The following is a 576,716-nucleotide window of genomic DNA, read 5'->3' on the forward strand; positions in this document are numbered from 1 at the left end:
TTCTTAATCCTTCCATATTTTGGCATTTAGCTATGATTCTTAAGTGAACAGCTTTCTTATCAGGTCAACCTGGCATGTAAGGAAGTCAGGGTAAGTACTTCATTTTTTCAATTAGCAATCTTCAAATAAGGTGTTAGTGCCCCACTAATTTCCAAAGGCAACATTACACACACACACACACACACACACACGCACACATCATATTCTTTTAACTGTCATTATGACCTCATGGATTTTTATAAAATGTTTCAATGCACTGTTATTTTTGAGGCTCAAATTGTTCCATTTTTGGCAAACGAGTGCCTCTTCAAGTTGGGTCCTGGGTCTTTTTAACATACCCTGCATCCTTGCTTCAGATATAAGACAGCCCGGCTTCATTTTGTCCTTTCCCTGTTGCTGTCAGTGGGACAGTCTGGGTGCAAGGGTTGGCCTCACTACTGGGTTGTGATTAGCTCTAGGTCTTTTCAGTGAACAAAGCTATACAATATGTGCTTTTAAGAGAAAAATAAATCACAGTATTTTGTTTGTATTGCCAAGTGAAATATACAATTACAAGGCTTTAAGCTTGATTTTATTCTTGTATCTCTTTTCTCTCATGCTGAAAATCTTGACATTATTGTCATATTGATGTAATAAATATTTGCTCTATCGTGTAAAAATACATACAATTGCAAAATGAAACCAGTATCAGTACTACAAATAAAAATACTGAACACAGTTTAAGGTTTCTTTGTGATTCTTCCGTCTGTAGGATGTATGCCATTAGGGAAGTGCAGACAAAATGCTGGGCTCCAATGTCACCTTAAGTAATTCTTCTATGTGTGGTTATATCTCCAACCTGGTAGACAGGTAAGTTTGTTTTAGTTTTAAGAGTTTTTTAATTATAGAAAACACTGATAGGGTCCCAAAGTAAGAAATTATAAAGGAAAATACAGATCCTGTTGCCATCCCTGTCCAGCTCCCCACCGCCACTGCCAAGGGAATTGATTTCTTAGTTATTAGTGTAACTAATCCTTCCATTGCATTTTTTAAAAAAAGCAAATGCGTCTTTGTTTTTTCCTTTTGTCTCCTTTCTTACACAATAGGTAGCACACCATACAGTCTGTTTTTCACTTCCTCTACCCTGGAGATAACTCCAGAATTGTATAAATAGTCCTCCTGTCTTTTCACAGCTGTGCAGTATTCCATCATATGGACATACCATCACTTGTTCTGTCAATCCCCTCTCAATGGAGATTTGGGTGGCTTCCAATCTTTAGCTGTTACAAATAGTGCTATACCGAAGATCTTTGTGCATACATCATTTCATATTTTGCCAGTGCATCTCAGATAGAACCTTAGAAGTGAGACTGTCTGGTTAAAGGATGAACTCTTAATTTTGCTAGTTATTAACAAATTGTCCAACCTTAAAATTTTTCACTTTTCAGAGTGCCTGTTTCTTCAGTCTCACCAACAAGAGTGCATTGTATGACTTAGGGCCATTTGCATTTTGTTTTCTATGAACTGCCTGTTCATATCCTGTGGCCCATTCTTTCAGGTTCTTCTCAAAATTTAGAAATTCTTCATATTTTGGGACTATAGTTGCCTTTTGTGATAAATGTTGCAAATATTTTTGCCAGTTTATTTTTATTTTTTTATTTGTTATGGCCATCCAAAATTCTTATTTTCAGTTTAAGACATAAACTTATTCTTTTATTACTTCTGGATTTTCACTCATAAGAAAAGTTTTTCCCATTCTCAGATTTTAAAGGAATTCACCTATCTTTTCTTTTTGTTATTTAAAAGGTTTCATTTTTACAATTGGGTCTCTGATCCATTTGGATTTTATCTATGCCTGTATACAGTGTGAAAAATCGATTCAATTTCATTTTCTTCCATATAGTTAACCATATTTTCTCAACAGTTTTTAAGGTCTTTTCCTCCATTAATAAGATGATTCCTTTACCGTATACTAAATTCCTGGACTATCTTTCATACTGTTTGTAGTATGTTATAATATCTAATAGGATTATCCCTCCTTGCCCACCACTCTTTTCTAGGGTTCTTCTAGCTATTATTGTTTCTTCTTTCCAATACCATTATATAGGAAAATGCTTCTTATTTTATTGGGATCTAGTATATGCCCTTCAGATATAAAAAAATACATATATAAATAGAGATATTTCAAAAGTTTTTCTAAATAATATTCTGAAAATAACTCTAGGCAAACTTTTTTTAGAAGAAAACAGAAATCGTACTCAGGGATGGGTGGACACAGGTAAAGACACATCTGGAGGCCACAGCACTGCAGAGCAGCCATCCCTCAGAATGCCGAGCACTCCTGAACACTCACTGGACCCATGGTCCTACAGTAACCAGTAGAGACAGGCTAGGCCATGCTAAAGGGAAGTATACAGCAGCTGTCTTGTGGTGACTATTACAGTAAAATTTAATCTGTAAAATAAAGTTAAATCATATAGTGCATAATTTAGCAAAGATCAAATACTGTAAGATAATTTTTTTAAAGAAAACACTGAACACCTACTGTATTTTCAGAAATTTGAGGATTGTGACCTTCTCTGCTAGGTAATTCCATTTTCACAGAATTATGTATACTATAGGCCAAGTTAAAATTTATCTTTTAAAAAGAAATATGATGATATTTTTCAAATGAAGCAAAGTCAGTGGTAGGAAAATAAGTTCCACTTGACACTGGGATACATCTTTTTCCTAAATCACTTGGCACATCTATGGCCAGAAACCCCATTTCCTAAGTGAATCTAGCAACTTCCCTCCAAGGGATGAGACCAAGTATCCTGCACAGAAACCCTCCTGCACAATGAAAATGGTCATTCATCCAGCAAAGAATAATTAAGAAAGACGAGACTGTGTTAAACAGAAGTACAAAAATATTAATAAATCATCTGTGATGCATAAGTTTGAATATGGACACCCAAGACACTAACTCAGAAGTAAAGGCCGCTTCTGTCCCTGAGGCAGGGAAACCTGATGACAGGTATTGGCTTTCATGTTGCCTTTGCGCTGACCTAGTTGATCTGACAATTGAGACAAATTCTTGGGAAGCTATTTGTTGTACTTTAGCATAATTTGCCTATTCCTTTGTAGGGAAAAAAAAAAGTTAAAAATAGAGCATTCAGTCTTTCTGGCAGTTAATCAATAGTGATAGAACCTTACATTTCCTAACAACTACAAATTTCCTAATAAACCATCTAAAAAAATGTAACAGTCAAAACCATTAAACCATTATCTGTTCTAAGTTCACTTTTTATTTATATAACCACCTTTCTCCTAGACAAGCAATGTTAGCAAAACATAAGGCAAGGATGCCTTGATAGTGATGATTCTATTCAATTTTCTTTTTCAGAGGGTCTTCTCAGCAGCCAGTTACCACATGGAGCTTTTTCAGTTTCAAAAAGGCTTCCTAGTTTTAAAAAAGCAAGTGCTACACTTGATGGTAGTTACTATCAAATAGTTCAATCAACCTTACAAAATTTTTATAATATATCTTCAAGTATGTAAGTTATTTAATCAACACGAACCCTTCAGAAAAAAAACCAACAAACCCTAGTGCTAGCTCATTTCTGGTGCCCTGAGACGCAGTAGCACTGCCTATTTTTATATTTAAGTGGCAAAAATGTAATCCAGTTTTAGCACCCAGCTACAAGAGTTAGATGTTAATGAGACACATGATTTAGCTTACTAGAAGGTAACAGTCATAATATCTTCTCAGTGAGGAAATCTGTTTCTTTTGCCAGCTCATAGAGAGTAACAGTATTAATTGGTGGGAGGGGGGAGGGGAAGTGCAGAGTCACATCACACAGAGAGGATTCCAAGGCACGATGTTGCTGAAGATACGTCAGGATGAATCACATTTCAGATACTGAATGTGGCTTTGCAGCATTCAATAGAGAACTGAGGAAAATTATTTTAGTGATTGACTCCCATCTTTTCAACCAAAATGCTGTTGCATTGCTCCATTTAAAAATGAAGTATTCTAAACAAATGACAAATTTTTTACACAAAAACACACTGAATTTTGATTAACTATATCAGTTATTAGACATGGCAAATATTTAAGCAAAGAAAATAAAGTGCAACTTTATAGTATATAAAATAATAGACCCAGAAATCACCTTTTAAAATTGGCAATCAATATAGACTACAGTATAAAAAGTGCTTGACATAACAGAATTAGATAGAAATGAAAATACTTTCAGTTGAAAAATTACAATATTTCAGTACAGTAGCAGGACAAACAACATTTTATTAGAGCTGTCAGATTCGGAGCCTCTTGTGTGTTTCTATTTTGTATAGAAGAAAGGAAAGCCATTCTTCTAGAAGGCACTAACTGGTTTGAATGTGCTTCATAAAAAAACATGTGTAATGTACAGGCAAGAAGACCATTTATCACTCTTCACCATAGGCTGTGCACCACTGCTGAGGACACGTATCAGCTAGCATGATATCACCTTCCGTGTGCTCAGTCCACACTGTCACAGATCTCCTTTACTTTCTGGTTGAAGTCATCTGGTTGATCTGCATATACATAATGCCCTGCCCCAAGAATGGCCTGGGAAAGGGAAAGCAGTGAGATGGTCAGGGAGTAAAAATAAAATACAATGACATAAGCAGAGGCACTTAGCAATGAAAAGGAAAACAGCCATATATAAACAAAACATAAGGAATATGCAACACAGATCTGTAGTAACAATTATATGTTTCTATCAAATAAAGGATCTGAGAATAAAGAGAAATATCTATTGACCTTTACTAAAATTGTATATGAAAAAAACATTTTCAATGGACCACTAATGATGGGGCCAGGAGATAAACTGTACAAAATAAGAATGTGCTGCCTTTTGCGATGGGAGTTGGTCAAAGTACTATACCGGACCCTCTCTTTCAGCCTCTCCCACCTCGGAGATACTGTGGCTTTAGGGACAACAAGTTCCCTCAGAGAAGCAATTCTCTATCTGGACATGAAGATTTGTATGGGTCAAACTCTGCTCCCGGCACAAGTGTTATCAGGTCTCTAATGGAGTCTGCAGTATACCTTATAGCTCAGACAGGAAAGCACAAAGATGACCTGACATCTCATCAAAGGCAAAGATAATAGGACAGGCTTCACCTACAACTGAAAACCAAAAATAAACCACACACTTACTATAGTCTTCACATATGAATGTGGTCGCAATGACTGGATGCTGGTGCCAGAACTGCCATCTATGCAGGATCGGGCGCCATAGATCACTGAAACTGGAATGTCAGGCTGCATTTTACCAATTCGCTGCAGCATTGGCCTTTTTGCCCATCCATAAGGAATAGTCATATTTTTGAATGCTGTCTCACCACTTGAAGAAAGAGAAGAGAGTCACGTATAACTTCTGGGGATGAATATGTACCTCGCCCTCCCACTGCTATCAAAACACATTCATATTTAGTTTTCTCCCTCATTTCAGAAAAAAAACTCAGCTTAAACTGAAATAATTTACTAGCAAGTATAAGGAACAAACCCCACAGAAGACATATACTTCTTTATATATCCTACAAAGGTACATACTCTTGTTAAACAAGGATGCCCTAAACTCTTAGTTCATATTTTAAAAGATATTATCTTCTAAATCAAAATACGTAACCCTAACTCCCTATTATTAAATTATTAAATTTCCTGTGGGGATAGTTGAAATGTTTTTTCACTCTTATTTCAAATGCAGAAGGCAACTTTTCAACATGTTCATGGTGCCAGCTTTTAACTTGCAATGGCAAAACTGATACCAAGAGAGGAAGAAATAAAGATTATGTATGCTTTATGTATTATTTATACTTTTTATTTTCTGTGTATTATTATGTTTGACATCTTAAAAAACCTTTCAGGCTGGGGAGAGACTGTGCCTCCAGGAGGCAGAGTTAAATTCATAGGGGTAACAAAGGACTGAACCAGGAACAGGCCTTTGATACGCAAACTAACCAATCAGGAGCCAAGCCACTTCTGTCTGGTCCACAAAACTCAGCAGGCAGCAGTTCTCTGCCTTATCACCCCAGGGCCAGGCACCAGGCAACCAGACACACTCCACTGTTCAGAGCCCACTAAAATCAGGCACCTCACGGATCCTGAATGGCTTGCCCTGCCTGCCCTGCCTTTCCTGAAGAACCCAACAAAGGTTCTGGCCTAGACGCCTGTCTTCCATTGTCTGGAGCTACCTCTGTGACCCTTCGTAGCATTTACTGACCCTCTCTCTAGGTGCTGTGAGTAGAATGAACTGTTTCCTTGAGCCTCTCCTGTGTCTTCTCTTGGGGCCACACCTGACTGCCTCAATGCCTCAAATAAAAGAATGAAGAACTATGAAAACTCCCAGATAGACCCATTTTGCTGTCATTTCTGCTTTCATTGCAGTGTAATTCCAAATGTCTTTTGTAAGAAAGTTAAGTTCCACCACAAGAAAGACCACAAACTAGGACAAATGTAATCATGCAACTGAATATGTGACAAATAGAACACTAAGACCATGCAGGAAAACATGTGTACCTGGGACCAGCCACTAAACGATGTTGGAACACGTCAATAAAGTTTGCAGACCTAATATGCCAGACCTGATCTGCAGACTTAATCTCACTAGGCCCATTGCCTAGTGAGACACAAAATATCAATCTCTGGAGGGTGTCAAACCTCTCCTGCCTCCCTCTCCTTTAACCTGCTTTAAAAAGGCTGAAGCTACAGCTATACCTCACCAGCTTTCAGGCCTCAGTAAATGTACAAATTTTCTGCCAAAAGTGAAGGAGAAAAAAAAAAGTGAGAGAGTTGTTTCTACAACTGCCTCTCAGCCTTTTGCCCAAGTCTCAATCTTAAAAAGGATAAGGTACCACTTCTAGGTTTTAAAGTGGTCCATGGCCCAACTGTATTGGAATGGTCAGAGGCATCTGTTCAAGATGCAGCCCAGAACTGCTGCATCAGAGTCTAAGAGACAGACTCAGGAATCAAGTTTCTACAAGCCCCAACATGGACTGGTACACGAAGAGGCATGAGACCCGGAGCTCACACTCCTACTCCGCTCCTGACGCTCTCCCTGGCAACTCCATGCTCTTACTGTCAGGGCTCCCCAGCTCCCCATTATCTTCAGGTTGTTTTTGCCATTAGCACCCTGCACCCAACATCCGTAAATTATATTTTTAAAAAATAAAGACATCCTTGTTTTGGCCTCTTGCTCCCCCTGGCTACTCGCTCATGCGAGTGCTCTCTCTCTTTCTCCTAATCACTGTCAGAATACATGCAGAACCTCTCTCCCCTCCTCCCAACCCTCACTTACTCCTTTCCCACTGTGCAGTGTTTCTGAGGCTGGTCCAGAGACATTAAATTGCTCTGTAAAAGGGGGGAGCAATCATTAACGTAACTAAAAAATGCTGTGCAGCATCTCCCATGGACTGGGGAGATTTAATACCCTTTGGCATAGTAAAAGATTCTAAGAAGATCCATGGTACAGAAAACCATTTACTTTTGCTTAATCCAGAACCCCTTTTTCTTTTATAAAACCATGAACACTCAGTTTTGGAATGGTGCTTTATTTGAAATTCTTCTTTATCTCTCAACTCCAGCCACCTCCTAGAGATATCTAAGACCATGACTTCCTTAACTCATCCACAAGCATTTCAGGGGAAGAAAGAATGTCTTGTTTTTTAATCCCTCCTCAGAATCCAGTACAATGTTTTACATGGTACTTACTCCATGAAAAGATGAGTAAATTAAGAAACGTTAGTCATTTGACTACTTGTCCTTTTAAATTGAGTCATTTACTTATTGATAAAAATTTACTAGACTATTCACATATTTTCAAAAAAGATAAGTCTACAACATAAACACTGTAGATTTAGAGTAATAATCCTTACCTCGGAGTCTGTACATTACAGTGGTAGATGTATTCTGTCACAGTATCATCTTCAAACATTGAAGAATACTTCCGTTTGAAGTCCGGCCTTAAACGCTGCACTAGACTTAAACCTATTTAATAGGAAAAGAATGTTTTAAATTATACATATGTTTTAATTATAATTAACTTACACACCACTATTAGAAAGTTTTAGTGTTTGCTTCTACAATGAGTGTTATGTGCATACACATATAGATTATTCAAATATATATTTTAGATGGAAAAAAGCAAATTCTGGAAGTGCTCTCCTCAAGATCCCTAAGGGAAGATTAAAGTAAGAATTAAAGAATGTCATATACTGACCCCTAAGAGTTCAAAAACCTGTAAGTTAGTTTTCTAAGACTTGTTTTTGTGGGAAAATAATTATATTAAACATGGCAGGTAAACAGAGCAACTCATACATAAAATTAACTTACTAACTTGCATTTCTCCCACAATTACAATACACTGACATTCAAATGAAGTATATTGGGATATATACAAATGAATTATATTTGTGTGGGAAATAAATCCAGAGTTTCTGCTTGGGATACTAGCACTACTCCCTGCTACCACTACCCAGGGTGGCTCCCACAGCCTCTTCCTGAGGCAGAGCAGGGCCACAGGAGGAGGAGCAGGAGGAGCAGGAGCCTTTGTCTGGTCACTGTTTTCCCTTCTGTGGACCCAGGGACCAGCCAATTTCCCTTTCTGATATCACTGTCCTTTATCCTAACGTGGTCTTAGTTCTTCACCTGCCCTCCTTCCTATCCCAGAAGGAATTATACAGCTCTGTTAAGAATTTCTGTGATGCAGTTGATACTCTCCATCCCCCTCTACCACCACCATCACCACGACATGCAGGCAATTATGCAGACAGAGGGCATGGCTTGACAGGTTCCCTGCTAGGCTTCCTTCTTCCTCCATCATTGTCTCCTAATTTCTTTGCATACTTCACTTTTCCCATAATGGCCACTTGCATAACTGATCGAGCAAAATACATTTATATTTCAGGACTATACAGACTAAAAAAATGCTCTTAAGGAGTTCATCAAAAGGGGACCAGGCACCTAAGGAGTGACTCTACGAGGGAGGGGTGAAAAGACTGGGAGCAGGGAGAAGGGCTATCTAACAAAGCACTATGGAGTAGTGTGTGGTCACAGATTCCATTCCTGTGTCCTCTTCTGACTCTTGCAGTACCTCTGCTCTCCTTATCCCAAAGGAATGGCACTAGGGTAGGAGGGGCCAGGCCTGCGCAGAGGGATGCAGAATATGTCCACCTACACAGCAGTTATTCCCACTCCCATGTTTCTTCATTTCTTCCTAACAGAACCTGACTTTGGTACATCCACCTAGCAGTAATGTGTGCAGGAAAACAAGCCCCTTACGCCAGCTCCTGGGAACAAATCAGGACTGATCAGTCACAGAAACTTTCTCTTTTTTGGTAAAAGAACTAGGGCAGGCGGAGACATAAGGAAGGACTATTGGGGTCTTCCAAGGAAGGCTTTCTTCTCCAACAAAGAGCATTGCGGAAAGAAGACCACTTTCCGTGCTATCCTTTCTTCTTGCTTAGATGCTGCTTTGTGAGATGCTGCTTCATGTCATAGCAGCCTTCAAACAACAGGAAGAAAAGGGTCCTGAGAGTCACAGTCACAGGCCCAAACCCTAGCACCAATGAGCTAGCTATCAGAACAAATGTTAGAAGCACCTTCTTCCAGACTGCTTGTTAAGGAAGTAATAAAAGCCTTACGGTTTAAACCACTTAGGTATTCAGTTACTAGCAGCTAAAAGCATTCCTAAATGATACAAGTTACAAGAAGGAAAGAAAGAGGTCCAGATCCATCACTATTAGGGGCAATGAGGGAAGGAAAGTGCTTTGGATTTGGTGCTACGACAGAGCTAATAAGAGTCGAATGAACTTAAATCAGCGACTAATATTCTGGTATTCCAAAATATGACTGGAAAGAGAAAACAGGCATCCCCAGATCTTTGTGACATTATGGGGCAAGAAAGTTATCTGAAAGTGCGATGGTACCTGTTATCCCCATGGCTGATCATGTCAGCTTTGTGATCTGCAAGCTGGTTATCATCAACCGGCCAAATACCTCTAATGCTCACCAACAGGGCAACATGCTACACTTCTGCCCACGTTGTGGGCTGACTAACCCCATCCTCAGAACTTCCTGCCTTCTTGGCTCTGCTAATACAGGTAATGTTTACAAAATAAAAACCCTTCTTTGAGGAGAAGAGACTGCTCTCATTCTTCCTTATGTACAGACTGGTACTTTACAGAGAAAGAGGAGAAAAGGCAAGGTTTAGTTTTTTGTTGTTGTTTTTAAGATTTTGATTAACAATGGTGATTAGTAAATACTTCTCTACTGCAAATCTATAAGCACTTTGCTCTCCTAGAATACAGACACAAGCACTCACCAAAGGGCCCTGCAATCCTGAGGCCAGCTAGAGGGTTAAAGGGAGTCAGTGCTGCTCCCAAGACTCTGATCCAGACTGGAATCGGTCTTTCTTGATCAGCAAGGTCTGGTCGCTCAGGAAAACCCCAAGGCTCCACTAAAATGAGATGATTAACCCTGTTGAGGAAAAAACATATTTAAGCTCTTTTGGCAAATTCAACCAAGAACTCTAAATAATTAACACAACTTACAAAACAAAGGTAGAACAAACCACCTTCAAAAACCTTCCCATTAAAGAGAAGACTAAAAGACTAATGGCTGAACAGCTTATACCGGGCTCTTACTATGTGTAAACTTCTGAGATTTAGTAGGGTTTGAGAGGTTTATCATAGAAAGAGGGCTTCATTTTATATCTAAATGTGGATAATAAAGATGTGTGAAACAACTGCATCAAAAAGAATAAAATACCTAGGAATAAACCTAACCAAGGAAGTGAAAGACCTATACCCTGAAAACTATAAGACGCTGAAGAGAGAAATTAAAGAAGATACCAATAAATGGAAACACATCCTGTGCTCATGGATAGGAAGAATTAATATTGTCAAAACGGCCATCCTGCCTAAAGCAATCAACAGATTCAATCCAATCCCTACCAAAATACTAACAGCATTCTTAAAGAACTAGAACAAATAGTTCTAAAATTCATATGGAACCCCAAAAGACCCCAAATAGCCAAAGCAATCCTGAGAAGGAAGAATAAAGCTGGGGGGATTATGCTCCCTGACTTCAAGCTCTACTACAAAGCCACAGTAATCAAGACAATTTGGTACTGGCACAAGAGCAGACCCACAGACCAATGGAACAGACTAGAGAGCCCAGATATAAACCCAAGCATATATGTTCAATTAATATACGATAAAGGAGCCATGGACATACAATGGGGAAATGACAGCCTCTTCAACAGCTGGTGTTGGCAAAACTGGACATCTACATGCAGGAGAATGAAACTGAATTATTGTCTAACCCTATATACACAAAAGTAAACTCGAAATGGATCAAAGACCTGAATGTAAGTCATGAAACCATAAAACTCTTAGAAGAAAACACAGGCAAAAATCTCTTGAATATAAACATGAGCAACTCTTTCCTGAAAGCATCTCCTTGGGCAAGGGAAACAACAGCAAAAATGAACACATGGACTACATCAAGCTAAAAAGCTTCTGTACAGCAAAGGACACCACAGTAGAACAAAAAGGCATCCTACAGTATAGGGGAATATATTTGTAAATGAGGTATCCGACAAGGGGTGAACATCCAAAGATATAAAGAACTCACATGCCTCAACATCCAAAAAGCAAATAACCTGATTAAAAAATGGGTGGAGGATATGAACAGACAATTCTCCAAAGAAGAAATTCATATGGCCAACAGGCATATGAAAAGATGCTCCACATCACTAATTATCAGGGAAATGCAAATTAAAACCACAATGAGATATCACCTCACACCAGTTAGGATGGAGAACATCCAAAAGACAAGCAACAACAAATGCTGGTGAGGATGCAAAGAAAGGGGAACCCTCCTACACTGCTGGAGGGAATGTAAATTAGTTCAACCATTGTAGAAAGCAATATGGAGGTTCCTCCAAAAACTAAAAACAGAAATACCATTTGACCCGGGAATTCCACTCCTAGGAATTTACCCAAAGAAAGCAAGATCTCAGATTCAAAAAGACATATGTACCCCTATGCTTATTGCAGCACCATTTACAATAGCCAAGATACAGAAACAACCTAGGTGTCCATCAGTAAATGAATGGATAAAGAAGATGTGGTACATATACACAATGGAATACTATTCAGCCATAAGAAAGAAACAAATCCTATCATTTGCAGCAACATGGATGGAGCTGGAGGGTATTATGCTCAGTGAAATAAGTCAGGCAGAGAAAGACAAATACCAAATGATTTTCCTCATTTGTGGAGTATAACAATGAAGTGGAAGTAAAGGAACAAAATAGCAGCGGACTCACAGAACCCAAGAAGGGACAAGCGGTTACCAAAAGGGAGGGGTGGGAGAGGGTGGATAGGGAGGGAGGGAGAGGGGATTGAGAGGCATTATGATTAGTTCACATGGTGTTGGGGTAGGTTATGGGGTGTTGCGCAGAGAAGACAAGTAGTGACTCTGTGGCATCTAACTACACTGATGGACAGTGACTGTAATGGGGTATGGAGGGGGGACTTGATAATATGGGTAAATGTGGTAACCACATTGTTTTTCTTGTGAAACCTTCGTAAGAGGGTTTATTAAGGTATCAATGATACCTTAATAAAAAAATTATTAAATAAATAAATAAATAAAAAAATAAAGATGTGTGAAAGTGTTCATAACTGTGTGACTACTTTTTCTATGTAATTCACCAAGTTCAGATTTCCCCACTTTACATGCACTTGTGCGTGTGCGTGTGTGTGTGTGTGTGTGTGTGTATGTGTATTTAGCTCTTTGTAATTTAAATCATCTGTGCAGATTCATGTGACCACTCTACAGTCAAGGTTCACTTGAGATTGATTTTCACAGTCAAGTTTCATACTCCTTAAGTCTCCTTTTACAAAGAAAAATCACCTCATTACTCTAACTAGACACTGCAGCTTGGAAGTGACTTATGGGGCAGTAACCACTGTCCAGCCTCATGGCAGGTGCCCTGTGGAAGTTTTGCTCTTATTTCAATTACCTGCTAGAAGTTCCTGGATGGAACTGCTTTGAAGACACAGCTCTTCACCAACCTCCAGCTACTTAACAGCTGCACCTTGGCCTCCTGGGGGGAGGGCTGATGTGCTGGGATCCTTTCGGCCACACAGTACTCACACAGGGACCCCACTGACCAACCTCCACCTATGGGGTTTCCCCATACACATTCCCATGCCCCCTTTGTGTGACTGTTCTTAAGAAATAGCATTTGTTGGTGGTGGTGGTAAAGCTACACTCTGGCAGATGACACAGATCACTGACCACACAGAAAAATCCAATAGTTCCCTGTATCTCGAGGCTGACAAATGACTGAAGATTAATATTACACTCATAAAATGCACTCAGGCACCAACGACACTTATCTCCTATGATCCATTCATTCTAAAAGTTATCAATAGGACATTAGGTGGGTTCAAAAGGACTTTAAATGAACTTTTCACAAGCATAAGGATAACGTAATAATATGGGCTGAAAATATACCTGCATGATATACAGGCATTAGATTCTGCTGCCAATCCTTTTCCTAATTTTCTTCCTCACAAAGAAGACAGGAAATCTTCAGTACAACTGAAATTATTTCCTATCACTAACAGTTGTAATTTTTCCATCTCATGAAACCTCTTCCTGCTGAAGAAAAACACAACTCTCAGCAGTGGTCCCACGAGGCTGCGCTGCAGCATTATACATCATAAAGATCCTAAACAAAGCACAAAGAGCCTCCTGACACTAGACAATACTCATCTGTAACCAGAAGAGCAAACAAATGCCAGCAAAAATCTCCCAAAGATGAACTGACAATGATTCTGAAGTCCCTTTCCTAAGTCACTACTGAAAGCGAAAGGTAAAGAAACATAGGCACAGAAAGCTATTATTCCTGGTGTAAAATGTTTTATTATTTTTGCCAGCACAAATAAGGATGAGTTAGTAATGAATCCTTTGCTTTGACTGCATTTTCGCAAACAGAAAGCTTCAGAGCACAGAGCACCAAGGGCCCTTAGAGAACACTCACAGATGAGAAGGAAGCTGAGATGCAGTATGTGACCTGCTCCAGGAAATAAAGCTAGAGAATGTAGAACTAGGGCTAAACCCATATTTCCTGACTCCAGTATACTAACAGATGCCAACAGGCCATTTGGCAGTCTAAGAACAGACCAAGCAACATAAGATAAACATGTTAGTAAAGGTTAAGCTTACCTTTTATCAATACTAGGCCTGCCAACTCTATACACTAGATTTCACAGCACTGAAAAGATATGTTGAATGTAACTTGGTATAAAGATATAATATGTGAGGTTTCCATATACTAGAGTGCCTTCACTGCTTAAAAGTTTTGAGATATTTTCTAGGAAATGTATGAGAAGAGGATTAGAAATGAGTTCATTTTGTTTTGTTTTTTAATGGCAGAGACTATCGCTGACATTCTGACTTCCTCCTGAATTCCTCCTATCCCAGCCAGTGAGATTGGAGGGAGGTGGGGAGTGCCAGAAGAGTGCCAGGGTACAAGTAACAGAACAGTCACCTAGTTGAAAACAGCAAAGATTCACGTTTGGAAATACCTAGTATTATTCACTACTGACTTACCTCCTAAACAGAAAAAAATGAAGTCTTTATTAAAACACACTCTACCCTAAAAGACGATTAAATTTTGGTACAGATTTGTTACAGGATCTTGCCCAGGTTGCTAGAGGCTCTTGCTGACCAACCAACCCAAGAAGGGGCAGGACAAAGGAAAGCTTGAGGGAGAGATTCTCATCTATCTCTAGCCAAGATACTCTAGGTTTTGCCTTAGTTTTGCTTGCCTTGTTCAACATCCATCTTTAAAATATCACCCCCAGGTAAAAGTGTCAGTTTAACAAATTATGGCAAATATACATACTAGAGCAGATGACTTTTCTTAGGGGAGTGAGGTGCCCCAACAGTTGTTCAATCGTGTCTTCAGCCTAGCATGGTACTTAGCATGTGATAGATGCTCAGTAAATGTTTGGAGTGTTATGTTTCCCCACATTTCCTTTTAGTCCTTTTTTATAAGGATATACAAATCTTACAAAGTATAATCAGAGAATAAGCACAGGTGTTAGTCCAGTCTGGACTATTTCTGGTCTCCTATATGACATTTGAATCTTGTAAGTCATTACTCATTAGTGAGTAGTAAAATCCATTTAGAGGATCAGCCAGCCTGATTTTTAATAAAATTGTTAATTTGGAATAGAAAAATATATGACACATTATCATTTCACACAACTTTTGTTTCAGACACACACATATATAATTCTTACTTAGGGTTATAGTCAAAAATGTTTGAAAACAATTTTTTAAAAGCTATGCAACAATGTCTAAATTGGAGTTATATATCATCTGCTTCCACTACATGTAAAAGACCTTATAAGATAACTGTTGCTTATTTTTGGTTGTCAAGATTTTAAACGAAATGGATGGAGCAAAGCACTTAGGCTAGTGGCTATCAAATAATAAACATCCAGCAAATGTTAGCTAATTATAGTAGCAAAAATAAGACGACTACTAGAGAAGAATTTACTACAGGGAGCATGGGAAGACAGTGGCTAGAATCACGTGAGCAGTAATTTAAAGTCTATTCTTCAGGAAAGCCTGATCACAGATTATAACCTTGCACCAGACTAAGCTCCCAGGCTATCTTCTCACCTCCTTTTTTAGAGAAAATATTATTTCCTCATTTGATAGCAGTTATTTGGTTTTAATGCCTATCTAAACTATTACAGCAATCCAGACCCCATCTGTAACATTCTACAGCGGCTGGCATGATGGGACTGTTAACTCACATCTAGGATTAAGGAGTGGGTGTAGCCAGACAGCACATGTGAGCCATCCTATCAGACATCTTTTGTCATGAATCAGAAAGTGACTCAAACTAAAGGAAAAACAAAGAACCAGTAGAGCAGGAACACCCACCCCCATGAAGAATGAAACATGATGAAGCATTCTTCTCCATGATAGTCACCTGAGTAGGTCCTGAGTTTGAAGATGGTGAGGAGGGTACAGAGTAAAGAGCAAAGCAGTGGGTGACACCTGCTCCAACACATTGGAATAGCTGAGTCTCAGTGCTAACGAGGGTATGTAAACCTGACTTTCACAAGTTTTAAAGTCAGCTACCTGCCAGAAATAATAGAAAATGATTAGACCCAGAACCAAAATGCACAAGGGAATCTACAGGACCTGCTTATGGAACAAAGGAGGAGCAAGGAAAAGGACGAGAAAGAACTCTAGTCAATGCACAATAAGGCATTCTCAAGATAAAGTTAGCCCCAGGTATTTCTCCCTGGATCCAAGCCACTGTGGGAAAATAGGGCATGTCCAAAAAACAACAAAATTAATACCTCTCACTTCATGGCAAGTACAACAGTCTTTCCTTTCAAGAGGGACTGATAAAAACACTCAGCCCAGCTGTGTATGGTCAGGAACCAGAGCCAGGCAAGGCCGAAAGGTCAAATCTGAAAATCTTTTAGTGACCTATTCTATTATAATTTGGAAAGGATTTCTTTGCTAAAAAACTTCTGAGTTAATAAAAGTTTCCATAGTGTCTTTTTCCTTACTTTACAGGAAAAACCTATAAAACACAGATAGCATAGGGTCCTGAGCAGCAAGGGCCAGAAGGAAAGAAAAATTAAGAGAGAAAGCAAAGCATACAGAGATGACAGAAGAGAGACGGCATCTTTGGCTGTCAGTGCTGTTTACTCTACTTGCCCTGCATTCCCACCTTAAGGAGATCAGATACTGCCCAATGAAGGTTTCACAGAATGGCAGCCCTAGACACCTCACAGAGTGGGTGACCTTACTGTTTGTGACACAGCACATTAATCAACAAGTGAAATTACAGATGGCATCTCTATTATTATACATTGTAGTATGAGAAGTGAGATGAACTAAGGTCATTTTGGAGGAAGAAATAAAGGGGTTGTGTTCCTACTTGGTGAAATGTACGATTACAACTTCTCTGCGCACCAGCCACGTGGCCTTTCCAGAATGGCTCAGGTGTCCACATAGCAATTTCTGTCCCCGCTGCCTAGAATCCTCTCCTGCTACTTCCCTTTGAGACCTCAATCTCAGGTCAAATTGTACTTCTTTAGGGTACTATATTGGGCCCCAAGACTGAGTCCAGTTCTCATCAAGAGTTGGCACAGAACTGTCCATCTCCCCTTCACAGCCCTCATCACAGCTGTCATGCTACTTGTATAGTAATTTAATTTGTGTCTCTTCTCTGAATACACTGTAAACCTTACAGTCACACAAAGTCACTCAACATTATTTACACAACCTGCTGGAACATGTTAGAGTATTCCATTTATCACCAATATTTCAATGGAGGAATCATCCAGGTACTTTCATATAATGTAACACAATTGCTGAATATGCAGTTTTTAATCAGTATCAAGAATCTGGGGAAAACATGGGATTATTGCTACCAGTTAGGTTATAAAGCAACTTGTACGGACAGGGGCATTCTGGTGCACATAGAGATGAAGAACCCAGGCTGACTTAACATATCTAAAATATGAAAAAAATCGATCAGTTTTTCTTTTTTCTCTATTATAAGAATCCTTCCTAAACTAGCCTCAAAGTGTCCTATAAGAATAAACAAAGAATAGAAGGAATGGAGCTGCCCACTAAGGGTAAGGACAAACATGGCTATGGACTGGGACACTAAGTCCCAACAAGTAAAAAAATGCCATTTTGTTTTTTCCCTCCATGCATAGAAACAATAGAAATTAAGGAACTATTATTTTACTTAGGAGAGAAAAAAAGAAAGACTGTATTTGTTATACCTGAGGAGGTAAAGAAAAAAGTAACATCCTCAAAGTCCACCAGGAGAAAAAATGAGAGAAGAAAAGATGCAGAGTGAGGAAAGGAGATGAACTGAATCCCACCTGGTCTCTACTGGCCCATTTTCCCTCCTCTCACCCCTCCCCCTGCAAAATCAAATGCAAAGGTTTAATTTCATGACAGTAAAATAAAAATGGTATTTGTGGGGGAGGCTATGAAAGTGAAGGGGCAGAGATTACATGGCAAATGTAGTTTCCTCTCAATTTTGTTGTAAACCTAAAACTGTTCTAAAAAATAGCCATAAAAAACAGGTCATCAGATTAAGTGCAAGTTGGGTAAGAGACATTTAGAGTAGGCAGTTCCATACTTGCACAGTTGATACTGTTGAAAGATGAACTAAAACATTTTAAACATTTAAAAAGTTTAGTTGAGCAGAAAGTGGTTTGAAACTGGCACCACCCAATGAATGGCAAGTGGCTAGTAGCACTCCACCAACAGGAGCCAGGGGAAGACATACAGAGGAGGTGTGGGAAAAAAGAAAGAAAATTATTACACTGGCTATAGCTTAAAGCCTAGCTGGCCGTTTGTGACCGGTTGTCCATAGGTTTCAATTTCGTAACTATGAGGCATTTACAGGCTTAGATTTTGGTTTGTTTATGTAAGCTGCCATATCAGTCTACTGGCCTGCTTGTTTCATTCATTTAACACTGGGCACCTATTATGTGCCAAGCACAGTGTTTCAACTGAATTTCATTCATGATTTGAGATATCTGAATATCCAAAGAACTTCATTATTTGTAAATTAACTTGAGCTCAGTAACTTGTTACACAGAAGAACATAGGCTTGAATAATCTAATACATTCTGTAGAGTTCCACTCAATATCTGGTAGGGATCAACCAATTTAAACATGATAATTATTTCATGTGTTCTTATACTCATCTGCTACTTAGTGGTTCTTGGTCCTGACATAGTACTTTAGTTTTATTTCTAACATTAGGCACAAACATTCAAAAATCATTTTCTAAAATTTAGTCAGTCCAATGCAGGGATCACTGGCTTTGTTTTAGATAGTTGTTCTGCCTACCATGTCATTCAAAATATGTTGCTATTCTCTTTTGTAGATGGCTTTAAAGTGGCCATTCCCTTCTAAATTACTGAAGCCCTTATTCTTGAGAATATTTCACACCTGCAAAGGAAAATCTCAACAACTCAACTGTTGGAGCAGATGGCCATGAAGGGTCCGGGTTCTAAGATTCAGGGGTTTCATGACCAGAGTCTAGCCCACAGAGTTCAATGTCACATCTCCAAGGGATAAACACCACAGACAGACCTAATAAACACCTGATAAGAAACAAAGGAAGCCCAACCCCATTAATAGCCCTGTTATCTCATGCTAAAAAGTATCTACTTCTTTCTCTTACTTTCCCCACAAATACAACTAGCACACATACAACTATGAAGGCACCAGAAGAAACAAGTATAAATGGCAAAGTTTAAAGAATCTATAGAGAAAAAGTTGGCTGCTCCAGAGGAAGAAAACTCAGGTACCCAGGGCTGGGTTCTGCACATCCAGTGCCTACAGCACACCTGGAGTTATGCAATGGGGCAGCTTCACAGGTACATGCATGCACTCTGAAAACGAACATCATCCTAGATCTCATTCACAGACCTCAATGTCCAAGCTGGTTGCGATTTTTTATTTAAAAATTAGTCCAGTGGAAAAATACACTGGCGACACAAACATGCTGATCTTTTTTCTCTCCAAAAGATAAACAAAACAGGTATGAGCCTTCTGTTTTCTTAGCACTCAAATGTGATCTCCCCTCAGAGCAGAAACATAAATAATAGGAAACAACACAAGAAAATAAAGTAAAGTAAGGATGAGATACTACAAAGATTCTGAAGTAAACACTCATTAATCAATGACTGAAAAATAATTCTACAACATAAAGGTTAGCACACAGTATAATCAAAAACCCTGTAAAATGCACTATGCAGATATATTTTCTGTAGTCTGAAATGAGGAAACTAAAGCTTAGAGAGAGGTTCAGTTGATTTGCTCCAAGTCAAAGATAAAGACAGCACTAGCACCTAGGTCTTCTACTTTCTAACCTTCTGGTTTCTCATTACAGCCTGGAAAAGACTAGGAGAAGCATGCCAGAGCCACAGGTCTTACAATACTAACAACAATAAACACTACCACAACACTCTTTACTTGTGGCTTAAATTGTATACATTCTAATTTTAACAAATACAAAGTCTTTCCTCAAGCCTTCTACCAATGTCTATCATGTGAATAGGATAATCTGACATCATTATTTCAGCTACTAAATTGGCCAACAGTTGTGGTTTTTTGATCTATAGGTTCCTTTAAGGGAATCTGTCTTGTAAGGTTCAGACACCAACACCACCAACGATGGGACTAGAGATTAGCACTTGAGTACCTCTCTCTGTCACCTCACTTACCTTGATGGGTATTTCAGTGAGTATGCAGCAGCCAAGAACCCACCTAGGTTGTGGCCAAGTAAGATCATTTTGTCCAATCCTAGGGCATATCTCCACTCTTCAATGGATTCCACAAACTGATTCTCCACTTCTTCTGCATCACTGTCAAACCTCGGTCTACTACTTCGCCCAAAGCCCAACAGGTCAAAAGCATAGACAGGTCTATTGGTGCAAAGATCTCCAAAATTCAGTGCCCAAAGTCCAAGACCTCCTCCAAAGCCATGGAGGAGAACAAGAGGAGTCTTATTTGCAAAATTATGAGAGAACTTCAGTGTCCATATTTTATTTCCATTAGATATACGAACAGGTTCTTTTTTGTATGTGCAGGGGACACCTAATGAAAACATAAAAGAGAAGATCCACTTAGCTTCACTGCTTCCGAAAAGGGGAATATTCTCAGAGCAATTAGAAATTAATAATCCAAAAACCATCTGATATCCACTCTTATGATTTTAGCCTTTATTATGTCATCCCTAAAAAAAGTATGTATTTTATTGAAGCAATTAATTCTTAATTACCATCTTTTACATCTAAGAGGAAGATCTATCCCAGACAAGCCTTAAGTATCTGTGACCATGGTGTTGTGGCAAGTCCCGTCAGCTCTTTGGACTTCTTTCTATATTCTATATCTATTAAATGAGGGCTTCCACTCCTAGAGCTGGAGAGGAGCTTTTTCACAGAGTTCATTGGAGGTCTTTAACTTTGCAGACAGTAATATAAGAATACCTTGAATCTGTCTAATACTTGAAGATTAAGCATTGAAGATTGAAGACTCAAAAGAAACATTTTCCCTTAAAAGTAATAATGAATTATTTAGGGAAGGACTTACAGTATCTATATTAAACATATAACTGAAATTTCAAATCAGTTAGAAAAAAGGTGACAGGTTATAGTAGGAACTCCTCAGCAAGAGGCATCAGGTAATGTGAATTCAAGTCCAAAATAATCTCCCTAAAAAATGCAAATAATCACAATTTTGTAGGTAAAAACTCTTAATTGCCCTCAGTTATGTGGGACTAAGTACTTTAAATCACCACCCAAATTGACTAAAGATGAAGCTGATTTGAAATCCACTTACATTAAATTATCAACTGAATGGCTACATTTTAGATATACCCCTTAATTATTTGTGCATATTCATCTGCAGTGGGCAAACACCATAGTGCCAGAGGTTTCTGCCCTTTAACTGAAGAAGTATCTCAGATTTTCTACTTACAGATAGTGGCAGCAAAGAGGAAACACAGCATTCATTCAAAATATTAATAGAGTCTGTGCTTCCAGGTCCAGGGAAATGCCACCAGTTTAGGAAGGGAGATAACTCCACATTAGTGCCAAACCAAACCACATCAGCATTTTGATCTAAAGGTTCTTTTCTTTTTCTCCTCCTTTTTCTACTTTCTTTACTATGGTTTTATTACCTCTGGTGACAGCTATTAATCCTTAGGAACACTTCCATCTATAGCAGTCCCTCCAAAATAGACTGTAGAGATGATTTGTGGGAGATAAATTCTCTCAGCTTTTGCTTATCTGGAAATGTTTAATCCCTCCTTCAAATTTAAATGATAATCTTGCCGGATACAGTAATCTTGGTTCCAGGCCCCTCTGCTTCATGGCATTAAATACATCATGCCACTCCCTTCTGGCATGTAAGGTTTCTGCTGAGAAGTCTGATGTTAGCCTGATGGGCTTTCCTTTGTATGTGATCTTATTTCTCTCTCTGGCTGCTTTTAATAGTCTGTCTTTATCCTTGATCTTTGCCATTTTAACTACTATATGTCTTGGTGGTGTCCTCCTTGGGTCCCTTGTGTTGGGAGATCTGTGGATCTCTGTGGCCTGAGAGACCATCTCCTTCTCCAGATTGGGGAAGTTTTCAGTGATTACCTCCTCAAAGACACTTTCTATCCCTTTCTCTTCTTCTTCTGGTATCCCTATAATGCAAATATTGTTCCGTTTGGATTGGTCACACAGTTCTCTCAATATTCTTTCATTCTTAGAGATCCTTTTTTCTCTCTGTGCTGAGGCTTCTTTGTATTGCTCTTCTCTGGTTTCTATTTCATTTATCATCTCCTCCACCACATCCAACCTGCTTTTAATACCCTCCATTGTGTTCTTCAACAATTGGATCTCCAACCAGAATTCATTCCTGAGTTCTTGGATATCTTTCCGTACCTCCATTAGCATGTTAATGATTTTTACTTTGAACTCCCTTTCAGGAAGAGTCACGAGGTCCATGTCATTTAAATCTTTCTTGGGAGTTGTATTAATAATTTTACTCTAGACCAGGTTCCTTCGGCGTTCCATATTTGTATATGGCGCCCTCTAGTGTCCAGAAACTCTACTCTCTGGAGCTGCTCAGCCCCTGAAGCAATGTCAGAGTTCGCAGGGGAGTGATATTGGTGCCTGGAGGGGAGGAAAGAGTCCTGCTTCCTGGATGCTATGCCTGCCTCCACTGCCTGAACCAGTGGGCCAAGCACACAGGTATAAGCTTTTGTCCCAGAGCAGCCAGATATGGATCCCTGCTTTCCACAAGCAGTCAGAATCCCAGTCTCCCCAGGAACTCCACCTGTCCCAGCTTCCAAACCCTGTAATCACGAGAATATGATGAAAGCATGATGAAATGTAGACTTGTGCTCCCAGAGCAGATCTCCAGAGCTAGGTATTCAGCAGTCCCAGACTTCCGCTCCCTCCCTGCTCAGTTTCTCTTCCTCCCACCAGTGAGCTGGGGTGGGAGAGGGGCTTGGGTCCCGCCGGGCCACCACTTTGGTATGTTACCCTGTTCCGTGAGGTCTGCTCTTATCTCCAGGTGTATGCAGTCTGGTGCAGTCCTCTTTCCTGTTGCTCTCTCAGGGTTAGTTGTATTAATTACATTTTCGTATTATATGCCTTTTTAGGAAGAAGCCTGTGTCTCACCTCTCAATGCCGCCATCTTTAATCCCACATCAGCATTTTGAATACATGTTTGTGTATTCCCATAAAAACTATCTGTAACCTCTATCAGAGGTCACCCTACTGAATCAGTCACTTGCTTTCATATCTGATATTGGACCAGAGGCCAATTCTCACTTCTATTTGAATCCCTAGAACCTAGAAGTAGGGAATCATTATGTTTGTTAAATTCATAAATTGAGTATCTAGCAACCATTTTTATCTCCTAACAAATTTTTTTTTAATTTTAGAAAATTACAGTAACTTTCCCAGCATTGTAGAGAAGAAGATGACCCAAGTATAGAGTGAGTAGAAATTTATTTTTCTGCTAAAAATCCACTTTAGATAGCTAACTGTCCCTTCCTATGGATATAACCTGTTACGGTCACTTACTCCTGAATCACTGAAATGCACAGGCAAGAAAATTCATTGTTGGTAAAGAGATGAAAAACAGGCATAGGCAGAACATGTCCACACATATGCACAGTAACCATGTATGGGAAGTGCACCCCATAATCCACTCCTCTAAATGTTATCAGCAGAACAAAATTGCATAATAAACACTATTGCTTAAAAGTGTACCCACAGACACCTGGGAATACCCTTACAGAACAAGTTTGGGTAAATTTTAGTGCTCATAGGAAACAGGAAAAGGTTTCCACACCGCTATAAATGCAGAACTAGGAATTCTCAGGATCATCCCACCCCTCATTTTACAGGAAAGAAATGGGTAACTAAGAAAAGTGCCTTGCCCAAGATTCTGTAACCACCTAATTGCAGATCTGGGCCTAGATCAGGTCACCCTGTTCTAGTCCAATACTTATTCCACCATATAAGACTACCTATTCTGGAACACCTAGAGCCTGTTCTCAAAGTGTAGTCTGAGGACCCCTGGGGAGTCCCTGAGACATTTTTAGGAGATCTATGAGGCTAATACTATTTTCTTAACAACACTAAGTCTTTATTTGCCTTTTTTAATCTGATTGTTTGATGAGTATACAGCAGTTTTTTCTGGATATCACATAATATGCGACTAGCAACAGTCTGATACAGAATCAGATAAGAGAATCCAACTGCCTTATATTAGGCCAGATATTAAAGAGATATGCAAATGTAAAAAATGCTACTCTTCTCACTACATTTCTGTTTGAAAAGTAGTTATTTTTAGAAAACATGTTATTTATTTTAACCTGTAATGGGTTTATTACTATCATTTTAAATAAATTAATGCATTTTAAAGTATGCAGTTTTAGTTTCTAATATGGTAAATATTGATAGCTATAACCTATAAACAAAGCTCCTTTGGGTCCTTAATAATTTAAGAGTACAACAGAGACCCAAGAAGTTTGAGAACCCTGTGTCCCCACATTTATGTACTTGCTGATGATGTGGAAAAGGAAAAAAGTTCTTTGCCAACAATTAACACACCACAGAATCTTATCTCCAGTTTCAGAGCAATGCAATATATTGGACCCACTTTAGCGAATAGCTCAGTTAACTTATAAGAAGAATATCTTACATTTTAATATTTTCTCTTCAGCTTCTTTAAGGTGTGATGTAGATGTAGGGCACCATGTGGGAAGCCAACTAGTTAGCCATCCTGACCTAGAACATCAAAACAAAATATAAATATGTGAGTTAGCGCTCTTCTCAACTACTGTTATACACAGAGAAGAAAAGCAGAATAGGAAACTTAATGTCTCTGTGATGGTGGAGCTCTCTATGTATGACAAAATTCACCTAAGAGTACAAAGCATTGTGGTAAGGTATTGCGATAGATATTCAACTTCAGCCTGTGAGTTTACAAGCAGATACCAAAATCTATCCTATCTTCATGGATAGTCAGATTTCAAATAATCAAGCAGAGATTAAAAATATGCAGAACAAGAAAAGACAAAAAAGGCATTCCCACAACCCCATAGCAAGACAGCGTCTTAGGAAGGTGGACATGAAATAAGTTAAAGACCCATGAGTAGGTTCAGCTGAATGATAGGTTCACAACAAGTATAAAATGCACCTGCTATGAGGGTTGAAAAAAATCTTTTTAAAATATGAGATTGTTATTTGAAAAAGACTTCAACTCTCATGGTTAAGAGTTGTAACATATCCCTAATACAAAAGCTGGTCTGTGTACAATCTGCCTAGGGTGAACTGGTTAACCATTAATGGAAAAGCTTCAGGTTCCAACAAATGGTAGACAAAAAGAATGACCCAGGCATCTGGCAGAAGACAGTGGAACAAAGAGAACAAGGAAGCAGGCCTGCACTAACAGGTAAGGAAAGGCAAGGGGAGGCTGGCACTGACATCCTTGCTATTAGCTAATCAAGGAAAGGGTGAGCCTTCACCTTCTGGCCTGGCAGCAGCAGACCTTATTGTAACAATCTGAGGTAAGGCAGAGCTTCAGCAGTCATCGGACAGTGAGCAAGGGCTCAGCACATGACCAGTACTATCTAAAATGAGGACTTTCTGATGAATGAGAAAATGGATTCAGAGACTTAAGTTCAATACCTAGCGACTCCAAAACCCTTTTTTCTCAGGTGACTACTTTCCTTAAAATGTATGAGTTGTCATTACCTGCAGGATAAAGTTACAGAAGAAGAGAAGATATATAATGGCCTGCATTATAATGAGGCTCTACTCTTATGTACTCTTCTGCCAGTTTCAAGCCTTCTACTTTAACAAGATAGGATGATAAGACTTCTAGGCATCCCAAATGTTACATTTAACTTGTTATCAAGGTGTAACATAATAGAAAACATTATTAATATGAATCTATTTGTGAATATATAAACCTATTTACAAATTATCAAAGACAAACAATTCAGAGATTCTGCAATTAATTTTTGAATTCATTCAACAATTTTTCAGTTGCTAAAAAAAAAAGCAGTTAACAAGAAATTAAAAGAATCTTATGATCTCTAGAGATTAAAATTTAAAAAGTAAAACATTATTAAGCTGATGCTCTTTTGTCCTTGACCAGGAATGGTCATCAAAGTCTATGTCTGGCAATAAAAATGGGAGCTAGTACCAAGAGGAAGTTCCTTATAACTCAGTCATCAATTTCTTAAAATCCCTCAAATCATAGCAGTTCTTTGCCAGAGAGAATCAGAGGTCAGTACAAAATAAAAAATAAAATTAAAGTGAAATGAACTATAATCTACTCTTACTCCAACTGACATCATAGACATGTTGAAGGAAGGAAAACACAAATGCAATCTTTGTGTTCCAGTCTCTAAAGAATTACATTCTCTGAATACCTACTATGTACAAAGCACTAGAATTTTTTTTATTAAGGTATGATTGATATACACTCTTATGAAAGTTTCACATGAAAAAACAATGTGGTTACTACATTTACCCATATTATCAAGTCCCCACCCATGCCCCAATGCAGTCACTGTCCATCAATGCAGCAAGATGCCACAGATTCACTATGTGCCTTCTCTGTGCTACATTGTTCTCCCCGTGATCCCCCACACTATGCAAAGCACTAGAATTTAAAATGTTATACACCAGCCTGTAATATAAAAATTATGCCTACTTCTCATCACAAAACCAACTTTCAAAGGACAAGATGTCTTGTCCACGCAGTTTGCCTCCTAGTAGACTTAACTCCAAGAGGAGGCAAAATAATGTTTTTATATTTGCAAGTCTAGTGCGTTACATTACAAATTAGGCTCTTCAACCCCAAGAGTTGCTAACATCTTCAGGCTTTCACAGCAACCTTTACATCAAAGCAAATGATTTCTTTAAGTGGAGTTTTTCTAAAATATATTTAACTGGAAAGTCTATATTTAAAATAGTAAAAGATTTTTTCATTTTTAATGAAACTGTGAAGAACAGCTCTTTTCCCCTAACCCTAATAATGTTTCTGTCCTATCAGTTTTGCTTTAGCCAGATGATAAACTATTCTTTAGAAACTTTTCTACTTCTTTCTTATATGCTACAGGATTGAGTGCTACGCACATAATAGGCTTAAAGGAACATTACTAAAGAGTCAAAAGCAGGAAACTGGACAGCTACATGGAAGAGAATGAAACTGGATTATTGTCTAACCCATACACAAAAGTAAACTCGAAATGGATCAAAGACCTGAATGTAAGTCATGAAACCATAAAACTCTTGGAAAAAAACATAGGCAAAAATCTCGTGGACATAAACATAAGCAACTTCTTCATGAACATATCTCCCTGTTAAAGGGAAACAAAAGCAAAAATGGACAAGTGGGACTATATCAAACTAAAAAGCTTCAACAAAAAGACATCCTACAGTATGGGAGAATATATTCATAAATGACATATCCGATAAGGGGTTGACATGCAAAATATGTAAAGTGCTCACGCACCTCAACAAAAAGCAAATAAGCCGATTAAAAAATGGGCAGAGGAGTTGAACAGACACTTCTCAAAGAAGAAATTCAGATGACCAACAGGCACATGAAAAGATGCTCCACATCCCTAAGCATCAGAGAAATGCAAATTAAAACCCACAATGAGATAGCACCTCACAGAGAAATGCAAATTAAAACCCACAATGAGATAGCACCTCACACTAGTTAGGATGGCCAACATCCAAAAGACAAACAACAACAAATGTTGGCGAGCATATGGAGAAAGGGGAACCCTCCTACACTGCTGGTGGGAATGTAAATTAGTTCCACCATTGTGGAAAGCAGTATGGAGGTTCCTCAAAAAACTGAATATAGAAATACCATTTGACCCAGGAATTCCACTCCTAGGAATTAACCCTAAGAATACAGGAGCCCAGTTTGAAAAAGACATATGCACCCCTATGTTTATCACAGCACTATTTACAGTAGCCAAGAAATGGAAGCAACCTAAGTGTCCATCAGTAGATAAATGGACAAAGATGTGGTACATGTGCACAATGGAATATTACTCAGCCATAAGATGAAAACAAATCCTACCATTTGCAGCAACATGGATGGAGCTAGAGGGTACTATGCTCAGTGAAACAAGTATCAAATGATTTCACTCGTCTGTGGAGTATAACAACAAAGAAAAAACTGAAGGAACAAAACAGCAGCAGACTCACAGAACCCAAGAACAGACTAATGGTTACCAAAGGGAAAGGCCTGGGGAGGATGGGTGGGAAGGGAGGGATAAGGGGGGGAAAAGGGGCATTACGATTAGCACGCATAATGTCGGGGGGGGGGACATGGGGAAGGCAGTATAACACAGAGAAGACAAGTAGTGATTCTACAGCACCTTACTACGCTGATGGACAGTGACTGTAATGGGGTATGTGGTGGGGACTTGATAATAGGGGGAGTCTAGTAACCATAATATTGCTCATGTAATTGTACATTAATGACACCAAAAAAAAAAAAGAGTCAAAAGCAGGGATCTATCTTCTCCATCCTTTAGTTAATCACCCTTTGTTCACAAATTACCATGTCTTACTTACCCTGCCCCGTCTAATGCTTCAACACTCTAAAACATTCATCCAACCTCACCTCCTGTCTGTGGGGTAAATTAACCTCTTTTTCAAAGAGATCTTCTACACTTTCCACAAGATCTCCTATGTCAAGAGTGTTGCTCTGCATTTCTAAGCTTAGTATGTGGAAGACTGGAACAAAGGACATGAGATCGGAACTAAGGACACAAGACTGAAGCTTGTCAGATATCCAGCCATTCTTCCAAGGTCACAAAATCTAAAGTAAAAATTAAATTCATGTGGCCCAGATATAAAACAGTAAACAAGATATACAGTTGTCTACTCAAAGTTTTGGAAAATAAATAGAAAAGCAAAATTTAACTTGTTTTAAGCAGATAATCAATAAACATCATCCAGTGAGTAACTTCAGAAGTGACTCAAGTATCAACAGCAATAATAAAGAGAAGCCATTCACCACAGGGACTATACCTATGTGCCACATAGAAGGCTTACCAATATGCACCTAAAGGTTTTCTAAACCACCCCATCAGCTGAGCACTGACATTATTAGCAAGGCTGATAATACAAATTCTAAAGCATCTAACAACAACAAAACAAAAGGAATTCTGCTTTATAATTTCTGTAATTAATAGAATCTTTTCAGTGAGCAGACTTCTGAGTAAGGAAGCTTTAAAAGACTACACTAGAGGTGGCAATTCTAAGAAAGCCAAATAAGACATGCTTAACATATTAATAGAGCTTACTAACTTAAGAACCTGATTTTAAATATCCTGAGTTTGAGAGAGAAAACACTGAAATTTTTCCCTTACCTTTCCACCTAATTTTTTAAAAATATCATTAACATTGTACTTGTATCTTATGCCATCAACATTTAAGTTTCCTGTAATCTCTGTTTTGTTCTCTAAGACATTTGACTATCTATAGTATTGCTAAACCTGAATTGCACAATCTATAATATTGTGAAACAGTGAAAGAGGTTTCAAAGTACTCTGAAGGAAATATACAGAAGTTTGGACAATTTCCACACACTCTTGGCCACTTAAATAATATTTCTAATTAGGTTATAAGTAAAGAGGATTTCATTATTCTACAATTTTGTTTAAAATGGCCTCCATCCCTATACTGCTACTGTTAAGAAAGAAAAGTTATTACTGCTCTCAATAATCTACTTTAAGCACAATATTCTGTTATAAATATCCATTTAGCAAAACTATGAGGTTTTTATTTTTACATTAAATAATTAATTAGAGGTATGAATATTTACATTCATCTGAAATAATTCCTTAACCAATGAGTGAATGAAAACTTCCAAACTGGAAATGATAACACTTGGGCAAATAAAGCCTTCTTTCCCGGGAAGTGACTTCCTAAATCCTATTGTTGGAAAAGAGAGAAAAAAAAAAAAAGAATATGACTCATAAAACTATAATTTAAGTACTAACACGCCACTTTATTTTAAATAAATAATTTAAATGATTTAGATTATCACTAACCATTAGATCAGTGACAACACAGGTCCTCTAATATATTTTAACTTGCTTTTAAGAAATTAATTAGCTTGCTTGCCTTCTGTTTTTTTTTCTTTTCATTTCATTTTTAACCTGTAAGTTTTAAACACCCAGAGATGGAGAATCAGTGTTCTAGACATAGCCATGTCCTAGTAATATTGTTGCCCCATTTGTTTCCTACCTTCTTTCACACAGTAAACAAACTACTCCGAAATCAGACACAGCATCAAACATACTTAAAGAAAGCTACATGTGTACTTCTAGATTTACATTTCTTAACATATCCAAGTGACACTTCATGTTAGTTCTAAAGTAAGTTCATCCACTAGATAAAGAAAAGAAAAAGAAAAAAATCCCAGGTCTCAAACTAAATAATTTTTAATAAAAATCATCTTTACACATAATTTTTTATGATTCATAATCAGCACTGGGGAATTACAGAACCATGCAAGAAGTTAGATTAAAAACCTAACAATATACTGCTTCTATTACAAATAATATAAATAAAATCTTCAGGGAGTAGCTCAGAGACGTCTGTAATTCTTTAACGTATTATCCAGTGCTGTTTCTGGGATCCCCAGGACTTTACAATCTTTTGTTAAGTTCTTTATCACAGGACTGAAATCTGCATTTGCTGATCTATGATTGGCATTTTGGAGAACAGGCAAAACAGCGAAGCATGGTTGGTTCATCCAAGGTCAAGAAATAGAAACATAACACCCTACCCAATGTAATTTAAGTTCAAGATTCAAACTGTTGTCCTAGTCTAATTCAAACTTTTCATTTTTCAAAAGATTAAAGAACATCTTTTGATGTTCCTTATCTTAACACGAAAATACTTAAGTCACACAGCTGCAAAATATATAATCAACTATGAGGTTTTGATCTTAACGTTTGTGTCAGGATAAATTTACAATATTAAAGTGTTTAATTCAATAAACATATATTGAAGTTACTATTTATAAAGCCCCTTTAGTCTCTACCGAGGCATTTGAGTAAGACAAAAGCTTTGTCCTCAAGGAACTGATAAAACAAATATACAAAGAACTATGCAAAATATGGTGTAAGTGCCAAAAGAAAGTTTAGGAAACTACTGTAGACCTTTAGAAAAGGGAGATCACAATCTGTTTTAGGTCAGAGTAAACAATGTGAACCAAGCCATAGGAAATGGAGATGATGAGCAAGTAAGGTGTTTAGGAAACAATGAGAGAGATATAGCTTGGCCAGAACCCAGTGCACAGGGGTGGAAATAAGACTCCAAAGATAGATAGGAGCCACACTGTTGCAAAGGGCTTTGAAGTCAGGCTAAGGACACATAATAAGGCCACTATGTGTGGCTGTGCTACAAACAAAAAGCCACGCCTTTTGGAGATATAAACATAATTAATGAAATAAGCCATGATGAGAGCATAGAAACAGAATGTGTTACTAAAGCCTAAAATAATCCAGAAAACGGCATAAGGAGGGTCTGAACCAGGTGACAGTGGGAAAGTAGATGTACCTAGAATCTACTGGAGTTGGTGACAGATTTGGTATTCAGGGCAATGAAGAGGGGAGAAGAGAATTGAAAGATCAAGACACTGTTCTGAATCTGAATGACCAGAAGAATATAAAGCGCCCTAATAAAAATAGGGAAGTCCAGAGGAAGAACTGAGCTTTTTGTATTGTTGAGTCCAGGGGAAGGAAAGTGCAAATAAGACCCTGGCTTGGATGTTACATCTGAAGAATCTGGTGCAAACATTTGGCACATTACAAACATCACTAGGGTCCTCAAGAGGGCTCCAAAATGGGGATGAGATTTCGGTCCTCTCCACAGACAAGACAGTTGAAGGAATGTGAGTAAACAAGGCAAAAAATGAAAACAAAGATGAAGATAGAATCTTGGAGAATAACTACATTTAGAGAATGGGAAAAAGAAGAGAACCTAATAAAAGTGTCTATTGGTCTGAGGTAAGACAAGCAAAATATCCTAAGATCTAGAATGTCTGATAAGAGTTGTAAAAAAGGTGCAGCTACCTTTACAGTATCAAACACTGAAGTGGAGCTGAGAAAGATATGTACTGAGAGAAATAAAAGCCTATGGGGATGTAACACTGAAGAGTTTTGTGATTTTTTAAGTGGCAGGGAGGAGTCATTGACCTTAGCAGTTTTTTGAAAGAGAAATATCCACCTCTCCTCTCTCCAAAGCAAAGAACTACAGACAAATTCTAATGTAAATCCAGTAGGGGACTGGAAGGGGAAAGGGAGAAAAAAAAATAAGTCCCTTCTTTATAGCTTGATTTCCATAGTGTAAATACTATCATGTTGCCAATGGTTGGCAAAATTTCTGAACAATTTAGCAATGGCTGCCAGTACAAGCTAACTCCAGTACAACATTGCAAACCACCTATTTTACTGTCTACTCTGCAACTAAACAATTCTGTGACAGCTTTCTTTGGAACTGATACTTAATCATTCTCTGAGACAACCTTGCAGCAATTGACATAGTACTCCTTGGAACTTTTCTTGGAACTGATCATTAATTATTACCTGCAACAACCTTGCAGCAATTCACACAGTAACCCACTCTTGTCACATTTAGCTTTCTCAACTGTATTGCAACTGAAAAGGGTTGAAAGCCAAATTGCCTCCATGCATGCCTGTCTTCACTAAGAGTCACAAAAGAAAACACAAGAATCATTATGCCTCCAAAAGCCCTCCTAGGACCAGTTTATAATTGTTTCCTTTGTTAATGTCATCTCCCCATCCAAACCTGAAATGTTTTATGGATAGGAAACTTGTGCCAAGACTTCAGTTTTATCACAATCCACTTGGCTCTTAGGATAGTTACACTGTTTTACCATATTTTTTGAAAAGTGAGCTCTGTGTAAAGGCAATGGTAAAATAAAGTGTCAGTAGAGTAAGCAAAAGAAACAAGAACCAAACATCCCACATGCATCTCAATCCCAGTGAGAGGTAGCTGAGATAGGGAAAGAGCCTTAGATTAATCCCAGACATTTGAGGGGGCTCCAATCCAACCCTGCTACTTGTTAGTGGGGTGTTCAAAGCCCTTCCAGTTGCAGTTTCAACTGAAACACGGGAACAGTAATACCAAACCACAGGGTTGACCTCAGGTTTACTATGAGCACGTTTAGGCAACACCCAGCAGAAACACATGCTTGCTCACCTGCTTGGTACAGTTCTGAAGGCCACACTAATGTAGACACTGGACATTGCTCAAGTGTATTGCCAAGACTACCAAGGAGGCCTACCTCTGTCATGGGACTATGGCTGGTCAGCTGCTAAGGATTTTTTAGTCTGCCCCCAGTGACCTCCAGCTATCACCTAAAGCCACAAATTCCTTTTGCCACTGTGCCCTGGACTCCCAAGCCCCAAGACAACATGTAGACCAGAGTTCACCTAAAAACAGTGTCAGAAAGAGCCAAACATGTTGCCACAAACTAGATGGGTAAAAGATACCAGTCAGGTTCCTATTTGTGTACACGTGACACTGAGCATCTCACCTCAACAAGGAAGTTCATCAACAAAACAAAGGACCCATTAATGACACAAACAAAATTCAGTAGAAGAACCTGGTTTCTAATATTTTGCAACTTTTACCCCAACATCTTTCCAAATACGCTGTTCTTCATGGTACTCCCTATTATCTTCTATCCTTTAGGCTGTTTCATATGCAAATTTCTCCAGACATCTTAAGTAGGACAGTTATTAAATACTAAATATACATAAGGAAGCACAGAACTTATTTACTTTCCAATATAAATGACTAGCCTTGAAAAATAAGGCAATAATTTTATGGCAATTTCATTTTCCTACTATCTGTCTACTGACAAGTTCATGTAGTTAGATAGAAAATAATTTAAACTTAGTGTATATACGTATATCAAGAAGTCTCAACTTCCATAGTTTCTGAAGCATAAACATACATACACTTCTCCAGTAACACTAGAACACTTGTAAGCAAAGGAAGCTCTCCTTTTGAAAGATCATTAATTCTGAACTTGCTATCCATATCGTGTTAACTTGCTATCAAGTATCCGAAATTACACTTTTTCTGAGACCCAAAGCCTTACATCCGCTCCGCCAACCCCGTCTCCCTCACGCTGGGCTCCTCCTGCCCCCGACACCCCCTCTCTCCCACGTCTTCAGGGGGTGAATTTGGACTCTCGGTCTCAGACGGCCTCGAGGCAGCGCCGCCCCTTCCTCCGGGCTGTGGAGAGGCTTGGCCCAGGCGGCACTTTCGTTCCGGTCCCGGGCTGCACAGAGCACAGCGCGGACCTGAAGGCAGAAGCCGTCGGAAGGGGACGGCGACTCGGCCGTTCCCCCTGCCTGGAGGCTGGTGCTGGGACGGCGGTCACGGCCCGGGGCGCGGGGGCAGGGCGAGGGTCCGAGGCCGCCGACGTCCCGAAGGACACCCTTGGCTGGCGACGAGGCCCGTCTGGGGGCCCGGCCACCCTCTCCGCCAGCCCCGCGGACCAGCTTACACAGCAAGGCGGCCGCCCCTCCGCGCGTTAGTCAGACTCAGGCTCCCTCCACCGCCGGCGCCCGCCCGGGGCAGAGCGGGCCCGGGGCTCCTTACCTGGGCGCCGCGCGGACTCCGGCCGGGGCTGGGCGAGGGACCGGCCGGGCTGGTTACGGGTCCTCGGCGCTGCCCTCCTGCCCGCCGGGTCGGCTCTGGCCTTCGTGGGGGGCGCGCGCCGGATACCCACGCAGACCGGGCCGCACTCACCTCTCGCAGGTGTCCGCCGAGTCCACCTCCTCCTCCTCCGCCGCCATGACCGCCGCCGCCGCGGGAGCGACCAACCCTCCCACTAAGCCGGCTGACAGGCCGACTGCACCGCCCCGGCCGCCGCCGCCCTTAAGGCTGCCGCCGCCCGCGCATGCGTTGCCCGCCCAGTCGCACGCCCGGGCGGTGCGAACGCGCGCCTGCGCGTGCCGGGTCATCCCCCACCCACCCACGCATGCGTCATCCCGCCGGAATCGCTCGGGGGTGGGCGCTGGGCGGGGCAGCCAACCTGGATAGGTTGTTGAGACTCACCAGTAAAGTCAGGTGGTATCTAATTTCAATGTCTGTGTTAATGCATCATCGCAGGTGTTGACTGTCAGGTGCCGGGCACTGAGCTGGTACCTGGTAGAACGCTGGGAACCTTGCCCGGGCAGAGACAAGAGAATGTCCGATAGGTGCTGCAATGACGGAGGAAATGTAATGCAGGTGATATAGGACCTCCCGCCAGCCCTTCCCTTTAGGTGGGTATCCTAGGGGACATGGCGACTCACAGGACCCTTCAGCCAATCAGTATTCACTGACCTGAGGGTCACTGCTGTATGCGCTGCGGTTACAGTAGTGGCCCAAACCAGCAACTCCCATTCACCCCGCATTCAGTATGCACGGGAGACGGGTAAAGTGTCCCTGTGGAAGTATTAGTTCTTGACAGGGAAGAACTAATTCAAATAATTGACATCTCTTGACCTGTTTTGCAAGTTTTGCTAGCCCTCAGATACTGCCTGTTTTTGTAATTGTAACACTTCCGTTATTGTGTAATTATACAACTACCATTCATTCATTCGTATTTACTGTGTGCCTATGATGTGCCTACTCTGTCCTAAAAGCTGAGAAACAATAGATTGAAAGAGAGTTAGTAGTACCTTTATGGGGGCTATGCTAAATATACTACCCTTTATTTTTAAATGCATTTCGTAGCTCCTTGCAGTTCATGAGCCTCCATAACCCATCTGGCACTCAGATTCTCAGCCTTGTATAATTGTGACAGCTTTTTAATGGACATAATTAAATATCCTTCCAACTACACTGGAAGTTCCTTGAGGGTAGAAATGGTGTCTTCTATGATGTAGGGGAAAAAAGCCATTCATACTACCTTGAGCATAGTAATAATTAATATTTTTGTTGTATTTGATCCAGATCAGAAATATCTTTAGGAAGACTCGGACATATAAAAACACTTCCAGGAATTCATGGTGTTTCCAGATACTCATACTGTGTCTGCAGAAACTGACCCTCTCTTGTTACAGAAAACCGGAAAACCTGGACTGCATCATTGATGGAAGAACCAAGCGGCACTCAGAGGTTGGAAGACAGAGGTTTATTTTATGCCAGCGGGCTCAGAGGAGAGTGATCTCCAAAGGCTGAGCCCCGAGTACAGCAGGGCCATGCCTTTTATACATTTACTACAAAGCTAAGGGAGGAGTCGGCACCCAGAAACTGTTGCAGTAGGAGCTGTTAGGTCACTATAGGTGTATTCAGGATGCTAGTTATATTTTAATCTGTTTCTGTAAAGGTTACCCGGATACCTTATTATAAACTAATGGGCTTCCATGACTATGATTAACAAGCTGTTCCATACCACTGAGTCCCGGTGGGGGCAGAGAATACATTGCTATATGGTTTTAAATCTCAAGCACCCAATCACCTTGTGATTCCTTTATATTCTTGAAGCCTTAACAGAAACGTTGTCTCCTTGGCTTCCTTGGCTTCCTACCAATCCTGGAGAGGGGGAGGGACTTGAGAAGTTTCTATTTCTTCATCACTATAATCACCTCTCAGACCATATCTGTATTGGGCACCTGTTTCTTTATTGGCCAGGCTGGTTGTGGGGGACTCTACTGTCTGGAGTACGGTCCCAGCCCAGTGGTACTGAGTCCAGTCACAAAGCCCAAGGATGTGGCAACAACTCCTGTGGCACCTTTGGAAAGTTGGACTGGCATGCATGTACCCTCACAGGTCTTTGTGGACCTGGAGCCTGCTCTCATAGATGCCTATGGCTGCTGCACAGTTTAAAAAAAAAGAGAGAGGGAAAAGAGAGACAGATCATTGATTCAAGGCTGCAGTTTTTCCAGAAGCTGACAGAGCAGTGATTAGGCCTATATGACTTAATGATCATCCCCACAGCTGGAGGTTGCTCTGGCCCACGCATCACCCTGCTGCTGGCAGAGGAGCTATTCTTGATTATGGCAAGAAGTCGAAGCTAGAATCAGCCAGCCAGCCAGCCCCAGGATGCTGCCAGCATTGAAGAAACCCTGCAGCTCCATCCTAAGTGCCACAGCACCCTGGAGCCCTTGGACATTGCATCTCACTGGGGGACAGTGAGGCCATGCTCTGTTACTGCAACTGTTCCTCAAGGGCACCACCTACACCAGCCTCAACTACTGCTTGAGCCAGACTTTTGTTTCATCATTACCCTTTTTGGATTTTAGTGGTGCCCTGAAAGCAGATTTCCCAGGGTTCCAGGACAATCTGGTGCCCTATTTCCAAATGCACTTCCTTTTGGACCTGCTAACCTATTACTTTGAGTGACCAAATGTCAGTTGTGACATTTTGCAAGACAAATATGACTGCTCTGCAAGCTCTACCCAAGGGCGTGGAGTCCAGAGAACTGAAGGCTGAGATTATATAACCAAGACCAGGGGTACTATGTAAGGTAAAATCGAGCCAAAATAACCAGGCAAGGAGGCTACAAAGAAGCCAAAAGTTTAATAGGGTGCAATCCCGGGTGATGTTTGCCGGTCTGGTTAGTCACAGGCCGGAGAAGTCACGCCCAGCAGGGCAGAGAGCGAGTTTTTAAAGAAGGTAGGGGGAGGCAGAGCATAGATTTATAGCAGCGCGAGGATTGGCTAACCTAAGGCACCTTTTCCAGGTTGGGAGGGGGCAGCAGCTGGGGATTTTGACACGTCATCAGGCCCGCGTACGACGTGCTCACTCCTCCCTCTGGTGCCTCCAGCCTTACATACTAGACAGGCTGATGACCAGCACCTCACTGCTTTCAAAGTTGGCTTTAATTTCTAGTCCCCCAATAGTGATTCCACAGGAGAAATGCTGAACAACAACACAGTCATCACAGAGCTGAGATTTTATCATTAAGTCTGTCAATTAATCACCAGTCTGTTCAAGCACATACTTGCAAACCGAATGAGGTGAGAGCATGGAGGATTTTCTGAGGGTTTCAATGGCCTGCCTGCTCTGTAAATGCATTTAAAGTGCTATAATTCAACAGAGTGAGAAGGCAAGTGTGGCAAGGACTTCAGGAAATTGGTAGTTGGGTAAAGAGAAGGGCCTGGTCACCGATCAGCTGTATGACCTTGGGGGGAAAAATTGGATTAGATTAGGGCTTCTCCAACTGTAATCTGCATGCAGACTTCCTGGGGATCTTGCTAAATCACATATTCCAGCTCTCTAGTTCTAGTTTGAGGCCTGATTCTCTATTCATTGAGATTCTCTGTTTCTAACCTTCTCCCAGTGATGCCTGAGCTCCTGCTGCCACCCTTTAGGTAATGAAGCTCTACAGCATGCTTGTCCACTAGAACTTTTTGCAATAATGGAAATGTTCTAAGTCCCCACTTGCAGTATAGGAACCATATATAACTATAGAGCATTTGAAATTTAGCTAATGTGACAGAATTTTTTCATTTTAAAACTTAAATTTAAAACTCACATGTGGCTAATGGCTGCCATATTGGACAGCAAAGTCTAGATCTTATACTCCTCATCTATGAAAATGAGAGTTTGAAACCAGATGACTCCCAACATTCCTTCTGATGTTCTGTGGTTCCATGTTGTTTTCAAGGTATATGGGGGGTGGGGATGGAGGATTGATGAGGGGACAGATGTTAAAGTCTGGAGTAAAGCGTGAGGAATTGAGAGTTCCACGATGGTGGGGTGGGGGGAAAGGAGCATGGTCCCCTAGGGGCTGGACGCTAGAATTCAGTGGGAAAGCTGCCATCCAGAGTCAAGAGAATGACTAGCCAATGAGTGTCAATCAAACTTTCAGAACCAGATAAAGGCCTTTCTTTGGCAAGATAGAAATGCCAAGCCACAAAAGAAAAAAGTGACTAGTTTAACCACATCAAAATTTAAAATACGTGAAAATATGGAGCACACCAAGGTTTAATATCTTCACTATATTAAGAAAAAGTTGAATAACAAAAATAGATAAAAAGAATCCTAATAAGAAGAGAAAACTCTCAAGCCATAAACAGCCACAAGATGCTTACACTCTTCTGTGATTAAAGGCATGCAAATTCAAACCAAACATAAATGAAAAATATTCATAATACTAACTATTGGCAAGAACCTGGATCAACAGAGAGTGATTCCACTCAGTTGATGGGTTTGCCAACTGATACAGCCATTTGGAAAAGTTAGGGAGTGATGTGTTTAAAAATGTACAAACAATACACCGTCTTGTCCAGCAACTTAACTTTTGGGAGTCTCGCCTTTCTCATGTGTACTTAAAGACATATAAAAGGATATTTCCTTCAGTACTCTAATAGCAAAAAAGAAAAATTAGTAAGAATGTCCATAACTAAATAAATTCTGGTACCTTCATAATATGAAATACTATGGCATCAATTAAGAAAAATAAGGTAAGTCTATAGGTACTAATATGGAAAGCTCTCCAGACACTGATACATAGAAAAAGCAAAATCCATGAGAAATAAGCCAAAAGTTGGTTGAGATGAATAAAACTGATAAACTCGAAGCTAACTGATCAAGGAAAAGAAAAGGAAGTACAAATGAACAATATAAGGTTTGGAAAAGTGGGTATCACTACAGATATACCAGCATTACAATGGTAATGATAATTAGTATTACAAATGGCTTTAGGCCAATAAATTTGGCAACTTAGATGAAATAGACAACCTGTTTAGAGACCATAACTTGTCAAAACTGACTAGATAAAATAGAAAACCTGAACAGCTCAATATCTTTATAATTGAATATGTAATTTTTTTAAACCCTCAAAGGAGAGAATTTTTCCAAATAGTTAATTAATGGGCCCCTCTGTTAAGGAGGCCACAAACCCTTTGCCTCTTCTAATAGTGAGAATTGGAGTCTTTTCCCCCTCCTCTTCAGTTTGAGCTGTGATTTGCTTTGACCAATAGAATGTGACAGAAGCGAAGCTATGTAATTTCCAAGGCTAGAAATTAAAAGATCAGTGTTTACCAATTCATATACTTCCTCTTGGAAGTCAGCGATTATAACCAAAGTCCGACTTTCCTGAGACCACCATGATGTGAGGAAGCTCAGCCAGTCCTGTGGAGAGCACCAAGGCACCAGGCTTGGGAGTGAAGCCTTAGAATTTCTAGCCCACCCTACACCTTAATGCAGCTGAGTGAATGACACCAACTGACACCACATGAATTAAATTACCTGCCCAGATGAGCTTAAATTCCTGACCCACAGAATTGTGAAAAAAATAAAGTGGTTATTGGTTAAACCACTATATTCTGAGGTAGTTTGTTATGTAGCAATAGATAATTGAATCACCATCACATCAAATAGTGGTAACTCAAATAGTAAACCCACCAATGTGTAATGTTGCTATTTCATACAGTAAATTATGTAGTTGGTTTACTGAGTTTGAAATCTTTTCACAAAATTTTAACTTTTTATTTTGAGTTAATTGCAGATCCACATGCAGTTCTAAGAATAATCAGGAGAGATCCCATGTATCCTTTACCAGTTAGTAACATGCAGTAACACTGTGCAAACTTACAGTGCAGGGTCACAACCAGAATACTAACATTGATGTAATAAAGATACAGAATATTTCTGTCACCAAAAGACTCCCTGGTGTTGCCCTTTTACAGCCACAGCCACTTTTCTCTGGGACATATAACTCCTCCATCCATAACATCTAATCTGCCTCCAAATTTTGTCATTTTAAGGAAGTTATATAAATGGAATCATACAAAATGGCTTTTTCTCTGAGCATAATTCCCTGGAGAGTTCTTATGGTATTTATCAATAGTTCATTTCTTTTTACAGCTGAGTAATACCCATGGTTGGATGTACCACAGTTTGTGTAACCATTCAACTGTTGAACGACACCTAGGTTGCTGTCAGGTTAGGCATGTTACAAATAAAGCTGCCATAAACATTCATGTACAGGTTTTTGTGTGAATCTAAGTTGTAAGTTTTCTGAAATAAATAACAAGGAGTGCAGTTGTTGAGTCACATGGTAGTTGCATATTTAGTTTTTTAAGAAATTGCCAGGCAGTTTTCCAGAATGGCTGTACCAATTTTTCTTCTCACCAGCAAAGTGTAATTGATCTTGTTTCTCCACATCCTGGCCAGCATTTGGTGATGTTTCTATTTTTTTGTTTTAGTCATTCGGATAGGTGTATAGTGATGTACTACTGTGGTTTGATTTGCATTTCTCTGATGACTAATGATGTTGAGCATCCCTTCATGTGCTTATTTACTATCTGTATATCCTTTTCAGTGAAATGTCTTTTCATGTCTTTTGACCATTTTCTAACTTTTGATTTTGAGAACTTTTTATGTTACCTAAATACTAGTCCTTTGTCAGATATGTGGTTTGCAAATATTTTCTCCCATCTACAGCTTGTCTTATCCTCTTCACATGAGTTTTTGCAGAACAAGGTTTTTAATTTAATAAAGTCCAATGTATTGATTTTTTTTAATGGCTTATTATTTTGATGTTGTCTAAGAACTCTTTGCCTGACCTGAAGTCCCAAACATTTCCTCCTTTGTCTTTTTCTAAAAGTTATATGGTTTTACATGTTACATTTAAGTCTATGATCCATTGTGAGTTAATATTTGTATAAAGTGAGAGATTTTGGTCAAGGGTGTTTATTGCCTATGGGTATCTAATTGTAGCAGCACCATTTGTTGAATTCACAAATAGTTTTTAACATAATACTAGGTAGCCTCTTTGCTGTTATAAAGAATGTATGATTTGTGAATGGCAGATGTTTTCCAGGGTAAGGAGATTGATGCTGGTGGACATGGAGATGTGGTGCTCAGTCCCTCTTCAGGAAGGGACTTAACTACCCCAGTTGCTGTGGATGTTTCAGTGGAACAGCTTCCAGCTTTCAGTCCCTGCAGGGAACATCTCAGCTATAAGGAGCCACTTTAACAAGGTCATGTCCTTCTGAGGAAGGCTCCCATATAATGATGGATGGAGGTAGAGATACAAAGGACCAACAATTTCCACCCAAACTGGGACGATTCTGGTGAGCTGTTCCAGCTCTGGAACTTCCTGCAGCTGAAGCCTTCCAGCCTGCATCAGCTCCGACTCCTGTCACATCCTGCTGTGTTCTCAAGGGCACTCCCTGAGCATTGAACTCAGACCCAGAGACTGCCTTCTGCAGGATCCAAACTGTGACCCTTGTTTTCATTTTTATTTAATGATAAACATGACTTTTGACTTAGATACTGAGAACTGTGAAAACATAATAACTTGATGGGTCTTATACTATCATTGGAATCAGTCATCACAGGAAAACTTTGTTCAGAACGTCTGCTCTCACAACACACCACTGCAAAAGGGGGAAGAAAGCTGAAAGGTAGGGAAAGGGTAGATGTGAGCAGTAGGATCAGCACAGGCATGCAGGTAACAGAAAGAGAAGGATCACAAGTGAGACAGAGTGAGAGTTGCATGGTGCTGCCTGCTCCTCCTCACCATGGTCCGTGGTGGCTCAGATCCTAGGAAGGGAGATGTGTGGGTGATGCCAAATCTCCCCGTCAATATTTGATCAAAAATCAGCAGTTATGAACCTTGAAATAATCCCCAGACTGTATCAGCTTCCCTTCTGATGTCCTTGTAGTACTTTTCATGACTCCTTAGGAAACCCAGAGGTAGATAGAGAAGGAAGTCGTAGTGGTGATTGTCCAGTTTCAAGCTCTAGTGGCATTGAAGGTGGGGGCAGGAAAGAGAGAAGAAAGAAAAACACCAGAGGAGCTAGCATTCAGCTTCCAGTCATGTCCCCTGGACCCAGGAAATTTAAAGTCATGATTTGGGGAGAGAATTTTAACAGTGTTCCTTTCCTCCACCTTCCATTTTATTTGAGTACAATGAAGAGGCCTGGATTTTTATTTTCACTATAATCAATGTTTTTTAAAAGGTTTTTTTCCCCATCGTGTTTCAGGTCTTTTAACTTTTATTTTTCTTCTGTTTTTTTTTTTTTTTCATCAGTCTGTGTTGAAATAATAGACATCCTTGTAAATCAGGAAAAATGTTGCCCTCCAAAGTGTTAACATTGAAAATGTCAGTTGCCTTTCAGTGTTTGAACTTCCAAGAGCAAAATACATCTGTGTGGTCATTATTTATGCCACTGAACATTTATAGCGGGCCAGGTTTATACAGTAACAGAGAGTGTTCATACCCATAATTCCCTCTGACATTAATGTTGCCTCCTTATTCATCCCTTCACTATTTTGAAAATGCACCCTTCAGTTTAATACAGCTTATTGAATGTCCATTCCATTTCGTTTGCACTGGTGGCAAAAACAAACAGCAATTGGTGTCTTGGCTCTATTACATTTTCTGACAAGTGGGAAATATCTGTTTGTGATGCAGTAAATTCTTGGCTCTAAGTAATTCAGCAAATTGGTTTATTTAGCTTTAGCTCTGCAGGGATGCACAAAGGGTACAATTTTCACCCATCATTGATTCCACACTGAAATATGTTATGATTGTCTATTCCTGCAGCTGGAGGAACTTTGTGGTGGTATGAGTGAATGAGCAGTTAGTGAAAAATGCTGTTCTACGTCAGCTGCAAAACTAGCACCTTTAAGGAATTAAAAATGATCATATTACTTACCTACATGGTTTGTCAGTTCACCAGAGTCTATTGTTAAATAATCAGGAATTTTGTGAGTTGGATGTCACACCTTAGAAATTTAAAATTGAGGGTATTTACACCACAGAAATTGGCAATCACTTTAAATCAGAGCCTTTTTCTTTTTGAGAGCTGGTTTACCAACGCAGCATTGCCTACTCTACCACAATGTAGGGGAGTTACAAAGGGGATGGCAGGCAAAGAGATTAAGGTTTCACAGGGAATGTGTATAAACCCTAGTGTACTAAAAATACATAATGCAACAGATGACAAAGGTATAACAGCTTTCTATAAAGGTACAAAGGTATAGATAAGCATATTTAAGCATTTAAAAAATAGAAATCTGTTAATTAGATCAAGCAAGTGTGGTAATGATTCATGAAAGTGAGTCTTAATCAAGGTTTGTTTTCTTTTAAGTTGAATTATACCACACAAACCATAATGACCACCACAAATTGAACACACCCTCATAAGTGCAATCCAGATTATTAAGCAAATTTTGTAGGAGAACAAGTGACATGGGAGAAAGTAACGCAGCAGGCAATTTGAGCAGGCATGCAACAGAAAAGATGACTTGCAGCTCCTTAACAGAGAGTTGAGCCTCAAGAATTTCACTGCTACACAATTTAAAAAAAATAGATACTGCAAGTCAATATGAAGGTTACTTTAGCTGTGCTGATGAATATACATTTAATAGCTTAACTTAGGCTTTTTTTTGGTACCTTTTTTTTTGAGATTTGAAGGTGTGGTTTAGCTATCCTCCTCTTTCTTACTGTAGTCTCTGATTTAATGTTAATTTCTTCAACTGCAGTGGAGGAAATGCAGTGTTACTAAATATCTTTCAAGTTCAGTAGCAGGTGCAGTATGTATATTGCTATATGCTACTTCTGTATTAGTAACTTACCAGTCTCCCAAAACTAGACACTTAAACCATCATTTATGTACATATGTGCATTCTTTTCTTGGATGTCATTGTATGTAAACAAACATGGTAATTAATAAATGTAGTTATACTGGATTGAATATCATTTTTTAACATAAAAATGTATTTTCAGTACAATAAAATCTTTCAAACAAAAATTACATAGTAGCATGAGATTATGCTAAAAGGATGTACCAAAATAAAAACCCCCATTGTAGTGAACCCATCCAATAAAGCTAATTCTCCCTCCTTGAGTCCAGCAGAGCCTCCAGTTTATACCATCTGAATCTGGTCACACACTGTTGGAGGAGCATCAGAGTCCTTGTCAGTGGCTACAACTGGTTGTTTTCATTAATGTGCTTATCACCTTTCCCTGGGATTGGGCCTATCTCACCAGAAGTATAATAATTCCTTGAGAACAGAGATATGTTCTTTTCTTCCTTTATAATTCCCCGAAGTCCTTAGAACTATATTGTAATCTATATATTGCAGGGACCAAATAAACCCTATTTATTGACTGAATTAGAGCTTGGGTTCAAATAACACCTTCAAGGAATTAAAAATGCTACCTGATTAACCCAATTGTTCTTTCCATCATTCTGAACAGTTAATATTATTTCCATCAACAAATGGGAAATCAGGAATGGAGAGGTTCTATTACTTACCAACAGTTATACAGAGAGATGGTAGCAAAACTAAGAAGGCTTTTCTCTCTTTGTATTGTGCACATAGGGTGGTGGCTGTCCCCTGGGGTGGTGGTGGGTTGTTAAAAGCTATCCCACCACATACCCCTCTTTGCTTACACACTCTCTTGGAGTTAGTTCTAGCATTGGAGACAGATTTGTATCTGTTGCAGGACAGTTGAAAAAACGTAATGTGCTGTCACTAAACCTGACAAGACTAGTTTTGCGGGTTTTCTTAGTGTAGAGCAATAACCACTGAGCTACCAGCCAAAGATAAACTTCAGAGCCATAATGCAATTGTCACCAACCATAGCTCTGTTCCCACTGCCAGTCAGACCATCCAAGAGATGCTGTAACCAGTAAATTAGAACTGAGACCTCAGCTGTCAACTAAATCTGTAAATCAGCTAAATGCTTGGGTCATTTAATTAAGAATGCTGAATATACTCTTTTTGCCCAGTTTTACTTCTGAAGATTGGATTTCATGGATTATGTTTCACCCTAACTGGAAAATGGGAAATCAGGTTGGCCCAGTCATAGAAATATTCTGTAAAAATACCCCCAAAGTCTGCTTTAAAAAGTTAGGCTCTTAACCATAAATCTCCCAATCTATTGGGAGATTAGGAATGATCTCCAGATTTAGGCCCCAGAATTTCATTTAAAAATGAACTAAAAATTTGCCTTGATTATGCTAGATGATATGTTAATATGACAGATAAAGAGATATAGAGTTATAGCCTTTCTTTTTTTCTCCTCTTAAGTATCTTGTCAGCATAACTAGGAAATGGGAAATTATCTTCATTTGGTTGAAAAAAAATGAAAAGAAAGTAATGATCATTCTAGGTCAAATATATAGAATCCTGGTTGAATTCCAAAGCAAGAGAGAATGGAGGTCTCGCCTATGAATTTTTAACCATTTTAACAATTTACAGAGAAGTTATTGTGAGGTTTAGTTAACAATTCAATCCCCCAATCCAGAAAGAGATATTTCATTCTCCATTTAACAGCAATTCTTAATCTTTTCCTTTCCAGTTGTTTCTTTCACTGCAATTTAGCCTTTACTCAAGTGGAAGATGTTGTTTTCTCTTGAGAGAAAGAAGACAAAGAGACATTAAATACTTCCTTTTGAATTATTGTTTAGCACTTGGAATATAAGTTTAATTCCAAAACCAATGTTTTCATTTCGAATAGCATACAAATCAGTATTTGAATTAGAAACCCTGAAGTTTTTATGACAATATTGTTTTGAATTAAAATGTTTTTAACATGTAAATTACTTAAAATTACATTAATATAATTTTTTGTCACCTATGTTGTTCTTTCTTGGTGTTATTAGAGTAAAAAATGTATTGAAACAAAAAAACAGTAAAAATCTAACACTAAAATTACATGCTAGAAACTCTTTATAATTTTATAATTAATGATCCCCAAGTTGGAAAATATAAAATGGAATGGATAGGTTATCAAAGCACAAGAAGGGTAATTCTTCATTTAGCAATCAGTTCCCTATGTTGCTAATAGCACATTAACCAACTTTACCATAATGATTTAATTATTCACCTTTAAACTAGTTTAATTCTCAGAGTTGGAGCTATGGCCATTTAGTAAATCTTGAGGATTTCACTAGTTATTCACACTCTATCCTTGAGCATGTACATTTTTAGAAGAGATATTGATAGAGGGGTAGGTAAATGAAAGGGAGATAGAACATTAAATAAAAGGAAACTTAACTGACTTTTCTGTAATAAGCTGCCTTAAGCATCACCATGCTAGAAGGCCAAGATTTTTCTTTAAAACAAATTTAAAAATTGCTTTTCATTTTAAAACTATTTTTCCCATTTAAATACATATACAGAAAAGTACACAAAAGAAATATCCAGCCCAATGCTTTATTATAAAGTGAACATTCATGTAACCACCACTCTGGTCAAGAAATGGCACATTCCAACATTCCAGAAACTTTCTCCTTAATGCCACTCAATCTCCACTTGTCCTCTCTAAAGGTAACTCCTCTCTTAATATCTAATACCATAGTTTAGTTTTGCCTCATCTTGAATGTTGCATAAACAGAATCATAAAGAATGTGAGCTCTGGTGCCTGGTATCTTACACACAACATTCATCCACGTGATTGCAATTTCCTGTAGACATCTGTGTCCTTTGTCCAAAGACACCATAATCTATTGATCCATGCTAATGCTCTTTCTTCAATGATTTGTTTTGTGACCTTAGATCTCTTTGAATGGTTTTTTATATTAGTTTATTACCATTCTTGTGTTTCAATGATCTGTCTGTTCCATTCTTTAAAAATATGCCTGTATTTAAGATATGTTAATCTTGATTGTTCAGTTCCTATAAAGAGGCCATTTTTAAAGCTAATACTTCCAATATAACCTGTGCTATTATAATTATTTCATATTATTTCTAAGCACTGTTTAAATGACAGCAGTTGTGTGCTCTTATAGTGTGTTTTACCTGGGTAGAAGGGGGATTAACAGGCAAAAGAGAAAGATGAAACTCAAAATAGAAATACTAAATAGTATTTATAAACCCAAGAAGAAACATCAAGCTATCAAGATTGAATATACATCTGACAGGAAAGAACTAAGGGCTGTGTAATTTTTTGAGAACTTTGAATTTTCCCACACAAAAAAATAAAGCAGCTGCTCTCTAAGATACAATTTGAGAGTGAGAAGCACTGACACCTACTGTATCAGTTTGGTTCTTTGAATTATAGTGACCCCCTTGGGCCACCTTAAGCAAGAAGAAAGGTATGTGGAGGATACCAGGGGTGATACAATGCATAAGAGGCTGGATGATGACCTGAGAATAAAGGCTATCCTGGATCCTAGAAAGACAGATCCTGTGTAGCCATCTCATAGCAAGAATATGGGCAAGTGCTACCAGTCAGGTGGAATTAAACTAGTTTTCAGTCTCTTTATGCCTCAGCACAGGATCCATATTCCAAAGAGAAAGCAAAAAAATTGCTTTGCCTTGGGTCAAATACCTTACCTTTAGCTGAGCAGAGGGGGTGGTGGGAAGGGGAGAATGTCAGTAGCAGTCCCACAAGGCCCCGTGCACTGATTAAAGGTAGTCCTACTAAAGGAAACTGAGGGGAAGAGAGGAAAGGGAAGTGAATGCAAGGAAGCCCCAAACCAAAAGTATCTACCACATCCTCCCACAACACGCTTCCATGTGGGATCTCACATGGGTCAATGGAAACCGAAGTCCCTACTTTATGGGTGGAGTTTGGGAAATGCCTGATTTATGTCATTATTGCCCCTGCCTTCCTCAGGCCTGCATACTATCCCAGTACTATTCTGGGATTATTGCTATTCCCAGACTATTCTGATACAAACAACGGTAGCAACAGCAAGAAAGAAATAAAACCAAAAGTTGCAAAACACAAGTGGAGATCCTTGGAGAAGAGCAGCTTAACCCATAATGGTTACAGTCACACTTCTGTGAGTTGCATCCAATCATCCTTCAAGTAGAAAGACTCATTATTTTTGGATGAAGAGTATATTCTCATCTAAGGTTTTGTTTCCAGAAATACGGGTAAAAAAATGGAAAGGAATTCTTTGCATTTTAGGTTTTAACTGTTACCTGTAAAGAGTGAAAGCCCCTTCCTTTTACTGAAATCATTGTATAACATTAAAAAAACACCTCTCTCTGATCTCACTATTATGTACAGGTCAATGGAAAATGATTGTTAGAAAATTTTCTAATTTGAATAGAGCATTACAGAGTCTGTGATCACTATGTCTCATGGAATTAATCAAGCCTGTATTTTCCTCCCTGAAAAAGATACAAAAGTCAGTGACCAAAGTAACATCCTTCATCTCTGGTGCTTTAGGCTGCTTAGAGAAAATTGGTATTTGTGAACATGTAAACATAAGGAAGAAGATCCAGGGGCTGTGGCCCATGAAGAGAAGTCAGGGGTAAGGCCAGTTCTTCCACCAGCCCAATGCACTGGTCATGCCTCCACCCAGTTGGACTAGCCTGGCCTAGCAGTGGGAATCCAGTGAGCATGAACCTCTTTCCTCCCCAGCCCTTCTTCTGGCTCTTCCAAACTGTAGGGGAAGGTAAGAGTATAAGGAAGAGAGCGAGGAGATTTTCACCTAGCTGGTACCATTTGTGTCACTACTTCTCACACGACTGACACTGGCTAGCTATCATGCTTTCCATCCAGGCAAGCATCCGATGCTGGCTCTTTCATGAGAAGTGTTTGCAGTTTGTTGGAGGCATCAACCCACAGGACCCAGTGGGCTTCAATATTCCTGATATAGGCAATGCTGACTTTCAGTTAGAGGTCAGTGAAAATAAAAACGCGACTTTTCCCATTCAAGCTCACGCACTTCTGAATTCTATCCCCATCCATAAAACTACAGTGTCTGCCTGAGCTGTTGTCCAGGAGTGGGGAAAGGAGACCCAATAGAGCATTTTAAAGACAGAGGAACAAAACTAAAGCCATTTCCTATTTGTACTTTCCTTTTCTGGTGGGGAAGAGGGGGAGATAGAGTAAACATACATGCGGCCTATGGTGGAAAATTCCATCCAACCCCTCTCATCAGATTAAGTGATAAAGAAATTAATAAGGCTCATAGCCTTCAGTCCAGAAAAGGAGCAGCTTCAGGGCTGCTTAAATCTGGTAGCTGTGGCTCCATTTCCTGTAATTCTCTCTTCTCTGTTCTTCTCTGTGTGGACTTCATCTTCTGTCACATTGGAGATGGATGGGGAGGTCTGGGCCTCCTGTCCAGGCATGACAAAGGCCAGAGAAAAGAGGTGATAATCTAGAATATGCACAAAACCCCAAAGCAAAGTGTCTTTGTATTTAATTGACTATATTAGGTGTGGTGCTAACACATGAACTACTTACAGGTTCAGCCAACTTTCATCTGAGGGGATGTTGGATCAGTTTATTCTGAGTCCTGGGATTGCCTGGAATTCCAGGAATGAAAAGACAGTAGATGTTGGGTAGGCAACCAGCAATGTCAACTTTAAGATGCTCCAAACAATTTTAAAAGCTAAATCTAATTTCCTACTGTTAGGCATTTAGGTTGTTTCTAATTTTAATTTTTCATAAGATTATGTAACCCTGTACATACACTTTTGAATACTTCTTGCATTACTTCTTGGAATATTCTATAAAGGGAATTGCTCACAGTATTTAGGTATTTTTTAAGCACTTGATTTATATAGTTATACACCTACCAGAAGTGTATGAGAGGCCTATTTTCCCATGCATTCAACTAACCATGGGCATTATACTTATTTTAAATCTTACCCAATCTAATGGGTAGGAAAAGGCCTTTCTTTGTGCTTTAATTAGTATTTCTCTACCAATGAATATAAATATTTTACATATTAGCCAGTTAGGTAATTTTCTGAGCTGTCTTTTCATGTCCTTTATCTATTTCTTTATCAGGGTGTTGATAATTTTCTCAATGCAATTAACTACTCTTTACAGATTAAGGGTACTATTAACACTGCTTTTTGTATGTTACAAAATTTTGTTAATGGTATTTTTTCTTTATTCTTTTGGTATATTTAATGTACAATCACATGAGCAACATTATGGTTACTAGACTCCCCCCATCACCAACTCCCCCCCAACAAACCTCATTACAGTCACTGTCCATCTGTGTAGTAAGATGCTGTAAAATCACTACTTGTCTTCTCTGTGTTTTACAGCTCTCCCCGTGCCCCCCCACATTATACATGCTAATCGTAAGGCCCCCTTTCTTTCCCCCCCATCCCTCCCTTCCCACCCATCCTCCCCAGTCCCTTTCCCTTTGGTAGCTGTTAGTCCATTCTTGGGTTCTGTGAGTCTGCTGCTGTTTTGCTCCTAAAATTTTTTCTTTGTTCTTATACCCCACAGATGAGTGAAATCATTTGATACTTGTCTTTTTCTGCCTGGCTTATTTCACTGAGCATAATACCCTCTAGCTCCATCCATGTTGCTGCAAATGGTAGGATTTGTTTTCTTCTTATGGCTGAATAATATTCCATTGTGTATATGTACCACACCTTCTTTATCCATTCATCTACTGATGGACACTTAGGTAGCTTCCATTTCTTGGCTATTGTAAATAGGGTTGCGATAAACATAGGGGTGCATCTGTCTTTTTCAAACTGGAGTGTTGCATCCGTAGGGTAAATTCCTAGAAGTGGAATTCCTGGGTCAGATGGTATTTCTATTTTGAATTTTTTGAGGAACCTCCATATTGCTTTCCACAATGGTTGAACTGATTTACATTCCCACCAGCAGTGTAGGAGGGTTCCCCTTTCTCCACATCTCCACATTTGTTGTTGTTTGTCTTTTGGATGGTGGCCATCCTGACTGGTGTGAGGTGTTATCTCATTGTGGTTTTAATTTGCATTTCTCTGATGATGAGTGATGTGGAACATCTTTTCCTGTGCCTGTTGTCCATCTGAATTTCTTCTTTGGAGAAGTGTCTGTTTAGGTCCTCTGCCCATTTTTTAAATTGGCTTATTTGCTTTTTGTTTGTTGAGGTGTGTGAGCTCTTTACATATTATGGATGTCAACCCTTTATTGGATATATCATTTATGAATGTATTCTCCCATGCTGTAGGATGCCTTTTTGTTCTGCTGATGGTGTCCTTTGTTGTACAGAAGCTTTTCAGCTTGATATAGTCCCACTTGTTCATTTTTGCTTTTGTTTCCCTTGCCCAGGGATATATGTTCATGAAGAAGTTGCTCATGTTTATGTCCAAGAGATTTCTGCGTAATTTTTTTCTAAGAGTTTTATGGTTTCATGACTTACATTCAGGTCTTTGATCCATTTTCAGTTTACTTTTGTGTATGGGGTCAGACAATGATCCAGTTTTACTCTCTTCCATGTAGGTGTCCAGTTTTGCCAACACCAGCTGTTGAAGAGGCTGTCATTTCCCCATTGAATATCCATGGCTCCTTTATCGTATATTAATTGACCATATATGTTTGGGTTAATATCTGGACTCTCTATTCTTTTCCACTGGACTGTGGATCTGTTCTTGTGCCAGTACCAAATTGTCTTGATTACTGTGGCTTTGTAGTAGAGCTTGAAGTTGGGGAGCAAGATGCCCCCAGCTTTATTCTTCCTTCTCAGGATTGCTTTGACTATTCGGGGTCTTTTGTGGTTCCATATGAATTTTAGTACTATTTGATTATTTTACTTTTTTAAAACTTTTATAACAATTGGTTTAAACTCTTTGTCTAGTAAGTCCTATATCTGGGCCTCCTCAGGCACAGTTTCTACAGATGTTTTTTTTCCCCCTGTGTATGGATCATACTATCCTGCAGTTTTTTCTAATAGCATAATTAATTGTTAGAAACTGGAAACTTTATATACTAAAACACGACATCTCTGGAGATCAGATGCCCCTCTTCCCCAGGGTTGCTATGGTTCTTGCTGTTACTGATGCTCCTGCTGCTGCTATTTGTTTGGTTTCAACACATTCATGATTTAATTCTGTAAAGTTTGTATTTCTTGTCATGTGTGGCTACCAAAGTACCTGGTCTGTTAGCTTAGTTGTAAAGTTATAATAAATAGTCATTTCCTTATTTCCCTGATCCAATAAGTCTCCCAGCCTTTCCTAAGTGCTCTGTGTCTGTGTTGGGGTAGACAGCTTATATGTTGGTCTTAGTTTTTACTTCCTTCTTGCCCAGAATCTCAAGCTCAGTCAGAGGTGAGAGATGCACACTGCTCTGTACAAGCATGTGACTTCTAGATTCCCTGGAGTATGTTGGAGCTTTACAAAACTCCCAGGGGCATCTCATTCCAGAGGTTTTTCCTTTTAAGTTTTTTGGTCAGTCTCTTGTTAGCTGTAAATAACCTCAGGCAGGTTTAAATTTGGACAATTACCACTATTCATGTATTAAGATTATTTAATGTCTCTATAAACCTATGAGTCTTGAACTGTTGGTATCTCCATTTACAAATGAAGAAACCAAGAATTAGAAAAGTTAAGTCTATGTGTATATCACTACTGGCCAGTGACTGCATCAGAACCCAAACTGTGCAGTCTGTCTCCTTCCAGAGCCCAAAGGGATATGGCTGAAAAGTAATTTGGAATTAGATAGTAAAAGGATTTGAGTACCTGGAATATTGAGTGGTCTAGTGTCCTGGACTGAACCCAATAATTGAAGGATGATGATTTAATGGTAGAATCGTAGACATCATTTGGAAGGTGGAAGAGAATTTTTCCCTTTAGGAAGGGAAGTTGCTTTCTCTCTTCACCACCTCTCACAACAAGTTAGTCTCCAACTTCAGAAACTGTACCCACAGGAGTGACTCTGCAATACTTGAAAGGAAGGGCTTTGTGTGACTAGCATCGATTTCCCCTTTCAGAGCTGAACTGGATGTAAAAGCTCATACTGGTCCATGTAAAGTAAGTGGAGACCTCAGCCTGACCATGGTTCTTTGAACATTCTTTTAGGGCTATAGTTTCTACCCTATAAAATATGTAGGCTGGATTAGCTGACTTCTAAGGTCCTTTGTACCTAAGGTTATATTAATCCTTTACCTTGAAGGTGAATCCAGAATCAGAGTGACACCAGCTGTACGATGGGCATATAGAAGGAGCAGGACAGACACCAGGCAGGAGTACACAGTCTGCTAACTCCTGCTCTCAGGAGACTGGGCAGTTTCCCTTTTACAAGCATGGGAAAAAGAACTCATAGAGCCTTTTGTTTCTACATTATATCATAGTGACCAGAATTTACTTTCAATGTAAGTATTCACTGACAAAGCTAAATCATAACTTTGAACATGACTCAACAGTAGAATCCTATGAAGTTTCACATTGGTCAACTAAACAACTTACAACAGGCAGACACTTTAAAACCTTTGCTACTGCCTTTTAAAAGCTAAATACAGAAATGTCAGAGTAAAGAAATGTACCCAGGAAGTAGCACTTGGGGCTTGGCTATAAGTAAGGGGAATAAGCATTTTGTTTTTTTAAGCAAGCATACCAGAGCCTGCACATGCTAATGACTGATGTTGAAGCAATCATCCCAAAGAGAATAGCTGCTCAAAAAATTCTAGGAATTATTTTAGTGAAACAGTCTTCAGATGTAGGGAACAGTATCTTTAATGTCCTAGGAAGAGTTCAATTTTAAACATTTGAGGATGGGTTTGTTTTGTGAAACCAATCACAAATTAGACCAGAAGCTTACATAGTAAATACAGAAGATAATCAAGATAAACAGTATCATTCTAGATTTCTAACCGACATGTAACCTCATTAACTGTTCTTTGGCTTCACTTTGTAAACTCTCTAATTTGGGGATGGTGGAGCAGAGCCACACTATCTACCTTTTGGCTGATAGATCAGTATGTATTTGTGATGTTGTTACTTTCAGTCAGGGTCTGGCAGGACATACATGGCACACTCAGAGAGTGAAAAGGGCTTAGGAGGGCCTTTTTACAGTGGTATGGATAGGACAGAGCAAGGAGCTGCATAGCCCAGTGGAGGACAATGCATATCTACTGTTGTATTGGTCCTCTCTCTTCTGAATAGTGAGGGAGCAGTTCTATTCCACAGAAGAGTAAATGTGTCTATTCGTGGAGCTCATTTCTTCCCAGGTATTTGTTCCTTAGTCTCTGTTGCATTATATCAAGTTAATATCTAAAAACAAATCAAATTATTCCTGTCTGAGGAAAAGATAGACTTCTTAAAAATGGTGTTGGAATAAACATAAAGTCACTTGGGAAAGAATGAAATTGAATCTAAACCTTACACCAAAGCAAACTCCAAATGGATCACAGATCCAAATGTAAAACATGAAACCAGAGAAGTATGGCAGGGGTGAATTACTTTAGAACCTGGAAGTGAGGAAAGCCTTTCAAAATCCAGAAACAAATTCAGGGAATGGATGATAAATTTTAGTAACTAAAAACAAAGCAACAAAATAAAACACCATAAGCAAAGTCAAAAGGCAATGGCAAACTGGGAGAGGACATTTGCAAATCATCTCACAGATGAGGTCAAGTATAAAACGAGCTCTCAAATATGGAGAAGCCCCAAAACTGCATAGAAATATGGACAAGACCATCAGTAGATGAATGGATAAAGAAGATGTGGTACATATACACAATGGAATATTATGCAGCCATAAGAAAAAAACAAATCCTACCATTCGCAACAACATGGATGGAGCTAGAGGGTATTATGCTCAGTGAAATAAGCCAAGCGGAGAAGGACAAGTACCAAATGATTTCACTCATATGTGGAGTATAAGAACAAAGGAAAACTGAAGGAACAAAACAGCAGCAGAATCACAGAACCCAAGAATGGACTAACAGCTACCAAAGGGAAAGGGACTGGGGATGATGGGTGGGAAGGGAGGGATAAGGGCAGGGAAAGAAAGGGGGCATTACGATTAGCATGTATAGTGCGTGGGGGACTCGGGGAGGGCTGTGCAACACAGAGAAGACAAGTAGTGATTTTACAGCATCTTACTATGCAGATGGACAGTGACTGTGAAGGGGTATGTGGGGGGTACTTGGTGAAGGGGGGAACCTAGTAAACATAATGTTCTTTCTGTAATTGTCGATTAATAATACCAAAATAAAAAAAATTAAAAAAAAGAAATATGGACAAGAGTCATGAACAGAGAGAAATGTGAGAATAGGGAGAAAAGGAAATGTTAAGCTGTCCCTGACACATATGAAATGATGCTTACTTTCCCTTATATGAGAAATGCAAATTAAAATTCTCCTGAATCTGAAAGTTGAATACTCTATTGAAAATAGAAGATAAAATGGACAGATCCTATCAAAGGGGATCTGGCAAAGTTTAGCAAAATGACGTATGCATTAACCTTTCACTCAGAAATCCCATTTTTAGAAATCTACCCTTAAAGTACATTCCCATAAATGTGCACTGGGTTATGCAACTCACATAGTTTTTGTAACAAACATTTGGAAACAACTTAAATGTCCACCAACAGGAAAGTGGGCAAATAAACTGGTACATCCCTGAACTGGAGACCAGACAGTCATAAAAAGAGAATGGAAAATGTGTGTGAACTGCAATAATCTTTAGAATATACTTTAAGCTTTAAAAAGCTACTAAAGAGCCATGCATAGAGTATGCTATATTTCATGTTTAGGAAATAAGGAATAAGGATGTATTTAGACATTTGCTTATATTTTCAAAAAGAAGCAATAAAAATGGTTACCATTAGGAGGTAGGGGAAATGAAGTAATGAGAGGTGGTTGGAACTGAAACTTCCACGAGGTTACTGGTTACCTTCTCATACAGTTTTTACTTTGGGATCATATTTTTTACATACATTTTACCTATTCAGAAAATTAAAATTAAAAAGAGAAAAATCAACTCCAAAGTGGGAAACAAATTGGGACAAATGAGCTTAACTTTATTTCAAATGTGGCAACATAGCTACAAAGAGAACAGAATTTTTTCAGTCATCTGATCACCACCCTTTGTGGGATATAAGCTAAAGATAGATGAATGGAAAGAGATCTTAAACTTCACTCAGAAATTTATTGTTAATCTAATATTATGTAATTCAGAATTAAGAGAAAACGAATATGATCACAAGCCAAGATTTTCAGTGTAAGAGAAAAGAAATGCAAAACAAATATTGAATCAAAGAAGTTAAAGTAAAACACGGTAAGGCTAAATTTGAATTGAGAATATCCAGATGAAATCATCTTTAAAAGTATGTATATGTTGTTCCTAGATCTGTCCACAGAAAGGCCCTAAAAGCAGTAACACTCTAGTGTCAGTAAGTACACCTTATTTACTCCAGATCTTGGTTTCTAAATAACATTTCTCACCCATAAGCAGAATGTCCTTATTCTTAGGAGATGCATGTTGACATATTTAGGAGTTAAATGGCATAAGTCTACAATTTATTTTCAAATGCTTTAGCTATGTGTATTTTATGTTGGTGAGTGAGTGCTTGGTAAGGATCTAATAATTGTGCCAAGTAGCCCACTTTCCTGCACCTGGAATAACCTCGAAGAACTAGCTGCAGCTGCCCAAACTCTCTGGTGGACAAGGCCTCCATTGCGAAGAACCAAAGTCTGAAAAAATCTAAATTACTCAGCTGCATGTCTCTGAGACTCAGTGATCCTAAAGATAGTCAAAACCATGTGTGCTCTAATTTTTTGCTTAAAACTACTTAAATCCTTTCAACCCAGATATTTAAAATAGAACAAATAGGTACTTCAACCTTAGTAGTCAAATGCTTTTATTAAAATATCATTTTCCATTTGGCTTATTTGGTTTCTTTGGCTGTGATAGGTGAGAGACTTCATTAGAATTACTGGCTTTGATGTGGATTTAATCTTTCCTTGGAAAATGGGAAGTGTGGGTTCTTACTGGGGCTCTAGAGCTAAGCTGTCAGATAGCTTGCGGCAAGTCACATCACCTTTGGGATCTTAGTTTTTCAACTGCCAAATGTAGGGGGTTGGACTTGATATCTTTCCTACTGTAAATTTGTGTGATTTTTAATTTTCTCCAAATAGGGTGATGCATATGCAAATAGCAGGAAAGCAGGAGAGAAATGGGGTAAGGCTTCACTGTGGTATGAGGTACCACCTGGAGTTGGATCAAATTTTCCCTCTAATTTTGGCTACCAGTCCTGTGTCAAATTCTTTAAATATGTTAAAATGGATAAGAGCAACAAATAGTTCTTCGATTATAGTAATAATACTTTGGCATAGGAATTTACTTATAATTATCCTTAATTCCAACCAATTTTTCTTTTTTTAGTCTAGATGGAAAAGGTTGGGTTCTGAGTGGCTCCAGCTGTCCAGCACATCCCTATGGCTCTGACTCATGTGATAGCCTGCACAACTATGCCGGAGTTGGCTGAGGACTTGTAATACACCGCAGATTTTGGTTTAATGTGCTCTCAAATAATTCACCATGGCAGTACCATTGAAACATAGCAAATCCTCTGTGTACTTAACATGATGAGGGAATTAGTCATCAGTGACCATCTATCAAAAGTGGTAGAATACAAAGTGCACTAAGCATGAAATCCTACTGAAAGCCATTTCACTTTTTAAATTATTCATTAGGTTCCTCAGAGTCTGACAGACATCCAAGGTCATTAGTATGAACATTAATTATCACTGTAATGTGGTAATGGAAAATTGTATTTTAAGAGAGCTTTGTTTAGTAGAATACTGCAAGTAAAAGAAATCACCATATTATCTGGGTGTGTGTGAGTCCACCTTTCTGCTATATGTCGAGAAAATGGGAATACTGGAAGAAAACCTCCCAGAGTCATTTTGGAACATCACCGTAACAGAGCAGGTTGAGTGGAGCAGCTTTAAGGAAACACCACAGAATAAGCTGGGGATGTACTTTTCAACCATTTCTTTCCCCTTCCCTGAAAACACACAACCTGAAGCAAGAGATACTATGAATTTAAATCCAATGAATATAAATGTGTCTAAAGACTCCTATGTTTAAATATCAGCTCTTCGAGCAAAGCGTTGTAAAGTGGTTCACTTTGGAATGACTGTCCAGAAACACTGTTTTCAGGCCCTCCTAAGTGTCCTCCCTTCCTTGCCACTCCAATATATACTTCTATAGCCCCAACTCAAGACGTGGTTTCCTTTGGCTGGGAAATGCCCATGAGTTCAACTGGTAATGTTGCTATGACAAAATAAGCTTGGAGTTCTCTTAATGAACTGGGCTGCCATCCAGAAAAGCTTGTATTTGACAATGTACTGACATTTCAGATTCTACTTTCTGGGAAAGCAAAATTGTCCATATTTCCATCACAAATGGATTCCTTAGCTTATTTTAGATGTGCGGCATTAGGGTCTATGTCTTAAACACTAGCACTAGGCATGCACCATAAACACCTGGAAAGGTGTGGATGTGCGTGCTCTGGTGTGTGAGGACAAGCTGCTGAGTCATCTGATCCCTGGACATAACTGCACTGTGGTGATTTAAAATGTCCAGTTATTTGACCCTTTCTTCAAAAGATGGAGGCTAGTTCCTCTCCCCTTGACTACTGGCTGGACTTAATGACTTGTTTCTAACTTATGGAACAAAGTGGCAATGATGGTGTGTGACTTTGGGGATCAGAGGATTAAAAGGTATTACAGCTTTCTGTCTACAGTTTCTCTGATCCCTCCCTCTGCAGGAAGCCAGCTGCCATGGCACAAGGACAGGGAAGGAGTCCTGTGAAGAGGTCCATGTGTGAGGAACTGAGGCATTCCCTGACAACGCATGTGAGAGAGCCGCCTGGGCAGGGGATCCTGCAGCCTGGTCAACCCTCGGACGATGGCAGCCCCCGCTGACGTGTCGACTACAATCCCAGGAAAGTGCCTGAACCAGAACCGCCAGCTAAGCCACTCCCACATTCTTGACTCTCAGAAACTGTGAGACAATAAATATTTGTTGTTTTATGTTGCTGTGTGTCTGGGGTAGTTTTTGTTAAACTGCAGTAGGAACTTGAAATGTTGTCAAGAGTTGCCTTTCTTCTCTGTCCATTTGATGGCCCTCTTGTCAGACACAATTCTGTGAAGAAAACTGTCTTTGCAGCTCCTGCCCGGTGCACCTTGGGAAACAGGTCCATGACCACCACCGTCTCACACTGTGTGCCAAGCAGCTACTCTCTGGATATTTGCGAGTTAAGTATTTTTACCGTTTAAATACAATTTTATTCAATTTTAATAAGCATTTCATTTTTCAGAAATACTTAGGTAGGAAGAAAGGATTTGTTACCATATCCCATCCATATCCCATCGAGCAGAATGAATATTCAGTAGTACATGCATTTATTGTTTTGATTTTGACAGTTAAAAATCCCCTTAAAATGACAAATGCTTTAATATGGAATCCAAATTTTCCAATTTGTACTATCTTTAATATTCTATAAAAATACCTTGAAGAAGCTTCTCTTCTTAATTTTTTTGTAAACTGTGATCAAAGAAGATTAATACAAATTGCATAACTTCAATAAATAAAATCTACTTCTTGCACATGCAAAGTTTTTATTTCTCAGTTATTCATCTCCTGAATTGTAGTGCATGGTGGAAGATTATCCTTATAAATAAAGAGTTTATAGTCAATGATTATTGCAATATTTCATTTTGGGGAAAGCACATTTTCACCATGAATAATTTAAAAGAAGACCACATTAATAATTTTTGTCTATAACTAAATTAGAAAAGTAAGATGCCTCTTGTTTTAATCAGCTTGTTTTTGAGAAAAAAAAAGATAAATATAGCACATTCTTTATCTTTCTTGAGGTCCCCAGAAAAATGTGATTGATTCTACTTTGGGGGACTTCTTGGCTATTCATTTATTGCTGCCCTTGATATTCTTATACTGTATTCAGAACATGTATTAAGTCCCTCTAGTTCTATTAGGCAAATGGCAACTTTCTGATTTCTCATCCAATCATGGTTACTTTTTTTGCTTCTAATTTGTTTTCTGTTAGGAGTTAAAAAGCAAGGTATGAAGGAAGTCCATGGATCAGTTGGAACCATCAGTTGAGTTCTACAAAGTGGAGTTTCTGAGAGTCACTCTGCATCGCTGACCCACCAGGTGCCTGAAAGCTAAAGAAGTACCTTCTCAGTGTAGGTACGATTCATGCTGCCCTGCCACCTCCCTCATAGATCAGGTGAGAGCAAAGTGCCCTGACACTTTATCCCTTGGGTTCTTAATTTTACCCATAATTTCTCCATGATATTATTGTTTTCAGTTGGGGTCTTTCCAATAGTGACAGAAGCTTAGGTCATTTTCAGTTTTTGAAGCTCCCAATATATTAAAAGATAAAGAAATGTTAAAGCAGAGTTATAAAACATTTTAATTGTTAAGTAAACACTTCAAATATCTCTACTTAACAAAGTATGTCTTTTAATACAAAAATACAAAAGAATATAACCATATTAATTATAATGAAAGGATTTATGGAAAATATTAAATTCACTGTATATATAGCCATTACTGCTGTTAATGCGACCCAAGTTGAAAATTACTTGATACGCATCTTCTTTCAATCCTGTGTGTATATCTCTATCCCTACTTCTGTACCCTCAGAGATGATGTTTTAACTCAAATTTGGGGGCATTTGTGAATGTGGAATATAAGCCAAAGGACGCCCTCAGCCTTGTAATGACCATTGCACTAGACACAGACAGATCCCACTTGTATCACCTCATGACTGCACACCTAACTTGACTTCCAAAGGCCAACGTCTCATCTCTTTGCCCCAGGGCACCTCTGGTGGCAGGAACCCTACCTCCCTGCAGAAACAGTGGCCCAAAGCGTCAGAGCATCATCTCTTCTAGCCAGCAGTCCTTACCATGGTCACCCATCAGATGAGCAGCTCTGAGGTGAGGTCTTCACTGGCTCCAGAGTTGCCAGTGGGGTTCAGCCCCAGCCACCTGCAGGAGTGACCTGCTTGACAACATACCCTTCATTTTAGGGCTCCCTTCTCCACTCCCCTGCTTGGGTTCCTGGCTCTCTTCCCAAATAATCCGTTTGCCCTCCAATCCTTGTCTCAGGGTTTGCTTCTAGGGAAACCCACACTCAGACAGCCCTGGTTTGGGCTTATGTTTGTTATTTATTTGTTAAGGATTCACCATAAAAACATTTACTTCTCCTCAGTATCAGAGCTTACTGAATTATGGGAACAAAATAAACCAAAACTGTAATGTTAGATAAAGTCAAAGACTGTTAAATCATTGCCATTTTCTACTTGATCATATAGATTAAAGGACTAGATTTGTTTTCTAAAGTCACATTTCATTTTTTATCTGTAGACTTAGGTTTACTGGACAGTACTTAAATAGCAGGGTAATATCTGTAGGTAAATAGGAAGAAGTCAAATTGAGGGATTTTTAATTATGTCCAGGACACATGAAAGAAGAGTTAAAATGATGCTCAGGGCCTTTGAGGGTCCAAAACACTAACATCTGCCATAAGTGGTGACAGTAATTAGACACAGGGGCTTGGAGGCTCAGGATGTTTTGCTTGCTCTGAGGGAAGGAAGCAGAGGCTAGCGGCACAGTGTCCTGAATGATGTGTGAGTTGTTCTGTGAAGGTCCAGTTCCATCAGTGGTGGAACCAAGGAGATCACAGTGCTGCGCGCATCCCCAGGGGAACCGTAGTCGGTGGCAGCAGCGTTATTTGAGGCCCTTGCCACAGAAGACTCCTCGTTCTCTCCCTTCCTTCCTCAGGACCGTCCGCCCCAGTTCCACGGACTGCGCCTTGTTTCCCTGGTGCCTGCTTTGCCCTCCTGCACCTGTACATGTGCTCTTGCCTCCCTTCTTCCCGAAAGCCCATCTCCTCCTCACATCCCACCCCCAACTCAACTCACATGTGCCCGCAGGACCACATCTTCTCCTCTCACCAAGACCAGCTCAGACGTCATGTCTACTGTCAGCCCTCTCGGGATCCCTCTAGCTCCAAGTAATTATCCCTCCTCTGATCTCCCTTGGTAGATTTATTTTTCCTTTTCTAATTATTCTTTATCTTATGATTATGTGTGTAAATGCCTTGGTCTCCTACAAATGTGTGAGCTCAGTGTGTGGCCACCAGTGGGGAATGTGTGAATAAAGGAATGCAGGAATGTTGAGTCACTGGATAAAACTGGTTGTTGTAGTTTTAGATTTTTCATCTGTCTTAATTTTGATTGTTTCTGGTGTGTGGGAATGTGTGGAGGAGTAGGGACAAGGATTTTAGGTAGAGGAAGGACATGAGTAAACATACACATACAATCCTTGTGTGTATGTATGTACAGATAGACAGATGGGAGGAAGGAAGGAAGGAAGGGAGGGAGAGAGGGAGGAAGGAAAGGAAAGGAAAGGAAAGGGAAAGGACTAGATTCTTACTTTTGTCCTAAGTGACTGTGTTATCTATTTTAACTTTTTCTTTTTAATTAAAAGACATGTAAAAAAGAAATCCAGTAATCTTTTGTCTTCTCAGAAAGTCTGTGTAACTCTGAAGGGTGGGCTGTAGAGTATACCTCTGTGGGAAAACTTGTGAGTTGTGCTAGTAGCAAGACTACTCCTAATGGTTGGGAGACAATTCTACTTGGGTTTTGGCTGCACATCTTCTGAGTAAAGGCACTGACATCCTTTATTCCGAACTATCTTTTGAAGGATGTTTGTAAAACAAATAGCCTGGAAGATAGAGCTGGTCTCTCCCTATGGAACAGAGAGCAGACTTGAAATTCAGACTTTTCTGTCCAGGATGGTACAGATAATGTCTCCCTCAGAGATAAAGTTTGAGCAGGCTTGCTAACAGCCCCTTTAAAAGATCAAGATTATACCTAAACTCTGAGTTTCTTAGCTGTGATGCAAACCCAGGGAGTATGCAGAACCCAGACGGGTCGTTCCGCATTGCCCCCACAGGACCTAGGAGCCCAGAGGACGGACACAGACACGGAGCCCTCACTGACTCCTTTGCAATGAGGAATAAGGTCCTCTGTCTCTGATCCAGGGGTTTCTTGTCTTCTGTTGGAAACCATGTAACTGAGACAAATTAACTTATTAGCTCACAAGTGTGGTAAAATGTCATACCCTTTGTAGTTCCTGACACCAATGATACAGATTTTCATAGTTGAAGATACCCATCTTCATCAAAATCTAATATTTAGGATGAACAGTTCTCCTCAGGTGAGCAATTTCATAGACGAATTCTATTACTTCAGTGGCTTTATTCCACAAATGTATTCAATACCCAGAAGACATGGAAAAGACCCATTAGCCATTTAGCTTGTTCCCTGCTAAGACAATAAATTGAAATAACAGTGAGAGCTAAATTATATCCTTGGTTATTTGGCAGATGTCAAATGGTCACTACTCTATGTTATAGGTTTCCAGTAAAAACACAGTGGAAATAAAACAAGTAGATATTAAAAATACTTACATGACATTTCATCTACTCTAGCAAATAGGTGTTTGTATTCAGCACTTACAGGGAGGGTGTAAACAGTTTACATATTTCTTTCTAGAAGTATGAGATTAGTCTTTTGACATATGATAAATTTCTGTTTTTCATTCCTAGATATCAAAATGGAAAACATCAAAAGTGGTTTTTCTGTTTGTTTGTTTAAGTCATCAGTCTATGGTATTTTTGTTGTAGCAGTCCAAACTGACTAAAACACTCATCTTTGACAAAATAAGGAAACACCTGAACAAACAGATAGGAGTGGTGCCCAGGGGAGTGAGTATAAGTAGGGACTGAAGTGGAGAAAGCACACTCACAGTTGCAGATCTCAGATAGGGCCCATGGATACTCAAAGGTGAAGGGCTCAGGGTATGGGGTGGAAAAAGCCAAATTCCAGCTAGAGGAGCAGCATTCAGAGAATGAAGTTAGAATCAAAGGAGGCAGGGCTGAATATGTACACACAGACAAGCCATATATTTGTAGGAAGCAGTCTGCCAGTCTGCTAGAGTGAAAAGAGAAAATGGTTCTGTGACAAACCCTCCAGCTGCCTATTTTTTTGGTTGAGGGGAGGCAAAGCCAAAACAATTCACCCACTCAATACTGATAATACTATTATTATAATATTATACTATACTTCTAATAAAAGAAAACTCCTTCTAGCCAGGAAACTGGACCCTGCCAACATATACCTCCTGTAAGAAGCTCACATGAGAGATAGTGAGACAGAGTAAAATATAAGCTAGTATAGCACTTTGAAAAGGACTGAAAGGAAAAAAAGACATCAAAGAATTGAAGGAAAACTGGGAGCAATCCATAAAAGAAGAGACATTAATGAAAACTCTGTAAGCGCCATGCAGTGCAAGCATGAAAACAGCAAGACAGAGTTTAAAAATATTAGAGGGAGTAGGTTACAATTTTAAGTAGGGGCATCAGTGTAGGCCTCATTGAGAAAATGACATTTTGAGTAGAGTCTTACAGGAGTGAAGGAGACAGCTGTGCTAGTGGGAAGTGTTCCAGGTAGAGGGAATGGAACAAAGCACAAAGGCCTGAGGCAGGACAACAATGTTATTTGGTGCATATATATTCATAAGGGTGTTATCTCATTGTGAATTTACACATAAGCACTCTAAACTACCCTTCTTTGTCTTTTTTAATGCTTTTTGCTCTGTATACAACCTTCTTAATATCGTGATCTTTGCTTTATTTGGGCTTATATTTGTCCAGTGTGCCTTGCCTACCCTTTCATTTAGAACTTCTTAAATTGTTTTAGGTTGTGTCTTACATAGAGTATAGCGCTGTGTTTTAATTCATCCAATTTAAATATCTTCATATATTTACAAGTGATTTAGGCATGTTTACCATAACTGGTAGACCAAATATGTTCATCTTACTGCTTTCATTTCATGTTCTCAGCTCTCATTTTACTTGGCTTATTGTCAGCATGTGGTACAGCTCCTCCTCCTTAATTCGGGTTCTTCCCTTGCTTCTGAGACAGCCCTCCTTCCTGCTTTCTAGGTTTATTTATCCCCCATCTCACTGACCAGTCCTTCCAAAGCTCCTTCCTATTTTTTCCTCTTATTCATATCTCTTACTATTGGAACTAAGGACTGGGGCTCGATCCTTGGTCTTCTTCTTTACCTGCACCCACACCTCCAGTGACCCATCCAGTTCACAGCTTCAAACATTATCTCTGTGCTGATAACTTGCAAACTCATACTTCCAGCTGTGACCTCTCTCTTGAATGCCAGAAGCCTATATTCCGATTCAGATTTACAAAAGACATTTCAAACTCAGTGTGTTCAGCATGAGATTCCTAACTTTCCTCCAAACCTGTCCTTTATCTCAGTTACTGACAATGCTATCACTTGACTCCTGTGTTTCTCTCATACTTTACATCCAAGATGTCATTGATTTCTGAGAACTCTACCTTCAAAATATTTCTAGAAGCCCACTGTTTTCATCACTCTATTGCTACCACCTGGCACAATCCATCTCTTGCCTCAGTTATTGAAATAGTCCATGTCCACCCTTGTGCCCCTGCTATGCATTCTCAAAACAGAAGTCTGAGTGAGCCTGTTAAGATATGAGTCAGATAATGTCACTCATGTCCTCAGAATTCCTCAATGGCTCCCCATTTCTTTCAGAATAAAAGGTAAATAACGAAACCTATTAACAAAGTTCACTATCACTAAAAAAATTACATGAATATCTCCATAATGATGAAGAGTCATATAACAAAATTCAACATTTCATCATAAGTAAAAAAGAAAATTCAGTAAAATAAGAATTCATGGATTCTTACTTAATGATAAAATGTGTTTATCTCAAATCCAAAGTCAACCTCCAACTTACTGAGTAAACAGAAAGAAAGAGGGAAAATTATAATTACTTTCAGATTATGTGACTGTAACTTGGAAATCCTAAGGGAACATGCTACTATAAACCAGAGAAAATTTTATTCAGGGTATAAAATTAATATGTAAAAAGTAATGTTCATATAACAGGCAACAACCAAATAGAAGCTATAATGGAAGAAAAAGTCTCATTTACACTAGCAATGAGAAAGGTAAATTATGTAGGAATAATCTTGATAAGAAATGGGGAAGATTTATATGAAGACATGCTAGCTATAAGGGGTGGAAGCCTAAAAAACATCAGGATCTCTGGTTAGATGTACTCACTGACATTCGGTAGGTGGAAGTTAGGAAACTATCTTCCTACAGTTCCTGGCCCTTCCACTGGACAGGAAGTTTATAATTCCTTTACAGCAATTTCCAGTCTTTTTCAACTTTCTTGGGTGTCAAGAATCAGTAGTGGTTGTAGCAGCTTCTTGACCAAAATCTGAAATCCCTGGGTCACTGGTTGAGGGTCCATTTTCCACATCAAGGCAGTGTTATAGATCAAGAACTGGCATGTACATATTTGGTAATGTAAGTGGTTGTAGAACAGGCCCTTAAGATGGGAATCTGGGTTTAGATCTGACCTGGTTAGGTCTAAAGACAATGGTGACCTTGCCACCAGTGGAAAATAGGACAGTACAAATTGAGGGCATGCAGTGGAAAAAACTTGAGTAAATGATCATGTATGGTCACCTGGAATGAACAGTTTACTGAAGGTGAAGCTTCAGTGGCTGCTACACTGGACAATTATGATGGGAATGAGGGATTCAAGAACTGTCAGGGTGGGTTGGCCTTTTCTGACTGTTTTGGAGAGTTTAAAGAAAGAAAATGATACATTATGGAAGTTTAAAAATGCAGAAGGAAATCTAATATATGATAATGGTGGAATTTAAAATTAGCAGGGAAAAGATGGATTATTAAGTTAATGAAGTTGGACAAATGTGTAGCTACCAAGACATAAGGTAAAGTTGGATCCTTCCACTTAACTCACATCAAAACAAATTTCTGATGGGTCAAAAAAATTTTTTTTTCCGTATCATTAATCTACAATTACATGAGGAACATTATGTTTACTAGACTCCCCCCTTCACCAAGGCCCCCCCCACAAACCCCATTACAGTTACTGTCCATCAGCATAGTAAGATGCTGTAGAATCACTACTTGTCTTCTCTGTGTTGCACAGCCCTCCCTGTGCCACCCCCCACATTATACATGCTATTCATAATACCTCCTTTTTTGTCCCCCCGTTATCCCTCCCTTCCTACCCATCCTCCCCATTCCCTTTCCCTTTGGAAACTGTTAGTCCGTTCTTGGGTTCTGTGATTCTGCTGCTGTTTTGTTCCTTCAGTTTTTTTCTTTGTTCTTATACTCCACATATGAATGAACTCATTTGGTGCTTGTCTTTCTCCGCCTGGCTTATTTTACTGATTTTACTTATTTTACTCCAGCTCCATCCATGTTGTTGCAAACGGTAGGATTTGTTTTCTTCTTATGGCTGAATAATATTCCACTGTGTATATGTACCACATCTTCTTTATCCATTCATCTATTGATGGACACTTAGGTTGCTTCCATTTCTTGGCTTTTGTAAATAGTGCTGCAATAAACATAGGGGTGCATCTGTCTTTTGCAAACTGGGCTGCTGCATTTTTAGGGTAAATTCCTAGAAGTGGAATTCCTGGGTCAAACGGTATTTCTATTTTGAGCTTTTTGGGGAACCTCCATACTGCTTTCCACAATGGTTGAACTAATTTACATTCCCACCAGCAGTGTAAGAGGGTCCCCCTTTCTCCACATCCTCGCCAAAATTTGTTGTTGTTTGTCTTTTGGATGGTAGCGATCCTTACTGGTGTGAGGTGATAGCTCATTGTGGTTTTAATTTGCATTTCTCGATGACTAGCGATGTGGAGCATCTTTTCATGTGTCTGTTGGCCATTGATGGGTCAAATTTTAAAAGGAAAAAAGTAAAATCATGACACATTAAGAAGAAACCATGGAAAGATTTTGAAAGTAATCTAAGAGAGGTGAAGGATTTTATAAGTATGATACAACCTAGCAGTAGTAAGCAGTAAAAAAAAAGCTTAGTAAAATTGACCAATTAGAAATGGAAAATGTCTGCCTGGCACAAAATCAATCCACCAACCAAACAAAAAACAGGACAATGAAACAGCATAAGAAAAGTCAAAAGACATGATTAATTGAGAAAAAGTTTATAAAGAGTTTCTATAGCCAGCAGAAAATTGGACAAAATACATAAATAATTTACAGAAAATGAAATACAAATACCTCTTCCTCATAATAAAAAAATGCAACTGAAACATTTTTTCATCTATTAGATTGATAAATTCTCGTTCTGGCCAAAATGGACTGAGTCCACTGCAGCCAGTGTCCCCTATTGATTACCACCAAAACTTCTGGATGAAAAAGGAAAAAGAGTTGCTGCAAGTTGAATAATGTGGGGAAAACTGATGGGTTTTTCTTCTCCCTTCTCCGTCCTGAGGCCAGTCCAGTCACAGAGCTGCACTGCTATAGCAGTGAAATGCATAATTAAGACCCTGAAAGAAAACCTGTCCCTCTGGACAAAGGATAGGACACGGAATCCTTGTTGTAAGGGTATGAGGAGAACCCCTGCTACTTTTTTCTCTTTTCTTTCAACACTGCCCAGAGGACAGGCCCTGTTGCACAGAGCTGCACAAAAGACAGAAGGCACAGGAACCTCTGAGAGAACTCTATCTTTTTGGGAAGCCGGATGGGAGAAAGGGGTCACATAAAAATCAGAAGATAAAATTATATGTAGGATTAGCCATAAATTCAAAGGGTTAGAAGCTAGAAAGACTACAATTAAAAAACAAAAATCTAATTGTAAGGCTGGAGGCACCGGAGGGAGGGGTGAGCACATCAGACAAGCTCAAGCCCCCACCAAATGGGGAAAGGGGGCAGCACAGCCCCCAACGCTAGCCTGACAAGGGAAAGAGATCAACAGACGCCGTCCTGATGACATGCCGAAATCCCTGGTCAGCCGGATGACATGCCAAGATCCCCGGCTGTTGCCCCCTCCCTACCTGAAAAAAAGGTGCCTTAGGCTAGCCAATCCTCGCGCCCCTGTAAATCTATGCTCCCCCCTCCCCCTACCTTCTTTAAAAAGCTTGCTGCCGGCCCTGCCAAGTGCGACTTCTCCGGCCTGTGATTAACCAGACCGGCGAACATCGCCCAGGATTGCGCCCTGTTAAACTTTTGGCTCCTTTGTAGCCTCCTCGCCTGGTCATTTCGGCTCAATTTTACCTTACACTAGTCATTAATTAGTTCCTAAACCTACTGAAGCTTTGTTTCGATTTTCAGAAGAAAGAGAACCTGTAGACATACCCATGTGGGACTTAACTAAAAGATAGCCACGCGAGAACTGTTCAGTAAGGCTGTGAGCTGCCACAAGAGACCATCAAGGGTCTAGAAAGAAACAACAGCCCCTGTCAAGTTACTAGGTTTCTGCTCCTGTTCCCTAGTCTCCCTGCCTCCGGTCTTGAACCTGGAAGACCCAGAAGACCCAGAGGAAGAGCTGACCTGGCTAATCCAGCAGGACTTTGAGGCACCCCTCCGGGCCAAGCTAGATGTATGGAGGGAGAAAGTTTCAGTATTGCTTGCTTTCATTCTATTAACAGTTATTGCTTGCTTATTGTGGGCTGACGCTGTTCTAGGCACTGGGTATATATCAGTACACTAAACTAATAAAAATGCCTGCCCTTGTGAAGCTTATATCTAGGGAGAGACTGACAGTAAATATAATAGTATAAAACGTTTAGAAGGCAATGAGTGCTGTGGAAAAAAGAAATAGGAGATCAGGTAAGGTAGATGATGGGGTGGGGTGGGCTGGAGTGAGGAGGAAAGCGGGTATTAAATAGGATGGTCAGAAAGGACCTCAGTGAGAAGATGGGATTCCATTCCCTGGAGGGAGGAGAGGAAGTAAACTATCTCTAAAATTAAGCAAGAGCTGTCTAGGTGTGAGTAAAAATGTAATATTCCGTAATATCTCACCTGGCTTTAGTGCATCTCCATGTGGACAGGCGTTCCTATGAGGTGGAGAGAAGTAGTTCGTCTCCATATTAATGGATAATTTCCTGGGCGACTGAAGGCTTACCTGAACCTGAGAGGTTGGGAGGAGTTTCTCGCTTGCTTCTGCGGGAGGAGGGAAGAGACGGCCTCTGGACCGCAGTTTGTGAGCAATGAACAGGTTTTAGACTTTATTTCTCCCTTTGACCGATTTCAATTCGAGGGGTACTTTGCCCCGGGATTTCAATTCCAGAGGTGTTTTGCCCCGAGATTTCCTCCCCCCGGGGTCACACCAGGCCGAGGGAACAGCCGAGGGAAGGCCTGGAGGCAGGAGGATGTCTGGTGAGTCCCAGGAAGAGCAGGGAGACCCGTGTGGCTAGGGCGGACAAGGGGGAGAATGACAGAGGGCCCGAGAAGAGGGTCGGCAGGGCCGGGAGGCACGCAGACTACTGTAAGGGATTTGGCTTTATCCGATGTGAGGTTTAACAAATTGGATTTTGGTTTTTCACTGCCTGAAAGGAGTTACAACTAAAATGAGACTTGTTCTTACATTTGAAGGCAACAAGAAAATTGGATCTTGGACATTAAGATATGGAAAAGAGGAAAATGTGAAGGGGCATAGAAGTCTCCACTCTATCTGAAAGGCAAGTGTCGCTATGAAACCTTTCTTAAAATGAAATGGGAAATGGCACTCTTTCCCAAAGCTTGCCACGCGCCACTTTCATTTGAGGAAAGACCTACTTTAGTACCTGCTTTCGCTAATGGAAACCAGTCTGAAGAGGATTTCAGCTTCTTACAGTAAGAAGGTCCTTGTAAGAGAGAGGTGCGTAAGGTGAACTTCCGGAGAGCAGAACAACGCTGTTCTCGCCCGCCCGTCTACCCTGTCCCGCCCGCCTCGGCCACGGCCCCGGGAGGCCCCGCCTCTCCCCGTGGTCCCGCCCCCTCGGCGTGACAGCCCGTAAGGCACGCCTCTGCCTTCCGGGGCTTTGCTCCTGCTCCGGGCCGAAAGCTGACTGGCCCGGGCCGCGTTTCTCCGGGGCGGCCCCTGACCCCGCCCGGAGTGACACACAGCCATGCTCCGCCCCCCGTGGGGCGGTGCTGCGGCAGGCCCTGCCTCTCCGCCGCGGGCCGGCACCCGCCGGCGCGGGATCGCGCTGGGCTCCGCCACGCCCGCCACGCCCCGCGCTCGGCGGCGCCCGCCGCGCAGGCCCGGCCCACCTCCCGCCCGTACGTCCGCGGGCGTGCCTCCGGGTCGCACCCGTTCTTGGGCCCGCCCTCAGGGACGTGGAGCGCTGCGTGGCCTGTGAGTGGGGGCGGTAACCTCGGACCACCTAGCCCTCGGCTGCGCCGGGCCAGGCTGGTGCGGGTGGCTGAGCCCGGGCCGCACGCCCCCAGGGACTCCTCCCCCCGGTGGCGCCCTTCCTTCCCGGGGCACCGCCCGGTGCTCCAGTCCCGGGAGTGGGGAGGGGGCAGCGGCGTGGGCGCAGAGGCTGAGGGAGGGAGGAGTGACGGTGTCGGAAGGGTGACGGTCGCGGTCTGGCGCTGCGAGAGCCGAGGTCTGCAGGGGTATATGGATCTGGGTAGTGGAAGAGGGTGGGGAGGCCGAGACCTGGGGCTGGTGGAGCCAGGGTGGGGCTCCGGGGGGATTTCACAGCTACGGGGAATGAGCTGGGGTGGAGGAGCCGGCGAAGCATACGAGGGCTCCCAGGGCCACCCAATCCACGCCTTCCCAGACGGTCCGGAGAGCGGACAGTTACGGGCCTCTCAGAACGGGTGTGGCCGTGGCGAGCTTGCAGGGTTCTGCGCTCTCTCACGTGGGGTGATTGGGTCGCCAGGCTCTTGACTTGGGTACATCCTACGGTTTAAATAAGAGAAGCACATCGAGGGCAGTGTCTGAGACACCTGAGAAAAGTCGGTGGAATGGGGTTCTCTTTAGGGAGCTTCTAATTTTCCTGGTGCCTTCACAGGGCCAGCACTGGTGTGTACTCTCTTCTGTAAAACCCTCCTTGGTATGGAGGTCCCGGGCTTAAAAGGTACAGGTGAGGTTCATTCAAACTCAAAAGCAGTTGTATCGCATTTCCTTAAACCTACAGAGTTTTAATTTTTTAAAATCCTGTGGATTAAAAAAAATATATATTTTTCTTATCTGCCTACTTTCGACTTAAAAGCACACTAACCTAGAGGGCTAGATGTTTTCAAAGGGCCCATTCTGTCTGTATGATACTTAGTTTTAAATTAACTACAAAGGAGAGCATACCTATTCTGACCAGCTATTGCTGAAAGAATCCTGGAATTGCAGATGAGGTATGAAATTTAAAAGATCTAAAATAATTGAAAGGGATAGAAAAGGCCTGGTAAATTGGAGTATATGTGCACTTAAAAAAAAACCCAGTGATACCTTTTTTTCACTGTGGAAAACATGGAAAATACAGAAGAGAGTATAAGGGTGAAAATTACCTAATGCAGTTTCATCAACCCTATTAACATTTTGGTGAATGCTAATAAAATTGTGTTTTTTGTGTATGCCTGTTACATAATTGGGGTCATACTGTTATATTACCTTGTAGTTTGCTTTTTTCCCTCTACTTAACATTTCCCAGATCATTAAAAATTCTCCTTAAACATCCTTTAACTGGTTGTATGGTCATCACATGGATTTATTTCTTTATCACATATTAGAGTTTCAGCTCTGTGCCAAGTCCTGTCCTTAGAGGTGAGATCAGGTGTTGCTCCAGGTTTTCAGACATTATTCCAGCCCAAATAAGCAAAATCGTGGCAGTATCTGGAGTAATGAGAGGAGACAGAAAATATGAGTGAAAGGAGAAATATGATTCATGTTTTGCTTCACTGGTCAATCTTTGGCAAGACTCAGGTGGGTGATTCTGTGCAGAGGTGGCCTTCGGTCAGTGCAGCATCCAATGAGGCCTGTGCTGCAGTGGCCAGCTATCTTCAATATGTTGTGCCTCATCTCTTTTGTACCTTCCTGTGGAGTTCTGAGGCTGCAAGGTTCGCAGATACCTTCCTCAGGAAATAGGCTCGTCTATTTCGCTGCACTGGGGTCACTGAGAAACTCTCTAGTGAAGGTGGGTGTGTACCGGGCTGAGTTTCTGCTCTCAAATCTGTTCACATCTTAAGTAACTCTGACAGGCAGCTAGCTGCCTTAAGCCTCAAGGAGGGTGTATTCCCCAGTTGCTGTCCTAATGAACTACCTGATGGAGACTGTAGAGGATGCCTCCAAGTTGTCTTACACCTTGGGGCCTCTGGAGCAGTCCTTCCTTCCTTCTAGGCCTGGCCGTTAAAATCACAGCTTTCCTCCTGAGAAAATCCCTTTCCTTTTCCAACTTGATGAGACTAGCCCTTCATTTTTCTTTCACTGACATATTCCTATTCTGCTTCATGACAGAGTAATTTTGTAATTTTGGTTTGTGTTTATCCTTGAGTCTGAAATAAAGTGATTTCTAAAGGCTTTGTGCATTTCCTTATTATAAGCCTTTGACTTTATGGTAATTCCACTGACTCTTTTTCTCTACCCAAACTCAAAGAAAATAAAGAGTCCACTATTCTTTTCTATATCCTTTATAAAATATGCACATAACTCCCTTTGCCTCCCCCCACCCCCTTACTTGAATTTACAGTGTGTTTCTCTCCCATATGTGCATTTCAACCACCATGGTCAGGATTTACCTGTTAGTGTAGGAAAGGGATTCCAGTAGCTAATGTAAAAGCCACATGAATCCAGTTCCTTTGTAGGTCGTGATTTCTCCCAAAGAAAGGGAAAACCTTTTATGGTGTTGGTGACTCATTTTGTGAGTCCTAAGAATTGATTTGTACTTGTCCTTTGGAGTCATTAAACTCACATCAAGTATAAAGTTAGAATAAGTAAGTCTAAAGTCTGAAAATTGCCCTTGTTGCAAATCGCTGGGTTAGAGGGATTCATGGGAGAAACATTTTAGAGGGAGACGTCAGCCTTAGTGACTGATGCCATCTGTGGGTCTCCAAGTTGACTCCAGTATTTTTCAAGCTTGGTAACAGAGGTGAAGATGACATGCCTGAGAAAGCTGTGGAAACTAGGAAAGGAAGCTGATGCCGGGAGGTCAACTCTACAGAAGCTTGAAATCAGACTGTCAATTCCCTGCTTGGAATGACTTGGTGACTACCTTTGTTAATGGACAGAGCCCCATTCCTTTGTAATTGGGCCCCCAGCTCATTTCCATCTTCCCTTCCTCCCTGCACATAGTTAATGCTTCAGCCATCTGTTGGCTATTTTTCATCATTATTTTGTAGGGGAATACTATCTTCTCAACTGAGAATGCCATCCATGCTGTTTTTCATCATTATTTTGTAGGGGAATACTATCTTCTTGACTTAGAATGCCATCCATACTGGCTGACAAACTCTTACACATTTTGGTAAATCCTGTTCAGACTTCACATCCTTTGTAAATACTTTCTCACTCTTCTTGTGTGAGAGTACATTTTACAGTACTATCTTTCTCTTTCCTAGTGTCCTGGCTGTATTCTGGGCTGCTTGTGGAAAAGGGTGATGTTCCCCTCATGTTTGTACAGGGCCTGGCTCACACATGTCTTTTGAACCATTGGTTCGGCCTGTCATGTGGAATCATGAGAACTTTATCTTGGAAGTCAAAATTAGGTCTAATTAAGGGAAAATACAAATATAGTATGTATATTTCTCTTTTCTATCATAACACGCTTGTTTTTATTTTATCAGCAAGTTTGTCAAAGATGAAAGTGACCTTATCAGTTCTAGATGCTTCTGAGACTTCTTTCACGCCTTTGGTAGTCATAGAACTTGCTCAGGATGTCAAAGAAGAAACTAAAGAATGGCTGAAAAACAGAATCATTGCTGAAAAAAAAGATGGAGGTGAGTAAAATAAGTATTACTAAGACTTAGTTATGTTAGTGACTAAAAATGTATTTTCAAATGTGTTTTACGGTTAATATGTTTCTAAAATTAGTGTCCATTTCTTTGCTCTTTATTATTTGCCTAGACTTGAAAGAAGGTCTTAAATCAACATTAGACTGTAAGCAAGGTGAGTTTTGTTCACAGCTATAAACACTGTGCCCAGTACAATGCATAGTACATAGTAGGTGCCTAATATTTGTCAAATGAATGAACAAGCATCTATTGAGTGTTCTTCGCGTGTCAGTCATGGTGTTAAGGGAGAGGAGAGACATGTCACTGTCAGGGTAAAGAGACTGGACGCCAGTTCCTGGAAATCGAAGCACCCAGAAGGAGAAAGCCCATGAAAGGGCTGTTGCAGAGCGGTGCCTGGTACTGGAGGATGAGCTGTGTGTGTGCTTGGTATAAGAGTCAAGGGCAGCAAGAGGTGGCACTTGGTGATGTTTTTTGAGGTGGTGAAGTGACTTTATAGCAGCAGCCAAAGTTTAGTCTTCTCCTGAAGGGTAAGAGGGGTCGAGGTCTGGGTGAGAAGGTGCAGGACATTTTATATGAGCAGACACTTAAAACTACACAAAACACCTAAAACTTCACCAGGACTCCAACTACAGAACAAAACTAAGCTCTTTTTTTTTATCTGAACAACATTATGTTTACTAGGCTCCCCCCTTCACTGAGTCCCCACCACACACCCCATTACAGTCACTGCCCATCAACCTAGTAAGATGCTATAGAATCAATACTTGTCTTTACTGTGTTGCACAGCCCTCCCCCCACACTACATGCTAATTATAAATGCTAATCGTAATATCCCCTTTCTTTTTTCCCCGCCCTTATCCCTCCCTTCCCACCCATCCTCTCCAGTCCCTTTCCCTTTGGTAACTGTTAGTCCATTCTTGGGTTCTGTGATTCTGCTGCTGTTTTGTTCCTTCAGTTTTTCTTTATTCTTATACTGCACATATGAGCGAAATCTTTTGGTACTTGTCTTTCTTCACCTGGCTTATTTCACTGAACATAATACCCTCTAACTCCATCCATGTTGTTGCAAATGGTAGGATTTGTTTTCTTCTTATGGCTGAATAATATTCCATTATGTATATGTACCACATCTTCTTTATCCATTCATCTACTGACAGACATTTAGGTTGCTTCCATTTCTTGGCTATTGTAAATAGTGCTGCGATAAACATAGGGGTGCATCTGTCTTTTTCAAACTGGGCTCCTGCATTTTTAGGGTAAATTCCTAGAAGTGCAGTTCCTGGGTCAAATGGTATGTCTGTTTTGAGCTTTTTGAGGAACCTCCATACTGCTTTCCACAATGGTTGAACTAATTTACATTCCCACCAGCAGTGTAGGAGGGTTCCCCTTTCTCCACAACCTCGCCAACATTTGTTGTTTGTCTTTTGGATGGTGGTGATCCTTACTGGTGTGAGGTCATAGCTCATTGTGATTTTAATTTGCATTTCTCTGATGACTAGCGATGTGGAGCATCTTTTCATGTGTCTGTTGGCCATCTGAATTTCTTCTTTGGAGAACTGTCTGTTCAGCTACTCTGCCCATTTTTTAATTGGATTATTTGCTTTTTGTTTGTTGAAGTGCATGAGCTCTTTATATATTTTGTTTGTCAACCCTTTATCGAATCTGTCATTTATGAATATGTTCTCCCATTTTGTAGGGTACTTTTTTGTTCTATTGATGGTGTCCTTTGCTGTACAGAAGCTTTTCAGCTTGATATAGCCCCACTTGTTCATTTTTGCTTTTGTTTCCCTTGCCTGGGGAGATATGTTCATGAAGAAGTCACTCATGCTTATGTCCAAGAGATTTTTGCCTATGTTTTTTTCTAGGAGTTTTATGGTTTCATGACTTACATTCAGGTCTTTGATCCATTTCGAATTTATGTTTGTGTATGGGATTAGACAGTGATCCAGTTTCATTCTCTTACAGGTAGCTGTCCAGTTTTGCCAGCACCATGTGTTGAAGAGACTATCATTTCCCCATTGTATGTCCATGGCTCCTTTATCGTATATTAATTGGCCATATATGTTTGGGTTAATGTTTGGAGTCTCTATTCTGTTCCACTGGTCTGTGGCTCTGTTCTTGTGCCAGTACCAAATTGTCTTGATTACTGTGGCTTTGTAGTAGAGCTTGAAGTTGGGGAGCGAGATCCCCCCGACTTTATTCTTCCTTCTCAGGATTGCTTTGGCTATTCAGGGTCTTTGGGGTTTCCATATGAATTTTTGAACTATTTGTTCTAGTTCGTTGAAGAATGTTGTTGGTAATTTGATAAGGATTGCATCAAATCTGTAGATTGCTTTGGGCAGGATGGCCATTTTGATGATATTAATTCTTCCTGCCCAAGAGCATGGGATGAGTTTCCATTTGCTAGTGTCCTCTTTAATTTCTCTTAAGAGTGTCTTATAGTTTTCAGGGTATAGGTCTTTCACTTCCTTGGTTAGGTTTATTCCTAGGTATTTTATTCTTTTTGATGCAATTGTGAATGGAATTGTTTTCCTGATTTCTCTTTTTATTAGTTCATTGTTAGTGTATAGGAAAGCCGCCGATTTCTGTGTGATAATTTTGCATCCTGCAACTTTGCTGTATTCTGATATCAGTTTTAGTAGGTTTGGAGTGGAGTCTTTAGGGTTTTTTATGTACAGTATCATTTCATCTGCAAATAGTGACAGTTTAACTTCTTCTTTACCAATTTGGATTGGTTGTATTTCTTTGTTTTGTCTAATTGTCGTGGGTGGGACCTCCAGTACTATGTTGAATAACAGTGGGGAGAGTGGGCATCCCTATCTTGTTCCCGATCTCAGGAAAAGCTTTCAGCTTCTCGCTGTTCAGTATGATGTTGGTGGTGGGCTTATCATATATGGCCTTTATTATGTTGAGGTACTTGCCCTCTATACCCAATTGCTGAGAGTTTTTATCATGAATGGATTTTGAATTTTGTCAAATGCTTTTTCAACATCTATGGAGATGATCATGTGGTTTTTGTCTTTCTTTTTGTTTATGTGGTGGATGATGTTGATGGATTTTGGAATGTTGTACCATCCTTGCATCCCTGGGGTGAATCCCACTTGGTCATGGTGTATGATCCTTTTGATGTATTTTTGAATTTGGTTTGCTAATATTTTGTTGAGTATTTTTGCATCTACATTCATCAGGGTTATTGGTCTGTAATTTTCTTTTTTGGTGGGGTCTTTGCCTGGTTTTGGTATTAGGGTAATGTTGGCTTTATAGAATGAGTTTGGGAGTATTCCCTCCTCTTCTATTTTTTGGAAAACTTTAAGGAGAATGGGTATTATGTCTTCTCTGTATGTCTGACAAAATTCCAAGGTAAATTCATCTGTCCTTGGGGTTTTGTTCTTGGATAGTTTTTTGATTACCGCTTCAATTTCTTCACTGGTAATTGGTTTCTTTAGATTTTGTGTTTCTTCCTTGGTCAGTCTTGGAAGGTTGTATTTTTCTAGGAAGTTGTCCATTTCTTCTAGGTTTTCCAGCTTGTTAACCTATAGGTTTTCATAATATTCTCAAATAATTCTTTTTATTTCTGTTGGGTCCATTGTGATTTTTCCTTTCTCATTTCTGATTCTGTTGATGTGTGTTGATTCTCTTTTTCTCTTATTAAGTTTGGCTAGAGGCTTATCTGTTTTGTTTATTTTCTCAAAGAACCAGCTCTTGGTTTCATTGATTTTTTTCTATTGTTTTATTCTCCTCAATTTTATTTATTTCTTCTCTGATCTTAATTATGTTCCTCGTTCTGCTGATTTTAGGCCTCACTTGTTCTTCTTTTTCCAATTTTGGTAATTGTGATGTTAAACTGTTCATTTGGGGTTGTTCTTCCTTAAGTATGCCTGGATTGCTATATACTTTCCTCTTATGACTGCTTTTGCTGCATCCCACAGAAGTTCGGGCTTTATGTTGTTGTCATTTGTTTCCATATATTGCTGCATCTCCATTTTAATTTGTTCATTGATCCATTGATTATTTAGGAGCATGTTGTTAAGCCTCCGTGTGTTTGTGAGCCTTTTTGCTTTCCTTGTACAATTTACTTCTAGTTTTATACCTTTGTAGTCTAAAAAGTTGGTTGGTAGAATTTCAGTCTTTTGGAATTTACTGAGGCTCTTATTGTGGCCTAGTATGTGGTCTATTCTGGAGAATGTTCCATGTGCACTTGAGAAGAATGTGTATCCTGTTGCTTTTGGATATAGAGTTCTATAGATGTCTATTAGGTCCATCTGTTCTAGTGTGTTGTTCAGTGCCTCTGTATTCTTACTTATTTTCTGTCTGGTTGATCTATCCTTTGGGGTGAGTGGTGTGTTGAAGTCTCCTAAAATGAATGCATTGCGTTCTATTTCCTCCTTTAATTCTGTTAGTATTTGTTTCACATATGCTGGTGCTCCTGTGTTGGGTGCATATATATTTATAATGGTTACATCCTCTTGTTGGACTGAGCCCTTTATTATCATGTGATGTCCTTCTTTATCTCTTGTTACTTTCTTTGTTTTGATGTCTATTTTGTCTGATAGTAGTACTGCAATACCTGCTTTTTTCTCCCTGTTGTTTGCATGGAATATCTTTTTCCATCCCTTCACTTTTAGTCTGTGTATGTCTTTGAGTTTGAGGTGGGTCTCTTGTAAGCAGCACATAGATGGATCTTGCTTTTTTATCCATTCTGTTACTCTGTGTCTTTTGATTGGTGCATTCAGTGCAATTTCATTTAGGGTGATTATTGAAAGATATGTACTTATTGCCATTGCAGGCTTTAGATTCATGGTTACCAAAGGTTCAAGGTTAGCTTCTTTAGTATCTTACTGTCTACCTTAACTCACTGATTGAGCTATTATAGACACTGTCTGGTGATTATTTCTCTCCTTTTTCCTCCTCCTCCATTCTTTATGTGTTGGTTGTTTTATTCTGTTCTCTTTTGTGTTTCCTTTAACTGTTTTTGTGGGTAGTTGATTTTATTTTTTGCCTTTGGTTAGTATTTGGTTGGTCTGCTTTCTTTGTTGTGATTTTATTTTCTCTGGTGACATCTGTATAGCCTTAGGAGTGCTCCCATCTAGAGTAGTCCCTCTAAAATACCCTGTAGAGGTGGTTTGTGGGAGGCAAATTCCCTCAACTTTTGCTTGTCTGGGAATTGTTTAATCCCTTTTTCATATTTAAATGATAATCATGCTGGATGTAGTATTCTTGGTTCATGGCCCTTCTGTTTCATTGCATTAAATATATCATGCCATTCTCTTCTGGCCTGTAAGGTTTCTGTTGAGAAATCTGATGATAACCTGATGGGTTTTCCTTTATAGGTGACCTTTTTCCTTTCTCTAGCTTCCTTTAAAACTCTGTCCTTGTCCTTGATCTTTGCCATTTTAATTATAATATGTGCCTTGGTGTTTTCCTCCTTGGGTCCCTTCTGTTGGGAGTTCTGTGTACTTTTGTGGTCTGAACGATTATTTTCTCCCCCTGTTTGGGGAAGTTTTCAGCAATTATTTCTTGAAATACACTTTCTATCCCTTTTTCTCTCTCTTCTTCTTCTGGTTCCCCTATAATGCGAATATTGTTCTGTTTGGATTGGTCACACAGTTCTCTTAATATTGATTCATTCCTGGAGTTCCTTTTTTCTCTGCATCAGCTTCTATGCATTCCTGTTCTCTGGTTTCTGTGCCTTCAATGGCCTCCTGTATCTTATCCATTCTTCTTATAAATCCTTCCAGAGATTGTTTCATTTCTGTAATCTCCCTCTGGATGTCATCCCTTAGCTCTTGCGTATTTCTCTACAGCTCCATCAGCATGGTTATCACCTTTATTTTGAATTCTTTTTCAGGGAGATTGGTTGGGTCTGTCTCCCCAGATTCCTTCTCAGGGGTGGATGTCTGGGTTAGTCTGGTCTGTATCAAATTCTTCTGCCTTTCATGGTGCTGGAGGTAGTTGCGGGAATCTGGTGCATGTGTCAGCTGGGAGAACGTCCCTTCTTGCTGGTTCGTGGCCTTCCTCTCCTGGGAGAAAAGCAACCCCTCGCATCTTGTGCTGGGCAGCTGTGCACAGACAGGGTTTCTAGTTCTTGCCCGGCTGCTGTGAAAGAAGCTCTGCCCTGCTGCCTCAGGCTGCTACTCCACTATGGCGGAGCGGCATCCGAGGGGAAACGCGCAGGAGGCTGTTTATCTCTGTGAGGGGCCTCTGAGCTGCGCTGACACCCAGGGGGTTAGGGCGCCCGGATTTCCCCGTGATTCCCAGCTTCTGGGCTAAGTGTCCCAGGATGTTTCCGTCTAGCTGTGGGGTCCCTGTCCCTTTAAGTCTTTCAAAAAGCCCTTGCTTTTCTTTGTCTCAAGGGCGCCGGCTGCAGAGACCCACTCACAGGTTTTACTGTCCCGTTTCCCTAGTATCCAGCTCCCTACGAACTGTGTGTCTGCGCTCCCAGTGCAGATGGCTAGGGCTGGGTGTTTAGCAGTCCTGGGCTCCCTCTCCCTCCCTGCTCTGACTCCTCCTCCCGCCGGTAGCTGGGGTGAGGGGCACTCGGCTCCCGCCGGGCCGCGGCTTGTATCTTACCCCTTCGCAAGGCACTGGGTTCTTGCAGGTGTAGATGTAGCCTGCCTGTTGTCCTGTATCTTCTGGTCTCTCTTTTAGGGATAGTTGTATTTGTTGAATTTTTATAAATATATATGGTTTTGGGAGGAGATTTCCGCTGCTCTACTCATGCCGCCATCTTGGCTCCGCTCCCGCAAAACTAGGCTCTTTTTTTTTTTTTGAGAGGGCATCTCTCATATTTATTGATTGTATGGTTGTTAACAACAATAAAATTCTGTATAGGGGACTCAATGCACAATCATTAATCAACCCCAAGCCTAATTCTCAACAGTCTCCAATCTTCTGAAGCATAACGAACAAGTTTTTACATGGTGAACAAGTTCTTACATAGTGAATAAGTTCTTACATGGTGAACAGTACAAGGGCAGTCATATCATAGAAACTTTTGGTTTTGATCATGCATCATGAACTATAAACAATCAGGTCCAATATGATTATTCGTTTGATTTTTATACTTGATTTATATGTGAATCCCACATTTCTCCCTTATTATTATTATTGTTAGTATTTTTAATAAAATGCTGAAGTGGTAGGTAGATGCAAGATAAAGGTAGAAAACATAGTTTAGTGCTGTAAGAGGGCAAATGTCGATGATCAGGTGTGTGCCTATAGACTAAGTATTAATCCGAGCTAGACAAGGGCAACAAAACATCCATGGATGCAGAAGATTTCTCTCAAAACAGGGGGGGTGAGGTTCTAAGCCTCACCTCTATTGATCCCCAATTTCTCACCTGATGGCCCCCCTGTGACTGTGCCTGTCTTATGTTGTTCCTCCCTTGAGGAATCATACCCGTCTCTGGCTAACCAGTCATCTTCCGGGGCCATACAGGGAAATGTAAAGTTGGTAAGTGAGAGAGAAGCAATATTCTTTGAAAAGGTTAGCTTTTTACTTCTTTGCAGATTTATTCCTTGTGGCTTCTATGCCCAGCATTTGTCTTGAGGTATCTTTACCACTTGGAAGAATTCTGATACTCGGTAATTTCGACATGAGGCACAAATTCTACTTAAGAGTTGTAATTCGGAAGGAAGAAGAAAAGCTATAGAAGTAGCAGACGGAAGAAAACAAGGGAAGGTTGATTATTTCTTTGACATATCTTCTTGTAGTGTAACATAAGCATGTATAGGTTTTAAACTACTAATTAAATTGCGTGCACACATTAACATAATAGGAATACAGCTACATAACCAAAGCCGACCTACAATTACCAGCCATATCCGGTGAAACCAAAAAAACCAGTTAGGCACCCTAGGCATTTGTGAAAACTTATCAATTATATGATGGATATTGTCTAACTGAATTTGAATAGTTTGAGAACAATCAGACAAATTAAAACAACACATTCCTGGGAACTGTTCACAACTCATATGTTCTTTTAACAGTAGATAGTCTATAGTTGCAAGATTTTGGAGTGCTGCAACTTGTACTTCTCCTAATTCTTGGTTGAGTTCCGACAGTATAGATCCAGTCAAATTTGTTGTTTTACTGTATGCACAGGCCAGCTTAGATATCTCCTTCCTCATTCCAATGGCAAGTCCAGGAACCAGTGGGATGAATGCAGCTACAACTGCAACAGCACCAGGATCTTTGTTGAAGTTTTTTCATGATCATCTTCTGGAATGACTCTTCCAGAGAATGTTGATGTTGGAAGTTCTTCTTCATATTGTATCTTAATTCGTTTTCTGGGTAGCCAAATTAGGCTTTGATCCTCTGTATAAACACAAACAAACCCTTTGCCCACACTTTGATATGCCCTTTATACCATTGTGAAGAACTTATTGGAGATCACCACACAGGAACTGCTTTTTTTTTTTTTTTAAGAGAAAGGAATATTATCAGAAAAATGTACTTCCATAGCTGATCATCTGACACCCTTTAAATGATCAAAATTAAGGATATTTAAAGCATGCATTCATCGGTGATTTGCAGGTAGTTTTATCCTATCAGGGAGTAATCCCCCTTTTCTTTCTTTTTTTTTTATCACTAATCTACAATTACATGAAGAATATTATGTTTACTAGGCTCTCCCCTATACTAGGTCCCCCCCACAAACCCCCTTACAGTCACTGTCCATCAGCATAGCAAAATGTTGTAGAATCACTACTTGTCTTCTCTGTGTTGTACAGCCCTCCCCTTTCTCCCACCCCCCCATTATGCACGCTAATCATAATACCCTCTTTCTTCTCCCCCCACCTTATCCCTCCCTACCCACCCATCCTCCCGAGTCCCTTTCCCTTTGGTACCTGTTAGTCCATTCTTGGGTTCTGTGATTCTGCTGCTGTTTTAAAACTAGGCTCTTTTTAAAAAAGATTTTGACTATAAACTGAAATGGTTCTTAAAATTAAAAGTTTGAATTAAAGTGGAATTTAAAATTTTCTCAACCGAACCAGAAGAAAATGTAAGAACAAGAGTACCTTCTTGCTGACGTCTGAGCTGTTCCACTGGACTGGAATCCCTTCTTGCCAGGTCCTGTGACATAAGAACATCTGTAGTGTGCAGGGTGGGAGACACCAGCATATTCCCAGTCTTCTTGCTCATTGTGTGGCTTTAGCAGAGATGCAGGGGTGGGGAGCTGATGGGCCTCTTCCTGCGCTGTGGGGAATATTACAAAAGGACGTTCCAAAACATGATTCTGGACCTTTCAGGTGAATGTAGTGGGTTTAACCCTCACGGTTACTTTAACTGTCCTCCAAATTCTTAGTAAGACCATGATGAAAGGGCTTTCTTTTTTTTAGATCTAGGTCCACATTAACAAGGAAGAAAGGACAAGATGTAACAGCAGCATTTTGGAAATTAGAAAATAGGCAGATGACTAGTAAATAAGCTCTCAGACTTGGGAAGCCAAAGCCTAAGCTGGTGGGGAAGAAAATGAGATGTAATTTGGTTGACACTGTAGAATACTCCTAAAGACTCAGAATTTAGTGATGCCACGGATGTGGAAATAAAAGTGGCAGTGAGAAAAAAAAAAGAATTGGCTGAGATGTGTTTAAGAAATAGTTGGATCCCCCACATGGATTTTGGCCTAGGGGGCTCTATGCACAGTTAAAAACAGATTCTATATGGAAAAGAGGGCAATTAGTGAATACCATTATCCCTATCCTCCACTCTACCAATGTCATATCTGATTTAGCTCCCAAAATGTTAGCAGCTAGATTCAAATTATCTAGGAAGGAGATTGAGTGTTTGTTATTTGGGGAATCTGACCAACTCAAGACAAAATAACTAAAGGTACAAAAATCAGAGAGTTGCCCAAGGAGTATGACCTGGTCAGACTACCTTGTATTAAGGTCCATCTTTGATGAACTCCATCCAAATCTTCAGAACTTCTTTTTATCCTGTTAGAACCCTTTTCTCAAACATGAGCATACAACAAAAGATCACCAATCATCCATGGGAAATCCCCAACATGACAGAGAAAGCTAAAACTAAACGCACAGATAAAAGCAGCTAACTATGAAAAAGAAAAACTAAATTTTCAGAGTTATGAGAAGATAGAACATCTATAAATCAAAACTGGAATGTTATAAAATAATCACTTAAGGAAGAAAGCAGCTCTTTATAAAGTAAAGATATAAAAGCAAAATATAAAAATTCAGTAAATGGGTTAGAAAATAATTTTGACTCCCAGAAACTCCCAGAAAGTGGAGCAAAAAGGTGAAGAATTGGAAAATAATGAGAGAAAAAAAAATAAGGAAATTAGAGTACTAGTGCAGGAGGTACACATCTGAATAAAAGGAGTTCTAGAAAGAGAATAGAGGAAGAAATCAACAAAAACTCAGAGCTGTTGCCCTGCCCTGTCAGATGGAAAGGGTCCACCTAGGGCCCAGCCCTGTGGGTGAGAGTGGCGTATCACTGGAATGTGTCAGCTCTCCGGGGATAGAGGAGAGTCTATAAACTTCCAGAAAAAATAAGGTAGGTCAGTTGTAAAGGATCAGACTTCTTAACAGAAACATTGGAAGCTAAAAGGCATTGCCTCTGGGGAAGGTAGGTTGTGGGGAGGGAGATGGGGACTGCTTTTTTTTAAAACAAGATAATGACAAATGGTTCTCTATGAAGGTTATATTAATTTATACTCCCCTAGGAATGTCTGAGAATGCCTTTCCCACACACTGTGTGTCAGTGTGAGTCTTCCAAGCAAGGGATGCCAAGATGGGATTTGATGCACAAGAGATTGATTGAGGGAAACATTTGTAGAAAGATAAAGGGGAGGGAGCAGGAGTGGACAGAGAGAGCATTCAGACTTTGGTGCAGGTCTGACACTTGAGAAAGGAAAGAGTAGGCTTGAAGAGGAAAAGCCTCAGATCATAACACGGTTCTGAGTAAGCATCAGCCAGGCTCAACATTGCACTTCAAAGGAAATTCATGTTGGGTAGGAATGGCCTCATTCCAGTGAACCCTGCCTGCTCAGCCAGTGACTGGGAGCAGCTGGTGGGGAGTAAGTGTGGTCTAGTGTGAGGGTGCTGTGAAAAAAGGGCAGCAGGGGCTCTCAGTCAACTCTGCCCCTTCCGGAAGATTCTCTGGGTGGAGTGGGGTGCTTCCGAGGCCACTGTTGTTACCAACCTACTTGTTATCAAACTTGTGATCTTTGTAGAGTGAGAAGTGAAAAATAGCATATTGGTGGTATTTTTGCATTTATCATAGTATAAGTGAGGTTAAGGATTTTTTATTTACATTCCCTGTGTATGTTCTGTAAAGTGAATATCTTTTACTGATTTTTTATTAAGTACTTCAATTATAAATTACCTAAAAATAGTTCCATCATAACCTTGGTATATTAATCCATTTGTTAAATGAAATGTAAATTCTGCTTTTTATCTTATTACTATCTGATTAGTGTTTTCATAATTTCTGTCAACCCTCTTTAGAGGGTTAATACCAAAGAACTAAAAATGTACCTTAAAAAGTTTGATGTAGGTAGAAATAAAAAAATGAGAAAAACAACTCTTCATAAACTTTTAGGTAATAACTACATATACAGTATCCAATCATAAAATCTACTTTTAATGTTTTGAGAACCTATTTAAGACAAATATCAAACCTGACTGAATGTAGAAATTTATGGGAAAAATTATATTGAAAAATTGGTGCTTATTATTTAGCATTTAACATTCATAAAGTGTTAATAGTCTAATGAAACTTGTATTTGTGGCATTTTTACCGAGATACTCCATTTCAAATTAAATTTCATACATTTTGGTTTGTTATTTTTATATTAAGAAATGATACTATTTTGCTTCACATTTTTATTCAGTACGATTTTTTACCTAGAGCTAATAAATATTGGATTCTTGTCTCATGTCTACTTCTAATTTGAGTAACTGGCAAGCTGCTTATTACATTTTCTAGTTCTGGCATTTATTTCAAAAAGCTAAAAAGAATTGCTGTCCCCAGCTTACTTACAGTTCTTATTTATTTGGGAGATGGATTTAAATTGTTAATATAATTTTTTTTCCTTCTAACAAATTCAAAACATAACATTTATTTAGAAGGTTTTCATTTTTGAAACTTTGCCCCTTTCTAAGATGGTGTTTATCTTTTGTTTTTTAAGGTGCCCAGCTGTTCTTTAGACCATTGTTAAATAAATATGAGAGAGAAACACTAGAAAATCAGAACTTGTATCTTGTTGGTGCCTCCAAGGTCAGACTGTTACTGGGGGCGGAAGCAGTGGGGCTGGTGAAAGAGTGTAGTGACGACACCATGAGAGCCTTCACATACGGAGCCCGGCATGACTTCAAAGGTTTTGATGGTGAGTCCCAAAATTGCTTCTGTCAGAATCAGTTTATCAAATATAAGTTTTTGGTGAGTACACCAGGGGTCAGCAAACATTTTCAGTAAAGGTCTTGATAATATTCTAGGTTGTGTGGGCCATATGATCTCTCACAGTTACCCAGCACTGCCATTGTAGAGCAGAGGAGCCTCAGAGTGTGAGACATGAGTGGGTGAAGCTGTGTTCCACTGAAATTTTACTTGTGAAACCTAGTGGTGGGCCAGATTTGGTCCACAGGCCTTACTTTGCCACCCCTGGAATAGATTAATATAAATTAGGATGATACATGTGAACTTGTTTATATAATTCTATTCTAATTCTTAGAATTAGAATAATTTGTAACTAGTGTAAATTAGTGAATATTCACTAGCTTGATGTAAAAAAATCTTTTCATAGGAAACACAGTAGTACTTCAGTATCCTTGAGTCCCCCATGTCCTGAAAGGATGGATAACTGCTTCTGTTCTGGCCTCAGATGGGGTTCCAAAAGAGAATGGTTTCTGGAAAGAACTGAGAAGGCCAGAGTGGCTGTGTTACCAGAGTAGGAGTTTGGCTTCAGAATCAAACAGGTTCCTCCCAGGGCTTTCAGAGGTACAAGACGTACTCATTCTGGATTTTTTATATGTTAGTGACTAGATGACCAAGGAAATTCATCCCATTTAAGAGGATTCACCTGTCAAAGAACAACACTGACAACCTGTTAAAAAATCTTATCAGTTTCTCTTCCTCATTTATGAGAGGGCATTCAATTCCAGGAGAAAGTGGCCTGGCCTTGAATGTCTGAAGGAGTAGAATTTGCCGTATGGGCAAACTTCATTTACATTCCTAGTTACAAATTAGTAGAGTAAAAGAACATAATGCCTCTGCTCACTGGTATTAAATGAAATCAAGCAAGTTTTTCTGCCCTTTGGATGTTTGTACTGTATTATGTAATAACTACTACAGTTGTCCCCCTTATTTGCTGGGGATACATTCCAAGACTGCCCTGAAACTTCAGGAATGTATGTATAATGTTTTTTCCTATACATACAGTGCTAAAGTTTAACTTATCAACTAGGCATAGTAAGAGATTAACAACAGTAACTACTAATAAAATAGAACAATTATAACAATATACTATCATAAAAGTTACGTGAATGTGGTCTCTGTCTCTCAAAATATCTTACTGTACTGTACCTGCCCTTCTTGTGGTGGTGTGAATTGATGAAATGCCTATGTAATGAGATGAAGTGTGGTGAATGAGGTCAGCACAGCATCAGGCTGCCATTGACCTGGGCGACTGAAACCATGAAAAGTGGACCACTGGATGAGGGGCTACTGTACCGCGATCAAGGACTTTGTGAAGGCATAGTGGAATGTTTTTATTCTTATAAAACATCTAAGGACCTGTGTCTTGTGTTTAATTTACCAGTTTTATACTCTATATACTTCTTAGGTTAACATTTTATTGCATACATCATTTCTGTACTCCCCAGTTACTTGAATATTATTTTATTTTGGCCATGACTGACAACTGGAAATTTCTGTTTTATTTTAGATAACAATGATGATTTCCTCACAATGGCAGAATGTCAATTCATTATTAAACATGAACTTGAAAATCTTAGAGCCAGAGATGAAAAAACGATCCCTGGTCACCACCAGGCAAAGTTATATCCAGGGAAGTCACTGTGTAAGTCATTATACCAACCAACTTCGTGAACACACAACTAATGCAATGGTTTTTTTCTTAGTGGACATAGATAACAAAAACAGCTTTTATTCTTACTGAAAAACGTACACAACTTTACAATAACAACTTTTCATGAGCATATCTCTTGCCTTCTTCTATTATATTGTAACTTTAGATCAATATGTTCTTTATGGTTTGTTCTTATTTATCAAGGTCTCACAGCATTCAGTTAGCTTAAAATTCAGTGTGAACATATGTACATATTGCTCATTTAAAATCATCAAAGTTTACTCTATGTGTAAACACTGTACTGTAATGAAATCCGTGGGGGAATGAAAATGGAAGCCATTGTCTTTTCCTGGAACACCCTTCCCATCTCCTCCCATCCCATGGGGTGGGAACACCTGAAACTAAGGATATTTACAAAGCGACATAATACCCGGATGGCAGTTAGCTTTGCCACCTTTTGATTTGTGTGATTCCCCTTGAAGGAGAACACTAGTTTGCAGAGTGGCAGTGTTTCCCTCTCTGTGTAATCCACGTTTGCCTCAGCCCAGAGGGCAGCAAGGCCTCAGAGCAGTTGTGCTGCCTGAAGTACACTTTAAACATACAAACTTTTGTGTTCCCTAGCCTGCTTTCCTTTTAATAGTCCATATAAGACTACCTTCCAATATTTACCCAGGAGGACAGATGCCCAAGAATATGCAAAGGCCATATTCAAATTTTCTAGTTGTCAGCAAATATATTTTTGAGCTGGTTTGTTCAAACCAAGATCCAGTCATAAATATCAATTTTGTTTGATTGTTTTATCTCTAAGGTTTCCCTCTTTCTCAGTCTCTCTCCCCTCCTCCTTTTTTCCATCTCTTATTGCGATAAAATACACATAACATAAAATTTACCATCTTAAACATTTTTAAGTGTGCAGTTTAATAGTATTGTATACATTCATAATTTTGTACAACCATCATCACCGTCAACCTTCATAGCTGTTTTCTTCTTGTAAAACTGAATCTCTGTACTTGTTAAACAATCAGTCTCTTTTTCCCCCCTTGCCCCATGTCCAAGCAACCACCATTCTACTTTTGTCTTTAGATTCTGAATACACTAAGTAACTCAAATAAGTGAAATATTCAGTATTTCTCTTTGTGACTGGTTTATTTCACTTGGCGTAATGTCATCAGGTTCATCTAGGTTGTAACTTATGTTGGAATTTCCTTTTTAAGGTTGAGTAATATTCCATTATATATATTTACCACATTTTCTTTACTTATTCAGCTATCAGTGGACACTTGGGTTGCTTTCACCTTTTGGCTATTGTGAGTAATGCTGCTGTGAATGTGGAGGGTACAAATCTCTCTTTGAGCTCCTGCTTTCAGTTCTTTCGGGTATGTACCCAGAAGTGGAATTGCTGGGTGATACGGTGTTTCTGTTTTTAATTTTGCATACTGTTTTCCACAGTGGCTGTGCCATTTTACATTCCCACCGACAGTGTACAAACATCCTAGTTTCTCCACATCCTCACCAACATTTGTAATTTTTTGATATTTTGATGGGTATGAGGTGGTTTTGATTTGTGTTTCCCTAATGAGTGATATTGAGCATCTTTTCATATGCTTATTGGCCATTCATATATCTTCTTTAAAGAAATATCTGTTCAAGTCCTTTGCCCATTTTTGAATCAAGTTGTTTAGTTGTTGTTACTGAATTTTAGGAATTCTCTATATATTCTCAATATTAATCCCTTATCAGATATGTGATTTGCAGATTTTTTCTCCTGTTTTGTGTGTTGTCTTTTTGCTTTGTTGATACTGTCTTTGGATATAAAAATTTTTTAATTTTTATGAAGTCTAACCTACCAATTTTTTATTTTTTGGCCTGTACTTTTGGTATCATATCTAAGAAATCATTGTCAAATCCAGTGACATGAAGCTTTTCCTCTATGTTTTCTTCTAGAAGTTTTATAATTTTGGGTCTTATGTTTAAGCTTTTAATCCATTTTCAGTTAATTTTTATATATGGTATTAGATAAGGATCCAACTTCATTCTTTTGCTTGTGGATATCCAGTTTTCCCAGCACCATTTGTTGAGAAAACTGTCTTTTCCCCATTGAATGGCCTTGTATCCTTGTCAAAAAGCATTTGACTATATGTATGGGGTTTTGTGTCTGGCCTATTTTATTACATAGGTTTGTATGTCTGTTTGTATGTCTGTATGTATGCCAATACCACATTGTTTTGATTACTGTGGGTTTGTGGTAAGTTTGAAATTCAGAAGTTTTGTTATTCTTTTCAAGATTGTTTTGGTTATTTGAGATCCTATGAAATTCCATATGAATTTTAGTATGGTTTTTCTGTTTCTGCAAGAGACATCATTGGAATTTTGATCAGGATTACACTGAATCCATAGATTGCTTTGGGTAAAAGTATGAAGTCCCATAAACATGGGGTGCATTTCCACTTATTCATGTCTTCTTTAATTTCTTTTAGCATTATTTTGTAGTTTTCATGGTATAAGTCTTTAACCTCCTTAGTTAATTTCTCAAGTATTTTATTCTTTATGATGCTGTAAAAAATGGAATGGTTTTCATACCTTTTCATATAGTTCATTAGTAGTGTATAGAAATGCAACTGATTTTTGTGGGCTTACTTTGTATCCTGCTACCTTGCTGAATTCATTTATTAGTTCTGGGAGTGTTTTTGTGGAAAATACAGGTTGTTTTTTTTTCTATGTATAAAATAATCTGTGAACAAAGATAATTTCATGTCTTCCTTTCCAATTTGGATGCTTTTTGTTTCCTTTATTTGACTAATTTCTTAGGTTAGAACTTCCAATACTGTGTTAAATAGAAGTGAAAATGGGCATCTTTGTCTTACTCCTGATCTTAGAGAAAAATCTTTCAATCTTTCACCATTCAGTATGGTCTTTGATGTGGTCTTTTCATAGATGGATTTTATTGTATTGAAGTAGTTTCTTTCTGTTCTTAGTTTGTTGAGTGTTCTTACAATGAAAGAGGGTAGAATTTTGTTAAGTGTTTTTCTGTATCAGTTGAGATGATCATGTGTTTTTTTCACCTCATTCTGTTAATGTGGTATATTACATAGGTTGATTTTTGTACTTTGAACAATTTTGAATTCCAGGAATAAATCTTGTCATGATGTGTAATCCTTTTAATATATTGCTGAATTGAGTCTTTTCCTTTCAGCACTTTGAATATATTGTGTCACTCCCTTCCAACTTGCCAAGTTTCTGCTGAAAATTAGCTTATAGTCTTGTGGGTATTCCCTTTTACTTAACTAGTATCTTTTCTCTTGCTGCTCTTAAGATTCTGTCTCTTATTTTTGACATTTTATTATTATGTCTCTTGGTGTGGACTTCCTTGGTTTATCTTGTTTTGTTGATGTGGTGGATGATGTTGATGGATTTTCTGATATCATAGAATCCTTGCATCCCTGGAATAAATCCTACTTGATCATGATGGATGATCTTTTTGATGTATTTTTGAATACAGTTTGCTAATATTTTGTTGAGGATTTTTGCATCTATGTTCATCTGAGATATTGGTTTGTAATTTTCTTTTTTTATGGTGTCTTTGCCTGGTTTTGGTATTAGAGTGACGCTGGCCTCATAAAATGAGTTTGGGAGTATTTCCTTCTTTTCTACTTTTTGGAAAACTTTAAGAAGGATGGATATTAAGACTTCCCTAAATGTGTGATAAAATTCAGTGGTGAAGCCATCTGGTCCAGGTGTTTTGTTCTTAGGTAGTTTTTGATTACCAGTTCAATTTTGTTGCTGATAATTGGTGAGACGTTCAGATTTCTGTTTCTTCCTGAGTCAGCCTTGGAAGGTTGTATTTTTCTAGAAAGTTGTCCATTTCTTCTAGGTTATCCAGTTTGTTACCATGTAATTTTTTGTAGTATTTTCTCATTATTCTTTGTATTTCTGTGGTGTCCATAATGATTTTTCCTTTCTCATTTCTGATTCTGTTTATATGTGTAGACTCTCTTTTTTTTCTTGATAAGTCTAGCTGGGGGGTTTATCTGTTCTGTTCATTTTCTCAAAGAACCAGTTCCTGCTTTCATTGATTCTTTCTATTATTTTATTCCTGTCAGTTTTATTTATTTCTGCTCTAATCTTTATTATGTCCCTCCTGCTGCTGACTTTGGGCCACGTTTGTACTTCTTTTTCTAGTTTCTAGTGTTCTTTCCTGAGGTAGGCTTGTATTGCAGTATACTTCCCTCTTAGCTTGGCCTTTGCTGAATCCCACAGATTTTGCAGTGTTGAATTATTGTTGTCATTTGTCTCCATATATTGCTAGATCTGTTTTTATTTGGTCATTGATCCATTCGTTATAAGGAGCATGTTGTTAGGCGTCCATGTGTTTGTGGAATTTTTCATTTTCTTTGCATGATTTCTAGTTTCATACCTTTGTGGTCTGAGAGGCTGGTTGATAAAATTTCAATCTTTTTGAATTTATGGAGGCTCTTTTTGTGGCCTAGTATATGATCTATTCTTGAAAATGATCCATGTGCACTTGGGAAGATTGTGTATCCTGCTGATTTTGGTGGAGTGTTCCGTAGATGTCTGTTAGGTCCATCTGTTCTAATGTGTTGTTCAGTGCCTCTGTCTCTACTTATTTTCTGTCTGGTTGATCTGTCCTTTGGAGTGAGTGGTGTGTTGGAGTTTCCTAAAATGAATGCAGTACATTCTATTTCCCCCTTTAATTCTGTTAGTATTTGTTTCACCTATGTAGGTGATCCTGTGTTGGGTGCATAGATATTTATAATGGTTACATCTTCTTGTTGGATTGACCCCTTTATCATTATGTAATGTTCTTCTTCGTCTCCTGGAATTTATTTGTTTTGAAATCGGTTTTGTCTGATACAAGTACTGCAACTCCTGCTTTTTACCCCTATTAGTTACATGAAATGCCTTTTTCCATCTCTTCACTTTTAGTCTGTGTATGTCTTTGGGTTTGAAGTGAGTCTCTTGTAGGCTGCATATAGATGGATCCTGTTTTTTTAACCATTCAGTGACTCTGTATCTTTTGATTGGTGTATTCAGACCATTTACACTTAGGGTGATTATCGATAGGTGTATACTTATTGTCATTGCAGGCTTTAGATTCGTGGTTACCAAAGGTTCAAGGGTAACTTCCTTACTATCTAACAGTCTAACTTAACTCACTTAGTATGCTATTACAAACACAACCTAAAGGTTCTTTTTTTCTTTTCCTTCCTTTTTCTTCCTCCTCCATTCCTTATATATTAGGAGTCATATTCTGTATTCTTTGTCTGTCCCTTGACTGACTTTGGGTGTAGGTGATTTAATTTTGCATCTGCATAGTAATTAATTGTTCTACTTTCTTTGCTGTGGTTTTGTTTCCTCTGGTGACAGCTATTTAACCTTAGGAACACTTTAATCTAGAGCAGTCCCTCCTAAATACACCCTAGAGATGGTTTGTAGGAGGTAAATTCTCTCAGCTTTTGCTTATCTGGAAATTGTTTAATCCCTCCTTCAAATTTAAATGATAAACTTGCCAGGTAGAGTATTCTTGGTCTGAGGCCCTTCTGCTTCATTGCAGTAAGTATAGAATGCCACTCCCTTCTGGTCTGTAAGGTTTCTGTTGAGAAGTCTGATGATAGCCTGATGGGTTTTCCTTTGTATGCAATCTTTTTTTACTCTGTGGCTGCTTTTAATAGTCTGTGCTTGTCCTTGATCTTTGCCATTTTAATTATTATATGTCTTGGTGGTGTCTTACTTGGGTCCCTTGTGTTGGGAGGTGTGTGTACCTCCATGGCCTGAGAGACTGTCTCCTTCCTCACATTGGGGAAGTATTCAGCAATTACCTTCTCAAGGACACTTTCTATCCCTTTTTCCCTCTCTTCTTCTTCTGGTACCCCTATAAGGCGAATATTGTTCCATTTGGATTGGTCACACAGCTCTCTCAATATTCTTTCATTTTTAGAGATCCTTTTTCTCTCTGTGCCTCAGCTTCTTTGTATTCCTCTTCTCTAATTTCTATTCCATTTACTGTCTCCTCCACCGTATCTAGTCTGCTTTTAAATCCCTCCATTGTATGTTTCATTTCAGATATGGAATTTCTCAGTGATTGAATCTCCATCCTAAATTTGTCTGTGAGTTCTTAAATATTATTCCATACCCATGAGCATGTTCATGATTTTTATTTTGAAATCTCTTTCAGGAATATTGATGAGATCAGTTTCACTTGACCCTTTTTCTGGTGTTTGTGGGATTTTTGTTTGAACCAGGTTCCTTTGATGTTTCATATTTGCATATGGCACTCTCTAGTGCCCAGAAGCTCTACTCTCTGTAGCTGCTTAGCCCCTGGAGTGATGTCAGGGGTTGCAGGGGAGTGGCGCTGGTTCCTGAGGGAAGGAAAGAGCTGTTTCTTGCTTCCTGGCTGCTGTGCCTGCCTCCACTGACAGAACCTATGCTTTGCGTTTGTAGCTGCCATAGGTGGAGCTTCCCTCTGGCTGGCCTGATGCCAGGGCAGGGACTGCTGGTTTGTGAGCTAGTGTGGGCTGGCTGGGAGGAAGGCGCAGTAGGCTGCGTTTCACAGTGGGGGGCCTTGGAGCTGTGTAGACTGCCAGGGGTATGGAGTGCCTGAAGCTCCTAAAAGTTCCCAACCTGCTGGGCAGAGTGCACCCAATTTCATCCACCTGTCCTTTTTCCTGAGCAGTAAGCTCTGTGCAATCCTTGCCCCTTTAGGAGTCCTCTTGCTAAGGGCTACCTTGTTAGGAAGTCTCTCAGACTGCCCTCCTTTCTTTTATCCCAGAGCAGCCAGATGTGGATCCCTGTTTTCCATAAGCAGCTGGGATCTCAGTCTCTCCAGGTATTCTGCCTGTCTTAGCTTTGCAATCCCACTAATCTCTAGAGCGTCATGCAATGTAGGTTTGTGCTCCCAGAGCAGATCTCCAGGGTTGGGTGTTCAGCAGTCCCAGGCCTCCTCTCCCTCCCCACTCTGTGTCTCTTCCTCCCACTGGTGAGCTGGGGTGGGGGAAGGGCTTGGGTCCTGCTGGGTCACCCGTTTGGTATGTTACCCTGTTCTGTGAGGTCTGTTCTTTTCTCCAGGTGTATGCAGTCTGGCGCAGCCTTCTTTCCTGTTGCTCTTTCAGGCTTAGTTGTATTAATTATATTTTCATATTATATGTGGTTTTGGGAGGAGGCCTATGTGTCACCTCTCACTCTGCCATATTTTTCTTCTAGTGGATTGTTTCTTTCACTTATTGTATTCTTCAGCTCTGATCGGTTCTCTTTTGTATTTTCTATCTCTTTGTTGAAATTCTTATTGTGTTCATCTGTTCTTCTTCCAAGCATCTTTATGACCATTACTTTGAACTCTTTATCAGGTAAATTGCTTAACTCAGTTTTGTTCTTTCTGTGAGATTTGTTTTATTCTTTCATTTGGAGCATACCCCTTTGTCTCCTCATTTTGCATGCTCTCTGTTTGGTAGATCAGCTGTGTCTCCTGGTCTTGAAAGCAGTGTTCTTAGTACAAGGTGTCCTTTGGGACCCAGAAGTACAATCTCTCCTGGTCACCAGAAGGAGGCACTCTAGGGGTGTCCCCTTTGTGGGCTATGTGCACCCTCTTGTGGCTGGGCTTAGACTGCTACAGCTGTGCCAATAGGCTGGGCTGGCCCCTGTTTCAGCTGGCTGAGAAGCCCAGCTATAGCCATGCAGGTGCGCTGGTGGGAAGAGCTGGCTCCAGTGTAGCTGACTCTGAGTTACAGCAGCAACTGTTCTGGGCCTGATTTGGGTGAGTGTTGGTGCTAGCTGAGGCTGCCTGCTGGGTACATCAGGGTAGCAGCTACTTTGGGGGCTGTGATCTGGCAAAGTCCACCTGCCAGGTATGGCAGGGCAGGAGCCACTTTAAGGGGTGCCTGCCAGGGTTGGCAGGTCCACATGGAAGCACAGAGGGGTGAGCAGTGCTAACTGAGTAGATGGAGAGTGACAGAAATGGCACCCATCAGTGCCCAGCCAGATAAGTAGAAGGAAGATAAGAAAAATGGTGTCTGCCAAGTGTTTCCATTCCTGGAGAAAATTTCTACAGATCTCTGCCCCTCCAGCGTGGGCCCTAAAATTAGTCAGTGAATCTCCTTAATGTATGGCCGAGGGTTTTTTCACACTGCTGCCTCTGTGCTGGGCCTTGGAACAAGTGAGCCCTTGGAACAATCAGCCCGGTTGATTTTCTTTTTCCCTTCTTTTTTTTTTAATTATGGTATCATTGATATATAATCTTATGAAAGTTTCACATGAGCAACATTGTGGTTTCAGCAGTTCAGTATTCATCCATATTATCAAGGACCCTCACATACCCCATTTCAGTCACTCTCCATCAGCGTAGTAAGATGTTATAGAGTCACTACTTGTCTTCTCCCCTCTATACTGCCTTCCCTGGGACCCCTTACGTTATGTGTGCTAATCATAATGCCCCTTAATCCCTTTCTCCCTCCCTCCCCAACCCTTTCCTTTGGTAACTACTAGTCCCTTCTTGGAGTCTGTGAGTCTGCTGCTGTTTTGTTCTTTCAGTTTTGCTTTGTTTTACTCCAAAAATGAGAATAATCATTTGGTACTTGTCTTCCTCCGCCTGGCTTATTTCACTGAACATAACACCCTCTAGCTCCATCCATATTGTTGCAAATAGTAGGATTTGTTTTTGTCTAATGGCTGAATAATAGTCCATTGTGTATATGTACCATATCTTCTTTATCCATTCATCTACTGATGGACACTAGGTTACTTCCATATCTTGGCTATTGTAAATAGTGCTGTGATAAACATAAGAGTGCATATGTGTTTTTCAAACTGGGCCCCTGCATTCTTAGGGTAAGTTCCTAGGAATGGAATTCCTGGGTCAAATGGTATTTCTATTTTTAGTTTTTTGAGGACCCTCCATATTGCTTTCCACAATGGTTGAACTAATTTACACTCCCACCAGCAGTGTAGGAGGGTTCCCCTTTCTCTGCATCCTCACCAGCATTTGTTGTTCCTAGTCTTTTCAATGTTGGCTATCATCACTGGTGTGAGGTGATATCTTGTTGTGGTTTTAATTTGCATTTCCCTGATAATTAGCGATGTGGAGCATCTTTTCATGTGCCTGTTGGCCATCTGAATTTCTTCTTTGGAGAAGTGTCTGTTGATATCCTGTGCCCATTTTTTAATTGAGTTATTTGCTTTTTGCGTGTTGAGGCATGTGAGTTCTTTATATTTTTTGGATGTTAGCCCCTTATTGGATATGTCATTTATGAATATATTCTCCCATACTATAGGATGCCTTTTTGTTCTGCTGTTGGTGTCCTTTGCTGTACAGAAGCTTTTTAGTTTGATGTAGTCCCATTTGTTTATTTTTACTTTTGTTTCCCTTGCCCGAGGAGATGTGTTCAGGAAAAAGTTGCTCTTGTTTATATTCAAGAGATTTTTCTTCTGTGAGTTTTATTTTTCATAAATTACATTCAGGTCTTGATCCATTCCGAGTTTACATTTGTATATATAGTTAGACAGTAATCTAGTTTCATTCTCTTATGTGTAGCTGTCCAGTTTTGCCAACACCAGTTATTGAAGAGGCTATTATTTCCCTGTTGGGTGTCCATGGCTCCTTAATCATATATTAATTGGCTGTATATGTGTGGGTTTATATATGGGCTCTCTATTTTGTTCCATTGGTCTATGGATCTGTTCTTTTGCCAGTACCAAATTGTTTTGATTACTGTGACTTTGTAGTAGAGCTTGAAGTTGGGGAGCAAGATCCCCCCGCTTTATTCTTCCTTCTCAGGATTGCTTTGTCTATTTGGGGTCTTTTGTGGTTCCATATGAAATTTAGAAGTATTTGTTCTAGTTCATTGAAGAATGCTTTTGGTATTTTGATAGAGATTGCATTAAATCTGTAGATTGTTTTAGGCAGGAGTAGCCCTGGTGATTTTTAAAGCCAGAAGTTACGGGGGCACATCTTCCCAGTGCATATCCCAGATTGGGGTTCCCGACCAGGGCATGAAGCCTTGTTTCTCTGGGAGGACCTCTGGGCCTGTGACATCCTGTCCCACATGGGGGTATTGGTCCTGAACTGACTGCATATCCACTCCTCCTGCCCTTCTTGATGTGGCTTGTGCTTCATATCTTTGGCTGTAGAAGAGCTATTCTGCTAGTTTGCAGGCCTTCTCAGAGAGAGTTGTGCGTGTGGTTTTAGCCTTATTGGGTCTGTCAGAGGAGGTGAGCTCAGGGCCCTCCTCCTCTGCCATCTTGATCCTCCCCTGAAGCAGTTGTTCCCTTCTTTAAATAGGCCTGCACAGCATCATGTTTTCCTTTGAGGGTAATGCTAGTGTTAATTACATTCTTAGCTGACTGAGAAAGTTAAGGGATTAAAAGAAAAACCTCTATTTTTAGAAGCTGAAACTGGAACCCTGCTTTTGGCATCGAAAGTGTGAAGCCCAGTAATTTAGGATTTACAGCTTTATATTGAGTCCCTCAGTTAGCAGGCCTATTTTTAGAAGTATACAAGCTGGTTTTATGCCTGCCTAGAAAGTCTTCTATAGTAGAATGTAGTAAAGTTTTAAAAAAAGATCTTAGAAATAGTAAAATAATAATACCTGCAGTCAGTTCAGAGTTTAAAAACCTGGTGAAGTAATTGAAAAGAACAGTAATAGAAGAAAGAATAAGGTGCAGTTGTGCATTCCCCAGTAAGAGAAGATTCAGGGAGTGGTGGGTGATTGGGGTTTCACAGCCCCAGAAGCAGCAATAACTTAAAATATATACCTTTTTAACCTAGTTCCTGGTATTTCGAATATATACCTTTTTTAGTCATGAAGAAGGAGTTCATCACAACTCTAGCTTTTTAAGACTTTTTCTTTTGTATATCTTCCTTAAGAAATATAGTCATAAGAAGAACCATCTATTAAGAGTCCTTTTTTCTCAGACCCAGGTTTTTTCCTGTTGTATCAGATATCTCCTTTTTTTTTTATTTTTTTATTTTCTCTTTTCTAAGAAGTTAGGTTTACTTTTAAATCATTCTGAAGATTTTATGATAGGGCCTCTGTCCTGAGAATACCATCTCTTTGTTAAATACAGTGATTCTGCAGTGAAAACTTAAATCATGTTTCTCTTCCATGGTGCAACATTCACTTGCCATCCTTGTTAAGGGGCCTTAACATGCTGCCTGACATGCTCATCATCTGTCTGGTGACAAGATAGATAGGAGATAAGGGAGGTAGCCCTTGGAAGGGATGAGCTGATAAACCTTAAGGAGTTCAAAGTGTGTCAGTGGATGACTATAACCAGGCATTCTTTCTTGATGCAAATTCCATCTCATAAGCTGCCTTATTCTTTAGTAAGAGAGTATAATAGGAACTCATGTGGACAAACTCCGTTTGTCTCCCCCAAATAGCACAAGCATTGCATTTGAATTCTCTGTCTGCTGAACACAATTCCTCTTAAAAGACCTGAGACCAAACCACTCAGTGAGTTACACTAAGTAATTATGGATGAGAGAATGCCCCATTTTTATCTATTACTAGGGGATATTGTGTTTAAATTTGTTTATCTGTTTCAGATATGTTCTTGACTTAAAAATCATACCAATCAAATGACTGCTTAAAGTAGGAAGTCTTTAGTTGATTTTGGTATTTGCTGTTTGTGATTGTCTTTGTTATCAGATGAGAAAAGATGAAAATAATTTTGAAAATAATACCAACAAGAATGAAAGGAACTGAATATTCTCTTACCTTCATTGTAGTGGGAGGACAGATAGGTAAAATTTCTCTGGGGCAGTTTTGTAATATGTGTTAATATTTAAAATACATATGCTCTTGGCCATTGCAATTCTACTTACAAGTGTATGTAATAAGGAAGGATAATAACAAGGATATAATAAGGTGGTATAGTGCCAGTGGGTTCTGCTCCAGGCAAGTTCACTCTGGATTTGATGAAACCAAATAACAGCAAAGGAATGTTGGGGGTAAAAGGCCTTTATTCTCCTGGCGGTAGTTGGAGCGCTAGAGTCACCTCCGTATCACAGTCCGTCTGTGCTGCCTCTGCTGTGCAGAGCACTGGGTGGACCTCTTTCTATAGCAACACAGCATGTGTGTAAGCAGGTGCCTGGGTAGGAGGCAATCACATCATTGCACGAGCGCAGTGGGCAAGTAGAGTAGAGTCAGATGAGCAACCGGGCCATGGGAACTTCCATTTTCCCTACAGGTGGGAAAAGGTATATCTACAAGTATTTTAACATAATAGCAAAAAAAAAAGGAATCAAGTATTTTTCAATAGATTATTAAATTATAGCATTTCATATGAGAGAATATTATGACACCATTAAAAAGGACATTTCATGTTCTATTTATATTGACATTGAAAATGTATACTGCTGCATGAGGAAAGATTACAGAACAATATGTGTAGAATGGTTTTAAAAATATATTTGTGGAAAAATGTTTTGAACTCTGGTCATACACTAAATTTCCATTTACAGTGTTTATTTTTGTGGGAGGGAGAGAATAAGTGGAAAAATCTCCACTTCTAATTTGTACATTTTTATATGGTTTAAAATTTTATTGCAACTTGTATTGCTTTCATAGTCAAAGTAAATAGTAAAGATATTTGCATTCTGAAGAGAAAAATAATGTATGTCTTTGGAGTAGGCAGGATAACATTGATCTTTGTGTAGGACTCCTCTCTTACTGCGGTCTCTTCATAATATTTGATGAAGCATACACCATGAACTATCTCAAATCCATTTCATGTAGTTTGGCACATTTTCCATCTGTAGTGAGAAGATTGCTCACGTCTGGCATCGTGGTTCAGGTCTTTCCACTGCATGATAATGAAGCCCTGAAGAAGCTGGAGGATGCCTGGTATACTCGGTTTCCTTTAAAGTACCAGCCTGTAGGTATGTGTCAGTGTCTGTGCTCAGAGAGAAGAAAAAAACTAATGAAAAATCACAGTTCAGTATGGCATTGTCCCTACTGGGTAGGTAGATATTGCACTCTACCAGGCAGGGCCTGCCAACTGTGTGTGGGGAAGAACTGGGGAGGTGGGGGGACAAGATGGGTTACACGACCTATTTATTTAATTAATTTCTCATACTATTTTAGTTGGACTGAATTATATGCTTTTATTAAATTTCACCCAAACACAGGCAATTCTGAGTGGCTTTCATGACTCAATGTCATATATTGGAGTAGAACATCTTTTATAAGAATTCAATTTGACTGTGAATATTTTGTATATGAAAACTTCTATTTCTTTTGAGTTAATAATTTTAAGTGGGTCAAGCTGTGCTTGTTCTTAGGGACAGCCTGGTAGACCTGAACATCTTTTGAGATGGTAAATAAGTATCCCAGTGTATGTTACTGGGTCTGCCCATTTTCTCTGAATATAGTCACAAGAACAACCATTACTTTATTAGGTGTGTGTTGAACATTACTGTGTGTAGTAGACTTATGTGAATATGGATGTTTGAATTTTTGGTTTAGCTATTGTATTTTTTAAGCGTAAGGATTATATTTAAACTAGTAGATTTCACCATAAACATTGTTATCAGTTTATCTTTAAATGACATTTCTGTTTTGATTTTTAAAGGAATCCTTGTAAAATAATTTTCTAACTTGCATTTCTGAAAACATTATAATATTGTAACAATGAATAAAAGTTGTTTTTAGGATAATATTTTGAAATTGCATTTTGAATCATATCTTCTGAAAGGAAAAGTTTTGTTTTTGAGCATTCCAGGTGATACAGTAGTTATTTTATGTCACACTTATGACATTTTTTTTCAATTTGTTAGACAATTAGATGGCAGTAAATTTAAATATTGCCTCTAAGACTTGTAAGGGATGGTATTCAGTGGTTCATTCTCAGAAAGCGAAGGGGAAAGTGAGGTGATGACGTGAAGGCTGAGCCTTGTTGCAGTTGTGCCCTTGAGGCCTATGGGAGTGCTGGGGCTGGCAGTAGGAGCTGGCACACAGGCTTCCCCTTAAGATCAAAAGAGGAAGGTCATCTGATTTGGAGCTCAGGACCATGAGCACTATTATTTTTCTTTTCATTGCTTGGATATCCTTTAATCTGATTCAGATTTGGGGTGACCTCATTATACTGACTTTTATTGTGCTCCTGGGTTTGCTATAGGAATTAAGGGTAGGGGAAAACAACTTAGCCAAGCTTACTTTAACACATCTTCTTAGACTAATCTGACACATTATGCTTTGAAAAACATTTTACATATATATAATTAACCAAGAAATGATAACCCCAACTACTGCACCTCCCCTGCTGCCTGCATCTCCCTGGTCTCAGTGCAGGGGGCTTTAACAGTGCAGGCACTCAACCATGTAGATGTGCTGGAAAAGGGGGAAGTGTCTGTGACCTCTTTTGGGTTAGTTAAGCTTGTGTTGAATTTACAGAAAATTAACAGTGATGTTGCTTGACCCTTCTTCTGTCCAGTGCTTATATAAAAGTATAGATAAATGTGTTTCATAGCTGTTCTAGAAGTTAATGTGTAGAATATTGTTTTGTGTGTTTAGATAAATTTTCTTCTGTGTACTGAAAAACTTGCCATTGACAGACGGATTGATGAAATATCTTTGGGTAGGTAGAGCAGGATCCTATGGGTGGGCAGTCTTCTTTGAAAACAACATCTGTAAATACACATATTATTAAAGTGGGAGGACTGTGGGGAACATAAATTAAACTACCAAATTAAAATATTAAAATGGCTCATTGGCTATGGCTGAATTTAAACTAAGACCTTGGAGATATGCAACAAGCCCAACGGTGAGTTTTTTTTTTTGACGGGGGGTAGAGAAGGGCATCCATTAGATGAAAAAGCAAAGAGGAAAGCAGCCCAGGGGGCTTGGTAGAGCAGCCCTAGCAGTAGTGGTCGCCCCTGGGGTGGGGCAGCATTGGGCTTGGGGGATGGATTGCCCTCCCACACTGATGGGGAAATGAGGATGTTAAGGGATCCTCCTTCACTTAAAAAAATGAATAAGCTTATTTGAAATGATAAAAAAAAAAAAAAAGAAAGTCTTTGATTGTCTGTACTTAAGGTCTTTTTTCCCTTTTCCTTGTAGACCGTATTCGTGGCTACTTTGGGGAGACAATTGCTCTTTACTTTGGATTTTTGGAATATTTCACTTTTGCCTTAATCCCCATGGCAGTCATTGGGTTACCTTACTACGTGTTTGTGTGGGAAGACTATGACAAGTATGTGATCTTCGCCTCATTCAACCTGATCTGGTCCACAGTGATCCTGGAAGTGTGGAAGCGTGGCTGTGCCAGTATGACCTACAGGTGGGGGACACTGGTCATGAAGAGGAAGTTTGAGGAGCCCCGGCCCGGATTTCATGGGGTCCTGGGCATCAATTCCATCACTGGCAAGGAGGAGCCTATCTACCCTAGCTACAAGAGACAGTTACGCATTTACCTGGTCTCTCTGCCATTTGTGTGCCTCTGTCTCTATTTCTCTCTGTATGTCATGATGATTTACTTCGACACGGAGGTCTGGGCCTTGGGTCTGCATGAGAACAGTGGGTCCGAATGGACCAGTGTCTTGCTGTATGTGCCCAGCATCATCTATGCCATCGTGATTGAGATCATGAACCGCCTCTATCGATATGCTGCTGAGTTTTTAACTTCATGGGGTAAGACTTGATGCTTTGTATTTATACCTTATTTGCCTATAAGAAATATTGCTTAGATCATAGGATTCATATAACTGCTACCATGTTAAGCAGGTAAGATTGCTCTGGACTCATGATAGAGACATGAACAGTTCATGGCTTTGTGAGCTCTGATGATCTGCACATTATGGTTTTCATACTCTCATTTATTGAGTGTTGGTTGCTATGTCCTTAGTGCCCTGCTAAGCACTTTATCCATATTATCTCATTTTACCTCCTCAGGACACCATGAAATAGCTATTTCACCATTTTATGGTAAAGATACTGAAAGAGAGTTAACAAGGGTCAGACAGCGAATGGTAGAACCAGGCTAATCCAGACCTCTTTGTGTATGAGACCTGAGCTCCTAATACCGTAATGTTATCTTTTATGCTGAGGATAAAATAGATTGAATTGTCTTCACAATACTTTGGCCAAATGAACTATGTCTAGGAACTGAAAACTGACAGTCTAGTTCTTTGGGGCACTGAGGGCTGCCTGCCACTGGACTCAGTGAAGGGGATATTCTGGCATGTGTCTGTTGTAAAAGAGGAACTTGGTTATAGTTTCAAAACAGTTTTGACAGGACACTTTTTATTTATTCATTCAAACAAATAAGTATGCTATATTATTCCCTTGCAAGATGTCTAGGCCTAGAGGCCTAGATGCAAGATGAAGTTCTAACTTCATGAACCATAAAGATGTTTTAAGTGATTTTTATTAGTTATTTAACAACAGGAGCTACCAGTTATTGAGTGCCTTCCTTGTGCTGATATGGGATGAAGATTTTGGTGGTATTTGTAATCCTGACAGTGACTCTGGGAAGAGGGTGGTGTCAGCTCTGTTTTGTAGGCGAGGAGGCTGAGGATCAGGAAGTTAGGTGACTTGTCCAAGGTCAGTCAGTGGCTGAGTAGCTGAGTTGGCTTCAAATCCAGGCCAGCCTAACATGGCCTCTCCGTGCAGGCGGTACTTCTCTTCAGAATCTTCCCTTTTGTCCTTTGACCCTGCCGTCTTAGGGCCTGAACAATGCCTCCTTTTCCTAGCTGAGGATGGAAATTTCAGGTTTCCCTTTAATATAGTCTTTGTGATTCACATATACAGAAAACTTTATTGCTCTCTTTCGAGGTTGCTATCAGTTCTGTTACTACTTCATCAGGGTCTTTTTCTGGGTGGCTATGGAATTGTTTTGCCAACACTTCCCACATTTCTTTATTGCAGTAATATTTTAAAAATAATTTCAAACTACCATGCTGTTGCAGTACCATGAAAAATGTGTCCTGATCTTGGTTTCTTCCAAAGGGAAAGGGACTGGGGAGGATGGGTGGGAAGGGAGGGATAGCACTGCAGTGCTTTCTGATCTGTGAGAAAGTCACCTCTCCTTTTTAATATTTTAGAGAATCACAGATTGGAATCTGCCTACCAGAACCATCTAATTCTGAAAGTTTTAGTGGTAAGTAGAGTTTTCAGATACAAATCCATTTTAATTATGAAACTTAGGCATATTTTTATTATTTAGGAGCATAAATATGAAGACTTTCTTCTAATTCAAGATATCAGATAGTAATATATATAATTTTTTTTCTACTTTTTTTTTAATATCATTAATGTACAGTTACTTGAACATTATGGTTACTAGACTCCCCCTATTATCAAGTCCCCCCCACATGCCCCATTACAGTCACTGTCCATCAGTGTAGTAAGATGGTATAGAATCACTACTTGTCTTCTCTGTATATACTGCCTTTCCCATATCCCTCCCCGCTACATTATGTGTGCTGATCATAATGCCCCCTTATTCCTCCCTCCCCACCCACCCTCCCCAGTCCCTTTCCCTTTGGTAACTGTTAGTCCATTCTTGGGTTCTGTGAGTCTGCTGCTGTTTTGTTCCTTCAGTTTTTGCTTTGTTCTTATACTCCACAGATGAGTGAAATCATTTGGTACTTGAGATAGTAATATATTTTATACAAATAGGCAAGTATTGATTAATAAATGTTTATATATACAGTAGTCTTACAATGTGCATGTGGTGTAAGACTTCAGGTGTAGAAATTAGTATCATAGCCAATTTCCAGTTATTTACAAAACTAAGCACTTTACAGACATGTTCTGTTTTTGGTAACTTCTTTCTTTCACTCTTCAGTAGTCCTTTCAGTTACTCATAATCTGTTCAGTGATGGACCATCACATTACTATTTTTAAAAAAATTTTCAGAGGAATTTTCAAAGTCTAAGAAGTTCCCAGCATGTTTTGATGGGTAGGAGGAAAGAGATGGAGAGAAGGCATTGAGTAACCTGCTTGTTGTTAGTGTAAAGCTCACACTTCATGCCTCTTTCTACTATTATTATAAATAATACATTGTAATAATAATTTGAAAGCATCTCATTTATCAGGAGGATACCTCAGCCATCTGTAACATAACTGAGAATCAGGGAAGGTGCATCGAGTCCTCTGAACTATTAACTAGATTGATTTAACACAGTCTGTGTACTTTATTTCCTAGAGAGGGATCCAGGGCCTCACCTAGAAGGAGTCTTAGTTCCAGCTGTAGAAATTATTCTAGGAAGCTTATTTATCTGGTTTGTCAGACCTTAAAAGATCAGAAACTACCATTAGGAAGGTATTTAGGTTTCTGGAAGTAGGTAAATTTATAGAGGCAAGAGTGATAAGGAAATAGAAAGCCTGTCAAAAATAGATAATCATTCAACAGTTTTAGCAATTTGGACATTTGAAAGGAGGAAGGTGGCCATGCATATCTAAAAAGGTGCTAAAGGCCTCAGACTAGCACTGTGTAATAATTTCTTTTCATCTTGACTGTGCTGGTGTCTCTCCATGGACAGGAGAGTGTCAGGCCATCCGGCAAGGAGAGCGCTTCCCCTGGCAGCTTATTATGGGGAGTTCTGATGGGCCCCCTGTGCCAGTTCTGCTGGGCCTGCCTGCTGTTGTCAGGACTCTGCTCAGATGAGTGGGTGTGGGGTGGGCAGGGAATGAGCTCCCTAGGTAACCTAGGCTACCTGGGTTACTAGGTTGGGGCTGGAAAATTCTGGGCCTTGGTTATCTGCTGTGAGAACCCAGAAGAGAGGACCCCGTGCTGTGGTGTTCCTTCAGTCCCAGCGTCCCAGGCCAGCTCATCTTTCCGTAGCACCTTGCAGAGTTCTTCTTTGGTTGCTTCGTGCTTTATTCAGAGTTCACAGATGTGCTTTGTGAGGAGAGGCAGAAACCAGTCTGTGCCACCTTGTCTGGACTGGGAAACCCTCATTACATTTCTAATGCTCTATTTACAGTTGTAATAAAGGACTGGAAAGCAGTATTAAATATTGCCCTTTTTTTTGGCAGTTCAACTTTCTGAATTGCTTCGCCTCACTCTTCTACATTGCCTTTGTCCTGAGGGACATGAAACTTTTGCGTCAGGTGAGTATGAGTAACAGAAAGGTATCCGTTTTGTAGGTTTCCAGGTACTTTCCTATATTCATGTGATCATCTTCACATTATTTTTACAAATAAAGTCTTTTACATTTTGTATATTTCTCAGCCAATTCCAAATAAAAAAAATTAGCAGTTGCAGTGTGTTTATCATACTCAACTGAAAACAAGTTAGCTGATGCTAATCTACTTGCAAAATTAATCATACAGGACAGTAAAATCAAATAAACAGTTCATTGAAGTCTTGTAAAAGCAATTCTAACAGCAAAGAATGTATTTTTGTGTGTGTGTGTGCTCAGGGTAGAAAATGATTGGATAACCTTAAGTAGGTCTTACATATTTCATATTTAAATTAGTAAGTTGTTGAACTTTAAAGACCAGCAGATCCTATACACTGTTGTATCTTTTCTGAAATGTTTAAGAAAGCCTGACATCTATTTTGATGTGTTACCGTTTCTGGATCATATCATACTGGTGAATAATGAATTAAGTACAAATTATTGCTTTCTAAATTCTCTTTTTTATATTTGAGCTATCTATCAGTAAGAGCTATTCCTTCCCAGCTTTAATATTTCATAATTGTTAGTGAAAATACTCAAAAGCCTAGGCTTCTTAGTATTTATATGAGAGCTTGGGATCATTTTTCAGGATATTTTAAAAAATCCATCATCAGAGTAAGTTAAAGATTTTATAGTTATTCTTCTAACAGTTTACATACAGGTAAAATTCAATGTTATCCTCTTATGAACCAACTAGATATATTGCTACTTTTTAAAAACTATTTTTGAAAATTGAAAGTTCAGAATAACACATTTGAAATTGATTAGTTGGATGTAAATGCCTTCTCCTATCCCACTATTAGTATATTAGTAGGGTATGGCCTCTCATTTCTTATACTTTAGGGAGTCTCCTTTTTTCACAGGGGTCAAGGGGATGGGAGAGGAATCTTAAAAAAACAGAATTTTAATGCCAGCAATAGTAGTGTGTGATGGAAACATTCATATCCATCTGGGGAAAGTGAACATTGACATAAAACCTCTGGAAACACCACTGGGACAACTTTGCTAGGAACCTTAATCTGTCCCTAGTAAATCGTAAGAGATAGGGCAAAGATTCACAGACATAGATATCCAAGAAGCAGCATTTATAATAGTGAGGTTTGAGAATAACACTTACATTTAGCAATAGTGTATGGGCTAGGTAAAAGGAATTTCTAATGATAAGGGAAAGTGCTCATGATATTTAAGTGAGAGAAGAAATATACAAAGCTGTATACATATAGAGTGATTCTAGTTTTATTTTTCAAATGACTGGAAAGAAATATCCTAAGATGTTAGTAATCTGTTTTCTAAGTTTTCTACAGTGAGGAAGGATGTATTAGTTTTATATATGTATATTTTTTAAGTTTTGGCCAAACTGTTTTTTTTTTTCCAAGTTGGCAAATATCATTGTGCTGAATATGTTGTAGCCAGGATGAGATGACAAAAAGCACAATTTTTCAGGTTACTTCATTCTCCTGCTGACTCATAGCTGGCTTATTTATTGTTATAATCTTACTTGTATTATAACTTTTTTGTATTTTAATCTAAGGCTTTCCTGTGAAAAAACAATACATTAGAAATGTTATTCTGCATGTAGCTTTTCTGGCACTAGTTTTTATAACAGTAGTATACTATTTGTTGAAGTTTCCATTTTACTTACTGTATGATTGTACACATGCTATGGTTTTATTGAGCTACATTGCTAAATATCATTTATGTGCTTCTCTTTAGAGCTTGGCCACTCTCCTGATTACCTCCCAGATCCTTAACCAAATTATGGAATCTCTTCTTCCTTATTGGCTCCAAAGGAAGCACCATGTGCAGGTGAAGAAAAAGGTGCAGGCTTTAAAAGCAGACATCGATGCTACTTTATATGAGCAAGTTGTCCTAGAAAAAGAAATGGGAACCTATTTGGTAAGTTTGAATATTGCTGAATTAAACATGGACTGAAAGTGAGTAGTGTCACGCACTGAGTTCAGCAGCTGTGCACATGCTCACCGTCTCAGGTGAAGCTGTTACAGGAGGACTTTGACTTACATAGCCAGCTTCTCACCACAAACTACTTTGAAGTTAAAAAGATGGCACTGTGCATTGAAATGTTGCTGTCTTGAATCTGGAGTTATGCCTCCCATGGCGAAGGGTGACGTTAGTGAACTGAACGTGACTGCTCTGCTCAGGGTGATGCGAATAGTTGCTCCAAAGATGACTGAGCAGGGAAGAGCGGTGATGGTGGTGGCGGGGCCGCAGCACTGCTCATTCTTGATGCTTTAAACTCAAAGAAAAGATCAAAGTCCATCAGTAAAGATGGAATGCCAATTTGAAGATTAACTCTTAGTTTAAATTACCTAGTACTATTGTAAATATAAAATAGTTTCTTTAAGCCAGAGTATTTCTGAATTATCTTTAGGAACTACAAGTAGATCATTGACAGCTTAGACACTTGTACTGTTTGAAAATCTAGCTCATAAACCCTCACCATGTGTTTGGCAAACTTCCATTGAGCTTTGATGACGTTCACCATTTTTCTGTGTGTGGGGAGGGGTGTTAGGGCCATGTTTGATTCAGGTCACTGTTTGTATAGCCTGCATCTTCCCATATGGTATTCTTCTTAGTGAAGGAGATCCTTTAATGAGCATCCATTATTGTTCCAACAGTCTGTCTTGTTTTTTGTCTTGAATGAATTTGTCTCCTGACTATTGAGTTTTTTGGCTGATTTTCCTAATTAGCTTTTCTCATATGCTTAGTAAGAATTTTAGTTTGTATGTTCATCTTGAGTAGGAGTTTGTTCTCTCTTTGCTCGCTTCTCCCTGCCTTATTTTCTCACTTGGCCTCCAGGCCTCCAAGCCGTTAGTCCAGAACCAAGTGTCTGTAACCAGAGCTCCTATCTTGTGGTGACAGTGGGGATTTTGCAGAGCCAGTAGGCAGCATGCTGTTAATGCAAGCTGTAGTTCCAGGGTAGCAGTTGTGGCTTTTTCTCAGCCTCCTTTCAAGGGCAAGGGACCACTGTCATAGCCTGAGTTTTGTTGAAACATCCTGGTTCCAGATACAGCCCAGAGGAGTAGGGTGCCCTGCCCCACAGGATTCAGGACCTAGCCACCTCTGTTGGCTTACAGACTTGGAGCCTGGCTAGGCTTCTGCTTTCCTTCTTGCATTTTGTTACATTTCTCACCTATGCAGCTGTTTTTCTTGTTTTTGAGTAGTGATATGTCTTTTGGTTAAAATACACATATATGCACTAGCATTTTCTGCCATTGTTGTATTTGGTGGGGAAGATGATTCAGAGTATAACTTTACAGCACATCTTATCTTGAATACTGTCTATGTTTATATGTGAAGTGTCAGAGAAAACCCACACATGTGCACACACATACAGGACCAGGATGAGTTAGGGTACAGTGTGGGGCTGTCTTGCCTGAATTGTTTGAGCGCCAGCTTACATGGGTTAGACACTCAGTCTGATCCACACATGTGAATCCTTGCCTTGCATTTTCTGGGGAGTGCTATTTCTACCATATTTATTTTTCTTCCTTTCCTCTCTAATAGAAATGAAGCCAGCAGTCTTTCTCCAGCAATAGTTCGATCCCCCTCTCTTTTCTAGTGGCCTTATTTCACCAGAGCCCCCTGGTGCCCTCACATCTCCTGCTTCCCCCTCCACCTGCCCCAGCTGTCAGGAACTCTCCTTTTTCAAACCAGACAAACTCCTTACTTGCTTTGTTCTTTGTGTCCTCTTTCTTGTGCTTCACAGCTTCTTGAGATACTTTCCAATGTTGTCTCTGCTCCATCCTCTTCCTGTAATCAGTTCTATTCTGTTTTCACTTCTTCTGTGACTTGTTTGGGCAGATGATGTCATCCTGCCCTAAAAGTGCCCCAGACCAAATTCATAGTCTTCTCCAGACCATTGTCTCTGCCTCCTCCTCTGGCTCAGTGAGTGGTATACAATATTTCACACAATGTGGCCCTCAACCAAGCAATTTTAATTCACCTAAGAACTAATAAGGTGACACTGCCAAAGTCTTCGCTCTTACCTTTTTGGCATTTCATGGTATCTGGTAATACCTTTATGAAGGAACCATTGCTTGTGCCATGCTGATAATAGGCAACTGAAACTCTGTGTTACTAATCACTCAGTGACTACATTGGAACCAAGATTCAAGACTTTACTTTTCCAGTTCAGAGTCTTTCTGTTTTTAGCACAGGCTCTCTGATGTGCTGTAGAGGAAGTGCATGCTGGTCTCTCTGGCAGGCCCTGGGTCTGCAGGCGCACCCAGGAATTAGCAGTGCTGCTCCTCAGCTTGCTGGCAGGGCCCTGCATGATCTGACCTGCTGTTCCTGCCTCATCTCCTGCAAGTTCCCCCTTGACTCCCTCCTTTGTCACTTCACTGTGGAGTGACCGCCGATACTTGGTGCTTGCAACTCTGTAAATTTGGAGAGGGGAGATACCTTTTGGGTCACATTTGTTCTAGATCATTGTTTCCTATACACTGGTCCTTTTCTCTGGGTGTGCTTTTCTTCTCACTGAAGTTAATGAACGTAGAACTGCATTGCTGTCATACCATCCTGACTGCTATATGTGAACCTGAGATACTGATGCCATGCTTTGGGAAGAAACAATTTGCCAAGCTTTGGGAAAATGTAGAACCCATTATAAAGTAATACTTGCTTATTCACTTGGAAAATGTAGGGTAGAGTAAATAAGGAAAAAGAAGTCCTTCATAATGTCCCCACCAGGGGTTATCCACTGGAGTCTCCTGACTGTGCTGTGCCAGCTACAGGGGAAGGCTGAGGTCCTGTCACTAGGCATGACTACTATAAAGAAATAGTCTTGGTGTCCTTGGTGATTTTGGACAGTTTAGGGCTTTGGAGACCAACATGCTTGAAAACTGCAGATCTAGAATATAAGCCCCTTGCCTTTTATTTTTCAAGGTGTTGGCTTTTGTGAGGCCAGTTTGTCCCACTGTTTGCTCATAAGACTGGAGTCAGCAGTCACGGAGGCATGAGGAGGCACAGATATCAGGTCGCCCCCTGTGTGAGGCTGCCTTTTTAATCACTTGAGTGACCTGTTGACAAGCAGATTGCAAAGGTCCTTTTTCACTTTGTAATGAGTAAGTTATCTGTGGGTAGATACTTTGAGACTATCCTATCCCTATGAACAGTAGCTCTTTAAAATGTTTCATAATTGTTTGTTGATGCTATGTGGGAATGCTGTTGAATTTTGTATTTTTTATCTAGCGCTCTGCTGAATTCTCCTATTATTTCCATTTTAAAAATTTTTATTGGATTTTCTATGTAGACAGTTATTTCATAAATAAACCATGGCCATTTTCTTTCTTCAGTTTTACTTTAAAAAAATATCCATGGTCTCACTAATATGTTCAGTACAATTTGGACAGAAGTAGTTAACAGAAATCTTTATCTTGTTCCTGACTTTTTTGTCATTTTACCATCGAGAATTATGTTTGTTCCATATGTTGGTAGATAACTTTTATGAGTTTAAAAATGTCCATTTCCTTGTTTGCTGAGAGTTTTTGTTGTGAATAATGTTAAATTTTATACAGTGCTTTTTTTCCTTTCATTACAGTGTACATTTCCTAGAAGACCATGTTTGCATTTACATGATTAATTCTACTTGTTCAATGTTTTTTAATATACATTGAATATGCCAATATTTAGGGCTTTGTGCCATTTCTTAATAATTTTTCTGTCACTGAGGGCAGGGTCCCCATGTTACTTATCATGGAAACTGTTTCTAACGGAGCCTGGCATTTAGCAGGTGCTTGATATAGTATTGAGTAAAGAAGAGTTTTAGGAAAAGAACAGCCCAGGATGGGGAACTATGAGACATGATGCTGTTTCCCCAGGGATGGTGTGAAGAGCTAGTGGGATAGGTCGCCTGGAATCTGAAGCTTTGCTTCCATTTAATAAAGCATATATGTAAAACTAATAATGATTTCACAGAAATGCTGTAATATTCCTAATAACTGCTTTGTTCTTCAATTTTGTATATACTTATAATTGTCTTAGTCACTTGGTCTTTGCTAATTTGCAGCTAATAGGGTAGACTATGTCTTGGTAGTATCTGATCATTTACTTTGTTATTGCATTTTTTTCCTTCTTGCTGTTGAATTATGTCCCTGGTTTGCTAAATTTACTGACTCAAAAGTGCTCAGAAGTGTAAAAGTACTGATAAACTGTTAACATGTAAATACCACCACTCAGAATGCCCTCGTGAGGTGGGCATAGAGTCTGTGGAGGACATGGTCGCGTGGGGAAGGAGCTCCTTCGGTGATGTACACTTAACACACCAGGAGGCTGCCAGTGGCACATCCGACAGAAATCGTCTACACATCTCTGCAAAGGCTCAACTTTTTAGTTTACGAGTTGAAGTAGCACAATTTTGAAAGCTGAGCATAGGCTATCAGGATTTCATAAGACCGAGTTGTGGTAAAATGGCTTGATTGCTAAGATTACTCTTTCCCAGCTGCTGATTTCCTCATTCTTCAGAGAAATTGATGCTGTATCACCGGGCATATTTGAAAACCACATCTGTATGCTGCAACACACATCAGGAAATACTTTCTAGAGCCAGATACAGCCAAAGAGTGGTTCAGAGACTGTTCACTGCTGAATCCCCAGTGCAGTGTCACCCTGCCAGTTCCTGAGGCACATGTGTTCAGCATAACTCTTTGGCAAGCCATGAAACAGGCAGTGAGACATTCTCAAAATCGCTGGGTTCATACTCGATCCAAACATGTAGAGCATCTGAAGGAAGCACTTCCTGCTGTTCTCAATACTCTATACTTATGTTTGTGTATTTTCTATTTTAATAAAGTATAAGATAAGAAAGAAACTGATTAGAAGTAGAATCTGACTTAAGCTAAAACTCTCAGCCACTGAGCCATATGCATATCTTGTTGAAAGACTGACTCTGGGCTGCAGTAATAATAGTTTTTATTTTTACAATATTAATACTTAATATTTCTTTAAAATATTGTAATTATTTTTATTAAGCTGAAATTCCTACATGTACCTAGATGAACATGAGGAGGCCTGACAATGCCAGAAGTCAGTGATCATGGCCTTAGGTGTCATGAGGGCTGGGTCTGCCCTTCAGTCACTGTACCACAGAGAGCCCTGCTCAGCTTCATTCAGCTCACAATAAATGTGCCGCTGTGAACAGCAGGCCTCTAGTGAGGCATTTGAGTGGCATGTCACTGAGTCCTGTCAAGATGCAGTAATGTCACTCAAGTGACAAGTCAGAGTCACCAGGACCCAGACACCCTACTTCAGTGAAGGCTCCTTTGTCCAATTATTAAAAATTACTAATAACTCACCTTACACTGTTACATTTCTTACCCCCAAACAGAGGGTATATAGTGACCATTTCCTCTTTCTTCTTTTGGACTAAACCTTTTAAGACATGTTAAAAAGGTTTATAGACATAATTTGAGAGGGACTTCATCATGTTTTCCTCATTTTCTGCTGTGGACTCCTTTCTTCGGCTTCTTTGATGTATGTGCTGCTTCTGTTGGGGTGATTCTGGGCAGGTTCCTTGTTATCAGCTTTTTTCCCCATGCTTAAAAAGAAATGGGATACAATACACACACCATAAAATTCACCATTTTGAGATATATAATTTAATGGTTTTAGTAACTTCACAAGGTTTTGCACCATCATCACTATTTAATTCCAGAACATTTTCATCATCCCAAAAAGAAGCCCTATACCCATTAGCAGTCACTTCATACCAGTAATCTACATTCTGTCTCTATAGATTTGCCTTTTTTCATACAAATGGGATCATACAATGTATGGCCTTGTGTGCCTGGCTTCTTTCACTTAGTATAATGCTTTCCAAATTCACCCATGTTATAGCATGTATCAGTACGTCATTCCTTATTATGGTTGAATAATATTCCATTGCATGGATATACTTCATGTTACTTATCTATGCATTAGTTTATAGACATTTGGATTGTTTCCACTTTTTGACTATTATGGATAATATTGCTATGAACATTTGTGTACAAGTTTTTGTGTGGTCATATGTTTTGTATGAACATATATTACCATATGCTGAGTCATATGTTAACTCTATGTTTAACTTTTCAAGGAACTGCCAGACTGTTTTCAAAAGAAGTGGTATCATTTTACATTCCTACTAGCCATACTTGAGGTCCTGTTTTTCCCCTATTCTCACCAACACTTATTTTTTGCTTTTTTCTTTAATGATAGCCATTCTAATACGTGTGTAATGGTATTTCACCATGTGTTTGGTTTATATTTTCTTAATGCTTAAAGTTACTGATCATCTTCTCATGTGCTTTTTGACCATTTATACCTCTTCTTTGGAGAAATATATTTTCATATATTTTATCCATTTTTAAAAGCTGGGTTATCTTTTTATTATTGAATTAGACTCCTTTATTCTGAATATAAATTTCTTGTCACATACATGATTTGCAAGTATTCCTCTTGTGTGGATTATCTTTTATTTTCTCGATAGTGTCTTTTGATGCACAAAATTTCTTAATTTTGATGAAGTCCAATTTCTCTTTTGTTATTTGTGCTTTTGGTGTCATATCTAAGAAATCATTGTCTAATCCAAGGTCAGGAAGATTTACTCCTAAATTTTCTTCTAAGAATTATAGTCATAGCTGTCATGTTTAGGTTTCTGATCCATTTTGAGTTGATTTTTGTAGACAGTGTAAGGAAGGTGTCCAAATTCATTTTTTTGCATGTGGATATCCAGGTGTCTCAGCACCATTTGTTAAGAAGTCCATACTTTGTTTACTGAATGATTTTGGTACTCTTGTTGAAAATCATTGGACTGTAGATAGATGGGTTTATTTCTAGACTGCCAGTGCTATTCCACTGAGCCATATGTCTGTCCTTATGCCAGTACTACACTGTCTCAATTATTGTAGTTTTGTAGTAGGTTTTCAAATCAGGAAGTGTGATTTCTCCAACTTCGTTCTTTTTCAGGATTGTTTTGGCTGTTCTGGGTCTCCTATGATTCCACAGGAATTTTAAGATTAGCTTGTCCACTTTAAAAAATGCAATTGGACTTTTGATTGGGAATGCTTTGAATCTGTCCATCAGTTTGGGGAGTATTGCCATCTTCACAATATTAAGTCTTCTAATCCATTGACATGGAATGTCTTTTCATTTATTTAGGTCTTCTTTAATTTCTTTCAACAATGATTTATAGTTTTCAGTGTATAAGTTTTACACTCTCTTAAATTTTTCCTAAGTATTCTTTTTTTTTTTTTTTTTTTTTTTTTATAATAATTATTTTTTATTGAAGGGTAGTTGACACACAGTATTACATTACATGAGTTTCAACTGTACATCACAGTGGTAGAACATTTATATACATAATTCTAGGTTCCAGCTATCACCCTACCAGGCTGTTACAATATCTTGACTATATTCCTTATGCTATACATTACATCCCGGTTACTAATTTATTTTACCATTGGAAGTCTGTCCTTTTTTTTTTTTTTGTGAGGGCATCTCTCATATTTATTGATCAAATGGTTGTTAACGACAATAAAATTCTGTATAGGGGAATCAATGCTCAATGCACAATCATTATTCCACCCCAAGCCTAATTTTTGTCAGTCTCCAATCTTCTGAGGCATAACAAACAAGTTTTTACATGTAGAACAAATTCTTACATAATGAATAAGTTACATAGTGAACAGTACAAGGGCAGTCATCACAGAAACTTTCGGTTTTGCTCATGCATTATAAGTATTCTTTTTGATGTTGTAAATGAAGTTGTTTTCTTAATTTCATCTTCGGGTTGTTCATTGCTGGTTTATAGAAATACCATTGATTTTTGTATATTGGTATTGTATATTCCAACCTTACTGAGGTCATTTATTACTTCTAATAATAATATTTTTTAGGTTCTTTAGGTTTTTTTTTGTTTATAAGATCATGTCTTCTGCAAATAGAAATTGTTTTACTTCTTTTTTCTTTATTTCTTTATCTGCAGAATTGTACTGGTTAGAACCTTAAGAAGAATGTCGATTTAAAAGAGTTAAGAGTAGGCATCCCTGTCTTGTTCCTGATCTTATGGGGGAAGCTTTCAGTTTTTTATCATTAAGTATGATGTTAGCTGTGGCATTCCACAGATGCTGTTTATAAGGTTAAGGAAATTCCCTTGGATTATATTGAGTGTTTTATCATGAAAGGGTGTTGGATTTTTTTTCTGTGTGAATCGAAATGATTATGGATTCTATAGTTTATTTACTTTATTCTGTTAATGTGGTGTGTTACATTGATATTCATATGTTGAACAAACCTTAGAATCCCAGGATAAATCCCATGTGGTCACTGTGTATAATCCTTTTAATATGCTGTTGAATCCTACTTGCTAGTATTTTGTTGGGTATTTTTGCATCTCTATTCAGGGGTGTTGGTCTATAGCTTTCTTTTCTTGTGATGTCTTTGTCTGGTTTTAGTATTAGGTCTGTACTGACCTCATAGAAATGAGTTTGGAAGTGTTTCCTCCTCTTCTTTTTGAAAGATTTTGTGAAGAATGTTATTAATTCTTCTGTAAGTATTTGATAGAATTCACCAGTGAAGCATTTGGTCCTGGGTTTTTCTTTGTGGGAAGTTTTTGATTGCTAACTCAATCTCTTCACATGTTATAGATCTGCTCAGATGTTCTATTCCTTCTTGAGTCACTTTTGATAGTTTGTGTCATTCTAAGAATTTACCCATCATATCTATGTGACTTAATGTTATTTTTGGCATACAGTCGTTTGTATTCGTTCCTTATAATTCTTCTTTCTCCTTTGTAAGGTCAGTAGTAATGTCCCTTTTTCATTCCTGATTTTGGTAATTTCAGGCTTATCCCTTTTTTCTTGCACAGTCTAGGTAAGTATCTAATTTCAGAAAACCAACTTTTGGTTTCATTGATCTTCTCTGTTTTCTTCTGTTCTCTGTTTTATTTATTCTACTTATTTATTTCCTTCTGCTTGCTTTAGGTTTAGTTTATTCTTCTTTTTCTAGCTTCTTAAGCTGAAGGTTTCAGTTGTTTTGAGATCTTTTGTCTTTTTTTGCAGCCATAAATTTCTCCTTGAGCACTGCTTTCACAACATCCCATAAGTTCTGGTATGTTTTGTTTTCATTTTCATCCATATCAAAGAGTCTTCTAATTTTTCTTGTGATTTCCTCTTTGACTCATTGTTTAAAAAACCAGTGTTGCTCAATTGATTCCACATAATATGAGACTATCCCTAATTTCGTTCTGTTATTGGTTTCCCCTTTGGGAAATGATTTTAGTCTTCTAGAGTACCAGGAAACTGTTGGTGCTTTTCAAACCCCATATAGAGATCTTATTCCTCAGCTTGTGCTTTTGAGCTCTTGGCTAGTCCATTGTTTGTCCCAGCTGCTATTCATTGCCTCATAAAACATTCAGCTGACATTTCTTGGGGAGAAGCCTTTAGCACTGGGAAAGCCTTACTGAGGTTGAGTAAAGACAAGCCTGGGAATGGAGTCTTCTAGGGCACCACTAGCTATGTCATATAATGACTTTTCTTTGGGAATGAGGCTTTCAAATGTCTCCAGTCCTACTCTGCTCCCTCTGGTACTGGGAATGCATGCTGTAATTTTTAGGGCTGCTGTGGAGCTGGGGAGCAGGATATGAGACTAGATAGAGTAAGTTAAAATGACATAAGATTGAGTCAAGAACAATCTTGAATAAATGCTGCCAGAATTTCTGCAAGCCTTTGGTCAATTTCCAGATAACTTAAAAAGTTGATTCTGATCAATATTGCCATTTTTTCCATTGCTTTTAAGGAGGGCAAACTTTTAGAGGTTCTTACTCTGCCATTTTCACTGCCATCAGTTTTTAATGGATTGTCAGGGACTGAGGTTCTGGGTGCCCTTGATGTGAGGTAGTAGTCACCTAACATTTCTAACAGTGATGCAGAACCACTTTTTTACCTGTCAAGAGCAAACATCTCTAGCTTTGCTATTGCTTACCTTAGAAAAAAATATGATAGTTCAATGATTTGACACACTGAGATGAGCAACTAAGTCATTTTTTCACTTTTTATTTCAGGTACTTAAATATAAAGTTGCTTTAGAATTTAAGTAAGTTCTATTCTTGGGAAGAAGGCATTAGGAGAAGCTCTTGGAGAGTGTTTTGGTGAGAGGCCAGTGCCTTGGATAGTGTTGCAAAATGTTATTTCCTATTATATGATACTAAAAAAATGACTGTTTCTTCTTCTGGTTTACATTTTCAGGGCACCTTTGATGACTACTTGGAGTTATTCCTGCAGTTTGGTTATGTGAGCCTTTTCTCCTGTGTTTACCCATTAGCAGCTGCCTTTGCTGTGTTAAATAATTTCACTGAAGTTAATTCAGATGCCTTAAAAATGTGCAGAGTCTTCAAACGTCCATTCTCAGAACCTTCAGCCAATATTGGTGTTTGGCAGGTAATTATTTGAGAAAAACTATTCCTTTAAAAAAAATCAGAAAATGGGGCACTGTGATTTAAAAAAAAGGCCTAAGAGATTTGGAAAAACTGAATTTTATCCTTTCTGCCTCAGACTAATTGTGGCTAGTTCCAGACAGTCATTAACTTTCTCTAGGCCTTGCTTTTTTTGTTTTTAAAATTGGGAGTGGGATGGAGAAAGGAAAGTATAATTTCTATGACCCCTTGCAGATGTAGAATCCTGACAATTTTCAAGCAAAGTGGCCAGCTAGAGCTTTACCCAGTAGATGATAATGAGACCATTCCCATCGCAGTGTCAGTGGAGATCACATGGGAAGCCTGGACTTTATGCCTGCCTGGCAGAAAATGAGGCTTCCTTTCCAGACTCTGATGTGGGGTGGGGGTCTCAGTAAGTCTAGTAGAGAGTCAGGACTTTTATCATCACCCAGTGCAGCAGAGGCCACATGGGAGCACAAACCTCTCCTAGCAAAGGAGTCATCAGTGGAGGTCTAGTGGGAAGCCAGAACTCTGACTCCTGTCCAGCAATAATATGGACCCCATCCCTGACCTTGGGTGTCAGTGATGTCCAGTTGGGAACCTAGACTTCTGCTTCCACCTGATAATAAGAACATATTGTTCCTTCTTGTCCTGCTGGTGTGGTATCAATGAAACCTATTAAAACAAAAGGTTTAAATAAAATCTATAATCTCATAACACTCTAAATGTCCATGTTTCTATACAAAATTCACTCAGGATGATACTAAACTGAAGGAAAAAAGGCAGCTAGTAGCTGCCACAACCAAAATGACAGATGTTAGAAATATTAGAAAAAGATTTCGAAGCAGCCATTTTAAAAATGTGTCAGCAAACAATTTGGAATACACCTAGAACAGATGGAAAAAAGTAGAATTAGAATGCCTCAGCAAAGAAATAGAAGACACAAAAGGAAAGTCAAATGGACATTTTAGAGGCAGAAAATATAGTAACTGAAATAAAAAGCTCAGTGGATGGGTGCAGTAGCAGAATGGAAGAGATAGAGGAAAGACTCAGGAACTGGAAAATAGAATTGAAATTACTCAATACAGAGATAAAATAGACTGAAAAGTAAATATAGCCTCAGAGACCTGTGTGACTATAACCAAAGAGCTAACATTTTCCTGTCATCAGAGTCCCAGAAGGGAAGGAGACAGGAGGGGCTAAAGAATATTTGAAATAATAATAACTAAAACTTTTCAAGTATTGCAAGAGATCTTAAACTATAGATTCAAGAAACCAAGTGAATCCTAAACTCTATAACTCCAAGGAAGTCCATGCCAAATACATTGTAATTAAACATCTGAAAAGCAAGACAAAGGAAAAAATCTTGAAAGCACTAATTGAGAAATGGTTACCTATAGAGGAAAAAGAAATTAGAATGGCAGCAAATATCTTAACAGAAACCATGGAGGCTAGAAAAAAGTGGCACAGTATTTTTCAAGTGCTTGTAAGTATTGTCAATACAGAATCCTATATTCATTCCCTTTGGGAATGAAGGGGAAATCAAGACACTCTCAGATGAAAGAAAACTAAGTGAATTTGTTCTCAGCAGACCTATCCTGAAAGAATGTCTAAAAGAAGTTTTCTGAACTGAAGGAATTAATGTTCCTAGAATCCTCTTAGAAGGACTCTAGGAACATTAGGAAGAAAAAACATGGTAAGCAAAAATATGAGTAAATACAGTAGATTCCTTCTTCTCTTGAGTCTTTAAAGTTATATTTGACAGTTGAAACAAAAAATACAGCATTGTCTAATGATTCTAAATATATTAGAGAAAAAAAGATAATCAGGTTATAAATAGGACAATAAAAGGAGGTATAGTTTCTGTATTTAGCTCAAACTATAAATGATGCAAGTAGACTGAATGTATATATACAGATGTCCCTGGACTTAGGTTGGTTTGACTTAAGATTTTTCAACTTTATAATGGTATGAAAGTGATATGCATATAATAGTAACCATACTTGGAATTTTGAATTTTGGCCTTTCCTTGGGCCAGCCATATGTTGCAGTATGACACTTTCTTGTGATGCTGGGCAGTGGCGGTGAGGTGCACCTCCCAGTCAGCCATGCACCATTCTGTTTGTTACTTTCCATACGCTATTCAATAAAGTACTTGAGATACTTCATTATAAAATAGGATTTGTGTTAGATGATTTTGCCCAACTATAGGCTTACGCAAGTGTTCTGAGCACATTTAAGGTAGGCTAGGCTAAGCTATATATTCATTGGATTAGGTGTACTAGGTGCTTTTTCAGCTTATGGCATTTTCAACTTAACAATGGGTCTGTCACGACTTAACTACATCAAAAGTTGAGGAGAATCTGTGTGCGTGTCTGTGTGTGTATGTGGATTTTATATATATATACTGTATATGTGTGTGTATATATATATATAACAATATATAGTATATATATAACATATAACACAAACTTTATATATGTTATATATATATAATATCAAGAGCAACCACTAACAAGCTATATAAAACACTCAAAACCATAGATAAGTCAAAGTGGAGTTCTAAAAATATTCAAGTAGCCCACAGTAAGGCAGGGAGAAAAAAAAAGAAATTAAAAAAACACAGGGAGTAATAAAAAAACTACCTAAGAACAAAACGCCTGAACCAGATGGTTTCACTGCTGAATTTTATCAAACATTTAGTGAAGACCTAATACCAGTCCTCCTTAAAGTTTTCCAAGAAGAGGACAGAATACTCCCAAACTCATTCTACGAGGCCAACATCACTCTAATACCAAAACCAGGCAAAGACACCAGAAAAAAAGAAAATTACAGACCAATATCCCTGATGAACATACATGCAAAGATACTCAACAAAATATTAGCCAACCAAATTAAAAAATACATCAAAAATATCATCCATCATGATCAAGTGGGAAACATCCCAGGAATGCAAGGATGGTACAACATTCGAAAATCCATCAACATCATCCACTACATCAACAAAAAGGACAAAAACCACATGATCATCTGCATAGAATCTGAAAAAGCATTCGACAAAATTCAACATCCATTCATGACAAAAACTCTCAACAAAATGAGTACAGAGGGCAAGTACCTCAATGTAATAGAGGCCATACATGAGAAACCCACAGCCAACATACTTAAAAGAGAGAAGCTGAAAGCTTTTCCTCTAAGATCGGGAACAAGACAAGGATGCCCAATCTCCCCACTTTTATTCAACATAGTACTGGAGGTCCTAGCCACAGCAATCAGACAACACAAAGAAATAAAAGGCATCCAGATTGGCAAGGAAGAAGTTAAACTGTCCCTGTTTGCAGATGACATGATATTGTACATAAAAAACCCTAAAGAATCCACTCCAAAACTGCTAGATTTAATATCTGAATTCAGCAAAGTTGTGGGATACAAAATTAATACAGAGAAATCTGTTGCATTCATATACACTGATGTGAACTAGCAGAAAGAGAAATCAGGAAAACAATTCCATCCACAATTGCATCAAAAAGAATAAAATACCTAGGGATAAACCTAACCAAGGAAGTGAAAGACCTATACCCTGAAAACTACAAGACACTCTTAAGAGAAATTAAAGGGGATACTAATAAATGGAAATTCATCCCACGCTCTTGCCTAGGAAGAATTAATATTGTCAAAATGGCCATCCTGCCTAAAGCAATCTACAGATTCAATGCAATCCTATCAAAATACCAACAGCATTCTTCAATGAACTAGAGTAAAGAGCTCTACAATTCATATGGAACCACAAAAGATCCCAAATAGCTATCCTGAGAGGGAAGAATAAAGCAGAGGGAATTATGCTCCCTGACTTCAAGCTCTACTACAAAGCCACAGTAATCAAGACAATTTGGCCCTGGCACAAGACCAGACCTGTAGACTAGTGGAACAGACTAGAGACCCCAGATATAAACCCAAGTATATATGGTCAATTAATATACGATAAAGGAGCCATGGATATACATTGGGGAAATGACAGTCTGTTCAACAGCTAGTGTTGGCAGAACTGGACAGCTAAATGTAAGAGAGAGAAACTGGACTACTGTCTAACCCCATACATGAAAGTAAACTCAGAATGGGTCAAAGACCTGAATGTAAGTCATGAAACCATGAAACTCTTAGGAAAAAACAGAGGCAAAAATCTCCTGAGTGTAAACTGACCAACTTCTTCATGAACATATCTCCCTGTGCAAGGGAAACAAAAGCAAAAATGAACAAGTGGGACTATATCAAACTAAAAAGCTTCTGTACAGCAAAGGACACCATCAGTAGAACAAAAAGACATCTTACAGATGGGAGAATATATTCATAAATGACATATCTGATAAGGGGTTAACATTCAGATTATATAAAGAGCTCATGCATCTCAACAAACAAAATCAAATAAGTCAATTAAAAAATGGGCAGAGGAGCTGAACAGACACTTCTCCAAAGAAGAAATTCAGATGGCCAACAGGCACATGAAAAGATGCTCCACATCTCTAATCATCAGAGAAATGCAAATTAAAACCACAGTGAGATATCACCTCACACCTGTTAGGATGGCCAACATCCAAAAGACAAACAACAACAAATGTTGGTGAGGTTGTGGAGAAAGGGGAACCCTCCTACACTGCTGGTGGGAATGTAAACTAGTTCAATCATTGTTGAAAGCAGTATGGAGGTTCTTCAAAATCTAAAAATAGAAATGTCATTTGATCCAGGAATTTCTCTCCTAGGAATTTACCCTAAGAATGCAGGAGCCCAGTTTGAAAAATGCATATGCAACCCTATGCTTATCGCAGCACTATTTACTATAGCCAAGAAATGAAAACAACCTAAGTGTCCATCAGTAGATGAATGGATAAAGAAGATGTGGTACATGTACACAGTGGAATATTATTCAGCCATAAGAAGAAAACAAATCCTACCACTTGCAACAACATGGATGGAGCTAGAGGGTATTATGCTCAGTGAAATAAGCCAGGAGGAGAAAGACAAGTATCAAATGATTTCACTCACCTGTGGAGTAAAAGAATAAAGAAAAAACCGAAGGAACAAAATAGCAGCAGACTCACAGAACCCAAGAATGGACTAACAGTTACCAAAAGGAAAGGGATTGGGGAGGATGCGTGGGAAGGGGAGTATAAGGGGGGAAAAGGGGCATCACGCTTAGCACATATAATGTAGGCAGGGGGAACATGGGGAAGGCAGTATAACACAGAGAAGACAAGTAGTGATTCTGTAGCATCTTGGACAGTGACTATAATGGGGTATGTGGTGGGGACTTGACAATAGGGGAAGTCTAGTAACCATTATGTTGTTCATTTAATTGTACATTAATGATAGCAAAATAAAAAAATTAAGAAAAAACAGAGGGAACAAACAGAAAATAAAGATTGCATACTTTAGGAGTTACCTACCAAAGTTACATTAATATAAAGGGACTAAAGTTACCAGTTAAAGAAAGAGATTGGCAAAGTGGACTGAAACACATAATTGAACTATATGCTGTCTGCAGGAAACTCAGTTCAAACATAATGTTATAAGCAGGTTGAAAGTAAAAGGATAGAAAAAGATACATATAGAAGTATTAATCAAAAGAAAGCAAGAATGGCCATATTAATATCAGATAAAGTAGACTAGATAAATTACCAGAGACGAACATAATAAAAGGGTCAAATCACCAACTGGATGTATCAATTTTAGTGTGTATGCATCAGACAATAAAGTTTTAAAATATGTGAACTGGAAACTTACAAAACTGAAAGGGTAAATAGATAAATCCACAATTACATTTGGAGGCTTCAACATCCTTTTCTCACCAATTGATAGAACACTAGATAGAAAATCAGCAAGAATGTAGAACTCAGAAACACCAAGAAGTAACAATCTAATCAATGTTACAGAACACTCTACTCAACAACAATAAAATACACATTCTTCTCAGTTGCTTACAGAACATTCAACAAGATGGACCATCTCCTAGGACATAAAACAAATTGAAAAGTTGAAATCATACATAATATGTTCTCTGATCAAAGTGGAATCAAATGAGAAATCAGTAACAGAAAGATAAAGGAAAATCTCCAAACACTTGAAAGCTAAATGACACATTTCTTTAATAATCATGTCCAAAGATACACTGGGTCATGTGAACTCAAAAGATACATTGAACTGTATGAAAGTAAAAATATAGCATATCAAAATTCGTGGGATACAGCTAAAACAATGCTGACAGGGAGATTTGTAGCAGTAAATGCATACGCTGGAAAAAAGGAAAAAGTCTCAGTAGTGTAGCCTTCTACTTAAACTAGAAATGAATAAATAAACCTGAAAAAAAGCAGAAAGAAGGAAATAATGAAGATAAGAGTACAAATCAATGAAACTGAAAACAAAAATAATAGAATATTTATCAGTGGGTCTGTGAATTAAACAAAAAGCTGGATATTTGAAAAGATCAATAGAATTGGCAAACCTGTAGCACAACTAAAAGAGAAGACAAATAACCAATATAAAAATACAGCGGCAGATATTACTACTGACCTTGCAGACTTCAAAAATATAAAAAGAGAATATTGCAAACAATTCTACCCATGTAAATTTGACAACTTGGATGAAATTGACCAATTCCTCCAAAAACACAAACTACCATAACTCATCCAATATAAAATAGATAATTTGAGTAGCCCCATAACTATTAGGAAATTGAATTTGTAGTTTCAAATTCCTTAAAAAGAAACATCCTGGCCCAAGTGGTTTCACCAGCAAATTCTACCATTTTAAAGAATTTACACTAGTTTTATACAATTTTCAAGAAAATAACTGGAAGACGAGGAGGGAATATTTCCCAATTCCTTTTATGAAACCAGTATCCATGTGATAGAAAACCAGACAGAGAGTACAAAAAAAGAAAACAACAAACCACCATCCCTTGTGAAAAAACACACCTTATCAGAGTATTAGCAAATAGAATTCAACAGTCTGTAAAAAAGAAGTATATGTGGTGACTATGAGATGAAATCTAAGGATGCCAGCCTTATTCAATATTAGAAAAATTAATCAGTGTAATCCATCATATTAATAGTGTAAAAAAGATAAGTCACATGATTATATCAATATAGATAAAGTATTTGACAAAATCTAACAATCATTTTTAAAACTCAAACATAGGAATTGGGTGTATTAGTCAGCTTGATAAGGAACATCTATAAAAATATCTAAAGCTAACGTATTTATTGGTGAAAGATTAAATGCTTTCCTTCTAAGATAGGAACAATGCAAGGATGTGCACTCTCACACCTCTTACTGAATATAGTACTGGAAGTTCTAACAAGCACAATAAGGCCAGTGATGTCACTAGTTTACTCACTAGCTGGCCACAGCTATGTAACTAAGCCCAGTCAGGGTTAGCTGAGACCAAACTTGCCTGGATGAGCACAGCCCAAATTGTCCACCTGCAGAATCATGAACTAAATAAATGGTGGGGGTTTTAAGCCACGAAGTTTAGAGTGGTTGGTTATGTAACAGTATCTAACTGATACAGGAAGACTCAATTCTCTATATATGTCAGTTCTCCTGTATTTTCAAATTTACATATTAATTCACTACAAATTAATTTACAAATATAGCACTGTCCCAACCGAAGTTTTTTTTCTAACTAGGTAAACTTATTTTCAAGTTGACAAGGAAAAGTAAATGAGGTAGAACAGGAGAGCCTAAAGAAGAAAAGTAGGGACACTCCTTGTGACTTATTAAAACTTGTTACATAACTCCAGCTGTTACAGCAGTGTGGTACTGGTGCATTAGTACACAGTCAGACAAATGGAAAAAAAGGGAGTCCAGCTGTTTGGTGTATGATACAGGTGAAATCTCAGTTCAGTGGGGGAGATAATTGTCCACTAACTAGGCCTCTAGGTGGGAGGATAACTAGGTCTCTAGATAAGAGGAAGGAAGTTTGCTTTTCAAAAATTAAGAGAACAAAAGGCAAGACACAGAACTGGAGAAAATACTCACAATATGTACATCTGCCAGAGGACTTGGATTCAGATTATATAAAGAACTGCAACTCCTAATAAGACAATTAAGCCAATAAAAACACAGACAAAAGATAAGAAGGAAATGCTTCACCAAAGAACATAAGCGAATGGCCAATGACCTCAAGAAAAGGTTTATAATTAGTTTCCAGGAAATGCAAATGATAACCATAAGGTAGCACCAAACACCTGTATTAAAATTAAGTAGACTGACAGTACCAAATGTCAGTAATGATGTATGACAGCCAGAACGCTCATACGTTGCTAATGAGGATGTATAATGGTACAGCCACTTGGGAAAGCTAGATGGCAGTTTGTTAAAAAGTTATGCGTTCACCTGCCATACTCCTAGCACTTCTCTCCTAGGTGTCCAGGAGAAAAGGAAGAATAAGTCCATAGAAAGACTGCACATATGTGTCCATAGTAACTTTATGACACAAAAAGAGTACATACTGTGTATTTCAAATTATATAACATCCTGGAAAATTCAAACTAGTTGGTAATGACAAAAAAGCAGATGAGTGTTTTCTTAGGGCCCGGTGTAGAGAGGGGTGGATTGCAAGGGGTCCTGAGGAATTTTGGGGGGAAATGCAAATATTCTGTGTCTTGTTTGTAATGGTGTTTTCACAGGTCACATCAAGACTTACTGAAGTATATACCTTAAATGAATGTGATTTATTATACATTAATTGTAACTCAATATAGTGATACTTGAAAATCCAAGTTTATATACAAATGTATTAAAGTGCAGGCAGGCAGACAGTTTCATATGCTGCTGATAGGAAGGTGAACTGGTCAACCTCATGTAGTGCTGCTTAGGTATTCTCCATCAAAGTTACAGATGCAAGGCACCTTTGACTCAGTTTCACTTTCAGGAATTTATCATAATTCCACACTTACTAAATGATGTATTTACCAGGTTACTAGTTGTAACATTGTTTGTAATAGCAACTAATGCCTACCAATAAGGAAATGGTTAAATTGATCTGGTACAGTTGTGCAATAAAATACCTAAGCAGTTGGGACAAACAATGAGGAAGTTCTTTGAGTACTGCCACAGAATATCTCCCAAGACACTTAAAGTGACAAAAACATGGGTCTCACAGTGTATATTATGCTAAAAATAGAGTAAGAAAGGGTGTATATATGTGTATATATTTGAGTTTGCTTGTATTTACTTACCAAGTGTCTGGAAAGGTACATAAGAAATTAATACTAGTGATCATATTACAGGGAGAATAGGAGCTGGCAAGGCAGGGAAAAGGATATAAGGGACAAGGAGACTGTTTGCTATATACTCATGATGTTTGAATTTTGAACTGTAAATATAACTATAAAAAAGAATAAATAGAAATTCTAAGTTATTTAAAGAGAAGGTAAACAAAATCCTGAGGAGATTTGTTGGAAAGAAAACTATGGACAAATAATCAGATTATACAAAAATATAAGATAGCAGAAACTCCATGGGACAAAATATTTATTAAGTTTGGAGCCAATCATATTTTCTTTTAAAATTTATATTTCTAATAGTAATTGGATTTCTTAAAATTGGTGGTTTATTAAATAATGATCACCAACTATTATACATTTAAAAAAAGGAAAAAAAAGTGCATTGGTTACAGAAATTCCATAGTCCATACTCAGTATGGACTCTGTCTCTTTCTTGGGATCCTGGGTCAGAGTCTAGTTAGTTGGTCTCAAGAGGACCTGGCATCTGTGTTTTTCTGGGGCTCTCCAGATGACTGGTAAATGCTGCTAGAAAGGGACCACTGCAACTGTGCTTCAGCTGATAGCTGTGCCAGGTGTGGTGTGTCATCTGTCACAGTAGGACAGTTTCACAAGATAAATTCTATTTGAAATTGAAATAGAACTGTAATACATTTGTATTTAAACTTGAATTTTCAAATATCACTATATTGAGTTATAATTAATATATAATAAGCTGCATTCATTCAAAGTATGTATACTTCATTATGAAGTCTTGATGTATTCACCTGTGAAAACACCATTACACAAGACACAGAACCCTTTTTTAAAAACATATAGTTGATATACAGTATTACATTGGTTTCAGGTGTACAGCATAGTGAGTGATTCAACAATTACATATAATATGAAATGCTCACCAAAATAGGTACTGTCACCATGCAAAGTTATTTCAATATTATTGACTATATTCCCAATGCTTTACTTTTCATCTGTGTGACTTATTTTATAGTGAGAAGTTTGTACCTCTTAATCCCCTTCATCTATTTCATGTATCACTCCACCTGCTTCCCCTGTGGTAACTACCAGTTTGTTCTCTGTATTTATGTCTGTTTCTGTTTTTTTTGTTCATTCTTGTGTTTGAATGTGAAACATTTTCTCTGGTGGCCCTATTTTAGATTCCCTTTAGACACCAGTAGAATAACCTTAGTGTATTCTTCTAAGATCTATTCCAAATTCTCAGGTTGTAGAATTTGTCCACCTCCAACTGGGAAGGTAGATAGAACATATTGCTTTGGGATACTCAAGTCAAAAGTATCTAAAACATGTAACAGTATGGCTCTTCTAAGCTAAAGAAAATCCTCTCATTATAGGGAATAAGTTTAAAATGTTCTGGAATGTTTTGAACTAGCGAAAGGCTTTTTCCTTGTTTTTAAATAATACTGGAAAGGGTGAGGAAATATAGAACTGGTCATTGCAGTTTTTAATTTCACATTCTTTTTTTCTCTTAGTTGGCTTTTGAAACAATGAGTGTTATATCTGTGGTCACTAACTGTGCTCTGATTGGAATGTCACCACAAGTGAATGCACTCTTTCCAGAGTCAAAATTGGACCTCGTTTTGATTGTAGTAGCAGTGGAGGTAAGTGAAAATTTAAACCTGTTGTAAATAGTTTCCACATCAGATGCCTCTGTTATTTTAAATCAGTGATGCCCCGGCTGTCAGTGACTGGCAGTTTAGCAACATGCATTTACTGGTAAGAAAGCAAAGCAGTTCAGGAAAAGGGAAGACATGATGATTGAAGCTGTGCATTCCTGGTCATTGCCCAGCTGTGAAAAATAGCACATGCTGCAAATGGTAGAGTAGCTTCTCCAGCCATGTTCCTGACCTGTCTGGGGCTGGGTAGATAAATCCTACCTGAAATAGAATTCTGTGGATTTGATGTGTTTTTTTAGTCTGTGTTGGGATCTATCACTTACACTTTCTTAAGCATAAATCCTGAGAAATACTTTTTGCTAATGATTTGTTTGAGCCTTATTTGCAACAGGTGTTGGAATTCATTGTGAAACTCTTAAGACTCCAAAATGTAATGTGTAGGAAGACTCAGTTTCATGTACAAATACAACTTGGCTGTCTGGGCACTTTTTAGTTTTTCATTTTGTTTATCATGTTTCTGAATATGGATTACTATAACATCTTGAAAATTAAGCACTAACCAATTGCAAATGGAACTTGCAGGAATTGTTTTTTTTGTTGCTATTGATTATAGTTAGGAATATTGTGACCTTTCATTTTTGGATATTTAGAAAATGGAGCAGTTGTGGAAATTTATTAAAGCAGAGTTTAGCAGGATCGTAGAGTGCGGATTCATATACCTAAAGCCTCAGGACTTAGAGCTGAACAGAAGAAACGAAATTGTGAACTTGTACATTTCCAGTAGTGACTAAAGAAATACATCCTGCCTTGCCTTATTTACTCTTTTAGTGTATTTAGTAGGAATCTGTGTTCATGATGGACAGTTTATATAGAATAAGTGTTTTGGAGAATGATTTTAGACAGCAGTGAGGAGGAAGGGAAAGAGAAGGGCTCTGGTCAATACAAGTAGGTCCGTTTTGAATTTTGTGAGTTGAATAGGATTTTGGAGAGCTATTTGCAAGGCTGATTTGTTACCTGTGGAAGTGAGAGAACAAAGTAGGTATCTTAGAGGATGGCCAACTGACTTTGATTAAGGATATGGCCCTTAACTTTGCAGATGTAGGAAATTGCCTTTGCCAGTACATCCAGAGTTAATTAGACTTTGGGACCAACTTACACTTAAAACTAGACTCACAAAGGACTGACCAGAATGCCAGGTAGTTAATTTACTATAAGGAGATATTTTCCCAAAGACTGTAACAGTAGGTGTTAAAGTGAAAGTGGAATTGGTTATTAGAAGATTCTTGGTAAATATAGAACCACAGCAAGAGGAGTGGGATAGTCTTCAGAGACACTGAAAACCTGAAAACCACCCCTGCCTGCAAACTGAGCAGAGCTCTGTCATGAGCCAGATCTGGGAATCCATCTCCAGCTTCTAAACAATGCTTGATATATTGAATACTGGCCACTTCTTGATTTTGCCTTCACTTTCTCTAGATTTCTGGCTGGCCTAGTGTTAAGTATATGCCCTGTCTTGCCAATGGGTTTCAGCCCCGGGCAAGTTCACTGTGGATTCAGTGTTCACTATGGAAAAATGACAGTGGAACATTCTTGGGGTAAAAGGGTTTATACCCAACTTTATTCCCACGGTGGCAGGTCAATCACTAGAATCCCGTCCACTCAGAGAGAGTCTGCATGCAGCAAGCTGGTCTCTGTCTCTGGGCCTCTCTGCGCCTGTAGCGGTCTCAGTCTCTGCTCTCCTGCAGCCTTGCAGCCGTGCCACTGTATCACCTAGGGCGCTGGGCGGAGCTCTTTATATAGAGTCAATAACAACGTATTGCCCACACGTGTGTAGTGAGCTAGCCCACTAGGGCCAAGTAAGAATCCTGGCCACAGGAACCTTCACTTTATCCACATGCCCATTGATTAGGCTACTGCTTTCTTTTGTATTTGGTGATACTAGAATCAGATATCCAGGGCGTGGTTCTTCTCACTTAATTTGGGAGATTCCTGGCCTGCAGGACTGGTCTGCAGGTGTTGCAGGCTAATTTTGCTAGTCCAATCCTCATGGATTCACTTAATCTGCAAGTTTTGTTGGTCCCCCTAAATTCTAACTATTATGCCTCCTTCTAAGTGTTTTGTCTTTTCATACAGTATTTAAACAACTGTTTTACTGTCATTATCTAAACTGGTTCTTTAGAGTGCAATGGAAGTAAGTCTTTATCATCTACAGAAAATTTCAATTGTTAGCCTATAATTGTGACTAATTTTCACTTTTTTACTTTTGTAAGCTTTTTATTTTGAAATAATTATAATTCAAAGGAATCTGGAAAGATAGTCCAGGGGTCCCATGCACCTTTCTGCCAATTTGTCCTGATGATTTCAATTTTATGTAACTATAGTATGATGACAAAACCAAGAAGTTGACATTGATACAATGTGTGTATAGTTGTCATTTTATCACATGTAGAGATTCATTTAACCACCACTACAGTCAAAGTACATCTCCGTCTCTGCAAAGGTCTCCTTCCTGCTTCCTCTTTATGGTCACAGCTGTTCCCTCCTGCACCATCCGTAACCAGGGGCAACTACAAATCTGCCCTCCGTGCTATAATTTTGTCATTTTGAGAATGTTACTTAAATAGAATCACTCAGTATGAAACTTTTCCTTTATAATTTCTATTGTGGATTGTGCCCCCTGAAATGTTACGTTGAAGTCTCAACCTCCTGGGCTTTAGAATGTGACCTTATTTGGAAATGGAGTTGCTGCAGATGTAGTTACAATGAAGGTATACTGGAGTAGAGGAGACTCTTAGTCCGGTATAACTGGCGTCCTTAGAAGAAGAAGGGAAAAACGTCCTATGATGAGGGAGGCAGAAACTGAAACACTAGCTGCAAGCCTGGGAATACCAAGGATTGCCGTCAGCCATCAAACCTTTGGAAGCAAGCACCAGGGAAGTGTTCTCTTTTACAGGATTCAGAGGGAGCATGTCCCTGTCTCCACTTAATTTCAGAGTTCTAATCTCCAGAGTGTGAGACAATAAGCCTTCCAGTTCATACTATGATATGGCAGCCCTACGAAAGTAATGCAGTTTCCTTTCTGTCTGAAGAACTTCTTTAGCCAGTGTTTTAAGGGCAGGTCTGCTAGTGTCAATCTCGTAGCTTTTCCTTATCTGAGAATGTTTTTTCTCTCTCTCATTCTTAAAGGATAGTTCTGCTGGATATAGGATTCACAGATAACAGTTCTTTTCTTTCAGCTTGTGAAAATATTTTGGCACTTCCGTCTGGTCTCTGTGGTTTTAAGATGAGAAACTTGCTCTCGTTCAAACTGGTGTTCTCCATAGGTAATATGTCCTTTTTATCTGGCTGCTTTCCATCTTTAGTTTTCAAAAATTTAATTATGATTGATCTTGGAGTGGATTTTTGGGGTTTATTCTGTTTGGAGTTTGCTCAACTTGTTAGATCTGTAGATTTGTTCTTTCAACAAATTTGGGAAAATTTCAGCTATTTCCTTAAATACTCTTTTTCATCTTTCTTCCTTTTTCTTCTCTCCATTTGGGATTCTGATCATATGAATGTTGAGTCTTTTGTATTTTACCACAATTTCCAAAGGCTCTGTTCAGTTTTTTTTCTGTCTTTTCTCTCTCTGGTTCAGATAAGGTGAATTCTATTGATATATCGTCAAGTTCACTGATTCTGTCTTCTGTCTTTTTCTCTAATACTGAGCCCATCAACTGAATTAAAAATTTTTCTATTAATGCATTTTTTCAGTTCTATTATTTCCATTTCATTCTTTTTTATAACTTCTACTTCTTTGCTGAAATTTTGTTTTCCTATTTGTTTTAAGGGGATTTAATAATTGATTATTGGAGCATTTTTGCAATGTCTCAGCTCAGGTTGCTATAACAAAATTCTACAGACCAGGTGGCCTAAATAACAGACATTTATTTCTCATAGTTCTGAAGTCTGGGAAGTCTAAGATTAAGGTGCTGGCAGATTCAATTCTTAGTAAGAGCCCTTTCCTGGCTTGAAGATGGCTGCCTTCCTACTATGCTTAATGGCAAAGAGAAGAAGCTCTGATGTTTTTATAAGGTCACTAATCCTGTCATGGTTCTGATCTAATCTAATGATTTCATCTAATTCTAAGGTCACTAATCTACTCTCATGTCTTTATCTAAACCTAGTTACTCCCCAAAGTTCCTGCCTCCCAATACATCACATTAGGAGCTACGGCTTCAACATAAGAATTTCAGAGAGACATAACATTTGGTCCTTAATATAACTGCTATAAAATCCTTCTCAAATAATTCCAACATCTGGCTTATCTGAGTGTTGGTGTCTATTGATTGTATCTTCTTAGTGAAGTTGAAATTTTTCTGGTTCTTGTTATCATGAGTGATTTTTGATCGACAGTTGGACATGTTGGGCATTATGTTATGAGATTCTGGATCTTATGTAAATCTTATGTTTTAGCAGGCCGCCTCTAACACTTCAGTGTGAGGGTGAGGTGTGGGGTGTGTCATCTCACTACTGCCGGTTGGTGGTCGAAGTCCAGATTCCCCACTGGGATCCCATTGTCACTTGTGGAGGGTTCTAGTTACTGCTGGACAGGGATCAGTTCTGGCCCCCACTAGGCCTCTAATGACATCTCCTTTGCTAGGAGGAGTGCACACAGCTCATTATTGCTTCCTGCATGGCTTCCTTACTGCTGACTCTCCCTAGGCTTCCTGTGTCACCGCCCAAGGCTTCCTGTGTCACCGCCCAGTGGGGCATGGGAGGGAATCTTGTAGGTCAGGCTCTGCACGTCTCACTGACAAAGTGGGGGAGGGTGCTTCTTACCATTCAGCAGGAATGGAAGGCTAGGTTTCCTCTTGGCCTCCTCTGGTGGAGACAGGCCCCTGTTACAGGATGCTAAGGGCATGAGCCTAGGTGCTTCTCCAGGAATTAGCTGGCCTAGGTGGGGGTGGGCCACAGTATTTCCATGGTCTTTGGCTGGAGTAGAGTGGTTATTGTCTAAAAGATTTCTGTCTTCCTAGGTTGCCCCTTTCCTGATTCTTTGGCTAGAGCGAGCAGGCCATTCTTGGGGCTTGTTTTCCGCCTGTGCCCATTGGCACGTCTGGGTCACTGCTTCCTCAGCATGTAGTTTGGGGTATGTTAGGTAAAGAGAAGCCCCAGGGAACTCACTGCCATGTTCTTCCCTAGGGTCCCTAGTCAGTCGCCTTCTTTCTGCCTTTTGGAGTCTTATGTTTATTGTATATATAATGTCCATGGTTCTCATTTGTACTTAGCAGGATTATTGAAAGGTGCTTTTACTCCATCTTCCTGGAAGCAGAAGTCCACACTGTCCTGTTTATTAACCATTCTTTTTCTCTTTTGCTTAGGACTTTTGCACATGTGAAATCCTTTCTTTGGGCCTGGCTAACACACTTTTATTCCTTGGGTCTCCACTCAGGTACCAGTGGGCTCCCAGGCCTCTCCGATCCCTCCATCTCAGCTAGATCTCTTCTCTTAGCCTCTCATGAAGCCTTGTATTCTTCCCCTTCATGGCATTTATCCTATTGTAAGCCTTGCACTTACTAGTCCACTTACTCATTTCATGTCCATCTCTCCTGGGCACTGTCAGCTTCATGGGAGCAGGACAATGTCTACTTGTCTGTCTCAGTAATAAGATTACTCCCTAGAATAGTGACTAAAACATGGCAGTACACAGTTCAGTGTTTAGATGAATGTTAAATTAATAAACTAAGCTGTTAAAAAAGAAAATAAGCATTTCATTTTTCTCATTTAAAAAGGAAAATGGGTATTATTCTTTTTCATAAATTCAAATTCAGTATTGTAGGACTATTATTTGTTAGTATATATATAATGTTTTCTGAGTTCTACTGACAGAATACAAAATGGCAAGTGCTCATACATTTCATTCCTTAATTAAGTTATATTCAATCAAGATCAAGAGCTGCTAAGTATGTGACCCTGAATTTGGTGCTAAGAAAAGACAAAGCCATCTTTTTATTTTTGTTTTCAAGAACTCTGCTTCTTAGCATAGCTGAGAAGATGTGCACATTTTACACATACACACAAACATACACATGCACATATCCACATATATATATATGGATAAATACACCTACTAGAGATGCAACTGGGCACTGTGAGCAATATGCCAAGTGGCTGGTCTGTGGTAACATGGAAGAAGAGATACCCACAAATTTCATTCAAAGACAGCAGACCCTTTGCTGTCTTTATCTTCTTCCTTTGGTGTCTATCTTCTTCCTTTGGTGAGGTCTGGGGCCTCTAGTGTATTTGGTAGGGCCTGGATGTGACCTAATCCTGATTTCCTGAAGCAATTTAAAAGGCAGTTTCTGCTGTGCTGGTGAAGACTCCTCGTGAATCCCGACCTCACTGTAATCTGCTCCTAGGATGTACGTCGGGAGCACCTAGCAGCCTGGAGGGTGGGAGGCAAGAGGGCACCCTGGGTGGAGTTAGAGGAGCCACGGCCTAGAAGAAAGGTATTTTTCAGCTTGAAATTAATCCACATAGATCAAAACGCTAGCATTGTTTTAGGCTATTTCATTACCTCCTTGACTTATACATCTAAACAGGAAGTACTTCCTTTGGTCACCAAGGCTAAATCCTTATAAAAATGCTTATTTTGATATGTACTTTTTTTATGAGGTGGTGACTCATAAAAATGTCATCAGTATTTATTAATACGGAGATCATTCCTAATATGGAGACCACCCAGAATTAGAGGGTGAGGGTATGTTGAGGAGGTTAAATGTGTTCTGCTCTTTCAGTTTCTTGCTTTTTTAATTGTGGTAAAATATATACATAACATAAATTTACCATTTTAACCTGTTTTTTAATGTTTAGTTGTAGTAAAAATCACACATGAAATTTACCCTCTTAACCATTTTTAAGTGTACAGTCCAGTGGCATTAAGTACAAGCTTATTGTACAGGCATCACAACCATCCATCTCCACGACTTTTTCATCTTCCCCAACTGAAACTCCATGTACATTAAACACTGACTTCCTGCTCCCTGCTTCTGCAGCCCCTGGTAGCCACCTTTCTTTCTGTCTCTCAGGAATTTGATTAGGAACCTCAATAATGGAACCTACAGTATTTGTCCCTTTGGATCTACCTTATTTCACTTAGTGTAGGTTCTTCAAGTTCATTCATCTTGTAGCGTGTCAAAATTTCCCTCCTTTCTAAGATGGAAGGATATTCCATTGTAGATGTGTGCCACATTTTATCTATCCTTTCATTTGTCGATGGACACATGGGCTGCTCCTCCCTTTTGGCTGTTGTAAATAATGCTGCTATGAACATGGGTGTACACACATCTTTTTGAGTCCGTTTCCACTTCTTTTGAGTATATAGCGAGAAACAGAATTGCTGGATTATATGGTAATTCCATGTTTAATTTTTTGAGGGATCACAATACCATTTTCCATAGCGGCTACACCATTTTGCATTCTCATCAGTAATGCACAAGGGATCCAATTTCTCTACATCCTTGTCAACATTTGTTATTTTCTGTTTGCTGATAGTAGTCATTATAATAGATGTGAGGTTGTATATCACTGTAGTTTGATTTCCCTAATAATCAGTAATATAAAGCATCTTTTTGTGTGCTTTTTGGCCATTTGTTTATCTTCTTTGGGAAAATGTCTATTCAAGTCCTTTGCCTGTTTTTTTATTTTGTTTTTTGTTGTTTACTTGCTGATTTGTAGGAGTCTTTATATATTCTGGATGCCAATAGATACATGATTTGCAAAAAATTTTCTCCCATTCTGTGGGTTGCCTTTTCACTCTGTTGATGTTATCCTTTAATGCACAAAAGTCCAATGTAACCTATTGTTTCTTTTTTTTGGCCTGTGCTTTCGATGTCATATCCAAGAGAACATTGCTAATCTAATGTCATGAAGCTTTTGCTATATGCTTTCTTCTAGTTTTACAATTGTACATCTTAAATTTAGGTCTTTGATCCATTTTCAATAACTTTTTATATGTGATGTAAGGTAAGGATCCAAATTAATTCTTTTACACATGGGTGTCCAGTTTTTCCTAGTTCATTTGTTGAAAAGACTGTCCTTTCCCCAGTGAATGGTCTTGGCACCTTTGTTGACAAATGATTTGACAATATACGTAATGGTTTATTTCTGGGTTCTTTATTCTATTCCATTGGTCTGGTTGACATGCAAAAAGCTGTATTATTTAATATATACAGCTTGTTGAGTTTGGAAATAAGTATATATCTATCTTTATGCCAGTATCATACTGCTTTGATTACAATAGCTTTGTAGTAAACTTTCAAATCAGGAAGCACGAGACTTCTAACTTTGTTCTTTCCTAAGGATGTAAAAGGTTGCTTTGGCTGTTCAAGTGTGTGTTTGTTTTAATGTACTTGTAGTAAGTATAGCTATTCATTTTCTGATTTTTTAAAACTATTAATCAAAAGTTGAGTTGTGTTGGCACAGACTGATGTTAACATACATCTTCTCTTTCTACTACAGTAATATATTTGAAGATTTATTTGTTTTATTTTAATGACTTTCTTACCTTTGGGAGAACCCTGGCTTTGGTTTCTCAACTGAGAATTTTGTGTGTCAGAACAAAACCAAGTTCATAGAAAGTGTTAGGAGAAACCCCCAAATTAGTAAGTTAGCTAGTTTTATTCCAGTGTTGCTGAGATCTAAGCTGAATGCCATCTGGTCTTGTAATGAATCCAAGAAGTGGAAAATTTACTAATAAATCAGAAAATACAAGTTTTTAGTTGATTACCATTTAAGTTAATAAAATCATATTGAAATTCTAATTCAGAATGTAACAGAAAGTACATCACAACCATCAGTGGATCAAATTAACATGTTTCAGTTTATAAGACTTTTCTCTTTGATCTGCAGGTATATCTTCAAATAAAGAAGTAAAATACTAAAATTACATTTTATTTTCTATTTTTTCCTGGAGTCTAGATAAAGTGTTAGTATTAATTACTGAGTTTTAAGAATGTTTTGCTAGTAGTGTATTAAATTAACAGCATGCTGTAGTCTCATATACTCATTCATGGCCTCTAGAGGAGTAAAAATTTCACTAATTCAAAAAAAATCATAATAAGCCATAAGCATATATATCATAAAATCTTGTATAAATTTTTAATATCTTGATACAAAAATAAGATATTTTAACTTCTTTTCCTTCAAATTTAGTAACATCCAAAATATATTTATGTGATTAGAATTTGTTAACAAAACAAAGATGTTGACAAATGATTTGACAAAATTTAACAATTTTATAAAGCTGATACAGAGAATTCAGTGTTCTTGTAATTTAAATTGGGAATGAATTGATCATTTTGAAAGCTTTTCTGGTTCACATTTCCAAAGCCAGGTAGCTCTTAACTTTTATTTAGGTTTTTTTTTTTTTAAAGCTTGATGTAGTACAACATGAAATTGAGTAAAATAACAATCTTTACTGTATGCTAGTATCTCAGTGTCATGTCACAGCTTTTGTGTATTTACTGCCATCTAGTGTTGCCATTAAAAACTAGGGACATTTGAACACTACTTTTATTTGTAAAATAGTTACAGAAATTTCTTACAAACTGACCAAGGGAATTAGCCCGTCCATATAGGGAACCATATGATGAAGCCATATGAAAATGCTATTTTCTAGATTAAAAATAGTCAAATATTGCCAATGGCATAAAGTTGAGCACACAGGATTAAATCAATATCTAAATAATTTCTTTTAAATAATTGTCATCCTCACTTTCAAAACAAATTTAGTTTACTTCTTTGATGGAATTCCAAGCTAAGAATCTCTACTTTAAATGCAGAATTACACAAAGATCTTCAATTCCTAGAAAATAGAAATGGCCTAACTCCTCTAAGTACCAAATGTTTGATAATCTTTTACTTTATTATTAAGTACATTCATTTTTAAATTCTAAGCCTTTGTAATTCTAAACTTGGCAAAATGCACCAAACATTTTGAATGCTAACAATCACCTACGAAAAGCTGTTATTTTTCTAAGGTGAGAATGAATCACTCCCCCCAGGAGTTATAATATTCCTAATGTTTAGATCCCGGTGACTTGCAAAAATCTGTCTGTACCATGCATGTTTTAATTGATAATTTAAAAAATATCACTTACCTGACGTTTCTTTAAAAATAAAAAAAGTAACCTATGTGATTTTTTTTTTCTAGAGCTGCCTAGAAACAGAATTGATTCTCATCTGTTTGTAATCTGACTGTGTCTTCTGAAAATTTAGAGAGCTTTTAGGGTTCTTTTATGCCTGACTCACAGGGTTTATTTTCCTATTAAAAAAAAAAAGTTCCAGACTTTAAGAAAAGTTACAAGCATAATACAGATAATTCCTATATACCCTTTATTAGGATTCACTAATTTTGAGCATTTTGCCATATATGTGTTCAGTTTCATGCTCTGTTTACATATGTATGTATGTGTGCACATGTATGTGTTCACACACATACATGTAAATTTCAAATTATAGAGTGTCTATCCCTGTACTTCCTCTCAGTGCATCATTGCCTTGGGCCAGTCACCTTGTCTTATAAACCTGTTTCCTTGACTGCAGATTGAGGCCAGTTCAGCTTCCCTTTCTGGGATGCTTTGAGGAGTAGAAATCACACATGTGTAACCCTAATCACAAGTGGCTGACATTGACTGGGTGCTTAATAAATTGTAGGTCTTGTTACCACTCTTACAAGGCGAAACATAAACAAGATTGTGCAGGTGAAATTCCCGACACAGAGCAGGGCACTTGTTGAGGCACAGGAGATGTGAGCTGCGGTTCTAACTGGCTCAGTTATGAATAATGAAGCTTTCATTATTTTTATTATCATAATCATCATTATTTGTTAAGACAACAGTAGCAGCATGGGAGTAGCATGGAATTCTAATTCAGGGGGTAGCTGAATTAGAATCTCTGCACACGTTGGTTTCCTCAGATGTGAAATAAAAGCATTGGTAATGTGTGCAAGAAGTGATGGGCACCAGGTTTGACAAAGAGTAGGAGAAGAAAAACACTAACAAAGTAATAGAATTGTCCTTGTTAATGGGCTTATCCTTAGACAGCCTGTATGTCCCCATCAGCTTGTTGACACGGTTCTATGAGTTTGGTTCTCATGACAACATTAAATTGGTTTTGTGTTACAGTTTCTTGTTTATATTTTAAACCCCCTCTCGTACTCCCTCTCTTTTGTGCCTGTTCCCATCCTGAGATGTGATTCCGCTTTTCTTCTCTCTTCCTGATCTTGCTCTTGCACTTCAGCCCTCCCTCCAGTCCATCACATAAACAGGTATTGCTGATTCTAATGTTTGAATATTGAATTAGTCTCTTTTCCCTGTTACCACTGGCAGGGTTTGAGTTCAGGCTCTCACCATTTCTTATCTAGACTTATTTTTTAAAATAGTTTTATTGAGATAAAATTCACATACATACAGTTCACTCATTTAGAGTGTATATTGGTGTTCATGGTATACTGGTGTTCATGCTTTCTCTCCACTGCTCCATGCCTCTATTTCTGGAGTGGTTATTCCAAAATGAAATTCTCATTTATTTCTCCTATGCTATAGGCCTTACATGAATCTCCATGGCTTACAGAGGAAATGCCTCAGTCGAATATCAGATTCTTTACAGTCTTCTTTTCCTTTCACCTCCTCTGCTGTTCCGTTTCACCTTGGACATCCCAGAACCTTCCTGCAAATTGCTACTAGCATTTATTAAAACCATAGGATAATCATGTGTCTCTTCCACCGGACTGAGCTTCCTGAGCACATGGGCAAGGACAGGCATGCAGTAAATATTCAGTAACTGAGAAGTGTCCATTGAACAACTGTCTTGCTTGAGGGTTTCAGCCCCGGGCAAGTTCACTATGGATTCGGTGAGACCAAAAATGACAATGGAATGTTGTGGGTAAAAAGGGGCTCATACCAAACTTTATTCTCATGGTGGCAGGTCAAGCACTAGAATCATATCCATCTCTGCCCCCAGCAAGCCCTTCTCAGTCTCTGCCTCTGCTCCAGGTTCTGCCTCTGCTCCAGGCTCTGCCTCTGCTCTTTGCTACCCAGTCTTTGCTGTCTTCTCTAGCCTCCACTCTCCTGCTTCCCTCTGCTGTGCTCCAGGCTCTCTGCTTCTGTTTTGGGCTCTGCCCTAAAACTGGGCAGAGCTCTTTATGTAGCAACACAGCCAATAATGGCTTATCGCCAAAGGTATGCAAGCGTGTGCCTGAGCAGTAGGCTAGGTATTACATCATTGCACGTTCACAGTAGGTGAGATTAGGATCAGGTGAGGATCCTGGCCATGGAACTTCCATTTTCCCTACAATTACTATAACTCTTTGTTTTTATTAATATTCAATAACTAAGAAATGTCTGTTGAATTACATTATCTTTCTTTCCCATTGATTAAGCAATTGCTTGTTAAATGTTTGTCAATGAATGAATGAGTCACAGTTTTGTTTTGTTTTTTTCATAAACATGCAGTCAGTGGCAGTTATTCAAGAATTAATTTCAGCTTTATAATTAAAGACTTTGGTGCACCTTTGGCTAGTATACTAAAAAAACCCTTAGGTAAAATACTAATATTATTTGTTAGACAGTGTAGCACAGTGATTAAGAACATGGGCTGGGTTGAATTCTGGCTCCACCATTGACAAGTTATCTGTCTTTGAATGGATTCAGTACCTGCAATTGTTAGGAGGATTAAATGAGTAGATGCACATGGTATGCTTGCTACAGTGCCTGGCAAGATCAAGTATTCAGTATTTAGTAGTTGTTGTTCAAGAAAAAATATGTTTTCATAGAAGTCTCTTCACTACACTGAAAGGTCTGATTAAACTCTGAGAATCTGATTGAAAAACTTGCCTAGGAAGGGCCCACAGTCAGCTCTTCATCTGGTCACCACTTTCCAGGGCCTGAGCATGTGTTGGGTTCCTAGGAGGGTAAATACAGTTTTTGACTTTTGGATTAGGGTCCTTTTGAATGGAATTATTGAACTGTGTTTTTTTTTCCTTTTTCCTTTTGTTTTCTTTATTCCTGTGATAATCTTGGTAATTTTCTGGTTTTTCTATATGCTGCCCCCTCCTCAGTTTTTATCCAAATGAAACATTGCCCTGTGTGGGAATAATTAAAAACAATCAAGGCAAATTCTTGCATTGAATACATATTTATTATGTGCTTAAAATATGCCAGGCACTATTCAGATATAGCCCTGCTGTAGAAATGCTCATGGACAGGATCCTCCAGGAGATGAACCCAGGGCAGTAGCAGGCCTCTTTTCTAACCTACCCTGGTGGCTCAGCTGTCTCCATCCCCTCTCCTGACAGTGCCTGCAGAAGGATGCAGGCTCTCCTAGCCTGCTGGGTGGGGTCATGGGAAATATGTCCATTCACTTTGTTAAGTGCTCACCAAGAGGCATTTTGTTCCTGAATCTGTTTATATGTGGTATTCTTGTTACTCTATTGGCAAAATTTAATTAAATGGAATGAAAACTAATGAAAATGTGTGCACTAAAACAGAGAGAGCTGTCATTTCTCTGAAAACCTTTGGAAAGACCCCATAAAGACAAATTACTATCAGATTGGATAAAGATCAGGCAATTATGAAAGATTAGGGGAAAAAATCATAAAAATATGGACAGCTTCCAAATTTTGTTTTCACATTGCTTCACATGTGTCTTTAAATTTTCATTCTTCGAAGAAAACAAACCTGGGAATCCTCAACTTTGCCTTATTTATGCAGGGAAGACAGTGAGAAGGTCCATCACTGGATCCTATTCAAAGGAAAGGCCTTGCCCTACATTAAAAGATTTGCAAATAAATGTTTGCTAAAATGAAACATTAAGGATTTACATTTTTCATAATTCATCTTTTTAGCCAGCTTTTTTTATTAACTGAGGAATTATTATTGGTCCCAGGTCTGCCACCTAAATGAGCTGCTTCTGTTCTTGGGGAGTATGGAATTAGGGGCCCAGAATTTAAATTTTGTCAATTAATGGGAAATACTTGTTTTGTTGAAGAACCCAGTGCCCTCCAAATTGATGGTTAGTACATGATCTGTTTAACTATGACTTTGTTTACATCTGTTTGCAAATTACTTTGCATTCTTTTAAGGTATTATAGTGGTTAACCTATCCTGACTCTTGTCCTAGAAAGTTTAGAAAAAGGCAAGTCTCTTACTTTTGAAAAAGATTAGTTAATATTTAGAATGGAGCTGTTTGCAGAAAATAATTATACAAGGATTAAGAATTAGACAACTCGACCCATAGAAAAAAAGATGGTGGCGGCTTGAGAAGTGAGGCAGAAATCTCCTCCCAAAACCACATATAATACCAAAATACAGCAAATACAACTATTCCTAAAAGAGTGACCAGAAATAAGATTGCACCACCTAGTCTACATCTGGGAAAAGAGAATGGAAAATCTACATCACGGAAGAAGGTAAAGTAACAAAGCCATGACCTGGCGGGACCCAAGCACTCCTCCAACCCACACCTCACCAGTGGAAGAGAAACAGAGTGGGGAGGGAGTAGAATCCCAAGACTGCTAAATATCCAGCCCAGAAATCCACTCCAGGGGCACAAACCCACATTGCATGGTGCTCTGGAGATCAGAGGGCTTGAAAAGTAAAGTCAGAGACAGATTCCAGATGCTCGTACAGAAAAGTTTCCCACAACAGGCTGCTCTGGGACAAAAGAAAGGCAGGCACTTTGAAAGACTTCCCAACAGTGAGAGGGCAGCTAAAGAGGCAAGGATTACACAGAGCTTGCTGCTCAGGAGAAGGAACAGGTGGACAAAATCATCCTGGCACACTCAGACCAGCAGGTTGGGAACTTTCAGGAGTTTCAGGCACTCCATCCACCTGGCTGGCAATGCAGCCCCGAGGCCCCCCACCACAATCAGCAGCCTGCTGATCCTTCCCCCCTTCCAGCACCTCCGTGCAAACCTGCAGCCCCCACCATCATGCCAAGCCAGCTGGAGGACAGCCCCGGCTATGGCAACTACAATGGATTAATACAGAGGCTGTTCCTTGCACACACGGCTAACTGACCCTGACAGTGGAGGCAGGCATTGCGGCCGGGAAACAGGAAAGGGCTCTGTCCTCCCAGCAGGCACTGGTGCTGCTTGCCTGTGGCACACACAATCACTCCATGCCAGCAGGAGGGCAGCCCTGCCTATGGCAGCTTAGGAGCTTAACAAAGAGGCTGCTCCCTGTGTGCCGCCCACTGATCCTGACAGTGGAGGCTGCTCTGTGGTCAGGAAGCAGGAAAGAGCTCAGTCTTTAGGGTAGACACTGGCACCACTCACCTGCAACCACTACCATCGCTCCAGGTGCTGGTCAGCTCCAAAGAGCAGAGCTTTTGGGCACTAGAGGATGCTGACTACACAAACCTAATATTTCTCATTAGCCAATAGGATTATAAAAAGGCAGAAGAACCTGTTCAATCCCAAATCCCTCAAACAATAGAAAGAGGGCTCAATAGAACTGGAATAATCAATCTTCCTGAAAAAGAATTCAAAATAAAAGTCATAAGCATGCTAATGGAGCTACAGAAAAATATTCAAGAGCTAAGGGATGAATTCAGGAGGGAGATACACACCTTGAAAAATACAGTAGCTGAAATGAAACATACAATGCAGGGATTTCAAAATAGATTAGGTGAGGTAGAGGAGATGATAAATGGCATATAAATTAGAGAACAGGAATACAAAGAAGCTGAGGCACTGAGAGAAAAAAGATCTCTAGGAATGAAAGAACATTAAGGAAACTGTGTGACCAATGCAAATGGAACAATATTTGCATTATAGGGGTACAAGAAGAAGAGAAAAGAAAGTATCTTGAAAGAAATAATTGCTGAAAACTTCCCCAATCTGGGGAAGGAAATAGTCTCTCAGGCCATGGAAGTCCACACATCTCCCAACAGAAGGGACACAAGGAAGATAACACCAAGACATTAATAATTAAAATAGCAAAGGACAAGGACAAGGACAGAATATTAAAAGCAGCCAGAGAGAGAAAAAACATCACCTACAAAGGAAAACCCATCAGGCTATCATGAGACTCCTCAACAGAAACCTTACAGGCCAGAAGGGAGTGGCATGATATATTCAATGCAATGAAACAGAAGGGCCTTGAACCAAGAATACTGTATGCAGCAAGATTATCATTTAAATTTCAGGGAGGGATTAAACAATTCCCAGATAAGCAAAAGTTGATGGAATTTACCTCCCACAAACCAACTCTACAGTGTATTTTAAAGGGACTGCTCTAGATGGAAGTGCTCCTAAGGCTATATAGATGTCACTAGAGAAAATAAAACCACAGTAAAGGAAGCAGACCAACTAATTATTAATCAAATGCAAAATTAAATTAGCTAACCACACAGTCAGTCAAGGGATACACACAGAGTACAGAATATGATGCCTAACATGAAGAGTGGAAGACGAAGAAAAAGAAGGAAGAAAAAATAGTTATCTTCAAATTGTGTTTATAATAGGGTAATGAGCGAGTTAAGCTAGACTGTTAGATAGTAAAGAAGCTGCCCTTAAACCTTGGTAACCATGATCTAAATTCTGCAATGACAGTAGGTACCTATCTATCGATTATCACCCTAAATGTAAATGGTCTGAATGCACCAATCAAAAAACATAGAGTTACAGATTGGATAAAAAAGCAAGACCCATCAATATGCTGCCTACAAAAGACTCACTTCAAACCCAGACATACACAGACTAAAAGTGAAGGGATGGAAAAAGATATTTCATGCAAATAATAGGGAGAAGAAAGCAAGAGATGTAATACTTGTATCAGATAAAATAGATTTCAAAACAAAGAAAATAATGAGACAAAGAAGGACATTATATAAATGACAAAGGGGTCAGCCCAATATGAGGATTTAAACATTATAAACATCTATGCACCCAATATTGGAGCACTTAAATATGTGCAATAAATACTAACAGAATTAAAGGGGGAAAGGGAATGAATGCATTCATTTTATGAGACTTCAACACACCACTCACACCAAAGGACAGATCAACCATGCAGAAAATAAGTAAGGACACCAAAGCACTGAAAAACACATTAGAAGAAATGGACCTAACAGACATCTATAGACCACTCCACCCAAAAGCCACAAGATACACATTCTTCTCAAGTGCACATAGAACATTTTCAAGAATAGATCATATACTAGGCCACAAAAAGAGCATCAGTAAATTCAAAAAGATGAAAATTCTACCAAATAACTTCTCAGACCACAAAGGTATGAAACTAGAAATTGTGCAAAGAAAACAGTAAGGCCCACAAACACATGGAGACTTAACAACATGCTCCTAAATAATCAATGGATCAATGATGCAATAAAAGCAGAGATCAAGCAATATATGAAGACAAATGAAAACAACAGCTCACTGCCCCACCTTCTGTGGGAGGCAGTGAAGGCAGTTCTAAGAGGAAAGTATATAGAAATTCAGGCCTATTTAAAGCAGAAAGAACAATCCCAGATGAACAGTCTAAATTCACAATTAGTGAAACTGGAAAAAGAAGAAATGAGGCCCAAAGTCAGTAGAAGGAGGGACATGGTAAAGATCAGAGAGGAAATTAAATAAAATTGAGAAGAATAAAACGATAAAAAGAGTCAATGAAAGCAGGAGCTGGTTCTTTGAGAAAAAAAAAATTTAGATAAATCCCTAGCCAGAATTATCAAGAAAAAAAGAATCTACAAACATAAACAGAGTCAGAAATGAGAAAGGAAAAATCACTACAGACACCACAGAAATACAAAGAATTATAGGGAATACTATGAAAAATATGCTAACAGGAGGAGCAGCCAAGATGGTGGCGTGAGTAGAAGAGCAGAAATCTCCTCCCAAAAACATAAATATTTTTGAAAATACAACAAATACAACTATTCCTAAAAGAGAGACCAGATGATACAGGACAATAGCCGGACTACATCTACACCTGCAAGAACCCAGCACCTCCCGAAGGGACTAAGATACAAGCCGTGGCCCAGCGGGAACCGAGCACCCCTCACCCCAGCTACCGGCGGGAGGAGAGGAGTTGGAGCGGGGAGGGAGAGGGAGCCCAGGATTGCTGAATACCCAGCCCTAGCCATCCGCACTGGGAGCGCAGACACACAGTGCATGGTGTTCTGGATACTAGGGAAACAGAACAGTAAAACCTGCAAGCGGGTCCCCACAGCTGGCACCCTGGGACAAAAGAAAAGCAAGTGCTTTTTGAAAGTCTTAAAGGGACAGGGGCCTCACAGCTGGACGGAAGCGTCCCGGCACGCTCAGCCCAGCAGCTGGGAATCCCGGGGAACTCCGGGCGCCCTAACCCCTGGGAGGCAGCGCAGCTTGGAGTCCCCTCAGAGTGATCAACAGCCTCCCACTTGTTCCCCCTCCGGCATGGCCCCTCCATAGCAGAGTAGCAGCCTGAAAGCAGCCACGCCCACAACAACCATGTGGAGCTTAACTCCATAGCAGCCAGGGCAAGAATCAGAGACACCATCTGCGCGCAGCTGCACAGCACAAGCTGCTAAGGGTCGCTGTTCTCCCAGGAAAGGAAGGCCAGGAGCAAGTGGAAAGGGTCTTGATTCTCCCAGCTGACACATGTGCCAACTGCTTACAGCAACCTCTATCGCCATGAAAAGGCAGAAGAACTTGGTAGAGACCAGACTAACCCAGACATCCTCCCCTGAGCGGAAATCTGAGGAGATAGATTTAACCAATCTTCCTGAAAAAGAATTCAAAATAAAGGTCATAACCATGCTGATGGACTTGCAGAGAAATATGCAAGAGCTAAGGAGGGAGAATGCAGAAATAAAACAATCTCTGGAAGGACTTAAAAGCAGAAAGGATGAGATGCAAGAGGCCATTAATGGAATAGAAATCAGAGAACAGGAACGCAGAGAAGCTGATGTAGAGATAGATAAAAGGACCTCCAGGAATGAAAGAATATTAAGAGAACTGTGTGACCAATCGAAATGGAACAATATCCACATTATAGGGGTACCAGAAGAAGAAGAGAGAGAAAAAGGGATAAAAAGTGTCTTTGAAGAAATAATTGCTGTAAAACTCCCCGAAACTGGGGGAGGAAATAGCCTCTCAGAACACGGAAGCCCACAGAACTTCCAACACAAGGGACACAAGGAGGACAACACCAAGACACATAATAATTAAAATGGCAAAGATCAAAGACAAGCACAGAGTATTAAAGGCAGACAGAGAGAGAAAAAAGGTCACTTACAAAGGAAAACCCATCAGGCTGTCATCAGACTTCTCAACAGAAACATTTCAGGCCAGAAGAGAATGGCATGATATATTTAATGCAATGAAACAGAAGGTCCTTGAACCAAGAATACTGTATGCAGCACGATTATCATTTAAATATGAAGGAGGGATTAAACAATTCCCAGACAAGAAAAAGTTGAGGGAATTTGCCTCCCACAAACCACCTCTGCAGGGTATTTTAGAGGGACTGCTCTAGATGGAATCACTCCTAAGGCTAAACAGATGTCACCAGAGAAAATAAAATCACAGCAAAGAAAGCAGAACAGTCAAATACTAACTAAAGGCAAAAAATAAAATCAACTACCCACAAAAGCAGTCAAAGGAAACACAAAAGAGCACACACACACACACACACACACACACACACAAAACACATAACATACAAAGACTGGAGGAGGAGAAAATAAGAAGGGAGAGAAATAAAGAATCATCAGACTGTGTTTATAGTAGCTCAATAAGTGAGTTAAGTTAGACAGTAAGATAATAAAGAAGCGAACCTTGAAGCTTTGGTAACCACAAGCCTAAAGCCTGCAATGGCAATAAGTACATATCTTTCAATAATCACCCTAAATGTAAATGGACTGAATGCAACCAATCAAAAGACACAGAGTAATACAATGGATAAAAAAGCAAGACCCATCTATATGCTGCTTACAAGAGACTCACCTCAAACCCAACGACATGCACAGACTAAAAGTGAAGGCATGGAAAAAGATACTTCATGCAAACAACAGGGAGAAAAAAGCAGGTATTGCAATACTATTATCACACAAAATAGACTTCAAAACAAAAAAAGTCACAAGAGATAAAGGACAGTATATAATGATAAAGGGGTCAGTCCAACAAGAGGATACAACCATTTTAAATATATATGCACCAAATACAGAAGCACCAACATATGTGAAACAAATACTAACAGAATTAAAGGAGGAAATAGAATGCAGTGCATTCATTTTAGGAGACTTCAGCACACCACTCAATCCAAAGGATAGATCCACCAGACAGAAAATAAGTAAGGACACAGAGACACTGAACAACATACTAGAACAGATAGACCTAATAGAAGTCTATAGAACTCTAACCCAAAAGCAACAGGATACACATTCTTCTCAAGTGCACATGGAACATTCTCCAGAATAGACCACATACTAGGTCACAAAAAGAGCCTCAGTAGATTCAAAAACATTGAAACTCTACCAACCAACTTCTCAGACCACAAAGGTATAAAACTAGATATAAATTGTACAAAGAAAACAAAAAGGCTCACAAACACATGGGGGCTTAACAACATGCTCCTAAATAATCAGTGGATCAACGACCAAATCAAAATAGAGATCAAGTAATATATGGAAATGAATGACAACAACAAGATAAAGCCGCAACTTCTGTGGGATGCAGGGAAAGCAGTCTTAAGAGGAAAGTATATAGCAATCCAGGCATATTTAAAGAAGGAAGAACAATCCCAAATGAATAGTCTGAAGACAGAATTATCAAAACTGGAAAAAGAAGAACAAATGAGGCCTAAAGTCAGCAGAAGGAGGAGCATAATAAACATCAGAGAAGAAATAAATAAAATTGAGAAGAATAAAACAATAGAAAAAAAGTAATGCCATACAGCTGGTTCTTTTTTTTTTTTTTTGGTATTATTAATCTACAGTTACAGAAAGAACATTATGTTTACTAGGTTCCCCCTTCACCAAGTCCCCCCCACATACCCCTTCACAGTCACTGTCCATCTGTGTAGTAAGATGCTGTAAAATCACTACTTGTCTTCTCTGTGTTGCACAGCCCTCCCTGTGTCCCCCCCACACTATACTTGCTAATCGTAATGCCCTCTTTCTTTTTACCCGCCCTTATCCCTCCCTTCCCACCCATCATCTCCAGTCCCTTTCCCTTTGGTAACTATTAGTCCATTCTTGGGTTCTGTGATTCTGCTGCTGTTTTGTTCCTTCAGTTTTCCTTTGTTCTTACATTCCACATATGAGTGAAATCATTTGGTACTTGTCCTTCTCTGCCTGGCTTATTTCACTGAGCGTAATGTCCTCCAGCTCCATCCATGTTGTTGCGAATGGTAGGATCTGTTTTTTTTCTTATGGCTGCGTAATATTCCATTGTGCATATGTACCACATCTTCTTTATCCATTCATCTACTGATGGACATTTAGGTTGCTTCCATATCTTGGCTATTGTAAACAGTGCAGTGATAAACATAGGGGTGCATCTGACTTTTTCAAACTGGAGTGCTGCATTCTTAGGGTAAATTCCTAGAAGTGGAATTCCTGGGTCAAATGGTATTTCTATTTTGAGCATTCTGAGGAACCTCCATACTGCTTTCCACAATGGTTGAACTAGTTTACATTCCCACCAGCAGTGTAAGAGGGTTCCCCTTTCTCCACAACCTCGCCAACATTTGTTGTTGTTTGTCTTTTCGATGATGGCGATCCTTACTGGTGTGAGGTGATATCTCATTGTGGTTTTAATTTGCATTTCTCTGATGATTAGCAATGTGGAGCATCTTTTCATGTGCCTGTTGGCCATCTGGATTTCTTCTTTAGAGAACTGTCTATTCAGCTCCTCTGCCCATTTTTTAATTGGATTATTTGCTTTTTGTTTGTTGAGGTGTGTGAGCTCTTTATATATTTTGGATGTCAATCCTTTATTGGATCTGTCACTTATGAATATATTCTCCCATACTGTAGGATACCTTTTTGTTCTATTAATGGTGTCCTTTGCTGTACAGAAGCTTTTTAGCTTGATATAGTCCCACTTGTTCATTTTTGCCTTTGTTTCCCTTTCCCAGGGAGATATGTTCATGAAGAAGTCACTCATGTTTATGTCCATGACATTTTTGCCTATGTTTTCTTCAAGAGTTTTATGGTTTCATGACTTACATTCAGGTCTTTGATCCATGTGGAGTTTACTTTTGTGTATGGGGTTAGACAGTGATCCAGCTTCATTCTCTTACATGTAGCTGTCCAGTTTTACCAGCACCATCTGTTGAAGAGACTGTCATTTCCCCATTGTATGTCCATGGCTCCTTTATCGTATATTAATTGGCCATATATGTTTGGGTTAATGTTTGGAGTCTCTATTCTGTTCCACTGGTCTGTGGCTCTGTTCTTGTGCCAGTACCAAATTGTCTTGATTATTGTGACTTTGTAGTAGAGCTTGAAGTTGGGGAGCAAGATCCCCCTCACTTTATTCTTCCTTCTCAGGATTGCATTGGCTATTTGGGGTCTTTGATGGTTCCATATGAATTTTTGAACTATTTGTTCCTGTTCATTGAAGAATGCTGTTGGTAATTTGATAGGGATTTCATCGAATCTCTATATTGCTTTGGGCAGGATGGCCATTTTGACGATATTAATTCTTCCTAGCCAGGAGCATGGGATGAGTTTCCATTTGTTAGTGACCTCTTTAATTTCTCTTAAGAGTGTCTTGTGGTTTTCAGGATATATGTCATTCACTTCCTTGGTTAGGTTTATTCCTAGGTATTTTATTCTTTTGGATGCTATTGTGAATGGAATTGTTTTCCTGATTTCTCTATTAGTTCATTGTTAGTGTATAGGAAAGCCACAGATTTCTGTGTGTTAATTTTGTATCCTGCAACTTTGCTGAATTCTGATATTAGTTCTAGTAGTTTTGCAGTGGAGTCTTTAGCGTTTTTTATGTACAATGTCATGTCATCTGCAAAGTTCTCTTAATATTGTTTCATACCTGGAGATCCTTTTATCTCTCTCTGCATCAGCTTCTATGCGTTCCTGTTCTCTGGTTTCTATTCCATCAATGGCCTCTTGCATCTTATCCATTCTGCTTATAAATCCTCCCAGAGTTTGTTTCATTTCTGTAATCTCCCTCTGGACATCTGTGATCTCCCTCCGGACGTCTGTAATCTCCCTCTGGACTTCATCCCTTAGCTCTTGCATATTTCTCTGCAGCTCTGTAAGCATGTTTTTTATTTTTATTTTGAATTCTTTTTCAGGGAGACTGGTTAGGTCTGCCTCTGCAGATCCTTTATCAGGTGTAACTATCTTGGACTGGACCAAATTTTTTTGCCTTTTTGTGGTGATAGCAGTGGCTGTAGGCAGGTTGCAGGTGTGTAAGCTGGGAGAAGAAAGTCCTTCCCTGCTTGCTGGATGCCTTGCCCTTCACCGCTGCCTGTGACAGCTACCTGCACTCCTGGAGCAGCCACTGGGTTAATATCCTAAGCTGCTGTGGGCAGGGTGTCCGTCAGAGCAGCGTGGAGCCCTGCGGGGAGTGGCAGGCACGCCAGGTGCACATCTCCGTGCTAGCGGCGACCCTGCCGGGCATCTGTGTGGCAGCAGTGGCCTTTGGGTCTGGCCCAGGCGGCTGTGTGTTGGGCTGAGATTCTGGTCAGCTCCTGGGAGCACGCCTGCTCCCTCTGGCTCTGCTGCCGGTGCGCGTTGGGCTTTTCCACTCAGGTTTCTACCGGGCTCTGGCTTTACTGCTGCCAGTGCACGTGAGCCACGCCCGAGCTGTTCGGTCACGCCACTGCGAGCTAGCACTAGCCTCACCTGTGGCGCCCGGATCTGCTCTGGGGTCCGCACCAGTTGGAGGAACGACTGGCAGGCTGCCTAGTCCTGTGAGGGGCTTCAGAGCTTCCCTGCGTCCGTTTAGGGCACCTAAGTTTTTCCCCAGTATTCCCAGCTGCTGGGACAGCTTCATCCAGCTATGGGGTCCGTTTCTCTTTAAGACTTGCAGAAAGCACTCACTTTTTTTTGTGTCAGGGGCGCTGGTTGCAGGGACCTGCCCACAGGTTTTGCTTTTCTGTTTCTCTAATATCCAGTACCCCATGCACCTTGTGTCTGCATTCCAGGTGCGGATTTGTAGAGCTGGTTGTTTAGTAGTCCTGGGCTTTCACTCCCTCCCCGTTCCGACTCCTTTCTTCCCGCCGGGTTTTGGGGTGGGGGAGCGTTCGGGTCCCGCCTGGCTGCAGCTTGTATCTTACTCCCTGCATGTGATGCTCAGTTCTTGCAGATGTAGATGTATCCTGGCTGTTGTACTCCATCCACTGGTGTCTCTTTTAGGAATAGTTGTATTTATTGTATTTTCATAAATATATATGTTTTGGGGAGGAGATTTCCTCTGAAATACTCACGCCGCCATCTTCCCGTGATTCTTCCATACAACTGGTTCTTTGAGAAATTCAACAAAATAGATAAGCCTCTAGCCAGACTTTTTAAGAGAAAAAGAGACTCAACACACATTAGCAGAATCAGAAATGGAAAGGAAAAATCATGATGGACCCCACAGAAATACAGAGAATTATTAGAGAATACTATGAAAAGCTATATGCTAACAAGCTCGAAAACCTAGAAGAAATGGACAACTTCCTAGAAAAATGCAACCTTCCAAGACTGACCAAGGAAGAAACACAAAATCTAAACAAACCAATTACCAGCAATGAAATGGAAGCACTAATCAAAAAACTACCCAAGAACAAAACCCTGAGGCCAGATGGATTTACCGCCGAGTTTTATGAGACATCCAGAGAAGACATAATTCCCATTTTCCTTAAAATTTTCCAAAAAATAGAAGAGGATGGAATACTCCCAAACTCATTCTATGAAGCCAACATCACCCTAATACCAAAACTAGGCAAAGACCTCACTAAAAAGAAAATTGCAGACCAATATCCCTGGTGAACATGGATGCAAAAATACTCAACTAAATATTAGCAAACCGAATTCAAAAATACATCAAAAGGATCATACACCATGACCAAGTGGGATTCATCCCTAGGATGCAAGGATAGTACACCATTTGAAAATCCATCAACATCATCTAGCACATAAACAAAAAGAAGGACAAAAATCACATATCATATCCATAGATGCTGAAAAAGCATTTAACAAAATTCAACATCCATTCATGATAAAAGCTCTCAACAAAATGGGCATAGAGGGCAAGTACCTCAACATAATAAAGGGCATATATGATAAACCCGCAGCCAACATCATACTGAACAGTGAAGCTGAAAGCTTTTCCTCTGAGATTGGGAACAAGACAGGGATGCCCATTCTCCCCACTGTTATTGAACATAGTAGTGGTGGTCCTAGCCACAGCAATTAGACCAAACAAAGAAATACAGGGAATCCAGATTGGTAAAGAAGAAGTTAAACTGTCGCTATTTGCAGATGACGTGACATTGTACATTAAAAAACCCTAAAGACTCCACTCCAAAACTACTAGAACTGATACCGGAATACAGCAAAGTTGCAGGATACAAAATTAACACACAGAAATCTGTGGCTTTCCTATACACTAACAATGAACCAATAGAAAGAGAAATCAGGAAAACAATTCCATTCACAATTGCATCAAAAAGAATAAAATACCTAGGAATAAACCTAACCAAGGAAGTGAAAGACCTATACCCTGAAAACTATAAGACACTCTTAAGAGAAATTAAAGGGGACACTAACAGATAGAAACTCATCCCATGCTCGTGGCTAGGAAGAATTAATATCGTCAAAATGGCCATCCTGCCCAAAGCAATATACAGATTCAATGCAATCCTTATCAAATTACCAACAGTAGTCTTCAACGAACTGAAACAAATAGTTCAAAAATTCATATGGAACCACCAAAGACCCTGAATAGCCAAAGCAATCCTGAGAAGGAAGAATAAAGTTGGAGGGATCTCACTCCCCAACTTCAAGCTCTACTACAAAGCCACAGTAATCAAGACAATTTGGTACTGGCACAAGAACAGAGCCACAGACCAGTGGAACAGAATAGAGACTCCAAACATTAACCCAAACATATACGGTCAATTAATATTTGATAAAGGAGCCATGGACATACAATGGGGAAATGACATCCTCTTCAACAGTTGGTGCTGGTAAAACTCGATAGCTACATGTAAGAGAATGAAACTGGATCGTTATCTAATGCCATACACAAAAGTAATTTTGAAATGAATCAAAGACCTGAGTGTAAGTCATGAAACCATAAAACTCCTCGAAAAAAAAATAGGCAAAAATCTCTTGGTCATAAACATGAGCACCTTCTTCATGAACATATCTCCTGGGCAAGGGAAGCAAAAGCAAAAATGAACAAGTGGGACTCTATCAAGCTGAAAAGCTTCTGTACAGCAAAGGACACCATCAATAGAATAAAAAGATACCATACAGTATGGGGGAATATATTCATAAATGACAGATCCAATAAAGGGTTGACATCCAAAATATATAAAGAGCTCACGCACCTCAACAAACAAAAAGCAAACAATCCAATTAAAAATGGGCAGAGGAGCTGAACAAACACTTCTCTAAAGAAGAAATTTAGATGACTAAAAGACACATCAAAAGATGCTCCACATCACTTGTCATCAGAGAAATGCAAATTGAAACCCCAATGAGATATGACCTCACATCAGTAAAGATCGCCACCATCCAAAAGTCAAACAACAACAAATGTTGGCGAGGTTGTGGAGAAAGGGGAACCATCCTACACTGCTGGTGGGAATGTAAATTAGTTCAACCATGTGTAAAGCAGTATGGAGGTTCCTCAAAAATCTCAAAATAGATATACCATTTGACCCAGGAGTTCCACTTCTAGGAATTTACCCTAAGAATGTAGCAGCCCAGTTTGAAAAAGACAGACGTATGCCTATGTTTATCGCAGCACAATTCACAATAGCCAAGAAATGGAAGCAACCTAAGTGTCCAGCAGTAGATGAATGGATAAAGAAGATGTGGCTCATATACACAATGGAATATTATTCAGCCATAAGAAGAAAACAAATCCTACCATTTACAACAACATGGATGGAGCTAGAGGGTATTATGCTCAGTAAATTAAGCCAGGCGGAGAAAGGCAAGTACCAAATGATTTCACTCATATGTGGAGTATAAGCACAATGAGAAACTGAAGGAACAAAGCAGCAGCAGAATCACAAAACCCAAGAATGGACTAACAGTTACCAAACGGTAAGGGACTGGGGAGGATGGGTGGGAAGGGAAGGACAAGGTCAGGGGAAAAGAAAGGGGGCTTTACAGTTAGCATGTATAATGTGGGGCAGAGTGCACGGGGAGGGCTGTGCAACAGAGAAGACAAGTAATGATTTTACAGCATGTTACTATGCTGATGGACAGTGACTGTAATGGGGTTTGTGGGGGGGGACTTGTTGAAGGGGGTGCCTAGTAAACATAATGTTCTTCATGTAATTGTAGATTAATGATATCAAAATTTAAAAAATTAAAATAATATAAAATTAAATTAAAAAAGCGTAGGGGTCCATATGTCTTTTTGAATCTGAGAAATTATATTCTTTGGGTAAATTCCTAGAGGCGGAATTCCCGGGTCAAATGGTATTTGTATTTTTAGTTTTTTGAGGAACCTCCATATTGCTTTCCACAATGGTTGAACTAGCTTACATTCCCACCGTCAATGTAGAAATTTTCCCCTTTGTCCACATCCTCGTCAACATTTGTTGTTGTTTGTCTTTTGGATGTTGGCCATCCTAACTGGTGTGAGGTGATATCTCATTGTGGTTTTAATTTACATTTCCCTGGTAAATAGTGATGTGGAGCATCTTTTCATGTGCTTGTTGACTATCTGAATTTCTTCTTTGGAAAATTGTCTGTTCATACCCTCCGCCCACTTTTTAATAGGGTTATTTGCTTTTTGGTTGTTGAAGTGTGAGTTTTTTATATATTTTGGATGCCAACCCCTTGTCAGATGTCATTTACATATACATTCTCCCATACTGTAGGATGCCTTTTTGTTCTGTTGGTGGTGCCCTTTGCTGTATAGGATCTTTTTAGTTTGATATAGACCCATGTGTTCATTTTTGCTTTTGTTTCCCTTTCCTGGTGAGATACATTCATGAAGAAGTTGCTCATATTTACACTCAGGAGATTTTTGCCTATGTTTTTTTCTAAGAGTTTCATGATTTCATGACTGACATTCTGGTCTTTGATCAATTTTTATTACTTTTGTGTATGCGGTTAGACAGTAATCCAGATTCATTCTCTTAAATGTAGATGTCTAGTTTTTCCAACACCAGCTGTTGAAGAGGCTGTCATTTCCCCATTGTATGTCCATAGCTTCTTTATTTTATATTAGTTGATCATATATTGTTGGGTTTATATCAGGGCTCTCTAGTCTGTTCGATTGTTCTATGGGTCTCTTCTTGTGCCAAGACCAAACTGTCTTGATTACTGTGGCTTTGTAGTAGAGCTTGAATTTTGGAGTGTAATGCCCCCAGCTTTTGTCTTTGGTGGTTCCATGTAAATTTTAGAACTATTTTCTCTGGTTTTTTGAAGAATGCTGTTAGTATTTTGATAGGGCTTGCATTGATTCTATAGATTGCTTTAGGCAGGATGGCCATTTTGATAATATTAATTCATCCTATCCATGAGCACGGGATGTGTTTGCATGTATTGGTTTCTTCTTTAATATCTCTCATGAGTGTCTTACAGTTTTTAGAGTATAAGTCTTTCATGTCCGTGATTGGGTTTATGCTTGGGTATGTTATTCTTTTTGATGCAATCATGAATGTAATTGTTTTCCTGATTTCTCTTTCTGCTAGTTCATCATTAGTGTATAGGAATGCAGCAGATTTCTGTGTATTAATTTTGTATCCTGCAACTTTGCTAAATTCAGTTTTTAGGTCTAATAGTTTTGAAGTGGATTCTTTAGGGTTTTTTTTAATGTACAATATCATGTCATCTACTAACAGTGACAGTGTAACTTCTTTACCAATCTGGATGTCTTATATTTCTTTGTGTTGTATGACTGCCAGGGCAACCTCCAGTACTAGGTTGAATAAAAGTGGGGAGAGTGGGTATCCTTGTCTTGTTCCCAATCTCAAAGGAAAAGCTTTCAGCTTCTTGCTGTTAAGTATGATTTTAGCTGTGGCTTTGTCATATATGGAGTTTATTATGTTGAGATACTTACCCTCTATGCTCATTTTGTTGAGGATTTTTATCATAAATGGATGTTGAATTTAGTTGAATACTTTTTCACCATCTGTGGAGATGATCATGTGGTTTTTGTCCTTTTTGTTGATGTGGTGGATGATCTTGATGTATTTTCGAATATTGTACTATCCTTGCATCCCTGGAATAAATCCTACTTGTTCATGATGGACTATCTTTTTGATGTATTTTTGAATTCGGTTTGCTAATGTTTTGTTGAGTATTTTTGCATCTATGTTCATCAGGGATACTGGTCTGTAATTTTCTTTTTTTGTGGTGTCTTTGCCTGGTTTTGGTATTAGGGTGAGGCTGGTCTCATAGAATGAGTGTGGAAGTATTACCTCTTCTACTTTTTGGAAAACTAAGGAGAATGGGTATTAGGTCTTCACTAAATGTTTAATAAAGTTCAGCAGTGAGGCCATCTAGTCCAGGTGTTTTATTCTTAAGTAGTTTTTTGATTACCAATTCAGTTTTATTGCTAGTAATTGGTCTGTTCAGATTTTCTGTTACTTCCTGGGTCAACCTTGGAAGGTTGTATTTTTCTAGAAAGTTGTCCATTTCTTCCAGTTTATCCAGTTTATTAGCATATAATTTTTCATAGTTTTCTCTAATAATTCTTTGTATTTCTATGGTGTCTGTATTGATTATTCCTTTCTCATTTTTTATTCTCTTTATGTATGTAGACTCTTTTTCTCTTGATAAGTCTGGCTAGGCTTTTATCTGTTTTGTTTATTTTCTCAAAGAACCAGCTCTTGCTTTCATTGATTCTTTCTATTGTTTTGTTCTCCTCAATTTTATTTATGTATGCTCCAGTCTTTATTATGTCCCTCCTCCTACTGACTTTGGGCCTCATTTGTTCTTCTTTTTCTAGAGTCATTATTTGTGAGTTTAGACTGTTCATATGGGATTATTCTTCTTTCCTGAGATAGGCCTGTATTGCAGTATACTTCCCACTTAGCACAGCCTTCACTGAATCCCACAGTTTTTGCGATGTTGAATTATTGTCATTTGTCCCCATATATTGCCTAATCTCTGTTTGTACTTGGTCATTGATCCATTGGTTATTTAGGAGTATGTTATTATGCCTCCATTTGTTTGTGGGCTTTTTCATTTTCTTTGTGTAATTTATTTCTAGTTTCATACCTTTGTGGTCTGATAAGCTGGTTGGTAAAATTTCAATGTTTTTGAATTTACTGAGGCTCTTTTTGTGGCCTATTATATGATATATTTTTCAAAATGTTCCATGTGCACTGGAGAATAATGTGTATCCTTCTGCTTTTGGGTGGAGACTTCTGTAGATGTCTCTTAGGTCAATTTGTTCTTCTGTGTTGTTCAGTTTCTCTCCGTACTTACTTATTTTCTGTCCTTTACAGAGAGTAGAGTGTTGAAGTCTCCTAGAATGAATGCATTGCATTTTATTTCCCCTTTTACTTCTGTTAGTATTTGTTTCACATATGTAGGTGCTTCTGTGTTGGATGCATAGATATTTGTAATGTTTATATCTTCCTGTTGTCCCATTTATCATTGTGTAATGTCTTTTGTCTCTTGTTACTTTCTTTGTTTAAAGTCTATATTGTCTGATACAAGTACTGCAACACCTGCTTTTTTCCTCCCTATTAGTTGCATGAAATATCTTTTTCCATTCCTTCACTTTTAGTCTGTGTATGTCTTTGTGTTTGAAGTGAGTCTCTTGTAAGCTGCATATAGTTGAGTCTAGTTTTTTCATCCATTCAGTGATTCTATGTCTTTTGATTGGTGCATTTAGACCATTTACATTTAGGGTGATTAACTACAGGTATGTACTTATCGCCAATGTAGGCTTTAGGTTTGTGGTTACAAAAGGTTCAAGGGTAACTTCCTTACTATCTAAGATTAGTCTACCTTAACTTGGTTTATATGCTATTACAAACACAATCTAAATGTTCTTTTTTTCCTTCCTCCTCTTCTTCCCCATTCTTTATATATGAGGTATCATATTCTCTACTCTTTACCTATCCCTTTTTATTACCTTTGTGACAGCTATTAAACCTTAGGAGCACTTCCATCTATAGCAGACCCTCCAAAATGCACTGTAGAGGTGGTTTTTGGGAGGTAAATTCTCTCAGCTTTTGCTTATCTGGGAATTGTTTAAACCCTCCTTTATATTAAGTGATAATCATGCTGGATACAGTATTCTTGGTTCAAGGATCTTCTGTTTCATTGCATTAAATATATCATGCCATTCTCTTCTGGCCTGTAAGGTTTCTGTTGAGACGTCTTATGATAGCCTGATGGGTTTTCCTTTGTAGGTGATCTTTTTTCTCTCTCTGGCTGCCTTTAATACTCTGTCCTTATCTTTGATCTTTGCCACTTTAATTATTATATGTCTTGGTGTTGTCCTCCTTGGGTCCCTTGTGTTGGGAGATCTGTGGGCTTCCATGGTCTTTGAGACTATTTCCTCCCCCAGCTTGAGGAAATTTTCAGCAATCATTTCTTCAAAGACACTTTCTATCCCTTTCTCTCTTCTTCTGGTACCCCTATAATGTGAATATTGTTCTGTTTGGATTCATCACACAGTTCTCTTAATAATTTTTCATTCCTGGAGATCCTTTTCTCTCTCTGCTGCAGCTTTTCTGTATTCCTGTTCTCTGATTTCTATTCTTTTAACTGTCTCCTGCACCTCATCCAGTCTGCTCTTAAGTCCTTCCAGAGATTGTTTCATTTCTGTAATCTCCCTCCGGACTTCATCCCTTATCTCTTTCATATTTCTCTGCAAGTCCACCAGCATGGTTATGACCTTTATTTTGAATTCTTTTTCAGGAAGATTGATTATATCTATCTTCCCAGGCCCTCTCTTTGGTGTTGTCTGAGTAATTCTTGACTGGAGCGGAATCTTCTGCCTTTTCATGGCGATAGAGGTGGTCGTAGGCAGATGGCGTGTGTTGGCAGGGCGAACAAAGTCCTTTCCTGCTTGCTGTTCACCTTGCCCTTCTCCACTGCCTGTGTCAGTTACCCGCACACAGGGAGCAGTCTCTATGTTATCTCCTGAGCTGCTTTGGGTGGGGCAGCCCTCCCGCTAGCCCAGAGCCCTGCAGGGAGTGGCAGGTGCACCAGGTGTGTTCTCCTGAGAGAATGGCGCCCCTTTGTGCCTTGCTCCAGCTTCCTCTGTGTTGGGCAGCTGTGCGCTGGTGGCAGCCTCTGTGTCTGTCCCGGTTAGCTGCGCCCTGGCAGGAGACTCTGTGTGGATGCTGTGGGTGGAGCTGCTCTCTGGCTGCTCCGCCACTATGGCATGTCTGCCAGTTTGTTTGCAGCGCCGGCCAGGGGGAAGGAATGGCAGGCTGTTTATAGTCATGAGGGGCTTCTGGGCTGCATTACCCCCAGGGGATTAGGGCACTTGAAGTTCCTTAGAATTCCCAGCCTGATGGGCTGAGTGTGCTAAGATAATTCAATCCAGTTGTTAAGCCCTGTCCCTTTAAGACTTTTAAAAAGCACCTGCTTTTCTTTTGTTCCAGGGGAGCTGGCTGTGGGGTCTCACTCACAGTCTCTATCTCAGATTTAACTTTTTTGTTTCTCTAATATCCAGTACACCATGCAGTGTGTATCTGTGTTCCCAGTGCAGATTACTAGGGCTGGTTAATTAGCAGTCCTGTGCTTCCACTCCCTCCCCACTCTGATTCTTTTCCTCCCGCCGGTGAGCTGGGGTGGGGGGAGTGCCTGGATCCCGCTGGGTCTTTGTGTCTTACCCTTTTCGTGAGATGCTGAGTTCCCACAGATGTAGATGTAGCCTGGCTGTTGTACTGGATCTTCTGGTTTCTCTATTAGGCGTAGTTGTATTTGTTGTATTTTCAAAAATATATATGGTTTTGGGAGGAGATTCCTGCTGCCCTACTCACGCTGCCATCTTGAGCTTCCTCTCCTCATTGTATTAAATACATCATGCCACTCCCTTCTGGCCTGTATGGTTTCTCTTGAGAAGTCTGATGATAGCCTGATGGGTTTTCCTTTGTATGTGATCTCATTTCTCTCTCTGGCTGCTTTTAATAGTCTGTCTTTATCCTTGATTTGTACCATTTTAATTATAATATGTCTTGGTGTTGTCTTCCTTGGGTCCCTTGTGCTGGGAGATCTGTGCACCTCCATGGCCTGAGCAACTATCTCCTTCCCCAGACTGGGGAGGTTTTCAGCAATTACTTCCTCAAAGACTCTGTCTATCCCTCTTTCTTCTTCTTCTTCTAGTACCCCTATAATGTGAATATTGTTCCATTTGGATTGGTCATATATTTCTTTCAGTATTCTTCCATTCTTAGAGATCCTTCTCTCTATGCCTCAGCTTCTTTGTATTCCTCTTCTCTAATTTGTTTCATTTATTGTCTCCTCTACTGTAGCTAATTTGGTTTTAATACCCTCCATTGTGTTCCTCAACACCTGGATCTCTGTCCTAAATTTGTTACTGCGTTCTTCAATATTTTTCTGTACCTCCATGAGCATGTTTATGATTTTTATTTTGAAGTCTCTTTCAGGAAAATTTGTTAGTTCAGTCTCACTTGATCCTTTTTCAGGTGTTGAGATTTTGCTTTGAACCAGGTTCTTTTGGCATTTCATATTTGTATGTGGCACCCTCTAGTGCCTGGAAGGTCTACTCTCTGGAGCTGTTCAGCCTTTGGAGTGATTTTGGGGCTTGCAGGGGAGTGGTCCTGGTGCCTGGGAGGAGGAAAGAGCTGTTTCCTGCTTCCTGGCTGCTATGCCTGTCTCCACTGCCAGAACCAGTGGGTTGAGCACACAGGTGTAAGCCTCTATGCTTTGCATTTGTAGTTGCTGTAGTTGAGGCTTTCCTCTGGCTGTCCTGTCACCAGGGCAGGGTTTGCCAGTTTGCAAGCCAGGTGCGGGCTGGCCCAGAGGGAGTGTATCACGGTGGGAGGCCTCGGAGCCTCATAGCCATCCATGGGGGTGGAGCACTTGAAGATCATGAAATTTCCCATCTTGCTGGGCAGATTGCACCTAGACAATTTTGTCTATCTGTCTTTTCTCCTGGTCAGTTGGCTCTGTGCAATCCTTGCCCCTTTAGCAGCCCTCTTGCTTTGAGGATGTCTCTCAGACTGCCCACCCAGATCAGCCGGATATGAATCCCTGTTTTTCACAAGCAATTGGAATCTCAGTCTCTCCAGGTATTCCGCTTGTCTTAGCTTTCCAACCCCACTAATCACTAGAGCATCATGCAATGTAGTTTCATGCTCCCAGAGCAGATCTCCAGGGCTAGGTGTTCAGCAGTCCCAGATCTCCATGCCCTCCCTTCTCTGTCTGTCTTCCTTCTGCCCATGAGCTGTGGTGTGGGAAGGGTTTGGGTCCTGCCAGGTCACGACTTTGGTACGTTACCCTGTTCCGTGAGGTCTGTTCTTTCCTCCAGGTTGATGCAGTCTGGCGCACCCTTCTTTCCTGTTTCCCTTTCAGGCTTAGTTGTATTAATTATATTTTCATATTATATGTGGTTTTAGGAGGAGGTCTCTGTCTCACCTCTCATGCTGCCATCTTTAATCCTCTTTATTTTTATTCTTAATGACTTTGATTTATCTTATGTCTCTAATCTCTTGTTTAAAGCATAGAATTTGATTTCCTTTTGCAAGACAGTTTGAAATATTTTACTTCCAATTGGTCCGTTGAGCCCATTTACATTAATTGAGGTGCCTGATGTGTTTAGTTTCAACTTTGTCCTGTGACTTTACGTTTTATATTCTATGGTATTATGCTATATTTACTGTGTTTGTTTCTCTGTCTGGTCTGTTTCTTTACTCTTTTTTTTGTAGGGAGGTATTTAGGATGGTTTATTTATTTATTTATTTATTTAGGTATTAGTAATCTACAATTACATGAAGAACATTATGTTTACTAGGCTCCCCCCTTCACCAAGTCTCCCCCACAAACCTCATTACAGTCACTGTCCATCAGAGTAGTAAGATGCTGTAGAATCACTACTTGTCTTCTCTGTGTTGCACAGCCCTTCCTATGCCCCCACACACACATTATACATGCTAATTGTAATGCCCCCTTTCTTTTTCCCCCACCCTTCGCCCTCCTTTCCCACCCATCCTCCCCAGTCCCTTACCCTTTGGTAACTGTTAGTCCATTCTTCGGTTCTGTGATTCTGCTGCTGTTTTGTTCCTTCAGTTTTTTCTTTGTTCTTATATTCCACATATGAGTAAAATCATTTGGTACTTCTCTTTCTCTGCCTGGCTTATTTCACTGAGCATAATACCCTCTAGCTCCATCCATGTTGTTGTAAATGGTAGGATTTGTTTTCTTCTTATGGCTGAATAATATTCCATTGTGTATATAAGCCACATCTTCTTTATCCATTCATCTACTGCTGGACACTTAGGTTGCTTCCATTTCTTGGCTATTGTGAATTGTGCTGCAATAAACATAGGCATACGTCTGTCTTTTTCAAACTGGGCTGCTGCATTCTTAGGGTAAATTCCTAGAAGTGGAATTCCTGGGTCAAATGGTATTTCTATTTTGAGCTTTTTGAGGAACCTCAATATTGCTTTCCACAATCGTTGAACTATTTTACATTGCCAACAGCTGTGTAGGAGGGTTCCCCTTTCTCCACTTCACCAACATTTGTTGTTGTTTGTCTTTTGGATGGAGGTGATCCTTACTGGTGTGAGGTGATATCTCATTGTGGTTTTAATTTGCATTTCTCTGATGACAAGCAATGTGGAGCATCTTTTGATGTGTCTGTTGGCCATCTGAATTTCTTCTTTGGAGAACTGTCTGTTCAGCTCCTCTGCCCATTTTTTAATTGGATTATTTGCTTTTTGTTTGTTGAGGTGCGTGAGGTCTTTATATATTTTGGATGTCAACCCTTTATCGGATCTGTCATCTATGAATATTTTCTCCCATACTGTAGGATGCCTTTTTGTTCTATTGATGGTGTAGGATGGTTTATTTTGTATCTTTATATTCTGTACTGTCCTAATTTCCTTTGCCTTATCTCAGATTTCTGTTATTTGGTTTGTCAGTTTTGAGTATCCTTTGATTATATATTATCTATTTGACAATTAATTTATTCCATTTTCTTCTTTCTGTTCTCATTATTTCAGTTATATTATTTCTATATTGTCAGAATGTTCAGCATTTACATATATCTGTTTTTAGTGTTAGGTAAGCAGCTAAATCTCTGCAGTGCTTACCATCAGTTGTCTTGCCAAAGTTCCCCTACTCATCTCTTTTTCCATAAGATTTATTTTCCGGAACAGTGCTTCTCAAACAATAGTCATAATAAGCATGTGGACTTTTTGGATGGGGCCTAGAGTCTCATTCCTTAAATACCACCAGATGATGCCAATGCTGTGAGTAAGTAACTCTACTAAGTATAGCAAAAGATTCCTCAAGAAGAGTTCCTGGACTCTGGAATGTGTAAGACTGCGCTTCTATAACATTTATTATTGAAGGACAACTTCATAATTCTTAAAAAATTCGCTCAGTTTTCTTAGTTTCCTGAAAATGCTACTGCAATATTATCTTGGCTTAGCTGTCATACTCTGATGCCAGTTATATTTTTCTCCTTTTGTGAGTAACTTGGTCATTTTACTTTGAGGCCCAGGGATTTATTACTACTTTTTATGTTTATCTTTATAATGTGGTATTTTTATAGGTATATATCTCAGAGTAGACTTGTCCGGATCTCAGATATACTGTGGACCAATTCAAATGTAGTTTCAGGTCTTCTTTTATTTCTGGGACATTTTCCTGAATTATAGTTTCTAATAATAATTGCAGTCTATTTTGTTTTTCTTCAGGGTCTACAGTTAGGTTTATGCTGGGTCTTCTTTGCCTACCTTCCGTATCACTCACTCTCTCTTATTTTGGCATCTCTATTTTGTTTCTGTCCTCTTGGGTTTTTAGCCCTTCTTTGATGTCCCTCATTATATTTTCATTTCCTTATCTCCTGCCTTGGCCACTTTGTCATTTACTCTTTGTTTCTAGGATGATTTTTGTCTTTTTCTTCCATTCTTTACTGGTTTGTTACTTTTATTTCACATTTCCTGTTTGTTCGTTTGTTTGATAGTTCTGTTCTGAGTTTTAAAATTTCTTATTTGGAGGTTTTCTTTCACATTTGTAAATGCTTAAGATTATTCAAGTTTAGATATTGAGTTATAATTTTCATTTTTTCAAGTTTTGTTTGTTTGAGTGGCTTTTGCTTGAGTCATTGTTTTTTATTTTGTCAGGGAGCAAAACCAAAAGCTGAAATACCTTGATTTTCAGTGTCTATTTTATTCTCATAGTAACTTTGTACAGATGTTATTGCTGGATTTTGTTCATTTTGAATATGTAATTTTCCTGGACTAGCAAAAGTAGTTCTACTTGGCAGGACTGAGGTTTGGGTGGTTTGCTCAGTTCTTTAGTTCATGAATACTCCCTACTCCTGGTAGGTATAATGCCATTTCTTTCTTTTTTTTTTTTTTTATATTTTGCCAAGTATTTTTTAAAATTGAGGTAGAATTGACATATAACATTTATTCATTTCAGATGTACAGCACAATGATTCAGCATTTGTATATATTATAAAATGATCACCATAATAAGTATGACTAACATCCATCTCCACATATAGTTACAAAAATTTTTTTTGTTGTGATGAGCTTTTCAGATCTACTCTCTTAGAAACTTTCAAATATGCAATAGAGTATTATTAACTGTAGTAACCAGGCTGTACATTATATCTCGAGTTATTTATTTTATAACTGGAAGTTTGCACCTGTTGACCCCCTTTCATCCCACCCCTGATTCCCTACCTCTAGCAGCCACCAATCTGTTCTCTGTATCTATGAGCTTAGTTTTGTTTTTGTTTTTTAAGATTCTATATATAAGTAAGATCATATAGTGTTTGTCTTTCTCTGTCTGACTTACTTCACTTAGCATACTGCCCTCGAGGTCCATCCATGTTGTCACAAATGGCAATAGTTCATTCTTTTTTATGGCTGAGTAGTATTCCTGTGTGTGTATATAGATACGTATACATCTACCACATCTTTATCCATTCATTCAACAATCGACATTTAGGTTGTTTCCATATCCTGGCTTTTATAAATAATGCTGCATTGAACATGGGAGTACATGTGTCTTTTCAAATTAGTGTTTTTGTTTTCTTCGGATAAATACGCAGAAGTGGAATTGTTAGACCATATGATAGTTGTATTTTTAATTTTTTGAGGAACCTCCAGACTGCTTTCCACAGTGGCTGCACCATTTTACATTCCCACCAACAGTGCATGAGGGTTCCCTTTCCTCTACATCCTTGTCAACACTTGTTATTTATTGTCTTTTTGATAATGGCCATTCCAACAGGTGTGAGGTGACATCTCATTGTGGTTTTGATTTGCAAAACTGTGCTGTTTCTTTAATGAGTATCTTCTTTTTGGTGAGAAGTGTGAGTATCGCTCTGGTTTCTATAGGACCATAATCTCTACCTTTTATTTTCTCCTTTTCCATAATCACCTGCTTCCAGGAAATACCTGATCCTTCCATGCAATCCTTCTTCCAGAAATGGTGCCTTCCTAAGACTACAATCTCCACTTCTATTTATTTTCAAGCCTCGTCCTTCTGATTTTGCAGGAAACCTCTGCTCCCCTAGATCTCAGACCTGTTTCCATGACTCCTCACTCACAGTGGAAATTTCTCTTGCTGGGGATGATTTTTTCCTCTCTACTTTTTCCAGCGTCTCTGTCCTGACTGTCCAGTAGATGTGGTCTTTGGAGCTGCTCTTCCTGGGTCAGGGTGCTGATTTCCCTGTTTCCACACAGCATGAAGAGCATACCTCTCTCCTACTGGTGTTGCTGGCGTGAGTGCTGGATCATTTCACTTGTTTTCTCCTTGGTGATCTGTTTTGTTTTGGCTTGGTTTTTTTCAGGATGTATGGAGAAATTTGGATTTAGGTGGCTCCATTAACCTGAAAATCCCCAGAAGTATATAGTATTTTTATATCTGGAAAACATTGCATTTGTTTTGGTATTTTCAGGCAATTTTAATATATGGTACTAACTTATAAACTAAAGAGTATGTCATGTTTCTGTTTAGTTTACAGCATATTTTATATTCTTTAGATTATCATTATACTTACTCTGATTTTACTTAGTTCACTACAAAATCTATCTTGTTAACATAATGATAAATCTCTAGTATATCATGTATAAGGTGCATGCTGGGCATGTTGTATTAGTTTAACTGGATTAAGGGAATTTTGAAATTGAATTTTTATAAATATACAGCCATTGAACAAAATGTGAAAACTTTTCTCAGAAATTTATTGCACAGATCAGTCCATAAATCTGTGAGTTAAATCCTTGTAACTTTGCCCCAGGCCACTAAAAAGCAGCTTGGGGTGTGGGTGTGGGTGTGTATTGTGTGTGCCATATATAAACATACACATATATGTACGTATTTTATAAATCTATACTGTTTTTCCACTATTGTTGATGTCAAATAGTAAATTAAAAATTATTTCAGACTCTAAGAGAATTTTAAGGAACCTCTACTATTACTGTTTAAGTAGGGTTGAAATAAGAATATAGGTGCTATATCCTATAATATTTAGGAAATATTCAAAATATTTTAAGGAACTTTTTGTTAAGATGTAACATACCTACAGATACCAGTTATGAGCATTGAGCTCAGTGCCAAGAACATATTTGTAAGACAGAAGATTTTACTAGAAGCCCCTTCTTTCCCTTCCCAGTAACTGCCAACCAGAAATTACCACTGTCCTGACCTCTATTGCCATTTAGTTTTGCCTCTTAAAACTTTGTATAAATTGTTCATACACTTGTGTCCTCTATATTTTTTCAGTTATCCCAGTCTGTTGAAATTGTTTCATAACTGTGGTGCTTTTTTTTTTTTTTAAATAATTATTTTTTATTGAAGGGTAGTTGACGCACAGTATTACATTACATTAGTTTCAAGTGTACAACACAGTGGTACAACATTTATATACATAATTCTAGGTTCCAGCTATCACCCTACCAAGCTGTTACAATATCTTGACTTTATTCCTTATGCTATACATTACATCCCGGTTACTTATTTATTTTACCATTGGAAGTCTGTCCTTTTTTTTTTTTTTTTTTTTTTTGTGAGGGCATCTCTCATATTTACTGATCAAATCGTTGTTAACGACAATAAAATTCTGTATAGGGGAGTCAGTGCTCAATGCACAATCATTAATCCACCCCAAGCCTAATTTTCGTCAGTCTCCAATCTTCTGAGGCATAACAAACAAGTTCTTACATGTAAGACAAATTCTTACATAATGAATAAGTTACATAGTGAACAGTACAAGGGCAGTCATCACAGAAACTTTCGGTTTTGCTCATGCATTATGAACTCTAAACAGTCAGTTCAAATATGAATACTCATTTGATTTTTATACTTGATTTATATGTGGATATCACATTTCTCTCTTTATTATTATTATTTTTAATAAAATGCTGAAGTGGTAGGTAGATACAAGATAAAGGTAGAAAACATAGTTTAGTGTTGTAAGAGAGCAAATGTAGATGATCAGGTGTGTGCCTGTAGACTATGTGTTAATCCAAGCTAGACAAGGGCAATAAAACATCCACGTATGCAGAAGATTTCTCTCAGAACAGGGGGGGTGAGGTTCTAAGCCTCACCTCTGTTGATCCCCAATTTCTCACCTGATGGCCCCCCTGCGACTGTGCCTGTCTTAGGTTGTTCCTCCCTTGAGGAATCTTACCCGTCTCTGGCTAACCAGTCATCTTCCGGGGCCATACAGGGAAATGTGAAGTTGGTAAGTGAGAGGGAAGCCTTATTGTTTGAAAAGGTTAGCTTTTTACTTCTTTGCATATTTATGCCCTGTGGCTTCTATGCCCAGCATTTGTCTTGAGGTATCTTTACCACTTGGAAGAATTATGATACTCGGTAAATTTGATATGAGGCACGAATTCTATTTAAGGGTTGTAATTAGGAAGGAAGAAGAAAAGCTATAGAAGTAGCAGGCAGAAGAAAACATGGGAAGATTGATTATTTCTTTGATATATCTTCTTGTAGAGTACTTCAGCATGTATAGGTTTTAAGCTACTACTTAAATTGCGCACACACATTAACATAATAGGAGTATAGTTACATAACCAAAGCATATCTGTAATTACCAGCCATCTCCAGTGAAACCAAGAAAACCAGTTAGGCACCTTAGGCATTTGTGAAAGCTTATCTATGATATGGTGGATATTGTCCAACTGAACTTGAACAGTCTGAGAGAAATCAGACAAATGAAAACAACCCATTCCTGGGGACTGTTCACATGCCATATGTTCTTTTAACAGTAAATAGTCTGTAGTTGTAAGAGTTTGGAGCGCTACAATTTGCACTTCTCCAAATTCTTGGTTGAGTTCCAACAGTATAGATCCAGTCAAATTTCTTGTTTTACTGTATGCACAGGCCAGCTTAGATATCTCCTTCCTCATTCCCATGGCAAGTCCAGGAACTGGTGGGATGAGTGCATCTACAGCTGTAGCAGTAGCAGTGCGTGGATCTTTGTTGGGGTTTTTTGATGATCATCTTCTGGCATGAGTCTTCCAGAGAGTGCAGATGTTGGAAGTTCTTTTTCATATCGTATCTTAGTACATTTTCGGGGTAGCCAAATTAGGCTTTGATCGTCTGTATAAACACAAACAGACCCTTTGCCTACACTTTTATATGCCCTTTATACCCTTGTGTAGAACTCGTTGGAGGTTACCACACAGGAACTGCCCTTTTTTTTTCTTTTTTCTTTGTTTTTGGTATCACTAATCTACACTTACATGACGAATATTATGTTTACTAGGCTCTCCCCTATACCAGGTCTCCCCTATAAACCCCTTTACAGTCACTGTCCATCAGCATAGCAAAATGTTGTAGAATCACTACTTGCCTTCTCTGTGTTGTACAGCCCTCCCTTTTCTCCTACCCCCCATGCATGTTAATCTTAATACCCCCCTACTTCTCCCAGCCTTATCCCTCCCTACCCACCCATCCTCCCCAGTCCCTTTCCCTTTGGTACCTGTTAGTCCATTCTTGAGTTCTGTGATTCTGCTGCTGTTTTTTTCCTTCAGTTTTTCCTTTGTTCTTATATTCCACAGATAAGTGAAATCATTTGGTATTTCTCTTTCTCTGCTTGGCTTGTTTCACTGAGCATAATACCCTCCAGCTCCATCCATGTTGCTGCAAATGATTGGATTTGCCCTTTTCTTATGGCTGAGTAATATTCCATTGTGTATATGTACCACACCTTCTTTATCCATTCATCTATTGATGGACATTTAGGTTGCTTCCAATTCCTGGCTATTGTAAATAGTGCTGCAATAAACATAGGGGTGCATCTGTCTTTCTCATACTTGATTGCTGCGTTCTTAGGGTAAATTCCTAGGAGTGCAATTCCTGGGTCAAATGGTAAGTCTGTTTTGAGCATTTTGATGTACCTCCATACTGCTTTCCACAATGGTTGAACTAACTTACATTCCCACCAGCAGTGTAGGAGGGTTCCCCTTTCTCCACAGCCTCGCCAACATTTGTTGTTGTTTGTCTTTTGGATGGCAGCCATCCTTACTGGTGTGAGGTGATACCTCATTGTAGTTTTAATTTGCATTTCTCTGATAATTAGCGATGTGGAGCATCTTTTCATGTGTCTGTTGGCCATCTGTATTTCTTTTTTGGAGAACTGTCTGTTCAGTTCCTCTGCCCATTTTTTAATTGGGTTATTTGGTTTTTGTTTGTTGAGGCGTGTGAGCTCTTTATATATTCTGGACGTCAAGCCTTTATCGGATGTGTCATTTTCAAATATATTCTCCCATACTGTAGGGATCCTTCTTGTTCTATTGATGGTGTCTTTTGCTGTACAGAAGCTTTTCAGCTTAATATAGTCCCACTTACTCATTTTTGCTGTTGTTTTCCTTGCCCGGGGAGATAAGTTCAAGAAGAGATCACTCATGTTTATGTCTAAGAGGTTTTTGCCTATGTTTTCTTCCAAGAGTTTAATGGTTTCATGGCTTACATTCAGGTCTTTGATCCATTTTGAGTTTACTTTTGTATATGGGGTTAGACAATGGTCCAGTTTCATTCTCCTACATGTAGCTGTCCAGTTTTGCCAGCACCACCTGTTGAAGAGACTGTCATTTCGCCATTGTATGTCCATGGCTCCTTTATCAAATATTAATTGACCATATATGTCTGGGTTAATGTCTGGATTCTCTAGTCTGTTCCATTGGTCTGTGGCTCTGCTCTTGTGCCAGTACCAAATTGTCTTGATTACTATGGCTTTATAGTAGAGCTTGAAGTTGGGGAGTGAGATCCCCCCTACTTTATTCTTCTTTCTCAGGATTGCTTTGGCTATTCGGGGTCTTTGGTGTTTCCATATGAAGTTTTGAATTATTTGTTCCAGTTCATTGAAGAATGTTGCTGGTAGTTTCATAGGGATTGCATCAAATCTGTATATTGCTTTGGGCAGGATGGCCATTTTGACGATATTAATTCTTCCTAGCCACGAGCATGGGATGAGTTTCCATCTGTTAGTGTCCCCTTTAATTTCTCTTAAGAGTGACTTGTAGTTTTCAGAGTATAAGTCTTTCACTTCTTTGGTTAGATTTATTCCTAGGTATTTTATTTTTTTTTGATGCAATTGTGAATGGAGTTGTTTTCCTGATTTCTCTTTCTGTTGGTTCATTGTTAGTATATAGGAAAGCCACAGATTTCTGTGTGTTGATTTTGTATCCTGCAACTTTGCTGTATTCCGATATCAGTTCTAGTAGTTTTGGAGTGGAGTCTTTAGGGTTTTTTATGTACAGTATCATGTCATCTGCAAATAGTGACAGTTTAACTTCTTCTTTACCAATCTGGATTCCTTGTATTTCTTTATTTTGTCTGATTGCCATGGCTAGGACCTCCAGTACTATGTTAAATAACAGTGGAGAGAGTGGGCATCCCTGTCTAGTTCCCGATCTCAGAGGAAATGCTTTCAGCTTCTCGCTGTTCAATATAATGTTGGCTGTGGGTTTATCATAGATGGCCTTTATTATGTTGAGGTACTTGCCCTCTATTCCCATTTTGCTGAGAGTTTTTAACATGAATGGATGTTGAACTTTGTCAAATGCTTTTTCAGCATCTATGGAGATGATCATGTGGTTTTTGTCTTTCTTTTTGTTGATGTGGTGGATGATGTTGATGGACTTTCGAATGTTGTACCATCCTTGCATCCCTGGGATGAATCCCACTTGGTCATGGTGTACGATGGTTTTGATGTATTTTTGAATTCGGTTTGCTAATATTTTGTTGAGTATTTTTGCATCTACGTTCATCAGGGATATTGGTCTGTAGTTTTCTTTTTTGGTGGGGTCTTTGCCTGGTTTTGGTATTAGGGTGATGTTAGCTTCATAGAATGAGTTTGGGAGTATCCCCTCCTCCTCTATTTTTTGGAAAACTTTAAGGAGAATGGGTATTATGTCTTCCCTATATGTCTGATAAAATTCCGAGGTAAATCCATCTGGCCCGGGGGTTTTGTTCTTTGGTAGTTTTTTGATTACCACTTCAATTTCGTTGCTGGTAATTGGTCTGTTTAGATTTTCTGTTTCTTCCTGGGTCAATCTTGGAAGGTTATATTTTTCTAGGAAGTTGTCCATTTCTCCTAGGTTTCCCAGCTTGTTAGCATATAGGTTTTCATAGTATTCTCCAATAATTCTTTGCATTTCCGTGGGGTCCGTCGTGATTTTTCCTTTCTCCTTTCTGATACTGTTGATTTGTGTTGACTCTCTTTTCTTCTTAATAAGTCTGGCTAGAGGCTTATCTATTTTGTTTATTTTCTCGAAGAACTAGCTCTTGGTTTCATTGATTTTTTCTATTTTTTTATTCTTCTCAATTTTATTTATTTCTTCTCTGATCTTTATTATGTCCCTCCTTCTGCTGACCTTAGGCCTCATCTGTTCTTCTTTTTCCAATTTCGATAATTGTGACATTAGACCATTCATTTGGGATTGCTCTTCCTTTTTTAAATATGCTTGGATTGCTATATACTTTCCTCTTAAGACTGCTTTTGCTGTGTCCCACAGAAGTTGGGGCTTAGTGTTGTTGTTGTCATTTGTTTCCATATATTGCTGGATCTCCATTTTGATTTGGTCATTGATCCATTGATTATTTAGGAGCGTGTTGTTAAGCCTCCATGTGTTTGTAAGCCTCTTTGCTTTCTTTGTACAGTTTATTTCTAGTTTTATGCCTTTGTGGTCTGAAAAGTTGGTTGGTAGGATTTCAGTCTTTTGGAATTTTCTGAGGCTCTTTTTGTGGCCTAGTATGTGGTCTATTCTGGAGAATGTTCCATGTGCACTTGAGAAGAATGTATATCCCGCTGCTTTTGGATGTAGAGTTCTATAGATGTCTATTAGGTCCATCTGCTCTACTGTGTTGTTCAGTGCTTCCGTGTCCTTACTTATTTTCTGCCCGGTGGATCTATCCTTTGGGGTGAGTGGTGTGTTGAAGTCTCCTAGAATGAATGCATTGCAGTCTATATCCCCCTTTAGTTCTGTTAGTATTTGTTTCACATATGCTGGTGCTCCTGTGTTGGGTGCATATATATTTAGAATGGTTATATCCTCTTGTTTGACTGAGCCCTTTATCATTATGTAGTGTCCTTCTTTATCTCTTGTTACTTTCTTTGTTTTGAAGTCTATTTTGTCTGATATTAGTACTGCAACCCCTGCTTTCTTCTCACTGTTGTTTGATTGAAATATGTTTTTCCATCCCTTGACTTTTAGTCTGTACATGTCTTTGGGTTTGAGGTGAGTTTCTTGTAAGCAGCATATAGATGGGTCTTGCTTTTTTATCCATTCTGTTACTCTGTGTCTTTTGATTGGTGCATTCAATCCATTAACATTTAGGGTGACTATTGAAAGATATGTACTTATTGCCATTGCAAGCTTTAAATTCGTGGTTACCAAAGGTTCAAGATTAGCCTCTTTAGTATCTTACTGCCTAACTTAGCTCGCTTATTGAGCTGTTATATACACTGTCTGGAGATTCTTTTCTTCTCTCCCTTCTTGTTCCTCCTCCTCGATTCTTCATATGTTGGGTGTTTTGTGCTGTGCTCTTTCTAGGAGTGCTCCCATCTAGAGCAGTCCCTGTAAGATGTTCTGTAGAGGTGGTTTGTGGAAAGCAAATTCCCTCAGCTTTTGTTTGTCTGGGAATTGTTTAATCCCACCATCATATTTGAATGGTAGTCGTGCTGGATACAGTATCCTTGGTTCAAGGCCCTTCTGTTTCATTGTATTAAATATATCATGCCATTCTCTTCTGGCCTGTAGGGTTTCTGTTGAGAAATCTGACGTTAGCCTGATGGGTTTCCCTTTATAGGTGACCTTTTTCTCTCTAGGTGACTCTTTCCTTGTCCTTGATCTTTGCCATTTTAATTATTATGTGTCTTGGTGTTGCCCTTCTTGGATCCTTTCTGTTGGGGGTTCTGTGTATTTCCGTGGTCTGTTCGATTACTTCCTCCCCCAGTGTGGGGAAGTTTTCAGCAATTATTTCTTCTAAGATACTTTCCATCTCTTTTCCTCTCTCTTCTTCTTCTGGGACCCCTATAATACGGATTTTGTTCCTTTTGGATTGGTCACACAGTTCTCTTAATATTGTTTCATTCCTGGAGATCTTTTTGTCTCTCTCTATGTCAGCTTCTATGCGTTCCTGTTCTCTGATTTCAATTCCATCAGTGGCCTCTTGCATTCTATCCATTCTGCTTATAAACCCTTCCAGAGTTTGTTTCATTTCTGCGATCTCCTTTCTGGCATCTGTGATCTCCTTCCGGACTTCATCCCATCTCTCTTGCGTATTTCTCTGCATCTCTGTCAGCATGTTTATGATTCTTATTTTGAATTCTTTTTCAGGGAGACTGGTTAGGTCTGTCTCCTTCTCTGGTGTTGTCTCTGTGATCTTTGTCTGCCTGTAGCTTTGCCTTTTCATGGTGATAGGAATAGTCTGCAGAACTGGGACGAGTGACGGCTGGAAGGACTTCCTTTCTTGTTGGTTTGTGGCCCTCCTCTCCTGGGAGAACAGCGACCTCTAGTGGCTTGTGCTGCGCAGCTGCACGCAGACAGAGTTTCTGCTTCCTGCCCGGCTGCTATGGAGTTAATCTCCGCTGTTGCTGTGGGCGTGGCCTGGCTCGGGCAGCTACTCCAAAATGGTGGAGTCGCGTTGGAGCAGGAGCTGCTGGGAGGCTATTTATCTCCGTAAGGGGCCTCCCTGCTCCCTGCAGCCCAGGGGTTAGGGTGCCCAGAGATCCCGGATTCCCTACCTCTGGATTAAGTGACCCGCCCTGCTCCTTTAAGACTTCCAAAAAGCACCCGCCAAAACAAAACAACGAACACCAAAAAAAAAAAAAAGAAAAGTTTTTAATTAAAAAAAAAAAAAAAAAAGGTGGTCGTTCGTTTTTCTTTATTCTGCGGTGCCAGCCTCAGGCCTCTGCTCACCGGTCTTTCTGCCCTGTTTCCCTAGTATTGGGGTCCCTATCCCTTTAAGACTTCCAAAAAGCGCTCGCCAAAACAAAACAGCAAAAAATCAAAAAAAAAAAGTGGTCGCGCGCTTTTCTTATGTCCTCTGTCGCCCAGCCTCCAGTGCCTGCTCACTGTTCTTGCTGCCCTGTTTTCCTAGTATTGAGCGCCCTGCACTCTGGCCCGGATGGCTGGGGCTGGGTGTTCGGCAGTCCTGGGCTCCGTCTCCCTCCCGCTCTGCCTGCTCTTCTCCCGCCGGGAGCTGGGGGGAGGGGCGCTCGGCTCCCGCGGGGCCGGGGCTTGTATCTTACCCCCTTCGCGAGGCGCTGGGTTCTCTCAGGTGCGGATGTGGTCTGGATATTGTCCTGTGTCCTCTGGTCTTTATTCTAGGAAGGGTTGTCTTTGTTATATTTTCATAGATATATGTTGTTTTGGGAGGAGATTTCCGCTGCTCTACTCACGCCACCATCTTCCGCCCCTCTGTGGTGCTTTTTAAATAGCTTTTTTCTCTGACTTGTTAATTCATCACTTAGTATCACTGTGTTGATGTGCACACTGGTGCTTCTACATGGCTGGCAGTGAGTTGCAGGACTCCACAGATGCACTGTTTCTGGCATTATAAAAATAATCATAAATGTTACATCTCAGAATGCAGTGAAGGAACTATCAGAATGATGCTAATTAGAGATATTAATGAAAGATGAAGATACTTGAAGGTTTGGTGAACAGGACAAATAGTGTGTTGCTAATTCTGAAAGTGAGTCTAAAATGGGAAAGATAATTTTACAATCCATATGTTAGTCATCTCCCTGACTAAAGAGATAAGTTGGCAGTCTTTTTAAAGCTTCCTGATTTTCATCATTCAATTCATTTTCCCTAAGAATGCTGATTTCAATGACTTTTTCACTTAATGCTTTCTAACTTTATTATGTGAATATTCTAGAGTATATTGAATGTTGTCATTTGGAAGTAGAAGTGATAACTCTGTTACAAAACAAACAATAAATAAATCCAAAGTGAAGAGATGATTGGCATATTATAAGGAATGATTTCCCGAAAACCTGAGGTTTGAAGTGACCAATCTCTATTGGATTCCTCATAAATTGCTGGCATTTTGATATTGAAACAGAAGAAAAATGTGTAAGGGAGAGAAGCAAATTTGAAAACTGGGCCTCTCTCTTCCTAAATGCATCCCTTCCCTGCCACCACCACTTACAGATTTATTTTGGTAACTTGGAAAAAGGAGAGGAGACCTAAAGCATCTTTCCTTGCTTAGTAATTCTTCTCCCGTTATATTCCTTCCTCCTTACCAAATGGGATTTAAGTGCTTTGTGGTGCTGGAGAAGGGCAGTTCAGTGGCCTCTGACCATGGGGTTGACTGTGCCCCCTGAGGGGCAATCACCTAGCAGATATTTGGGGGCTTATCACATCTTGTTCTGGCCCTGGGCAGAAACAGGCTTGGTGCCTGGCCTCTTGGAGATTCGTGTAGTGTGGACATGATGTGCCAGATAGTCACACAAAGAGATAAAAATGGCTAGAGTGCAGAGTAGAGTAACTTGACATGTTCAGGTGTCAGGGAGAAGATATTTTTGAGGAGGAATGATCACATGGAACCCGAAGTGAAAGACGGGGAGGAGGGACCACAGAGGGGAAGCTTTGGGCAGAGAGGAAGATGGTCCTGCTCGAGAGCAATGAGGGAGCCGGGGAAATGTGGGGGAAGGCCAGGGAGGACCCAGAGGCCAGATGACCTGGCTGGTTCAGGATGAATCAAGGATACTTTTCCTCCACTTACAAGCCCTGGACAATCATTGGTCAGAGCAGGGTAAGGGGCAGGAGTGTGCCAGGGTGGTGGCCTGATCACATCTGCAGTTTGGAAAACAAAAACAACCCTCATCTTTAAGATTGGGAACAAGACAGGTATGCCCACTCTCCTCACTTCTTTTCAACATAGTACTGGAGGTCCTAGCCATGGCAATCAGACAACACAAAGAAAGACAAGGCATCCAGACTGGCAAGGAAGAAGTCAAACCATCCCTATTTGCAGGTAACATGATATTGTACATAAAAACCCTGAAGAATCCACTCCAAAACTACTAGATCTAATATCTGAATTCAGCAAAGTTGCGAGATACAAAATTAATACAGAGAAATCTGTTGCATTTCTATACGCTAACAATGAACTAGCAGAAAGAGAAATCAGGAAAACAATTCCATTCACAATGCATCAAAAAGAATTAAATACCTAGGAATAAACCTAACCAAGGAAGTGAAAGACCTATACCCTGAAAAATACAAGACACTTTTAAGAGAAATTAAAGAGGACACTAAGAAATGGAAATTCATCCCATGCTCTTGGCTAGGAAGAATTAATATTGTCAAAATGGCCATCATGCCTAAAGCAATCTACAGATTCAATGCAATCCCTATCAAAATACCTACAGCATTCTTCAATGAACTAGAGCAAATAGTTCTAAAATTCATATGGAACCACAAAAGACCTGAATAGCCAAAGCAATCCTGAGAAGGAAGAATAAAGCAGGAGGAATTATGCTCCCTGACTTCAAGCTGTACTACAAAGCCACAGTAGTCAAGACAATTTGGTACTGGCACAAGAACAGACCCATAGACCAGTGGAACAGAATAGAGAGCCCTGATATAAACCCAAGCATATATTGTCAATTAATATACAATAAAGGAGCCATAGATATACAGTGGGGAAATGACAGCCTCTTCAGCAGCTGGTGTTGGCAAAACTGGACAGCTACATGGAAGAGAATGAAACTGGATCATTGTCTAACCCCATACACAAAAGAAACTCAAAATGGATCAAAGACCTGAATGTAAGTCATGAAACCATAAAACTCTTAGAAAAAGATATACGCAGAAATCTCTTGGACATAAACATGAGCAACTTCTTCATGAACATATCTCTACGGGCAAGGGAAACAAAAGCAAAAATGAACAAGTGGGACCATATCAAACTAAAAAGCTTCTGTACAGCAAAGGACACCATCAGTAGAACAAAGAGACATCCTGCAGTATGGGAGAATATATTCATAAATGATGTATCCGACGGGTTGACATCCAAAATATATAAAGAGCTCACGCACTTCAACAAACAAAAATCAAATAAGCTAACTAAAAAATGGGCAGAGGAGCTGAACAGACAGTTCTCCAGAGAAGAAATTGAGATGACCAACAGGCACATGAAAAGATGCTCCACATCGCTAATCATCAGAGAAATGCAAATTAAAACCACAATGAGATACCACCTCATACCAGTCAGGGTGGCCAACATCCAAAAGACAAACAACAACAAATGTTGGCGAAGATGTGGAGAAAGGGGAATCCTCCTACACTGCTGTTGGGAATGTAAATTAGTTCCACCATTGTGGAAAGCAGTATGGAGGTTCCTCAGAAAAGCTCAAAATAGGAATACCATTGACCCAGGAATTCCACTTCTAGGAATTTACCCTAAGAAAGCAGCATCCCAGTTTGAAAAAGATATGCACCCCTATGTTTATCGCAGCACTATTTGCATTAGCCAAGAAATGGAAGTGACCTAAGTGTCCATCAGTAGATGAATGGATAAAGAAGATGTGGTACATATACACAATGGAATATTACTCAGCCATAAGAAGAAAACAAATCCTACCATTTGCAACAACATGGATGGAACTAGAGGATACTATGCTAAGTGAAATAAGCCGGGTGGAGAAAGACAAGTATCAAATGATTTCATTCATCTGTGGAATATAAGAACAAAGCAAAAATTGAAGGAACAAAACAGCAGCAGACTCACAGAACCCAAGAATGGACTAACAGTTACCAAAGGGAAAGGGACTAGGGAGGATGGGTGGGAAGGGAGGGATAAGGGGGAAAAGGGGGCATTACAATGAGCACACATAATGTGTGTGGTGGGGGAAACACGGGAAAGGCAGTATATACAGAGAAGACAAGTAGTGATTCTATAGCATCTTACTATGCTGATGGACAGTGACCATAATGGGGTATGTGGGGGGCACTTGATAATAGGAGTCTAGTAACCATAATATTGTTCATGTAATTTTACATTAATGATATCAAAATAAAAATAAATAAATAAATAAAGATCCATGTACCAAAAAAAAAAGATAAGTGACTAAGACAGTGTAGTACTTTTATTCCTACCAGTTTAAAGTAAAAAAATAAATAAACAACCCTCATCCCGCTGAGCATGCATAGAGGGTGGTTCTCATATGCATCGTGGAGGATGTTTCCTGAGGAATCAGGAGTGAAAATGAGGTAGGCAGTGATAGCAGTGGTCCAGGAAAGGGACCTCGGTTGCTTGGAACAGAGCAGACAGTGGTTCTTCTAGAGGCAGTATTCAAAGGTCTCAGTGGTGTGAGGTATGTGGAGTGTGTTAGGGGTGCAGGGATGTCATGAGTGACTGTACGTTTCAAGCTTGGGTATTGGATGGAGGGCCTGACAGTGAGAGAGGGAGTGATGGGAGAAGGCTCTGTTCTGGCCATAGATCCTGAATTTACCTCTGCTCCCTCTGAGTCTCAGGTACCTTTGAGCCTGGCAGGAGGAGCCCAGTGGGCAGTGAATGAGCTAGAAACCCATGTCTGTGAATCACTTGCATGAGGAATCCATACCCCTCTTCCTCTCCCCTTTCTGCCCTTTCTCAGCTCTTGCTGCACGTGATCACTGCACAGGCCACCTGGGGAAGGAAGGAGTCATCTTGGGGAAACCTTCCTGGTCTCTAGGGCCCCAGAGAAATTACAGCCAGGCCAGATAAGTGGTTAGGGGTGGGCTGTAAACGCTGGAACTATTGCAGCCACACTAGGGCCACCACCACACAGTCCTGTCTCAGAGTCTCTGTGGGAAGGGATGGGTAACAGGTGTCAGAGGGCTGGCTTAGAGACTGACAACGCTGCTGCTTCACGCTGTCTTTGGATTGTTCCTCCGAGGACCCCAGGTCATCAGAGTAGGTAGAAAATGTATTCTTAATTAGAAACATGTTCACACAGCTGTTACAGAAAGTTGAAATTTTCTCATTCTTAGTTTGAACTGCTTGAATAAAAGCAGGAGAAGATGAATGAACATGATCTACACACAGGGCTTGTTTGAAGTGAATGATTCAGTTCATGCTAGAAGTTAATGCTTTGGCTGCTGTGAGAGATTTGTCTCCTGGTTTTCTTCCTACCTCTTGGGCTAGTCCTTCTTGACCTTCTTCCTGGGCTTCTCCTTCTTAGGACTCATCCCTGTTCCTCTCCTTCCCTCCCTCGACCACTTTCTATGTGACTTGTCTACCCCATGGCTTCTGCTTTATTCCCGGTACCTGCTATGGAGCACCCACCTGTGTATCTATTTACCCAGGTTGTCTCCATCTGAATGTCACCCAGTGATCTGAAAATCAGCTATCCAAAACTGAGTTCATCTAGCCTTAGCCAGAATCTAGTGTTACCGTCAACCTAGTCTTAGCCAGAAATTGGGGGTTAATTGCCTTCCCCCGCCCCCCAAACTCAAACAGCTCCCAGTTCAGGCAGTTGTTTTATCTAGACTCAGTTCCTCTCCACGAGGAACTCATGAGCTCAGAGCAAGCCACATTACTTCTTGCCTGAATTATGTCATGTTCTTAATTGGCATTCAGGCTTGGGGATCTCAGGCCAGTCTACTGCTCAAATGATTGCTCTAAAACACAAATCTAGTCTTCTCTCCTTAAAAGCCTTTACTGGCTCCCCACCATTTTCAGGGTTCGAGTCACGCTTGGTGTTTTGCAGTTCCTTTATGAAATTACGCACCTCTTCCCCACTGCTTTCCTCTCCACACTTTGATAGTATCTAGTTTGTGTGGCTCCTCCAGAGGACTGAGTTCTTGCTTGCTTGGCATTTTATGTGGTGCTGCTTCCTTTACTGAGATTCCTTTTCAAACATTCTAGCGAAAATTGCTAGTTTTGCAAATTGGCTTGCCTGCAGATGTGCTGCAGTGAGCATGAGTCATTCTCCTTGATCACTGAGCTTCTAAACTCCCTTCTCGTGTCCAGAGACTTCTGACCTTATGAGCAGAGCCCCTGCCAGAGCAGGCAATGCCAGACCCTCCCTCCCTAGCCTCCCCTGAGTCTGGGGCGTGGACATGGGCCACGATCTATATTCAGCTAGTTATAACCTTACCACTCCAAACTTTGAACTGGAAGCTAGTGACCCAGGACGGAGGTTCTGTGCAGAATCTGTCCTGGTGAGGGATGCTCCAGTGGTGTTTGTTGTTGGGGGATCATGTCTGTGTCCTGCGCTGTGTCCCTGACATCCTTACTTGATAAACTCTGAGCATGATTTTGGACATTGCTCTGGCTGTGTGACTGCCAAGCCTGGTTCTTTAGACCTTTTACAGGGTGTGTGAGCTGCCTGATACCTGCTTAAACCCCTTATTTGCCCAAATGAAATAGGATTGGTGTTTTTGGCATGCAAGTAAGAATCCAACTTGACTCAAGTAGACTTCCAGCATCGGTGCCTTCAAGGTCAGAGGGCAGAATGTAATTATATATATAACTGCAGTGACATACCACTAATGCAAAAGAATTGAGTAAAGATATAAGCTTGCATATAAATAAGTAGTCACCATACTCAACAAGAGGAGCTTATGCTGTGTATCAGTGATACGATTCAAGCTACCAGGCTTTCCCTAGAAAAGAACATGCATTGTTTTGATAGTAAAGATAGTAAAAGTGTAGGTTTAATAATAGTTGTGGACTTTTATAAATAAAATTTTTATTGTGGTAAAATAAAAACAACAAAATTTGCCATTTTAATCATTTTAAGTGTACAATGTAGTGACATTAATTATATTCATGATGTTGTGCACTCATTACCATTAAGCAATAACTCCCTAGTCCCCTCTCATTCAACCACTCCCAACCTCTACTTTCTGTCTTTATGAAGTTGCCTAGTCTAGATATTTTATAAAAGTGAATCCAGACAATTATTTGTCATTTTGTGGCTGGCTTATTTCACTTAGCATGTTGTTCAGGGTTCATCCATGTTATAGTATATATCAGAAGTCCATTCCATTTTTATGGCTGACTAATATTCCCTTGTATTGACATACTACATTTCATTTATCCATTTATATGTTGATGGACATTTGGTTTTCCACTTTTTGGCTTTTTTTTAATGTAATTGTAATAATACTGCAGTGAACATTGGCATATAAATATCTGAGTCCCTGCTTCAGTTCTTTTGAGTATGTACATAGGAGTTGAATTGCTGATAGTAATTCTATGTTTAATTTTTTGAGCAACTGCCAAACTGTTTTCCACAGCAGCTACACAATTTTACATTCCCACCAATTTACAAAGGTTGTAATTTCTCCATATCCTTGCCATCACTTATTTTCTCTTTTGTTTTGCTTTTTTAACTATAAGCATCCTAGTCGGTATGAGGTGATACCTCGTTGTGGTATGATTTTCATTTCCCTGATGATTAGTGATGTGGAACATATTTTCATTTTTGTGGAGCTTCTGGAATAACTCATCTGTGTCAAGAGCATCTTAAATCAGTTGAGTAAAGTTTCACTAACTGAAATTTTACCTAAAAGTAAGCAGAAATTCTCTACCATGTGTTATTTTATCATTAGGCCTAGCTCTCAAGCATAAGGTTTCCCTGTAAACATTAGTAAAGGCTTGACAGTCAGCAACATTTTAAAAATCATCTCTTTTCCTCAGCCTGATAAAGGGCATCAATGCAAAGCCTAATATACTTGTAAAAGACCAAATGCTTTCCTGCTAAGATCAGGAATAAGGTTAGGATGCCAGCTCTTGATGCTTGCTATTTTCAGTCAACATTGTGAAATTCTAGGCAAGACAGTTAGGCAAGAAAATGAAATAAAAGACATCTAGAATGGAAAGGGAAAAGTAAAACACACCATCTCTATTTGCAGACGCCACATCTAGTATATAGAATATCCTAAGGAATCCATTAAAACCCACTAGAACTGAAAAAGGAGTTCAGCAAAGTTATAAAAGACAAAAGCAATATACAAAAATGAATTGTGTTTCTATGTAGTAGCAATGATCAAATCAAAAATTAAGGACAAAATTCCAATTATAATAGTATCCAAAAGAATTAAATGGAGGACTTAATACTGTTAGGATGGCAGTACTCCCCAAAGTGATCTATAGATTCAGCTAATTTTCTTGCATAAATTAATCCTAAAGTTCATATGGAAATGCATGGGACCAAGAATACCCAAAATAATCTTGAAAATGAAGAATTGTGTATGAGGGACTCATACTTCCCAATTTCAAACCTTTCTACAAAGCTACAGTAATCAAGACTGTGTGTACTGGCATAAGAATGGTCAATGAAAGAGAATTCAAAGTCTAGCAATAAACCCTCACATTTGTGGTCAATTGCTTTTTGACAAGAGTACCAGAACAATTCAATGGGGGAAAGAATAATCTTTTCATCAAATAGTTCCACATACAAAAGAATGAAGTGTGATTCTTGCCTAATACCATATACAAAAATTAACTCAAAATGGATCAGTGACCCTAAAGACCTGGGTTGGGGATGGGAGGGACTTATAGGATGGCAGGAGGGAGGGTTCTGTGGACGAGGCCTGGAAGGAACACATCACTTCCGCTCATGTTTTGCTGGCTGGGGAAATTAGCCATGTCTGTTGGGAAACCATATGGCCACTGTGAGCTGGGAAATGTTCCGGCTGTGTGCCCAAGAGGAAGAGGAAATGATAAACATGAACACTTAGCCATCTCTGCTATGAGGAGGTTGCCATTGGTATTCTTTTGGACCTTTATAGTTCTAAAATTCTGTTCTTTATTAGCACCCCCTTGTATAGTCCTACAGTTACTAGAACTGTAAAGAAGTGAGAACAGTAACACTAAACTCCCTTTTCCTTGGACATAAAAAAAGAGTGAAGCTCAGCCAGCAGAGTTTTTTACAGTAATCCTGTTTGCAAAAAATACGTTCAGTAATTTTGTGAACCTACCTGTTTGCCAAAGCATCATGTTGGCCTGACACCATGATGGTCTCTACTGATCTCTGGCCTGTTACCATGTGAGCTGAAAGGATAAATGTGATTCTCATTTGTGGTATAGTGACTACATGAAGCTTTTGAAAATAAGTAAATACTACATCGTTGGAGAAAATACAACCAACCGAGCAAGCAGTAATAGCTTGCAAGAAAACCAAATATGTGAAGTAGAATCCATCTGAGATCCTCTGGAATGACCATTAGAAAGTTGAACACATCCCTGCACTGGGACCAGAGAGTCCTCACTTGAGTGGCAGGATCATGGGCATTAATTTGCTCATCCATCAAAGTCAGAATCTCTTGAAAGGCATCTGTTTTATGAGTTTGGTATATGTATTACCAATTGAGGAAGAAGTAATACTCCAGCTTTGAGTTTATAATCTAATTGTAATGTGCTCTGTGGATATGATTACAGAGACCGATTGAAGAGCTAAAGAGAAACAGAATACAAGTGGCATTATAAACACGGCACAGAGCTGTTCATTATTTAGAAACTGCATTCTGCAGTGTCCCAAGGGATCTTGTCTAGATATGAGATGATAAAATCCTGACTTTCTCGCTGTTCTTCTTCTCATCCCACAGCATACATTTGGTTTCTAATGTGTTTAAAATTCATGCCTTTGTTTTGCGTTCTATGTTTAAGCCAAATGTTGCAGTTTTTAAAAACAATCACAGAGAGACTATAACCAGAGCTGGTAAAGTTGGTCTGAGACTGGTATTAGTCTAAGTGTTTGAGACTGGTCCACGGTGAGACAAGCAATGGGATATAACAGGCGTAGCTACATTTTGTGTTTTCCTGCTTCTGTGTCTTTTCCTGGAGTTTCCTTTGTCCTTGAATTTTCTCCTGTCCAGTTTCTGCTTGTCAGAGGAGCCCTTACCCTTCAAGGACCTTTCAGACATTCCGTTTACCACAGCCATCCCTGGTGACCCCATGACATGTTGAGTCATCCAATGTTCCCCTCAGAATCTCTCTCCCCAGCTGATGAATTCCCTGAGAGCGGGAGCCATGTGCGTTCCGTGCATTATGTCCAGGTGCTGAGCACACGGTAGGTGCTCAGTTGGGTAGCTGCTCATGTAGAAGCTGTGATCTGTATGTGGAGAAAAGCACAGGACAACCAGATTGGGAAGAGAAGGACAGTGCCACAGCAGCTCATTTGAGGAGCTGAGAAAGCAGAAGAGGTAGCTCTGCACGTGCCCCGAGTCAGCTCAGAAGGCAGGAGTAGGCCCTTTAGGTCATTACTCATTTCATTTCCTGAGGGTAGAGAGTCAGGGGACAGTCAGTAGTCAAAAGGAAATCCTGCCTCAGGCAGGGAACTTACAACTCTGGGTTTAGGAAACTGGCAAATGCTTGGCAAAAAGCCACCAGGTGCTCACGGTGTGTCCCCTGAGCCCAGGGCGAGGTCATAGTCTCAGCCACACCCCTTCAGGTAGGTGTGCCCCCTTTTCCCTGTCGCCAGGATGTCCCTTTGTTCCTGATATTGGTGATCTGTGTCTTCTTGTCCTCATCAGTCTGGCTAGAAATTTATCAATTTTACTGATCTTCTAAGAGACCAGTTTAATTTTAGGCTTCATTGATTTTCTGTTTCTTTGGTTTTGGCTCTTTTCTTTAGCATTTCTTTTCTTCTGTTTACTTTAGGTTTAATTTCTTCTTGTCTTTCGTGTTTCTTAAGATGGACACTGAAATAAATTCCTCCTGAGCTGTGCATTAGTGGCGTTCCCACAAATTCTGGCAAGTGGTTTCATTTTTACTCAGTTTAAAATATTTTTAAACTTCCCTTTTGATATCCTCTTTGATCCACAGGTTGTTTAGAAGTGTGTTATTTAGTTTCCAGATAGTTGAGGATTTTCCAGAAATCTGTTGTTACTGATTTCTAATTTAATTCCATTGTAACCAGGGAAAACACCTTGTCTGATTTGAATCTTTTAAAATTTACTGAGATATATTGAATGTCCGAAGGTATGGTCTCACTTGGTAAATGTTCCATGTGTACCTGAACAGAATGTGTATTCTGCTGCTTTTGGGTAGAATGTTCCATAAATGTCAAGTTGGCTAGTAACATTGTTAAAGTCTATAGCCTCACTGATTTTCTGTCTACTTGTTATATCAGTTATTGAGAACAGTTTTGAAATTTCCTATTATAATTTTGTGCTTGTATATCTCTCTCTCCTTATAGTTCTATCACTTTTTGCTTTTTTTGATTTGAAGCACTATTATTAGGCACATAATTATGTCTTCCCATAAATTGACCGTTTTACTTTTATGATGCAACTCTTTATCCCTAGTGTAATATTCTTTGCTTTGAAATCTATTTTGTCTGATATTAATATAGTAGCTCCAACTTTTCTCTTTTGACTGGTGTTAGCGGCATCATTTTTTTTAGCAACCTTTTACTTTTAACTTATTTGTGTCTATATATTTTATGTGTGTTTCTATAATGATTAGGTTTTGTTTTTACCCAATCTGACAATATCTGCTTTTTAACTGAGATGGTATAGCATTTATATTTAACCTGGTTGTTGATGTAGCTAGATTTTAGTCTACCATCTTGCAACTTATTTGCTGTTTGCCCCATCTGCTATTTGTTTCCTTTTCTGCTTTCTTATGAATTTGTAGAGGTTTTTATGTATGTATGTACGTATGTATGTGTATATATATGTGTGTGTGTGTGTGTGTGTGTGTGTATATATATATATATATATATAGTTCCCTATTGTTTCTCCTTTGTTGGAATCAATAGCTCAACTCTTTGTTTTATTGCATTGGTTACGTCAGGGTTCATAGTATACATCCTGATTTTACCACAGTCTACCCTCAAAAGATATTACACCACTTCATGAACAATATGAGAACTATACAATAGTATGTTGCTGTTTTGCTCCTCCTCCCTAATTATTCCCCAGTGCTCAATCAGGACTCTCTGGTACTCTATCTGATGACCCATGAGTTAGGTTTTCTAGTCTGATGGATGGGAACAGTCACCATCTCAGTCCTATGTGAGCCCAAAGCTCTGTTCCCTCCTGTCTGTTCAGGCGTTGCTTTCCCGGATCTTAGGTAGTGTCCTTACACAGGTATGCTGGTCCCTACTTGACTGAATCTTGATGGTCACCATCTCAGACCTGCCGAGTTATCTGTTTCTGTGGAGTACCTCCTCTTTTGTACTCTGTGCTGCAAACAGCTGGTGCTCTGCTCTCCCTAGACTCAGACCACAGCTCAGGGTGTCTGCTGGGCTCCACCTGCCCTTCTCTCCCCACCCTGAGGCCTGCAAACTCCCTAGGCTGTAAGCTGGAGCAGCCATACGCTCACCTTATCCCATCTCTCAGAGATCACAGTCCTTAATTATCCTATGTACAATGTCTTGAAGACTGTTGTTATGTAAAATTTTGGTGGTTGTTTCAGGTGGGGCACATATTTTATCTTGGTGGAAGTTGAAATTGTCCATTTGGTTATTTTTAATATGTAAGAATGTAATATTTTTTAAATTAAGTTGTGTCTAAGAAGAATGAAAATAAAATCTTTCCCATTTGCACAAATGACAGCTCCATCTTTCTAGTTGTTAATACCAAAAACCTGGGAGGTATCCTTGATTAATTTTTCTCCAATCCCAAATCCAAAGCTCTTGTTTCTTCTACTTAAAATATACCTAGAATCTCCCTACTACTAATCCCCTCTACTGCTAGCATTGTGGTCCAGTCACACTGTGACTTTGGACAGATTACTGAACCTCTTTGGACCTCTGTTCCTGATCTGAAAAATAACACATGATAATAGTACCTTCCCTCATAACATTGTTACGAAGAGAAAATAAGTCAATATGTTTACAGTGCTCAGAACAGTGGCTGGTACACAGTAAGCATTATATGGATGTTTATTAAATGAGAAACAGCAGATCTGGGATTCTCTCCTGTATTTAGCTGCCTCCTGAGATGCTGATCTTCCATCTTAACCTCTGCTTTTCCATGTGCCTATAGCCATGGTCAGTACAGGAAATACAAAATGATGACAGGGTGGACTCCTTCCCAGGAGACACTTGCCGGTAGGTTGTGTGACAGAACCTAGATGCACGAAGTCAGCAGTGAGTGTGGTGAAATCAGGCACTGACAGGTGAGAGATCGTGGCTGCAGCCCGCCTCTTCTGGGACTTGTGCTGGTAAATGTGTCTGGAGCCAGCACTGGAGGGCAGGTGTTCTCCCTGCAGGGGCTCTGATGTTCTCCATGCCTCCACCCCCACAGGTTAGGGCCCCGGCCATCCTGTAGGGAAAGTACAGTTGGTACTTGTGACCCCTGATTTTATGTGACAAGACTGTGATTCTTTACAGTTTAGCCCTTGTACCGTAGACCTCATTGTTATGGGCCTGCACTGCCCAGGAAAACACCCTGGAGGGAGGGTCCCCTGGAGACTGTGAGGAGCCAGTGCCCCAATGCCCACAGGCACAGATTTAACCCCACAGTGAAGAGCCCCCACTTTGAGAGTGGTTTCTAAGTTGAAGAAGGCATTTTCTCCTTCCAGGGAAGCCTGCAGGTCATGTTCTTGTCAGACTGCAGACACAAAACACTCAACTTCTCAGGTACCAGGGCTAGTTCAGGCTGCACATCCTAAAACTAAAAGTGGGGTGCTCAGATGGAGCCCAGAAATGAAGGGCAGTGACACTAACAGATAGACGCAAAAACCAAGCAAATGTCCTCTGCCTAACTCTGTGCATCCACAATCATGATTTACATGTGAAGAAAGTTGCTTAAGTTTATTTTATAAATTATCTTCAGGCAGAAACAGGGATTGGATATTAGGCAGACATTAATTTAATATGGAAGAGTTTGTGCAGACCCCACTCTCAGACTAACTAGAACTGGAAATGTCAGCCTAGAGCCAGGACCTTGTTAAAACAGTTTTCTGAGATTTCGCAGATACTGTCAAATCATAGTAAATTGACATATGGACTATATTTTGTGCATTAAAAAAAAATCTTATTTGCGTTACTAGAGCAGCAGTAAAAAAGCAAAACAACCATAATGTATAAATAAATAATGTTGGAAATATAATAATACTCACTTTATTTTAGGCATATTGCATTCCATTATTTTATTGCCATTAGTTCTTTTTGCATTAACTGTCTTTGTATCACTTACAGCTAAAGTCTTTAAAATTAAGTCATTAAAATAATCATGACATTTTGAATGTTGCTTATAAAAATTCATTGATTGGTACATGAATCAAAATAAACTGTTCTTGCTAAATAACAATTTTAATTACCATGAAATGGGATAAGTATTAGAAAGTTAATTTTTGTCACCTTAAGAACAGTATGATATACTAAAACTAAGTAAGATTGTGTCCTACTTCTTAAAAAGACAGTATTTTTTCCATCTTAGCTGGAGATAGGAATAGCATACAGAATGTAAACTGTGGCTGACTTAGATTACTGGGGAGTTTTTATATAAGTGGTGGGTTTAATTAACCACCTATTGAACCAGATACATTTTCCAACTCTACAGGCTTGCTCTCTTGCACACAGTGACATATTTATTTAGGACCCAGGGACTCTGGAGAAGGTGCCTAACCAGACGTGGCAAGGTAATGACTTCAATTTTTTTCATTGAAGCTTGTATTGAGATCATTGTAGGTTCCCACGAGATCATTGTAGGTTCCCGTGCAGTTGTAAGAAATAATACAGAGATCCTGTGTACCCTTTGCCCAGTTTCTTCCAATGGTAATAACATTTTGTAGAACTGTAGAACCATGTCACCAATCAGGATTTTGACATTGATACAATCCAGTGATCTTGTTCAGATTTCTCCAGTTTTACTTGTACATGTGTGTTTGTGTGTTGCTTACAATTTCATCACATGACTAACTTTGTGTTCTCACCATCACGGTTAAGATATGGAACAGGTCATTGGCTACAAGGAGCCGGCTCCTCCTTTTATAACCACACCTACCTCTTCCCCCTCCACTCCCACCTTCTCCGTGTCTTACTCTTCGCAATCACCAATCTGTTCTCTATTTACAAAATTTTGTCTTTTAAAAACTGTTATATAAATTAAATCATGCAGTATAAATTATTTTAAGAATGGCTTTTTTCACTCAGCACAGTGCCCTGGGGATTCATCCAAGTTATTGTGTATATCAGTAACTTGTTCCTTCTTATTGTTAGTGTTACATTCCATATATGGTATATACGGACCACAGTTTATTTAACCATTTACCTATTGAAGGACATCTGGGTTGATTCCAGTTTGGGGTTATGGTAAATAAAGCTACTATGGACATTTTTGTGCAGGTTTTGTGTGAACATAAGTTTCATTTCTCTAGATAAATGCCCAAGAGTAAAATTGCTTGGCTGTGTGGTAGTTGCATGTTTAGTTTTATAAGAAATGGCCAAAATGTTTTTCAGAGTGCTTATACCATTTTACGTGCTCACCAGCAATGTGCAGGTGACCAGTTTCTCCGCATTCTTGTTGGAATGGTCTCTTCACTAATCTCTATTTTAGCCATGCTTGTGAGTGTGTGCTGATACCTCATTGTCATTTTAATTTGCATTTTTCTCATGACTGATGGTGTTGAGCATCTTTTCAAGTGCTTATTTCTCATCTGTATATCCTCCAGTGAAATGTCTGTTCTTGTCTTTCCCCATTTTCTAACTGCGTTTCTCTTTCAAACAGTTGAGTTTTTAGAGTTCTTTAGGTATCCTATATTGTAGTCTTCTGTTGCATATGTGGTTTGCAGATATTTTCTCCCAGTCTCTAGCTTTACCTAAGTTTTCACAGACTAAAATTTTTTTTTTTTTGACGAGGTCCTCTTCATGACTCTAATATCTGGTCTTTTTTGAAAACCAGGGAAAAGTACTTTCAATAGAATTAAGGCATTTTTCTCCTTTAATTGTGTTCTTTCTTTTTAATTTTCTCCCTCACCCCCCACTTTTGCTCTCTCTTTAGCATCATAAACTTTTTCTTGCATGTGAAAAATATTGTAAATCATTCAAACTATAATTTATCTCCAGTATCCTTAAATAAGTACCTTTACATTTTCCTCCTACCCTTTACTGGCATCTAGCACATTTCTTCTTCATTTGATCATGTTATTTGTAAGCATTTGTTGGTGATTGTTTATTTTTGTCAGTATTCATATGCTAATTGTAGAATCTTCCCTTTCTTTTTAAACCAGACCCATGTACTGGTGGCATTTCATTTTTAGCATAGATAATGGTGACAGATGGCCCCCTAGAGACAGACCTCCCATAGAGGAGATCCTGAGTTTGTCTGTCCATTCTCTGCAGATGAAGAGGCTGATCTACCCATTCGGATTTGCAGAGGTGCATTTCCCGAGTGTCCCCAGTCACTGGGGACTGTGACTTTTCTGCACTCTGGTCACCACCAGAGCTTTGCAATGTTTTCTTTCCCCAGAGGGCGTGACTTTGGTGTGAGGCTGTCCAGGCAGTGCTGGCAGGCTGAGTGCCAGTTGTCTAGGGGCTAAGCATAGCAGGGGCCGTGGGAAGCCCTCTATGTTCAAGAAGAGCAAACTGGCATGTATGGCAGCATTGGAGCAAGCAGGGAAAGAGTAGGAGATGAGGCCAGAAATACAGTGGAGGGAGTGAGAAGGCAGATCACGTTGGGCTTTTCAGGTCATGGCGAGACTGGCTTAACTCGAGGTGACATGGGAGCTGCGAGAGGCTCTGTCAGAGGGTGCGCCGTTTGGACTCACATGCTGGCGGGGTCACTCCGGCTGCTGTGGTGACAGCAAGATTGTAAGAGAGAATGACAGACACCAGCCAAGAGGCCACTGCAGTGATCCAGGACAGAGACAGTGGTATCCTCGGCCAGAGTAGTAAGTGTGGAAGAAGCAGAAGTGGTTGGGTTCTAAGTCTATCTTCAAAGGAAAACAGGAAGGATTTGATAATAGGTTGCAGGTGGGATGTAACAAAAGCTAGGCATTCAAGGATGACCCCCAGGTTTGGCCTGAGCAACTTAGAGAATAGAATTGTCATTTTTGAGATAAGAACATCACAAATGAATTGTGGCAAATAAGGTCTAGATAATACTGTAAGAGCACTGTATTTTTTTAAATAGTTGAGGATTAACAAGTATACACTAAAGTGTACTCAAGTGCACCTGTTTTAAATTGTAGTTTTGCAGTTAACACTGTATCGTCAATGTATTTTATTCATCATAACATTTTTTGGAGGGAATGTTTGGCCTTTTTTGTTTCTTTAGTTGTATGCATTTTAAATTCTTGACTTTTTTAGCTCTTCTGACAAACCAGGTACATCTGTTTCTGCTACAAATTGAAACAAAATACATTCGTTTTGCAAGTGTCTTCATCCTTACTATGCACTCTGGTAATATCCTGGCCCCATGTGGGGAATAAAAAGCATAACCTTCATCCTAAGGGACCATAGTATTTTTTTAAGCATGAATAAAAGATATAAAAACTGCCGAAAAATAACCAGTGTGAAACACACTCCATTGGCTGATGGTTTTAGTTTCTTGTGCATGTGTATGTCACCTGCTCTGGAATATGTGTCACAAAATGACTGTGTTTTGGTTTTGTGATCTGAAAAGTGACTTACTGAGAACCCACGTGGAGAAAACACAACACCTCATTCCTAAAGAGAATGCCCATTGAGTTCTTGAAGCACACCTCAAGAAAGGCCTTTGATGTGACATAATTTGGGGTTTTACTAATACCTGAGCAAACCCCTAGAGATGACATCTTGTGATAAACACCTGCTGTCCAGTGAGTTCACTACTGAAATAATGTTGAGGGAATCCAGTCTGTAGGCAAACCTCACACTAAGCAGGAATAATGCCCTGATAATTAAAACAATTTTAATTTTCATCTGGTTTTCCCATAGAAAAAGTAACATGAGAAAATTTTATTCTGACAAGGGTTCTAATCTTCAACATTTTGTAGAAACTACTGGACACATCGATTTTAGCTATATTTATTTTCAACTATAAATGACATACTATTCAGTATCAAGCTTACACAGTTCTAAGAAACCCAGTTCCAGTCACAGAATTATTTTTTGCAGACACCATCTCATACTGTACCAGAATGCTGCTTCTATCTTTTTTTTGTGTCTTCTATCTTAGTTTTACTAAAGCAAATAAAGAAACTGTCATTGTACTTGGAGAATTCAGGAGAACTTCATTCAAATTTTTACCACCATCTTTGAAAGAGATTTTATACTAGTTGGTAATTTTGAGAAAGACTAATTTTCTAAAACAATGTTTTCTTCTAGGAAAAGTGAACTAAAACTAATTTTTAAAAGACAGTTCCTCCCTTAGCAGTGGGAGAAAATTGCTCACCATCACAGCCACAGCTGTAATCAGTTAGGTGCCAATTACATTTCCTGTCTGTTTCATAATTGTTATTTACATTTCTTAGTGGAGGTTTTTCATGCTTTTCTTCACTTCCTCTGCTTTGGACTTTTTTGTTTGTATTGATTTTTTCACCAGTAGATCTCCCAACACTTTATTGCATTGTTGTATAACAAGACTCACATCTTCAGTGTAAATGGCAAGCTTGCTCACTGTAAAAAAACCCTTCTTTCTCAGCTGCTAGATCTCACTAGAGTGCAGTGTTTAATAGGAAGCATGACTGTGCAGTTTTGAGACATTACTGACAGCACTGAAAAATTAAAAACATATCATAACTGTCACAGCAGCCACAGTAGCTTGCAGACTTAGGCCAGGATTGACCTAAAGTCTGTTTGAATTTCTTTTACATTTCTTTAAAGATGATTTCATAGGCAAATGAGAAAATTAGTTTAATGTTGTGGTTTTATCTCCCTTTCCCTTGCCTAACACTCTTCCTTTTTTCCATTCTCCTCCCATCATGTGGCTTAGCTCTCTCTGTCCTCATCTCTTCAGTCATTGTTGCTTCAGTTTCTTCCTGATTTTGAAGGGAGCACATAAACTTGCTTTCTGACCAGGAAGCCATCATATTTGATCACTAGGCCTACTCCCCTCTCCTCATCTACTGGGATGAATAATTGTAGTGAACTATTTGTAAAATTTGGATTTCCTAAGAGGAAAAGGACTAGGTGATACAAAACTAAAAATCAAAATAAATGATGAAAAGTAAGTAGAAACTGCCTTTAAATATCTTTAAAGGTGTTTTAGACCACTAGAGGGAGCCCACATTGTTCTGATTTCTGAATCCTGTGATGTGTAACAGCTGGATTTTATTGGCTCTAGGAAAGGATACCTTCAACCAATGATTAATACATGCATATTTTTAATGATCTCCAACAGTTTGCTTTTAAGGAGAAAATCGGAGATCACCAGATCCAGACCACTGTCCACACCAGCGCAGGACACCACGTGGGCGAAGCAGTTTTCCAGGACCTTGCAGTGACTAACTCTTTGGTGGGATCCCTGGCTCTCCTCCTTCCCTGCCCCATAACGTGCCCTGTCATCTGCGCTCTTCCTTCCACCAGCTCCCCGGGCAGATCTAGTTCCATTTTGCAGAATATCAGTCATACGTAGACATTGTTCTGGGGTCTGCACAAATTGGAAGGTGAATAATACAACTGTCTTCCTCATCAGGGGAGGCATCTTAGGCTTGGATGCACCCAGGTAGTGTGTTCTGGCCGCTTTCTGTCTTCCCTTCCTTTCCTGGCCTCTGTCTCTCACCTGAGGGGCTGGCTCTGTTCCAGTGGTTTCTCACATCACCTTTGTTCCTCCGGATCAGTCCTCAGTGCTTGATCTTGCAGTACTGAATGCTTAAAAAAAACGAGCAGAGAATTTTATGTTACTAAATTATTTTAAAGTAATTACCAGAGTGTTAATGACTTTATCCACAGCTGAGGATTTATTCTGATTGGGGCAAAACATGAGTCATTCCATATAAATACAGAAATTATGCAACAAAATTAGAAATGAAGCATTAATATTAATATACATACCAGGAATTTCACTTTAGGGCTCTTTCATGATTAGCTCGATTCATATTGTTTTTTTCTTTGAATATATCATAAAAATTCTATTTGGGGTGAACTGTACAGTTCTACCAATACACTTGTTGTGAGGAGCAGCCACACCCATAAACAACAAGCCCATGAAGGGTCTGCAGGGGAGTGGGGGGCTGCTTCCCAGCAAATCTATAGAGAAGTGGTTTCTTCCCTAGCTTGCTGAAGAAACACCTGCCTGAAAGAGGCCTTTCCTCCTTTTCGTGGACTGAGGTTTTCTGTGATCAGGAAAACAACAGGGCTAATTTTGTCTTGATTGCTTGGTGTCTTATTTACATTTAAATGTTTAATTTCTCTTGGAAATTACTTTTGTTTTTGAGGTAGGAGTTTAACTTTGCATAAATGACCATTTATTAAGTGAACCATCTTTTGCAGTAACCTAAAATACAACTTTGTCACACTTATTTTGTGATTCTTTATTGTCTGTTTCACTGATCTTTCTTTCTCCTTGTTTTCATATAGTTGTTATGGTAAATTTTAGTATTTGATAGGGCAAATTTTCCGCTAAAGATTTCCATCCTACATTTTTTCCCCTAAAAATTTGCTGCTACTTCTTACATTTGTTTTTCCATATGGACTTTAAAATTATTTAGTACAATTTCAATAAGATTCACTGAAATTGATTAAAATTCTATTAAATCTGTATGTAAATTTTGGAAAGATTAACACTGTGATGTTTGCTCGTCTAAGAACAGTAGTCAGGGTCTCTGTTTTATCAATGTCTTGTATGTCCTTCAATAAAATGTTATGGTTTTCTTCATGTAAGCTCTTTATCTTTTTTGTTTTTCTTCTTGGTAATTCATTGCTTTTATTAACAGTATTTTTCTAATCAATTTCTGTTTCTAACTAATGTAAAGGAAAGCTTTTAAAAAAAGTATATCCAACACCTACTAAGCTTTCTTGTTAGTTATAACTGATTGTTGTTTCTTAGGTTTATACTTACAGGTACAATACCAATGTCCTTTCTCTGCCAATACCTACACCATTAACTAGGACCTCCAAAAAATATTGAATAGTAAACATCCCTGTTTTAGTCTTAACTTCAATGGTAAAAGCCTTAGCATTTCACCACTTAACAAGTTGTTTGTTGTAGGTTTGTAGTAAATGTCTTTGATCTTATTTGTTTTTTAGATAGTTGTTTTGTTTGCTTGCTTGTGTTAATTAGGAATGACTGCCAAGTGGTTTTTTAGCCTCTGTGCTTTACTGATACAGTATTTTGTCACTTTAAAAAAATGTAAATATAAATTATGTTGACAGCTTCCTTAATGGTGAGCCATCTCAGCATTCCTGTAGTAAATCATGCTTGGTCATGTTATATTATTCCTGCTGGGTTTTATTTTCCACTATGGTATTTAGAAATTTTACATCTATATTTATAAGTGAAATCAGTCTCAGTTTTTATTTATCAGGTTTTGGCATTTAATCTATTCCAGCTTCTTAGAATGAATTGGGGGATGTACATATATATATAATGGAGTATTACTGAGCCATAAACACAGAATGTAATCTTGCCATTTGCACCCTAGGTGGGGGGCATCAGTATTCACTAGGGACCCAAAGAGAGATGTGGGAGCTGTGTGCAGCACCAGGTTTCTCATTCCTACAGTGAACACCTCCTCATCAAGGCCCTGGGCGTCCATATCATAGATGATGTTTATCATAACCAATTCCCGCAGTACCTGTTGGAGCTCTGCATACATTTTCCAACTACTGGGAAAATATGGTAAATCACCCTGATTAGACCAAACTATCCCAATGGTAGCTGTCAGCCATTCCAGGAGTACCTGATTCCCTGAGGCATGACAGGCATTTTCCAACCACTGCTAGAGGGAAGGGTGAGTCATTGGGGAAGCCATTCTACATCTCAGTACCCGACATAACAGTGTCTTACACCCCTATATCCCAGAGACATAAAAGCCATGTAGGCAGAGTTTCCGATGGCCTTTGCCTATACCGGACGCTCATGTCCACCAGCTCATCCTGGGTATAGGGGCAGAGCGAGGAGTGCCCCCCAACCTGGGGAGGGGGCTGCTCCTCCTGCTGAGGAGCCCGCGGTTGTTTCATTTTTATTTTCTTAATTACAGCTGGGCAGACCTTTAAAACAGGAGATGGAACCTCCAGCAGTGGCCTGGGTAGCAGATCCGCCAACAGCTGCATCGCCTCCTCTTCTCCCTCGGGCTCCTCCACCAATAGCTCCAACTCCACCATTTCCAGGGCTGAAGACACTGCTCTTTCCTCCCCCTCCCCCCCAGCCTCCTGCAACGTGGCTTCTCCTGCCGCCTCCCCCATCGCCTCTGCGCTGCTAAGGAATCTTCTAGGAGCGTGACCTGCCTTTTCAGTAACTGCCTCTCTTCTTTAACAGCATCCCATGAGTTATTGCCCAGCTCCTCCAAGCGATGCTGAAGTGTGTCTCTCTCCTGCCTAAGTCCCTCAATAATCCTCTCTTTCTCCTGTATAACATTTTCCACTATCTGGATAAAAAGAGACCCTACAATGGCAGCTGCTACACGGCACCCTAAGGTCTCCAAGCAGTCTTCTAACACACGGAGGGCTAATTCTGCGGCTTCCGGTGTTTCCACCCTTCCCCAGTTCTGGGGAAGGCCCCACCCCTCTAGGAGGTACTTTACCCTAGACCAATTCCCCACTGGGGGTTCCCAAGTTGGAAGCCCCACAGCTGGGGGGATAATAACAGATGGAGGAGAGCACCCTCTGCCCCTGCATCCACTGGGGCCTCCCACCATCCACAGGAGCAGCCCTCCCAAAGGTCACACCCATTATGACAGATTTCAGGTTCAGAGGCACCCTGCGGACTGCACCAGGTGTAAGTCCCGAGAGAGGAAATCCTGGGGCAAAATACCTCTAAAAACCAAAATCAGTCAAAAGGAGAATTAAAGTTGAAAACCCATTTACTGCTTACAAACTGCAGTCCAGGGCCATCTTTCTCCTCTGCTCCTGAAGAAGCAAGCAAGCAAGCCAGGCCCCTTAACCTCTCAGGTTCAGGCACACACTCAGTTGTGCCAGAGTCCAGCTCCTGTGGGGGGTGTGAAGCCCAAAAGGATGAGACGGAGTTGGCGCACGGAGAGACAGGACACAGAGTCAGATGGAGGTGGTCTCTCGACAAAGTGCCAATGACAGCTTTATTAATACCATTTTGCACAAGGATATGATTATTTTTTATTATTCTGATGATTAATTAGTATAGGCAGTTGATTAAGTATAGGCAAGCTTTTTTCTTTCTTCTTCTTTCTAATCTATTCATGGTTGGTCAAGTGTTAGACAGGTGATTGTTTTTCTGTTCCTTGACCGAAACTTTTCCTATCAACATGGACTCTATTGTGTTTTACGTTTCTATGCAATGCAGTTTCTTAGTAGTGCATGTGACCGTAGGAGCGTGCAGTGTGTAGCAGCTACTATGGAGTCTATCAGCTCAGGGTGAAATACAGGTCACCTAGTGCCACAGTTAGCTAGGATTCTTTCCCACAAAAATATTCTTAGCAACTTTAATAAATTTATAATCAATCTAAAATCATAAACTCATATTTTCACCTTATACCCCTTTATAGGGCACAGTAGGCAGCAAATTAAATTTCCCCTTCTTATCTACATTTCTCTTTCTTCTGGGTGGATACCAAAATCTCCCTGACATATGCTACACAGGTCTCCATGACTCCACTACTGCAGGGACTAAACAAGTTCTTACATGGTGAACAATGCAAGGGCATTCATATCATAGAAACTGTTTCTGTTTTAACTACAAACCTTAAACTATAAACAGTCAACTCAAATATGATGTGTGATTATTCATTTGATTTCTATACTTTATATATGAATCTCACATTTTCTCCTTTACGTTTCTAATAAAATGCTGAAGTAGTAGGTAGATGCAAGATATAGATAGAAAGCGTGATTTAGTGCTGTAAGAAGGCAAGTGTAGATGATCAGGTCTGTGCCTATAGACTAGGTATTAATCCAAGCTGAACAGGGGCAACAAAACATCCACGGGTGTAGACAATTTCTCTCAAAACTGGGGGGATGAGGTTCTAAGCCTCACCTCTGTTGACCCCCATTTTCTCACCTGATGGCCCCCCTGTGACTGTGCCTGTCTTAGGTTGTTCCTCCCTTGAGGAATCTTACCCATCTCTGGCTAACCAGCCATCTTACAGGGCCATACAGGGAGATGTAAAGCTGGTAAGTGAGAGAGAAGTAATATTCTTTGAAAAGGTTAGTTTTTCACTTCTTTGCAGGTTTATGCTCCATGGCTTCTATGCCCAGCACTTGTCTTGAGGTATCTTTACTTCCTGGAAAATTATAGTATTTGGTAATCTCACATATAAGGCACAAAGTTTAGTAAATGGCTGTAATTAGGACAGAAGAAAAAAAAACACTATATAAGTAGCAGAGGGAGGAAAACATGAGATGATTAATTAAGTGTCAGACAGGGTTATTCCATTCCACATTCTCTCATAACTCTATTTCTATAAAACTTTCCATCACTAGTTTCACTAGCATTGTAATAATAAAAAAGTGGGGTAATCTCAGTGGAAATGGGGTGGTCAATGTTTGACTAACTAAGTAGGTTTCGGTACTTTATGCCAAGATCGCCATTGGGCCCCTGTGTGTTCCATTCTTCAGGAGCACTGTCCTGAAAAGCTCCTGGGAAACTTATGTTCTCATCCTTTCCACACTGCTCAGCAAAGGTTAGTTAACCCTTAGCAAAAAATGCAGGTAAAAGCAAAACCAATAGTATAATAGAAAAAGCAAAATCAAGGTGGGTAATAGGGGGAGCTAGCTGCAAAAGCCCCTGCTTTGTGGGGGTCTTCTTCCAGCTTGAGCTTCGCTACACAGCTTGAGTAGCATGGCTCCTGGCACAGTTGCCCAGGTATTTACCCACTGACATGGAGATAAAGTTCTCTCCACTCCTGAGGATATGCAAATGCACTAAAGCCTGGAGAGACACTCTGGAAATGTTAGTTTTACCCCAATTAGCTGTGGAAGAACCGTCTCCTACTGACCCTGCCCAGGGTGAAAGTGATCTGCTTCCAGTCCAGAGGCCTCTTCCTCAGTGATTTTGCAACCACATTCTTTTTTTTTTTTTTTTTTTAAATAATTATTTTTTATTGAAGGGTAGTTGATGCACAGTATTACATTACATTAGTTTCAAGTGTACAACACAGTGGTAAAACATTTATATACATAATTCTAGGTTCCAGCTATCACCCTACCAAGCTGTTACAATATCTTGACTATATTCCTTATGCTATACATTACATCCCGGTTACTTATTTATTTTACCATTGGAAGTCTGTCTTTTTTTTTTTTTTTTTTTTTTTGTGAGGGCATCTCTCATATTTATTGATCAAATGGTTGTTAACGACAATAAAATTCTGTATAGGGGAGTCAATGCTCAATGCACAATCATTAATCCACCCCAAGCCTAATTTTCGTCAGTCTCCAATCTTCTGAGGCATAACAAACAAGTTCTTACATGTAGAACAAATTCTTACATAATGAATAAGTTACATAGTGAACAGTACAAGGGCAGTCATCACAGAAACTTTCGGTTTTGCTCATGCATTATGAACTATAAACAGTCAGTTCAAATATGAATACTCATTTGGTTTTTATACTTGATTTATATGTGGATACCACATTTCTCTATTATTATTATTTTTAATAAAATGCTGAAGTGGTAGGTAGATACGAGATAAAGGTAGAAAACATAGTTTAGTGTTGTAAGAGAGCAAATGTAGATGATCAGGTGTGTGCCTGTAGACTATGTGTTAATCCAAGCTAGACAAGGGCAATAAAACATCCACGTATGCAGAAGATTTCTCTCAGAACGGGGGGGTGGGGTTCTAAGCCTCACCTCTGTTGATCCCCAATTTCTCACCTGATGGCCCCCCTGCGACTGTGCCTGTCTTAGGTTGTTCCTCCCTTGAGGAATCTTACCCGTCTCTGGCTAACCAGTCATCTTCCGGGGCCATACAGGGAAATGTGAAGTTGGTAAGTGAGAGGGAAGCCTTATTGTTTGAAAAGGTTAGCTTTTTACTTCTTTGCATATTTATGCCCTGTGGCTTCTATGCCCAGCATTTGTCTTGAGGTATCTTTACCACTTGGAAGAATTATGATACTCGGTAAATTTGATATGAGGCACGAATTCTATTTAAGGGTTGTAATTAGGAAGGAAGAAGAAAAGCTATAGAAGTAGCAGGCGGAAGAAAACATGGGAAGATTGATTATTTCTTTGACATATCTTCTTGTAGAGTAACTTCAGCATGTGTAGGTTTTAAGCTACTACTTAAATTGTGCACACACATTAACATAATAGGAGTATAGTTACATAACCAAAGCATATCTATAATTACCAGCCATCTCCAGTGAAACCAAGAAAACCAGTTAGGCACCTTAGGCATTTGTGAAAGCTTATCTATGATATGGTGGATATTGTCCAACTGAACTTGAACAGTCTGAGAGAAATCAGACAAATTAAAACAACCCATTCCTGGGGACTGTTCACATGCCATATGTTCTTTTAACAGTAAATAGTCTGTAGTTGTAAGACTTTGGAGCGCTACAATTTGCACTTCTCCAAATTCTTGGTTGAGTTCCAACAGTATAGATCCAGTCAAATTTGTTGTTTTACTGTATGCACAGGCCAGCTTAGATATCTCCTTCCTCATTCCCATGGCAAGTCCAGGAACTGGTGGGATGAGTGCATCTACAGCTGTAGCAGTAGCAGTGCGTGGATCTTTGTTGGGGTTTTTTGATGATCATCTTCTGGCATGAGTCTTCCAGAGAGTGCTGATGTTGGAAGTTCTTTTTCATATCGTATCTTAGTTCATTTTCGGGGTAGCCCAATTAGGCTTTGATCCTCTGTATAAACACAAACAGACCCTTTGCCTACACTTTTATATGCCCTTTATACCCTTGTGTAGAACCCGTTGGAGGTTACCACACAGGAACTGCCCTTTTTTTTTTTGCTTTGTTTTTGGTAACCACATTCTTTTATAGTGTTTTAGGGATCTTGCCATTTTTCCTTAGGGTGCCCTTTTTTTTTTTTTTTTTCTTTTCATTTGCACTGTAAAGTGGTATTTTATCAAAGGAGCTACACTTCTCTAAGGAGGTTCCTGAGATTTCTGCGTAATAACCTTTCATGCTGACGCACCCTGGGGCAGCCCTCAACCCGGCCCTACTCCTAAACCATGAGACAGACAGGAATGACTAAAATCAACCACCCCAGCTCTTCATGGTGCTCAGCAGATTCACAGGCCAGTATTCTCCATGACTGATTCCTGGGGGGCGCTGTACTCTTCCGCAGTGGGCGTGACCAATCGGCTAAGTATCGGACTGCACATTTGCAGCTGACCACATTGCTGAGTAGAGGCCTGTGTGAGATAGGGAAACTGATTCCACACTCTTCAGGGTGACCACTGGAGACACAGGGGCAAAAGAGGTGGAGGCGAGTTTTCACTTGTAACACTATGGAGATCCCACAGTCTGGCAGAACAAACTCCTCAATGATTTTAATGTCAGATGCTCAAAACATGCTGTGATTCAATAGACTATAATTACAAGCACATGTTAGAGAAAAATCTTTCTTTTTTTTTTGTGCTTAAGGAGCATTTTGCTACAAAAAAAAAGGTCCTTCTTCCAACTGACTAAATAAAGTGCATATGAAAAGTCTCAATGAGAATAAGAAAAAGGCAGAAAGTCAAGGTAGTGACGCTCACAAAATAAAAGAGCTAGTGTTATGTTCACTTTCTTCATACTGCAGGGTTCACATTCTTTCCCGGATGTCTCCTAAGCCAGTTATATCTTTCCCTTACATTTGTCTTAATTTTTTATTGGTTGGTTTAAAAAACTCAAATCAAACAGGTATAGCCAGGCCCTTACCAATTTCCCCACCCCCACCCCCATGCTCAGCCTGAGCAGCTTCCACCATGTGGCCTTTTGTTAATACCTTACTCTTAAAATGTTTAAACATCCTGGTAGGAATAAATCACATTTAGGTTTTATGCTTTTTCCTAAAATAATGTCTTCCCACCATTTGTGCTCTTCTGTTGCACTAAGCTTTCAGTTTAAAAATCACTGAAAATTTTTCATGTAGACACAAGGAAAATAAAAAGCAAAAAAATAAAATAAAATAATCCAAATTCTGGCAGTTGGGAAGAAGGGTGGAAAAAGCATTATAGAGAACTCCCTTTAAAGTAGTAAAATCATATTTTATTTTTGTTGTTTTAACTGAAGTGTAGTTGATATATATTATTATATTGACTTCAGGCATACACCATAGTGATGCAACAATTAAATGCTCACCACAATAAATGTAGTTGTCATCTGTCAACTTACAAAGATATTGCAGTATTATTAATGCTGTTACTTTCATATCTGTGACTAATTTATATTGTAACTGGAATTACTACTCATACTTTAGCAGATCTGGGGTAGGTTGAAAAAGTAAGGGCACAGAGGGAAGTACGGGCCATGACTGAGAGGAGAGGTGCAAAAGGCCCCGTGAGTACCTCGAGGACCTAGATGTGGTTGATGTGATAAAGGCCGGGGTAGTGAAAGAAAAACTCAATGGGCAGCCCAATAGAATATTGTTAGAACTGTGGCACCAATTAAAGCCGGAGTAGCAGTTCCAGCTGCTGAGGTCCAGGGCACGGGAACCAGAGTCAAGGCCTCATGCCCAGCCTCTGTCCCTGCAGAACTTCCTGGGAGACAGTACTCAGGATTCGCCCGAGACCTCACCCCCACAGGAGGACGATTGGGCATCGTGATTCAACTGCAGGTGGGGGTCAAAGTCCCCACCTTGGGGGACATGGTGGGAACCAGAGGCCACATGTAGAATTAGCAATTCATTGGTCCCCTGTGAATGTACAATGTGAATGTCCTGGCGCTGGTGGACACAGGAGCTGAGTGTTCTCTGATTCCTGGCAACCCTGAGCGTTTGCCTGGCCCCCTGCTGTGATAGATGGCTATGGGGGTAAGATAATTAGAGTGAAGAAAGCCCAAATCCTATTGGGGATAGGGCGTTTGCCCCCAAAGGAGTATACCGGGTACATTTCTCCCATCCTTGAATATATTTTGGGGGTAGATATCCTGCAGGGCCTGTGATTACAGACCACTGCAGGTGAGTTCAGACTGAGGGTACGTGTGGTAAAGGCAGTTCTGAGGGAACATGCTAAGCACCCCACCTGTAGCTCTGCCTGTACCTTGGTGGGTGACAAATAGTAAGCAGTATAAATTTCCTGGGGGGCACAAAGAAATTGGAGAAACTCTATAGGAGATGGAGAGGGTGGGCATCATAAAGCCCACTCATAGTCCTTTTAATTCTCCAGTGTGGCCAGTGAGAAAGCCACATATGGCTTGTGCCATATGACTGTACACCCCCTTTGCATGCTGCTGTCCCCTCCATAGCAGACATTCTGGACACCCTCAGCAATGAACTGGGAGCGTATCATTATGTAGTAGACCTTGCTAATGCTTTCTTCTCTATTGACATGGTGCAGGAAAGCCAGGAACAGTTTCCCTTCACATGGGAAGGCAGCAGTGGACATTCACTGCCCTTCCACAGGGTACCTCCACAGTCCCACCATCTATCATAGACGTGTAGCCCAGCACTTGGCCACATGGAGGAAACCGCAAACAGTGTGGTTGTATCAGTATATTGATATGTTCACATCTGATTCTCTTTCAGATTTAGAAGGGGCAGTTCCTAGACTGTTGCAACCTCTACAGGAGAAAGGATGGGCTGTGAACAGCACCAAGGTTCAGGGACCTGGTTTGTCTGTGAAATTCTTGGGGGTTGTCGGGTCAGATAAAACTAAAGTTATTCCTGAAGCAGTTATAGACAAGGTCCAGGCTTTCCCCACCCCTACCACTGTGGCAGTATTACAAGAGTTTTTGGGTCTTTTGGGCTACTGGAGAGTGTTTATCCCGCACTTGGCACAAATTCTGAAGCCCTTATACCAGTTGGTACAAAAGGGCATCAAGTGGGACTGGGATGAGACATGTGCAGCTGCTTTTACTGCTGCCAAGCGGGCAGTCAAGGCCATATAGGTCTTAAATGTAATGGACTCATCAAGGCCCTGTGAGCTAGATGTTCATGTAACCAAAGATGATTAAGGATGGGGTCTTTGGCAGTGGCTTGAACGGACACATCAACGTATTGGATTCTGGTCACAGCTATGGAACGGAGCAGAGGTCCTGGTCACCTTGATAGAGAAGCAACTGGCTGCTGCTGTGTACCACACCTTGCTGGCTACTGAGCCCATTGGTGGAACAGCTCCAACCAAGGTAATAACCACGTATCCCATCACAGGGTGGGTGCGAGACTGGACCCAAAGGCCATGGAGTGACTTGATACAGACACATTGGCCAAATGGGGCACATATTTACAGCAGTGCAGTGCCCTCTCTACTAGCCCCTTAAGTGGAGAACTCCAAAGGTTACTGAGGCCAGTGACCTATTCCAGTAGAAAGCAGGAAGAACTTGCTTTTCAGCCCTTGTTTGCCAAGACTCCTAATCAGGATGGAAAAACCCCTATACCTGAAGATGCTCCGTACACAAATGGCTCTAGTGGTGGGCAGACCCCAAAGTGGAGGGCTGTGGCTTTCCATCCTAAGACTGAGACAATATGGATGGAGGATGGAGAGGGGAAGGGCTGAGGTGCAGAAAGTATGGCTTGCGATCACCAGGGGTCTTCCCCCATAGTTGTCTGCACTGACAGCTGGGCCATCTATCAGGGCTTGACCCTGTGGCTACCAACATAGTATCATGCCAACTAAATGGTTGGTCACCGGTCCCTTTGGAGACGAGTTGTGGCAAGACCTATGGGCCTCTGGTCAGACTAAGACTGTTACTGTGTATCATGTGACTGGCCATTCGCCTTTAGTGTCCCCAGGGAATGATGAAGCAGACACACTGGCCCAGGTGAGCTGGCTACAAGGAAAGCCTGCCTCTGATGTGGCCCAATGGCTACACCAGTGTTTCTTGCACATGGTGTAAAAGACAATGTGGGCTGTAGCCCGTAGGTGGGGCTTGCCATTGACCTTTGAAGAAGGCAGCAGAGCCTGGAAGGAGTGCCTTGTATGCTCTAAGAGGGACTTATACTGAGTCCCACAGCAACGTGGGACAATAGTAAGAGGGCCAATACCCCTTGTCAGGTGGCAGATAGACTGTATTGGGCCTCTGCCCATATCAGAAGGATATCGGTATGCCATGACTTGTGTGGACATGGCTACTGAACTATTGGTTGCTTTTCCTGCACATTGTGCAGATCAGCAAACCACCAAGAGGGGCCTGGAGCGTCTCTGTGCAGCCTATGGCCCGGCCGCAGGTGATTGAGAGCCATCAAGGCACCCACTTTACTGGACATGTGTTACAAGAATGGGCTCAGCAATTAGGAATAAAGTGCAAATTTCATGTACCATATAATCCTACTGCGGCAGGCATGATAGAGAGGTACAACAGTTTGTTGAAATCCGGCCTGAAGTTGGACACCAATAGTCTGTGGGGTTGGTCAGTTCACCTATGGACGGTGCTGTGGTGTTTGAATGAGAAGCCACGTAAAGGAGCTTTGCGTCCTGTGGATATGCTCACGCACCTTGCTGCCTCTCCTATACAATTGTACGTCCAAACCAAAGGAGCTACTGAAGCCAGGATTTGGCTAGCAGAGCAACATCCTGCTGCCAGCCCTACTGCATTAAGGCCTGGAGACACTGTTGAACGGACCTGGCCCTGGACATTTTGACACATGGACCAGTGATGGCTGGCCCTTCTGGCACCTTGGGGGAAAGGCCTGGAAGCTGGCCTCCTGTGTGTTCCTGGAGTAACAGCTGAATGGCCCCCAAAAGTCATGGTTGTGTACCCAAAATGTCCAGAAGGTAAGAGCATCTTGTGGGGAAGTTTTTTTTATCTTTATGGCCAGTGCATGCACCTCCCGTAGCCCTATATATTGACCCATCTGTAACTCCCACAGGGAGGGGGGTGAACGTCTGGTATACGAGACCAGAACGAGATCCCATTCCTGCCACTGTTTTATCACAAGACCACTCTCTTGCATGTTTCCTACCTGATGGACAAGATTTGCCTATGCTGGTGTCATTAAAACATGTATCTTATCACCCTTGAGGTTATTTTCCCCTACAGTCCTTGTGGCCTGAGTGCGCCCCCTGGCTGCAGCTGCTGCATGATGATTGCTCTGAACCCTCGGCTACTGCCTGCCTGTGGAATGGACGGGCTGTGGACTTAGTCCGCATGGGACTTTGAACCTAGCTGAATCCTCAGGCTTGAGAATTGTCATAAATTCATGCTGTTGCTATTGTTATGTCATTAGTCTGGTTACAATGCTCCAGTTTCTCACCCAGGGACCATTTTGGAAGAAGGGGAACTTGTAGATTCTAAGGCGAGTTTTCTGGAGAGGTGTCCTGTGGGTAAAATTGTAACATTTCCAGAATATCTCGCCTGCCTTTAGTGCATTTGCATATCCTCAGTGGTGGAGAGTTCATCTTCATATCAGTGGGTAATTACTTGGGCAACTGAGGGCGTGTCTGGACCTGAGAGTTTAAAGGGAGGAGCCTGCTTACTTGCTGGCTTCTTCCAGAGCAGAGGAGAAAGACGGTACTGGACTGCAGTTTCTGAGCAATAAACAGGTTTTAAACTTTATTTCTCCCTTTGACCGATTTTGGTTTTTAGAGGTATTTTGCCCTGGGATTTCCTTTCCCCGGACTTACACGAATGAACAAAAACCAAGAAGAAAATGAAATATTTTCTTAAAGGAGTCATCATCTTGTTTGATTTCTGCTCTGTTGTGCTTGGTGCTGACCACTCACCATTGCCCCAAGTACAGGAAGCTTATAGCATAAAACCATTCATTACTAAGAGAGGATATAATTAAATAATTCTTAAACATGACCAACAATTGGATCTCTTAAGAGAGAAATATAGTAAGCAGTCTCTTTGTCTAACATTGATGTCCTGTTGATTGGATAGCATGCCCATTACCCGTTTCTCCTGGAAACTGGCCTCCCGAACTCGGTGACTGCAAGGTGTGCAGCCTAGCATCCTGGTGGGTGCTGTGCCCCCGCCCCTGCCCTGTCCCCTGCCTGATGGGGAGCATGTGAGCACACTTCCCCTGGTGGCCCCTCCTTGGAGGGTTTGGAATTGCCACCAAGAGGAGCGCACCTTGTTCTGGCTCTGCTCCTGGATGGGGGAGTTCAGAACTTAGGAGCTGTTGTTTGTGGCCATTTGGGCCCATAGTTTAGGAAACAGAGCCCCTCAGGAGGTTGAGGGTGGCTGGAAGTAGGAACTCGGGAAGGAGGAGGCTCTGGGGTCCCGAAGGGTAAGCGTGTTCTCGGAGTGTGTCCTGTGTCGTTCTGAACAGCTGGGCTGCACCACGAACAGTTCCTGCAGCTAGTTACCCACAGAGTAGCTGGTTTCACATTGGGGAGCAGGTGGCATAAATTAGGTGATTGTTCAGGCACTTCCAGCCCTGAGACCCAGTTGTACTCTAAAGGCACAAATTGCATATCAGTCGTTACTTTCTGTACTTTAAAAAGTAGATTTTACAGACTTTTTTGCTTATAGTTGACCACGCATTCAGTTTCCTTTTCTAATCATATTTTAATTTTTGAAAGTAATACACAATTTTGAAAAGGTCAAATATTCCTTTAAAAGTAACAGCAGAGAACAGGGCGCTGCCCTTTTCTAATTTCCTAGATTCAGTGACTCTGTATTAACCCCTTCTCCTGCTAGTTATCTCTACATTCCTAAATATGTTTTTCAGTTTTATTGACTCCCTACTACCCTATGAATATTATTATAGCGGGCATATACTTCTATTCCTCCATCCTACTTATATAGCGTTACATCACAACTTTTGGTTAAATTAATCATTAATGATATTATTATACAAATATTATTTACAGATAAGCATGTAGTGTGAGATGATTACAATTACTTAAACATAATTGAGTTGATAATTGCGTTATTTTTATTTGCTTGGTTTTCTATGTACGTGTTACTGATTCTTTCCTAAGCTCAGTGTGCTTAAATATATCAGATAACCTAGTAAGTGTTTTGTTCTGTTTTCCTTGGAGAGGTGATTCGTGTAATCTGTTGTCCTGTTCCAGTCTGGGTGTATTACTCTAAATATTCTGTACAGTTCTCATCCTCAGTTCCAACTTTTTAAGAATTTATTTTGCTTTGCCCCTTTCTTAATCTCCTTCCTTGCTTTTTCAGGTGCAGGAGGAAATTTTTAAACCTTCCTGTTTTCTCTCCAAATTTGGAAGGCATTGCTTTGTTGCCTCTGGTGTTGCTATTGAGAGACCAATGGCAGTTTGATCCCTGATGTTTTACACATGACCTGTTCATTGTCTCTAAAAGTTTTCAATCTTGTCTTTAACCCTGGTGTTTTCAAATTTCAGAGTAATTCATGCCTTTGTGGGTTGGTTTTTTTCTTTCTTTCCTATCAATGGAGGCTGAAAATTGCAACTCCCGTTCTTCAGTTCTGGAAATGCCTTGAATTATTCCATTGAAAGTTATCTTTTCCCCAATTCCTATCTTCTCAATTTCCAAGCTAATCATCTTTTGTTTTCTCTCCGCACCCCATTTTCTCCCTCCTTTTTTTGTTTCTTTTGCTTTGCTTTGCTTTTGTCTATTTTGAGATTTCCTGAACTACATTTTCTAACTCATCTGTTGAATTTTTTTCTGCTATCATATGTCTAGTATCCAAGAGCTCCAGTTTGTTCTCTGAATGTTCCCACCCCCCTTTAAAAATTGTGATCTGTATTTTGTCTCATGAATGCTTTGTCATCTCTCTGAAGTTTTCTTCTGTTCCCCTAATTTCCCTTTCAGTGTAATGGCATTTCCATCTCTGTGCTCACTGGGGAGGAAGTCATTTGTGTTGCTCTGGGCTGGAGAAGGTGTAGGGCCTGGCTCTGAAGGCTGGGGGAGAATGAAGAGGTCCTAGCCCTGTCTCCTGAGCTTTGCCAGGGGCTCTGTCATTTAAGTGAGATTTGGGAGGACAGGAAAGCAAAAATAAGCTCATCCTTTATTCCAGAAGTCTCCATAGCTCAACATTTTGCTTTTAACCATTTAGTGACTAACTTTTCTCCTAGTTAGGCTGTTCAATAGTTATTATTTAGAAATGCCTGCAGCTGTAAACATTTTATTCTTTTTCTTTGTTTTTTGGTTTTTTAGAGCTTCCTCAGGGCAAATGTGCCAATCACATTTCACTAAAGGACATTACTTCTCTGGTTCCTTTTTATCACTGAGTCCTGGGTATTTAATAATTTTTGCTACATATTAAATTTTAGATTAACCAACTTCCAAATTAATTATTACATCACAGGTTAATATTTATTTATTTTTACCTTTACCTACTTGAAGAAGATAGTGACAACAAAAAAAATGTGAATAGGATAATGAGGTTGAGAAACTTTAAGAGAACATCTGGGATAAAAAGGACAATATGTTCTTACCTGCCCACACAGGATAAGATATTTAATACACTTGGGCCTTAAATCTTGCCCTTATGTTCTCCTGTTAGCTGAAGTAAAAAGGAAAAGGTAATGCATACATCTTTTTTGTTATTTTAAAAAAGAAAGCATAAAAATTCTTCAGAGACAAATTTTTTGAATTAAAGATGACCTTATCTAATTTCTTAAATAGGGAACCTTAATTTACATAATGATCAATGTCCTCAAGGATAGTTTTGGAAAATGTGCACAATATGCTATTCGAATGGTTTAATATAGTTTCTGAAGTGCCTTACCTTCGGAGAAACACTTCCATAGGACACTGGAATTATCACCCAGGCACTAACTAAGTAAGCTTTGCTTTTAGATGCTGTAACTTTAAAATAGAGATAGGACTTGGAAGTTTAATAACCTGTTGGACTGTTTTCAACTATTGGATTTCTCAAGCCCTTAACAAATATTATATCACAGTCAATTTATTCTTTAATATTCTACCACATATACATGATACAAGTATTATGTATTGTTTAAAATGAGAAAAATTATGTGAAGTATGAATACTATACAGGGGTGAAAATTAAGTATTTATTAAATTAATAACTAGTGCCTAAAAGCATCTCCCTATCTAGAAGGCCAACGTACATCATCACTGGCATAAGCCATTACAGCAGATACAGCCACTCTGAGGTAGGAACTGATGCTCAGTTTCCTTATCTGTCAAATGAGGATATAGTTCTATATCATAGGATTGTTGTGAGCATTAATGAGTAAATAATACAGAAAGCACTTAGAGGAAAGTGCAGTTTGATCATATGAAGTTCCACAAAGTGATCTAACTCAAAATTTCTTGGGAAGATGGTAAAATAAGAGAAGTCAATGAAAGTTGCAAAGAAAAAGAAAAGTAAGGGGAAAACTACACAGCTACAGAAACAGAGCTGGTAGGGAAGTAGTGCCCACTGCAACCTACAAGCACTGGCAAGATTTTTCGTGATGTAGCAGGTGAAGGAAAGACAGACCAACTCCAGGAAGACACCAAGAACCAACCCATGACTTTACATCCTGAGAGAGTTGGTGCAATGTCGTGAGAATTAAATTTAACACATTCTAGCAGACTGGTATAAATCTGTTCATTGGAGATGCAACAGCATGCCTAGGAAAATCAAGTGCCCATTCTACTCCTGGATTCAGTAAAATTCAGAGACTGCACAAAAGGATATCACCACAATAGACCAGAAGCTTAGGGAAAACCATCAGGTGCACCAAAACTATTTTATGCAGTGTTTTTGTATACTTTGTTTTTTTCTTTTTAAGGTATTATTGACATACACTCTTATAAAGGTTTCACATGAAAAACAATGTGGTTACTACATTCACCTATATTATCAAATCCCCCCCAAACCCAATTGCAGTCACTGTCCATCAGTGTAGTAAGATGCCACAGAGTCACTACTTGTCTTCTCTGTACTGTAGTATCTTCCTCATGACCCCCCTACATTATGTATGCTAATCATAATGCCCCTTAATCTCCCCATCCCCTTCCTTTTGGTAACTGCTAGTCCCTTCCTGGAGTTGTTGAGATTGCTGTTGTTTTGTTCCTTCAGTTTTGCTTCATTGTTATACTCCACAAATGAAGGAAATCATTTGGCACTTGTCTTTCTCTACCTGGCTTATTTCACGCAGCATAATACCCTCTAGCTCCATCCATGTTATTTCAAATGGTATGATTTGTTTCTTTCTTTCTTATTTATTTATTTATTTATTTATTTTTATTTCGTTATCATTAATCTACAATTACATGAAGAACATTATGTTTACTAGGCTCTCCCCTACCCCAAGTCCCCCCGACAAACCCCATTACAGTCACTGTCCATCAGCATAGTAAGATGTTGTAGAATCACTACTTGTCTTCTCTGTGTTGCACAGCCCTCCCCTTTCCCTCACCCCCTACATTACACATGCTAATCATAATATCCCCTTTCTTCCCCCACCCTTATCCTTCCCTACCCTTCCATTCTCCCCAGTCTCTTTCCCTTTGGTAACTTAGTCCATTCTTGGGTTCTGTGATTCTGCTGCTGTTTTGTTCCTTCAGTTTTCCTTTTGTTCTTATACTCCACAGATGAGTGAAATCATTTTGTATTTGTCTTTCTCCACTTGGCTTATTTCACTGAGCATAATACCCTCTAGCTCCATCCATGTTGTTGCAAATTGTAGGATTTGTTTACTTCTTATGGCTGAATAATATTCCATTGTGTATACATACCACATCTTCTTTATCCATTCATCTACTGATGGACACTTAGGTTGCTTCCATTTCTTGGCTATTGTAAATAGTGCTGTGATAAACATCGGGGTGCATCTGTCTTTTTCAAAGTGGAGTGCTGCATCCTTAGGGTAAATTCCTAGAAGTGGAACTCCTGGGTCAAATGGTAAGTCTATTTTGAGCACTTTGAGGAACCTCCATATTGCTTTCCACAATGGTTGAACTAATATACATTCCCACCAGCAGTGTAGGAGGGTTCCCCTTTCTCCACAACCTCGCCAATATTTGTTGTTCTTTGTCTTTTGGATGGTAGCCATCCTTACTGGTGTGAGGTGATAACTCATTGTCATTTTAATTTGCATTTCTCTGATAACTAGCGATGTGGAGCATCTTTTCATGTGTCTGTTGGCCATCTGAATTTCTTCTTTGGAGAACTGTCTGTTCAGCTCCTCTGCCCATTTTTTAATTGGATTATTTGCTTTTTGTTTGTTGAGGTTCATGAGCTCTTTATATATTTTGGATGTCAAGCCTTTATCGGATCTGTCATTTATGAATATATTCTCCCATACTTTAGGGTACGTTTTTGTTCTATTGATAGTGTCCTTTGCTGTACAGAAGCTTTTCAGCTTGATATAGTCCCACTTGTTCATTTTTGCTTTTGTTTTCCTTGCCCGGGGAGATATGTTCATGAAGAAGTCACTCATGTTTATGTCCAAGAGATTTTTGCCTATGTTTTTTTCTAAGAGTTTTATGGTTTCATGACTTACATTCAGGTCTTTGATCCATTTCGAATTTACTATTCTGTATGGGGTTAGACAGTGATCCAGTTTCATTCTCTTACATGTAGCTGTCCAATTTTGCCAGCACCATCTGTTGAAGAGACTGTCATTTCCCCATTGTATGTCCATGGCTCCTTTATCAAATATTAATTGACCATATATGTTTGGGATAATGTCTGGAGTCTCCAATCTGTTCCACTGCTCTGTGGTTCTGTTCTTGTGCCAGTACCAAATTGTCTTGATTACTGTGGCTTTGTAGTAGAGCTTGAAGTTGGGGAGTGAGATCCCCCCTACTTTATTCTTCTTTCTCAGGATTGCTTTGGCTATTTGGGGTCTTTGATGGTTCCATATGAATTTTTGAACTATTTGTTCCAGTTCGTTGAAGAATGTTGTTGGTAATTTGATAGGGATTGCATCAAATCTGTATATTGCTTTAGGCAGGATGGCCATTTTGACAATATTAATTCTTCCTAGCCAAGAGCATGGGATGAGATTCCATTTATTAGTGTCCTCTTTAATTTCACTTAAGAGTGTCTTATAGTTTTCAGGGTATAGGTCTTTCACTTCTTTGGTTAGGATTATTCCTAGGTATTTTACTCTTTTTGATGCAATTGTGAATGCAATTGTTTTCCTGATTTCTCTTTCTATTAGTTCATTGTTAGTGTATAGGAAAGATACAGATTTCTGCATGTTAATTTTTTATCCTGCAACTTTGCTGTATTCTAATATCAGTTCTAGTAGTTTTGGAGTGGAGTCTTTAGGGTTTTTTATGTACAATATCATGTCATCTGCAAATAGTGACAGTTTGACTTCTTCTTTACCAATCTGGATTCCTTGTAATTCTTTGTTTTGTCTAATTGATGTGGCTAGGACCTCCAGTACTATGTTAAATAACAGTGGGGAGAGTGGGCATCCCTGTCTTGTTCCCAATCTCAGAGGAAAAGCTTTCAGCCTCTTGCTGTTCAGTATGGTGTTGGCGGTGGGCTTATCATATATGGCCTTTATTATTTTGAGGTACTTGCCCTGTATACCCATTTTGCTGAGAGTTTTTATCATGAATGGATGTTGAATTTTGTCAAATGCTTTTTCAGCATCTATGGAGATGATCATGTGGTTTTTGTCCTTCTTTTTGTTTATGTGGTGGATGATGTTGATGGATTTTCGAATGTTGTACCATCCTTGCATCCCTGGGATGAATCCCACTTGGTCGTGGGATTTTAATATAATTTTGAATTCAGTTTGAATTCAGTTTGCTAATATTTTATTGAGTATTTTTGCATCTACGTTCATCAGGGATATTGGTCTGTAGTTTTCTTTTTTGGTGGGGTCTTTGCCTGGTTTTGGTATTAGGGTGATGTTAGCTTCATAGAATGAGTTTGGGAGTATCCCCTCCTCCTCTATTTTTTGGAAAACTTTAGGGAGAATGGGTATTATGTCTTCCCTGTATGTCTGATAAAATTCCAAGGTAAATCCATCTGGCCCGGGAGTTTTGTTCTTGGGTAGTTTTTTGATTACCACTTCAATTTCGTTGCTGGTAATTGGTCTGTTTAGATTTTCTGTTTCTTCCTGGGTCAGTCTTGGAAGGTTGTATTTTTCTAGGAAGTTGTCCATTTCTCCTAGGTTTCCCAGCTTGTTAGCATATAGGTTTTCATAGTATTCTCTAATAATTCTTTGTATTTCTGTGGGGTCCGTCGTGATTTTTCCCTTCTCGTTTCTGATACTGTTGATTTGTGTTGACTCTCTTTTCTTCTTAATAAGTCTGGCTAGAGGCTTATCTATTTTGTTTATTTTCTCGAAGAACCAGCTCTTGGTTTCATTGATTTTTGCTATTGTTTTATTCTTCTCAATTTTATTTATTTCTTCTCTGATCTTTATTATATCCCTCCGTCTGCTGACCTTAGGCCTCATTTGTTCTTCTTTTTCCAATTTCTATAATTGTGACATTAGACCATTCATTTGGGCTTGTTCTTCCTTTTTTAAATATGCTTGGATTGCTATATACTTTCCTCTTAAGACTGCTTTTGCTGTGTCCCACAGAAGTTGGGGCTTAGTGTTGTTGTTGTCGTTTGTTTCCATATATTGCTGGATCTCCATTTTGATTTGGTCATTGATCCATTGACTATTTAGAAGCGTTTTGTTAAGCCTCCATGTGTTTGTGAGCCTTTTTGCTTTCTTTGTACAATTTATTTCTAGTTTTACACCTTTGTGGTCTGAAAAGTTGGCTGTTAGGATTTCAATCTTTCGGAATTTACTGAGGCTCTTATTGTGGCCTAGTATGTGGTCTATTCTGGAGAATGTTCCATGTGCACTTGAGAAGAATGTGTATCCTGTTGCTTTTGGATGTGGAGTACTATAGAGGTCTATTAGGTGCATGTGTCCTAGTGTGTTGTTCAGTGCCTCTGTATCCTTACTTATTTTCTGTCTAGTAGATCTGTCCTTTGAAGTGAATTGTGTGTTGAAGTCTCCTAAAATTAATGCATTGCATTCTGTTTACTCCTTTAGTTCTGTTAGTATTTGTTTCACATATCCTGGTGCTCCTGTGTTGGTTGCATATATATTTATAATGGTTATATCCTGTTGTTGGACTGAGCCCTTTATTATTATGTAATGTCTTTCTTTATCTCTTGTTACTTTCTTTGTTTTGAAGTCTATTTTGTCTAATACTGGTACTGCAACACCTGCTTTTTTCTCCCTGTTGTTTGCATGAAATATCTTTTTCCATCCCTTGACTTTTAGTGTGTGCATGTTTTTGGGTTTGAGGTGAGTCTCTTTTAAGCAGCATAAAGATGGGTCTTGTTTTTTTTATCCATTTAGTGAGTCTGTGTCTTTTGATTGGTGCATTCAGTCTATTTACATTTAGGGTGATTATCGATAGGTATGTACTTATTGCCATTTTAGGCTTTAGATTCGTGGTTATCAAAGGTTCCAGGTTACTTTCCTTACTATCCAAGAGTCCAACTCAACTCACTCAGTATGCTGTTAGAAGCACAATCTAAAGGTTCTTTTCTATTTCTCCTCCTTTTTCTTCCTCTTTCATTCTTTATATATTAGGTATCAAGTTCTGTACTTTTTGTCTATCCCTTGATTGACTTTTGGTATAGTCAATTTAATTTTGCATTTGCCTCTCAATCAGCTGCTCCACCCTCCCTACAATGGTTTTACTACCTCTGGTGACAGCTATCCAACCCTAGGAACACTTCCATCTATAGCAGTCCCTTCAAAATAGACTGCAGAGATAGTTTGTGGGAGGTAAACTCTCTCAGCTTTTGCCTATCTGGAAATTGTTTAATCCCTCCTTCAAATTTAAATGATAATCTCACTGGATAAAGTAATCTTCGTTCCAGGCCCTTCTGCTTCATGGCATTAAATACATCATGCCACTCCCTTCTGGCCTGTAAGGTTTCTGCTGAGAAGTCTGATGTTAGCCTGATGGGCTTTCCTTTGTATGTGATCTTATTTCTGCCTCTGGCTGCTTTTAACAGTCTGTCCTTATCCTTAATCTTTTCCACTTTAATTACTATGTGTCTTGGTGTTGTCTTCCTTGGGTCCCTTGTGTTGGGAGATCTGTGCACCTCCATGGCCTGAGAGACTATCTCCTTCCCCAGATTGTGGAAGTTTTCAGCAACTACCTCCTCAAAGACACTTTCTATCCCTTTCTCTCTCTCTTCTTCTTCTGGTATCCCTATAATGCAAATATTGTTCCGCTTGATTGGTCACACAGTTCTCTCAATATTCTTTCATTTTTAGAGATCCTTTTTTCTCTCTGTTCCTCAGCTTCTTTGTATTCCTCTTCTCTAGTTTCTGTTTCACTTATTGTCTCCTCCACCGTATCCAACCTCCTTTCAGTACCCTCCATTGTGCTCTTCAACAATTGGATCTCCAACCTGAATTCATTCCTGAGTACTTGGATGTCTTTCCATACCTCCATTAGAATGTTGATGAGTTTTATTTTGAACTCCCTTTCAGGCAGAGTCACCAGGTCCATATCATTTAAATCTTTCTCGGGAGTTGTATTAACAATTTTACTCTGGACAAGGTTCCTTTGGCGTTTCATGTTTGTATATGGCGCTCTCTAGTGTCCAGATGCTGTAGTCTATGGTGCTGCTCAGACCCTGAAGCAATGTCGGGTGTCACAGGGGAGCAGTACTGGTGCCTGGGGGGGAGGAAAGAGCTGTTCCCCGCCTCCAGCTGCTGTGCCTGTCTTCACTGCCTGATCCAGTGGGCCGGTCACACAGGTATGTTTTTGTCCCAGAGCAGCTGGATATGGATCCCTGCTTTCCACAAGCAGCTGAAATCCCAGTGTCTGTAGGAACTCTGCCTGTGTTAACTTTCCAACCCAGTAGTCATGCAAGTCTCATGAAAGCACCATGAAATGTAGGTTTGTGCTCCCAGCGCAGATCTCCAGAGCTAGGCATTCAGCAGTCCCAAGCCTTCCACTCCCTCCCTGCTCTGTTTCTCTTCCTCCCGCCGGTGAGCTGGGGTCAGGGAAGGGCTCGGGTCCCGCAGAACCACAGCTCTGGTATATTACCCTGTTTGGTGAGGTCTGTTCTTTTCTCCAGGTGTGTGCTGTCTCACGCCATCCTCTTTCCTGTTGCTCTCTCAGGATTACTTGCGCCAATTAAATTTTCTAATTGTATCCAGTTTTAGGAGGAAGTCCCTGTCTCTCCTCTCACACCACCATCTTTTGATTTGTTTCTTTCTTATGGCTGAATAGTATTCCATTGTGTATATGTACCACATCTTTATCCATTCATCTACTGATGTACACTTAGGTTGCTTCCATATATTGGCTATTGTAAATAGTGCTGCAGTAAGCATAGGGGTGCATATGTCTTTTTGAATCTGAGAACTTGTATTCTTTCGGTAAATTCCTAGGAGTGGAATTCCCAGGTAAAATGGCATTTCTATTTTCAGTTTTCTGAGGACCCTCCATACTGCTTTCCACAATGGTTGAACTAGCTTACATTCCCACCAGTAGTGTAGGAGGGTTCTCTTTTCTCCGCATCCTCGCCAGCATTTGTTCTTCTTAGTCTTTTCGATGCTGGCCATCCTAACTGGTGTGAGGTGATATCTCATTGTGATTTTAATTTGCATTTCCCTGATGATTAGAGATGTGGAGAATCTTTTCATGTGTCTGTTGGCCACCTGAATTTCTTCTTTGGAGAATTGTCTCTTCATATCCTCTGCCCATTTTTTACTTGGGCTATTTGCTCATTGGGTGTTTAGGTGTGTGAGTTCTTTATATATTTTGGATGTTAACCCCTTCTCAGATATGTCATTTAAAAATATATTCTTCCATACTGTAGGATGCCTTTTAGTTCTGTTGATGGTGTCCTTTGCTGTATAGAAGCTTTGTAGCTTGATGTAGTCCCATTTATTCATTTTTGCTTTTGTTTCCCTTGCCCAGGGAGATGCGTTCAGGAAAAAGTTGCTCATGTATACATTCAGATTTTTGCCTATGTTTTCTTCTAAGAGTTTTATGGTTTCATGACTTATATTCAGGACTTTGATCCATTTCTAGTTTACTTTTGTGTATGGGGTTGTACAATTATGCAGTTTCATGCTCTTGCATGTAGCTGTCCAGTTTTGCCAACACCAATTGTTGAAGAGGCTGTCATTTCCCCATTGTATGTCCATGGCTCCTTTATCGTATATTACTTGACCATATATACTTGGGTTTTTATCAGGGCTCTCTAGTCTGTTCCATTGGTCTATGGGTCTGTTGTTGTGCCTTTACCAAATTATCTTGATAACTGTGGCTTTGTAGTAGAGCTTGAAGTCAGGGAGCATAATTCCCCCAGTTTTCTTCTTTCTTCTCAGGATTGCTTTGGCTATTTGGGGTCTTTTGTTGTTCCATCTGAATTTTAGAACTATTTTCTCTAGTTCATTGAAGAATGCTCTTGGTATTTTGATAGGGATTACATCGAATCTGTAAATGGCTTTAGGCAAGATGGCCATAATTCTTCCTATCCATGAGCACAAGGTGTGTTTCCATTTATTGGTACCTTTAATTTCTCTTATAAGTGTCTTGTAATTTTCAGGGTATAGGTCTTTCACTTCCTTGGTTAGGTTTATTCCTAGGTGTTTAATTCTTTTTGATTCAGTTGTGAATGGAATTGTTTTCCTGATTTCTCTTTCTGTTAGTTTATCATCAGTGTATAGGAATGCCACAGATTTCTGTGTATTAATTTTGTGTCCTGCAACTTTGCTGAATTCATATATTAGATCTAGTAGTTTAGGAGTGGACTCTTTAGGGTTTTTTTTTATGTTCAATATCATGTCATCTGCAAACAGTAACAGTTTATCTTCTTCTTTACCAATCTGGATGCCTTTTATTTCCTTGCGTTGTCTGATTGCCATGGCTACGACCTCCAAAACTATGTTGAATAAAAGTGGGGAGAGTGGGCATCCCTGTCTTAAAGGAAAAGCTTTCCAGCTTCTCACTGTTAAGTATGATGTTGGCTGTGGGTTTGTCATACATTGCCTTTATTATGTTGAAGTACTTGCTATCTATACCTATTTTGTTGAGTTTTTATCATGACTGGATGTTGAATTTTGTCGAATGCTTTTTTGGCATCTATGGAGATGATCATGTGGTTTTTGTCCTTTTCGTAGATGTGATGTGTTCATCAGGGATATTTGTAATTTTCTTTTTCTGTGGTGTCTGGTTTTGGTATTAGAGTGATGCTGGCCTCATAGAGTGAGTTTGGATGTATTCCCTCATCTTCCACTTTTTGGAAAACTTTAAGGACGGTGGGTATTAGGTCTTCACTAAACATTTAATAAAATTCAGTGGTGGAGCTATCTGACCAGGGATTTTGTTCTTAGGTCGTTTTTTGACTATCAGTTCAATTTTGGTGCTGGTGATTGGTCTGTTCAGATTTTCTGTTTCTTCGTGCCTCAGCCTTGAAAGATTGTATTTTTCTAAAAAGTTGTCCATTTCTTCTAGGTTATCCAGCTTGTTAGCATATAATTTTTCATAGTATTCTGTCATAATTCTTTGTATTTCTGTGGTGTCTGTAGTGATCTTTCTTTTCTCATTTCTGATTCTGTTTATGTGTAAACTCTCTATTTTTCTTGATAAGTCTGGCTAGGGGTTCTATTTTGTTTATTTTCTCAAAGAACCAGCTCCTGATTTCATTGATTCTTCCTGTTTTATTCTCAATTTTATTTATTTATGCTTTAATCTTTATAATGTCCCTCCTACTGACATACGTATGGAGGGTCCTCAGAAAACTGAAAATAGAAATGCCATTTTACCTGGGAATTCCACTTCTAGGAATTTACCGAAAGAATACAAGTTTGCACAGTTCTCTCAATATTCTTTGATTCCTAGAGACTCTTTTTTCTCTCTGTGCCTCAGCTTCTTTGTATTCCTCTTCTTTAATTTCTGTTCCATTCACCATTTCCTCCACTATATCTAATCTGCTTTTAAATCTCTCCATTGTATGTTTCATTTCTGGTATTGGTTTCTGTAATGATTGAATGTTTGTCTAGAATTCATCCCTGAGTTCTTGAATATTTTTCTGTGCTTCCATGAGCATGTTTATGATTTTTGTTTTTGAAATCTCTTCCAGGAATGTTGATGATTTCAGTTTCACTTGACCCTTTTTCTGATGTTTGTGGGGTTTTTGGTTGCACCAGGTTCCTTTGATGTTTCATATTTATATGTTGCGCCCTCTAGTGCCCAGAAGCTCTACTCTCTGGAGCTGCTCAGCTTCTGGAGCAATGTTGGCTGTCACAGGGGAGTGGCACTCATGCCTCAGGGTAGGAAAGATCTGTTTCCTGCTTCCTGGTTGCTTTGCCTGCCTCCTCTGCCAGAACCAGTGGGCCGAGCACACAGGTGTAAACCTCTATGCGTTGGATTTTAGCTGCCGTTGGTGGGGCTTCCCTCTGGCTGGCCTTACACCTAGGCACAGGCTGCTGCTTTGCTAGCCGGTGCCAGCTGGCCGGGAGGAAGGTCCAGCTGCCTGCATATCACATTGGGGGTCTTGGACCTGCATAGCCAACCAAAGGGATGGAGTGCCTGAAACTCCTGAAAGTTCCTAACTTGCTGGGAAGAGTGCACCCAATTTTGTCCACCTGTCCTTTCTCCTGAGCAGTAAGCTCTGTGCACTCCTTGCCCCTTTAGCAGCCTGGTCACTGTTTTAGGAAGTCTCTCAGACTGCCTGCCTTTCTTTTGTCTCAGAACAGCTAGATATGGTTCCTTTTTCCACAAGTGGCTGGAATCTCAGTCCCAGGTATTCCACCTGTCTTTCCTTTCCAACCCCACTAATCTCCAGAGCACCATGAAGTGTAGGTTCGTGCTCCCAGAGCAGATCTTCTGGGCTGCGTGTTCAGCAGTCCTAGGCGTCCATTCCTTTCCTGCTCCATTTCTCTTCCTCCTGCTGGTGAGCTGTGGTTGGGGAAGGGCTTGGGTCCCGCCGGATCACGGCCTTGGTACTTTGCCCTGTTCCTTGAGGTCTGCTCTCTTCTCCAGGTGTATACAGTCTGGTGCAGCCTTCTTTCCTGTTCTTCTTCAGGATTAGTTGTATTAATTATATTTTCATATTATATGTGGTTTTGGGAGGCCTCTGTCTCACCTCTCGTGCCACTATCTTTAATCTCCAATCTCTGCCCTGCAAAAAGGTTTAACTGCTTTAAATAGTAGTCTATAATGTGCCAGATTTCTAAGCCTATACTGCCACTTACTCGCTTTGTGCCCCTTTTTTTAACCTCTTTGTACCTTGATGATTTAAAAGAGATGATAGTACCTGCTTCATAGGATTGTTGTGTAGACCAAATGGATTACATAATCCCCCTGGAATAATTTACACCATAAGGAAGCCCTGTGTACAGCTTTTCTATATTGTATGTAGTTTGTGGCCTAGCTATTTGTACACACCCTTCTGGCTGGCTCAGAGTTTTCCACATGTGTGTTCTTCATGGTGGTCTGATAGGTGTCCCAGCTAAGTGCTCGTGCTCTGGGCATGTTGTAAGAGTCTGTCCACATAAGGTGAACATTGCTGGGGGGAAGCCCACATACATTCTAGATTTTCATAGAGATACTGCATTAGTTTCTTACTATTGTAGCTTCCCACCAACTGTTAATGTGAGAATTCTCGATGTTTTTCAACTTTTTTCCAAGCTTGTAGACAAATAGGAATGGGAATGGATGATGCGCTTTTATCCCTCAGTTAGAGAGCTATTGTAATAGTTAAATAAACAAAATGAGTTTGAATCTAGAATTCCTAGTAATGTGAGGAGTGGAATGAGGACTCCCTGCACCCACAAGGGGTGTTCTCATGCCTCAGGGCAGGCGGAGACTGCAGGGGGCCAGTCAGGACTGATCCCTGGGCCTGAACCTGGTCTCTTCTGTCATGACTGAGCCCTCATCAACCCACTGTCCAGAATCAAGCTTTTCCAAACACAGAAAACAGCCTGTACCTCTGACTGTCGGGATCCCGAGCAGAAGCTTCTGGTAGCACTGGCAGGAAGCGCTCACCAGCCTTGGGGGTCAAGTAGAAACTCCTTCAGGAGGGTCCCACTCAGAATCTGGTGGTTCCCCCACACCCCTCAGCCATATCAGCCACTTGCTGACACACCCCATGCCCTGCTCCAAGCTCTCTGCCAGCATGGCTTCCTTCCGTTGTGGTCACAGGCCCCCCCAGTGTCCCGTGGGAGCCGGGCCAGTCACCAGTGAGCCTCACCCTCATTTCTGCCGATGGCTCTCCCTCTGGAGCTTTTCCTTCTCCTGGTAGTTCCACCCTGTCTGTTACCCACAGACCTGGGTGACACTTATTTGTTACCCTCCCCTTTGTAGTGAAGGACATGGGGTAAAGAATTGGAATCTGCGTGCAGGTCTTGTCCTTTTCACTCAGCAGCACTGACTCCTGCAGGGGAGGGAGTTGAGGCTACCCCAGGGTATAGCTGAAGAGGAAACCAGCACGGAGGCAGGAGGTGGGGAATGGTGACGGTAGAGAGGAGAGAGAGAAAGCAAGTCGGGGAAAGAAGCAGACCAGTGCCACACCGGGTGGGGCGTGACGTGCTCAGCAGCCGTTGCTCTTAGAGCCACCTGCTGGTCTTAGGGCTGCAGCTGGCCCACCTCACACTGACTGGTGCACACAACTCAGGGAGCTCAGAGGCTTTGTCTCCCCCGTGTAGAAACGTGGCTTCAGAAGCTCATGGCAGACAAGAAGTTGTAAGTCCAATGGGACTCTGTATTTCCTGTCCACCGCTTCTTCATTTGGTGTTAATGGGAATTTATGATTCATAAGATAATTCATGTAGACGTTTCTGTATAGGAATATTTTTAGAATGTTTTTTTATTTACCATGGATAAAGGGAAGATGTGGAAGAATTTCGTGGAGCAAATCAAATTATTTCAGCTTAACTTCAGACTTTTCAGGGCTGCCTTACCTTGTGTTAAGAATACCCATCTAAGAAGGGGAAAGCAGGTATCATGGACCCCTTGTTTAACTCCTCAGATCAGATTTGTCTAAAGTGCACCTGTCTCAGACCTGTAAGGAGATTCTCCTGCTGGGTGTTCTTTGGGTCTTGTTGGACAGTCATCTCTGTCATGGGGGGTTTCCTCAAAAGACTCCAGCATGTGTAACAGGTCTCCAGGGTTTTAATGTTACTGTGTTACAAGTAGCAATGGTCAGATGTAGCAGAGTGGGGATACTTGCAATCTCCCCTTAAGCTAATAAGCTGGGAACAAAATGAGGGTTCCCAACCCTCCAATGTTCATTCATCTGCTGTATTTGCTGGCAGGATCCCAATGTCAGTCAATGAAAGGGAGGTAAAGAAAGTTGAGTGATTATTCCAACATCACACAAAAACTCCCATAGGAGTAGGAATGGGGGTTCCTTGAGTCTTGGTCATCAGATCATGAGCCCCTTAGGCTGCCCCATATATATCACTGTATAGCTCTCCCTAAAGCACTGGGCATGTCACGTGGCAGTGTCTCAGAACACATTAGTTAATTTGATTTCCACCAGTCCTGATCTCTTCCTTACAGTTGATTTTATTTTAGAATGTAATTTGTAGTTCAGAGATGGAAAACAAAAAGCATGTTATGCTTTAGGGCCTGTAGGAAAACAGATATTTATTCTGAAGTGAAACCCGAGCACACTTTTGCAAGAAGCCATACCTGTCCGGGTAAGCTCTGATGTGTGTGGTTAGCAGTCTCCTAAGAGGCATTTCGTGTACTAAGTTATTAATCACAGTGTCAAGTTCAATTCTATAAGTCTCTTTTTCTGCTTTTCTCTCTGAAAGTTTCAAAGTCTGATCAAAACTCTACCCTTCACTAGATTCAGCATTAGCTAATTTAGCTTGTGGCCGCCGTTATTCTACTTCCTACTAAATATCATCCATAAATTGAGATGATGATTGTACCAAAACATGTCAGTTTATAGAATGGTGATATACTGTTGAATGCATTACCATGGTACATTATAGAGCAAGATTTACAAGTAATAAACTGTGAGAAGTTTCAAGTATGAAAACTATGTACAGTCTAATTGCATTTTATTTGTAAAAGCCCTGCTATTCCCTCCCCGCCCAGCCACCAGCACTGCAGATATACGAAATCAAGTTGATCCTACTCCTCGATTCATGGCACAGGCATCTTTGCTTGCATTTTGTTTTATTCCTGCTTCTGTGGCCCTCGTGCATAGACACCCATGTTGGCATATTTAATGTATGTCCTTTCCCTTCTACTAATTTATTTAAGTTGTGTTGTGTTGTGTGTGTGTGTGTGTGTGTGTGTGTGTGTGTGTGTTTAATTTATGTGCATGCATTTGGGCTCTGAAACAAATTATTTTTTACTCATTATTGTGGGTTTGATATCAACCTGTGTTGCTATATATAAATCTGATTCATTGCTTTGTGCTGCCACATAGATTTCTATCTTCTTAATATACCAGGACATACATATCCATTCTCCTAGTGATGGATACCTGTTCTGCTTCTAAAACCAGGGCTGCATGAGGATGCACAGCCTGATGTCTGCTCCCTTGTGGATGTTTACAAGAGCTTACATTAAATCACAAGTGGGAAAAATGCCCAGGTTTAGCAAATGTTTAGCATCTTGAAGGTAAAAATTAGTGCCACCAGTGTAATATAGAACTTTTCGAGCTTCAAAATATACATTTTGTATAAAAGATGACATTCAAAAGTGCATTGAGATTACTGTTAATTATAAACTGTGCTGTCTGAAGATTCTATTTTTGTAGTGTCCTTTTCTTTTCTCCTAATGACTCTGCAGGTGTTTAGTGACTGTTGCTCAGCACGCTAGGTTCTCAGGGAGGGAGCCAGCTGGAGTTATCTGAGGAGTGGGCAAAAAGTAGCATATCAATTTCTATTTAAAGAAAGTAATTATTTCATCATGTAACAGGTATCTAAATGTTTTTTTTTTAATGTTAAGTATTCTCTGGCTTTGCTTTATCTCCAAGCATCAGAAATTAGAGTTAACTCTTTGTGCCTATTGAAATTTGAAGTTGCTCTAGAATAGCCATGCCTAGAGTATATTACTGTATGGAATAAATAGAGCCTCATGTACTACAGGATATTATAATTTGCTTTTTATGTCTTATTCTTCTTTGTGCTCTAAGACCTAGTCAGAGTCTGATGCCAAAAAAGGAAAAAATATTTGGAACCAACCTTTGATTGATTCTGTTGTTATGCTTGAAAATTTTGCAAGCACAGCTTATTCAGAGACTTAGGAGAACTCAAACAAGCAACACTCAGGCAAATCAGGGAGGGCCCTCAGATGGTAAAAGGGGAAAAGAATAACTGGCCAGTTGGTTAAATTCAGCTAATCCTAAAGGGAAATTGGTCAAATGAAAGACGCCCCAAAGAGATGGCCTCTTTCTCTGCTGACTCATGAGACCCTAGAGGGTCCTGCCCCATGTTTCTCTCTCTCTCTTTATCGTCAGCTCCTCTCCCCTTCGTTCATTCCACTCTAGACACACCTTCCTTCATGTTCCTTGAACAGCCAGTCAGGCTGCTCCCTCAGGACTTTTACATTTGCTTTTCCCTCTACCTAAAATTGAGGCCTTCCCCACAGATGTCAGTGTGCGGGGTTTCTTTACTCCCTTCAGGTCTTTACTAGAGACTCATGTTGGGAAGGCCTCTCCCTGCTCTCCTGCGTAAATTTTAGCCCTCCCGTCAGTGCTCATACCCTTCTTAGCTTCATAAGTGGTACTTACCATTCTCTGACATGCTATATATTTAAGTATCTGTCTCCTCCGTTCTGAAGCACCTAGAACAGAGCCCAGTACATTGCGGGTGCCCAGTGAGCATTCATGATGAGTGAATGCATATAGCAGCCACCTTAGTTCTGGAATGAGGATGGACTTACAGAACAATAATAGAATGTCCAGAAATATACTTTCACCTATGATTCTCAATAAGGTGTCAAGACAGTTCAGTAGAAAAAAATATTTTTCCAACAAATGTTGCTGGGACAACTGTATATCCACATATAAAAGAATGAAGTTGGACCCTACCTAATGCCACATATAAAAATCAGTTCAAAGTGGACCAGAGACCTAAATATAAGAGCTAAAACTGTAAAACTCTTACAAGAAATATAGGTGTGAATCTTCATGGCCTTGACCACAGAAGAGAAAATAAACTAGATAGCATAAGAATTTAAAGACTTCTGCTTCATAGAGCACATTCAAGAAAGTAAAAAGACACCTATTGAAAGGGAGAAATTTTTTGTAAATCATATATCTCAGAAGAGACATAACATATATATATAACATATGAAGAACTTGGTAGTAACAAAGACAACTCAATTTAAAAAATGGGCAAAGGATCTGAATAGACATTTCTCCCAAGAAGAGAAAAAATGGCCAGTAAGCCCATGGAAAGATGTTTACATCATTAGCCATCAGAGAACTACAGATTAAAAGCAAATTGAGATGCCACTTCACACTCACAAGGATGACTACAGTCAAAAAGGCAGGCAACAACAAGTATTGACAAACCTGTGCAGAAATTGGAACTTGTGGAGAAATGTGAAATGGTACAGCACTGTGGAAAACAGCCATAACAGTTCCTCAAAATATTAACCATCAAGTTACCAAGTTTACCACAGAGATCCAGCAGTTTCACTCCTGTGTATAAACCCAGGAGAAATGAAAACATGTCCGTACAAGAATTTGTACATTAATGTTCATTGCAGCCCCAAATGGAAACAACCCAATGCCTACCAACTGAAGAATGGGTAAATGAAACGTGGATTATCCAATCCAACTGGATATTATTAGACAGTAAAAAGAAATGAATTACTAATACATGCTACAACATGGATGAAACTTATAAACATGCTAAGTGGAAAGCCAGTCATAAAGAACCACATACTGTATGACTCAATTTGTATGAAATGCCCAGAATGGGCAGATATATAGATATAGAAAGTAATTCTGTCTAGAAAGTAATGATTGTCTAGCATTAGGGGAGATGGGGAATTGGTACAGGATAGCTAAGGTGGGTGGTGTGGGTGGTGTAAGGAAATAGTTTAAAAATTGTGGTGATGACTGCACAACTTTGTGAATATACTAAAAGCCATTGAACTATGCACTTTAAATGGGAAAATTATCTATCAATAAGCTATGTTTTTAAAAAGGAGAATGCATTTATAAGGCTAGAGAGTTTTATGGAAGCCTCTTTTAGAATTACCCTGCAGCCTGTTTTATTAGTAATAAATTTCTAGCTTTGGAGGGTGGATTTGATTTTTAGAATAGAAAAAATAACTTTGTGCCACATCTTAGAAGTTTACCGAGTGGTCAAACTGCCTTACACAGTTGGGAATCAAAAACCAACAACAAAAAGCCATTTTAACTCATGCTGTCTGGCTATACATCTAAGAGTTTCAAAAATCTTTTGCTATTTTCCAATTCCAGTTCCCTAGAATAAGCATAAAGACCCATTGCTTTGCTAATGTGAGCAACAGGTATTGGCTGTATACATTCTAGTGTGTTTAAAACTTATCTACATTACTTTATATTTTCATCTAAGCATATTTGAGCTCCTCAACTACATTGCAGGGTCCTTGTGTTGCAAGAATTTGTTTGTATTTCTTTTGCAGCTTGTCCCACCCTTCCACTACCCATCCTCCATCCTTAACCACCATGCTTAGACAAAGTCATAAGAGCGATGTTAAAATCCTCATTATTTAACTGATCGTTGTCACGGATCAGTTTCCCCGGGAAGCAAACTCTGACATGGAGACTAATGTGTAGAATGTTTATTAGGGAAAGCTCTCGAGGACCAACACCTGAAAAGAGTGGGGTAAGAAGCAGGACTGAGCAGGGAGAGAAGTGGGGCAGCAGTGCAGTCTCAACAAGGACTTCAGCTGATTCCACAGGGAGTTCTTAAGCTGGGATGGCCCTGCAGAATTGTCCCAAGTTGAGACAAGGTGGTCAGGGGCTTTTGTTCTAATAAACTAGTCATTGGATGCAGGGGCTGCCTCAGGGGAGGTGGTGGCTGTGTTCAGCTGAGCCTCATCTTCCAGTTGCACTCCCAGCTGCTGGGGGAATGAGTCCTTCAGTCCTGACAGGGCACGCGGGCATTCTCAGCAAGTCCCTCACTGAGGGATCTGAGTAACTATTGTCTGAGTGGTGTTCCTCCCAAGAGTGAACTCCTTGAGTAACTGTTTCTGTGAGAACAGGCTTAGGGGCCACAGTCATAGTAATCTTGACATTATAAACTTTGAACTTGTGCTGTGATATACTTGGAAAATGAGGAAAGTTTTTTCTTACCAGATCAGCATTAACTTTAAGACTATGTAAGCTTTCTACTACCAATATTATATTATAAAGTCTATGCAATAGAAAAAAATGCTTGGGACCGTCAGATACCTAATTCATTCACAGAGGTTCATCTGTGTGTGGATTTGAAGCTTAAAGAATTTATGACTAAAATGCAGTTTTTCAGAACTGTGCCATAGTTTGATAGGTGTGCTTTTGCATAACAAAAGATGACACCGGTATTCTCATCAATATTTTCTAAAGCACAGGGTGTTCTTATTATGGCTTTAATCCAAGTGACCTTGAATATATATGTTCAGGGATTTATTTCAAGTTTATGACTTGATTTTTAAAAATGCATCACAAATGGAAAAGTTATTAGTATCAGATTTCTTTATTATGACCAGAAAACTCTCTAAGATGTCTTATTTCTAGCAGGGGTGAAAAGCCAGATATGTAATTTTCCATGGCCTCAAGAATCAGACTTGCTGTGCTTGAAGTTGAATTCAGAGACTTACATAGACAACTATTTTTCTATTTGACCTCAAAACAATGGGAAAGGCTAGTAAAACAAAATTCAACTGCTTTCCTATATACCAATAATGAAAATTGGAATTTGAAATTTAAAACTCACTACCATTTACATTGTCATTCCCCAAAAAGTCCCCCATGGATATATATCTAACAAAATATCTATAAAATCTTGATAAGGGAAACTAAAAACCTCTAATGAAAGAAATCCAAAAAAAAACTAAATGAATGAAGAGGTAGTCCACATTCATGGATGGAAATATTCACTATTGTTAAGATGTCAGTTCTTCCCAACTGGATCTATAGATTCAGTGCAATCCCAATCAAAATCCCAGCAAGCTATGTGTGAATATCAGCAAACTGGTGTTAAAGTTTATATAGACAGGCAGGAGACCCAGAATGGCCAACCCAACACTGAAGAAGAACCAAGTCAGTGGATTGACACCACCTGATTTCAAGACTTATATAAAACTACAGGAATCAAGAAAGTGTGGTATTGGCAAAAGAACAAATACATAAGTGGAACAGAATAGAGGAACCAGAAATAGACCCCCATAAATATAGTCAACTGATCTTTGACAAAAGAACAAAAGCAAGTCAATGGAGAAAGGATAGTGTTTTCAACAAAGAGTGCTGAAACAATGGGACATCCGCATGCAGAAAAATGAATGTATTACACAGACCTCACACCCTTCACAAAAACTAACCCAAAATGGATCAGAGACCTAAATGTAAAACACAGAACTATACCACTTCTAGAAGATAACATAGGATATGTAGGTGACCTAAGGGTTTGCAATGCCTTTTTAGATACATTCCAAAAGGATGAAATAAATAATTGATAAATTGGACTTTTTTAAAATTAAAAACTCTGCTCTGCAAATGGTAATGTGTGGAAACTGAAAAGACAAGTCATAGACTGAGAGAAAATATTTGCAAAAGACACATCTTTTGAAGATTTGTACCCAGAATATACAAAGAACTCTTAAAACTCAAGATAATAAAATAAACATTTTGTAAGTAAACACTGCAACAGCTCATTCACTGGTGGTGGGAATGCAAATGGTACAGTCACTTGCAGGTTTGGTAGTTTCTTATAAGGCTAAACATACAGCAGTTGCCCACCTAGCTATTTACCCAGCTAAGTTGAAAACTTGTATCCACACAAAAAATCTGCACACCAATGTTTATAGAAGCTTTATTAGTAATTGTCAAAACTTGGAGGCAACCAAGATGTCCTTCAGTGAATGACTGGATAAACCAGTATATTGTACATCCATATAATGGAATGTTTTTCAGTGTTTAGAAGAAATGAGCTATCAAGCCATGAAAAGACAAAGGAAACCTAACTGTATATAACTAAGTGAAAGAATCCAATCTCAAAAGGCTAGATAATATATGATTCCACCTACATGACATTCTAGAAAAGGCAGAACTGTAGAGACAATAAAAAGATCAAAGGTTGCCAGATGTTTGTCAGGGAGGGGAGAAGGGTGTGATAAATAGGTGACCCAAAGATATTTAGGGTGGCAAAGCGATATGATAGAGTAAGGGTGGATGCATGACATTATGCATTTGTAAGAACCCATACAATAAACCCAAATGTGAACTATGGACCTTAGTTAATAATAATGTATCAATACTGGTTCCTCAATTGTAACAAATGTACCACACTAATGCAAAATATCAGTAGCAGGGGAAACTGGAGGAGTGGGGATTATATGGGAGCTCTGTGTACTTTCTGGGCAGTTGTTTGCAAAAAATAAAACTGGTTTAAAATAAAATCTCTTAATAAAAAAATTAATAGAAAACATCATTCAAGTTTAACATGTTCCAAAAAAGGTTAAATGTAAGCCAAAAAAAACGGAAGTATTTGTACTTGTACACAACAGACTCATTGTACTTTCTTCTTCCTCTCCATTTTTCTTTCTTCCCATCCCTCAATCTTCCCAGATGCTTTGCATCATGAACAGAAAGTTCACAAATAAAGTGCAGTTGGTTGTTCAGCAGATGGATGGATGCTCAAAACACTTAGAGTAAGGAAGGCAAATTGAAACTAAACTGAAGCACCACTTGTCACCTGTCAGGCCCCAGAAACCATGAGAGGGATAGCCTGCTCACCAGGCTGTGGGGGAGCAGGAACCCTCAAACTCAGTTGCTAGGAATGCACACTGGCTTAACACCACTTAAGGGGCAATTGCATAAAAATCTAAATTACGACTATGTATATCCTTTGACCGAGCAATTCTATATTTAGGAATTTACCCCACAAATACACTTACATATGTGTAAAATGATAAATGTATGGGGATATTCTTTGCAGCAGTAAAACATTGGAAATAACAATGTTAATAATTATGAACCTTGGTAATAATGTATCAGTATTCGTTCATCAGTTGTAACATTTGTTCCACGCTGATTCAAAATGTTAATGTTTATCAGTATTAATAATAATAAAATACTGATGTTGCTTCTGGAGGAGGAGGTTCCCCGGCTCCAGGAAGGTTCACTATGAATTCACTGAGACTGAATGACGATCAGTGAGTGTTAGGGGTTCAGAGGGGCTCATACCGAGTTTTACTCCCACTGCATTCACCTGGCTTCACACAAGCAGCAAAGACGGTCCCAGTGTCTGCCGCTCCAGCACTGCTCCCTCCTGCATCCCAGCCTGGCCCTCTCTGCTCCCTCCCTAACACTGAGACTCTGGGTCTTCCCTCTCCTGCTTCTTCTCGGGGCTCCCTCAGCTCCCTCCTTCCCCGCCTCTAGCACCGGGAGGAGCTCTGTGGGCAGGTCTCTCTGGTGATGGGGGTCCCCGACCAGGTGAGTCCGGGTGCGGGTCTTCCCCGCCCTTCCCCTGGACCTGTACTTCCCTGACAGTTCACCCCTGGTGACTCAGCCACTGGTAAAAAGTTTTCTACCACGGTGTATGTAAGCAGGTGAAATATGTATACAGCAAGTGATCTTAGAATGAGAGGAGGTGAGAATCCTGGCCACAAAATTTCTGTTTTCTCTACAATTGGAAATAACATAAATGTTCATCACTGATTAATTATGGATGCTTTCTGTGTACCAGTATTGAAAGAGCTTTAATATTAGCACAAAGTCAAAGTGCAAAGCAATATTATTATGTACCCTTTTTATGTTAAAGTGGAGAAAACTAATAATAAAGTCCTATTTATTTGTAAATATGAGCAGAGGGCACATCATTAAACTCAAATTATGTTTTCTATTAATTTTTTTATTAAGAGATTTTATTTTAAAGCAGTTGTGTTGGGACAACATTGTGTATTTTCCTCGGTTCTTGTCTCGCCACGACAGAATTGAAGGGCAGAGACACAGTAGTGAAGCAGAGAAAAAGTTTTACTTAAAGTTACTTAAACAGAGAAAAAGTACAGCAGGCAACCTCAGTGAGGAGAGGTGCCCTCAAAGTTTGGAGAAAGAATTTAAGACTGAAAGGTTGCACACTTACAACATGTGGGCAATCTCAGAGAGAGGAGCCGAAAGGTTGGGGTTTCCCCTGTCTTGCCAATGGGTTTCAGCCCCTGGCAAGTTTGCTGTGGATTCAATGTGACCAAAGAAAATGACAGCAAATGTTCTTTGGGGTGAAAGGGTTTATTGTCCAGCTTTCTCTCCTGGCTGTAGGTCGAGTACCAGCGTCTCTGCCTCCACCCAGAGCACTGGGCCAAGCTCTCCATATAGCACAGTAATAGCTTATTGCCTAAAGGTGTGGAAGCAGTAGCCTAGCAACAGGCCAGTTACATCATCAGGTGGTTTGAGATCAGTGAGGATCCTGGTCATAGGAACCCCAACTTCCCCACCCTCCACCCCTCTAGGACTCTCGCCTTACAATCTACCTGCTTACAATCTTCTGCAATGGTCCCTGTGCGAGAAAGCTGAAGCACTGTAACCAGATTCCACAATAGCAACAGAGGATAACAACGACCTAGAGATGATAACAAGATACAACAAGATTTTGAGAAGGGAGCCAAGATGGCAGCTTGAGTAGAGCAGCGGAAATCTCCTCCCAAAACCACATATATTTTTGAAAATACAACAAATACAACTATCCCTAAAAGAGAGATGAGAAGACACAGGACAACATCCAGACCACATCCACACCATCGAGAACCCAGCGCCTCATGAAGGGGGTAAAATACAAGCCCCAGCCCGGTGGGAACCTAGCGCCCCACACCCCAGCTCCCAGTGGGAGGAGGGGAGTCAAAGCAGGAAGGGAGAAGGAGCCCAGGACTGCTAAACACCCAGCCCTAGCCATCCGCACCAGAGCAGTCACAGGGCGTGCGTGGGGTGCTGGAAACTAGGGAAACAGGACAGTAAGGCCTGTGAGTGGGTCCCCTCACCCAGCCCTAGCCATCCGCACCAGAGCAGTCACAGGGCGTGCGTGGGGTGCTGGAAACTAGGGAAACAGGACAGTAAGGCCTGTGAGTGGGTCCCCTCAGCCAGCGCCCCAGGAGCAAAGAAAAGCGAGTGCTTTTTGAAAGTCGTAAAGGGAAAGGGACCCCACAGCTGGACAGAAGCGTCCAGGGACACTCAGCCCAGCAGCTGGAAATCTCGGGGAACACTGGGCACTCTAACCCCCTGGGCAGCAGGGAGCACGGAGGCCGCTCACGGAGATAAAAAGGCTCACGGCCATTTCACCTCCAATGCAGCTCCGCCATATCGGAGCAACAGCCCGAGGCAGGCCACACCCACAGCAAATGCGGAGGTAAACTCCACAGTGGCCGGCAAAAATCAAAAGTCCCGTCTGCGTGCACCTGCCCAGCACAAGCCGCTAAGGTCGCTGTTTTCCCAGGAGAAGAAGGCCATAAACTAACAAGAAGGGACGTTCTCCCAGCCATCACTTGTGCCAGCTCCGCAAACAATCTCTATTGCCATGAAAAGGCAGAAAAGTTTGATACAGACCAAAATCACAACCCCTGAGAAGGAGATAGACCTAACCAGTCTTTGTGAAAGAGAATTCAAAATAAAAATCATAAACATGCTGACGGAGATGCAGAGAAATATACAACAGCTAAGGGATGAAGTCCGGAGGGAGATTAAAAGACGTCCGGAGGGAGATTACAAAAATGAAACAATCTCTGGAAGGATTTATAAGCAGAATGGATAAGATGCAAGAGGCCATCGATGGAATAGAAACCAGAGAACAGGAACGCATAGAAGCTGTCGCAGAAAGAGATAAAAGGCTCTCCAGGAATGAAACAATATTAAGAGAACTGTGTGACCAAACCAAAAGGAACAATATCCACATTATAGGGGTACCAGAAGAAGAAGAAGAGAGAGAAAGGGATAGAAAGTGTCCTTGAAGAAATAGTTGCTGAGAACTTCCCAAACTGGGGGAGGAAATAGTTGCTCAGACGACAGAGGCACAAAGAACTCCCAACAGACGAGACCCAAAGAGGACAACACCAAGACACATAATAATTAAAATGGCAAAGATCAAGGACAAGGACAGAGTATTAAAGGCAGCCAGAGAGAAAAAAAAGGTCACCTACAAAGGAAAACCCATCAGGCTATCATCAGACTTCTCAACAGAAACCTTACAGGCCAGAAGAGAATGGCATGATATATTCAATGCAATGAAACATAAGCGCCTTGAACCAAGGATACTGTATCCAGCACTATTATCATTTAAATATGAAGGAGGGATTAAACAATTCCCAGACAAGCAAAAGTTGAGGGAATTTGCCTCCCACAAACCACCTGTACAGGGTATCTTAGAGGGACTGCTCTAGATGGGAGCACTCCTAAAAGGAGCACAGAACAAAACACCCAACATATGAAGAATGGAGGAGGAGGTATAAGAAGGGAGAGAAATAAACATCAGACTGTCTTTATAATAGCTCAATAAGCGATTTAAGTTAGACAGTAAGGTAGTAAAGAAGCTAACCTTGAACCTTTGGTAACCACGAATCTAAAGCCTGCAATGGCAATAAGTACATATCTTTCAATAATCACCCTAAATGTAAATGGACTGAATGCACCAATCAAAAGACACAGAGTAATTCAATGGATAAAAAAGCAAGACCCATCTATATACTGCTTACAAGTGACTCACCTCAAACCCAAAGACATGCACATATTAAAAGTCAAGGGATGGAAAAAGATATTTCATGCAAACAACAGAGAGAAAAAAGCAGGTGTTGCAATACTAGTCTCAGACAAAATAGACTTCAAAACAAAGAAAGTTAATAGAGATAAAGAAGGACACTACATAATGATAAAGGGCTCAGTCCAACAAGAGGATATAACCATTATAAACATATATGCACCCAATCCAGGAGCACCAATATATGTGAAATAAATACTAACAAAATTAAAGGAGGAAATAGAATTCAGTGCATTCATTTTAGGAGACTTCAACACACCGCTCACTCCAAAGGACAGATCCACCAGACAGAAAATAAATAAGGACACAGAGGCACTGAACAACACACTAGAACAGATGGACCTAATAGACATCTATAGAACTCTACATCCAAAAGCCACAGGATACACATTCTTCTCAAGTGCACATGGAACATTCGCCAGAATAGACCACATACTAGGCCATAAAAAGAGCCTGAGTAAATTCCAAAAGATTGAAATCCTACCAACCAACTTTGCAGACCACAAAGGTGTAAAACTAGAAATAAATTGAACAAAGAAAGCAAAAAGGCTCACAAACACATGGAGGCTTAACAAAACGCTTCTAAATAGTCAATGGATCAATGACCAAATTAAAATGGACATTCAGCAATATATGGAAATAAATGACAACAACACAAAGCCCCAACTTCTGTGGGACGCAGCGAAAGCAGTCTTAAGAGGAAAGTATATAGCAATCCAGGCATATTTAAAGAAGGAAGAACAATCCCAAATGAATAGTCTAATGTCACAATCATTGAAATTGGAAAAAGAAGAACAAATGAGGCCTAAGGACAGCAGACAGAGGGACATAATAAAGATCAGAGAAGAAATAAATAAACTTGAGAAGAATAAAACAATAGAAAAAATCAGTGAAACCAAGAGCTGGTTCTTCAAGAAAATAAACAAAATAGATAAGCCTCTAGCCAGACTTATTAAGAGAAAAAGAGAGTCAACACACATCAACAGAATCAGAAACGAGAAGGGAAAAATCACGACGGACCCCACAGCAATACAAAGAATTATTAGAGAATACTATGAAAAACTATATGGTAACAAGCTGGAAAACCTAGGAGAAATGGACAACTTCCTAGAAAAATACAACCTTCCAAAACTGACTCAGAAAGAAACAGAAAATCTAAACGTACCAATTACCAGAAACGAAATTGAATCAGTAATCAAAAAACTACCCAAGAACAAAACCCCCGGGCCAGATGGATTTACCTCGGAATTTTATCGGACATACAGAGAAGACATAATACCCATTCTCCTTAAAGTTTTCCAAAAAATAGAAGAGGAGGGAATACTCCTGAACTCATTCTATGCAGCCAACATCACCCTAATACCAAAACCAGGCAAAGATCCCACCAAAAAAGAAAAGTACAGACCAATATCCCTGATTAAAATAGATGCAGAAATACTAAACAAAATATTAGCAAACCGAATTCAAAAATACATCAAAAGGATCATACACCATGACCAAGTGGGATTCATCCCAGGGATGCAAGGATGGTACAACATTCGAAAATCCATCAACATCATCCATCACATCAACAAAAAGAAGGACAAAAACCACATGATCATCTCCTTAGATGCTGAAAAAGCATTCGACAAGATTCAACATCCATTCATGATAAAAACTCTCAACAAAATGGGCATAGAGGGCAAGTACCTCAATATAATAAAAGCCATATATGATAAACCCACAGCCAACATCATACTGAACAGCGAGAGGCTGAAAGCTTTTCCTCTGAGATAGGGAACAAGACAGGGATGCCCACTCTCCCCACTGTTATTCAACACAGTACTGGAGGTCCTAGCCACAGCAATTAGACAAAACAAAGAAATACAAGGAATCCAGATTGGTAAAGAAGAAGTCAAACTGTCACTATTTGCAGATGACATGATATTGTACATAAAAAACCCTAAAGACTCCACTCCAAAACTACTAAAACTAATATTGGAATTCATCAAAGTTGCAAGATACAAAATTAACACACAGAAATCTGTGGCTTTCCTCTACACTAACAATGGACTAATAGAAAGAGAAATCAGGAAAACAATTCCATTCACAATAGCATCAAAAAGAATAAAATACCTAGGAATAAACCTAACCAAGGAAGTGAAAGACTATACCCTGAAAACTACAAGACACTCTTAAGAGAAATTAAGGAGGTCATTTACAAATGGAAACTCATCCCATACTCCTGGCTAGGAAGAATTAATATCGTCAAAATGGCCATCCTGCCCAAAGCAATATAGAGATTTGATGCAATCCCTATCAAATTACCAACAACATTCTTCAACGAACTGGAACAAACAAATAGTTTAAAAATTCATATGGAACAGCTAAAGACCCCAAATAGCCAAAGCAATCCTGAGAAGGAAGAATAAAGTGGGGGGGATCTTGCTCCCCAACTTCAAGCTCTACTACAAAGCCACAGTAATCAAGACAATTTGGTAGTGGCACAAGAACAGAACCACAGATCAGTGGAACAGAATAGACACTCCAGACATTAACCCAAACATATACGGTCAATTAATATATGATAAAGGAGCCATGGACATACAATGGGGAAATGACAGTCTCTTCAACAGATGGTGCTGACAAAACTGGACAGCTACATGTAAGAGAATGAAACTGGACCAATGTCTAACCCCATACACAAAAGTAAATTCGAAATGGATCAAAGACCTGAATGTAAGTCATAAAACCATAAAACTCTTAGAAGAAAACATAGGCAAAAATCTCATGGACATAAACATGAGCGACTTCTTCATGAACATATCTCTCCAGGCAAGGGAAACAAAAGCAAAAATGAACAAGTTGGACTATATCAAGCTGAAAAGCTTCTGTACAGCAAAGGACACCATCAATAGAACAAAAAGGTATGCTACAGTATGGGAGAATATATTCATAAATGACAGATCCGTTAAAGGATTGACATCCAGAATATATAAAGAGCTCACACACCTCAACAAACAAAAAGCAAATAATCCAATTAAAAAATGGGCAGAGGAGCTGAACAGACAGTTCTCTAAAGAAGAAATTCAGATGGCCAACAGACACATGAAAAGATGCTCCACATCGCTTGCATCAGAGAAATGCAAATTAAAACCACAGTGAGATATCACCTCACACCAGTAAGGATCGCCATCATCGAAAAGACAAACAACAACAAATGTTGGCGAGGTTGTGGAGAAAGGGGAACCCTCCTACGCTGCTGGTGGGAATGTCAATTAGTTCAACCATTGTGGAAAGCAGTATGTAGGTTCCTCAAAATGCTCAAAATAGAAATACCATTTGACCCAGGAATTCCACTTCTAGGAATTTACCCTAAGAATGCAGCACTCCAGTTTGGAATAGACAGATGCACCCCTATGTTTATCGCAGCACTATTTACAATAGCTAAGATATGGAAGCAACCTAAATGTCCATCCGTAGATGAATGAATAAAGAAGATGTGGTACATATACCCAATGGAATATTACTCAGCCATAAGAAAAAAACAGATCCTACCATTTGCAACAACATGGATGGAGCTCGAGGGTATTATGCTCAGTGAAATAAGCCAGGCGGAGAAAGACAAGTACCAAATGATTTCATTCATATGTGGATTATAAGAACAAAGGAAAACTGAAGGAACAAAACAGCAGCAGAATCACAGAACCCACGAATGGACTAATAGTTAGCAAAGGGAAAGGGACTGGGGAGGATGGGTGGGAAGGGAGGGACAAGGGTGGGGAAAAAGAAAGGGGGCATTACGATTAGCATGTATAGTGTGGGAGGGGCCATGGGGAAGGGTGTGCAACACAGAGCAAACAAGTAGTGATTTTGCAGCACCTTACTGCGCTGATGGACAGTGACTGCAAAGGGGTATGTGGGGGTGACTTGGTGAAGGGGGGAGCCTAGTAAACATAATGTTCTTCGTGTTAATTGTAGATTAATGATACCTAAATAAATAGATAGATAATCAATCAATCAATAATAATAAGAATAAATAATGAATGAATAAATAAATAAATAGTGAAAGATACAAAAGATTTTGATACAGGTACGAAAAATTACAATAATCCTCAAGGCAGAGAAATTTCCCAATCCACAAAGACTTTAGGGGTGTTAAGACATGTTTTATTGACACCAACATAGGCAAATCTTGTCCATCAGGTAGGATGCATGCAAGAGAGTGGTCCTGTGATAGGACTGTAGCAGGAAGGGGGTCCCTTCCAGGTCTAGTATACCATACTTTTACTCCTTTCCCCATGGAGTTTACTGAAGGGTCTATATATACTGCTATTGGAGGTGCATGCACTAGCCATAATGATAAAACAAAACCCCCTGGTAAGATCCTTATGGCCATTCAGTATATATTACTGTGACCTTTGGGGGCCACTCTGCTGCTATTCTAGGAATACACAGCAGGCCAGCTTCCAAGCCTTGTCCCCAAGGTTCCAGGAGAGCCAGCCATCATTAGTCCATGTGTCACAAGGCCCAACGCCCAAGGCCACATCCACTCAGTGGAGTCTCTGGGGTTCAGTGCAGTTGGTGCTGGCAGGAAGATCAGGAAGATGTTATTCTGGTGGACGAACCTCAGCTTCAGTGATTCTTCCTTGGTTTGTACTTGCAGTTGTGTAGAGGAGGCAGCCATATGTGCTAACATGACTACGGGGCTCAAGGCTCCCTTTCAGGCTCTCATTCAAATGCCATAGCACGGTCCGTAAGTGGACTGACCATCACCGCAGACTATTGGTATCTGACTTTAGTCTGGATTTCAACAAGCCATTGTGCCTCTCTGTCATGCCTGCTGCGGTAGGATTGTATGGCACATGAAACTTCCATTTGATTCCCAGCTGTCACACCCATTCTTGTAGTGTATGTCTAGTAAAATGGGTACCCTGATCACTTTCAATTACCTGTGGTCGGCCATAGGCGGCAAAGAGATGCTGCAGGCCCCTTTTGGTCATCTGCTGGTCTGCACAACAGGTAGGAAAAGCAACCAGAAGTCCAGTAGCTGTGTCCACACAAGTCATGGCATACTAATATCCTTCTGACACAGGTAGAGGCCCAGTATAGTCTATCTGCCACTTGACATGGGGTATAGGCCCCTTAGCTATTGTTCCGTGTTGCTGTGGAACTTGGTGTAAGTCCCTTTTGGAGCACACAACACACTCCTGCCAGGCTCTACTAACTTCTTCAAAGGTCAAAGGCAAACCTCACCAATGGGTTACAGCCCACATTGTCTTTTGCCCCACATGGAACAAACGCTGATGTAACCATTGGGCTACATCCGAGGAAGGCTTTCCTTCTAACCAACGTATCTGGGCCAATTTATCTGCTTCATCATTTCCTGGGGATTTCAGTGGCAAACAACCTGTCACATGGTAGACTGTAATTATGTTAGTCTGACCACAGGCCCATAGTCTTGCCACAATTCTTGCCCCATAAGGGGTCAGTGACCAACCAGCCAGTTGGCATGGTACCAGGTTGGTAGCCACAGGGTCAAGTCCCGATTGACATCCAGCTGTCAGTGCAGACAACTATAGGGGAGGGCTCCTGGCTGATCACAAGCCAGACAGCCCGCAACTCTGCCCACTGGCTGCTCTTCCCCTCACCATCTTCCACCCATATTATCTCAGTCTTAGGATGGAAAGCTATGGCCCTCCATTTTGGGGCTGCCCACAGCTGGAGCCATCTGTGTACCATGCATCTTCAGGTATAGGGACTCTTCTCTCCTGATAGGGATTCTCTGCTACCAATGGTTCAAAAGCAAGTTCTTCCTGCTTTTCACTAGTATATGTCACTGGCCCCAATAAGCGTTGGAGTTCTTCACTCAAGGGGCTACTAGAGAGGGCACTATGCTGCTGTAGGTAAGCACCCCACTTGGCCAGTCTGGGTGTTTGTGCCACACCACTCCTTGGCTTTTGGGTCCAGTCTCGTACCTGCCCCAAGATTAGACATGTGGTTATTACCTTTATTGGGGCCATTCCAGTGATGGGTTCTGTAGCCAGCAAGGCACGATACACGGCACAGCAGCCAGTTGTTTATCAATCGAAGTGTATCGTACCTCTGCCCCATTCCAGAGTTGTGACCAGAATCCAATAGGTTGGTGAGTTCGTTCAAACCACTGCCAGAGACCCCAGCCATAACCGTCTTCAGTCACATGAACATACAGCTCACTGGGCCTTGATGGGTCTATCATACTCAAGGCCTGCACAGCCTTGACTGCCCGTTTTGCTGTTGTAAAGGCAGATGCATATTTCTCATCCCAGTTCCACCTGACGCCCTTTCATACCAACCGGTATAAGGGCTTCAGATTTGTGCCAAGTGCGGGATAAACACTCTCCTGTAGCCTAGAAGACCCCAAAACTCCTGTAGCAATACTACAGTTGTAAGGGTAGGAAAGACCTGGACTTTATCTAAACTGCTTCTGGTATAACTTTGGTCTTACCCGCCAGACGACCCCCAAAAATTTGACAGACCAACCAGGTCCCTGAACCTTGGTACTGTTCACAACCTATCCTTTCTCCTGTAGATGTTGCAGCAGTCTAGGTGCTGCACCTTCTAGATCTGAAAGAGAATTGGACGTGAGCATGACATCATCAATATAATGGTACAGCAGCACCTTTGCCAGTTTCTCCCATGTAGCCAAGTCCTGGGCTACAAGTCTATGGCAGATGGTGGGACTGTGGAGGTATCCCTGTGGAAGGACAATGAAAGTCCATTGCCATTCTTTCCACCTGAATGAAGCTGTTCCTGACTTTCCTGCTCAATGTCAATGGAAAAGAAGGCATTAACAGGATCTACCACATAATGGTATGTTCCTAGTTCATGGCTGAGGGTATCCATCAGACCTGCAATAGAGGGGCAGCAGCATGCATAGGGGGTATGACCTTATTCAGTTCTCCGTATTACTGGCCACACTGGGGAATTGAAAGGACTATGGGTGGGCTTTATAATACCCACCTTTTCCAGCTCCTGGGGAGTTTCTCCAAGCTCTTTCTGCCCTCCAGGCAGTTTGTATTGTTTGGTATTAGTCACCTGCCAAGGCACAGGCAAAGCTATCGGCAGGTGCCTAGCATGTCCCCTCAGAACTGCCTTCACCACACGTACTCTTTTAAGTCTGACATCTGCAGTGGTCTGCAACCATGGACCCTGCAGGATATCAATCCTCAAAATATACTCAGGGATAGGATACATATACACAGGATACTCTTTTCGGGGTAAACACCCTATTCCCAAAGGGATTTGTGTTTGTTTCTGATAGCCTTACCCACGTATCCATTGATGATAGTGGGGGTCCCAGGGAACCACTCAGGGTTACCATGAATCAGTGAACATTCAGCCCCTTGTGTCCACCAGAGGCAGGACATGTTGTATGTTCACTGGGGACCAATGGACAGCTATTTCAACATGTGGCCTCTGGTCCCCCACTGGTCCCTCAGCGCAGATATATTGACCTTCCCCTCAGGCAAACTGTGTTCCCCAATCACCTTCCTGTGTGGGCTTGAGTGAGGTTGGCTCTGAAAGGAAAGGAGCGACACACAGCAGCAATTCACCAGAGAATTCCGTTTTATTAGGGAAAGGTGCTGGGTTATATGGGAAGGGGCATGGGGTGATTGTGGTGTTACTTCTATGGGGCTGGTGGCTATTGGCTAGGTGCTGGGATTAGGGGGGGAAGAGAGGTGATTGGGCTTCAGGTGGTGCCGGCGGGAACCGAGGACCCAGAAGAGAGGCAGGAAGTTCGCCATCTTATGAGTGGGGGTCCTTCATTCCCCCCTTTCTCCTCTATGGGGTTGTGGACGTTGCTTTCTGTCTGACTGCTTCCTGCTGAACGGGGGCAGAGAAGGGAGTGAGGGCTTGAGGACTGGGAGGAAAGGGTTGATAGGACTCCCCACAGTAAGGACGAGTAGATGTGGACTTCTTCAGGTTGGAAATCAATGAAGGTTCCCTGTAACCATAGGTTGAGGACTTGTTGATTCCAATGGTGCCAAGAGGATACGGGTGCCAGAAGCCAGGCGTCTGCGGCCATTGTTTTCAGGAACAGTTTCCAGCGGAGAGAGGGGTCTATCTCAGCGTGTGGTGAGGAGGTTACATGAGGGTGAGGGATCTTCTGTGGCTAAAAGCTGGTAGTTCCTGAGTAAAAGCTGGTTGAAAGTTTGATTAGAGATTTTACCCACTTGGGATTTGATAAACTTTACTGTACAAAGCAAGAAGAGACAGATGAGAAGAATGATTATTATAGGGCCTGCAATGGGCCACAGTCAGGTGAGGAAGGGGTTTGTTAGTATTGAAGAGAATGGGTTGGAATTGGAAGCAGAGAGGAGGCTGGAGGCAAGGTCGGTGAGTTTGGTATTGTCAGTTTCTACAATGCCCGATTCATTGATGTAAGAGCAGCACTCTTCTCGAAGGAAGACACAGGTGCTGCCCTTTTCGGCTGTAAGCAGATCTAAGGCCCACCGGTTTTGAAGGGTGACCTTAGCTAGCAAAGTGACCTGTCTTTGGAGAGAAGCCAGGGAATCGGCAGTGGATGTCAGGGCTCCCTCAAGTTTGGCGTTGAGATCTCTAATTGCCCATAGAGAGTGACCCAAGGCTCCCCCTGAAAATCCTTCCCCAATGGCTGAAGTGGTCAAAGAGATACCGACCATGATGGGAAGGAAAGCAGCCCTTTTTGTGCGCGAGGGCAAGGGAGGTTGGAGCTCAAGGAATTCTGCCATGCTGTAAAGTGTAAGCTGTGGGATTAGGGTGACGAGAATGCAGGGTATATTGGAGTTGGGAGGCAGTGAGTTGAAAAGACTGCCATTACATCAAAAGAAGTGACCTGGTTGCGTAAAAGTCTTAGAGCCGGAGGTAGGGGTGTAGATAGAGTGACAGTGAAGTGTGCTGGAGGGGGGAGGGGTTGGGCCTACACAGTGGTGGATGGTGAGATTATCTGCGTATTCTGGTTCCCATAGGGGTATGTCTGCCAGGGGATGGAAGGGTTGTCCTTCTGCATGGAAGGAGTAGTTGGAAATATTAAGGGGCACGGCGGCCAGCAGTGGGCGCTGTAGTGATGCGCACAAGAAACAATTGGCGGTGTTGAGGGTGTGGTTGAGAAAGATGGTGGTGTCTTGAATGAGCTGTAACCAAGAGTAGGAGCCGGGGTAAGAAGATGAAGATGCGCCGTCAAGAGTTTGGACAATGACTTTTTCGGAATGTCCGATGTCTGATGCAACTTGAGAGATCAAGGAGTGAGAGGGAACATACTTCCGAGAGATATGAAGGGTACCATGGGGGGTCAAGGACCCCACATAGTAAACTGAGGCTGTGACTCCAGTGGCCCATCAAGAGTTCCAGGAATCTGGGATTGATAAGGAGAATGAGCTGTTGGGATATTTTATGAAACGGTTGGAGGAGTAATACTGTGGGTACTGGGAGTTACCCATGTAGTTAATGGCGTAAGACCTGTAGGGACATCCCCTGTAGGTGTCTGGCCATTGCCTGCAATAGGCTTGCTTTTGGTCATAGAGGAAGCAGCGGTAAGGAGAATAAAGGTAGCTGCTAGTGAACACTTCGGTGGAGGGAGGAAAGTGGAGGTATAAAGGCACGGAGCAGCCTTTCAGAGGGCAGTCTGATGTGGCAATGAGGACAGTAATTTCTGTTTGATGCTGTATATAAGTCTGTCTGACTTTGAATCACCATACAAAGGAGGCTGGGTGGCGGGGAAGACAATAGGAATGAGGAAAAAAAGTGAGAAAGACCGAGGGAACAGTAAAGGAGGAAAAAGTCATGATTCGGGTATGGATGGCAAAAGGGGTGAACGAGACTTTGGAGGAAAGAGGACAGTAAGGTCAGGAGTCTGGAGGGAGGGAGAGTCTGTAAACTTTTGTAGGTTAAGAGATCCTTTAGGTGATGTGGGGACAGAATGGTAAGGGGTGCCCCGAATGTCAGTTTATGGGCTTCCTTCTGCAAGAGCTGTCCAGCGGCTAATGCCCGTAGGCAGGGGGCCCATCCCCGAACTGTGGGGTCTAATTGCTTGGAAAGATAAGCTACTGGGGCAAAGGATGGGCCATAATATTGGCCTAAGACTCCTAGAGCTTGACTGGACCTCTCATGAATGTATAATGAGAAGGGCTTCGACAAATCAGGAAGATGGAGAGCTGGGGCTTCCACAAGGGTTCGATGGAACTTAATGAAGGAGTGTCGGGGTGAGGAGGATAATGGTTCTTCAGGGGGGCCCTTGCTGAGGTCGTATAGGGGTCTTGTCAACAGGGAGAAGTTAGGGATCCACGCTCTAAAATACCCAGCGAGGCCTAGAAAGGAAAGGATTTCTGTCTTGGTTTTGGGAATGGGCAGGTCAGAGAGGAGCCGTTTTCTGTCTAAGGTAATGGACTTTCTTTGTTGAGATAGAAGGAATCCGAGGTAAGTGACAGAAGGAGAAGAGATTTGAACTTTGATGGGGGATACCCGTTAACCTCTGGAAGCTAGAAGGTTAAGTAGGGAGGCAGTGTCAAGTTGAGACTGTTCTCACGAGGGACTGCAGAGTAGAAGATCGTCCACGTATTGTAATAAGGTGGACTCGGAGTGATCATGATGAAACTGTTTGAGGTCCTGAGCTAGGACCTGTCCAAAAATATGGGGACTATCTCGGAAGCCTTGTGGCAAAACTGTCCAAGTGAGTTGTTCAGAATGTATTGTGTATGGGTCCATCCAGGTGAAGGCAAAAAAATCTTGGGAGGAGGGGTCCAGAGGGATAGAAAAAAATGCGTCCTTGAGATCTAGGACTGAGAAGTGGGAGGCCGAGGCAGGGATCTGCGATAAATGGGTGTATGGATTTGGGACTAAGGGATGGATAGGGACGATGGCCATGTTGATGAGGCGAAGGTCTTGGATGAGCCAGAAAGATCCGTTGGTTTTTTTAACAGCTAATATGGGGGTATTAAATGGGGAATGAGTGGATCTGAGGTAATTTTTGTTTAAAAGATCTTGAATGATGGGTTGAAGGCCTATGAGGGCTGAAGTGGTTAGGGGGTATTGGGCCTGACAGATATACTGAGAGGGGTCATGTAATTTGATAGAGGCAGGAGGACATAGAGCCACGGAGGGGCTTGTAATGTCCCAAACTTTGGGATTTATAGGATGTATGAGGGTGGAACTGGAGCTTTGATTGGGTAGAGGGGAGTCATCGGCTATGAGGGCCATTAGAAAGGGAGTACTGGGGGCTGTGGGAGTGGATATAGTTATGGAAACATGGAGGAGAGAGAGGATGTCCCGTCCTAGTAAAGGGATGGGACACTGGGGCATAACCAGGAAGGAGTGGGAGAAAGGTATGGGATTGTCCTGGATTATGCATAAAAGGGAGGGGGTTTAATGGGAAAATCTGTTTACCTCCTACCCCGACTATAGGAGTAATGGCAGGCGTGGTAGGGCCCCGGTATTCTTGCAAGACTGAGAAGGTGGCTCCTATATCTAGGAGGAAGGAGATGGGGCGACTGTCTACTGTTAAAGTAACCCTTGTCTCCTGTTTGGTGATGGAAATGGTCAGGCGAGTAGCCCCCAGGCCCTGTCAATCTTCTTCTGCCAGCCCCACTACTGCGGGCTTAGGATGGGGGTTGTTCGTCCAGCCTCCCCTTCGGGTGGCTGGGCAGTCAGACCCCCAGTGGCCCTTTTTGTGGCATCTGGGGCATGGGGTGGGTAGAGATCTGGGGGAGGGGCATGCCCTTGACCAATGTCCTTCTTGTCCGCACTTGAAACGAGCTCCTGGGTGGGGCTTGTTTGTAGAAGGGCACCCAGGTTGTGGTTTTATCAGCTGGGCTAACATTTGGAAATTGGCCTGATCAGCCTTTTGTTTACGGCGTTCTTTCTCCTCTTCCCGGTTATGGAAGACTTTAAAGGCCACTGTTAGGATCTCAGTCTGTGGGGTAGCGAGGCCCTGTTCTAACTTTTTGAGTTTAGCTTTAATGTCGGGGTAGCTTTGAACTAGGAAGTATGTCATAAGGACATGTCTTCCGTCAGGCGTTTCTGGGTCCAGGCTGGTATACTGTAATAGGGCTTGAGTGAGTCTGTCTAAGAACTCGGAGGGAGTTTCCTCCCTCCTTTGAATTATGTCTTGGAGCTTTTGAAAATTGACTACTTTACGAGCTGCCTTTTTCAGACCTGCTATTAAGCAGCAAACGAAGATATCTCGAGAGCAGAGACCGACGGCGGTGGGGGACTGAAGGGTTCTGGCTCAGTCTGTGGGGGAGAAAGAGGTGATGGGGGCAAAGACGGAGGAGGCTCCTGGGACTTAGTTAAAGGGGGGCTGAAAGGCTCAGGCTCAATCCTCGGGGGAGGGGCAGGTGAGGGGGACGAAGGCGGAGGAGGTGAGATAGGGGAGGAGATGGTGGGGGAGGAAGGGGGAAGGGCTGTTGTAGGAGAAGAAGGGGAAGGGAGTGAACGGGAGGCTTCTGCGGGGGTGGAGGCTGCAGCAACGGCAACGGTGGTGAAGGAAGGGGGAGGCGCTGTTGTAGGAGAGGAGGGTGAAGGGAGTGGGCGGGAGGCTTCTGTGGGAGAGACGGCTTGCAGGCTAGGAGAACTTGGGGGAAGGCGGGGGGAGGAGGAGGCGGCGGCAGCGAGGGAGGCGGGAGGAGGAGGAGGCGGCGGCAGTGGCGAGGGGGCGGGAGGAGGAGGCGGAAAGCTTCGGTATAGGGAGTCTCCTTCCAGTTTTTCAGGCGCTGGCAGTAGTTAAAGAGATCACGAGTGATGTTAGGATCAAGAGTTCCCCCTGCGGGCCATTGGTTGTTATTGTCTAGGGGGTATGTCGGCCAATCTTGGGAGCAGTATTTGCGGAGAAGTTGTGGTTTTATATCAGGCGTCAGGGAGAGGGTGGCTAGATACTTGAGCAGGCATTCAAGAGGTGAACTTCCAGGGAGGGATGAGGAGGCTCCCATGGCTAAAGGACAGAGAAGGAGACAAACATGGGAAGACGAACGGAGGTCCTCGGACTGGGAGCAGACGGCAAGGAGACAAAGGGCGTCCCCGGTGATCCCTGGGGGTCTGCGGAAACTCGTATACGAGTCGGTTTCTTAGAAAGTGTGGGTCGTCACCCAGACTTCTCTAAGAAGGCAGAGTGCCGTAGTCCGAGGTACCTAGTACTAGGAGTTTTCGGCGGAAGGAATTTTCGGCGGAAGGAATTTTCGGCGGAAGGAACGGAAGGAGGAGGGGGGGAAAAGAGAGCGTTCTCATCCGCAAAGGAGTCACCTCGTTTATGGCTGTTGGAGGAGGGACCTGAGGGTCCGCCGCAGCCGTGAAGGCCTAAGGCGGGGATAGTTCCCTCCTTGTCCCCCGTCACTGAGTGACAGGGCCTTGCCGGACGATCACAGTCAATGGCACTGCGATAGCTCGGGGAAGAGTGGCCCACTCTGGGGGAAAACTTACCTAAAGGCCAAAGAGGAGTGGTGAGTGTGAGGAGCCAGCGCCGGAAAAAGAGGACGAGGGCAAGCTGCTGCTGGTGTCGGGGGGAAGACAGGTCCCAGTTGGGTGTTCTGTCTCCCGGGTTTCGGCACCAGTGAAAGGAAAGGAGCGACACACAGCAGCAATTCACCGGAGAATTCCGCTTTATTAGGGAAAGGTGCTGGATTATATGGGAAGGGGCGTGGGGTGATTGTGGTGTTACTTCTACGGGGCTGGTGGCTATTGGCTAGGTGCTGGGATTAGGGGGGGAAGAGAGGTGATTGGGCTTCAGGTGGCACCGGCGGGAACCGAGGACCCGGAAGAGAAGCAGGAAGTTCACCATCTTATGAGTGGGGGCCCTTCAGGCTCGCTCTCCTGCAGAAAGTCTTGCAAACGCACAGGCCGGACTCGTGGCTCTGTCTCTGACCTCTTCCTCTTTGGCCTTAATGGCTGGAACTGCTACTCTGGTTTCAGCTGTTACCATAGCTCTAGTAAGATCCTGTTTGACTTCCCATTCAATTTCCTTCCATCTGCTCCTGCTCATATTAAATCAACCCACATCTGGGTCCTCGTAATTGTCATGGGGCCCTGTAAATTCTGCTTGTGAGAAGCAGTCCTTATTTCATTTCGGGTTCTCATTGCTTAAGCCTCTCCTAAGTCTGCTACTGTATGTGTCACCTTGCTTATGGGATGCCCTAAGTGAGAGGAAAGAATGGCCACTAGAGACCCAAAGAGGGATGTGGGAGCCATTTGAAGCACAATATTTCTCATCCCAGAAGTGAAAATCTCTTCATCTGGGCCATAATTCTCTGGACTATAGATGGCATTTCTTATGCCTAGCTCTCGTAGTACCTATTGGAGCTCAGCATATGTCTGCCATCTAACAGGAGAGGATGGCAGATCACACGATTGGGCCACACAGCATGAAGTGCAGCCATAAGCCAGTCAAGGAGTGAGTGACTTCCTGGGGTCTGATGTGCATTTTGCAATCACTGCCTCAAGGCAGGCTGCACTGTCAGGGAAGACAGATTTCCCATCTCTGATCCCGGCAGAACAATTCCATCCACCCTTAAGTCCCAGAAACGCAGGAGCCAAGGTGATACTAACTCCAAGGGCTTCTGCCTAAACTGGGAGCCCAAATCCACCAGCTCAGCCTGAGTATAGGGACGGAGCATAGAGTGCTCCATGACCTGGGGAGGGGGCTCCTTTTCTCCACTGGGAACTTTCAGCTGCTGGGTCTTTATTTTCTTTACAACCAGTGGGTGTGCTTTCAATACAGGAGGGTTCAGTTTCTCTGGCACCACCCCTTCATCCTTCCCCAGCTCCTCCATTTCCGGGGCTGATGGCACCTTTCTCTCCCTTCCCCCGAGTGTCTCCTCCTCTACAACCTTTACCTTTTCTTCCATGCCTCACAGCAATGCCAGCTCAGTCTTCAGCAGCTGTCTTACTTTCACCTCAATGCTTCACAGCTGGCGTTCTTGTGCCAACTCTCCTGTTCTTCCCTCAGGAGTTCGTCTTTTTCCTTGATGGCCTCTTTCTCCTTCAGAGCACCTGGCAGCTCTGCCATCTAGTTCTGTAAGGAATCTTTTACCATTTCAATGGCACCTCGCTACCAGTATGCTTGTGCTGCCTCCTCTTGCCTCAATGCCATTTCCTTCTTCAGGGAATCCACAGCAGTTTGCAGCTCGCATTCTCGTGCTGCCATTTCTTGAGTCTTTTTCTGGAACATGTCCCTCTCTTCTGTAGACTTTTTAATACTGCGAGAAGCAGCCAACCCACAGTCCCCGCTGCCTCACAGTCACTATGTCTCTCAAAAGACCTACTTACTATAACAAGGGCCACACCTACAGCCTCAGGTATCACCTCCACTTGCCTCCAGTCCTGGGGTGGGGCCCAGTCCTCTAGGAGGCAAGGCATCTCAGACCATACACCCATTGGGTGACAGTCCATTGTCTCCCCATTCACAGGGGCAGCCTGCTGAAGCACCCCTCCCATCAGAGCAGCCTATCTTTTTCCTTGGTCAACAATGAAACCTGCTGACTTCACCAGTTGTCTTGCCAGTGAGTTTCAGCCCTGGGCAGGTTCGCTATGGATTCAGTGTGACCAAAGAAAATAACAGCAAGCAGTTCTTTGTAGTGGAAGTGTTTATTGTCCAGCTTCCTCTCCTGGCTGTAGGTCGAGCACTAGCATCTCTGCCTCCGCCCAGAGCACTGGGCCGAGCTTTCTATGTAGTGCAATAATAGCTTATATTCTGAAGGTGTGGAAGCAGTAGCCCAGCAACAGGCAGTTACATTATCAGATGGTTTAAATTCAATGAGGATCCTGGCCATAGGAACCCCAACTTCACCACACTGCTTTTGAGGATTCTTCAGGAATGTGACTAAGGTCTCGGGGGGCCGACCTGTTAAGTGGTCTTTGAATACTTAGAATTAACTTAACACAAGCAATTTCCTGCTCTGATTTCTCTGGTGTCTTGGTCTGGGCGTAGATCAAACAGGCTGCCTGCCCCGCCCCCAAGGTGGGCTGAGTTATTGTCTGTTTGCTAAAGAGTAAGTTAAAAACCTTACTTCTTAATTTCCTGGGTATTAAAATACAATCCTTAAGATGAAGTCATTCCTGTCTTTTACTATGTTGTTTACGGCTCGGCCTGCATGCCTAATTAGTTGCCTAGGTTACAAACTACTTGATTAGGGCGGGAAGAAGAAAAAAACCAGCATTTAGGTAAAGTTAAAAAATATGCTGGGCCTGTATGATTAACATAATAAAGACATAGTCTATTCTGATTTGCTACCTTCCTTTATCTGGGGAGTATTGAAACATTCCAGGCCCAGTTGCTCTTGGCTTTTTCAGCTTTAATTGATTAACTCTGGGTCTTTTTAGTGGACTTTCCTGGCCTTTTTCTCTTTCCACTCTGCTCATATCAATTTTCCTGCGTAACAGTTTGAGTTTTGCAAGACAACTGCACAGAAGGTACGCAGAGCTCCCATATAATCCCCACTCCTCCAGTTTCCCCTGCTAGTAATATTTTGCATTAATGTGATACAATTGTTACAATTAATGAACCAATATCAATATGTAATTACTAAGTAAGGTCCATAGTTCACATTAGGGTTTATTGTATGGGCTTTTACAAATGCATAATGTCATGTATCCACCATTCCTGGGCAGAAAAAAAAATGTGTAGTTATAAAAAATTCTAGCTCTCCTTCTTTGACACAAACTCCCTGTTCAGTTGTACAAAGTTACTTTCTTTTAGAACGCTTAGCAGTTGGCTGTTTTTTACTTGCTCTTTCTTCTATATCCACTGCCTCTATTCAGCTGTTTTCCTCACTTCCCTTTCCCTGGCAAAGATGTAGAATGTTATATCAAGGCAGAAACCGACAAACCCAAGATACTGGAGGTCATTCTACAAGTCTGCATGAGCACTGTGTCCCAGTGAGTCCTGGGAAATGGAAGGTAGGAAGCATTATTTCCTGAAGCCACGTGCACTCGAGCTTTAATGTATAATGAAATGTCGGGACATAATACCCAGATCCCAGGGTGTGTACATGAACTCTGAGTCCTAAAAGCAAATGACAGTGGAGGATGTGGTCTCACTGATCACCTGCTCTTTCTATGAACTCCCCATACCAGTGTTAGGCATACGTTTCTCCCTCTGCCAGGCTTCTTGTCTTACTGTCATCTGTGTTTGGACAGCTTCTGAAAAACTGACAGCCCAAAAATGGTTCATCGACCTTGTTAGGGTCATAGGTTTGGAAAATGTGGGTCATTTGGAAGATTTTCACTGCTACCTGAGGGATGGTTAAGAAGTATTTGGCTGAGTTGTCTTTAAATGGTTTCTTTCAAAGCCCAGTTTAATTGTTTTACCTGAAAATTTTCAGGAAATATAAATGAAAAAGTAAGAGCTTTTCTTTTAATAATTTTTTAGAATACTTTTAGATTTACAGGAAACTTGGCAGAGTAATAAAGAATTCCCTGATACCATGTATTTCCCCTAATTTACATATGTAACAGTATATTTGTTATAATGACTGAACCATATTGATACATTATTATTAACTAAAGTTCATACTTCATTCAGATTTCCTTACTTTTCATCAAATGTCCTTTTTCTGTTCCAGGATCCCATCCAGAATACCACATTACATTAATTGTTGTATCTCCTTAGGTTCCTTTTGGCTGTAGCAGTTTCTGAAAATTACCTTGTGTTTTATTGGTCAAATATTTTGTAGACCCTGCCCTGACTGGGATTTGTCTGAAGTTTTTCTCATGATTTGATTACAGGTTTGGGGGAGGAAAATCACAGAGGTAACGTGCTGTTCTCGTCACTTGTATCAAGGGTACATACTGCCAATGAGAATCACTACTGTTCACCTGACCAGCGATCATCCGGTTTCTCTTGGTGGCTCTTTATCCCCCCTTTTCAAAGAGTTCTCTGTGGAAAGAGGTTCTTGTGTGCAGCACACACTTAAGGAGTAGGGAGCTACACTCCACCTCCTTGAGGGCTGAGGGTCTCTATAATTTATTTGGAATTCTTCCACAAGGGAGATTTCTTTTCTCCCACTTAATTGTTTCTTCAATTATTTATTTGTATCAGTAGCGATTCATAGATATTTATTTTATTTGGGGGGTTATAATGCAGTACACCTTTATTTTGTTGCTCAGATTGCTCCAGCTTTGGCCATCGAGGTCTCTTTTGGTTGACTCCTGTGTCTCCTTGCACATCCTATTGTTTGGTCTGTGTGTGTGTGTGTGTGTGTTACTTTTTTGAACACCCCATTACTTTCTGGGCACAATAAAATGCCCCAGGCCCATCTTGTATATCTTATGCCCCAGATCTAGAATCAGTCAATTTCTCCAAGAAGCTCTGGTTTCTTTTATTGGCAAATGGAAGTAGAAACCAAGACTTATAAGCATTTGTAGTTCCAGGGGGAAGGGTGTTCCTGGCACAGGATGAATCTACTATGAAACCAGTGAAACCAAAATAAGTCAAGGGAAGGAGTAGGTTGGGAGAAACCATTTTTACTGCGCACACCTTGTTGGGATTCGCTATCTACGCCTGCCCTGTCCACCTCTGTCAGTCACCACTCACGCTGTGTCCTCACAACACTCTACCTCCTGCCTACCTCTTCCAGAAGGAACTCCATTGGGTCCTTGCTGAGTGACAGACGCCAGACCAATTACATGCCAGGAATCGAGGGGAGGGGATAATGGCCTTTATCTCTCCAACCCTTGCCCCAGATTAACAGTAAGCTCTGCAGTGGTAAACACCTATTGATATGTAAATTAACAAGGCTAGGTGGGAGACTTTGGAAATTCTACAATTTACCCCACAGCACTTCATCACTTTTTAAACCTACTTGAATTCTTACAATTTAGGGTGGGTGTATTATAGATACATATAATTGAACTTTGCTTTTTATCCACCCTGATAATTTCTCTTAATTAGTATATTCAGACCTCTCACATTAAAAATGACTATTGATATAGTTGGATTAATATCCACCATGTTTTTAACTGTTTTCTACTTGATATATTTGTTTTCTTTTTTTTCCATTTTCTCCTGCCCTAGGAGTTTTACATAATAAGCATTATACATGACTCCCATTTTATCTCTTCTCTTAGCCTATCAATTTTACTTCTTTAAAAGAAAAATTTTAGAGGCCGCCATAGAGTTTAAAATATATGCTTCATCAAAATTATCAGCTTGAAATAACACTCTACCAGTTCACATGTAGTGCAGTATCTTCAAGCAACATATTCCCAGTTGGTGACTGGCAGATGCTGGACCAGTTCTGTACCAGGACTTAGTTAATTTTCATTTCATTTAGCCCTGTGCTGTGATCACCAATTATACTGATACTGTTGTTGCTTTAAACAAGCAATTATGTTTTAGATCAATTATGAAAGATAAAATGTCTTATTTAGAGAGGTGCTCAAGATGGCAGCATGAGTAGAGCAGCAGAAATCTCCTCCCAAAACCATGTATATTTTTGAAAATACAACAAATACAACTATGCCTGAAAGACCAGAAAATACAGTACAACAGCCAGGCTACATCTACATCTGTGAGAATTCAGAATCTCACGAAGGGGGTAAGATAAAAAGCTGTGACCTGGCGGGACCCGAGCACTCCCCCCACCCCAGCTCACTGGAGGGAGGAAAAGAATCAGAGGGGGAGGGAGTGGAAGCACAGGACTGCTAAATAACCAGCCCTAGTTATCTGCACCGTGAGCACAGACACACATCGCATGGTAGACTGGACTGGATATTAGGGAAAAGGAAAAGTTAAATTTGAGATGGAGACTACGGGCAGGTGCCCACAGCTGGCTCTCCTGGGAAAAAAGAAAAGCCAACCCTTTAAAAGTCTTAAAGGGACAAGGGTTTAACAGGTGGACAAAATCGTCCCAGCACATACAGCCCAGAAGGCTGGGAATCTTAAGGAACTTCAGGCACCCAAACACCCTGGGTGGTAATGCAGCTCTGAAGCCCCTCACGGTGATAAGCAGCCTGCCATTCATACCCCCCCACCCCGGCACTGCAAGAAAACTGGGTGATCCGCCACTGCTTCAGAGCAGCCAGGGAGCAGCCCCGCCCACACCAACCACACAGAGTCTTCTCCCAGCATGCAGCTAACCGGGACAGACCAGGAGGCTATGCAGCAGAGGCAGAGGAAGCCAGCTCAAGGTCTGAAAGTCGTGTAGGGGCACCGTTCTCGCAGGAGAAAAAAACCTGGCATGTCTGTGACCCCCCGCAGTGCCATAGGCTATCCCAAGGGCTGACCCACCCACAGCAGCTCAGGAGATTAACCCAGAGACTGCTCTCGGTATGCAGGTGAGCGGCACAGGCAGTGGAGGAGGGCAAGGCAACCAGCAAACAGGAAAGGACTTTGTTCTCCCAGCTGACAAATGTACCACCTGTCAGCAAACACTTCTATTGCCATGAAAAGGCAGAGGAATCTGGTCCAGTAAAAAATCAAACAACCCCAGAGAGAGGGGCTGGTGAGATAGATATAACCAATCTTCCTGAAAAAGAAGTCACAATAAAAATCATAACCATGCTTATAGACCTGCAAATAAATATGCAAGAGCTAAGGGATGAAGTCCAGAGGGAGATAACAGACATGAAACAATCAATAGATGGACTTAAGAGCAGACTGGAAGAGGTGCAAGATACTGTTAATGGAAAAGAAATCAGAGAACAGGAATACAGAGAAGCTGAGGCAGAGAGAGAGATATAAGGATCTCTAGAAATGAAAGAATATTAAGAGACCTGTGTGACCAATCCAAACAGTATTCGCATTATAGGGGTACCAGAAGAAGAAGAAGAAGAGAGAAAAGGGAATGGAAAGTGTCTTTGAAGAAATAATTGCTGAAAACATCCCCAAGCTGGGGAAGGAAATAGTCTCTGAGACTATGGAAGCCCACAGATCTCGCAACACAAGGCACCCAGGGAGGACAACACCAAGACATATAATAATTAAAATGGCAAAGATCAAAGACAAGGGCAGGGTATTAAAGGAAGCCAGAGAGAAAAAAAAGGTCACCTACAAAGGAAAACCCATCAGGCTATCATCAGACTTCTCAACAGAAACCTTACAGGACAGAAGAGAATGGCATGATATATTTAATGCAATGAAACAGAAGGGCCTTGAACCAACAATAGTGTATCCAGCACAATTATCATTTAAATTTGAAGGATGGATTAAACAATTTCCAGAAAAGCAAAAGTTGAGGGAATTTGCCCCCCACAAACCACACTACAGAGTATTTTAAAGGAACTAATCTAGATGAAGTACTCCTAAAGCTAAATAGATGTCACCAGAGAAAATAAAATCACAGCAAAGAAAGCAGACTAACCAAATACTAACTGAAGGCAAAAAATAAAATCAGCAATCAACAAAAGCAGTCACAGGAAACACAAAAGAGTACAGAATAAAACACCTAACATAAAGAGAGGACAAGGAAGAATAAGAAGGGAGAGCAATAAAGAATCATCAGACTGTGTTTATAATAGTGTAATAAGTGAGTTAAAGTTAGACATTTAGATAGTAAAGAAGCTACCCTTGAACCGTTGGTAACCATGAATCCAAAGCCTGCAATGGCAATAAGTACATATATATCGATAATCACCCTAAATGTAAATGGACTGAATGCACCAATCAAAAGACATACAGTAATAGAATGGATAAAACAGCAAGACTCATATATATGCTGCTTACAAGAGACTCACCTCAAACCAAAGACATGCACAGACTAAAAGTGAAGGCATGGAAAATGATATTTCATGCAAACAATAGGGAGAAAAAAGCAGGTGCTGCAGTACTTCTATCAGACAAAACAGACTCAAAGAAAGTAACAAGAAATACAGAAGAACATTACATAATGATAAAGGGGTCAGTCCAATAAGAGGATATAACTACTGTAAATATATATGCACCCAACACAGGAGCACTGACATATGTGAAGCAAATACTAACAGAATTAAAGGAGGATATAGAATGTAATTCATTCATTGTAGCAGACTTCAACACACCACTCACTCCAAAGGACAGATCAACCAGACAGAAAATAAGTAAGGGCACAGAGGCACTGAACAATGCACTAGAACAGATGGACCTAACAGACCTTTACAGAACTCTACACCCAAAAGCAGGGGGATACACATTCTTCTCAAGTGCACATGGAAAATTTTCCAGAGTAGACCATATACTGAGCCACAAAAAGAGTTTCAGTAAATTCAAAAAGATTGAAATTCCACCAACCAACTTCTCAGATCACAAAGGTATAAAACTAGAAATAAATTGTACAAAGAAAACAAAAAAGCTCTCACAAACACATGGAGGCTTAACAACATGCTCCTAAATAATCAATGGATAAATGACCAAATTAAAACAGAGATCAAGCAATATATGGAAACAAATGACAACAGCACAATGCCCCAACTTCTGTGGGAAACAGCGAAGGCCATTCTAAGATGAAAGTATATAGCAGTCCAGGTCAATTTAAAGAAGGAAGAACAATCCCAAATGAATAGTCTAAAGTCACAATTACTGAAACTAGAAAAAGAAGAACAAATGAGGCCCAAAGTCAGCAGAAGGAGGAACATAATAAAGATCAGAAAAGAAATAAATAAATTGAGAAGAATGAAACAATGAAAAAAATCAATGAAACCAAGCGCTAATTCTTTGAGAAAATAAAGTGTCAAACTGTGACTATTTGCAGATGATATGATATTGTATATAAAAAACCCTAATGACTCCACTCTAAAACTACTAGATCTAATATCTGAAGTCAGCAATGTTGCAAGATACAAAATTAATACACAGAAATCTTTTGCATTCCTATACACTAAGGATGAACTAACAGAAAGAGAAATCAGGAAAAAAATTCCATTCACAATTGCATCAAAAAGACTAAAATTCCTAGGAATACACCTAACCAAGGATGTGAAAGACCTATACCCTGAAAAATATAAGACACTCTTAAGAGAAATTAAAGAGGACAGTAACAAATGGAAACTCATCCCATGCTCTTGGCTAGGAACAATTAATATTCTCAAAATGGCCATCCTGCCTTAAGCAATCTACAGATTCAATGCAATCCCTATCAAAATACCAACAGCATTCTTCAACAAACTTGAACAAATAGTTCTAAAATTCACATGGAACCACCAAAGACCCCGAATAGCCAAAGCAATTCTGAGAAGGAAGAATAAAGCAGGGGGGATCTCGCTTCCCAACTTCAAGCTCTACTACAAAGCCACAGTAATCAAGACAATTTGGTACTGGCATAAGAACAGACTCATAGACCAGTGGAACAGAATAGAGAGCCCAGATATAAACCCAAGCACATATGGTCAATTAATATACAATAAAGGAGCCATGGATATACAATGGGGAAATGACAGCCTCTTCAACAGCTGTTGTTGGCAAAACTAGACAGCTACAAAGAAGAGAATGAAACTGGATCATTGTCTAACCCCATACACGAAAGTAAACTCAGAATGGATCAAATATCTGAATGTAAGTCAAGAAACCATAAAACTCTTTAAAAAAAAGATAGGCAAAAATTTCCTGAGTATAAACATGACCAAGTACTTCATGAACATATTTTCCTGTGCAAGGGAAACAAAAGCAAAAACGAACAAGTGGGACCATATCAAACCAAAAAGCTTCTGTACAGCAAAAGATACCATCAGTAGAACAAAGAGACATCCTACAGTATGGGAAAATATATTCATAAATGACACATCTGATAAAGGGTTATCATTCAAAGTATAAAAGTTTTCACGCGCCTCAACAAACAAAAAGCAAATAAATCCATTAAAAAATGGGCAGAGGAGCTGAACAGGCACTTCTCCAAAGAAGAAGTTGAGATGGCCAACAATCACATGAAAAGATGATCCACATTGCTAATCATCAGAGAAATGCACATTAAAACCACAATGAGATATCACCTCACACCTGTTAGGATGGCCAACATCCAAAAGACAAACAACAAATGTTGGCAAGGATGTGGAGAAGGAGGAATCCTCCTACACTGCTGGTGGGAATGTAAACTAGTTCAACCATTGTGGAAAGGAGTATGGATGTTCCTCAAAAAACTAAAAATAGAAAGACCACTTGACTTAGGAATTCCACTTCTAGGTTTACCCTAAGAATGCAGGAGCCCAGTTTGAAAAAGACATATGCACCCCTATGTTTATTGCAGCACTATTTACAATAGCCAAGAAATGGAAACAACCTAAGTGTCCATCAGTAGATGAATGGATAAAGGGGAAGTGGCACATATACACAATGGAATATTATTCAATGATAAGAAGAAAACAAATCCTACCATTTGCAGCAACATGGATGGAGCTAGAGGGTATTTCACTCAGTGAAATAAGCCAGGCAGAGAAAGACAAGTATCAAATGATTTCACTCATCTGTGGAGTATAAGAACAAAGCAAAAACTGAAGGAACCAAACAGCAGCAGACTCACAGAAGCCATGAATGGACTAACAGTTACCAAAGGGAAAGGGACTGGAGTGGATGGGTGAGAAGGGAGGGGTCGGGGAAAAGGGGGCATTACCATTAGCAGACATAATGTGTGGAGGGGGCATAAGGAAAGCAGCACAACACAGAGAAGACAATTAGGGATTCTATAGCATCTTACTACACTGATGGACAGTGAATGTAATGGGGTATGTGTTGAGGACTTGAAAATGGGGGGAGTTAGTAACCATAATGTTGCTCATGAAATTGTAGATTAATGATACCAAAAGAAAAAAAAGAATGAAATGAAAAAAATGTCTTGTTTATCTTTACATATTCCTTTTCTGACAGTCTTTCTGTAGATCTAACTTACTATGTCTGTCTAAAGAATTTTTGACATTTCTTGAAAGGCATATTTTGAAAGGCATGAAGTGCATTGCCATTCATATATATCTGTGTGTGTGTGTGTGTGTGTGTGTGTGTGTGTGTGTGTGTGTGTGTACTCTCTTTTTTCCCTGTCTTTTCTAGAATAACTTCTTCTTACTTTGTAAGATAATTTTACTGAGTGTAAGTTCTAGTTTGGTGGAGATTTCTTTCACACTTCAAATATTTCACTTTGTCCTCTTGCTAGCATGGTTTCTGATAAAATGTCTGCTCTATTCTTATGCTTCCTCTGTAAGCAAGATGTTTTTCTCCCCTTTGGCTTTTCTCTTTGTTGTTAGTTTTCTACAGTTTTAATATGCTATGTCTGGGTGCAGATTTTTTCACATTCATCTAGCTTGGTGTTTTCTGAGCTTCATGGATCTTTGATTTGGTGTTTGTCCTTAATTTGGTAGGTTCTAAGATATCATTTCCTGAAATATTTCTTCTCCATTCTCTCATTCTCCTGTTGTTAGAATTATGCATATGTTACATCTTTCAATATTGTCCCACAGTTGTATATTTTCTTCATCTTCTTTTTTTTCTTAATTCTTTGCATTTGATTCAGTTTGGGAAGTTTCTTTTGACCTGTCTGCAAGATTGCTGATTTTTCCTCAGCTGTGTCCAGTCTATTGATGATCCTATCAAAAGCATTTGTCCACTTCTGTGAGAGGGGTTTTGGTTTCTAGCTTTTCACTTTGAATTTGTCTTTGATTTTCCATCTCTCTGCTTATATTATCCATCTGTTCTTGCATTTTATCTGCTTTTACTATTAGAGCCTTCGTATATTAATCATACTTAAATTCCCTGTCTGGTAATTCCAAAACTTGTTATGTCTGAGTCTGATTCTGAGGATTTCTTCATCCCATCAGAGTTCTTACCTTGTCTTCTGGCATGCCTTGGAATATGTTTTTGAAAGCCAGGTGTGCTGTATCAGGGAACAGCTGCTGAGGTAAATAGGTGTTTCATGTGAGGATTATGTAATCTGGCTAGGCATTGAGCTGTGTTTAGTGTTTGTTTTGGCTTCAGATACCAGAGCTCTATGTCCCTGTAGTGTCCTTGTTTTTGTCTCCCCTCTTTCCACTGGGCTTCACTATGTTCTCCTCTTCAGAGAAAGTCTGTGTCTTGTAGCGTTTTTAACTGTAATCCACATTTGGTACACTGGAGCCCTGCTGGTGTGGATAAGGATGGGGAGGGGATGCATTCTGTAATCCTTATGATCAAATCTTACTCTCTCAGTGGGGGCAGTGTTTCAGGACTGTGACTCCCACAAGTGTTCCTCCAGTGTACGGCTGCCCCCGCTCCCCTCACTGTCTGCAGTGTTCCCACTCTATTGTCTTGAAGCCCTGACCCCTCTTGAGTATGTTTCATTTTTGGTTTTGTTTTTCCCAAGAAAGCTAGAGAGAGCTGGAGCAGGGAGGAATTTCCTTACTCCAGCTGAATGGTTTCAAAATTTGCCCTAGCAAAATCTGTCCCTTGGAGAGGAAGCCTTTTGTTATGCATTAGGCTCTGAAAAGAATTTGATACCTACTCTTCCCATCCCCTTGTAAGACCCATGAGGGTATCCTTCTTGTATCCTCACCATGAGAATTTTGGTAGGATTGGGAAAGCCTACAAAAATGTGGGAGCCACCTAAGACCGAACTTCAATGGCTTCTCACTAGTCACCCAGCCACCAGCAATTCATTAGAATTACCGTTTAAGTGTTCCTACCATTGTATGGCTCCAGCAACTTCTGTTGCAGCTAAGTAGATCTGTGTTGCTATGTCTTTCCAGATTTTGGGATAGTGGTTTGCCCTCAGTTCTCAGATAGGTCTAGGAAAAGTAGTTAATTTTCAGTTTTTCCAGATTTTTTTGTTATATTGACAGGAGTGACAGCTTCCAAGCTCTTTACATGTTGAAGCTGAAACAGGAAGTGTTTACAAGTCTTTTTCGAGATTTTATTTGGTTTTGTATAAATTTATCCGTTACAGAAATAGTCAGTTGAAGCATATGTTCAGTAGTAAAAACTCTCAGCTTTCCTTCAGAGAACCATAGGAAACAGAATATTTCAGTAACTAAGCAAACTATTTGCTCAATGACAGCGGCAGTGAAAGGTCCACAGTTGAGTAGGAAGAACCCAGCACTCTCTACCTGACCCCAATCTTTCAGGCTTTTCTTCTCTGCAGGTTAGATTTTCCCATGATAATGACTCTGAGGCTCCATTTAGGACCTTTCTGTCATCCATCACCCAGGTAACCATCAGTTTAACTGATGCCACTGAAGTTTGCTAGGTGTGATTTGGTACCTGAGATGTAAAGCCCATTATTTCCTGGCACAAGTTTTCAATTTAGAAGCATGTTTGACTACAAACATTTGTTCAGAAGCACTTCTCTTGGAACTGCAGACAGTTAGCAGAACATCTATACATGCAAATGACCAGTATTAATTGTGTCAGAACAAAGACTTAACAAAAGGTAAAAGTAAGAAGAGGTGCTTCTCTTTTCATTTATAAATAGATACCACTTAATTTTTAGGAGGCTCCGATGAAGGACACTAACATTCTCTGCAATAACTTCTTCAAAAAAAAACCTGATTAGCAAAATTGCTGCCACTTAGTTTTAGAGGCCCAAACTGAGTTGAAGGAGGTCAGACAGACCAATCTGAAAAAATAACAACATAGTAACTTTAGAAATGAGCATTTCTGTATCTTGACTACACACCATGCATCAGGGATGTCGCCTGAGGAAAGTGAGGCTCAGACATCTTACCGACTTGCACAGCATCTGCAGAAGGTGTTGAAGAGGCCTACCTGATCCCAAGTTGTGCTCTTCTGTAGCCACCAGTCATCACAGAGCACCCCTGAGAGTGTAGCTTGGATGAGAGGGTAGCTTGGATGACTCATGTAGAATGAAAAACCTAGAATTTCACTTTTGGCCCTGATACATAGTCCCTAAAGGTCATTTTCTTACCCTTGAAGTGATTAACTGTAATTTAAAGGTGCTCTCAGGTTCTTGCAGCTCTAAAATCTCTGCCTTCCTGATGTGGCCCCAGGCATCACTGTCCACCAGTAGCCCTTACATGGAAGCTCTGAGTGCGCTTCCTTCTGCACAGACTCAGGGGGACTTCTGCAGTGTAATAAATAGTAAGAGCGAAGGGGCGACACCCAGAGTGAGGAGGAAGAAGCACAAACCTGGAAGGAACGGGGAAGCAGCACAGCCCCCAGGGAGGACTGACCTCAGAGGCCCCGTCCAGTGATGTAGAACCAAGGAGACAGGATAGAGCTTTTACCAGTAGTGTCAAAGAAATGTCACGTATCTGCTTCGGAGTTGGGATGCAGGGAAGTGTTACTAAATATGACTAGTTAGCAACTCATTTATTTAGATACTAAAATTGTTTCTGTGGCCATAGAATTTAAGTCAAAATGAAAACAAAAAACAAACCTGAAAGAAAACAAAGACTTGGTGGGACAAAGTCTGTGAACAAAGAGCCATCCTGGGGTCACAGCCTGTGCCATAAGCCGTGAATGTATCCTGCCCTCACACAGAGAAGGGGGAAGAGCTCTCTTCCCCTCTTGTCCCTGTGGCTTGGAATCCCCTCTGTTACCAGGCCTTTCAGACTTGTTTTTCAGCTTCAAAGATTGTTCCAGTGTCCCCTGTACATGACACCTTTGAATATAAACAATGTTTTGGGAGGGCAGGAGGTAAGGGCCAGTCCAGTCACTCCTAGACTGCATCTTGGCAGTTACAGCGACTGTTTCCTGTAAGACTTCCTCTCCTGGCGTCTCCTGAGCCCTGCCCTCCTCACCCTCTGTCACTTGTCATTGACCAGGCAGACATTAGGTGGCTGCCTTCAGGAGGTCCTCCTCCTTGAACTGTGATACAGCCACCACCCTCACGTGACCCCTGTAGTGCACTATGGCTGGCCTTTGTCTCAAACGTGTGCTTCTCCTGTGTAACTTAAATTCTCCCTTGATGGTGTTGGTGCTCCACTTAGATGAAATCCGTATATAGTGAAATGAAGCCACAATCTGAGGCTATCACTTTGCTCCTAGACCTTACTTAGAGAACATTTCTGGGTACACAGTTAAGTGTTGCTTGGTTTTATCCTTGTCAAGTGATCAAAATAATTGTTGAAAAAACAAAACAAACTCCAAATAAAACACAACCCTCTTACAGATTGCACTTCCTCTCACAGTCCTCAAATCTGGCCTAGAAACTTCTTTGTGCATGAAATATGGCTCTGAATGGGATGAGTATGAGCTTTACACATGTAAATCTCTATAACTCTGGGTAACATGTTCTTGCGTGACCCCAAAATTGCTAAAGCCTTGAAAGCCAGCTTTCTTACTCCAATGACAAATGATAACCCCACTCAGCATCCTTCATCTCTGAAAAGCCTCATCTGTTCACAAGTCCATACAATGGATACTGTATTTTAAAAGGGGAGAACTGATGAGGCAATCAGTGTATTTGTTTAACCCTTTACATTATTTCCTCCTTTTCATTTGGTCTAATAAGCATTTTTCTCAAACCACTGTTCTGTTAAGTGGTGAGGTAGAGGAAGAGGAAGGAGAAAACTTTCCATGCATTTGTGGTAATCAGTTATCTCTGTTTTAAATGACTGTCCTAACATTTTCCCATTGCTTTTTACCCTGTACGCTTCTTTTAGATTACAAGTTTCTATTAATCTTTTCAGCCCAGCTCCTCATTTATTTTCCTGATCTTGGAAAATAGCCTGTGTGGATAGGCCAGAGGCTCAGGCTCTTTGCATGGCAACTCCCTGTCATGCCATGTGCATCCTCAGTGCCCCAAGCACAGACCTTGGTCAGGAGCATGCTGGGATCACAGGTGCTACCCCACCAAATGTATCTTTCATTGTCCCCCAGGGGTGCCCCAGGGGTTAAGACATGAAGACATCTTGTGAGGAGCCTCCTTTGAAACTGCAGAGAAGATTCCTACTCATTGTGCTGTGAAGACAAAGACAGATTTTGTGATGCTTTGTCATCCATTTGCATAGAATATCTTTTTCCATCCTTTCCCTTTTATCCTGTGTATATCCTTACTTCTAAAGTGAGTCTCATATAGACAGTACATATTTGGATCTTCTTTTCTTATTTATTTGCCACTCTATGTCTTGGTTGGGAGTTTAATCTATTTACATTTCAAGTAATTACTGATAGTAACAAAATTACTATTGCCATTTTATTGTTTTCTATATGTCTTTATACTTATTATGTCCCTCTTTTCTTCTGTTAATGTCTTTCTTTGTGTTTTGTTGGTATTTTTTGTAGTGACTTGCTTTGATTCCTTTCTCATTCTTCTCTTTGTATCTTCAGTAGGTATTGTGATTACCATGAAAAGTAATCTTACAGATGTAACAGTCTGTTTTAAACTGTTGAAAACTTCAGTCACATTACAAAATGTTTACTTCTTAACATCTACCTTCCCCCATTTTTATGTTTCTGATAATATATCTGAATTATATCTTTTTATATATTTATTTCATTTACATGGATGCAGATATTTTTTATGCTTAAATTTTAAATTCTACACCAGAATTAAAAGTGATATACTTACTGTCATTACATTATTACAGGATTCTGTATTTGCCTACATATTTACCTTCACCAGATAGCTTTATATTTTCAGGTGTTTTTACGTTAGTGTGTAGCATCCTTTCAATTTGGTGGACTCCCTTTAGTGTTTCTTGTAAGGTAGATCTAGTGGTGATGAAGTCCTTCAGCTTTTGTTTATCTGGAAAGGTCTTTATTTCTCCTTCACTTTTAAAGAACAGTTTTGCTAAATACAATATTCTTGGTTGGAAGGCTTATTCTTTCAGTACATTGAATATGTCATCTCTTTCCTTTCTAGCCTGTATTATTTCTGCTAAGAAATACTCTGATAATTTTATGGGAACTCCCGTGTACTCATATGATGTGACACATCTTGCTACTTTTAAGATTCTCTCTTTGGCTTTTGACAGGATAATTACAGTGAATCTTGGTGTGGGCCTCTTTGAGTTCATCCTAGTTGGAGTCTTTTGAGCTTCTTGAATTTGAATGTCCATTATTTTCCTCAGATTTAGGAAATTTTTGACCATTATTTCTTCAAGTAAGCTCTCTGCCTCTTTCTTTGATTTCTGAGGCTCCTATAATGCATATATTAGTCTGCTGATTGGTATCCTTTAAGTCCCTTGGGCTTTCATGGTCTTCATTCTTTTCTTTTTGCTCCTCTGACTCAATAATTTCAGATGACCTGTATTCAAGTTCAATGATTTTTTTCTTCTGCTTGATCAAGTCTGCCAGTGAACCCATCTAGTGAATTTTTCAATTCAGTTATTACATTATTCAGCTCCAGAACTTCTATTTGGTACTTTTTATAGTTTCTATCTCTTTGTTGATATTCTCATTCATGAACCATTTTCCTAATTTTGGTCAGTTGTTTGTGCTCTCTTGTAGTTCACTGAGCTTCTTTAAGATGATTATTTTTAATTCTTTGTCAGGTAGTTCATAGATCTGTTTCTTTAGAATCAAAAAAATTTTTTGACTTTTATTATTTTTCTTTTATTATGTAATGTTTCCCTGCTTTTTCTTGTACTTTGTTATTTTTTGCTAAGATTTGGGCATCTGAAAAAATAGCAATCTCTCCCAGTCTTTATGGACTGGCTTGGTATAGGCAGCCCAGCCAAAGATCTGGGGATGTCTCAAACCTTTTCTGGGGATGTCTTTTCTGGGCTTGTGCATATAATTTCCCAATTACACTGATTTATTTTTTAGGAGTTTGTAGTCTCTTACTCTCTCCTGTATCAGTCTGCAATACTGCAGGTTTTCTGGTACTTCAACAAGCCCACAGCTTTTCATAGAAGCTTTGTTCTTAGCAGCAAAAGTATGCCAGATACTGTCTGTCATTGTGTCTGCTGAGATAGAAATCAATCCCTAGGGCAATTCCCCAAAATAGTTGAAAAACTGGACATTCCATCCTTCTCTTTCCCTCCTGAGGGAGAAGGCATGATATGGGGATCTCCCAGTTGAACTGATCTCACCCCACCTAGGGCACCTACAGGGGCATAGCATAGAGGCTTCTCTCTGCGTGCTCATCCCACTGGCCATGGCAGTGGAAGCAGGCACTTCAGCCAGGAAGGTGGAAAGAGATCTTTCCTCCTGGCAGGCATCAGTGCCACTTGCCTGCAACCCCCACCATCGCTCCAGGGACTGAGCAGCTCCAGAGAGTATAGCTGGGCACAAGAGGGTTCCGCCTACACAAAGTTACTATTAGGTATTATTCATTACAAATATGAAACATCAAAAGAACCTGGTGCAAACCAAAACCCACAAATACCACAAAGAGGGCCAAGTGAAACTGAAAACACCAATTCCTGATAAATATTTCAAAATAAAAATTATGAACATGCTTATGGAGCTACAGGAAAAATTTTTATGGCCTCAGGGAGGAATTCAAAAAAGAGATAGAGACTTTGAAAAATATAGTATCTGAAATGAAACATACAATGGAGGGATTTAAAAGCAGATTAGATGAGGTAGAGGAGAAGGTAAATGAAATAGAAATTAGAGAACAGGAATACAAAGAAGCTGAAGCACAGAGAGAAAAAAGGATCTCTAGGAATGAAAGAATATTAAGAGAACTGTGCAATGAATCCAAATGGAACAATATTCACATTATAAGGGTACCAGAAGGAAAATAAGAGGGAAAAAGGAATAAAAGTGTCTTTGAGGAAATAATCTTTAGAAACTTACCCAGTCTGGTGAAGGAAAAAGACTCTCAGGCCATGGAAGTGCACAGGTCTCCCAACACAAGAAACCCAAGGAAGACAACACCAAGACTTATAATAATTAAAATGGTGAAGATCAAGTACACAGACAGAGTACTAAAAGCAGCCAGAGAGAGAATTTCTCAGTAGAAACCTTACAAGCCGAAAGGAACTGGCATGATATATTTAATGCAGTGAAGCAGAAGGGCCTTGAACCAAGAATACTCTATCCAGCAAGATTATCATTTAAATTTGAAACAATTTCCAGAGAGGCAAAAGTTGAGGGAATTTACCTCCCACAAACTGTATCTACAGTGTATTTTGTAGGGACTCCTATAGATGCAAGTATTCCTAAGGCTAAATAGCTGTCACCAGAGAAAATAAAACAACAGTAAAGGAAGTAGACCAATTAATTACAAAGTAAATGCAAAACTAAATCATCTACCCACAAAGTCAGTCAAGGGATACGCAAAGAGAACAGAACAGGACACCTAATATATAATGAGTGGAGGAGGAAAAAAAAGAAGGGGAGGGAAGAACCTTTAGATTGTGTTTGAAATAGCATACTACGTGAGTTAAGTTATACCATTACATATTAAAGGAACTACCCTTGAAACTTTGGTAACCAGAAGTCTAAAGCCCACAGTGGCAATAAGTACATTTCAATTGATAATCACCCTAAATGTCTGAATGCACCAATCAAAAGACATAGAGTCACTGAATGGATTAAAAAACAAGACCCGTCTATATGCTGCCCATAAGAGACTCACCTCAAACCAAAAGACATACAGACTAAAAGTGAAGTGATGGAAAAGATATTTCATGCAAACAATAGGGAGAAAAAAGGAATTCAGTACTTGTATCAGATAAAACAGACTTCAAAACATAGAAAGTAACAAGAGACAAAGAAGGACATTACATAATGATAAAGGTATCCCCCAACAAGAGGATATAACCATTATAAAAATCTGTGCACCCAAGACAAGAGCACCTACATATGTGAAACAAATACTAACAAAATTAGAGGGGGAAATAAAATGCAGTGCATTCATCTTAGCAGACTTCAACACACCACTCACTCCAAAGAACAGATCAACCAGACAGAAAGTAAGTAACAAGACAGAGGCACTGAACAACACATTTGAACAGATGGAACTAACGGACATCTACAGAACACTCCATCCAAAAGCAACAGAAATACATTCTACTCAAATGCACATGGAAAATTTTCAAGGATAGATCATATACTAGACCACAAAAACAGCCTCAGTAAATTAAAAAAGATTGAAATTGTACCAACCAACTTCTCAGACCACAAAGGTATGGAACTAGAAATAAATTACACAAAGAAAATGAAAAAGCCTACAAACACATGGAGGCTTAATAACATGCTCCTAAATAATCAATGGATCGATGACCAAATAAAAACAGAGATCAAGCAATATATGGAGAAAAATGACAACAATGATTCATCACCATAAAATCTGTGGGATGCAACAAAGGCCGTGCTAAGAGGGAAGTATATTGCAATACAGGCCTACCTCAGGACAAAAGAACAATCCCATATGAACAGTATAAACTCACAATTAACGAAACTAGAAAAAGAAGAACAAATGAGGCCCAAAGTCAGTAGAAGGAGGGACATAATAAAGATCATAGCAGAAATAAATAAAACTGAGAAGAATAAAAGAATAGAGAGAATTAATGAAACCAAGAGCTGGTTCTTCAAGAAAATAAACAAAATAGATAAACCCCTAGCCAGACTTATCAAGAAAAAAAGAGTCTGTGCACATGAACAGAATCAGAAACGGGAAAGGAAATATCACTGTGGACACCACATAAATACAAAGAATTATTAAAGAATACTATCAAAAACTATCTGCTAACAAATGGGATAACCTAGAAGAAATGGACAACTTTCTAGAAAAATACAACCTTCCAAGCCTGACCCAGGAAGAAACAGAAAATCTGAATAGACCAATAACCAGCAATGAAATTGAACTGGTAATAAAAAAAACTACCAAAGAACAAAACCCCTGAACCAGATGGCTTCACCTCTGAATTTTATCAAACATTTAGTGAAGAACTAAAACCCATCCTCCTTATAGTTTTCCAAAACATAGACGAGGAGAGAATACTTCCAAACTCATTATATGATGCCAGCATCACTCTAATACCAAAACCAGACAATGACACCACTAAAAAAGAAAATTACAGACTAATATCCCTGATGAACAACATAGATGCAAAAATACTCAACAAAATATTAGCAAACCAAATTGAAAAACACATCAAAAAGACCATCCGTCATGATCAAGTAGGTGTTATTCCAGGTATACAAGTATGGTACAGTATTAGAAAATCCATCAACATCATCCACCACCTCAACCAAAAGAAGGACAAACATCACATGATCATCTCCATAGACAGTGAAAAAGCATGTGACAAAATTCAACATCCATTCATGATAAAAAACTCTCAACAAAATGGGTATAGAGGGCAAGTACCTCAACATAATAAAGGCTGTGTACAATAAACTCACAGCCAACATCATACATAACATCGAAAAGCTGAATGCTTTTCCTTTGAGATCGGAATAAAACAAGGATGCCCACAATCACCACTTTTATTAAGCATTGTACTGGAGGTCCTAGCCATGGCAATCATACGACCCAAAGGAATAAAAAGCATCCAGATTGGTAAGGAAGAATTTAAACTGTCACTGTTTGCAGATGACATGATATTGTACATAAAAAACCCTAAAGAATCTACCCCAAAATTACTAGAACAAATAACTATATTCAGAAAAGTTGCAGGATACAAAATTAATACACAGAAATGTGTGGCATTCCTATATACTAATGATGAACTAGCAGAAAGAGAAATTAGGAAAAAAATTCCATTCACAATTGCATCAAAAAGAATAAAATACCTAGGAATAAACCTAACCAAGGAAGTGAAAGAACTATACTCTGAGAACTACAAGACACTCATGAGAGAAATTAAAGAAGACAACAATAAATGGAAATACATCCCGTGCTCATGGATAGGAAGAATTAATATTGTGAAAATGTCCAATCTGCCTAAAGCAGTCTACAGATTCAGTGCAGTCCCTATCAAAATACCAACAGCATTCTTTAACAATCTAGAACAAATAGTTCTATAATTCATATGGAACCACCAAAGATCCTGAATAGCCAATGCAATCCTGGGAAGGAAGAATAAAGCAGGGAGAATTATGCTCCCTGACTTCAAGCTCTACTACAAAGCCACAGTAATCAAGACAGTTTGTTCTTCGCACAAGAACAGGCCCATAGATCAATGGAACAGAATGGAGAGCCCAGATATAAATCCAGACATATATGTTCAATTAATATACTCTAAAGGAACCATGGATGTACAATGGGGAAATGACAGCCTCTTCAATAACTGATGTTGGCAAAACTGGACAGCTACATGTAAGAGAATGAAACTGGATCATTGTCTAACCCCATACACAAAAGTAAACTTGAAATGAATCAAAGACCTGTATGTAAATAATGAAACATAAAACTCTTAGAAGAAAACATAAGCAAAAATCTCTAGAATATAAACATGTGCAAGTTTTTCTGAACACATCTTCTTGGGTAAACAAATGCAAAAATGAACAAATGGGACTACATTAATCTAAAAAGCTTCTGTACAGCAAAGGACACCATCAGTAGAGCAATAAAAGCATCTTGCAGTAAGGGAGAATATATTCATAAAAGACATATTGACAAGGGTTTACCTTCTAAAATATATGAAGAACTCACACATCTCAACACCCAAAAAGCAAATAACCCAAGTAAAAAATGGGCAGAGAACATGAACAGACACTTCTACAAGAAAGAAATTCAGATGGCCAACAGGCACATGAAAAGATGCTCCACGTCGCCAATTTTCAGGGATATTCAAATTAAAACCACAATGAGATAGCACCTCACACCAGATAGAATGGCCAACATCCAAAAGACAAACAACAACAAATGCTGGTGAGGATGCTAAGGGAGGTTCCTCAAAAAACTAAAAATAGTAATATCATTTGACCCAGGAATTCCACTCCTAGAAATTTACCCAAAGAAAACAAGATCCCAGATTCAAAGGGACATATGCATCCCTATGTTTATTGCCACACTATTTGCGATAGCCAAGAAATGAAAGCAACCTAAGTGTCCCTCAGTAGATGAATGGATAAAGAAGGTGTGGTACATAAACACAATGGAATATTATGCAGCCATAAGAAAAAAACAGATCCTACCATTTGCAACAACATGGATGGAGCTAGAGGGTATTATGCTCAGTGAAATAAGCCAGGCAGAGGAAGACAAACACATGGTTCCATACAAATTTTAGATTTTTTTGTTCTCATTCCATGAAAAAGTTCTTTGGAAATTTGATATGGATTACATTGAATCTGTAGATTGCTTCTGGTAGTATGGACATTTTAGCAATATTAATTCTTCCAATCTATGAGCATGGAGTATCTGTACATTTATTTGCATCGTGTTCAATTTCTTAAATCAGTTCTTTAAAAGTTTTTCAGTGTAGAGGCCTTTCACCTCCTTATTTAAATTTGTTCCTAGGTATTTCATTCCTTTGATTCAATTGTTAAGGAGATTATTTTCTTGATTTCTCTTTCTGATGTGTTATTAGTGTGTAGAAGCAGCAATGTCTACATATTAATTCTGTATCTTCGATTTTATGAATTAATGTATTCTAACGATTTTTTTTGTGGAGTCTTTAGTATTTTCTTTAAAGTGACAATTTTTCTTCTTTCTTTCCAATTTGTATGTCTTTCTTGTCTTTTTTCTTGCCTAATTGCTATGGCTAGGACTTCCAGTACTAAGTTGAATAAAAGCAGGAATAGTGGATATCCTTGTCTTGTTCCTGGTCTTATTGAAAAAATCATTTAGCTTTTCACTGTTGAGTATGATACTAGCTGTGGGTTTGTCATATATGGACTTTATTATGTTTGGGTATGTTCCCTCTGTACCCACTTTGTTGAGAGTTTTGACAATAACTGCATGTTCAGTTTTGTCAAGTGTTTTTTGTGCATCTATTGAGATGATCATGTGGTTTTTATCTTACATTCTGTTGATGTGTACCACTTTGATTGATTTGCTTATATTGAACTATCCTTGCATCCCTGGAATAAATCCTACTTGATCATGGTGTATGATCCTTTTAATGTTTTGTTTGTTTCAGTTTTTTAACATTTTGTTGAAGATTTTTGTATCTATGTTTGTAGGGATATTGGCCTATAATCTTTTTTTATGGTGTCATCTGGTTTTGATATCAAGGTAATGCTGGCCTTGTAAAATAAGTATGGAGGTATTCCCTCTTCTGCAATTCTTTGGAAGAGTTTGAGAAGGATAAGTATTAAATCTTCTAAGTGTTTGCTAGAATTCACCAGTGAAGATGTCTGGTTCTGGGTTTTGTTTGTTGGGAGATGTTTTTATTACTAACTTCATTTCCTCACCAGTAATCAGTTTATTCAGATTTTTTATTTCTTCCTGATTCAGTCTTGAAAAATTGAAATTTTCTAGGTGTTTATTCATTTCCTCTAGTTTGTCCAGTTTGTTGGCATACAACTGTTCATAGTAGTGTCTTGTTCTTTTGTTATTTCTGTGCTATCAGTTGTAACTTCTCTTTTATTTCTGATTTTTTTTTGAGTTCTCTGTTTTCCTTGATGAGTTTAACTAAAGGTTTGTCAATTGTGTGTAACTTTTCAAGTATCTAAGTTTCATTGGTATTTTTTATTTTATTATTTTTATTAGTCTCATTCATTTCCACTCTGATCTTTATTATTTCCTTTCTTTTACTAACTTGGGCCTCATTTCTTCTTTTTGTTGCTCCTTTAAATGTAAAGGTAAATTGCTTATTTGAGATTTCTCTCATTTCTTGAGGTAGGCCTGTTTTGCTATGAACTTCCCTCTCAGAACTATTTTTGGTGCATTTCATGGATTTCTGTGGGGGTTTTTTTGTCATATTGTTTTTTTTCCTTAAAAGGCTAATTCCATAGTATATTTTTCAGTTTTGGCTCTGTTAATATCTTATTAACTGCAGTTTGGCATGTAATTGGTTTGGTAATCAGTAAAGGATGCTTTCTTAAAAGAGTTTCTTTATCCAGTGGTGGCTGGGCTCTGAATGGAAAGAGGTAATGTGGCAGACATTCCACTGTAGAAATCAAACTAGCTTTTTGGAATTCCAAGGATTCAACTCTAATTTGCATTTTCTATTTCAGAAGAGACAGGGTTGGAGACACACTCCTATAAACACAGCTGCTACTGCAGATTACATCATGAGTTTTCTAGTTTTTGTAAAATAGAATGGTTCCACTCACTCTGTGTGCACCTGGCACAAGACTTCCAAGAGTCTGAGAGCCCTGTAGTGGCCAAAGGTGAGCAACACACTGATGGCAGAGTAGGCAGTCCTTTACCACCAGCTCAGGAGAACATGTAGCTTCTGAGCTAATTTTCTCTGGTCCTATTCTTTTTTCCTTTCCTGTGTAAAACGCCCTATAATCATTACTGGAAGCATATTGCTATGTGGAGCCAACTTCTTTGTACTTAGTTTTAAAATTCTACCCATCTCCTCACCCCACCCCACACCATTTTTCTCCTTTATTTTGTTTAGGATATAATTGTGTGAGTTTTACTTTGAAAGAAAATTTATGATAAAGAATCTCAATCATGACCCATAAAATGACTTATCTTTTCATAGGCAGACTAAGAAAAGCCAGTCCAACTATTCATTTTGCATATGTTTTTCTTCAAATCTGAGCAGATTCATATTTCATCTTAGATATTTGTTTACAAAAACAAGTGAAAATAGCTGAAATGCTTTCTACAATTTTTTTCTCAGGTCAGTAGCAAAAAGCAGTTTTCAGCCTTGAGACAGATTTTTCTGTATGGAAAATATAAACGAGATTTTTAAAATTGATCATTTGGAACACAGTGCTGTAAATGTTACTTAGGTTGCTGCTTTGAAGAAAGGATATTTAATGATGATTTAAGATTAGGTCTGTAAAGGAAAAGAGAACACTGTGTAATTCTCAGCTGTCCTTTCTCATTGTAAGTATTGAATTGCATATTCTGAACAATAAATTTCTTTTAAAATTCTTCTCTTCAGTCTCAGATTGGTGCCCCCATATGCTGTTGTTTCCCCCAGTCAGCCCTCCTCCCTGAGTGACGTTGTCAGGCCTCCTGTCTGGCTGAGCCCCTGCCTTGCTCAGAGGCCTGGCCCTGTGCCTTAGAGCTCTCCCAGGATCTGTGCCTCTTACCATTCTTGCAGCTCCCTTGCCAAGGCATTTCAACATTCAAGGCTTACACCTTTAAAGCCAAACCCCTGCTAGACCAGGTCTCCTTCCAGGTACCACCTCCTCCCCTTCCCAGCCAGACTTTCTGAATGCAGATGTTGCCCTGCTGCTCTCCAGCCTTGCCTCCCCTCTTAGCCCACTGTGGTCTTGCTTCTGTGACTGCCACTCAGTCTGCTACTCCCACCAGGGTCACCAAAGGCCTCCTACTGGTTAAGCCAAATATTTCATCTCAGGCTTCATGTACTTGACACCCCACCACAACTGGCTTCTTTCTCTCCCCTTTGCTTTGTAACTCCATGGCCTCCTAGGTTCTGCCTATGCTCACTGCTTCATCTCATGCCTCTCTGCAGCCCCTCCCCTCTGCTCATCATGCTTGCTTCTGTTCCTTCAGTTCCATCCTGCGCTGCCCTCTCACCTCATCTCATCTCTTTCTCTCTGTACACCCCTGTCAATCTGTCTATTCCCGCGGCTTTACTTGCCACTTATACACATACACTGGTGAATCCCAAATCTCTGCCTCCACCCCCTTCATAACTTGGGACCCTCCCCCCTACTGCTGGCTGAATATCTCCACGTATACACCCCACAGACATCTGAACACTGTGTCCCTCTCAGACCGCTCCTCATCCTGTGCCCATTACTCCAGTTGAGTAGTCCTGGAGGCTCATTGAGTCCTCTGCTGACGAGCCGTCCGGTCATTCCTGGCATCATCCCTCTTGCTCTTCCACACACTCAGGCCACCTTGCTGACTTGCATGCACTTCCACAGCCTCCGAACCTGTCCGCTTTCCAAGCCACAAATGAGGACATTTGATCACGTCATTCCTGGGCTGATGCCCTTGGTGCCTTTGCACTCCTCAACCTGGTGGCTTAGCTCCTTGTCATCTGGTGCCTGATTACCTCTGTGGCCCCTCTGTCTTTGATCCTGCTGTCCCTTTGGAATTTGTCCTCTCCCTGGAAATACTCCTCTCCCTTTCCTTACCAGCTCCTCCTAATCCTTCATGTGTCTGCTCAAACTTAATTCCTTTAGGAAGCTCTCTCCAGCCTGCTAAAACCTGGGATAACTGCTGATCTGTATGCTCCCAGCCTTTGTACATGCCCAGGCAGGAACTCTCACATTGGCATTATGATGGATATTATTACTCATCTCCCTATCCTGACTGTAAGACAGGACATCATCTCTTCACTGTAGCACTCTTCAACCCTTAGCCCATGTTCAGTACACTAGTCACTAGTAAGTACTAACACTGGGGAGGGGGTGGACACAATGCTACGTCCCTTCCGGCTCTCAGTGATGCTGGTAGCCAGCAAGAGTGCTCAGCAGTGTGGTTTGTGTACAGCTCTTCTTCAAGGAGCATAACTCTGGAGTTTTTCAGTGGTAAGTTAAAAGCTTGAAAAAAGTAGGTCTGCTAGGAACCTATTTTGCAAATATAGCTCAAAAGAAACTGATTTATCTATACATGGGCTTTTAAAAACATTTACTACAAAATATTTTTAGGAAAATGAGCTAGAGAAAACTACTAATAAAAGCTTGTTACTATGTAAGTGTTCCAACCTGTTAAAATACACCCCTGTTTTAATTAATATTGTCTAATAAATATATTTTTCAGTTCATGAGAGTTTTATGAACACTTAATGTGGAAACTGTGAACACAAAGATCCGTGGCACCCAATAGCTAGTTCTGGTTCCCAAAGAAGAGTTGACACATCTTTCAGGCACCTTATATCCAAGGGAAGACCCTTGGACATAAGTCCTTTGTTAGATATGTGGTTTGCAAATATTTTATCACACCTTTGGTTTCTCTTTTCATCCTCGTAGTAGGACCTTTCACAGAGTATAAGGGTGAGCTTTGTGTTTTGCCTGTGGAGGTACAGTTGCTCCAGCAACATTTGATGAAAGGCTCCATTGAATTGCTTTAGCACCTTTGTGAAAAATTATGTTGGGCATATTATTGTGTATCAATTTCTGGGTTCTCTTATTCTTTTTCTTTTCTCACTAATTCCTACTGAGACTCAAAAGAAGAGAAAAAGGGTACAGATTTGTTAAGAGAGATGGAAAAGGGCCAGTAACTGGGTCACGATGGGGTATGACAGCTTGGATACACAGTTTCTGAAAAATATGAAAGATTTCTTTTCAGCCACTAATTTGTTCATTGATAGTTAATATTTCCACTGAAGAGGTAAGTCTCATATAAAACTATGTCTTAATACTCCAGTGGAATGAAATAATGACACAGTATAGCTTTTCCTGAGTTACTCGCTTCTTTTCTGTAGATTATATCCAGGTTCTTATTAATCAGTTTGGTTAATTCAGAATTACAGTGTAGGTTATCATCTGGTCCATGCTGTTCAGTACTTGTTTTCACACTACATGCACCTCATCAGCATTTTCCAGGTCTGCTCTGCTCATTACAGTTACATTTCTGTGAGGACTGCCTGTCACTGGTCTACTCCAGGTTTCTTGTTAGTACTAGGTAGTGCCTGCCCTGCCCTGGGGTTCTGCCCATTTTCAAGTTTTAGATTGAATTATTCCTTTTTGTCATGATACTGATTCCCTTCATTATTTCAAACTTCTCCCAGGAGATAGACACCTGTTATTATCCTTCATCCTCCTTTTAACAATATCACACTAAGGAATGCATTTAATTTTTTTTAGACGTCTTCTTTTTCTGTCAGTGCAGCATTTCTTAATGCCTAATATTTTTTTATGAATTTTCCACTGATTTTCTTAATGCCTTTTATTTCTTACCTTTAAAATTATTCCATAGTTTTTTAGTATTTAGAAGTAATTCATGCTATCATCAAAAAGGAAGCTTTATTCTTTTAAATGTTCATATTTCTGCGGGTGTTGTTCCTGGATCCCAAGATGGTGCTAGAATTGGAGAAGCATCCATAGGTTGAGGCTGTGCATCAGAAGAGCAGGCTTACCAATAGAAGCAATCCTGGTGGCTTATTTCTGTCCTTCAGAGAAAAGCATAGTTATAAACCTCATATTAGTATATTGTAGAGAACCTCTTCATGATGGTGGTATAGAAGAGAAGCAAAGCAGCCAGGTTCTGAGTTTCCCGTGCTACTATGGAATATACGCTACCTTTCCACGTACCTGCCTATAGTATATGGAGTCAGCAGCAAGAGGCAGTGTATTATGATCAGTTAGTTCATCAATATTTATTGATTATCATTTCATGAAAGAAATTTCACTTGACACTATTGGGGTTGTTGAGGATTCAAGGCACCTGAGATTTAAGACAAGTACATTTCCTACAACTCAGCCTGAGCCATAGCACAGGGACTGTGTTATTAGGCAAAGCATGCAATGACTCTGCAGATGTATGCTAAGATGCGTTGGGAATTATCACATAGGTAGAAAAAGTCATTTTGTGAGAGACATTTTGGAATAAACTTATTTTTCTATAAAACACTGAGAGTAGCATGTAATGTCAATTTGAGGGAACTGATTAAAAAAATTAAAAAGTCAGTAATTATTGAGTGGGCTACAGTGGAGTAGATTAAAAATAATTCATGGGCCTGATTTATCTCTGATACATCACAGGCCAGTAATTAGAAATTACCCAAGACTGATGAGAAGAATTGCAAATTGCTTAAGTGCTAATTTGTTTCCTTGCACTTATGGTCTAATGTGTCATCTCAACACATATTCTTTTTTTTTCATTTTCAGCATGCACTCCTGGCTTTAAAGTTTATACTTGCCTTTGCCATACCTGATAAACCACGACATATCCAGATGAAACTAGCCAGATTGGAATTTGAGTCTTTGGAGGCACTCAAGCAGCAGGTAAGGGCAACTGTGTTAAAAATAAATGTATTTCTTTAGCAAATGCCAGGAGACATTATTCAGAGGACTCACAGCACTTCCTCCATCCTTGAAGTTACCAGTTTAAATAAATACAGAAAACTCCATTTTAGGATGGCATAACAAAATCCTAACAATGTTATCAACAAATAGGTTTACAGAACTAAACTAAACTAAACAAAAGTATTCAAACAATGTTAAAGAATGGAGTGGGGGGATTGCGCTCCCTGACTTCAAGCTCTGCTACAAAGCCACAGTAGTCAAACCAATTTAGGACTGTGCAGGAACAGACCTATATATCAATGGAACAGAATAGAGAGCCCAGATATAAACCCACTCATATATGGTCAATTAATAGATAAAGGAGCCATGGACATACAATGGAGAAATAACAGCCTCTTCAACAACTCGTATTGGTAAAACTGGACAGCTACATGCAAGAGAATGAAACTGGATTATTGTCTAACCCCATACACAAAAGTAAACTGGAAATGGATCAAAGACCTGAATGTAAGTCATGAAACCATAAAAATTTTAGAAGAAAACATAGGCAAGAATCTCTTGAATATAAGCATGAGCAATTTTTTCCTGGACACATCTCCTTGGGCAAGGGAAACAAAATAAAATATGAGTAAGTGGGATTACATCAAACTGAAAAGCTTCTGTATACCAAAGGACACCATCAGCAGAACAAAAAGGCATCCTACAGTATGGGAGAATGTATTCATAAACAACTCATCTGATAAGGGATTAACATCCAAAATAGATACAGAATTCATGCTCCTCAACATCCAAAAACCAAATAACCTGATCAAAATGTGGATGGAGGATCTGAACAGACACTTTTCCAAAGAAGAAATACAAATGGCCAACAGGCACATGAGAAGATGCTCCATATTGCTAATTATCAGGGAAATGCAAATTAAAACCACAGTAAGATACCACCTCAAACCAGTTAGGATGGCCACCATCCAAAAGACAAACAACAACAGATGCTGGCAAGGATGCAGAGACAGGGGAACCTTTCTACACTGTTAGTAGGAATGTAAATTAGTTCAACCATTGTGGAAAGCAATATGGAGGTTCCTCAAAAAACTAAAAATAGGAATACCATTTGACCCGGGAATTCCACTCCTAGGAATTTACCCAAAGAAAACAAGATCTGTGATTCAAAAAGACATATGCACCCCTATGTTTATTGCCACACTATTTACAATAACCAAGATAAGGAAGCAACCTAAGTGTCCATCAGTAGATAAATGAATAAAGAAGATGTGGCACATGTACACAATGGAATATTATTTAGCCATAAAAAGAAAATAAATCCTGCCATTTGCAACAACATAGATGGAGCTAGAGGGTATTACGCTCAGTGAAATAAGCTAGGGGAGAAAGACAAATGCCGTGTGATTTCACTTATTTGTGGAATATAAAAACAAAGCAAAACAGAAGGAATAAAGCAGCATTAGGCTCATAGACACTGAGAAGTGACTAGTGATAAGCAAGGGGGAGGGGGGAACTGTTGAACCACTGCGATAGACATTTGATGATGATGATGATGATAATAAGAACAATAAAAAGAATGGAGCTAGCATCCCGCAAAAGAACAAGACACAAAAATTTCCAAGAATCACTCTGGAGCAGCTCCCCACAGTTACAAAGTCTTCTGTCTGCAGAAACATTAAGAGAGGAAACATGACTAAATAGAGTCCTGAACAATACCTTGCAGAGAGTAAGAGAGAACAATAAAGTGTGGGCAAAAGCAGTAAAACATGCCATGGAAGTACAGACTTCTTCACAGTGACTTCCACATTCTACAAGAGACCAAAAAAAGAGAGAGAGAAGGAGAGGGTGAGGGCGAGGGCAAGAGAACTAAAAACCGTGTTGGAGTTCTTCATTGCAGGTGAGTGAGAGTAGGGAGACAAGATTCCTAGGCGCTCCAGTGACTCATAGGAATTTAACAATGGGAAAATCAATAAAGCAGCATCATCTGAGGGGACAAGCCCTGGATCCAGGACTTCTCCAGCCCTCAAAGTCCTTTAGGCCTCCAAACCACTTTTACAGAAATATTTCTCTTGCAGTTGGGGGGTTGGAAGGAAGAAAATTGTGAGGAGGACCCATCCAAGCTGACACTCTGGTAGAAGCAGGGGCTTCTGTCATATATCAGATGGGGAACCTCACACTGGAGTAGACTGCACCCCTGCTTAGGTGGGTGATCCCAGAATAAGACTCCTGCTACGTGTGTGGAGAACACGGAGAACCTCGGGTCCACCAGCCAGATTTGTGCTCATGCTTGACATGGTAGGTGAAAAGACTAACTTACCTTGTTTTCTAGGTGTGGACCAAGTTCAGTTTTGGCATGCGGGCTAGCCAGTGTGTTCTTATCTTGAAACCCAGCATCATGCTCAGTAATGGAACCCCAGAAGCGTCCCCAGCAATGTCAGGAAACCTGTTATGACCACTGGTGTTTCGTACTGTTCTGGAGAAGCTAACTAGTGCAGTCATGCAAGAGGGTGGAGTTCAAGAAACCTGGAAGGGGTGAATTTATCATTACTTGAAGATTATAAGATTATATATCTAAAAACCACAAGATATTATTAGAAACAATAGGATATTTTGGCAAGGAAGCAGGTTACAGAATTTATCTAAAATAATTTATTTCATAAGAAATAATAACCAGTTTGAAAATATTACCAAAAATTTTCCAATTACAGAAGAAGCCAAAATATAAAACCTTTAGGTAGTACTTATGAAAGCAATATGGGTAATCTATATGAAGAATTTTTTTAAATTCTACTGGGATGAAAAGATTCAATCTTGTGAAAAGGTAATGCCAACTCAAATATGTAGAAATAAATATTTGAGAATAGAAAAGAAACTTCCGGAAAAGAAGAAAATAAGGTCTGTAGCTTTGCCAGCCATTAAAATGTATTAATATATTCTGAATAATAAAAGAGTTATAGTAATTAGGTCCAGTTTGAATTAGGGAAGAAATAGATCAGTAGAATAGAGCAGAGAGTATATAAATGGACCCACATAAAACTGGGACTTTATGGTAGAAGTGACATTTTTATGTCAGTGGAAATGAAGGATTGTTACATGGTTTGATAGCAAAGTTATTTGGGGGAATTATTACACATTGTTTTACCTCATTCTTTACATACTTCTTGCTGCTCCCCTCTACAAAATTCAGATGCTTAAGAGATTAAATATAAAAAACTTAAACCATAAAAGATCCATAAAAAAAGCCTGAGTACATCTTTCAGTGGGAAACGCCTTCTTAATCAGGACACAAACCCCAAAATTATAAAGGAAAATATTAATAAAGTAAATGCATCAGAATTTGAAACTTCTATACAACAGAAAAAGCTCAAACGATAAATTGGACAAACCAGAGAAATACATGCAACATATGAAAAGTGGTTAATATCTTTAATTTGAGATTTTCTTGATAAATCCATTTTTAAAAGTTGTCCAGTAATCAAAGCATAGCATATAAAGAGATGCTCAGTCTCACTCAAAATTAAAGAAATGTAAATTCAAGCAACAGTGAAATACCACATTTTACCCATTCTATTGGCAGCATTGGTTGATAGCCTGCCTCACTGAGTGTGGGGAAGTGGACACTCTTATATACTCTTGACAGAAGTGTAAATTGGTTCAGCCTTTCTAGAATGCAGTTGAATCAAAATTTAAATTATCCTCCAGCCAAAATGACTCTTGCAAGAGTAATGGTTGTATCTGCAAAGTGTATCAACATATAGTCATTGAAACATTTTTATTAGCAAAAACCTAAAGATAGCTAAATGCCTCAGTAGGGGACTGGTTAAATAAATTATGGTATGATATGGTCCCATATGACAAAATGCTATGAACCTGCTTTTTAAAAAGGTCTGTCTGTGCTTCCATGTGTGTGTGTGTGTGTGTGTGTGTGTTTATTCACTACTTTAATAAGTAGAAAAAAGCAAGATACAGAACAATATGATAACCTGTGGGTCAAATTTTAAAGAAAAGGAGGGAAGGGAAGAGAAACGGATGAATGCTGATGCCTGCCTTTGTTTTCTTCGGAAGGCTCCCGGGAGACCCCGAAGAGTGGTTACCTGTGAGAAGGGTTACGATTATCTCTTGTCATGTACAGTTTGAATTTTCTGGCCATGTGCATGTACTACTTTCTTAAGATCAACAGGAATTCTCCGGGAGGGAGATTATTTGCCATTTGGTATCATTGAAGACACATGTAAATAAGAAATAAAGTCCTCCCTGATGGTCATGGTTTGAATCATGCCGTTTTCAGACTCACATGGGCACATCCTCCACAGATTCTTCCTCTTTACAAACATTCATATGTTTTGTTTCATGTAGAAAAAAAATTTTAAACATCAGGTAAAATTTCTGAAGTAAAAATTTTTTTCACATAATACATATTTTACACTTAAGTTTGAGGTCATGAATCAAGTGTGGAAACCAAGATGCAGTTGGAGGCAAAATGGGATTTGTTTGTGAATTCCTCTGTAGACTTCTGGTAAGATCAGAGTGAGAATAGCACTAGAGGGCAGACCTGGAGGCTCTTCGTCTGGCACCCCATTCATAGTTTAACGTGTTTGCTCAGCTGTCTTCTAAAGGAGAGGCTCAGACCAGGGGGTTGAAGGGCAGAGACATAGGATGAACCAGGAGGCATGAGTAGAGCATAATTCCTCCAGACATCAATGTACTTAGACTTTGCAAGGAGCGAACGGGCACAGTTATAAAGGCCTGATGTTCAGATCCTCACTTACACATGCTCTCTTTCCCAAAACGTAATTGCCCGAGGATGCCTAGGTGTGCTGCTGGGTCCTCCTGCAGCCGTGCCATCTCTCCATTCACAGTTGTCCTCCCACTTGGCAGAAGGAAGGCACACCTCTCACATTTTGAACCTTATATGTGCCTCGTCTTCAGTTCATAACCTCCCAGGCCACAGAGAACATTTCAGACTGAAAATGCCAGGAGCTAAGCTGCATTCGGCACACGCACCCTGATCGCCCGCCCACCAAAGTCAAACCCATCTCCTGAAGAGATGCAGTTCCAAAATGTCCAGAAATTTATGTTCAGTAATTGTTTATCAAAATGTGTATTATATTTATATAATTTTTTGTTATTTGTGGACCAATAATAATTGTAGCCACCATGTTCAGTCCAGAACATTTTTAAAACTTATAGTGAGACAGTCACAAGAAATGTTTTAAACTTTGAAATTTCCATTTTTGAGCATATTATTGAAGTAAAGTATGAGAGTGATTGGTAGGTTAAGGCAATAAAATATTTTTATTAGGATACAATTATTTGGGACAAGTGGAAAGAAAATGTGGTTTCAAAGAGGGGAAAAAAAGGAAAAACATTAAATTATTACTAGTGATTAAGAGCATATTCTTATATTTTTTTAATGGGTGATCATAGATATCTCATACTATGATATTTATTAGAATCTCTTGGGTAGTTAAAAAAGTGACCTAATAGTTGAAGTGTCAATATTTACACTATGTTAGAAAATACATTTTTTGCTATTGAATTTATGATCAAAACTTGAGATGTTAACTTAAAATTATGTGGGAGGGCACACAGCATCCAAAAATTTTAGGGATTTTGTAAGCAAAAAAATTTTTAATTGTACATATAGTCTTCAGAAGAGTTTTGGTAAATCAGGTTTCTCCACTGATTACATTTCTGGTAAGATGTTACAGATTTGGCAGGCAACTTCCTGGCATGTACCCCCTAACTCCAGGTCAAGGTGAGATTTTCTTTCCTGTTAGTGAAGCTTTCCACTCACCAGGATTTCACATCATGTATTTGTCTAAAAAGCAAAGGATCTTTACTGATACTGGACATTAACACGTCTCATTTTGCTAACTATCTTTACCTGAGGGTCCTACTACAGAGCTGTTATATTTGTTTTTGGCAGACTCCCAGGCCATAGGCTTTACTCCGGATATGGCTAAATGACCTCTCAAATGATCTCAGCGCCTCGATTCCTATATTTTAGATATGCCCTATCTGACAGTGAAGCAAAGCCCTAATTCAAGGCAAAATTTATTTAACTCACATCATTGAGAAAGGAAACACTAACCAAAATTCTATCTCACTTACTTGAAAAAGAAGAAAAAATCTAAAAGATTTTAAGGCTCTTTGGGCTTTTTTTTCCCCCTGTAGACATAGGTGCAATTATCCGATTAACATCATCCTCTATAAACATGTGATTGTTGATGCTGATTTTGCTATTAAGGTTCCAGAGGGACAGAGATATCCAACAGGTTTTGACTCAGTATATTTATCAGATACCTTCAAAAATATGTTATTAGCTTACACTAAAGGTGACTTTAAATTTGTGCGTGTGCAGCTCAAATGGCTTCAGTGCATCAAGTGGGTGGGAGGCGGCGACGAGCGCTGCAGTCAGGGATTCGAGGGCCTTGACCAAACCAGGTAGAAGTATTCCTCTCTCCACTACTGTTCTGTTAAAATTACAATCTAAGAATAAAAGGTGCCGGGTTGAAGCTGGGCAGGAGACCCTGCGGCAACTGCCCCTCATTCTCTCTTGCTGGAGTGAGGCTTTGTTGCATGGTCAGCACTGCTGCGCAGGCCCCCCACGTTTATGCTGCCCTCAGTCAGGACAAAGCTTTTCATCACATCTCCTGTTTGGGCTCACTGTCCAGAAGTCTCGAAGAATCCAGAAGGCCCTAGATATGAAAGGTCACCCACTTCGTGCTTTCCAAAAACTCAAATTAAATGGTGTGTTTTCAGGTTACCTGCTGAACTATTGACATTTCTAAGATGCAGAAATTTTCCTTTTTCCCTTTAATCTGACATTGAACTATCTGCTTTGTAAATAAGTGGAACCTCGAGTAACTGGGCTCTTCTCATGTATCAAAGGCAGAGAGGGCTTCTGTTGCGACCTCTGGTCGGTTGGTGGCCTCACATCAAAAACGGAGCTATTGAAACATATTTATGACTAAAGCTCATTAATGCCTAGCCTGTCACCAGGGCCAGAAATTACAGTAAGTTTATCAGTAGAAATTGTTACTTAAGAATAGTTATGTTTATGTTTGAATTGCTACTTTTCAATGCAGTTCCCATTTTGTGAAAAAAACATGATTGAGAAATTTAAACCATCGGACAGTTCTTAAATTGGGCTGTGCATCTTGAAGAACTTTTTAAAAACTGCATGTGCCTAGGCCCACAGCCTGCAGATTCTGTTTCCCTAGATCCAAGGTGGGGCCCAGGCACCTGCATTTAAAAACTTTTCCTGTTGCTCCTTACCTCACCCCTAACTCCCAGCCCCCAGCGAAGATAGATCCCAAGCGTGTCAGGTGAGTGCCAAGAATTAAGTAAGTTCTGGGCCAAGATTTGCCTCGGTGAATGAGTCAGGTGGCTTGTGCACCTCAGTGTTCTGTTTTAGGAAATGAAGGGCGGGGCTTCAGGGTCTGTGGGAAGGCCCAGAGGGCTCCGTTGTTAGTCAGTACTTCAAGTGGCTGTAAGGCGGGAGCCCTGCAGCCCGTCTGGAGAAGCCCCTGCGGGCCCTGGCTGCCCCGTCAGCCTGTGGTGGTGAGGTGGGCACGCTGGGACACCAAGGAGAGGGAAGGCGCTGGAAGCAGTTCTTCTCCATGTCAGGCAGGAGGCTCTGTAGCATTTCTAAATATACAGGCAAATTAAATCTACTTGAAGGTGAGAGGCAGACTGGGGAAGGTAAAACTGTTTGCTCTGCAAAGGGCATTTTCAAATGGCTGAGCTTCAGTTGGTTGAGACCTTTATAATTCTAGACAGTAAATATCATCCTCTGTGATGCCCTTTGATTTCTTTTCGAATTGATTTATTTAACTCTCAGTAATTTTAAGGTCTAATTAAAAATAGAAAGGAGTCGTTCTGTGTTCTGGAGCACGAGGACGCAGCATCCTCAGCACAGTCACCACTCCCCCCGCCTCTGGGTGACTGGCTCCCCCCAGGAGCTGGGTGCCCACACAAGCCAGAGGGCAGGGCCCAAATGGAGACTTTGAGAGAGATGACAGCCTCAAAATCAGTTAAAAGAACAAGAAAAACCCTGTAAGAGGACACCACATGCTGATTATAGCCCTCAAGGGCCTCAGGTCAGGTGTGGGACCCCGGACAGGGCAGGCCAGCCCAGCCCAGCCCGCTAGCCTGCATTAAGTGATGTCTTTGTTTTCTAGGGTTAAGTGTATTTAAATCAGTTCCAGCATTTCAAAGAGCCTCTGAACTTTCCTTTGCCTGCATTTTTCCTCTCAAGTTATGGTAGTTACAGGAGCATTTTTAATGTAAAGTGCAAAGTTTCACAGCATACAGTGAGGGCACTGAAGTATTTGTTGAGTATGTAGTCACATGTTATCCACCAACGTGTAGTTCAGAATAATGTTGAATCCAGATAAAGAATTGGCATCTTAAGAAAAGCCAGGGACAGCCAATACTGGAGCCTCAGCCCTTGGGGAGGGGATGGTCCTTTTCCCAGGGCCCTAGTAACTCGTGCTAGTAAGCTAGAGGTCAAGGTAAGCCAGAATTTAGTGTTTGAGATTTGGGGTGTCCCCTCCAAGCTGGCCCCTCTCTTCCTCCTGTGTCAGGAAGTTTGTCTCACAGCGCTGTGCCACTTCAGGGTGGATGACGACCTTCCTGTGCCATAGTCTCCCTGAAATTTAAATGAGATCCGGAAAACAGTGCCTACCACAGCAGGTCCAAGTGAGGCTGGAGCGACAGTGTAAGCAGGGTGCTGGGAGGAGCTATGGGGAAAATGGGTGGTGCTAGAGGGGGAGGGCCACCTCATGCTTGGTGCCATGCAGCACTGGGTGAACCAGGAAGGAGTTCTGGGATAAGTGGAGCCTAAAACCAGACGAGATGGCGAGTATCAGCTCCAGCTTTGCAGCAGCCCTGCCTGGTCTCATGACCTGAGGAAGCACAGCTAGGCAGTAATAATAACAGCCAGTAGCAAGAGCTGGCATGTGGGGGCAGGCACGTGAGCAGGCACTTACTGAGCCTTCCACGTGTGCCCTACTCCTCAGACCATTCTTAGGGTAGGGTCTGTTACCCATGTACACGCGATTTCTCTCCAACTCGTAAATGATCGCTTTCTCCAAGGTAACTAGTGCTCTGACAGTATCGGCTCTGGCGTGTCTCCTCAGCTCCCTCTCCCGCCACTCCTTCCTCTTCCTTTTGGGTCTGGCAGGATTGGCTGTTCATGGATTTCCATGCACACCTGCTACTTCGTACCTCTACGCACCCGTGCACCACCCCCTCTGCCGTCAGCTTCACAAACCCCATCTCCCCAGGGGAGCCTTCCCTCTACTGGGTAACATGGCCTGGTGCCATTTCTGTGCACCTGTCCCACTGCCCTTGGCCAGGTGGTGCCTTATGCCTGTGTCCCCTCATCCAGCATGAGGCCTCATGCCCAGTAGACTCTGAATAAATCTCCATTTAATCAAACTGAGTTTGTTGACTCATATATAGTTCAGAAGCTAATACCTTAAGTAAATGACAAATGATGTCCTTGGACAGAAAGTAATCTTAAAATAGGTACTCTGGCAAAAATGGAAACAGTTGGGTCATATGCCTTTCTGGGATCTCTAGGGAAGAGAGCACATTGTGAGGAATTACATGTAAAGCACTTTGTAAGGACCCCATACCTAGCCTTGTTAAAGCTCAAATCAATTTTTTTTTTAAAGACTGCCTATGGTTGACATCAGTCAGTAATGGGTGGCTCCCAAAAGACCATAGCATAGCCTCAAATCAAACCAGATAGAATTCTAAAGTAGTTTGTACTTTTCACAATTTCAGAGTCTAGAACAACCTTAGCACTGATGTGTAGATATTTTTTTCTTCCATGCATTTTCTGTTCTTACTAGAGAAAAAAATGCTTTAAATTGCATGGAGGCAACAAGATATTAAAATAAGACACTTCACTGAAGCTCCAGAAACCATCCAATCATTTTTGTCTTTCCTTGTAAAAATCTGTATAAATTGCTACTTATGTCATTCCCCTGGTTTTCAAAGCAAAATTTTTAATTTGTAATCTGAATTACTCCCCCAGATGTAAGAAACATGGCCAAATCATAACCAGATTTATTTTTACTTGTAGAAATTACTGAATAGGCCATGAAACAGAGTAAAAGCATTTTCCTAGTCCCCATATGAATAGATCAGAAACAGTGTAGGCAGAAGGGCCTGGAGCATGGATCATTCCATACAGAAGGAAGGGCCTTGGGGCCCCTGTGTCAGAGAAGTGATGCCCCGCCCTTTGGGCTGTGTCACATATGTCATAAAAGTTGTCTGTATTTAGGAAGAAAAAAATTCACCCTATAATAAATTATTTGAGAGGTTTCAGAATGCTTACAGCTATATATTTAAAAAGAAAAAAGGTATATTCTGGTAAGATATTGAGTTGTAAGAGTTCCAATCTCAGGTTCTGTACTATAATAATAATTACATTGCCTCAAGGGCCAACAGGTGAGAGTGTAAATCTTCCTTTTCCAGCCTGGGCTGGTATGTATGCATCTATTTACCTTTTCTTTAAACCTTTTTTTTAAAAGGTTCTAGGATATTAAAGTCTATATTGTTGGCATCAAAGTCAAAGATACCTGTCTGTGACCACCAGACTAGAAGCTTCTTAATGACAGCATAACTCCAGACAAAATTGATATTTGTTGAATGAATGACTTAGTAATTAAATGAACATCACTAGAGTCAAAGCCCCCTGACTTTGTGCCTCTTTCTATTACTAAATTCTAGTCCTTTGACTTTGAAATTAGCCTGTGTTTATTTGGGATTCTGGAAACTAAAATTGAGTACCACTGAGTTTTTTTTTTAGCTTCTGTTTTTAATTAGACATAAGTTGCTAAAGTAGAAAATAAACTTTTATTTAATATAATAAGCAGTGTTCTTTCTCACTGATTATCAGTGCTACAGAACCTCAGTGATATGATTGAATATTATAGCATACAATGAATATAAACCTAAGAGAATGAGCAGAAAATTTATTGATTGAAATTTAGGCTTTAAATCCCCAAGAACAACACATTTAATGATTTGCCCCATATCCTAAGAAAATTAATATTTGGATTTTAAAACTTTTGAAATACTACCTAATTAAAGGACATCACTCACTTTACATTGGTAATGGCTTAAAGAATATAAGTAGTAAATTATACTGAATTCATACCTTAGTCAAAATTAAAATACGGATATTAAAATTCAATGACAAATATTGAGTATTTTCTGTAATCAAAGCACAAAAACACAAATTATCAGAAATTCCCTGCATCATATGATTGTCAAATGTTAGAGTTGAAAACATCTTGATCCTGCTCCAAATCCTGACTTTATAGACTAAGGAAAGGGTCACTAGCTTGTTGTCAGTGCCCACGATAGCCCCAGTGATCCCTGCTGCCTAGTGTTACACGCATGTGGACTCCTGTCCCACCCGGTATGTGGGTTGGTCTGTGTAAGCAATGAAACACAGCAGAAATGTTAGTATGTCTCCTCTGAGGCTAGGCCATGTAAAAAAATAGCAAAGCGTGTTGTGCCTTCTGCCTTCTCCTTTGTTCACCTTCTCCTGGGAGAGCTGCCTGCTGTGCTGGAGGGCTTGTCCTTGTCGGAGGAGGCCGTTGAGAGCGAGAGCGGGCCTGGGAGCTGGGCCTGGCGGCCGAGGCTCCTCCCTACTCCCTTTACATTCTGCTCCTCATTTCCACCAGCTCCCAGGAGCCATTCCAAGGACACAGCCTTGAGAGAGTAAGGTGGTGTTGAGACCATCTGGACTGTGTATATGTAACAGCCCAGTTAAAGCCTCCATACACAAACTTTTAAGATTCTGGTGCTTGGGTGTGGAGATAAACTCATCTTGTGGCCACCCAAGACAAGCCTCATATGGAAGTTCCCTTGCTTGTTAAAACTGCCACCTACCAATCTGGAGCGGTCTGCCTCTTCAGTCTCTCCTTGCCCTTTTGTACTGGGGCTAGTTTCAGATTTTACTAGGGAAACTCCTGAGGTTTTGAACCAACACTCAGAGCAGCCAGTGGAGGGGCTACATGACTAGGAACATGACCTACTGCCGTCAGCCGTGTTAGTGAACCATCTTAGAAGCAGATTCTCTTGTCCAAGGGTTGGTAAACATTTTCTGTAAAGAGATAATAGATATTGTAGGCATGTGGGCCATGCAGTCTCTAATGAAACTACTGAGTTCTGCTGTTGTCTTGCAAAAGCAGCCAAGGACAATATGTAAATGAAAGAGAAAGGTTGTGTTCCAATTAAACTTTATTTACAAAAACCGGCAGTGGGCCAGCTTTGGCCTGTGGACTGTAATTTATCCCCTCCTAGTAGCTTCAGCCAAGTCACAGGTGACTGCAGTTCTGCCTGCATCCTGACTGCAGCTTCTTGGGAGACCCTGGGCCAAAGCCACTCGGGTGCTTGCAAATCCCTGACCCACAGAAAGTGTGAGATAGTAAATGCTTGTTGTTTCAAACCACTGAATTTTGGGGTAATTGTTACACAATAATAGATTAACAAATGCACCAATACTCAGGAAAGGGGGCTAAGTGACAGATGAACCAAGTTTACCTATAAGTTGATAATTGTTGAAGCTAGCTAACAGGTAGATATATGGAGTTTCATTATATTATTCCCTCTACTTTTATGTAATAAGAAGTTAAAAAAAAAAAGAAACTGTTAAGTGAATTTTCTAAAGTTAGACCATCAATAAATCACAAAGCCCATGCTGTATACCAGGTCTCTGCCTCTTCTCCTGTGTTCTTCTGGCTATCTCTGCCTGCATAAATGGCAGCCAATAAATGTGTAGCTATTTGCCTGTTTTTCCCTCAATTCTTTACTGCCTTAGTATCTCCAACTTATCATCCAAGATAGTTCTTTGGACTTTGATACCATTGCTGTGGTTGAACCATTCTGGATGCCATTATACTTGTTTGCACTTCTTTATACTGTAGACTGGAAAACCACGCATCACTGAAAGACAGCCGTTCAGAGCTCTGCAGGGCCTCGTCCCAGTGCGGCCTGGAGTATGATGCTCTTCACGTTCTTACTGAGCATTGCTGTCGGCAGAGCACTGGCAAGTCTACCATCTTAATTAATCTTTGCACAACCTATGGTAGGCCTGGCATCTTTTCAATGTTGTATTTTCCTACCCAAAACATGTGGTTAGGAGGAAATGAATTTTTCCCTCATATATGTTTCTGAGTCTTTTTTTTTTCTTTATTGGTAGCTGTCCTTTTAGATAGAGTCTGTAAGACCATTATTATCTGCCAAGCAACTATGTTATCAGGGCTATACCTTTAAATTCTTGTTTTCCCCTGCAAACCAATTTGGAAAAAATCTCTTACAGTTGACCCTTGAACAACATGAGTTTGAACTGCACAGGTCCACTGACGATGTGGATTTTTTCAATAAATATGACGGAAAATGTTTTGAAGATTTGCAACAATTAAAAAAAAACATTTTCTGTAGCTTACCTTTTTGTAAGAATACAGTAATATAACATAAAACATACAAAATATGTGTTAAACAACCGTTTATGCTGTCAGTAAGGCTTCTCGTCAAGAGTAGGCTTCTGGTCAAGAGTAGGCTATTAGTAGTTAGGTTTGGGGGATCAGAATTTACATACGGATTTTCTCTGCAGGGTTCTGTGCCCATAACCCCTGCATTGTTCAGGGGTCAACTGTAGTAGTTATTTGTAATGTAAATGGATCTCAGGATTGTTTCTGGTTCTTCAAGTTGCTTAAAGCAGTGTTTGTACGGGTAAATTTGCAGTCTCTTTTGTTTGAATTGTCTTGAAAAAAAATGACAGGCATATTTTTAATTTGAATGTCTGGTTTTGGTCACAGGCACAAAAGAAAATGAACTGCCAAATGTCTGAGAAACACAGCTCCCTCCCCCTCTGCTTATGCATGTGATATTGTTTTGATTAGAGACAGAGTAAATTCAGGTTGCTTTTTTTTACTTGGTCTAATAGGTTCACTTTTTTTTTTTTTTTTTACTTATTAAAAATCTTTAATCATTTACTTTTTTCTCAGAATTGAAACCCAAAGAACACATTAGAAACATAGGTGCATTTCTGTCTCATCCAGTCTTACCAAGCACAACCTCACTGGTGCAGCAGCTGAGAGGAGATCCTTAGCATATCAGAAACAGAGGGCAGTGGTTCCTAACACCTACCTTTTAAGTAAATGAATTAGCTTCCCATTAAGTCATTCCCAGTTCCCTCTCAAAGGCTTGGTATTTGTGAGTCACACCTTAGTTCCTTAAAAACCTGTGGCAGGTCAGCACCCAGCCCCTGACATTTCACCCAACTTGAGGAATGAAAGGGAGAAAACTGGCCTTCTGTACAGCAGGTTTCACGCAGTCAGGCCGTCTGACTCCGTGTGCCTTGCCAGGGCTGGCTCAGGGGTTCCTCAGTGGGCGTTTGCTGAACAAATGGCCCTTAGTTCACTGAGGGTCCACTCAGAGAATGAGAGCCTTTCACTAGTTTCAAGTTCTTCAGCAACATACATTGGTGTTTCCCTGTGTCAAAATAAATATGTTTCTTTTTTCTTGATAGAATACACATACGACTCTATACATACATACATACACCTTTACTCATGTTTCCTGAAGCTCAAGTGCACACGGTAGCTCCTGCAAGACTGCTCCCTGACTGGGGCTGTTCACCATGATTGAGGTGTGCTCCCTTACTGATCAAACCAGAGTACACTGACAAGCTGAAGGATGATGGTGGATGGGGAGGGAAGGCCAAAAGCTTTTTTAAAAAGAGAAAAGACAGATTTCTTTGAAAAAACATGTTGCCTGAAGGTGACACTGAAAAACTCCCCTGTGTAGGGATCATTTTTCCCAAAATAGGCATGTACCTGAATTCTGGTTTCCTTCTTATATTTCATTTGACACAGTAATCCTGAGGGCAAACATGGAGAAATGCCTTAATATGTTAATAATATACTCAGCAAAGCAGATCCTATGAATTTGTTTTATAGAATTATTTATGATCAAACCCAAAATATAGCCTCATACTAAAGAATAATTTTAGAATGAAACATCTATGCCCATATTTCCCCCAAACTCTGGAATAAATATATTTAAAAAGTAGATGGGCAGGAAATGACATCAGTTCTAATTTTCCTAGTTTTATAATATTAAAATATCCACATCTACCCTTAGATGTTAGCTAGGCACACCCAAGTTAGGGCTGACCAAAAATCATTCCAATGTCAGGTTTACTTTTTTTAACATATGTTGTAGAAAACCATTTCCAAAAACATCAATCTGGGATATTTAAACTTTATTCAGGATATCTGTGCCTAGATCATTTCTGTGAAAATGATGTGTGATTAAACAATTACAGTCGAAGAAACTTGCTAAGGAGTTGTCATTTTTATTCACTGTCTGTACCAAAACATTGGCCTTAAATGAAGCATTTTGGTTCTTGGAGAACATGAGATTTGCCAGGAGCCAGGCAACCGTTGTGAATGCCTTCGGTGCTTTGGAGTCAAGTGTCTATGTCTTGGGAATCCCAGCTTCACCGTTACTAAGGAAGCCTGAGCGAGTTACCAAGTCTTTCTGGGCCTCAGTTTCTTCCTCTATAAAATGGACATAATGACAAGACCGACCTCACAGTTGAGCAAGTAAGAGTCAGGCCGGCAACTCGTAATCTGTGGCTTATCCACTATAGAGCAGATGGGTATAGATTGAGTGTAATGCAGAACTTCTTGACCATCAGGAGAGAAAGTACTCCTTTTTAATATTTCATTCCTGGAGATCTTGTGGAAGAGAAGTCACTACCTACTTTGGATATTTACCTGCTTCCTGGCAGTGAACAGTCTCAGATCACTCCCAGCCCTGTGATTCCTTAAGATTAGTTACTATACAGCTGTATTTTAAGCAAACAGGTCATTTTGGCATTGTTGGGAAGTATGTGTATTTTCCTCAGTCCTTGTCCCCACCGCGACAAAGAATTGAAGGGCAGAGACACAGTAGTGAAGCAGAGTAAAAAAAAGTTTTATTTAAAGTTACTTAAAGAGAGGAAAAGTGCAGCAAGGCAACCAAAGCAAGGTGAGGTGCCCTGAAGGGTTGGAGAGAGAAAGTTTAAGATTAAAAGGTTACACACTTAGTGCGGGTGACCTCAGAGAGAGGAGCGCCAAGAAAGGCTGGGGGTGCCCCCTTTTAAGGATTCCTTAGGAATGTGACTAAGGGCTGGGGGTGCAGATTATTAAGTGGTCTTTGAATACTCAGAATTAACAACACAAGGAACTTCCTGCTCTGATTTCTTCCTGGGATACCGGCATCTGGGCCTGGGAGCAGATCAAACAGGCTGCCCGCCCAGCCCCCCAAGGTGGGCTGAGCTACCGCCTGTTTGCTAAAGAGTAAATTAAGAATCTTACATTTTTAACTTCTTGGGTATTAAAATACAATCTTTAAGGTGGAGTCCTTCCTGCCTTTCACTATGTTGTTTACGGCTGGGCCTGCATGCTAAATTAGTTGCCTAGGTTACAAACTACTTAATTAGGGCCGGAAGGAGAAAAAAACAGCATATAGGTGAAGGTAAAGAAAGTAAGCTGGGCCTGCATGATTAACACAATAAAGACACGGGCTGTGCTGAGGTACTCTCCTTCATCTGGGGAGTATTCAAACATTCCAGGCCAAGTTGCTCCTGGTTTTTTGGACTCTAATTGATTACTTTTGGGTCTTTTTACTGGGCGTTCTGGCCTTTTTCTCTTCCCATCCCGCTCATACCTATTTTCTAACAGCATGCTGATCAACTAATTCAGATTTCAGATGAATTTCTGGAAATGAAGAGTGGTGTCAGGTCAGTGGACAGCAGCCTCCCCAAACGTTCCAGCGGGGCTCCTACATAGTTCTTGGGCCCAGGGGTGAAACTGTGACATCCCCAGAGTATCTCTCCTGGCTTTAGTACATTTGCATATCCTCAGGGGTGGAGAGAAGTTCATCTCCATGTCAATGGGTAATTACCTGGGCGTGTCTGAACCTGAGAGGTTAAGGGGAGGGGCCTGCTTGCTTGCTGGCTTCTTCCAGAGCAGAGGAGAAAGACGGCCCTGGGCTGCAGTTTGTGAGAAATGAGCAGGTTTTAAACTTCTCCCTTTGACTGACTTCGGTTTTCACAGATATTTTGCCGCGGGATTTCCTCTCCCCGGACTTACGTTCCGGCGGCAGTCGGCAGGGTGCCTCTGAACCCAAAATCTGTCATAATTTGGGAGGGCCGCCCCTGTGGATGGTGCTGAGGCCCCAGTGGATGCAGCGGCAGAGGGTGGTGCTCCATCTGTTATTATCCCCCCAGCTGTGGGGCTTCCTAGTGGGGAATTGGTCTAGGGTAAAGTACCTCCTAGAGGGGTGGGCCTTCCCCAGAATGGGGGGGGAGAGTGGAAACACCGGAAGCTGCGGAATTAGCCTCCCTAGAGTTGGAAGACTGCTTGGAGACCTTAGAGGGCCGTGTAGCGGCTGGCATTGTAGGGTCTCTTTTCATTGAGATAGTGGAAAATGTTATACCGGAGAAAGAGGATTATCGAGAGGGTTAACGAGGGGAGAGGGACTCAGGCAGGAGAGACACACACTTCAGCATCGCTTGGAGGAGCTGGGCAATAACCTATGGGATGCTGTTAAAGAAAGACAGTTACTGAAAAGGCAGGTCACGCTCCTAGAAGATTACTTAGCAGCGGCGAGGGGGGAGGTGGCAGGAGAAGCCACATTCCAGGAGGCCCCTGGGGAGAGGGGGAGAGCAGTGCCTTCAGCCCCGGAAACGGTGGAGGAGGAGCTGAGGGGGTGGAGGAGGAGGAGGCAGGGCCATGGGCTGATCTGCTGCTGAGGCCACTGCCTGAAGTACCATAGTCTTCTGTTTTGAAGGCCTGCCCAGCTGTAATTAAGAAAATAAAAATGAAACAACCGTGGGCCCCTCAGGGGGAGGAGCAGCCCCCTCCCCAAGTTGGGGAGCACTCCATGCTCTGCCCCTATGCCCAGGATAAGCTGGTGGACATGAGCGTCCCGAATAGGCAGAGGCCATCGGAATTTCTGCCTACATGGCTTTTAATACTCTGGGATATGGGGGGGACATAACATTGTTGTGTCGGGTACTGAGATGAGTAGAATGTAGAATGGCTTCCCTGATGACTAACCCTTCCCTCTGGCAGCAGTTTCAAAATGCCCATCCCGCCTCAGGGGCTCAGACACAACTGGAATGGCTGACAGCTGCCATCAGGATAGTTTGGCCTAATCAGGGTGATCTGCCACATTTTCCCAGTAGTTGGAAAATGTACACAGAGCTCCAACAGATACTGTGGGAATTTGGTATGAAAAACATCTATAATATGGCCCCCCAGGGCCCTGATGAGGAGGTGTTCACTGTAGGAATGAGAAACTTGGTGCTACACACAGCTCCCACATCTCTCTTTGGGTCCCTAGTGAACACTCTTGCCACCCACCTAGGGCAGCCCATAAGGGAGGCTACTCGTACTTTAGCAGATCTGGGGGAGGTTGAAACAATAAGGGCACAGAGGGAAGCACGGGCCACGACTGAGAAGAGAGGTGCAAAGGGCCCCGTGAAGGTCTCCAGGACACAGATGTGGTTGATTTTATAAAGGCCGGGGTAGTGAAAGTAAAACTCAGTGGGCAGCCCAGTAGAATCTTGTTAGAACTGTGGCACCAATTAAAGCCAGAGCAGCAGTTCCAGCCGCTGAGGTCTAGGACACGGAAACCAGAGTCAAGGCCTCATGCCCGGCCTGTGTCCCTGCAGAGCTTCATGAGAGACAGTACTCAGGATTCACCCGAGACCTCACCCCATGGGAGGACGATTGGGCATCGCGGTTCGACTGAGGTGGGGGTCAACATCCCCACCTTGGGGAACATGGTGGGGACCAGAGGCCACATGTAGAATTAGCAATTCATTGGTCCCCTGTGAATGTACGTGTCCTGGTGCTGATGGACATAGGAGATGAGTGTTCTCTGATTCATGGCAACCCTGAGCGTTTTCCTGGGACCCCTGCTGTGATAGATGGCCATGGAGGTAAGGCAATTAGAGTGAAGAAAGCCCAAATCCCATTGGGGATAGCGCATTTACCCCCAAAGGAGTATACCGGGTACATTTCTCCCATCCCTGAACATATTTTGGGGGTAGGTATCCTGCAGGGCCTGTGGTTACAGACCACTGCAGGTGAGTTCAGACTGAGGGTACGTGTGGTAAAGGCAATTCTGAGGGGACATGCTAAGCACCCACCTGTAGCTCTGCCTGTACCTATGCGGGTGACAAATACTAAGCAGTATAAATTTCCTGGAGGGCACAAAGAAATTGGAGAAACTCTACAGGAGGTAGAGAGGGTGGGCATCATAAAGCCCACTCATAGTCCTTTTCCCCAGTGTGGCCAGTGAGAAAACCAGACAGCTTGTGGTGTATGACTGTAGACTACAGGGAATTGAATGAAGTCACATCCCCATTGCATGCTGCTCCCTCCATAGCAGAGCAAACATTCTGGACACCCTCAGCCATGAGTTGGGAACGAATCTTTATGTAGTAGACCTTGCTAATGCTTTCTTCTCTATTGACATAACACAGGAAAGCCAGGAACAGTTTGCCTTCACGTGGGAAGGCCGGCAGTGGACATTCACTGCCCTTCCACAGGGATATCTCCACAGTCCCACCATCTGTCATGGGCTTGTAGCCCAGGACCTGGCCACATGGAGGAAATCGCAAACAGTGCGGTTGTATCACTACATTGATGATGATATGCTCACATCTGATTCTCTTTCAGATTTAGAAGGGGCAGTTCCTAGACTGTTGCAACATCTACAGGAGAAAGGATGGGCTGTGAGCAGCACCAAGGTTCAGGGACCTCGTTTGTCTGTGAAATTCTTGGGGGTTGTCTGGTCAGATAAAACTAACGTTGTTCCTGAAGCAGTTATAGACAAGGTCCAGGCTTTCCCCACCCCTACCACTGTGGCAGTATTACAAGAGCATTTGGGTCTTTTTGGGCTACTGGAGAGTGTTTATCCCACACTTGGCACAAATTCTGAAGCCCTTATACCAGTTGGTACGAAAGGGCATCAGGTAGGACTGGGATGAGACATGTGCAGCTGCTTTTACTGCTGCCAAGCGGGCGGTCAAGGCCATGCAGGCCTTAAATGTAATGGACTCATCAAGGCCCTGTGAACTAGATGTTCGTGTAACCGAAGATGGTTATGGATGGGGTCTTTGGCAGCAGCTTAATCGGACATGCCAACCTATTGGATTCTGGTCACAACTATGGAAAGGAGCAGAGGTCCTGGTCACCTTGATAGAGAAGCAACTGGCTGCTGCTGTGTACCACACCTTGCTGGCTACTGAGCCCATTGGTGGAACAGCTCCAACTGAGGTAATAACCACCTATCCCATCACAGGGTGGGTGTGAGACTGGACCCAAAGGCCACAGAGTGACGTGGTTCAGACACCTACATGGGCCAAATGGGCCACATATTTACAGCAGCGCAGAATCCTCTCTACTAGCCCCTTAAGTGGAGAACTCCCACTGCTTATTGGGGCCAGTTACATATACGAGTAGAAAGCAGGAAGATCTTGCTTTTCAGCCCTTGGTAGCAAAGACTCCTCATCAGGAGGGAAAAGCCCCTATACCTGAAGATGCTCCGTACAGATGGCTGCAGTCGTGGGCAGCTCCCAAAGTGGAGGGCTGTGGCTTTCCATCCTAACACTGAGACAGTATGGATGGAAGATGGAGAGGGGAAGGGCTGAGGTGCAGAAAGTATGGCTTGTGATCACCAGGGGCCTTCCCCCATAGTTGTCTGCACTGACAGCTGGGCCATCTATCAGGGCTTGACCCTGTGGCTACCAACATGGTATCATGCCAACTAAATGGTTGGTCACCGGCCCCTTTGGAGACAAGAGTTGTGGCAAGACCTATGGGCCTCTGGTCAGACTAAGACAGTTACCGTATATCGTGTGACTGGCCATTTGCCTTTGGCATCCCCAGAGAATGATGAAGCAGACACATTGGCCCAGGTGTGCTGGCTACAAGGAAAGCCTGCCTCTGATGTGGCCCAATGGCTACACCAGCATTTCTTGCACACAGCATAAAATGTAGCCCGTGGGTGGTGCTTGCCATTGACCTTTGAAGAAGTCAGCAGAGCCTGGAAGGAATGCCTCGTGTGCTCTAAGAGGGACTTACACCGAGTCCCACAGCAATGTGGGACAATAGTAAGGGGGCCAATACCCCTTGTCAGGTGGCAGATAGACTGTATTGGGCCTCTGCCCATATCAGAAGGATATCGGTATGCCATGACTTGTGTGGACACGGCTACTGGACTATTGGTTGCTTTTCCTGCATGTCGTGCAGATCAGCAAACCACCAAGAGGGGCCTTGAGCATCTCTGTGCAGCCTATGGCCCAGCTGCAGGTGATTGAGAGCCATCAAGGCACCTACTTTACTGGACATGTATTACAAGAATGGGCTCAGCAATTAGGAATAAAGTGCAAATTTCATGTACCATATAATCCTACCAGGGCAAGCATGATAGAGAGGTACAACAGTTTATTGAAATCTGGCCTGAAGTCAGACACCAGTAGTCTATGGGGTTGGTCAGTTTGCCTAAGGACAGTGCTGTTGTGTTTGAATGAGAAGCCACGTAAAGGAGCTTTGTGCCCTGTGGATATGCTCACGCACCTTGCTGCCTCTCCTATACAATTGTACGTTCAAACCAAAGGAGCTACTGAAGCCAGGATATGGCCAGCAGAGCAACATCCTGCTGCCAGCCCTACTGCATTAAGGCCTGGAGACACTGTTGAACGGACCTAGCCCTGGACATTTTGACACATGGACCAGTGATGGCTGGCCCTTCTGGCACTTTGGGGGAAAGGCCTGGAAGCTGGCCTCCTGTGTATTCCTGGAGTAACAGCTGAATGGCCCCCAAAGGTCACGGTAGTGTACCCAAAATGTCCAGGAGGTAAGAGCATCTTGCGGGGAAGTTTTGTTTTATCTTTATGGCCAGCACATGTGCCTCCCGTAGCCCTATATATTTCACACTCAGGGATGGGGGTGAAAGTCTGGTATACGAGACCAGAACGAGATCCCATGTATCTTATCGCGCCCCCCTTGAGATTATTTTCCCCTACAGTCCTTGTGGCCTGAGTGCGCCCCCTGGCTGCAGCTGCCACATGATGATTGCTCTGAACCCTCAGCTACTGCCTGTCTGTGGGATGGACGGGCTGTGCACTTAGTCTGCGTGGGACTTTGAACCTCGCTGAATCCTCAGGCTTGAGGATTGTCAAAAATTCATTGCTGTTGCTATTGTTATGTCATTAGTCTGGTCACAGTGGTCCAGTTTTCTCACCCAGGGACCATTGCAGAAGAAGGGGAATGAGTAGATTGTAAGGTGAGATTTCTGGAGGGGTGGCCTGTGGGTAAAATTGTAACATTTCCAGAGTATCTCACCTGGCTTTAGTGCATTTGCATATCCTCGGGGATGGAGAGAAGTTCATCTCCCTGTCAAGGGGTGTCTGGACCTGAGAGGTTAGGGGGAGGGGATGGCTTGCTTGCTGGCTTCTTCCAGAGCAGAGGAGAAAGACAGGCCCGGGGCTGCAGATTGTGAACAATAAACGGGTTTTAAACTTTATTTCTCCCTTTGACTGATTTCAGTTTTTAGAGGTATTTTGCCCCGGAATTTCCTCTCCCCGGACTTACAGTCCCACACTTGAAAAGACAAATATTTTGCTTTTTCAGTGTCAGAATTCACTTATTAGTAGATTGGAAATGAGAGCTTAGAGTTTGTAATAATAATGATGCTAACTCAACATTTTAGAGCTCAGCTCCAAGTATAATATTCTATAGGCTCTGTATGTCAGTCACTGTATTCATTTCTTTAGTCCACCTTATTCCTCGTCCTCAACTCTTTTTTTTTTTGTCTTTCATGAAAGGAAAACGGCTACGTGCACAAAGTGACCATTCTTTAAATTTAATATTATCTGAACACCCTCCCTTTAACCTATGTTATCTGTGCTTGTGTTATTTGCATCCTCATTTTTTTACTTCATTTCCTTTTAGCACATTATCCTGCTTTTACTTCTGTTTATCTTCGCAGATGCTTGTGCATCTCTTTTTTATGCTGCTGATTCTGTCTTAAAGCCTTCAAAGCACTTGGTCTCAAAGTGTTCCCTGGAATAGTCACAGGCCTTGTGATCTGTGCTTTCAGCCGGCATTCCTGCTGGGGAAGCTTCATGTTTAGGATGGCTTCCCTCGTGAAGCCTCTCTCAAAGGTGGGAGCCTTTGCTTGGGGGGCTTCAGAGCTCTTCCCTCTAAGCTGCCAGGTGCCCACTCTGGCCAGGAGTGCTTGGTGAAGCCCTCCAGGGAGCTGGTCCCTGTGGGAGCCTGGGAGACATGTGGGCTACTTGCCTGGTAATAGCAGGTGAGGTGGAAATGGCCCTAATTCGGTTCCTGCTGTCAGGCAAGCAGCCTTGCAGCCAGTTTAACCCGCTGTTTTCTGAAGAAAATGGTCTGCTTCTGTTGATCATAGACTTAATTCACTTTTAAATGTTGCCATACTAGAGGGTAGACAAGGGGCCTATCTTAAATTGAACTGGAACCAAAAAGTACATTCATTCTGGGGGAGAGAAAACTTTTTGTCCATCCTCTCCTGTGGCCTCTTCTATAGATTTAAGTAGAGAAAAGTAAATAGCAAGGCAGGAAGGAACAGAAAACACAAAGTCAAGCATTTGAGAGGTCTAACAGAAGGCGCCTCTGCCAGATCTAGATTGTTTTATTCCCAAGTACAGGCTTTATTTATGGCTCTGCCTTAGTAAAGGGTTTGTTTGGGATCATAGTGCACATAATTTTCATTGTTCAGACAAGGCAGGGAATAGACAGCTGTCTGCCACTTGTTTGGCTTCTTTCTTTGATCAGAAAAGAATGCTCTGACTAGGGCTGAGAGGCCGTCCGGGCAGCCCTAGCCAGAGAGAGAGGCAGTTGATTAAGAAGTGCTGAATGGGAGCAGTAACAGCTTCATGGGGTAGGATAATAAGTGGGATAAGGTTCAGGGGCAACTAGTCAGGTGCCTGGCTGTTGGCCATGTTCTCAGCCATTATCCGCACGCCTGCCTGGGCCAGAAGAAGAAACATCAGGAGTCTGGGCAGTTTTCTCTAGTTTCCTCTTTTTCCACATTTTCTGAAAACCAACTGCACCAGCATTTCAGATCTGCACCAGTTCTAAAACTTTTTGTTGCCCACCACCCCTTAGGCTCACCCAATTCCCTTCCAAGCCCCGTGTACTTGGTTAGAGAGTGGTTAGTGGTAATGAGTTGGTATTGTTGTGGGAGGGCAGAGTGGGCTTGATTTCCATTCATGTTTGGTGGTATGACCTGGTTGTTTGTCTATCCCCTAGCTTCAGGATTCCATCAAATGTCAACTTGTGACAGTACCAATACCCCTATTATTGGGACTTATTAGTTAAAAATAACATACCTACATCTTCCCTCTCTGGTACTTGGGCCTATTCTGACGTCAAACAGCACGCTCAAACCAGTCTAACTGTAGACAGAAAAAGGCTAAGTTATTGTGAGTTAATTACATCAAACACAGTGGCAGTCTCGGAAAGGAATGGCTGGTCAGCACATAGCTAATGCCTTGAAACTAATTTCTGTAAGAAGCAGTAATTCTACAATGCAGGTGTTGCTGAGGCCTGAAATACAGACGGAGGTGTCTTTAAATGGTCCTCCATTAGCCCTGAAACCATCTGCTTGTTTGCAGCCGAAATATAAATTTTCCACTGTACTTAGCACTGTGCCAATGGCATCCTTCGAGACAGGGAAGCAGCATAAGCAGGAGGCCTGTGCAAGCACTCCTGCCAGTCTGCTCTGCAAGGCCCTTCGAGTGCATTTCCACTGATTTGATGAGGGGACAGAGAACCAGAGGGAAATACAGTGTCTTTTCCAAACTAAGCTCCACTTCTGACACTCCCTCGGGCTTCCGAAGGACTGAGTGTCAGTGTGCCCTCAGGGACTGCCTGTTTGCATTTGGACTCAAAAGGATTCGTCCTCAGCTGTAAAACAGTTGCCAAAATCAGTATGATCTGCCTTGGAAGAGATATAAATAAAAAGGGGAGGCAAGTTTCTATTGTAGGAAAATCACTGAACAAAAAAAGGTGGTATTAAGTGTGGAACTAGAGTGGGCTGTGCATCCCTTTTATCCTTAACATAGTTTCCAGTAAATTCTGTATTAAATTCAGTCATACTGTATTTATGTGTGTCTAATTTTCTATAATCAACACCCAGCATCACTACATCTAAGTGTACTGGAGAATCAAAACACTTCCTGCCCAAGACTGTAGACATAACCGTTGAGGTAATAACTTGGTGTTTAATACACACACACAAAATGTTCACATGCCCATTTGCTGAAGGACCTCTTCATGGAACTCTCCTCACAGGTCAACCAGTGAGGACAGCATCGGCTTCCGTTTGCCATGTTACCTGAACTTAAGTCATTTAGTTAAGGCTTATCACAGAAAAGTTACTTCTCAGGCCACTTGGAATCATAGTCTCCACATGGAAACATTCACAGAAAGCATCTTTTTCACAGATAGAGCATTGATGTACTCAAAATATATTTTCTCGTGACTAAACGCAGAGAGCTAGTATGAGTTTCTGAGCGTTGAGCTGAACGAGACTGAGCGGCGTGGTGTGGTCTTGGTCACACTGCCTTCGTACTCCTTGTACGAATGGCGCCCTGGTTGAAAAGGACTTCCATGTTTTCTTATGGTTTTCAAGAGCATAGCTAAATAGTTTACTGTGCTGGCAGGCCTGGGATGTCTTTTATTTATTTTTTTTTAAAGAAAATTTAAATACACAAGGACTCACAGTATTGCAGTCATAAAAGATTCCATTACAATCTAGGTAGTAGGATTCAAATATTCTTGCCCTACAGAATCAGATACGAGGCCAGCAAGAAGATTTTACTATTTTAAAATAAAATTTAAAATGGCAGTACTAGGGCATACTTAAAATTACTTAGAGGAAAAATCTTTTGCAATGACTTCATAGTAAAATGCAATTAAAAGACAAAACTTGTACAACATTTTTATTCCTTTCATTTTACCTTTCTCTTGGCTGATGTTAAATACAGTAAGGTTTTGTGAGGCAGAAAAAAAAGTCACAGAATGTAGTACATTTTATTGTTCATTTTCAAAGCAATTAGCATAGTGGAAACAATCCCAGCCTCTCATTTAACACAAATGAAAGACTCAGACCGCCCTCTTCCTCCTTCCAGTTTTCTTCTTAAAGGATGATCGTCAGGTATAACAATGCTTAAAGATAAAAGAATAGTATTCAAATATAAAAAGTCACAAAAAATCAACTCAACACTTGAGAGACACTTGGCTTTAATAGTGTTTTTAAAATCCAACATTTTAACACATTAACCCCAAGTGTGAAATAAAAATTAGATGAGTTAGGTGGTTTTTTTATCTTACTATTTAGTAATGTAATATGCACATGTTTTTGAATGTTTTTGTTGTAAATTCTTTTATTGTGTATTAAAATTAACTGGTAAGATTCGTTCCAGTTCCCTGAGGTAATTTATTATAAGTAATATGAACTGCATTTCATACCTGGAGAAACAAGATTCCGAGAGAAATCGATGCTTGACTACAGAGGAAGTAAAAGCAGTGCCTCCTTCTCCAACGGCGACAGCCCCGAAGGCCTCTCCGTCAGGGCCGCCGGCCGCCGGGCAGTACCGCCCCGTGTGTCTGTTTGAATCAGTCTCACTGGGGGCTGTTGAATAGTCCCAGTAAAAGCGACTTGAAAGCAAGGGAAGACAGGCGCTGGACAGACACCGTGACTGGTCGGTCTCAAGGCTGCAGGGCTTGGACCGGCGACCGGGATCCCGGGCCGCGGGGGCGCGGAGCTGGCGGGAGAGGGCGCGTCCGAGGCCGTACCCTGAGTGCGCAGAGCTCTGGGGCCGCGGGGACTTCCGTCACGGGTTCAATTCATCCTTCCACAGACGTTGTGCACCTTTTGCGCGTCTTAGGGAATAAGGAAAACAAGAGCAGCATGAAAGGAGCAGATTTGGAAGTGATGTGTGTTTGGTGAAATTGTGAGTGCTGATTATAATTCTTCACTTGCCAGACTCTTAAATTCCACCTTTAACTTCCTCAAAGGACCAAGCACTAAGCTGAAACTCAAACCCATTTTCAAAATGATGATACATACTCCTGGCTTCCTTTCTGTCTCTTCTCATTTGGTCCTTTAACAAATATGGAAATGACAGTTGTAAGGGCTATAATAACAAAACCTAAGACCTCTAAGGTATAATTAATAAATTATGTTAATAAATCAGTTTGTAGAAGAACTAAGATTGTTCTTTTATATCATTTGAGAGCCCAAACCCTCTGTGACTGAGAACTGCCAATTATGAGAAACTGTTTTCAGGTTTCCTTTGCTAGGGTTAGGATCCAAGTCCCTAATTTGTGATTTTTAAATAGTATCTGTACTTTGTCAGTATTTTCAGTGAAACTCTCTTTGTAGTCGGGAGCATGTTGCGGCACCTGGTGGGGGTCGTCGCCCTCAGCAGCGGCTCCGGCCGCCCCCTCCAGCGTCCCTCTTGCTGTTACGGCTTGCTCTCGCGTGCATGCATGCACCCGTGTCGTGCTCCTGCTCGAGTCCTTCCGCCTCTCCGTGCTGTTCAGAAGCCCTGGCCTCTCACCGGCCTGTGCAGGCCCTCCGCTCCAACGTGGGGACTGCTCCTCAGACACCCCCTATTGATTTGCCTTTGATCATTCTCTTCACTGCTGGCTCCCCTTTGTCTGCTCGGTTGCATGGGACGTTCTTCTCTTTTAAGAGGTACCTGATGGGTCACCACCCAGTGAGGCCTTCCTTCGTGGGCACGGGTCGGGCTGCACTTTGATCACGCCCCCGTGTCTGTTGCCTGTTCCAGGAAAAGGCATGGGCCACACCAGAATGTGCATGTGTGTTGTTAATGCCTAGCTTGTGGTGGGTGTGAACTGAAGAGCCCCGTTATAACCTGGGTCCGCTGATCACGTGTTTGTGTGTATGCTCCTGGAGAAGGCGGTGTTTGCGCTGTGCCAGAGGTAGGACCATGGTCCTCGGGAGAGAGCCTCAGAGACAGGCTGTGGGCCTCGGAGTCACACACGTGTGGGGTAGGGAGAAAAACATCCTATTTGGAGTCAGAACAACTGCAGTCATTTTGGCAGTCTCTTTAGGTCAAGGGACCTTAACCAGCATTCTAGCAATTTGGGTCTGCGGGGTGGATTCCAGTCTGAACTCTGGCATGGAGAAGCCGTGCAAGCTCGGGTACATCTCGTGACCTTTGCTTCGGTGTCCTCATCGCTGAACTGAGGCCTCCCTTGAGGTGCCTCCATCATGGGGGCAGCTCTTCTCGTGGAGATTCAGCATGCACACCGTGGGGGGGCTGCTTCCCCAGGTTACAATCATGTGATCACAGGACACCATTATTTAAAATGCCTGTGTCCCAAATGTCCTAAATGAAAATTTGGGATGTTGTATGTTGAATTTACTGTTTGTCTTTCTTGCTATAGACTTGTGTGCTTGCTTTGACTTTTTAAAAGGATACAGACCAGCTCTGTGGGTAACTAGCTATATAAAGAAGCAGTTTGCTTTTGAGAGAGATTTGTAGCACACCTATCTTTACAGTGCATTCTGTGTATTCTGACTGTCATGAGATGGGTGGCATGTGATCCATCAGGTAAGCTCCTCAGAGTCATCACTGGTGTTCTTATCAGCCATGATAGGTGTGCGAGAGACAGTGCTCACGTGCTGAGAACTTGCAAGCATAATGATGTGACTGTTTCAAAATTAGCAATAAACAGGTGATGGCAACTCCTCTTTTGCCTCTGTTATTTCAGTATCAGCTCACATTTAAAAACTTGCCACTAGAAAATGTGGGCGTGATGAGTTTTAAGTAAATATTCTGATGTTTTGTAAATGAGTTGAATATGGTGAGTGAAAGCCTTTGCAAGTCCTGTGCTTTTGGTGTTTTCATCCTGTTTCTGGGCAGTGAAGGCCCCAACTCAGCATGAGCGCACTGCACCCCTGAGCCCCGTGCACCCAGACCCAGACCCAGTCTCGTTCTCAGAGACCTGCTCAGGAGGTGCCAGAAGCTGACACTGAGTGGTTGCTGGGGCAGCTGGGACCCCTCCTGCTCCCCTGGGAGCTGCATTTCTGTGACTGGATGTGCTCCTGTTTGCCACTGCAGCACCTGCCATTAGGCTACTTTAATGCTGGGGGCTCCCTGCCAGGGGGAAGATTTCTTTTTTCCCTCCTTCCCACAATACATTTTCAAGTATGGCTAAAATAATTTCATCTTAACTAACTGTGCCACATGAAGTAGAGGAAGACTGCTCTTTTTAGACCCAAAGATGTAGTAATTACCTTTGGCAAAGCAGCTGATGAAAATCTAACAATATTAGATAAATATATCAATAATAAGGTAATGATAAGTATACATGGTAGAATGAAATTCAGTTCTTTGGAAAAACCCCACAGATTAGGAAGTGTTAAGTAGTTTGCCAGTTTCTCATAAACTAACAGAACGCTTTGAATCTTCACAGAGTCACAGCACAGTGAGTCCACAGAGGTCGGGGGCTCAGAGCAGCTGCTCCTGGGTGGAAGTGGCCATGCTCGCCACCTCTCTGGCCTCCTCTCTGAGAGCTGCTGCGGGGTCCACTGCTCTTTCTTCTGGTTAATATGTGACCCTCCCTTTACCCCAGGATTCCTCCAGGTGGAATTGCTTTGAACTCTAGTGTTCAGAGTTCCCCAAAAGATGGAGTTCGTTAAAAGTTAGAGCCACCAAGTTCCTGAAAAAACAGCAATAGTTTGCCAGAAGAGCCAAGCAACACACAGGAATTTGGATTTACTTTAGATTAAAAGGATGTGTTAGATTAATTTGCAGATGAAAACTGTGGCAGATTTGGAATACTTTCTCAGTCTTCGTTTATTTAAAAACCATAAAAAGTTTGGAGATAATATCTGTCTCACTTTTTCATGTATTCAGTGCATCAAGAATGTAGCATAAATAGTTTCCACTATTTCTGCTCTTGGGCACTGTTTTCTATTGCTCTATAACAAATGACTGCAGACTTAGTGGCTTAAACAACACACATTTACTGTCTCATGATTTCTGTGGGTGAGGAGTTTGGGCGCAGCATAGCGGGGTCCTCTGCTTGGCCTCACCAGGGTGCAGGCAAGACGTGTGACAGGACTTGGGCCTCTCTAGAGGCTCAACTGGAGAAAGGTCTGCTCCAAGCCATCTGTGGTCGGCAGAATTCATCCCTGTGGCAGTAAGACTACAGGCCCCCATGTTCTTGCTGGCCATCTGCCGGGGCGACTCTGAACTCCCGGCAGCCACCCACGGTGCCTTTCCGCCTTCCTCTCCGTGGGCCTCTCTCAACGTGGCAGGTACCACTTGCTCAAAGTCAGCTACACAGAGTCTCTGACATCAGGGACAGCTCTGCCCTCTTTTAAAGGGCTCTTAACCTATTAAGTCGAGCCCACTCAGGATGATCTCCCTTTTAGTTGAAGTCAGATGATTAGGAACATTAATTACATCTGCAAAACCCCTTCATCCTGGTCATCTGATGCGATCTACCGCTGGAGTGACAGCCCATCACCTTTGCCGTATTCTATTGATTAGAAGCAAGTTCCACCTCACACTTACATTCAGGGGGTGGGGATTGTCCGAGGCATAGATTACAGGAGATGGAAATCCGAGTGGCATACCCTGGATGTATGCACCACAGACACTCAGAGGATGCTTACTAAGTTGAAAGAGTCCTTTATAAACCAGTTGTTTGAAATGCAGAACACTTGTTCTAATCGGGAGAGGGTGATCATTTGTAGTTTGTAGGTGAGCTGATCAAGCCTAATTTTTAAAGTGTGGCTAGTCTAAAATATTCCTATGCGATTTACCTTGGGTTTTGGATAAGATCAGGGGGTGTGCAGTACAGGAAAAAGGCTTCTTCACATACTCTAGGACACAGGCACTCCTGTCCACTGGCTCTACACCAGCCCTGCTGCAGCCCTACTTGGTAGGCCACATCTGCTTCTCCCTTTCCCACATGCTTGGAGCAGCCCAGGCCTCTGACCTGCCTTAAGCATCCTGCTGTCCACCCACATGGGCCCCAAGCTCCCCAGGCACCCAGATGGCCTTTCTTCTTCTGCCCCTCAGTGAGGCTCGTCCGTCCCATTGGCTATGAGACTGAGAGGTGTTAGAGTAAAGGCACCAGGTGCGGAGGAAGACTAGCTTCCGTGGGCTTTTGTCTGACGCTGACAGATGCTGAGTGTTGTGTATCTTGTCGTACACTGTGGGTCCATTGCAGTGCTCTGGGGTATCTCTGTGTACCCCAGTTTGAGAAGTGTGGCTCCGCTCTGTGTAGGATCCCACCTGCATTGAGCACTCACTGCTTGCAAGGTCCACTGTTCAGAGCTGGGTTAGTAAGTGGAGGAAGAAATATGCCAACAACTGGCTAGAACACTGAGCAGGATACCTGACAGGCTTAGCAGCTGTTGGGGGAGGATAGAGGAGATGTGTTTGATCCTGGTTGGTGTGGAAGGTGGCAGTTTGCTTTAAGACAGAAAGAGTGTCACCTGTGGCGTGATGCTTCTCGATCAGATGTCCCTCCAGTCTGCCTGGAGCTGAACTGAAATTCTTACTGGGCTGCGGATGAGGTCTTGGTAATCTGGTTCATTGCAGAGTGTTTACTTCCCACGCGAGATGTCAGCTGACTGATTTTCCTCAATGGGGACACCAAGGTGTGTTCGTAAATTAGCTTGAAAAGGAGACCTGTAACTGCAGTCACTTAGCCCACCTTGGGCTGGCTCGTGGTCCCCAGGAGTGCTGGTGGGATGGGTGGGGGCAGCTGTGGGATCAAGAGCTCAGGAGAAGGGAATAGCCTCAGAAAGAAGGGCCCAGGACTCCCTCGGCCTCCCGCAAGGTGGTGCCCTTCCTGCAGTATGCTGGGTGAGTGACCACCTCAGGGAGAGGGATCAGCACTCTGGGGGCCCGGAGCCTCGAGTGGGCAGCTGTGCCGCTGACATAGTCTTTGAACATGCCATGTAATAAGGTGCCTTATGTAGGTAGACTACATCTGGGAGGAAAGAACCACATGGGACTGGCAGATCCCAAACACAGGGAGCAGCCCCCTCCAAGGGAGGAGGGGAAGATGAGATCCAGAGGGCTGCCCAGGCAGAATCCATGGTAATATGGTGCACTTCTTACAGGAGCTGGAGGGTGGGGGGTTCCAGCATCTTCCATCTGTGTTTGTGCTCCTTTTCTTGAAGGAAAACCAGCCAGCAAGTGAGCAGGTCTGCTGGGGCCCATCTTTTGTCACCGAGCTTTGTGGCCTCAGAGCTGAGGGAAAAGCCCTCTCGGGGTGTTGGAGACTGTGCCCCCAAACTGCCTGGCGCACAGCCCGCTTTGCTGGGCACAGCCTCCGCCCTCGCAAAGCCAAGCCTCCTTCCCGGTAATCCGGGCTGGTACTGCCAGATTCTCGCAACGACCGCAAATATGGGGCAGCGGTGCCCCAGTCTGGCTCTTCCTCCACAGAATAAGCATCGGCTAAACCTGCATCTAAAAACGTGATAGTTTCTGTATGCTCCAAAGATAGCAAGGGGAAGGTTAGGTGTAAATACAGGAAGATGTTTGCAGTCCCGGAAGTTTTGCATTGTGGAAAGGACTGCATTCTTAATTAGAACAACAAATGTAGGATTGTTCCAATTTCAATTAATTAATTCTTCCCACCTGAAAATGGCCTGGAATATTTTGTAACAGTCCATTTTGCCTGAAACAAATTGAACCATGAAACTACTGGTCTGTGAAATGATTGAACAAATTAAAAATGTATGTAAACAGCCAGATCAAAATTAACTAGAGAGTCTAACAGCAGAAACAGAAGCACATTAACAAAGAAAGCAAGTCTAAGTGTATTTGTGGCCTATTTTCGTGTTTGTTTTTGTCCCCTCTTTTTAAAAATTTAATGTATCTTTACACAGAATGATTTTAATAGAACTTTCAGCCTAGAAGAGAAGCTGAAATTGTGGAGTTCTTAATTTTTTTAATGAAAACTATGTTGTCCTTTGCATCATGAGTATTATGGTAAGTACATGTTTTACATGTTTGATAATGCAGGTTCCTGGTACATCCCCCTACGTGTTCTTTCATAAGTGCCGTGGCTGGTCTGTCTTACTCAGGAAAAAGACTATGGAAACTAAGCAGTCTGTGGGACCAAGATTGTTGATGCTTTTAAAAATGAAACAAACTCTTAACATGCTTTACAGCATCCCTGCTCCCCATCCAGCCATGCCCATGCTGTGGCCGTCTCCCATACATGGAGCCAGAAGAGCTATCTTGAAGACAGCTGATGTTTTGTAGATGAGGAATGGGGCCACAGAGACTGGGGACTTGCCCACACTTCGCAGCCAGCCAGCTTTCTATACGTAGTAGCACTCGTTGGCCTGGCAATGTCTCCACTTCTGCTTTCTGTCTCTGGGGATGACCTAGTGGACATTGTGTGGCAGGTGAATTCACATGTCCCTAACACTTGCTGCCATCTAATAGGACTTCCTAGCTTGAAAGTATCCCATCTGCTTCTGCCCCTTCCAGAAACTATATTTAAACAAAAGGAAAAATACAAGAAAAGCACAAATCTATTTTTAAGTTGGGGGGGAAAAAGTGTACCATCAGCTAACCAAAAAAGGTTGATAAATTTCTATGATAGAAAGGTTGACAGAGAGAGCAGAGAAAGTATGACCCTTTCAGACAGCAGACTGCTGGGACAGGACAGGGCCCCAAGCTAGGGACCTTCCAAGAAGGAAGGGAACAGGAACAGCCAGCACCGGGCAGCTCTACAAGGGAGTGGGAGATCGGGCCGGGCTCGCAGGAGGAGCTTTGAGGAATCTCCAAGTCCCCCAGACCTCCATGACCCACAAGGAAAGGCCGTGGCACCCAGGGCTGGGAGCCGCTCAGCCTGTACACCTGGGCCCCTCCTGTGGCTCCTGCCTGCTGCCTGCACACGCACCCTAGAGCAGGCAGGGTCATTGGTACATGCAGTCTGCTTCACAGCGGAGGGTGACGTGGAGACCGATGGGCCAAGCAGAGAGGAACCCCTGGAAGCTGCCCATTCTTGTCCCGTAGTCCTTCCTACCTGAATGTGAGTGGGCCACCGACGATCACCTGGTCCTTCTTTCAAAAGTGTGACAAAACCCCTAAGAGCATGAAATACTTGAAGAAAACCAGTCGTTTGAGAAAGAGAGACACTACTGATCTCTGCCAAGGGCACAAAGGCTGTGCAGTAGAGAAAGTAGAGTCTTTTCAACAAATGGTGCTAGACCAATTGGACATCCATATGCAAAAAAATGAACAGGGACCCTCACTTCACACCAAAGTGGCTCATAGACTGAAACATAATACCTTAAACTATAAATGTTCTAGGAAAAAAAATGGGATAAAGTCTTTATGACTTACATTAGGCAATGCTGTCTTAGATACAATGTCTAAAGTACAATCCCTGAAAGACTAGTAAATGGCACCTCATCACAATTAAAAACATGGTTTTCAAAAATCTGTCATTAATATAATGAAAGCTAAAAGAAAAGCAGGAGAATCTGCTGGAAATCCATCCTGGAGTCCAGCCCCTGAGACAGATCAGTGTATCACAGCCACTGCCCAGCCCCTGCCCCCTGCCCCTGCCCCCAGTCTCCTGTCCCCAGCCTCCTGCCCCTAGTCTCCTGCCCCCAGCCTCCTGCCTCCAGCCCCTGCCTCCAGCCTCCTGCCCCCAGCCCCCTGCCCCCAGGCCCCTGCCCCCAGTCTCCTGCCCCCAGCCCCCGCCCACAGCCCCACTGGGAAGAAGCAAAAGCACAGCAGCAAACAAGTCCAGCAAAACTTTAGTTTTCTGAAATCAAAAGGCTACTTTTAGGAAGAGCCACAGAGTATGCTTCCTTTTAAGCATCAGAAAATAAGGATACTGAGAGAAATGGGAAGAACTGTGGTTGGGAGGCAAGCAGCCCTGCATTTATATCCTGAGACCCAGGCTTGTTAGCTGAGGCGTGGCACCTGGCCTTTGTGCAGGTCGGCTCCACCTGTGAAGGGGGAAACATTGTGAGAACTAAAGAAAAGGGACGTCATGTGCCGCCAGCGCCAGCACAGGTGCCGGCACAGCCCTCGCTGCTGTACTCATGTGCCCAGTGGCCGGAAGGCCTGTTGACTTCCTTCTCCAGCGTGGGAAACGATTCTGTCAAATGCGAAAATTGCATGCAAGTGTAAGGGGGTTTTTGTTGTTTCCTGTAAATTCTAGCTGATTTTCTTGCTAGAAGAGGAGGTCTAGGCTCTACCATTTTGGAGGGGATTAAACATTCTTGAGCAGGACAGAAAAAATGCAAGAAGGAAGCCAGGAAAACAAATACCCTGAAGAGGCTTAGAGTCAAGGGGTGAGGGAGGAAGAATCTGACACAGAGGAGAAAAAAAATGCAGAGCTACTTACTACATGATGACAGGGAAGTTTTCCCATAGCACGTAAACCTGCATTTTTCAAGGGGAAGCTGAATGCCAGGCCTTAGGACATGAAGAAAAAATCATAGGTCAAAGGCAGCCTGCTACCCACCACAAGGGGCCATGGTGCCTGAGGACGCAAAACTGGGCCGCTGCCAAGTGGTGAGGATGTTGACACTTCGTGAAAGCAGATCTGCCAACACTTAGCAGACCTGAGTGTGATGCAAGAAATCGGGTCTAACCCCAGTGCGTGTTCACATCTTTCCCTCCCCAGGAGTGTCCCTTGACAGCTCAGCCCCTGGATTTGGGGACAGAGCAAAGTAACCAGGGACCAGTGACTGGTGTGCAGACAAAGCAGACAGGCCTGATTGCCTCACACTGGAGAGGGCAAGTGGGAAGAGACCTGGGAATGGAGGAGGGGGCGAGGCCCAGCCTGGGAGGCCCTGGCTGACGGGAGTTTGGAGGGAGAGCCCGGATTGCTGGGTTCAGGGCTGCAGGGCTCCTCTCACAGCAGGCAGCGCCGGCTGCTCCTCCACTGGTGCTGGAGCGCTGAGCAAGAGAGGGAGACCTGGTGGCAGCTCCTGCTGGAAGTCAAGACTTTGTAACTAAGGAGGACATAAATAGCTGCAAATAAAGAACACGGCTTGGGTTTCTAAATGAGACCTAAAATATCAGGGTATAACAACCCAGAAAAAGTACCTTAAAATATACGAGAGGAATGAACTTGTCAGAAAATTGGCCAGTGTAATTAAGAGAACTGAAAACTAAAATTTAAGGGAAAAACAGAAGCCCAAACAAAGCCTTCAGCCTGTATAGTATTCTAACCAGCACCTACGACATACTCAGTTGAGAAGGTGCCCTGGAGCTTACAGGAATACATAAGATGGGATTTAGGAACTTTTGTAGCCTGCAATATTTCTGTGGTTTTCCTATAAAAAGAATAAAAGTTATTAAATGAAATGTAGTAGAACAATAAATCAATAAGTGGGCCTACCCCAGTGATGTCATTAGGGAAGTAGGAGGTTTTTTCTATTTACCTATCCAGCCATCAGTACGTTGGCCTTCAACATGGTTACAAGGTGGATGCCACAGCTCCAGGCATCATATCTTCACACACATGTCCAAAGGCGAGGGAAGAAAAAGGTGGCTTCTCCTTAGGAGTTTCTCTATATTAGGGAGGAAACCTTGCTCAGAAGTCCCCCAGCAGATTTATCCTCAAGTCCCACTGGCCTGGACTTAGTTATTAGTTCATGCCTGTTGGGGAGACTAAGAAAGCACTTAGCATTTTTGACTTCCAGAGCGAAAAATGGGCTTTTATATAAGAGTAAGGAGGAAGTAGAGACCAGGTTGAAAGGGAAGCCATTAGGTTGCAATAGAAAGAAAAGGATCTTGTTCTGATAGATTAAGTGTTGCAGTAAGCTCTTGAGTGTCAGGAACATGCACCCCCAGTGGGAGAAGCATGAAATTATGAAAAGAAAAGATGGAGGAAAGATGATGGAGTGCACTCAACGAAGGCATTCAAAGACTGTCACAGGGTTCAATGATGAAGGTCAAAAAGGACAAATTAAATTTAATCAAGATAAACTGTAGTTTTATAATTTTTTAAAATCAATCACAGAAGTACAGGCAAAAAGAAAATCTGACCAAAGTACATGTGAAAAAAGCAGGCCCGACTCCTTGGCTGCAAGTTCAAGTGAGCTTTAAGTTAGGCTGCCAAAGAAGCTTATGCAACCAGAGGTTGCAGGAATAGAGTAATTTCCAGAACAAAGGACCCCGAGGCCTCCTGGGCCCAGCCCTGGCCACCTTTCCTGCCCAATCTTTTTCTCTAGATTTTCCCACCACCTTCATTCTTTGGCATCACACTCTGACTGCTCAGAAAGCCCCACTCAGTGACTCAGTGGACACCTTCCCTCAATTAACACTTGGTCAAGTGTCTGCTTCTCCAGCCTTTCCTGACCTTTGGCCCCCAGGCCCCAAGTAGAATCGATCATTCTTGCCTGTGTCCCCACCCGCCTCCTGCCTGGCACTTACTGGTCCCTCACTGCACATCTCACTGCTGTGAGAGTTGTCCCCTCCTCCATTCCCCTGCTGTACTTTGAGGGGCTTGGAGGATCCCTGGTGTCTGCATAGTGCCTGGTGTAAATAAATAGTAGGTGCTAACGCTGTTCATTGGTCTAATGAATTAAGTGAATATTCCAGTTATATTCTGGGCACACTGAGAGTAGTGACTCCCCTGAGTCCTCTGGGATCTTGTTAAAAATGCAGATTCTGATTGAGTAGGTCTGAGGTTGAGCCCAGATCCTGCATTAGGCCTTGTGTTCTTTGAGTTCTGGGGAAAATGTGGACTGGAAATTGAGGTGGTGCATACCCTGCAGGTAGAGGGTGGCCAAGGCCATGGGGGGTGTGCCCTGCCATAGGGAGAGCACATAGAGCTGCACTGCCCCTGGCAGCACCAGCCACCGTGGCTGTTCACTGTAAATTAGTTCAGATAAAATTCTGTTCTTCAGTTGCACTAACCACATTTTAGGGGCTTATATTCCCATCATCAGAGGATGATGCACAGTGTTGATCTCCAGTGAAAAGAAAAGAGGGCCTGGAATGGATCCCTGAGGAATGCCTCCCAGAAAAGGTGGGCCTACAGAGCAGATAGAGAGGTGTGGGCAGGGCAGAAAGGCCAAGTAAGTTGTCCAGTCCCAGAGGCAAGGGCAGAAGTGCCAGAAAGGAGGTAGTGACACAACATCAGATGCAGTGGTGAAAGCATCAGACTTGGACCAGGAAATGCCCTGGGACTGACCAGCCAGGAGTGACCCTCAAGGGGGTCATTTCAGTGGGTTAACAGGCCCATAGCCAATTTGGAGTGACTGGGGAGCAAGAGGTGAGGAAACAGCCAGGATGGATGACTCCATCTATAAGTTAGACTTGGAAGGAGGCGAAACCTGGAATGTCAGCTGTAGGGGAGGGTCTGATTTGTTTGTTTAATGAGAAAATGTAGGACTTCTAATACCTATGGAGACTTCTAATAATTTGACCTCCAGATATACTCACTGGGGGTTATATTCATAGGGATACACACACACTCCGAACGTAAATACCTGGTTTAGAGTTTCCATACAGAATGTTCTTGCAGCTATTCAAAAGAAAAAGAACTTTCTACAATTCCTGATACCAGACCATCTCCAAGATTTATTTTGCAAGATGCAGAACAGGGTATATTATGCTTCCCTTTGTACTGCAAACAATAAGGTAGATATCCCAGAGGTGTCCTAAGCTGAATTTGAAGAGAAAAAAAAACTTGTGAAAGAAGGATCGTGAAATCAGTAATACAACAAGAAATTGTCTCCAAGATGAGGTACTGGGAGACAAAAGTAGGAATGAATTTTTTTAATGATATTTTTATACTGCTTGATTCTTTTGAACTATGCACATGTATTTTTTAAATGGTATGTTTAAAAGTCACTAGGAAAGATTCAGTAGAGAGAGAGGGTATATAGAGGAGAGAGAGGGGGACCCAGTTCCTGGATCGCTAGCCAGGAACCCTTGACCTTTTTTTATTACTACACTGAGCAGAACTCTGTGAAATCAGGCACATTTTAAAATACCGACTTTTTGTGATGTTCCATGTTAACCATCCCATATTATCTATTGCTAGATAACAAATAACAATGAGCATTTACTCACAGTCACCATGAATCTGCACATGGGAACCTCTAGAGGCTGTGTGGACCAGACCTGCAGGTGCCCCAAGGCTTGCCTGTGGGATGGTCCCGTCCCAGGCACCCCCGTGGCTGCTGGCAGGTCTCAGGGCCAAGAGGCGGCTCCTCCCCGTGTGGGCCTCCCCACAGAGCAGCTCCCTTCAGGGCCAGCGAAGGTGAGGCAGCGCCCAGGATGGAAACCGCAGCCTCTTTGTCACCTGCTCTCAGACAGGACATCCCGTCTCTTTTGCTGTGTTCTCTTGGTTAGAATTGAGTCACCGGGTGCAGACCGCAGTCCGCAGAGGAGTGACATGAGGGGCAGGGATCATGGGAGCCTATGAGGCTGCCCACCACACTTCACAAAACTCAGCTCAGTTAAATACCTCTTTATAAGGTAGTGTGTTTTTTTTCGTTTCGTTTTTTTACTTTGGTATCATTAATATACAATTATATGAGCAACATTATGGTTGCTAGACTCCCCCTATCATCAAATCCCCACCACATACCCCATTACAGTCACTGTCCATCAGCGTAGTAAGATGCTATAGAGTCACTACTTGTCTTCTCTGTGTTGTACTGCCATCCCCGTATCTTCCCCCACTACATTATGTGTGCTAATCGTAATGCACCCTTTCCCCCATCCCTCCTTTCCCACCCATCTTCCCCAGTCCCTTTCCCTTTGGTAACTGTTAGTCCATTCTTGGGTTCTGTGAGTCTGCTGCTATTTTGCTCCTTCAGTTTTTTCTTTGTTCTTATGCTCCACATATGAGTGAAATAATTCAGTACTTGTCTTTCTCCACCTGGCTTATTTCACTGAGCATAATACCCTCCAGCTCCATACATGTGGCTGCAAATGGTAGGATTTGTTTTATTCTTAAGGCTGAATAATATTCCATTGTGTATTTGTGCCACACCTTCTTTATCCATATACTACTGATGGACACTTATAGGTTGCTTCCATTTCTTGGCTATTGGGAATAGTGCTGCGATAAACATAGGGGTCTATCTGTCTTTCTCAATCTGGGCTGCTGTATTCTTAGGGTAAATTCCTAGGAGTGGAATTCCTGAGTCAAATGGTATTTCTATTTTGAGTTTTTTGATGAACCTCCATACTGCTTTCCACAATGGTTGAACTAATTTACATTCCCACCAGCAGTGTAGGACAATTCACTTTTCTCCACAACCTCACCAACATTTGTTGTTGTTCGTCTTTTGGATGGTAGCCATCCTTCCTGGTGTGAGGTGATATCTCATGGTGGTTTTAATTTGCGTTTCTCTGATGACTACCAAAGTGGAGCATCTTTTCATGTGTCTGTTCGTCATCTGAATTTCTTTTTTGGAGAACTGTCTGTTTAGCTCCTCTGCCCATTTTTTAATTGGATTATTTGCTTTTTGTTTGTTGAGGTGTGTGAGCTCTTTATATATTTTGGATGTCAACCCTTTATCGGATCTGTCATTTATGAATATATTCTCCCATACTGTAGGATGCCTTTTTGTTCTATTGATGGTGTCCTTTGCTGTGTAGAAGCTTTTTGGCTTGATATAGTCCCACTTGTTCATTTTTGTTTTTATTTCCCTTGCCCGCTGAAAGGAAAGGAGCGACACACAGCAGCAATTCACCGGAGAATTCCCCTTTACTGGGGAAAGGTGCTGGGTTATATAGGAAGGGGCATGGGGTGACTGTGGTGTTACTTCTACGGGGCTGGTGGCTATTGGCTAGGTGCTGGGAGTGGGAGTGGGGAGAGAGGTGATTGGTCTTTAGGTGGCGCCATCGGGAACTGAGGACCCGGAAGAGAAGCCGGAAGTTCGCCATCTTACTGGTGGGGGCCCTTCACCCGCGGAAATATGTTCATGAAGAAGTCACTCATGTTTATGTCCAAGAGATTTTTGCCAATGTTTATTTCTAAGAGTTTTATGGTTTCAGAGCTTACATTCAGGTCTTTGATCTATTTCGAATTTACTTTTGTAATCCAGTGATCACAAAATCCAGTTTTTTCTCTTACATGTAGGTGTCCAGTTTTGCCAACACCAGCTGTTGAAGAGACTGTCATTTCCCCATTGTATGTCCATGGCTCCTTTATCGTATATTAATTGACCATATATGTTTGGGTTAATGTCTGGAGTCTCTATTCTGTTCCACTGGTCTGTGGGTCTGTTCTTGTGCCAGTACCAAATTGTCTTGATTACTATGGCTTTGTAATAGAGCCTGAACTTGGGGAGCGAGATCCCCCCAACTTTATTCTTCTTTCTCAGGATTGCTTTGGCTATTTGGGGTCCTTGGTCTTTCCATATGAATTTTTGAACTATTTGTTCCAGTTCGTTGAAGAATGCTGTTTGTAATTTGATAGGGATTGTATTGAATCTGTAGATTGCTTTGGGCAGGATGGCCATTTTGACAATATTAATTCTTCCTAGCCAAGAGCATGGGATGAGTTTCCATTTGTTAGTGTCCTCTTTAATTTCTCTTAAGAGTGTCTTGTAGTTTTCAGGGTATAGGTTTTTCACTTCCTTGGTTTGGTTTTTTCCTAGGTATTTTATTATTTTTGATGCAATTGTGAATGGAATTGTTTTCCTGATTTCTCTTTCTATTAGTTCATTGTTAGTGTATAGGAAAGCCACAGATTTCTGTGTATTAATTTTGTATCCTGCAACTTTGCTAAATTCTCATATTAGTTCTAGTAGTTTTGCAGTGGAGTCTTTAGGGTTTTTTATGTACAATATCATGTCATCTGCAAATAGTGACAATTTGAGTTTTTCCTTACCAATTTGGATTCCTTGTATTTCCTTGTTTCATCTAATTGCTGTGGCTGGGACCTCCAGTACTATGTTGAATAACAGTGGGGAGACTGGGCATCCCTGTCTTGTTCCCGATCTCAGAGGAAAAGCTTTCAGCCTCTCGCTATTCAGTATGATGTTGGCTGTGGGTTTATCATATATGGCCTTTATTATGTTGAGGTACTTGCCCTCTATACCCATTTTGTTGAGAGTTTATCACGAATGGATGTTGAATTTTGTCAAATGCTTTTTCGGCGTCTATGGAGATCATCATGTGATTTTTGTCCTTCTTTTTGTTTATGTGGTGGATGATGTTGATGAATTTTCAAATGTTGTACCATCCTTGCATCCCCGAGATGAATCCAGTTGATGATCGTGTATGATCCTCTTGATGTATTTTTGAATTTGGTTTCCTAATATTTTGTTGAGTATTTTTGCATCTATGTTCATCAGGGATATTGGTCTGTAATTTTTTTTGTTGTTGGGGGTCTTTGCCTGGTTTTGGTATTAGGGTGATGTTGGCTTCATAGAATGAGTTTAGGAGTATTCCCTCCTCTTCTACTTTTTGGAAAACTTTAAGGAGAATGGGTATTATGTGTTCTCTGTATGTCTGATAAAATTCCACGGGAAATTCTTCTGGCCCGGGGGTTTTGCTCTTTGGTAGTTTTTTTATTACCACTTCAATTTTGTTGCTGGTAATTGGTCTGTTAAGATTTTCTGTTTCTTCCTTGGTCAGTCTTGGAAGGTTGTATTTTTCTAGGAAGTTGACCATTTCTTCTAGGTTTTCCAGCTTATTAGCTTATAGGTTTTCATAGTATTCTCTAATAATTCTTTGCATTTCTGTGGTTTCTGTTGTGATTTTTCCTTTCTCGTTTCTGATTCTGTTGATGTGTGTTGATTCTCTTTTTCTCTTAATACGTCTGGCTAGAGGCTTATCTATTTTGTTTTTTCTCAAAGAACCAGCTCTTGGTTTCATTGATTTTTTTCTATTGTTTTATTCTTCTCAATTTTATTTATTTCTTCTCTGATCTTTATTATGTCCCTCCATCTGCTGTCCTTAGTCCTCATTTGTTCTTCTTTTTCCAATTTCAATAATTGTGACATTAGACTATTCATTTGGGATTGTTCTTCCTTCTTTAAGTATGCCTGGATTCCTATATACTTTCCTCTTAAGACTGCTTTTGCTGCGTCCCACAGAAGTTGGGGCTTTGTTTGTTGTTGTCATTTGTTTCCATATATTGCTTGGTCTCTGTTTTAATTTGTTCGTTGATCCATTGATTATTTAGGAGCATGTTGTTAAGCCTCCATGTGTTTGTGAGCCTTTTTGCTTTCTTTGTACAATTTATTTCTATTGTGGTCTGAAAAGTTGGTTGGTAGAATTTCAATCTTTTTGAATTTACTGAGGCTCTTTTAGTGGCCTAGTATGTGGTCTATTCTGGAGAATGTTCCATGTGCACTTGAGAAGAATGTGTATCCTTCTGCTTTTGGGTGTAGAGTTCTATAGATGTCTGTTAGGTCCATCTGTTCTAGTGTGCTTTTCAGTGCCTCTGTGTCCTTACTTATTTTATGTCTGATGGATGTGTCCTTTGGAGTAAATGGTGTGTTGAAGTCTCCTAAAAATGAATGCATTACATTCTATTTCCTCCTTTAGTTCTGTTAGTATTTGTTTCACATATGTTGGTGCTCCTGTATTGCGTACATATGTATTTATAATGGTTATATCCTCTTGTTGGACTGAGCCCTTTATCATTATTTAATGTCCTTCTTTATCTCTTGTTACTTTCTTTGTTTTGAAGTCTATTTTTTCTGATACAAGTACTGCAACTCCTGCTTTTTTCTCCTTGTTTGCATGAAATATCTTTTTCCATCCCTTGACTTTTAGTCTGTGTATGTCTTTGCGTTTGAGGTGAGTCTCTTGTAAGCAGCATATAGATGGGTCTTGCTTTTTTACCCATTCTATTACTCTGTGTCTTTTGATTTGTGCATTCATTTCATTTACACTTAGGGTAATTATTGAAAGATACATACTTATTGCCATTGCAGGCTTTAGATTCGTGGTTACCAAAGGTTCAAGGTTAGCTTCTTTACTATCTTACCGTCTAACTTAACTTGCTTATTGAGCTATTATAAACACAGTCTGATGATTCTTTATTTCTCTCCCTTCTTATTCCTCCTTCTCCATTTTTAATATTTTATGTATTTTATTTTGTGCACTTTTGTGTTTCTTTTGACTGCTTTAGTGGGTAGTTGATTTTATTTTTTGCCTTTAGTTAGTATTTGATTGGTCTGCTTTCTTTGCTGTGATTTTGTTTTCTCTGGTGACATCTATTTAGCCTTAAGAGTGCTTCCATCTAGAGCAGTCCCTCTAAAATACCCTGTAGAGGTGGTTTGTGGGAGGCAAATTCCCTTAACTTTTGCTTGTCTGGGAATTGTTTAATCCATCCTTCATATTTAAATGATAATTGTGCTGGATACAGTATTGTTGGTTCAAGGCTCTTCTGTTTCATTGCATTAAATATGTTGCCATTCTCTTCTGGCCTGTAAGGTTTCTGTTGAGAAGTCTGATGATAGCCTGATGGGTTTTCCTTTGTAGGTGACCTTTTTACTCTCTCTGGCTGCCTTTAATACCCTGTCCTTGTCCTTAATCTTTCCCATTTTAATTATTATGTGTCTTGGTGTTGTCCTCTTTGGGTCCCTTCTGTTGGGAGTTCTGTGTGCTTCCGTGGTCTGAGCAACTATTTCCTCCCCCAGTTTGGGGAAGTTTTCAGCATTTATTTCCTCAAATATAGTTTCTATGCTTTTTTCTCTCTTCTTCTTCTTCTGGTACCCCTATAATGCGGATATTGTTCCTTTTGGATCAGTCACACAGTTCTCTTAATATTGTTTCATTCCTGGAGATCCTTTTATCTCTCTCTGCATCAGCTTCTCTGTGCTCCTGTTCTCTGATTTCTATTCTAATAATAGCCTCTTGCATCTCGTCCCTTCTGCTTTTCAGTCCTTCCAGAAATTGTTTTATTTCTGTATTCTCCCTCCCAACTTTATCCGTTAGGTCTTGCATTTTTCTCTGCAACTCCATAAGCATGGTTATAACATTTATTTTGAATTTTTTTTCAGGAATATTGGTTAAATCTCTCTCCCCAAGTTCCCTCTCAGGGGATGTCTGGGATATTCTTGTCTGTATCAAATTCTTCTGTCTTTTCATGGTCATAGAGGTAGTCGTATGCAGGTGGCACATGTGTCAGCTCGGAGAACAAAGTCTCTTCTTGCTTGCTTGTCGCCTTCCCTTCCTGTGAGAACGGCGACCCCTAGTAGCTTGTGCTGGGCAGCTGCTTACCAATGGGGCTTCTGAGTCTGGCCTGGGTGGCTACATAGACAGCTCTGTGCGCCCGCTATGGGTGTGACCAGTCTCAGGCTGCTCCTCCACTATGGCGGGGCTGCACTGAAGGGGAAATGGGCAGGAGGCTGTTTATTGCCGTGAGGGGCCTCAGAGCTGCGCTGCTGCCCAGGGGGTTAGGGCACCCGGAGTTCCCCAGGATTCCCAGCTGCTGGGCTGAGTGTGCTGGGACGCTTCTGTCCAACTGTGAGGCTCCTGTCCCTTTAAGACATTCAAAAAGCACTTGCTTTTCTTTTGTCCCAGGGGCGCCAGCTGTGGGGTCCTGCTCGCAGGTTTTACTGTTCTGTTTCCCTAGTATCCAGCACACCATGCACTGTGTGTCTGCGCTCCCAGTGCGGATGGCTGGGGCTGGGTATTTAGCAGTCCTGGGCTCCCTCTCCCTCCCTGCTCCGACTCCTCTCTTCTTGCCAGGGAGCTGGGGTGGGGGTGCGCTCGGGTCCCGCCGGGCCGGGGCTTGTATCTTACCCCCTTTGCGAGGCGCTGGGTTCTCACAGATGTAGATGTAGCCTGGCTGTTGTGCTGTATCTTCTGGTCCTTCTTTTAGGAATAGTTGTATTTGTTGTATTTTCCAAAATATATATGGTTTGGGGAGGAGATTTCTGCTGCCCTAGTCACGCCACCATCTTGGCTCCTCCTCCTAAGGTAATGTTTTATTCTGATATTATTATAATATTTTGTGTGTTCTTAACAAAAGGGAATTCATGCATTCATCCCTATGTTTTTCCTCAGAATAACCAGTTGCTGTTTTATCATTCTACAGTAGTATTTTAGGGACGCACATCTGTTTTTGATCCTTTCTGAATTCTGTTTGATAAAATTTGGAAAGTTTGGTAAAATAGGAAACTGATCATCACTTCATGCTTCAATATTATTTTGGGAACATTCTATATTATGTAAGGGACAGACTTGTTTTTAGGAAATACATGCTGACGTGTTAGGGGTAAAGGGACATGTATGTTGTCTGTTACTTTCCAGTGGTTCAGAAAACAATAATATAAAGAGAATGATAAAACAACTAGGGCAAAATAAAAGCAGTTGGTAAATCTATGTAAAGGTATTTGAGACTCCCTTATACTATGCTTGCAATTTTTCTTTAAGTTCAAATAATATCAAAATTAGAAGTTTGAACAAACATAAATATTCTGCGGGTTAGAGCTGGGGAACTCTTATGAAGGGTCCTTAGCTGCATTCTGATTACTCATCAGTAGGGTTTGGGACTCATCACATGAGAGTCTAGTTCATTTCACTCTTGCAGCTGTCTGCACAGAGCATCTGAAAGCCAGTCAGACTTTGACTTCGTCACATGGAGGAGGGTTGCCCACGACGTGGTGTTCTGTCCCTGACCCCCGCTCTTGGCTCGCCTCCAGCTGTAGAATTTGCTCTCAGAGGGAATGGGATTTTGATGGCCTGTGGGAGTCTGATGTAAAGGAGACCCCAAGGATGTGTTTGTGGTGACTGTAAAGGGTAGAAGCAGTTGGTGTCAGGCCAAGTCCTCCCCACACTGCTCCTTTTGGCTCGCCTGCAGTTCCGTACCACACTCAGAGAGCCCTTGTTCACTCCAGTGCAGGGGCCCTGGCCAAGTCTGCCCAGTACTGAGCCCACTGTCTGGTGCAGAGGTGGCAGGCAGATAGCATCATACCAGCCCTTGCACCAGGGTCCTCTGTGGGGAGGCACAGCCCAGCCCGAGCACACAGTGGGCATGCCAGTCCTGCCTGCAATGGGCTAAGGAGGCTTCGTTGGAAATGTGCTCCATGGACTGTGTCTTCAAAGAGCAGCAGGAATTCACAGGTTTATGCAGAGCCTCAGACCCCCAAACAGGAGGGCTGGACCCCCGATGCTCACCCTGTGTGCCTTGCCCAGAGGTCGGGAGCCAGAGCCAGGAGGGCCTGCTGCCATCCGCTCAGAGCCCCCTGCGCAGCAGCACTGTGCCAAGGGCCAGGCAGAACGGGGCAGAGAGGGCCGGAGGGGCTGGCACAGGAGACCAGAGAGCTGGGATCAAGGTCTAGTCCAGGTGTGTCAACCTGGTGGCCAGAAGCCCAGGTGTCTCCCTGCTCTCCAGGGGCTGAAAGTTCTTCAGAGCATGTGGCACAGTTCCTGGTGTCAAACACCACAGGTGGGGTCCATGGGACCCCACTTCCCTGAGACCAGGAACACTCCCTGGAGGGCAAACAGTGGCAGAGCACTTGCTCTGTGCTGTCGTCGTTGGCTGTGAGCGTGTGCGCCTTTTTTTTGGAGATGGCTCTCCTCTCTCTGTGCTGAGGCCTTTCGGCTGTGACTCAGCCCACTATTTGGTTTTGTTCCAGTTCCGTCTGGTGCCTGTTTTCCTCTTGCGGTCAGCCGCCACTCCCTCCCAGCCCAGGACAGTTGGCTGCTGCGCTGTGCGTACCCGGAGAGTCACTGGCTTCTAGCGCACAGAGGAAGTCTCGATACTGATGCCATTTCCTTCTTGAAAATAAAAATGTTGGGGCTTTGTCCCTGAGCTTATTTTGTTAATTATTACAGATGTTTTATTCTTCCCTTTCAGTGATTTTCATGCCCTTTTAATTAAGCCTACATAAGTAAGAGCATTTATCCACATACTTATCTGGAATACTTGGTTCAAAAGGCAAAAAATACATTATACCCACAGCCTCCATGATTATTTATTTCCTGTAAACTTGTTCTTTTGATGTGTCCAGAAAAACTCATGGAAACATTGGTTTGCTTCCCCCAACTAGAGCCACATGAATTACCCGTGAATCAGCTCCAAGCTTTGCTAGGTGGCAAAGGAACACTTCACTGAGACCTGGTCATGTGCTTATAAAACATTTATTCCATGTCCTCTCAACATAAGACTTACAGGTCACTCAGGGTAGCAGGAAAAATCACCCGTATTATGATTTTACCAGGGGATTCCCTGCCAGCAAATAGCTTGTCTCTTATGCTCTCTGCTGTTCTTGACTTCATGCAAGGGAACAGCAGTAATGGTAGAGGAAGACCCAAGTACTTGAAAGCATGTTTAATTCAGCACCTATTAGATGGATCCGTTCATGTTTCTAAATAGCAAAACAAGGAAATAGCGTTCTGACACACTCTAAATAGTGTGACTTTTGTTTAGACACCTTTGTCTGCAGCCATGTGGCTTAATAAGCAAGATCGTGCTGGCTGACAGCTTAGCCTAAACTGTGACTCTTATCACTTGTTCAGAAATTCAGCTAAAGAGGGCACTGTTCACATGGGCTGAACACCATCTTTCCAGAACTCTCCAGTTTCTTAAGTGTGTGACAGGAACAGTAAAGGAAGCCACTGCTGCTCTTAAAGCAAAAAATACAGCTACGTTTTTAGACTTAGAAGCAGTGAACAGAAAGAAGCAAGGAGAGATGGAATGAAGAGGGTATGTGGCACTAGCTTCTTTACTGTGTTGATTATAGGAGCTCGTTAAAGTGCACTTTGCCACTTTTCCTCCTATTTTACACATTTCTGAATGTGATATGCAGATAGAAGGATGACATTTTAGTTCTAGCTTTTATCCTCTTTCTGAATCCACGATTTTTTTCCAGTAGCACATCTGAATTTGGGCCTACCCAAAGAATCAAGAACATCTCCTAAGTTCACCTGTGCATTTGGGGCCTAAGACGCATCAGAATTCTTCTGTTGTTCCCTTAGCTGGATGATGTGTACACTGGTGGTATTACATATAGAATAATAAATTAGCTGTTAATGTATTTCATTATTTTGGAAGGAACCCAGAATAACCTTTGGAATATGGTAAGAAACAGGGACAAGCCCATGCATTTGCATGTGCCATCTCTCAGAGCCTCCTCCCCCTGACACTGCTTACTGCTGATCTTGGCATCCTAGCTCTGCTCTTCAAAGCGGAGGGGCACGTGCATAGTGCACTAGGCGGTCACCCCATGACTTATTCCAGGATTAATTTCAGTGAAACTAATCACTGCAGTTCAGAAGGCTTCACTTGAGCTCATCTAACGCCATCACAAATGTCAGAGGCCAAGTCTCTCCCAGGCATACACACACTCAGGAGAAACCTGGCATTGTTTGTGGAAACATGGGGTGTCAGCCATGAGTGCTCTGGCTTCTTCATCCAGCCTGTTTCCTGATCACACTAGGGTCTTGGATTGCTGTGCTCTGTCCCATGCAGGCATTTGTTTATGCACGTGCATCATTGTGCCCTGTTCCTCTAAGAAAGGGTAGCCTCCAGTTTGGGATTATAAGTAAAAAGGGGGAAGATGGACCCACCCACAGACATGTTCCCTGGGTGGCTAGTTCTCCACAGGGAGCTTTTCTTGGGGGCTGCAAGCCCGTCACTGGGCCAGCCACAGGTCTTGGGGGTGGGGGTCTCCTGATGGCTCTGCCATCAAACTAGGGGAGGAAAGCATTGTCCTGCTGTCTGTGGGCTGCCTCCGCAGAACAGCTGAATGGGGAATGGACATCACCATCCGCTCAGGGAGTGAACCATTCCCCATTTCTGTTGAAGATCCTGAAGTGGCTGCCACTGGGAGCCACAGTGTTCATGGGGTTCAGTGATGTCTTATTGGCCCCAGAAGCTGGCCTCCCTCCTCATAGACCTTTTTTTAGACTCTGTAGAAAGGCGGGTAGGGGATCCCCAGCCCATGTCCCAGCTGGCCTGTGCTGTGGGCTGCCCCCAGCTCCGGTATGAGCCTCTGCTGCTGAACACCTGTGGGAGCTCATCCTGCGTGTTCCTGGACAGGGCTCCGTCCTCTCCTCATGCTCTCCCTCCCCACAAGGAGGCCGCAGGTGCAGGGATAACTGGAGGCACTACAGCTGAGGGCAGACCCTAAAGCTGCATCCCAAGGAGGCTGTCCCCAGAGCCCGGTGGAGAGGACAGATGCATCAGGGCACTCCCCGGTTCCTAGTCTTCCTCCCCAGCCCTGTCACCCTACCCGGATAGAGACATCCCCAGCCTCCTCCAGCCCTGCCCTTAGGAAAGCCCTCACTCACAGGTGGCTCTCGAGGATGGACCCCTACCCCCACCTGCAGGAGGAGGATGCTGCCCGGGGCGAATAGAAGTCACCTGGGGCCCAGCATCATCCCCCGTCTGCTCTGGCATCTGTACCCCAGAGCCAGCTGAGCTGGACACACATGCACCATGCACATGCCTTTCAAATAGCACAAGTCTCAGATACCAAGTAGTAGCCTGAATCCCTACTAAGGAGAAGAAAAGAGCCCAGGGGGACAGGGCCACCTTCAGAGACACAGGGTCCCCTTTCTACTATTATGAGGAGCAGTTTTAGTTTCTTGACCTGGTATCCAGGGACCCCCCGTCCGAAGTTTTGAGGACTCTCCTAAATGTCAAGATGTCTTTTTTTTTTTCCTTCCTTTCTTCCCTACATTTTTTTAAAAGTATTTTGTTTCAGACTGCCTGCAGCAAGGAGACGGACCATTATCCAGCAACAGAGGAACTCCACGATGTTTTCTGAAACAAAAATTTTCTAGACCATGTCCACCCCTCTGGCTCTTAAGAAGCGAGTGAGTCCGTGAAAGCTCAGCTTTCTGGATGAGATGCAGTCCTCAGGCAGGGTTCCTTGGGCTCCAGAGGCCGACAAGGCAACAGGATAGTTTATTCTCTTGTCTGCAGTGAGGGGGACGGAGGATGTCCTCCTAGAACAGTTAGAAACTCCTTGAGGGATGGATTTCATGCCTGCATAATATTTCTAATCAATAAAAATATAGCATGAGCTTTAAAAATCATCCAACTTACTACTGACTACACCTGCTACAATCTCTGATCTGCACACAGGAGGAAAGGTCGTGGATGGTCGCTTGGAAGGAGGTGGTTCAGGGCTTTGGGTGCCCAGATGGGTTTCACTGGCCTCTTGTCACCAGCTGAGACAGTGTGTCATTTCAGTTCAAGATTTCAGAAAACACTGGCTGCCTAGCTGTGTTTACAGCCCTGTGACATAGCAGTGAGGTGTGTTCAGTGACATTCCCAGCAACCTGTGTTCAGCTGTCAGTATTGGTTACAGGGGCTGCCACCCACCCAGGAGGAGATGTGGGAGATAGAAAAGTAAAGTGAAATGAGAAATGTACAGGAGAAACAGTAATTAATCCCATTTAATGAGACTTATAGATAGAATAAGCGGAAATTAGCTGTTCTGAGGGAAACAGAGTCCAGTGAATGAACACTGGAGCTCCCGCCTAGCACTTAGGGTGTTTTTCTGAAGGAAACCAATCAAGCATAATCATGTCAACCATTCTTGGCTCCCGCTTCACCCAGGCTCCTCAGGAGGGGCCCCAAGGCCGGCAGTTCTGACGACTGGCAGCTGGGCGCCCAGAGCAGCCATTCTCACCCATACCCCACCCCTGTGGTGAAGGGAGTATGTTAATTTTTCAGGTAGGGAGGTGATAGAGAGTTTTAAAAATCATAGTCAATATTACAATTACTGGTTTGGTTTTAGTCGTGATGCTGACTTTGAGATACGGATTAATGGGGGCCGTAGATGCCTGTGTTTATGAAAGGCCCCGTGCCGCGTTAAATGGGGGAGCAGCAGGCGGCTCTGGGGAGGCGCCGAGGACGCTGGGGAACGTGTGTGCTTCCGAGGCCGCCGCGCCTGCCGCTGCCCGGCTTTCTCTTTCCCAGGGGTGCCCATCAGTTCTTGGATTAAAGGTCATTCCCCCTTAATATTTAAGAAAAAATGTGTTTTGAATTAAAAACAGTTTTGTTTGAAAAGCCGGTGCGGGCAGTAGGCTGTCTCCAGGTTTCGCGTAGCGGGCCACCTGCCTTCTGCGTCGGCCTTTCCCTCCGCACAGCCACCACTGCGTCTCCCAGCGGCCGGTCCCCTCCAGGCCTTTGGTTTTTGTGGTTTGCTGCAAGTGTTTATTTCTGTTCTCTGGGCGTTAAGCTTTTGCGGAGCGCCTGGGGCTGAGCAGGCTGTTGCGGTTTCGGTCCCCGGTACGCGCTTGTCTCCCCGCCGCGCTGGCACTGGTGGAGCCTGCAAGGGCTCTCTCTAGAGCAGCCACCTGTGCCCAGTGTCCGTCATCCCCCTGTGCCCGCCGGCCAGAGCCTGAGCTCTGGGAATGTCCCACCAGCTTAGACCCCACAGGTTAAAGGTGAAGTCAGCCAGATCGCGTCTGGGCCTCACCAGCCTCCCTGGGTCTCATCTCCCAAGGGACGCTCGGGGCTTGTGTGCTGCCCGTGGGGCTGCCTCTCTCCTTGGCCCCCAGGGCTTCCAGAAGCAGGGGTGACATCTGGAAGGCCCTGGCACGCCTTCCCTCCCGGCCAGTGCCTACATCCACATCAAGAGTGGGCTGGTTCCTAAGTGATGTGAGTTTTGTCCAGGAAATGCCTCCTGCAGGCCAGATGCTGTTGGCTGTCAGGATGATCTAACAACTGGACTGATGTCTGGGTCACACCCCTGGATGTGTCGGTACCATGGGCTGATGAGAAGTGATTGAAGTGTTGACCTCCCTCTCTCTGACAAACAGCCCGCGCCTTATCGTGGCAGAACCTGAATGGAGGATTAACTCCTACATTTCACACTGCAAAATAATGTCACACCTAGAGATGGAGTCACTTCAGTGAAAGATGCCATTAAAAAATAACTCAGTTTTTAAAAGAAACTTACTTGTTTGTCCTCTGATTCGGGGCATATTGATAACCATACTGTTTTTACATGATTATTTGCCAAAATGCTGAATGATTTTTTTCTCCTTTCTCACACAAAATTGGCATCACCTTCATCCATCTTTTCTGCCCCTCCACTCAGGGACATCCCTTCCATGTCTTCCTCAGCCCTGCTTTTATCACCCTCTTCTGTGGTCATGATGCACAGAGTGGATGTCTGATCCCGTAGTTTTTAAGTACACTGATACCATTTTATTTCATTACGATTAGTCATAGCTTGCTTTTGCACTTAGCAACACTGATTCTTTTCATTTCCCATTACACTCATATTTTATAAATTCTATCTGTGCTCTGACCTAACTGTCCACCGTGGGGGCCATGCAACGCAGGCCCCTGAGAGGGCAGGGTCAGCACGCTGGCCACGCCTCCGGCCTGTGCTCGGCTCTCGCCCTTGGTGGGTGTCCTCAGGACACTCCATAGCCAACTGTTCTCATTCTCCATATTCGCTTCTGGGTGTTGCCAAGACACATCCATTCAGTCCAGCCGCCTTCCGAAAGCAGCATCGGTTACTGGTTTTCTCTCCTCATCTAATGAAGGGGACATTGTGTGTTCCTGAATAATTTCCACATGTTTCTGGGCCCCTTTGTGTTTGTAGGTTGTGCTGTGTCTCAGATTTAGGCCTCCTCTTCTTCATGGGCTCCCTGTTGGAGATGCTGTTGTCAGCAGTTCGCGCATCACTGGTCTTCCTTTCTGTGTTGTAGCTGCTCACACACTTGTGATTTTTCCAACCAACTTTCCCAGGACATGTTCCACATTTTCTTGTTTGTGTGCCCTTAAGAACCTTTCTTTAAAAAAAAAAAAAAAAGGATTTCTGGTCCTTTAAAAAATTAACTCTTAAACTTCCTTTCCAGAGTTTTAGACAACTTTTCAAAATCTTGCTTAAGTTTGTGCTCACAGGTCAGGATAGGGGTTAATGTGGCTTATTCTAGAGCCAGACTCCCTTGGTTGAGAGAAATAGCAGAGGCAGAAAATCTGAGCCATGGAGACAGGACAAATGTGTCACCAAGCATCCAAAAAATTCCGGCAAACCCTCACAGGATGGAAGTGTGATCAGCTGAATCTGAGTCTCACAGCACTGCAAACCACATAACATCAGGCCAAGGCAGGCAGCCAGATGTCCTGGGCTCAAGCCTCCTGTCTGCTGTGTGACCTTGGGCAGGTTTTTCAACCCCCCTGTGCCTCCATCTTTAAAATGATGGTAATGGTATGTCTTTCATAGGGTGGTTATTAGGAACAAACAAGTGAGTGTATGTGTAGAGTGTAGAACAGTGCCTGATATGCAGTGTGATACATCTATTGGTCACTGTTAATTTAAGTTACACAAAGGTAATGGAATATAACAGACATTTTAAAAATATGTCAAAGCAGGAGGAAAAACAATGTTTTTAAGTATATACACAATTATTAGAAATGCAGGATATGGGGAGGCAGGGAGGTAAGTATCCGAGACTGACATGAAGCTGGTACGGAGAAACATGTACGAAGCATGGGCCAGTTCTCGGGGTACAGCCTGTGCCCCACTGCCTGCGGAAGCAAGCTAGGTGGAGTGCAGCCGTCCCACGCTGAGGCCCAGGGTGCTGAGGATGGGTCTGTAAATTCATTGCTTAGTGATTTCATGCATACTTTGGAAAATGGAAAGGATTATATTTAGGGCACCCAAAACTTTGAGAAAATATCAGCACCTACTGATGGGAATGTAAAAACACAGAGTTGATAAGTAGCTCTGATGAGGGTTTTTGTACCTAATAATGTTTAGGGAGGTGGATCACTCATCAGTTCTGCTTTGTTGCTTTTATTAGCATTCAGCACCTTTAAGCCGCCTGTAGAACTTCATAGCCCACAGCATTGGGAGATCTGTAATTGTAGCAGCCCAGATTTCAGACACGGCTGTAGCTAAACAAATGCACCTGTCTCCCCATCCCAGAAGCATCGTTAAGTGCACACGTGAGGATGGTTGGACAGCAAGCCTCTGGTGTCCCCAGGCCCCATACTCTCTATAGGAAGTAATTTGCATTCTCAAAATGTCTTTGAAGTTTTCCTTAAAGTGCCTTTAACTTCTGCTTTGGGGAATTTTGCTCTGAAACTAAAATATGCAGAGAAAGCAGAATTCAAAATATCATTTAAGAAGTAGACATTAAAAGGTTTTTCTTAAAAGTTGAACTGATGACCCTCTGAGCATCAGCTCATGAAGTCAGTGGGCTTGTGGACACCAGCGTCTCACCAGCTGGTTGGGCCAGGCCTGGCCACCAGGTCTGGGAGCCTTTGTGGAGCTGGATCATGATACTCCGAGGAGCCTGTTCCCACCTGGGGCCGGGCTGACGGCCTGGCGACCCTCCTGGTGGCCCTGAACCTCCTCCCTCTTCCCGCCCAGCTGTAACTGTGGACCACCATCACCTCAGCAGAGCCCCTGAGGGCCTTCAGGGGACTAGCATTCCTGTCCGCACTACGTTGGGATCTTAGGGGCTGGGGCCCAGATCTGCTTTGTGACCCAAGCAGGTAACTGTCCAGAGCTCCCCAAATCCATGGTGTTCCCACGTCCCACACATGGGCCCTGCGGCCCAGATAGTGGTGCTGACTTAGGGAACTTGAGTGTGCCTCTGTTACCTCCCCATGAGAAAGGAGGCTATGCATGCCCATTTGTGGATAAAGTGAGGGTGCCTGTGGCCAGGATTCTCCCCTGGCCCTGGTCGGCTAGCTCACTACACACGTGTGGGCAATACGATGCTACTGACTCTATATAAAGAGCCTTGCCCGGTGCTCTGGGCGACACAGTGGCAGGGCTGCAAGGCTGCAGGAGAGCAGAGCAGAGGCTGGAGTGGTGGCAGCACCGAGGACAGAGGCCCAGAGGATGGTGGAGCGGGCAGAGAGGCCCAGAGGCAGAGACTGGCTTGCTGCATGCAGACTCACTCTGGGTGAATAGGATTTTATAACCCTTTCACCCCAAGAATGTTCTACTGTCATTTTTTTTGGTCACACTGAATCCATAGCAAACTTGCCCAGGGTTGAAACCCATTGGCAAGACACTGTTCATTTTTATCAGCTGAGTTGTCATTTCTCTGGCTGCTGCTGGAGGCTTGAAGCTGCATTGGTCCCTCGTCCACAAGCATTTATGGTGCACCAGCTTGGTGGCGCTGTTGAGGTGCTGGGGCCAGTCATGGTCTGCTCTCCAGAGATTACACACTAGGTGGGATAGAACATTTAAAGTAGAAAAAAACATGAACATTGAAAAAAAACAGAATGAGTGGAGTGCAGGGATTAAAACAGAGGAACTTAACAGTGACGGGTGGCTCCTCGGGGCTGAGGGACCTGGCAGGCCTCTAAGGGAGGAGACAGGCCAAGGAGAAATCTCAAGGCAGGAAGGGTGAAGAGCCTACAGGCGGAAGGCATGGGCACCTGGGAGCAGCAGCTGGCCTCCCGCACGGCCCAGCTCCCAGTGGGGCCTGGAAGGGAGAGGGCGTCCCCCCTATGTCTCCAGTGTGCTTATTCGTGTAAGATGGTAGACAAGAAATCCGAGGCTCCTAGGCCCAGGGTGGTCCGTGGAGAAGCTCTGGGGGCTTGTTAGGAATAGAGAGTTCTGGGCCCCACCACGGACCAAGGGTGAGCAACTCCGGGAGGGGCCTATGATTATGCACTTAACACGACCTCCAGGTTCTTCACTGGCCACTGAACCAAACGATCATCAAGGTTCCTTCAGATCAGAAGTTCTTGTGTTCTGGGGTTAATCCCACCATCTCCCCAGCAAGGGCAGAGGTGGGAGGCCTGCTGGGGCTTAGGCTGAGACTTAGCTCCCAGCTCCTGGCGGGGGGAGTTCTGTCACAATGGCTTTCTGGCCGGAGCGGTGGAGACCTACCCCTTTGTAAGGAAATGCCTGGACATGGCACACTGATGTTGAAAGCACTGACCCTTCAACTCAGACAGCGAGCTGCTGCAGCTCGTTTCCTCTAAGCTGCTTGGCATTTCTTTGGGCTTTAGCTGCAGGTTTCAAGTTCTGGCTGTGCTGTCCACTGAGCATGTCCATCAGGCAGTGCAGGGCCTCCAGCTCCCATGGCCCATGGAGGCTTGCCCCTGCCTGGTGAAGGGCCTGGGAGCATGAACCTCCCCACTGCCCTGTGCCCCTGTTCCCTTTAGGGACCACAATCTCTGCATGGCACATCAAGCCTGAGGGACCCAGACGTGGGGAGTTAGGGCTGAGTTTGGTCCACCGGACTCACTGGCTTCCAGAAGCCTTTGCTCCGGGACAGGTGACAGGAAGGGCGGAAGTGGAGACCGTGCCCCTGCCACCCGGCCAGAGGCATGAGAGGAGTGGGGTCCTGCCAGTGTTCCTACCTGCAGGACAATGCCCATGAGCCCATGACCTCCTGGTCACCCCAGCTCTTAGGAGCAGGGTGGCACTGCAGGTGTGGGGAGCCCAGCTGGGTGGATGCCGAGTCCCTCCCTGGGCCTGGGTGGAACCCCCAACCTTGGGCCTGAGAGACGGGGTACTCCAGAAAGACAAGAGGCACCTAGGGGCAGGCCATTCCGGGGAGAGGGCCCGGCAGACAGCACCCCTTCCTGGTGGCTGCGAGCACTGGGCCCCTGTGGGCAGCCTGACAGGCACCTCTGCAGTCCTGGCTGTGGCAGCCGGCTCCCCGCCTAGCCACACACATGGAGAGGGGGCAGCCTCAAAGGCACCTCTGGATCAAAGCCCATTTTGACTTTCCCCCTGTGGGGATTGCTGGGGAAGTATGGGTGGAAGATCCTACGACAAGTCAGGGAATATTTCATCATCATTATGGTCTAGTTTAGTTCAATTTATTTAGCCTTTAATTTCTTTTGGTTACTTGTCAAACCAGGAAATAGATCCATATTCTGTCTCTCTCCCTCTCATAACGTATTAAATGCCACCAGCCAGAAGAATCTGCAGTGAATCTGGGCTGATGTGTTAGTTTTCCTGTACAGGGACAATTCACATCAGTGGTTAACTGGCTCAGGGGAGGACAGGAAGTGTTAGTAACAGAAAAGGTAAAAGACGCAAAAAAATAATTTCTGGGGAGACTCTTGCATAGCATGGCAGCTCTGCTTCTGCAGGTTCATGAACGAAACCAAAGCATTCCCGTCGCCCTGTCAGGCTGATGGTTATATAAGCAGTGTAGCTGTGGGTTGGGTTGTCTGGACAGGTACATCCTTAGGCCAGTGTCACCTCCTGTGCCAGCTCCCTGTGCAAGGCTGCTAAAATGTGTCCCCAGCAGAAAGAGCCCACCCCCAGCCAGCAAACTGGTCACCATGTCCCTACTCTGTTCCTTTCCCATCAAAAGCCATCCCCTTAAACCCTGTTTCTGTGTGAACAAGAGAAGGCCATGCAGGCTCTCCCCACCCAAGATGGAGAGGATCAGCCTCCAGGAGCCCACACTGCTGCCCTGTGGAAGACAGACCAGGCTCAGGAAAGATGAGAACCACCTGGGGTGAAGTGGGGTCTCCCAAGACACCACAGATCTAAAAGATCCTTAGGAAGGGAAATTGGGTTGAAGCAGGAGGCAAATAGTCAGCTGTGAAGGGGACGCCTCTCCCTGAAAGTCACAGGGAGGGTGGCATTTTGTCTAGCCCCATGTGGTGCTTGGAGCTTCCAAGAGGGGCAGCCAGGTGCCCAGGGTGCCAGCACTGTTTGTGCTCAGAGTTTTGTTTTTCCCAAAGTGAATCACCATTATCAAAAATCTGTATGTGTATTTTAAACCAAATTCCAAAAAAGTTGTTCATTTATTCAACAAAACAGGCAAAGCTGGAGTCATGTTCTCCAGCACCCACGAGACGAAGGTCGCTGGGCCCCAGGACTGGGAGCAGCAAGATGTCCCCCCGCGGCTGCCTTGATCCTTGGCTGTGGGCTCCTTCCTTCCAATCCCTCCCTGTGAGGCGAGCAGACTGGGCATCCATCCTAGCCTCTCCCTCAGGGCTACTTCACTGGATGTGTCCGTGGCTTTGGATCGGGGGAGAAGGTGTCCTATGGCTACAGGGATGAAGGACCGGCTAAAACATCTGCACTTGGGGAGGGTCTGCTCTGGGCGAGGTGCGCCACGTCCAGTCCCGCAGCCCCCCTGCCGGGCGCTCCTCGCCCCCAGCACGCACATGTGCAGACCAAGGCTCCCAGACATCCCGTCTCCGCGGTCACTCAAGTTACAGGGAGGGGCAAGGCCTTGGCAGCAAGTCAGGCCTGCGGACGCCCTGCTCTGGCCCCTCCCTGCTTCTTGTCCTGACAGGCCAAGGAGATTTCGGCTGTTCAGTATCTGTGAGATCCCCACTGAGCTGGGCTCACGCACAGCATTTTCACCCACATCTGTTCCTAACCCCCAGCAGGGTCCAAAACACGGCTCTGGACTTCCAGGGAGCCTTGGGTGACATCAGAGGGTCACAGCTTCTAGGGCTCAAAGATGCTTTGATGGGGCTTATGGAGCACGATCGCAGAGGGTGGGAGCACCCGCCACCACGTAAGCTTGCGAGGCTCACCTGGTGTCCTGTGTTCTCTCAACAGCAAATGAAGCTCTTGGCCGAGAATTTGCAGGAGGAGCCGAGGGACAGCAGGAAAGAGAAGGCAGCCTGAGCTCTCGGAGCGACGGGTACCTGGCACAGGGCCTTGGCTCCTGAATGCAGCCCCAGGGCCCGGACATGTGAAGCAGCTCCCACATGGCAGGTGCCCCGTCCCCAGCCAGGGGCTGCGCGGTGGGCAGCTGGCCCGGTTCCTCCGTGTTTCTGCCCGAGCCCCCCACTCCCCCGCCACTCCAGCTGCCGGCCTTGCTCCAGAGCCAGCGCTGCCCCTTGAGCCTCCCCATGTGACAGCCACACCACAGGGTAGGGAACGGGTCAGGGCGTGTACCCACCATGCCCTCACGGGGCTGCTCTGAAGGCCTTGGCTAAGAATGAGGGTTGTACAGTGAGGCGGAGTTTCCAGCACCTGGACAACTCTACCCCGCTACTGGTTCTGTTCTGCAATATATTAACAGACCTTTCATCAGCAAAAGCAGTAGCAACCAAGCTATTAAAGGCAACACGCTTCTCTCCAACTCCTGCCTCCTGTCCGCGGACTCAGGTGGCCCACTCTGTTCTGGAGCAAGCCCTGGGTCAGGTCATGTCAAGGGCAAGCCAAGAAGGGGGTGCTGTGGGTGGGACTTGGCTCTGGGCCAGGCACCTGCGAGCCTCTTCAAGGCCCCCAGCCAAAGCCAGGGCGATTCTCAGGGGCACTGCTGCCGGGGCCCAGCCCCCAGGGCTGCTTCAGGTCCGCGGCGCCAGGCACATGCCGCTGTGGGCTTCTGTCTGCAAAGGAGAGGCCTGCCTCTGCCCAGAGCTGTCTGCCTCCCTAAATGCCCTTCACAGGGACAGTAGCCCATGTGGGCCAGTGGGCTGGGGTACAGTCTCCAGGCACAAAGAGGATGATTCTGGAGCCAGGGCTGCTCCCCGTCTGTGCTCTAGCTATGAGGACAGCCCACCCAGAGCAGGGCCTAGCTTCCTTCCCCTGCCAGTTCAAATTCTGCCTTGGGAAACAGACCCTCCCCACTAGAGCCCAAGCCCCTCACAGCTGGGGGCCGCAGGCCCGGGGCCCTTCCACTGAGACAGCTGCCGGGAGGGGCCGGGGTCCTTCAGCTTCTGGGCCAGTCTCCCCCCTCGGGCCCAGCCCGATTCTCTCCTTCTCATCAGGGTGGGATGGCCTCAGCAGCCCCTTCAGCAGGATGCGTCTCTCGGTGGTGCAGCCGGTCCTGCCAGACCAGCCTATTGGCCAGCATGGACGTCCTTCGGTCAGCTTTGCCCAGTCCCCACTTGGCCAAGGTACACCATGGTGTAATTTCTCAGTGGTTGTTTGATGCTTGGCTAATACTTCTAGAACATGCCCATGTTTTAAAATACCAGTGAAGTTAGCCACTGCTGTAGTGCTGTTCCCCTAAGCCCCAAGAGATTTCTTACTGTCCCAGCCTGGGTGCCCATGTTCGCTGGGAAAGGAGGAAGTTCGGATGGGGTCCTTGTGCTCAGCTCTTCGTATCCCCCAGAGTCCGGCTTTGGGGGCCAGGCACATGAATCCACTGGGGTGTGAGGCTGTGGGTTCTGGATGTGAACGCAGCTCATCCCCCACCAGCCGGCTCACAGCTCTCCAAGCCGGCCCTCTCTCTTGGAGGTGCCGGCGCACACCCGGGATGCCCTGTCTTGTGACTGTCTTACCCAGAAGCCTCCTCCTGCCCTTCTCATTTGACTCAGCAGAAGCACGTCACTTAGCCAGGCCTGAGCCAGGCATGCACAGGGAAAACGGGACCCCCAGGGTGGGCCTGCACGCACAGCACCCACCTCCATGGGGCCAGCCCCTGAGGAGGAGGAGGGACATGGGGGGCCAGCCAGGTTGTGCTAAGAGGAAGGCTGGCAGGAAGGGGAGGCTGTGTGGCGCCTCCAGGACCTGGAGTTCCTCGTGTCCCCGCATGGTGGGTGGCATCCAGCTGTCGGATGAGGTGCTCAGAGGCGGGAGGTGGGAGGGGCCGGGGCATCCGTCACTGCCGCGCATTTCATGGTCCCCTGCCATCTTCATGGATGCCAGGGACCCACCTCGGACAGCGCTGCCCCCCACAGGCCTCACGTGCACAGCAGGGCGCCTCGCGACCCACCCGGTCGTTGTCTCTCCCTGGCACTGCTCTCCGCGGCCTGCTTCCTGCACTTCCCCTTCTCCCACCTCTTCTGCCCACTGACTGGCCCTCAGATCCAACCCAGAGCACTGCTGGCTGGCCATGGGGTCCTTGTGATCCCCACCCCATTTCACCTGTTCTGCCTCAGGGCCCCGTGGTGACCCACACCTGAGAGGACAGCCATGCTCCATGCCCTCGTTCTCCGAACACCCAAGGAGAGAGCTCCGGCTGTCCCCAGCCCGCCTTCCCCTGCAGGTGGACAAGAGCTGGAGGCACTTGCCTGCCTTGAGCAGATGTACTCAGAGGTGCCAGCCCCAGTCCAACCAAGAAAAGGTGCCCACCAAAACAGCACCAGGAGGAGACCAGGCCGCAGTGTCTCCCAGTGGATCAGGAGAGAAAGGGCCTCAGGGCCCCAGGAGTCAGACGCCTGGGTTCTCGGCCACGGGAAGCCCCGTGGGTGTGGGGGCTTGCCCTCACTGCTGGGGAAGAGAGCAGACCGAACCGGGGGCTTTGGACTCCAAGCCCAGTCACCAAATGGCTTTCAAGGAAGGCAGCCGAGGGCCCCAGGATGGGGAAGGCCCGGGGGTCACTCGCAGCCGGTGCGGCCCTCCACGGGCGGGAGACTCCAGGCAGGACTGCTGCTCTGGCCTGCTGGAGGCCCGGCCCACCCCGAGGCCGCTGGGACAGGGTCTCTGCCTCGCCTACCCCGATGCGAGGCTGCCCAGGACGGGGCTCTTGCCTGTCGCTCTCACCCTTGATTACGCATCTCCCTCATGCCATGAGATGAAAATGCCATCGAGTCCACAGGTTGTCCATGGGCCTCGACCCCAGTGTGGATTGGCCGCAGGCCCGATTCACTTCTCAGCCTGACTGTCCTCTCACACAACCAGCCATTCGATTTAGTCTGTGCCAGACAGTCACTGAACACCTCCCTGAGCAGGGGGCAGGGCTGTCACATACCCCACAGGCTTCCCTTCTTGCCCTCCAGAGCTCGGAAGTCCCTGTGCCAGAGGCCGGCAGAGACTCTGCATGTCCCTGTGGTCAGGCCTGGGCCTCCACTGGCCGAGTGCAGCCCCTAGGGTTGCAGCACTGGAGGATCATCAAACGCTTGACCTTTTTCTCTGAGCAGGTGGCCACAACTTGAGAGAGAACAAGAAGGAAATGTTAGAGATCACCAGCCCTCCAGTGAAGCTGGAGGCCAAGGGGTCACTGCCCTCCTTGATGTACCCTCGGGGCCTCAGTTTCCACATACTGTCCCTATGTAAATAAGGTTACAGGCACAGAGGATTCAAGTGATTTGCCCCAGTTCTCACAGCAACATGGCCCACTCTGAGCTCCACATACCTCCAGTGTGTTCACAGCCCACACCACGCCTTTGCCCCACTCTCATCACCCCTAACCCCTGAAGCTCCTGCCCTCCCAGCAGCAAATTAGCAACGAGGAGGAAGGCCAGGGCAACAGACAGTGAGGCCTGGGGTCCAGACTTTCTCACCAAGTTGTTTTAAGAATCTACCAGTGCCAAGCCTTGGCAAACAGATGATGGGGGACTTGGCAAACTTACTGGTCAGCCAAGTCTGAAGAGGCCTGGAAGGCTGCAGGCCCCCCTCCATGCCCCCACACCTCCCCCAGGATGGCTTGGAGAGAGTGGGACCTGACGGAGCTGCAGCCCTGAATCTGGAGGGAAGACGGGCTTCTCCACCAGGGTGGCAGGGTCCTCGGGACTCTGCCTTCAGCTTGGGGGCCCCATTCCTCCCACCCAAAGGAGGGGCCACAGAGGAGAGAAGACGCTTTTCCTGGTCCTGTGCTGCCAAGCTGGTTTGTGGTTTTCTCATCTACACAAAAGCAGCCACCGGGAAGGCACAGGGACACTGCTCACCCCAGCTCACTAAGAGACCAAGTTAGGAGGTCTTGTGAGCTAGCCAAGGGCCCGAGCAAGGCTGCACCAGGTGGGCAGGAAGGCCTGGACCAGCAACGGGGCCTCAGCTTCCTCAGGGTGGCCACAGAGCCCTGGGGAAGAGCCTCCTGTCAGTGCCAAGGCCACCATCCCACCACCCCAGGCCAGGATGGGATCTGGGGAATTTGGCCCTAGAGTCCACGTTCTCTCCAGTAGCTGATGCTAAAGGTCCTGCAGAGCCAGCCTCCTTGCCTGCTGCCTTGTCACCACCATGGCCTGGCAGGGATCTGGAGCACCAAGACCTTCCCACTCACTGGACATCCACCCTGGGTTTGAACAGCCCCTGGGGCAGAGGAGCAATAGCATGCAGGACCAAAGAGACTTTTCAGTTCCCTCAACAACCAGCATTGGATGACTGGCAGCTCTCCAGCCCTATATAAGCCTCAGGGATACTGGGTTATTTCAGAGGCAGAGTCCCTCCATTCAGGAGGGAGGAGATGCTGGGCTTCCTGCTGACTGGAACGTGGGCCTCAAGTGATTAACTAAATAGAGTAAAAAAGACATGACAGCTTTTTTCCTTAAGCTTGTGGCACACATCACACTGACACATGGCATGCAAGAATTTTGGCCTCTAGACCTTGTACAGAGCTGGTGAACTTCCTCACAGGAAAGGTTCTTACATTCAACAAGTAATTTTAAGGTAGACTGTGATTTTATATATATATATATATATATATATATATATATATATATACACATATATACATACATATATATGTATATATATATATATGATTTTATATTTATGTATATAGAAAATAAAAATTATTCCCTACAGCAACCACTAAGTCACAGCCTATAAACCAATAAAAAGTGCTCCATTAAACCAAAGGAACATAGTAAAGAGGGAAAAAGAAAGAACAAATGAGACAAATAAAAACAACTAGAAGGTAGATTTACGTTGGTAATTACACTAAATGTAATTGGTCTAAACACTCTAAGTAAAAGGCAAGGGTTTGCAGAATAAATAAGAAAAGTAATACCCAACTATATGCTGACTAAAAAAAAAACAAAATAAAACCTACTTTAAACATAAAGACACAAATAGGTTAAAAATAAAAAAGATGAATAATATACTTCCACAAGTCAAAGAAAAGCTAGAGTGGCTATATCAACATCAGAGAGAGTAGATTTCAGGACAAAGAATAATTTACCAGGGATAAAGAGAAACATTTTGTAACAATAAAAAGGGATCCATTCATCAAAAGGACTTAATGATCTTAATGTGTATTACCTAACAAAGAGCTTCAAATTTCATGAAGTAAAATTGACAGAACTAAAAGAAGAAATAGGCAAAACCACAGTTATAGTTGGATTTCAACACTCCTCTCTCTGTAATTGACATGACAGAAAATCAGTAAGGCTATAGAAGACTTGAATAACATTATAAACAGACTTGAACTAATTGACATGTATAGAACTCTTTACCAATAACAGCACCTAAAAAGGCACTCATGGAAACATTCATGGGATAGGCCATTTGCTAGGCCATAAAACAGTATCAGTAAGCTTTAAAAGATTTAAGTTATACACATCATAGTTTCTGACCAAAACAGAATTTAACTGAAAATTAATAACATGAGCTTATGTGGAAAATCCCCCAATATTTGGAAATTAAACATGACATGACTTAGCTTTTAAAAGGATCGTTCACAATGCTGAGTGGAAGAGACAAGAGAAAACAAGGCAAAAGCAGCGAGACCCTTTCACAGGTATTTAGTTGTCCAGATGAGCGATGTGTCATGGACCAGAGGGTCAGCAGTAGAGGTGACAGGGGTCAGTTTTGAATGAACAATATTGCTGATAGATTGAATGTTGGGATAAAAGAGTGAAGTGTGACACCAAGATTTTTGACTTGTGCAAAACTAAAGAAGGTTTAGAGTTGCAACTTGTGACGTGGGGGGCATTAGGAAGGTAAGGATTTGAGGGAGACTTGGTAAACTTTTACCAAAGTTTGGAGTTAGTAAAACTTGAGGTACTTATTAGACACATCCCAGTAGAGTGATGTCAGATAGGTTGCTGGCATCTTATTCCTAGGAAAGAGGTGGGCTAAATATAATTTGGGCTCTACCAGCACATAGGTGATAGACTGAATGGAATCCTCAAGAGACTGCAGATAAAGAAGGGTTCCAGAATTGAACCTTGGGATATTCCAAATTTAGAGGTTGGGAGAATGAAGAGCTAGTGGACTGAAGAGCAAAGTAGAAGTGGAGTCCTGAACAATGGGAAATTTACAAGCAAGAATGATCAGTTCATCAAATGCTAACACAGGATTGAAACTGAACACTGGATGAGTAGTTGAGTTGAGGGGACAGTGGAGAATGTGGGAACTGGTAAGATTTCTTTTGGGGTTTATGGTAATGGTTACACAACTCAGGACATACTAAAAACCACTAAATTGTACAATTTAGGTGAATCGTGTGGTATGTGGTTTTCTCAAAGCTTTTTAAAAGCTGCCATTGGATTTAGCACATTGTGCCTTAGCAATAGCATGATGAACATTGGAGGTCACTGCTGGTCTTGAGCAAAGCAGCCTTGGTGGGTGATAGCGGCAAGAGCCTGATTGGAAGGGCTCAAGAGAGTGTGAAGAAGAAGGGCAGAGAATTGTGACAGCTGTATAGAAAACAAAACTTTTAAAGAGAGGAATAGAGTCATGTTTGCTGTTAGGAATGATCTAGTAACAAAGCAAAGATTAATGGTACAACAGAAAGAAGAATGGAAAAGGTGCCTCACTTGCACTGTTAAGTCTCAAGTTGTAAGTGAAAAAAGTGACCTTGGAATCACACTACCAGGAGGAAGGGTGAGGCACATGGATACATACAAAGGCAAGAAGGTAGAAGTAGGAGCCGGTGGCAGTTCTAACTGCTTTGGCTTATGCTTACTTGGATTACTAGGAAGCATGGTGACTAGCCAAGTAAGGAAAGCAGATGGACTGGGGAAATAAGGTCTAATTAATGAGCAATCCTGGGGTGCACTGGACACTTGTGGCCATGAGTTTAAAGCAAGAACAGTCACGATAATATTTTTCAGTCACATCTGGCAGTGCAGGTGCACACCATGTGGGCAGTTGGGTCTAACCCAGGCTGGGACTATACAAAGCTGCATTCATGAAAAGAAACAACAGGGGACGCAGTTTATATTGCTGAACACCAATATGCCACTTTATTATTTGGATTTTTTCCCCATTTGTCACATACTTGTCAATGTTTACACAATGAGAAATATCAACCAGCAGTGGAAGCAACTGACCAAATCAGCTGATAATTCTGTACCCTCTTAACACATATCAATTCTTACTTGGTAGGGATAGCTTTAATTTGATTCAGTCTCACAGCTATTCTTAGAATCGGTGTCAAGATTGTCACATCTTTTAATACAGATAGAACTGCCAGAAGTACATTAATTTTATATATGTGTGTGTGTATACACACACACACACACACACACACACACACATATATATGTACATACACATACATACAAATACAAGACTAATTGTTTTTCCACAATATTTAACACACTACTATACCTCTATGCAACTTCTGAAGACAGGTTAAGGGGTACAAGAAACTGTTTTAGAGCTAGTAGATAGTTTGGTCCAATATTAATGTAATGGTTATTTGCTCCCTCCCTTTTATGTGACCACATACTATGACATACAACACATGCACAATCATTCACTTGTGAACAAATGAGTAAGACGCCACTCAGACTAACATCTGTATACCCAGAGGGTCAACCAACCACACACAACTAATAAGGCTATAATACAGCTATGCAGCATAATGGTCAACACTGCTGATCCTAAAGTGAGCACCATATATACATCTGAATATAAAAAACCATTGAAAACCAAACACATACGGGTTAGTTAAAAGGTGCCATTCCAAGGCTATACATAATCACAGGAAAAAGTATTTACATTACTTGGAAAACAGCTGCAACAAAGAGTTTATTGCCAATGCCCTTTATAAACTTCTCCTCTACATTTAATACAGATGTTATGCTCACTATCTGTGTGAACCACACATCTTTATTTCTGGCCCTTTATAAGATCCCTGCTCAAGAATTTCAAGCAAATATGTTCTATGGCTTCACCCACACATCTTTTCTCGTAGCTTTCAATTATAAATATCACAATGAACTAGAGCGGTAGCTTAAACATATCTAGCCTAGGTCTAGAAAGTAAAATAAGTATTTTACTTTCTTTACTTAGTTTAGTAGGTATACTGTGAAATTCAGAGTTCTGAGTAAAATATATTGAGTCCTAAAGTAGCAGAGTCAGTGTGTCCTTGGAGAAACTGTGACCAATGGAATGAGGTCCTTTGGTGCTTTGCCCACTGTAGGACCCGGTGGCTGCCACTCCAGAGACACGACAGGAGGCTGAGGAGTATGAGAAGGCCCCTGGGGACCCGGCTACACTGAATCACCAATGTTGATAAGCTTTTAAGACCCCCAGGCAAGCAGCATCTAGCCCCTTCCAAAATCAGCAATCTGCAATGTACTGTGTCCTATGAGATAAAATGCCGCAGAAGATGATTACCTCATCAAAAGCAGTCTTTGTACAGGAATAGTTTAAAGCAAGAGTTCTTTGATTATTATTTTAGCAGGAAGGCAAAGTAAAAAACACTCCAGCAAAAAACAAAAAACAAAGCAGGCTTTGTGCATTTTTGTTTGCTGTACCCTTTCATGTGTATTTTTTGATCAGCCAATTTTCATAGCTAACTCAGCTAAAGGATGTAGAAGAATGGAAATAACAAAAGAGACAACCTAATTACCAAACTCCTAAAAATCAAATCCCAAGAATTTTTTTTTAATTTATGGGGTTTTGATTTCACCAACCTCTCTGTGCACCTTTGCTTCCATATCGGCCCTACACTTTTATGTGTCAACATGGTTCTGAAGGAAACCCTGGGGTGTGCCCTATAGGAAGGAATTTACATCGAGCATCTTTTTGTTCTGTTAAGATAGGCATATACTCTGTAAGTAGAGTTAAGATATCATCAGTTCACTTCATCAAGTTACAAAATAAGATTGTCTGCTTGGAATTTAACCACTACAGGGGAAGCTGCCTTATAAATTTAAGTACTTTATCTCATCTATTACAAAACAAGAAAATCTTCAGTTAAATTTTAAGAGCCCAGACTGTTTTTTCACACTATAGATCATACTATAGCTTAAGACAAACAGTTGTGGGTATGCTGAAACGGCGGTGAGGCTCTCAGTGCAGATGCTCGCTGTACTCTGCTCTGCACAGGCCCGGGAAGGCTGGGCATGCACACGCTCGCAGGCTCCAGACCTGCTGGCGTCGTGACGTTATTGCTTTAGTTCTGTCTCAGACACCACAGAGTGTGCCTCAGAGCGTGGAGTCCCCATATCACAGAAGGTCGGGACAGGAATTTAGATTTTTCACAAGGAAACAGCATTTTTTTCTCTCTCTAGGTTAAGTGCAGAACATCAAATTTCTAAGTGCTCCACGTATATTAGGTTCCAAATATACATTTTGATTTAATCCTTATCATCCACTTTAAAATTATAAATGCAGAAATTTTACATAGGCTTTTCGGCTGGAAGAGAAGAGCAGTGTCTAGCAGCATGCACAAGACCATGCACTGTCACATCACCAGGCGAACAAATGAAAATGTAATAAATAATTGCTCCTAGCGCCTACTGTAAAACAGTTAAAACTGAGAGGGGAGCAGCGAAGGGAGCCGGTGTGCGCCGCTCTGGGCAGGAAGCGTGGAGGCCCCGGGTGCGCAGTCAGATGACGTGACAGCAGCTGGCCGGGCTGGAGGCGCACAGCAGCCCGTCCTTCGGGCTGCGCTGGATGTTCACGGAGATGGTCTTCTCACACAGGGGCAGCTGCAGCATGTTGTTGGTCAGGTTCCTGCTCTTCACCCGGCCTAGTTCGGCGGCGGCATCCGCCACATGGTCGGAGAAGAACTTGAGGCCGCCCACCGCAGGGGCCGGCCCCGCGCTGCCCGCGGAGCTGACGCACATTTTCCACGCAGATTTCTCTTGGACCTTCACACTGGACAACGACAAGCCGTTCTGGGGGCCGATAATGTACGTGGCGCGCCCATGGAGCTGCGAGCCGAGACACAGGCCCACGAGCCGGAGGCTCTCCACGAGCTCGCCTGCACTACGTGCAGCCAGCTGTGGGGAGGGCCCGGGGCCGGCGCAGCGGCGCGTGGTGCCCGAGCTGCCAGGGGGATCGCCCCCGGAGCCGCCGGGCGGGCTGCCGCCACCGGCACCACTCTCGCCGGGGCTGGCCTCGTCCGCACCGCCGCCGCCGCCGCTCGGCTTGCCCTGGCCCCCGCCGTCACCCTCGCTGCCGGGGGGCCCCTCGCTGCCGTCCCGGCGGTGCCAGGGGTAGGGGAAGCCGCCGTCTTTGTCCAGGCGCCGCCGGCTCTCAGAGTCGTCGTCGCTAGTCTCGGAGCTGCTGCAGCTGGAGCCCCGGCCCTGGCTTTTCCTCCGGTGGTAGCGCTTGTGAACCGTGCCCGGGGAGGCGATGTTCATCTTCAGCCGGCTCAGCTTGGGAGGCAGGTTCTCATCCATGTCGAACTCGTCATCAGATTCCCCCTCCTCGAAGATCTGGTTGAGGACCGGTGCGCTCTTCCTTGACGTCAGCCGGTTGGTCACAGAGGGCTTCCGGCGCAGCACCACCTGAGCGGGGAGGGACACGGGCTTCCTGTCCTCCTCCTCCTCCTCCTCGTCCTCTTCCACCCGGAACAGACACTTCCTCCCACTGGCCGTGGGCTTCAAGCTTGCGGGCGGCGTGGCAGACAGTGCTGGGCCAGCCAGCTCGGAGAGGTCATCTTTCTTAGCTGTGTCACACAGGCCTTTGCTCCTGTGGCCATTGAGGACATTGTCTGCAGCCCGAGCAGGAGACTGAGGGACAGTTGCATGGGACAGAGGGGTGGCTGTAAGGTCATCCTCAAGGTCCTGGGGTACATCAATTTTGGTCGGCCATGACTGCCTATGTAAGAAATTGCAAAAGGAAAAGCCATGTAATGATATGCAGACTTTACTGAAGTACACTGCATAAGACTTAACGGGACAAAACTGAGAGGCTAGAAAAAGGAAAGTAAAAGAAAAAAGGAACAGCAGTCTTGCAAACCCATGCAACATCCTGTAAGCATCAGCTAGGACACCAGAAGAGCAAATGTGGTTTTGAAACATGTCTGTGGCTTATTGGCCAAATGATCAAGTTCATCACTGTTGTCAGAAGGGAAGGCAGAAAGCTAGTCCATCTTTCCCATATGAGTTTTATACCACAAGAAAAACATTTCAAAAAACATGGAGGAATTACTGCCAAAGAAAAACCTGACCACACACGTTTTGTTCCTTTGGGTCTTAGATCACACCCTTTGAAGGTATATTATTGCTAATAAAAGTCATCTGAAGTTTCCAGTAGTCTTCCAAGTGCTAGAGTATGGTGTAAAAGTTTGGTATTTACAAAAATAAATGGAAATAGTTTAATGGCCGTAAGTATGAGAATAGGAGAAAAGTCAATATATACTGGTATATATAAATCTCTTCTTCACCAATTTAAAAATGCACTAAGCTAAATATACATGTGTGTATTTTTAAATGCCCACACAAGAATACTCAATAGCAAAATCCACTGTTATTTTTTAATCAATCATGATAAAACCTACTGTTATTTGAACTTTGATTTTATTCCCCAATCTGGAGTCACCCTAGTAACAGGAACACTGCTTGGTAGCCAAAGAAAATGACTTTTGGAAATGAGTTGCTAGCATCTTGGAATTCTCAACTGTGCTCTCTGCCCAAGGAAGGAGTAGATGCCAGAGACATTTAAAACAGCCACTGCCACACTATGATACTTTCATTTCACACCAATTATGTTATCCTAGAGATAAAACCCAATTAAATCTATAGCTTTAAAAAGCTTGTAGGAATTCACCACAGACGTCATTCCCCCACTTGAGCTCTTGTTCTCTGCTGCTAGAGTGTTCAAAGCTCTTCTGGAGCCACAGTCACTGCTTGGTGGTCCATAAAAGTCGAGGGTTCAGTCATGTTTTTGAAGTCACAGACGTGACTTTGGACAAGGGACCTGCCCTCCACCAGTGCGACTGCGCAAACCCAGAGCCCACCGCACCCTGGCGAGCGGCACTCATTCCCTCACGCTGCTCCTGGAAGAGTGGCCGCTCCACACCCGCCCCCAGCAGGCAGCGGGGAAGCCAGGGGAGGCGCTGACGCGCACCGGCCCACACAGACCTGCCCGCAGGGACGCGGAGGACGGCCCAGGCGTGTGCGGGCTCCTCCCTCCTTCCCTCCTCACCCAGCCCCACCCCAAAGGTGGCCAGAACCACCGAGGACCCATCCCAGCACGGGCGGGTAAGTGCTGCAGCGGCAGTGGTCCTGCTGTCGCCACTCGGAGCCAAAGGCTCCTCCTCATACCAGTGCATCAAACTGTTAGAGAGCTCACAATTATGGACCACATATTTGGGCACAACGCTATGCTGAACGAAGTAGGTAGTCTTTACAGCCACAACATTGTGAGACAGTCATGGCTTATCTTCAGAAAAGAGAAAAACTTGTAAACGCGTCACACTGAGAACACTGAGGGCTTACTAGAGCCAGCGCCGTTGCAGGAACCCTAAGTAAGAGGGGCTGACTCATGCAATCCACCGTGGTTCCGAAAGGTAGATGCTTTTATTATCTCCCTTTCACAGATGAACAAATCAAAGCAGAGAGGGTAAGTAACCTGCCCAAAGTCACACAGGCTTGAAGACAGCACACCTGAGTCGGGTTTCATGGTTAGTAAAACCCCCAGGGCAGCTTACAAAGCCCTCTGAGCAGCTGCTTGTTGCATGGAGGGGACACTGCGGATGGGCCTCGTGCGTCTCCCTCCCTCGTCTCTCTGGGAAGGCTCCTGTGATAAGATCAGCTCCCTGGGAACCTCACAAGGCCTCTTCTGACAGACAGACCATACCATGTTCCCCTCCTACACTGGCAGAACCCCAAGAATGCATCCTCTCTCTGTGCCTGACTCCCCCTCGCGTGACGGCCTGACCCTATCCCCAGTGCTGATTATGCCACTTCAAACATTGGTCCCCTGGCTCCATCCAGGTTTCTGTGTCCCAGGTCACTGTGACCAGAAGGCAGGCATGGCAACACAACCAAGTGAGGCACAGGGTTCTGACAACAGAAAGAAGGCAAGTAAGCAGACCCACCACCAGCCAGTGGGCCCTGGGCCCCAGGAGGAGGAGGGGCCTTCACAGCATCTCCACTCCAGAATCCCCAGGGGGGCAAAAAGAAAACTTTGTGGAAGGCTCTAATATTTCTTTATAGCTACTATTGGACTTGTAATTTCTATAATAAAATAAAAATAGCTCATTTACATATTGATCAACTTTAGAGAGTTCTGATCTGTTTCACTGAACAGAAAATAGTTAAAACCCAGATACTCCGTTCTCCAGAAGACCGGGTGACTCTAGGCTCAGAGCCCACCTGCCGGAGGCCACCCTTTCCCACTGGGGCGCTCAGGCCGGGCCCGGGCGGCCCTCATCTCAGCGCCCCTCGCCTGGCTTGCCTCGTGCCCAGGAGCCGCCCACTCTCTGGGGCTCACTCCTCTCGAGCAGGTACCGTACAGCACCGCCTGAGTTTTCACTGCCGGGGACTACATCCAGGATATGAGTGAAGTTTCTAAATTGACTTTTCCAGTTCTAGACTTCTGAGTCTTTTGTTTTTGGCCACCCAAGAATGTTTTCTTCTCTCTGTTGTTCAATCTAAAGCAACAGCCTTCACATGGCAAGCTGACTGTAAGTAATTAGAAATCCAATGGTTTTCTTCTTCTTTGAGATAACAGTTATTATTACATATTCACACACTTCTGTTCATATCTAGCTGGATGTATGAATAGAGAATTATTCAGAATCAGGAGCATCTTTGTTTCTGAATCACTACAATTCCATGGATTACTTTATCTGAATCAATAAAGATGAATTTTAAAATAAATTTCAGTGTCCACACTTTGATTTTAAATGGAAAGCTTATAGCCAACGAGAAAGAGCAGTGGGACAGTGACAGTGACCGGGAGAGGGGAGGGCGGGCACAGAGGTCAGTGGTGAGGCCACATTCACTGCTGTGCAGCAGACACATGGGGCCAGCTCCCAGCCCTCTACATGCCGTAGTGCACGTGGCCCTCACCACAAGCCCAGGAGGCAGGCAGTATTATTACTCCATTTTTACAGATGAGAAAGCTGAGTCATAGGTTTAAGTGACCTTCAAGGGTCAAGTAGCTAGTAAATCAACTAGCTGATCTGTCAAATCACTGAATCCTCAGATAACATCACGGCACAGAAATGCCCCATATTTTAAAAAACTGTTTCAAATAATTGAGGGAAAATCTGGCCTTGTTTCTGGAATGAAAAATTAAAGAAAGTAACACATTGATTGATACATATCAGCTCTGGAAGAGTTTAATGAAAATAGCTGACAGATACTCTAGCTTCAAGCAGGTGCTTCTCCAAACGTGTTCCTCTGGCCAGGCCAGCAGCCCCAGCCCTCTCCCCACTGTGCACAGCCGGGGAAGGCGTCCCTGGGAATGAAGGGCCAAGCCCCGCCCGCCCCTGCATGGTCTCACCAGTGAGGCTGTCCTCACTATTTACACTCTCTTGCCCCACAGTAAGGAAGCATTAAAAAAAAAGTTCACTATTCAAAATGTTAACTTACTAAAATCAGTGCAGATTATTTTCTCACCTAAACTGGGCCTTGATATTGCTAGGGCTTGCAGATCTGGTTTGTATTTCTTTCTCTTGCTTTTCCCTCAGGATCCTTTCAGCAAGCAAGAAGTAAGTGGCTGTGATGTGGTTATACCTGTTGGTTTCCAGGGCTCTGAGGAGAATAATGGAGAGCAAATATAAGCCACATCAGCAGGTTTGTGTTTTACAAGCAGAACAGATGTTTTTCTTTTAAGTATAAGCAAATGAAATCCATTGACCTGTAATCTTTAAAACTGGAAAAATACAAATAAGAGAAAAAAGACCTCTTAGCTTCTACATCACTTGAAATTCTAAAAAAGTCCTGCAGAGAATGCTCAATTAGTAAGAAAAACCCAACGTGTTGATGCGATGGCAGACGAGCTTGGACGTCAGTGTTAGATGCATAAGGAAAGGCAATGAAGCTTCCAGGAATTACACATTATCCAAAAATTTAATCTCTATGTCAAAAGTATCCATTTTCATTAAACTGGTTTACTTGCTTCCATTAGAAGTATGACATGAGCTAGATGAATGTGCACAGAAACACAAGTAGCGATCTGAAAAATTAGGAAGAGTTTTTATTTTTACACTCTCAGCGTTTATTGGCATTTTAGACATTTTAATGAATTATTAATGTAAATGAGAGTGTGTCATTAACATCTTCTTTGAATAAAATCAACGTATTCACTCACCCATTTCCACAGTGCTGTCTGAGCACCCAGTCTGGATGGGCCCTGCCCTGAGGCGCTGGGGGTGAGGGCATAATGCCCACAGAGCAGAGCCTTGCCTGCCTCCGACAGCCGGCCTGCCATGGCAAGAGCACAGGAGTGCTACAGAGGATACACAAGGCCCGGAAATACAAAACTGTTCTTTTCAGAAATTTTCTGCGTTAGTGAAAATACACAGTGAACACTTAGGAAAGCGTTTTCACAGAATGTTCGGTGTGACCACAGCTAAAGGAGGCAGGGTGGGCTGAGGTACAAGTTTCTCAAGAGCCCAAGGCTTCAGGGGTCGGAATGGCTCTCTCAGCTGAATACTGGAAAAAGCTACTGGCTTATGTTGAGGGGACTAACAAACGTGCATCTCTGGACTCGGGAATCACCCTCAGAACAAGGAGTGAGCAGCAGGCAGGACCCAGGAAGAGCCGGGAGAGAGAGCCAGCTCGGGTCTCTCAGCTCCTGCTCAGCTTGGGGCTCAGGCTCACCAGTAGACAGGCAAATGGGATCACGTGAACCATTTAAATCGCTCCTGCCTTTGGGTTTGTAATTGAACTGACAAGAATTAAACAGTTCTAAATGACCACACTGTATGTATTTATTTATTTAAGCTAAGAACATTAAGCCAATTCAGGGAGATACAAATAACCTTTCATCTGCTCAAAAAAGAAGTATCAACTTTCTATGTATTCCTAAAGTGAAACAGCAAGTATCCTGCTCATATAAGTCATTTAAGTAGCAGTGGGTCAATCTGTGAAAACTCGTAACAGAAACCTGTAGAAATCTGTAGTTAAACCAAAATAATGAACCTAGGTTTATTTCTCTAAATCTTTCTTTCCAGTATATGTTCTTCATACAGACATTATCCTTCCAAAGGCCCAGACCCTGTGGGTGTTCTGTGACAGTCTGACACACTGAGTGCAGCCTGCAGTCGCCTCTTGTCCAGGGGCAGGCGGCCGGGCCAGCTCACTCAGCAATGCCAGAGCGGCTCCTCATGGGAACCCTTTCTTGTCCTCAGAGTATACCACCTTCCTTCCATCATACCCAAATGCCTCATTCAACAAGTTAAATAATTTCTGAATTTTTATTTTGGAAATGCTTCATATTTTTACAGACAGGACCTCTTGTAGAAATAAGTCACTGTTAAAACAATCGCTTCTTTATATTATCATTGATTTCAAACTTCTTGGTAATTAAAAACTGGCTTTGGTTTTAAAGGACTTAATTAAGACCTGTGTATCTTATGGGTTCCAGGCTGTTGCAGCAAGGGCTCTAAAGGGCCAGACTGTAAATATTTCAGGCTTTGTGGGTCATGGATCTCTCTCAAAACTACTCTGATATTGTAGCACAATGTCACCACAGATGATACATAAACAAACGGGCATGGCTGTGATCCACTAAAATTTTACAACAGTTTGTGACTGGCCCCATATGCCAACCCCTGACTCAGAGGGTTTGTGGTGCTGCCCCATTTTCCCTGCTCACTGTGGAGCTGAGAGGAGACAGAAAATGAAAAGGATACTGCTGTGGACAAGATATATATTGGGATATAAAACAGGCAATTTCAGTCCACCCCTGCAGGAAGTGAGAAAGGGCACAGCACTCAATGACACCACCCAGCAATGGTCTACTTTTACAGTTGTACAAAATTATAAACAAAACAACAAAACCCATGAGCCAGGCACCCGGCCAGGAACACTTGAGATAAATGAGATAAACCCCGCCAATCGGGGCTTCTCTCCATTACCCGGTGTCCGCAGGCCTCCCAAGCGAAGAGGAGAGCTCATTCCAAGAACCCTAAACCCATGCCCCCCATACTGACAGGCGCTGACATACTCGACGATGGCGTCCCGATCGGCTATGTCCCCGAGCACCATGCGCTGGATGATGCTGTTGTGCTCCTCTTCCGAGAGGTTTTTGTATGACACGAGGGGGATGTTACACTTTGTGGCTGGTGAAGGGTCCACTCCCTGAAGCCAAGGATGTTTTTCGATCTCTTCTAAAGAGGCCCTCCTCTTGGGATCTCTCTGTAGCATCCGTGTGATCAGGCTGCAAAGGAATGTAAATCCACTGTTAAAGCAAACTGCTGGCAGAGATTAGTAATGGTGGATTCTTTTCTTAATCAAAATTGTTTCCTACACATATACCATCAAGTTCATTAGGTTCTACTAGTGGTAGTGGTGGGGCAAACAGAAATAAAGAAAATTTAGTGCCATCAGATACATAAAATAAGAAATTACCTAACACTCAAATACTATCATCTAGAATTAACTCTAGGGATCAACATCTATCCTTAAATTAACAGGCTTAGTGGCATACAAAAACCAGATACAATGATCAGCAGTGACACACTCAATAGAGCATACAAACCAATGTCTATTTCAGGATGAATAATGACCCTTCTCATGAAAACAACTAAAATGCCATATATTTTTAGACATGTGTTCTGTTTAAGGGCATTGTGTTCTCAAATAAACAGGAAGGAAGGCAGAGAGACTTAACGGTCAAAATGGAGTAAAAGCAGGATTCTTAGGAAGTGAATGACAAAGCTGGCCTTTGGCCTGATTGCCTGCTTCGTTCTAAAGACTCTACACCAAGGGTGTGAAATAGAATATAAGGTGAATGGCTTGCTGACAGTGGGGAGTACAAACGGAGCCCTTGCAAAGGGCTGGACTCCAGCCTCAGTTTGAGGGTGAGTGGGGAACAAGAAATATAAAGGGGAATGTGGAGATGGGGTGTGGAAAGTTTTTCTAAAACTTGTAACTATAAGCTGGTTGGTTTCACACAAGTTTGTGGCCCAAATTAATGTAACTTTAAAGAACTCTCCACATAATATTACAAGGAGTATGACTTCATCACAGTCAAAAAATACAAAAGAAATAAGATGCAATTAAGCAAGAACTAAAAACATAACAACATCAGAATGCAAAGACTTCAAATATTGAAATTATCATAAACAGAATATAACTGTGTTAAATATGTTTAAGACACAAAGCTTTAAAACACTGTCAGGAAATAAAAGACATAAACAGGACTTCTAAAAGTGGAAAATAATAAGTAAAAAAAAAATCAATGGACAAATTTGAATAATTAAACATAGGAGAATTAATAACTTAGAAGATACAGTCAAGGAAATAACCCTGTACTGGTGGCCTGAGATAGAAACTATGAAAGAGGTTAAAGGACGAGGAGGCCAAGAGTTCCAGAAGGAAATGAGGAAATGTGAAAGAAACAATATTTGACAAGAAAAGAGCTGAGAGACCCAGCAAAGAGAAAAATCTACGGGAACCCCTGGCACAAGTGCCAAGTGAAGAGAAACCGCCTTTGATCCAGCAGAATGGGGATGAAATTAGACAACCGCTTCTACAACAACCATGTATTCAAGGAGCAAGAAACACCTGAGAAATGTGAGCCTGGGAAAAACTCACTAGCCAAAGAGGAGACACCAGTCACAGCCCTAGAATCTTTAGAAGAAGAAAAGGATGAAGAGGAGAATGCTGCTGTCAAACTCCAAGCAGCCTTCCGGGGCCCTTAGCCAGAAAGCAGGTGAAGAAAATGAAATAAAGTGATCAAGAAGAGAATATAGGGGAAAACAAGTGAGAGAATTGGCTTTACCCCCAGAAAACATGAAAAATAATCCCAATCCATCCATCTTGCTGTGGTTGGCATTTTCTTTCTTTAGGGAGGGAGATTTGATGTAGTGAAATAACATTTGTTGCTATTGTGAAAATCTGTCATGAGCATTTGTTTAATAAACATGCCATTGAACACATAGACACAAAAATAGGGCTGAGAATTTTCCAAATTTCACTGAAGAACACAAATTCCAAAAGCCTAACGTGTCCTAAGCAGAGTAAGTAGAAGCTCTTAAAGCAGCCTGGGAGAAAAGAGAGATTTTCTATGCAAGAACAACAATAAGATAGGCAACTGACTTCTCAATAGAAACAAGAAAATCAGAAGATAGTGGAATGCATCTTAATAACATGACAGAATGTAACTATCAACATAGCACTCCACCCTCAATAAAACTGTATTTTGAGAGCATACGTGACATAAAGACATTTTCAAATAAAAACCGAACAAGTTGACCACCAACAGATGCTCACTGAAAGAAATTCTAAAGGATGTAATTTTGGCAGAAGAATATGATCCCAACTGAAAGGATAAACAAAGTGCTCACTCAAATACCAGGGTAATTCTAAACAATGTTTATTACATGGAATGATTGGCATTAAAAAGATAACTAAAATATTGAATGGTAAAGTGTTCTAAAAATTGTATGTTGCTTAGAGAATAAAGATAAAAAGTGTAGATTTTATTAAATTAAGCATAAAAACACGTATGTGTTAAAATAGGAAAATGACTAAAATGTTGGACTATAATTTTTACACTGGTTGAGGGGGAAAAGCCATAAAAGGGAGAAAAGAAAAACCTCCATCAATACCAAAGGAATCGAAAAAAAGAAAAAGAAAAGTAGGACAAATATGGAGCATATAAAAAGATAGCATGAATACATCTACATCTACCAGTGAGCAAAGTAAACATACTAACTAAAAGACAAAAATGTTCAGATGAAATTAAAGAAATCCCAGCTCCCAGCTATTAAAAAAAAAAAAGTACTTAAAACCAACACGATGAATGGTTTAGAGTGAAAAAATGGAAAACTATATACATATATATGTACATAACGCATAGGAATGCTAACCAGAGGAATACTGGTAGTTAGCTAAAACTAGATAACACAGATTAACTTTAAGGCACAAAGCATTATTAAAAATAGTGATATCAAGGTTCAATTCACCAGGGAAATACAACAGTTTTCAACTTGTTTGTACCTAATAACATTGTCTCAAAATGCTCAAAGCAAAAACTGACAGACCTCCAATAATAAAACAATAAATCCAACATAACAGGGGAAGAATACCTGTCAAAAATTCAAAAAGGATGTAAGTAATTTCAAATAGCATAATCAGCAAGCATGACCTCAAGAATTTACATAGAACTGTGACCCCAGCAATTATAAACTATACATTCTTTTCTAGAACAAAGGATCATTTATAAAAATTAACTCCATACTAGGTATTAAGCAAACCTCAGCAATTTGGAAAAAAAAGACAAACTAGTATATACACACTATATTCTTGGACCACAATACAATTAATTAAGTTAGAAATGAATAACAAAAAGCTAATTAGAAAAACTCAATATATTTGGAATTTTAGAACACTCCTCAGGAACTCATGAATCAAATAAATCAATGGAACCTAGAAAATATTCAGAACTCAATAACAAAAGGACCATAAATCAGAACTAGTGGGATACAGTTGAAACGGTACCAGGAGGCAGTTTATAGCCTTAACTATTGTTAGAAAAGGAAAATGTGTGCTGCGTATCCATCATAAGAGAGACAGAGTAAGAGAATTAACCCATGATGTAGATTGAAGGAAAAATACAGATAAAAGAAAATTCATAACATAAGAAAATATAATAGCAAATTAATAAAGACAAAAGGAAGTCCTTTGAAAAAGACTAGTAAAATTAACAAACCTCAGGCCAGTGACCAAGACAAAAGAAAAGGCAAAAATTGTCAATATTGTAATAAAAAAGGGCAACATCGACACTGATTTATAAATCTTAAAAAAGTAATTCGAGGATATGAATACTTGAAGCCAATACTTTTGAAAATTTAGATAAAATGTACAAGTTCCTTAAAAAATCCAACTTAGCAAAACTGATACAGGAGAAAGTAGAAAACTGAATGGCCCTATGATTATAAAAAATAATCCCTGTAGGAGGGAGACACAGAGAAGGCTTTTAAGATACTAAAACTGTTCTAGTTCTTAAGCTAGAAAATAGGTACATAGGTGTTCATTTTATTACATTTATATTTTATACATTCTTTTGAGAATGAGGTATGTTAATATAAAAATAAGTTAATCTGTTTAAGTTTTTTCAGTAGAGGCTGCAGAGACACTCCTTGCATTACAAATATCTAACATGCATACTATGTATACTCACGGACAGCAACCCTGCTTGTTGGGGCAGAAAATAATAGCAAAGGCATAAAGATCATCATCACCCTCCTCCTCCTCCTCATCAGTATTATACTGCATGCTTCCTATGTGCTAAGGAGGACTGACCTAAGAGCTATATATTAATTCATTTAATTTTCACAATAACCTTACAAAGTAGATTCTACCATTCTCACATTATTAGTAAATGGAGAAGGCAGTTTGAATACCTAAGTTCTTAACCATCCAGAACACGGCCTAAGATGGGGCTCCACTTGGAGGAAGTACTCCTGAAGCTGTCAGATGTCCTTCTTACCAGCTGACGGGAGATACCCAAAACTTTATTACACAAAATCCTTTAAGCAGTAGCTATAATCTCAGCTGAGCTTTGAAAATATCATCCGTAATGCCAATGAAATACTGAACTTCCAACAATTCTTTCATTCCATTACTGTATTTCTTAGTACAGCATATATCATAATACTACATAGCACCCCAACTTGAATGTACTTTTAGTTGCTGGCTTCCCATAGTCACATAAAACAAAACAGAGCACTTTAGTCAGTCAATGGGGAGTATCTGAATAAAATGAGACATGCTTTGTAAATCCCACAATCCAGGCTGATGGTCTGTTTCAGGAAAGAAAATGCCCTAAATCTTGTCTGGAATTTAAAATATGCCCAGTGGGTCTCGCTTTTTGCTGGATCAGAAACAAGGGTGTTCCCATGCCAATGTCTTCTCTTCAAGGGAGGGGACCCCCATCCCTGGTGGTTAGAGAGACATGGAAGGGATGGCTTTCTTGAAAATGGGCATGTTTAAGAATACATTCTGGACTCTAATAGTAAATTTCAAATCATATTCTGAGGTTAACCCCCTCCCAAACATATTTACACCAAGAACAAAATAATGAGTTCAAAAATTAAACCAAACCCAGAAGCTGGGATATTGAAGTCACCTCAAAATTTTTTGACATATTAGTGGAATAAAATAAAACTTACACTTCTATGAGCGCTAAAGGTTTCCATAAACTTTTTTTACTTACTCTTTACATTCTTTAGACACATGGGATGGGACTGTGTATTTGCAATCCATGATCATTGTCAATGTTTCACTGTCATTGGCCTCTTGAAAAGGTGGTTGCCCACAGACCAACATGAAGAGAATCACTCCCAGACTCCATATATCTGCAAATCAAAGACTGACCGTTAAATACTGGACTAGTTATGATAAGGAAAATATTCAACACAGCCGTCAAGGTCAGCAAACCGCTTTTCCCTCCAGTTGGCAAAGCACTCCCAGCTCCCCACTCCCCTCCTCCAGGCTCCCCTTTTGCCCTGCACATGCCAAAATGCCACATAGCAAAATAATATAAATTGTTCCCCTTGCTTGTGCTCAGGGCTCAGACCTTGGGAGATGACTCCCCTCTGGGCCCGCCAGGGTGAAATAAACCTTAACACTCCAAGACCTCCGAGTGCCACTTGGTTCTTCTATCAGTGACCCAGTCCAGGTTTCTCCAGTATTTTCCATAACATTTGGTTCCCTGACCAGGAAACCCAACTGCACTGGCCCATTGTTGCCACCGGTTTGGGGCAATGGGGGGTGATGGAACAGGAGATCGCAATGGGGAAGGCACGCCCCTCCTGCTCCCTCGGCAGTCTCCCACCCACCTGGTCGCCCTGGGCCAGCACCGCTCCGCTGTTCCTGCCGGACTCAAGGAGGCTTGGCAGGTGAGGACCTGGTTCCGACATTGAATCCGGTTAAGGCTCCGGGGCACCTGACCCGGCCAGTCCCACCCGTTGGGGTGGAAGGGCAGCCTGATTACCTCCCAGAGACTTCCTAGAAGTCTCACAGGTGGACATTCCCAGGGGGGGAATGTTTAAACTCTTGTCTGAGTGTGTGTGTGTGAGTGTGCAAGGAGGCTGCCATTCAGTCTGCACTGAATCTGTGATTCCACGGCCTGTGCTACAGAATCTGAGTGGACCCCTCATCCGCATTTGCGGTCAGCTGTCACGACATAACGGTGATTCAGCTTCAGCTGACCTGGCCCGGGACTTATATGGGTGCACCTTAGCCAAGGCTGCCCAAAGTCTCCACGAGGAGTGGGAACAGACGGGCATCTGACTGGTCTCCTCTCTAGAGGAGGCACCCCTCCCTTGTCTGTTGTCGTGGCACCGTCCATGAACACGTCACAGTCAGGACACAGTAAACCCACCGTCCTTGACACTATGATCAAGAATTTCAGGAAGGGATTTTCAGAAGACTACAGAGTAAAATTAACTCCTGGCAGGTTGAAAACCCTGTGTGAATCTGTATTGCCCACCTTTATAGTAGGGTGGCCTCCAGAAGGAACCCTAGATGTCCCAACAATCCGCCGAGTCTGGCGGATCATGCCTAGAGATCCAGATCATCCCAATCAGTTCCCAGACTTTAACTCGTGGTTAGAAGATGCCCAGACTCTTCCCCCTTGGGTGCAATTCACTTGCAACAGGCAGGCACAGGGTAGGGTCTTAGGTGCCTCAACAAAGAAGCCTGCAAAGAATCAATAGAAGCGTGAGCCTCTGCAAATTCTTGCTGGTGACCTAGAGGAAGAGCCAATACTGCCCCCACCTTATGTGGCCCCCCAGGATGGCAGCACCCAGCCCCCTGGTCCCAGACACCCTGCTGCCATTAGCTTCCCCACCAACTCCAGAACCAGTGGACACACTCTCCCCTGGACCAGCAGCCAGACTGTGCCCTCGGCTAGGAGCAGGCACCCCTCAGATGCCAGTGCAAGAGACATGGGAGCCTGAAAGGCGTAATAAAGACAGGACCATCCAGCCCGGCCGGTCCACGTTTTACTGTCAACCCTTCTCCACGACTAACCGCCTCAATTAAAAACACAACACCCAGTCAGAAAAGCCACAAGCCCTGGTTGATCTCATGAAATCCCTCTTCCAAACCTATCAGCCAACCTGGAAAGACTGCCAACAGCTTTTCCACACCCTGTTCACAATGGAAGAAAGGAGGCAGCTGGGGTCCTTGATTGGGGAGCATGGGCTGAAATTGCTGTCCTTAAGGAGCACCACAAGTAGGACTTCACTACCCCTGAGAGACAGCACCAGATCCACCAATATCAGGACGCCCTCCTCCAGGGGATCAAAGGCAAGTCCAAAAAGCCTATGAACATGACAAGTTTCTTCAGTCACTCAACAACCAGGAGAGTGTCCTGAGGATTATTATGAAAGACGGTGTGAAGCTTATCGCATCTACACCCGCTTCAATCCTGAGTCCCCAGGGAGCCCACAAATGGTCAACAGCTCCTTCATAGCTCGAGCCACCCCAGACATCAGAGAAAAGCTCCAAAACTTGAAGGCTTTGCTGGGATAAATATCACTAAACTGATTAAAACTGCCAGCAAAGTATATCTAAACAGAAGTTCAGGTTGACAGAGAGGCTGAAAGAAAAGTGAAGAAAAAGGCCAGCTTCCAGGCAGCTGCACTAAAAGAGAGATGACCAAAAGGCAGAGAAAAGCTGGCCACAAAGAGGGAAAAGCCTAGGACGACCCCAGCCAGGGACCAGTGTTCTTACTGTGAGGAGAAGGGGCACTGGAAGAATGAATGCCCCAACCAAGGCAAAGCCCCGAGGCTCAGTTGCTGATGGAGGAGCCCCACGGGGAAAGGCTCACTGGCCTGGCAGGAGCAGACTCAACCTGACAAGCCCCAGGCTCTCTCACACTCGGCCCCCATGAGCCCATGGTCAGAATGAAAGTGGGGAGACAACAGACGACTTTTATGGTTGACCCAGGGGCAGAATGCTCTGCGGTCACCCTCCCTGTAACTCCCTTCAGTAAAGAGACTGCAACTATCCTCGGAGCCACTGGGACATAAGCAGGCCAGCAACACTTCTGCCAAGCCCGCCAGTGTGAGCTTGGAGGTCACAAGGCCCGACATGAGTTTCTCTACCTGCCCGAGTGCCCCATTCCCCTCCTCAGCCAGGATGTACTCTCAAAGCTCAGAGCCCAAATAACTTTTGAACCAACTGGATGCACCAGCCTCAAACTAAACTCAGGCCAAGAAGAGCCAGGGTCACTCGTGCTGGCAATAACCACATCCAGGGAAGAGGACTGTTCTGTGCCCAGACCCTCTCAAGTAGCCCACCTGAAGTCAGAGCTGCCTTCCCCTCAGTATGGGCTGAAGACAACCCACCCAGACTTGCTCATAACCGAGCCCCTGTCATTGTAGAATTGGCTCCAGGGGCCCAGCCACAAAGACAGCAGCAGTACCTCTCTCACAAGAGGCAAGAGCAGGCATCCAGGAGCACCTGATCAGACTGAGAGAGGCAGGCATTCTAACCGAGTGTCAGTTGCCCTAGAACACCCTGCTTCTACCAGTCAAAAAGCCAGGAGGAGGGCACCGGCCTGTTCAAGACCTGTGAGTCATCAATGAAGTGACTGTTTCTTTGTACCCGGTGGTCCCAAATCTGTACACCCTCCTCAGCCAGATCCCGGGGTCTGCCAAATGGTTCACGTGCATAGACTTAAAAGATGCCTTTTTCTGCCTCCGCCTGGCCCCCCAAAGCCAGCTCTTGTTTGCCTTTGAATGGACTGAACCGGATACAGCAGCAGATGCAGTTAACATGGACGCAGCTTCCACAAGGGTTCAAAAGCTCACCCACTCTCTTTGGAGAGGCATTGGCCGCAGACCTTACCAGCTTTCCGAGGGAAGCCACGTGCTGTGCCCTCCTGCAGTATGTAGATGACCTCCACCTTGCCAGTGACACCCTGGAAAATTGTGCAAAAGGTCCAAAGGCCCTCCTGCAACTCCTGTCAGACTCAGGATACTGAGCCTTATAAAAAAAGGGTACAAATCTGCCAGCAGCAAATCTGGTACTTGGGCTTCCTCCTCACCTAGAGAAAAAGGGCACGAGGGCCGAGGAAGGAAAAGGTCATTATCTCCTGAGCCCAGCTCCAGATGAGGAAGGCATACGAGAGTTCCTGGGGGCCTCCAGGTTCAGCAAAATCTGAATTCCTGGATTCTCGGCAATGGCAAAACACCTCTGCAGCCTCCTCGGGGGGCCATACCGAGAACCCCCTGTCTAGAGAGAAGAAGCAAGAGCCACCTTCCTGAAAATAAAGGCTGCTTCAGAACAGGCATCAGCCCTAGGCCTGCCAGGTATAAAAAAGCCCTTCAGTCTCTTCATACATGAAAAAAGTAGCCCTTGAAGTTTTCACATAAACTGTTAAGCCCTGGCAGTGGCCGGTTGCATACCTGTCAGAAAAAAACAAAACAAAAAACTAAACCCTATTGAGGCACACTGGCAGCCACAGTTCTATTCATTAAAAAAGCAGATAAACTTACTTAGGGACAAAAAATGTCAAGGTCCCCATACTTGTTGTGTTCCTCAAACACACAGGGACACCGATTCCTCTCCAACTCTCAGCTGGCACAATACTAAAACTCCTCAAGGCTGTCTGACTCCCAGAAAAAGTATCAATTCTGCATTGCAAAGAACACCAAAAAGAAAACAACCCTATAACACAGGGGAACCAGCTGGCAGATAAGGCAGCTAAAACAGCAGCCAATAAAAAAACAGATAAAGCTCCTTCCCTCACCATGGCCCTAACGTCCCCAGTGGAGGCCCCTTCACCCAAGTACACTGAAAAAGAGAAAGACTGGGCCATAGCTGAAGGAACCACCCTAACTAAAAAAAAAAATGATGGCTGCTGCCTGACAGCCATCTTTGTCTCCCAACTGCAACCAGAAGGCATGTAGTCAGCAAATACCATCAGCTCACCCACCTAAGAAAAACTGCACTAGAAGCCCTCTTCAAAAAGCAATACTAATAACCTGCCTTTGTAGCAGATGCAGTACAGATTTTAATTAAATCTCTCAATATTACCTGGAAACTCCACACTGCATACAGGTCACAAAGTTCAGAGAAAGTGGAATGAATGAATTGCACCCTCAAAAGAACCCTAGCTAAGTTTTGCCAAGAAACTGGCCTCCTGTGGCCAGACCTACTGTCCCTGGCTGTCCTGCATGCTCGCTGCACACCTGGGACTCAAGGCTTTTCCCCTTTTGAATTAGTGTATGGACGCCCTCCCCCGTGTCTAGGAAGCCTCCCAGGGAACCTAAACCAAATAGGAATAAGAGAGTAAGAGAACAGCTCCAAGCCTTAGGAGCCACCCTAAATAAGCTGCAGCAATACACCATAGAGAGAGCCCCCATCTCTTTAGGGACCCCAGTACATTCCTTCCAGGCTGGGGACACAGTCTGAGTCAAAAATTGAAAAAGGGACCCCCTCAAACCTCAGTGGACTGGGCCCCACATTATTGTTCTAACTACTCCTACTGCCCTCAAAGTTACAGGTATCACTCCGTGGGTCCATCATTCCAGAGTGAGAAGAGCCCAGACTCCGGACAAAGAAATACACCAGTAGAAAGCCTAGCCAGACCTCCAGATCCTCTCCACCTCTGCATCTGATGATCACCCTCTGACTAATGAACACCTGCACGCTATGGATCCTGGCCTTCGCCAGAACAGAATCTCTCATCCTGGGCATTAATTAAACTCTCTGCTGCTGCCCCCTCTGACTAAACTGTTTCTCAAAAGTTACCCTTTCTATTGTCTATTGGGTAATCTTTAAGTTGTTCTGCTCTGCTTACCTGTCTCTCCCGGCTGAACTCAAGTCTCAGCCCGCATTTCCAAAGTACCTCTCTATAATGTTTACCTGCACAAAAGTTATAAAGTGCATGGTCATCAGCCAAGGGAGCTGCCCTCAGGGCCCTACACCCTTAGCACCTGAGTGTAATTCTCAGCTGCATAAAAATAAATCAGGACTGAAAAAAACTGAGTGTTTTTTTAAGTACAGGCTTATCAAGCATCTGAAAGACTCATTTCAACCTGTATACACAAGGCCCATACAGACAAATGCATAAAAACATAATCATTTGTGTTCTTCACAAAGTACTCAGGTCTTTAAAGAAAAAGTCACAAGGAAAAAACCCTAGCTCAAAGCAATTAAAAGTATAAATACAAGCTATTATAACCCTATCATAAACCAAAAAGATGATGTCCCCTAAAATGAAGTGCTTAAAGGGGCATCAGAGGGGAGAGTGATAAGGAAAATATTCAACACAGCCATCAAGGTCAGCAAACCGCTTTTCCCTCCAGTTGGCAGAGCCCTCCCAGCTCCCCCACTCCCCTCCTTGAGGCTCCCCTTTTGCCCTGCACATGCCAAAATGCCGCCTATCAAAATAATATAAATTGCTCCCCTTGCTTGTGCTCAGGGATCAGACCTTGGGGGATGACTCCCCTCTGAGCCCACCGGTGTGAAATAAACCTCAAAACTCCAAGACCTCCAAGTGCTGCTTGGTTCTTCCGTCAGTGACCCAATCCAGGTTTTCCATTATTTTCCATAACAGTTAGAAAACCAAAAGCTAAAAAGAAAAAAGGTAGCCTTACAGTATTATTTTAATAGTCAAAGCATTCATATTTAAAAGTAGAAACATCTCAGGAAGAAAACTTAAGCCCCAATAAGGCAGAGAAGGTATTTGTCTGGTTCACTGTTTTTAAAATTCACTTAAGGCCCAAGCAAATGCCAACCATATTGCAAATGATCAATAAATGTTCAATGAAGAGACAAACTGATCCACTTGTCAATGGCAAGAGTATCAACTGGAAAGTACCCCATGGACAACAGACTGCTGTCTTTCCTATTACATTATACACAAGAGATAAAACTAAGGTATTAATAGTCTGAGACATGAAAAGGCTTTTGTCTAAGGTCACAATGATGTCAGTTGTGCTTTACCTCAATCCTGATGAGATAACCAGATGATGGAACTCATGGTCAATTTACAGTTAAGAAAATAATTAAAGCCCAGAGAGGAAAGAAATATTCCTGGGTTGACAATGAGGGAAAAGTCTGGTTATACAAAACTTCAGAGGACAGAACTTGGACCAAAGGTATAAATAACCAAGAGGCACACTGTGGCTAAAAAACAACAGAAACTACTTATAAGCCATTGAAACACTGGAGAAGGTGCTATGTTTAACAGCAAGTGTTGCGCAACCATCTGTCTAATAATCTGCATAAGGCATTCCTGTACCAATTGTAAGGCTGGATATCTGAGGACCACCCCCCAAAGTCTAGCATTAGACTAACTCCTATACTAACAAACCCCTACCTCTTGTAATTAAATAAAAAACAAACATATCAATCAGATGGAAAACAAAGTTTTTTCAGATGAAAAAAGGATGAATCCATTCAGTAAGACTATCACAAATCATTCATTCATTCCAGAAACTGAAGTATACATGCTTATATTAATATTTATGACAAGATCAATTTAAGAAGTTTTCTATGACAAAAGGCTTACAAGAGAATGGAGAGGCAGGCCATGTAGCCTTTGACACCACATCTGTTAATACTCAACTGCTGTGTTCATTTAAGCTTAAGCACCCAAAATAATGTAGGTTCCATGTTCTTTCCCAAGAAAAGTACAACTTGTTAACAAAATAGCTTTTCCTTGGTCCAAACTAAACAAAGAGGGCAATAAAGACAGAAACCTAAAAGTTGTACACACTTGTGATTTTTTTCATATGTACAATAAATTTTACTAAGGATGCTCCAATGGAAACTAGTGAAGCAGATGGAAAAATCTACTAAAATTAAAATATTATGTAAATGAGAATGAAAGGGAGTTAAGGATCTTTCAGTCCAAATGCTTGGCTCTGCAGCATCCCAGAGGTCTACCTGACACTGCTTGCTGGATGCATGAATTATCTGACCTACTGCCCCAGGACAGCAAGCTGGCTTGGGACCCACATTTCTTTACTTGACCTTTGAATCTGGAGGTCCATCCCCTTCAAAGTCAAATAATCTTGAGTAATGGTGGTTAGCTGTACCTGTTCCTTGAACGCCCAGTAAGAAGAATTTATAGCACCAATTCTAGTAGTACCTCTTTAAGAATTTCAAAGGATATTTCCACAGTTGATGTTTAATTTAAATGCTCTTTGTATAACCTGAACCTGTTATTTTTGGTTACCTGCCCCAATTCCAAAGCCACCGCTATAAACAAGTAAGTGGCAGTTAGAATTATTCTCCCTTTATTGCACATATCTCTCATTATATGTTACACCCTAGAAATTAACTATAAAATAAACCCATCTTTGTATTGATGTTCATTACACAAGGACAGAAATTCACCAAGTTTTTGTTTACAATATATCTACTTGGCTATTTCTTCTCCCCAAAAAGGGGAGACTTTAAATGTCTCATAATAAAAATGCATAAACACAAAAATCAGGGTCATTAAAACTTTCTTCTTTAGTTCAAATATTGACAATGTCTAATGCTACTCCTATAACCAAACCTAACCATTAATGTATTTGAGATACAGTAAATTTATATCTTTCCATGTAAATCCTACAAAACAATTACTTTTTAAAAATATGTTTGGTTAACATTGTTTCTTCTACCATATCATACTTTGTGAATAAACTAGTTGCTTTTTTTACTTTCTCTCTATGCTAAACTGGTAAGGATATCTGACAGTGCAATTATACAAAGATGATGCTTAAAAAATGTAAGTAATATAAATAACTACTAATAATTAGCCTCAAGTTTTATTTAGTTAGAGAAAACTTTCTTTTTCTGGTAAAAATTAATCTCTGTGGCAGCAAGGAGGTCCAATTATATGAAAACGTTCTCTTCAGGATCATTTGCCAAGTAAACTAACACACTGTGCTCATGAAGAAGCAATGCCTGATTAGACGATAAAAAAGGAAAACAACATAAGGATATGTCTGCTTCCATAGTTTCCAGTTAGGGCTCAAATAATTTCTGAATGTGAAAATGCTTAAACTTTGAGAAACTTAGAAATACAATTTTGTTGATGTAACAAGGCTAAATGACATAACATGAAGCATATAAACTAAAAGAGAGCAGCAGTGTGACAAACGGCACAGTCTTGGAAAGGGCAAGTGCTCCTCCCACAGAGACAACAGTGATGCAAGAGGTGGTTTATTCCATGCACTTATTTTCCAGTCTTTTTCTCTTCTTACTTACTCTACTACTTTTTGTCTTTGATTTAAGTATTCCATCTTAAGAGCCAAAGAAAAAAGAAAAACAATCACTAAACAAACAAAAAGTGGTGTGACTTTAACCAAGTTACTTAAAAATGTGTTTCCCATCCTTAAAATGGTAAAAGTAACAGTAATGTACTGCCTCTTAAAGCTGTTGTGGTCATTGAAAGGGTCTGAATCAAACTCTTGTTAAGTATTCAGGACAGAGCCCAGCAGAGAATGCCACTGTGGAGGTAGCCACGGCCCCACTCCCATGCATCTGTGCCGGGCGCTGCTCCCAGGCACTGCCAACAGAGACAAATGAGGGACTCGTCCTTACAAGGCTCCCACTTCGCTGTGAGAAAGAGACAGGTAACAGAAACAGAACATAGATAAGCTTAAGAAGGTACAAAGCCAACAAGACAGAGAGAAAATCTAATGGAGACGGGGGAAATGATCAGGGAAGGCCTTTCAGTACCATGGGTGAAAAAAGGCAACAATTCAGGATCTTGGCTGCTCAGAACAGGACAGCTTGCATCACAGAGCTAAGAATGGCAACAAGGATTATCTACTACATTGCCCCACAAATTAAGGGGGCAGGTGGTACTTGTTTGTCTTAATAAAAATTCATTTTAGTAGATATTTTTCATTATTTCCCATTAAAAAAAAACTTGCTTAAAAACTATACACTACCAAGATGTAGACAGATTATAGCCTCAGCTTGAGATCCTATGATGACAGACGACCCACCTAGTCTGTGCTGGGGAGCCCCTGGGGGACAAGGTGAGAGGAAAAATATGGAACGGGGATTCTACATGATTTCTACTTTTAAAAGATGTTAATGAGGAGGAGCCAAGATGGTGTGAGTAGGGCAGCAGAAATCTCCTCCCCAAACCATATATATTTTGGAAAATACAACAAATACAACTATTCCTAAAAGAGAGACCAGAAGATACAGTAAAACAGCCAGGCTACATCTACACCTGGGAGAACTCAGCGCCTCATGAAGGGGGTAAGATACAAGCCGCAGCCCGGTGGGACCCAAGTGCTTCCCCCACCCCAGCTTCCTGGAGGGAGAAGAGGAGTCAGAACGGGGAGGGAGTGGGAGCCCAGGACTGTTAAATAACCAGCCCTACCATCCACACCAGGAGTGCAGAAACACATTGCATGGTATGCTGGATATTGGAGAAAAAGAAAAGTAAAATCTGCAAACGGGTCCCTGCAGCCGGCTCCCCTGGGACAAAAGAAGAGCGAGTACTTTTTCAAGTATTAAAGGGACAGGAGCCTCACAGCTGGATGGAAGCGTACCAGCACACTCAGCCCAGCAGGCTGGGGATTCTGAGGAACTTCGGGCACCACAGCTCCCTGGGTGGCAATGCACCCTTGAAGCCCCTCAAAGCGACAGGCATCCTGCCAGTAGTTACCCCGGCCGGTGTAGCCCCGACATAACCGAGCAGCCGAAAAGCGGCCACGCGCACCTGCGGCAGTGGAGCACCCTGACAGCGGAGCACCCTGACAGCAGCCATGCACACCCGCGTAGGCGGAGCAAGGAGAGAGCGGCTGCGCCCGCCCACAAGGCGGAGCAGCCAGGAGAGGCCAAGCCCAAAGCAACTGCCCAGAATATCTCCCAGCGCGCAGACACCGGAGCAAGACCCAGAGGCCACCGCCAGCACGCAGCTGCCCGGCGCAGGTAGAGGAAACTGGGACAAAGCACAATGGGGCACTGTTCTCACAGGAGACCTCACCTGGCATACCTATCACTCGCCGCAGAGCTCTGGGCTACCCTGACGGTGAACCCGCACATGGCAGAACAGAGGATTAATCCAGAGGCTGCTCCAGGTGTGCGGTTAACTGACACAAGCAGAAGAGAAGGGCAAGGCAACATGCAAACAGGAAAGGACTTTGTTCTCCCTGCTAACACATGCACTACCTGCCTACAGCTACCTCTATCGCCATGAAAAGGCAGAAGAATTTGGTCCAGTCCAGAATTACTCAGACAACCCCCGAGAGAGGGCCTGGGGAGATAGATTAAACCAATCTTCCTGAAAAAGAACTCAAAATAAAGGGCATAACCATGCTGATGGACGTGCAGAGAAATATGCAAGAGCTCAAGGATCAACTTGGGATGGAGAATACAGAAATAAAACAATCTCTAGAAGGACTGAAGAACAGACTGGATGAGGTGCAAGAGGCCGTTAATGGAATAGAAATGAGAGAACAGGAACACAGACAAGCTTAAGCAGAGAGATAAAAGGATCACCAGGAATGAAACAATATTAAGAGAACTGTGTGACCAACTCAAACGGAATAATATAAGCATTATAGGACTACCAGGAGAAGAAGAGAGAGAAAAAGGGATAGAAAGTGTCTTTGAAGAAATAATTGCTGAAAACTTCCCCAAACTGGGGGAGGAAATAGTCTCTCAGACCACGGAAGCTCACAGAACTCTCAACACAAGGGACCCAAGGAGGATAACACCAAGACATATAATAATTAAAATGGCGAGGGGAGGGAAGGAAGATGGTGGCGTGAGTAGAGCAGCGGAAATCTCCTCCCAAAAAAACATATATCTATGAAAATATAACAAAGACAACCCTTCCTAGAATAAAGACCAGAGGACACAGGACAATATCCAGACCACATCCGCACCTGAGAGAACCCAGCGCCTCGTGAAGGGGGTAAGATACAAGCCCAGGCCCCGCGGGAGCCGAGCACCCCTCCCCCCAGCTCCCGGCAGTAGAAGAGTAGGCAGAGCGGGAGGGAGACGGAGCCCAGAACTGCCGAACACCCAGCCCCAGCCATCCGGGCCAGAGTGCAGGGCCCTCGATGCTAGGAAAACAGGGCAGCAACAACAGTGAGCGGGCGCTGGAGGCCGGCTGTCGGAGGACATAAGAAAAGCGCACGATGCTTTTTTTTTTTTTTTGCTTTTTTGCTGTTTTGTATTGGCGAGTGCTTTTTGGAAGTCTTAAAGGGATAGGGACCCCAATACTAGGGAAACAGGGCAGCAAGACCGGTGAGCAGAGGCCTGAGGCTGGCACCGGAGAAAAAAGAAAAACGAGTGACCACCTTTTTTTTTTTAAATTAAAAAAATTTTTTTTTTTTGGTGGTCGTTGTTTTGTTTTGGCGGGTGCTTTTTGGAAGTCTTAAAGGGGCAGGGCGGGACACTTAATCCAGAGGTAGGGAATCCGGGGATCTCTGGGCACCCTAACCCCTGGGCTGCAGGGAGCAGGGAGGCCCCTTACGGAGATAAATAGCCTCCCAGCAGCTCCTGCTCCAACGGACTCCACCATTTTGGAGTAGCTGCCCGAGCCAGGCCACGCCCACAGCAACAGCGGAGATTAACTCCATAGCAGCCGGGCATGAAGCAGAAACCCTGTCTGCGCGCAGCTGCACAGCACAAGCCACTAGAGGTCGCTGTTCTCCCAGGAGAGGAGGGCCACAAACCAACAAGAAAGGAAGTCCTTCCAGCCGTCACTCGTCCCAGCTCTGCAAACTATTCCTATCACCATGAAAAGGCAAAGCTACAGGCAGACAAAGATCACAGAGACAACACCAGAGAAGGAGACAGACGTAACCAGTCTTCCTGAAAAAGAATTCAAAATAAGAATCATAAACATGCTGACAGAGATGCAGAGAAATACGCAAGAGAAATGGGATGAAGTCCGGAGGGAGATCACAGATGCCAGATAGGAGATTGCAGAAATGAAACAAACTCTGGAAGGGTTTATAAGCAGAATGGATAGAATGCAAGAGGCCATTGATGGAATTGAAACCAGAGAACAGGAACGCATAGAAGTTGACATAGAGAGAGACAAAAGGATCTCCAGGAATGAAACAATATTAAGAGAACTGTGTGACCAATCAAAAAGGAACAATATCCGTATTATAGGGGTCCCAGAAGAAGAAGAGAGAGGAAAAGAGATGGAAAGTATCTTAGAAGAAAAAACTGCTGAGAACTTCCCCACATGAGGGAGGAAATAATCGAACAGACCACGGAAATACACAGAACCCCCAACAGAAAGGATCCAAGAAGGACAACACCAAGACACATAATAATTAAAATGGCAAAGATCAAGGACAAGGAAAGAGTGTTAAAGGCAGCTAGAGAGAAAAAGGTCACCTATAAAGGGAAACCCATCAGGCTAACATCAGATTTCTCAACAAAAACCCTACAGGCCAGAAGAGAATGGCATGATATATTTAATACAATGAAACAGAAGGGCCTTGAACCAAGGATACTGTATCCAGCACGACTATCATTCAAATATGACGGTGGGATTAAACAATTCCCAGACAAACAAAAGCTGAGGGAATTTGCTTTCCACAAACCACCTCTACAGAACATCTTACAGGGACTGCTCTAGATGGGAACACTCCTAGAAAGAGCACAGCACAAAACACCCAACATATGAAGAATCGAGGAGGAGGAACAAGAAGGGAGAGAAGAAAAGAATCTCCAGACAGTGTATATAACAGCTCAATAAGTGAACTAAGTTAGGCAGTAAGATACAAAAGAGGCTAACCTTGAACCTTTGGTAACCACGAATTTAAAGCCTGCAATGGCAATAAGTACATATCTTTCAGTAGACACCCTAAATGTTAATGGGCTGAATGCACCAATCAAAAGACACAGAGTAATAGAATGGATAAAAAAGCAAGACCCATCTATATGCTGCTTACAAGAAATCCACCTCAGACCCAAAGACATGTACAGACTAAAAGTCAAGGGATGGAAAAACATATTTCAAGCAAACAACAGTGAGAAGAAAGCAGGGGTTGCAGTACTAATACCAGACAAAATAGACTTCAAAACAAAGAAAGTAACAAGAGATAAAGAAGGACACTACATAATGATAAAGGGCTCAGTCCAACAAGAGGATATAACCATTCTAAATATATATGCACCCAACACAGGAACACCAGTATATGTGAAACAAATACTAACAGAACTAAAGGGGGATATAGACTGCAATGCATTCATTCTAGGAGACTTCAACACACCACTCACCCCAAAGGATAGATCCACTGGGCAGAAAATAAGTAAGGACACGGAAGCATTGAACAACACAGTAGAGCAGATGGACCTAATAGACATCTACAGAACTCTACATCCAAAAGCAGCAGGATACACATTCGTCTCAAGTGCACATGGAACATTCTCCAGAATAGACCACATACTAGGCCACAAAAAGAGCCTCAGAAAATTCCAAAAGATTGAAATCCTACCAACCAACTTTTCAGACCACAAAGGCATAAAACTAGAAATAAACTGTACCAAGAAAGCAAAGAGGCTCACAAACACATGGAGGCTTAACAACACGCTCCTAAATAATCAATGGATCAACGACCAAATCAAAATGGAGATCCAGCAATATATGGAAACAAATGACAACAACAACACTGAGCCCCAACTTCTGTGGGACGCAGCAAAAGCAGTCATAAGAGGAAAATATATAGCAATCCAAGCATATTTAAAAAAGGAAGAGCAATCCCAAATGAATGGTCTAATGTCACAATTATCGAAATTGGAAAAAGAAGAACAGATGAGGCCTAAGGTCAGCAGAAGGAGGGACATAATAAAGATCAGAGAAGAAATAAATAAAATTGAGAAGAATAAAACAATAGCAAAAATCAATGAAACCAAGAGCTGGTTCTTCGAGAAAATAAACAAAATAGATAAGCCTCTAGCCAGACTTATTAAGAAGAAAAGAGAGTCAACACAAATCAACAGTATCAGAAACGAGAAAGGAAAAATCACGACGGACCCCACAGAAATACAAAGAATTATTAGAGAATACTATGAAAACCTATATGCTAACAAGCTGGGAAACCTAGGAGAAATGGACAACTTCCTAGAAAAATACAACCTTCCAAGACTGACCAAGGAAGAAACACAAAATCTAAACAGACCAATTACCAGCAACGAAATTGAAGTGGTAATCAAAAAACTACCCAAGAACAAAACTCCCGGGCCAGATGGATTTACCTTGGAATTTTATCAGACATACAGGGAAGACATAATACCCATTCTCCCTAAAATTTTTCAAAAAATAGAGGAGGAGGGGATACTCCCAAACTCATTCTATGAAGCTAACATCACCCTAATACCAAAACCAGGCAAAGACCCCACCAAAAAAGAAAACTACAGACCAATATCCCTGATGAACGTAGATGCAAAAATACTCAACAAAATATTAGCAAACCAAATTCAAAAATACATCAAAAGGATCATACACCATGACCAAGTGGGATTCATCCCAGGGATGCAAGGATGGTACAACATTCGAAAGTCCATCAACATCATCCACCACATCAACAAAAAGAAAGACAAAAACCACATGATCATCTCCATAGATGCTGAAAAAGCATTTGACAAAGTTCAACATCCATTCATGATAAAAACTCTCAGCAAAATGGGAATAGAGGGCAAGTACCTCAACATAATAAAGGCCATCTATGATAAACCCACAGCCAACATTATATTGAACAGCGAGAAACTGAAAGCATTTCCTCTGAGATCGGGAACTAGACAGGGATGCCCACTATCTCCACTGTTATTTAACATAGTACTGGAGGTCCTAGCCACGGCAATCAGACAAAACAAAGAAATACAAGGAATCCAGATTGGTAAAGAAGAAGTTAAACTGTCACTATTTGCAGATGACATGATATTGTACATAAAAAACCCTAAAGACTCCACCCCAAAACTACTAGAACTGATATCGGAATACAGCAAAGTTGCAGGATACAAAATCAACACACAGAAATCTGTGGCTTTCCTATATACTAACAATGAACCAACAGAAAGAGAAATCAGGAAAACAACTCCATTCACAATTGCATCAAAAAAAATAAAATACCTAGGAATAAACCTAACCACAGAAGTGAAAGACTTATACTCTGAAAACTACAAGTCACTCTTAAGAGAAATTAAAGGGGACACTAACAGATGAAAACTCATCCCATGCTCATGGCTAGGAAGAATTAATATCGTCAAAATGGCCATCCTGCCCAAAGCAATATACAGATTTGATGCAATCCCTATGAAACTACCAGCAACATTCTTCAATGAACTGGAACAAGTAATTCAAAAATTCATATGGAAACACCAAAGACCCCGAATAGCCAAAGCAATCCTGAGAAAGAAGAATAAAGTAGGGGGGATCTCACTCCCCAACTTCAAGCTCTACTATAAAGCCATAGTAATCAAGACAATTTGGTACTAGCACAAGAGCAGAGCCACAGACCAATGGAACAGACTAGAGAATCCAGACATTAACCCAGACAAATATGGTAAATTAATATTTGATAAAGGAACCATGGACATACAATGACGAAATGACAGTCTCTTCAACAGGTGGTGCTGGCAAAACTGGACAGCTACATGTAGGAGAATGAAACTGGACCATTGTCTAACCCCATATACAAAAGTAAACTCAAAATGGATCAAAGACCTGAATGTAAGCCATGAAACCATTAAACTCTTGGAAGAAAACATAGGCAAAAACCTCTTAGACATAAACATGAGTGTCCTCTTCTTGAACATATCTCCCCGGGCAAGGAAAACAACAGCAAAAATGAGTAAGTGGGACTATATTAAGCTGAAAAGCTTCTGTACAGCAAAAGACACCATCAATAGAACAAAAAAGATCCCTACAGTATGGGAGAATATATTTGAAAATGACACATCCGATAAAGGCTTCACATCCAGAATATATAAAGAGCTCACACGCCTCAACAAACAAAAAACAAATAACCCAATTAAAAAATGGGCAGAGGAACTGAACAGACAGTTCTCCAAAAAAGAAATACAGATGGCCAACAGACACATGAAAAGATGCTCCACATTGCTAATTATCAGAGAAATGCAAATTAAAACTACAATGAGGTATCACCTCACACCAGTAAGGATGGCTGCCATCCAAAAGACAAACAACAACAAATGTTGGCGAGGCTGTGGAGAAAGGGGAACCCTCCTACACTGCTGGTGGGAATGTAAGTTAGTTCAACCATTGTGGAAAGCAGTATGGAGGTACATCAAAATGCTCAAAACAGACTTACCATTTGACCCAGGAATTCCACTCCTAGGAATTTACCCTAAGAATGCAGCAATCAAGTATGAGAAAGATCAGTGCACCTGTATGTTTATCGCAGCACTATTTACAATAGCCAAGACTTGGAAGCAACCTAAATGTCCATCGATAGATGAATGGATAAAGAAGATGTGGTACATATACACAATGGAATACTACTCAGCCGTAAGAAAAGGGCAAATCCAATCATTTGCAGCAACATGGATGGAGCTGGAGGGTATTATGCTCAGTGAAACAAGCCAAGTGGAGAAAGAGAAATACCAAATGATTTCGCTTATCTGTGGAATATAAGAACAAAGGAAAAACTGAAGGAACAAAACAGCAGCAGAATCACAGAACTCAAGAATGGACTAACAGGTACCAAAGGGAAAGGGACTGGGGAGGATGGGTGGGTAGGGAGGGATAAGGGGGGGGAGAAGTAGGGGTGCATTAAGATTAACATGCATGGGGGGGTAGGAGAAAAGGGAGGGCTGTACAACACAGAGAAGGCAAGTAGTGATTCTACAACATTTTGCTATGCTGATGGACAGTGACTGTAAAGGGGTTTATAGGGGAGACCTGGTATAGGGGAGAGCCTAGTAAACATAATATTCGTCATGTAAGTGTAGATTAGTGATACAAAAAAAAAAAAAAAAAAAACAAAAAAGGGCAGTTCCTGTGTGGTAAACTCCAATGATTTCTACACAAGGGTATAAAGGGCATATAAAAGTGTAGGCAAAGGGTCTGTTTGTGTTTATACAGAGGATCAAAGCCTAATTGGGCTACCCCGAAAATGAACTAAGATACGATATGAAAGAGAACTTCCAACATCAGCACTCTCTGGAAGACTCATGCCAGAAGATGATCATCAAAAAACCCCAACAAAGATCCACGCACTGCTACAGCTGTAGTTGCACTCCATCCCACCAGCTCCTGGACTTGCCATGGGAATGAAGGAGGAGATATCTAAGCTGGCCTGTGCATACAGTAAAACAACAAATTTGACTGGATCTATACTGTTGGAACTCAACCAAGAATCAGGAGAAGTGCAAATTGTAGCGCTCCAAAATCTTACAACTACAGACTATTTACTGTTAAAAGAACATAAGGGATGTGAACATTCCCCAGGAATGGGTTGTTTTAATTTGTCTGATTTCTCTCAGACTGTTCAAGTTCAGTTGGACAATATCCACCATATCATAGATAAGTTTTCACAAATGCCTAAGGTGCCTAACTGGTTTTCTTGGTTTCACTGGAGATGGCTGGTAATTACAGATATGCTTTGGTTATGTAACTATGCTCCTATTATGTTAATGTGTGTGCGCAATTTAAGTAGTAGCTTAAAACCTATACATGCTGAAGTTACTCTACAAGAAGATATGTCAAAGAAATAATCAATCTTCCCATGTTTTCTTCCGCCTGCTACTTCTATAGCTTTTCTTCTTCCTTCCTAATTACAACCCTTAAATAGAATTCGTGCCTCATACCAAATTTACCGAGTATCATAATTCTTCCAAGTGGTAAAGATACCTCAAGGCAAATGCTGGGCATAGAAGCTACAGGGCATAAATATGCAAAGAAATAAAAAGCTAACCATTTCAAACAATAAGGCTTCTCTCTCACTTACCAACTTTACATTTCCCTGTATGGCCCCGGAAGATTACTGGTTAGCCAGAGACGGGTAAGATTCCTCAAGGGAGGAACAACCTAAGACAGGCACAGTCGCAGGGGGGTCATCAGGTGAGAAATTGGGGATCAACAGAGGTGAGGCTTAGAACCTCACCCCCCTGTTCTGAGAGAAATCTTCTGCATATGTGGATGTTTTATTGCCCTTGTCTAGCTTGGATTAACACATAGTCTACAGGCACACACCTGATCGTCTACATTTGCTCTCTTACAACACTAAACTATATTTTCTACCTTTATCTTGTATCTACCTACCACTTCAGCATTTTATTAAAAATAATAATAATAAAGAGAGAAATGTGGTATCCACATATAAATCAAGTATAAAAACCAAATGAGTATTCATATTTGAACTGACTGTTTAGAGTTCATAATGCATGAGCAAAACCGAAAGTTTCTGTGATAACTGCCCTTGTACTGTTCACTATGTAACTTATTCGTTATGTAAGAATTTGTTCTCCATGTAAGAACTTGTTTGTTATGCCTCAGAAGATCGGAAACTCACGAAAATTAGGCTTGGGGTGGATTAATGATTGTGCATTGAGCATTGACTCCCCTATACAGAATTTTATTGTCGTTAACAACCATTTGATCAATAAATATGAGAGATGCCCTCACAAAAAAAAAAAAAAAAAAAAAAGGACAGACTTCCAATGGTAAAATAAATAAGTAACCGGGATGTAATGTATAGCATAAGGAATATAGTCAAAATATTGTAACAGCTTGGTAGGGTGATAGCTGGAACCTAGAATTATGTATATAAATGTTTTATCACTGTGTTGTACACTTGAAACTAATGTAATGTAATACTGTGCGTCAACTACCCTTCAATAAAAAATAATTATCTAAAAAATAATAATAATAATAATAATAATAATAATAATGATATTGTGTAACATTGATAAACACTTCAATAAACTTCTTTCTTAAAAAAAAATAATTAAAATGGCAAAGATAAAAGACAAGGACAGAGTATTAAACGCAGACAGAAAGAGGAAAAAGGTCACCTACTAAGGAAAATTCATCAGGTTATCATCAGACTTCTCAACAGAAATCTTAAAGGACAGAGGAGAATGGTATGATATATTTAATGTAATGAAACAGAAGGGCCTTGAACCAAGATTACTGTATCCAGCTCAATTATCATTTAAATATGAAGGAGGGATTAAACAATTCCCAGACAAGCAAAAGTTAAGGGAATTTGCCTCCCACAAACCACCTCTACAGGACATTTTAAAGGGACTGCTCTAGATGGAAGCACTCCTAAGGCTAAATAGATGTCAACAGAGAAAATAAAATCACAGCAAAGAAAGCAACTGAACCAAATACTAACTAAAGGCAAGAAATAAAATCAACTACTCAAAAAAGCAGTCAAAGCAAACAAAAAAGACTACAGAACTAAACATCTAACATATAAAGAATGGAGGAGGAGGAATAAGAAGGGAGAGAAATAATCATCAGACTGTCCTTATAATGGCTTAATAAAAGAGTTAACTTAGCCAGTTAGATAGCAAAGAAACTACCCTTGAACCTTTGGTAACCATGAATCTAAAGCCTGCAATGGGAATAAGTACATATCTTTCAATAATCACCCTAAATGTAAATGGATTGAATGCACCAATCAAAACACAAAGAGTAACAGAATGGATAAAAAAGCAAGAACCATCTATATGCTGCTTACAAGAGACACACCTCAAACCCAAAGACATACACAGACTAAAAGTCAAGGGATGGAAAAAGATATTTCATGCAAACAATAGGGAGATAAAAGCAGGTGTTTCAGTACTTGTATCAGACAAAATAGACGTCAAAACAAAGGAAGTAACAAGAGATAAAGAAGGACACTACATAATGATAAAGGGGTCAGTCCAACAAGAGGATATAACCACTATAAATATATAGGCACCTAATACAGGAGCAACAACTTATGGGAGATAAAAATACTAACAGAATTAAAGGAGGAAATAGAATGCAATGCATTGCTTCTAGGAGACTTCAACACACCAATCACTTCAAAGGACAGACCAATTGGACAGAAAATAAGTAAGGACACAGAGGCACTGAACAACATATTAGAAAAGATGGACCTAACAGAAATCTACAGAATTCTACAACTGAAAGCAGGAGAACACACATTCTTCTCAAGTACACATGGAATATTTTCCAGAATAGACCACATATTAGGCCACAAAAAAACCTCAGTAAATTCAGAAAGATTGAAATTCTACCAACCAACTTCTCAGACCACAAAGGCATAAAATTAGAAATAAATTGTACCAAAAAAAACCCAAAAAGGCTTACAAACACATGGAGGCTTAACAACATGCTCCTAAATAATCAATGGATCAATGATCAAATTGAAACAGAGATCAAGCAACATATGGAGACAAATGACAAAAACAGCACAAAGCCCAAATTTCTGAAGGACGCAGTGAAGGCAGTTCTAAGAGGAAAGTATATAGCAATCCAGGTGTATTTAAAGAAGGAAGAACAATCCCAAATGAATAGTCTAAAGTCACGATTATTGAAACTGGAAAAAGAAGAACAAATGAGGCCCAAAGTCAGCAGAAGGAGGGACATAATAAAGATCAGAGAAGAAATTTTAAAAATTGAGAAGACTAAAACAATAGAAAAATCAATGAAACTAAGAGCTGGTTCATTGAGAAAATAAACAAAATAGATTATCCCCTAGCCAGACTTATTAACAAAAAAAGAGAATCTACAAATAAACAGAATCAGAAATGAGAAAGGAAAAATCATGATGGACCCCACAGAAATACAAAAAATTATTAGAGAATACTATGAAAATCTATATGCAAACAAGCTGGAAAACCTACAAGAAATGGACAACCTCCTAGAAAAATACAACCTTCCAAGACTGAACAAGAAGAAACAGAAAATTTAAACAGATCAATTACAAGCAACAAAATTGAATAGGTAATCAAAAAAACACCCAAGAACAAAACCCTGGGCTAGATGAATTCACTGCGGAATTTTACCAGACATATAGATAGACATAATACCCATTCTCCCTAAACTTTGACAAAAAATAGAAGAAGGAATACTTCCAAACTCATTCTCTGAAGCCAGCATCACTCTAATACCAAAATCAGGCAAAGATGCCACAAAAAAAGAAAATTACGAACCAACATCCCTGATGAACATAGATGCAAAAATACTCAACAAAATATTAGCAAACTGAATTCAAAAATACATCAAGAGGATCATACACCATCATCAACTGGGATTCATCTCAGGGATCCAAGGATGTTACAACATTTGAAAATCCATCAACATCATCCACGACATCAATAAAAAGAAGGACAAAAATCACATGATCATCTCCATAGATGCTGAAATAGCATTAAAAAAAATTCAACATCCATTCATGATAAAAATTCTCAACAAAATGGGTATAGAGGGCAAGTACCTCAACATAATAAAGGCCATATATGATAAACCCACAGCCAACATTATACTGAACAGTGAGAAGCTGAAAGCTTTTCCTCTAAGATCGGGAACAAGACAGGGATGCCCACTCTCTCCACTGTTATTCAACATAGTATTGGAGGTCCTTGCTAGGGCAATTAGACAAAACAAAGAAATAAAAGTAATCCAGACTGGTAAAGAAGAAGTCAAACTGCCACTATTTGCAGATGACATAATATTGTAAATAAAAAAACCCTAAAGACTCCACTTCAAAACTACTAGAACTAATATCAGAATTCAGCAAAGTTGTAGGACACAAAATTAACAAACAGAAATCTGTGGCTTTCCTATACACTAACAATGAACTAACAGAAAGAGAAATCAGGAGCAGAATTCCATTCATAACTGCATCAAAATAATAAAATACCTAGGAATAAACCTAACCAAGGAAGTGAAAGACCTATACCCTGAAAACTACAAGACACTCTTAAGAGAAATTAGAGAGGTCACTAACAAATGGAAACTCAGGCCATGCTCCTGGCTTGGAAGAATTAATATCGTCAAAATGGCCATCCTGCCCAAAGCAATATAGAGATTCGATGCAATCCCTATCAAATTACCAACAACATTCTTCAACGAACTGGAACAAATAGTTCAAAAATTCATATGGTACCGCCAAAGACCCCGAATAGCCAAAGCAATCCTGAGAAGGACGAATAAAGTGGGGGGAATCGCGCTCCCCAACTTCAAGATCTACTACAAAGCCACAGTAATCAAGACAATTTGGTACTGGCACAAGAACAGAGCCACAAACCAGTGGAACAGAATAGAGACTCCAGACATTAACCCAAACATAGATGGTCAATTAATATATGATAAAGGAGCCATGGACATACAATGGGGAAATGACAGTCTCTTCAACAGATAGTGCTGGCAAAACTGGACAGCTTCATGTAAGAGAGTGAAACTGGATCACTGTCTAACCTCATACACAAAAGTAAATTCGAAATGGATCAAAGACCTGAATGTAAGTCATGAAACCATAAAACTCTTAGATAAAAACATAGGCAAAATTCTCTTGGACATAAACATGAGTGACTTCTTCATGAACATATCTCCCCGGGCAAGGGAAACAAAAGCACAAATGAACAAGTGGCACTACATCAAACTGAAAAGCTATACAGCAAAGCACTCCATCAATAGAACAAAAAGCGATCCTACAGTATGGGAGAATATATTCATAAATGACAGATCTGATAAAGGGTTGACATCCAAAATAATATAAAGAGCTCACACACCTCAAGCAAACAAAATGCAAATAATCCAATCAAAAAATGGGCAGAGGAGCTGAACAGACAGTTCTCCAAAGAAGAAATTCAGATGGCCAACAGTCACATGAAAAGATGCTCTCCAACACTAGTCATCAGAGAAATGCAAATTAAAACCACAATGAGGTATCACCTCACACCAGTAAGAATGGCTACCATCCAAAAGACAAACAACAACAAATGTTGGCGAGGTTGTGGAGAAAGGGGAACCTTCCTACACTGCTGGTGGGAATGTAAATTAGTTCAACCATTGTGGAAAGCAGTATGGAGGTTCCTCAAAATGCTCAAAGTAGAAATACCATTTGACCCAGGAATTCCACTCCTAGGAATTAACCCTACAAATGCAGCAGCACAGTTTGAAAAAGACATATGCACCCCTATGTTTATAGCAGCACTATTCCCAATAGCCAAGAAATGGAAGCAACCTAAGTGTCCATCAGCAGATGAATGGATAAAGAAGAGGTGGTACATATACACAATGGAATATTACTCAGCCATAAGAAGTAAACAAATCCTACCATTTGCAACAACATGGATGGAGCTATAGGGTATTATGCTCAGTGAAATAAGCCAGGTGGAGAAAGATAAGTATCAAATGATTTCACTCATCTGTGGAGTATAAGAACAAAGAAAAAACTGAAGGAGCAAAACAGCAGCAGACTCACAGAACCCAAGAATGGACTAACAGTTACCAAAGGGAAAGGGACTGCAGAGGATGGGTGGGAAGGGAGGAATAAGGGGGGTAGAAAAGGAGGCAGTATGATTAGCATGTATAATGTGGGGGGACACGGGGAGGGGTGTACAACACAGAGAAGACAAATAGTGATTCTACAACATCTTACTATACTGATGGATAGTGACTGTAATGGGATATGTGGGGGGCACTTGGTGATGGGGGGAGTCTAGTAAACATAATGGTCCTCATGTAATTGTAGATTAATAATACAATAAAAAGATGTTAATGGAATTGTCTATTCATATGGAAGGTACACAAGTTAACAAATATAAACCATCTGAAAAATGAAATGTAATGTTCTACTATCATATGAAGCCTATGTTTTTTATTTCAGGCCCAGCTGTAGGTCCTTCATTAATAAAAATGGAAAAAGATTAAAGATGGTGGCATGAGAGGTGAAGCAGAGAACTCCTCCAAAAATTAAATAAAATATGAAAATACAGTTAATACAACTAATCCTAAAAGAGCAACAGGAAAGAAGGCTGTGCCAGAGCATACATCTGGAGAAAAGAGCAGACCTCAAGAAAAAGGGTAACATACCAAAGCCTTGATCCAGAGGGACCCAAGCCCTATCCCTACCCCCACTCACCTGCAGGAGGAAGAGAAACATAGAGGGCAGGCAGTGGAAGCCTGGGAATGCTGAACACCCAGCGATGGAGATCTGCGCTGGGAGGACAAACCTACATTGCATGTTGCTCTAGAGATTAATGGGATTGTAAAGCTAAGACAGGCAGACTACTTGGAGAGACTGAGATTCCAGCCATCTGTGTAAAACAAGGATCCATATCTGGCTGCCCTGGGACAAAAGGAAGCCAGGCAGTCTGACAGACTTCTTAACAGCAAGAGGGCTGCTGAAGGGGCAAGAACTTGCTGCTCAGAAGAAAGGATAGGTGGACGAAATTGTCCTGGCACACTGCGCATATCAGGTTGGGAACTTTCAGGAGCTTCAAGTGCTCCATCCCCCTGGATGGCTACTAAGCTCCAAGGCCCCCCCACCATGACACACAGGCTGCTGCACCTTCCTCCTGGCCTGCTGGCACCGGCTTGCAAACTGACAGTCCCGGCCCTTGCGTCAGTCTAGCCAGAGGAAAGAGGCTTACATTTGTCTGCTCGGCCCACTGGTTCTGACAGTGGAGACAAGCACAGCGCCTGGGAAGCATGGAACAGTTCTGTCCTCCCCCCAGGCACCAACACTGCTCCCCGGTGACCCCCGACATCACTCTAGGGGCTAAGCAGCTCCAAAGTGTAGAACTTCTGGGCAGTAGAAGGAGCCACATACAAATATGAAACATCAAAGGAACCTGGTTCCAACCAAAATTCCACAAACACCAGAAAAAGGGACAAATGAAACTGAACACTCATCAATCTTCCTGAAGGAGTGTTCAAAATAAAAATCATAAACATGCTCATGGAGGTACAGAAAAATATTCAAGAACTCAGGGACGAATTTAGGATGGAGATTCAATCACTAAGAAATACTATATTTGAAATGAAACATACAATGGAGGGATTTAAAAGCAGATTCGATGCAGTAGAAGAGACGGTAAAAGGAATAGAAAGTAGAGAAGAGGAATACAAAGAAGCTGAGGCACAGAGAGGAAAAAGGATTTCTAGGAATCAAAGAACACTGAAAGACCTGTGTGACCAATCCAAATGTAATAATATTTACATTATAGGGGTAAAGAAGAATAAAGAGAAAAGGGGATGGAGAGTGTCTTTGAGGAGGTAATTGCTGAAAACTTCCACAATCTAGGGAAGGAGATAGTCTCTCAGGCCGTGGAGGTGCACAGATCTCCCAACAAAAGGGTGCCAAGGAGGACAACACCAAGACATATAATAATTAAAATAGCAAAGATCAAGGATAAGGACAGACTTTTAAAAGCAGCTAGAGAGGGGAAAAAAATCTCATACAAAGGAAAACCCATCAGGCTATCATCAGACCTCTCAACAGAAACCTTACAGACAACAAGAGAATGGCATGATACATCCAATGCAATGAAACAAAAGGGCCTAGAACCAAGATACCCTATCCAGCAAGATTATCATCTAAATTTGAAGGAGGGATTAAACAATTTCCATATAAGCGATAGCTGAGAGAATTTACCTCCCACAAACCATCTCTACAATATACTCTGGAGAGACTGCTATACATGGAAGTGTTCCTAAGGCTAAATAGCTGTCACCAGAGTAAATATAACCACAGCAAAGTACAACAATTAATTACTAAGCAGATGCAAAATCAAATCAACTACCCCCAAAGTCAATCAAGGGATAGACAAAGAGTACAGAATATGATACCTAATATATAAAGAATGGAGTAGGAAGAAAAAGGAGGGAAAAAAAAAGAACTTTCAGATCGTGTTTGTAATAGCATACTAAGTGAGTTAAATTAGATTGTTAGATAGTTGAGGGAATTACCCTTGAATCTTTGGTAACCACGAATCTAAAGCCTACAATGGCAATAAGTACATACCTATTGATAATGACCCCAAATGTAAGTGATCTGAATGTACCAATCAAAAGACACAGAGTCACTGAATGGACAAAGAAATAAAACCTGTCTATATGCCCCTACAAGAGGCTCACTTCAAACCCAAAGACATACACAGCCTAAAAGTGAAGAAGGGATGGAGAAAGATATTTCATGCACCTAAAAGGGAGAAAAAAGCAGGAGTTCCAGTACTTGTATCAGACAAAATAGACTTCAAAACAAAGAAAGTAAAAAGAGACAAAGGACATTACATTATGAAAAAGGGGTCAGTTCAACAGGAGTACATAAGCATTATAAATATCTATACACCCAACACAGGATCACCTACATATGTGAAACAAATACTAACAGAATTAAAGGGGGAAACAGAATGTAATGCATTCATTCTAGGAGACTTCCACACACCACTCACTCCAAAGAACAGATGAAACAGACAGAAAATAAGTAAGGAGACAGAGGCACTGAACAACGTATTAGAACAGATGGACCTAACAGACATATACAGAACACTGCATCCAAAAGCAACAGGATACACATTCTTCTCAAGTGCACATGGAATATTTTCAGGAATAGATCATATACTAGGCCACAAAAAAGAGCCTCAGTAAATTCAGAGAGACTGAAATTGTACCAACCAGCTTCTCAGACCACAAAGGTATGAAACTAGACATAAATTACATGAAGAAAACGAAAAAGCCCACAAACACATAGAGGCTTAATAACATGCTCCTAAATAATCAATGGATCAATAACCAAATAAAAACAGAAATCAAGCAATATATGGGGACAAATGACAACAATGACTCAACGCCACAAAATCTGTGGGGCGCTGCAAAGGCTGTGCTTAGAGGGAAGTACAGTGCAATACAGGCCTACCTCAGGAAAGAAGAACAATCCCATATGAACAGTCTAAACTCACAATTAATGAAACTAGAAAAGGAAGAACAAATGAGGTCCAAAGTCAGTAGAAGGAAGGATATAATAAAGATTAGTAGAATAAAACAGTAGAAAGAATCAATGAAAGCAGGAGATGGTTCTTTGAGAAAATAAACAAAATAGATAAACCCTTAGCCAGACTTATCAAGAAAAAAACAGTCTACACACATAAACAATCAGAAATAAGAAAGGAAAAATCACTACAGACACCACAGAAATACAAAGAATCATTAGAGAAAGCTATGAAAAATTATATGCTAACAAACTGGATAACCTAGAAGAAATGGACTCCTTTTTAGAAAAATACAACCTTCCAAGGTTAACCGAGAAAGAAACAGAAAATCTGAACAGACTGATTACTAGCAACAAAATTGAACTGGTAATCAAAAAACTACCTAAGAACTAGGTCCAGATGGTTTCACTGTTGAATTTTATCAAACATTTAGTGTAGAACTAACACCCATCCTCCTTAAAGTTTTCCAAACAGTAGAAGAGGAGGGAATATTCCCAAACTCATTCTACGAGGCAAGCAACACTCTAATACCAAACCCAGGCAAAGACACCACAAAAAAAGAAAACTACAGACCAATATCCCTGATGAACATAGATGCAAAACTACTCAACTAAATATTAGCAAACCAAATTCAAAAATACATCAAGAGGATCATACACCATCATCAAGTGGGATTCATCTCAGGGATGCAAGGATGGTACAACATTAAAAAATCCATCAACATCATCCACCACATTAATAAAAGGAAGGACAAAAACCACATGATCATCTCCATAGATGCTGAAAATATGTTTGACAAACTACAATATCCACTCATGATAAAATCTCTCAACAAAATGGGTATAGAGGGCAAGTACCTCAACATAATAAAGGCCATATATGACAAACCCACCGCCATCTCATACTTAATAGCGAGAAGCTGAAAGCTTTTCCTTAAAGATTGGGAACAAGACACTCTCCCCACTTTTAGTCAACATAGTACTGGAGGTCCTAGCCACAGCAATCAGACAAAACAAAGAAATATAAGGCATCCAAATTGGCAAGGAAAAAGTTAAACTGTCACTGTTTGCAGATGTCATGACATTGTATATAAAAAATCCCAGAGAATCCACTCTGAAACTACTAGATCTAATGTCTGAATGCAGCAAAGTTGCAGGATACAACAGTAATACACAGAAATCTTTTGCTTTCCTATACACTAATGATGAACTAGCAGAAAGAGAAATCAGGAAAACAATTCCATTCACAATTGCATCAGAAAGAATAAAGTACCTTGGAATAAACCTAACCAAGGAAGTGAAAGACCTATACTCTGAATACTACAAGACACTCATGAGAGAAATTAAAGAAGATACCAATAAATAGAAACACATCCTGTGCTCATGGATAGGAAAAATTAATATTTTCAAAGTGGCCATCATGCCTAAAGCAATCTACAGTTTCAATGCAATTCCTATCAAACTACCAACAGCATTCTTCAATGAACTAAAGCAAATTGTTCTAAAATTCATATGAAACAGTGAAAGACCCCAAATAGCCAAAGCAATCCTAAGAAGGAAGAATAAAGCCGGGGGGATTATGCTCCCCAACTTCAAGGTGTACTACAAAGCCACAGTAATCAAGACAATTTGGTCTTGGCACAAGACCAGAACCATAAGCCAATGGAACAGACTAGAGAGCCCAGATATAAACCCAAGCATATATGGTCAATTAATATACAATAAAGGAACTATGGATATGCGGTGGGGAGATGACAGCCTCTTCAAAAACCAGTGTTAGCAAAACTAGACAGCTACATGCAAGAGAATGAAACTGGATTATTGACTAAAAGTACACAAAAGTAAACTCAAAATGGATTGAAGACCTGAATGTAAGTCATGAAACCATCAATCTCTTAGAAGAAAACATAAGCAAAAATCTATTGTATACTATCATTAGCAAGTTTTTCCTAAATGCATCTCCTCGAACAAGGGAAACAAAATAAAAAATGAGAAACGGGACATCATGCTAAAACACTTCTGTACAGCAAAGGATACCATCAGCTGAACAAAAAGACATCCTACAGTATGGGAGAATATATTTGTATGACATATTTGACAAGGGTTAACATCCAAAATATGTAAAGAACTCACACGCCTCAACACCCAAAAAGCAAATAACCCTATTAAAAAAATGGGTGGAATATATGAACAGACACTTCTCCAAAACAGAAATTCAGAAGGCCAACAGATGCTGAACTGTGTTTTTAAGTGTTGAGTCAAATACAACATTTAGAAGAAAAAGAATTAATGCTTATACAGTACTTCGAAAACTATATTAAAGCATCACAAAAATAACTGACAAAGATTTAGCCTTGTTTGAACAGAGTTGATAAGAAAAGATGCTCCACGTTCCTAATTATCAGGGAAATCCAAACTGAAACCACAATGAGATATCACCTCACATCAGTTAGGAAGGACGACATTGAAAAGAGTAGGAACAAAAAATGCTTGCAAGGATGCGGAGAAAGGGGAACCCTCCTACACTGCTGGGAATGTAAACTAGTTCAACCATATGGAAAGTAATATGGAGGTTACTCAAAAAACTAAAAGTAAAAAGATGCTCCACATTGCTAATTATCAGAGAAATGCAAATTAAAACTACAATGAGGTATCACCTCACACCAGTAAGGATGGCTGCCATCCAAAAGACAAACAACAACAAATGCTGGCGAGGCTGTGGAGAAAGGGGAACCCTCCTACACTGCTGGTGGGAATGTAAGTTAGTTCAACCATTGTGGAAAGCAGTATGGAGGTACATCAAAATGCCCAAAACAGACTTACCATTTGACCCAGGAATTCCACTCCTAGGAATTTACCCTAAAAATGTAGCAATCAAGTATGAGAAAGATCAGTGCACCCCTATGTTTATTGCAGCACTATTTACAATAGCTAAGAATTGGAAGCAACCTAAATGTCCATCGATAGATGAATGGATAAAGAAGATGTGGTACATATACACAATGGAATACTACTCAGCCATAAGAAAAGGGCAAATCCAACCATTTGCAGCAACATAGATGGAGCTGGAGGGTATTATGCTCAGTGAAACAAGCCAAGAGGAGAAAGAGAAATATCAAATGATTTCACTCATCTGTGGAATATAAGAACAAAGGAAAAACAGAAGGAACAAAACAGCAGCAGAATCACAGAACTCAAGAATGGACTAACAGGTACCAAAGGGAAAGGGACTGGGGAGGATGGGTGGGTAGGGAAGGATAAGGGGGGGGAGAAGTAATGGGTTTTAAGATTAGCATGCATGGGGGGGGTAGGAGAAAAGGGAGGGCTGTACAACACAGAGAAGGCAAGTAGTGATTCTACAACATTTTGCTATGCTGATGGACAGTGACTGTAAAGGGGTTTATAGGGGAGACCTGGTATAGGGGAGAGCCTAGTAAACATAATATTCGTCATGTAAGTGTAGATTAGTGATACCAAAAAAAAAAAAAAGGGCAGTTCCTGTGTGGTAACCTCCAATGAGTTCTACACAAGGGTATAAAGGGCATATAAAAGTGTAGGCAAAGGGTCTGTTTGTGTTTATACAGAGGATCAAAGCCTAATTTGGCTACCCCGAAAATGAACTAAGAAACGATATGAAAGAGAACTTCCAACATCAGCACTCTCGGGAAGACTCATGCCAGAAGATGATCATCAAAAAACCCCAACAAAGATCCACGCACTGCTACAGCTGTAGATGCACTCATCCCACCAGCTCCTGGACTTGCCATGGGAATGAAGGAGATATCTAAGCTGGCCTGTGCATACAGTAAAACAACAAATTTGACTGGATCTATACTGTTGGAACTCAACCAAGAATTAGGAGAAGTGCAAATTGTAGCGCTCCAAAATCTTACAACTACAGACTATTTACTGTTAAAAGAACATATGGGATGTGAACAGTGCCCAGGAATGGGTTGTTTTAATTTGTCTGATTTTTCTCAAACTATTCAAATTCAGTTAGATAATAACCATCATATCATTGATAAGTTTTCACAAATGCCTAGGGTGCCTAACTGGTTTTCTTGGTTTCACTGGAGATGGCTGGTAATTACAGGTATGCTTTGGTTATGTAACTATACTCCTATTATGTTAATGTGTGTGCGCAATTTAAGTAGTAGCTTAAAATATATACATGCTGAAGTTACTCTACAAGAAGATATGTCAAAGAAATAATCAATCTTCCCATGTTTTCTCCCGCCTGCTACTTCTATAGCTTTTCTTCTTCCTTCCTAATTACAACGAATTCTTAAATAGAATTCGTGCCTCATATCAAATTTACCGAGTATCATAACTCCTCCAAGTGGTAAAGATACCTCAAGACAAATGCTGGGCATAGAAGCCACAGGGCATAAATATGCAAAGAAATAAAAAGCTAACCATTTCAAACAATAAGGCTTCTCTCTCACTTACCAACTTAACATTTCCCTGTGTGGCCCCGGAAGATGACTGGTTAGCCAGAGACGGGTAAGATTCCTCAAGGGAGGAACAACCTAAGACAGGCACAGTCGCTGGGGGGTCATCAGGTGAGAAATTGGGGATCAACAGAGGTGAGGCTTAGAACCTCACCCCCCCTGTTCTGAGAGAAATCTTCTGCATATGTGGATGTTTTATTGCCCTTGTCTAGCTTGGATTAACACATAGTCTACAGGCACACACCTGATCATCTACATTTGCTCTCTTACAACACTAAACTATGTTTTCTACCTTTATGTTGTATCTACCTACCACCTCAGCATCTTATTAAAAATAATAAAGAGAGAAATGTGGTATCCACATATAAATCAAGTATAAAAATCAAATGTGTATTCATATTTGAACTGACTGTTTATAGTTCATAATGCATGAGCAAAACCAAAAGTTTCTGTGATGACTGCCCTTGTGCTGTTCACCATGTAACTTATTCACTATGTAAGAATTTGTTCTCCATGTAAGAACTTGTTCGTTATGCTTCAGAAGATTGGAGACTGACGAAAATTAGGCTTGGGGTGGATTAATGATTGTGCATTGAGCATTGACTCCCCTATACAGAATTTTATTGTTGTTAACAACCATTTGATCAATAAAAATGAGAGATGCCCTAACAACAACAACCAAGAAAAAGTACACACTTCCAATTGTAAAATAAATAAGCAACCGGGATGTAATGTATAGCATAAGGAATATAGTCAAAATATTGTAACAACTTGGTATGGTGATAGCTGGTACTTAGAATTATCATGTATATAAATGTTGAATCACTGTGTTGTACACCTGAAACTAATGTAATGTAATACTGTGTGTCAACTACCCTTCAATAAAAAATAATTATCTAAAAAAAAAAAAAAAAAAAAAAAAAAAGAGAAAAAAAAAAAAAAAAAAAAAAAACTAAAAGTAAAAAGATGCTCCACATTGCTAATTATCAGAGAAATGCAAATTAAAACTACAATGAGGTATCACCTCACACCAGTAAGGATGGCTGCCATCCAAAAGACAAACAACAACAAATGCTGGCGAGGCTGTGGAGAAAGGGGAACCCTCCTACACTGCTGGTGGGAATGTAAGTTAGTTCAACCATTGTGGAAAGCAGTATGGAGGTACATCAAAATGCCCAAAACAGACTTACCATTTGACCCAGGAATTCCACTCCTAGGAATTTACCCTAAAAATGTAGCAATCAAGTATGAGAAAGATCAGTGCACCCCTATGTTTATTGCAGCACTATTTACAATAGCTAAGAATTGGAAGCAACCTAAATGTCCATCGATAGATGAATGGATAAAGAAGATGTGGTACATATACACAATGGAATACTACTCAGCCATAAGAAAAGGGCAAATCCAACCATTTGCAGCAACATAGATGGAGCTGGAGGGTATTATGCTCAGTGAAACAAGCCAAGAGGAGAAAGAGAAATATCAAATGATTTCACTCATCTGTGGAATATAAGAACAAAGGAAAAACAGAAGGAACAAAACAGCAGCAGAATCACAGAACTCAAGAATGGACTAACAGGTACCAAAGGGAAAGGGACTGGGGAGGATGGGTGGGTAGGGAAGGATAAGGGGGGGGAGAAGTAATGGGTTTTAAGATTAGCATGCATGGGGGGGGTAGGAGAAAAGGGAGGGCTGTACAACACAGAGAAGGCAAGTAGTGATTCTACAACATTTTGCTATGCTGATGGACAGTGACTGTAAAGGGGTTTATAGGGGAGACCTGGTATAGGGGAGAGCCTAGTAAACATAATATTCGTCATGTAAGTGTAGATTAGTGATACCAAAAAAAAAAAAAAGGGCAGTTCCTGTGTGGTAACCTCCAATGAGTTCTACACAAGGGTATAAAGGGCATATAAAAGTGTAGGCAAAGGGTCTGTTTGCGTTTATACAGAAGATCAAAGCCTAATTGGGCTACCCCGAAAATGAACTAAGATACGATATGAAAGAGAACTTCCAACATCAGCACTCTCTGGAAGACTCATGCCAGAAGATGATCATCAAAAAACCCCAACAAAGATCCACGCACTGCTACAGCTGTAGATGCACTCATCCCACCAGCTCCTGGACTTGCCATGGGAATGAAGGAGGAGATATCTAAGCTGGCCTGTGCATACAGTAAAACAACAAATTTGACTGGATCTATACTGTTGGAACTCAACCAAGAATTAGGAGAAGTGCAAATTGTAGCGCTCCAAAGTCTTACAACTACAGACTATTTACTGTTAAAAGAACATATGGCATGTGAACAGTCCCCAGGAATGGGTTGTTTTAATTTGTCTGATTTCTGTCAGACTGTTCAAGTTCAGTTGGACAATATCCACCATATCATAGATAAGTTTTCACAAATGCCTAAGGTGCCTAACTGGTTTTCTTGGTTTCACTGGAGATGGCTGGTAATTACAGATATGCTTTGATTATGTAACTATACTCCTATTATGTTAATGTGTGTGTGCAATTTAAGTAGTAGCTTAAAACCTATACATGCTGAAGTTACTCTACAAGAAGATATGTCAAAGAAATAATCAATCTTCCCATGTTTTCTGCCTGCTACTTCTATAGCTTTTCTTCTTCCTTCCTAATTACAACCCTTAAATAGAATTCGTGCCTCTTATCAAATTTACCGAGTATCATAATTCTTCCAAGTGGTAAAGATACCTCAAGACAAATGCTGGGCATAGAAGCTACAGGGCATAAATATGCAAAGAAATAAAAAGCTAACCATTTCAAACAATAAGGCTTCTCTCTCACTTACCAACTTTACATTTCCCTGTATGGCCCTGGAAGATTACTGGTTAGCCAGAGACGGGTAAGATTCCTCAAGGGAGGAACAACCTAAGACAGGCACAGTCGCTGGGGGGTCATCAGGTGAGAAATTGGGGATCAACAGAGGTGAGGCTTAGAACCTCACCCCCCCGTTCTGAGAGAAATCTTCTGCATACGTGGATGTTTTATTGCCCTTGTCTAGCTTGGATTAACACAGTCTACAGGCACACACCTGATCATCTACATTTGCTCTCTTACAACACTAAACTATGTTTTCTACCTTTATCTTGTATCTACCTACCACTTCAGCATTTTATTAAAAATATTAATAATAAAGAGAGAAATGTGGTATCCACATATAAATCAAGTATAAAAACCAAATGAGTATTCATATTGGAACTGACTGTTTATAGTTCATAATGCATGAGCAAAACCAAAAGTTTCTGTGATGACTGCCCTTGTACTGTTCACTATGTAACTTATTCATTATGTAAGAATTTGTTCTCCATGTAAGAACTTGTTTGTTATGCCTCAGAAGATTGGAGACTGACGAAAGTTAGGCTTGGGGTGGATTAATGATTGTGCATTGAGCATTGACTGCCCTATACAGAATTTTATTTATTGTTGTTAACAACCATTTGATCAATAAATATGAGAGATGCCCTCACAAAAAAAAAAAAAAAAAAAGTACACACTTCCAATGGTAAAATAAATAAGTAACCGGGATGTAATGTATAGCATAAGGAATATAGTCAAGATATTGTAACAGCTTGGTAGGGTGATAGCTGGTACCTAGAATTGTCATGTATATAAATGTTGAATCACTATGTTGTACACCTGAAACTAATGTAATACTGTGTGTCAACTACCCTTCAATAAAAAATAATTATAAAAAAAAAAAAACTAAACTAAAAGTAGAAATACCGTTTGACCCAGGAATTCCACTCCTAGCAATTTACCCGAAGAAAACAACTTCTCAGATTCAAAAAGACATATGCACCCCTATGTTGATTGCAGCACTATTTACAATAGCCTAGATATGGAAGCAACCTAAGTGTCCATCAGTAGATGAATGGATAAAGATGTGGTACATATACACATGGAATACTATTCAGCCATAAGAAAGAAACAAATCCTAACATTTTTGCAACAATGTAGATGGAGCTAGAGAGTATTATGCTCAGTGAAATAAGCCAGGTGGAGAAAGACAAATGCCAAATGATTTCCCTCATTTGTGGAGTATAACAATGAAGCAAAACTGAAGGAACAAAATAGCAGCAGACTTACAGACTCCAAGAAGGAACTAGTGGTTACCAAAGGGGAGGAATGGAGGAGGCTGGGTGCGGAAGGAGGGAGAAGGGGATTGTGGGGTATCATGATTGGTGCACACGGTGTGTGGGGTCACCGGGAAGTCAGTGTAGCTCAGAGAAGACAAATAGGGACTCTGTGGCATCTTACTACACTGATGGACAGTGACTGTAATGGGTTATGTGGTGGGGACTTGATAATGGGGTGAAGCTAGTAACCACAATGTTGTTCATGTAAGTGTATATTAATGATACCAAAAAAAAACCAGTACTTAAAAATTAGCTGAATATTATGATGTGTTCATACTTTAACTGAATAAGCAGAAACCTCTTTATAGGAATGTAAAGAAAATTTTTTAAAAAGTCTACTCACTAAGACAGTGATTCTCAACCTGTCATCTCAGGATACTTGGTTCTGCAAGGCTCCGTTAATGTATTCATAAACCAATCTCTTCATGGCATGAATAGCTGTAGTAAGAATTATTTTAATTTTAATTTAAATTTTTATCACAAACAACTTCCTGCAAGGATTAAGAAAACTCAAATACTAAGCTCTCTGATATCCCACTGAAGTCCCTATCAGTCTTATAAAACGGGATGAGAGAAAAAGGGCAGGGCTACGGGTCCACAGACTCTCTGGAGAAATCTCAGTTTTCCTGCTGTTATCTCGACATTGCAGCATTCTAGAGAGAGATCTCGGTCTCATGAGGCCAGGTCAGAGGTCAGTGGAGTTGGGTGCATTTCACCTGCTAGGGCTATTCCCTGCTTCAGGATGAACCTGAGGGTTCTCAAGGGGAAGCTGATGCTGAAGCCAAAGCCAACACAGAGTCCCCCACCGCGTAGATTCCAGTCAGTCTGGATCTCCCGCTGTCTCAAAATTTCCACCTACCCACAACCATTCTTCAAGGTAACCCTACTACCTGTGTGAAGCAAGAATCAGTTAAAAATTCACACCTTTACAAAACTAGATCGATCTTTTTAGAAATACCTTTTGAAACCTAATTGCTTCCTTTCATAAGCTTATGGAAAAATCTCTAACTTTTGTCCAACTGTATTATGATACTAGTCAAAATAAATGGCAGCACGCATAAGAGTACATTCTTGTACTGCAAATTTCAATATGGGTACTCTTTAAAGAGGGGATCCCCTGGAGAACTGCTTTCCTGTGGATACACAGTGACTTTATATTTAGCTTTAAGAAGTGATTGCACATTTCAAATTTCCCACAAGATTATGACAAATGCAAAGCAATTTCACAAGCTTAACTTTCATCTAGAAAGTTTAGATTTAGTACAAAATCTAAAAATGTCCAATTCGATTTGTCTAGTCTAACAATACAAAACAGGCAGACAAAAGAACTATATGGTTAGCATATTAGACAACTGAAGTCTGGACTTACTTGAGGCCTTAGTTCAACAGGTAGTGGAGTATTTTGATATTTTCTTTCTTAAGTTAATTTTAAAAACACTGAGCCTTTTGCATGAGGTTGAGGTGTGCTCAAGTAAGACAAATACACAAGCCAATAAAATCAGTCAATAAAAATCAACCGCATATGCCAATTCTTGTAGGTTCTCTTTCAAAACGCATACCATGTTTAAGCACAATAAACAAGGTTTTCTGAGCATGAGGGATACAAAATCATATGGGGTATGCCCTTAACGGAACATGGCATTACCCTAGATTCCTCAAAATGTTTAAGCTTGCAAAAGGAATAAACTTTAAAACAGTGTATTTGCTATAAGAAGATTCAAAATACAAGATACTCATTTTTTAAATGTTTGCTTTGATTAGTTCTCAATGCATAACATTTAAACTAGACATGTGGTATTAAAATGTGTACAACTTATTTTCCTACATTAAAAAAATCAGTATGTTACATATCTTTCTAGGAATGACAATAAATGTAACTTGGTTGGTTCCACACAGGACTATAACTTTGAGATTATTCTTTCATATTAAAAGGTTAGGCAGGAAGTTCCCTCACATATAACCACACAGTTCCTGTTTTTAAGTTAACATTTACTTTTTTCAGATTATGAAAGTTAATACATGTTTAATTACAGTAAGATTCTATTAGCAGCCAGTGAGAAGGCCCCCACACATTCACCAATACCACCATCATTACTATTAGCCTATTGGATAAAGACATAACTGATTTATTCTAATTTGTACCATCCTGATATTTTTCCCCAGTTTCTTCAAGGTATAATTTACATACACTAGAATCATCATTATTAGTGTGCATTTCTGCAAGGTCTAACAAATGCAGTCACGTAACCACCACCACCATCAAGAAGACACAGAGATGTATCACCACAAAAAGCTCCCTTGTGTCTCTTTGCAGTCAATTCTTCCTCACAACCCAGCCGTGGCAACCACATGTTGTTTTATGTCCCTATACTTTTGCCTATAAATGGCATCACACGGTACGGAGTTTTTCACAGCCTAGCTTTTTTCACTTACATACTTGCGGTCCATCCTTGTTGTTGCACATGCCAACAGTTCTTCACTTTTTACTGCTGAGTGGCATTTCATCACACAGATTTCCCAAAGCTTATTTCAGTTTTGGACAATTATGAGTAAAGTCACTAAAAAAATTTGTGTTGCAGGAGTTTATGCAGAACATAAATGCTCATTTGTCTTGGGTAAATACCTAGGAGCACGCTTGCTGGGTCATATGGTCAAGTACATGTTAGCTTTATAACATAAGGAACTGCCAACGATTTTCAAAAGAGGCGTGTATGATTTTACATTCCCATCAGCAATTTATGAGAATTCTATTGCTTCATTCACATCCTTGTCAGCTTTCAGCACTGTCGGTTTAAAAAATTTTAGCCATTCTCATGTGTAGTTTTTATTTTCAGTTCCCTGATGATTAATGATGTGGAGCATCTGTATGTGCTAATCTCTCATATTATGTCATCTTTGATGAACTGTTTCCTTCCATCTTTGGCTCATTGCAACATTGGGATGCCTTTTAACTTACTGTTTTTAGAGTTCTTTATATATTCTTTATTAGACATGTGATTTGCAAGTATTTTCTCTCATTTAGTGGCTTAATAATATCTTTCAAGGAACAATTTTGATAAAATCCAATTTATCAAATTTTTCTTTAAAGATTCTACTTTTGGTGTTGTGCCTAAAATGGCTTTGCCTAAGCCAAAGCTGCAAAGATTTCTTATGTTTTCCTACAGAAGTTTTCTAGTTTTACACTCCACATCTATGTCTATGAACCAGGCTGTTTTTACAAGTGGTGTAAGGTATGGGTCAAGATTTGTTTTATCCTTTCTCCACTGCATTGCTTCAGCGCTTCTGCTGAAAATCAATTGACCATATGAAGGGCCCCCACCAGTAAGATGGCAAACTTTCGGCTTCTCTTCCGGGTCCTCAGTTCCCGACGGCGCCACCTAAAGACCAGTCACCTCTCTCCCCACTCCCACTCCCAGCACCTAGCCAATAGCCACCAGCCCCGTAGAAGTAACACCACAATCACCCCATGCCCCTTCCTATATAACCCAGCACCTTTCCCCAATAAAGCGGAATTCTCCAGTGAATTGCTGCTGTGTGTTGCTCCCTTCCTTTCATTGGTGCCGAAACCCGGGAGACGGGACACCCCAACTGGGCCCCATCTTCCCCCTGACACCAGCAGCAGCTTGCCCTCGATGTCTTTTTCCGGCGCTGGCTCCTCACACTCACCACTCCTCTTTGGCCTTTAGGTAAGTTTTCCCCCAGAGTGGGCCACTCTTCCCCGAGCTATCGCAGCGCCACTGACTGTGATCGTCCGGCAAAGCCCTGACGCTCGGGGACGAATAAGGAACTCTCCCCGCCTCCAGCCTTCACGGCTGCAGCGGACCCTCAGGCCCCCCTCCAACAGCCATAAACCCCACCTCAGGCCTTCACGGCTGCTGCAGACCCTCAGGCCCCCCTCCAACAGCCATAAACCCCACCTCAGGCCTTCACGGCTGCTGCAGACCCTCAGGCCCCTCCTCCAACAGCCATAAACTTTGTGGATTAGAATGCTCCCTTTTCCACTTCCTCCTTCCGTTCTACCTGCCGAAATCTGTTCCGTCCGCCGAAAACTCCTCGTACTAGGTACCTCGGACTCCGGCACTCTGCCTTCTTAGAGAAGTCTGGGTGACGACCCACACTTCCTAGAAACCGACTCGTATACAAGTTTCCGCAGACCACCAAGGATCACCGGGGACGCCCTTTGTCTCCTTGCCGTCTGCTCCCAGTCCGAGGGTCTCCTTTCGTCTTCCCCTGTTTGTCTCCTTCTCTGTCCTTTAGCCATGGGAGCCTCCTCATCCCTCCCTGAAAGTTCACCTCTTGAATGCCTGCTCAAGTATCTAGCCACCCTCTCCCTGACGCCTGATATAAAACCAAAACTTCTCCGCAAATACTGTTCCCAAGATTGGCCGACATACCCCCTAGACAATAACAACCAATGGCCCGCAGGGGGAACTCTTGATCCTAACATCACTCGCGATCTCTTTAACTACTGCCAGCGCCTGAAAAACTAGAAGGAGATTCCCTATACCGAAGCTTTCCGCCTCCTCCCCCCACCCCCCCCAAGTTCTCCTAGCCTGCGAGCCTTCTCCCCCACAAAAGCCTCCCGTTCACTCCCTTTCCCCTCCTCTCCTACAACAACCCCTCCCCCTTCTCCACCACCATCTCCTCCCCCACCTCACCCCCTTGCAGTTCAAGCCTGAGCCTTTCAGCCCCCCTCTAACTAAGTTCCAAGAGCCTCCTCTGTCTTGGCCCCCATCACCTGTTTCTCCCCCACAGACTGAGCCTGAACCCTTCAGTCCTCCTCAGACTCGGTCCCGAGGGCCTCCCAAAATTATCGCCACCTCCGAGAGGTAGCAAGATCCGAAGGCATCGTGCGCGTTCACGTCCCTTTCTCTTTAAGAGATTTAGCCCAACTTGAGAAACACCTACGTTCCTTTTCCACTGATCTCACAACATATATCAGAGTGTTTCAATAGACCTTCCAGTCATACAGCCTCACACATCATGACATTTTCATGCTCCTAGCCAATACCCTCCTTCCTGAAGAGCATAGATGAGTTTGAGACTTCGCCCAAACGCATGCCACCTAAACCCAGAGGACTGACCCCACCTATCCCCCTGGCCCCACCGCTGTCCCCGAACAAGACCCACACTGAGATTATAACACCACTGTGAGTCTCCGCTCTCGAGATATCTTCGCCTGCTGCTTAATAGCAAGTCTAAAAAAAAACAGCTTGTAAATAATCAATTTTCAAAAGCTCCCTCCGAGTTCTTAGACAGCCTCACTCAAGCCCTATTACAGTATACCAGCCTGGACCCAGAAACGCCTGACGGGAGACACGTCCTTATGACATACTTCCTGGCTCAAAGCTACCCCGACATTAAAGCTAAACTCAAAAAGTTAGAACAGGGCCCTGCTACCCCACAGACTGAGATCCTAACAGTGGCCTTTAAAGTCTTCCATAACCGGGAAGAGGAGAAAGAACGCCGTAAACAAAAGGCTGATCAGGCCAATTTCCAAATGTTAGCCCAGCTGATAAAACCACAACCTGGGCACCCCTCTACAAACAAGCCCCCCAAAGGAGCTTGTTTCAAGTGCGGACAAGAAGGACATTGGTCAAGGGCATGCCCCTACCCCAGATCTCCTACCACCCCATGCCCCAGATGCCACAAAAAGGGCCACTGGAGGTCTGATTGCCCAGCCACCCGAAGGGGAGGCTGGACGAACAACCCCCATCCTAAGCCCGCCGTAGTGGGGCTGGCAGAAGAAGATTGATGGGGCCTGGGGGCTTCTCGCCCGACCATTTCCATCACCAAACAGGAGCCCAGGGTTACTTCAGTAATAGACGGTCGCCCCATCTCCTTCCTCCTAGATACAGGAGCCACCTTCTCAGTCTTGCGGGAATACTGGGGCCCTACCATGCCTGCCATTACTCCTATAGTCGGGGTAGGAGGTAAACAGATTTTCCCATTAACCCCCCCCTTTTATGCACAATCCAAGACAATCCCATACCTTTCTCCCACTCCTTCCTAGTTATGCCCCAGTGTCCCATCCCCTTACTAAAACAGGACATCCTTTCTCTCCTCCATGTTTCCATAACTATATCCACTCCCACAGCCCCCAGTACTCCCTTTCTGATGGCCCTCATAGCCGACGACCCCCCTCTACCCAATGAAAGCTCCAGTTCCGCCCTCATACATCCTGTAAATCCCAGAGTTTGGGACATTACAAGCCCCTCCGTGGCTCTATGTCCTCCTGCCTCTATCAAATTACGTGACCCCTCTCAGTATATCTGTCAGGCCCAATACCCCCTAACCACTTCAGCCCTCATAGGCCTCCAACCCATCGTTCAAGATCTTTTAAACAAAAATTACCTCAGACCCACTCACTCCCCGTTTAATACCCCCATATTAGCTGTTAAATAAACCAACAGATCTTTCCGCCTCGTCCAAGACCTTCGCCTCATCAACATGGCCATCGTCCCTATCCATCCCTTAGTCCCAAATCCATACACCCTTTTATCACTGCCCTGCCTTAGCCTCCCGAGACCCCTCCTCCCACGATTTTTTCGCCTTCACCTGGACAGACCCATACACGAGACATTCTGAACAACTCACTTGGACAGTTTTGCCACAAGTCTTCCGAGTCCACCTTATTACAATACGTGGACGATCTTCTACTCTGCAGTCCCTCGTGAGAACAGTCTCAACTTGACACTGCCTCCCTACTTAACCTTCTAGCTTCCAGAAGTTACCGGGTATCCCCCGTCAAAGCTCAAATCTCTTCCCCTTCTGTCACTTACCTCCGATTTCTTCTATCTCAACAAAGAAAGTCCATTACCTTAGACAGAAAACGGCTCCTCTCTGACCTGCCTGTTCCCAAAACCAAGACAGAAATCCTTTCCTTTCTAGGCCTGGCTAAGTATTTTAGAGCGTAGATCCCTAACTTCTCCCTATTGGCAAGACCCCTATAGAACCTCAGCAAGGGCCCCCTTGAAGAACCATTATCCTCCTCACCCCGACACTCCTTCATTAAGCTCCATGGAGCCCTTGTGGAAGCCCCAGCTCTCCATCTTCCTGATCTGTCGAAGCCCTTCTCATTATACATTCATGAGAAGTCCAGTCAAGCTCTAGGAGTCCTAGGCCAATATTATAGCCCATCCTTTGCCCCAGTAGCTTATCTTTCCAAGCAATTAGACCCCACAGTTCGGGGATGAGCCCCCTGCCTACGGGCATTAGCCGCTGGACAGCTCTTGCAGAAGGAAGCTCATAAACTGACATTCGGGGCGCCCCTTACCATTCTGTCCCCACATCACCTAAAGGATCTCTTAACCTACAAAAGCTTACAGACTCTCCCTCCCTCCAGACTCCTGACCTTACTGTCTTCTTTCCTCCAAATTCCCGTTCACCCCCTTTGCCATCCATACCCGAATCATGACTTTTTCCTCCTTTACCGCTCTCTTGCTTTTTCTCCTCATTCCTATTGTCTTCCCCGCCACCCCAGCCTCCTTTGTATGGTGATTCAAAGTCAGACAGACTTACACACAGCATCAAACAGAAATTACTGTCCTCATTGCCACATCAGACTGCCCTCTGAAAGGCTGCTCCGAGCCTTTATACCTCCACTTTCCTCCCTCCACCGAAGTGTTCACTAACAGCTACCTTTATTCTCCCTACCTCTGCTTCCACTATGACCAAAGACAAGCCTATTGCAGGCGATGGCAAGACACCTACGGGGGATGTCCCTACTGGTCTTGCGCCATTCACTACATGAGTAACTCCCAGTACCTACCATATTACTCCTCCAACCGTTTCATGAAATACCCCAACGGCTCATTCTCCTTATCAATCCCAGATCCCTGGGACTCTCGATGGGCCGCTGGGGTCACAGCCTCAGTTTACGATGGGGGGGTCCTCAACCCCCCACGGTACCCTTCATATCTCTCGAGAGTATGTTCCCTCTCACTCCTTGATCTCTCAAGTTGCTTCAGATATCAGACATTCCAAAAAGGTCATTATCCAAACTCTTGACGGCACTTCTTCATCTTCTTATTCCTCCTACTCTTGGTTACAGCTTATTCAAGACACCACCATCTTTCTCAACCACACCCTCAACACCGCCAATTGTTTCTTGTGTGCATCACTACAGCGCCCATTGCTGGCCGCCGTGCCCCTTAATATTTCCAACTACTCCTTCCATGCAGAAAGACAACCCCTCCGCCCCCTGGCAGCATACCCCTATGAGAACCAGAATGCGCAGATAATCTCACCATCCACCACTGTGTAGGCCCAGTTCCACCCCCCTCCAGCGCACTTCACTGCCTCTCTATCTACACCCCTAACTCCGGCTCTAAGACTTTCACTCAACCAGGACACTTCTTTTGGTGTAATGGCAGTCTTTTCAACTCACTGCCTCCCAACTCCAATATACCCTGCATTCTCATCACCCTAATCCCACAGCTTACACTTTACAGCATGGCAGAATTTCTTGAGCTCCAACCTCCCTTGCCCTCGTGCACAAAAAGGGCTGCTTTCCTTCCCATCATGGTCGGTATCTCTTTGACCACCTCAGCCATTGGGGAAGGATTTTCAGGGGGAGCCTTGGGTCACTCTCTATGGGCAATTAGAAATCTCAACGACAAACTTGAGGGAGCCCTGACATCCACTGCCGATTCCCTGGTTTCTCTCCAAAGACAGGTCACTTCGCTAGTTAAGGTCACCCTTCAAAACCGGCGGGCCTTAGATCTGCTTACAGCCGAAAAGGGCAGCACCTGAGTCTTCCTTCGAGAAGAGTGCTGCTATTACATCAACGAATCCGGCATTGTAGAAACTGACATTACCAAACTCACCGACCTTGCCTCCAGCCTCCACTCGGCTTCCAATTCCAACCCATTCTCTTCAATACTAACAAACCCCCTCCTTACCTGGCTCTGGCCCATTGCAGGCCCTATAATAATCACTCTTCTCGCCTGTCTCTTCTTACCTTCTATAATAAACTTCATCAAATCCCAAGTCGGAAAAATCTCTAATCAAACTTTCAACCAGCTTTTACTCAGGAACTATCAGCTTCTGGCCACAGAAGATCCCTCACCCTCATGTAACCTCCTCACCACACGCTGAGATGGACCCCTCTCTCCGCTGGAAACTGTTCCTGGAGACAATGGCCGCAGACGGCTGGCTTCTGGCACCCATATCCTCTTGGCACCATTGGAATCAACAAGTCCTCGACCTATAGTTACAAGGAACCTTCATTGATTTCCAACCTGAAGAAGTCCACATCTACTCGTCCTTACTTTGGGGAGTCCTATCAACCCTTTCCCCCCAATCCTCAAGCCCTCACTCCCTTCTCCGCCCCCATTCAGCAGGAAGCAGTTAGAAAGAAAGCAACGTCCACAACCCCATAGAGGAGAAAGGGGGGAACGAAGGGCCCCCACCAGTAAGATGGCAAACTTCCGGCTACTCTTCCGGGTCCTCAGTTCCGGACGGCACCACCTAAAGACCAATCACCTCTCTCCCCACTCCCACTCCCAGCACCTAGCCAATAGCCACCAGCCCCGTAGAAGTAACACCACAATCACCCCATGCCCCTTCCTATATAACCCAGCACCTTTCCCCAATAAAGCGGAATTCTCCGGTGAATTACTGCTGTGTGTCGCTCCCTTCCTTTCACCATATACGTGTAGGTTTATCTGTGGCTCTTTCTTCTGTTGCATTGATCTACATGTATACCCTTCTGCTAATGACAGTCTTGATTACTGGAGAGTTTTTTGGGTTTTTTTTTTTGTCTCTTTATTTTTATTTATTTTTATTTTTTAAAATTTTTTATTAAGGTATGATTGATATACACTCTTATGAAGGTTTCACATGAAAAAACAATGTGGTTACTACATTTACTCATGTTATTAAGTCCCCACCCATACATACCTCAATGCAGTCACTGTCCATCAGTGCAGCAAGTTGCCAGAGATCCACTATGTGCCTCCTCTGTGATACACTGTTCTCCACGTGATCCCCCACACCATGTGTCCTAAACATAATACCCATCAGTCCCCTTCTCCCTCCCTCCCCACCCGCCCTCCCACATCCCTCTCCTTTGGTAACCACTAGTTCGTTCTTGGAGTCTGTGAGTCTGCTGCCATTTTGTTCCTTCAGTTTTGCTTCATTGTTATACTCCACAAATGAGGAAAATCATTTGGCATTTGTCTTTCTCCACCTGGTTTATTTCACTGAGCATAATGTCCTCCAGCTCCATCCCTGTTGTTGCAAATGGTAGGATTTGTTTCTTTCTTATGGCTGAATAGTATTCCATTATATATATGTACCACATCTTCTTTATCCATTCATCTACTGATGGACACTTAGGTTGCTTCCATATCTTGGCTATTTTAAATAGTGCTGCAATTAACATAGGGGTGAATATGTCTTTTTGAATCTGAGAAGTTGTTTTCTTTGGGTAAATTCCTAGGAGTGGAATTCCTGGGTCAAATGGTATTTCTATTTTTAGTTTTCTGAGGAACCTCCATATAGCTTTCCACAATGGTTGAACTAGCTTACATTCCCACCAGCAGTGTAGGAGGGTTCCCCTTTCTCCACATCCTTGCCAGCATTTGTTGTTCTCAGTCTTTTCGATACTGGCTATCCTTACTGGTGTGAGGTGATATCCCATTGTGGTTTTAATTTGCATTTCCCTGATGATTAGTGATGTGGAGCATCTTTTCATGTGTCTGTTGGCCATCTGAATTTCTTCTTTGGAGAACTGTCTCTTCATATTCTCTGCCCATTTGTTAATCGGGTTATTTGCTTTTTGGGTGTTGAGGTGTGTAAGTTCTTTATATATTTTGTATGTTAACCCCTTGTCAGATATGTCATTTACAAATATATTCTCCCATACTGTAGGATGCCTTTTTGTTTTGTTGATAATGTCCTTTGCCTACAAAAACTTTTTAGTTTGATGTAGTCCCATGAGTTCATTTTTGCTTTTGTTTCCCTTTCTCGAGGAGATATGTTCCTGAAGAAGTTGCTCATGCTTATATTCAGGAGATGTTTGCGTATGTTGTCTTCTAGCAGTTTTATGGTTTCATGACTTACATTCAAGTCTTTAATCCATTTTGAGTTTACTTTTATGTATGGGGTTAAACAATAATCCAGTTTCATTCTCTTGCATGTAGCTATCCAGTTTTGCCAACACCAGATGTTGAAGAGGCTGTCATTTCCCCATTGTATGTCCATGGCTCCTTTATCATATATTAATTGACCATATATGGTTGGGTTTATATCAGGGCTCTCTAGTCTGTTCCACTGGTCTATGGGTCTGTTCTTGTGCCAGTACCATATTGTCTTGATTACTGTGGCTTTGTAGTAGAGCTTGAAGTTAGGGAGCATAATTCCCCCTGCTTTATTCTTCCTTCTCAGGATTGCTTTGGCTATTCGAGGTCTTTTGTGGTTCCATATAAATTTTAGGACGATTTGCTCTAGTTTGTTGAAGAATGCTGTTGGTATTTTGATAGGAATTGCATTGAATCTATAGATTGCTTTAGGCAGGATGGCCATTTTGACAATATTAATTCTTCCTATCCATGAGCACGGGATGTGTTTCCATTTACTGGTATCTTCTTTAATTTCTCTCATGAGTGTCTTTATTGTAGTTTTATACTAAGTCCTGAATTCTCTAATTACTTTTATGGTTAGAATCTCTTTCTTTATTGGATATTTATATGACTTTTTAATGAACTCTGTTTTCATGTGTCTTTAAATTTCTCATTGGTTGTTAAGAGCTCTTTCTATGATAATAATTACCTATTACAAATTATTTCCCATTTGTTTCCATTATAATTTTGTTTTAAATATATGTGCAAAACATTGTTTTTATATTCATATAAAATGTAATCATATCTATCATCTTTTCCTTATGATTCCTGTTTAGAAAGGCCAAGGCCTTATGAATAGTGGTCACCCTTGCTGGGGGGTGAGGGGGTGGCTCAATTCTTCATATACAAATCCTTAAATCACCCGGAACTTATTTTGACATATGACATAGGTAAGGAGCTATTGTTCCTTCTTCTTCAAATATTTAGTTATTCCAGTACAGTTTATTAAATAATTCTTCCTCTGGTGTCTTCTGATAATGTAGGGATTTAAAATTATTAAAGCCTGTTTTTCTACACAACTTAAAATCACCAAGTAAAGATCCAAGCTAAGATACAGAAGTGCCTTGGGGGCATCAGTCCTTGCACTACAGGGCCATAAAGCTGATACTGGCATGTGTATTCAACAAATGCGTGGCACTATTTGCCAGGCACTGTGCTGGACACTGAGATATAACTGTAAGGAGATCCTGAGGTTGGGAATGGAGAACTCCCAGAAGAGTCTGTTCGTTCATTTAGAAAGTAATGACAACCTGGCCTATAAAAGATGGTTCCAGAAGAAATTCAGATGGCCAACAGACACATGAAAAGATGCTTCACATGACTAATCATCAGAGAAATGCAAATTAAAACCACAATGAGATATCACCTCACACCAGTAAGGATCGCCACCATGCAAAAGACAAACAACAACAAATGTTGGTGAAGTTGTGGAGAAAGGGGAACCCTCCTACACTGCTGGTGGGAATGTAAATTGGTTCAACCACTGTGGAAAGCAGTATGGAGGTTCCTCGAAATGCTCAAAATAGAAATACCATTTGACCCAGGAATTCCACTTCTAGGAATTTACCCTACAAATGCAGCAGCACAGTTTGAAAAAGACATATGCACCCCTATGTTTATTGTAGCACTATTTACAATAGCCAAGAAATGGAAACAACCTAAGTGTCCATCAGTAGATGAATGATAAAGAAGATGTGGTATGTATACACAATGGAATATTATTCAGCTATAAGAAGAAAACAAATCCTACCACTTGCAACAACATGGATGGAGCTATAGGGTATTATGCTCAGTGAAATAAGCCAGGCGGAGAAAGACAAGTACCAAAAGATTTCCCTCATTTGTGGAGTATAAGAACAAAGAAAACTGAAGGAACAAAACAGCTGAAGAATCACAGAACCCAAGAATGGACTAATAGTTACCAAAGGGAAAGGGACTGGGGAGGATGGGTGGGGAGGGAAGGATAAGGGCGGGGGAAAAAGAAAGGGAGGATTACGATTAGCATGTATAATGTGGGGGGGGGGGGCATGGGGATGGCCATACAACACAGAGAAGACAAGAAGTGATTCCTCAGCATCTTACTACTCTGATGGACAGTGACTGTAATGGGATTTGTAGGGGGGACTTGGTGAAGGGGGGAGCCTAGTAAACATAATGTTCTTCATGTAATTGTAGATTACATGATACCAAAGGAAAAAAAAAAGAAAAAAACAGATGGTTCCACCTCACCTTTCATCTCAGAGCCCCCTTTCAGAGCTGCTTCCATGGCGAGTATGTACTTCACCCTACCTACGAAAGTGCCCATAAGCACAGCTAAACACCTGGATTCCAAGGAGAAAACAGAGGACACCTTTTTTTTCTGGTTTTACTGAAAAATAACTGACATAAATCACTGCATAAGTGTAAGGCGTATAACATGATGGTTTGATTTACATATTATGTAATGATTACAATAGGCTTAGTTAACATCCATCACTTCATATAGATTAATAAAATGAAAAAAAACTTCTCCTTGTAATGAGAACTCCTAGAATCTACTCTCTTAACAACTTTCCTATGCATCATACAGCAGTGTTAGCTATAGTCATGTCATTCTTTACATCCCTAGTACTTACTTATAACAGAAGTCTGTACCTTTTGACCACTTTCCTCCAATTCCTCCTCCCACAATCCCCTGCCTCTGGTAACCACAAGTCTGATCTCTCTCTCTCTCTCTTTTTTAGATTCCACATGTAAATAAGATCATATACTATTTGTCTTTCTCTAACTTATTTGATTTAGCAAACTGCCTTCAAGTTTCATCATTATTGTTGCAAATAGGATTTCCTTGTTTTTTTTTAATGCCTGAATAATATTCTACTGTGTGTGTATATATATATATATATATATATATATATATATATATATATATATATATATATATATATATACTACAACTTCCTTATCCAGCCATCAATGGGCACAGGTTATTTTCTTGGCTATTGAAACAATGCTGCTATGAATATGAGGGTACAGATATCTTTTCCAGTTAATGTTTTTGTTTCCTTTGGGTTTATTCCCAGAAAGGGAATTGCGGGATCATATGGTAGTTCTACTTGTAATTTTTTGAGGAAACGCCATACTGTTTTCCATGGTAACTGTACTAATTTACATTTCCACTACCAGTGCACAAGGGTCCCTTTTCTCCACATCCATGCTAGCATTTGTTATCTGTCCTTTTCGATGATGACCATTCTAACAGACAAGAGGTGACATCTCACTGTGGTTTTAATTTTCATTTCTCTAAAGACTAGTGATGCTGAGCATCTTTTCAGGTACCCATTGGCCATTTATCTTCTTTGGAAAAATATGTATGCAAATGTTTTGCCTTTTTTTTCTGTTAAATTATGTAAGTTCTTTATATATTTTGGATAGTTACCCCTTATCAAATATACGGTATGCAAATACTCTTTCCCATTCCATAGCTTGTCTTTTCATTTCGTTTATAAGTTTTTTTGCTGTGTGAACGTTTTCACGTTTGATACAGTCCCAGTTGTTTGTTTTCGGTTTTGTTGCTTAGGTGTGATTTCCAAAAAAATCATTACCAAGACTCATGTCAAAGAGTTTTTTCCTATGTTTATTTCTAGGATTTCATGGGTTTGGGTCTTAAGTTTAAATCTTTAATCCATTTCAATTTAATTTTTGTGATTGCTGTAAGGCAGAGGGTCAAGTTTACTTGTGCATATCCAATTTTCCCAGCACCATTTATTAAAGAGACTGTCTTTTCTCCATTGAGTATTCTCAGCTCCCAACTAAAGTCAAATATTTAGTTGACTTATGTGCTTGGGTTTATTCCTGAGCCCCTAATTCTAGTCCATTAGTCTATTTGTTTTTATGCCATTGTTTTGATGACTACAGCTTTACAGTATAGCCTGAAATCAGGAAGTGTGATGCCTCCTGCTTTGTTCTTCTTTCTCAGAATTTCTTTGGCTACCTGGGGTCTTCTGGGGCTCCATATACATTTTAGGAGTTTTTTCTATTTCTGTAAAAAAAATGCCATTGGAATCTTGATAGGAATTGCATTGAATCTATAGTTTGGGGTAACATGGACATTTTAACAATGTTAATTCTTTCAATCCATGAACAAAGAGACCTTTGCATTTATTTTTTCCTTTTTCAATTTCTTTCATCAGTGTCTTGTAGTTTTCAAAGTAGAGATCTTCTACCTCCTTAAATTTATCCCTAAATACTTCACAATTTTTGATGCTATTGTAAAAGGGATTTACCAATTTCTTTTCCAGAGAATACATTGTTAGTGTATAGAAACACAACTGATTTTTGTATGTTAATTTTGTATCCTGCAACTGAATTTGTTGATTAGTTCTAACAGTTTTGGGGTGAGTTTTTAGGTTTTCTATATATACACAAAGTCATGTCATTTGCAAAGAGAGACAATTTTACTTCTCTGTTTCTGATGACTTTTATTTCTTTTTCTTACCTGACTGCTCTAGCGAGGACTTTCAGTATTATATTGAATAGAAATGGTGAGAGTGGGCATCCTCTCTTGTTCCTGGTCTGGTCTCAGAGGAAAAGCTTTCAACTTTTCATCGAGTATGATGCTAGCTTTTGGCCTTGTCATATATGGCCTCTATAATGCTGAGATAGTCCCTTCTATGCCTAATTTGTTTGGTATTTTTATCATGAACAGATGCTAAATTTTGTCAAATGCTTTACCTGCATCTCAATGATCATGATTCTTTTCTTTCATGCTAATAACATGATGTATCTATTTGATTTGCATATATTGAACCATCCTTGCATTCCAGGGATAAATCCCACCTGATTATGTGGATGATCCTTTCATGTGCTGAATTTGGTGTGCTAGTATTTTATTGATATTTTTTTGCCATCTATGTATCAGAGATATTGGCCTTTAGTTTTCTTTTGTAAGTGTCATTTGTTGGTTTTGGCATCAGAACAATGCTGACCTCACAAATGAGTGTGAAAGTGTTCCCTCCTCTTTGATTTTTTCCAAGTATGAGAAGGACTGGTGTTAATTCTTCTTTAAATGATTGGTAAAACTCACCAGTGAAGCCATTCTGTCCTGGCTTTTCTTCATTAGGAGATTTTTGATTATTGATTCTATCTCCTTACTAATAATTAGTCTACTCAGATTTTCTATTTCTTCCTGAGTCAGTCTTGGTAGTTGTATATTTCTAAGATTTTTCCATTTCTAGGTTGTCCAGTTTGTTGGCATATAGCTGTTCATAGTAGCCTCTTAGGATCCTTTGAATTTCTGTGTTTTAAGCTGTAATTTTTTCTTTTTTCATTTATAATTTTGTTGATTTGGATCTTTCTTAAGTGTATAGTCTAGCTCAGGGTTTGTCAATTTTGTCTGTCTTTACAAATAACCACCTCTTAGTTCGATTAATTTTTTCCCCACTGTTTTCTGCTCTCTATTTCTGCTCTAATCTTAATTAATAATTTCCTTTTTTCTGCTAACTTCAAGCTGTTTGTTCTTTTTCTAATTATTTAAGATACAGAGTTATGATGTTTACTTGGAATCTATCTTGCTTAATGTAAGCATTTATAGACATGAACTTCCCTCTTACAACTACTTTTGTTGTATCCCATAAGCTCTGGTATGTTGTGCTTCCATTTTCATTTGCCTCAAGAAATATTTTATTTCTCCTTTAATTTCCACTTTTATTCATTGGTTGTTCGTGAATATCATGCTGAGAATTTTCAATTATGACTTCATGATTCTTTCTTATCTTTGCTGTTATCAGAGTGCCAGTCTCCCAAGAGTCCCTGTTACCTATCTACCAGCTGAAGATATAAATTAGGAGAATTTTATGTAAAATTAAATAAGGGTCTGCATAAGACCCTGAATAACAATTATGAACAAAATACACGAGCTTTGTCTGTCCTTTATTTGTTTGCTTCCTGGTGCTCTACTATGTTTGGGACAACTCAAGAACTGATCTAAAGAAAGTGATCAGTAAGTAGTTCTCTAACTGTTAAGAGACACTGAAAGCTAAGGATTTTTAAGTTCATTTATCTTACATAAAGTAGCTAGGAAGCCTCCTTACCATATGGAAAGCTGCTCCCTTTACTCCCCTAACAGCAGCTAGAACAGTCAAAAGCTATCATGTCAGGGAACACAGTTCTCAACCTATTCTTGCCTTTGCTGACTAACGAATTCATTTTGATACTGAAGCTAAACAGTAAATCCAAGAAATTTTTGTCAAGCTGTTCCCTGACAACTTGGTAATAAGGCTGTCCTTGTACAAGACAGATAGCAACATGCCCAACCTACAAACTGACAACTGAGAACAAAATTAGGGTGAATCTAAAACCACTGGGAATCTTCTTCCAGGTAAAACATGATGGGTTGCAGAAGACTGAAGGTCTTGCTGTTAACAACTAGAGACAAAATGATAACTTACAGAAATCATGTTTTCAAAGCCTTGGAAGCAACAGGAACAGATGAACTAAAATTCCAGATCTAGAAGAGCCCTTTCTAGACCTGAGGCAGAAATCCAGGCAAGATTTATGTGACCTCAGGAGTTTCAATGGATCACAAAGTTCCTGAAAGAGGTTACACCCAATCAATTTACACTGTAACTAAAAGAGATCTTATATAACATCATTTTAGAAAGCTAGCTATTATGATATAAAAATATAAGCTTATAGTATACAAGTATTCAATATCTCATATATCAATCAATCGGTATTCATATACTAATTCCTTAAGAATTTCTTAGGTCGGTTTCTGTCATCTAGAAACTAATTACCACTGAGTACAAAATTGAAAATCACACCTTGGAACATGGGGAACCCTACCATCTGAGGGGCTTCCCTGACATTTACTGGAGTTCTGAATCCATGTTAAGTCTCTTGAACTGTATCAAGGACCTCCAAATGTCAAGGAAGAGCTGATACATACAAAGTGAAAATACCACAAAATGGATTTATTAAAAAAAAATCATACAAACATACCAAATACCTATAAACTAAGTCTATGTTGACTTTAAAAAATAAAAACACTATACCCTCAGTGACCTGATGTTCTTTTTGGGAGCAGCCCTATTTATTACCTTACTGCCAATTTTCCATTACAATCATCTCAAGTCATAGCTAGGAAACTTAAAACACAATAAAGAAAATGAGACATCTAATATAGAAAACAACAACTTAACAGTCAAGTAGCCAAAGGAACAAAAATGAGACTATTATCCTCCAAAGTTTATTTCAAAACTGCTTGTGCTCATCCTTTCTGTCAAAAGGTTGTGGGCCCACCTTTTACCAGCCCCATGAGCCTGCAAGATCAGACCCCAAATCGGATTTCTGGGTAGGCCACAGAACACCTCTGAAACTGCCTCCGCATCTCTCTGGAGAGGAGCCACAGCTTTCATTAGACCCTGGGGCTCAGTAACTATACATACCGAAGGCAAGGAAAAGAAGTCACGGTACAAGCAGAGAGATCAGGAAGCACCATGGAGAACCACCACAATTAAACTTTGTGAAGTTTAGGATGTAAATTTTCATTTCTTTAGTTCATCTCTGTAGTATTTATTCATTTAAACAAACATTAAAACCTTGTTGTGTTTATCAGGCAATGCGGATGGGACAGAGGTAAACAAACACAAAGTCCCCTCTCTCAAGGACCTTATACTATTAAGCAAGGGGGACAGGCGAGCCCTCTCAAGTTGAGTGGGGCTTGGTTGGCATCACACTACCTAGTTCCAAAGGGAAAAGGTAATGGACGTGCATCTCTGCGTCTCATCATCCTCTTTTTTAGCATCTACAACTTCTCCATTATTTTAGTCCAACAAACTAGTGTGCCCACTTTGTGCCTGCATCCCAGGCACCAAAATTGAGATCCGATGCCTATAAAGTGCATCTGCACCCCCACAGTCTTGTTTTCCTATTCAGCAGCCAGTGCCACAAATGTTGAGGTCCTACAGTTTTTTTCCTTAGGTTCCAGGATTTTAAATAACTCTTAATAAAAATTTAAAAATATTGAGGTAGGCACCGTTTTACACCATACTGGATGTAATGTTAAACAACACTGTAAGGCCAATAAATCAATAAAAATTAGGTAAGATAAATCAATGTTTTACAAAGACCAAATAGGTTATACAGAAAATGGGTTATACAAGATGATGGAAGAAAGCAATTAAGCAACAGCAAAGGGAGCAAAGGGTATGTACTGGAATCAGAGCTGTAATGAAGTACCAGCTCCACAGTGGTCTCTGCTGATTGACTTGGCCCAGCTCTGTGGCGCCCTGTTCTTCATCCGCTCTCTATCCTTCTCTACCAAAATCAATACTGACGTTTAAGGATCCAACTGACAGAAGCCACGGCCCTTGAAAGAAGTAAACCACACTCCGTATATTAACGTGACTGTGAAAGTGCTTCACAACTCCAGGACTGTACATCCAGCTTTACGATGTGAAGGGATGGAGATTCCCCTGAAACAGAGACCTGTCACTAACTAGCCCCCAAAGGCCCATCTCAGAGTGGGCACAAGAACACTGCATGTAAACAGACCGCATATTTTTTAACAGTTCCTGACAATACTGCAATTAACACCACTCTGACATTCAGAGCTCTGAGTCTGTCCAGCATGGTGTATTGTGACAAATGGGATTCCAAATTTATTGTGTTAAAAAGTTTTTTTACCCACTGGTATCTTGTTTTGCAAACAAGCTTATGTTTCTCCACTTCCCCCAACACAAAAAAAACACCTTGGCAGATTTGATGTTTCCAACTCCCTAAAGATTTCCTATGCTATAACCGGAAATGAATGTATTAAGTAGATTTAGTTTCTATTTGTAGTTCTGTATTAAAATAGTTACTCTTTGGGGTAGTTGAAAAGCTCTTCTCAAGTTCCAAGAAACTAATCAGTTATCAAATAAATACCAGAACTTCATTTGTTTTTATCTACCACTAAAAAAAAAAAAAAAAACACACAAAGAAAAATCCCTACTTTAGAAGTTAACCTATTACCTTAAAAAAATAACCTAACATTCTGACAGCTAAATACAACTGAAAACATGTGTGAGAAAAACACAAGAGCAAAGGTCCTGGGACTGCCCTTCCTCCCAGTTTTCCCACAACAGCCAACATTTCAGAAATTCCCCAGAGGACCAATTTCCCAAGCTGAAGCGAGTGCCTCAGCAGGGCCACAAGGCTGTGTCAGTCACACACCCTCTGGGGCCGCAGCCCAAGCACAACAGAAACAAGGCATTCTGGGACCCCTCCAAAAGAGGACTTGCTCAGACATCTGACTGAGGGCTGATTCTGCCGGGCATAAGGCCAAGCACTTTACATGTATTCATTCATCTAACCCCTTCAACAATCCTAAAGGCAGGAACTATTACCACCCTCATTTCACAAATGGAAGTAACAAAGACCAGAGAAATGAACCAGGTTGGGGGGGGGGGGGGCAGTGCCTGGGCCCTCCGCCTTTGGGCCAGAAGGTGGGACCTTGCCAGGAGGGTGGCATGTGGGCAGGGGGGTTAGGCAGAGAGATGGGAGATGGGAGGGAGCTGAGGTGGGACTGGATGTGAAATGTGACTAACACGAAGGAGACAGCATGGCCGAAGCTGAGCGTGCGACGAGGAAAACAGTGGAAGGGAAAATCAGGGAAGAAATGGGGCAGCCAATGTTGAGGCCATGATAGCCACTGTGAGGACTCTGGTTAAGTCTGAATGAAACAGGAAGTATTCTGACAGGAGAGTGACATGAACGACTCCAATCTGACAAGGAACTGATGAGCACTGTTTTCCTTCTGAGTGGCCATTGGAATGGCCACAGGGACTGCGGACCCAAGGAGCCCCCCTCCTCACAGCTGTTCCCCCCACCCCAATTCCCACACTGCCCTCGCCAAGGGCCTGAGGGCCTCCTCTCACCTGCAGCCGTGGTGTCTGAGAACTGCCGGGGCAGGAAACAAGGGAAAGGAAACCTGCTTCTAAAGACCCTTCCTTCTCACACCAGGCAGTCCGGGTCTCACCTCCTCAGGGGCAGCACCCAAAGCCGGAGCCAGGGGCTCCAGCTGAAAAGTAGATGCATTGTGACTTCTGGGCCTTACTCCAACAGGACCTACAATTATCAGCACACCTTTGCACACCTTTGTCTTTCCACTTAAAACAAAAACCCTGCCCAGTTAACAGCAGTAAGAGCCCTTAGAAAACTGCACAGGTGCTAAAAATCTTCTGGATGAAGAAAATGATTCTCAGTGAGTCAGTGAGGCAACTTCTGGACCTGCACAAGGCCAGGCAACACTAATCAGGAGCTCCAGGAGATGGCAGTGGAAAGGAGGCAGGCAGGGCAGTCTCTGGGCTCCTTAGAGGAGAGGCAAGGACACAGGTCCCCGAGAGGTGCCTAGCCTGAGGTTCCAGGCACATCAGAAAACATTTCCAAAGGACCTGAAATTCGGTTTTCACATACTTATCCTTAAATGAGCAGTGTGATTAAAACTGGGGGTGGGGGAGTGGGAGACAGAGGGGAGAAAATTATGCTGTTATTAACATCAAAAAAGAGACATTCTTGTTCACTTTTTGAACACAGAGGTTAAAAATTGTTTTTCCCTAACACTCTTTAAAGAACATTAGAATTAAAATGTTGGGAATCCATTTTCCCACTAAAACCTATGAACATTTGATTCTGTGGGTTTACATCAGCCGTATGCAAGGCTGGACTCACACCAGAATCCCACAGAAACTTGTGGATGTGGGCCTCACCTAAGACTATCTGAACCAGAATCTCTACGGTGGGGCCTAGGCAAGGTTTTTTTTTAATCTCACCTAGGTGAACCTCATGGGGTGGTGAGTTGAGATCTACTAGTTTAAATCTTACCATGTCACTAGTACAATACACCATACTTTCAAAACAGTGTCAACAAATGTTTCATTTTATCTGAGCCTTACAACAATGAGAACAGTGAGTGCCAGAGTTAAAAATGCAGTAGGAAAAACACCAAAAATACACACATCATTTCTATTCTATTTTTCAGGCCTCTCATTGAAAAACCCAAAAAACCTGTCTACATGGCATCTACAGACTGTATCATCCCTAACATTTCATGCTCAAGAATCTTTATTACAAATACTAAATCCCATAATAGCTTATTTATAAAATCCAAAAGATTTTATTCAAGACACAGAACCTCTGCTGTTTCCCAAATACTTACACAACATTTACATTATAAAGGCATACACTGTGAACACAGAATACCAAAGTGCTTTTATTTACAGAAGGCCCCTTATGTGAGATAAGGTTTTAATTGTGATTTCTGAAATAACTATCCTTTCTTATAAGCATATGAAACTTTAGGAAGTTTAAGGAAGGATTTTCATTTTTTCTTCTGGTTTTCTATGACAAGTAATGAAGTTAAACTTTAGAAAAGGTTATCTTTCAGAGTACGTGACCTTGCACTTGGCAACTGGGTTGTGTAAGGTGTGTACATTTCTACAAATGTTCTTCAGTTCTCAATAACTGAACACTACATGTGGTTGCCTGGATGCCAGGCTGCAACGCAGTTCGTACGGGGCACATACCATGCAGGCAGGTTTTATGTTTACCTTTTAAATAGAACAAAGTACTGCTTTAAAGCAGACCAAACTTCCTTCCTTATGCATGGAAGGGGCACAAGTCATCCCTTAAAAATGTATAATCCTAAACTTCACACTCAGGCCTAAAACTCTGTGACACAAACCTAAGGTCTTCTAACTAGAACCCTCAGGCCCCCATGTCCAAATGGCAAATAGCCTAAGAGTAAGTAATATATAATTTAACCAGATTCTGACTTGGGAAGACAAGGTCCCAGTTGAAAAACACTAAGACATCTGTCTCTAATAAATGTTAAGTTTAAGATAGGAAATGACACCGTACACATGCAGTTTTAGCTTGGGAAAGACTGTAAGAGCAAGCACATTAACAACTTCACTGGAATAAATCTGAAATAAGAGCAAGTGGTATCAATTCATGACATAAACTGTAATAGCAAATATACATACAGCAAAGAGAAAATAACCAACTCATTTCTGGTTTTTTGGACTATTTCAAAGTTCTATCACAAAGGACTTACAGCTTTGGTTGTACTATCTGTACAGGAAGGAGTAATCCTTTTAAAACTTTTCAAGGAGGAAATATTTAAATACACAAACATATTATATACACATAATGTTACAATCACAAGTCTTTTGGTAGCCACCAATTTCCTAAATTTCCTAAAAGACTCTTACAGAAGGAAGCACGCCGAGCTATTTTGCCACATGACTAGGCCAGAGCAAGGAGTGACCGTCTTAAGTACATTAAATGTGGCTTCCAGTTTAACCACATCTCTTGGCTTGACTATGTCAAGTTTTCCAAAAACTGACATATTATATGAACTGTGAATAGCACATAGTTAAGAATGTCTCAATTTATGTGTCACTAATCTTTTTCACAAGACAATACTTTTCAGATAAATCAGACATTTTAAAATTTTCAATGCATTTTGAGATGTTCTTCACATGCAATAAGGTCAAAGAAAGAATAAACAGAGATGCTTAACACCATTTTAAGATGGGTCCAATGTGTCCATTCATCAGACCTTAAGGCATCACTGAACCAGAAAGAACCACTGCATAATACAAGTACATACTTCTAACATGAGGAGGGCGAAATACTTTCACCTCAGTGGATACAGGAAAATTTTTGGCTGATTATCTGGTTTTAAAGGTATTTTTATTTTTAAGAATACAGGATAAGACTGACATTTGTTAGCATACATTTAAACACCACAAAAATACAATGTGTTTCTATCATAGCAACCTTCATTACTGTAAAACATAAAGTAAAAACAACCCCTATACAACATCTCAAGATCACCTACACTGGGATAGCTGCCTTCTGGGCAATGAACAATATATATTATTTTCTAACTTTTTATCCTAAATAATTGTAAGTTCACAGCAATTATCACACACAAAAAAGGACAGAGGGAACCATGTAGTCTTCACTGGGTTTCCCCTGGTGGCAACATCTTGCTTGGCTACAGCATAATTCCAGAATCAGGGAACTGACGTTGGTTATGTCCCCAGAGCTTGTTCAGATTCCCTTGTTTCACAAGCACTCACTTGTGTGTTCCAGTTTCTGTGCAATTTTACAACATGTGTAAATTCATATAACTGTCACCAGACACAGAAATGTTCTATCACTACAAGGCTTCTTCATGCTATACCTTTACAGCTACACTAGTTGCCACCATCTCTATCCCTTAGCAACCACCAATCTGTTTTCCATCTATTTTATTTCCAAAGAGTTACAGAAATGTAATTATATGATACATAAGGTTTTGAGACTGGTTTTTTTCACTCAGCATAATTCCCTTGAGATATCTCAAAGTATTAATAGTACATTAAGAGTGTATTAATAGTTCTTCCTCCTTATTTCTGCATAATATTACAGGGCAAGGATGTGCAACAGATAATCATTTACCTGTTGAAGGACATGCGGGTTGTTTCCAGTTTTTGGCTATTACAAACAGAGTTTCTATGAACACCCATGTATAGGTTTTCATGTAGACACAGGCATTCATTTCTCTGGGATAAACATCCAGCAGTGCAACTGCAGGGCTATGCAGTAAGTACACATTTAATTTTTTTCATATTTTTAAGTTAAGGTATGATTGATATACACTCTTCTGAAGGTTTATCAGAAACAATGTGGTTACTACATTCACCCATTGAGTCCCCCCTACCCCCCCACTGCAGTCACTGTCCATCAGTGTAGTAAGATGCCACAGAGTCACTACTTGTCTTCTCTGTGTACACATTTTATAAGAAACTGCCACATTATTTTCCAAGGTGATTGTAGTAAGGATTATTCTTTTCTTATTATTCCTTTCCATAATTATTTTAACTAGTCTAGGTTCTTGGTTTTTCTATATAAATTTTTAGAATAATGTTGTCTATAAGTCTACAAACACTTTTCAGGGCTTTTGATAGAAACTGCATTAAATCTATAAATCAACTTGGGGAGAACTGACATCTGTACTATGTTGTATTCTAATTGATGAACATGACTTGTCTCTCCATTTATTTAGGTCTTCTTTGATTTCCTTCACTAGTATTTTATAGTTTTCAGCATAAATTATTTTTGTTATATGTGTTTTATTAGGTGCATACATTTTCTTTATTAGGTACATGAATGTAAATAGTAGTGTATTTTTAATTTCACCACACAGTAACTGTTAGTGTATTGAAATGGCTGTTAACATACAGAAATTCAATTGACTTTTAGGTGTTGATCTTATATCCTGTGATCTTGCTGAATTCATTTACTGGTTCTAGGAATTTTCTGTACATAACTTGAGATTTTCAATGTTGACAATTACGTCATTCTGTAGATACCTTGAGATTTTCAATGTTGACAATTATGTCATCTGTGGGTTGAGACACTTTCATTTCTATTTTTCCAATCTGTATGCCTTTTCAGTACTGTGTCAAATAAGAGTGGCGGGTGCACATCCTTGCCTTGCTTTCAAACTTAGGGGAAAGCAGTCAGTCCTTCACCATTAGGTATGTTAATTGTAGGTTTTTTGTAGATGCTTTTCATTAAAGTTGAGGATGTTCTCCTCTATTCCTAGTTTGCTGACAGCTAGCAAAGAGTAATATTCTAATGTAAGGCAAATACAAATATGTGATGAAAAGAAAAAAAAATAGGTTTTTTTGCATAATCATGTGCATAACTTCTCATAACTGTGGATGACCTCCATTAAATGCTGAACTGCAAACTGTATAAAGTGTGTATGAATTTTTTGTTTCCATCCCAAAAAGCTATTTAATTTTCAATGATAGCTACTGCCATTTTATTATTGCCAAAGAATAAATTAATGCAGAGACTGAATTTTTCATCTCTGAAATAGGAAGCATCTAATATATAGGTTTTCAGTTCCAGAGTTTTAATACCCTAGGAAGCCTCCAAATCTCAAGTGAAGATGGCAAAGTTCTCAACACTAAATTTAATTCACTTTAACTTGAAAAGAAACCTAAAAACTCCAGTGAAGAAGGAAAAAAGTCATAAACAATACCAGATTTCTTAACAATTGCAGTTGTCTGTGATCTACAAAACAGTTTCCTATTTTAGAGTTTCTATGATAAAGAAATCCTTACAGCACTAGTTCTGTGTTTTAAAGCAGAGTAGGCTCTTTTCCAATGCTGCTTTGACAAAAACCCTAAGCCAGCACTTGACGTGAAGCCTGGTACAAACAGCAAGGCACCGATCCCAGCAGAGCCAGACCTCCGCAGAGCAAGGCTTGCAGAGCACCTGACCCCAGCGGGCGCCGGCCATTCCCCTGCCTGTCTTCCCGTTCCCCAGACTGATACAACAAGCAGCAGGAATGAGTTTTCCACCACGGACACTGCTGCACTGCTATCTCTACTGCAGGAAAGACTGTGATTGGAGTCCAGAATTTTCCACACAGATCCATTTTTTTCCCTTTCCTTATAACTCAGTGAAGTCAACTTACTACACATTCTTGAAAGCTCAGAGAGGCAACTGAATCAATAGCTCACTGAACATGATCTAACCACATTTTCTCTCCAGTTTCCTTCCAAGTTCCTAGATATGACAGAAAAGGGAGGTGGCAGGTCAGATCAGTGGGAAAGAGGAAAACAGAGCTCCAAGACCCAGCTGGCAGGAGCTTCTGTGGTGTCCCTTTCTTGGAGACAAAGACTGGAAACAGGAAGGAACTACACCATGACAGCCATTTGAGTGATTGATTAATTCCTCTCACCCTGTGACATACCAAGCATGAATATGCAGAACAGGAACAAACAAGTTCTTCATGGGAGGAGTGGCCATGGGCTTTAGAAGCAGCAGTGTCCTGACAGTAAGATCAGATCCCAAGACAGCCCGTTTAGCTACACCTTGCTCCTCTCCCACATCCACTGGAGGTAGATGACAATATTCAGACATTATAACCAAAAGCAGGCTATTAGGGAATCTTAAAAACAGAGATAAACATACAATCCCCAAGCACATAGGAAAAATTAGCACCATCAGAGAAGAAGCAAGTGCATCAAAGAGAAGAACTAATACCCAAGAAAACCCATTAATGGAGCACATTCAGAAATGTTAAGCTATGCTTCACAAATGAAAGGAAATGTAGTCCTACAATGAAAATAAAATTAGTCTCGTATCAGACTTCACACTGGCAACTTTAGGAGCAAAAAGATGACTGGAAAATATCTTCAAAGTTGGGAGGAAGATGATTTTCAATAAGTAGTTCTATACCCAGCCAAATTACCATTCAAATATGAGGACATTTTTAGACAAAAGACTTCGGAGAATTTTACACATATCCTCTCTACGATTACAAACAAAACAAAAGCAATCCAAATGAAGATGAGGTCAAGAATCAGTGGCAAACCGAGAAATTATAAAAAAAGCCCAAACAAGCATGTATTATAAATAAATAAAGCAATAAAAAATATATTATTAAAACCTAAGTAAAAGCAAACCACAGTTACTATTGGTAGGGTGCAGGGAATGATACAGATATAAACTCTGGACATTAGGGTAGACATTAATATAAACAGAAACAAACAGCATTATCTTGGAAACCACTGGAGGAGGAGAAGCAAAGAAAATGCGAACAACCCAACAATATTTGGGAAAAGGTAATAAATAATAAGGCAAATGTAAAACATAAAATGAGATAGCAAAATAAATGCAAACATTCCAGTAATAAAAATATGAATGGATTGAATTCACCAATTAAAAGACTAACTCATGGATGAAACATCAAATACGGCTACACATTGTTTAAAAAAGATAAGCCTAAAGCAAAGTAACAAAATAGAATCTAAGACAATAAGCACCAAATAAGTACAGTTTCATACTGGTAAAAGGTACAGCCCACCAGGTAAATAAACTAAAAACTTTTATGTATTTAATTTAGCTTGAATATAATACATAAAAAGCAAAAAGGACTTAAAATACAAAATTCAGAGTAGAAGACTAGCATAATTCAGAAACAGGTCACAATAAAAACATGACACAAAGGAATAAACTACATATTTAACAACCTTAATTATGTGTAAAAACCTTGTATGTACCAAAAATACAAATATTTTAATCACACAGGAAATTGTCACCAAAATTGCTACCTATTAAGCTACACAAAGAGTCTAGAAATATTCCCCAAAGCAGAAACTAATCAAGCATATTTACTGATTGCAATGTACTAAAATTAGAAATTAAAAACCAAATAGCTAAAAGGAAAAACAAAATCATCCATGTTAATTTTTTTAAAAACCAAAAACTTTAGGGTTAAACAAGAAACAAAACAGTAAAGATAAACTTTAGCAATGAACACTGACTACAGAGTGAAACCCCTAGGATGTGACCAGAAATTGCAGGCGAGGGCAGCATATAGTCATAAATGTATTTGTAAGAAATCAGGACAATAAAGAAGAAAAGCTTTCAGTTCAAGACACTAAAAAGAAAAAAAGGAAGAAAACAGGAAGGAAACTCAAAAGATCCTAGAAAGAACAACAAAAATGTAGGAAGTAATGATATAAGAAAACAGAAGTACAGTTTATAAGATCAATCTGATTCTTTCAAAGAATAGATACTTCTTGAACTAGGTCTCAATGTTGAGGACTACTAGACTCTAATACACTCATAAAACTGAACCAAAGTTGTTTTATTTAATAATTATGGCAGTTTAATAAAGCAGATTTTAATCTTTGTTCCCATTAATTTTGCTAAATATTTGTGAAAGATCACTGGCACAATAAATACTATAATTAACAGAAAGATAACTGTCCATCTGTCTTTAGAAGCAATTCTGCATTTACTTCAATCACACAATTATACAAAATGAAGTGAAATAAATATAAATAAAGAAAATGAACTCCACCCAGTCCTACTTTGCCAACACAAAGCAACCATTTATCAGACCAGTGAGCACCCTTCTGGGCAATTTTCCTTTTTAAAAACTTTTAAAAGGTTTTATATGCAATATTTGAAAAGAAAATGACATTACGATGAACACCAATGTACCCACCACCCAATTTAGGAAGCTGAAACCTTCCAGGTATGCCTATCCCTATCTTGATCTTATATACCCTTCATCCTTTACTACTATTAATGCACCCCTAAAGAATGTATAACACTGCTTTTTATGTTTTAAACTTTTATATAAATGTTACAGTATGTAGTATTCACCAATTTGCTTTTTTCCATTATAGATGTGAACTCCAGCCATGCTGACATACATAGTTCATTAATTTTCATCAACACAGAGAATCCCATCATATGAATATTGAATAATTTCTTCCCCTGCTGATAAATATTCAATAATGCTGTTAAAACATTCTTTGAATATCTCTTGTGTACATAAGTGAGAACTTCTCCAGGGTGTGGACACAGGAGTAGAATTGCTGGATCTCAGGATATGTACATCTTTAACTTTACTAGATTGTTGACAAATTGTCTTCTACACAGTACAGGAGTTCCTGACGATCTATAGTCTTATCTACACTTGGTTTTGTCTGACTTTAGTTTTTCCCAATATGAAAAGTATACAATAGTATCTTGCGATTTTAATTTACCTATCCCTGATTATTAGTGAGGTTGAACATCTTTTTCATGTTCAGATATTTGTTTCCTGTTCTGCAAATTCTTGGCTTCATTTTCTGATTAGAGCTGGCTAATCAAAAATCTCTGGCTCAAATATTCTAATGAAAGACTTCAGTGAAGACTGGTTATCTGTAGTGGGTAGAAACTATTCATTAGCACTTTCTTTTAGAGAACACATAGTCTAACAAGAAAGGTGCTACTTTAGTGTACACAGTGTTCAGTACAAAATCAGCACTCTTCAATGTGTGTCTTTAATCTTCTGTAACCTGCATTTCAGATGACCAGGCTGCAAATTAAGACTCATATTAATGAAGTTTGACATCATGTGTATGTAGTATTAGGGCATATTTTTCCAAAATTAACCTAAACATATAAGAAACTGACCACACCTTCAGATTAAGAAATCCTTAAAAAATCAAAAGTAAATTCCTACATGACTTTCAAGACAAAGTTGATACAAGTTGAAAATCAGGATATACTTTCACCCCAAGTAGAGTGAGAGCACAAAAATGTGGTAGAGTGAAGGGAAAGGGCGGTTGGCACTGCCAAGGGCTACCACTATTCTGGAATCCACTACACAGCAGGCACTCAGTACACCAGTTTTCTATTCTGAACAATGAGATCGACAGTAACAACCGCACAGATTACTGTGAAAAGTAAGTAAGACAGTAAGAGAATATGACACCTGTATTTAATCTAATTTCATTTTCTGGAAAAAGAAACAAAGCAGAAAGGCATCAAGTACACTGTTCAAGATCACAATTAATACATGATTCCAATATCCAAATTCTTCACACTGCATGTAATATTCCCAGTACCTTTCTAATATGGGTTGCAATGAGTGTTAAAGTGTATTCACAGGAAAGAGATAACTAGGGCTGCTACTAGAAGAATCTAAGACATGTACTTTAGATATTAGTCATCTGAAGGGTCAAATACATTTCTTACCATATTTAGGAATATATAGCATACATGAAATCTGATCTGTTCATTAAGACATATTTAATAGAAATCTCTTAGAAATTATTTTCAGGCAAACAACAGCCAATCTGACCAGCTATACTTCAGTGCAGAATTCAATGGGCAATACTAAGAAGAGGTTACCTACCTACTGCAGGTGCATCATACTCATCACCAAGCAGAATTTCTGGAGCAGAATATGCAAGAGACCCACAGCTTGTAGTCAGCTTCTTCCCTGGTTGAAATTTGTTGCTGAAACCAAAGTCTGTCAGCTTTACAAGACCTTGTTTTTCAAAGAAGACCACATTCTCTGGCTTTAAGTCTCTGTGAACCACATGGAGTTTATGGCAATAAGATATAGCATGAACTATCTGAGCAAAGTACTTCTTGGCCAAGTCTTCATTAAGTCCCTCCTCATGTTTCATTATGTAATCAAACATATCTCCTCCATCTCCAAGTTCTAGAATAAGATACAGTTTGGTCTGGGTGTCAATGACTTCATACAGGCGCACAATGTTGGGATGCTGCACTAGCTTCATGCATCTCACTTCTTGGAAAAGATGACCAGTAGCTAGAGTGTCCAATTTTGTCTTGTCAATAACTTTTACTGCCACTTTTTCACCTGTAAAGACATGCCTGGCAAGTTTAACCACTGCAAAATGACCTCGACCCAAGGTTTTATCCAGATCATATAATCCAGCAATCTTCCCATCATACCCTCGCTTGAATCCTGCCATGCTGGTCCAACAGAAGAAAAAATATTTAGAGTGTTTGGGATGGATCTTCTCATATAAGAATATCTGGTGAAAATAAGGAATTCATTTTCAATGTCACCATGGACATCTACAAAATAAGAGAAGAAATAAAATTAAGCTTCTGAAACTTTTCCCTAATAGTTTCATTTTTTTTATTTTGTTTTAAGAGAAGCTTGAAATAAATTGAGACAGAAAATGAGTCAGAGCCATTTAACAATCTATTTATATCTGCATATATGTATTTAGGGTTTACATTATAAATTTAAATACCAGATTAAACTTTGCAAACTGGAAAAAAGTTTGTTGAAACAATTTTTGGGGGATGTCAGAAATAAGAAATCTGGCAAGTTTGATAAGGTATGCTAAAAAATTTTTAAGAAAAGGAAAACCCAAAGTATAAACATTTGGACACAAACTCAATTTTTTCCTGTTGTTCCAAGACAAAGACTAAATTTCCTGTAAGTACAAAAATATCCCTTCAATGAAGCCTTTTCTAACTCTCCCAATGGGAAGATAACTTCCCTTCTCTGTATCTCCAAAGCACATACGGACACTCCATCCCATGTCATCTTACTCTGTAGGTTTCTGCATACACCACCTCCATCCTAAGATGGCAAGGTTCTTGAGGACTGTGAGTTTCTATTTTTTTCTCCTACTCTCCCCTAATTACTAGAACAGTGTTTAACATTTAACAGGTAATCAAACTTATGTTAAATTTTAAAATGCAAATTGTTTTCAGAAGGCCTACAAGGTAATTGTTTGCTCTTGCTCTATCAGTGAGTATCTGGCATACAGCAGGTGCTTAAGAAGTATTTGCTGACTGACTGGTACTCACTCCTTGTACTTATCAGTATGCTTATCTTTATCATGGTTTTCAACTCTCAAACAAAACCCACCACGATCTGCTTATATTTCAAAAACAAACATACATTCTAAAACCACTTAAATCTTAAAGATCATTTAGTTTCAAAGACTCTATTTCATACGGCATTTAAAATTCTCAACCTGTATAATATAAACTCTAAATACAGAAATAGGTTCTATAATTGGCCACAACTGAGGAAAACAAATAAATGTCCATAGAGAAATTAAGACGTCACTTTAATCTCAGAGACTGAACTCCTATTATTTTTTCTGACCAAAATTTAATAAATTTAAATAAAAAATCCAAAGAGGAATACCACAATCTCCCAAGGCTAGCTCCTTCCTATCAGCATATGTCTTTCCCTCCTGTGAAGCCTTTTCTAATGCTCCCAGTGAACAGTTTCACATTCTTAGTTACTTTTTATTAAGAAAAGTGCTTATACTATTTATTCCACTTAGATGGAAATATCCCCCAAATTATACATAAAATACGGTATTTTTACAGTACTAATATTAAATTCCTTTAAATCTCATTTTTTTGCTTAAATGAACAGAAGCTAACATTTATTAAAAATCTATTATATGTATTTTGTGAAAAATGAATCAGTCACAAGATTGACAATCCTAACACATTACTAGTAGACCCATTTTTACAGCCAACGAAAGACTGTTCTAGGTATAAGTAACATATTAAGTGTTGAGGCTAAGATTCAAACCAAATTCTCACTTCCGAGCCCATCCTCTTTATAAACATTTGATCACTACAAAACATGTTATATTTAGGATAATACCATCTTAAGGGTTAAAATACCAACTGTAAAAGAGGCATACAGTCATTCTTACTTGCAAATTGAAATGATCCAACTAACATATCTGTGGCCACCTCAGAATATATAAAACCAATGTTAATAATTTTACTAATGTTTTTTATATTTTAGTAATTACTGCAATAATAAATATCAACTACCATTCAGTGAATAAGTAAAATATGCCAGTCACATACTAAATGCTTTATATCATCTTCATTTAATCCTTACAATTGCCCTCAGAGATAAAGACTGTTAGCTCCATTCTGAGGCACAGAAATAGTGAATAATTGGCCTAGGCTATAGGGCCAGTGTGTAAAAGAGTTGGGATTTGAATCCAAGGCTATCTGACATCAGAATCTGTGCTTTTAACTACAATGTTACAGTTTCTGCAAATTAATTTTCAGAACCAAAACTAAATGTTAATCCTGTTTCTATTGAGATTTTAAAATAAGAAACCAGTACTACATACAAGTGTCGGAGAAAAAGCAAATTTCTTCAATACTTTATATTATCCTGCTCATCTGAGCAAATAATAGAAAATCCAAGTGGAAAGATCTTGCTTTATTTCGATAGCAGTTCCCCAAAAGAAAAGTGTAATTCAGGTATATTTTTAAAACAGAAACTCTAAGTTAACTTTAGGGGGCAGAAAACTATCTTTAGCTCTTTAACTTCAATTAATTATAACTGCAGTAATTGTTCTTAAAATTCTACCCAAGTTTAGTTTTCTATTGTACAAGCTTGCACATGCAATGTTTGCTTTCAAAACAACTTCTTCAGGCTTCTCCGAAGTTATACAGTATTTTTTTACCATCTATCACTTTAGTTTACATGTATTCCTGGAAAGTGGCATACAAATCAGATTTCATAAACAAATCTGAGTTTGTTTAGATTTTCATTTTATCAGGTTTTTTAAATTTTAATTTTGTTGTATGACAAAAGTAATAAATGAACATACAGATAAAGAAAATAAGTATTTTTTTAGAGTCTCGAACACCCAGAGAGAATCATTATAAACACTCTGAGGTTTCTCTTCCCAGAACTGTAATAGCAAACAATGAACTAACTTTTATCTACTGGCAAGTTCATGAGAAAGATTCTAATAGGGTCTCTTCATAGTAACAGACTACCCCACAGTGAAATGATTAATCACTCTCACTATCAAGGAATTTGCTTTTTATTGCACACATATCCCTTTTTCAGTTTCTATGAAGCTACAATTATATACCTAAAAATAGAGCATATGATTAATTGAAGGTTGGAAGGAAAAATATCCTTTTATTGAACATCTGTTTAAATACCAGTCCAGTGTCTAATTCTACTGTCAAATGCATTATGAGTCAGCGTAGGAAATACTGTTTTTTCATCTCTAAGGATGTTCAAGTGCCCAAAAGTCATTCGGGACATCAATGACAAATAGTAAGATGTGGCTTGTATAAAGCACAGGTGACTTCATATCAGCTCCAAGACATACCATGCAAACTGCATATTGAACAATCCTTGGTAGCACTGTTTTATTAGTTGCTTCTTTCTCCTAAAAGAAAATACAGAGAAAGATTTTAGTTTAGTTCTATTTCTTTGAACTTTGCCTCAAGTTAAAATATATACCCTAACACTAGATCCAAACATATAAAAATGGCAAATCTGTCTTCAGTGACCCAATCTCCATTATCTTTCTTCCCTCTGAATTACAACCCATTCAAGGAATCTTCAGTTAACAAGAATTTCACAGTGAGCAGACACAAAGAGATTGTTCCAAGTAAACAGGTCAGAAAGATTATTCCACTGGAAGGAGGAGGAAAGAATAATGAGCAATAGTAAATTCATCATTTTCTAAACGCCTTCTGGGCAACCAGCACCAAATTGGCATGTCACTGAATCCTCACTAAGAGCTTGAAAGGTAGGCACACTGAGGTTCAACGTGCCCAGCACACAGCAGGCTGCAGATACAATTCTGCTCAGCCTGGCTGCAAAGCTCAACTTGCCTGCAAAGCCACTCCAGGCTCATGACACTCTCCAATAGCCAAAGAGAGCAACCTTTACAATACACTCTCCTCTAGTTACAATGCCAACATTAGGGAACTAACTAAATACCTTTGCACTGGAGCCTTTCCATTTGGTAGTAAAAAAGAAACTACCACTATAAGCAAAGAGAATGTGGGCATATTGCTGCTCTCGAACTTCATGTCACGGTGAGAGAGTCATGACAGAGAAAGCTCTGCAGGCCTTTCTGAGACACTGAAATACCACACAAGTAAGTGAAAGGCCTAAAGACTCATACCAGGCCAAGGCAATTTACATAATACACTAAAACTGAGTGTCCAGGTGCCGAATTCAAGATGGTGGCATGAGAGGTGAGACAGAGAATTCCTCCCAAAACCACATATAGTGTGAAAATATAGTTAGTACAACTAGCCCTAAAACAGCAACAGGAAAGAAGGCTGAACTAGACTGCACACAGACCTCATGAAGAGAGCAGACCTCACGGAACAGGGTAATGTACCAAAGCCTTGATCTGGTGGGACCCAAGCCCTTGCCCCACAGCAGCTCATCAGCGGGAGGAAAAGAAACGGTGCTGGGAGGGGGTGGAAGCCTGGGACTGCTGAACACCCGGCCCTGGAGGTCTGCTTTGCAAGCAAAAACCTACACTGTGTGGTGCTCTGGATGTTGGGGAGCTGGGACAGGCTGAGTGCATGAGAGACTGAGATTCCGGCTGTTTGTGGAGGAGGGGATCCATTCCGGTCACTCTGGGACAAGGGAAAGGCAGGCGGTCTGACAGGCTTTCTAGCAGCGAGACGGCTGCTGAGAGGGCAGGATTTGCATGGAGCTTCCTGCCGCGGAGAAGGGAGAGCTGCACAAGGTTGTCTGGGTGTACTCTGCCCAGCAGGTTGGGAACTTTGAGGAGCTTCAGGCACTCCGGCCTCCTGGCTGCCTACTCAGCTGCGAGGCCCCACCCACTGTGATATGTACCCTGCCGAGCCTCCTTCCTGGCCTGACAGCACCGGCTCGCAAACTTGCAGTCACTGCGCAGGCGTCAGGCCAGCAAGAGGGAAGCCCCGCCTACAACAGCTAGAGACACACAACACAGAGGCTTACACCTGTGTGCTTGGCCCACTGGCTCTGATACTGGAGACAGGCACTGCAGCCGGGAATCAGGAAACAGCTCTTTCCTCCCCCCAGGCACCAGTGCCACTCCCCTACCACCCCCAACCTCACTCTAGGGGCTGAGCAGCTCCAGAGACTAGAGCTTCTGGGCACTAGAAGGCACCACATAGAATTATGAAACGTCAAAGGAACATGGTTCAGACCAAAATCTCACAAACTCCAGAAGAAGGACCAAATGAAACTGAACTCAACAATCATACTGAAAGAGAGTTTAAAATAAAAATCATAAACATGTTCATGGAGGTACAGAAAAATATACAAGATCTCAGGGACGAATTTGAGACGGAGATTCAATCACTAAGAAATTCCATATCTGAAATGAAACACACAATGGAGGGATTTAAAAGCAGATTAGATGTAGAAGAAGAGACAGTAAATGGAACAGAAATTAGAGAAGAGGAATACAAAGAAGCTGAGGCACAGAAAGAAAAAAGGATCTCTAAGAATGAAAGAATATTGAGAGAACTGTGTGACCAATCCAAACAGAACAATATTAGCATTATAGGGGTAACAGAAGAAGAAGAGAGAGAAAAAGGGATAGAAAGTGTCTTTGAGGAGGTAATTGCTGAAAACGTCCCCACTCTGGGGAAGGAGATAGTCTCTCAAGCAATGGAAGTACACAGATCTCCCAACACAAAGGACCTAAGGAAGACATCATCAAGACATATAATGAAAATGGCAAAGATCAAGGATAAAGACAGATTTTTAAAAGCAGCTAGAGAGAGAAAAAAAGATCACATACAAAGGAAAACCCATCAGGCTATCATCACATTTCTCAACAGAAACCTTACAGGCCAGAAGGGAGTGGCATGATATATTTAATGCAATGAAGCAGAAGGGACTCGAACCAAGAATACTGTACTCGGCAAGGTTATCATTTAATTTGAAGGAGGGATTAAACAATTTCCAGACAAGCAAAAGCTGAGAGAATTTACCTCCCACAAACCACCTCTACAGTGCATTTTGGAGGGACTCCTATACATGGAAGTATTCCTAAGGCTACATAGATGTCACACAAGGGACAGACAAAGAGTACAGAATAAGATACCTAAGATATAAAGGAGGAAGAAGAAAAAGGAGGAAAATTTAAAAAAACCAGAACCTTTAGGTTGTGTTTGTAATAGCATACGAACTGAGTTAAATTAGACTGTTACATAATAAGGGAATTATCCTTGAACCTTTGGAAACCATGAACCTAAAGCCTGCAATGGCAATAAGTACATACCTATGGATAATCACCCTAAATGTAAATGAACTGAATACACCAATCAAAAGACACAGAGTCATGGAATGGATAAAAAAACAAGACTCATCTATATGCTGCTTACAAGAGACTCACTTCAAACCCAAAGAAATACACTAACTGAAAGTAAAGGGATGGAAAAAAATATTTCATGTAACAAATAGTGAGAAAAAATCAGGAGTTACAGTACTTGTATCAGACAAAATAGACTTCAAAACAAAGAAAAAACAAGAAACAAAGAAGGACATTACATAATGATAAATGGGGCAGTCCAACAAGAGGATATAACCATTATAAATATCTATGCACCCAACACAGGAGCCCCAGCATATGTGAAACAAATACTAACAGAATTAAAGAGGGAAATAGAATGCAATGCATTCACTTTAGGTGACTTCAACACACCACTTACTCCAAAGGACAGAACAACCAGACAGAAAATAAGTAAAGAGACAGACGCACTGAACAACATATTAGAATGGATGGAGCTAACGGACATGTACACAATACTTCATCCAAAAGCAACAGGATACACATTCTTCTCAAGTGCACATGGAACATTTTCAAGAACAGATCATATACAGTTCACAAAAAGAGCCTCAGTAAATTCAAAAAGACTGAAATTGTAGCAACCGGCTTCTCAGATCACAAAGGTATGAAACTAGAAATAAATTACACAAAGAAAATGAAAAAGTCCACAAACACATGGAGGCTTAATAACATGCTCCTAAATAATCAATGGATCAATGACCAAATAAAAATAGAGATCAAGCAATATATGGGGACAAAGGACAATAATAATTCAATAACACCGCAAAATCTGTGGCACGTAGTGAAAGCCATGCTCAGAGGGAAATATATAGGAATACAGGCCTACCTCAGGAAAGAACGATCCCGTATGAACAGTCTAAACTCACAATTAACAAGCTAGAAAACGAAGAACAAATGAGTCCCAAAGTCAGTAGAAGGAGGGACAAAATAAAGATCAGAGAAGAAATAAATAAAACTGAGAAGAATAAAACAATAGAAAAAAAATCAATGAAACCAAGAGCTAGTTCTTGGAGAAAATAAACAAAATACATAAACCCCTAGCCAGACTTATTAACAGAAAAAGAGAATCTACACACATAAACAGAATCAGAAATGAGAAATAAAAATCATGACAGACACCACAGAAATACAAAGAATTATTAGAGAATACTATAAAAATCTATGTGCTAACAAGCTGGAAAACCTAGGAGAAATGGACAACTTCCTAGAAAAATACAACCTTCCAAGACTGACCAAGGAAGAAACAGAAAATCTAAACAGACCAATTACATACAAGCAATGAAATTGAATTGGCAATCAAAAAATTACCAAGAACAAAGCCCCTGGTCCAGATGGATTCACCACTGAATTTTATCAGACATATACAGAAAACATGATACCCATTCTCCTTAAGGATTTCCAAAAAACAGAAGAGGAGGGAATACTTCCAAACTCATTCTATGAAGCCAGCATCACTCTAATACCAAAACCAGGAAAAGACCCCACAAAAAAAGAAAATTACAGACCAATATGGCTAATGAACACAGATGCAAAAATACTCAACAAAATATTAGCAAACAGCAATTCAAAAATACATCCACAGGATTATATACCATGACCAAGTGGGATTCATCCCAGGGGTGCAAGGACGGTACAACATTAGAAAAACAATCAACATCATCCACCACATCAACAAAAAAAAGGACAAAAACCACATGATCATCTCCATAGACGCTGAAAAAGCATTTGACAAAATGCAACATCCATTCATGATAAAAACTGTCAACAAAATGGGTACAGAGGGCAAGGACCTCAACATAATACAGACCATATATGACAAACCCACAGCCAACATCATACTTAACAGTGAGAAGGTGAAAGCTTTCCTGCTAAGATCAGGAAAAAGACAGGGATGCCCACTCTCCCCACTGTTATTTAACACAGAACTGGACGTCCAAGTCACAGCAATCAGAAAAAAAAAACAAACAAAGAAATACAAGGCATCCAGATTGGTAAAAAAGAAGTCAAACTGTCACTATTTGCAGATGACATGATATTGTATATAAAAAACCCAAAAGACTTCACTCCAAAACTACTAGAACTAATATCTGAATTCAGCAATGTTGCAGGAAACAAAATTAATACACAGAAATCTTTTGCTTTCTTATACACTAATGAACTAGCAGAAAGAGAAATCAGGAAAACAATCCCATTCACAGTTGCATCAAAAACAATAAAATGCCTAGGAATAAACCTAACCAAGGAAGTGAAGGACCTATATCCTGAAAAGTACAAGACACTCTTAAGAGAAATTAAAGAAGACTCTAACAAATGGAAACTCATCTCATGCTCTTGGGTAGGAAGAATTAATATTGTCAAAATGGCCTTCCTGCCTAAAGCAAGCTACAGATTCAATGCAATCCCTATCAAAATACCAACAACATTCTTCAATGAACTGGAACAAATAGTTCTAAAATTCATGTGGAACCACAAAAGACCTCGAATAGCCAAAGCAATCCTGAGAAGGAAGAATAAACCAAGGGGGATCTCACTTCCAAACTTCAAGCTATACTACAAAGCCACAATAATCAAGACAATTTGGTACTGGCACAAGAACAGATCCACCGACCAGTGGAACAGAATAGAGACTCCAGACATCAACCCAAACATATATGGTCAATTAATATACAGTAAAGGAGCCATGGATATACAATGGGGAAATGACAGCCTGTTCAGCAGCTGGTGTTGGCAAAACTGGACAGCTACAAGTAAGAGAATGAAACTGGATCATTGCCTAACCCCATACACAAAAGTAAATTTGAAATGGATCAAAGACCTGGATGTAAGTCATGAAACCGTAAAACTCTTAGAAAAAAACATAGGCAAAAATCTTTTGGACACAAACATGAGCAGCTTCTTCATGAACATATCTCCCTGGGCAAGGGAAACAAAACCAAAAATGAACAAGTGAGACTATATCAAGCTGAAAAGCTTCTCTACAGCAAAGCATACCATCAATAGAACAAAAAGGCATCCTACAGTATGGGAGAATACATTCATAAATGAAGATCCAATAAAGGATTGACTTCCAAAATACATAAAGAGCTCACACACCTCAACAAACAAAAAGAAAATAATCCAATTAAAAACTGGGCAGAGGATCTGAACAGACACTTCTCCAAAGAAGAAATTCAGATGGCCAACAGGCACATGAAAAGATACTCCACATCACTAATCATCAGAGAAATGCAAATTAAAACCACAATGAGATATCACCTCACACCAGTTAGGATGGCCAACACCCAAGAGACAAACAACAACAAATGTTGGCAAGGTTGTGGAGAAAGGGGAACCCTCCTACACTGCTGGTGGGAATGTAAATTAGTTCAACCGTTGTGGGAAGCAGTATGGAGGTTCCTCAAAAAACTAAAAATAGAAATACCATTTGACCCAGGAATTCCACTCCTAGGAATTTACCCTAAGAATGCAGCAGCCCAGTTAGAAAAAGACATATTTACCCCTATGTTTATCACAGCACTATTTACAATAGCTAAGAAATGGAAACAACCTAAGTGTCCATCAGCAAATGAATAGATAAAGAAGATGTGGTACATATACACAATGGAATATTATTCAGCCATAAGAATGAAACAAATCCTACCATTTGCAACAACATGGATGGACCTAGAGGGTATTATGCTCAGTGAAATAAGCCAGGTGGAGAAATACACGTATGAAATGATTTCACTCATCTGTGGAGCACAAGAACAAAGAAAGAAAATGAAGGAGCAAAACAGCAGCAGACTCACAGAACCCAAGAAGGGACCAACAGTTACCAAAGGGTAACTGACTGGGGAGGATGGGTGGGAAGGGAGGGATGAGGGGGAAAGGGGGCATCACAATTGGCATGTATAATGTAGTTGGTGGGGACATGGGGATGGCAGTATAACACAGAGAAGACATGTAGTGACTCTATAGCATCTTACTACACTGATGGACAGTGACTGTAATGGGGTATGTGGGGGGACTTGATAATAGGAGGAGTCTAGTAAGCATAATGTTGTTCATGTAATTGTACATTAATGATAGCAAAAAAAAAAAAAGTGAGTGTCTAGGTAACCATTAAGCACAAGGTCACATGAGCCTGGAGGAAAAGGAGTACAAACAGGTGGGGCAAAGTAGACAGGAAAGGTACATAACCTCTAGGTGAGAAAACAAGTGTACTGCTGGGGTTGAGGAGAGGAAGAGGGACTGATTCTGCTGCACTAATGAGACCAGCAAAGTCATGGGCACGAACCCACGTCTAGCAGTAGGTGAACCCTGGGATGGTTACCTGGTTCTTCAGCTCCAAGTGGGCTATGGCAGGCCCTGCCCTTACCCTTGCCTGCTTATCTCTTCCCAACAGTCCCTGTTTGATCCATTGTCTCTGTCTGGCAAGGCAAGTGTGGGAGTTCGGTCTAGCTAAACACTGGTTCTGAAGGGCCAATGATGGATGTGAATCCCAGCTGGTCAATCACTAGCCATGGGACCTCAGCAAGACCCAATTTCTCTGTATGGTCAGTTTCCTCATTTAAAAAATGTATATAGCAAAGAGTATAACCTCACAGGTTGTGGTGAAGAATAAATGAGTTAATATAGGTTAAGGGTTTAGAATACAGCCTGGCACAGAGTAAGCATTCAGTCAATGCCAGCCACTACCACCACCACCACCATCATTGTTATAATGATGGTAGTCTCCCTCACCCAAGCGGAAATTCTTTTACTATTCCACTCTACTTCAAGAGAATGAATTAACTGAGCTATTCTGTTTCCTAAAATGTGTTAAAATTAAAAATGATTGATGTAAGACTGCAATATAAAGGAAATAATGTCTCTAGCTGGGCATCAAAGCCTGATGATTTTTTAATAAAACATGCCACAACATCTAAGTATTTACTTTAAAAATGATATTAAGATGACTTTCTATTAAATCTACCCTTTCAAAAAGAACTAAATGTTCCATTACATTTTTCCCCAGAAAATATATTCTTATAGAAAATCTGGAAAATACAGAATAGGAAGTAGAAAGAATAAAAAGGTTCCATAGACCTTCCACTGAAGATAGGCACTATTTATATTTTGGTGGTCTTTCTGCAAATATTTATAATACACAGCTTCTTCTTTATTTTGCTTTACAAACATGTGATCATTCTGTCCCTAATGATGTATCTTGTATCCTACTTTTTCACTTGGTATATCACTTCCCTTTTAGTAGAAAAGGAAATAGATACTTGTATTTATATATATCCAGAGTTATCCACTGGATTGACTGAATATTGCTATGCGATTATCATGGAGTATTATGTAGTATCAGTCTGCCGTCACTGGGTAGAATCAAAATGGAAAAATAATTAAAAAGTTAAAGTCAATTATTCTGAGAAATGTCCTCACAGGCAAAACTGTACCTCCAAACATCTAAGAAAGTTAGTTAATACAATACATAATTATGAAATTATGAAAGAAATATCTGTACAGTGCAGGAAAAAATACAATTAGAACATATAGACTGGAGAAAAGAGGAGGATTTTTTAAAAATCATCCATTGTTCTACCCCCTGTGATAGCCTCTACTAACATTTTGGTGAACAGCCTCCAAAATTATCTTCTATGTATAATATATGCCCAGACACAAATTTTTAAAATAAAATGGGATAATATACAGACATGAGTGTGGGGAGTAATCATTTTCTGAAGTATTTCTCTCCACAAAACAAGCTGACAGAAGTTCACTCTGGAAAATTTGGAAAATGCAAAAAGGCACAATGGTGGTGGTGGTGATGAATCACCTATAATCTCATCTAGGTTTACCCTCTTCAGGTTTGAGTATATATCCTTTAGACCTATATTTTTTTACAAAGCAAAGTATATGAAGTTTGAGAAGTACTTTTTCCTCCACTTTATATAATGAACATTTTCCCCTGGACTATTCTTTTAAATCAGTATTTTTAATGACTACATAGCTAAGATGACATCTTTTAAAACAGCCAAGTCACTAAATTAGGCCATTCTAAAGCAGTCTCATTTAGCATTTGCTCACACATATGCATACCATAGGCTGGGCCTAAATGAAATAGGTCAACTAGTCAAGGTTGCTTATTATATGGAAATCCATGAATCCATGCTTTGAGAAACAACTACTAGTATGTGTTGCAAGAATACACTGATGTTCTCACAGCTCAAGAGAGCAGAAGCAATGAAGTGTGCGGGTGTGGCTGGAGAAGAGGAAGGAAGTGTGGGTGGCCCTACACATATTTTGCAAGCTGCTGAAAACAGTTGTAGAATGAGCCTCTGTTAAACCTACTGTCAATTTGGAATTCACCCTGTAATTCTTGTCAAACTTCACTTTTAGGTTTTCACTGACATCATCACCACTATCAAGCAAATGTCATCAGAAGCAGTAAGGACAAAACAGCACCCTGAACAAGGGTGGCTCTGCGTGGACTGCCTTTATGAGCCAACCCACAGCATGAAACAGTATAGGAAGTTTAAACAAAGAAGGCCATGCACAAAAATTACAGACTCTTTCTACATTTTGTTTGGAATATTATAAATTTCCCCCCAAAATCAGACCACCAATATTCGCATATACAAAAATCTTCCAAACAAATTAAATGTTTAAAAAAAAAATCTGTGCAAATGTTCTCCTTCTAATAGACAACTGAAAGATGAATTTTTACAAAGCCACACTAAAACTGTATTTAAGCTTCTTACACAAGGAAATTATATGGTATTTTTTACTAATACAAAAAAATGAAAACTGTAATCTTATTCATGGGAAATATCAGACTAAACTTAACATTTATAAAAAAGCCAACTTAAATGAAGGAATTAACACTCTCAATGAATATTACCTCCCTGATCTTAATGCTAAAATTTCAAAGATACCTATAATAAAATGGTATAGACTGAAGGGAAGACAGTAGACTAAAACCTCCAGGATATCAACAGCCTCCAGGTCAAGCAAAATAAACACTACCCTACCACACAGCTATCACTACTGTTGTCTTTATCCAAAGTAAATAGTAGTCCACATTGCTAGATTAGCACCCCTCCTCCTGGGAGATATCAATATAAGCTATACAATAAAGATGAAGAAACTTTAAGTAGGTCAACAGGTCCTAAATTACAGAAAAATCCAGTTATCCACTGGATTGACTGAATATTGTTATGTGATAATCATGGAGTATTATGTAGTATCAGTCTGCAGTCACTGGATACAATCAAAATGGAACAACAAATTAAAAAGTTAAGTCAATTATTTTGAGACATGTTCTCATAGGCAAAACTGTACCTCCAAACGTCTAAGAAAGTTATCTTCTAAGGGAAGGTAACTGCCTACTAAGATATGCTCTGAAATACTACATTCAATAAATGTTTTCTTCCATGCAGTCAATTTTAAAGGACTCAGCCAGGAGATGACCAGGCATGGGCGGTTGAAATGCTGAGTCTCTCAAGGCAGTGACTGGGTTGCCAATCTGGATCAATCCCCGTAAGTGCTGGTTAAGTAACCTTTATTTTTGCTAAGTAAAACAAACTACAGTCCAGGATGCATCAAGGAATATAATCAGGAGTCAAGCAATTGATTAACTGATGTAGGCAAGTACTTGGTATTTGTAGAGAGAAAGGGTTAACATCCAAGCCAGAAAACCTGGACTGGCAGTGCAGATAATAACGCTCAAATTCCAAGACAGAATCTGCCTCCCTTTAAAGTGATAAAAAATGCTAAGGATGTCACCATTTTTCCCTAAGGGTGAGACTTAAAAATTAATACAGTACAGACCTGGTATAAAGTGCTCACATAATAAATGAGGACTTAAGAAAAAGCTGGTGTGTAGAAATTACTCCAAAATAAATAAAGCCAACCCACAAATAGTTCTGTTGCCAGGAAAACAGAGTATTAAGTTGGAAGCATTGGGGAACTGAAAAACTTTATCTAAATCTCACCTCCAAACTCTTATTAACACTGTCAAAACTCCCTATCATCTTTTTTTTCCCCTGCTGATACTGTGATGAAGATGGTTATTTAAAAATGAAAGAATGTTGGAACAGAAAAAAAAAATCCATAAACAAAATACTGGCACCAAACACTTCATTTACTTAAAAGACAGAATCACTTGGGGATTCTCTTAAATTGCTGGGACAGCAAATTATCCTTCTGAAAAGCAATGTGGCAATACACATATCAAGAGCCTTAAAATAATTAATATCCTTGATATAATAAGTTACTACTAGATTTATGTCTTAAAAGAAATAAAGATGCAGGCAACTATTTATATTCAACAATATTGAGTGAAATTTATATAGCCAAAAAAAATCCCCAGAAATAACCTAAAGGTATACAATAAGGAAATGGTTGAATAAGTCACATACAGTATTCTTAACAATAACACTATGCTGCTATACTTTGAGGCTATTTAATCTCATGGGGAAATTCTCACAATAAAATGTTAAGTAAAAAAATTCATATACCAAATGTCATGGTATATGATCCCAATTAAAAAAACGTAACTAATCTGCCTATATATTTATTTTAAACATACCAAAATGTTAAATGGTAAAATTGAATTTTTTTTTCTCTATGCTTTTCAGTTCTTTTCAGATTTTTGGCAATGAATGTGTGCTTTTATAACCTAGAAGAGGCAGAAGTTATTAAAATTTTGACTTTCTGCACATAATTATTCAGTTTACTTTTCCACTGGGATCTATGAAATAAATCCATTTTCCTGAGAACATACTGTCTAAAGCCTATTTATATAATCTTAATAAACAAGATATATTCAGTGAGGGACAAGTATGCAATTTCTTCAGGCTGAGGAAGGGACAAGAACACTGAGTCTATTTTCATACACAAATATCTGAACCCTAATTGCACAGGATACAACCCTGTCCTTTAGAATCTTATAAATAAGTTGTCTACATATAAAAAGATAAATAATTACACAAGTTACCCTAGGTGAGGTGTGCCAAAGGAAGAGTAAGAGACACTAAAGGCAGGATCCCCAAGGACAAGGGCAGCCCAAAGACCAGGACTGACCCTTTATCAGGGGGTAATGAACACATTCCTAAAAGTGGGGGAAACTGAGGCAGCAGAGTGTACATGGCTGTCTGGTTTCAGAAAGGAGAACATCAGTCTGGGCGAGGTTATGATTTGGGGTAGAAGTGAGTCACGTTCAGTAGGGTTAAGAAGGCTAATCATGAAAAATAACTAATAGCTCCCCACGTAAGCAACTGTGATGAATACTTACGTTCTCAGAAATGGAAAACTTGCCACACTACATAACTCACCAGAAATCTATTTCTGAATTATACTTAAGTTTAATTAGAATATCATTAAAGAGTCAAAAATGCACAGAAGCAGCTTCATCACAGAGTTGACAAGAGGCCTCAGCAAAAGAGGAAATCTTTAGGTTGTAACATGAAAGAAACATGGGAATAAGAAATAAGGCCAACAGAGAATTTGAACCAATTTTAAAAGTTCAGTCTACTTTAAAGTTCTCCACAAAGCATCAATTTTTGTTTTGTCTTAGATTAGATCTGCCATTACCACACATACTACTTTCCTAAAAACCCACTATCAACCTAAATAGGTTTATATAGAAATGAGCCCCACAGAAAAATCACAACTGACTTTTCTTTCACTGTTTCATTTCAGATTTTTTTAATGTCCTTTTCTGCTACAACTGCCCATTTTACAATTCCAGTTTTGTTGTAATGTAGATCTCAAAATTTTTGAGTAAACAATTTACTTGGAATCTAAGTATGTACTGGACTCTTTATATTTGTCATATCATTTATTCCTTACAACGAGCAATGTAATGGAAGTATCATACCCTTTTTACAAATGAAAAAGCAGGATCAAAATGGGTAAGGACTTTTTTAAGCATTGCCTGGGCTGGACTCCAGGTCCCACTGACTACTGGGCCCTGCAATTTTTCCTGCAATGCCTCCCTTTTACCTACACCTTTCTAATTCCCAGGGAAATGACAACACCAAAATAAATCTATTTTGACATTTCTGGTGTTCCTACAATTCTAATATGCCGTGTGATTTACCTGGCTCAGCAACCAATTAAATGGAGGACATTCCCTAGCACCACCAGAAAAGACATACCTAATAAGCGTTAACAAATGATTCCATTAAAAACTTTTTTAAATATTCAGAAACTGCTTTTCAAGTTGAAAAGAAATCATAAACAAATAACCATTCAAAAGACAGACTGAGATAATTATTGGTCACCTAAAATCGTAATGACACCTTGAAAATAACTTTCACCATAGAGTTTGCACACAATATTTGATGGCAGATTCCTCCCCAGAGCAGCCAATACCAAGCAAGTAATTCAGGTAAAATTTAGGGAGGTTCTATAAGCTGCTTAAAAACTTTATCTTTTCCTAAACTGCAAGTTTAATACAGTTTGCAAATTATATTCTCTCCATTTGTTTCTGAAAAAGCATTTTCCTTCACAAGAGGATTAGCAGTATAAATTGCTATATAAAATAGGAGAGCAAAGGACAAAATCAAGCCCTGAAACCAAAGACTGAATATTTTCATTCTAAATTTCTTCAGTAGCACTTATAATACTTGATGCCAAGAGAAAACTGTTTAACCTGTGGAAATGAAATAAAAACAGAAAGGTAAACTTTAAAAATTCATTCTGCTTTTGTCCACTGCTAAATAAAAAAACTGTAGTTTTACTACTTTTTAAAAGAGATCCATGAACACAGTACACTCTAGCTTCATAATCTGCCCATGAGTATTTGTTAGTATAGTCTTAAACCTACAATGAATTTTCTCTAGATAAGTTATATAAGTAACATATTATTTGAAATACAATCTAATATGGCCAGCTTTTATTTGTTCATTTAATAAATGTATCCACTGCACTATGGTGCTGCTGCTCCCATGCTCCCATTTGCTGAATAAATGAATTTTGATCATTAAAAAATTTTGTATTTTCGGTGAATGCTATACTCAGCAGGCCCTGAGATACAGAGATACAGATACAAATTCTAACATATTATTTGAAATACAAACCAACATGGCTGAATATTAAACCCAATTTGACATCTTAAACATTTTTCCCTAGCAATATAATAACCTAAGAGGTACACGCACATATAGAGAGCTTAGGGAACATCAGACAGGAGCTGGGATAGCATCCTAAGATTCAGCATTTCAATGTACCACATGGCCAACTTGACATGTTTTCTTCACCATGGAGGTGCACTTTAAAAATGATCAAAATTCATTTATTCAGCAGATGGGAGCAGCAGCATCACAGTGCAGTGGAAAGAGTACCATAGCATCTGGAGTTCCACAAGTTACCCAACTTCTACCAACAGGCATGTCCTTATCTACAAAGATAATCACAGCCTTGAACAGTGATTACAAAAGCTAAACGGGATAATACATATTAGTAAGGTGTGAGTGAGATCAAAATCACCCAATAATTTTCTTCCCTGACTTCAGAACTGGCCTCTATCCCAGGAGTCTTATATTTGAGAGGGATTGTACACTTAGTTCCCCTTTTTATTTTTATATCAGTACCCTCGCCCCTAACTGGCCCAACAAACTGCCCCTCAATGTCTCCAACTGCGCATACTAGGAAGGCTCCAGCCTCAAGTCCTTTACAATCCCTTACAGGGACAGGCAAGCCAGAAGAGCTGTTTGTTTCCCATAAATCTGCCTTGGGAAGTTCATAGGATGCATCCAGAGGAATTCATTTTTTGTTTGAGCTAAGAATCAAAATTGGTGATGGTGGGAAAGAAGCTTTCCTGAAAAGACCTGAGAGCTTACTGTGCCATTAGCGTGCTTTAGGGTCCAGCTTAAAGGTCGTCTTCTTCCCCATATCCCTGCACACCTCTGCCCTCAAAGCACACATTTTTTTCCATTATGGCCCTTAACACAACTGTGGTTATATAATTATTTGTGCCATTCTGTGATTAACAATCTGAGCCACCACATTCAACTCAATAATAAATTCAGTCCATGTTAGGCCCATGTCCATTTTACTCAGCTCTGTATCTCAGGGCCTGCTGAGTATAGCATTCACCGAAAATACAAAATTTTTTAATGATCAAAATTCATTTATTCAGCAAATGGGAGCATGGGAGCAGCAGCACCATAGTGCAGTGGATACATTTATTAAATGAACAAATAAAAACTGGCACTAAAAAGTAAAGAATCCTGAGAAGGGGAAGGCAATCAGAGATGACAGTTAAACCACAGTGGCAGAAAAGTCACAATCAGACTGCAAGGGCAGGACCAGAGCTAGGAGTCTGGTCAACAGACCACTGACAACATCTCCAGGTAGATCACTACTGAAAAGCTTGTAAGTGAGGGCACCCTGTGAGGGCTGTGATGATGAGGATGTTACAGAGGAGACACGTTTATGAAGTAGATTTCAAGAGCTCAATGCACAGGGGCAAAACAAAGAGGGAAATCTTGAATGATTCTAGTAAAGACTGGTAGCCGGTGGTACCATTCACTCAGAGTAGAAATACAGGACAGGAACAAACATTTCCTGAGCATCTACTACATGCTACTATAGAGTGGAAGATTTGCTTCTGGTTCTGAAATTCCATGAAGGGGAAACCATTTGAATCGAGCCCAGCTGTATTGAAAGGAGTATGGTTTCTATTAATAGGCTGATAAAATCAATAAACTAAAGTTTAGATTTTTAAGCTTTCTTCATCAAGACACTTCTTCGGTACACTGACTATGCATGAAGCATTACACCAGTCTGGAGATGTAAAAATCAAATAAGTAGCCTCTGCCTTCCAGGAGCTGAGGTCTTTTGAGTCTGAGGAAGATAACTGCATGTCAGCACCTGAGAAATGAGGCCTCATGAGGCTCTGATGTGACCAGTGACATGAATGACCTGTAACTCACACTTCTGGGGCACTGATTTCATAACCTGCATTATACTTCCAAGCCAATACATAGCTGAAGAAGTATGTATATAGACAGACAGACAGATCCAAACTTACTTTGAGCCTGCAGACACTCCAGAACTTAAAACAGCAAGGTGCTTAGACAGATAACACCCTCTGATTTTGCAGTAACTGCTGAGCAGCCACACAGCAGCAGTTTGGAGGGTTCAACACAAGGAGAATGAAAGAGGCCTGATTTGTCATGGAAGAGACTACACGAGCAGAGGCCAAATGCTGGAGGTGCCAAAGCAGACTCTCAAGTGGCTCTGGAAGTACAGCAGGGAAGTAAGTGTTCAGGGAAGGTAGAGAGGAATCCTCTTTAAACAGCTTCCTCCCCTACCACCAGCAAGAAATGCTTTCCCATGGGATATAAGGCCTCAACTCAGAGCAGATGTACAGAAAGAGAGATGAGGAAATGTTCCACAGTGTGAGTAACAGCTCCAGATCATCCAGAGCAGACAACACACTTCCAGGACTCACTGGTGAGGCTATTAAGTGCCAAATAAAACAAAATGTCAAAACACTTCCCCCTCGGTGCCCAGTTACTGCCTCATGCCTTCCCTTTCCTTTTCATACTATTAAAAAACAAAACAGCTGCATTGTCTTTATCTTCTCAACTCCTTTTCACTAACTTGAATTTAAGTTCTTCCTCTACCATTTGACCTTGTCTTCTCATCCTCCCTGAATCCTCTGAACCCTTTCCCCTGTTCTCTGCACAGAAACTCTACCTACCTTCATGACCAGTTCAACCATCACCTCCTTTGTGGAGCATTTCCGAATCAGACTGTCCCTTGCCCCCATCTCTGTGCTTCTGTAGAATTTTGCCTATGCCTCAAAACCGCATTTGTTGGATCCTATTATTACTGTTTACCTGGGTGTCCCCAACAGCCAGTCAACATCTAAAGGCAGGAACTGGTTTTTACTCATTTTTCTATTGCTATCCTCTAACCTAGGGCCCCAAAAATACATACACAAAGTCTCCATGAATAAGTAATCATTGGTTAAGTTTACCTTCAAAACTGCTAGAATCCACTCAACTTTTCCACCTCAGTTGCTTTTTTTACCTGTGTGTACATGCACACTGGGAAGTAACTAAATGCTAAGTAACAGTTTTCTTATAAAGCATTTTGCTAAAAACTCTCTTTTGGTTGTTAAGCAAACAGCTGCCATGCAGTAAAATTGAGTCTTTTGAGTTCTTCATATTTGTTTTTTAATTTCTAAAATTCTGACTACATGGAAAGTTCACTTGTACCCTTTTCTTCCTGGGCAGTGTAATAAGCTCTTAGGCTCAGACAAGATGCTACAGGGAAGAAATTATGCCTTTTTTATACAAGTGCTTAGAACCATCGCTGCTCAATTATCTCCAAAAATAAATAGCTTTTTTTCTATTTAGTTTCACTTTCTATATGAGAAAAACACCGATAGTAAAGTTTAGATGAATAGTAATACTTCCTGTGACCAGCAAAAATATCACGAAAGCCCTTCAATTTTAATAAGGACATGTAAAAGCCTTTGTTTTAGGGCTATGGGAATAAATTTGAACATAAAGACTGAATCTGAGCTTCTGTTCTAGAAAAATAAAAATCAATATAACTTCTGAGTTCTCATATATTTTAAACTGATGGATCTTACTGCAAAAAGGCAGAAAAACTCTGAATAATAAAAAAATAGAGTAATTTTTGCACACAAAAATAAAACAATAAAAACAGATTGTGCAAATTAAAAAAATAGAAAGGTGACACTCAATAAGTTCCCAGCCTGGAAAGCTTTCAAGATGGAGTTTTAAGAAAAGTTAGCACCACGCACTTGATTTTCAATTACTACACTGCTTCAATATGTGACCTTGGGAATGTCACATAATTTCTCTCATTTCTAGTACTGCAAAATGGGAATGTCATCTGTTTTCCTAGCAGGGACAATCAGAAAAGAATCAATATGGTTCTTTAAGGAAGCTTGTCTAATTAGTATGCTTTAATCACCACTTGTACAGTACATTCGTCTTCAAGAATCCAATTTCAAGAGAAATATTTAAGCAGACGTTGAAGACAGATTTCCTTAAGGGAATGATTTTATAAATCTGTAAAGCAATGTAACAAAATTATAAATTAACAAGTTGATTACATAAGCGTGACAACTCCAGGCTTTAAAGTACACTGATACACATTCTGATACAATAAGACTGATTTGAGACATAGCACCCCAAACCTGGACAAGGAACCCAAACTGAGGTAGCTGGTATTTTATAAGAATTCGGTAGAAATTCAACAGGATACCCAACATTTGCAGTTCCATCATCATGCTTCACCTTAAACCCTGCTAAAATGTGAAAGGCGTTACGTCTTTGAGTAATGCACTCAATTAAATGGAAGGGGAAAAAAAGTAACAACAGTTCGGAAGGTCCTATTATCGTCAGACGTCTATAGATTTAAAAACCCTGCTGCTATATTCCCCCCAGCTACTGGATTTGAACCGAACTCCCTACGAAGCTATTGGATTGTATCTGACCCAGCTGCTAGGAAAAGCACAGCTCCAAGGACCCCCAGAATAAACGGCTGTCACTTTGCTGGATACCAAGTCCAAGTAACAGGCAGGAAGGTTTATGCAAAACGGTCCAGAAAGAAATCAACAGGCGATGACTTAAAGAAAAGAACGGAGGTTTCCCAATCTGCAAAATTCTAGCTCTCCCTCGGGGAACAGCACTGCTCCTCCTTCCTTACCCCGATGCCCCTTCTCTAAACAACAATACCCCCATTCTATTGTAAGGCTGAAGCATTACCAAGGACCTCCCCTTGCTGCGGCCAGATTTCTAGATTGGTTTGAACAGGGAAATCACATCGGAGAATACACACCCCACGAGAGAACCTGGGCGCAGGGAGCCCAGCCGGCGCTGAGCTCAGCGGCGCCGCACTCGGCCCGCTCCAGGGCGGGGCGCGGAGATGCGGGCGCCTCCCGAGGTGCCGCAATCCGGCCGCAAGGGCAGGGCCTCCGGGTGCCCGCGGCCGGCCGCCGCGGTGACGGCTCCCGCCCGGGCCCCGCCGCCGCCCCGCGTCCAGGCCGCGCCGCCGCCTCGCCGGGTCTCGGCCGCCGCAGCCCCAGCCCCGGGTCCTCCCGGGCACGCGCTGCGGCCGGCGCGGGGAGCGCGGGGCGCGCAACTTACTTTCCTCCTGCGGCGGGCGCCCCTTCCCCGGCCCCCAGCCCGGCAACGGCGGAGGCCACTAGACGGAGGAGGCCGGCCCTGCGCCGCCGCCCGGCCGCCGCGCCCGGCCGCGCCCCGCGCTCGCCCCTACCTCAGCCGGCAAGCGGGTGGCCGTTCGCAACGGCCGCGGCGCCGACGACTGCCTACCGGCCGCCAGAACCCCGCACCCAGCGCGAGTCATAGTACAGGACGGGCAGCCGGCGCGGAGGGGTGGGGTCCGACTGCGCCTGCGCAGGGCGCGCGTCACTGTGACGCGGCACCTGGGCGCGGGGCCGCGGGGGCAGGGAGCACCTGCGGGCGCCGGCGGGTGTGCTGGAGGGCGTCTGGGGCTCGTCTCCTGTCCCGACCCTGGCGAGGCTGGGCAGCGGCTGACGGTAGGGAGAGGGCGAGGCGCCGAACAGGATGTGGGGCGGCTGTGGAGGAGGAACACGGGGCAATAGCTGAGAAGTTTAGCGCGTGCTGTTGGGGACAGTCGGAGGGAAGGGGCCGCGCACGCACTCGGCTCGGCGTCCTGGGGCCAGGGTCCCGGGGCTGCACGCACTGCACACTTTCAAAAAGGTTCACCCCATCTCTCGCCCAGGTTTAAGCACGGAGAGGGAAAAAAAATCAAACAGACAGTCATAAATATAGACATGCATTTTCCCCCCTGTAGTTTCTTAGCCCCGGAAACCCAATTTAAAGGAATTTTGCTGATTTTGTTGCTATTTGATCAAAAGGAAATAAGCGCTGGCTGAAGGCAGCGCTGGCTGTAAAGATCAGCGGGAGACACTGGCCTGGCCAAATTGCCAGCTTTGGACACAGCGTCGAACAAGCAAAAGTAGTGAAAAGTATTAAAGTATATTAAGTCAAGGCCTCAAAAGGCATTAGCCGTAGTATTGGATAGTTAAGCCGCATGGTCACTAGGCCGGATGATTCGGGAAAAGGGGCATACCCTAGCGGGGAGTGGGCAGGCGACTCCTGACTTCCACCTTGGGAAACTTGGGGCTCAATGCAGGTCATCTCCCGGGGGTTTCTGGAAGGGAGCACCAACTAGCCAGGTGCCAGGTTTCTCCAGCCTGCTTTTCCCTTACTGTGTTTCCCTTCTCTGCACACACACCCCACCCCACCCGCTGCCTCCAATAAAGGACGCCTAGCAAAGAACACAAGCAAGAAAAAAAAAGTTGCTAAGATGCTCCTCCATGTTTGATTAAATTGACTGGACAGAGAAGAGAAGTCTAGATTGCAAATGTCAGAAGGTTTTCTTTCAGACTCTCTCCACATCATCAGTTTAGTATGTCTGAAGATAATTGAGAAGAGTAGGACTGTTGGGAGGTGCAAACCCCTAGGGTAATAACACAAAAGGTTTTCTATTAAAGGGGGACTGCCAGTTGCCCTAATGCTCTAGCATAGGGTGATGGATCATTGGCTGGGCAGAGCCTCAGACTGGGCCTGGGCCCCTTAGGGCTGAGTCAAGTCCCCAAATCTAGGATCACTCTGACTTAGAAAGACCATAAAGAATAATCTCACTGTGACACTGACAGCAGGATGTTAAGCAAGAGCTCTTAATTTGGTTTGTGGAATTCATTTCCTTGTTGCCCGAAAGCTGGAAGGCCATGAACTTTTTCCTTCAGAGAGATACCACTATTCAGGGAACCCTATAGCTAAGAAAAGGGAAAAAATATACTACTCTAATGATCCCCCAAAGGAATTCCACTGGTTGAGGCCTCCACTGCCAGGTCTGTAGCCCCTGACATAGAACAGTAACTACAAAACAATGGGCACAACAGATAAGCCCTTGGAAAACAGTATTTATATTGTTGCTGTGTAACTTAGGTTTTGAATAAATTCTGTAAGGAAAACAATGGCCTAAAAATAGCAAACACTAAATTGAAAAGGAACAGAATAGTAAATTGATTTAAATAAAGTCAGCCACAACTCTCTTCCAGAGACAGGGATATAGTACTGGCCACATGGTAAATCATTTATTCCACCCCAGTGTTTCTTGGGAAGCTGGAGTGCTGCTGGCAAGAACATGACCCATTTTCAGTTCCACACCGTAAATGTGGTAACATGATATGATTATGCTTAGGCAATATTTTAAAATATTCAAGTACAAATTAATATATAATTTTGAGTTTAAGCAAATGTATTTGTTGTTAATGAAGAAACCCCTTTTCCAATCTGCCCTGGGGCTTTCCCTCACTACCCCTTGGCATCAGTTAGCATCTCTAACTCTTTTATCTCAGATGCCAGTTAAAGCCAGTGTGTGTGTAAGTGTACGTGTGTGTAATATGTTTTTGATAGTCACAGACAAGGATGAAAATGCCAGCCGTTAACTACTTGTTTGCAACCAGTGAACTAGGAGACATGGAAGACATTGCCCGGCATTGAATCCCAACCACGTTCCTGAAAGCCATGTGGCCTTAGGTAGGTTGCTTAACCTTCTGTTTGTTTCCTCTTCTGTATAATGGGACTGATGGTGATGATAATGACACCTTTCTTATCAAGTTGGTATAAAGCAGTGGTTCTCAAAGTGTACTTCCTGGACCAGCAGCATCAGCCTCACCTGAGAACTGAAATGCAAAGTGTTGGGCTCCACTTCAGATCTACTAAATCAGAAACTCTATGGTGTCTACGTTTTAAGAAGATTGCCATGTGATTCTGATGCAGGTTAGAGTTTGAGAACCACTGTTGACAGGATTGAGTATATATAAAGTATTAAAACAGTGCCTGGTACATGGTAAACAGTATATTAATAAATATGTTTAAATGATTGCAATGTGATATCGCCAAGATATACAAAGTTTAATTTAGGTCAAAAGAAGTATGTCCATGTTCCTTTAGAAACACGTCCTGCTTAATTCCTTGTCCAAAGACTTTAACATGACCCACCAAGGTCTTCATGATCTTGACTCTGCCTTGCTTACCCACTCTTTCTATCCTCTGTCATGACTCCAACCTTCTCAGTTCTCAGAAAAATAATTGCTTTTTCACACCTCCAAGCCTTTGCCCATTCTGTTCCTCTGCCTTGAAATGTCACCCACCCCTTTTCTCCACTTACCCTTCCAAACCAGACTCCAGTGTCTAGCCTCCTCTGTGGTGCCCCATCCCTGCCCAGTCACAGCCAGGACTTCTCGACCTTCCTGCACTTCCTACTTATCATGGGGTTTTATCGTAGTTTTGTAACTGTTTACTGTTCCATTTTCTCCCATTGCATCTCAACTCCTAGAAGACAAGGATTTTATTTCATTCAAATTTCTATTCATGCCACATAGCACTAAGGTTTTAAGTAGGCAGCCCAAGTCCGTGTGCCACAGACTTGGGGTATTTGTTTTTCCTTATAGGTCCTTTAAGAACTTGAATTAGAAAAAAAAAATTTGAATTAGTTGTGAACATTTTTAAATTGGGTAATTTAATTTTTTAGTTTAACTGTTTTATTGGGGTCTAATTTACATACTATAAAGTTCACCACATGGTGATTCATTGATTGTTAGGAAATGTAAAAAATTGTGCAACCATCACTGTAATCCACTTTTAGAATATTCCTGTCACTCCCAAAAAGTTCTCTCATGTATATTTGCTATTACTCACCCTCCAGTCTCCAGTCCTCATCAACCAGTTATCTGTTTTCCATCTCTGTAGATTTGCCTTTCCTAGAGGAAATGGTGTCACATAAACGGAGTCATGCAATGTGTAGTCTTTTGTGTCTGGCTTCTTTCACTTGCAGCATGAATGTTAAAGAAAAAAAAATCCAGTATCAGAACAGTTCAAACTTTTTAACAGGGGATTTACTAATTAGCCTTGGGGAAGCCAAGACTATCAGTGATGGAATTAACCCACCTCCATTCCTTGAGTTAGTTATCTTTACCCATTTGTCCTTCAGCCATGGACAGTCAAGAGAAGTGATCAGTAAAAGCAGTAACAAGTGTTCTTTCTCACAGGAGAAGTAGTTTTAAATTAAAGCCACGTGATCCCTAAATGTATGGACGCAGGACGGATGGCCCTTATGCTTCTGGGAGTAGGGTGTTGGGGCCCCTGCTAGGCCAACCTTAGCCTTCCGTTGCTGGTTGTGAGGAGGTCTCAGGTGGGGCTGGGTCTTCAGAGAGAAGCTGGAGGACCAAGGCAGCGGCACTCTGCAGTTCTGGGCAGCAGCTGTGTGTTCCTCGGTGTAGAGTCAGCTCAGTGTTTTAATGTCAGTGCACAGTACTGGCCGAATGTCAGTGCTGCTCTTGGCCATAAGTGAGGCCATAAGGTCGGGGGGCCTCTGGCAAAACAGGCCACGAGGCATTCTGGCATCCTGTGGATCACTAGAGCTCAGATGAGGCATCTATCTTGATGAAGGTGAGATTGGTCTGTCCCCTTACAGAAGGAGATAGAACACTTGGCAGCACAGGCCCTGCAGCTGGAGTTGGCATCTGATAACTGAACGGAGTGGAGCTGAGCCATCAGGGCATGGATGTCAAAACAGCTGATGCTTATTTCCTGAGGGCAGTCTTGCAAATAAAGCTTTACTCATGTCCAGCTCACAATTCTTTTTAACAACCCACCCTGTTTCAAAATCAAAGGGTGTTGGACATTTTATAAAAATAAAAGCAAGATAGAAAAAGCTGATTCATGACTCAAGACCAGTCTTCCAGAAATGGTAGTCCTGCCTTCAGTCTCGGCCTCCACTCCACTGCTTGCCTGGACTATAGAGTCCAGCAGAACTAACTGCTCACCATCCCAGCCTCCCTTGCAAGTAAGGGCAGCCATATGATCCAGTCTTGCCAGTAGGGTCTGGGTGGAATTCTTAAGTGGGGGCTGTGGAGGGAGCTTGCTTTTCTGATACAAAGGGACAGCTGCAGCTGGCTCTGGCCTTCTCCTCTCTTCCTGCCCTGATTGGGCCTGATGCCTGGAATAGGAGCTGCCATCTTGCAGGCATGAAAGAGAGGCCAAGAGAATCACTGCAGTGCTGGCTCTGGGCCTCATGAGCTTCTGAAAAAAATGCCAACAGCTGTCTGCTCCAGACTTTGCATTCTGTGAAAAATCAAAAACTATCCATTATGCTTACTTATAGCTGAAAGCATTCCTAATTAATACAACTAATGTAAACCATTACTTGTCATGGAGAGGCAAAAAGAGAAAGAGGAGGTTGTGGTGGTGAGAATTTTCCAAATCTAGTTAATACATAAGAAAGAAGCCATGGACATTTGTTCTCAAAGGCAAGGGTGATATCAGCCATTACTGAGTCAGCTCAAAATGACACAGAAGTCAACTTGGAGGGGTTTCCACTGGCCAAGGAGGGGACAATTTGAGAATCAAAAAACAATGACTTCAATGGATTAAACTGAGTTAAAAATGAATAAAGGGAAATAACCAAGCACTTATCCTGTCTTTCTGATATGAACTGTTATTTCAGAGCAACCAAAGAGATGGTAAAGAGATTTTTATAGAAGAATTCCAGCTAATAAAGACAGAAAGAATGATAGAATTAGAAAACCACCACATTGGAACACCTGATGAAATAAAGAATCTAGGCAACCACCATCAACTCTTAGGGGAAAGGTTGACAGGAACACTTGATAGACCATGCTGTTAACACCTGAACCCATTATCAATTTTTACATCTTAAAAGTGAGACAATCAGACATCATGTGTCTCATGATGTAGTACATCAGAAAGTACACAGCATCTCTTGTGAAATTTTCTAGCCAAAAAAAAAAAGTTTAGCAAGAATCTAATGCACTTTACAGGAAATAGAGGAACAAGTTAAATAACACCAGGAGGAAAAAATCAGCCAAATCCAGAATGTAGGCTGTTATTCTACAGGATGAGTACCTCATTTCTCCTCTTCCTTGAGTGAAAGGCATAAAAGCAGAGAGAGAAGAACTGTTACAGAGTAAATGAGATTCAGAGTCCTTCCAATCAAATGCTGTGTGTAGATCTCATTTGGCTCCTGATTTGAATGAAATTACTATAAAAATATTATTCAAGCTAATTAAGAAATTTGGTATGTCATGGGTATTACATGATAATGGTATTGTGATTATGTTTTTAAAAAGTTATTCTTTGAATATCCCTGATGAACATAGATGCAAAAATACTCAACAAAATATTAGCAAACTGAATTAAAAAATACATCAAGAGGGTCATACACTACTACAATCAAGTGGGATTCATCCCAGGGATGCAAGGATGGTACAACATTCGAAAATGCATCAACATCATCCACTACATCAACAAAAAGAAGGACAAAATCCACATGATAAACTCCATAGATGCTGGAAAAGCATTCAACAAAATTCAACATCCATTCAATGATAAAAACTCTCAACTTGGTAAATGGGTACAGAGGGCAAGTACCTCAACATAATAAAGGCCATATATGACAAACCCACAGCCAACATCATACTTAACAGTGAGAAGGTGAAAGCTTTTCCCCTAAGATCGGGAACAAGACAAGGATGCCCACTCCCTGCTTCTATTCAAAATAGTACTGGAGGCCCTAGCCATGGCAATCAGACAACACAAAGAAATAGAAGGCACCCAGATTCGTAAGGAAGAAGCCAAACTGTCCCTGTTGCAGATGACATGATATTGTATATAAAAAAACTCTAAAGAATCCACTCTAAAACTACTAGAACTAATATCTGAATTCAGCGGTTACAGGATACAAAATTAATACATAGAAATCTGTTGCATTCCTATGCACTAACGATGAACTACCAGAAAGAGAAATAAGGAAAACAATTCCATTCACAATTGCATCAAAAAGAATAAATTACCTAGAAATAAACCTAACCAAGGAAGTGAAAGATCTATACCCAGAAAACTACAAGATACTCTTAAGAGAAATTAAAGAGGACACTAACAAATGGAAATTCATCCCATGCTCTTGGATAGGAAGAATTAATATTGTCAAAATGGCCATCCTGCCTAAAGCAGTCTACAGATTCAATGCAATCCCTATCAAAATACCGACAGCATTCTTCAACAAACTGGAACAAATAGTTCTAAAATTCATATGGGACTACAAAAGACCCTAAATAGCCAAAGCAATCCTGAGAAGGAAGAATAAAGCAGGGGGTATCTTGCATCCCAACTTCAAGCTCTACTACAAAGCCACAGTAATCAAGACAATTTGGTACTGGCACAAGAACAGACCCATAGACCAGTGGAACAGAATAGAGAGTCCAGATATTAACCCAAACATATATGGTCAATTAATATATGATAAAGGAGCCATGGATATACAATGGGGAAATGACAACCCCTTCAACAACTGGTGTTGGCAAAACTGGACAGCTACATGTAAGAGAATGAAACTGGATCACTGTCTAACCCCATACACAAAAGTAAACTCAAAATGGATCAAAGACCTGAATGTAAGTCATGAAACCATAAAACTCTTAGACGAAAACATAGGCAAAACTCTCCTGGACATAAATATGAGCAACTTCTTCATGAACACATCTCCCCAGGCAAGGGAAACAAAAGCAAAATTGAACTAGTGGGACTCTGTCAAACTAAGAAGCTTCTGTACAGCAAAGGACACCATCAGTAGAACAAAAAGACATCTTACAGTATGGGAGAATATATTCATAAATGACATATCCAATAAGAGGTTGACATCGAAAATATAAAAATCTCACGCACCTCAACAAAAAAAAGCAAATAATCAAATTTAAAAAAGGGGAGAGGATCTGAACAGACAGTTCTCCAAAGAAGAAATTCAGATGGCCAACAGGCACATGAAAAGATGCTCCACATCACTAATCATCAGAGAAATGCAAATTAAAACTACAATGAGATATCACCTCACACCAGTAAGGATCGCCACCATGCAAAAGACAGACAACAACAAATGTTTGTGAGGATGTGGACAAAGGGGAACCCTCCTACACTGCTGGTGGAAATGTAAATTAATTCAACCATTGTGGAAAGAAGTATGGAGGTTCCTCATAAAACTAAAAATAGAAATACCATTTGATTCAGGAATTCAACTCCTAGGAATTCACCCTAAGAATTCAGGATCCCAGTTTGAAAAAGACATGCACCCCTATGTTTATCATAGCACTATTTACAATAGCCAAGAAATGGAAGCAACCTAAGTATCCATCAGTAGATGAATGCATAAAGAAGATGTGGTACATACACACAATGGAATATTATTCAGCCATAAGAAGAAGACAAATCCTACCATTTGCAACAACAAGAGTGGAGGTAGAGGGTATTATGCTCAGTGAAATAAGCCAGGTGGCAAAAGACAAGTATCAAATGATTTCACTCATCTGTGGAGTAAAAGAACAAAGCAAAAACTGAAGGAACAAAACAGCAGCAAACTCACAGAACCCAAGAATGGACTAGCAGTTACCAAAGGGAAAGGGACTGTGGAGGATGGGTGGGAAGGGAGGGTTAAGGGGGGAAAAGGGGCATTACAATTAGCACACATAATGTAGGGGGGGGGGGACAGGGAAGGCAGAACAACACAGAGAAGACAAGTAGGGTCTCTATAGCATCTTACTACGCTGATGGACAGTGACTGTAATGGGGTATGTGGAGGGGACTTGATAATGTGAGGAGTCTAGTAACCACAGTGTTGCTCATGTAATGTGTATATTAATGATACCAAAAGGAAAAAAAAGCTATTCTTTGATAGAGATTCCTACTGAAATATTTATGGATGAAATGAAATGGTGCCTGGAATTTGCTTTAAAAATTTCCAGCAAAAGCTAAAGAAAAACTGTATGTGTTGTGGGGGAGGCTATAGAAGGAACCAAAGCAGGTGATCCATAAAGGAGTTCATTTTTTTCTAGCCTTTTTATGTATGGTTGAACATTTTGTATAAAAAGCTTTTTTAAAAGATTATTATTTTAGTTGGACTGTTCTGCATTCAGAGATACCAATAGCAATGAAAATGAGAACACAATTAAAGAAAAGAGAAATCCTGTCAAAGTCCCTGAATTCTGTTTCCTTCCTTCATAGTGTTATTTTCCTGAAAGCATAGGGTGTTAGAGACACTTTAAAGATACTAGACCTTCCCAGCATGCCTTCCATGTTTTTGTCCACCAGTGGGACTCCCAGGTTGATTCTCCACTCTGTCTCCTTATGGTGCCAAGAGCACTTTGCTCTTTCCATTGACTGGACCATCCTCTTCTATCAGCATGTGAGCCAGCCCTCCGAAACTCTCAGTCAAAGACTGAGAATCAATTCCGATTATTCTGTACATTCCCTACGCCTAGGGAGGTATAGACACACAGTAGATGCTCAATAAATGATTTGGGAATATAGGAACACAATGTTTTACACCTATAGAGAATGAAACCTCAAGGGTTGAAGTGTCTGGACTAGTACTGCAATTCCAGCGCCACTTCTGAACCTCATTTTGGATTCCAAAAGTCTTTATGGGAGGATCCTTCCGCTTCCAGTACCAAATGTGCCATTTCCAATGCGCTCCCAACCCCCAACCCCTCACAACAAATGCATAGTGTTCCCTGCCATAAGGCTCTTATGTCTTTCTGAAAGACATTATGCAAATTTGTTTTCAGCAGGAAAGATTATAATTAATTAATATAACACAGACAACATGGTGTTTTAAATAATAGCAAGAATACATTAAATCCTTAGCACACATGTTTTCAAAACAACTCTTCCTTTATTTTTCCTCCAGTTTCTAATTTGCTGAGGAAGAAAAGGAAACCAGGAAATAGCTTTAATGTTTCTTGAGTTTGGGTCCCAAAGTCCTGGCATATACTGTGGGAAACGTGGCAATCCACTTCTAACTAATAATAACCTTGTTTTTCTCTGAGCCTTGAGGACCACTCCAAACCAGCCTGCGATGAGAAGTCATACTCACGTAGACCACCCAGGCACCTTCAGGGAAGACTGACCCCCTGCCAGAGTCACACATCACAGTGATGGAAAGCCAGCATGTGTCTCCCACCCTCACTGCTGTTTCTATGTCCCTCAAGTCTTATCTTCAATGTCATAGCCTTTGACACCCCCCACTCCCAATCTGGATTGTATAGCCGCCTCTTTCATCCAGCATGGCTCTTTCAGCACACTATTACAATTGCTTCTTACCTTCACTCTAGATCACAAGCTCCTCCCAGACAGAGACTGAAAGTATTCAGCATTCTATCCCAGTGCTTTGCACATGATAGCTACTCAGTCAAACACCTGTTGTAGTCATTAACTCAAGTACTCAAATGAGTAGTTTTCAAGATTCAAAAGTCCAGTAATGGGGAGTCTAAATTCAGACCTCCTAACTGTTAAGGTGTTAAAGATCTTTTGTCCTCAAGGTTTAACTGAAAAAAAAAAAAAAAGTCGAAAGGGGAGGAATCACCTAATCTTGAGAAACTGATCAGAAGATTGGATGGAAGTGGGATGAATTATGTAGGCACCCACCAATGCTTCCCTCTCTTTTTCTTCTCTCTCTTTCTCTCAACCCACCTCTGAATGGCCAGCAGAGGCTTTACCTGTCCTCCTCCTCCAGTCCTCTGTTCTGCCCCTTTGAGCAGAGGCATGTGGGGAGTGTGGATGACAGTGAACGGAATAAACACTGCGGGCAAGAGCTGAGCCGTCCTTTTCTGACACTCCCTTACCCTGCGTGGGGACTTGACTCACCCAGAAGATGACTCAACTCTGATCCCCAGTCAGTACTCAGGGTCCCTCCCAACAGGGCCCTTTGCCTGGACCTGATGCTAATTAGTAGATCTCAATCTGCAAAGGATGGGTGTGGGTTATTCATAATAATCCCCATACTTCCTAAATAATAAAGTCTCAGTTATTCAAGGTAATGGAGTAATTATGGAGCTCAGAGCCAAGAGAAGGGCCAGAAAATGCCCAAATCCAAATGAGTGAAAACAGGATGGTTTCTTTTACAAATTAGTGAACTATATCTAACTCTACACCAAATGGAATCAACCAGAAGGGCCTAATGCAGACTTGAGGGGCCAATGATGTATAAACTAGGGGGGGTCAGGGCGGGGGGAATCATTAAACCAGTAGAGTTTTAATGAACATGGAATGTACTATCCCCAAATGTCTATAACCTCAGGACTGAATAGTTCATATCATTAATATTAAAAAAGGTGTCTTTCAACAGATTCACCATTTTTAGTTCTGGTAGGAAAATATCACCCTCACCATCATTGTCACTGCATATTTAGTATCCATAATAAACTGCTCCAGCTGAAAGGCCATTTAGAATGGAGAAAGGCAAGGTACTCTTGGGCCTAAGGCCATGTTCAAGGCTCAGAGCCAGCTACCCCATCATCCTAAGCACTGGGATGTGAAACTCTCAGCCATGTATTTGCCCTCAAGCAGGTTATAGTTCATTTGCTGTCAAGGTGCCGCAGAGTGAATGCCAATACAATGTAGCCATGTGAGAACACTGGTTTCAGAGACAGGAAAAAAGAACATCTCCTTAAGCAGATAAGGATAGTGCTTTTGACTGGTACAGTTTTTGCCCCTGCAAAATGCCCACCAATATTTAAATTTAAACCCTGTGTATTTTATTCACCTCTGTAGCTCCAGCACCTTGCACTGCAGCAAGGCACAGACTAAGAGCTCAGTAAGCATTTGTCAATTGAATGAACCAATTGGCATATGGTGTCATGTGTATCTGGTGAAAGAAAACTGAGATGTAGAGAAGTGAACCGATTAATTTGAGTTGGTGGACAACTGCTTAGCGTTTGCCCATATGACTCATTACAGTTAGTTACTCATGAAATAGAGCCAAGCTGTTTCCTCTGTTTCCTGGTTCCTCTAATATTTTCTAGAAGGTAGGAAAATAAAGAAACATCATTAAATGACATGTAGAACTAAAGATAAGATGACCCGCATCTAAAAATCGGTATCTACTACTCACAAAATTATAGACATGAAGAACATGTCTTAGGAAGAGAAGAAGCAGGGCACAGTGCACAGGCTTTGGCGTGTTCAGCCATGAAATGACTGTCTCCAAGCCCCCTTCCCTTCCGCCACACTGCTGCTTTGCTTTGTAGTCCTAGTGCGTGTCAGGTGACTTTCTTACATTAGTAGAGGATAACAAGAATTTATGTAGGTCAGAGAATATTTTTAAATTCCAAACAGAAAAGCTGCTAATGAATTTAGTTTAGGGTGTTTTGCCACCGGGAAAATGATAGACCTTTCCTAAACACCTTTAGCTGTTTGCTCATCAAGAAAAGTCACACATTTTCTCTCTCTAAAAAGTGTCAAAGAAGAAAAAAAAGGCTGAGTGCAGCTGCACTCCTGATAGGCTGAGGGCTCAGACTGTTTTTAAATTCAGTATATATTGTGACCCCCTAGAGAACCACGAGAAATCTCCACTTAGAGAAGGTGCACAAGGTCAGTGTCTGCTTTATCAGCGGATGGCCACAGGGTGCAGACTGAAATGCTGAGGCCCAGGCACATGCTAACCCATGGGACAAAACGCAAATGTTTCTTTTGTTGTTAATAGTGCTTATGATGACTTCCCTAAAATTTCTGTGTCTGCTTCAGCAACTCTTATTAGGCTTTTCGTAAGCCTCAAGATGAAGCTTCTGATTTGTATTTTTACCATATTTCAGGATTGCCTGCATTGCAAATCGAATTGGCTTTCCTATGTGGGTAATTTCCTGATGAAGTCTTGAAATAAGTCAGTTGTGAATATGTGGGCTTGAAAAAGCCTTTAAAGAAGCCTCAGTCTGATTATGTGAATTTAGATCCTGTCGGATCTTGCTTACCCAGAACTCTGAAGAGCAAAGGGAGTGCAGCAGACACGGACTTTGAATCCTGGGTGGGCTCCTTCATTGCTGCCCAAGCTCGGTCAAGGCCTCGCCTCTGGCATTGGCATTCCGGGAGTGATGACAGTACCTGCCTCAAAGGGTCGCAGGTGTGGATTAAGAGAATGAGGTCGTGAAGAGTGCTTGGAGGGGTTGTGCCAGCTGCACTGGTACCAAGAAGTGAGTTATAGCATTTTTGAAGCCGGAGTTCTGATGCCAAAACACAATGTTGAATTCCAGACTTCTTGTGAAATTGACCCCAAAACAAAGAGGTACAAAGGGTTGAACAGCTGAAACTATTCTGGCAGTAACTGTTGACGTTTAAAATGCTTATCCCTCCATAACGAGCAATTCCATTTTCTGGCCTTCTGCTGTTTCTACTCTCAAGAAACCCACACTCCCTCGCACAAGGGGTATGTCTGAGCATGTTCACTGTAGCATTAGGCTTTAGGGAGTGGCCAAGCATCCCACTCACAAGAGGAGGAGGGAACTGGGAGGGTCACATGATCCCAGGCACAGGTGTCTGAGGAGCAGCCAGGGATCCAAGGGCTGGGCTTGGATAGAAGGTCAGGGCTGCACTGCAAGCCAGGCCCCCACTGCCCCAAGCAGGGGTGACCTCATTTGGGTCCCTCTCCTGGGACAAAGGTAAGCTTTCCATATTAATGGGGCCAGGGGAGTATTTTCATAGAAACAAAGCCAGTGTCACTTTTCCTTATGTAAAATGGCACTTTTCCCAACTTGGTAGAAGAAAGCTTTAACAGGGTTCAGACCAGCTCACAACTTTTGAGAGGTCTTCCAGACAAAGTAGATGATTAAGATCAAGATGAGAATAGAGAATGGGGTAAGACAGGGACAAAGCATTGCAAATCCCCAGCATCCCTGGGTCAGGTTGGACTCTGAAGTTGGTTATTTAATTCTGAAGAGCTATTTTCTGCTTCACTTTGCAGGAGAAGATGGGGCCACCCACTTTTTCCCAAACTCAAATTTAGATGACTTGAGAGCATCAGGCTGCATTAGCGCCTGTTCTGCATATCCAACTTCATAGGCAGCTTCGCCTGCAGCTCCAGCAGGCAGCCAGGGTTCAGAGTTGTGTCACACAGGTGTGCTCTGGGACACGGTGACACATGACCTTCCCAGTCTCACCTGACCCCATGGCCCCCTCCATACACCGTGACAATGACCAGAGATCTTGAAGGGGCCAAAAGGACACAGCATTTCACTTTCAGAACCTCTACATGATCTATGCTGACCGTTGCCCATGTTGCATACTTGTCATTTTTAGATGACCCTACAATCTTTCATTTGTATCTGAAAGAAATACAGGTAAGCATCTGCATTAAAACTTGACAACCCAGCTCCAGTTGCAGCTTAGGAGAATTATCTTTGCCTGTTAAAGGTTACGTGCAAATTGAGAATCCAGTTTTGTTGTGGTAGTAAGATTATGGGTTATTATATCTTTTACAATTTGATCTTAATGGCACTACTGTCTTTTCAATTAAAAACAAAACTTATCATAACACTTGAATATTTTCTAAACCAACCTACCTACTTTTAATAAAAACATCTTTTATTTTAATTAGAAAAGCAATACATGCTTCTGTAGAAAACAGAGAAAGTATAATAAAGACAATAAACATCACCCATCATCTCTCCCCCCAGAAATTGTTATTTGGTAGCACTTTAAGAAATTGGATGAACTCTTCCTAAATAAACTTCTAATTTTGGAATAATTTTAGATGTACATAAAAGTTGCAAGGATAATACCATATACCCTTTGCTCAGCTTCCACAGTGCTAACATCTTATGTAACTATGGAACATCCATCAAAACTAAGAAATTAGCATTGGTATGATACTATTAGCTAAACTTTAAAGTCTATTCAGATTTCCCCGATATTTCCACTAATGTCCTTTCTCTGGTCCAGGATCCCAACCAGGCTATGACATCGGATACACTTAGTGCTCAGTTTTTATATATCTCCATTCTCACCAAGCATAATATATAAAATACTAATAAAAAAATAATTGCATTTACATTGGTATTTTTTGAGCTGCAGAATAAAGCATCGGCCATCTGTAACCCTCTTGTCTGAAGTGTGTATAGTAGGTGTCTTAGTCCTTTTGGGCTGCTTCAAAATACCACAGACAGGGTGGCTTTGAACAGCAGAAACTGCCCACAGTTCTGGAGGCTGGAAATCTGAGATCAGGGTGCCAGCACGGTTAGGTGAGAGCCCTCTTTCAGGCGACAGACTAGCACGGTATCCTCACATGGAGAAGGGGTTAGGGGGCCCTTTGGAGCCTCTTTTATAAGGGCACTAATCCATTCAAGGGGGGTCCATGGCTTAAACACCTCCCAAAGTTCTCACCTCCTAACACCATCACATCAGGCAACAGGAGTTCAACATGGAATTTAAAGGGACACAAACATTCAGACACAGTCACAGAGAGTTTACCAGAGGCTCTGGTGTGGGGTTATGGAAGGTAGTTAAGACAGAGGTGCGTGGCAGAGGTCCAGGGTCCCAGGGACCCCCAGTGCATGGCCTGAAGAGGCCACTTGTTATTTCATCTTTTAGGGGCAAAAACATAAGTGGGGACAATTATACATAGTCACTCAAGAGGGCCAGAGGGCAATGCTGCTTTGTTCCTCTTCCTCTCCACCTCCACTCCTTTGTTCATTCATTTAACAAGTATTCCTTGAATGTGGTTCACTGTTGTGTAGTGCTGGGGATGCATCTATGAACAGGACAGCACTGTACCTGCCCTCATGGAGCCTGCTACTGAGCAAGGAAGGGTCTTTCTTCAAATGACACCACCAATGACCACACAGTTAAGGCTCTGATAAGTGCAAACGGTGAGGTACCAGGGCCCAGGAGACCTAATCTGGGTGTCAAGGAGGGTTTTCATAAGGAGGAGACTTTTAGACTAAGTGTGAATGATGGGTAGGAGCTGTTCAGACAAGGCAAAAGAGAGATCCAGGCAGGCGACGCAGCTTGGGCAAAGGCCCGAGGTGGGAAAGAGTGCTGGCGTGGTCTCTGTGCAGAGGAAGAGGCCCTCCAGAGGCTTTGTTGAATTGAATTAATTTCTTGGTTCACAGTTACTTGAGGGGATATTTAGTTGGCAGCATAGAATCCCGACCAGTAGTACTTGCCAGTAGTACCCCACAGCCCTAGCATGGCTCCCAATCCCTACCAAAGCGATTCTTTATCATCACTTGGAGTCTCTAGGTCACCTACCTCCTCTCCCTGAGCGCATGAGGTGGCCCAGCTCCTGGCACTGCCAGGTACACCTCCCTCTGGTGCCAGCTGGGTCTTCTGCTGCCTGGGGGCCTTCTGTTCTGGCTTCAACCTCAGCTTTGTGCATTGTGAAGCTCAGCCCTGGCACCCACTGAGTCTTGTCCCAGAAGGGCAGACCCTGTCCTGTGGGGCTCTGTAGACCTGGAAGCTTATCTGCATGATGGCTGCTAAATGTCACTTGGTGGCAGGCTACCAAGAGATAGCCAACTCAGCACATTTCCGAAAGGCTGTTGGGCTCACACGTCTGACAAGAGGCTGGAGGAACCAGTTATGGAGCTCTGGCAGGCTGGGCAATGACATGGCCTGTGTGCTACTACTGTGATCACAGCCTTCATCCGCCTGCATCACAGCACCCCTTGCGGGTCTCTGCAATGACTGGCCTGGGCAGTGAGAGAAGGGTCTGCCTTTTTGACTCCCCTCACTCCCAAGGCCACACACAAAGAGAAATCCTCAGGAATGACTGGGGTAGAACAAGGCAGGAAGTTGGAGGTAAGACAGCTTGTACTATGACATAGGTCACTATAATAATTTTATTTCCTCAGCCATCAGCTAATGGATGCTAGTTATGAGCCAAACCCTGTGCTAAGCGCTGGAGTCCCAAAGGTGAATATGACACAGAACTTTCTTTCCAGGAGTCTACCTTTAGGCCCAGAGGGGAGCAGAAGGGAAACATGTCAGCACGCTAAGTGTGAGAAGGGCCACAAAGCATGTCTGTACCCAATGGATAAGGGGAGGGGGTGGTTAATTCTGCGTGGGGAGGGCAGGAGGTGGTTGACAAAGTTTGATAGTAGAGGTAACACTGGAGCTGTCTGTGTCTTGAAGGACTGGCAGGCAGGTTTGCGGCAGGGGTGAGAACATTCCAGGCAAAGAGAACAGCAGATGCCAGTGCATGGAGGTGTGAAATGGGCACAGGTTTGGGGAGCTGTAGTCATTTGCTATGGCTTGAATTCCAAGTTTGAATGAATTCTGGCAAAAGATGAAGGTTGCTCAAGTAGGGCTAGGACATGTCTGGGACTTCGGCTCTCTAGACCTGTGCTGTCTAAGATTGGTAGCCAGTAGCCATCTGTGGTCATTTTGATTTCAGTGTCAATTTTTAGTTGAAATAAAATGCAATTAAAAATTCAGTTCCTCGGATGTACCACCTCCATTTCAAGTTCTCACTAGCCACATGTGGCTGGGGGTCACCATACTGGACAGCACAGATACAGAACATTTCCACCATCACAGAGTTCTCTCCAGCAGTGCTGCTCTAGGCTGCAGGAACTGAAGGAGGGTTTTAAGCAAGCAAATGAAATGGTCATATTTCACAGAGCCTTCCCTGTGGCCACTTCAGTATGGATCAGAAGGACACATAACAGGAGGCTAGAGTTCTAATTAAAAGGTTATTGCAACAGCATAGTGAATTGGCTGCTGTCACACCAGAGGAATTGTCCCCTTCTGCTTGGAACTTGTTCTCATCCAAAGCTGAGTGGAGAATTATTCAGGTGCCTAATGTTTTACCTTGGTCCAGACATGCTCCCACCCCAGCTTTAGAGACAAGAGTCCCCAAAGGATCATGAACTAGCACATATAGACAGCCAACCCAGTAGGAATGGATCTCCTTTCATCTGCAGTAGCTCCTGAAGCTTGTTATGGAAACCTGCAGCATGTTGAAAGACCCAAGGACCTCAGTCCAAGAGCCACATATCTAAGACCCTACTGACTCTCACCAAACAGATGAACAAAACTCAAGTTTTGCCACCAGGAAAGTCAGGTCAGATGATCAACTGAATCCCCAGTTGCCTATTTTCCTGAACACCAAAGCAGCCAGAATTGGGAGGCTACGAAGGCAGGGATATCCTAGGAAATTAATACACTGATAAATACAGTGAGTTGTGTTCAGTTTCCTTAGCTCTTTGCAGTTGTAGATATCCTGTAAGGGGATGTTGACACAGCCTTGCTCTGAGTATAGTTAATGATAACATGCCCAGTGTGCCATTGACTTAGATGGGGCACCTGATAGAGATCCTGCCTGAGGCTTCTGTGCTCTGAGGGTGTGGATGTGCACCCATAAACCGCACCAGAATGTGTGGACATCACCCTTGTGTTCTTGGCTGAATCAGAAGCAGATCTGGGCCCCAGAAGGCCTGGTTCAAGACCTTGCCTTGCTAGTAAACTAAAACAGACTCCTTAATAAAGCTTCTCCCAAAGATCCACAGCCCTCACTTCCAACCAGGCCCTGTCCTGTTCAGTTTCCTTTGCTGTTTGTAGTTGTGAACGTCCTGTAAGAGAATGTTGGCACAGCCTTGCTCTGAGTATAACTAAGGATGTGCCCAGTGTGCCATTGACTTACATGGAGTGCTGATAGAGATTCTGCCTGCCTGAGGCTTCTGTGCTCTGAGGGTGTGGATGTGCCCAGAGGGGTGTTAGTTCATTTAACCCTCACAACAACTCATGAAGCTGGTGCTACTGTTATCACACTTGACAGATGGGGAAACTGAGGCATGGAGGTTAAGCCACTTGCCCATGCTTAGACAGTGCCCAGTGTTCAGCCCTAGCCCCCAGCTCCAACACCTGCACATGTGCACCCCTGAGAAGCACATAAAGAGCCCCCTTCACCAGGTGAGTGTAAGTGCCTCTTGTGTCAGTGCCGTGATTGCCATGATGATGGTGAGCCTGTGGGGGCATGGGGCGGGAGGAGGGGTGGGCTCTGGGACCACGAGCACACGACAAGGCCACATCCCCTATTTATTGCTCCATATAAGAAGGTCTTGATGCCTTCACCACCAGATACCCTATGATGAGTCTCCCATCCTGGTTCCTCCCATTTCCTCTGAAGGGGTATCATAGGCCTGCACTGCACCTTCTGGAGAGGAAGTGTGCCTCTTTGACAGGCAGCTGCGGGACGTGGGCTGGCACACAGAGGGCCCTGAACACCTGTAGGATGTCTGGGCCTCTGCCCGCCCATGCGGCTCCGGCCAAAGTGAGCAGGGCCCACCAGGTTCCTCACCACCAGCTTCGGTGGGCTGGCACGGGCCTTTGAGGACAGCTTTGATCACTGAACACGCTGCCCGGAGGGGCAGTTGCAGCAGAGGACCGAGCCCACCTGAAAGACCTCACTGGCAGAGCTCTGGGCCTGAGGCCAAGGTGGAGGCCCGAGAGCCCAGAACCTGCAGAGCCTTCACCATTGTTATGCTGGGTGACACCAGCAACCTGTACTGGAATTTCAGTGTCCTGGGAAGATCCAGGAGTGTCCTCTGGCTTTTTTTCCCTCTGATTTGGGATTTTGCTACCTTCAGTAAATGACCCAAATTCCAGCAGAAAATGCTATGAACTGTTTATCTACCTACTGATAGAAAAATGAATTCAACTGGATTACAGATTTTTGTTCTAGGCCTGGCAAAAGTTTGGAATTTTCTGGACCAGTAGATGCAGGACCACCACTTCATTTGGAGGTGTGATGGATGTTTATTTTTTGTTTATAAACAATATATTTTAATGATAGTAATGCCAGCATATGGTAATGAATTAAAGAGAATAAAAAAGTTTCTGGTAAAAATCAACAGTTCCACTCCCTCATGGTGATATTTCTTGACATCTGCTTAGCTTATCCCTGTAACTCTGTAATAAGTCTTTTTCCTGAGTATAACTTGTCCCCATGTCTTAGATGAGGTTCCTCAGAAGCAGAGCCTGAGATGGGATTCAGGTGCCTGAAGTTTCTTGAAGGTGGGGCCCGAGGAGGAGGCGAGCGAGGGAAGCAGGATGCAGCACAGAAGCAGCTGAGCAAGGATGGGGTGTCAGCTGGGCTCAGCTCTGGCCGGATCCCAACGGGAGCTCTGGAGCAGGAATTGCATCACAGAGGGGATCCCCAATTGGGACAAAGGAACTCCAGCCAGCTGTGGGCTGAGGGCTGCCCTGGGTGGTGCCGGAGGGTCAGTAAGCCCCCAGCAAATTGGCTCCAGAGGAGGGGTCAGTGGCCTGCTATTTACTCCATACCCCACGCAGATGTGGGGTCAGTGTGGCATTGTAAAGGGGGGTCTGGGTGGGATATCAGCAGTACCCACTCCATCCTCTTTGGGTGATTTTTTGAAATATCTCCCAAGAAGTGGGATCACTAGATAAAATGGTGCAACAGGCATGTAACTCTTAAACTGGGTGGGAAATAGAGGCATTAGCCTGGACATTAATACTTTACCGTGAAGTAATCTATCAGCTGTGACAGCCAGCCAAGGCAGGCCCCTCAGCTGACTGAATGGAATGTGGCGTGGGTAAATTTTGGTAGGATGAGGGCGCTGTCTCTCAGGCCTGACAAGCCAAGGGTTTCCTGCAGAGCGTGCCCAGAGGGGAGGGGTTGTAGGGGAAGAGTAGAAACTGCAGGTGGGATAAAGTCAGGGGCCTGGCTAAGGTGGGGACAGTCTGGAGGTGACTGGCTTCATGCTTGTAAGAAACATTATATTTTATTTTATAATTATACAAAAATGTTTTATCTGTACTTTGTTTCTTCTTTTATCAAATATTTCCATTGTTATAAAAATTTCAAGCAATTCCAGAAGGGGCAATACTGAAATACAGGACCTTCCATTAAGCTCAGCTGCCAACAGTAAACACTGTTAATAGCTGGGTAACAATAACTGTTTTTTGTTTTGCTCATCTTTTCGAGGGGGATAAGTTTTTCCTCCTCCTCTAGCTTACAGTTGTTTTCAGCTTCTAGACTCCATGGAGTGCAAACAATAATAGAGATAAAGGACTTGAATCCCAAGCAGAGTGTCCTACTAGGCAACCGGGCCCCTGGAGGATACGCTGTAGCCCCAGGCAAGAGGCTTGGTCCTCATGGGATTGTCAGAGGACCTACTGCTCTGGGCTCCTGTTTAACTCGTACACTTCTCTCACTCTCCCTCCACACCCATGTCCCTTTTCAGAGCGGGAAGTCAAGTTTTATAAGGTTTCTTAACCACTTCTTTCTCTGCCCTTGGTTATCAAAAACACACCAAGATCATCTCTCCCATTTCCATTTCTCAAAATGCAGTGTCAAAGATATTTCTCGGTTTTTATTCAAACTGCAATAATATACCAACTTTTTTAATCCTGGAGAGCCAGAAAGGAAACTCTTGTTCACCCAAATCAGAATAATAAGAAAACTCAAAGAGCCAGATGATGCTCTACCCATCACTTCGCTGAACAAAGGGGCACAATGGGAACGGTTTGGGTGGGTATTTAGTCCCCAAAGCAACCTCCAGAGCACCTTCAGTATTGCCTCTAGTTTCTGACACTCTTGTATCTGCAGGACCATATGAGACAATCAAACAATTATAAGAAAAATTTCCAGATACTACCTGGCTCTGCCCCAGTGGAGTCCCTGATACTTTGGTTTATGCAGGCAGAGTTTGGTAGGTAGACCCACCTCTATATTGAATTCACTGACCATCCACCATGTGTCAGCTGGGTGCTAAGCACTCTGCAGGATCCCACATAAATAAAATAGTACAGCTGCTTGGTTTTGAGGACACACTACGATATGTTGAAATAGTGGTACAAGTAACCATAGTGCAGAGCAGTGTAGGTGAAAGAGCAAGAAGAAAAGTCCAACATATCGGAGGAGTTACACGCAGGTGTGACAGCTTCTACACAGCTTCAGGAAGGGCTTCTTGGAAAAGCAAAGGGCATATGCATTGAATCCTAAGGGTGGGTGACAGTTCGGCAGGTGGTTGTGGGGACTGGGTGGGACAGTGGGGGACAGGCGTTCTAGGTGGGAGGAGTCAAGAGCAGAGATGCGTGGACCCAAGTTACATTTATATGCAATGCAGAAGAATTTCATGCACACAGTGCTGAGTGAAGAAAGCCAGCTGCTGAAGCAGATCTACTGTAGTATTACATTTCATAAAGTCTTAAAAAGCCAAAAAGAACTAGTGATTAGAGGCTTAACATGTAGTGGTAAAAAGACAAAGAAAAGCAAGTGAGTCTTTACCATACAAACCATCTACAGTTGTTCTTAGGAGAGGAGGGAGCACTGAGGCCTATCTGCCACCCTGGGTGGCAATTGTACAGGTGTTTATTCTCCAATAATTCATTAAGCTCTCCAGGTATGTTCTATGCACTTTTCTGTTTTTATGCTGTATTTCATCGTGAGCCACAACAACTTCTTCTGTCCATGTTCTGCCAAAAATGGAACAGTTCATGTGTCCCATTTGTCCTTGAAGAGGGGCTGTCACCTTTGAAATTTAGTTCACCTGGTTTTCTTGTGACGGTGGCTCTCCGATGAATTGAAGAAAACTTATGATTTTATAGGTTATCTGTCTTTTCACATTGCTAGGATGAGAATGATGGTCTCTTGTTGCTTTCTATATCCAAGTAGGATTTTTACATTATATCTCATAATAAAAATGGTTTTAAAAAAGGAGAAAAAAAAGCAATATTACCAGAAAAATGTGTAGGGCTGGACAGGAAGATGTCTGAAGGACTGTCAGGGTGAGGCTGGGCTTGGAAGGAGGAGGGCCTGGGGAGGCAACCTGGGGTTGTGGTTGAGTTTGGAAGGCGTTTGGTAGCAGCTCAGCCAAACAACAGAGGCTGGGACACAAAGCCACCAGCCAGGGGCCAGGGCAAGTGTCCAGTGGAGCCACTCGGAGGCCTGACTAGTGGGAGAGAAGTGGGGCAAGAAGGGGCTGGATGTGAGCAGCACTTGTGGCTGATGGAGAGGAGGGGTGAGGGACTCCATGGAAGAATCTAGGAGCATTCTGGGTAGGAGTGACACGGGGAAGATGCCACGGTATGGTCAGTCAAGAGGTGATGGTTGAAGTGACATTGAAACCACATTAAGTCGCAAGATAAGGACATCTGCAGACAGTTTTAGCGGAAGAAAACATTAGAAACCCCTCCCAGAGCTGGGGGGATTCATTAAGAAAGCATGGAAGCGCTTGGTGACACCTGACAGAAAGTGTTCTGCCTGGAGGGTGAGAAGCCTGTGCTGCACACAGGACTCATACATAGCTAGCTTGTTCGCAGCATTCATATTTAAAGTCCTGTTTTCTACTTTGCAACCAATTACCATCATTGAGTTGACTCTAATACCCACCATGTGTTAGTGGCTATATTTCCCTCCATGCATCATCTCTCTGTGGCACTGGCGATGACCATGAGTGTAAGCCTTGGAGTCCCATGGGATACTTTGCTCAGTGTTAATGTGTTTTATTCTGGTGGACCTCACTCTGGAGTTCAAACTGAAGAGTTTATCTTTACCATTTGAAATTCAACTCTGGAATCCCGGAGAACAGCCTTGTGTTATTTTAACATAACCTTGTTACACTGTTATTATAACAAATAGCCCTGCCACTTGCATCAATGCCTCCACCCTAATCCTAAACCTCACTCTAACTTCTTATATTTTGTTTCTTTGAATATTTAATGCCTCAAAACTTATGTCAAAAACTCAGCCAACACTGGGGCAAAGTTCCATTTCGTTCCTAGACCTACACTAAATTAAAGTCTTCAAATATATTTAAAAATAACCATCAGTTTGTTGGTGGCAGAGTTCTTTGTTTTATAATCGTCTGGGCTTAATTTGCATAACACGCTCCACTGCCCCATGGGAGAAAACTGAAGAACATTCCTTGTGGTGCTGGAGAGCTCCAGGGGACCAGGACATAAGACCGTTCACCGTCTCAGGGAAGCATCAGCCGGGGCAAGTTATTTGTTAGGATGAAATGAACCACTACAGAGAGGTGTGTCCCTAGGGTAGAGGTACAGAGGAAAGAACGGGGTGGGTGTACAATTCATTACAACCCTAATTAGGACCGGCATCACCTTAGCCTGCCTCTCCCCTAGTCTCCATGCAGTTGCCAAGGAAGGACACAGGGCCCCACTCAGAAGCACTGGATGTACTTCTGTGGATCTTCCCTCTCAACGTTCCTTTTCAGCACAGTGATTCTGGTGTTTTCACAAAGTGAGGGAGCTATTCCTAAATCTACTTGTGGCATTTAAGATGAACGGGCCACAAGAAGTTCTGGGTCTTTTCGCTGCCCATTAAAACTGGGGTGCTTACTTTATTTTACCATGTTCTTTGCTTTCCTTCACTTGTCCTAATATTATTAAGTTTTTCTTTATTCAGAAGGTTAAGCAGAGTAAAGGTTTTACATTTTTTAATGGGTAAGATATATAAACAGTTATAAAGAGCACTGATCTTAAATGTTCAGCTCAGTGGGTTTTCTGCAAGTGTAAAAATAAGCAAAAACACCCAAATAAGAACAAGTAACAGCTACTTTATTCAGAGCTTACTGCAGCAGGGCAGTCAGCACCATCACTGTCTTTACAGGCCTTTAGAGGCAGGCCGACTCACCGGAAAGCTTTTGAGTGGAGAAGGGAAGGCTTCAGGGATGACTTGATTGGAGGCTGAGGCGTTAGGGATCTGGAGGTGGGTAACTAGGAGCAGGGCATCCGCTGTGATTGGCTAGGGGAGCATATTTGGTATCTGTATTTCTGTGGTTGGTCTTAAACTGGAAGCAGGCCGGACTGAGGGCAGTAACAACAATACAAAGAATAGGCTGTCAGTTACTGAGCAAGTCCTGAGTCTGTTCCGGAACACTTGCTGCAGAGGTTGTGACTTGGCTTCAGCTTCCTGAGCTGGTTGCTGAAGGGATTGTGGTTTAGTTCCTGCGGCTTCTCTCAGAGTCTGTATTATTGTCACGCAGTCTGGCCATTGTCCACTTGCATATTCAGTCTCTCACATGTGTATATATACTTGTCACCACCATCCAGAACAGAGTGAATATTGATTTTTGTGTTCGAAATTAGTAGTGTTTTTGAGCACACAGAGTATACAAAAATGTTAGAGCCACTTCCCATCTATGGAAGCTCCCCTGCCCCCCGCTTATTTAGGGAGGTGATTGTTTAAAGTGGATGGCATAGCACAAGGAACATATCCAGGAAAAAACACTTGTCAGATGTTCATGCAAGATACAACTTTTTATTTCCCTATTTTTAAGTTTCTCTAATTTGAGGAAAGAAGAGAATGTGAAAAGAGAATAAGGAGAGAGTTCTGATCCATGGGGTTTAGGGGATAGAGGATATAACAAAGAGAAAGTCTGGAGCAGCCACGTGGGCTCTCTTAAATGATACCACAGGAAAGGAAAGGTTAGGGGTCAGAAGGAAGGAAGAGGAGAAACAACTGATGAAAGAACCTGGCACGGGGGACTACACACAGGGAGCTGAAGCCTTGGCTGCATCACATGCTACTCCTTCAGATCGCCTTTCTCCTGATCCCACAGAAATGTGCTTCTTGGCTGGGAGCGTGGCTAGAGAGAAAAGAAAAGATTACATTTCCCAGTTCTCCCTTGCAGTTAGGTGTAGTCACGTGACTACCTCCTGACCAGTGGGATATATGGAACATCCAGATTGTTCTCTTATCAGGGAGAGGAGTGCCTTCCTCTTCTTTGCTGCTGCAATGTGCACATGTTGGTGATTTGTCATTTTGGACTATTTAGATGAGGGCAACACCCAAGGGATAGTGGAGAAGAAGATGGGGCTGAAGGAGACTGGGTCCTTCCATCACAGGACATCATACCTGCCCTGGACTGCTTATGCCCAGGTTGTTACAGAAAAGAGAAGTAACTTCCGTCTTGTTTAAACCCTGGCAAATTGTCTCCCCCTTATGTTATGTCACCTGTATTTATGATGCGCCCTTTGCCATCCACCCAGTTAAGTGTTCTGCTGTATGAAACAGAATTTGGTGCTCTGCCTCCCAGCACTCCCTTTGGAATGTGCCTGCAGACAAGCCTGCCGGTCTTATCCCCATAGCATCGTTCGGAGCAGCCCTGGGGGGAAGCAAAGCAGTCACGGCAGTGCCACGCACGCCTTTCGGCTCTGGCCTCACGGCGTCCGCTAGTAAGCCAAGATGTCACCACATCTAAGACTGATCTCCACTCACTGGGAGCCAGGCTCGCTGGAGGCTTATGATCTAAGAAGGCCATGAGACTGGTTTCGGGTTTTCATTGCCATCCTTTCTTGGACTTGGCCTGCAGCTTTAAGGCTCAGGACATTTTTTGGTCTTGAATGGAAGCATCTATGCCAAGCACAATGATTCTGTTCCAAAGCTAGTTTCTGCTCATCAGTTGTGTTGATAATAATGTAGTTTGACCTCCTCTCCTCCCCCTTCCCTCCCCCTCCCCTTCTCCTCCCCTCCCCTCCCTCCCCCTTCCCTTCTCCTCCCCTCCCTCCCCCTTTCCCTTCTCTTCCCCTCCCTCCCCCCTTCCCTTCTCCTCACCTCCCCTCCCCCTTCCCTTCTCCCCTCCCCTCCCCTTCCCTTCTCCCCTCCCTCCCCCTCCCCTTCTCCTCCCTCCCCTCCCCTCCCCTCCCCTTCTCCTCCCTCCCCTCCCCTCCCCTCCCCTTCTCCTCCCTCCCCTCCCCTTCTCCTCCCCTCCCCTCCCCTCCCCCTTCCCTTCTCTTCCCTCCCCTCCCCTTCCCTTCTCCCCTCCCTCCCCCTCCCCTTCTCCTCCCTCCCCTCCCCTCCCCTCCCCTTCTCCTCCCTCCCCTCCCCTTCTCCTCCCCTCCCCTCCCCTCCCCCTTCCCTTCTCTTCCCTCCCCTCCCCTTCCCTTCTCCCCTCCCTCCCCCTCCCCTTCTCCTCCCTCCCCTCCCCTTCTCCTCCCCTCCCCTCCCCTCCCCCTCCCCTTCTCTTCCCCTCCCCTCCCCTCCCCCTCCCCTTCTCTTCCCCTCCCCTCCCCCTTCTCCTCCCTCCCCTCCCCTCCCTCCCCTTCTCCTCCCTCCCCTCCCCTTCTCCTCCCCTCCCCTCCCCCTTCCCTTCTCTTCCCCTCCCCTCCCCCTTCTCCTCCCTCCCCTCCCCTCCCCCTTCTCCTCCCTCCCCTCCCCTCCCCCTTCTCCTCCCTCCCCTCCCCTCCCCCTTCTCCTCCCTCCCCTCCCCTCCCCCTTCTCCTCCCTCCCCTCCCCTCCCCTTCCCTTCTCCCCTCCCTCCCCCCTTCCCTTCCCCTCCCTTTCCCCTTCCCTTCTCCTCCCTCCCCTCCCCCTTCCCTTCTCCTCCCTCCCCTCCCCTTCCCTTCTCCTCCCCTCCCTCCCTCCCCCTTCCCTTCTCCCCTCCCTCCCCCCTTCCCTTCTCCTCCCCTCCCCTTCCCCTTCTGTTCTCCCCTCCTCTTCCCTTTCCCTTCTCCTCTCCTCCCCTCCCCTCCCCCCTCCCTTCTCCTCCCCTCCCCTCTCCTCTCCTCTCCTTTCTCCTCCCCTGCCCTCCCTTCTCCTCTCCTCTCAGCATCAGGATGTAGAGTCAACTCGCCTCAGGACACGTGGTGAGACTCAAAGAGGCTCAGCTCCCAGCACACCAGTCTTTGTAAAACAAGGACCACTTATTTTCCTGACTTATTGCACAAACCTTCCTGAGATGTTCCAACCCAAGCCATTACGCACAACATTCTTCTGTGTTCCAGTGGGCCCCTCACACTGCTAATTGCTGGAGTTCCACAGTTCCTTGCTCTGGTTTGTGCAGAGGGTGGCCGAGCAGTGGAAGCTCTACTGTTTCCTCTTGCCTGCTTAATTGTTGCCAGATTTGCTGTTCGCAGGACAAGAAATCATGCCAGCTGAATTGGCTTTGTGTTTGAGACATTTGTCTTAAACGATGCCAAATACATTCTTGACCCAAATTATATGAAATACTCTTCAAAAATTTTCCAGTAGGTGAATTAAAGTAATGCCAGCATGGCTGCTTGAACCTCTCCTCCTCACTACATCTTGATTAAGAATTATTCAAGGATCTTGAAACATACCCTATTTTTTTTCCATGCTATTATACTCAGGGCTCCTCAAGGAGCTGCCACAATGCAAGTCTGGTGCCAGGACTCTACTGAAAGAGACGGGACTGTGGGGTGAATTTTAAACTTAGAGCATTTCCAGCCGTAGCACCTGAGCCTCCCTTCCCCCAGGGTCTCCCTCCCGGCCGGCCGGCACACTCCCAGCTCTCTGTCTTCCTCTCTCATGCACCAACATGTGCTATTTGGCTGCTAAGGAGTCTTGTTCCCAACTTTTCCCCATACAACTTGAGACAGGGACCATGGGCTTAGACAGAGTAGGGTGAGGGCCTCTGGAAATAAACAAAGCAAGATAATCCATTGTGAGATTTGCTTTGGCCTGCTGGAGGGCCAGCTTATTTTTCTAACTTTACCCAGGTGCTGCTTTTCTTCCTCCAGCCCTAAACGAATGGTTTGTTGCAACTTGGGCAATGTAGCAAGCCAGCCCAAAACAACGTAGTAAAAACAGGAAGGATTCCATCTTAAAACCCAAATAGTTAAAAAGTAATTTTCTTAACGAAGAGACAATAAATTAGCCCACCTTGGGAGCGAAGCAGGCAGCCTTGAGCGATAAGCTCCCAGACCAGGAAGCTGCTATCCTGGGAGGAAATCAGAGCAGTAAAATTCTTATAAATGACCAGGAAGACTAACAAGAAATTTAGTGTTTCTTCAAAAGGTATTTGGGACCACTTGCAGGTGTGCATCCCTAGCCCTTTGTCTCTCATCTGCCTCTGAAACCCCTGGGTGGCTCTTCTGTCCCCTCCTGGCCTGAGCAAGGAGCTCTGTCCTCTCACTTTCTCTCTAAATAAAAGCCTCTGCCTTGCTCTCCTACCTTGACTGTTTGCTAAGTTCATTCTTCGGCCCCGTGAACAAGAACCCCGGCATCAAACTCATTCCCACACACCCATCCTTTCATATCTGTTATCCAGCAAAGTTTTGCTAAGGAGTTGCTTCATTTCAAGAGCACTGGGACTCCAGCAGCCCACTGGTTTGACTGCTGGCTGGATTCCATATGGCGCTCCCGGCCCCCTTGTGTACCAGGGAACACACACACACGCAGGCTCTTGCTTCCCCTCATTCTTCTTTGGGCACCAAGTTTCTCAGTGTTTCAGTGGCCACGGAAATCTCTCTCTAAACACATCCTGTTAAACACAAAGACCAAAAACATCCCAACCTGGACGCCTGATTTGGGATTGTTACACTTGTTTCTTACTGTCCAAGTTAATCAGCTTTTACACATCCTAACAGCAGGTAATCTGTTAGCTAAGAAAGGGCATGATATTCTGTTATTAGGATTAAAATGTCCTGATTTTACTTCATGTCTCTGAATGGATGCCAGACTATGATACATGTCTAGTTCTGTAAGATGCCCAATGAGTATACTGAATGCCAGTCCAGTTGCCAAGATGACAACTGGTTTGACAATAATGCTCCTTGATCCCCACATTTGTTTCAGCAACTTTGCCAAAGGCTCATATTCATTTATCTTCTCTGCATAAGTCTGGGAAATTCAACCCTCCCCTTTTGTCTCCCTCTGTAATGAGCCTGGGGCTGGCTCATGAAGGAAATCTCCTCAGGAAGATTTCATGTCTTTGCTTCTAGGAAAGTCCTGGACGATCTGTTCACCCAAAGAAGGTCCAGAACCCCTAAACTGGCCGCCACGCTGCCAGTCCCGGGAGACGGCAGGACACTGCTTTCTTCCCACAGTGTCCTCCCTGTAGACTTCTTCGGGGTACATTGCCTCCATGTGACATGGGCTGTTCCTGTCCATCATGAACTTCTCCTGGCCTGTCCCCTGGCTCTGCGTGTGTTCCCTGAGCCGCCGTGGCCAGGCCTCCCACTGTTGCGGCGTGGGGGGATGCCGCAGGGCACTCTTCTGGATAAACCTCTGAGACCACCTCCCCATTTCTCAATTCAAGTCAGCACACAAGTGTTGAACACTTGCACCACGCCAGACAAAACAGGCAGTGTGTTCATTTTTGAATCTTGCAACTCTGAAAAAGACAGGTATGGACCCTTTTTCTAGAAAAATGCATTACACAGAAATTTTTCTAGGCAATTTCCTGAATCCAGACGAAGACTCTAGGTTAAGAGCTTGCTGAGTGAAAAGAAAGTGAATGAGGCTTAGATGTATGTGAGACTCAGATGTAGCTCTGTCATTTACCAACAGTAGGAGGTCAGGGAACTCCCCTCAAACTCTCCAAGCTTCAGTTTGTTCAACCATAGCGTGGGTCTAGTAATACTTGCCTTTAATTGTGGAATTGTAGTGAGGTATGCTGAGAGACTGAAAACAAACATAGAAAACGTTATACCTGAACACTCCCCATCCTTAAGATTTTAGAGGGATTTCAAAATCTCACCTTTTGGAGGGAGGGAGGTGAGGATTTGTGATTGCCAGTGTTATACAAATAGAAATTCCAAGGGAAACTAAATGACAGGCTTTGCCAAATCGAATCTAATAATTACTCAGGGAAACAAAGGTGATCAAATATTAGGGACTAGAAAGGTTTCCAGACCTGGTTCGGGCTGTGACCTTGCCTCGGGGCATCCCCCGTCTGCCAGCAGGGCGACCAGCTACCTGGCTCCACTCTTGGACTCACTCCTGTTGTCCCTAGTCCTCCTCCAGGGACACCAGTTCTGCCAGGCCTCTAACACAGCCGTCGTCCGCTTGGCTTGGAGCTGACCCAGAGCAAGGCTGGTTGGGGGTGTACGTGTATACTTTTCACCTCCAGTTCTTTAGGCCCTACTTCAGCTCTCCCAAGATGGTTGTTAAATTGAGTTTTAGTGGTGCTGCCAGAAATGTAATTGGTTCAGAATATCTGAGCCCAAATTCTGTTATGAAGAAAGTGATGAAAGATCCAAGGCTTGGCTTCCATTTGCCTTTGATAGTCTTGTTGACTCTTGAACTGGGAGCAGATATTCTATTAATAGGTGGGGAAGTAGGAAGAACTGGAAGTTTTCTCTTCAGAATCTGGACAGAACTAGACAGGATCTGTTCCCAAGAGGTTCCCAGAAGCTCTTTAAAAGAGCATTTGATTGTGTTTACTTCTAAAATCAGAGCACGGCAGCTTGCTGTACAAAAGGTACGTCAGCAGCCCTGTGTGCCAAAGGTTTGAACAACACAAAAGCTTGGGAAGCCAGGGAGGGAGGGAGGAAGGGAGGAAGGCCAACAGAAAATCGATGCCAGTGAAAATTCAATGTCAGCAGTTCCCAAATGAACAGGCCCTGGATCTGTAGCCAAAGCCTAGTTCAGGAACACAGGCCCGGGCACCCTCTGCAAGGGGCTGCTCCGTGCATAGGATGTATATGAGAACACTGATGCCCTCCTTCCTTATTTAAAACTTTCCTGAGTAGAAAAATATTGCAAAAAACCCTTTTATTTTTTTCAGATGAGAAAATAAGTAACAGCCTTGTCTGTTTGGCATGTTATGGAAGATGTAGTGTAACATGAAAAATTAAATGAGACAAAGATAATAACAAGGAACATTGGTATGGGGCTTGACAGAAAACCTCAGACTTAGGTAGATTTTCATTCTTTTGATCCTCACCACAGCCCTGCAAGGCAGATAGAACAGACGACTTTTGTTAATCTCATTACAGAGTGGGAAACTAAGGCTCCGGGAGGTGTCTGAGACTGCAGACCCTCCTGCCTCGGCTTTGTGGTCCTCTTCAGCTCAGCAGGTCTCAGCAGGAGAGAAGGAAGATGCGCTGAGTCAGGAGCTGGCCACGGAGGAAAGGATGGGGTTTGTGACTTGGGGTCCTAGGAGGTCCCACATCGAGGGCCAGAAATACCACACACGGTCTCATGGTCTGAGGGGCAAGTACAAAATGAGGAAGGGCTGAGACGGCAAAGAGGCCGCACGATTGATGTGCGGGGATTCCTGGGGTAGTCTAGAAGCCACATCTTGCTGTGCCAGGTTTTTGGAGAAGGATCCAAGGCCCTGATTTTATCTGCCTTTCACAGTTTTGTTGATATTTGAACCAGAGCTAATGGTCCACTAGTGGTGGGGGGCGGGGGACTTCAAACCCAGGTTTTTCTAGATTCCTGAGTCCTGTGCTCTTTCCACTCCAGTAAATGGTTTGGATAAGAAAACCAAAAATGTGTATATATTCTAACAACTTGTCTCTGGCAGAAAAGTGAAAACCATGAATCAGCTAGTGTCTAGTCCTGTGTGTAGGATATACCTGACCTTAAGCACACAAATTTGCCTGTCCACAAGGGGCCAGGGATGCTGGGAAGTGTCCACATCATGTCCCAGGCCACGTGGGAACAATGTCTGGTTAGGGAGCACTTTCTTTCTTCTGCAAGGACATGAATGGAAATAACCTCCCCGGCTTGTGGGAGCCGAACACAGCTCCCCATAGGAGAGCCCAGCGATCTGCCTTCTACTGGACAAGCTTCCCAAATGTGTTCACGAGAGCATGAATACTTTCAGACATTAACCGAGATTATTCAATGGAAGGCTTGGGGCCAACCAAACCTGGTACTGAGATACAAATTCAACAGGTTTTCACCGCAGGCCATTCAGAGCCCTTAACATGCCAGGTGCAGTGTATGTTTCCAGGAAAGGCATTCAGGGCAGAGGGATGCCCAGATTTGTTTGGCCATTGGACTCCTGCCATGTGAGCATCTGAGAAGGATGTGCCGTAGAATCCTGTGTATAGCATGATTTGGCTCTTTTCACATTGTAATCAGATGAGCAAAGAAAATGTATTTCCTCATTTTTCTGGAACTAGTCTAATCTTCCTCAGGAAAGCCCACCCTGCTGGGGAGCAGGAGTAAGGCACGGAAGCAGCCATGTTTAGTTAGGTCCAGTATGCTTGGCTAACTGCAGCCATTTTCAGTCTTTCTAGGTCTTTTGGGGAGTGTTCCATCTCCACCTTTGTTCCTCTGAGGTGACATCTCAGTGAAGGGAAGAGAGCTGAATTTTGCATGACCCTCTGCTCTCAGAGGGATGGTGGAGTGGGGTGGTTAGATGGATGTCCTGGCCGATCTGGCCCTGGAGCAGCTGGCTGGGGTTGCTGCATGGACGGTGACCCCTGGGCCTGGGCATTCTCCTGGTGTCTCTGCCGTCCCCTGCTGCTGCTCTTACTCACAGACAGGCCACTTGGCCCACCACAGCTTCTGTTGACACCACAGGCCATTCCAAGTTTTGTGTCACTCTCCTCTGAGCCACCTCACCTCTCACCAGGGGCTCCTGGCAGGCCCAGTGCCTCACGGTTCAGCTTTGTCGTCCCCTGAGAGGGCACATGGAGACTATGGGTGCCTTCCACATCGCACAGGAGCCAACTCCCTCTCCTAGGCCATGCTGTGCCCTGAGTTTCCTCTGACCTGGCTGCACACAGAAGTCTGGTGTGAGGAGCTTGCAGGGTGACCTCCCGGGGTTCCCAGTGGCATGTGCTCAGGAAGGCTCTCTCTTGTTTCTCTCCACTTGTCTGACACGTTGCCTTGGTCCTGAGGCAGAAGTCCGGATGCATGCCTGACTACTGTTAACATCCCCCCCAGTCCTCCTCCCCTTCAAGGATGAGCGGGACTCTGTGACCTGAAAGGCTGAGCTTGTTCTCAGGTCCACAGGACACCTTTCTTCCTAGAGGGTGGGAATAGAGGCACTTGCAAAACCCTTCCCTAAGGACACAGCTTGGACTCCAAGACTATTTTCTTGTTTCAAGATCCTAACTTTGTTGCTAGAAGCAAAGTCTTTTCTCTTGCTTTGCATTTACAAAATACCTAAAACACCCCAAAGCCAAAGGATTCCCCTTGAAGAAAAAGGGGGAGGCATCAGTACAAGCAAACATATATTAGTCTATTTTAAAATATTATTTTGACTAAATGGGATTTGCTGCTCAGAGAATAGAACACTACACCAAGTGCAGTTAGTGGAAACTAAAACAATTGAATAAAATGGAGGGTCATTCTTATGAGAATTATTTAAAAACAGTTATTTTCAATTAGTCTGTAGAGTTTTTAAAAAGCACAAAAGTAAAACAATGAAATGTACACTACACTCAACTGTCTCCAGTGTAACTGAGAACGCCCCAAACGCCTGCTGGTCAGTCACTCCCTCACCCTGCCCACTACAGACCTAAGGATTCTGACCAGGCCCCATGTGAACGTGGCGCCAGGCAGAGCACGGGGCCGGCTCCCAGCTCCGCAACTCCCAGTCGTGTGCCCTCACAGGTTTCTTCTGGGATTATGTAACAGCCCGGTAGGTTTACAACTCTTAGAATAATCCAGACCCAGATTTGGGGGGATGAATATGAACACTTCTACTTGAGATTGCCCAAATTTATAGCTTCCATGGCTAGGAGTTCTTTTAGAATTATTATTCTGAAAATTTTCAAATATACAGGAGCAGTATAGTAGCATGAACCTCCATATGTCCATCCTTTAGATTTAACAGTTGTTAACATTTTTCTACATGTGCCTCATTCTTCTGAAGAACTTTTAAAGTAAATTACAGACATTATGGCATTTTATCCTTAAGTGTTTCTTTGAATTACAGAAACAATATCCTACATAACCATAATTCCATTTTTTAAATATAGACTATTTCTTAGAACAGCTTTATATTCACAGCAAAACTAAGCAGAAAGTACAGAAATTTCCCATATGCTCCCTACCCCCATACATACATAGACTCCCTCACTGACAACATTCCCCACTAGGGTGATTTATCCCCACAACTGATAAATCTACATGGACACATCATGATCACTCAAGTCCATAGCTGACATTAGAGCTCCCTCTCAGTGTTATGCATTCTGTGTGTTTTGATGAATGTATAATGACATGTATCCAACATTATAGCATTAAACAGAATAGTTTCACTACCCAAAAATTCCTTTGGGCTTATTCATCACTTATTCATCAAACCCCCTAACTCTTGGCAACCACCATCGCCATAGTTTTGCTTTTTCCAGAATATCATGTAACTGTAATCATATAGTATGTAGACTCTATAGATTAGATTATTTTGTACTTAAGGTTCCTCCGTGTTTTTTCATGGCTAGATCGCTCATTTATTTTTAGCAATAAATATTTCATTGCCTGGATGTGCCACAATTATTTTTCCATTCACCTGCTGAAAGACAGTAGCTCTTGGTTGCTTCCAAGTTTAGGCAATTATGAATAAAGCCACTATAAACACCCATGTACAGGTTTTTGGGTGGACATACGTTTTCAACTAACTTGAATAAATACCAAAGGACAAGACCGTTGGATTGTATGGTAGGAATATGTTTCATTTTGTATGAAACTGCCACACCATCTCTCAAAGTAGCTATACCATTTTGTACAGCTAGTAGCAAGGAACAAGAGTTCCTGATCCTCCATATCCTTGGCAGCATTTGGTGTTAATAGTATTTTGGGTTTTGGACATTCTACAGGTATATAGTGGTATTTCATTATTGTGTTAGTTTGCAATTATCTAATGACATATGCTGTTGACCATCATTTCATATGCTTATTTGCTGTCTATCTTCTTCGGCAAGGTGTCTGTTAAGGTATTTCACTAATTTTAAAAATCAAGTTGTTTATTTTCTTATTATTGAGTTTTAAGAATTCCTTATTTATTCTGGATAGCAGTCCTTCATCAGAAATTTCTTTTGCAAATAATTTTTCCCAGACTGTGGCTTGTCTTCTCATTCTCTTGACATTGACTTTTGCAGAAAAGAGTTTTTAATTTTAATGAGGTCCAGCTCATCAATTATTTCTTTCATGGATTGTTCCTTCAGTATTGTACCTATAAAGCAATTGCCATACTCAAGGTCATTTAGGTCTCCTGTGCTATCTTCCAGTTTTATAGTTTTGCATTTCACATTTAGGTCTATGATCCATTTTGAGTTAATTTGTGAAGGGTGTAATATCTGTGTTTAGATTCTTCTTTTTTTTCTCATGTGAATGTCCAGTTGTTTCAGTACCATTTATTGAAAAGACCATCTTTCCTCTGTTGTATTACTTTTGCTACTTTGTCAAAGATTAGTCAACTATATTTATGTGAGTCCATTTCTGAACTATTTATTCTGTTCCATTGATCTTTTTGTCTCTTCTTTGCTAATACCATGCAATCTTGATTACTGTTCTTTATAGTAAGTCTTGGAGTTGGGTAGTTTCAGTCCTTGTACATATTTTTAGATTTACATCTAAGTATTTCACTTTAGTGGGGGTGCTAATGTAAATAATAAGGCATTTTTTATTTCACCACTTGTTATTTGCTGGTGTATAGAAAAGTGACTGACAAGGTTTTGTATATTAACCTTGTATCCTGCAACCTAACTATAATAGAAATATTTTTTGGTGATTCTTTCAGATTTTCTGATATAGACAATCATGTTATCTGCAAACAAAGACAGTTTTTTTTCTTCCTTACCAACCTGTACCTCCCATTATGTTTCCCCTTCTATTACCTTAGCTAGGACTCCTTCTACAATGTTGAGAAGAAGTGGGAACATCCTTGCCTCATTCATGATCTTAGCAGGAGAGCTTCTGGTTGCTCATTACTAAGCATGATGTCAGCTGCAGGTTTTTATAAATGTTCTTTATCAAGTTGAGGAAGTTCCCCTCTATTATTCCGTAATATCATTTTTATACCTAAAATAATTAACAGGAGCACTTTAACTTCATCTACCTTGGTTTCAAATTTTTCCAAGTATCTTTTTTACATTAGTTCAAACAATCTAATTTGGATGGCCTACCATTCTTTATTTTCTTAAAATTGTTATTCTTTAATGTACTGAATTATTTGCACTATCATAAAAGGGCATATATTTAGTAGATATTTACTCCTTTTGAAAAGTGGTAAGTCCAGTAATGTGATGGTAAATGTTTAACAACTGGCACTCTGGGGGAAAATAAAACCTTTATAGACTGCTGATTTCTGTGGTATAATTGTGCCCTATGTAAAGTACCTATGTCATGCTATGGAACATGACACTGTGAAGAGCTATGCAGGATTGGCTTTCTTGAGCCAATAGGAGCAGGCTCCAGCACACTACTGGTTGAAGTGAGGGATTAAACAAACAGATAGAATCAGGTTGTGGCAGTTCATGTAAAGCTGAAACTGGCTAGACTAAGGGGTATGAGAGATGGAGACAGAATGAAAGTAGGCCAGTCATGGATGAGAAGAGTAACTTGGCATATAAAATTGGGTGTATGCAGGGCTGGTCATCCACGTGCTTTATAAGATGAATGTTAGTGCAGCTCTGAGTTTTTCTTTTGCAAAACAAAGAGCATTTAGAAACACGGTAACCTGCTGGAAAGACTGCTGCCAAAGTTCTCTTGCACTGTGATGATAATGCAGTCAGCCAGGTCAGTCAGTCAGCTATGCTGTGAAGTATTGGATGAGGCTTGCCTGGGCTGACTGCCTCCAGGAGGCTGAATGAATCAAAGAGACATGATAAATGGAGGCTTTTCCTCAATTAGCTTATGCGTATAAGCATATTTACCATCAAGAGTAGGTTGCTGAAATGGTATAAAGGGCATATCAAAGTGTGGGCAAAGGGTTTGTTTGTGTTCATACAGAGGATCAAAGCCTAATTTGGCTACCCAGAAAACGAATTAAGATACGATATGAAGAAGAACTTCCAACATCAACATTCTCTGGAAGAGTCATTCCAGAAGATTATCATTAAAAAACTTCAACAAAGATCCTGGTGCTGTTGCAATTGTAGCTGCATTCATCCCACCGGTTCCTGGACTTGCCATTGGAATGAAGAAGGAGATATCTAAGCTAGCCTGTGCATACAGTAAAACAACAAATTTGACTGGATCTATACTGTCAGAACTCAACCAAGAATTAGGAGAAATGCAAGTTGCAGCACTCCAAAATCTTGCGACTATAGACTATCTACTGTTAAAAGGACATATGGGATGTGAACAGCTCCCAGGAATGTGTTGTTTTAATTTGTCTGATTTTTCGCAAAATATTCAAATTCAGTTAGACAATATCCATCATATCATTGATAAGTTTTCACAAATGCCTAGGGTGCCTAACTGGTTTTCTTGGTTTCACTGGATATGGCTGGCAATTGTAGGTCTGCTTTGGTTATGTAGCTGTATTCATATTATCTTAATGTGTGCACGCAATTTAATTAGTAATTTAAAACCTATACACGTTTATGTTACACTACAAGAAGATATGTCAAAGAAATAATCAATCTTCCGTGTTTTCTTCCGTCTGCTACTTCTATAGCTTCTCTTCTTCCTTCATAATTACAACCCCTAAGTAGAATTCATGCCTCATATCGAAGTTACCGAGTATCATAATTCTTCCAAGTGGTAAAGATACCTCAAGACAAATGCTGGTCATAGAAGCCACAGGGCATAAATCTGCAAAAAAGTAAAAAGCTAACCTTTTCAAACAACATTGCTTCTCTTTCACTTACCAACTTTACATTTCCCTGCATGGCCCCGGGAGATGACTGGTTAGCCAGAGACGGGTAAGATTCCTCAAGGGAGGAACAACCTAAGACAGGCGCGGTCGCAGGGGGGCCATCAGGTGAGAAATCTGGGATCAACAGAGTTGAGGCTTAGAACCTCACGCCCCCTGTTTTGAGAGAAATCTTCTGCATACATGGATGTTTTGTTCCCCTTGTCTAGCTTGGATTAATACTTAGTCTATAGGCACACACCTGATCATCTACATTTGCCCTCTTATAGCACTAGACTATGTTTTCTACCTTTATCTTGCATCTACCTACCACTTCAGCATTTTATTTAAAAAAAAATAATAATAATAATAAGGGAGAAATGTGGGATTCACATGTAAATCAAGTATAAAAATCAAACGAATAATCATAATTGACCTGACTGTTTATAGTTCATGATGCGTGATCAAAACCGAAAGTTTCTGTGATGACTGCCCTTGCACTGTTCACCATGTAAGAACTTATTCACTATGTAAGAACTTGTTCACCATGCAAAAACTTGTTCCTTATGCTTCAGAAGATTGGAGACTGTTGAGAATTAGACTTGGGGTTGATTAATGATTGTGCATTGAGTCCCCTATACAGAATTTTATTGTTGTTAACAACCATATGATCAATAAATATGAGAGATGCCCTCTCAAAAAAAAAAAAGTAGGTTGCTGAGAGAAGAAGGATCCAAGCAAATCTGGACCAGGTGTTCACTCCATTTAGTCTCGGAGCTAAGAAAAACCATTTTCTGGGCACTGAAAAGAAGAAAAAGAAGGATGCCAATTAATGATCACCTTTCAGATTGTTTCTGCTCATCCAGGAGACTGGTTTCATCCAGCCCTTTAAGCTTCACTGGGCAACTGAACCTCATTTCTGCAGAGAATTTTCTGATGATCATGAGCTAAGCCACCCATTGGGGAGTTTTAAAGATAGATGATTTCCTCTATGAAATCACAGCTTTACCTGTAGTAAGGTCTTTAGGAAGCCAATGCAGGCAATAGGAAACAAGAAATTCAGTTACTCAAGCCAAGAAGGGTAAACAGAAGGTTATGGGATGTCACATAACCAGGCTGATAGATTTTTCACAGAATCGATATAGCTTTTGGTGGACGTGTCCTTAGTGACTGGTTGCTTAGGCAATATGCAGACACAGCTTTCTTCTAGCTCAGTGGGATGCTGATTATCTTTTTCTTTACCTGTTAGACACTAGGGAAAATAGATCTGTGTACTTTAAGAAGGTGCATGTATTTCTTTTGTGTGTGAAATGAAACCAAGGTGATAATTTAAATAAATTATGAGTGCTCACTTATCCTTAAGGGGGGGAAGAAAGGTTGATTCTCCTTCCAGAGCAGTCACTTGATCTATCCAATCTATTAAAGAATAATTGAACCAGCAACAATCACTTCCATGAAGTATCTACTAATTACGCTGCTCTATAAACAGTTTCTGCATTCAGACATGCCAATTGCTAAAAATGGATCATTACATCACCAAGGGTGTTGTTAGAGTTTTAACTACTCCCGGATCCAGAGACTATAACCCTGAAAATGGAAAGCTGATGTTTTATTCTCCCTTTCTTTACTGTGCCCCAAATCTCACTTTATATATTTGGAAAACTTTGCTTTCCTCCAAATTCAAATCTTTCTGTCTTTTGTTGTGTTATCAATCTCATAAAGTATCCAAAAAACACACCATTTCTCTTAAATGATTCACAAATTTTTTATCTTACTCAGCAAACCTCCAGACAGCTAACTGAAAAGGCACCATGAATCAAGCTTGATATAGTCTATTCAGGCCTCCACTTTTTTAACTTTAAAATGAGAGATTTGGATTATGTGTCAATTAGGATTAGGTTCAGCTTTAACAGAGACCAAAATAACAGTAGCTTAAATCAAACATGGGGTTATTTGTCTCCCACATAGTGAAGCCTGGTGATAAAGAGTACAGGGCTGGTAATGTAACTCCATGATCATCAGGAACCCAAGCTCCTTCTATCTTGTTGCTCTGACATGCTCCAAACTTTACTTCCACCTTGTGGTCTAAGATGGATGCTCTAGATCAAGCCAGTATGTCCACACTTCTGCCATCAGTAAAAAAGCACATGTTGCTTCCCTGAAATTCAGACACCACCAGAAGTTACACTCACTCTTCCACTTGGATAGCTACAAGAGAGTCTGGGAAATGAAGTGTTTATTCTGAAAAACAATTGTTAGCTAAAAATTGGAGATTGTATTACCCTGGAGGAGAAGCAGAACAGATATTGGGAAGAGCTGACTGTAGCTTCCCCATAATCAGATTGGTGACTTTGAAATTGTGCCCTCAAAGCCCTAGGGCTTGGTGTATTGCACAGGGGTTACTATGAGTTTGGGATGCAGTGGTGACGTGCAGGTAAATTTGCATAAGATCCCAGATAATTTCTCAAAATCCAAGCATATGGATTTTCCTTTTTGAAATGTAATTAATTGTACTGGACTGTTTCTGATGGGTGACAGTTGTCTGGACTGAGAGCCTGCAGCTGACTGGTAAGAATTCTCAGTGCCCTGGGTTGGCCAAAAGGAAATCCTATTCTGTATCAGGGTGCCAACCCTGGACAAGAACACACCGAACTAGTGTTAGACCAGTGTCCATCATCAACATCATAGAGCACTGACAGAAGCAACAGCGGTCGACAACTGGGCCTTGAGATTGGACTGATGAGATTCTATATTTTTCTTTCTGAGTGGGTTGTGATTCAAGTGATGGTTACAGTAGAGTTGAGTTTTCAACCCTGGCACCATTGACAAATCTAGGCCAGATGGCTCTTTTCTGTGTGTGGCTGTGATGTTCCTTGTAGGGTGCTCAGTGGTCTCCCTGACCTCTACCCAACAGATGCCAGTGATGTCCCTCCCATTGTGACAGCCAAAAATGCCTCCAGACACCACCAAATGTTCCTTGGGTGCAAAGTAACACAGTGGTGGACCACTGGGCTAGAATCTAGATGATAGTGCCCATTTTTGTACTTTGCTGATGGTTGTGCAGCTTGGCAGCAATCCTTTCATAAGTTAGATGGGATACCTATCTGAGACCTTAATATAACTTTGATTTAATAATCTCACTTCTTGGACTCTGCACTGAGGAAACAATTTGAAAGAGGCTTTCTGTCTAAAGTTGTTTATTGGGATACTGTTTTCAACAGAGAAAAATGGGAAACAAATATATTAAACAGTAAGGCAAGAATTAAAACACCTACTAACATGTGTTTATGAGTTTATAATGTCATGAGAAAGTATTTATGATATAATGATAAGTGAGCAAGGAAAAAAATATGCAGAGAAAAAAGACAAGAAGGATATTCACTAAAATGGTAGGGCCTGGGGACTGGGATTAGGAATGATTTTTCTCCTCCTTCATTCCATTTTCCTATAGTTTCCAGACTTTCTAAGTTTAATATGAATAAGTCTATACTTACAAAGCAAAACTTGAAAAAAAATTCTGGTACTCAAAGGTGGAAAGCTGTGCTCACAGCACTGGGTGGTGACCAGTGCCAAAAATCCACAGACCCTCATGAGCATTCCCGTGAACCCAGGCTGTTGGGAGAAAGGCCAAGCAGACGTTGCTTCCTGCATAGAGTTGCCTCACCTTGTGCTAAGTGACCCTGCCACACTGGGTGCAACCCAGTGAACCAGGAACCCTTGTTAAGGGCTCTGACAGGCTGGGTGGAAAGAAGCCCAACCACCTGTAATGCTTGACACACAGTGCTTTCGATATTGGATGGTGAAAAACAGGGCCAGTCAGATCCTGTCTGGGAAGGGTGCCTGAAAAACCTCCCTGAGGAAGCTCCTCCCCCAGTCCTGAGAACTTAATGAGGATCGCCATGCCGTTACACAGCTGTGAATCCTGAGCCACAAGAGCTATTATCTGGTTCCTTGGGGAGGCAGAGACGGCCTTCCTTACTCCTTCACTTTCTTATAAGAAGCTTCTACCACATGTGGAGGGCTAGGCAGAGTGTGACTGAGTGTGAAACAAAGCTTGTCTCCCTTTGTGTGTATGTGTAGCAGATACCACAGGGGCAGCTGGAACCCTCCTCTCCCCACCCTAGGGACCCCAAAGGCCACTCCACAGGTGAATGCCATGGGAAACCTGTTAAATTCCAGATTCTCAGCTCCTCCCCTAGAGAATCCCATTTAATAGACTTGGAGAGTAGGGCACTTAGGCATTGGCCCTTAAGAGCTCTCAGGTAATTCTGATGCATAATCTGGTTCTGGAACCATTGTTTTACCCACCTCTGGTAAACTACACCCTCCTGCTCTAATTCTGGATCCTTAACAGTAGGATGGTTGCTCAAAAAATTAAACACAGAATTACTGTATAATCCAGCAATCCCACTCCTGGGCACATACCCAAAGGAACTGAAAACAGGGAATTGAAACAGATAATCTGTACACCCATATTCATAGCATCATTATTGACAAAAGCCAAATGGTAGAAGCCACCTAAGTGGCCATCACATGTAAATGACTAAACAAAGTGTGGTATATACATAAAATGGAATATTGTTTGGCAAAAAAAAGGAATGAAATTCTGATGTAGGCTACATCATGGATGACTCTTTAAGACACCATGCTAAATGAAATAAGCAAGACACAAAAAGACAAATACTGTATGATTCTGCTCACATGAGGTTCCTGTAACAGTCAAATTCATGGAGACAGAAAATAGAATAGGGGTTGCCTGGGCCTGAGGGCAGGGAGGGATGGAATGTTTTTATTTAATCAGTACACAGTTTTAGTTTAGGTAAGTGCAAACAATTCTGGAGATGGATGGTGGTGATGGTGTGCAACAATGTGAATGTGCTTAATGCCAATAAACAGTACACTTAAAAATACTTAAAATGGTAACTTTTATATTGTGTGTATTTTACCACACACACAAAATGCCAACGAACCAACTAATACCTTCAGCCACCGTGAAAACAAACCACGTGCATCGCTCCAGCAAGGAAACAATCCACCTCAAAGAAATCATAGCCAAGAACATAACTTTAATTTTGTACAAAAATCTTTAGAAAATTAATACAAAACAAGCTTCTTTTATCCTATCAGGGTACCTTGCCATAAAATAAACAGAGAGAAACAGGATATGTGAGACTAAAATAAATCATCTGTTTAAAGAAAAAAGTCACTCCTAAAAGTTTACAAGCAGGTCTTACTGGGTCTTTAAAATTGCCTCTGAAATGTTGCAATTTAAAGGTTTTAAAGTAAGATAACCTCCTCCCAGTCTATGGACGTGTTTACTTCCTCTCTTACAAATGTAGTATTTCTTTGATGGTCAAATAGATTTGGTGATGCTGGGTTCTCCCTCTGGCAGGCACCCCCAGAAGAACCCTGTTTCTTGAATCATCTGGGAAACCTATAGAAAATAGGCAGAGAGACTGGTGGGTGACAAGATGCTGTGAGTACGGAGGTGTTTATCAGGAGATTTCACAAGTGTGAGAAGCTACTAGGAGGGTGGTGAGCAGCTAATCCTTATTTTCACAGTGGGTGAGAACAAAGCCAGAAAACCTGCTTTAAATACAACACAGGTGATAATTTAAATTAGAATTAGGTCTGTGTGCATATGAGTGAAAGTCCAAACAATAGTGTCTTAAATAATGCAGAAGTTTATCTCTCCGTCCTATAAGTAAATCCAGAGGTAAGGAGTCTGGGCTGGTGTGGAAGCTTGGGTAGTTGTAGGGAGCCCAGCTCCTTCTGTCTTATGACCCTGCAATCTTCAGCTCTTAGAACAATGTGATTTTTTGACTATTTAAGCTTCAGCCATCAGGTCTATATTCTGGTCTGGGAGAAAGAGGCTTGCATATGACACTCCCATTCATATCCCAGAATGTATTCTTATGGCCACATTCAGCTGCAAGAGAGGCAGGGAAATGGCATCTTTATTCCAGGGGGCTGTTGCCCAGCAAAGAGGGGAAGGGCTCCTGTCAGACTAGATGACTAGCGACCTTTGCCACTGGGAGGGGAGGTCAGAAGATAGGACTCCGGAGTTGTCAGCACAAGCACCTCACACCTTCTCCACGAGACTCTTTAGGACCTCTGGCCTAATCATTTTATTTAAGTCTTACAACTTCCCTGGGTTTATGTTATTCCCACTCTACAAACAAAGGTGCTAAAATTCCAAGAGTTTATGTCACTTATCTCAAGCAGCCCCGTAAACTGTGCCATCGGTCCCCAAATCCTTCATAATCAGCCTTGTTTGGTCCCAAAGTCCCTACCTCTGTAGTACTAAGAGGTGATAAGTAGAGTCTGGCCTAGGGATGGCTGCATTGGTTTATTTGTGGGCCTTGTGGCTCTAGGCTTGGTCACCTCTAAACACCTACATCTACCCAGAAGCTTGGACCTGAGGCAGGGCTGCTGGCTTGCTTGCTTTTTGAACCCATGTCTTAAGTTCTGGGCTGCATTCTGGGGCAGACTCATCCATCTTAGGTTGGACTGCAGCACTATCTTTTGTTGAAGACAGTCCGTGCTAAGGGTCGGTGGGAGAGTGCTTGCTGCAGACCTCAGGGGACTAAAGGGAAAAGGAGCACCTCCCCAGAGCTGGGCTCCCCGCAGTGTGCAGGCATCTGTCGTTGGGAGAGCACACCTGGAGCTGAGAAAGCTGAAAAGAAACCCCCTTTGGCTGTTCTGTTCTCTCTTGATGCTTATGGGCTCCTTTCATACTTTCAAAGCCCTCTCTTAAGAGATTAGGAAATTTCATCTTTAAACCATTGAGAATGAGGAATCAGCCAAGAAGAGTAACTTATAAGAAAGAATGGTGGCCCGGATTGTGTTCCTGCCCAGGAACTGCCCACTCCATGCCCTGCTGCAGGGGAAGCTTCCTTCTTATGAGCTAGCCGGGTGCAGCTTGACCATCTAAAGAGCGTAGGTGGCTCTGCATGGCTGGGGAAGGACCACGAGGCTTCTGCTCAACTACACAGTAGGGCCCTCCACGCAGGCCTGGGGCTGGCTGCCTGAGAAGCACAGCCCCCGCGAGAGAGGATGGAGTCCCGTTTGCTCATTCCCTTTGCAGAGCTCCTTTTCTCCACGGACCACCCTTCCATCATCCTGCCTTTTGGCCACTATGTAGAAGCCTTCTGAACAGCTCTTAATTTCTGTTTTCAAATACCCTTTCAACATAAAAGAAATCATTAAAGTAAATGCTTGTCTATTATATAAAGTTAGAAAATAGAGATAACTAAAATGAAGGAAAGAAAAATCTACCTGTTATTCTATTACCCAGAGATTACTGTGCTAACTTTTCACATATTTTTCTAAGCACTTATGCACAATGTATGTATATATATGCATGTATGTACAAAAGTTTTTGAGAAGGAAAAGTGGCTTAGACAACTTTATAACCAGCTTTTTGTCATTTAGCAATATGCCATGGATATCTTTCTATGTCAATAAATGTATGTCTATCATATTGGGTTATTTCAATGTCTGATTTATTTATTTGTTACTCAAAAAATCTCATTTTCATCTGGATTCAAACTTAGATGCAGAAGTTCTCAGAGAGGACAGTCTCTGTGTATTGGTAATCTGTTCCTGACATTTTTCCTTGCCTTTCTTCATGCTCTTAGCCAAAAGTTAAGCATATTCTACACCCTCTCCCTTATTTTTCTTAGTCCGATATTTCTTCAGAGCAATACGCCAATGTTTGTGTTACAGGACACATGGAGTAACAAGATGCTGAACTTAGGCACTTGGGTCCTAGGTGTCTTATTTTCTTTGTTTAGGAGCTTTCTCACAAAATACTGGCTGACAGCATCTTCTTTAGAGAGATGGAAATTTATGGATTCTGCTAGCTCTTTTGGGTCCCAGGCGACAAGGCACAGCAGTGTCAGTGAGTCCAAGAATATCCTTCTCCACTTTTTTTATAATGACAAGTTGAGAACACTCAAATTGGCATCCACAGCTCAACCCCAAACAGATTTGCACTTTCTTTCTCTAGTCCTGTAACAGGAATGCCCCTTACTCAGTAGAAGGCAGGCCATGGGTCAAGACACCCTGCTTCATGGTGAAACCTTGTTTGTCATTCCCACCACTGATTCAGACTGCATAACCCTTCCATTCTCCACCCAGAGCAGCAGCAGCAACTTCTGTGGCCATATGCTTCTCCTAGAAGGTACGAAGTCTGTGTTCATTGTCCACTTCAATGAGTTGCTGGCAGCCAATGGCTGGGAAAGAGAAGTTCAGCTTCATCCTGAAGCAGCTGACCAGCTCTGAGGTGCCATGAAAAAGAGCTATAATATTGTTTTTAATGGCTAAAGATATTCTATTGCATTATCATTTAAAAAATAGTCCCCTTTTGTTGAGCAGTAAGATTAGTCCATTGCTCTATTTTTGACAATATTATCATTATTACTATTATTATTGACATAAATAAGATCTTAGAGCATATGCTTGATTATTTCCTTAGAATAAGCTCTGCACAAATGCTGTACAAACTTTTAGGGTTTTTTGATATATATATGTGGTCAAACTTAGCTGTAGGAAAGTAATGATTTATACTCCTCTACCCTGTACAAGAGGATTCCCTACATTCCAGTTTATACTAGACACTGCGTTTTTCTTTAAAGTTCTGGAAAGTTAATGACATTCTGTAATCTTTCGGGAAAGAACCACAATTGCAGAGCTATCCTATGCAGAAAGCTTTCCTTCCATGACAGCTCCATGTGAGAAGCTCAGGTCCAAAACCTGCCCCAAAAGGAGCCAAATTAGATCCAAATTCAGGTATGTTCTGTCTCAGAACATCCTCTTATCCCCATCAGCTTCTGAACACACATCTGGCCAAACAACTCTGTTATTTGTGACCTAAACTGGATTCAACACTGACCTAGATAGAGAATACTTTGGATCTCATTAGCAGCCCTTGGAACCATCTGGTCCTGGATACACAGGTTACCAGCGCAGTTGGAAGCTTCATCACTCAACTAGCTTTCTTCTCATTAATTTTCTAATGAAAAACATCTCCTACCTTGCTCTTTATAAAAAAAGACTGTAAGGATATCTGTTTGCATATCTGTTGCAATTAGCTTATTTTTTAAACCTTGGCAATCCCACAAATTGCATCACAGCTCTCTGCAAGCCCCAGGAAAGAGTGGAAAGAGAGAGAAGGGGAGAAGGAATGGGTCCCCATGTTTACAAGGACTTGGGCAGTTGCTTCTGTGTGTTATCTTGCTTGTGTTAATATTTAAAATATTTGTGCTTGGGAGGAAATGCCAGTTATCTTCAAAACTGAGATTCTGTTCTTGGCCACAAGTGTTTTTTTCAGATTCCTGGAATTAAAGCAGATTGTTCTTCCAAACTCATGAGCTATTTTTATCTGCAACAATATGAAGGGCACACACCTGTTCACACATAAATCTATGTTCAGAGACACTTAGGTTCATTATGTTGAAGGCAGAGCTAACAGCATATAAGCTTGGTGTGTTACCACCTGTGTGTAAGTATGCTGGGTGGCACAACAGATTATCTTCCTTTATAACTATAAACTTACTATGTAACTATAACTCATTTTGTCAAATGATATTTTGGAATCTTAAAATCATATGAAACAAAATATACCTATTTTTAGAGCTCTCTATTGTTAATTGTGTTGTGTTGTATAGTCTCTATTCTTTTGACACAGGTGTTTATTTAATCATGCAAAACATCCTTATTAATGGCCTTTCGTGGGCAAAGTCCTCTGCTGGACACTGTGGAAGCCATTGGGACAGAACCCCTGGTCTAGCCGTGTCACCATCGAGCTGTCATGAAGGTGTCCCTTCACTTTACACAGTTTCCGTTTATGCACCTTTGAGACAAGGCAGGTGGGCTTGTTGCCGCTGCATTGTGGGCTCCTCAGGGCAGGGCTGGGGAGTCCTGACCAGGCATGACCTGAGGGACACTTCTCTGGAAGTGAGGCAGATCAAAGCCGCAGGCACCTGTCTGCCACAGCCGCGGATGCAAGTGCTGGTAAGCCTGACGGATACTGAGGGCCTACCGGAGGCGTCCAGTCCAGCTCCTAAAATAATTTGTTGTCATGCATTTGTGCCTGTGTGAAAACTTTACTATGGAAACCTTCAAAACTACACAATATAGACAGAAGAGTGTAACAAAAACTCAGGCACTCATCACCCAGCTCCAACAATTTTTTTATTGGAATATAGTTAATATACATTCTTATATTGGTTTCAGATGTACAACATAGTGATTCGACAATTATATACATTACTCCATGCTCACCACAGTAAGTGTAGCTACCCTTTGTCACTATACCACAATATTACAATATTATTGGCTCTATTTCCTATGCTGTACTTCCATTCCTGTGACCAATTTATTTTATAATTTGAGGTTTGAACTTCTTTATCCCCTTCACCTATTTCACCTTTCATCTTCCCCCGCCCCCTCCCGTATGGTAACCAACAGTCTGTTGTCTATTTTTCTATTTTGTTTTTTAGATTCCACATATAAAGTGAAATTAGATGGTATTTGTCTTTCTCTGGTGTTTTTCACTTAGCATAGTACTCCCGAGGTCTATCCATGTTATTGCAAATGGCAAATTTCTTTTTTTTTTTTTTAAATAATTATTTTTTATTGAAGGGTAGTTGATGCACAGTATTACATTACATTAGTTTCAAGTGTACAACACAGTGATAAAACATTTATATACATAATTCTAGGTTCCAGCTATCACCCTACCAAGCTGTTACAATATCTTGACTATATTCCTTATGCACATTACATCCCGGTTACTTATTTATTTTACCATTGGAAGTCAGTCCCGTTTTTTTTGTTTGTTTGTTTTGTTTTGTTTTGTTTTGTTTTGTTTTGTGAGGGCATCTCTCATATTTATTGATCAAATGGTTGTTAACGACAATAAAATTCTGTATAGGGGAGTCAATGCTCAATGCACAATCATTAATCCACCCCAAGCCTAATTTTCGTCAGTCTCCAATCTTCTGAGGCATAACAAACAAGTTCTTACATGTAGAACAAATTCTTACACAATGAATAAGTTACATGGTGAACAGTACAAGGGCAGTCATCACAGAAACTTTCGGTTTTGCTCATGCATTATGAACTATAAGCAGTCAGTTCCAATATGAATACTCATTTGGTTTTTATACTTGATTTATATGTGGATACCACATTTCTCTTTATTATTAATATTTTTAATAAAATGCTGAAGTGGTAGGTAGATACAAGATAAAGGTAGAAAACATAGTTTAGTGTTGTAAGAGAGCAAATGTAGATGATCAGGTGTGTGCCTGTAGACTATGTGTTAATCCAAGCTAGACAAGGGCAATAAAACATCCACGTATGCAGAACATTTCTCTCAGAACAGGGGGGGTGAGGTTTTAAGCCTCACCTCTGTTGATCCCCAATTTCTCACCTGATGGCCCCCCTGCGACTGTGCCTGTCTTAGGTTGTTCCTCCCTTGAGGAATCTTACCCGTCTCTGGCTAACCAGTCATCTTCCGGGGCCATACAGGGAAATGTGAAGTTGGTAAGTGAGAGGGAAGCCTTATTGTTTGAAAAGGTTAGCTTTTTACTTCTTTGCATATTTATGCCCTGTAGCTTCTATGCCCAGCATTTGTCTTGAGGTATCTTTACCACTTGGAAGAATTATGATACTCGGTAAATTTGATATGAGGCACGAATTCTATTTAAGGGTTGTAATTAGGAAGGAAGAAGAAAAGCTATAGAAGTAGCAGGCAGAAGAAAACATGAGAAGATTGATTATTTCTCTGACATATCTTCTTGTAGAGTAACTTCAGCATGTATAGGTTTTAAGCTACTAATTAAATTGTGCACACACATTAACATAATAGGAGTACAGTTATGTAACCAAAGCATATCTGTAATTACCAGCCATCTCCAGTGAAACCAAGAAAACCAGTTAGGCACCTTAGGCATTTGTGAAAACTTATCTATGATATGTTGGATATTGTCCAACTGAACTTGAACAGTCTGAGAGAAATCAGACAAATTAAAACAACCCATTCCTGGGGAATGTTCACATCCCTTATGTTCTTTTAACAGTAAATAGTCTGTAGTTGTAAGATTTTGGAGCGCTACAATTTGCACTTCTCCTGATTCTTGGTTGAGTTCCAACAGTATAGATCCAGTCAAATTTGTTGTTTTACTGTATGCACAGGCCAGCTTAGATATCTCCTTCTTCATTCCCATGGCAAGTCCAGGAGCTGGTGGGATGAGTGCATCTACAGCTGTAGCAGTGCGTGGATCTTTGTTGGGGTTTTTTGATGATCATCTTCTGGCATGAGTCTTCCAGAGAGTGCTGATGTTGGAAGTTCTCTTTCATATTGTATCTTAGTTCATTTTCAGGGTAGCCCAATTAGGCTTTGATCTTCTGTATAAACACAAACAGACCCTTTGCCTACACTTTTATGTGCCCTTTATACCCTTGTGTAGAACTCATTGGAGGTTACCACACAGGAACTGCCCTTTTGTTTTGTTTTGTTTTGTTTTTGGTATCACTAATCTACACTTACATGACGAATATTATGTTTACTAGGCTCTCCCCTATACCAGGTCTCCCCTATAAACCCCTTTACAGTCACTGTCCATCAGCATAGCAAAATGTTGTAGAATCACTACTTGCCTTCTCTGTGTTGTACAGCCCTCGCGTTTCTCCTACCCCCCTATGCATGTTAATCTTAATACCCCCCTACTTCTCCCCCCCCTTATCCCTCCCTACCCACCCATCCTCCCCAGTCCCTTTCCCTTTGGTACCTGTTAGTCCATTCTTGAGTTCTGTGATTCTGGTGCTGTTTTGTTCCTTCAGTTTTTCCTTTGGTCTTATATTCCACAGATAAGTGAAATCATTTGGTATTTCTCTTTCTCCGCTTGGCTTGTTTCACTGAGCATAATACCCTCCAGCTCCATCCATGTTGCTGCAAATGGTTGGATTTGCCCTTTTCTTATGGCTGAGTAGTATTCCATTGTGTATATGTACCACATCTTCTTTATCCATTCATCTATCGATGGACATTTAGGTTGCTTCCAAGTCTTGGCTATTGTAAATAGTGCTGCGATAAACACACAGGTGCACTGATCTTTCTCATACTTGATTGCTGCATTCTTAGGGTAAATTCCTAGGAGTGCAATTCCTGGGTCAAATGGTATTTCTATTTTGAGCATTCTGAGGAACCTCCATACTGCTTTCCACAATGGTTGAACTAACTTACATTCCCACCAGCAGTGTAGGAGGGTTCCCCTTTCTCCACAGCCTCGCCAACATTTGTTGTTGTTTGTCTTTTGGATGGCAGCCATCCTTACTGGTGTGAGGTGATACCTCATTGTAGTTTTAATTTGCATTTCTCTGATAATTAGCAATGTGGAGCATCTTTTCATGTGTCTGTTGGCCATCTGTATTTCTTTTTTGGAGAACTGTCTGTTCAGTTCCTCTGCCCATTTTTTAATTGGGTTATTTGTTTTTTGTTTGTTGAGGCGTGTGAGCTCTTTATATATTCTGGATGTCAAGCCTTTATCGGATGTGTCATTTTCAAATATATTCTCCCATACTGTAGGGATCCTTTTTGTTCCATTGATGGTGTCTTTTGCTGTACAGAAGCTTTTCAGCTTAATATAGTCCCACTTACTCATTTTTGCTGTTGTTTTCCTTGCCCGGGGAGATATGTTCAAGAAGAGGTCACTCATGTTTATGTCTAAGAGGTTTTTGCCTATGTTTTCTTCCAAGAGTTTAATGGTTTCATGGCTTACATTCAGGTCTTTGATCCATTTTGAGTTTACTTTTGTATATGGGGTTAGACAATGGTCCAGTTTCATTCTCCTACATGTAGCTGTCCAGTTTTGCCAGCACCACCTGTTGAAGAGACTGTCATTTCGCCATTGTATGTCCATGGCTCCTTTATCAAATATTAATTGACCATATATGTCTGGGTTAATGTCTGGATTCTCTAGTCTGTTCCATTGGTCTGTGGCTCTGCTCTTGTGCCAGTACCAAATTGTCTTGATTACTATGGCTTTATAGTAGAGCTTGAAGTTGGGGAGTGAGATCCCCCCTACTTTATTCTTCTTTCTCAGGATTCCTTTGGCTATTCGGAGTCTTTGGTGTTTCCATATGAATTTTTGAATTATTTGTTCCAGTTCATTGAAGAATGTTGCTGGTAGTTTCATAGGGATTGCATCAAATCTGTATATTGCTTTGGGCAGGATGGCTATCTTGACGACTTTAATTCTTCCTAGCCATGAGCATGGGATGAGTTTCCATCTGTTAGTGTCCCCTTTAATTTCTCTTAAGAGTGACTTGTAGTTTTCAGAGTATAAGTCTTTCACTTCTTTGGTTAGGTTTATTCCTAGGTATTTTATTTTTTTTGATGCAATTGTGAATGGAGTTGTTTTCCTGATTTCTCTTTCTGTTGGTTCATTGTTAGTATATAGGAAAGCCACAGATTTCTGTGTGTTGATTTTGTATCCTGCAACTTTGCTGTATTCCGATATCAGTTCTAGTAGTTTTGGGGTGGAGTCTTTAGGGTTTTTTATGTACAGTATCATGTCATCTGCAAATAGTGACAGTTTGACTTCTTCTTTACCAATCTGGATTCCTTGTATTTCTTTGTTTTGTCTGATTGCCGTGGCTAGGACCTCCAGTACTATGTTAAATAACAGTGGAGATAGTGGGCATCCCTGTCTAGTTCCCGATCTCAGAGGAAATGCTTTCAGTTTCTCGCTGTTCAATATAATGTTGGCTGTGGGTTTATCATAGATGGCCTTTATTATGTTGAGGTACTTGCCCTCTATTCCCATTTTGCTGAGAGTTTTTATCATGAATGGATGTTGAACTTTGTCAAATGCTTTTTCAGCATCTATGGAGATGATCATGTGGTTTTTGTCTTTCTTTTTGTTGATGTGGTGGATGATGTTGATGGACTTTCGAATGTTGTACCATCCTTGCATCCCTGGGATGAATCCCACTTGGTCATGGTGTATGATCCTTTTGATGTATTTTTGAATTTGGTTTGCTAATATTTTGTTGAGTATTTTTGCATCTACGTTCATCAGGGATATTGGTCTGTAGTTTTCTTTTTTGGTGGGGTCTTTGCCTGGTTTTGGTATTAGGGTGATGTTAGCTTCATAGAATGAGTTTGGGAGTATCCCCTCCTCCTCTATTTTTTGGAAAACTTTAAGGAGAATGGGTATTATGTCTTCCCTGTATGTCTGATAAAATTCCGAGGTAAATCCATCTGGCCTGGGGGTTTTGCTCTTTAGTAGTTTTTTGATTACCGCTTCAATTTCGTTGCTGGTAATTGGTCTGTTTAGATTTTCTGTTTCTTCCTGGGTCAATCTTGGAAGGTTGTATTTTTCTAGGAAGTTGTCCATTTCTCCTAGGTTTCCCAGCTTGTTAGCATATAGGTTTTCATAGTATTCTCCAGTAATTCTTTGCCTTTCCGTGGGGTCCGTCGTGATTTTTCCTTTCTCGTTTCTGATACTGTTGATTTGTGTTGACTCTCTTTTCTTCTTAATAAGTCTGGCTAGAGGCTTATCTATTTTGTTTATTTTCTCGAAGAACCAGCTCTTGGTTTCATTGATTTTTGGTATTGTTTTATTCTTCTCAATTTTATTTATTTCTTCTCTGATCTTTATTATGTCCCTCCTTCTGCTGACCTTAGGCCTCATCTGTTCTTCTTTTTCCAATTTCGATAATTGTGACATTAGACCATTCATTTGGGATTGCTCTTCCTTTTTTAAATATGCTTGGATTCCTATATACTTTCCTCTTAAGACTGCTTTTGCTGTGTCCCACAGAAGTTGGGGCTTAGTGTTGTTGTTGTCATTTGTTTCCATATATTGCTGGATCTCCATTTTGATTTGGTCGTTGATCCATTGATTATTTAGGAGCGTGTTGTTAAGCCTCCATGTGTTTGTGAGCCTCTTTGCTTTCTTGGTACAGTTTATTTCTAGTTTTATGCCTTTGTGGTCTGAAAAGTTGGTTGGTAGGATTTCAATCTTTTGGAATTTTCTGAGGCTCTTTTTGTGGCCTAGTATGTGGTCTATTCTGGAGAATGTTCCATGTGCACTTGAGAAGAATGTATATCCCGCTGCTTTTGGATGTAGAGTTCTATAGATGTCTATTAGGTCCATCTGCTCTACTGTGTTGTTCAGTGCTTCCGTGTCCTTACTTATTTTCTGCCCAGTGGATCTATCCTTTGGGGTGAGTGGTGTGTTGAAGTCTCCTAGAATGAATGCATTGCAGTCTATATCCCCCTTTAGTTCTGTTAGTATTTGTTTCACATATGCTGGTGCTCCTGTGTTGGGTGCATATATATTTAGAATGGTTATATCCTCTTGTTGGACTGAGCCCTTTATCATTATGTAGTGTCCTTCTTTATCTCTTGTTACTTTCTTTGTTTTGAAGTCTATTTTGTCTGATATTAGTACTGCAACCCCTGCTTTCTCCTCACTGTTGTTTGCTTGAAATATGTTTTTCCATCCCTTGACTTTTAGTCTGTACATGTCTTTGGGTTTGAGGTGAGTTTCTTGTAAGCAGCATATAGATGGGTCTTGCTTTTTTATCCATTCTGTTACTCTGTGTCTTTTGATTGGTGCATTCAACCCATTAACATTTAGGGTGACTATTGAAAGATATGTACTTATTGCCATTGCAGGCTTTAAATTCGTGGTTACCAAAGGTTCAAGGTTAGCCTCTTTAGTATCTTACTGCCTAACTTAGTTCACTTATTGAGCTGTTATATACACTGTCTGGAGATTCTTTTCTTCTCTCCCTTCTTGTTCCTCCTCCTCGATTCTTCATATGTTGGGTGTTTTGTGCTGTGCTCTTTCTAGGAGTGTTCCCATCTAGAGCAGTCCCTGTAAGATGTTCTGTAGAGGTGGTTTGTGGAAAGCAAATTCCCTCAGCTTTTGTTTGTCTGGGAATTGTTTAATCCCACCGTCATATTTGAATGATAGTCGTGCTGGATACAGTATCCTTGGTTCAAGGCCCTTCTGTTTCATTGTATTAAATATATCATGCCATTCTCTTCTGGCCTGTAGGGTTTCTGTTGAGAAGTCTGATGTTAGCCTGATGGGTTTCCCTTTATAGGTGACCTTTTTCTCTCTAGCTGCCTTTAACACTCTTTCCTTGTCCTTGATCTTTGCCATTTTAATTATTATGTGTCTTGGTGTTGTCCTTCTTGGATCCTTTCTGTTGGGGGTTCTGTGTCTTTCCGTGGTCTGTTCGATTATTTCCTCCCCCAGTGTGGGGAAGTTTTCAGCAGTTATTTCTTCTAAGATACTTTCCATCTCTTTTCCTCTCTCTTCTTCTTCTGGGACCCCTATAATTGTTCCAATAAAAGGATATTGTTCCTTTTTGATTGGTCACACAGTTCTCTTAATATTGTTTCATTCCTGGAGATCCTTTTGTCTCTCTCTATGTCAACTTCTATGCGTTCCTGTTCTCTGATTTCAATTCCATCAATGGCCTCTTGCATTCTATCCATTCTGCTTATAAACCCTTCCAGAGTTTGTTTCATTTCTGCAATCTCCTTTCTGGCATCTGTGATCTCCCTCCGGACTTCATCCCATTTCTCTTGCGTATTTCTCTGCATCTCTGTCAGCATGTTTATGATTCTTATTTTGAATTCTTTTTCAGGAAGACTGGTTAGGTCTGTCTCCTTCTCTGGTGTTGTCTCTGTGATCTTTGTCTGCCTGTAGCTTTGCCTTTTCATGGTGATAGGAATAGTCTGCAGAACTGGGACGAGTGACGGCTGGAAGGACTTCCTTTCTTGTTGGTTTGTGGCCCTCCTCTCCTGGGAGAACAGCGACCTCTAGTGGCTTGTGCTGTGCAGCTGCGCGCAAACAGGCTTTCTGCTTCCTGCCCGGCTGCTATGGAGTTAATCTCCGCTGTTGCTGTGGGCGTGGCCTGGCTCGGGCAGCTACTCCAAAATGGTGGAGTCGCGTTGGAGCAGGAGCTGCTGGGAGGCTATTTATCTCCGTAAGGGGCCTCCCTGCTCCCTGCAGCCCAGGGGTTAGGGTGCCCAGAGATCCCGGATTCCCTACCTCTGGATTAAGTGACCCGCCCTGTCCCTTTAAGACTTCCAAAAAGCACCCTCCAAAACAAAAGAACGACCGCAAAAAAAAAAAAAATTTTTTTAATTGAAAAAAAAAAAATTTTTTTTAATTAAAAAAAAAAAGGTGGTCACTTGTTTTTCTTTATTCTCTGGTGCCAGCCTCAGGCCTCTGCTCACCGGTCTTTCTGCCCTGTTTCCCTAGTATTGGGGTCCCTATCCCTTTAAGACTTCCAAAAAGCGCTCGCCAAAACAAAACAGCAAAAACCAAAAAAAAAAAAATGGTCGCGCGCTTTTCTTATGTCCTCCGGCGCCCGGCCTCCAGTGCCTGCTCACTGTTCTTGCTGCCCTGTTTTCCTAGTATCCAGGGCCCTGCACTCTGGCCCGGATTGCTGGGGCTGGGTGTTCGGCAGCCCTGTGCTCCGTCTCCCTCCCGCTCTGCCTATTCTTCTCCCGCTGGGAGCTGGGGGGAGAGGCGCTCGGCTCCCGCGGGGCCGGGGCTTGTATCTTACCCCCTTCGCGAGGCGCTGGGTTCTCTCAGGTGCGGATGTGGTCTGGATATTGTCCTGTGTCCTCTGGTCTTTATTCTAGGAAGGGTTGTCTTTGTTATATTTTCATAGATATATGTTGTTTTGGGAGGAGATTTCCGCTGCTCTACTCACGCCGCCATCTTCCGCCCCCTTCTTCCCAAATTTCTTTTTTTAATGGCTGAGTAATATTACACTGTATTTATGTACTAGTATCTTTGTCCATTCATCTATTGTTGGACACTTAGGTTGCTTCATGTCTTGGCTGTAGTAAGTAATGTTGCAGAAAACATAGGGTGCATATATTTTGTCGAATTAGTGATTTTGTTTTTTTCAAGCAATTCTTGAAGGAAACAAATTCCAATTCTGAGAACTAGACTTGCTGGGTTGTATGGTATTTCTATTTTTGGTTTTCTGAGAAACCTCCACACTGATTTTCCTAGTGACTGCACCAATTTACATTCTCACCAACAGTGTACAAGGGTTCCTTTTTCTCCATATCCTCTCCAACACTTGTTATTTCTTTTTTTTTTTATACTAGCCATTCTGACTGGTGTGAAGTGATATTTCATTGTGATTTTGACTTGCATTTCCTTGATAATTAGTGACATAGATCATCTTTCCATGTATCTGTGGCCATTTGTATGTCTTCTCTACAAAAATGTCTATTCAGGAAAATTCCTGGTTTTCAATCAGATTATTTGTTGTTTTGGTGCTGAGTTGCATGAGTTCTTTATATGTTTATAAGGGATATTAGCCCCTTATTGAACATATCGTTTGCAAATATACTCTCTCATTCAGTAAGTTCCCTTTTTATTTTGTTGGTGGTTTCCTTTGCTGCCTGCTCCAGCCCATTGCGGGTGAAGCCCTCTGCTGGACACTGTGGAGGCAACGTTAACTCCCTCTGTCACCCCCCGAGACTACGAATCCCAGACATTGTTCCATTCCCCCCGTAAATACAACAATGTGCATCTGTAATTGTGAGGACTTTTTAGAAATACAACTACCAGGCCATTATCCACCCTAACAAAATTAACAGTCATTCCTCAATTTTAGATGAGCTCTCTTAAAGATCTCTTTAAGAGCTCTCTTAAAGGAGTCTCTTTAGGACTGTTTTTATTTTTTTTATTTTAAATCAGGATCCAAACAAGGCTCAGCCATTTCTTTTGATGGTCCCCATATCTTGGGTCTATTTCATTCTTTAACATCTCTCATTCCTTTTTTTCCCCCTTTTTCCCTGCCATTAATCTGTTGAGGACACTAGATAAGGTCACTTATCTTGTAGAATGTCCCACATTCTGGACTGGGCCGACCGCTTCTTTAGAATGTTGCTTAATATGTTCTTCCACACCTGCCTCTGGCGCCAGGGGCGTTTCTCCAAGACTGTTCTTTCTGCCCAAACACTAGCTGTGCAGCAGGCCTCCTCAGTGTTGTAAGCCAAGGCAGAAAGGAACAGGGGAGGTATTTGTTCCTATCTTTTTGTGGTGGTTGCTATCTTTTACCCCCCCTCACTTTTCACTTACAAATAACGTCTGCAAATTCTGACAGTTTTACAAGGCCGTGGACCCTCACAATGACCTCAGGTGGGAAGGACCATCGTCAGCATGCAGGGTCATTCGGACACCAAAACTCAGAACTTGCGCATGATTTGCTGGAGATTCTCCCGCGACGAGGTGGCTGACCTGGACCTGAACCCGTGCCCCTGAAAGCTGGTCTTCCCCTGCGACCCCCTCCATGCCCACAAGCCCTACTTGCGAGAAAGCTCCGGTGTCACCTCCCCCAGAGCCTGGTGGTTCTCCTGCAGGAGCTCAGGGGAGAGCGCCAGCTGCCTTGGCTGTGTGTGGCCAGCACCCTCCGGGGAAGGGCCCGCGCTGTTGGCAGCGGGACGGGATTTCTGTGAGGCCCCTTCCCCTGAGGACTGGCGAGGGCGAGTGACGCCGCGTGGGGCCTCCTGGGGACACACTCCCTATTGCTGCTGTTGAAGTGGTTTTTGTTTTCGCCTTTTTAATTTAAAAATTGTATTTTCTCCAGTTCCATGAGTTACATGTGCTCATTTTGAGAATATTAGACAAATAGGGAAAATAAAGAAGAAAAGAAAGCTTGTCCTGTCTCCTGCTGCCTGGAGTTGCAGTGAGGGCTTGGCAGGTCTCGCCTGTTTTCATGCCTCCGGCCCCCCTCCAGAGCCTGCCTCACACTGTTCTGCGCCTGGAGCCTCACCAGCGGGCCCCATGCCCTCTCTTACGGTGGGTCCAGCTGCCTGGGAGGCCTGCCAGGAGGAAGGAGAGTGTGGTTGGGGGACTTAGTCAAGTCACCTCTGCTGAAGGGTACTGCCCTTCTCAAGACCTAGGGACCCAGCCAGACCCTCTCTCCTGCCAGGCGTGGGTAACTCTCCCTGACCTCCTTCCTTTGGGCCTAAGGGTGGTAAGACCCCAGCTGCCACACCATTAGTTGTGCCCACTCACCTACAGTTTTGTTAAATAACCCCTCCCAGGTCATCCTGGTGTGAAGATGCCATCTGTTTTCTGTTGGGAACCCTATTGTCCCACTTCCTGACTCATTGACACGGTGAGACTTTTCCCTCAAAGCTCCCACTGCCATGACATTTTCTGAGGTTTCCAAAGCAATGTGTCAAGTGGTGCCTGTAAACAACTTGGGGGATCCTGGGGAGAGAAGGTATTTAATTTCCTGACTCTTCCCTGGCACCACCCCCACCAGACCTTGCACAGAGCTGGACCAGGCCCATGTCTGTATATTATGATGTGAGGGATACCACACCTCCACTGACTCCAACGACCTCCAATTCCTACTCTACCTACATTAAAGTCACTCCTTTAGTTACCAAAATTATTTCCACAAGGTGCCAATGGGAAAGGAAGTTGTAGGAGAGAAGGAACAGGCCATGGCTTGCTCACGCTGAGGCCTTTGCACATAACACCTCTTCACACCTCCACTCACTGCCTAGCTGAGCCCCACTTGCCCCATCTCAGCTGTGACGAGGCCTCTGCCCAGTCAGGGCTCTCCTCCCTGGTCAGGGGTCCTTTCCCGTGGCTCTTAGGACACGGTCTCATAGCTCTCCTCATGCAGGAACTGTGTCCTGCCCACCCTTCCAGTTGGCATGTGCCGTTACACCTGGCACATGATAAGCACTCCATAAATAGGTTTAGTTTTGCACATTTGGGACATCCTCCAGTGTCAAGGGTCCCCAGTGGACCCATTTTGAAGGATTGTTTCCAGTTAGAAGAAACCTTGATTCGAACGAGCCAACTCCCTCTTCCTTGAATACTGCACGTGTTAGAATCCATTTGCTCACCCCACGGGCACCAGTGTGATGGAAACCCAGTCGGATATGTTTGCTGGAGGTGGGACTGGGGTATAGAACAGAAGATAGGCCTTTGTCAGACACCTTTGCACAGTTGTTGACATGAGACGATACAGAGGAGTATAAAAATAGAGCCAGGGAGAAGGGAAAAAACTTCATTCCATCATTTTCCCCAAAGCCAGGCATATAAAGAAGATCAGTGCTACAGATGGTCCTAGATACACTTCAGATGAAATTTCAGTCTTCTGGGGTCACTTAAGAGTTTATCTACCTTATTTAACTTTATTCTAATGTGGTGTCAGGGGAGCTTTGAGCATTAGTGGAATATTTAAAACTCTCTTTTAGAGGAAAATACAAATACCTCTATTTGCAGAAACACTCGAAGGGTATCACAGAAACTAGCAGAGTGGTGACTTCCAGGACTGTGGTGGAGAATCCTAGTGTCTGCAGGGGAGTGAGGGTCAAATATTCTTGATTGTAAATTTTGATATTATTTTGACTTTTGAATCATAGCAATTTGTAATCATGAAAAGAATAAAATCACATTTTAAAAACTCCCTGAGAAGAGTAATGACTCTCAATTTTTTTTTTTTTACTCCAACACCCTTAGGTGGAGCAAAAGACCTCACTGTCTATCTATTCTACTCTTTTACACTTTCTAGTGGAAAAAAGATGAGATTTGTTTATAATAAAGTGTCACTGTATAAACTGCTTGCTTTTGGCAAGGGAGAGATGGCATTACGTTAACATTTACTTTTGCAGTAGGGGAATTGATGATTTCTATTTGAAGCACAATGGATACATATCTTCCAATCTAGTTATTAGAAAATTAAACACCCCAAATAGTGATGTGGTAAATACAGAATCCTAAAAATGTTGCAGAGATTATCAGATCATCTGCAACCAACTACAGTACATGGAAACATAGTAGCAGCAACTGCTGAAAGAAATAACAAAATTTGCTTCCTCTTAAGTGTGGGCATGCTGTCCATCCACAGTTGTACCTGCACAACAGGAGCTTTGCAACTGGCCATATGTTGCATGGATGATAAGAGTTTTGGGTAGAATTCTAAATAAAGTATTCTAATTACACACTAATTTTGGTTCACAAATTCCAAATTCAGTCATCCTTAGTGATTTACTTAATAAATTACTAGAAAGAAGTGATCAGTTCTCCATAAATGACAGTTGGCATTGACTCAGAAGAACAAAAGAGCGGACTCACGTGTTTGGAGGGTGATTTGCTTCCATCAAGAGTATTCTTACATCCCATCACTGGCCTTCACATCCACTTTGAAAAGGACTATGTTAGAATTACTGTATGTTCTAAGTTGTAGGGAATTTGGACTCTGGGACGGAAAAGACCACTCATCAAATCATGCTTTTTCCCAGTAGGAAGCAGCCCTTCAAATGATAAAGGCCCTTCTGATACATCAGCTTTAGCATCTGGGACTTTTCTAGAAAGAATTTACTGTGTAAGCTAGCTGCAAATGCTCAGGAAATCTTTTCAGAGTGGGGGTTCTGAGGAATGGTGAGTACTGAGTAGCTTCACCCCTTCTGTGCACTTTTAACTGCAGCTGTTCATGGCAAGGATGGTGGGGCTTTGGAGGCCATGGCTTTAGACCCCCTTGCTTCACTGTGCTCGGGCCATCTCAACCCACATGTGCTAGGATCTTCATGGCATCTGCCTTGTTTTGCCCTGTCAGGTCTGACTCTGCCCTCAGATCAGATGTGGGGATCCTTTGGATGTGGGGATCCTTGAGCTTCCCCAGCATTTACCATCTCATGCGATCATGTGTAACTGGCACCCACTCTCTTGTTTTTCCTACATCTGTCTGTGTCAGGTAGCCACTTACCTGATCCACCTCCAATTCCATCTCAAGCTCCGGTGGACCAGAGGGGTGGTGAGATGCAATAACATAAAACCCTGAAATCTCTAGAATCCAAACACCTCACAACTTGACTCATCATAGTTAACCAATTTGTATGCATAGGGAGAAGTCATGTTCAGCCTTGTCTGGATCTGTTCTTTCCAGGAATTGAGTATATGTGTGCATTTAAGGTTGATAGTCAGCTGGTTAAATACTGAATAATTTCCCTTATCCCTTGGTACAGCCGTTTTCCCACACCCTGACCACCTGGATCCCTTCTCTGGACCTCCTTGGGCCTACTCCTAATGCAACTTCAAGGACGCTGCCTGGACAGCCAGGGGATCGGAGTGGGGGTGGGATCCTGGCTAGGTGCCCTGGCCAGCATCCACTCTGACTGGTCAGTAACTGAGCCATACTAGTTTTTATATATCTTTAATACCAACCCTGTGCAGGTGAGCCATGATCTCAGAGATTTCCATATAAAAGAAGTGAAAAAGAAAAAAACAGACAAGAGACTGCTGGGCACCTACTGCCAGCTGGCAGTCCCTTCTTCTCAAAGGTACCCCAGAGGCACAGAGGTTTGTTTGCAACAAGCAGATGATTTGGAAAATTTTAGTCTTTGCCAAATCCCCAGAGGCCCTTGCACACTGGGTACTGATGAAGCTCATGTTATCGGGCATGTGGTCTGTGTAGGTCATTGCCAGGTGCTGCCATGATGGAAAGCGAAGAAAAGCAAAAGAAATGATCTAACCCTACACAGAATGTGGGCAAGGCATGGCGACTCCTTTCTCAAGCAGGAAACACACTTGAAATCTCTTTGTCTCCAGAAGGACTTGATTCCTTCACCTGTAAAGTGGGGGTTATCTAAACAACCCCCTTCACCAGTATCTCAAGATTTTTGACAAGAAATAGGCCCCTTGAAAAGAGAGTGGGGGAATCCACTGGGGAATTGTATTGGGAGATTTAGCCTCATCCCGAAACTTTAGATTTTCAGTGACTGCCAATGGTTGCAGTATTTGGCTTTTGTTTTACCTAGCAGCCCCAGACGGTGAGTGTGGCCATGAGTGGGTGCAGGAAATAGCTCCAGGAATCCAAAGTCTTGACTGAAGGAAACAGCAGATGTGTGCATCTGATTCTGCTTGGACACAGACTTTTTTTCAGATGCTTGCAGGAAGATGACTGGTGTCAAGCTTTCAACCATTTGGACGAATTTCAGGGTTGTTCTTTAGGGAGACCTCTTCCTGAGCAATAAGGAATACACGCATTTCCCAAGCATCCTGTTGGGTGGTGATGTTCCCAAGGCTGTCCAAGAGGCAAGGGTGTCAGTGCAGACAGGAGAGGCTGCTGGATGGCCTGAGGGCCGTGTGTCTGGGGCAGGGTGGTGGGATTGGAGGCGTCTAGGGTCCTTGCTGGATCCTAAATTTAATAAGACATAACCAGGGAAGAAGGAAGTGGTAAGACGGGCAAGAGGGGGTGCATCATCCTGTCTAAAATGACAGGATGAAATGGAAAAGGAGCACAAAGAGCAGAACTCAGGCCAAGGTGGAGGGTGGGGGCAGAGTAGTGGGTTTTGGGACAGTGGAGCCCTGAGTAAGCCCCAAGTATGCTTTTTTTTTAAAGAAAATTTCAAACTCAGCTAATGTATGTTCCTCCTGTTTTACAGAACATTTGATGTGAGCCTGCAACTTTAGTTTTATTTATGCATTAAATAAGGCTTTGTAGCACGCACTTGGTGCCAGGTACTCTTCCAGAGTTTGACAAATCTTAACTCAATTAGTTCCCAGGACAATTGGAGGTACTACGATTACACCCATTTTACAGTAAAGACATGGAGGCATGAAGGTTGCTCAAGGTGAGGTGGGACTGGACTCCAGGCATTCTGTGCCTTGACCATTGACTTGATTTTTTTAAACTAGATTTTATTTTTTGAAAGAGTTTTAGATTTATAGAAAAATTATGAAGGTAGTACAGAGGGCTCCAGTGCATTCCATGCCTGGTTTCCCCTATTATAAACATCTTACATTAGGATGGTACACTGAATGAACTAATATTAAAACATCATTACTAACCAAAGGCCATAGCTTACCTGGACTTCCTTAGTTTTCACCTGAAGTGTTTCCCTGCCCCAGGGCCCCTCCTGGGGCACTGCATCACAGCCATTCGTCCTGTCTCTTCGGGCTCCGCTGAGCTGGGGCAGCGTCTGCAGCTCTCCTTGCTTCTGATGACCTTGATGGTTTTGAGGAGTGCTGGCCAAGGTGCTTGGGGATGCGCATGATGAGTTTTCTAACAATCACATTGGGGCTCAGCCCTTGACTTTTGATAGTTAGGGTGAGCTCTCACAAGGCCATTGCAAGCTTAACAGGACATTGATGCTGGTTCTGCCATTATTTGACAGAATTCCACACTAGGTATTTGTTTCTCACATATTTGTTTCTTTCCAGAAGAAAGAGGAGACTCCCGTTTTGCAGCTGTGCTGAGTCATCTGGTTCTAATTAAAAAGAATAACCTTAACCCAGACTCTCCAGCTGGTGTGAGGACCTCGGTCTATGTCAGCCTCCATACTTCGGGATCACAGGTTGCATTCAACTCCCTCAGCCCTCCAGCCTGGCCCTTCATCCCTGCTAAGACTTGGACCCTGGCACAAAAAAAGTGCCAAGGGAACACTGTGAGGGACTCGGCCCTGTCCACTCACCTGTCGCCCAGTTCTACCTGCCTCCTTGTGACTGAAGCATCCTCTTGCTTTTGTTGCTCCCTGCTTAACCCACAGCCACAGCCCATGCCACACGCATGGCTGGGTGCCTCCATCTCCCAACTCTTGGTTTTGTCTCTGCTGTCTCTGAGAGGCAGCTCCTAGGTTAGCCCTGCGTGTGCACATCTGTGGAAGCTCCTCCACTGCCTGCCTTCCTCAGGGGCCTTCCCGACAGGCAAATCACACCACCACACGGGTCCTTAGCATCCAGGCTGCAGACACATCCCTCTGGTCTCCCCGGGGAGGACTCTGCTCATGAAGATGTTCACACACGAGAGAAGTGCCTGAGACATGGTTTTGAGGTGATAGAAATACGTGCAACCTTTAAAACCATGGCAACACAAGAGACAAGAGACAAGAATGCTGCAAATTAAAGTGCCTTTCACATAGGCTATGGGCTGCAGGTTTGGAGATAAAGTTTATTAGCAAAGCAACTAGAGGAAATAGAGTCCTGCCTACATTCTCGTCTATATCATGTCCAACTCAGAGCCTCACCGAGCTCCAAGCCCAACCCCCAATCAACACTGGCTGTCTGAAGGAAAGAATGTAGAGTGGGTGTCCCCAGCTGTCTCCAACAGGTCACAGCCTGTGCTTCCAATCCCTCTGCTTCCTCTTCCCCCCCATCTGGACAGTCAGATAACCAACAGCTTCTTCCCAGCCTTCCCTGAGCCAGGTCGAATTACTGGCCTCAATCCTCCACCTTTGGATGCATCCCACCCTTTGTCATGTAACTTTGCCGATCCTCTCACCATTTTAGGAGGGAAACACGTCTCTGCCCTGTGACTTTGAATTTGGCCGGCAATATTGGCAGATGTGACACATACAGTGGTTTAAAATGTGCTGGTGTGATTGGGCGTGTCCTCTTGCGCCTCTGCCATAACCATCCATGAGAAGAACATGTCCCAGCTAGCTTGCTGGTCCTGGGAGGATGAGAGGCATGTGGAACAGACCTGGACCCAAAATGCAGCCTGGAGCCCAACCCAGCTGAGATCAGCCAAACCCCAGCTGACCTGTGACATATGAGTGAGAAAATGGTCTGTGGGTATGCTACTGATGTTTCAAGTTGTATGGTACCCAGCAATAGCTGACGTATATACAATTCCGCCCTCCAGTCCCTCTTGGAAACCTACCCGGAGCAAGGTTTCTGGGAAGAGGAGACTTCATGTGAAATCCTGTCCCAGGAGACCATTCACTCCTTATGTGAATCCCACTACTGATGTCACAGTCGCCATGACTCACCTCTCCCAGAAAGCATTAGTGTATTAGTAATAATAGTAATTAGCATTCACCTGGGGTTTTATAAGCAGGAGGTAGCTGCAACATACAAATGTCTTAGGATGTGAAGAGGCTGAGATTATCACGTCCATTTTGCAAAGAGAAAATAAAAAACTCAGACAAGGTAGGTGACTCACCAGGACTGGATCAGGAAGCAGCTGTCTAAAGGAGGAATGAGATAAGGAGTTTCTGATACCCAGGGGGAAGTCACATGTATGTGTTTTAATTTTTGTGACCTTTTCATTATAAATGGGATACATGCCAATTGTAGAAACATAGGAAAATGCAGAAAGCATAAAAATAAAAGCTCCTATTCTACAGTAGCATTTTGATTTATTTATCTTTGTTATTTTTAATGCATATGTATTCATTATATATTTTTATGTTAGGATCATACTGACTTCCCATGGCATTTAAAATTCTTTAATGACATAGTTTTTAATGCACTGTATTATGTTCTATGGATTTAATCTGATTTGTATAAGCATTCTCTGTTATGGCAAATGTAGCTTGTTCTAATTTTTTGCTATTAAGAACAATGTTTAGGTGTACATCATTGTTGATACAGGAGAAGTATATGTATTTAAGTGCAAAGCACATGACATGCACTTAATAAAGGGTAATATGTTACATATAAATATTTGTCTAAATCCCTGATAATTTCCTTAGAATAAATTTCTAAGGGTTAGAACTTGCTAGGCTAATGAGTTTTAACATTTAAGTAGTTTTTGATACAGACTCTCAAACTGCTTTTCAGAAAGGATGCCCCAATGTCTATAACTAATGATAAGGGCTGTGGGTGTCCATCTCCCAGCCCCCACACTAGCACTGAGTGTTTCCTTTAAAACAAAGCATTGCTAATTTGGCAGGTGGAAAGCTCATTGTTACATTTTGCAGGCTGAAAATGTCTGCACAATGATCAACTATCAGTAACAGGATAACTCAGCTTGAAGAGACATTTCGGTTGGGGCCTGGTATGATAAACCATTTTGAATGAATGAATGTTCAAGGGTGTGCCAACTGTAGGTATGAGTAGATTAGTGAAGTTGTATGCAAAGTCCAGGGTTTGTTGAAGTGTTGACTATACGCACAGGGATTTGTTCCTGGTCCCTCCTGGTTCAATTGAAAGTATTTTCAAGTAGACAAAATTCTGGGGTAGAAATGAGATATGGAGTTGTCTATGAGTGTGATGGTACTGAGCTTTGAAGCTGCTGCCCAGTCAATGAGCACCATGATTGGAAAGAGATGCTGGGAACATAGCCTCTGGTCAGCAATTTGGGGGCCAGGGCTGCCAGAGGTGCGCCCACTCCTCCAGTCTCCAAGCACATACTTGTGGCCATGGGGTGTATTTGGGCTCTGCAGACGATGCTGTTCTCAGGATGACAGAGGGATATGAACTTGAGATTTCCCACCTGACTGTCCTGATTTGACTCAGCCGCTAGACTGGTTGAACTGGATTAAGCTCAGCACACTCCTGTATTTGCATTCCTCCAGGCCTAGCTGAGAGCTCTTTCTTCTCTAGGCCCCCCTCGCCCCAGCCCAGGGTGCTCTGGTAGTAGTACTGATGACCTGCGTTGTAAGTTTTCATTCTCAAGTCCTACTCTTCCTCTCGATACAAGCCATTCCATGGTGGAAATAGGGTATTTTTTTTTTTATCTTTGTATCTTAGCCACTCAGACTGTGGGGATGAAGGAATGAATGCCCCAGGAGCATCCAGAGTGAACCAGGAATAACCTAAGGGCGCAGAACCTGGTCAGGAGAAGTTCAACTTAATTAATATGTTTCATCACAGAGTTTTATTGAATGAAGAAGTCACAACTTAGATGTTTGTGTCCATGGTTGGTTGGGTTTTTGGCAGATATGTGTGTTGACTATCTCATGTCTCCATGCCCTGAAGGTTTGGTTTGACTTTACACTGAGTGCCAAGTCTTAGCAAAAGCAGGATTTATTTTTAACCCATCTTCCCAGCTTTCTTCTAAAGCAATGGCTCTCAAACTATTGAGTATCAGAATTGCCTGATAAAACACAGAAATTTTCTGACTTTGCATTTCTAACAAGTTCCCGCTTAAGGCTGTTGCTGCTGCTGGTCCAGGGACTTTGAGAACCAGTGGTCTAAATATTTTAATCTGGCCCCTGGACAAGGTATCAGATTGACTTCCCCCAATTTCAAGGAACTGGGTGTAGATGTTCTATTCCAGGGCTCTGCTTTGTTCATCCTTCACCAGGTTCGGACTGTCTCCTCTCGACAGTCTGCATAGGCCCACCAGGCCATCCCAGCCTGTGTTAAAAGGCCATCAGGCTCTAAAAATCAGTACTGTGGGGTCTGAAACCTTCCAAGGGGACCTACTAGCTTTCTGGAGAAGCATGTGAAGCTTCAGGAAACAGAATTTCCTAAGGAAACCCCAAGCTCTAGCAGCCAACCTTTGCACACGAGGCAGCAGCCAGGTATCTCACCTGCCCCTTTCTAAAGGCCAAAGATCCATAAAAGGAGGATGGCTGGCCACCACCTGTGAGGGCCTCCATTACTCTCCACCCCACATAGCCTGAGCCCGCATCCTCTTTCTTTCTTGGACTTCATTTTAGAAGGTGAGAACCTAGCCTAAGATTTGTTCTCCAGCAGCTTCCCTACCACAAGTTAAATAACATCTAAACTCCTGACATGCCTGAGCCTGCCTGGTGCTGGGGCCTCACCTCCCTGCTCTCTAAGTTGTCGGCTCCACTCTGACCCAGTGGCCTCCCTGCTATTCCTCAAACAGCAAGCTTGTTCCCATCTTGGAGCTTTGCAGTCCCTGTACCTGCAAAGCTGGGTGCCAGATGGATACAGCCTGGCTGGTCAGGCATCCTTTCTCCAGAAAGGGCAGGAGCGCAGCCTCCGTAAAGCAGCCCCGCCTCCCACTTGTTCCTCTGTCCCTGTCTTCAGGGCACTTGTCGCTGCCTGACACCTCCAGAATGTGAGTGTCTGCTCTGCCCTGCTGCATCCCCAGTTTCTGGAATGGGCCTGCCTGACATGTTGTACATGTGAAGATTCATGGAATGAATTCATGGCCTCTACCAACAACACTATGGAAAGCAGGATCTGAAGTCCTTAAACCACATCTCCCCAACCTTGACTCTAAAATCCAGTATCTAGCTTCGGGATTACTTCCTAACAGCTTGTTCAGATGGGAAGAACTGGGACCACAAATGAGGTTTCTGTCCCCAGCCCCGTTGCTCTGAGCACACACCCCGACCTGTGTTGGCCTGACCCGCCTCACCTGGCAAAGGCTGGATGACATTTCCATTGCCCACCCCCAGGCCTCTGTCAAGGCTCAAATAAAGTGACTGCTGGGAAAGTGCTTTGCCAGGAAAAAGGTTTGACAAATTCAAGGTTTGGGAATGCTTATGCTTCTGTTATGGCTTTACAATCTGCATACAGCATTTAATTTTAGATGACCTTTTCATTCTTGTAGTTCAAAAAGAAAATATGGCATTGTTTAGCTTCCTTATATGCTTAAGGAAAGTCCATCACAGACTAAATCCTAAGGAGTTACATTTGGAAAAAGGAATTCTGGGATTTGAGCCCCTGCTTCTGGTCCTTACCTTGGTCATTACTCCCCCTCGTTTTCCTGCCCAGGACCACATTTCCCTGCTGTCCTCTCAAGGGGGCAGGGCTTTCTGCTTGGCATTAGGGAACATAAGTGTTAAAGAAGAGTTCTGGGTCCACATTCCTAGTCCCAGGAACAGCTGAGGTGCTTAAGGGATTTCAGCTGGCTTCAGATGAATGGTCCGATTAGAGAGCTTGGCCCTGCCCTGGGACTGACATGGAGCCCTCTGCCGTGCTCTGGCTCTCCACGTGTCACCTAGGCAGGATGTGGATGGGGTGAAGTTGTTCTGATCGAGCTATTGGGGGCAAGGTTGCCTGATAACTCTAGCAAATGAAAGTATAGGGTGCCGAGTTTCATTTGAATTTCAGATGAACAACAAAAATGTTTTAGTATAAGTATATCCCATGAGATATTTGGGACATATTCACACTTTAAAAAGTATTCACTGTTTATCTGAAGTTTGAATTTAATTGGGTGCCCTACATTTTATCTGACAGTTCTACCTTGAGGGCCTGTCTGATCTTCTGATCTGTGGTGCTAAGAATGGAGGAACAGGAAGACCATTTCTATTTTTCCTAACCAGTTTTACCTACAAATGAGAAATGTCTTGTTATTAGTCTCCACTCACTCCAACTCCTTTCCCTCCCTCCTGGTCCTGGTCTGTTGGCCATGGGCAACAGATGGATGTGACCTTAAGTAACCATCTGCCTGGGCTGCGCTGAAATGCCACCCACACAGCCACACTCCTTGGAATCAGCAGGGCACTTACCAAAGCGTGAATGCCTGAAAAATGCTCAGGTCCTAAGACAAACCAGGCCAGGGATGTTTTATAGCTGTTGGGAGTATTTGGTTCTTAGATAAATGGCCTGGGAGACCCAGAACACTTCCCTAAATGCAGAGCAAAACTCCTATCTCAGCTTATTTACATTGGTATTATTAAACACCATCTTTATTACTAATAATACCTGCACTCCTGTTGTGCTTTTCATCCAGAGATCTCTAGGTACTCTGTTAACATTAAGCAGCACAGCCCTATAACCCCTGGATTATGTAATTATACAGAGAGCTTCTTCAATATAGGATACAAATTGGACCTACATGGAACAGACCTGGACAGAAGTTAGGAATAGCTGGGCCCAAACCTGAGCTGGGTGACAGACATTTGGGGAACATGTTCCCCACTTACCCTATTACATTATTAGCCTCTCAATTCAAATCGGGACTGCCTTCTTTTTTTTTAATCCCCAGCATTTTACACAATGACAGGAACATAAGAGGTGCTCAATAATGTTTGCTAAATGAATGAGTGAGTGATGAACAAATCAATTAACCTGGAAGTAAACCTCCTTTGCCTTATTCTCTGGTGTATGGGGTGTGGAGCAGTGGCTGTCAGTCCTTTGCAGATTGGGCTACTAGAGCAGCTTTGGCTGCATGTCCTCCATGTCCTGTTCCTGCAGATCTGAACCAATGACTGAGGACTGCAGGGCTGCAAACTCTCCAACTCCCTCACCCCCCATGGGGACACTGACGTGTGCCCTGTACTGTGCCCTGGGGAACTGTGCCAGCATTACCCTCCTAGGACCTGGCTCAACACCATGACCTCGTTGGTTCTTCTTGCCTCCGCAGACCTGTTGCCCACCCTGCCATACACAGAGAACACTTCCCAGTGAGTCACTTCCACTAGAATCTCCTGTCAGGGTCTGCCTCTGAGGAACCTAGCTTGAAAGTGGAGCATTTCAATTTCTTGACCACGGCTCATTTTCCAGTGATGCTGACTCCTTTTCCTGCACCAGAAAGGACCTTCTAATAGAAAATGGTAACAGCCAATCTTACTATTGGAAGAGAAGCAATAGAAGATGTGGAACAGTCAAGACTTTACAGCCACTGGGACTGGAATACAGGATTTCAGCTTGGAATTTGCTTGAGCAAAGATAGCACAACTATGGATCACTGCAAAGTAAGCTTCAAATTCTTAATCGGGCAAATGTGTGGCTGTACTCAGAGACTCCCCACTGGGAGCTATCTTCAAACCTCTGCAGGAGGGAGTCAAGAGCAGTAGTTGCTAAGTGACAGCCACAGGCGTCTCTGACGGAATTCAGGCGAGACCCAGACCAGAGGGTCTCTTCCTCTCCCCAGTTTTGATCAAGGGGGCCTTGTAGCCAAATGGAGGGGGTGCACCTGAACCAATGTGATGGATCATTGGCCATGTGTCCTTAAAAATACTTTTTTAAGAAATGTTTACCAGTTTAATAGAAGACACCATAAAGGATACAAGTTAACAGCCAGATGAAGAGAGACACAGGGCAAGGACCCAAATACAGGGGCTTCTGTCCTCACAGAGCTTGGGGCCCTGGTCGGTGACACATGGAGCTTCCTGGTTCCCAAGGGTGGACGCTCTCTCCAGACAGAGAAGCAAACATGCAAGAGCAAAAAGACTTTTAAAGAGTAATTTCTGCATTCCCTGGGGCTTCTAGTTCAAGACTTCCCATTTGTAGGGTTAGTTCAGATGTTTGGAGGGACTGTCCCCTCTTTGCATCTGAGGGTTTCTGGCAGAAAAAATGGAGTGGCATTTAATAACTTTCCTGACTGTCCTCTAAGGACAATGGCAGGGTTAGGTGTCCCCGAGCTCCCTGGGATTTTATTGTTTTGTTATATTTTAAGGGCTCTAGCGATGCTGCCATAACCTACTTCAGAGGAAAACATTTATTATTAACATTGGTTCAACACTTAACTTTCTAGGGTATTTGTGGATGACACAGTCATACATCTGCCTTTTTATAGTGCTTCACAGCAAAGCACAAGACCTTCTGGCTGACACCTCATAGATCATCAAAATTAAGACCTCCAGGCAAGCAGAAGAAAATAGGGCGGGAGTGGGGTGGGGACAGCAACTGGGGATGACTCAAATGGTTTCCAAGTTAACTTTCCTTTAGAGACAGACCATTCTCATTAAGAAGCAAATTATTCCTAATATTAAGACATCTTTGTTTCTGTGGCAACCTACAACAACTTGAAAGGGATGGTCTTCAGTGGCCATATACTCAAGTGATGACTCCTCCCTGATTGGTTGCTTGTGCTGATGAACCCAGAGGTTGGGGCAGCCGGCCAGGGCTCCACCTCCAACTACCTTGCATTTAATACTGCTTTCCTGTGTTAAAGCCAGGAGAAATGTAGAAATCAGCAAGTCAGGATGAAAGCAGGTGCTCCATCTTTTGGAAACATAAACTATTTCATCAAAATGTCAGTAGCTTTGCTGGAGTCTTAAAATTGATATTAACAGAAAACTATGAACAAAAGAAGATACCAACTACTTTTTTGTAATTGAAGTTCCCCTCAAGGCTCATCCCTCACATTTTGGGGTCTCTTTGGCCCATGTATGAAAAGACAAGCAAGAGATCATAATTGTGTGGTTTCATACGATTTTACACACATGAGCTCCCTTTTCTCACTCCAATTGACCCAATGTGGCAACCAGGGAGTGAGTGATTTTCTGTTGCTCTTTAGTAGAGATCATGTCTGCCCAACTTTATCTGAGCCCCAAACCTTCTTTGTAACAAAGGACCCTGACCTGTATGTTGAGGGGGAGCAGCAATTACCATTCCTAAGATTCCTAAGCCCAGGGACCTGCAGCATTTTCAGGGAGGAAAAAGAGAACCATGAAAAAGAAAATTCCCTGAGAAGGGGTGTGGGTAAAGTGAAGGTTCCTGTGGCCAGGATTCTCACCTGGCCCTAGTCAGGTAGCTGACTACACATGTGTGAGCAATATGTTGCTACTGACTCTATATAAAGAGCTCTGTCCAGTGCACTGGGTGACACGGTGGCATGGCTGCAGGAGAGCTGAGACTGGAGTGGTGGCAGCACTGAGGATGGAGACTGAGACGGCTGCAGGGGCAGAGAGGCCCAGAGGCAGAGACCGGCTTGCTGTGTGCAGACTTGCTTTGAGTGGATGGGATTCTAGTGACTGACCTGCCACTGTGGGAATAAAGTTGGATATAAACCCTTTCACCCCAAGAACATTTCATTGTCATTTTTTGGTCTCACTGAATCCATAGTGAACTTGCCTGGTGCTGAAATCCATTGGCAAGATAAGAGGGTGCAGAGCCCCAAATAGCAGTTTGGTGGAATTCTTGCTTGAGATGACATAAAACCATGCATCTTCTGATGAAGTGGCTGCTGTTTGCTCCGGGCTGTCAGGAATCAACTGTGTGTAGTATGAAATGTAACACCAACCCATCCACTGGGATCCTTTTCCTTGTCTTCTTTTGTCAACGGTTTGACAGTAACAACACCACATGACATTTGCGTCATGCATCAAATACATGCCTGCTGGTTTCCAAACAACATGTCCAGAGAGAAATAGAGCATTACAACCCAAAAAATAAACAGAGGGAAGAGCACTCTGCCCCATGCTGCTGCTGGTCGTTAAGCCCCCACGGCATTGTATGGGAGAGGAGGATAAAAGTGGAGAAAACCTTCTGTGTTCTGGGAAAATGAAAAACAGCTGCAAGAACTGCAACAGCTGCCACCAGAATGATGCACACAATTCTCTGAGCCATAGCTTCCCTGCCCTGGTGCTCAGGCATCCTGTCTGTAACAGTCAGTATTCAGTCATGTTACACTTTTTGTGATTTCCTAAATGATGGGACATTTAAATTTGTGTCCTCAGGAATGTTTACAGAAAACACTTCAAACTGTGCATTAATGCAGTATGGTACAGAAGTCTTTATGGTAGGTGGCGCTGGGGGTTTTCTGCCCATGACTGTCAAGCTGAAAGAGGGAAGACACAGCTCCCATTTGACATCGTCCTTGTTCGGACAGCTAATCAGGGAGCACATACTACTTCGGAGCAAAGGTAACCAGCTTTGTCGGACCTAAAGACGACTGAATAGGACTGAATTGTTCGGTGACTGATAAACCATTTAGGGCCAATATCAATATCATTTAGGGCCAATATCAGGCATTGCCTGAATCCCTCCATCTTCTGGGGACCTTGTGCAAAGTGCTTATCTGATCCTGCACTTCCATCCTCTGTGCCCTCCCCAAACCCACCATTCCTTTCCACCACCCTCCTGCTGTCCCTACCCTTCCTACACAAGCACCAGTGGGATGTTGTCACTTCCATCCTTCTTGCTGGCTGGCTGTCCTACTTCTTCCCTGCTGACGTATGCAGGCAGGAGCTCTGGATGCAGAGGGCTTTCTTTTAGATGCCATGAACTCGTTAAGTGCCTTCCCAGGTGGTGGGGAATGCATATGAGTCACATTGAGAAAGATGAGATGTGGGGGTGGTGAAGGGACACCATTTCTAAGTATGTGGCCTGAGGCAGAGCTGGTGTGTGTGTGTGTGTGTACAGGTGCACATGAGCACCCATGCCGCATGAGTTACTGAAGGTGAAGAAAAACCAGGCCAATGCTTAACTGGCTAGGTTCCTGTGCAAAACTCCCTCCCTCCCTAATGTAGCAGGAGCTGGGAGGAAGGGGCTTCTCCAGGCCCCTAGCTGCCCTCCCCCAACATATCTGGGCCCACCAGGCTCCAAGGTCCCCCAAGGTGAACTTCATCCCCCCTGCTCATCTTTCAGACATCTCTAAGCCCCTTGACCTGGGCTTAAGCAAAAGTAATTTAAAGAATTAAAGTTATGTATCACCACTTGAAGGGAAAGACAGCCCAACCCTGATACATAAACCTGGGTACAGACATGGGAAAGAGACACACATGACTCCCCTCAAGCAGGTGCTTGCTTTATCTTGAGAAGCAGTTTAGGCTAATGTACAGGGACATGGGCATTAGGGCCACACTACATGGCTCTGAGTCTCTCCACTGCCAGTGTTCTGTGACCCTGGGCAAGCAGTTTAACCTCCCAGTGCCTCAAGTTCTGTATCTGAAACGTGGGATAATAACTTGCCTGCTCTACAGGGTAGTCAGGAGGATTCAATGAGTTAATGTGCAGAAAGTGTTTGAGCCAGTGCCTGATCACAGGAGGCACTCTCTGAGCATTAGAGATCACAGAGTCGCTTTCTTGCCTTCCACATCCTGATAAGTAGAGCTAGCATTGTGAGATCTTTGCAGTTGCACAGAACCCGTATACTCAGAAGGGTCACACACTTAGTTTGATGCTTTACTGGCATCATCTTGAAATTCTCAATAATTTTAATTTTTGAACTTGTGTTTTATAAGTGAAGTTAATAAGACAAGAGAGTGCACACACGGGCAGAGATGTGAGAGCAATATGCATGTCCACCATCCCATGCAATGCCCCACAAGCACCTAATCCCAGTGGACTCACACTGTGCAAGAGTTCAGTGAGGCCCATCATGAGTGCAAGGCAAGCACACTACCTGTATGACTGGCTACCTGTGTGAGCTGTATGACTGGGAGAGGGAAGGAGGGGGACCCTGATGACACTCCTGAGAGGTCCAGCTTCCTGATTGCCCACAACTTGCCTCAAATGCAGGTTCATTCTAACAACCATGTTCTAAGAAAGGCCAAGGAATGCTGTCCTATTCTTAAATGACTTGCCTATATTAAGCAACCACTTTCACTGAAAATGACAAAAGAAAAGAAAAAGAGCATCCACAGTTTCTTTTGCTTTCAGTCCTTCCCTACTTGTCAGTAAGATGAAGGTAAGAGTGTTGGTAGAACACGTATGCATCAAGATGGGAAATGAGAACTGTTTTATGCAACATTTCCATTGCTCTGATAGGAATGAGAAATATATACATACACAAGTCAGGAAATATGAATTGTGTCATTTTGGTGATCCAGCATCTTAGTTAAAAGCTCTTATAGGAGCATTTAAACCTGTATAATAAAAAGGTGGAGAGGTGCCAAGATGGCGGCATGAGTAGAGCAGAAGAAATCTCCTCCCAAAATCATATATATTTTTGAAAATACAACAAATACAACTATTCCTAAAAGAGAGACCAGAGGATATAGTACAACAGCCAGGCTACAACTACATCTGCAAGAACTCAGCATCTCACGAAGGGGGTAAGATACAAGCCGCGGCCTGGCGGGACCCAAGCACTCCCCCTACCACAGCTCACAGGCAGGAGGAAAGGAGTTGGAGCGGGGAGGGAGTGAAAGCCCAGGACTGCTAAATAACCAGCTCTAGTAATCTGCACTGGGAGTGCAGACACACAGTGCACAGTGTGCTGGATATTAGAGAAACAGAAAAGTAAAATCTGAGAGTGGGTCCCCTGCAGCTGGCTCCCCAGGGAAAAAACAACAGTGAGTGCCTTTTGAAAATCTTACAGGGACAGGGGCCTCACAGCTGGATGGAAGCATCCCAGCACACTCAGCCCAGCAGCTGGGAGTCCAGGAAACTTCAGGCACCCCAGCCCCCTGGGAGGCAACATGGATGTGAAGCCCCACACGCAGTTAAACAGCCTGCCAGTCATTCACCCTCCGGTGCGGCTCTGCCGCGGCGGCCAAGGAGCCAGAGAGTGGTCCCTAGCATGCATGCAGTGGCCAAGCAGTCAGGAAGAGGCTGCGTGGGTGCGCAGCAGCTGATTGGCCGAGGAGAGGCCGCCCACACATGCACAGAGCGGCAGACAAGCCTGGGGGTGGCCGTGAGCGTGCATGCAGCAGCGCAGAGGACTGGGAGTGGCCGCATGCATGCATGCAGTGGTAGAGGGGCTGGAGAGCAGCGGCACCCACAGCAACTGCCCAAAATCTCCTCCCAGCTCGCAGCCACCTGAGCCAGACCAAGGCCACAGCCGACACGCAGCTGCCAGTGCAGGTAGAGGAAATTGGGGCAAGGCACGGAGGGGCGCTGTTCTCGCAGGAGAGCACACCCGATGCACCTGCCACTCCCCACAGGGCTCTGGGCTGCCCTGATGGTGACCCTGCACACAGCAGCTTAGGGGATTAATCCAGAGGCTGCGCCAGGTGTGTGGGTAACCAACCCAGGCAGCGAAGAAGGGCAAGGCAACCAGCAAGCAGGAAAGGACTTTGTTCTCCCAGCTGACACACATGCTACCTGCCTACAGCCACTGCTATCACCATGAAAAGGCAGAAGAATTAGGTCCAGTCCAGAATTACCCAGACAACCACTGAGAGAGGCCTGGGGAGATAGATTTAACCAATCTTCCTGAAAAAGAATTCAAAATAAAAGTCATAACCATGCTAATGGACCTGCAGAGATATATGCAAGAGCTAAAGGATCAAGTTGGGAGGGAGAATGAAGAAATAAAACAATCTATGGAAGGACTTAAGAGCAGACTGGATGAGGTGCAAGAGGCTGTTAATGGAATAGAAATCAGAGAACAAGAACACAGAGAAACTGAGGCAGAGAGAGATAAAAGGATCTCCAGGAATGAAAGAATATTAAGAGAACTCTGTGACCAATCCAAATAGAACAATATTCACATTATAGAGGTACCAGAAGAAGAAGAGAGAGAAAAGGGGATAGAAAGTGTCTTTGAAGAAATAATTGCTGAAAACTTCAACAAACTGGGGGAGGAAATAGTCTCTCAGACCATGGAAGCCCACAGATCTTCCAACACAAGGGACCCAAGGAGGACAACACCAAGACATATAATAATTAGAATGGCAAAGATCAAAGACAAAGACAGAGTATTAAAGGCAGCCAGAGAGAGAAAAAAACATCACCTACAAAGGAAAACCCATCATGCTATCAGCAGACTTCTCTACAGAAACCTTACAGGCCAGAAGAGAATGGCATGATATATTTAATGCAATGAAACAGAAGGGCCTTGAACCAAGAATACTACATCCAGCATGACTATCATTTAAATATGAAGGAGGGATTAAACAATTCTCAGACAAGCAAAAGTTGAGGGAATTTGCCTCCCACAAACCACCTATACAGGATATTTTAAAGGGACTACTCTAGATGGAAGCAATCCTAAGGCTAAATAGATGTCACCAGAAAAAATGAAAACACAGTAAAGAAAGCAGACCAACCAAATACTAACTAAAGGCAAAAAGTAAAATCAGTTACTCACAAAAGCAATCAAAGGAAACACAAAAGATTACAGAATAAAACACCTAACATATAAAGAATGGAGGAGGAAGAATAAGAAGGGAGAGAAATAAAGAATCATCAGACTGTGTTTATAATAGCTTAATAAGAGAGTTAAGTTAGATGGTTAGATAGTAAAGAAGCTACCCTTGAACCTTTGGTAACCACAAATCTGAAGCCTGCAATGGCAGTAAGTAAATATATTTCAATAATCACCCTAAATGTAAACAGACTGAATGCACAAATCAAAAGACACAGAGTAATAGAATGGATAAAAAAGCAAGACCCATCTATATGCTGCTTACAAGAGACTCACCTCAAACCCAAAGACATACACAGACTAAAAGTCAAGGGATGGAAAAAGATATTTCATGCAAACAATAGGGAGAAAAAAATCAGGTGTTACAGTACTACTCTCAGACAAAATAGACTTCAAAACAAAGAAAGTACAAAGGATAAAGAAGGATGTTACATAATGAAAAAAGGGTCAGTTCAACAAGAGGATATAACCATTATAAACATTTATGCACCCAATACAGGAGCACCAACATATGTGAAACAGATACTAACAGAATTGAAGGAGGAAATAGAATGCAATGTATTCATTTTAGGAGACTTCAACATACCACTCACTCCAAAGGACAGATCCACCAGACAGAAAATAAGTAAGGACACAGAGGCACTGAACAACACACTAGAACAGATGGACCTAATAGACATCTACAGAACTCTACACCCAAAAGCAGCAGGATACACATTCTTCCAAGTGCACATGGAACATTTTCCAGAAAAGACCACATACTAGGCCACAAAAAGAGCTTCGGTAAATTCAAAAAGATTGAAATTTTACCAACCAACTTCTTAGACCACAAAGGCATAAAATTAGAAATAAATTCTACAAAGAAAACAAAAAGGCTCACAAACACATGGAGGCTTAACAACATGCTCCTAATTAATCAATGGATCAATGACCATATTAAAACAGAGATCAAGCAATATAGGGAGACAAATAACAACAGCACAAAGCCCCAACTTCTGTGGGACGCAGGAAAAGCAGTTTTAAGAGGAAAGTATATAGCAATCCAGGCCTATTTAAAGAAGGAAGAACAATCCCAAATGAATAGTCTAAATTCACAATGATTGAAACTGGAAAAAGAACAAATGAGGCCCAAAGGCAGCAGAAGGACATAATAAAGATCAGAGAATAAATAAGTAAAACTGAGAAGAATAAAACAATAGAAAAAATCAATGAAACCAAGAGCAGAGCTGGTTCTTTGATAAAATCAAGAAAATAGATAAGCCTCTAGCCAGACTCATTAAGAGAAAAAGAGAATCTACACACAAAAACAGAATCAGAAATGAGAAACGAAAAATCACGACAGGTCCCACAGAAATACAAAAAAATTATTAGAGAATACTACAAAAATCTACATGCTAGCAAGCTGGAAAACCTAGAAGAAATGGACACTTTCCTAGGAAAATACAACCTTCCAAAACTAACCAAGGAAGAAACAGAAAATCTAAACAGACCAATTACAAGCAACGAAATTAAATCGGTAATCAAAAAACTACCCAAAAACAAAACCCCCTGGCCAGATGGACTTACCACTGAATTTTATCAGACATATAGAGAAAACATAATACCCATTCTCCATAAAGTTTTCCAAAAAATAGAAGTGGAGGGAATACTTCCAAACTCATTCTATGAAGCCAGTATCACTCTAATACCAAAACCGGCAAAGACCCCACCAAAAAAGAAAATTACAGGCCAATATCCCTGATGAACATAGATGCAAAAATACTCAACAAAATATTAGCAAACCTAATTCAAAAATACATCAAGAGGATTATACACCATGACCAATTGGTACTACATTAGAAAATCCATCAACATCATGCACCACATCAATTAAAAGAAGGACAAAAACCACATGATCATCTCCATAGATGCTGAAAAAGCATTCGACAAAATTCAACATCCATTCATGATAAAAACTCTCAACAAAATGGGTATACAGGGAAAGTACCTCAACATAATAAAGGCTATATATGATAAACCCACAGCCAACATCATACTTAACAGCAAGAAGCTGAAAGCTTTCCCACTAAGATTGGGAGCAAGACAGGGATGCCCACTCTCCCCACTGTTATTCAACATAGTACTGGAGGTCCTAGCCACGACAATCAGACAACACAAAAGAAATACAAGGCATCCAGATTGGTAAAGAAGAAGTCAAACTCACTATTTGCAGATGACATGATATTGTACATAAAAAACCCTAAAGGTTCCACTCTAAAACTACTAGAACTAATATCGGAATTCAGCAAAGTTGCAGGATACAAAATTAATACAAAGAAATCTGTTGCTTTACTATACACTAGCAATGAAGTAGCAAAAAGAGAAATCAGGACAACAATTCCATTCACAATTGCATCAAAAAGAATAAAATACCTAGGAATAAACCTAACCAAGGAAGTGAAAGACCTATACCCTGAAAACTACAAGACACACTTAAGAGAAATTAAAGAGGACACTAACAAATAGAAATTCATCCCATGCTTTCAGCTAGGAAGAATTAAATTGTCAAAATGGCTGTCCTGCCTAAAGCAATCTACAGATTCAATGCAATGCCTACCAAAATACGAACAGCATCTTCAACGAACTGGAACAAATGGTTTTAAAATTCATATGGCACCCCAAAAGACCCTGAATAGCCAAAGCAATGCTGAGAAGGAAGAATAAAGCAGGGGGAATCTCGCTTCCCAGCTTTAAGTTCTACTACAAAGCCACAGTAATCAAGACAGTTTGGTACAGGCACAAGAACAGAGCCACAGACCAGTGAAACAGAATAGAGACTCCAGACATTAACCCAAACATATATGGTCAATTAATATATGATAAAGTAGCCATGGACATACAATGGGGAAGTGACAGCCTCTTCAATAGCTGGTATTGGCAAAACTGGACAGCTACATGCAAGAGAATGAAACTGGATCAATTTCTAACCCCATACACAAAAGGAAATTTGAAATGGATGTAAGTCATGAAACCATAAAACTCTTAGAAAAAAACATAGGCAAAAATCTCTTCAGTATGAACATGAGTGACTTCTTCATGAACATATCTCCCTGGGCAAGGGAAACAAAAGCAAACATGAACAAGCGGGACTACATCAAACTGAAAAGCTTCTGTGCAGCAAAGGACACCACCAATTGAACAAAAAGCCATCCTACAGTATTGGCAAATATATTCATAAATGACAGATCCGATAAAGGGTTTACACCCAAAATATATAAAGAGCTCACACACCTCAGCAAACAAAAAACAAATAATCCAATTAAAAAATGGGCAGAGGAGATGAATAGACAGTTCTCTAAAGAAGAAGTCCAGATGGCCAACTGACACATGAAAAGATGCTCCACATCACTAGTCATCAGAGAAATGCAAATTAAAACCACAATGAGATATCACCTCACACCAGTAAGGATCGCCACCACCCAAAAGACAAACAACTAATGTTGGCGAGGTTGTGGAGAAAGGGGAACCCTCCTACACTGCTGGTGGGAATGTAAGCTAGTTCAACCATTGTGGAAAGCACTATGGAGGTTCCTCAAAAAACTCAAAATAGAAATACCATTTGACCCAGGAATTCCACTTCTAGGAATTTACCCTAAGAATGCAGCACTCCAGTTTGAAAAAGACAGATGCACTCCTATGTTTATTGCAGCACTATTTACAATAGCCAAGAAATGGAAGCAACCTAAGTGTCCATCAGTAGATGAATGGATAAAGAAGATGTGGTACATATACACAATGGAATGTTATGCAGCCATAAGAAGGAAACAAATCCTACCATTTGCAACAACATGGATGGAGCTAGAGGGTATTATGCTCAGTGAAATAAGCCAGGCAGAGAAAGACAAGTATCAAATGATTTCACTCATATGTGGAGTATAAGAACAGAGAAAAAAACTGAAGGAACAAAATACCGGAAGACTCACAGAACCCAAGAATGGACTAACAGTTACCAAAGGGAAAAAGACTGTGGAGGATTGGTGGGAAGGGAGTGATAAGGGAGGTGGGGAGATGAAAGGGGGCATTATGATTAGCATGTATAATGTGGGGGTACGGGGCACAGGGAGGGCTGTGCAACAGAGAGAAGACAAGTAGTGATTCTACATATTACTACGCTGATGGACAATGATTGCAATGGGGAATGGGGGGAAACTTGGTGATGGTGGGAGTCTAGTAAACAATGTTCCTCATGTAATTGTAGACTAATGATACCAAAAAACAAGGTGTATGGTAAAATTCACACAACAATTAATATTTCTCTCTCTCATCTATTTACTTTTACTTAAAACAGCATTACATAGCAAATAAGAAAACCGTGACAAGTCAGAGAGCCCACAGAAGAGAGGTGGCAGCCTGTATTGTGGCGCTTTACCAGTCCTTTCTCTGCTTTTTTGGAGGGATCCCATATTTTCATTTTGTACTGGGCCTTGTAGGTCACACAGCAGACCATGTCCACAGGCTAGCTCGATGTGACTTCTAGGGAGCCTCTCATCTGGGGTCGCTTCTCTTACAGCAGGAGATTTTACAGACAGGGATTGAGGAGGCAGAAGATGGGCTGCTGAGGTACTTCCAACTGGAGCCTGACCTCCCAGGAACACTAATTCCCCCAGAGGGTCCTTTGATAACCTCTGTGAGCTGTACTGTCACCAGCTGAGACTGGCATGGCATCACACATTGCCCCTGCTGCCCGTGGCTCCCCACCCAACATTTGCTGGATGTCGGGCCTGAAAGGCAGTTCCGGCTGGGGAATGGGAAGATGATTCTGAAGGCCCACATCATGCAGGTGGGCATCGCCAGCCAGGACTCAGGCCTGAGGACCAGCCTGGCACCTTGTTTTGAATGTCAGGAGTGGGGCAGGATTGGCATTTCTCTTCCTGGGACTGCAATCAGGCAAATCTCCTATTTGGCTTAGCAAGCAATAAGTGGGTAATGCTGGTGAACATCAGGGCTGCTGCCTCTTGTCACTTAAATGCAGAGAGACAACATGGAGCCGATGGAGGTGGGGATCAGATGGGGAATCAGATGGGGGTGGCTGGGTCAGGTGCACGAAAAATGCATGTTGAAGAGACTGATTTGAGACAGTAAAAGCCACAGCAATGATTTCCTTGATTGCCTGTTAGAAAGGGGGACATTTAAGGGAGGTGGATGCTTGGACAGCACTTCTTACATATCTACAAAACTGAGTGGCCACCGCATCCATTCTTCACCCACCCACTCACCCACCCACCACGTGCCCATGCACCCTCCCGTCCAATCATCCACCCTCATGTGTTAATGAGAGCTTGGCACACAAGACTTCTGAGGGACTTATGGGGCCTCTACCTGCTGCTCACAGCCACTTTCCCAGTTGCTTCTAAGAAGTTTGGAGAACTCTTGGGAGGAAACACTCCTATTCCTACATTTTAAAAAATGAGGACTTTAGGATCTTTTGAATTTGTCTAAAACAGTCTGCTTAAAAGCTTCAGTCCTACTCAAGCATTTCTAGGCTGGTGGACGAATGTTACTATTCAGAGACCCCTCAGCTGAGAGATAAGAGCTCCCTTTCAGCCAGCTGAAGAAAAAGAAAATCTTTCATTTTCATCCCAGGATTTAAAGTAAATCCATCTGTCTTGGAGCCTGCAAGGGTCATCTCACATTAATATGCAGCCTCACTGTGTCTCCAGCTGCACAACACATTTCAGGACTCATGGGGTAAGCAGGAATCCAGGCCCTCTATTGGTGTGCTGGCTAGGTGATATCTGACACATACCTTCTATATCTTCTTCGGTTGCTCAATAACTTTTTTATCTGTTTGGGCTGGTGTGCTACCTGCTCCTGGATGCCCTCCACTTTTGGGCTTAGATGAAATTCTTCACTGTGGGGCCTGGGAAGTGGTTTCTGAGCACATCATCAGGGGCTGGATGATCCGTAGGCTAAATATAGCCCCAGGCGACAGAGAGCTGGGGCCGGGCAGACACTCCCCCACCTTCCCTGTCCCTGTGAGTGACGCTGGACTGTAATTCCTTCTTGCAGCCTTTCCGGAGAAACCCCCTACTCAGTGAACTTGGCACCCTTCACTGCTCACAGTGAGACAGAGGCCGTCAGGGTACCGTGTTACATCGCCCTGTGTGGCTTCTTCTTGTCTTGCTTCCCTTTTTCCTTCTCCTCCATTGCTCTGGCATTGAGCCTTGTAACTAAATTATTAGAAACTCAGTCCTTTCTCAGATTCTGCTTTCTGGAAGACCTGGACCAAGGCTGTAAATAATATTTACTCAACACCTGCTGTGTGCCCACAGGTTCTTCCAATACATTCAAACTGACTGTGGAACTTGGGAAACCCATTCAAGAAAGCAGGACATGTGTCCCAAGGTCACCTGGAAAACCTGAAGCAGAGTAGGAGTGGGATTGTTGAAACTGGAGTGAAAAACAGCTGGTGAGAAAAATAAGGAAAAGAAAGGGGTGCTTAGTGGAGATGTGGTGGCCTCAGGTCTCCAGGGGCCAAATGGAGAAAAGGTGGGGACAACGATATTATTGAAACTTTGGTCTAGAATCTAGGCCCCAAACTTGGCCTCCAAATTAGGAAAGATTTCTGTTTTTGGAGATTTCACTTATGCAATGATTTAGTGTTTTCTTCATGGCAGAAATAATTAAAAAATGAAGGAAGGACAGCTTTCAGTACTAGGATACTAGTTATCTATTACAAATTACTCCATAACAAATTAACACTTGGTTGTTAAATTATCAGTAAACAATTATTATCTCTCACGGTTCCTATGGGTCAGGAATTCTGGAGCAGCGTGGCTGGGTGGATCTGGTTCAGGCATCTCTTGAAGTTAAGGCCAGATGTTGGTTGGGGCTGCAGTCATCTGTGGTCAGACTGGGGCTGGAGGCTCCGTTCCAAGATTGTGCACTTGCATGGCTGTTGACAGGAGGCCTTAGTTACTCTCCATGAGGACCTCTCTGCAGGGCAACCTGAGCTTTGTCATGCTGTGGTAGCTGGCGTCCCTGACAGCAAGCAATCCAAGAGACCAGAGCAAACACTACCAGGTCCTTTATGACTTCGCTTCAGAAGTCAGCACTGTTCTCTCCACCTACTTTACTGGTTACATGGAAAGCTCAGAGTCATTGTAGGCAGAACATTTTCAGGGGCATGGATACTAGGAGGTGAGGATCCTGGGGTGTGTGTTGGGGGGAGCAGTGTATTTTTGGAGACTGGACCATAAAAATATCTTGGAACATCAGAGTTGGGGGAGTTCTTAGAGGACATCTGTTTCAACAACCTCATTTAGTAGCTGAGAAACCTGAAGGTCGGACACATTAAGCAACTTGCTCCAGGTCACTCAGTGAGTCATGTGTTCACAACTAATTCAGGACTCAACTGTGACTGCAGGAAGCACATTTCATGAGGCCCTGTGGGTACGACAGGCAACCAGTGTCACTACACTGACAAGGGAAAACAGAGGTGCCGCCTTAAACAAGAGCTGCTGAATGAGTGCATTGTGAAGCTGATTATGGGAGTTCATTCATTCATTCAAAGTATATTCATTGAGTGCCTACTTCATGCCTGGCACTGCTCTGGGCACTATGCAGGTGAGCAAAACCACACTGTTCCTGCTTTCATGGGCCTTTCAGTATAGTGGGAAAGACAAGTGTGCATTGCTAGTCCCACAGATAATGGAAGCATTATAACTATGGCGAGTGCTTTGAAGAGGAGGTTGAAGCACTGTAACAGCATGGTATATTAAGTTTGTTCCAGCCAGGGAGTCTTCTCCAAGGAAGTGATGACTCAATTATCATTTGACAGCCTGAAAGTGAGTTCCACTATTGAAATGATGAATTTTGTTCATGATTTGTTTTTCAGCTACTGTATTTTCCACCTCCAGAAGTTCCATTTGGGTTTGCTTTTATATCTCCTATTTCTCTCATAATTGAGTTTCATGTTTTTCTTTAACATCCTTGAATCTATTGATAAGATTTATAATGGCTCTTTTAACATCTTTGCCTGATAGTTTCATCATCTCTGCCGTTTCCGGGCTTATTTCAATTTTTTCTCCTGCTTACAAGCCATATTTTCCTGTTTTGCATGCCTGGTAATTTTCTATTGGATATGAGGTAATTGAAATTTTATAGAGTTTGGTACTGGGTTTTGTTTTATTCCTTGAAAGAGTGTTAGACTTTGTTCTGGCACACAGCTACTTGGAAACAATTTCATCTTTCAGGGCTTGCTTTTAAACTTTGTTATTCTAGGTCCAGAATAACCTTTAGTTTAGCACTAATTTAGCTCTAATATTAAGGCAATAGACTTCTTAGTTTGTTACCCATTTATTACATGGCCTCACTTTCGCTGTGAGAATAGCAACTCTTCCCAGCTCTCTAAGCACTCCAGGAATTGTTCAGTCTAGTCCTTTTACATGGTTCTTTTCCCTGCCTTGAGGCATTTCTTCACATGCAGGCACTGATCAGAGATCATAGACCTGACAATCCCTGGAGTTTTCGCTGTGAGTAAAACTCCCTCCTCTCTGGTGCTCTGAACTGCCTTGGGCTTTCAGAACTCTGACCTCTGTCTCCTCACTTCTGTGAAGCCACCAAACTTCATCCGGGCTCTCCCTAGGGCAGTGAGCTGATGCTGCCACAGGGCTCACCTTGTTTGTTTTCCTTCCCTCAGAGACTACAATTCTTGTCCAGTGTTGAAAATCATTGTTTCATGTCTTTTTGTTGTTTGTTTTTTCTTTGGTTTTCTAGTTGTTGAAAGCAGGGGTATGTATCTAGCTCCTGCTACTACATCATGGCATATTTTGTCTCTAATTTTTTAATCAGCTTCATTGAGGCATAATTGATATAATAAGCTGCATACATTTAAAGTGTGCAATGGACAAGACTTGACATATGCATATTCACCTGAAATCATTACCACATTCAAGACAGTGGATATATCCATCACTCCCCAGAAGTTTTATCATGCCCTTTTGCAATCCCTGCTTCTGGTTCCTTGGACCCATCTCCCCAAGGCAACCACTGATCTGTTTAGTCACAGCAGGTTAGTTTGCATTTTCTGAAGAGTTACATAATTCCCTTTTGGTCTGGCTTCTTTCACTCACATAATCATTTTGATTCACCCATGTTGCTTATATCACTAGGTTCCCTTTTTCCTTGTTGAGTAGTATTCCATCACATTGGCTAGTGCACAATTTGTTTAGCTATTTCATTTATATCATATTTATTCATATTGGTGAACATGTGTGTTACTTTTGGGTTTCAGCTATTACAAACAAAACTTCTATGAACATTCACATAAAAGTCTTTATGGATATGTGTTTTCTCTCTTCTTGGGTACATAACTAGGAATGGAATGGCTGGAACATATACACATATGGTAGGTATGTGTGTAACTTTTTAAGAATAGGCCAAACTGTTTGGAATGGCATTTATTTTAAATCCAGTTTTTATCTGATTGTTTGTAGATCCATGTGGTGGTGGTACAGTAAATCAGTGAGATGTTTGGATGTAAATGTTCAACTTCTTTTATTTGATAGCAATGCCATAGTATGCTATGGCAAATGTCCCATTGAGGAGTATCAGCCCCCACCAGTTTGGAAAGTAGACTTTCACCAAAAGACAGAAAAATAAGAAGGGAGAATCTGAGGAGCTCCCAGACTGCCTGACAGCAGTGGGAGAAGAGTCTGAACCCTTGGACATTTTGCTTTGAGGCATTTATAAAGGAATTAAAGTGAATTTGCTCTTTTTGGATAGTTCATCCTTTTCTTATGATTTTTGAAAATATGAAATGTTAGTGAACTTAGGTCAGAGTTGATTTTTGAAGTTTTGAGCTGCTTCCTTGATGCCTTAACTTTGAAGCTGCTGTCTGAATAAATTCAGGCTTTGTTTCACCTTTCCCTGCTGAACAATGCCAATGAGTTAGAAAAAAATTTCCATGGGGGATAAGTAGCTTTTCTTTGATCCACACACAAATCAAGCTCCATTTAGCCAATAGAGAAGTGGGATCCACAAAAGCCTGTCTGACTCTGAACCACGCATCATATTTAATGGAATGGACAGTGGTGGCATGTTCTTTCTAACCATCTCTTCACCCCTTCCCACATGCCCCAGCACAGACGGATTCTCTTACAGGGGTTTGCTTATAACAGCCATACACACCAGACAACATTTTTATACTCCCATTAAATCTCTCACAGTTTAAGATTCTGACACTTGGCAATATTATTAAGTGCAGAGACCCTCAAAAGTCGCATAAAGCCTGGGGAGTGAGAGGAAGATAGTGTGGGGAGAGCAATCACCCACTCTTCTCTTCAGCCTCTTGCTCATCCAAACAGTGCAGACTGACTTGGAGACCTGGGTCCTGCTATGCCGCCAGCACCTGCCGATGGCCTCGGGGCAGGCGGCAGCCTCCAGGGACAGCAGTCACTGCCACCTCAGAGGTGCCCAGCCCTGTGGCTCTGCGACTGGCTCAGCTTGAAATGGAGCTTGAGGAAATTCATTATAGAACAGTCATGTCCATATTCATAAACTACCAAGGACAGAAACAGCAAACAATCCCTTCATAGCCTTTACTTAGCTAGACCTGGTAGATCTTTAGCTGTGTGACTTTGGCTGTCGCTGGAATGGGGCCTTGTTAATTATTCTTAGTTTCCCATCTTGGTTTTAGGCTTTATCCGTAATAATCAGGCTGCTTCCTATTTTGTTATGTGGGGTCCCACCTCTCACCCTCCCACTTGCAGACACAGTCTGGGCACTTTGCACTGAGTCTTCCGGGCCCTATAGCCCCCTGATGTGTGCCATGGCTCTGTCTGTGCCTCACGCCAGGGGCCGCTCCCCGACCTGGGGCAGAGTCTCTCCCCTGGGCTCCCTGCAGACTCCCAATGGCCCTAGCTAACTGGGTTGACACAGGTGAAGTTAGATACAGGGCACAGCTGAAAACAATGGCGAATTGGAGAAAGGAGGGCAAATCCCCACCATGTACCCTACTTCTCTGGCAGGTGACAGGTGGAGGCCCCAGAGCACCTCCTTCTTGGCTTCCTCCTCCTTAGGGATGCCGGTTGTGCTGGGGAAATAAACGTTCAATTGATTTTGTTGCCTCCAAACCCTTGGCATTGTGGCTGAATGATTGCAGTTGTCATGGCAGCAAGCAACATGTTTATTACCATCAGTGGCCTGTCACCTCCCCTGGGAGATGGGGGATGTGACTCTGGTCTTCCACCCTAGTTATGTTCCCTGTCTTGGGGGATGTTTGCTTCCCTCCTTTCCTCTGATTGTGGAGCATTTCTGTAGGTTTGGAGGGGCTGGATCATGATTGGGAAAGGTGGGGGCAGGATGAGAGGAGAGACTCAGAGGAAGGACGGAATTGTGCGTGGGAGACAGGGGAGAGGGAGGCTGGGGCCGGTTATTGCTGGGGGACAAGAGGTGGGGAAAGGTGGCGAGAAGGCATCAGGCACAGGGGAACAGACAGGGGCAGAGTGAGGAGGGGCAGGCAGAGAGGACGGGCCCCCCCAGTGGTGTCTTGCCCATACATGCAGATGTGCACCCGTGACTGTCAGTGCCCCCTCGCATTCCTGGCACCCGGCCCAGCCCCGTGCCTCCTCCTGGACCATAAGCTGCTGGTGGGCAAGGACAGCTTTCGTTCCTCAGTCCACCTCCCAGGCTCTACCAGCCGCCTCAATAGTAAGCAATTGATGTGGATGAATAAATGCAGGAATGGACATTCAAATGCCTTTTAAAATTGTTCTTATTGAATAAGGCTTTGGGGGAACTGCTTGATGGGAATCAAAATCAGTAGAGACAGATGGTCAAACTCACATGCCAATTTGAGCACTTGTTCTGAGAAATGTAGTTTTGAGGAAGAGTGAGAGATACGTATGGACCGGTCAGAGGGTTCTCTGCCTTGAGGGACATTCCCGCAGGTCTGGGTGTCTGCTGTGGGCTGCCTATCTGATGGGAGCAAAGCAGGTGTCATTGGCCAGGGCAGGTGGCTTCCCTGATGTCTTCAGCTCCTGGCACCCCCTCTGAGGTGCTTCAGGCTCCTTTTCTACAGGAGGGAGAACAGGACTCCCAGAAAGTGGCTTCTGACCTGTCAGGACCACCCTTGACCGCTCTTCCTCTTGGAGGGGCTTGTGCCAGGCGTGTGTTTGTGAGTGTGCGTGTGAAACACATGCAGAGCCCTGATTCCTGATAAAGTCAGGTACAAGGGACTGAACCAGTGGTTTCTACTCGGGGGAGCAAGTTTCCAGCCCCCTTGGAGAGAGGCAGGGCTGGCGCAGCACCACATTCTCAGGGTGCCGGTGATGGAGGATGGCCGGCACAGGACCCGCGGGCGTGGGCGTGTAGCAGGGCAGCTGCTCTAAGTGCGCTTCCTCGAAGGCTGCCCTGGCAGGGACTGGGTGGACCGGCAACCCCCTGACATCTCCCCTCCCGTGCCGGGGCTCCTCTCTGATGCGGCGCAGGTGGGCAAGCGTGCCAGGGAGATGAAAGGGGGCCTGGAAGAGCCTCTGTCTCCCAGAATGCGGGGGACGTGCCCCCAGGGCTCTGAAAAGCAGGAGCTGTTGGTACGTGTGTAAGACAGAGAGGGACCCAGGCCCCCAGCCTCACCAGGCTGCCAGATGGGGGCGCCCACAGCTGGCAGACATCCAAAACAGCAGGGCATGCCCTGGCGGGTATGTAGGCCAGGGGCTGCAGACTCAGACTCCTCAGCCTTGTGCCAGGGACCACCATGGTGCAAGGGGACCCCAGGCAGCTCCCTTTCTTCCATGTGACATACTAGGTGTATCAGCTGGGAGCCCAACAGGAGCGGAAGTTCCCTCAAAACGGTGTAGTGAAGAATAATTTAAAGAAGGGATATATGCAGGGGGCAGGGATAGGGCACCAGCCTTGGGGATGGTGAGGCCCCCAGAGACCAGCAGCAGTGGTGGCAGAACAGACGCTGGACTTAGACACAAGGGTCCAATTTCCATTCTTAGGTGCGGGTAGCCCTGGCCCCTAATATGCCGCTACAGCTGCTGCCCCTCTCACCTTTAGTGACCATGCCACATCGCGGCGACAGAGGCTCTTCTGGGGTGCATGGCTTTTCAAGGGACAAGCCCCCCCACGACCAGACAGCTTAGCTTTCTAACCCTTGAAACAGAAACAATTGATTCCGCTCCCTCTCTTGCAGGACAGTGTTGCTTGCTTCCAAAAGATGGCCCAGGGTGTTGGGGTGCCTGGGGAATGTCATCCCCTTTCTCACTTCCTCATGTGAGTCCTGAACCAGTCGAGAAATAAAGCAAAGGAATAATAAGGCAGATGGAGACCACAATGCCACTTACACAGATGCAGCTGGTGTTGGAGGAAGAGGTTTGTATTGGCAACGTGTCTTTGCAAATACTGAATCCCAGAATTAAGCATGTTGCTCACCCAATCAGGGCAGAACTGGACTATGAGACCTGTCCTGTAAGATCTACAACATGGGAGGGAGGGTAGAACCAAGAGAGTCTGGGCTATTACTGTCCAGTTTCTTTCAAACACACAATTGGATTAAACCCCTCCCCCAGGGAGGGTGACAAAGATGGCCCTGGAAGGAGGGAGAGAGGCCAGAGGTGTCCTGCCAGAGCTGCCGCCTCCACTTGGGTGGAAGCATCTTGGGGGTGTAAGGTATCCCCACCCACAACCTCCCACCAACACACACCTGAAAGGCAAAAGACCCCTTGAGACCCCTTGGAAGTAGTGGTTTGCTCTTCCAGGGGTGAATAAGGGGGCCCTGTCCCAGCTCTTGTGAAGACAATGAAACACCAAGCACCACGAAGCACCACGTCGTGTGCAGACAGTGATAGGCGGAGAGAGGCGTGTGTGTGTGCACCCACACACACTACCTGCTTCTTTCACTTGATAATATATTAGGACTCCTTTCCCAGTAAAGATACTTTTACAAAACCTTTTTCATGGCCAAATGTCACTCCATTGTGTGGCATACACATCTTTTGGTATCAGCCCCTATTGTTGGTCATCAGGATTGTTTCCAATCCTTTGCTGCTATTAAAAACAAATAAAAAAGACTGAACCTTCTTGTAGCCAAATTGGTTCATGAGCTTGATTGTTTCCTTAAGCAAATTCCTGAAGATGGAATTGCTGGGATAAAGGGCAGGCGTGTTTTAATGCTTTGGTTTCATTTTGCAAAATTATGCAGCAGATACCATTAACAGAGTCCAATGTGCAAAGAACAAAGAGTAGACAAGGGAGCCAGCTTCTCTTGCAGACTGTGAGCTCCTCCAGTGCACTTCCTGGGTCATCCAGACACCCTTGCATGTGCTGGGCACCTTAGGACTTCAGCTCACTGCATCTGGGCTAATGGACTAAAGAGAACCAGTGAGAAGGGATACTTCATCTGGGCCTTCTACAGGTGGCAGAGAAAGTGCATTTTCAAGGTGAACAGGGTCCTCTCCTGGTCGGTAGACATCATGGTTCCTGGGCAAGCTGTGCATGCTCTTTCTCTGTGCCTGAGCTGATCTAAAATCAGAAAAGCAACATCCTCTGGCTTGATTTGTCAGAGATGCTACCTGAATGGCTATTTGTAGCCTCAAGGACAGGCAAGGCATTGTGCTATCCCCAAATCTGTGCCTGGAACCTGGGCCCTCATGAACCATTTTCACTCTCAACAATTTCTGGAATGCTTGTGCCTCTTTGGATTGCACCTCTGAACAGTTGTTCAGCTCGTGGGCCTCCAAGACAGGCCCACTTGTGGGCTTGGTGGCAGGGTTGTCCGCTGATTTAGCAAGTGTTCCTGTGGATCTGCTGCATCACCAGCTCTGTGTTGGGGACTGGGGGTTCAGTGATTCATTGTATAGGATGTCTCCTTTCCAAAGAAAGCTGGAGACAGGGTGGCCACTCAGCTGGGAGCCATGATGCACACAGTGCCACCACTGCTGCTCTTGGGGCCCCACCCCCGACTGCTGGGACCAGGCATCACCTCAAGGGTGCAGAGCCCACACTCCCTCTTCTGTTTGGGGTTGGGGTGAGCTACCGTTTATTACATGATCCCAAAACAGCCTGATGTATTGTGAGCCTCAAGGTCTGCTCAGCTGGGCTACAGTTGGTTTTCATCAGCCAGGTTTTCATCAGCCAGAGCAACAATACACAGCTATTCAAAAGATCATTATTATTGACATTCCTATTGCAAGCAAATGGCATTGTTATTATAAATCTGGAACTCTCCAGCCCACAAGCCTCTTTACCCTTTTTCATTCTTTTAAAGTCTTAGAATACAAATTGTTCATGCAAAGTTTAGGGGCATTTTTGTCACCTCTACCCAAGAATAAGCAGGTAAAATATCAGGACAAAGTCCTTCCAACATGGGCAAAGGTACTTGGATGGGAGACCAGCAGGGATCTGGCAAGGGTCACTGAGGTCCATTCCCACTGAGTGAAGTCATTTGCTCCCCAGTGTGCTTGGACTATGGCTGTGAGTGCCCAGCCTTGGCATGATCAGACACATCGGCTGGGATGCCTGCCAGCACATCCCAGCCCTCAGGGAGGACACTGGCTGGGTGAAGGGTGACGGAGGGAGCTCTGCCCATGGTTAGCGGCTGACCCATGCATGTGAATGTCATTAGAGCTGAGCCAGCCATGTTGACTCCCTCTAGGGTATGACCCAGCACCCAGGGGAGAGAGCTTGGCACATTCGGAACAGCAGGACCTGCAGGGCCCCAAAGCCAGTGGGTTGGGGCTCCCAGGAGAATCGGCCCGTTCTAGAGTCATGACCTTTGACAGTGACTGAGTCTGGACCTGGATTTCCAAACTTCCCTGTTACACAGGGAGGACTCACCACACTCAGGCACACAGTGTCCTTCCCAGAGCGCCCTGGGCCGAAGACCCTGCCTCGGCCCACCCGCTCTGTCCTCCGTCCTGGCTGGAGCAGGCAGGCAGCTGAAGCTCCTCCCTTCTATTCTCGGTGTGAGTGTTCAAGGACCTTACGGAGACACGACAGGGCACTTGCGGCCGGTCATTCACAGAACAGTTCTTTCTCTGTTAATCCCAAGGCTCTGCTTAGAAACCTGGAGCATCTCAGGCCTTGAGGCAGGCTGATGAGTGTGAGGTGGGCTCTGCTGCCCCCACCTGCAGGAGAGCACTGGGGGCTGCTTGAGGAGCCAGTGGCCGGCCCCTTCATGACCGAAGCAGCCCTAGGGGCCTCAGTGTCCACCTCTGGTTTTGTTTCAGAAGTCCGGCTCAGAGCCCAGCTTCTCAGAGTGTGGTGCCCCAGCCACAGCGCTGCATCACCATGACCTTGACTCGTGCTGGTCATGATGATTCCCAGGTCTTGTCCTAGACCAGTAAGTCAGAATCTGCATTTTGATAAGATCCCTGGTTGATCAGTGTCCACATTAGAGTTTGAGAAGCCCTGGCCTACACCTGATTGTTTCCAAATTTGGCTTCATGTTAGAATTCAAGGAACCTGCTAGTCTGTATTTTTACCAAGTTTGCCAAGAATTCTGATGTGCGGCCAGTGTTGGGAACGACTGGCCCAGATGAAGAGGCAGTGGGGGCGCAATCTGGAGCTTCTGCGGATCCTCTCATGGCCGCCCCTGAGCAGTGGGCGCAGGTCTTCCCCCCTGTCCTTTGTCCTGCTTGCTCTCACCTCCTTCACAGCTCTCATCACGAAGCTGACTTTCCTCTGGGGCAGAGTTGGAGAAACTCCTTGGATATGGGGCTTGCTGCCCTCCGGCATGGACGAGGACCTGGCCCTCCTCTGCAGTGGACCGCCTTGGTCTGACCTGGGGGCTCCCAGCCCCAGGCGTGCCTCGGAGGAGGCTCTGGGTGCACCTGCAGGATGTGAGGAGAAGGCCTGGCTCGTGCCCAGAAAAAAGCAGATCTACCTCAGGTGCAGCCTGGGTGCGTGACCAACAGAGCCCCTCCCTCCCCTGCCTGCACCCCCCACCACTCCGACCTCGCTTCCAGGCTGGGCCCCTCTAGGAGCCACCCCTGAGGTCCGTCAGATCAGGAGAGGGCAGTGAGATCCTGCCAGGGCCTTACTTGCCCTCCAAGGAGCCCAGTGAGTCTCAAATCTGTCTGGGGAGGAAGTCAGAAAGAAACAAAAAGCAGGCTAACTGAGGCCACAAGAAGGCTGAGCCATCCTTCCTCTGCCTGAAGGTAGTGAAGGGATCTGGCAAGCCAGTCCCAGAGCCTTCCATTGTTCTGATCAAGGCCAAACCCAGAAATAGAGCCAGGGGTAAATCCAGGGACCCTAAGGTGATGTGGGATGATGGGACCTCGCTTTGGGTGGCAGAGGAGGGCCCAGGACGTGGGCTCTGGGTGTGCAGCTGCAACCCCCGCGGTCTGTTTGGGTGTGTCACGTCATCATCACACCGGCCGTCGCACGCTGGGTCCCTCCTGGGTCTGAGCCCATCTGCCCAAGCTCAGCGCTGGGTTGCCTCCTCACCCTCCCTGAGTCTCCACATCACTTTCCCCTAGTCCTTTTTCTCTCCTGAGCTCCCTGCTCTCAGAGCCCGTGGGAAGGGGACAGTGAGGCAGCCATTCAGGAAGCTGGGAGATAGGCCTGTCCTGGGGCCTGGTGGGCAGAGTTTAGGCTTGACTTGCTGTGGGCGCTACTGCTGCCCACTCACTGCCAGTCACACGCCTGAAGGATGGCTCTGCAGCTCGTTGCCCTAAGTTCTGTCCTTTCTCCTCTTCCTCGCCTTTTCTGTCTCCCTCTTCCCATGCTCCCCTGTCCTTGTCCTCCTGGAATCCGAGCCCTGTCTCGGTTTCCTTATCCCCATAGATTGGCATGTTGTTATGCTCCAGCCACAGGCAGGAGCGTGGCCTCCGTGGGGGCAGTACGTAGCATCTGTTGTATGAGCAGTGTTGCTGTTAGCATGAGGGGGGCTGTCACAGGGAACCCCAAGACTTGGGGCCAGACAGACTGGGGCCAAATCTTCCTCAGCTGTGTGCCTCTGAGCAACTTGTTTAACTTGAACAGGCTTCTGTTGCCTGGTCTATAAGATGCATACTAATCACCATGTCGTAGGATTGCTGTGGAGATTGAATGGATCACAGCCCTAAAGGCCAGGCAGAGCTGGGCACTCTGTTACCCAAGGGCTTCCCCCACCAGTTTGCCTGCTGCTGCCTGCCGGCTGCTGAGCCTGGGGTCTGCTCTCCCAGGAGGCAATTCTGCCAGGCAGGAAATACAGAAGTGTTTCTGCTGGAATGTGCACCTTCCCCCCAGGCCCCAAGGATCCCACCTCCTCTTCTGGTTTTGTTCTCACTTTTCAGTTGCCTCAGTGTACTTTCCCTGCCCACTCCCCACGGGCCCACCAACCAGAATGTGAATGACAGAAAAGGCCCACCCACAGGGGGCGTGAGTGAGTGTGGCCCAGTTCCCATTTCCCACCTCCAGGGGTGTGGTTTCATTGCCAAACAACCTAAGCAGGTGTCACAAATATGAATTCAGGGCCAGCAGGCTTCAGGGAGGAGGTGTGGAATGATTCAGATAACAGTGTTTGGAGTCAGGCTGTTGTGTGTTCTGACCTTGACTCCTAGTGCCCAAACTCCATGACCTTGGGTAAAGTTATTTATCCTCTCTGAGTCCTTATCTGTAACCTTTGGTAACAGCAAGTGTGTGAGAAATCCCTCCCACACCCCTGCCCCATATGATCTCCATGGCCTTGCCAGAACAAGTAATAACAGCACACTTACAGGGTGCTCAGGGCCCCAGGACTGTTCCAGCAAACTTGCATATCTTCTCACACTGTACGTTAGTATTACACTCACATTCCAGATGAGAAAACAGTAGCATGGTGAAGTTAAGTAACTTGCTCAAGGTCACCCAGCATGGCAGAGCTGGGAATGATGTCACTGCAATTGCGGGGCATTTTCAGCTTGACTCACATGGGAAGTTATCCTGTGGAACCTGGAAGAGAGATGGGAGTCCTACACCATGAAATGCAGAGGGCTCCAGAACTTTCCATGGCCCCCTTGCAGAGGGAGCCTGCAGAGAATGCCAAAGGGTCAAATGAGGCCAACTATCCAGGGACTTTGTCTGCAGGCACTGCCTAATTTGTATCAGTGTCTGCTGGCCTTGCCTTCCTCCTGCGTCATTTGCTTGGCCACCCTTTATCAGGATGCACCTCTTCTCTGGAGCTCCTTTCAGCAAATTCATTAAAAGGAGGGACCAGGCAAGCAGGAACAGGCTGGATCTCAGAGGTCAGGCGACTTCTGGCCACAAAGCCTGACTCATTTTTGCTTCATTAATGAAATTATTATTTTTTTAATGTCAAAGGCCTAGTTTATCAAGATCCAGATGTACACCAGGGCTCCAGCTGTTAGAGAAAAACTCTAAAGGCCAACTGCAGAAGCAAATGCACGTGCCTTTGCGGTTCCTTCGGTCTGCGGCCTGGCCCTGACTTAAGGAGCTCCAGTTATGTGCTGACAACATGTGTGTACCAGCCAGGACTTCCTGAGCCTGCACCTGGCCGTTCCCTCCCTGCGTCTGAGCTGGGCCCTCCCCTCCTCCCTCCCTCCCTCCCTCCCCACAGCTTGTTCAGATCCGTGGGTAAATGTGCAGGAATGTTCTAGGAAACGGGAACATTTAGGCTCCAGCCAGACGGGTTCAAATTCCAGCTCAGGCGTCTCCCAGCTCTGCTCCGAGGGGCGGGTTTCCATTGGGAAACTGTGAGAACACATGGAAATGGTTTAGCCCCGAGCTCGGTGCGAGGTAAAGGGTCAATAACTGGAGGAGCCTGGATGTGAGTCTGAGGCAGTTTGTCCTCAGAGCTGCTTTTGAGGGGCCTAATTCCCATTTGCTTCCCTCCACAGCCTTCCCCTCAGACATGGATTTTCCTCATGCCCTGGTTCAGCCCCTGAGGAGGGTCGGCCTCACCTCTCTACAGAGGCTTCTGTGACTCGCTCCCACCCAAACAAGTCTGACCTGTCCCAGTCTCTGCCCAGGATCCAGTCAGACTGACAGACTAGCTTTGACCCTTCAAGTGTGTGAGGTGATGTTTTACTGAGGCCCAGAGACGATGCTTCAGGAAAGCCCAGGCTGGCACTCGTCTTTACCTAATGTCTTGGGCCCAGAAGACAAATGTTGCCATGCACTGAGCCCCACCCCCACAGGGAGACTAATGGTGGCTATTTGGGCAGCATTGGACCCATGCGCGAGGAAACTGCTCCTGAACTTCAGGTCACACTGCCTAGGGAAGGGCTAGGTGACCTGTGCATCCGTGCCTTCTCTGTCTCAGAGACATCAGGGAGCTGTGAAAAGGAGGGGAGGCGCCCTCGGGGGCTGTGTAGCACACATGCCAGACCTCCCTCACTGCTGAGGGCCAGGAGCCGGTGTTGTGCCAGGGTCCAGAGATCAGGATTCAGACACTGCTGTGCTCATGACTCATGCATGACACTAGGCAGGTCATTACCCCACAGTTATGGCTAAAAGGCTGTGTAATAGCATTTGGCCTCTCCCTGCCTCGTAATGGTGACTCAGAGAATTAATGAGGGAATAAGCACTAAGTTTTGTGACTGCAAGCTTTGTTCCCATGCACTTCCTCTGCTTATGCCACAAACCAGATGAGAAATAGCAAAGGTCAAAGTTCTCTTTATGGGAGGTTGAGGTCCCAGGTTGCAGGAGGCGCCTCTCCCGGGGTGGTTCTGAACTCTGCATCTGTGTCTCGGTTATTGGAGGCCCAGGGGACACACTTACAAGGAGCGGGTGCGCAAATAGGGTAGAGGGTGTATATTCTCCAAGCTCAGGCCACATGCCTGGGGCATTTCTCATGGCAAATCAGCCAAAGGAATGGACCTTGCTGACCCTTTTGGAAGCTTCTGGTAGCAAAATCACAGACAGAATAGCACCTCTCAGGGCTGGAGTGGGCAGAACTGGGTCCATCTCTCCAGAAATGCTGCTCTTCTAGGTTCCCATGTTCTGGCCGACTTCTTACATAATTTGGTTTTGTGATCTCTTCTCTTTACAAATCCCCATGGCACCACTGTGAGGATACTGGTGGCTGAGGCCAGAGCCCTAGAAAAACAGGAGGAGGGAGAGAGGCAGGTGGTGCTCTGGCTGTGGCCCTGTTTCATGGAGCCAACTTGGAGAAGCCACTTCCTTCCGTGCCATGGCTTTTCTGGCTCAAGATTTGGAGCTTCCCCAGTGGAAGGTCTACACAGTATTAAACTGATTCCTCCAATAATTCTACCTGGGGTAGAGACGAACGATTCTTTCCAGTTTCATTTCGCCTGATAGTAATTCACATGTTTCAAAATCAAAGTAATAGAAATTAGATGCAATGAGACATCTTGCTCTGCTCTGCCCTGGTTCACCCTTTCTTCCCACTGTACCCCTAGTACCTGTACGGTTTCTCATGTATCCTTCTAGTTTCTTTATGCAAATTCAAATACGCATTTTCAGTCTGCTTCCTCCTAAAGTGTGCAGAAGTGAGCACATGGTGTATGCCCTGTCTGTCAGCCAGGGTCCGTGTGGAAGCCAGTGGTGCACCAAGCTGTGGGAGAGTCCATAAGAAACTGTTGACAAGGTGTGGACAGGGTGTGGCAGAAGCAAAAGGAAGGTGGATACCCCAGGGCTGGTGACTGTGAGGAGCCGAGCCTGCAGGGGGAGGGGGAGGAAGGGAAGGGAAGGGAGGGAGAGAGGACTTTGTGGAGAGGGCTCAAGGCGATGGGGTGACCTGCTGCACGGCACCAGGGAAGAACCCAGGCTCAAATACCTTGCCCTCGCTCCCTCCCACCCGCTGGGCCTTCTGCAAGGCCCCCACTGGCCTGCCCTCACCGGAAGTCAGGAAGGAGACCTGTGTGTGTAGACTTTACAAGGCCAGCTTCCTGAGACAGAGCAGGCTGAGTAGGGTGGGGTGTCTCAGGAGGGGCATATGGAGCCTGCCCCAGCCTTGCCCCTTTGGCCACCTGACAGCTGTCCTGGAGATCTTTCCCCACTGCTCGCTAGTGTGGCTTTAGACATTTCTTTGTCCTGCTTCCTCACCTTCCCAGCCCGCACTGCCGCGGAGCCGTTCACACGCCCAGGGCCGTGACTGCCGAGGGCGTTACAGTGTCTTGGTGTGATGTGACCTAGGGCCCTCTGTCCGCAGGCCTGGTGGGGCAGTGCTTCCCACAAACGCTACAGGAAAATCTTGAGCCGCCTCGCGCCCCCTGCCGGCAGTACCAGTGCTCTGCGTGCATTTGCACGGACTCCCGGGTGGTGCCTTCTCCTGGAAGCTGTCATCTCTACCTGCCCCCTCGCCGCGGGCTCCCAGGCCGTCGCTGAGCACATCACTGTCCTCACCCCACCTGCTTTGCCCAGCCGTGGACACGGCTCCCCAGCCCCACACAGCCTGTCCTCGGGCGGTGGGGAGAGCAGGCGACGTTATGGCATGGAATGAGAACTCACTGAAGATTTGTCAGCAGACATCACTGCTGGCAAAACTCGCCGCTGGCCCCGCCTCAGGTAGGGCAGACTTCCTCAGCCACGTCTCCCTGGTCTCTGCTGCCGTGTCCCTGGGCTTCTCCATTTCCTCTCTCCCCTGGCCCCGTCCCTGGGCCACACTCGCCTGTCCTCATCCTATACTTTACTTTCCCTTTCTTCTCCTTTCCTATACAAAGCAGTTGAGATCCCATTTGCCTCAAAGTCTCCCACAAGTCTGGGTCCAATAGCTGTTCTCTCAAACTAGAGGGCTGTTTTCTCTCCAGCAGATCCCTGCTAAATCCATGCCACCCCAGAGAAATACACACTGAACCAGATATATGTGGCGTTAAATTTTCCAGTTGCTACATGAAAAAATTTAAAGAAAAGGTGAGATTAATTTTAATATGTTCTATTTAACCCAATATACCCCAAATATTATCATGTCAACATTTAAAGTATTAATTTAAAATTAAAATGCACTATTCTTAATAACATTAATTTTAAATTATTAATAAGATATTTTAATTCTGTTATGTAACAAGATATTTTAAATCTGGTATGTATTTTGCACTTACAGCACACCTCAACTCAGGCTAACCCGGCTTTATGTGTGTGGTAACTACGTGAGGCTGGTAGTGACTATGTTGGGCAGAAGAGCCCTAGACTCCAGAACAACCTGCAACCACCTTTTAAAAAATAACCAGGTTTCCCCCACTTAGTGGGTACAGTGGGCTCCCGTTAACACAGCAACCCTATTCCACTGCTAGCTTCCATTGCCATGGAGACCTCCACACTCACTCAGGTGTTTTCGGAGGGGAGTTTCCTGCTCTTCTCCAGGCTCCTGTGTCTGTGTGCCCTGCCCAGGAAGGCATCAAGGCCAGGGCCCTGCCTCACCCAATGCTGCCCCAGCGTCTGGGGAGTGCTGGCACCTGCTCTGGGACCCTGGTGGCATCCCTCCAGGTGCTCCAGGGGCCTGAGTTTGAATCTAAACTTCCTGTGGGCACAGGCAACCCCAAGAGGTGTAAACACTGGTGTAGAGGTCTGTGGGAAGAGCCATTATCATGCCAGCACGTTGTCCCCCACCGCCTTCTCTCCCCGAGCACCTGTGCAAAGCCCCCGCACTTGTCCCATCACTATGTAGGCAAAGTGGGGAGAGGCAGCACAGTATTTCCTAAAATGGTTTCCAAGGATGTTTATTGCTATTATGAGGGAAATGGTGTGGTGGTCCCATAGTCAAGTAAGTTTAGGGGGAATGAAATTGAGCAGCAGGTGCCTGAATTACGGCTTCTGGGACTCTCACATCCTAATGTGTATCCTAATGTTTATATTTATGGAGCAGTTCCCAACTTATTTGACCATGGAGCACCCCTCCTACAGATTATGAGAGATGAGAATAGGGGGAAATATTTTTGAGGTTAAATGAGTTAAAAAATCTCTTTAAGTAAAGTTGGAAGTGTCCTTCCTGGTGAGAACAGGGCTTTGGGAAAGAGTTCTTGAGCCCTGAACGCCAACAGTCCTAATTCATCCCCACTCCATCCTCTGTGGTTGTACACTCTGTGGGGGACCCCCCAATGCACACTGATGTGGTGAGCTGACAGCCCCAACACTGAGCTAATGTCAGACTCTAGGGACTTGCCTTTTGGCAAGAACCTAGGGCTGGTGCCTGTTCTGGAGGACTGAACACATCTTCCTCTGCTATTTGTTCATCTTGAGAAGTTTTATTTTAAATTGTGTACATTACCATTTAAACAATGAATCTCCATTAATATCCTTCTAATCTCAATGACTGCCCGGAGATAGCAGCATCCATTGGTTTGGACTTTAACCTTCACTGTTAGCTATGATTTATTCACATATGTAATACCTACAGAAATACAGATTTTGTTTGTGGGCTTATGTGTTTTTATGTAGACCACTGTATGTATTGCTCTACAATTTTTTTTTTTCAATGAACACTTCTGAGGGATCTTTTCATAGCAGTACAAGTCAGTATCTCATTGTTTTCAACTGGGTCATGGAATTTCATAGTGTTTATTGGATCATTCCCCAACTGATAATCTTTTCATATGTTTCTGGTCTTCACATTTGCAAACAAAGTTGCAGTGAACATCTCTGTACACACAGATGAGTATTTCTCTAGAGTTCAGAACTAAAAGGGGAATGGTTAAGTTAAAGGTCACATATATTTGCATTTTAAAGATATTGCCAAATCACCCCCAAATAACTATCAATTTACACTCCTGCTGGAAGTGTGTAGAAACACTATTTCCCTACACCGTAGACAACTCTTGGACCATCAAGCTTTAAATTCCTTGCTGATGTGAGGGCAAAAGAGAGCAGGAAAGCAAAATATTTAAGAGCTAACATCAGGAAAGGCAGGGTCTTAGTCCTCCAGGTCTTTGGGCCCAGCACCCAAGGAAACAAGTTAACAGAGCAAATGTAAGGAGACTTTGTTATTTGCAAATGCAATTAATACCCCCAGAGGAACTGAAGAACCATTACATCAATAGGTGAGCAGGCTGATATGAAAACAGAAACAATTAGAGATAATGGAAATAAAAGTTGACTATGAAAATTACAAAAACTTGTTGAGAAAGGAACAACTAGCTGAAGGGCAAGTTATTACTTGTAAAATCTGGCTGAGGTTTCTATCAGAAAGGGCACACAAATGGGCAAAGATATGGGAAGTATGAGGGGACAATTAAGTGACACAGGTCTAGAAGTTTGAACATTCATCTAATAGGATTCTCAGAGAAAGAAAAGAAAGAATCAAAGGAAACTTCCCTGAATTGAAGAAACACTGGCAAAATGATGATCCTGCTCCTCCTGGCTGCCCACAACCACCAGAAATTAATTTTTTATTTCTGTATTTCTTCCATCACTTCAGTGGGATGTAGGGAAGGAGTGGGGTACACACCAGTGTGTTCTTGACCATGTTAAACTGCAAGACACTTATTCTGCATTTAAAATTATTTCATGAGGACAGGTTACCAGGAGTGGGACTATTGGACCGAAGAGTTAGAACATTTTTGAGGTTGTTGATGCATGTTTAAAGTGGCTGGCTAGACTGAGGAGTAGAATAGAAGGAAGGCACTGGCTTTGGCAGAGAGAGGGCTGGGTTACAATCTTAGTTCCTTCACCAGTAGTGTAACTTAAGTGACCGGGGAAACCTCTCTGACCCTCGGTTTCCTCATCAGTAAAATGGGCATGGTAATGGTACCAACATTACTAATACTGTGAGGATGAATTGTGCAAAGCATTTTCCCCAAGATCCATCCTAAAAAGGTGCTTGATAAATGCTATTAGTCTGCATTATTTCAGATAAGTGGTTTGTCAGTATCAAAAAATTGTGGATACAGTCAGGTGCTTGGAGAAGCATTCCCTGTCTTGGTCATTAGCATTTCATACTCTCAAATAAATCACTTCCCAGCTTGGCACCTCCATCTGCAAAGAAAGAAGCCCCCTGCCTATCTACCTCTCTCGGAAGACTACTGTTGAAGAGTCACTGTTGTTTATAAAGCCCTTAGAAATGCTCAAGGGAAAATTCCTGTGCATACTTGGGGTTGTTTTCATTGGAACAAGGGGTCCTGAGAGCCCTTGCCTTCTGCTCTAGACCGGGTCACCACAAGATGATTCCTCCCTCTGAGCTTGGTCAAGCATAAATTCCTGTGGAAGAAAATGTGTTGTACTTATTCTGGGCCAACTTCCAGAAGTTTAATTTCTTCCTCACCTGAGTTGTTGGGGCTTAGGACTCATTTTCCTATCTGATAACTTATTAATCAGAAATTCCCAGTAAACTTGCTCCAGGGAGGCAGGCTGAACTCTCACCACGGCCACGTGCTGTTCCAGGCCCAGGACCCAGGAGCTGAGGGTTGGTGCTCAGCCCAGAGGAAGGGCTGGAGGTGATTCTTGCTGGAACCTCTGAGTCACTGGCCCAGGGTGCAGAGGCCTGGGTTGTGGGCAGAGGGACCTGGAAGCATAAGGGGTAAGAATATTTGCAAAGAAACCAGCTCACTAACGGAAAGAAATTTGTTTCTGTGGAACAGTGGCAGGCCCAGCATGGCGGTCAGCTGGGGGCCAGCAATGCAGGACATCCCTGAGACGAGGTTCTGGCAGATTAGAGCCCAACAAAGTTGGGGGTGGGCTAGGAGGGACTGGGAAGAGAAGAGCTCTTTTGAGGAAACAGTAGGAAAGTTGTAGGACACCCGCAAGGCCTGTGGGGTTCTATTCTGTTTTGTCTTGATTTAATTTTATTTTGTTTTGAAACAGTGAACAAACAAAAAAAATCAAGGTCCTGGGTATGATCTTAACCTGGAGCTGGCCTTTGCACAGTAAAAGCCATCATTATCAGAATCTCTTCCTTTCTTCTTTTCTAGCCCCACTCCCAGCAGGCCTGGTGGGCACCAACCTGTGGAGTGGCTGGATGTGGGCAGGGAGGGCAGCAGGAAATGCCTTCCACAGGCTGATCAAATAGAGGACAAGAAGGCCATGGGGGACCAGTGAGTCCCTCAAGGAGAAGGGAGACTTCATTCACCAAAGGGGTCCTGCATGCCCCTATCCCTTAGCCCCTCTCTCCACACAATCAAACCTTCTCTCTGCCCCCTGAAGGGCTGAAGGCAGCCAGCACATGGAATGCCATCTTGCAGCCCTCCTTCAGTAACAGCATGACGATGACAGCTAAATAGTCCCTTTGACTTCCTGCTGGTGAGATAGGAAACCAAGACACAGAAATACTGGGTAACTCATTCAAGGTCACATAGCTAGGCATGGGGAAACAGTAATCAAAATCAGGCAGTTTCTAAAGCTCCTGCCGAGTATAGGTTAAATGACCCAAGAAGCTCTAGAAAAAGTAAAATAGAAGGTCCCCAAAGGGCTCTCTGTGTCCCACTGCCCTGTGGGCAAGGACCCAAGTCCTATTAAGGGCTGGACTGGAGAGCAGAGAAAGAGGGCTGTGAGCAAGTGAAGGCAGACAGCCCTTGAGGAATGAATTCTGGCTCCACTGTCCCCAGTAAATCTCAAATTCTCCTCATATTTGGGAAGATTAAAAGTGGAAAAATGGAGAAGGAATGACTCTTAAATGCTATCTTTCTTTTCTGGTTCCAGCGTCTGTCCGGTTCCCTGCCTGGCAGTGGAGGGTGACCCCACCGTGCCATCCTGCTTTCACCTCTAGCGTGTCTCCTTCTTCTCCTCTGGGTGCACATGTGGCCACTCTCCTGGGGACTCACTCTCCTTTGGTTTGAATCCTCAGTACATGTACTTCTTTTGGAGAAGAAGCTTAATTTCTTTACAATTACAAGTGAAATACCTGCTAAATGCAAAAACAAATTAGAAAATCCCTCAGTATAAAGAATCTTCCTAATGATACATCTACAGAATGCAGAGTCATAAAAATACCATTGAAGGATTCCTGTTTTATCTCAGTGTGGACAAGATTCATGTAACACATGAAAGTAAAGTGCTGCCCAGGGTACAGAGCACCCACTGCTTATGTCTAGTTCCCCCAAAGGACACGCAGGCGACTGGTAATGCTAGCAGCTCTCTGGAAGGAGAATGAATAGCTTGGAAGGGATTTTTTATTAGACAGTCTTTTAGAGCTTTTGATTTTTATACCATGTGATTTTATTACTTTTTCCGAGATGAAATAAAAAATTGAGAAAGAATAGTTTATTATGTGGTACTCCGTGAAAATTACTCTAAATATTTATCCTTCCCAGTTTTATTTTCTGCATACACACAGACATACACACATGCATTTTGCTTATTTCCATAAAATTAAGATCATGTTATAATGAGTTATAACCTACTTCTCCCTCATTTACTATACCCTGGATAACTTCCCATATCAATGTATATAAATCACATTGTTAATTTAAGTAGTTGCAGAGTAATCCATTGTATACTTTTACCATAATATTTTTACCTAATCCCCTATAGTTTTTAAGAGCTTCATTGACATTCATATGCCAGAAAATTAACCCAAAGTGTACAGCCCAGTGGGTATGTATTCAGAGTTGTATGACCATCACCACAATCTAGTTTTAGAACATTTTCACCACTCCAAAAAGAAAACGCATACACCTTAGCAGTCACTCGCCGTTCTTCCTGTTCTTCCTGCCATAGGCAACCAGTAATCTATTTTTTCTCTCTACAGATTTGCCTATTCTGGACATTTCTTTTAAATGGAGGCATGCATATAAGGCCTTTTAGAATAAAACAGCAGCAGACTAACAGACTCCAAGAAGGCACTAGTGGTTACCAAAGGGAAGTGGGTGGGGAAGGAGAAGGGGATTAAGGGGGACTCTAATTAGCACACATAATATAGGTGGGTCACGGGGAAGGCAGTACAGCACAGAGAACACAAATAGTGACTCTATAGCATCTTACTAGGTGATGGACAGTGACTGCAGTGGGTTGTGTGGAGGGACTTGATAATATGGGTGAATGTTGAAACTACAATGTTGCTCATGTGAAACCTTCATAAGATTGTATACCTGAATAAAAAATAATATATGAAAAGAAAATAATATATGGCCTTTTTTGTCTGGCTTCTTTCATGTAGCATAATGTTGTCAAGGTTCATCCATGCTGTAACATGAATCAGTACATCATTCCTTTTTATTGACAAATAATATCCCGTTGTATGGATATCCCATATTTTAAAAATCCATTCATCGATTGATAGACATTTGGGTTTTCCATTTTGTGACATAAATAATGGTGCTACAGACATTCGTATACATATTTTTGTACAAACATGTTTTTAATTCTCCTAGAGGTAGACCGGCTAGTCATATAGAAACAATATGTTTAGCATTTTGAGGAACTGCCAACTGTTGTCCAAAGTGGCCACTCCTTTTGCATTCCCACCTGCAGTGTATGAGGGTTCAGTCACTCCACATCTTCACCAACACTTACTACTTTCTGTGCCTTTGATCACAGCCATCCTGGTGGGTGTGAAGTATTGTGTCATGCAGGATGGCTTCTTTTGATTTTTCCATTGTGGTCAGGGAGTATGCTTTGTGTGATTTCAATTCTTTCAAATTTGTTAAAGTTTGTTTTATGACCCCTGTTTTGGTGAATATTTCACGTGCACCTAAGATGAATGTTTTCCCTTTTGTGGAGGGAAAGAATTTTCTATAAATGTCAATTAGCTCAAGCTGTTTTGCTATTGTTTATATCTTTTTCATCCTGGATGATATTCTGCCCACTTGTTCTGCTGAATCCTGATAGAGGCATGCTGAAGTCTCCAGCTGTAATCTTGGATTTATCATTTTCCCCTTTCCGTTCTATCAGTTTTTGCTTCATGTATTTGAACGCCATGCTGTTAGGTTCATTCACATTTAAAATTGTTATGCATTCTTGTTGAAATGACTCTTTCATGATTTTGTACTGTACATTTTAACCCTGGTAAGTTTCATGGTTTTTAAGTTTAGTTTTTCTGATGTTAATGTAGACATTTCAGCTTTCTTTTGCTTTGTAGTTACATGGCATATTTTGAAACCATCTTACTTTCAACCCATCTGTATTATTACATTTAAAGTGGATTTCTTTTTTTAATTAAAATTTTTTTATTGTTGTATAGTTGGTGTACAATGTTAAGATTCTGATTTCCATTTCTCTAATGACTGATGATGGATAAAATGTTGAACATCTTTTCATGTGCTTGTTAGCCATTTGTATATCTTTTTTAGAGAAATGTCTATTTAGATCCTTCACTTATTTTAAAATTGGGTTGTCCTTTTATTATTGAGTTATAAGAGTTCTTATATATTTAGGATGCAAATCCTTTACCAAAAATATATGACTGGCAAAAATTTTCTCCCATTCTGTGGGTATCTTTTCCTTTCTTAATGGTATCATTTGCAGCAAAAATAAAAATGTTTTCATTTTGGTGATGACCAACTGATCTATCTTTACTTTTCTGAATTGTGCTTTTTGTATCATGTTTAAGAAACCATTGCCTAACCCAAAGCTACAAGGACTTACTCCTATGTTTTCCTCAAATAATTTTATAGTTTTAGCCCTTACATTTGATTCTATTACACACTTTGAGTTAATCTTTGTAAGATGTGAGGTAAAGATTCAAATTCCTTCTTTTGCATATGGCTATCCAGATGTACCAGCACCATTTGTTGAAAAGATGATTCTTACTCATTGAATTTTCTTAGGATCCTTGTTGAAAATCAACTGAGCATGAAAGTAAGGACTTATCTTTAGACTCTCAACTCTATTTCTTTAATTTAATTGTCTATTCTTACACCAATACTATACTGTAGCTTTGTAGTAAGTTTTGAAACATGGACATGTGAGTCCTCCAATTTTTTCCTCTAATTCAAGATTATTTTGGCTCTTTTGAGCTCCTTGTATTTCCATATGATTTTTAGGATCAGCTTGCCAAGTTCTGCAAAAGGCACAAGCTGGGATTTTGATAGGGACTGCATTAAATTTAGAGAGTTTTGGCATCAGGTTAATACTGACCTCATTTAATGAGTTAGGAAGTATTCCTTCCTCTTCTAGTTTTTGGAAGAGTTTGGGAAGGATGAATATTTATGTTTTAAATATTATCACCAGTGAAGCCATGTAGGTCTGGGCTTTTCTTTGAGGGAAGTTTTAAAATTACTAATTCAATCTCTCTACTTTCAAGTCTGTTCAGAATGTCTATTTCTTCTTGAGTCCATTTTTACAGTTTGTGTCTTCCTTGGGGTTTATTTGTTTCATCCAGGGTATCTAAAGTGTTGGCACACACTATTCAGAGAAGTCCCTTAAAAGCCCTTTTGCTTTTGAAGGCCAACAGTGAAGTCCCACTTGCGTTCCTGACTTTTGCTTTTCTGTTGTTCAAAGTGCCAATGGAAAACTATCTTAGACCAACTCAGAAATGATAATGTCAAAACCCAAACATCTTGGTTCAATCAAGATATTGAAGCTTCAGCATCAGGGATGTCATTGCTTGGTACGGCTGCTTGCACAGTCCGTTTCCTGGGACAGCATGGATGACACTCTCATCCTAACAATAATCTGTTTTTCTGCTTCCAAATGCACTTTAAAACCACTAGTTATGTCCATCCCACCCCAAGCTCTTTGTTTGCTCTTTCTTTCTCCAGACTGAAAGACATGGGAAATAAACCCAGAGTGTCTAGGGGCACAGGACAGTCTGCAGCAGCCCCGCCTAGACCCTGGACACACCCCTCCCAGGCATAGCTTAGGGAGGGTCATCTCACTGTGAGTTACTCTGAGGGCCAACTATAGGATCTTGACTTACCTGATCAATGTGAGGCTCCCTCACTAGGTCATACCCTCTCAGGAGCAGAAGTCCCAGGAGATTCAGGCTCCTGTTCCAGCTCTGCTCTGGAGGAAGGGGGGACACCCTGAGGCAGCCACCTCCCCGCCTGCAGAATCAGCTTGGTCAACAGGTAGATGAGCTTGACTGACAGGCCGGATGCCCTGTCCAGCCCAGCCACTTGTGATTAGGTTACCAACAAATACACAGGCTTTGCTTGAACGCTCTGAGCTTAGAGACACTCACCTCTCCCATCCCCTGCCATCCACACAGGGCAGCAGTCTCTGTTTTGGGCATCAAGCTGCCTGGGCTGGAATCCCATCTTCATCTCCTACTGGCTTGCAGATGACCTTGGGCAAATGACCCAATCTCTCTGTCCTTAGCTTTTCATCTATAAAATGGCACAATACTAGTACCTATTTCTGGCAGTTGCTGGGAGTGGGAGTAAATGAGATAACGTATGTACATATAGCTCTTCCATCTGTGCTGTGCTGGGCCAACAGTAATCACTCAAAAAACATTAGCATTAAAAACCCATTTGCCCCTTTAGAGTTTAGCCATTGCCTCTAGCCCCACCCTCCGCAGGAAATCTGCTGGGCCGGTGCACACCAAGTGCAGGGCCAGGCTGCTCGGCGCCCAGGGAAGAACTAGGAGATGGGCTGGTGGGGTCCCAGAGTCCTGCTCCGGCACTGTTTCAGACGAGGGGGATTCAGACCTGCCCTACGTGGGCAATACCCAGAGCTTAGTGATGTGGAGTCAGACCTGTGCCTTCCAGGGCCTACTCTGCCCCCTACTCTCCATGATACATCCGTAAGGGAGAGTTTCCTAACCTCTGAGTGTCAGTTTGTTCATTTTTTAAAATGGGAATAATAGACCTATCACTCTATATTGGGGGAAGATCATTGCTGATGCCTAAGACCTGGTAAGCACCAACTGGCACACGTGAAGGACTCATTCCAGGTCATAAAAAGTTGCCATTCTGCTCTTACTTCTCCTCTTTAATTGTAAAGATGCCCCTGCCACTCCCAGCACCGCGTTTCAAATAAAAGGCATACCAAGCTTTCAGTAAGTTGGGTCTTATTCAAAGTCAAGCACAGGTGCCTTTCATGTGATGTGACTAAGATTCAGACTGAGTCCCATCTTGCCAAACTGTCTCCTCTCTGGCTACAGTACGATGAGTTAGCTGCCTCATTCCCCTCATGATGATGCCGGGGTTCTTGTTTGCGGAGCCGAAGAATGAGCTTCACAAACAGTCAAGGTAGGAGAGCAAGGTACAGGCTTTTATTTAGAGGTAAAGTGAGAGGACAGAGCTCCTGGCTCATGCCAGGAGGGGACAAGAGAGTCCGTAGTGGTGCGTTGTCTAGGGGGTTTTATAGGCAGTTGAGGATTTTTGGGAACATGAAAAAACTTAGGGGTGGGGACTCGTTCAGTGGTCCCTGAATATTAAAAATTAACTTAACTGTAAGGAATTTCCTGCTTTGAAACTGTAAGGAATTTCCTGCCTTGATTTCTCTCTGGGACACCGGCGCCTTGGTCTGGGAGCACATCAAAAGGCTGCCTGCCCAGCCCCCAAGGTGGGCTGAGGCATTGTCTACTTGCTAATGAAGCTTGCCTCTTGAACTTCCTGGGTGTTAAAATGCAATCTTATCTTTAAGATGAAATTCTTCCTGCCTTTTACTATGCCGTCTACAGCTGGGTCTATATGCTAATAGTTGCTCAGTTTGCAGAATCACCTCGTCAGATCTGAAGGAGGAAAGACAGCACAGAGGCCTGGGCCTTTTAGTGTGCTAAAGTCAATCTTACACATGGTTACAAATGATTAGCATAATAAAACATGTGCTACTCTTCTTTATCTGGGGAACATTAACTGATCTCACTGAAGAATGACTCTAGAGCTTAATGTTCAACATAGAGTTTTAATAGGGGGGTTTCCTTGCATGTAGTTACATTGCTCTGACTGCAAATATCCCACCCTCCCCCCTCGGGAAGCCCTCACCCTACTCTGACTACATCCATGGCCTCTGTCTCAATATCACAGCAGCTCAGGCTGCAGGTTAGAATCAGAATGAGACTAAGGTTTCCAGTCAACTCAACCTGAGATTCTCTCTCTGAGATGTAATCAGGAACCGCGGCGTCATGAGCCAAAAGGAGCAGTGCATGCTGTGTGGTCTTGCTGACACCTCTCCTTCCCCTCGGTGGCCCTGGGACCTGGCAGGCAGGTGAGGGGGCAGGTGGAAAGGGCTCAGAGGAAAGCCGCCTGCAGCCCCGCAGACAGGGCCCCACAAGGAGCACCACATTGCCTCCGCAAGGAACTGGGCCTTCCCCTCCGTATACCTGTCAGGCCCAGGAGTCGGCCTAGGCACGCCTGGAGGCTGGTGCGGGGCAGGTCAGGCAGGGAGTGCGGCAGGCGCAGCAGGCAGCCGCAAGCGGTAGAGAAGCCTTCTATGCCATCTTTAAAGAGTCACATTTCCAAACTGATCGAAAATAGCCTCTTTAATAATATACAAATTTTAAGTGACCGAAGGCTTGCTCTTACCAAATCCTAGCATAAAGCATATTTTATATCTGGGATGATAAATCCCTGAAAGGCGGTGCTTACCATAGAAACGCTGACACAGCCTTTCATTCCTTTCACGGTGATTAAAATCCTCATTTCAATTTGTTTTTATTTTGAGCTGGAGTCATTCACAAGCCCGGAAATCTGTCGCGCTGGGTGATAGAAAACTAAATGCTGCCCTCTGTCGGAAATCGGGCGGAACTGTTCTTCACTTGCTAGCGTGGAGCAAGTCTCGGTGTGGAGAATCACGGAAGCCCAGGGACACGGGCTTTCTCAGTAGCAATCAGGAAAGAATTCCTGGAGGACACAGCTTGTTTTCGAGGGAAAGTGAGGCAGGGGAGGGAAAGCAGCTAATAAACGGTGTGTTGCCAAGCCAGAGACCACTGTGGACAACTGAGAATTCAGCCAACTGGCCAGTTCTGGGAGCCAGTGTGGACTCTGAGCCTCCACCTCCCCCCTGAGGGCTCCCTGGGAGCTGCTCCACATCCATTCTTATGCATCTCTGGCCTCTGGCCGTGGCAGGCACCAGTGGCCACAGGAGGTCCTCAGAGATGCAGATCTTGGCAGACAGAGATCCAGCCCTTTGAGATAGTGGATGTAGGCAGCCACTGAGCTGTCTACTGCACCCAGCCTTCATTATTCCTCTATTCTCCTTTGGACTGTTTTATTTACAGGCATATTTTATGCCCTTGGAATTCAGGGTATATTCCTGTGGTTCTCCAAGGCCCATAGTCTCTGCTGAACCAAAAGTTCGGTTAATCCTAATAACCAAATGCCCAAGAATATCTTTTTACTTTCTGGATCTCTTAATTGATAATAAAGTTCATAATGGATCTGGCCACATTTCTTAATCTGCTGGTGAGATTGCAGGAGTGTTCTGATATAAGAGCTGACATGGTCTGAAATTTCCCCACCTAAACAAGACTTCCTTCATTTCCTGATGACTCAAACATTTCCCTGATTCTGCACACAGCCAGTGTTTTGAGATAGGGTTTCTCAAAGTGTGTTCCATAGACAATCAGTGGGCAGAGATGCTCCTCCCAAGAAGGGTTCAGAGATCAAATAAGGTGAGTAATGTTGCTAGCTATAACAGCCTCTTAAAGGTCATGATATACTCACCAGTGTATAAAAGGCTCTGAGAAATCTTGAAAGGAAGAAATCCAATTAACTTTGTCTAACTCAGTGTTTTCCAACTTAATTCCTCACTAGACAACTTCATGAAACATCTATTATCCTGCATCACACTAAGTTACACTACACAAAATGCTTTGCCTTTTATTTGACCTTTTGTCCCCCTTGTCTTACTGGCTTTTAAAAATCTTTTCAGCATATACATATTACATGTTCATTGTGGGAAAACGCAAATAAGCAAAATGGAGGGGAAAAGCCCTGAGGAATAAGTGCTGTGGGCATTTGGGGGCGCAGACAAGCACATACCGGCATTGCAGCATTCCTTTCTGTGACAAGGGATTTTTGTTTTAGCAAGAGTGCTAAATCTGTGCTCCCCAGACGTGTTCAGTTTTATGACCCCTGGTTCTAAGTAGCAGGTTTCATAAAATAAAGCACACATTTCAGCCAACATGACCAAGAATCACTTTGAATTATTTTCAAAACCCCAGGTGGAGGAAGATTCCTCACCATATGTTGCTCCTTTTATAGGGAATAGCAGGCCAAGAAAATAAGTGAATTGGTAGGAAGAGGAAAAAATGATATATGGTGATTTCTCAACTATGTGGAAATATTAAAAAGATGGGAATGAAATACATCCAAGAATTAGGAAGTTTATCTCTGGAAGATAGGCTCAAGGTGACTTTGACTTTCTTTGCTGTTGTAAAAGCAAAACTTAAGTATTTTTTAAAGTACCTCCCTACACCCATAAGGCCAGTTTCAGTGGGATTAAAGCAGAGCAGGGGATGCCAAGGCTGGTGGGGGGCCCTTGCCTGGGAGGGTGGAGGATCCCTCACATCTTTCCCACTGGAGAAGCACTGGCCTTGCTCATGGTAGCACGGCCTCCTTTTCTTCCAGATGCAACTAGCCTCAACGTTTGAGAGTCACGGGCAAGTGGGAGGAGGAGCTGGTTGCACTGACCCTCAGAGCACCCCTGGGAGGGAAGGACCTTATTACTGCTTTTCATAAGTGCTTCCTGAAACATGAGCTCATTTCTGCCCTAGAGGCTTTGTGCTGGCTGTTCTCCCTGTCTAGGACACTCATCTTTCAGGTCTGAGTTCAGAGAGGGTCTATGAGGATCCCAAGATCACACAGCACAGGGGTTGAGCTAATATCTGCCTGACTGCAAACCTCACAAGCATAAGCTAAGCTCCAAAAATGTTCTCAGATAGTCAGTCTGAGAAACTTATGCCCTGAGTTTGACAGAGGAGGCCAGAGTGCTATCTGAAGTCAGCAAGGGCTGGGGTGGGGGTGCATCTGATGTGCAATTCCAGATATCCTTTTTAAATAATGTCTTGTCTGAAATCTGAGGGCAACTCCAGTTTCATCCTTCAGTGGCAGGAAGGCTGTTCTGCGGGGTACAAGCTCTGTGTGCAGTCAGAAGCCACAGAAACCTTGCTCCCAGCCTGTCTCCTTTGCCCTCTCAGAGCAAGAGCCAGCTGGCCCTCTGGCTTCTGCAGCAACACCGCACAAGCTCGGCACCCAGAGGAGTCCTTCCAGGCAGAGCCAGCCACCCACTGGTTGTGGCCAGCGTTCACTGAGTGCCAACCAGGTGTGCCACACCGACTCCACAGCTGATGCATAAGGAGAGGAGAGTGGACACCGCAGAGGCAAGCTGACACAGCCCCCCTCCATAACCACAGCAGCCTCCATCACAGTCAAACTTCTGGTTCCTGTTTCTGTTTCTTCTTAGCATTTATCACTTGCTGGTGCTATTCTCTCTCTCAGTTACAAGAGGCAAATAGGTGAATTGTCTCGCTCACCTTGATTCTCAGCAGACTGAACCCTGCCTGGCACAAACAGATGCTCTATAATGTCTATTAGTTCAATGGCTACCTGCTATTTTGGTAAGGTAGGTGCAAATTAGAGCATCAGGAGATCAGGTAAGGGCTGGTCTGGCTGATTCAGTAGGTTCGGCTCAAGTTTGAACACGGACTTCTGCCTCAGTGATGACAGTCAGCAGTGCAGACTTAGGAATGGAAATTTCTTCCCCTCACCAGTGGTCAGAGCAACAGAAGATGCTGGCCAAGGACTGGGGCTCCCTTCTCTTCTGCGTGATCTCCAGCAAGTTCCTTCCCTCCTTGCCCATGAGCTTCCCCCCTTAGATAAGGTGGGTACACTCTATAGAAATACCTTAGGGTAGGTCCCTACTCTGCAACAGGCATTAATGGGAAAGCAGTTTGTTAGTAAGGAGCCCTGATGGGACAGTGTGAATGTGGGGCCGGGAAGGCAGGAGGCCATGAAAGGCGCGGCCCCAGGGAAAGTGCCCTGAGGGCTCTCACCCGGCTCCATCCCACAGGGAGTCCCTGGGACGGTGTTGGTCATGTCCCAGTGCCTTGACTGTGAGTGAGAGAGCTGGAACATTCATATGCCTGCACTGACAATCCAGTGGGTGCCCCTGGAGGGCCACAAAGTCCCAGGCGTCTCCAGCTTGTCATGTGCACGGGTTAAGTAGGCAGCCTTCAGACAAAGATGCAGATGCTGCTTTCTGGGAGAGGGGATAGGATCTGAGGCAATATGGGTGGAGTTCTGATATGGTCTCTAATGTGATATATAAGAGCGCCCTTCCACACGCCATACTCTATACACCCCTGGAAATGTGGGTTTGGGTCCTGATAAAGGGCTTTCCAGATGTGCCAGCCTGTGAAAGATACTATGTCTCTTTAAGCCTTAACCTATCAACTGTGAAACCAGAGATGATGACATCTCCTCTACTTACAACCTACAGCATAGGGGTGTCCCTGATTGACTGCACAGGGTTGCAGAAACAGCCGGTGATCTTATCATGATTACTCTTCATTACTAGGTAAAGCAATTTTAAGAGAGTCTGAGGCTTGCTTCTTAGTGTATTGCTACATGCTGTAACAATCCTCAAAACTTTAGTGACTTAACACAATAAAAGTATTTATCTTACTTACATAATAGGACAAAATAGGTGTTTCTAGACTGTGGGGGTTGGAGGATGATGTGGATGGGGGTATCTCTCAATCCAGTGATTCAGGAACCCAGGCCAACAGCATCTCTACGTCAGGTAGCTCCCACGGTCACCCTGGACATTATAACCTTGAGCTGACGGAATAGAGAAAGGGTCACACCTGGGTGGCTTTCCTGGAGCAGGCTGCTCCTGTTCCATTGGCTATAAAGTCAGTCACATGACCTCATCCATCTGCAAAGGAAGATGGGAAATGTGGTCTAGCTGGTACCCAGGAAGCTGTAAAAAGGTTTGAGGTGAGCGAGCAGGCTTGGCCACAGTCACAGATTTTCCATAAGTTGCCCTGGAGGTGGAAAGTGCTTTCTCAGTAGTTCCTACTTTCCTGGCTCTTGTCTGTGCCTGGCTCCTTCTTCCTGTCCCGGAGCAGCTCCCTGCGGGCACTTTCACTCAGCTGCTCCCGTTATCTGGGGCCGCTTGTGGGCCAATACCCGGGTGCCTGCTTATCTCAGCCTGGAGGACATATACCTTACACAGAAGGTCCTCATGGGGCAATGGTGTATATTTGCAGTTTCAAAGTTCCTCTTGCAGGCTTTTACTCCCTAGTAGATAACACCCAAGGCCCCCAAATCAGCATTTGAGCACAGAAAGCTTTTCTTTTTGCCCCCTTTACTCCTGCCACTTTGGGGTTGCCATTGTCACAATTTACTCACCATTTCAGAAAGGAGAGATATTCTCACCTGGCTTAAAGCAGTTCCAGCCCTTTGACACTTCCGCGGGGGGAGGAAGTCGTTTCACCCTCACATCCCTTATACAAGGAGTATTTCCTTGTATCTCTATAAGAAACCAGGCACTACCTAAAGGTCAGAGATTTGTGTCTATGGTTGGATTTCAAAGGAGAATGGCTGGGGTCATGATTAAGATTGAAAGAGACCCCTGGCCTCTCAGATCAAGAGAAGGCTTTGCAGATCTCATGCCTCAGGACACTAGCCTGGTGACATAAAAGGCATGGAACTGAGTGACAATACAGTCTTTAGGAGCTTCCATTTCCATCTCCCTGCAGCTCTTGAATCTAGAAGTTACCATGGTTGGAGGATTGCTCTGAAAGGTAAGGAACCAGGTCTTTATTTATTTGTCCTTTAATTCTTCTGGGCTCAAATTCTTCAGGTCCAGTAGGTTTGGGATGGTGAACAGCTACACTAGTGATAGCCAGAACCATGCGTCTGACTGTAAAACTTTCTGCATCATCTGTACTTAAGCTCTAAGCATGTGTTCTCAGAAGCAGTCCCCATTTCGCTGGTTTGGAGGTGTTAATGCACTATGGAATTCGTCTGTGACTGTGGATTAGGAAGCTCAAGTCTACTAATGTGGCCTGAGACACAGAATAAGTCCAGGGACCTCAGTTTCTTCCTTTATAAAATGTGGTGACTGAACAAAGTCATCCTTGAGGTCCCTTCCAGCTCTGACACCCTCCCATCAGATGCTTGCTTGGGCCAACAGGTCATCCTTCCTTTGAAGAGTAAGCCTTTAATTGCAGTGGTCTTAGTTCCATGGTGTGCCAGGGAGAGCAGCAGGCAGTAAATGGCAGGTGCTGCTGCAATTCAGGTGAGGAGCACCCCAGACACAAGGAAGGACTTGCAGAGGAATAAGAAATCGGGCTGTGGCTGCCACAACTCCTCTGATTGCTTCCTCTTGTCGTAACATGGGCTGGTGTATCTGCCACCCCAGTGCATGTTCTCTGATATCTGTTATCAGTTTTATAAACACAAAACCTTTTTTCTCATCTTCTGCTTCAGGCTTTCCTTTACAGGCCTCTGTCATGCTGCCCTGATCCCTGGAGGTCCTCTGCCCTTATTTCCCTTTCCCATCCTTCAGGGCCAAGCTTGATAGGCTTCCTCTTTAAGCTATTCTTCCATTCCTTCCCCCTGCCAAGTTTGTGTTCACAACTTGATTCAGTTAAAATAGCAAGAACTCAATTTGGCTGACATAGCAAAATGGAAAATTGTTGCAGGGAGATAAGATATCTCAAAGTTTGGGCAGGAAGCTGGAGACTCAGACATGGGAAGAGGGCAATAAGTACATACCTATCAATAATCACCCTAAATGTAAATGGTCTGAAAGCACCAATCAAAACACAAAAAGTCACTGAATGGATAAAAAAACAAGACCCATCTATATGCTGCCTACAAGAGAGTCAATTCAAACCCAAAGACATACACAGACTGAAAGTAAAGGGATGGAAAAAGATATTTCATGCAACTAATAGGGAGAAAAAAGCAGGAGTTGCAGTACTAGTATCAGACAAAATAGACTTTAAAACAAAGAAAATAACAAGAGACAATGCAAGGACACTGCATAATGATAAAGGGGTCAGTCCAACAAGAGACTATAACCATTATAAACATATATGCACCCAATACAGGAGCACCAACATATGTGAAACAAATACTAACAGAATTAAAGAGGGGAATAGAATGGAATGCATTCATTTTAGGAGAGGTCAACACACCACTCACTCCAAAGGACAGATCAACAAGACAGAAAATAAATAAAGATACAGAGGCACTGAACAACATATTAGAACAGATGGACCTAACAGACATCTACAGAACACTCCATCCAAAAAGAACAGGATACACATTCTTCTCAAGTGCACTTGGAACATTTTCAACAATAGATCATATACTAGGCCACAAAAAGAAACTCAGTAGATTCAAAAAGATTGAAATTGTACCAACCAGCTTCTCAGACCACAAAGGTATGAAACTAGAAATAAATTACACAAAGAAAATGAAAAAGCCCACAAACACATGGAGGCTTAATAACATGCTCCTAAATAACCAATGGATCAATAACCAAGTAAAAACAGAGATCAAGCAATATATGGAGACAAATGACAACAATAATTAAAACACTGCAAAATCTGGGGGATGCAGCAAAGGTTGTGCTAAGAGGGAAATATATTGAAATACGGGCCTACCTCAGGAAAGAAGAGCAATCCCATATGAACAGTGTAAACTCACAATTAATGAAACTAGAAAAGGAAGAACAAATGAGGCCCAAAGTCAATAGAAGGAGGGACATAA

The 576,716-nt window shown here is 41.9% G+C and overlaps 5 protein-coding genes, 1 long non-coding RNA gene and 1 pseudogene across 17 annotated transcripts; 4 read left to right on the forward strand and 3 right to left on the reverse strand.

Annotated features, from left to right (window-relative positions):
• Window positions 1-554: 554 nt before the first annotated feature.
• On the reverse strand, window positions 555-35,168 carry ABHD5 (abhydrolase domain containing 5, lysophosphatidic acid acyltransferase). 3 transcript variants are annotated; one of them, XM_036897149.2, is made up of 7 exons: window positions 34,939-35,168; window positions 24,803-24,888; window positions 20,320-20,692; window positions 10,329-10,483; window positions 7,882-7,993; window positions 5,165-5,351; window positions 555-4,570 (listed from the first exon to the last, which is right to left on the reverse strand). In XM_036897149.2, the coding sequence occupies exons 1-7, from the start codon at window positions 35,151-35,153 to the stop codon at window positions 4,481-4,483; spliced, it is 1,218 nt and encodes a 405-aa protein (XP_036753044.2). In that variant the 5' UTR covers window positions 35,154-35,168; the 3' UTR covers window positions 555-4,480. The 3 variants fall into 3 exon arrangements, with proteins under 3 accessions (XP_036753044.2, XP_036753045.2, XP_036753046.2); XM_036897150.2 differs by lacking the exon at window positions 5,165-5,351; XM_036897151.2 differs by lacking the exons at window positions 20,320-20,692; window positions 24,803-24,888.
• A 36,701-nt stretch (window positions 35,169-71,869) lies between these two features.
• ANO10 (anoctamin 10) lies at window positions 71,870-344,631 on the forward strand. Of its 4 annotated transcripts, XM_036897218.2 has the most exons (13): window positions 71,873-72,060; window positions 75,486-75,638; window positions 87,809-88,006; window positions 89,564-89,698; window positions 102,477-102,596; window positions 104,776-105,345; window positions 106,758-106,813; window positions 108,697-108,771; window positions 110,556-110,738; window positions 121,085-121,276; window positions 132,044-132,172; window positions 284,439-284,555; window positions 344,103-344,631. In XM_036897218.2, the coding sequence occupies exons 2-13, from the start codon at window positions 75,500-75,502 to the stop codon at window positions 344,169-344,171; spliced, it is 1,983 nt and encodes a 660-aa protein (XP_036753113.2). In that variant the 5' UTR covers window positions 71,873-72,060; window positions 75,486-75,499; the 3' UTR covers window positions 344,172-344,631. The 4 variants fall into 4 exon arrangements, with proteins under 4 accessions (XP_057353305.1, XP_036753113.2, XP_057353307.1 ...); XM_057497322.1 differs by lacking the exons at window positions 284,439-284,555; window positions 344,103-344,631 and adding an exon at window positions 202,019-202,255 and having other exon boundaries at window positions 71,870-72,060; XM_057497324.1 differs by lacking the exons at window positions 71,873-72,060; window positions 284,439-284,555; window positions 344,103-344,631 and adding exons at window positions 72,073-72,313; window positions 202,019-202,255.
• Window positions 344,632-344,774: 143 nt separating this feature from the next.
• On the forward strand, window positions 344,775-348,879 carry LOC130682622 (uncharacterized). The gene is made up of 2 exons (XM_057497347.1): window positions 344,775-346,076; window positions 347,062-348,879. Exons 1-2 carry the CDS (start codon window positions 345,574-345,576, stop codon window positions 347,372-347,374), a joined length of 816 nt encoding a protein of 271 aa, XP_057353330.1. The 5' UTR covers window positions 344,775-345,573; the 3' UTR covers window positions 347,375-348,879.
• A 2,438-nt stretch (window positions 348,880-351,317) lies between these two features.
• On the reverse strand, window positions 351,318-456,953 carry SNRK (SNF related kinase). Of its 5 annotated transcripts, none has more exons than XM_036897215.2 (7): window positions 456,819-456,953; window positions 437,598-437,657; window positions 433,847-434,541; window positions 366,687-366,828; window positions 361,470-361,682; window positions 358,916-359,050; window positions 351,318-355,163 (listed from the first exon to the last, which is right to left on the reverse strand). In XM_036897215.2, the coding sequence occupies exons 3-7, from the start codon at window positions 434,433-434,435 to the stop codon at window positions 353,945-353,947; spliced, it is 2,298 nt and encodes a 765-aa protein (XP_036753110.2). In that variant the 5' UTR covers window positions 434,436-434,541; window positions 437,598-437,657; window positions 456,819-456,953; the 3' UTR covers window positions 351,318-353,944. The 5 variants fall into 5 exon arrangements, with proteins under 5 accessions (XP_036753110.2, XP_057353295.1, XP_057353298.1 ...); XM_057497312.1 differs by lacking the exon at window positions 456,819-456,953 and adding an exon at window positions 456,381-456,526; XM_057497315.1 differs by lacking the exon at window positions 437,598-437,657 and having other exon boundaries at window positions 456,819-456,946.
• Window positions 456,468-459,133, forward strand: LOC130679478 (nascent polypeptide-associated complex subunit alpha, muscle-specific form-like). The gene is made up of 3 exons (XM_057488305.1): window positions 456,468-456,659; window positions 456,751-457,101; window positions 459,011-459,133. Exons 1-3 carry the CDS (start codon window positions 456,468-456,470, stop codon window positions 459,095-459,097), a joined length of 630 nt encoding a protein of 209 aa, XP_057344288.1. The 3' UTR covers window positions 459,098-459,133.
• A 43,271-nt stretch (window positions 459,134-502,404) lies between these two features.
• Window positions 502,405-503,130, reverse strand: LOC118918413 (40S ribosomal protein S6-like; annotated as a pseudogene).
• Window positions 503,131-557,415: 54,285 nt separating this feature from the next.
• Window positions 557,416-563,360, forward strand: LOC118918397 (uncharacterized). 3 transcript variants are annotated; one of them, XR_005027136.2, is made up of 4 exons: window positions 557,416-557,742; window positions 557,985-558,087; window positions 561,970-562,031; window positions 562,804-563,360. It is a non-coding gene; the product is annotated as an uncharacterized LOC118918397 (long non-coding RNA). The 3 variants fall into 3 exon arrangements; XR_008995915.1 differs by lacking the exon at window positions 561,970-562,031; XR_008995914.1 differs by lacking the exon at window positions 561,970-562,031 and having other exon boundaries at window positions 557,988-558,087.
• The last annotated feature ends 13,356 nt before the right edge of the window (window positions 563,361-576,716 follow it).

This window comes from Manis pentadactyla, chromosome 1 (genome assembly GCF_030020395.1).
Source record: "Manis pentadactyla isolate mManPen7 chromosome 1, mManPen7.hap1, whole genome shotgun sequence".
Taxonomy (NCBI): Eukaryota; Metazoa; Chordata; class Mammalia; order Pholidota; family Manidae; genus Manis; species Manis pentadactyla.

Coding starts and splice junctions, on each gene's coding strand:
- ABHD5 (XM_036897149.2), bottom strand. CDS start 35,153: ATGACCCGGCACGCGCAGGCGCGCGTTCGCACCGCCCGGGCGTGCGAC. Junction 10,484..20,319: donor TCACTGAAATACCCATCAAG/GTAAGTGAGGTG, acceptor TTTCCTCAACAG/GGTTAATCATCTCATTTTAG. Junction 4,571..5,164: donor ATTCATATGTGAAGACTATA/GTAAGTGTGTGG, acceptor TCCCTTTCCCAG/GCCATTCTTGGGGCAGGGCA.
- ANO10 (XM_057497322.1), top strand. CDS start 75,500: ATGAAAGTGACCTTATCAGTTCTAGATGCTTCTGAGACTTCTTTCACG. Junction 88,007..89,563: donor TGACTTCAAAGGTTTTGATG/GTGAGTCCCAAA, acceptor GTTTTATTTTAG/ATAACAATGATGATTTCCTC. Junction 132,173..202,018: donor TGATTGTAGTAGCAGTGGAG/GTAAGTGAAAAT, acceptor TCTTAATTACAG/CTGGGCAGACCTTTAAAACA.
- LOC130682622 (XM_057497347.1), top strand. CDS start 345,574: ATGGGGTCCTTGTGCTCAGCTCTTCGTATCCCCCAGAGTCCGGCTTTG. Junction 346,077..347,061: donor GAGGTGCTCAGAGGCGGGAG/GTGGGAGGGGCC, acceptor CCTCGACCCCAG/TGTGGATTGGCCGCAGGCCC.
- SNRK (XM_036897215.2), bottom strand. CDS start 434,435: ATGGCAGGATTCAAGCGAGGGTATGATGGGAAGATTGCTGGATTATAT. Junction 366,829..433,846: donor GTATGATGCACCTGCAGTAG/GTAGGTAACCTC, acceptor TTTGATTTGCAG/ATATATGGAGTCTGGGAGTG. Junction 359,051..361,469: donor GATCGGGACGCCATCGTCGA/GTATGTCAGCGC, acceptor TATTCTCCTCAG/AGCCCTGGAAACCAACAGGT.
- LOC130679478 (XM_057488305.1), top strand. CDS start 456,468: ATGCGGGCGCCTCCCGAGGTGCCGCAATCCGGCCGCAAGGGCAGGGCC. Junction 456,660..456,750: donor CCGGGCACGCGCTGCGGCCG/GCGCGGGGAGCG, acceptor GGAGGCCACTAG/ACGGAGGAGGCCGGCCCTGC. Junction 457,102..459,010: donor AGGCTGGGCAGCGGCTGACG/GTAGGGAGAGGG, acceptor TGTTTTTGATAG/TCACAGACAAGGATGAAAAT.